Below are 576,716 nucleotides of genomic sequence, written 5' to 3' on the forward strand. Positions count from 1 at the left end.
TCGGCGGCTCCCGCGCCTGCCGTGTGCCGGGGCGGCGGCGGCGGCGCAGGCGAGGGGCGTGGCGCCCACTGACCTGCGGCCGGCAGGCTGCAGCGAGCGCCGCGGACCGGCTGGAGCCGGGCTGAGCCGCCGCGCCGGCCTCCCGCCGCACACCGCGGGGGCGCTCGGGGACCGCCGCGCGGGCGCGCACGGGCGGCGCGGGGACCCTCGCCCGGCCTCGCGCCCACCTTCCTAGGGGCCGCGGCCGCGGGCAGCTAAGGCCCGCAGCCCCTCCGCCTCCAGTCTGGGAGCTCCCGGTCCCACTCTGCCATTGCCTATGGGGATCCGAGAGTTTCCCGGCGGCGCACCCGGGGGCAAAAGCATCGCCATGTGAGTAGCGCCCCGCGTGCGGGTGCGCGAGCGGGCGGCCGGGGGCTCTCGGCAGCCGGGACGCCGGGCGGTCTGGGGCTCGGGAGGGGGCGGCGCGCGCGGTGGAGCTGCTCGGGAAGTTTAGGGCATCCTCTCCCTTTCCACTCGTCCCAACCTGCTCTGCCCCGAAGCTCCCGGCGCCGGGCTCCGGAGACGGGACCCGACGCCCAGGGTGCGGAGGGAGCTGGGGTGCGGTGGGAACGGGGAAGCGCCGGCCCTGCGGCCGCACCTGACCCTGACGGGACCAGGCTGCGCCCCTGCTCGCCCTCCGACCTCACTGTCCTTCTCTCCCTCCCCGCCCACCTGCCCGCGGCCTCAGTGGTATGAGGAGGTCACCGGACGTCAGCCCCAGGAGACTGTCCGACATCAGCCCCCAGCTCCGGCAGCTCAAGTATTTGGTGGTGGACGAGGCGATTAAGGAGGATCTGAAATGGTCGCGCTCGGTGGAGGACCTCACCAGCGGGCCCGTGGGGCTCACGTCCATCGAGGAGCGGATCCTGCGCATCACCGGCTACTACGGCTACCAGCCCTGGGCGGCGAGCTACAAAAGTAAGATCCCCTCGCCTCATTTCCCCGGTCCGCCGGCGCATCTCCCCCTGCGGCTGGCACGGCGGCCTCGGGGAGCGCGCGCAGCCCCGCGACCAGCCGCCCCGCTCCCACCCGCTGCCCTGACCGCAGACACCGACCCGGGCTTGCACGTTTTAGGAATAGGCCCGGAGACGGTTCTCCGGGACCTTTGGGAATATCTGATCCATTTTCTTAAATCCCCTCTCCTTCCCACAGACACCTCTCTGTCTTTATCCCCTTGCGCTTGAGATGTCACAATAAGGAGACAGATTGGGAACTCAGTGTATCCTGCACTGTGTGACTTCTCTGTGGATACGAACGTGTCAGTCGCCCCGGGTCGGGGCTCAGCTGGCTTGGTTAGAGACGACAGACTTAGCACGCCTGGATTTTAACTCTTCCCTGGGTCCCCTAGGCCCCGATGATGGAGGACGATTCTCGGGGCCTTCATTTTAGATGTCATTCACTCCCTTTGCCCCAGGTCTTTAGCTGTCCTCACTGTGGAGGTTCTATATGGATCATTCTAGCTATTGGCATTTGGTCCCTGAGAGATAAACGGTCGGTGCCAGGTGGAACAGCTGAGACTTTTCTTTGCCAGTGGGCCCCAGCGGATGGCTCTGGCAATGCTGTGATCAGTTATACAGATATTACCTGTGTGACCAGGACTAATGTGGTGGACATTTCTTTCTCTCATTTTGGAAGGGAGAAGTTGACTATAACAAATTCCAGAACCTATAACTGTAAGCCACAATTCGGTGGCCTCACCACTGTCGTTTGACAAGCAGAAAGAGAGCCGTTTATCACCTCAGTCAGTCAAAGAATTGAGTATTGCTTCGTTCCATATGTAATCAAGACTAACAGCTTAATGATTTTGAGATATGGTTTCACCCTTCATGGCTTGAAATTGGAGCATATTTTATTGGTCCTTAGGAACAAAAAATCAGGCTTTTGTAAATTAGTCATATTGAGTTCTAAAAATACGTCTCCCTTTAGTTTTTTTATAAAACCCTGGATTCCAAGCCGAAGGTCAGTGGTATGCTAGCAGTTAGCTGGTTACTTTTATTTGCAGGAAGAAACATTAGATTTTAGTGTTTTGTTTCATGCCTTTACTTGTTTTTAAAGGACGGTGGTGATTGCCTTTAACTCTGTATCAGCCTTTAAAAGGTTATCTGCCTTTCCTCTAATCTGCTTCTGCTGCTAAAATTGTAGCTGATAAATTGGCGTTGGATCCCGGAAGGGAGACAAGGGACCGTGTTTTCTTTTCAGCTGAGAAACGTCAGGTATAGGATAAAAGAATGAAAACCCATTGGAAACCATTTCTCTTATAGATAGGGATAGGACACTCAGTTTCTATTTACACTTTCTAAATTTCGTTTAGAAATGGTCTGTTTCTTATTTCTCTTCTTAGCTTTCTTAGTAAGAAATTAGAATTGTCTAAAGACAGTTGTACAAATTACAGCCTTCATAGAGTCGTCTGTTTAGCCCCTGGAATCATAAGGTTTATCATTGTATAATTCTGAATATTTGCAACTGGCCCCATGAGCTTTATAGAAATTTTCACCAAGGCTTGTGACTCTGCAGGGTTGGCGGGGAGCTTTCAGCAGTGATTCACTGTGTTTGGTACAAACACACTTTATAATTAAGGCAGGGGGAAGGCCTGGAAAATGAGTCCCTTGTACCACCAGTGGTATTCTTAAATACCCTCTCTCTGAGGCTTCATTGAAGGAATAAAGAGCAGTAGACAAGGGTACAGTGGTCATTGTAATCAGAAGAAAATCATCTCACTCCCCCCTCTATTCCTGTGAAGATTCTTCTTTATTCCAAGAGATTTCCTTTTTACTAAGATGCTTTAGGTGACACCTGACGTTTTGATGAATGAATTGGACTTTAAATTTAGAGAAGCTTATGTTTTATTAATGTAGCCAAAGATGTTTTAAGGTAGTACTTTGGCTGTTTGCTATTTCTACCCAAGTAGAAAAAAATAATAAAGAGGCTTATCTATCTGTTGGTATCAGTGAGTTATTTTGTTTGTCGGTTAATAATCACACTCAGCTAACTGGGAGAGATGATGATTATGAAATAAATATTCTTCTCAGGGTCTCCAGAGTAAGTTATGGGATGTTCCAAGCTTCATCCTTGACATCGTTGTGTCACCTTTGAGTCATCTTTCAAAGTGGCTTCTCTGTGTCCCCACTGAGGGAGTTGACAGTGAGAGTGTCTGGATTAGTTGAGAGTGTAAGTTAGCTGCCTTTGTAGCAGCAGAAATTATTTGAATGACCAAATACTCACTGTTATCCTCGTAAGTTTTAGACTTTGTTTGGGGTGGTGAAGATAAATGAGGTAATTGCAAACAGTGCAGAAATGATCTTTGTTTGGGATTCTCAGCCCAGTCAGTGAGTTGAACAGATTTTACTCTCGACAAGTGACTTCTTGTGAGGAATTGTTTTAAAAAATCCTAAAGACCCCTGGGTCTGAGAGGGTCGGTTTGTATGTAACGTTCAACTGAGAATTAAGCTGTTGGTACAAACAAGCAGGTGGGAGGGTTGAATTCCTCTTCTCAGTAGCCACAGTCCTCCGATTCCACATTGCCTGTTTTTGAACCAAACCCCTGGGCAGTTTTCCTGCAGATTCCTTGGCTTCCCAGCTGCGAGTGTACCCAGAGCCCAGGAGGCACATGGTCCACAGTAGTTGCTCAGTTAATATTGGGTTTTTTAAAAAATAGATTAAAATTTTTTTTTATTGTGGTAAAAATCCCATAACATAAAACATATTACTTTAACCATATTTAACTGTACGGTTCAGTGGCACTAAGTACATTCACATTGTTGTGCAACTCTCACCATCATTCATCTCCCAAATTTTTCACCTTCCTGAACTGAAACTCTGTTCCCATTAAACACTAACTCCCTATTTCCCCTCCCCACCTCCACCCCCGGCCCCTGGCATCTACCAGTGTACCTTCCGAGTCTATGAATTTGACCGTTCTAGGTATCTCGTATAAGTGGAATCAAACAGTATTTGTCTGCACCTAATGTATATTGGACTTAATTTTTAAAGTTAACTCTAATAAATGTCCTGCAAACAGATTGTCCCTTCTTTTTTTCCCCCCCGCTGTGCTATAAGTTGGCCCTCATCAGCCACCTACTTGTACATAGTAGTGTACATACGTCAATCCATCCTACCTGCCCCTACCCCCTTGGTGTCCATATGTTTCTTTCCTACGTCTGTGTCTCTATTTCTGCTTTGCAACTAGGTTCATCTGTACCATTTTTCTAAATTCCACATATATGCATTAATATATGATATTTGTTTTTCTCTTTCTGACTTACTGCACTCTGTATGAGAGTCTCTAGGTCTATCCACGTCTCTGCAAATAGCGAAGTTTTGTTCCTTTTTATGGCCGAGTGATATTCCATTGTAAATATATATGCCACATATTCTTTATCCGTTCCTCTGTTGATGGACATTTAGGTTGCTTCCATGTCCTGGCTAGTTGCTCAGTTAATATTTGTTGAATGAGTGAGTGGATGCGGCCTGAAACATCAACCTCTGGAAGAGAGAACCTTTGAAGGTACCTTCATAGGGATCTGTATTATTTAATTCTCTTTTTTGGCCGCTCTGCACGGCTTGCAGGGTATTAGTTTCCCGACCAGGGATTGAACCCTGGCCCTCGGCAGTGAAAGCATGGAGTCCTAACCACAGGACCACCAGGGAATTCCCTATTACTTAATTCTTTATGCAGACTTATGTTAGGTTGGAATTGCTTTGCCCTTTCCTTATTCTTCCATGGTAAGTGTCATCCTTGGCTTTCTGAACCATAGACTACACCAGAATCCTTTTTTTTTTTTGGAATTGTCTAGTTTATTTAAATATAATGAATTACGTTGACTGATTTTCTAATATTAAATAATCTGGTGTGCCTACAGCAAACCCTTATGATGTTTTTGTGTGTGTTTTTTTTAAATTGAAGTATAGTTGATTTACAATGTTGTGTTAGTTTCTGGTGTATAGTAAAGTGATTCAGTTATACATATATCCTTTTTCATACTCTTTTCCATTATGGTTTATTACAGGATATTGAATAGAGTTCCCTGTGCTATACAGTAGGACCTTGTTGTTTATCCATCTTATGTATAATAGTTTGCATCTGCTAATCCCAAACTCCCACTCCAGTCCAACCCTCCCCCCCGTCCCCTTCCTCCTTGGCAACCACAATAGGCCAGAATTCTCCATGGCAAGCTTTGAGTTAGCCCAGGGTTTCTCCCTTCAGCGTTACTGACACTTTTTTTTTTTTAACATCTTTATTGGAGTATAATTGCTTTACAATGGTGTGTTAGTTTCTGCTTTATAACAAAGTGAATCAGCTATACATATACATATGTTCCCATATCTCTTCCCTCTTACGTCTCCCTCCCTCCCACCCTCCCTATCCCACCCCTCCAGGAGGTCACAAAGCACCGAGCTGATCTCCCTGTGCTATGCGGCTGCTTCCCGTTTGGTAGTGTATATATGTCCATGCCTCTCTCTCACTTTGTCACAGCTTACCCTTCCCCCTCCCCATGTCCTCAAGTCCATTCTCTAGTAGGTCTGGGTCTTTATTCCTGTCTTACCCCTAGGTTCTTCATGAAATTTTCTTTTCTTAAATTCCATGTATATGTGTTAGCATACGGTATCCGCCTTTCTCTTCCTGCCTTAAATCCTTTATTATGGGGAGAGGGGATCCTGAACGTGGGAGGGTGTTTAGCAGCATCCCTGGCCTCTAGCTCACCCCCCCCAAATTGTGACAACCAAAAGTGTTTCCAGACAATGCCAGATGTCCTGTAGGAGTGATGAGAAGCCTTCATTTAGCCTCACCCCAAATTTCTGTTGCAAATGAACTGTCTTCCGTGGAGCAGTAGTGCTAACTGAGCAGGCCTGCCTTGGAATTCTGGGCCTTCTCTTCTCTTCCTTCTTCCTGAACCACTGATTGGGTTTCCAGGAGGGGCCAGGCTAGAATAAACAGCTTTCTGAAAGAGCCCGGTTGCTTGTGCAGCGAACATGATTCCACACCCACTCACTGTAAATTGATAGAAGGTGCTTCAGAACTCAGAAGAGTTTGGAAAGCTTTTCTAGTGATTTCCTTTCCCCTCCCACCTGTGCCACAGCAGAAGCGAAATGACTGGCTGGAATCTCTTCTGCCTCCCCCTTCCTTTCTTATTCCTCTGGGATAGATCGCAGTTGGGGAGGAGATGGCTGTGGAGAGGAAGGGATGCTTGAAGTAGTGGGTCTTGGAGATCCCAGCCACAGGTTCTTATGCAGGATGAAAGGACATCTATATATGCTCCTTTATTTTCATTTATTCATTTAGCAAAGTTTTTGAGAACATTTATGATGCCCATGGCTGAGGTGTGCCCTTGTCGAGAAACAGAAATCCACAGACACATTGTTCACAGTTAGCAGGGATGCGTTACTTAGCAAAAGGTTTCCCTAAAGGACGTTTTCAAACAGTGAGCTCACAAACTTCTCTAGTAAAGAAACTTCCTAGGAATAGCTTTTGGAGCTATACACTTGACTCCTGAGTGGGCTTATTAGTACTTCATGGTGCTGGTATGTGCAAATACAAATGATTTTTTTTTTTTTTAAATGCTGATGGGTTTAGTTTGTAAGTCACTTTTAGAGTAGACGGTAGGCTAATCCCACCGGGCCTGCCATTGGCGACTTGAATCAAGGTTAAGAGCCTGAGGATTACTGAGCAAAACCCAGTTTATTTCGGGGGAGGTTTCATAGCTCAAGCGGAGAAAACGGGAGGGCATTGAATAGCTCACCTAGTGACAAGGAAATCGCATGTTTCAGGATCCTCCAGGTTTCCAGTGTTAGGAAGGGTTTGTGAGGTGAGGGGGGGAGGTTTATGGAGAAGGACAATCTTTCTACTTCTGTGTGCCCTTTCAGACCAGACCATGAGTAGATGTTGCTTATGTGGTTTCCAGTGATAACTGGAACAGTGGCTCGTAGTATAATTGAATTCATGGTGAGCAACTTCTGTTTGATCCTCCCAAGGTAGTAAAGGTCAGGTCAGCAATTCAAAAATGACCCACTTGGAAGAGCTGTATAATTTGGTTGTAAAAGTTTATTCTAGAATGGAATTCTTTTTCATAATCTTTTGCATTATGGTTTATTACAGGATATTGAATATAGTTCCCTGATATTGAATATAGTTTATTATAGGATATTGAATATAGTTTCTGTTACGGTTTATTATAGGATATTGAATATAGTAAGACCTTGTTGTTTATCCATCCTATATATAATAGTTTGCATCTTCTAATCCCAAACTCCCAATCCATCCCTCTTCCACCCCCTCTCCTCCTTGGCAACCACAAGTCTGTTCTCTATGTCTGTGAATCTGTTTCTGTTTCATAGATAAGTTCATTTGTGTCATATTTTAGGTTCCACATGTAAGTGATATCATATGATATTTGTCCCTTTCTGTCTGACTTACTCCACTTAGTATGATAATCTCTAGGTCCATCCATGTTGCTGCAAATGGCATTATAGATTGAAAAGATTTTAAAAGGAAAAAAGTTGGAGGGGGCGGGGGTAGGGTGGGGAGGGCATAGAGCATAACATTTTCTGATGTCTCAGAGCATCAGTTTTACTCATGAATATGAATCCGTGCTAACAATTTAGTAAATAGCTTTCTGAGATTTGAGAAGATTACAATGCAGAACTCTTCTTTTTGAAGGGAGCACATTTCTCCCCAGTACACTCAGATCATTGACCGGGAGTTATAAGCCCTTTGCAAATGGTCCAGATTCTCACCTCCAGGAAAAGCCTAGTCTTCCTGGCTTTGGAAGAGGCTTGGGCAAAGAGATGTCTCACTGTTCTTCACAAGTCTATCCTGAGTGTCTACAAAGTGCCTAGTCTGAAATAAAACACTCCAGTGTTGAGTGTTTCTCCTTTTCTTAAGCAGCTGGAAAAAATCAGGTGAGTTGCATTAAAACAATGAATCCACATGTGTATGAGCCATTGAACTCTGTTAAGTGTTTCACTGAGCATTGATAAGGATGCTGACTGAATCATAGCCTCTCATGAAGGAGGGGACCACTGCAGTTTTTTCTGTGTTGTCGGGAGAAGCAGAGGGAATAGAATCCACACGGGGAGCTCTCTTCACATCCCAGCAATGTCTCTGCTGGCAAGTTACTCACCTCTGTGAGCCTCTGTTTTCTCGTCTACAAAATGGGGGCGAATATAACTGCTTTTCAGGATGGTCATGAGGATGAAATGAAATAATGAATATCTAGCATCTAGCCCTTTGCCTGGCATCCATAAATGCCATCATTTATTCACTTCGCAAACTTTCTGAGCATGTACCAGGTGCCAGAATATACAGATAAGTGATGGGAGACAAGACTTCTTTTTTTTTCTTTATTAAGTAGGAAATGTGGAGTAATCTGTTATTCATAAATTTCAGTATTTATAAGACATTCTAAAAAAGAAAAGCAAGAATAGAAAGACAAGAAGATTCTTAAAAATTTCTTAGCCTACTTTTTAATAGGATTGAATCTTCTGAATCTGCAGGAAAACACAGAAGAAATTAATAATAAACTTCAGTCTGACATATTTTCTAATTCTATGCAAAAATGAGAAAAGTCTAAAATACCATTTGATACTGTGCATGAATTACTACAAGACAGTGTACAAATTATTTGTATTGGGAAACGGGTTCTTGCCTTCAAATCTTACAGACTGGAGGGAGAGGAAAGTGAAATAATAGGGCTCTGGAGTGGTGAGTTTCAGGTCAGAAGCTGGAGGAGTAATAAACCACAGGAAGTGGGTGGAGGGGAGGTTTGCGTTTCAGGCAAAGGCACAGTATAAGCACAGCAATGTACACGAGCTGTTACTGGAAGGTCATCCAGCTTGACTGGAACATAGTGTAACAGAAATGTACAAGATGAAGTTGGACTGTGAATGGAAACTGACATTATGCTCTGGTCATTTGACATGTGTCATCAGGAGGGCCATTAAGGCAGAAATGCCACCTTACTCATCCAAGGCCCAGTCTGAGCGTCACTTCTCCCAGGGGGCCTCCCTGACCGCGTTGGATCCGGTGAGGTGTCCTTGCTGGGGCTCCCATGGTGCTGTCACTTCCCATACATATTGTCATGGCTAGTTTAATCGTGTGGCTGAAACCTACAGGTGGAAAGCTCTGCGAGGGCAGGGCTCTTTCCCATGTCGCCAGCCCCTCAGTGTGGTTCTTGGAACGTAGAACTGTGATGATTCTATCCCCAGATCACAGAGTGTCCCTGGCACCTAAATCGATAAACATTTGTTAAATGTACTAACGGAAGGCCATTTACAAGCACACAGAAACAGTTCCTAAGCATCTCCATTTCTGTGGGGGTCTTCCAGAATTATCCTGCATAGAACACTTCTGATTGCCTTTCTCAGTCAAGAAGTGGGACGCCCACTGCTTGGTCACCTAAAAACACTGACAAGCAATCTCACTGCTAGAGCTTAATTAGTCAGTCTCACGTCAGAGTGTTTTGCCTCATTCTGATAACCTCACTTTAAAAGCAGTTTGGGGGCTTCCCTGGTGGTGCAGTGGTTGAGAGTCCGCCTGCCGATGTAGGGGACACGGGTTCGTGCCCTGGTCCGGGAAGATCCCACATGCCGCGGAGCGGCTGGGCCCGTGCGCCATGGCCGCTGAGCCTGCACATCCGGAGCCTGTGCTCGCAACGGGAGAGGCCACAGCAGTGAGAGGCCCGCGTACCGCAAAAAAAAAAAAAAAAAAAAAAGCAATTTGGAAGAAATGAACAGGGAAGAAGAGAAAATGGATCAGTGGGATTTAAAAACGTGTTCTGTGGGCAAGGTTTAAATATTGGGGGAGAGAGAGGTGAATCAGGCAAACAGCATGCATGTCTTTATGAGAACAATTGGAGTGGACGCCTTCCCAGCTCACTGTAACCCCCTTAACTGCCCTGCACCGTGTCTTCAGGGTGTGCCCTTAGCATCACCTTCCTCTTGGGCACCATAGATTAGATTGGGGTGGACCCTTGACCCACAGTCACTTGATCAATATCTCCCTCCTGGAATTTGAGATTAAAACCAGGAGATTGTGGTCTAGTTGGTGTGGTCTTTTAAGTGGAGGAGAAGCTATGAGGGAGCTAGCCTGGCTTTCGTGTGGAGGGAGAGGCAGAGAAAGCTGGTCCACGTAGAGGGAAGAATAGAGCACTTGTGTAAGCAACCCAGAGAGGGCCTTGACGTTTTCCTGCACTCCACGCTGGGTACCGTTTCCCTCCAACGTCAAGATCTTGCTGTAGTGCCTCCTCCGAGCTCCAGGAGACACCACTGTTGCAAGGGAACAGTCCCTTCCTGTGAAGTGAGCGGAAGCTAAGTTTTGTCCCGTGCAACTGCAGACTCCTAGCTGAGGAAGATTTCTGAGCCACTTCTGCTCAGGCCCACGTAGGACAGAACAAGGATATACATAAACAAAGAATTTTTCATTGGAAATGAGAAATCCCTTCCTGACTGCTGAGATAAAGAAGGTCCTGGAGCCTGCGTCACTGGAGAGCTGCAAAAAGAGGTGGACACCCAGCACCCCAGGTGCATTGAGTATTTCCTTATCCTGTGTCAGGGAATTGAAGTCGATTTTTTTTAATACATGATGTCTTTTGGTTCAATTCTTCGGTGAATGTGCATTGATCAGTAGAGTAATAGACCAGTTTTGTTTTCTTATCTTATTGCAAAGCCTAGAAAGGGACTGGGGCAATTGGGAATCTGGTCAGTTCTTTTGGTTAATGATGGTGACAAGCCCTTGAACAATTGCCTGGGACGTGGGCACATTTTTCTCTTATGCAGCTGGAGGTAGCCTTAATTTATGACAGCCTTCGAGATGGTAGGAAATAAATTTCTTCTCTCAGGTGATTTGCAGCCCCGAAGGCTCAAGGCTGTTACGGAGCCCTGCGACAGAGAGATGTTCAGTGTAACCTCTCAGAACCGTTTTCCAGTTGTGATACGTGTTTTCTGTGACGTTCACGTTTGCTGCTTGTCAGTCTGCTGCACATCACCCATAGTACTTGACTAGATAAGAATTTCTTAGGAGAGTTATTTTTATCCTTTTTCATCATCGAGTTTGTACCATGTAGTGTTGTAAAAGCTTGCATATATCCTCAGACTTTTATTCAGAAGGGCCAGAAGAAAGGTGCTACTTAATGAATACCATCTTTCCTTCCTTCATTTTCTTTTTAGAAATTGTTTGCTCATTTTCAGTGAATGTATATGAAGATGTCCTGTCCTTAAAGAAAATATATAATTACGATCGTAGGTATGAAACAGTTCGGTTTTGTTTGTGCAGTGTTCGTCTCACGCCGTGCACGTGTGAGAGTTTAAGAAACACTCTTTATCGACAAGTGCGTTATGCCGGCATTCGATACCGAGGAAGGACTTGAACTTCCCAATTCTATACCATTTTTTTAAGAGAAAGAATGAAATCGTTTGAAGACCATTTAAATGCCATAACCCAGAGCAGCAGATTTCAAGGGTTTATCCAGACTCTTTCCTTTGAAGTCAGCATTTGGTTTTATTAAATCTTTAACGTGGACATTTTTGGTAGGTGTATCTGATTTTATGCTGTCGGTGTGTTTTCAGTTCCATGTAAGTGAAATTTATGTAATTCGAATTTATTCTAAAAACACTAGGAAAACTAGTAGTGGTGCATGTGTCATTGTGTTTGTTCTGTCTGTAACCTGCATGTGTCTTGTGTTTCTCTCAGAATACATGGAAGAGTTTCAGTGTGGTGGCTGGAAGGTGGAGAGAGGAACACCTTCAGACCAGACCCCACTGCCACAATTCTCCCTCTTGAGGAGCCTGTAGGCCAGGCAGGGGCTTCAGAAAACACTGTATGAAGTTTCAAACACTACTCATGGAAGGGTTCATTGGCCAGTGGTTTGGAAACAGATCAAACAATGGAACCTGCTGTGAGTGCGTATTCGTAGATCCATTCATCCACCCATCCATCCCTCCAATCACTGACTCGCTCACTCATTCATTCAGACATCAAATAGTTCACTGCTTCTAATAGGCAGTAAATATTTTCACTGCTAAGATAAACATACACTCCATATATGGCGTATTTCCTAGGAAATTACAGAGCAGGGAGACAAGACAGACATCTCCTCCTCCATGAAGTCCCATACTTTCCTTGTTTTGGGGCCATCTCACAGGTGGATTACATGTTTCTTTTTGGTGCTTCCCCAACTATACATCTTGGGGTATTTTGGGTGCACATTGACCAGCCTTACACTAAACTCTATTATATACATATTATTGCGTAATATTTTATGACGGGCACATGAACAGCTAGTTCGCGTCAGGATAGGGTCTGAGCCTCAGGGAAGTTGTTTTTCTCTCCCTTTGGAAACTTGAGTTCTGCTGTTGTAGTGAGAGTTCTAATTTGTTCTTTTGTTTTAGCCCAGGCATGAAACATTTTTTCTTTTTCTTGTAATCATGCAACAACAAAGATTTTTGACTGAGTTGATGAGATTAAGCTACTAAGCCCACACGTTGTTTTTTCCCTAATGTTTTCTGCTGCAGGCATTCCGTTTCTTTCCAGCTCTGAACAAAGCTAGCCTGAGACCTGAGACGTTTTTCTTCCTCTCACTAGGGTCCTAACAGAAATAGCAGTAGACTGGATTTCAAGGGAGTGGGGATTTGCTTCCAGCTCTGCGTGTTCTATCCCGTGTTGCTGCCTGTTCTGCTTATATGCTGTTGCTCCAGTTCCTTTAAGAGAAGATCCCCGTGTCCGTAGAAATACTCCTTTAAAGCTGTTCTCTTGGTTGTTCAGCTTAAGAGTCATAACACTGTCCAGTTCTTCTAGATGTGAAGGGAGTGATATTTCTAAGAGGCATCTCTACTTTTCTCTGTTAATAAAAATCGAAACGGGGCTTCCCTGGTGGCGCAGTGGTTGGGAGTCTGCCTGCCGATGCAGGGGACGCGGGTTCGTGCCCCGGTCCGGGAAGATCCCACATGCTGCGGAGCGGCTGGGCCCGTGGGCCATGGCCGCTGAGCCTGTGCGTCTGGAGCCTGTGCTCCGCAACAGGAGAGGCCACAGCAGTGAGAGGCCCGTGTACAGCAAAAAAAAAAAAAAAAAAATCAAAACGTCCTGATTTACGTGCCTGTTACTTTGAATATACATATATGTATATATGTATTTTATTGAAATATAGTTGATTTACAATGTTGTGATAGTTTCAGGTGTCCAGCAAAGTGATTCAATCATATATATTATATATATATATTTTTTTGTTTTGTTTTGTTTTGTTTTCAGATTCTTTTCCCTTATAGGCTATTACAAAACATTGAGTATAGTTCTATGTGCTATACAGTAGGTCCTTGTCGGCTATCTGTTTTATACATAGTAGTGTGTTTATGTCAATTCCAAATTCCTAATCTGTCCCCTGATCCAATCGTAAGTTTGTCCTCTATGTCTGTGGGTCTGTCTCTATTCTGTATACAAGTTCATCTGCATCATTTTTTTTTTTAGATTCCACATATAAGTGACATCATACGATATTTGTCTTTCTCTATCTGGCTTACTTCACTCAGTATGATAATCTCTAGGTCCATCCACTCTGCTGCAAATGGCATTATTTCATTCCTTTTTATGGCTGAGTAGTATTCCGTTGTATAAATATACCACATCTTCTTTATCCATTCATCTGTCAATGAACTAAATTTAGGTTGCTTCCATGTCCTGGCTATTGTGAATGGTCTGCAGCGAATGTTGGGGTGCATGTATCTTTTCGAATTATGGCTTTCTCCAGATATATGCCCAGGAGTGGGATTGCTGGATCATATGGTAGCTCTGTTTTCAGTTTCTTAAGGAATCTCCATGCTGTTCTCCATAGCTGCTACACCAACTTACATTCCCACCAACGGTGTATGAGGGTTCCTTTTTCTCCACACCCTCTCCAGCACTCATTATCTGTAGACTTTTTGATGATGGCCATTCTGGCTGGTGCTAGGTGATCCTGGAACCACTTCCCCATGTGTGGATGAGTCTAAGACTCAGGGATGAGTTTGCGCTAAAATATAGGATGAGGTTGAGTTGTTGGAGGACAGTGTCTAGCTCCCTCCTCCTTTCCTGTCTTGCTCGCCTCCTTCCTAGGCCCCCACCTTCTCTTTGAACTGCACACATGGAAGTCTGAGCGTGGACAGGAGGCTGTGCGTCTTTGGAACTGATGCTTCCTAATGGTCAGCAGGTGACCAAAAGTCCCTCGAATCAGTGCCTGGGGACCTGGATTTCTCTACTGTTTTCTGTTGCTGTGGCTTCTGTAGGGGAGGGAGGTGGCTTAGTCAGCCGGGGTCCCTTGGCCACCTTGTCCTTGATGAAAGGCCAGGAGGTGACAAGATAATAGTTATCTTCTAGTGGCTTCCATCTCTGGTCCCAAGGCCTCAGCAGCATACTGAGACTGCCTCATTTTCTGTGTAGAGGTGTCTGTGTTGCTTTGGGGGAAACAGAATAAAGAGAAAACACACTGTTGTTTTCCTTTACAGTTTACTCTCTGAATAGTACCTCACTTCTGACATTTCTGGTCACCAAATGTGTGGTAGTTTTTCCCATACCAGACAATTCTGTGACACCAGCTGGGTGTGCTACAATTTAACTCATTTCTGACACTGTCTATCTGGAGATGGCATCAGATCCCACAGGCTAAGGGCTCTGTCCCACAAGACTGCCCCTCACTTCAGATGCCAATCACTAGTAGAGATTCCTACAGTCCCCTCCTTGGGTTCATTTAAGTTGCTAAAGTGGCTCACAGAACTCAGGAAAACAATTTACTTACTAGATCATCTGTTTATCATGAAAGGATATAACTTAAGAACAGCCCAGAGGAAAGATGCGTAGAGCAAGGGATGTGGGAAGGGGCACAGAGCTTCCATGCCCGCTCTGGGTGCACCACCCTCCCAGCATCTCCACATGCTATGTCCGTCAGTCTGGAACTTTCCAAACTCCCTCCTCTCGGGTTATTTTGGAAGCCCATTACCTAGGTGTGACTGATTAAATCATTGGCCAGTGGTGGTTGATTCACCCTCCAGTCCCTCTCCTCTCCTGGAGATGGGGGTAGGTGGGACAGAAAGTAAGAACCCTCTAATGAATTGGTTCCCCTGGCAACCAGCCCCCATCCTTAGGGGCTTTCCAAAAGTCACTTCATTAACATAAACTCAGGTGTGGTTGAAAGAGGCTTGCTGTGAATAACAAAAACATGTTTCCTGTTTTTATCACTTAGGAAATTCCAAGGGGTTTAGGAGCTCAGTGCCAGAAATGGGGATGAAAACCAAATACATATTTTTTACTATAAATCACAATATCACCCATAGGTATGAAAGACATTTTGGAGGCAATTGGAGGAAATTTGAATGCCTACAGTTTATTAAATTATTTTATGGAATATTGTTATTTTTCTTGGGCTTAATAATATTAGCGTGGTCACATAGGAGGATGTCCTTATTCCTAAGAGATACTGAAGTATTTAGGGATAGAGTGTTGTTATGTTTGTCATGTACTTTAAGTAGTTCAACAAAATCAATTATAGATCAATAGTTAGGTTGAATGACAGATGAACAGAATGTGGCGAAATTGTAATTTTTGGTGAATCTGAATAATAGATATATGTGTGGTCATTGGACTGTTTTCTCAGCCTTTCGGTAAATGTGAACATTTTTGAAATAAAAATGTCGTTGTTTCAGCCAATGGCATAGCATAGCCCAGGCCTTAAAGGGTTAGAGTTATTGTAACCGAGACCCTACCTTAAGGGGCCTCCCCAGGACAGACCCTTCCCCCATATCCTCTGCTGTAGCTCCTCTCTGAAGCACCCAAATAATACTACCTCATGCATATTTCCTGAGTAGTTCTACAGATGCTAAAACCACCACCAAATGGAAGAAATTCACTACTCAATGATCAGGAGCCCCCAGACCTACTGGCACCTAAAGACCCCTGTGACACCGCCCTGTTACCTCACCATCAGCCAATCAGAGAATTGTGCACAAGCTCATCACATACCCTGCAACCCCCCATTCCTTCACCTGGCCTTTAAAAATGCTTTGCTGAAACCCTTTGGGGAGTTTGGGGCTTTTGGGGCATGAGCCGTCCGTTCTCCTTGCTCGGCCCTGCTACAGACCTTTCTCTGCTCCAAACTCTGACGTTTCGGTTTTTTTAGCCTTGCTGTGCATTGGGCACAGGGACTTGTAACATTATTATATCAGAATTTATCCAAAAAGCAGGGAGGATTGTGTGCACTCTGACATGTTGTCTCAGGGAAGGTGGAGGTTCTACACTTCCCAGGCAGTGCTGTCACTGGTTCCCTCCAGCATTTCAGTGCTTGTGCGGTCTTCAGGCAGGACTGAACCCAAGTGTTATGGTCTGAGTGTTTTTGTCCCCGGAAAATGTGCATGTTGAAGTCCTAACCCCCAGTGTGATGGAATAAGGAGGTGGGCCTTTGGGAGGTGATTAGGTCATGAGGTGGTGCCTTCATGAATAGGGTTAGTGCCCTTCTAAGAAGAGTGCAGAGAGCTAGGTCACTCTCTTTCTACCATGTGAGGACACAATGAGAAGATGGCCATCTACAGCCCGGAAGAGGGCTTTCACCAGAACCCAACTGTGCTGGCATCCTCATGTCAGACTTCCAGCCTCCAGAACTGTGGGAAATGAATTTCTGCCGCTCAGTCTGTGGCACCTGTGATAGCAGCCCAAACCGACCAAGACCCTCAGGGGCATCTGCCTTGGTCCCCATCCCCCACCTCTGGCCACATCACTGTCCCCCAAACATGCTCTTCAGCGGGATGTGTTTGTGGCATAGATCGTTTTCATCAATGTATACCTGTCCCCAAACTCATCCATTTGTATACGTGAAATATGTATGGCTTTTTGTATGTTAATCATACCTCAATATAAAGTGTGTTTTTTTTAACCTTTAATTTAATTTTTAAATTTTTTTGGCTGCACTGGGTCTTCATGCTGTGTGCAGGCTTTCTCTAGTTGTGGTGAGTGGGGGCTACTCTTCGTTGAGGTGCTCGGGCTTCTCCTTGGGGTGGCTTATCTTGTTGCAGAGCACGGGCTCTAGGCACGCAGGCTCAGTAGTTGTGGTGCACGGGCTTAGTTGCTTTGCGGCATGTGGGATCTTCCCGGACCAGGGATTGAACCCATGTCCCCTGCATTGGCAGGTGGATTCTTAATCACTGCACCACCAGAGAAGTCCTGCGCTCTTGTTTCTTGACTCTTCCGCCCTTGTCTCTGCATCCCCTCTCTTCCCTGATTAGCAACTGTTTGAACCTGCTCCTTGGAACTCAGAGAAGGTCCTAGAGGGGGAATGAAGCCTATTTCCTGTAATCAAGAAATGGGGGACACAGAAAGGCTTTTGTGCCCAGGAGCCCCCCAGGGTTCTGTTAGGTTTCAACCACTCAGGGATCATATTACTTCTGCCTCAAGGTGAATGCATGAGAATTAAAGGCATTATTATAAGTTATGGGGGGGTTCCCTTGTTAAAAAAGGGAAGATCTTCTTAAGAATAAGAAAAAGGGAGACTCTTTTGGAATCCTCAATGGAACAGAGAAAGCAGAAATGCTAAAGTGTATTAAGGCCAAGGCTCCTTGAGCTGGGGGTGGGAGAGATTGGTTTCAGAATCAAGTCTGCTTGCGAGGTTGCAGGAAGAGTATTGAGCGGGAGGCAAGAGTGGGGTTTGAATTTCAAACAGTTTTTATGAGAAGAAGCCTGTGTGAAGGTGCTAAGCTGAGGGAGGAGAGGTGACAGGTACCTTATAGAGCTGCTGTGGACATCTTTGTAGTTGTGTTAGAAGAGTATTGGCACCCATTTCTTTTGGATATATATCCAGGAGGGGAGTCCCAGGGTTGTAGTGTCATGGCAGACAAACTTGAAGGTGTTCCGCATTGATGCCCGCTTCTGATGTTCAACCCTTGAGTAATTCCCTCCTTCTGAGTGTGGGTGGGACCTGTGACTTGGTTCTAACCAATAGAATATGACAGGTGATGGGATATCCCTTCTGTGATTGTGTTGTGTTACGTGAGATTCCATTTTGCCAGCAAACTTGCTTTAGATCTTCTCTCTCCAGCCTTGATGAAAGGATTGGCCATATTGGGAGGCCTGTGTGACAAAGAACTGCAGGTGACCTTTAATACCTGAGGATGGCCTCTGGCTGGCAAAACGGAAGCTCTCAGCCTTACAGCCACAAGGAGCTGAAGGCTGCCCTGCAGCCATACGAGTGGAAAAGCAAATCCTTCCCTAGCTGAGCCTTGAGGTGAGAACCAGTCCTGGACCAAATCTTTGATTAATTATGTTGAACACTCAACCATGGTAGATTCAGCGTTTGCATTTCAAAGCTTGGCAGATAAGAGAAAATGCAGTTCCAGTTTCTAACGCAGCTCTTAAAGAAAATGAGGATTTCCTTTTGGGCCACAGGAGTACCCAGTCCTGGGGTCACACTTCTTAGGGAGCAGAATAGGTGACCAGGAGACTTAACGTGGCTTTCACTGCATCGTTTCTGTAAGACAGTTTTTAGGGCTTTGAATAAATTCCTTGCAGCCTTTGTGACGAGCAGCTCTGCAGAGATGGTGCCGACAGATTAAATCTGGTGGGGAGCTCTTCTTGGGGGCGAGAGGAAATAGAAGTGGAGAAAATTTGAGAGGTTGTTGAGAGGACCAGCTCTGGGGAGTCGCCCCTTTAAGAGCAATTGATAAGGGAAGCTCCTGCACCCCAGACAGAAAGTGCTTTATTCTACCACTGCCAGTTTCTCCTGTACACAGTCGTCCCTGGGAGCAGCTGATCAGGTGTCAGAGGGGGAAGGACCCAGCTGTCCTTGGTCTCCATCCCCCTCTGCCAGGGCAGCAAGAGTTTCCTTTGATTTCTGGCGGGAAAGTGAGGTATGATTGGCTTTTTGATTTTTTTTTTTCTCTTCTCGCTGCAAAGAGGTGTTATAATTTCCCACCTGGCCAGCTGTGGAAGCCAGAAGTCTGGGACAAGGACCGTTGAACAACCCACTCATAGAACCCTCGTACTTTTATGTGGTTCTCTGAGTACCTTTGAAGTTGGTAAGCTTTGCAACAGAGGATTATCCCAACACGTACCGTATGATTCCATCTATATAAAGTTCAAAAGCTGGCACAGCTACTCTGTGGCGATGAAGTTTGGAAGAGTGGTTACACTTAGGGTTTATGGGCTGGGAAGGGGCGTTAGGGAGCCTTCTTTCTGGTGTGGTGCAAATACTCCAAGTGGGAATCTGGGTGGCAGGGTATATGTGTGTAAAAGGGTCTATGGGTGTAAAAGTGTATCACGTGCTTTGCTGTTTGTGTTATAACACCGTAAACGTCTCTTTTAAAAAGGTGGTCACTGGGGGGAGGGGACTAGTCTCTATGGAGACGTTGGTGCCTGGATGGGTCAGGTTGTTTATGGAGGATGGTGACTGTTGAGGACCTCTGGAAATCAGAACTGGAAATTACAGCTCTGGCTCTGCTGTTGTCATTGTCATGGTTCCACTGAAATCCTGAATAGCAGGGTCGCTCTAAAACATAGTCCCACCTGTCTTGGACATCTAGATGTTTGTAAGTAGAAGCAGATCTCATTTTCCCCTTCTTAAAGGAAGGCCACTTTTCTTCTCTTTTTTGCAAAGTCAGCTCACAGATTTAGATACTGCTTTAGTGCGGTGAAAGTTCTGAAGACGTGTGTGCCTAAGGAAAACCATAGGTTTTGGCTCTTTTTTTTTTTTGCGGTACGCAGGCCTCTCACTGCTGTGGCCTCTCCCGTTGCGGAGCACAGGCTCCGGACGCGCAGGCTCAGCGGCCATGGCTCACGGGCCCAGCCGCTCCGCGGCATGTGGGATCTTCCCAGACCGGGGCACGAACCCGTGTCCCCTGCATCGGCAGGCGGACTCTCAGCCACTGCGCCACCAGGGAAGCCCTGGCTCTTTAAGTAATGGCGAGGCCATAGTAAAAATAATTGGGACTTTGGATATGACCCTTTGTGAGGTACCTCACATCATTTTACTACTTACTAGTTTTCCCCGAGGAGATGACAGAGGTTGGTGAAGCACAAATTGCTTCACTTAAGAGTTTTATCCATGTTAATTGCAAATTGTTTATAGAAGAAGCAGCTAAAGCTAAGGGTTGAGGGCTTTTCTTTGTTTAAATTTCTGTGCTTCAATTAACTCCAGCCAACTTATTGTTGGCTATAATTTTGGATACCATTTTCTCTGTGAATTCTGGTCTTCAGAAAATTGCACACGCAAAGCGGAAGTTTGCAAAATGTAGTCTAAACGCCTGTTACCGAAAGAATCAGGTCCTGTTGCTCACCGCTTACAAAATTAATACGCACAGAAAGGAAAAGTGCCTTTAATCGGAATGTCGGCAATCTGGGGAGGTGGTGGACTCGGTGTCCCCCCAAAGCTACCTCCCAAGATTCTGCTCGGCCATGAAAGCTTTTAAAGGGAAACAGGGAGGTCATCTCAGTGGATCATTGAGAATAGGGGGTCAGAGTCGTCGCCATACCCCACTGCGTGCAGGCGTGTGTGCAGGCTTGTTGACGTCTTGTGATTTTCCCTAGATGTTATCTCGTTCACACAGTTTGGCGACACAGTTTGTTCGCAACATTACTGAAGGGGAAGCTAGGGAAGAGATCCGGCCATCTGTTCATTACTTATTCTTCATTTCCACTTTGACCTGCAGAAAGAACCGACAAGTTAGGCAAAGTAACGTGTGATTTAAAGATTTGAAAGCTGTGCTTGGGCAGGAGATGAGTAGAGCATGGGGGTGCCGTGTTTAAAAGTTAGTTACCATATAGCTTTGCTAAAGTGACAAGAAAAGGGGCTTCCTGCTGAGGGTGGTTTCCTGCAAAGAGCTGCTAACAAGCCTGTGATTTTTTAAAAAATTGCAAAATATACTCAATATACTTAGAGCCATACTTTTAATACTATTCTTTACATGTTAAGAAGGATGATAGAGGATATCAATTATTCATCTAAGGAGTTGAAGTATGTCCTCAGGTTCAGATGTGCCCAGGCTATAGAATGGATACATATTTTATCCTGTGAATCACAAGTGGCCTCTATCCATGGGAGCTTCCCTGAGTAAAGTTTTTTTGCGGTACGCGGGCCTCTCACTGTTGTGGTCTCTCCCGTTGCGGAGCACAGGCTTCGGCCGCGCAGGCTCAGCGGCCATGGGTCACGGGCCCAGCCGCTCCGCGGCATGTGGGATCTTCCCGGACTGGGGCACGAACCCCTGTCCCCTGCATCGGCAGGCGGACTCTCAACCACTGCGCCTCCAGGGAAGCTCCCCAAGACATTTTTGCTGCTTGTGTTTCCATTACGTTTGCTACTAGATCTTTTCTATGCACTTGACTTCCTTATTCTTTTATTTATTTATTTATTTATTTATTTATTTATTTGTGGTACGCGGGCCTCACACAGTTGTGGCCTCTCCCGTTGCGGAGCACAGGCTCCGGACGCGCAGGCTCAGCGGCCATGGCTCACAGGCCCAGCCGCTCCGCGGCATGTGGGATCTTCCCGGACTGGGGCACGAACACGTGTCCCCTGCATCGGCAGGCAGATTCTCAACCACTGCGCCACCAGGGAAGCCCGACTTCCTTATTCTTAAAAGAAGTCTTTATAAAGCCACTTATGTCATCCAGATAATTTCCCTGATACTAACTAGTCAGCTAGATGGGTTACACTATTGAGTTACACAGCCCATATGTATTTAAGTTGCTTTTAAAAAAACTACCATCAGGCAAGATAAAAATTAAAATTTTACCAGGAATATTTTAATGAGCTGTTTAAAAAAGTTTTTAAAATTTTTTATCTTATATTGGAGTCTAGTTGATTTACAGTGTTGTGTTAGTTTCAGGTGTACAGCAGAGTGATTCAGTTATACATATACATGTATCTGTTCTTTTTCAGATTCTTTTCCCATATAGATGATTACAGAACATTGAGTAGAGTCCCCTGTGCTCTACTGAAAATGAGCTATTTTAAAAAGACATTCTCTGGAATTCCCTGGTGGTCCAGTGGTTAGGACTCCACGTTTTCACTGCCTAGGGCCCGGGTTCGATCTCTCTTCTGGGAGCTAAGATGTCACAAGCCGCGCAGTCAAAAAAAAAAAAAAAAAGGCATTCTCATTGAAGTAAAATATCCATAATGAAATGAGTGTAAGTTTTAAGTGTATAGCTCGATGGATGAATTTTTACCAAACGAATATACTCGTGGTTTCCGTATCCGGATCAAGACACAGAATGTTATAGGCACGTAGACTGTTTATTTTTGTGACACCTGCATGGGTGCTCTCCTCAATTTTAAAGTGATCAAAAAAGCCACAAGCTTTCATTCTGTTGCGAAGGTGGCTTCCTGCAGACGTGAAAGATGTTTTGATGAAAATCTGGCTGTATCCTGTCCTTTATAAGGAAGCCTTTTGTCTAGCACTGATATTTGCTGCAATGATCAAGGAAGGCATCTTTCATACATTGTAATATGAGCATCATATGAAAAATGGGATCCCATCACGCTCCTTGGAAGCTCTAGGTTTACTTTGTAATGTTAATGCCCCTTTGGAAGCGCTGTCTTCCACGCACATCTCTCTGCTGAAATTCCTATCTGTTCATGCATGTTTGTCCACCTGTTCCATTAGATGCCTTGACATTTTAATCATAGTTATTAAAACAAAGTTCCTCTCTGACAGAACCAGTGTCTGGTAGTCTTTGTATCTGGTTCTATTGATTGCTTTATTTCTTGATAGCGGGTTGTTTTTCCCTTGCTTTTTTGTGTATCTGGTAATAGCTGATTGAATACTAAATACTGTGTGGATGAGGACAAAAGAGACGGGGTTATAGATGATTAATGCCCAGAAACGTGCACACATTTTCTTGTGTCAGGCCATGAGTATGGGGAGTTGAGCCAATCTGGCTGGGAACTGATCTGGGTTTGGGTTTTTTTGGGGGGGCGGGGGTTCCATTTTAACCCTCTCTCTCCCCCTGTGGCAGTGGCAGTGGATCTTTGCTTGTGTCCTGGGGTCCAGAGGATTTCCTACTTCACCCCCAGAGTGAGCTGGCTTTGTTCCTCCTTCTGCCCTAGAAGCAAGAGATTGTTTTTCTTGGCGCTGGCATAAGAGAGTTTGCTGCCCAGTGGCTTAAGACTTTTTCTTTGTATGAGAGGAGGGATGGGGAAGTGGACAGGGGGCTTCGTGCCTGTCTCCCGGTAGCCCCTGGTCGCCTCCTAGGAGCCATTGCTGCCCTGAAAGGCTCTCTCTGTCTCCTGCCTGCCCCTAATGCTTCTAGAGAGCTACTTGGTAGAGGCTCAGGGAACAAACTCCCCTTGTGTCTGAGACTCCCAGCTCTTCCAAATTGATATACCAGTCTGTATTTTTCCTTTAAGAATTCATTAAACATTGAGGTGATTTCTTCTTACCCACTGGTATGGAAGCCTCCTCTTCTTCCATGCTGTGCAAAAGGTGAAACAGGTGGTGTTTTCATGTCAGCTTTGAGGCACTTGTCCCCCTTCGGAAATCAGTTTACCTGCTTCCTACCTCTGCTGTCTGCTGGGCTCAATAAATATTATAATTTGTATATTATCCAACTCTTTGTTGTTGTTTGGTTAGAATAACGTTCTCTTGAGTCTTTCTAAATTTTGAGGAGAAGTAAAACTTGGTTCTAAGTTTTAAATGAATATTAATTATGTATTTGCCGTCTTTTAAAGATTTTTTTTGGATGTGGACCACTTTTAAAGTCTATTGAATTTGTTACAGTATTGCTTCTGTTTTATGTTTTTTGTGTTTTTGGCCACGAGGCCTGTGGGATCTTAGCTCTCCGACCAGGGATCGAACCTGCACCCCCTGCATTGGAAGGTGAAGTTTTAACCACTGGACTGCTGGGGAAGTCCCTATATAGTTTGTGTTTGGTCTTGGTGAATATCACCAGCTTACCGAGAGGTAACGGATGATGAGTATTACTACACATCCTTCCTTCTAGGTTGCTGTGACCTCTCTGCAGTCCCTAGTGTTAGCCTAGTGAAGACAGAGATACATCTTAGGAAACGTTATTGACCTTTTGATAATTGTTTGTAAAAGGGGAGCAGACAAAGTGACATCTTCAGCTCGGGTCAAAGGAGTAAGCTTTTCCTGGTTTGGTAAATTTTTATAGGTTACTTACTGTCTGGTCTGTATCCTGTCTTCGCTACGTGCCTTGTAGTCCATGCCTGTCATTATCAAAACTTACGTCTCAGACCAAGACAGGAAGGGCTGGGGGGGCATTTGGTGCTTTCTTTCCTGATTCCCATCCAGAGCCTTGTTGTAGAGTTTTGTGATAGCAAGACCTGCCGCTTAGCACTGAATGATCCCTCTCTCTCCTCCCATCTACCCCCATGAAGCCAGCAGTTCACAACGTTTGGCACCAAATGCTTCCGCCACATCAAAATGAGACACTCCCAGAAGTTTCATAGAAAGGGAAAAAGATAAAGAACACCACCTTCACGCAGTAGGAGGCAAGGAAAAGCCTTTCGGTGAATTAGAAGGCCCTGTATGGGAGGACGTAGCCTTAGAAAAGGAGATGAAGGGCATTTTAGAAAGTGATTATCTTTGATAAAGGCTTTAGCCAGGATACAAAATGATCTGAACGTAAACTGAGTGGGTAAAGAGGGTTTAAACATTCAAGATGGGATATACCTTTTTGATTTAAAAAAAAAAGAAAGAGTAAGGAGAAAAATTGTCCAGGGCTGTCTGTCTGTAGATCTCTGCCCTAGTAAAGATAATCCCAGCCCGTCGGATTAGCTGTCTGTTTATGCTTGCCCATTATTTTGAAAATTAAGACTTTTCCTATGAATTTGAAGATATCAGTTATTTTGTATTAACACTAAAGTGCCCTGTTGGAATCATCTAACGTTTGGAAAAACCGGTTTGAGGTCCTCTGATGTCGGCAAAGAAGAGCCTTTGAAGTGTTTGGAAAAGGGAAGTGATAGGATCCTACGTGCGTTTAAGAAAGTCCACTTAACCAGCATGGAGACTGGGCTGAAAGCATTGCCCGGTTAGGAAGCTTAAAATGCTGTAATTTAGGCAGAAGAAAATAAACATCACAACTAAGGCCAGGTCACTAGGGATGAGGAGAGGCTGACGTTCAAATTTCTGACTGGGGTGACCGGGTGATCTTCAGGTAATGAACAGCCATAATTAGTTGGAGGTAGTTTGCAGAATTCAGAAGAGAGGTTTGGGTCGACTCTTGTTACCAAACTACAGGTGACTAGAGATAAATGAAGTGTATCAGTGCCATTGCTCTTATGGATTAGTTGGTGTTCTTGGTCACAAGCAACAGCTATCCAATCTGTCAATCATATGCAAAGAGGTACTTTCTGGAAGAGCACTGAAGACTCATATAAACCAAAGGTGATCAAATGGCCAAGCCTGAAAAACGGAAGTGATGCTGGGTCTCCAGATACTAGGAAGCAGAGACCACAGCAAAGTCCATACCTAAGAAGAAGGCCTGCAACTGATGAATCTGATCTCCAGTTGGTCCCTCTGTCTTTGCTTCACTTGCGCAAGATTTACAGACATCTGATTGGCTGAATCTGGGTCAGGGCATCTTCCTCTGGCTGTACCAGGAGGTAAGACGTTGAAGAATCTTGGGGCCCTAGCTTAGGTGGTTGGAAGATGCATTGAGAGTCACGCTCAGGATATTGCCTTCTGTCAAGATGATAGGCACTGAGAATTCCCCCCAAATGGATTTTGGGATACTAATAGAGGGAATGGCTTTCAGAAAACAACAAAAGGGCCATTATAACTAAGGAAGGTACGGCCAAAGAGGAAAGAAAAGCTAAAACCAGGGTGGATGGATGGATGGATGGATGGGTGGCTGGATGGGTGGCTGGACCGATGGATGGATGTATAGACATACCGAGGTAAAGGAACTCATGTAGGCAAATGGAGTCGGAAAGACTGAAGGAGAACAAATAAAAGAATATAGGCTCATGGAAGCCAGGAAAGGAAAAGGTGATAAGGAAGCAGGACTGGTTAATAACATTAAATGCAATGTGGCATTTAAGGACGATGAGGGCTAAAAAGCATCCGCTTGGTTTATTAGTAGATTATTGAACCTCAGAGCACGCACTCGCCATTGTCGACTGTAGAATTTGGAATGGCAAGCCTATCTCTTCTTCCCAGTCTTTCTTAGGATGCTTCAGTTTCTTTCAAGTTACCAGGATCTCAGAAGTGGTAGCTAGTGCTTGGAACACTGAGCTAAGTGCATAAATCCTACTTCACATCTAATTGGCTTGGATAATAGTACAAGTTAAGTATTGTTGGGAACTTTGGGAATCTCTATTTGCAAAGACGAGGTGACGTCTCAGGTTGTGTTGGAAATGTCTTTATAACATCGAATAGTAATGAGATGCGTGTGTCACAGAGAGTTGAAGAGCATCATTGCCACAGCTGGGAGGTGTCAGAGTGCCTGAATCACAGTCATGGCTCAGTCCTGCTCTGACACTTACGGCTTCACTTGTGGGAGAACCACTTACAGAAATCAGCGTGAATCCCATTTAGAAGAATGGTTCTTCACTTAGACTCTCTTGGGACTGAACATTTTTTGAAGCAAGGCCGAGCATGACATTCAGGGAGGAAGAAGCTGAGGAGCTCTAGAAACCACCAAAAACTCAGAGGTCAAAGGCCACAGTAGCCTGTTTCCATATTTTAAAAATATTTTAGGGCTTCCCTGGTGGCGCAGTGGTTGAAAGTCCGCCTGCCGATGCAGGGCACACGGGTTCGTGCCCCGGTCCGGGAAGATCCCACGTGCCGTGGAGCGGCTGGGCCCGTGAGCCATGGCCGCTGAGCCTGCGTGTCCAGAGCCTGTGCTCCGCAACGGGAGAGGCCACAACGGCGAGAGGCCCGCGTACCGAAAAAAAAAAAAAAATTTTAAAGACCATCAAAGCATTCTATTAAATTTAAGCAGTGCACACAAGGAATAACATAACATAAGTACCCTGCCCAATTTTCTGAAACTGCTCCCAAGAGGTGACCACTGTTTATATATTGATGTGAGCCTAACTCATTTATCATAGGCGTTTACACTCATATGCATGTATTCACACCTGTATTTTTTTAGAACGGGATCATAATTGGCACATTGTTGTGCTTTTTGTTCACCTAATAATACACACACACACACACACACACACACACACACACACGATAATGCTAGTACCTATCAACCATACGGTGAAAGAGCATCCTATGCATACTGAACTTATTTCCATTTAATTGTTTGGGCTTGACAGAAGGAGACCCAGAAAAAGACAAAGAGGTGCTGAGATGCCTGCACGGAGATCAGGAATGAAACACGATTTAAGTGGTTGGGCTGATGCTTCCCCGCTGCTCTATCCGCTCTCCACTCTGCCCGCCCCCCCACCCCTACCCGCCATCCCCACCAGGGCTCAGGCCCCGCATCCTTGCTGCGGGCGCTCGGCCACACTGAGCCTGAGTCTCCCTTCCTGAGGATCCCTAAGCAGGCTTCCTAAGCACAAACCAACTCCTGCCTTTCCTACTCACCCGAGGAAACAGCCATCAGAGATCATTTTGACTAAGTCAAACCTCACTCCTATGGAAGGTGTATTGCCTCGGTCCCCCTGTTGTCAGGGGACTGTCGTTGATTTAAGCCTGTCCCTGGTGAGGGACAGTAAGGTCGTTTCCAGTTGTTGTTTTTTTGTTAACTATTATTAAAATTTCTGCAGTCACCATCCTTGCACGTTTATCTTGTGGATTTGTCTTTGGTGTTTGCATGAGACAGATACGTAGAAACGCAATTACTGGGTTGAAGGGAATGCATGTTAATATTTACCAATAAGATGCTATCACTGCGGAATGCCTTCCAGAAAGCGTGTCCAGATTTACAATGCTTGCACTAAGTGTCCGTGAGGATGCCCAGTTCCTTGGGTACTGGATAGGCCATAGCTTCTTTTTCTTTCTTTTTCCTCCATAAGAATTCTTGCCACCATAACAATCACTCGACTGGCTGCCGCACGGTGCCTGCATTTAGTGTAGGTGGCTGGAGCAGTTAAGGGAATGAGCTGTTCTCTTTCCACGCACCTTGTATGGATGTAGCTAAGGTGCCGAGTCCCAGGAAGCACGCCTTTCTCTCATTTTTGTAACTATGGTATTTCTGTCCCTCCGTGATTCTACTGATGTTTTCATTATTCTTCACAGCACATCAGGGCCTTTTTCTGGAAAACTATTTAATTGGAGCTGTTGTGATCTTAACCTCATAACTCTGTTACTGGAATAAGTACAAGCTTTAAAATCTCATAACAGTTTGCTGGGAAGAGGGAAGAGGTGTGTCTTTAAAGCTACTATAGAAAAACTGCTGCTGAATGACTGTTTATTTGATGTGAATCTCTCCCAGTAGACCAGCCCCATTTGAGGACCCTCCGGAAAGGCAGGGATCACCTTCCTGTGCATTTTTGTACCCCGGCAGCTAGAACAGTGCTTGACAGATGGTCTGTGCTCACAGCATCTTGGTGGAATAAATTAATCAAATCAATTAAAGCGTTGTGGGTTTTGAAAAACCAATTATTCTACAAATTGGACACCCAGATGACTATCACAGCTACATGGTGGTCAAGTTGAGATCCACCCCTAATTATATCTGTGCTGCCAGTACTCAGACTATTTTTAGAACCCTTTGAAGGGAATTTCCTTGATAAATTGCATCACAGGAATACTTTTCTTTTGATTATCCTCGGGATGGCAAATCATTAACCTTTGAGGGTAGATTTTTTTTGACAGCTTTACTGAGGTATAGTTGATATTCAAAAAATTGCACACATCTAGTGTGTACGATTTGTTGGGTTTGGATATATGCATATAGCTATGAAACCATCCCCTTATCAAGGTACTGGACATAATCCATCACCCCCAAAAACTTCCTTGTGCCTCTTTGTTTTGTTTTGTGATTAGAACCCTTAATATGAAATCTACTCTCTTAAATTTTTTTAAAAAATTTATTTATTTATTGCTGTGCTGGGTCTTCGTTTCTGTGCGAGGGCTTTCTCTAGTTGTGGCAAGCGGGGGCCACTCTTCATCGCGGTGCGCGGGCCTCTCACTATCGCGGCCTCTCTTGTTGCGGAGCACAGGCTCCAGACGCGCAGGCTCAGTAGTTGTGGCTCATGGGCCTAGTTGCTCCGCGGCATGTGGGATCTTCCCGGACCAGGGCTCGAACCGTGTCCCCTGCATCGGCAGGCGGACTCTCAACCACAGCGCCACCAGGGAAGCCCCTCTCTTAAAATTTTAAGTGCACCATACAGTATTGTTAACCGTAGATATACTGTGTTATACAGCAGACCTCTAGATCTTACTAATCTTGTATAACTGAGACTTGAACAGCCTCTAATTTCTTTCCCCTGCCAGCTCCGGGCAACCACCATTCTATTCTCTGCTTCTATAAGTACTATTTCAGGTACTTCATATAAGTGGAATCCTATAGTATTTGCCCTTCTGTGTCTGGCTTATTTCTCTTAGCATAATGTCCTCCAAGTTCATCCATGTAGTTACAATTGGCAGGATTTCCTGTTATTCACAGAAGCCATCATATGGAAACAACCCAAATGTCCATTGACAGGAGAATGGAGGCTAAATTTGGTTTTAGAAAATAGCCAAACATTGTTCTGAGGTAATGCATGTGATGAAAATGGGAGACCATAGTGGATAAGGCTCTTTGACATTTGAAACAAACCTTGCTTACAAAGCAAGAAGACTATTGATCTCATTTGGAGTCTGTAGATCTCTATCAATCATCAGTAGTCCAAGGGGAATTTGGTAGTTATCTGTGTGAAAAATGGTGAAATAATCTTTTTCACAGATATTTTCCCAATTTGAAGAGTAAAATTGCACATGATTTTTCCATGGTCTCATTAAATGATTAATTATTTTGTTTTTTAAAGCTTGGTTAGCTGATAACACAAATCATGTTTAGTTAACAGAATGAAAGTAGATTTGGCTAGTATGTTTATGTGTCATTTTCCTGTTACTATTTCTACTAAGTTTGCATTTTTCATTGTTTCAGTTGTATCCCTGATACTAAAAAATGGATAAGTGATGCAACTCTGGTTCATCGAAGTGTAAAAGCATGGATAAAGGAATAACATAAATACTATGGTTTTAGGATAATCTGTTGAATTTAAAGAATGCAGAAGACCCCAGTGCAAATGTAGAACAAATTTATATGGGCTGGGCCATGTATATCTGTTAAGGTGATAACTTTACATAAGCAAATGAAAGGAAAAGTGTAAAAAGATGAACCTTGATGAATAGCTAAAAATTGAAATTTGTTGGATAACCAATCCTTTGCCTCTAGGCTGAAGTGTGTCATGATAAAACTTTACAAATATTGGGATACATACATTTTTTAAAAATTCAGCATCAATTTTAATTGCTTCCTTAATTTGGGGGAGGTTCCTGCCATAGTTGTTTTATAGTTGTTTTTTGTTTTTGTTTCAGCTTCCTGGGTTGAACACTTGCTTCATCTATTTCTAAAAGTGATTCTGTTTAAAAATATGTATCTAAGGCGCTAAGTACCAATCTAATTACATTCTGTGTTTTGCTCTATGATGCTTATGTGGGCATTCAGTTGTAAATATTAGCCAATTACCTAATTTCTGTTGTGATTTCCAGTTTTCACTTTAGTTTCTGGGTCAGGGCTTCCACATTGAGTAGGAAGCGTGACACCTTGAACCTCACGTATGGGAAAGAGCAGGTTCCAGTCCTTGGGGTTGACTTTGGTGACACCCAGGGTCTGGGACAGGCATCTAGAGTCTGTTGTTGGTCAGTTTCAAGCAAAGTCCATTGACCTGCTGTAAATCAGTCCTTTCCAGAGAAGCACAGAGTATGTTTTTTCCACCGCGAGAGGGTTGAATTTTGTTGCTAATGGCAGAGAGCTAAGGAAGGAAGCATCCATCGTTAGTGGCCTCCTCATGGCAGAAACACATACAAGTCGTCCCACTGCCGAGGAGCTTGTAAAACCAGCTACAAAGCTAGTGATAAATTATGTTTTTATGACTGTGGCGAGAATAGAAGGAACTATGCCAGAACTCCTTAGTTAAAGGACACCGTTGGAACTTGGATGATATGCACCACATCTAATTGGAAGAACAGTTGCTATTGGTTGTGTATCCTTGGAGGTATTTTGCTTTCACTGGGATGAAACCACCTATATGCAGAGTATGAATTAATATACTTGCACACGTATAGGAGGGGCAAAGGCTTGGTGGGATTTGGTTGTTCTGTTCAAAATTGAAAATCTATACAAGTAGAAGAGGTTTGGGGGGTATAAATTAGGAGTCTGGGATTAACATATGTATAAAACAGATAAGCAACAAGGACCTACTGTATAGCCCAGGGAACTGTACTCCATATCTTGTAATAACCTATAACGGAAAAGAATCTGAAAAAGAATCTATGTATGTATAACTGAATCACTTTGCTGTGCAGTAGAAATTAACACAACATTGTAAATCAACTATATTTCAATACAAATTTTAGAAAAAGAAGAGGAGGTTTCCATTTGGTTCATGATTACGTTGCGAACTCTGATGTAGACCTGAGAAGGCGGTTCAAGGTCAGTACTGACATAGCGCCGCTGAAATGCGCAAGCTGCAAGGGCACTGCTGTAAAAGCCGGTTACCCGCCCGTTCCCCCTCCCTGTCCCGCCCCCGGCAGCCAGGCTTCACGCAGCCTTATTCATAAGAGCACAGACTGTGGTCCACAGAAGGCCTCTGGAATGTGATTCAGCAAGAAGGAAAGAGGGAAAATGACCAGTTCAGTTACCTCAGGAGCAGTAAGTGTACTGCTTTTCTGAGGACGTGTAGGAAGAAATAGGAGGCAGGTAGAAAACTGTTCTTCCATGGTGAGGGCTGGCTGTCCTTCCAGTACACAGGCGAGATGGGTGGTATTGAGACTCTCGGGACTGTCCATGGCATTGTGAGTAAAAACCCTTCAACTTTAATATTTGCAACTAATGAAGGCTTTTAAAAAATACTATAAAAAACTTAGCCGAAAAGAACACTTCCGTGAGCTGGATGCTTCTGGAGATCTGCCAACTTCTGTTTTTTGGTAAGTAATTTAACGTCTGTTCCAACACAAATAAATATTTAATCTATGAACATTGAGCTTCTTAGTCAACTAGGCCTCACGTGACCTGAATTTTAACGTGTCCCATGGGGTGTGTGTCCACACTCCTTTGAGCAGTAAAAAAAAAACCAAAAAAAAAACTAAGAGAATATGAAGATCTGCCACTTGATTCTTCCAGCTCCATTTTTCTTTCTCGGGATTCCTTTGGTTATTCGGGGTCTTTTGTGTTTCCATACAAAGTAAAAAATTTTTTGTTCTAGTTCTGTGGAAAATGCCAGTGGTGATTTGATAGGGCTTGCATTGAATCTGTAGATTGCTTTGGGTAGTAGTCATTTTGACAAGATTGATTCTTCCAATCCAAGAACGTGGTGTATCTTTCCGTCAGTTTGTGTCATTTTCGATTTCTCTCATCAACGTCCTATACTTTTTGGAGTGCAGGTCTTTTGCCTCCTTAGGTAGGTTTATTCCTAGGTATTTTATTCTTTTTGATGCGATGGTAAATGGGAGTGTTTCCTTAATTTCTCTTTCTGATTTTCGTTGTCAGTGTGTGGAAATGCAGCAGATTTCTGTGTATTAATTTTGTATCCTCAAGATTCTGTAATAACCTATATGGCAAGAGAATCTGAAAAGATCTGTCGCTTGAAAACAAGTATAAACAAGTAGCAAGATGACATATTCTCAGGGCGAAGAGCCAAACAAAGAGAAATCTTAGTGCATCACTCTCTGAATGTGTTCTTCCTCCAGTGCCATCTTAGGTTCTCTTTGCCCCCCCACCCCCTGAGGAAGGGGCCATTTCCGTGTTAACCTCTGTGGTTTGCAGTCGAGGTCAGTGTCTTGGGAAGTCAACAGCTCAGATGGGCATCACAGTAGTTAAAATGTAAAGGAAGAAACTTTAGAGGAACGATTGCAGCCTAGGCTAGGAAGAGGCAGAAATTTAGTTAAGGCGCTTCCCAGTTAGTCTTGCCTGAATACAAATACAGCCCCAGCTTAGATGCTTTCTCAGATGGGAGGAGCTGGCTGAGGACACCCAGCTCGTGGTGGAACCAGCCCTAGAGCCTTCAACCCACCCCCCCCCGCGGCTCCAGGACCCCTTCCATTGGCGTTAATGTGACCCTCATCCAGAAATTCTGCCCTTTACCCCACTCTGCCCTGTAGACCCGCTGATGGCTGGCTTGTTTTCTCATAATCTGAGTTTCAGACTAAACTTAACGAGAACCAAGAAGGTCCAACATCAGGGAACCTAAGCTGCTGCTCGTGGTGAGGCAGCCCCCAACCAGATGTTGCCAAGGAAGCACTGTAAGACCCAAAGGGCACACAGCAGTCCCCAGGCAGAGGTGCAGACAGCAAGGCTGTTCTTCAGAAGCAGAGGCGGTCTCTAGTCAGACCTGGTTGGAAACAGTCTGTTAGTCCCAAGTTGGTTTTCTCAGACACCTCTGCACACGAGGTACGAAAGCCTGTGAACATCAGACAGCCAGCCGTCTGTTTCCATTGTATTGATCAGTTCTCAGAGGGAACACTCCACGGAGGGAAAGGAGAAAATAAGCTAGAAAACGGACATCAGTCAAGAAATGTTTCCTTCCGTCCCTCCCTCCTTGTGTTAAAGGGCACCTCAAACCAAAAACTGCACAGAAAACAGGTTTTTCTAGGAAAAAAAAAAGTCTAAAAGAGCATCCCCTATTATGCTCTATCCCTTTACCTCGCCTTATTTTTTCCTCATTGGACTTTGCCCTTGATGTTATATATTTTTAGTTGTTTATCTGTCGTCTACCTTACCTCCCTAGAATGGTAACTTTTGTTTGTTCTCTGCAGTATCTAGAATAGTGTCTGATTTTAAGGACACTCTGGACAAACCTAGCTTTTAGAGTAGTAAGCTCTAACGATAGTAACCCCAAATGAGGAAATAGGAAAGATTTCTTTTTAAAAAATTTTTATTGAAATATAGTTGATTTACCATATCGTGTGAATTTCTGCTGTGCAGCAGAGTGATTCAGGTGTACACATACAAACACACACACATATTCTTGTCCATTATGGTTTATCACAGGATACTGAATATAGTTCCCTGTGCGCCACAGTAGGACCTTGCTGTTTATCCATTTTCTGTACAATAGTTTGCATCTGCTAATCCCAAAGTCCCAATCCTTCCCTCCCCGCAACTCCCACCCCCCTGGCAACCACAAGTCAGTTCTCTATGTCTGTGAGTCTGTTTCTGTTTCATAGATGAGTTCACTTGTGTTATATTTTAGGTTCCACATATCACTGATATCATATGGCATTTGTCTTTCTCTTTCTGAGTTACTTCACTTAGTATGATCATCTCTAGGTCCATCCCTGTTGCTGCAGATGGCATTATTTCGTTCTTTTTATGGCTGGGTAATAGTCCATTGTATATATGTACCGCATCTTCTTTATCCATTCATCTGTCGATGGACATCCAGGTTGCTTCCATGTCTTGGCTATTGTGAATAGTGCTGCTGTGAACATAGGGGTCCATGTAGCTTTTTGAATTATAGTTTTGTCTGGATATATGCCCAGGAGTTGGATTGCTCGATCATATGGTAGCTCTATTTTTAGTTCTTTTGAGGAACCTCCATACTGTCTTCCATAGTGGCTGCACCAGTTTATATTCCCACCAACAGTATAGGAGGGTTCCCTTTTAGAAAAGATTTCTAATAGACACATTTCTCCCTGGACAGTTTGAGGTGGGAGGAAGAAGGGAGAGTTGAGGCAGAGAAATGCTTTTCTTTTCTTTTTTTTTTTTTTTTTTTTTGCGGTACGCGGGCCTCTCACTGTTGTGGCCTCTCCCGTTGCGGAGCACAGGCTCCGGACGCACAGGCTCAGCGGCCATGGCTCACGGGCCCAGCAGCTCCACGGCATGTGGGATCTTCCCAGACCGGGGCACGAACCCGCGTCCCCTGCATCGGCAGGCGGACTCTCAACCACTGCGCCACCGGGGAAGCCCGAGAAATGCTTTTCATGTACAGTGTACATCCTTGTTCTTGGCAATATGTGATGCCATGTCTCTTAGAGCAGGTGTGTCTAGCTGTGGTAGCTGAGGGCTTTGAAGGAATATAGTTCTGAAAGACAAGGCATCCATTAGCGTAAGCACGAGGTATAAGGTGTTTCATGCTGCAGCATGCCCTGGGTATCTGAGCAGGGACTTTTGTGGCGCTACTTCTAAAATGCCCCATTGTGAATGGCTGGGATCCCCTGTTCCATAAAAACAGTGAACTCTCAAAGTATAGGAAGACATGGGCTGTTAAGGTCATCGTTTCCAAGAGGGGGGTAATCAAGAGGGGCAGCTCCATCACACAGGACAAGTTGGCCTTGCTTCCATCTTCTCCAAATCCTAGGAGAAGGATGGGCTCTAGGATTACACAATGCACGAGTCTGAGGGGTTGAGACAGAGTCACGAAAAACCTTGGACTGCGTGTCAGGAGACCTGGGTTCTGATTCTGTCTGTGCTCATTCAGGGTCTGACCTGGAGCAGGTCACCTGGCTTCACTATCTCTGTTACCTTGACTGTCCTGTACCTGTCCCTCTGTGGTACCACAGTTTAGCGCTAGGTGTGTTCGTTTCCTGTGGCTGCCATAACAGGTGACCACAAACCTGGTGGCATAAAACAACAGAAATGGATTCTCTCGCAGTTCCGGAGGCCAGAAGATCAACATGCGTTTCACTGGGCTGGAATCAAGGTGTTGGCACAGCTGTGCTCCGTCTGTGCTCAAGGGGAAAGTCTGTTCCTTCCTTCTTCCAGCCTCTGGTGGCTGCTGGCAGTCCTTGGCTTGTTGCACTACTCCAGTGTCTGCCTCTGTGGTCACATTGTCTTGTCTTGTGTGTGGTATCTCATCTCCTTCCACGTCTCTTATAAGGACACACAGGGCTCACCCAGATCATTTAGCATAACTTCTTCATCTTAGAATTCTTAATTTAATCACATGTGCAGAATCTTTACTATAAAAGGGAACATTCAGAGGTTCCAGGACTTTGGGAGCTATTATCGGCCCCGCCCACCAGGATCATCTCAGTCTCAAACTAGGAAACATTTTTGATGTTCTGCTCCATGCAAGGTACTGTGCTGGGTTTAATGGAGAAACAAAGGTATATGAATACAGTCCCACCCTCAAGAGGATACAGTGCGGTTGGGGAACAAAGACATGTATAAACGACTAAGAAGAAGGAGAGAATGAAAAAATGATTGTAAGTGCTAAGGGTGAATCAGAACAGACAGTAGAGCTTCAGGAGTTTATAAAGGAGGGAGCTCTGGGGCTGAGGTGGTCAATGAAAGCTTCAGGGATCATTGAGATGAATCTGGGAGGCTGGGTACCTTCACATAGACAAAGGAGAGGAAATCACAGCTTAGAGAAAGATACCCAGAAGCTTGGAAGCCAGATTCTAGGTAAGTTAAGAGGGCAGTAATTAGAGCATCCTGGTGCAAGCCAGTGTACCATAAAGCAGGGTGGAGAGAAGTAATTCTAGGCAGGAAACCTGTAGCCAGAGTGGAGATGGCTTTCCATTTCAGAGTGAGCACTTGAAAAAATGAGTTATTAATTGAATACGTAATACATTCATGTAGCTCAAAAATTTTTTTTTGTTTAAATTTATATATTTTTTTATTGAAGTATAGTTGAGTTACAGTGTTATGTTAGTTTCTGGTGTATAACAAAGTGATTCATATATATATATATTCTTTTTCATATTCTTTTCCATTATGGTTTATTACAGGATATTGAATATAGTTCCCTGTGCTATACAGTAAGACCTTGTTGTTTGTCTATTTTATATATGGTAGTTTGTATCTCACATAGCTCAAAATTTTAAACGAACAAGAGAGCGTACAGTACTGTTAATGTTACCTGGTTTTTATTTAGCCTACCAAAGAAATGGGTTGTGTTTATACCTCTCTCTCTCTCTCTCTCTCACACACACACACACACACGCACACACACACACACACACACACAGTGGTACATGCATCTGTACGTAATTAATCTCCCCATTCGTTTTTATCGCCGGATCATATTTGCTGTATGGCAGAACCATAATCTGTTTAACCAGCCCGTACTGAAGAACAGTTGGACCATTTACAATCTTTCGTTAACGCAAACGAGGCTGTAAAGAATAGCCAGTACACACCCTGTTCCCCTGTTTCTATCTGTTAAGATGTATTCCTAGAAGTGAGATAGCTGGTCAAAGAGTATGCATTGGTGGTGGCGATAGGTACTGCCAGATTGTTCTCAATAAAGATTATATCAGTTGGCACTTCTACTAGAAGTGTATGAGAGTGCCTTTCCCCCATACCACTGTCAAAGTAATGATATCTAACTATTTTTTTTCTTTTTCTTTCTTTCTTTATTTTTTATTAATTTATTTATTTTTGCTGTGTTGGGTCTTCGTTTCTGTGCGAGGGCTTTCTCTAGTAGGAGCGAGATTTAAGAGAGAGGCGACAACGGCACAAATACAGGTGATGAGGAATCCATGAAGTTTCACAGGCTAGGATGAGAGAGAAAATCAGCGACTAAAGATAGCTCTTTTTGGAGCAATGATATTTGCAGAATGGCAGGAGGAAGAGGACCTGGATCAGAGCCAAGTCAGAGAGGCAGGAACAGTATTAGAAAGGTGCAACATCAAAAAGAAAAAGAAGTGCAAACCACGTGAGCCAGTTGGAAGATGCATCTTGCTGAGAAAGCTAAGGCAGGGCCAGGCTGCATCACTGAAGGTGGCATTTCCAGGCAATCATGATAGATAATAAACCCATTGTATTTCTTCAGTGCTAGGCTGCATCTGAACATAGCTCCAAAACTTAGAACCTCGTTTAAAGAAAGACACTGAAATTCTGACCACATAGGGTGTGCCAGAAAGGGGTAGGAGCAGGGACCAGACGGTGAGCCCTGCCCTGTGCAGAAGTTAGGTCAGGAGAAGAGAGTATCAGGGAAGAGGTGCTAGAAGGAGTCTCAGAAAACTGAAGGGCCTTTCTGGCTGACCTGTCTCTTTTCCATACTGGCAAGCAACTCAATCTCTAAGCATCCTTTGTAGCTCAGGGTGGCTGCCGTAGTTTTGGGCAGTGAAATATCCATGGGAATGCCTGGGAGAGGAGTCCCTTACCAGATAAAAAGAAGCCTTTCTAAGAGAAAATGCTGTGTCCTTTGCCCTCCCACCTCCATCCACCCTGCTGAGATTTGGACACAGTGCAGTAGCCCTCTTGCAACCACGAGGATGAAAGCTCCCTGAGGATGATGCATACTGGGAAGGTGGAAGCAGTCTGGGTCTTTGCTGACATCCATAAACAGCCACACCAGCCTGGGGCTGTGCATCTCCAGTCCTGTTTCTACCTGAGAAAAATCGACCATATCTGTTTCAGCCAATGTTGGCTGGCTTTCTGTTATTTGCGACTGAATTCATTTTTAACTGAGACAGGTATCCTATTCTGAATTGCAGGAAGAAAGATTTAAGTTCAATCAAGAAGGCCTTTCTATTGATTGGGGTAGTTCAGCGATCGAATGGACTTCCTTTATCTTTTTCTCTGAAACAGCTCTTCCCCCCCCCCTGTAACTCCCACCTTGTATCCCCACTTGATGAATGTCCCCACCAGCTATCTGGTCGACCAGGCCAGAAACTAAGAGTCAACCATCGCTCCCTCTCCTACAACCTGCAAATCTAATTGTGGACTTAGGTTGAACTTATCTCTGTAATGTTTGCGAGGGTGTGATGGAAAGTATACACATGATGATGACATGTATGAAGTGCATGACATTATTTTCAGGTCACCCCGTAGTCCCTCTTCTCTCTGCCTTGGTCCAGGCTCTTACCATCTCTTATGTGTGTGACTAAAGGACATTCCTAACCGTCTCCCAGCCTCTAATCCTTCACATTAATGTTAAGAAACTTCCACATCTGTTTCTGTTACATCTCTGCTTAAAAATCCTACAGAGTACATCTCCCCCACCCAAACTATTAAGTTTGTTTAAAAGTCAAAAGTTGAGTATAACTTTTTGTGTTTCCCTGGAACTGGCAGCAGAGTCTGTACTTTAAACAAAGTCAGCAAACATTGGAGCCAGAGCACCCCGCTTGCCCACACGCAGCCAACCAGGTGTCACTAAGGAAGCAACAGAAGTGGCCCTGCTACCATCACGTCCCCCCAGCCCACAGCAGTTATAGAGGAAGAGGAGAAGGCTGTGCCTTGTAGATGTAGCTGTTATTGGGCCCGGGGGAAGGGCGGTGTTTGTATTGAGACTTCCCTTCCCTCCTTCGGGTTCTTCCTCTCTCCGGAGGCCACAGGAGGGGAGACAAGTGCCAGTAGAAGAGGAGAGTGGACATCTACTCATGCACTGGGCCCATCTGAGCAGGAAGATGAATCGAAAGGAAGTGGCAGGGCAGAGAGAGAGGGCAGCAGGGAACAGCCCTCATGCACCATACACAGAGTTGATGATGTGTGAGTTTTCCACGGAAGGTAACTAGATTGGAGACCTCTTACCAGTACCCCACCAAGGAGGCTGACCACCAGGGAGGGCACTCCAGCAGCAAGCTGTGGATGAAATGCCTGGGGGATGGAGTGTGGAAGCGATGGAGAGAAGCCTAAACTTCCCCATCAGGGGTTTTTGCAGTGGGGAGGCTTCCAGGGCCCCCAGGGATCCTCGTGTACGGAGGGCATCACCCACCTCTGTCAACTGTGGTGACTAACCAGGAATGGATGACAACTGCCCCCAGTTAAATGAAGGGGCCTTTGCCTGTTCTGCTGTCCTGTTGTTACCCTGAAGAACCAAGAAGCTCAGAGCGTCAGGTGGGAGGGGCATAAAAGAGCCCCCATGCCTGCTCCAAGACTTCCTGTCCACAGTCTGGCCTCCTGAGCAGGTAGAGATGGTGTTGTATCAGATATGAAATTGGAGTTTTAAGCCGGACTAGTTCACTAATGAAAGGAGGCTGAAGGGTAAAGGAAGATTAAGCACACACAGCTAGGAGTGACAGGCGGAAGTGAGACCACTGTGTCTTCATTCCACTAACTGGTGTTCTCGGTCCTGCTAGATCTGGGCTTGTCCCCCCTCTAGCCTCCATACTTCCTTTCTTTCAGGATACTCCATATTCTAGCCTTACTATATAGTGTGAAATTTTCTGAACATTTCAGTTATCTATTGCTGCATGACCGGCCTGGCCACATCTAAACCGCGTGGCATGAAAGCAGCCACCGTTTGATTGTTGTTTGTGGCTTATGGGTTGACTGGGCTCTGCTGGGTGGTTCTTCTGGTGGTAGTTCTCGAGTCTCTTGCGGTTGTGGTCAGGTGGAGGCTGGGACTAAACACATCTGGAAGCTCAGCTAGGATGCTGGGGAGACCGGATCTCTTCCAATTTGAGGACCTCTCACTCCACGTGGCCTCTTCATGGAGCATCTCCACATGGCTCTTCCAGTATCCCAAAGGGAGGAAATAGAAACTGCCGCTTAGAGGCTAGTTCACGATGGGCACAGTATCCCTACTGCTGAATTCCTCCTGCTGAGGACCCTCCTCTATTTTAGGTTTCTGAGTTTTGGCTTGTAATAATCCTTCTGGCTGACACATCCTACCTGGTCCCTAAGTCTTCTCTGAATAACACTTATCAACTCAACTCAGGTCTGGTAACCTTTTTTTTTTTTTTTTAAATTTTTTTTTTTTTACATCTTTATTGGAGTATAATTGCTTTACAATGGTGTGTTAGTTTCTGCTTTATAACAAAGTGAATCAGTTATGCATATACATATGTTCCCATATCTCTTCCCTCTTGTGTCTTCCTCCCTCCCACCTCCCTATCCCACCCCTCCAGGCGGTCACAAAGCACCGAGCTGATCTCCCTGTGCTATGCGGCTGCTTCCCACTGGCTATCTGCCTTACGTTTGGTAGTGTATATATGTCCATGCCTCTCTCTCGCTTTGTCACAGCTTACCCTTCCCCCTCCCCATAACCTTTTGTGCCCTGAACATAGATTTTGGTTTCATTGCCACTTTCTCCCTGGTTAGACTATAATCTCCCGAATGGTCCTGACTTTCTCACTCTGGACACACTGTAGGCATGTATTAAGTGTTGAATGAATGCGTGAATGAGCCCATTCATACCTGTGAGGCCTGTTCCAGTAGGGGAGATAGGACCATCACGAGGGTTTTTTGTAGGATGTACCCCTGCATGTTTGACCAAGTGACGTTTGAGGTCCTTTCCAACTTAAAGATTTCATGAATCTTGGTCAAGAGAGAGTTTCAAGACAAGAATGAGGCAATACATTACATGTAATAATACAGGAGGAAATACTTTTAAAATTACAAAATATAAAAGCAAAATGCTCTGTGATTGTGAATTTCAGTATACCCATTGATAGCTATACTCCAGGGCATAAATCCAAAGTTACCCCAGAATTTTTGGAGGGGGAGAGAGTTAAAGATTTGTTCCAAGTTACAACATATAAAATAAGAAAATACAAGCAGGTTCTTTCAAACTGACTCACGTTTTACTTGACCTTTGAAGACTCAAGAAACACATGAGCTCTTGCCCCAGCCTTTACCCTTTTTTCCATGGTAGAAAGTAGAAAAACATCTCAAACAACTGTTTATATTGTTTTTTTATTTTTGAACTATGGATATGATCAGGTACCTCCAAAATGAACAAAAATAATGAGAAAAAAAAAAAGCAACCTTGCTTCCCAAGGGAGCACGGTTTACTTTCCATTTGCCAGACATCTCTAGAGGCTATTATAAAATTATAATACACATTTGAACAGCCAGTTAAATGGTTTTTAATGGCATTTGCATGTACGGCTAACGCTAACGGTTATTCTTATTTTCTAATGACCTAATTTATTCCCCAATACAGTAGTTATGCATCAGTTACTTATCACTTATTTAGGTTTTTTTTTTTTTTTTTTTTTTTTTTAAGAAGGCAGCTTAGTCTTATCTGCAGTTCCAGCATTGAATATTTTGACAGCCAGATATTTCAAAATACTTAAGGACTTTTTGCTTGCAGCTGTTGCGGAGAAGAAAAACATGCAGTAAGTACACATAATGGAAATCTCTCCCCAGTGGCCTTTCCATTTCCTCTCTGCCCAGGAGGGAGGTCATTGGGGAGCAGAAATAGGGAGGGTTTGCAGCCAGCAGTATTAAAGGGTGAAAAAAGATACAATTTTTTTCAGTAAAGGGTCACCCTGGGAAACTAATGGAATTCTGTGGTTTGATCCCTGTAAGTACTATGGGTGTCAGTCAAATTTTAAGACTAAATGAGTAGAAATAACTGCAAGCTTTAAAAGTTTCGTGGAACAATGGAATGTTTATTGCTGAAGGAGACCCTACAGATGGATCTTTCTTGGGTCCAGCGACTTGACCTGGGTTGTTTAGTTGGTAGCGGGGCTGGATCCACACGTCCCACCTCTGCCTGCACCTTGCAGTCAAGTGGGAGTTTCAGCAGTCCTGATGCCTGGGTCCACCCCAGACATTCTTAGTTAGTTGGTCGGGGGTGACCTGCACATTGGGGGACCTGCATCACCAGCCTTCCTTTGCAGTTTGTTTTCCTGGCATCGTCTGTTCTGTGCAGGATTTTGTGGTTGGCAGGACGTATATTTCTTCCCTTCATACAGACACATGTCTGCTCCCATATCCCGTTTTCATATCCCTACAGACTCGTCTCTGGGTCTCAGGCCTGAACAAGATCATTAAAATTGGGATCACAGCTGGTCTTTCTGGGGGTGGGTCCCCCTATTTATTTATTTTTTAGCTGTACGTGGGCCTCTCACTGTTGTGGCCTCTCCCGTGGCGGAGCACAGGCTCCGGACGCGCAGGCTCAGCGGCCATGGCTCACGGGCCCAGCCGCTCCACAGCATGTGGGATCTTCCCGGACCGGGGCACGAACCCGCGTCCCCTGCATCGGCAGGCGGACTCTCAACCACTGCGCCACCAGGGAAGCCCCCAAACTGTGTATTTTGTGTGCTGATTGGTACCTGCAGCTTCACTCTTGCTCTCCTTCCCTCACCTATGTGAACAGCCGTACCTTCTTACTACTTCCCCCTCACCCGTGACCTTGCCAGGAGATGATAGAGTACGGAAGTGCCTCTGCGACCTTCAGGTGAGGCAGTTAAACGCCTGTCTTTTTTTTTTTTTATGTTCCAGTACAGAGGACCATTTTTCTCCCCAGGCAGGTAACCCCGTGTCCCTTTGAAACCCAGAATTTAGAGTTGGAAAGGGCTTTGAAGATCATTGATGTCTTGCTGGGCAGAAGTTCTCTCTCTGCACGCCTGGCGGATAGCTCTCCGGCTCAGGCTTGGATGCCCGCAGAGAAAGGAGTCGTTTCTCCCAGCGCAGCCTAGTCAGCTGTTGGATGACGCTAGTTATCAGTGGTCCTTCTTAGGTTAGATCATTTCTCACGTTGCCCCAGCAGACTCCCCTCGTTATAAATTCCACATTAGGTCCTAGTTCACTCTGTGTTTCCTGAGGGAAGGCATGTTTGGAAAAGCGGCCAGAACAGAGACCCACTGCTGGCATCCCCTTAAGGCACAGGTACAGTGGGCTGCTTGATAAGATGTAAGTTCCTTCGACCTTGACCTCGGGTAAAACTCACTTTCTCCATCCGCCTGGCCTGGGAGCAACAGCTGCTTCCTGTCCCAGGGCCAGCTTGCTAGAAGGCTGAAGGGAGCTCTGTGCCCCCCGGGTCTTCCATGCCACCTCGTCGCTATCTTAGCCTGGACCAGAGTGAGATTTTAAATGGTTGTGTTACTGCTCATCCATGTCGTCGTTGCTGGAAATTCAGTGTTTTTTCTTTCCAGCCCTCTTCCTGTATAAGTAACACTGTGTTCATCATTCATGTCCGTGAATCTCTGGGAACACGGCACGTGGATCGAGTTCCTACTGAACCTGAAGCTGCTAATTACTTATTGGCAGAGAGTTCGTAGTAAAATGGATTGAGTGCTTTGGTAGTTTCCACAGAGGGTCAGAGCCGGTCTGCTAGTATTCTACCCTGTGTGTTTGTGTGTGTTTTTCTTCCTTGAGAAGCTGCTTCTTCTGACGTTTCACAGGTGACACAGCCCTTCATTGCTAAAGTAGACAACATTGATAACAATTTATCCTTGAGCATCCAATGGTTAATGACTCAGACAGAACCTAAACATCACGTTTTCAGGATGTTCTCAGACCTCTCCAGCGCATCCCTTTTCATAGTTGAGCCTAGTGACTTAGAAGGCCCTGGAAGAGGAATATGGCATCTGGGGGCCTGGCAGTGAAGAATTCATTGACACTGCTCTCACAGGACTCATAACAAAGAAAGCTGTTACTTGCATAGTAAAATAGCTTAGCATTTTGGAAGAGTGAATTTTGTGCGTAACTGCAAGGTGTTTCAACAGCGATGAGGATGTTGTCCGAATTCCTCAACTGTGAGCCCTCCTGGGGCACAGAGGCAGACATCAGGCAGATGGCTCTTGGGAGCTCTCTGTGGCCGTCTCCACTTTTGCTCTTGCAAACTTGCATTGGTATCACTGGGACTTCTCTCTCCACGAATCTTAAGTGATGGACAGCTCAGCTCATAACGGTGTCTTTCACGTACCCGACTCGCTTTGCCCACTCTGTCTGTCCCCAGTGTGGAGAGCCTTTTGGGATGGTGAGGGCTCCTGCCAGCTGCTTGGGCACCCTTTAATCCATGTCAGCTCCTATCAGAGAAAGTGCAGAGAAAGTGCAGAGTTTCACAGGCTAACAGAGGCACCTTGAAAGCTGTCTGACCTTGTAGATTCAGGAGGTGAAGGTCTTACTCTGCCACTTGCCGGTGACAAATCTAGAACCGTGTTGGAGTATCTTACTGCAAAGCTGTATTCGGTCATTTACTGTAACCCAGTTACTACCCCAGCTTTGCGCTTAAGGTTTGCTCTCCAGGTCAGCTGGAGATGCTCCGGGTTTGAACCTCATTTCCTCCCGGAATCAGGTTGGCTGATACCCATGTGGACCCGTACCCCAGATCTGGGCTTCCCTACCCTGAGGAGGGCTTTACTCACTCAGAGCAGGTTGGAAGAGTTGTCATCATTTCTAAAGAGTTCAACACAAACCAAGGCCACTTTCAATATAAATATGGCAGTTAAAACTTATCAAACTGCTCCTGGATACATCTGTGTCACCAAAACTTTCTAACGTTCTGAGTTATTGCCCCCGACTTTCACATCTAGTAAAGCTGGGCTCCAGCCCCGTGAGCTAAGAAGAGATTTGCCTTGGACCGCACTTGGGCCACTTTGCACTGTTTCACGTTTTGTTAAAGGGCGAAAATCATGTTTCTCATCTCCCAGAGGAGAAAACCACGTCAGAAGACAGATGTGAAATGTGACTTGAAACAGGTGCATCGACCCTTAGAAGCTGCTGTCAGCCCTTCTTTCTGAAGTGGCCAGGAGTGGAACGAAGGCTCTGGTCCACTTGTTCATTCATCCAGAAATACTCACCGGAGCCTCCTAAGTGCCAGGCGCGTCGTCAGCATCAAGGACCCGATCGTGCATGAGGCAATGTGGAGTGAGTCCAATGACGTATGACAGCGTAAATGAGGGAGGAGATTGCTTCCAGGACCAAGGTCAGTGCTGTGAAGGAAGCGAACCAGGGGGATGAGACTGACCAGAGGGCTGCTTTGGCGCATGTGTTCAGGGAAACCTCTCCAAGGAGCTGAATTCAAGTCAAGACCTGGACAACAAGAGAAGCCAGCCAGTTGTACCCAGGGTCAGAGGACATGTTCCAGACAGAGGGGCCAACAAGTGAAACAGCTGTGCAGGAGGCAGCAGCATGATGTGGTCCTGATGGTGCGCCCTGTGTCGTGCTCACGAGCTCCTCCCAGCCTGGCTGCCACCATTGCTTGTCCTGCCGTTGCCCCGACCATGATGTTTCCCCACTGAGGACATGGTACCCACCACTGCCGTGGAGAATTAGGAAGACCACACCATCGTTAGAGGAGCTCAGGGTACACCACCCTCTTGTGGAAGTGGAAGGAAATTGATCTGGACCAAGATTTTTATCAGTAAAATTGTCCCCAGCCCTCTGCCTTCCTGATGTCACCAAGTTGATATTACTGTTAGACTCTGAACACTGGGGTCTAAAGAAAAGTAATTCCAGTAATTGTTTTTGATAAAACCTTTACCTATAGCCTGGTTCCTTTTAAACCAATTTAGGCTTTGGGTCTGTGGTCCTTCTGAAAATGTGCAACTAAAGAAGTTCTCTAAGAGTTGGTACTTTTAGAGGGACAGTACATGGTGGTTGTTCAGATATGGGACTCAGAGAAGCAAGACTTGTAAGTAATTACTTGTGCTTGGGATCCACAGTGAGATGTCTCAGCAGCTCCCCAGGCTCACAGCTTGAGGGCTGAGCACCTTCTTCTTCCTGCTTCTCATCCCTTCGTCTGGTCCCCTCCCCTGAGTCTGGGTGAGAGCTGTGCCTTGCTTCTAACCAGTACAGTATGGCAGACGTGATGGGCTCTCACTCCTGCGGTCACGTTACATTATATGAAACTCTGTTTTGCTTGCAGACGCTAGAGAGGCTGTCCTTGTTGATGTGATGAAGCAAGTGACCATGTTGAGAAGCCCACATGACAAGGAACTAAAGGTGGCCTCTAGGAGCTGAGGACAGCCTCCAGCTAGAGCCAGCCAGAAGCCAGGGCCCTCATTCTTACAACCCCAGGGAAATACAGTCTACCAATAACCTGAGTGAGCTTGGGAGTGGATTCTAACCCAGTCGAGTCTCCAGATGAGCACATAGCCCTGGACCCCAGCTGGGTTGCAATAGAAGATCCCGTTAAGCTGTGCCCAGATTCCTGACCCATAGAACTGTGCTAATAAATGTACAAACCTTTAAATACGTAGTAGTTTGTTATGCAGTAGCAGGAAGAGTTGGGGAAGTTTTCAGTAAACAGAAATGGATCTGGACTCCGTCAGACCTAATCTGGATGGGGGTGCTCACTTAGTACCACTGTTTGACCAGCAAAATAGCCTCAAGACTGCCCACATCAAGAATCTCTAAGGATTCTTTGAAAAAAATAACAAAAGTAGAGAAACAGTCTCTGGTACTCTTAGAAGAGAACCAGAAGTCATCCATTTAAAGAATGACTTTAGTATTTCCTAAGTCATAGAAAGCCTTCCTCCTCTCACATGCTAATTTTGCTGAGGGTCAAATACAGATTTACGGGGGTGGTTCTAGGAATTTGATAGAAAAGCAAAGGAAACTCTTGATTATATTTTAGTTCCTTTGTTTTCTTTGGAGAGAAATCATCAGTGCCGGCCTTGAATGAACAAGGATCAACAGACCTCCAGCTCTGTATGACGTGGTACTGAGATTGGCTTTTCCTGGATTAAAAGCTCCTTTCCATCAGTGGAATTTGCCTATGGCAGTGACTCAGCTTTCCATCTATACTTTCAAAGTAGGGTTGCTAGATTTAGCATATAAAAATATAAGACACCTAGGTGTATTTGAATTTCAGATCAACAACAAATCATGTCTTTGTATAATGGTGTCAGATATTACGTGGGACATCCTTATTCTGAAAAAAATTCACTGTCGATCTGAAATTCAAATTTCATTGAGCATCCTGTATTTGATCTGGCAATCCTATTGTAGAGTCATTTCATCTGAAAATTGGAGCCCTGCCTCAGACATATATTTTAAGCAATCTTTTAGAAATACCATTCCACTTTAAAGGCTGTAAAAAGGGAAGCAGGATCATTGGTAAGGAATTCTGTGTATCCATATGTAGTTTTAATTTTATTTTATTAGGTAAGAATGATTTTAAAAAAATTTATTTATATTTATTTTTGGCTGTGTTGGGTCTTCGTTGCAGCGCACAGGCTTTCTCTAGTTGCGGCGAGCAGGGGCTACTCTTCGTTGTGGTGCGCGGGCTTCTCGTTGCGGTGGCTTCTCTTGTTGCCGAGGCTTCTCTTGTTGCGGAGCACGGGCTCTAGGTGCACGGGCTTCAGTAGTTGTGGCGCCCGGGCTTAGTTGCTCTGCTGCATGTGGGATCTTCTGGGACCAGGGCCTGAACCCGTATCCCCTGCATTGTCAGGCGGATTCTTAACCTCTGCGCCACCAGGGAAGCCCAAGAATGATTCATAATATCTTTTCCTCAATCTTTGTTTACATAAGAAGGAAATGTAAAATTTGACGTTGAACTTCAGTATTACTGCATTCTGTACAATATGGGAACCTTGTTTTAATGATCATGTTTATGCTAATTAGTTAATGTGATAGCATCTTATGAGGAGACCAATATGGAACCGAATCAGAAGAAATTTTATACTAGAAACTACATGCAGGTGACTTTTCATTAAAAGAATCGTTTTAAAGCAGATTTAAGTGAGTCTGAAAAACTCCAGCCCATGCCTCCATCAGTTTTTCTGCTCTGGAGTATTGAAAGGCATTTATTTATTCTGAAGCCTAAGATAGATTTAATTACCATCGGGAAAAAACTAAGTTCTTTGATGTTTTAATGTTAAATTAGGTCTTTTGATTTAAAAAGGGGGAAAAAAAAGAGAAAACCTTGCCTCCAAACTGAAGCTACAATTTCTCCACTGAATGGAAAGTTTTAGGAATATAGGGTGAATTTTTTCCCCTAGGGCTGCTGCAACAAAGTACAGTAAACAAGGTGGCTTAAAATAGCACAAATTTATTGTCTCATTCATCTGGTGGTTAGACGACTCAAATCAAGGTGTCGGCAGGGTGGGTTCCTTCTTGAGGCTCTGAGAAGAATCTGTGCCAGACCTCCCTTGTAGACTCTGCAGGGGTTGCCAGCAATCCTTGGTGGTCTCGGCTTCTAGACGCATCACTCCAGCCCTGCCCCCATCTTCCCATGGCGTCCTCCCTGTGTTGCTGTGTCTTCACATGGCTGTCTTCTCATAAGGACACCAGGCATGTTGGATTAGGGGCCCACCCTACTCCAGTATGACCTTACCTTCAATAATTCATCTGCACAATGACCCTACCTCCAAATAAGGTCATATTCTGAGGTCCTGGGGGTTAGGACCTCAATGTGTCTTTTGTGTGTGTGTGTGTGTATATATATATACACATATACATATATATGTGTATATATATTATTTATTTATTTGTTTATTTATTTATTTATGGCTGCGTTGGGTCCTCGTTGCTGCGTGCGGGCTTTTTCTAGTTGTAGCGAGCGGGAGTTACTCTTCGTTGCAGTGCGCGGGCTTCTCATTGCGGTGGCTTCTCTTGTTGCATAGCACAGGCTCTAGGCATGTGGGCTTCAGTAGTTATGGCTCGCGGGCTCAGTAGTTGCAGCTTGCAGGCTCTAGAGCGCAGGCTCAGTAGTTATGGCGCATGGGCTTAGTTGCTCCGTGACGTGTGGGATCTTCCTGGACTGTTGCTTGAACCCGTATGCCCTGTGTTGGCAGGCGGATTCTCAGTCACCGCACCACCAGGGAGGTCCTGACGTATCTTTCTTGGGGACACATTTCAACCCATCACATAGAGTATGCATGTTGCAATCAGAGAAAACTTAGGCAATGTTATTACATTTTCCCTTCTTTCTGCAATTCTCAGGTTTTCAGATGGCTGTGTATGTGGCTCTCCTGTGCTCTCCTGGAATGTTTACCCTTCCGTGAGCGTTGTCAATTCAGAGGGGCTGTAGGGAGGGCTGGTTTTCAGTGGCCCACTCTCTCCTGCACTAGGACAGAGTTCCTTGTGGCAGCCATGAGTGTGGTCATCAGTGGCGCTGCCCACAGAGAGGTGATCTGGTTTCCATCAGGAGGCCTGACTCGAAGGCTGGCCTGGACGCCGGTGTGGTCAGGCCCCCCAGCATGGCTGTTCTCTTGCTCTCTGTACAACCCCTGCTTGGACAGTCCGTGCCTCACCCACACCCCACTCCCATGACTGACCTTCTTAATCAGTAAATGCGTCCAGCCCCTCCAGTTATTGTTCTGACCTCTAGATCGGAATGGCTCCACCATCAGAGGGGTGGTGTGAGGGGCATGCTCCTCTGCTGGTCTCCCTGGTAACTGATGAGCCAACCTGACATCAGTTCCCCTATAACTGGTAACCTCCCTCTCCCCCTGGTAGCAAAGACTGCCACACCCTGCCCGCCGTCTGCTGTACATGGTGGCACGGCGTGTTCCCCCAGGGCCTTGCTTCAGACCTGTAAGCTCCCCCATCCTTTAAGGCAGTGATGTCTCTTGCTGACTCGAGCGCTTCCTTTGGTCTCAAGGCTGGGCAGGTATAGGGCTCGAAGGCCTGTGGGTGCTGCCCAACAACGCTGCCTCTTTCATGTAGCGTTGCTCTCTGGTTGCCCTTCCTCCTTCCTTTCTCCTCCCCTGTGCCCTTCCTGCCGGTCTGCTCTCCTGGTGTCCCTGCACTCCACGTTCGACAGTGAGAGGCAGATTAACTGGGTGAGGCTTCTCTGCAGCATCCCTGATTCTTCAAAGACAAACTGTCACATGAAAGCCACGACTAATTAAGTCCTGAGTGTGGACTGTGGCGCATGCCTAGTGTCAGAAGGCAAGTTCTCTTTAACGGCTTTGTTAAGAGACCAGAAATAGTCCCTAAAAAAAAAAAAAAAAAAGATAGGTATCTGTCTTCTGTTACTTAACGTGAGTTCCAGAAATACACAGAGCTAGTGAGATGGTGCACAAACGGAGCAGGACCCTGTGGGGCTCCTGGGCACAGAAGCCTTTCCGTGTCGCCTGTTTCTTGTTTGTAGGGAACAGACTCCAGCCTCCATGACCTTCCCTGAGTCCCAAGGGCAGATTCAAACAGTTGCTAATCAGGGAAGGGAGGGGTTGCAGAGACAAGGGAGAAGCGTCCAGAAACAATAGTGCAGCCTTGGGGCAGGGTCCTGGTTCCCCCTCAAGGCGACACACATAACAATATCTTTGAGCTCTTTATAGAACTAAAACTCCCAACAAAAGGAAGATGTCAGCATTCTTCATTCCAGAGAAGCCACCTGAGGCCAGATTAAAGGAACCAGAGGAGCTCATCAAGAGATTACCTGAGACCAGATTAAAGGAGTGCAGGCCTTGCACACACCTTAATCTTAGCAGCAGCCCTACCCTTGAACCATTGCTATAAAACTCACCAAATCCTCCTGGGTTGGGACACACAGTTTTGAGGGGCAGGATCCCACTGTGTCCCCCTTTGCCCAGCAAAACAATAAAGCTTTTCTCTTCTACTTCACCCAAAACTCTTGTCTCTGAGATTTGATTTGGCACTGGTGCACAGAGGCCAAGTTTTTGGCATCAGTGCCATGAGACCATGAGAGACTTGGGTCCTCTTGCTTTTCTGCTCCACCTTCATTGAGGCTGGCTTCTGTTGTCAAGTCATGGGATCTTTGCTCGAAGCAGGAGCAATGAAGGAGGTGGAGGGGAAGGGGACTCTCTCCTCCCCGAGGTTGACCCCCTTACAGAGCTCTCCTGGGCTTCCAATCTCATTGAACACCCCCCCTCCCCTTACAGGAAGCTTGGAAATATATTTCTTGTGGAGCAGGTTACTACCTTTCACCAACACAGGGGTCCTGTTAGTGAGAAGAGGGGAGAGGAGGTGATGGGTAGATGCTGGTGGCCTCTGCCACAGCGAGCATGGCCCAGGCTTGCAGTGACCCTGGGGACCAGCTGCACCACAGAGCCTCTTCCTTCTCCTGTCTGCTGAGTGTACATCATAGTTAGAACCCAGCCACCCTCTAGGGGTGTTGGAAAGGGGCTAGTGGCGAACAATCAGTAAGAGCTTTCTAAGAAGCTACACGCTTCCAGGGTCTATGACGCAAAGAAAGATAAGACCTGTGGCCTTAGGATGAACCATACCGCAAGTCTCCCCCAGATCTGATTTAGATGAGATTTAGATGCGATTTAGTTGATGCTGCAATGGATGAAGACTTTGGGGCTTTGGGGATGGGACTGAAAGCTTTTTGCATGTGAGAAGGACATGAATTTTGCGGGCACAATGGGCAGTGTTTTGGGCTAAATTGTGGCCTCCCGCAAATTGATACGTTGAAGTCCTAACCCCCAGTACCTCGGACTGTGATGGTATTTGGAGATGAGGTCTTTAAAGAGTAAGTTCAAATGAGGTTAGTAGGGTGGGCCCTAACCCAATCTAGCCCAAGAAGAGGGGTTTGTACTATATTCAGTTCCTAAACTTGCCTGATAATCTTCAGCTGGGCTTGTTCAATGGCACATGAACAGCAAGAATGGTTTTGCTATCCTTTTTATGCCTGTGGCTATTCTCCTCACTCATATCTAGACCCTGGTTCAGAGGCAGCATGTCTAAATCCAGGGCACTTCCTGGGCACAGGGCACTCGAAGCTGACGTGCAGAATTTGACTGCTGAGCACGTTTGAATAACACTGGTGTCCATGGCACCTTCTCCAGTCACAGACTTGTTAGCTGTATGGAGGAAGGATTGGATGCCCCGAGAGAAGAGATGCCCCTTTCCCATACCCACCTCGTCAGAGTTCTCTCTGACCAAAACTCAACATCGTTACAAAGAGGAAAGACCATTTCCAAGAGACATTGGCAAACAAAAGTTTAATGTATCATCTGGTGACAGCAATAAAAGAATGGAGAAAAAAATCATCATTCAGGTCAAATCCTACGATAACGAGTAGGGTTATCAGAAGATGTCCAGGTCTCTTCTGCTGGCTCGCTTGTTGTAAGCAAGGAGGCCACAGTTAGTCTTGGACCAGGCCTCGTTGGTGTGGGTACTGGCTGGATGAGAAGAGACACAGAGCCATCCTGGAAAGGACCAAACATCCACATAAGCCCTGGGTGTCCCAGGTCTGTCACCTGGTGGGAATGGATATCTCCCGCGGCCCCAAGGGCTTGGCCGGGGCCCCTTGGCCACGCAAGCCTCACCCTGAGTCAGTGGCCTTCAGGGAGTAGTGACCGTAAATACAAGATGCTCCCGACATCCATCACTCTCCTCCCAGCCGTGCCTCCAGACGTGTTGGGGAGGTATTTGAAGCATTGCGTTAAGGCAGTTTGGCCGTTAATTGCCAACATTGCTGGCTCCAAATGTGTGACTGAGCATTTGCTGTGGAGGCAGTGTGGTGGGTGGTAAAGCCCAGGAGCTTTGGCCCTTGACTGCTAGGCTTCACATACTGCCTCGGCTTCCCCAGGATCATACTGGTAAATTTAAAGGACTTGTCTGAGTCTTAAACAGCATAACATTTCTAAAAGCATTTTACACAATGTCTGACACATTATAAACAGTCATTGTGAGCTCTTTGTTATGATTTTACTTCCCCCTTTTTCCAAGGAGGGGGTAAAAATGAAGGTAGTGATTAAGGGCACAGTCAGGTTTGAATTCCGGCTCCCCCACCTGTAGCTGTGCGACCTTCTCTACACCTCAGCTTCCTCGTCTTGAAAACGTGGGTGATGCTCATAACTATCTCATGGCTGTTTAGAGGAGTAAACGGGCCAAACATGCAGAGCTTGGTGAGCTCAAGACATCATGCTTGTCACCATCATTGTCATCATCACCATCACCATTACCGTCATCATCATCATCATCATCATCACTATCATCACCATCACCATCATTATCATCACCATCATCACTATCATCATGACCATCATCATCATCATCATGACTGTCACCATCATCATCATCACTGTCATCACCATCATCACCATCATTATCACCATTACCATCATCATCATCACTATCATCATGACCATCATCATGACCATCATCATCATCATCACTGTCACCATCACCATCATTATCATCATCATCATCTTCATCATCACTATCATCACCATTACCATCATCATCATGACCATCTCTATCATCACCATCATCTTCATCATCACTATCATCACCATTACCATCATCATCATGACCATCTCTATCATCACCATCACCATTACCGTCATCACCACCATCATCATGACCATCATCATCATCATCACTATCATCATCACCATCATTATCATCATCATCATCATCATCACTGTCATCACTACCATCATCATCATCACTATCATCATGACCATCATCATGACCATCGTCATCATCACCATCACTGTCATCACCACCACCATCATCATCATCACCATCATTGTTGTCACAGCAGAGTAACAGGAGAGGTCAAGATGTACAGCGACCATTTTTTTCTTGTTTCTACGTTCAAACGCATTACTGGGGTTATTGAACAAGGCATCCTGGTGACTTACACAGCTGGTATGATTGCATCGTTGCTAAATGGTTAGCTGTTGGCTACCTTATTTTAGAGAAGAGAGAAGTAAGATTCAGGTGTGTCACAAATTGACAGAGCACCCTGCCCCACTGCCCCGTGAGCTGCCCTGACACCTTGGTCTCCACTGTGACTGCAAGACAGATCTTGGACTCATCATGTCTCCGTGTCCAGACCTCACCATTCTTGTCCCTGGCAATGAATGGATGTCCATTAGGGCCTAAAGACATTGTCACCATGGGTAACAATAGAGCTGTGTGGCTCGGGGCCACATCTGCAGTCCCCTCTGTCATTGGAGACGTGACTCCAATGTCTCCTGTGAAGCCTAGAGTAATATCTTCTCTTGGTGCTGAAACTGACCATCCTGATAGTGCCAGGTTGAGAAGCAGAGCCGTAGGACTTGAGGTCACAGTTGGGGCACCTCCAGCTGAGGGGAGGTGCCGTGGAGAAGTGAGCAGTTACCAGGAGAAGTTACAGATGCTCTGTATCCCCTGAGCATGGTCCTGGGGGACCACGTCGGTGCAGGTGAGGTGGACCACCAACCCCTCCAACTTGCACATCACGGGGTCGACCCTGATTATAAACTGACCTTCAGAAGTGCTCAGACATTTATAGATCTTCTCTTACATCCCAGGGTCTTGGGAGGAGTTGAGGATTCAAATTCCTGTTTGGAATGTGTGTTTCCTGTTGTTGAGAAGCTTGTGGTATAGAAGGGAGACTGAGGACAAAGGACATGGTTGTGATGCAGACAGGGAAGCCCAGAAGGATGGAGCGCAGGCTGCCGTAGCCACGTGGATGGGGAAGCAGGGTGGAGGCCCTCCTCCCCTGGATGCGGAAAGAGGGTGCGTTCAAATGCACGTAGGCAAACTGGCTTCATGGAAGAGCTAAGGCAGTTTTTGCTTTGGCTCTTTTTTTTTCTTTTTTTTTAAACCAGTGCAGACTGTCCTTTTAGTACAAGGCTGATGGCTGGTACAACATTTTTCAGAAGTCTGAACAGACCTGGCTAGACAGTCGACTCTGAAGAAACCTTTTAATCCCTCTAACACCTTCATACTGATTTTTAATTTTTTTCCAGGCCTCTGGCTAAACTGAAATCCTTGCTGATGACTTGGTGTGTTTGCTCATTATAGAGACCCTCTCTGACAGCAGTTTTCTCTTAGAAAGCTAGTTTTTCAGGAAAAAGCTAAATGCATTCCAGAGGCAGGTGATTATAACTTTGCAGAATCTATTTCCATTTGGTTTCGAATAAAGCTAATTCGATTGGTGACCCTATAACCATGTTGGGTTTTTCCTCTTTACACAAAATCAGGGTGCCTCAGAGGGGTTCAGTCCTTTTATTTGATCTACCATCTCCCTTTACTCAGTGTTCAGTTCTAATAAAAAGTATGCATGCATTTGCTGTTTTGTATTGCTTTGCTCTCCTTGATTTCTGGAATTACTTTCTGTATTTTTTGAGCACTGACTTTGTTTTCTAGCAACAGAGCAGTGACAGTAACAGATTGAACATCCAGCAAAGGCCCCTGAGTTTCCTCAGAAGCCACAGTTTAGTTCATTCTGTGTCTCAGATAAATGTGATGACACAGATAAGGGTTTGTACTACACACAAGAGATGTAGAGCTTAATTATTTTGAGACTGTAATACTTGAGGAGACATAACTACATAAAATAGCTAGTGTTAGAGACATCCGTGTCATCAGATCCTAATCTGTGCATTACAGATGCAAATGCCAGAAAGTTCAGAGAGGAGGACAGACGCCAGGAGGGGCTGCGGAAGCTGTGGACAGAGCCCAGAGGCGTGGAAGGCGAGCCAGGCTGCAGGGCAGAGGCTTTGAACATGTGAAGCACATCATTTATAGAAAAGCTGAAATGAAGATTTCCAGGCCCCATTCCCAGAGATTGGGAGTCAGGAAGTCAGGGCTGGGACCTAAGAATCTGCATTGTAATGCCTGCCCCCTGTCCTTCTGCTATAGGTGGTCCATAAACCGTAGTTTGAGAAATAATGCTTTAAAAAACAGTGAGAGAGTCTCTGTAAATGAAGAAGGTAGAGGAAGGCACTTCGATGTTAAAAGCAAAGCACTCTGCTGGGAAATCGTAGCTACCTGGCAGTTGTGCCGGCCTGTGTCTGCGTCATTGGGGATGTCACCTGCTGATGGGACCCTCTGGGTTGTGAGTTGGGATCTTGTAAAAATGATCTTACCATGTAATATCTGTGCCGTGCACCGCCTCTAAGAAGCTAGAACAACCTTTGCAGGTCACAGTCCCGTGCGTTTGGAGGATTGCTGGCAGAGAATGAAGGTAGAAGTTTCTCTCTCTCCCATTTGACAAACGAGGAAATCACCGTGCCAGAAGGGGCCACCATTACTGTCCATTAGTGATGGACTCGGTGTCAGTAATGGGACCCAGAAAGAGCCCGGCCATGGAAGGGCCCCAGGCTCTTCCTCTTGAGCCACCGTGGGCAGGGTGATGGTTGGAAGGTGAACCAGAAGCCATCCGTCGAGGATGTAGTCAGCCAGAAACTCGAGCAGACGCATGAAGGATTGGCGGTTCTCCCTGGCCAAGCTCACATGTTCATTTGGGGGTACACGTTGCTGGCATGGAGGAGGGCTGTGGCATCTTTTATCCCTGGGTATCCCGGCTTCTGCCTTGTGTATGGTAGTCCTGTCTCTTTCCAAAAAGGCTTTGGGGTGTGCGTGGATAAATGACATGGATGTGTCGTGTTCATGGTGAGTGTTTCCAACGTGTGTGGTATAGAGATAGACTGTCAGAGTCATGGGAAAGGGAAGAAAATCAGGTAACTGTGAGAGCTCAGGCCTTTACCGTAAAGGAGCCAGGGGCAAAGAAGAAAATATCTTGGTTGTGTAATTTTTCTTATCTTAAAACAAAATGAGAGAAGGAGAAGGGGAGAGGGGAAGGGAGAAGAAGAAAAAAATGTATAACAATACTTCAAAATCTGTTTGTGGCTCACATTTTGAAAGTAGCCTGGTTTCTTCTTATGGAACATAATAGTCTTGTAGAAAACTTTGAGACTGCACATAAACAAGAAAAAATAGAAATCATCGCTAATCCTACTACCCAATATTTTTATGATTTTTTTTTTTTTTTTTTTTTTTTTTTGCGGTATGTGGGCCTCTCACTGTTGTGGCCTCTCCCGTTGCGGAGCACAGGCTCCGGACGCGCAGGCTCAGCGGCCATGGCTCACAGGCCCAGCCGCCCCGCGGCATGTGGGATCTTCCCGGACCGGGGCACGAACCCGTGTCCCCTGCATCAGCAGGCGGACTCTCAACCACTGCGCCACCAGGGAAGCCCCCCTACTACCCAATATTAAACACAGTTGGCATTTCATTGCATGGCAGATTACTTTGTTCTTTTTAACTTTTTATTCTGGAAAATTTCAGACGTAAGGCAGAAATAGAGAGCAGAGTAGTGATTTCTCACGTATCAGACGTGAAGCAATTACCGGTGTTCTGCTGCGCTCTGACAGCTTTTTAAGCTCCAGACTATATATCAAGATGCACCTCTTGTTTCCTCAATTAATTTCCGATTGTGAGTTTATTTTTACTGCCATGTCATTGAAAAATTTTTTTAAAACATAATGTGTAATGTTGTGCCTTATGTCATGGTATGGTTGGCATTAAATTTTAAAAACAAGGTATCACCCAGAGGTGATCCTGGTAACGTTTTGACAGTTGATCTGACAGTGGGTTTACAGCAAATGCAGGAGCCACCTCCCTGAGTCCTTTCCCAAAGCATCCTCGTTAAAGGCAAAGGCGGTAACATTCAAATATCGCTTGGCGGACGGGATCCTGTGCCCGCCCCGTGGTTAGCCCGGCTGTGTCTCGTCCACCTCCTCCCTGCCGGTCTGAGAGCTGGGCTTCTACTTGGCATCCTGGAGCCAGGCATCCCTCTGGGCTTGTGTTTCGCAGCCTTACGTAGTTGCAAGGATTCTTTTCTCTTCCCACAATAGCTGTTCCTTGCAAGTAACTTCATTGGAGGTTTGAGCAAATCATCTACCTCCACGTGCCTATGGAATTACAGAGTTGCGGCTTTGGCTTTAGAGGAGAAAATTCGCAGTGAAGATAGACCTTCCTAGGAAAGTACGCTACACGGTAGGGCCACTGCTGGTGGATTTCTTTTTCTGCTGCAATAATGACCTGCCTGCATTCATAATACTTACTGAGGGCTGCTCCCTGTCGTATATGTCAGGCACTGTTGCTCTGTGCTGATAATCACATGAATAGCATCATCAGTCGTGAAGCCTTTTGGGCCAGTTGCCTGCGTAAGTCATGGCACCAAGCCTGTCCTTGCTTTACACTCACTATAGCAGTTTGGTTCCTCCGTCACTGAGTGCCCACCGTTTTGCGGGCACTGGATGCAGGTACAAGGTCTTACGACATTAGGCAAGATCTGCGATGGTCAAGCCAGGATGCTTAGGCTGGGTCAGTGAATGCTGTCCATTTCACAGTGAAAACGAGAAGGGACTCTGATGACCTCAGTTGGCAGGAAGGGGCTGCACGTGTGCGTTCTGCAGGTTCAGAGACGAGAAATGATAGTGACCCTTAGGTCCCCTTCTCAGCTGTAAGTCAGGGGTCCCACAGGATGTGTACACGTCTAGTCACTGTTTCTGCAGGTGGCTGAGATGTCGCAGGTGCTAGGTTCCAGGGAGGCTGATCACAGTGACTAGGGCCTAGGAGGTGTCTGCCAACCAACAAGATAAACCTCTGAAGAAGGAGAGAGGTGGGGAAGGAAGGGGGCCGGGACAAAGCAGAGGAGCTGGGTGCACGGTGGTTGGTTGGACCAAGCACACCTCACTCCTTCTTGGCCACTGTCAATCTGCGTGCCCCCTCCCATAGAGATTGGAGGTGGCTTGTGTATTTGGAAGCACGGCTTCCTTCATCGATGCAGAGATGGCAGCCTTCTTATTTTGAAAAGAAGCCTTCCTAAAAAAAATATGTAAGGGGCTGAGGGGGTGAGTGTCGTCTTCTGCATAGATTGTGGCTAGAATAGATTCGTCTTCCAAAGAACCTGGTTATTACCTAAAGCCATTCCTTACTGCAAGACAGTGAGACACAGAATGACTCTGTAAATAGCTAGGCTTCCTGGACAAAACCTCGGTGATGCAGGGACTGCAGCTGCACAGAGATCAGGGGCCCTGTGGAGGGAGCATCTAGGGCTCCTGAGCGTGGGTGTGTGAGTTACTTTACGTCACTGCTCAGCGCCCGGGGTCTCACCTCGTCGTTCTGTCCGTGACGGAGTGTGGTATCCGTGATGTTTATGGAACATCGCCTCTGTTGACTTCATGCAGGAGGTAGAGGGAAGAGGGCCGATCTGTGTGGTGTGGTTAGTAAGAAATAAATGAAGTGGATGGTGTGATTCAGGGCAGAGATCACAGGGCGCAGTTTCGGAGGACTTGGGTTTGAATCCTGACTCACCTGTTCCACCCTGAGTGCCAGAAGATCTGACCTTCCAGCCTCAGTGTTCTCATCTGTAAAGTGGAGGAAGTGATTCCACATGGACTTCAAGTCTCCCTGCCCAGTAGGAGGTTTTTAACTCCCCCAAATGATTAGAAAAGCAACTTGAGTCAGAAAGCCCACGGGAATAATAACAACAAACATATGGTGAATTATTCAGGCCACACAGGACCCAAGCCTGTCAGGCAGCGTGACTGGAAGAAGGTTGTTGTGTCCTGATGTCTGGCAGCCTGTCTTTGCTCCCTGACTTCGACAAATGACCGCAGAGGCTCATTCATCTTGCGGAGGCCTGACCAAGATGGCCCGATGTTAAATAGCGCGTGCTCTGTGCCCAGATGCGCTGTCTTGTCGTCGGTGAGCTGGCCGGGGTACCAGAGCAGAAAGGAGCAGCCTGGCTCGATGCACTGAGATGCCGACTGTCATGCTTTGCTTGTGGGGGTGATACATCTGGACCACCTGCTCCTGTGGGTGGGTCGTCGTGGGTTCTGCACGGGCCGCGCCATCTAAAATGGAAGGATAATGTGAAGATTGAGGGAATCTCATTGACAGGGTCTTGTTCTGTAGTTTGACAGGTGAGGAATCTAGTGGCAGCAGGGGCTGTCTTGTCACCATCAACTTCTGCTGACCCAGCGAGGCTTAGGTGGGCTCACAGAGCAAGCAAAAGTGTCACCTGCACACCCGGTCCGCACCAGCTGTGCCTTCTACCATGTAGCTCAGCTTCCTGGCAGGGACAGGGAGGGCTCTTGTGTGTGTGTGTGTGTGTGTGAGAGAGAGAGAGAGAGAGAGAGAGAGTTCCAGCTCCTTGCCAGCTTTGCCTTCACATATATTTCATTTAATCCTCACAGCAGCCTCATAGGAACATATGATTTACCTTTAAGGATGGGTAGGACTTCGCCAGTTGGAAGCAACATGGGCGGCATTACCCAGCCTCGATTCAGCCAGTGTTTACTTTGTACTCACTACATGCCAGACCCTCTGTTGGGTTCTAGGGATTCAAGAGTGGCCAGCCTAGCCCACAGGACGGCAGCGGGGGGGACGGGGGGGGCGCTTAGAAGTAGGATAGATCAGTGGCCAGCTGGGACTTGGCCTTGGTCTCTTTCCACCACATCATGCTACCCGCTGAGGGCCTGTGGCTCCCAAGCCTGCATTCCCTGAAGATTCTTTCTGACCTTCCTGAGGGGAGGAAAGGGACAAGACCAAAGACTGAGGGCGGGCGGTGGATTCCCAGCCTATTTCAGCCCAGAATTTCCAAATGGAATGAAATGGTATTTTCATCATCGTACTTTTGTGAAACCACATTTTTTCGTAATGACTGTGATTTGGGGTAATATACTGAAATAAGGTGGAAATTTGAGCTCCCTTCACGTTGTACCATCAACTGTAATAATGATAATTCTGATTATTATCATCAGATGATAGCAGCTGGCATTTGCTGGCACTTAGTTTGTGCCAAGCATTGTCTTAGCATCTTCTTACGCATTAGCCAGTAGGTCATATTATTTCCCCCATTTCAAAAGTGAAGAAAGGATTGCATAGATCAGTCATTTTTTCCCCTTCTCCTAAACTCACATAGCTGGAAGGGGGCAGAGATAGGATTTGAACCCAGGCAGTCTGGGGAATCCTGTCTTGTCTTCTTTTAGGTCTGGCCGGAGATAAATTTAAGAACAGAGAAACACTTTATGCTATCGCTTATATGTGGAATCTAAAAAATATAGAAAACTAATGAATATAATGAAACAGCAACAGACTCACAGATACAAACTAGTGCTTACCAGTGGGGAGAGGGAAGGAGGGAGGGACGAGATAAGGGGTATGGGAGTGAGAGGTGTACATACTGCTATATATAAAATAAATAAGCTACAAGGATATATTGTACAGCACAGGGAATATAACCAATGTTTTATAGTAACTATGAATGGAATATAACCTTTAAAAATTGTGAATCACTATGTTGTACCCCTGAAACTTGTATAATATTGTCCATCAACTATACCTCAATTTAAAAAAAAGATGACCTCACTCTAAATATTGAAACTGACAGAAGTCAAGAAAAAATGTAACATGGAAAGTAATATTCTGAAATAAAATTTTATTTTGCCTGCATTTTAAAATCATATCCTTTAAAACAATGTAAAATTGCTAACTGTCTTTTTTGGAGAAGGGCTATCCTTTCTTCTGAGATCTTGTCCTTCCCACATTTTTTATGTTAATTTTTTTTCTTTTGTTAATGTATAGTCATTGTAGATGGTCCTGGGTATTTCAGATATCTTACTTGGCCTAATGAAATGACGGAGAACATAGTTTTTAAAAAATTTTATTGAAGTGTAGTTGATTTACAATGTTGTTAATTTCTGCTGTACAGCAAAGTGACTCAGTTATACACGTATATATATTCTTTCCCATTATGGTTTATCACAGGATATTGAATATAGTCCCCTGTGTTATACAGTAGGACCTTGTTTATCCATCCTATAGATAATAGTTTGCATCTGCTAACCCCAAACTCCCAATCCATCCCTCCCTCCGCCCCCGCCTTGGCATCCACAAATCTGTTCTCTATATTTGTGAGTCTGTTTTTTTTTCGTAGGTATGTTCATTTCTGTCGTATTTTAGATTCTACATATAAGTGATATCACATGATATTTGTCTTTCTGTTTCGAACTTACTTCACTTAGTATGATAATCTCTAGGTCCATCCATGTTGCTGCGAATAGCATTATTTCATTCTTTTTTTAGAATGAGTAATATTCCATTGTGTATATGTACCACATCTTCTTTATCCATTCATCTGTCAATGGACATTTAGACTGTTTCCATGTCTTGGCTATTGTGAATAGTGCTGCTATGAACATAGGGGTGCATGTATCTTTTTGAATTGTAGCGTTGTTTGGATATATGCCCAGGAGTGGGATTATAGGATCATTTGGTAGCTCTGTTTTTAGTTTTCTGAGGAACCTCCATACTGTTCTCCATAGTGGCTGCACCAATTTACATTCCCACCAACAGTGTAAGAGGGTCCCTTTTCATTGAGAGCATATGTTGATACCCAACATTTTGGGAGAAATTTGGTCTGGGAACCCTAAGCCATGGGTCTCCATCATGGGGGCTAAGGTTGGTGTACCAGTAATCAAGATCAATAATACAGTCAATTCTTGTTACTCACAGTAATTATGTTCTATAAAGTTGCTGCGAACACTGAGTCTGTGAATAGTGAACCATGTTCCCAGGGGAAGTGTAGGGTTAGGCCCCTGAGAGCCTCTGGTCACAGTACATTTATCCATCAATACCTAATCCCGTTCTGTGTGTGTTTCTCTTTAATGACACCTTATTTAATGTATTACGTTTATTCATTAACACTGAACTCACAGCCAACAGCTCTGGAACTCATGCCTGAGTAAAGCTTATCTAACATGTATTTTTTCCATAAGGCACATCGCAGCCTTTTGCACTTAGGAACACCAGACAGCACTTTAAGATCATGCTGGGGACTATTTTGAACAGCAAAATCACCGTTACAGAACACAAAAATGTGAAAAACGTGGCACTGAGTAGATCACAAAGAGGACACCTGAGAACCAAAGTTTCATCCCCAGCTGGGAACCTGAGCCTTTGGGGCTTTCAATCTGTCGCCCCCTGCACGTGCCCACAAATGACCCTGAAACTTGCAGGTTTTGATTTTGAGGTTTCACATACATTTAGTAAGTAGGCAAACTCACAAATGTGTAATCTGCAAATAATGAGGATGGACTGTATTTTGATGCAATATTTTAAAGAATCAGAGTTAATACCAAAAAATCCAGGATGAATAAAATAGAAAATTTTCAGTCAAGAGAGGATTAGAGTGACTGAGTTCTCCTCTTGCCCTAGACTCCCATGTGGCTCATATGGCCCCTGCTTATTGACTCTGCCCCCAGCCATCTCCTGAGTCCCTGCCAGGCCCTCTTTTCTAGGGCCTGGCATGTCCTCACCCTCATCCTGCTTTAAAGTTTTTTATCCTCATAAAACCATGATGGGGTCACCTCTAAGGGTGTCCAAATAATTTGCCACGCCCCCGGACCCTCCTAAATGTGAAAGATGTTGCTAAACATCGTTACAGGTGTTAATTGACGTTCCCTTGAAGTACGCTGAGGTGCGCTGAGGTGCACTGAGGTATGGGGCCACCTTACTTAGCCTGAGCCCTTGGGCTTTGACTGCCTCTACCCAGAGGTACTGGTGCCCGTGCCGGTTGAGCCCAAGCTCAGCACATCCTTGGGAGCACGTTTAATCTCACGGTAAAGCCTGTGTCCTCATCTGCATTCATGCTCCCACCAGCTTCCTGCTTCACCCAGGAAACCCTGTTTTGTGTACCCTCGCATACAAGCCCCCGTGGCTCACCAGGGATACTGCTTTCCCTCTGAGCCTGCGGTTTCCCTCTCTACGTTCACTGTGCTCAGCTCTTTTTATCTTTTTATTTTGAAATAGTTAAACATGGACAGGAAGGTGCAGAAGGAGAACAGAGAGATCCTGTACAACCTTTGCCCAGTTTCCCATGCTGGTAACATCATGCATAACTATAGTACTGTATCATAACCAGGAAATGGACATTGATACCATCCCCAGACCTTAATCAGATCCCACCAGTTTTGTGTGTGTGTGTGTGTGTGTAGATCTGTGTAATCACCACCACACTTAAGATACAGAACAAGTCCCTCACCACAAAGGTCTCCCTCATGCTACCACTTCATAATCATATTCAGTCATCTCCACCTGCTGCCATCCCTAACCCCTGACCATCACTGACCTCTGCCGCATCTCTGTAATTCTGTCATTTCGGGAATGCTGTACAAATGGCCTTCATAACCTTTTGAGATCAGCTTCTTTCACTCACCAGAATGCGCTGGAGATGCATCCAGGTGGCTGTGTGTTGCATGTTCGTTCCTTTTTCTCGCTGAGTAAGACTCCATGGCATGGCTGTGTCACGGTCATCTGACCTTTCACCTACTTGAGAACGTTTGGGTCATTGTCCGTTTGGGGCTGTTATGAATAAAGCCGCTGTGAATGTTAATGTTCAGGGTTTTATGTGGACAGATTTTTTTCTTTTCAGAAAAATGCAGAAATGCAAATGTTGGGTTATATGGCAAATACATATTTAGTTGTTGAAGAAACTACCAAACCATCTTCCAGAGTGGCAGTATCATTTTATATTCTCAGCAGCAATGTGTGAGCCCAGCCGCTCCGTGGCATGTGGGATCTTCCCGGACTGGGGCACGAACCCGTGTCCCCTGCATCAGCAGGCGGACTCTCAACCACTGCACCACAAGGGGAGCCCGAGTGATCGATTTCTTTGCATCTTCATCAGCATTCGATGTAAAGTCACCTTTTTAAACAGTTGTTCTGATAGGTACATAGTAATACTCATCATGGTTTTACTTTGCATTTTCCTAATGACAATGAACATCTTCCCATGTGCTTAGTTGGATTCAGATATCCTCTTTGATGAAGTATGTGTTCATCTCTTTTGTCCATCTTCTAATTGGATTGTTTTCTTTCTTTCTTGTTGTTAGTGTTCAGTTTGAGAGCTCTTTATATGGTCTAGATATGAGTCCTTTGTCAGGTACCCACATTCATTTTTATTGAGAGCTGACTACATGCAAGGACCTGGGGATTCAGCAATGAACAGATGGTCTTTCTCTCTGCCCACGGAGAGCTTCTACTCTAGTGGGGAGGGAGACATTAACAACTGCTTATTACACTGTTAGAGATTTTTAGCTGTGGTCATGAAGGGTCACGAAGGAGAACCGTGGTACCTGAGAACGGGCAGTGGCTAGAGGGACGTCACCTGACCTGGGGGCTGGGGAGTCCAGGAACTGAACCAAGAACTGAAGGAGGAGGTGGTGACCTGGAACAGGTGTGAGTGGGGTAGGTAGGGGTGGGGTTCCTCCAGGTGACCTTGCATCTTCCCCTGCTCTTGCCTGGAACTGATTTTTAGTCCCCAATGAAGAAATGCATACACAGCAGTAAAGAAACCCCAGAACTATGTCTTCCTTCACCTCTGAGATCAGATCGCCCTTCCCCCTCTCTGTCTGTAACTGCTCAGCCATCAGAAAGTACACTTCACATGTTTTGCCATCGTGAAACTTGTGATACTAAGATAAAAAATGTGACAACAGGCTGACCAAGCCAAAAGAACTACTGTTTTGTTCTTTTTACGACCCGATCCTTAGTTGAATTTGGGAGCAAGTGCCCTAGTACAGGGGAAAGGTGATCATTTCCTGTAGAACAGAACTGGATTCATAAATAATATACCTCGTGCAACTTTAGTGTTTGAAAATTGAGTGATTTCACCAAACATCTAGAGTCTACTTCTGCTCAGTACCTCCATAGAAGCTTAGCGAGCTTCAGGAGTATAAAATTTGAAGAACTTTGACCTCGATGCACACTATTTCTTAACTTATCTCTTTGTTTACAGGTAGAATTGCTCACAGCGTGTTCTCTCTTGTCTCCAGGGTTGCTGACTTCATACTCCCCTTGCTAGCAATCCTCACCAACTGACTCCTTTAGAAACCACTTCAACAGCATTTAAGGGAGTCTGGATCCAATATGCGTAGTTTCAAATTAAAGTGAAAACCCCCCACTGGTTCCCTCACAGTCATAAGCGATACACAGGGCCCATTTCTCGCAATTGGAATTTTAGAAGCAAGAAGAATCCCAGAGGTGGAATGTCTAAGCATGTGTGGGTTTCCTTTAGATTTGGAGACAGCGCTTCCTGAGCTGAGATCAGACCGCGTGGCCTGACGCCAAGACACAGTACAGGCAGACCTTGGAGGTATTGTGCGTTGGGTCGCAGACCATCGCAGTAAAATGAATATTGCAATCCAGGGAGTCACACGAAATTTTGGTTTCCCAGTGCATAAAGAAGTTAGGTTTACTGTAGTCTATTAAGTGTGCAATAGCATTCTGTTTCAACAATGTACACACTTTAATTAAAAATACTTTACTGCTAAAAAATGCTGTCATCTGACAACGCAGGGTTGCCACAAACCTTCAATTTGTATCAAACACAGTATCTGTGAAATGCAGTCAGTCAGAGTGCAGTAGAAGGAGGTTTGTCTGTGACAGTTCAGGAAACGGGGTGCCCGTACTCAAGGCCTTTGACGTGCTCTTCTCTGTTACTCTGATGCACCCTGCATTGTCCCCCCCTTGCCTCCGCTCGGGCCCTTGCCCTTCCATGTCCCCAAGAGAAGTTAGATCGAGAGCTGGTCCCCGGACGCGTGGTGGCTGAGCCGTGGTGCTCTCTTTCCTGAGGTCAGGGGTTCAAAAGCCCTGTGACTCTCCCTCCTGGGCTGCTGAGCAGACTCACGGTGGGCATTTCTCTGTGTCCCTGCCACCGCTCTGTAGCATTGCGCAAAAACCCAAGAAGAGCAACACATATTTTGAAAAGTGTACAGTGGGGTGTGAAAGCCTGTTAATGATGACGGCTCTCCTGGTATGAGGCCCACTCAGAGGCGCTTGAAGGATAGGAAGAATTCCCGTGAATTCATCCAGCTCCCTCTCCTAGCAAATCAATAAGACCCCGCAATGACATATGACATCATGATTCCAGAGGAGCCTCTGCCTCTCCGAAATAACAACATTTACCAAACAGCGCTCAGGATGGTTTACAGAGAAAAATCGACCCAGTGAGGCTTTTCATGCCATTTCTCTTTGTGCTCCGTGAGGATTCTTTGAGTCATGTCAGTTAAATATTATATTAATCATGCAGTCATGTTTGCTTTTCTCTGGTCGTCCCACCATGATTGAATCTGTATTGGAAGAATCTATCAGCTGCTTCCAAACCTAGACATATGGAAGACTGATTTGTCTGTATTTTCTTAATATTTCGTGTGGGTGTGCAGTGCTTTTGAGACCACACAGTTTTTCTTCCCCTTCGTTCTCTTTACAATTACTGGTACGTCGTGTAAGTTAATGAGGGTGTGTGTTGAGCACAGCCCTTAGCAGTCTGCCTTTCTGTAGATATTCTAGGGGTGCTTTATTAGGTCTTTTTATTTATTTATTTTTATATAGTTTTTATTTTTTGGCTGTGTTGGGTCTTCGTTTCTGCGCGAGGGCTTTCTCTAGTTGTGGCAAGCGGGGGCCACTCTTCATCGCGGTGTGTGGGCCTCTCACTATCGCGGCCTCTCTTGTTGCGGAGCACAGGCTCCAGACACGCAGGCTCAGTAGTTGTGGCTCACGGGCCTAGTTGTTCCGCGGCACGTGGGATCTTCCCGGACCAGGGCTCGAACCCGTGTCTCCTGCATCGGCAGGCGGATTCTCAGCCACTGCGCCACCAGGGAAGCCCCTGTTAGGCCTTTTACATGGCTGTGTTGGATAATTCACTAAGCTAAAATCATGCATAAAAGTATAAGGCAGAGAATATTGGAACCACAGCTGCTCACCCATCTCTGTGTGGGCACAGACCCAGAACCATTCTCGGAGAAAACTCCGGCTTGCAGGAACCCCTTGCAGAGGTGGATGGACTTGTAATCAGACAAACGTTCACAGTCTGCCTTTTAAATATCTTGCACTTCAGTATAGCAGAGTGGTTACCAGTGCAGGCACTGGAGCCATGCTGTGTGGGTTAAAGTTCTGCTTTTACTGCTTCCTAACTGGGCAACCTTGGGCAAGTCACTTAGGATCTGTAAGCCTTAGTGTCCTGGTCTGAAAATGGGTCTTATGATAATAAGGCTTTCCTCATTGGGTGGTGGGGCTTAGAAAATACGTAAATATCTGAAAAGTGCTTCAAAGATGTGTGCAGTATATGTTAGCTATTATCCTTTCATATAGCCCTTAATATTCTTTTTGCTTTTCTTTTGATTTAATTTTTATTATCAAAATAATACGAGTACCTTAAATCCGTGGAAGTTTTTGAGGCTTATGTTTCACCCACCTTCTCTCCACCCCAAGTTTCCCACTTATGAGAGGCGGCCGCCTTCAACTCTTGTCTTTTTGTCTTGTTAATTACTTCTATTCTGAACATTTTCCCAGTTTTTAAAATGACTGTTTGATTTCCAAATATAAAAAATAAGGAGTTGGCTTCATAGTCCTTGCATCCCTTAGATATTAAATCAGTATTTAGAGTAGCTTTTGTGTTGGTTGGCTATCATATACATATGTCCGAGTCATCTTTTTTTTTTTAAAGATTTAATTTTATTTTAATGTTTTTGGCTGCGTTGGGTCTTCGTCGCTGCCTGCGGGCTTCAGTAGTTGGGACGCACAGGCTTACTTGCTCTGTGGCATGTGGGATCTTCCCCGACCGGGGACTGGACCCATGTCCCCTGCATTGGCAGGCAGATTCTTATCCACTGCACCACCCGGGAAGTCCCCGAGTCATCTTGTGTAATATGGGTATATTTTCTTTTTCCCTTGAGGTTTATAATTGAATAATTTTAATGGTTACTTATTTTTTGTTTACATATTACTAACTGAGCCCACACTCTCCAACAGACATGAAAATCTCCCCTTGATGGGTTCAAACGTCTAGAATTATCTCTTGGTTTTACCTTTTTTCTTGCAGACTTCCCTTCCAGAGCCCTTGTTTTGCTCCAGCCTGGGCCGATTACTCTCCAGGCCTCCTGGAATTCTCCATCATCATCCTCCTCCTGGGAATTCCCTATATCTCCCTTGTTCTTCTTTTTTTTTTAAAAAAATAAGTTTATTTATTTATTTGTTTTTATTTTTGGCTGTGTTGGGTCTTCGTTGCTACACATGGGCTTTCTCTAGTTGCAGTGAGCGGGGGCTACTCTTCGTTGCAGTGTGCGGGCTTCTCATTGTCGTGGCTTCTCTTGTTGCGGAGCACGGGCTCTAGGCGTGCGGGCCTCAGTAGTTGTGGCACACGGCCTCAGTAGTTGTGGCTCGCGGGTTCTAGAGTGCAGGCTCAGTAGCTGTGGCGCATGGGCTTAGTTGCTCCGCGGCATGTGGGATCTTCCCGGACCAGGGCTCGAACCCGTGTCCCCTGCATTGGCAGGCAGATTCTTAACCACTGCGCCACTAGGGAAGCCCTGTACCTCCCTTCTGTATTGGATCCCCTGTTTCCTGGGCTCATTTTTCCCTTTCTCTTTTCTTCCTTATTTTGTTGAACCATGTCCTTTAGTAGCTTCTTGAGAAATCATGTGAGATTGGTACAATTTTTGTGAACTTGGGTATATGAAAATGCCTTTCTGTGAACCTCTTCTTTTTTTTTTTTTTTTTAAACATCTTTATTGGAGCATAATTGCTTTACAATGGTATGTTAGTTTCAGCTTCACAACAAAATGAATCAGTTATATATATACATATGTTCCCATATCTCTTCCCGCTTGCGTCACCCTCCCTCCCACCCTCCCTATCCCACCCCTCCAGGCGGTCACACAGCACCGAGCTGATCGAACCTCTTCTTGACTGAAAGATTCGCTAAGGATGGGATTCTAGGTAGCATACCATTTTCTGCCTGAATTTTGAAGGCATTGTCCATTGTGTTTTAGTTGGATTTCACTGTTGCTAATGGGATGTCTGAAACTATTCTGACACCCCCATCTTTTGATTTTTTAAAAATTGAAGTGTAGTTGATTTACAATGTTGTGTTGGTTTCAGGTGTACAGCAGAGTGATTCAGTTATACACACACACACACACACATATACACTCCATACTTTGATTTACATTTTCTCTCTGGCAGCTTTTAGGATATTACTTTTATCTCTGATACTTTGACACCTTTCAATAATATGTCTTGGTTGTAAGGTTTTTAAAAATTTATTTCAGATTTGGGGAATAATCTTAGTAGTATTTTTGATAATTTCTCCCCCTGTAATTTTCTCTCTTTTCTTCTTTTGGGTCACCTGTTACTCAGATGTTAGACCTCCTGGGTTAATCTTATAATCTAATCTTTTTACATTTTATCTCATTTTCCAAATATCTATCTTTTATGAAGGTTTCTGCAAATTTATCTTTTAACTCTCCTATTAATTTCTTTCCTCCTGAGATCATATTTTAATTTTAAAGAGCTCTTTTATATTGTTGCTTCAGTTTCTTCCCGTCTCTCAAGTGTTGAAGGTTTCTAGTTATAGAAATAGCTTTTAAGCTTTCTTCTGCTCCTCCATTGATTCTGTTTCTTCCAAATTCTTTGTTGGTTTGATCTGATCTCTGTCTTTTAGGTCAGAATATGTCCTCTCATGTTTGATGACTTGCTGGTCATTCAGATTAAAGCAGAAGCACACAAAGTCTGTGTACAAGGAGCTCCAAGTGCAAGGGTCGTCTTTTAGCAAGCGGTGAGCTTCATTTTAGGGTTAGTAGCTAAGGATCAAGCGGTGTCGTTGGAGGACTCCCAAGTTGTCAGTAGCTGGGAATTTCATCTCTTGATTGTATCAGTTTCTCCAGAGAGCAGTCATTCAGTTCTTTGCCTGAAAAATACGGATCCGGCTGCTGTTTTTTTAAGGAAATGAGCGGGGAGGGAGGCCGAGCAGCGTCTTACCGTCGGATATGTAAACTTGAACTTAATTGCATACTTCCAGTTGAGCAGGCTGAACTTGGCATCCAGAGGTCTTGCCTAGCTGCACGATGATCTAGGGTCTGACTGCTTCTTATACAGAGTTTCTACCAGTTCCCCTGTTTTCTTTGCCATCTGTATGTACCCTTGCCTTCAGAAGTACTGGGTGCTGATAAAGATGGAGCTCTTCAGAGGTCCTGTCACTCAAACATACTTGCTTCCTGGTTTACTTCCCTCCCTACACACACTTCGTTGGGTCTGCTAAGTCAATTACCATTTATCCATCTGCTTTTCTGCTTCTAAAATTATATGGCCGTCTCTTGACCGTTACGGGTTTCTCTCCTATTCTCTCTGTCCTTGTGGAGTTCTGCCCTTGTTATCCTGTTACTATCATTTAAGTGTGATTCCAGAGAAATTGAGGTTGAACAGGGATTTACTCTGCCAGTGCTTATCAGAAGTCTCCCTTTAATTTTCACAGGAGAATTTCAGCTCTGCCCTTTGCCTGGTTGATGGTCAAAGTAGGCTGTAGTGGTACTTGGGGGGCTGTAAGACATCATGGTCTAGAGCAGTGGTCTCCAATCGTATCATTGGCATTAGGGAAGATATTAGAATTTCCATTTATATTTTAAATCGAAAAATGAAAAGAGTTTAAGCTTTGCTAATACTGTTAATATTATAAACTTTTTCTGATTTGATGTATTTGTCAAGATGGTCATGAATTACCTGTGGTGCACAGGACTTCCTGATAACAAAGGAGTCTAGGCAAAGTGGGCAGTGGGCCCCTTTCATTCTCATTTGGAATATCGAAATATATTGCCCTTATAGTGCTACAGGTTTTCTGGATCTGGTTAATTTTATAAAAACAGGATTGGCATAGTATATTTACACTGCACTTTATAATGAGGTTGAGAATCACTATGGAAATCTTTTGTTCCATACTAAGAGTCTTTGGTCATAACAAAGTACTTAAAAATATTACTGAACTTAAGGATGTTGTACATTTTTTTGTTTTACAAGAAGGCAAAAAATATAAACGGTGGCCTTCTCTGTTACAAGAGGCGCTGTGGGAATACAATGCTAAGCAAATATTGCAAACAAACAAACACAGGCATCTGTCTCTAAGGCAGAGGTGATGTTTTAACACTGAGTGAGAAAATAATATAATTTTAAAAGGAACTGGTGGTCTTTAGTGAGCATTTTGAAACTCAGTGTTTTATTTATTTTTGGATTCTTTTCTTATTTTATTTTTAATTGAAGTATAGTTGATTTACGATGTCGCATTAGTTTCAGGTGTACAGTGCAGTGATTCAGAGAAATATATATATATATATATTCTTTTGCAGATTCTTTTCCCTTATAGGTTGTTACAAAATATATATATATATTTTCTTGGTACGCGGGCCTCTCACTGTTGTGGCCTCTCCCGTTGGGGAGTACAGGCTCCGGACGCGCAGGCTCAGTGGCCATGGCTCACGGGCCGAGCCACTCTGCGGCATGTGGGATCTTCCCGGACCGGGGCACGAACCCGTGTCCCCAGCATCGGCAGGCGGACTCTCAACCACTGCGCCACCAGGGAAGCCCTGTTACAAAATATTTAGTTTAGTTCCTTGTGCTATACAGTAGGTCCTTGTTGGTTATGAAACTCAATGTTTTAAATGTGTCTGGAATTATGTAAATGTTTTTGTTGAAAACAATATTTCACACGTTAAACTCATGCCTACATACTTTAAAAAAAAAAACTTCGTAACAGATTTTCTAACCAGTTTAAGGATATTCCAAATGAAGAGTGTCAGTAGCTTTTGAAACTATGAAAAATACAAAAACATCTTTCCTTGTGATTAGTTCACAGCTGAGTTCAAGAAAAAATGGAAATTTTCTAGTTGAGTTATGGCAAAAATCTTTCCCTAGTTGGTGGCAAAGATTGAAAAATGAATGTCATTTAATAAGAACAAAGACGTACTGCATTTTTATCACCATATTTTAGTGGTGAGTATCTGTCAAAGTAAACTCATAATCAGATCTTGGATTATGGCATCATAAAGTAGTAAACCAACACTTAAAAAAAATGATATATTGTTCACAATGTTAGTGACAGCGAAATATTGTACTGGTAATAAATTTTTGAAAACTTAAATGTTTATTTCATCTTTAGCCTTAAAATATATGTTTTAGCAGTTTTACAATGGACATAATTACTCATTTATTAACATACAAATTTGTAAGTGATATGCATATCATGGGAGGGCATGCTCAAATTGCATTTTTAGTGTTCGGGGTATCTGAACTGAATTAAAAAATGAAGACTGAGTTTAAAGCCAAGGGTTGGGAGGAGACTGACCTAGATTCAGATCTCAGCTCTGTTACTTACTAGCAATGTGAAGGTGGGAAAATTAGCATGCAGTTTTCTGTTTCCTCAACCCAAATAATATATACACAGTATATTAAAGTATTTAATTAAATGCCTAGAAAAGTGCTCAGTAACTGACATCTATTAATAATTATGAAATGTTGATGGTGATAATGGTGACATGGCATGTGGACCCGGTTACATGTGGTAAAACTGGACACCTCGTATCTTGAACTCTCGGATGCCCTACTTTTTCAAAAGCTGAGTTGTGTTAAATAATGTGGCTCTCCCAAAGAGAGAAGACAAATGTCCCACCTCTTACCCTAAACTCATGTTGGAGAGCTGTGCCCTTCTTTCTTGGGAACAGAGCCCTATCATGGCCTTGGAATCCTCTGGGAACCACTAGAGTGAGCTGAAGAGGTAGAATTTTGTTGCCAACTTTGACCCAAAGAGTATTCAGTTGCTCTTTCATCCCTGGGTTGTGCTCTCCCGTCGGAAAGCTATGGACTTTGCCACACCATTCAGCTTCCTTATAAATAGATTATCTTTAAGGAAACGTTGGGCTGACTTGTTTTTTACTTTTAGACTCTATGAATCTTTTAACTAATTATACTTTCTCCTTTTGCTCTGGCCACCAGGAAGCTCAGCAACTAACGTCATCCATATTTTATAACCCTCTGGGAACCTTCTTTCAGCATGCATTTGGAGGGATAAACCTTGCCTGTAGCTACTTAAAAAATATATTATTACTATTTTCTCATCGCTTTAATCACCATATCTATCTAATATTATACTACTGCATTATATATTTTAATGAAATACTTCAAATTCTTTTTTTGGAGAACCAGATTGAAGAAAATAAAGTCTATCTGTTCATTCTCCCGATAGGAAGAAAAACAACAGCTCTTCCCTTTAAATGTTTAATGGCTAATTGCTAAAGCTTTCATTGTACTGATAAGAGCTGGGACTACTGAGGAGAGAGTAAAGGAAGGAATTGGTAAAGTCTATGGAAGACCAGAAGTGGACATTTCACTCACAGGAAGGTGAGGGACCTTCCTGACACAGGAGGCCAGGGTGCTTTTTGGACAAAAATGTGAAAGGACTGGTCTGTGGACAAAAGGCAGAGGGCAGGAGGAGGGTCCCCTCTTCCACTCACTTCCCTCGAGAATTGTTTACTGCATCACTTTGTAAAAACAATAAGTAAATACTGTTTTATTTGGTATAGGAGCCCATCTTGGACAATCCAGTCATGCAGCTATTCTTACAAGAGTCTGGATAGGTGGACAGCATAGCAAGGGGATTGCAAGAGCTTCTTAGAAAACAGGGCATGTGGGGTGGGGCTGGGGCAACGGAGAGAAGAGAAGGAAGGAAGGAAGGTGAGAGGGAGGCTTGTCTGGGCTCCTGTGGAAGCGCCGAGAATATTTCCCACAGCTTCGCTCCCCGTGCAGTAGAGGTGTTCACTAATACACTTCGACATTCGAACACGTTTGACATGCCCGTGCCTTGTCTGCTGCACCCTTTGCTATTCACCCGGGGAGTTGTTAGCTCGTCAAAGCCTGCCACTAACTTCAAAGGAAAGAAAAAGAAAGTCCAAAGGATACAATTGATCCTGTCACCCAACTCGAGTGAGCGCAGCTTGATCTGTCTTTCTGGACTGGTGGTAGATGTCAGAGTCTGCCCTGGAAGAGGACGAAATGTGGTGGATTTGAAGATCTCCCATCTTCAACCTTGTGGGGAACCTGCTTTGAAGCCCCAACCCACTAGCTAAAAGTCATGGGTTTGTTTATAATAGGTTGATCAAAAATCTCTTTTAAATCTGAAGGGCATCCTCTGTAAGGGAATGGGTTTTTCCCATGCAAATAGCCGTTGTTATTTAATCACAGAGATCGAGGGCTAAGAGGCTCTTTGAGAGGTTCTCTACCTTTTTTGGTAGCTTACTTTACTTTTATTTTTTTATGGTTTTTTTTTTTTTGCCGCACCATGTGGCATGTGGGATCTTAGTTCCCTGAGCAGGGATCGAACCTGGGCCCCCTGCACTGGGAGCACGAGGTCTTAACCACTGGACTGCCAGGGAAGTCCCAAGAGGTTCTCTACTTTAACACCCTTGTTTCACAGGTAAGGAAACGGAGACCGAGGCCATTAAATGACTTGTCTAGGATCATATGTCTCGGTGTGGGGCAGAGCCAGTCTTTTGAAGTTTGGTCCAGCGTTCATTCTCAAAAACACACCACCTCCTGAAAAGCTCTACTCCTAGGCCCCGGGACCGCGTGGAGTTCATGTGCACTGGGCATTCTGCCTCTGTTCTCAGCTTAGCCTAATACCTGGGGAATGATGAGTGGTTCTGCTAAAAACCATGGTCCCTAATTGTACCTCTGAGGAAGTACAGATGACTCAGCTGCCCAACTGGCTGCCTGCTAAAATGAATCAGAGTGAAGCATTTGCAACATGTTTATTGTGTAAAAAGACTGTCAGTTGCCTGGTTACCAGAGTGACAAACACAAAGTAATTGTGCTTCTCTGTGGCCATGGGGGCGCAGGGTATTTAATTGTCACCATGAATTTGGGGAAGTGGAGTCAGAGGCCACATCCCTGACAGATGGGAAACACTTGCTGCTTCCGGTGGGTTTATCTTGCCGCGGTATCAGCACCTATTCCCAGTGCCATTGCAGAGACAGGCCACCGAGACAGGACTAAGTGAGAGACAGGCCAGTGGAGAAGTTAGTAGTAATGCTATTCATAGTAATGATGGATAAACTTTGATGGGCCCTCACTGTGGACCAGGCCTGATCTTTGAAACTTTATAAGAGCGTTTTGTGGCATGTACTCTTATATCCCCATTTTACAGACGAGAAAACTGAGGACGAGGAAGGTTATCCAAGATGGCAGATGTCATAAGAGGTAGGGTAAGAATTTACACTCAGGTTGATGTAACTCTGGCGTGCAAACCCTTAACCACAATACTCGTCAGCCTCTCTATAAATATAGCAGAATGTGGTGTGGACTAGTTAACCCTCATGGGCACACGGCCCATTTTCTGAGGCCACTAGACACTGGTTAAGTTGTGATCCAGAAAAGAAACAATCTGCCTTACTCCTTTCTTGGCTTTCGTTTGAAGAGACTGCTCAGCCCCAAGGGAATTCATCAGACCTCTTTAACTTTCTTTCTCTTCTTCCCACGATGCAGTCAAATATTGTGGCTGGAGAGTCTTCCTGGTATAAAGTAAAACGTACCTCGTGGGAACCAAGTGACTGGGTTGTAGCCCAGGCTCGACCACTGCCTCCCTTGTGACTTTGGAAAAGACAGTTCCCTGGGCCTCAATTTCCTTATCTCTGAAATGGAAGATTTTCAAAGAGGTGATTTCTAAGGTCCTTCAAGCTCTTACAAAAACCCTCCAATTATAAAAGTACTTCAAAGCTGACGGGAAGAAAGCCAGCTCTGGAGACGGCTCCCCTTGGTTTGGGTCCCTGTGCTTTCACTTTCTAATGTGTGCTCTTGTGCAGATTCCTTCGTCTCTACAGACCTCACATGTGTAAGAATAGAGGGGTCTACCTCACAGAGTCCTTGGGGGGATTAAACAAGCTAATACGCACAGCACAGTACCAGCCACTCAATAAACGCCCAACAAATATTACCCATTGTCGCTATCATCATCATCGTTATCATCACCATCACCATCATCACCACTGTCATCACCACGACTAATGGACAATGTGAGATAAAAAAATAGTGTAGCGCTCAATACTACAAATATATCTAAAACTTTCCCATGTACACATTTTTTTCTACAGGACAGAGCCAGATACACAGGTTAGTGTAGTAAGGATTTGCAACTAGCATTTCTGACAACAGAGGATGGTTTGGTGAGAAGGAGACGGAGGGAGAATCAGGCAGTGGGTCACAGCGTGATTGAAAACTGTGGGCATAGGAGCGGGGAGCCCCTGATGAGAAGGGTGAAGCTGTGCCTGGCTGGAGCGGCAGCCTGCATATACATGAACGCTGTTTATTTGAGATGAGCTGTTGGCAGAGCCCGGACCCTCCACTTGTGTGAAGACTGATCACCGATCTTTAATGGGAAAGCTGCTTTGGTCTCTGATAAAGCCGGCCAGGCAGTCATCACCTGAGTTGCTTTTAAATACTTTGTGATGCCCTGAGAATGGAGGCTTTGCTTAGACAAGTCTCGGGGTACCAACAGCAGAAGAGAAGGGAACGTGAAGCCTCCCTGCTCATCCCTGGTGAGTAGCACACGTGTAACGGCAAGCAGCCGGGCACGCCGTTGCTCACATGCTCACCAGCCTCACAGAGTCTAGAAGTCACGGGAGGGGCCTTGTGTGTGACCGGCATCCCCCCGCCCCCAGCAAGGAGGCAGGGCTGGGATTCAGGAGGCAGATGGGACCCCTGCCTCTGCTGACATCCAACATCTGCAGCCTCTTGGTAAAAGCCCATTGTAGTACATTTTTCTAGTACGTCTTTCTGGGTACTTTAGGAAGAGCATAGCCTGAGAGACGAGGTAGGTGAACGAAGTTTTTCTTATCTGGACTCTACTGTGGATGCCTGCACAGAGTTTCAGCGAACTAAATTGAATTGTCTTCACCTGTGGGCATTTTACTGTCATCTTTGAGCACATGGAACATTTTATCAGTGATACACACACACACATACACACACACACACACACACACACACACACACTTTTCTGTTCTAATGCTGAACTCATCAAGGGTGAATTTGGAAGGATAGTTCAGCTGACAAACAGTGAGCTAGGAGAGGTCCTCTGGGAGGACGAGGACTTGGTGGACTCCCCGGAGCCCTCACACTGGTTATCAAAACGTTCCCTTTCTGGGGCTTCCCTGGTGGCACAGTGGTTGGGAGTCCGCCTGCCGATGCAGGGGACGCGGGTTCGTGCCCGGTCTGGGAAGATCCCACGTGCCGCGGAGCGGCTGGGCCCGTGAGCCATGGCCGCTGAGCCTGCGCGTCCGGAGCCTGTGCTCCGCAACGGGAGAGGCCACAGCAGTGAGAGGCCCGTGTACCGCAAAAAAAACCAAAACAATAAAAGAGAAATTCCCTTTCTGGCAAGTGCCGCTGAAGGCATTTATCGGCTCCTGTGATGAGCATCTCAGTGCCCTGCATTGTGTTCATCCACATGTGGAGTGTGTCTGAGGACACCCCATGCTACAGTGAGTAATACGGATTCACCATCACTAGGGGCTGGTGGGGGTCCATGCCCTGTGCTGAGTGGTACTTCTTTGCATCCTCTCATTTGATACTGACAGCAAGCAGGTAATCTCATCCCCTTTTCATAAGGTGAAGAAACTGAAGCTTGACTTCGTTAAGACACTTGTCAAAACTTGGTAACCGGTGGAATGAGCTGTGACCCTCTGTGGGGTAACCCTGCAATCCAGGGTCGTATGTCTAAGTCCTCCTGCTTTTATGCGTTGTGGCTCTGCTTCTCCTGGCCATGATTATTCCCTAATCTTTGGGGGCTTCAGGGTTTTTTTTCCCCAGTGAAATACAAAGGCTGTGTGTTTTTAACATGTAAACTCACAGGACACCATGTAAATGCTAAGCTTCCGGAGAGCAAGGCCCACACTTCCGTTCAGTTACTTAGCTTCTCAGGGATGTCTGTTCCTAGGGAAGCCCTGGGACTTCATATAAAGACCCAGGGCATGTTTTTCATAATTCCTCTATTTTAACTACTTGGGAAGGACATGATTCCATCCCATATAAAGCACTCTGTTTGCCACAAAGCTCTATTAAACATTTGCTATGAACGAGGTGCTGAATGAGACTCACTGCATCCGAAGATGAATAAGAAAACAGCAGAGGAGGATAAATTGCTCCCTGGGTAAATGAGTGCGTTGGTACCCTCTCTCCTGACTGCTGCACAGGGATGCATTTTGCCAAAACTCGTGTCCTTATGGTGCCTCTTTTGACACCTGGGACCCCCCTTCCCCCTTTCCTTTGTTGTGTTCCTGGAGTAAAAGATGGTCCTTGCCCCCAGGGAGCTCACCGCCTAGTAGATAGACAGATGGCATCAGAATAGCAAATGTGATATAAGTACAGTTTTAAAGACACCGTTATCAGTCTGGTGCAGTCAGGAGATGGAAACCACACAGTGATTTCAACAGAGAAGTTTAATGTAAGCATTTATTAAGCTGTGATGAAAGAGTAAGTATAAGGTGTAAGAGAGCTCTACAGGGTACCTTGGGGCTGAGAGAGACTACCCAGGGAAGGACAAACTTGGATGGAGGCCCCCTCTCCAAGGCTGGAAGGCTCACCCTACTGGAAAAGGTTTGGTAGCCTCCCCCCAGGCAGCAGAGAAGTTTCCTGGTTTGCTAGGGCTAGAGGTGGTCTGCAAGGCTCAGGTGAATGGAGCTTGCGTGGTGTGCAGAGGTTGTGAGGGCACCAGGGTGGGCGGGAGGCCTGGGGCACCCAGTGTCTGTGCAGGTAGGGCCATGGGAGACCGACTTCCTGGATGGGGGCAGGTGGACACAGGGAGTCAGGGCGCTGGTCCAGGTGGGTCTGCACTGAGCGGTCTGCGGGAAAGGTCCCCAGGCTGGGCCAGTGCCGTGAGGTTTCAGGGGGACCTTGAGTTCTGGGGTACGCCTGGGACAGAGCACCTCGACCCTCCGTGTCCTCATGGCCACATCGCTGGCTGCTGGCACAGCCCTGGAATCAGGCAGAGAAGTCCCTGCTTCCTGCAGGCTCCCTTAGCATCCTCCACTGGGAAACTGTAACCTTGTGCTCATGGCAACAGACAGATACCTAAATGAATCCGTTCCGCTCACTGCCACGGAGCAGAGGAAGGGGGCAATTGGAGCTGAGAGGTCATACCTGGCCTAACCATCTGGAGGTGCATTCAGGAACAGCTTGGCAGTAACATTTGAGAGGAGCCTTGAAGAACTCTCTGAGCACATCCTCCAGCTCCTCGCAGCTTTGCTTTCCTTGCCGGTCGGCTCTGGCCTTTCTGACTCTCTTTCTGACTCTCCAGTTGGCTAGACTGTCCTGTGACTGGTCACAAGAGCAGAGAGGGACTCTCTCAACAGTCTTTCTAGAAAGACCCTGCAGCAGATGGTCTTCAGTGTAACGGTCCTGCCATCCTACAGCCCCAAATGCCTCAGTGGCTCCCCACTGCCCGCAGGGGAAGGGACTGGATGGTTAGTGGTGTGTTTAAGCTCTCCAGTGACCCAGCTGCTACGTGCCTCTGCAGTGCCTGTCTCCACCGCCCAGCTCTCTGCTTTGCTTCCATCCAGACCAAACTGCTTTGGGGTTTCCCGAAACACCATTGCCTCTTCCTACGCCTCATTTTTGTCCTGGTGTTTGTTCCCACGTGACTTATCTTCAGTGATTCATCCCTCGTGTCACCTCCCCTTCAAGCCTCTCTGGATGCCCCTGCTCTCCCCTCCTGTTCTGCACGTGCTCCCTCCTTCATTCACCGGAACACTGATGCTTTTCTTTTCTCTTTTTTCTGTGCTCCTTCGCTTCCTTCTTTGATTTTGTGTAATGTAATAAGTAGTCTCGGTTGGGATGCACAACTGCTCACATGTTCATATTTGCTTCAGGGCTATCTTTAATGAAACACAAAAACATTCTGGGTAGATAAGTATGTCTACAAACATCATATGCTATTGCTCTGTGTCTTTAAATTTTATTAATTTATTAATTATTAATATTATATTTATTTTATTAAAATTTAATTTAAAATTTTATAGATTCTATTATTAATTTTATTTAAAATGGATTCATGTCTCCACCACAGCAGAAATATTGTTCCGTGATTTAATTATTCCCCTCCATGTTTTGATTGTATGACCTACCCACGTTGACGTGTGTCATTCTGGTTCAGTCATGTACACTGCTCCTGTGGTATTCTGTGCTATGAATATGCCACGATTCAGTCATTCTCCGACGGAGGTGGTTTCCATATTTCAGATATCAGTCGTTTGTCATGTATGTTGGAACTATGACAACATCTAATTATATTTCGTCAAGCTCTTCTTCCTCTTTTAGGCTGTAACTCCTTCAGGGCAGAAATCATGTTGGACTTTGGTTTGTGTCCCCCGCACTTAATGAGTATTATACCTGATGGAGAAGAGATGCAGAACAATTGCTTGTTGAAATTCTACAGTGTCACTGGGGTGTAGAATGTGGAGGGCTCTTCAGAGGAGGTGGTCTGCCTGACTAGGGCAATGACTTTCTACCTGGGAAAGTTTTTCTCCTAGGAAATCGTCTGAGGTTATAGAGCAGTGCTGTCTAAAAGAACTTTCTGCAGTAATGAAAGTGTTCCCTATCTGCACTGCCCAGCTCGGCAGTCACTGGTTGTATGTGACTACCGAACACTTAAATGTGGCTGGTTTTATTGAGAAACTGAGTTTTAAATTTCATTTCATCTTAATGACTTTCAATAGCCACATACGGCTAGCGGCTATTGTATTGGACAGTTTTAGCAGCAGGACTTAAAGGAACATCTGATCATAGGAAGACGAATACTGAGTGGTATCGCTTATACGTAGAATCTAAGAGAGCTGAACTTGGAAAAGCAGAGAGTAGAATGGTTCTTGTAGGGGGGCTGGGTGGTGTGGGAAATGGGGGGACGTCGGCCAGAGGGGATGAAGTTTTCGTTCTGCAGGCTAAGTTCTGCAGATCTGATCTACAGCGTGGTGACTATAGTTAATAATACTGTATCATATACTTGAAATTTGCTAGGAGAGTAGTTCTTAAGTGTTCTCCACACACACACACAAAGGTAACTATGTGAGGTGATCAAAATGTTAATTAACTTGGTTGTGGTAATCATTTCACAATGTACACATATGACATCTTCAATATATACAGTTTTTGTCAGTGATATATCTCAGTAGAGCTGGAAAAAATAAATAAAAATGTTAACTCAATATCTGCTGATAGTGGAAAAGACTGTTTTTGTTGATGTGTCCCTAAATGACCAGTTTTGCTGAGTGCTGAATGCTGAGTAATTTGACAGATATTTAGCAAGTGTCAGCCTACTGGATGCCAGGTAGATTTTTTGTCTGTAGAATAGGGCCTGTGATGCCTGCTTTCTAGGACTGTGATAGAGGCAAAGCCTTTCAGCCTGGTGTCCATGAAAGATGCAGCTCTTCGTCTTCTTGTCATTCCATTATTACCTTACAGTGGGCACTAGAGATTCGGATGTGACTTATAGTTCCTGGCCTCAGGTCTGGGAGGGAAGACAGATGGGGTAGACACGAGCCATGGTTCCCCCTTGATCTGTGTTCCTGCACAAGTTGGGGTGATCTCACTTTTTCCATTCTGCGTCCTGTGTACCCACTGGCTTAGAGTGTGGACCCCAGGGTACTTTAACACCAATTCCTATTTATTTATTTTGAAGTACAGTTGATTTACAGTGTTGTGTTATAGCTATACAGCAGTGATTCAGATACACACACACACACACACACACACACACACACACACACATTTTTTCTTTACATGCTTTTCCATTACGTTTTATCACAGGATAGTGAATATAGTTCTCTGTGCTGTACAGTAGGACCTTGTTGTTTATCCATCCTATGTATAATAGTTTGCATCTGCTAATCCCAAACTCCCAATCCTTCCCTCCCCCAGGCCCCTCCCACTTGGCAAGCACAAGTCTGTTCTCTATGTCTGTGAGTCTGTTTCTGTTTCATAGATAAGGTTCGTGTGTGTCCTATTTTAGATTCCATATATAAGTGATATCATATGGTATTTGTCTTTCTCTGTCTGACTGAGCTCACTTAGTCTGATAATCTCTAGGTGCGTCCTTGTTGCTGCAGATGGCATTATTTCATTCTCTTTTTATGGCTGAGTAGTATGCCATTGTATATATATATACCACATCTTCTTTATCCGTTCATCTGTCCATAGACCCTTAGGTTGCTTCCATGTCTTGGCTCTTGTAAACAGTGCTGCAGCGAACATAGGGGTTTAGCACCAATTCTGGATGCCCATTCATAGCAGAGATTCGGGACAGTCTTCCTCTTCTCTGCCTTCTTTTTCATGCGTTTTGGGACTTGTTGCCCTGTGTGCCTCTCTCACCTGCCCCCACCCATCCTTTAGACATTTTGCAAGAACAGCAGCTGTGACCATGTTCCTTCATGCTCCTCTCCCCCCTTTGCTTACTCTGCTTCTTGTCTGCAGCGCCTGTTCTGTTCTGGCTGCCACAGTGCCCGTCTCTCTCCTGCCTACTGAGACTCTGTGCCCCTGTGCCCAGCTCGGAGGCTGCCCCGACAGGCAGGTGCTGGGACCTCACGTGCCCCCCTCCCACGCGCCTTCATACCTCCGTGTGTGCCTGTACTGCCTCACAGCATTTGTATTTGCATACATTTCCTTTCTAGACTTTAAAATCCACAAAGACAGGGCTGGTGTCTTTATCTCTCTGTGTTCCTCACAGTATCACCATACCAAACCCAAAAGATGTTAAAGATTAATGAAAATGAATGAATAAATGAATGAGAATAGTTCAACATTTACGATATGATATGATTCCTCTTCTAAAGCAGTCCTTTTATAGTGAGAATTACCCCAGGCACTCACTCACAGTGGGACCCTCTTCCTAGGAAAGCCCTTTGTTTATAAAATCACAAAGTACATCCTCTTCATCACAGGAAGTCTGATCTCTATGTAGTTAGGATATTTGAAGATTCTTAAAAGGAATATGAACACTGCCGGTGAATGACAAAGGGTCTAACTCAGGGAGGAATTCATGTATGCATTTAGTAGAAAACATGGACTGCTTTCATTTCTTTGGTGAATAAACAGCTTCCTATTCCTGGTGTAATAAGCATATATGTAGTTAATTAGGAGTGCATGCAGTTAGAAAAACCATTTCTAACTCAGAAGCTAGAGATGGATTCAAAGTCTTTGCCTTTCACTTTGATTTAGATTTAGGTTTGGTGTTGTCATTAATGTGAAAATAGCCTACTTTTGTTCCCAATTTTAGGCATGGCAGGGGGACATATTGCTGGTTAGCAAGCCTATCTGAAATTGACAGTGTATTCATGACATCCTGGTGGGTGTGACCTGGTACTAGGGGCCATAAAGAATCGTTAAGAAAGACCCAGGAGCACCCATCATGTCAGACAGGAGATGGTTTTATAAGCCATTGTTACGTCTGAGGGTGCTGTTGATTGCTGGATTAGAGTCCAGAAGCAACTGTGGAGTGCCCCTCTGTGACCAAAACCAGTAATGGAACAGAAGCCAAGAAAGATCTGAATTCACTGCAAATGGAAATTTAAAAATCCAGCTGTTTCTGATTTTTAGAGTGGAAAGGGAATTAGCACATGATCGAGCTTAGAAATGAAGCTTCTCAGTTAGACCTTTGCCAGAGCCTGGAGGGGGGGCCAGGCCAGAATGGATGAGTTGTCGTGGAAGCTAATTTCTTTATTCAGGGTGAGCTCTGCTTCCTCGGGCGATTTTTGCTGTAAGTGGCATCTAGAGAGGGTGGCTGCTACTGCTTAACGGTGACAGGGACATTCCTCTTGAGGGGCTAATACTTGAATTTAGGGAGAGACAAAAGGAGCAAGTCTTAAGCCTGGAGGCAGGAGTTCAGAGAATTTGATCCTTGCAGAGGCTGGCTTCTTGAAAATCAAACCCAGATTGGGGAGTTGGACCCTAAAACGTGTGGCCACGTGACAAAGCCCTGGATAAAACCATTTTCTTTGGGGTGATGCCTGCGGTTGGCCTGTTCGATCAAGATGGGCAGCAAGGAAGAAATCTGCCAACCTCAAAGGGTTTTGCACTCTCAGAGGTGGGCTCCTGCTTGGTGACATAGCAGGATCTTAAATTCATGATCATTTTCTTAATGAAACGGGGAAGCCAGTAATGCATGTGGTATCCCCTCCTCAGACACCACTTGCTAAACAAGCAACACTTTCTGGATAAGCTCCAGAAAATATAGATAAGGCAGGACTACATGGTGTTCCTCTGTCAAGCCACAGGTATTGGAAATTGGATTTCCAGTATTGAATGGCTCTTGGCATCATTTTTGCCAGTCATGCCATTGAAAGTTTTCATTTTTTTTGTGCTTTATCAGACTCCCGGTGTCTTTACCTCAATAGTCCCTCTTTTCTCACAATCACCGTGGCAGATAAACGAGATGGGTACCATCCCCATTTTACGCTCAAGAGAATTGAGCCTTACAGAGGTTTTCACGAGTATGACTGATGCAATAAAGATATTATTACTTCTGGTAGTCAGTTCTCTCTAGGTCCTACAGTTTAAGAAATCTTTCTTCCATTCAGTGGAAAAGAAAAGAGTTTAGCAAGGAAGATGGCAGAACCATAGCTTGGTTACATTCTGCGTGCGGCTGTATATATTGAAATGTCCCGAATCAATCCCCTGATCCCCCATCTTGGGGGAGATAATCCCTGCCTGATTGTCCGTTTTGGTGTGTCCATCATCTGCCCTGCTGGCTGTCATCAGTCATCAAGCTGTCCTAAATTTCTAAAGGCTTGGTAAGAGCAGTGGGAGGGTGGCAAACCACTTTAAATGAGTTTGCTCCAAGTGCAGAGAAGCAGGCATTGTCTCTTTCTGTAGGAGGACCAGCCTCTGCCTGGGGACCAGTTGGGCTCCTGGCTGTAGGGTTTTCAGACCTGTCTGTCAGTGACGTCTGCATGAAAAGATAGTCTCGTATTTCTCCATCTTACTTACACAAGCATTTTATTTTGGAAGAGTTTGAGATTTACAGAAAAATTGTGCAGTATACAGAGTTCTAATAGCCCCAGTTTCTCCTATGAGTAACACCGTACATTAGTGTGTTACGTTAGTCACAATGATGAACCAGTACAGACACTTTATTATTAAGTCCATACTTTATTCATGTTTCCTTAGTTCTACTCAAATGTCCTTTTTCTGTCCCGGGATCCCATCCAAGACACCACGTTACCTTTAGTTGTCACGTCTCCTTAAGACTCTTCTTGGCTGTGACAGTTTCTTGGACCTTCCTTGTTTTTGGTGACCTGCACAGTTTTGAGGACGACCAGGCAGGTATTTTGTAGACTGCCCCTCAGTGGGGATCTCTCTAATGCTTTTCTCATGATTAGACTGGGGCTGTGGGTTTGGAGAAGACCATACATGCCATTTCCATCACATCGCGTCAAGAGGGCATGCCACCAACGTAACGTTGCCCTGTATATATTGGCCTTGGTTACCTGGCCGAGGTAGTGTTGATCACATTTCCCCTGTGCAGAGTTGCCCCTCACCCCATCTCCGTACCAGCCTCTTTGGAAAGACATCACCATGCTTAGCCCTCACATATGTAGTGGAGAGTTGTGTTCCATCTCCTTGAAGGCTGAGTGTCTGCATAAATCATTTGGGTTTCTTCTTCAAGGCAGAATGGTCTCTCGTCCCCTGTTTATTTATTTATTCAGTCAGTTATGAATGGACTCGGATATTTATTTTATCCTTTGGGTTACAATCCAGCACTCTATACGCTTGCCCAAATTGTTGCACTTGGTCCATCAGGAGTTCCTTCAGGTAGTCTCTGTGTCACTTTGACTCACCTCCGTCTTGTGGGTGGGATTTTTGTTATTGTTTTGTTTTGACTGTTTCCTTCCTTCCTGATACTACAAGACACCCCAGGGCACATTTCATATGTTTCCTGCCCTAGTCCTAGAATTAGCCATTTCCTCAGACAGGTGCTGAGGAAGTTTCCAGCCTATCTTGGAGGAGTGGCTGGCAGTGCCACCTTTGCCCACTCCTGTGAGTTCCCGAGGATGGCCCTGGCTTCTGCAACCACTGCTGGCTGTCACCCAGCACCTGTAGGAGTCCTTCTGTCAGATCTGCTCCCAGCCATCTCCCAACTCTGACTCCAGACTCCTGAAATCTGCCTGGTAAATTTCTCTTCCCAGTGTCTGATGACAAGATGGGGAGGGGATAGGAAGAAAACCTTCATTTAGTTCTTAATGGAGGTAAAAGGGTAAAAGTTTATTTTTGAATATCATATCACTTGCCTATACTGTTTACCTAAGGTAAATATTCTAAACAGTATTTGTCTGTTTTAACATAACCGTTGTCTATGTGCTACTGAAATTCACTGAAACATGGGTCTCTTTCTGTAGGGGTCCCCACATTCCTGTCTGTTGAACAAAAGCACCCCAGAACCATTCCATTTAATTTTTGAAGGAAGGGGAGGCATTTGAATAGGAAATGACACAGGTTTCCTCTCTTTTATTTTTTTAGATGTGTTTTGCAAAACACTCCAGCCTTCCAAGCTAGATGCCACTGGCGACTCTGTGTTTGCAGATGCTTGTGGAATTTAATTTTCTTAGATACTTGTTATCAATTTAGTTCACCTTCAAGTTGATTCAAGCGCCGCACTCATAATTCCATTCAGTTGGTGACTGTTCCCACACCGGCTAAGAGCGGAGCATGCCATCATCCTGGGCTCCTCTAAACCAGAATTTTCTTTGAATTTGCTTATCCCAATCTAAAATTGCTTTCTGCCCTGTTCATCAGGGCAAAGAAATTAACACTCACTCCCTGGTCTGCCTCGGGGGGGGGGGGGGGGGGTGTAACGTCCTTCCCAGCTGCCTTCTCCAGCTTTGCTGAATAATTATACACATGAGCACCAGAATTGTGCAATTTACTGACCAGCCCTCCCTTTTAGGGGTTCAGCTACATGAGGAATTCCTGGTACTCTGTGAGATTTCTGTTAATTTCATATGCGAGGCAGTTCACAGAAACTGCTGCCCTTCACAAATCAGTCTTCATTGTGAGAAATTGATAAGAAATTGGAGTTACCATAGTGAGCTGAGATCATCGGCACAAATGTTTGAGTTTGCGTACAGATCCGGTCAACCCTCTGAACTGTGTGTGTATAGTCTGAGGTGCTTTTCTTCCCTTACATCCAGAAAGAAGGATGTAGTGACTTTTGGCTTCCTTCCTGCTGCATACTTGCTGCTATTCCAGAAATACTTCTCAGATCCTACAAGTCAAACATCTATGAAATCCCACCAAGCCCACTCGCTCAATCCATTTTATTCTTTCACACCTTGTGCTGTAAATGAAGGGGCGGAGGATTGAGAGGGCGCTAGACAGAAACTATTCTATTACCTGACGGACTAGTAAAGATAGAAGAAATGATTTCTAAGCCAAAAAACCTTCCATACACTGCCGGCTGTTAGCCATCTTCCTCAATCAGATCTGACTTTGGCTGGTGCAGGGAACCTCAACCGAGGCATCCGTGGAAAGAATTCATGGGAAGAGGGAACCTGCATTGGGCGGGAGATGGAAGACAGGATCTATTTTGCCAAATTCAGACTAAAATTTAGTATTTCCTTCATTTTGGTTGTTTGCAGACACTACATTGGAATGCACAGCGGCCATGGCTTTGTTACCAACAGAAATAACGTTTTCATATCACATTATATTAGTTGAAGGTATTTTTTATATTAATCAATACTCCAAAATTGGAGTCCTTATGGGGGCCTCTGCAAGACCTTATTGTTGAATGCATTCATAAATAAGTACATATATGATTGTGCTCTAGAACTTTTTAGTAATTTGATCAGTGAATTTCAATAAAATGGATTTCTTTTGTAATCCTATGTGCTTTCTTTCAAGAGGTTAAGAACTTTATTCCGGAAAGGAGTCCATAGGCTTTCTCAGTCTGCCAAAGGAGTCTGTGGCACAGGAGTTAAGAAGCCCCAGCCTGGTGTCTCTGAAGCCACAACTACTCCACCTCGTCCGTTCCGCTGGCTCTCGGGGGGGTGTGGCCAGAAACACAGGAAACAGTAGTGGAAGAGATCCTCCTGATTTCTCTTTGCTGGCTGTCTCCCGTCTCTCCTACCCGTGTATTCTCGCTCTTCTCCTTCTTCTTTCTTTCCTTGCCTCCACACTTCTTACCATGTGCAAGGGTCAGCTTAGTGTGATAGTGGATGCAAAGACCCCACGACATTGCCCCTTCCGTCCAGGCATTACTGTACCAGGTACTGGGAAGGTAGAGAAATACCAGCAGCCATGGGACTGGTGCAAACACACCACTGAATCTGGTCAGAGATCTCTAGATCCATCCTCGCGACCTCGCCTTTCCGTGTCTGTTCATAAGGTCAGTCATAAGAAGCAGTGATACAGCATCTCTGCCCAAAATTCATTTTAGTTCACCTTCCCTTGACACAGAACTTACGTTGGCAGTACGGTCCAGGGTGTCATTTGGGAAATTAGAAATTTTTTTCTGTCGATTTATTTAAGGTTCTATTGTTTTCTCTTTCTAATATAATTTCCTCATTGGCCTACAGTGATTACATGCTGTCTTTCTGGAGAGGGGTCAGTTGCATGCATCAGTTCCATTGGTCATTCAAGGAATAGCAGCTAGATCTTTGAAGATGAAAGAAGATCAGAATCGGCTTCCATCGGGTTCACGTTCCAACCTGACCAGGTGGGAGCAGGCTTCCACTTGGCCCAGAGGAACTGCCCGGCACGCGTCTGCCAGAATCGAGACCAAATAACGGGGAGGCACTTCACCGAGTCTAAGAGGAAACCTTCTTGACGGCTCCTCCAGAATTCATGGGGTGGTGACTCCTCTGTTACCAGGGTTTTCAGGCAGAGGTCAAGACGGTCAGGAAAGATGTAGTTTCCTAAACTGTTTAGTTACAAGATTGAGGGGGTGAGGTGTGGTTATTCCCTGTATTAGTCAAGGTTCTCTAGAGAAACAGAACCAATAGGATATGCATATGTAAGGATGTGTGTGTATCTGTGTGTGTGTGTGTGTGTGTGTGTGTGTGTGTGTAGAGAGAGAGAGAGAGAGACAGAGACTGACAGAGAGACAGAGACAGAAAGATTTAATTTAAGGAGCTGGCTCCTGAGATTATGGAAGCTGACAAGTCCCAAATCTCCAGGACAGACGGGCAGGCTGGAGGCCCAGGGAAGAGTGGTAGTTCAAGTCCAAAGGCCATCTGCTGGCAGAATTCCTGCTTGCTCAGGGGAGCTCAGTCTTTTTTCTACTAAAGCTTTCAGCTGATTGGATGAGACCCACCCATGTTGTGGAGGGCAATCTACTTGACTCACAGTCTACAGATAAAAGTTAATCACATCTGAAAAATACTTCACAGCAACATCTAGACTGGTGTTTGACTGAACAACTGGGTACCATAGCCTAGTCAAGTGGGCACTTAACCATCATATTTCCTCCCTCACTAGATGTCTTCAGTCCCATCTGTAGCTCAGCAAATGTGATGAAAATTCAAGCCTCAGGGGAAAAAAAGCCATACATTTCCACCGTCTTAAGCATTTAGGAACTCCTGCTGGATTGGGTGGCTAAAATGACAACTGTGAAATCCGTAAATGCCCAGAGCCAGGGGTTAATCAGTTGACACATCCTGATGGTCCATTCAAGGGCAGTCTGAGATGCAGCGTGGCCTCGTAACTATTGCTCCAAGAAGCTCAGGAGCGAGAAGATGTATGTTTAGGTTGGTGATAGCAAGTTAGACAACAGGGTTGAAAATGAGACTCTGGATCGTTGCAGGGATTCCTGAGGCCACGTGGGTAAGCTCTTGCATACCATTCTGTCTCCCGCAGAAGTTTGGAAAACCAGTTTTGCAGAAGTAGTTACTCTATTGTTATCTTAGGGGATTGCATCCTGTTGTAGCGTTAACCATTCTGACCAATTTTTTAAATGTTTTTGGTTCCTATTCGTTATTTATTGGCTTTAAAAGATTTCGCCTTCCTCTGTAGTTATTTATTTACCCTTGGGTGGATTCTCTAGTATGATACATTTCCATTCTCATTGTAACAAAGTGCTCTCTTTGTCCTTAGAAATCTAGCTAAATCCATGGGCAGAAGCAGGCTGTTCCTATAACCTTGTTCTTCCTGAGGTTAGCAGTCAGATATTCTGGCCGTAGGATACCGCTCCCTTTCTTTCTTCCCCTCCCTTCCTTCCTTTTCTCTTTTAGATTGTGCGTTATCTGTATTCTAAACGGGCAGTAGGAGGACTAGCTTGCTAGAAGTCGGCTTGAATCCAGACTGCTCTTTCGAAGTTCATTCTTTCTCTTTTAGTAATGCCCAGGAACATTAGCTTGTAGAAGATTGTCATTAGCAGAGGAATTCATTTGGTGCTACATAATTTTTTCTATTGTGAGTTATTTTCTTTCTTCTGAAGAAAGAAAGAGCCCAACATGGTAGGCTGGGAAATGACTTCGGAAGTTGAGCACAGGTCTCCGACCCTCCCTGAACCCTGCAAATTCACCACACTGTTCTAGGTTTGTCGGGCTCCTTTCAGAGTTCGCCCCTCAGAGGTCCCATTGAGCACATGGCCCCAGGTATTCAGCTGCTCCTTCAGGATCCTAGGAATGCAAGCTGGATGCAGTACATGAGCACCTCGTTCTCAGAAAGCCTCATAAAGGCATAGCTATGGGGAATTTAGATTTGGGAAAGACCCCCTATCCATGCTTTCCTTTTGTAGCGAGGAAGTTGAGGTTGCCCGTGGGACACATCAGGCCACCTGGCCTGCAAGGCAGAATGGGTCTTGTACACAGGTCTTCTGATGCCAAGACAGAGCTTGTGACCCTACAAGATACTGCCCCGTCCACAGTATCCCCAGGACTTTGAACACGAAGATCACCTCCGGGGCCAGCAAATCACCCTAAGTTGGTGCTCTGATAAGATGTGTTCTGGTACTGGGCAGTAATGTAAGGAAGCAGACAGCAAGGGTGAAGGAAGGGATTCTGCTGTTGGATTCTAGAATAGGCTTCTTGTCGTCTAGATGGGCGTACCCACCATCACTCATGCAAAATCTTTAATCCCACATATTATCATTTCTTTGAAATGAAAAAGTAGAAGAGCTTCGCAAGGACTCTCTACATTTTGAAATAGTTTTATCTACCCACTGGATTTATTGAGTGACTAGTTATTGCCTCATTGTTCATCCGTCAAAGCCATACGTAACTGTGTTTAACAACTGTTGACCAGTGTGATACCCAGGCCTGCCACCCAGAGTGTTATAACCTGGCCAGATGCAGACACTTAATGATGTAATGAGGCTATGCTGTCTGCCAGGTTGTTGAAACTACGGGCAAGAGCTTGAGGGCTGTCATGCTGCCTTTGGGAATCTTGTCAGGTCTGGATCTGTTGGTCACCACTGGCCTTGCTCTTTCATACACCATTCAGACTTTTATTCTTGGTTAAGTGTCATTTTCTCAAACGTTTATCTACCAGAAAAATTAAAAAAGAAAGATGTTGCTGGTGACACGTAGTGGGATTAGCCTCAGATTTATACCGTCTGAAGAGGATGTTTTATGCCCAGCTTTCCTCCCATCATACAGCACCCTGGCTTGATTCTTAGTTTAAGCAAACTCATTAGTTCGTAGCTCAGGCATTTCTGGGAAGTGCTTCTAGGGATGACGTTGTTCACTAGTCTCAACAAGGTCCATGAAGAGCATCAAAGTATTTAGTTAGGCATTTATGAATGCATTTGCCAGAAGAAATATCTAGTGGTAGGGCCTTTCTGAGTCGGACTCTTTCTTAGAAGCTGAAAACAGAGTCTGTGCCCAAAGGCAGCTCAGCCAGTGGAAGAGTCAAACAAATGGACTTCAGTACAATGCAGTGCAAAAGGGGCTCGTGTGACAGCAGAGCAGGACCCAACCCTCCACCTTGGAGGGAAGGCAGAGAGGTTTCCCTGTTAAAAGAGGTACCTGCACTGAGCCTTGAAGATAATGAAGACTTATTTCGCAGGGAAGAGGGACGGAGGGGGGAGTAGGGGTTCCGAGAGAGGCGGCCCGCGAAGGAAGCACGGAGGAAGAAGACCACTGGGTGGGCGCAGTGCACGCGTCTTCATTTCCAGTACCCTTCTCCAGTAAGAGGAACCAAGACTCCCTGGAGACATGCTGGGTTTAGGGCTGGGGCAGCAATATGCAGCTGAGCCTGGAATGTCTTGTCACGCCAAGAACATGAACTAAGGATGTGCTTAACAAAATGATGGGGGTATGGCTTAGGGGCAGAGGAACCCATGGAAAGAGCTTCCAGTGGACAAAGTTGCAGCAGGTGAACAACGGAATAAACAAAGCAGTATTTGATCATAACACAAAGTATAAAATAAATCTGCACGAATTCCTACTGATACAGATAAACAGTTGAATAAATTAATAAATGAGGGAGAAGGCAAATCTCCCTTGGAGGAAAATTCCAGATAATTTTTGTAGACACTCTGCCTTAAGGAGGTGTCTTAGTGATGTCCACAGTGATGTCCTTCTAAAGAGGTGAGTTGAGGAGAGGAGAGTGGAGTGGTGACTTTACAGTAGAGAAACCACACAAACACGACCTTAGCCAAGTGATCAGGGTCATCATCACAGTAAGTCATGTTGGTAGCATGTACCCTTGATAAGATGTGATGAGAAGGGCACTTTATCTCTGTGGTCTTCCTTCCCCAAACCCATAACCCCAGTCTAATCATGAGAAAAACATCAGACAGGTCCCAGCTGAGAGACACTTCAACACCTGGCCAGTACATCTTAAGATCATCAAAACCTAGGAAAGCCTGAGAAACTATTACAGCCAAGAGTTGTCTAAGGAGACGTGAAAAGTAATTGTACTCTGGGATCTGGATGGGATCCTGAAGCAGAAAAAGGACGTTAGGTAAAACGAAGGAAACCTGAATGATGTATGGATGTTAGTTAGTAATATATCAGTATGGATTCATTAACTGTGATAAATGTATCCAAGTAATGTAAGATGTTAATAGTTAGAGAAACTATGTGAAGCCTGTGTGCAGATATACAGATATATCTGTACTATCTTTTCAACTTTTCTGTAAATTGAAACTATTCTCAAGTAAAAAGTTAATTTTTTTAAAAAAGAAGCATGGAATATTTGAGTAATGCAGATCGTTCGATTTAACTGGAGCAGAGAGAGGGTGAGATAGAAAGTGGTGCAGGAGGGTGCCGGGAAAAAGAACCGGCCCAGGTCACAGAGGACCTTTCTCTTTTTTTTACATCTTTATTGGAGTATAATTGCTACAGTGTTATGTTAGTTTCTGCTGTATAACAAAGTGAATCAGCTATACGTATACATATATCCCCATATCCCCTCCCTCTTGCGTCTCCCTCCCACCCTCCCTATCCCACCCCTCTAGGTGGTCACAAAGCACTGAGCTGATCTCCCTGTGCTATGCGGCTGCTTCCCACTAGCTATCTCTTTTACGTTTGGTAGTGTATATATGTCAGTGCTACTGTCTCACTTCATCCCAGCTTCCCCGCCCCCCCCCCCCGCCCGTGTCCTCAAGTCCTCTCTCTACGTCTGCATCTTTATTCCTGTCCTGCCCCTAGGTTCATTAGAACCATTTTTCAAAGGGCCTTTTATACCACGTTCAGGGCATCAGATCTTGCCTAGTATAGACCATGGGGAGTCCTGGGAAAGCTCTAAGCAGAGCAGTGACATGATTAGTTTTGTGTTTCAGTCCATCTGGTGGTGATGTAGAGAAGGGAGGATAGAGTGTTAGGGCAGCCATAGGTAGACCAGAAGGCTGTTTTCTCACCTAAGCAAGAAAAAGTGAGGGCTGGAACTAATGTGGTCACAGATGATGGAGAGGAAGGAACACGTGGGAGAGATATTTAAGAAATACAGTTGGTACAACTTGCTGACCAGTTCTTTGGATGAAGAGAAGGACATTTTGTTTGTTTGTTCATTTATTCACTCATTTAACAAAATTTTATTGGGAACCTACCATGTTTTAGCACTAGGTATTTAGCAGGAGAGAAAAAAGCTAGTATTCCCACACTCAGAGCTTGCATTCTAAGGAGAAGAGACAGATAATAAAAGAATAAGCTAATATAAAAGCAAGGTAATTTCGGATGGTGAAAGCAAGCGGCTTGATTAGCAAAGCATCACCAGGTAGCAGGTGGGAAGGAGAAAGTGCCTGCAGGTACCCACGGGAAAGTACCACAACTTCTGTCATAATAACCCCCAATCCTCAATGGCTTCCTACATTAAAGGCTGGTTTCTTACTCTTATCACTGTCTGATGTGAATCCAGTGGGTCTACTTGGTCTTTCTCCTCCATGTTCTTTGGGGATCCATGCTTCTTCCATCTTGAACTGAAGACCTTTGGCACATGGTCTACACGGAAGGGAAAGAAGAATGTTTTTCCAGACCTTGAAATGGCATACATCCCTGTCACCTAATTTCACTGGCCAGAATCCAGTAACATGCTCCCAGCTTAACTGCAAAGGAGACTGAAGGTGCAATGTAATCTTGCTTGTCCAGGAAGAGAAAATGAGATTTGAAAGCATATATTGAGCTATCCATCCAGTCTGTCTATCTGCCTATCTATCTATCTGTCTGTCTATCTATCTATCTATCTGTCTATCTCTCTATCTATCTATCATCTGTCTACACACACACACACACACGCACACACACAGCAGATTAAACGGTAGCGTGTTTTACAGTTATTCTTGTAAATGCTCTTCTAGTCCTGTGCCCATTTTATAGCAGAAGTTTTGTTTGCAAACCAAAGCACCATTACAGCTTACCTGAAGGTGAATGAGGTTACATTCTGTTACAACTAAATGATTCCTGTGAAGCCTTGGTTTCCAGTATAAGTACATCGTACCCAGCACAGTGCAAAAGCATACAGGTGTTCAGTAATCATATTGATGAGTAGATCCTTGGATGGGATGATGAGTAGACTGAACAAAGCAGAAATTTTTTTTTAAATTTTTATTTTTTTGCTTTGGAGGAGTTAAAGGACTTTCCCTGCGGTGAGTGTTGTTAATAGAGTTCTCTCAAATGGCCTGTCTTTAATCAGTTTCCCTTCACTGGCGACAAGAATTGGATTCAGTGCGCATGTGCCTTTAACACTTTTATTTTGCCTGGCTCCTTCGAGTAGATTGAGTACTATACCCCCGAACTCATGTCTACTTGGAATCTCAGAATGTGATCTGATTTGGAAATACCTTCTCTGCAGATACAGTTAATTAAGGATCTTGAGATGAAATCATCCTGGATTTAGTGTGGACCGTATGTCCAATGACTACTAGTGTCCTTATAGGAAAAGAGGACACAGAGAAAAAGGTCAGGGGACAAAGGAGGCAGAGATTGAAGTGACGCAGCTATAAGCCAAGGAATGCTGGCAGCAATAGAAGCCAGGAGAGGGTGGAACGGATTCTCCCTCGGAACCTTCAGAAGGAGCCAACCTTGCTGACACCTGGATTTTGGACTTTTCACTTCTGGAACTTAAGAGAATAATTTCTGTTATTTTAAGCTACCTAATTAGTGGTAATTTGTCTTGACAGTCCTAGGAAACTGATACACCCCTGGATCACCCACTGAATGTTCCTTTTTCCTCAAAAAGTATTTACTTATGATTCCATATGTAGAAATCCTTTTCTTCATTTTTTCATCTAACCTGGCCCCAGCATAGGCATGGTCCTTTCAACTTTGCCCAAATGGAGCCTTTGTCTCCACCTTTTGGGAGACTTCCGTGAAACTGCCTTCCCTTAGTTTATCTCCTACCCTGGAAGTTGTTCTTTAGATGCTCCATACTAAAGACAAAGCAAAACCTCCTAGACCCTTCCTTGGTCACTGCTTCTCATGATGCACGGGAAGGCGTGCTGGTCAGTGCGCTCTGAGCTCAAGCCATCATCTTTACGGACATGCGTGTCCACCTTGACTGCTTCGGTCCAGCCCGTGAATATAGAGCCAGGCCAGCTGCCTGGTAAATTCCTCTCTCTCACTGCCAGACGCCAGGGATTTTGCTTTTATCCAGCAAACAACTGTTAGACTGACAGAGTCAGAGGAAATGGTACGCAATAAAAAGCACAGTAGGGCTTCCCTGGTGGCGCAGTTGTTGAGAGTCCACCTGCCGATGCAGGGGACGCGGGTTCGTGCCCCGGTCCGGGAAGATCCCACATGCCGCAGAGCGGCTGGGCCCGTGAGCCATGGCCGCTGAGCCTGTGCGTCCAGAGCCTGTGCTCCGCAACGGGAGAGGCCACAATGGTGAGAGGCCCGCGTACCGAAAAAAAAGAAAAAAAAAAAAAAGTATTCCCAATGACCAATATCTTACTATCTAATTATCAAGCTAGATACATCTAACAATTAATATCTCCAAAGTGTTTATACCTATCTGAGTTTACACTGGAAATATGTAAAAGGAGTATAAGGGTGAATATAGAGGATTATTCTATATCCTTACTAATATTTGGTATTGAAGACTGGATATTTTGCCAATCTGATGCTTATGAAATAGATGGTATTTTATAGATTTAATTAGCAGTTTCTTCCTTACTAGTGAGGGTGACCGTATTTCATATGCTTATTGGCCATTTGGATGTCCTCTTTGGCAAATTGCTATGTTTACTTTTCAATTAAGTTGTCTTTTCTGTATTGATTTGTAATTCTTTATATAGTCTGGGTAAGTCCTTTGTCAATTATCTGCATTGCAAAATAATTTTTTGTATTGTGAGGTTTTGTGGGTTTTATTTGTACTTCGTTTATACGGTCTTTTTTTTTTTTTTTTTTTTTTTTTTTTGCGGTATGTGAGACTCTCACTGCTGTGGCCTCTCCTGTTGCGGAGCGCAGGCTCAGCGGCCATGGCTCACGGGCCCAGCCGCTCCGCGGCATGTGGAATCCTCCCAGACCAGGGCACGAACCCGCGTCCCCTGCGTCAGCAGGCGGGCTCTCAACCACTGCGCCACCAGGGAAGCCCTATAGGGTCTTTTTTATTTGTATACGTTCACATTTATGAATACTTTCATTTGTGGTTTATCAATACATGTTTCTTGTCTAAGAAATAATTCAGTCCCCTGAGATTATAAAAATATGCTTCTACATATTTTGAAAATGTTAAGCACTTCTTTGGCCATGAACCTGAATCATAACGTTCTTATTGCTGCAATAGATTTTTCTCTTTTTTTATTCTCAGCTTTTAGCATCAGTGTGTACAAAGAGCTAGAAAGGCATGGCTGTACTTGCAGGTCAGAATGTAAATGTCACTAGACTTGACATGTTAATAGTACAAGTGTGGTCTGACAGAGGGGGGTGGGAAAGAGGGAGCAAAAGATGGGGGCTTGAATGTCCTCATCCTACATGGTAGGAATCAGGAAATCAGACGTACTGAAAACTGATGGGATCAAATGTAAGTGTGGGTATATTATTTAAAATTAATAAAGAAATCATTATTTATATATATGTATAAATAATTTATGTACATATATATATACACACACACATATATACATTGAAAGAAGAAAGGGGAAGTATAAATGAATTGGACGCCCATCTTTCAAATTGAAGGAACAATAGATAATCTAAGGCTGATTATTCTAGAAACAGAATTTTGGCCAGGACAAATCTGAGTTCATGCTTTGAAACACTTCCTATATTAATCATGTTTCTGTTTTCTTTATGATGTTTTGACATCTTACAAAACCTTTCTGGGGGCTTCCGTGGTGGCGCAGTGGTTAAGAATCTGCCTGCCAATTCAGGGACACGGGTTCGAGCCCTGGCTCGGGAAGATCCCACATGCCGCGGAGCAACTAAGCCCGTGTGCCACAACTACTGAGCCTGTGCTCTAGAGCCCACGAGCCTCAACTACTGAGCCCACGTGCCACAACTACTGAAGCCTGCGCACCTAGAGCCTGTGCTCCGCAACAAGAGAAGCCACCACAATGGGAAGCCCACGCACCGCAACGAAGACCCAACACAGACAAAAAAATAAAAATAAACCTTTCTGGCTGGGCAGAGACTGGCCAGCCAGTCTTCAGAGATTGCGGAGGGCTCAGCCCCAGCGGGTCCTTGGTCTGCAGACTCACCAATCCAGAGTCACACCTCCTCTACCTGGTGCCAACAGCAGAAGAGGCACTGTTCTTTTATTTATTTGTTTTTAATGTATTTTATAGCAGTACAGTTGAGTTACAAGGTTGTGTTAGTTTCTGCTGTACAGCAGTGTGATTCCGTTATACATATATATGCATTCTTTTTCATACTCTTTTCCATTATGGTTTATCACAGGATATTGAATCTAGTTCCCTGTGTTATCCAGTAAGACCTTGTTGTTTATCCATCCTATATACAGTAGTTTGCACCTGCTGACCCCAAACTCCCAATCCATCCCTTCCCCACAGCCCTCCCCCCTAGCAACCACAAGTCTGTTCTCTGTCTCTGTGAGTCTGTTTCTGTTTTGTAGATGAGTTCATTTGTGTCCTATTTTAGATTCCACATAGAAGTGATCTCATATGGTATTTGTCTTTGACTGACTGACTGACTTCACTTAGTATGATCATCTCTAGGTCCATCCCTGTTGCTGCAGATGGCATTATTTCGTTCTTTTTGATGGCTGAGTAGTACTCCATTGTGTATATGTACCACACCTTCTTTGTCCATTCCTCTGCGGATGGACACCTAAGTTGTCACTACTGTGAATAGAGCAGTCAGCTGTTCTTAATCATCCCTGGACCAGGGACCAGGCAACTGAGGACACCCCCCAGAGCTTAGAGCCTTCAAAATTGTTCAAACGAGCCAGTCCTAAACCATTTACTCTGCCCTGCCCTGCCTTTCCCACAGAGACCCCAGTAAAGGCTCTGCCTAAACCAGTCACTCACTCCTGCTTCTGCTTCCTGACCAAAACCTGGTGCCCCTCCCATGGCCCTGCCTGGTGACCTGTTCCTCCCGTGCCAAGGGGACTGTGAGTGATGTAAACTTTCCTTTCGATGCCATTGACCTCACTGTTCTCCTTCGGTGACCTTCATAAATGAAGACCCAGCTACAGAACATTCCTTTGCTCCAAAGTCATGCCAGCAACAGCTGAAATTGGAAAGACCTGGCTGAAATAGGAAGATTGCGCTCAGAATGTGCTAAACAGCTCTGTGGTCCAGAAATGGAATGGAAACTCAAGGTGATGGGTGGAACTGATGCCACAGGTACGCGGTGCACAGAGCCCAGTGCAGGACCCAGTGAGAGAGGGATCTTGGCTTTTGCGGGGTGAGGAAGAAGAAACTGTTTTGCTCAATAAGGAAGAAAAGAGTATGGCTTACAGCTTAAAGCCAGATCCTGGGTAAAGAAGATATTTTATATATATATATATATATATGTATGTATGTATGTATATGGTGATGTAGTGTATGTGTGTATATATGTGTGTGTGTGTATAGTGAACTCATAGAAACAGAATGGTAGGTACCAGAGGTTGGGGGTGAGGAAAGTGGGGAGATGTTGATCAGTGAGTACAGACTTCCAGCTGTGAGATAAATAAGTTCTGGGGATCTAACACACAGCATTGTGATTGTAGTTAACAATGTTGTATTAAATACTTGAAAGGTGCTAGGAGAGTAGAGCTTAAATCTCACTATGGAAAAGAAATGGTAATTACGTAAAGTGTTGAAGGTGTTAGCTAACACGATGCTGGTAATCATATTGTAGTACATCAGTGTATCAGATCACCACATTGTACACCTTAAACTCACACAATATTGTATGTCAATTATATCTCAGTAAATCTGGAAAAAGAAAAGCAAGATAGTGGGGTGGGGAGGTTCAACCCCTTGCCCATGAAAGGAAAAACAAGGTAGTAAACTTATTGCCAAGAGCTGTGTCAGAAAATGTGTGGGCCAGCGGCTGGGAGGGGTGGTGGTCAGATACTTAACCTCCTGACAAGGAGCTGCATCAGGCCACGTGTTGGCTGGTAATACACTGGAGCAGAAAACTCTGAAAAGTCATTATAAGATCTGATTATGGATTAAATGCCAAAGGGCCACACAGAACATCTCACTAAAATACTGGAAAGAAGAAAGTGAAAATAGTGCAAAAACTAAACAAACAAACAAGGAAAAACCCCTCCCTTTCTAAGTTGGCATGCCAATCGAAAGAGCAAAATACATGGGCAAATCTAATGGTACAATAGCAAAGACAGCGATAAGAATATGAATTCACTCCAAATGGAATTAATTTTCTAGAGTAGAAAAACAAAGACTTTAAAATAAATTTAAAGTTGCTAAAGATAAAGACAGAAGCTCCATCTAAAAAGCATAAGCGGGCTTCCTTGGTGGCACAGTGGTTAAGAATCTGCCTGCCAATCCAGGGGACAGGGGACACTGGTTTGTGCCCTGGTCCAGGAAGATCCCACGTGCCACAGAGCAACTAAGCCCGTGTGCCACAACTACTGAAGGCCGTGTGCCACAACTACTGAAGCCCATGTGCCACAGCTACTGAAGCCCGCATGCCACAACTACTGAAACCCATGCACCTAGAGCCTGTGCTCAAGAGAAGCCACCGCAATGAGAAGCCCTCTCGCTGCAACTAGAGAAAGCCCGCGCTCAGCAAGAAGACCTAACGCAGCCAAAAATAAATAAAATAAATTTATTTAAAAAAATAAATAAAAAGCCCAAGAAATTATAGGGAAAATAGGAAGAGAGAAAATAAGAACGGGTAGATATCTAATTATAAATTTTAGAAAAGAAAAATTCTGTCATTGCAATAGGTAAATGCTATAGATGAGAAGTTCTCTCGACTAGATACAACTGAAGATGATTAGTAATATGAAGGTAGTACTGAGGAATTCACCTGAAAAGCAACAAAAAGAGAGAAAACAATTTTTTAAAAACTAGAAATAGTAGTTAAAAGACAAGGAGAACAGATCAAGGAGAAAATTCACCATTCAATTATAACAGAAGTTCCAGAAGAATAGAATAAAGGGAATAACAGAGGAACAATATTTAAAGAGAAAATAGCTGAGAGTTGTTCAGAGTTGAAGACAGAGGAGTTCTCAGATTGGAAGTGCACCCAAAGTAGTGAACAGACCCACATGGAGATGGATCAAAGCAAAGCTGCAGAGGATCATGTCTCAGATGCCAGAAAGAAAACACAGATTTTTCTTGTCTAAAAATATATATATTTTTATTTTACATTAACAGATATTTGGATATAGAATTTAGGCTAGAAAATTATTTTTCTTCAGACTTTGAAGGAAGTTGTCCATTTTTCATCTGTCATTCAGTTCTGTAGATTCCAGGATGATATGTCTCCTTCTGAAGTGACTTTTTTTTAAATCTCTGTGGCAGCTTTTTAGGATCTTTCTCCTGACATAAGATTACATAGACTTACAGGTTTTGTCTTTTGAGTTTTGTTTTGTTTATTTCTTTGAATTCTTTGTGCTAGGAATTCGGTGAGCCTGTTACTCTGAAAGGCTGTGTACTTTAGCTCTGGGGAAAATGTTCTTCTTTCTTTCTTTCTCCCCCTATTTCCTCTGTTCTTTCACTCTCTGACCCCTATTAGTTCAAAATTGGGTCTCCTGAATTGATTCACGTATCTCTTTTATTATTTTTTTAAATGTTTTCTTTCCCTTGTGTTTTGCCCAAGACTCTGAGTATTAATTTATTCTCCACTTCATTGATTCATTTTATTTTAAAAAACTTTTTCATTCATTCTTTTATTACACTGTATTCTTATTTAACAGATATATAATATTTATGAATCCCCAGAGTTTATTAAATCTCTTTGAGCACATTGATCACAATTAATTTTTAAAATTTTCTGTTTCTTGAAACATCTGGGTTTTCTTTTAATAGGTTTTTGAGATATAATTCACATATACAATTTGCCAAAGTGTATAATGCAGTAGTTTTTAGTACATTCACAGATATATGCAACCATCCCTACAGTCCATTTTAGAACATTTTCATGACCTCAGAAAGAACACTTTACCCTTTAGCCTTACCCTCTTCCCCACTCTATCTACCAGCACTAAGCAACCACTCTTTTCTGTCTCTATAGATTTGAGTGTTGTGGAAGTTTCATTTAAATGGAATCAAGTAATAAGTGATGTTTTATGAGTGACTTCTTTCACTTAGCATAACGTTTTAAAGTTTCATCCAATGTATGTTTTTTCTTTTGCTGCTCATGCTTTTGGTGTCAAATCTAAGAATGCTTTGCCAAATTCAGAGTCATGAAGATTTACTCCTATGTTTTCTTCTAAAAGTTTTATAGTTTTAGCTCTTATATTTTGGTCTTTGATCCATTTTGATTTAATGTCATATATGGTGTGAGGTAAGGGTCCAGCGTCATCCTTTTTCATGTGGCTATCCAGTTATCCTGGTACCTTTTGTTGGAAAGGTACCTGGTACCTTTCTCTGTTGGATGGTTTCGCACGCCTGTTGAAAAGCAGTCAATCGTAGACGTATGGGTTTATGTCTGGACTCCCAATTCTATTCCTTTTTTTTGGCCACCCTGCGCAGCATGTGGGATCTTAGTTCCCCGACCAGGGGTCGAACCAGTGCCCCCTGCATTGGAAGCGCAGAGTCTTAACCACTGGACCACCAGGGAAGTCCCATTGATTCTATTCCCTTGATTGATATGTTTATTGTAATGCCATTACCATGATGTCTTGGTGGTAGTTTCTTCGTAGTAACCTCTGACATCAGGAAGTCTGACTTTTAAAATTTTGTTCTTCTTTTTGAAGATTATTTTGAGCATTTGGGTTCCTGCTATTCAATCTGAATTTTATAATCAGTTTGTCAGTATCTGTAAAGAGGTCAGCAGGGATTACTATAGGAATTACATTGAATACGTGGATCCATTTAGGGAATGTTGCCGTTTAACGATATTAAGATTTCTGATCCAGGAACATGGGATGTCTTTCTATTTAGGTGTTCTTGAATTTCTTTCAACAGTGTTTTGTAGTTTTCAGAGTATAACTTTTGGATGTATTTTGTTAAATTTATTACTGAGTATTTTTTGTGCTACTGCAAAAGGATGTGTTTTCTTTTTTTTTGCGGTACGCAGGCCTCTCACTGTTGTGGCCTCTCCCGTTGCGGAGCACAGGCTCCGGACACGCATGCTCAGCGGCCATGGCTCACGGGCCCAGCCGCTGTGCAGCATGTGGGATCTTCCCAGACCGGGGCACGAACCCGTGTCCCCTGCATCGGCAGGTGGACTCTCAACCACTGTGCCACCAGGGAAGCCCCAAGGATGTGTTTTCTTAATTTCATTTTCTGATTATTGTTTACAAGTGCAAAAAAAGATTTTTATGTATAGGGCTTATATCCTGCAAAACTGCTGAACTCATTTATTAGATCTAATAGTTTATTTTTAAGGACTTAATTTTTTTAGAGCGGTTTTAGGTTCCCAACAAAAGTGAGAGTTAGGTTCAGGGATTTCCCATATAACCCCTGCCGCACTGCCACACGCACAGTCTCTCCCATTATTAACATCCCTCACCAGAATGGTGCCTTTGTTACAATTGATGAACCTATATTGGCAGATCATATCACCCAAAGTCCATAGTTTATTATATTAGGGTTCACGCTTGGTGTTGTATGTTCTATGGGTTTGGACAAATGTATAAAGACATATATCCATCAATTATAATATTACGTGGAATATTCTCACTGCCCTTAAAAAAAAAGTGGCTGTACTATTTTGTACTCCTACCAGCAGTTACTGAGAGCCCCTGTTGTTCCGCACGCTCTCCACCCCTTGGTTTTGTCAGTGCTCCAGATTTTGGCAGTTCCAATAGGTGTGCAGTGGCATCTCATTGTGGTTTTAGTTTGCATTTCCCTGATGACATATGATGTGGAGCATCTTTTCATATGTTTCTTTGCCATCTGTGTATCTTCATCGGTGAGATGTCTGTTAAAGTCTTTGACCCATTTTTTAATCATTTTTGCTTGTTTTCTTAGTGTGGAGTTTTAAGAGGTTTTTGTATATTTTGGATAACAGTCCTTTATCAGATATGTCGTTTGCAAATATTTTTTCTCAGTCCTTGGATTGTCTTCTAATTCTCTTGACATTGTCTCTGACAGAGAAATTTTAAATTTTAATGAAGTCCAGCTTATTGACTATATTTTTCATGGATTGTGCCTTCGGTGTTGTAACTAAAAAGTCATTGCTATAATCAAGTCATGTAAGTTTTCTAGTGTATTACCTTCTAGGAGTGTTATAGTTTTGCATTTTACACTTAGGTGTACGATTCACTTTGAGTTTATTTTTGGGAAGGATGCAGGGTCTATGTCTAGATTCATTTTCTTGCATGCGGATGTCCAGTTGTTCCAGCACCGTTTGTTGAAAAACCTATCTTTGCTCTATTGTATTGCCTTTGCTCCTTTATAAAAAATTAGTGACAATATTTATGGGTCTGTTTCTGGGCTCTCTATTCAGTTCCATTTATCCATTCTTCTGTCAGTACCGTACTACCTTGATTACCGTAGCTTTATAGTACGTCTTGAAGTCAATTAGTGTCAGACCTCCAACTTTGTTATTTTCCTTCAGTATTGTGTTGGCTATACTGCCTCTTTATAAAAACTTTAGAATCAGTTTGTCCATATCTACAAAACAGTTTTGCTGTGATTTTGATTTGGATTGCATGAAAGCTATAGATACTGTTGGGAAGAATGACATGTTGACAATATTGAGTCTTCTTAACCACAATCATGGAGTATCTCTCAATTTATTTATCTAAATTATCCATATTTTTTGGTGGATTTCTCAGGATTTTCGGTAGACAAGCTCAAATCATCTGTGGATAGAGATAGTTTTACCTCTTCCTTCCCCCGTATGGTGCCTTTTGTTTCTTTTTCTTACCTAATTGCCTTGGCTAAAACCTCCAGTGTGATGTTAACTAGAAGTGGTGAGAGTGATCTGGATCTGTGTCCTGTGTCTGATCATAGCAAGAAAGCATCCATTTTTTTCACCATTAAATATGACGTTAGCTATGGAATTTCATGGGTGCCTTTATGAGGATGAGGAAGTTCCCTTGTATTTCTAGTTTACTGAGTGCTTTTATCATGAAAGAGTATTAGATTTTGTGAATTTTTTTTCACCTATTGAGATGATCATGTGGTTTTTGTTTTTTTATTCCATCGATATGGTGTATTATAGTAATTACTTTTGATATTAAACTAACCTTGCATTCCCAGACTAAATCCCACTTAGCAATGGTATATAATGCTTTTTGTATCTACTGCTGAATTTCATTTCCTAGTGTTTTGTTGACTCTTTTGCCCTCATTTTCACTAGAAGTATTCGTCTGTAGTTGTCTTGTGATGTATTTGTCCTGTTCTAGTATGAGGGGGTAATGCTGGCCTCATGGAATGAGTTGGGAAGTGTTCCTCCCCTTCTGTTTTTGGAAGAATTTGTGAATAATTGTATTTAGTAGAATTCAGCAGTTAAGCTACTTGGTCCTGAGCTTTTCTTTGTGGATAGTTTTTAGGGTTTTTTGTTTCTTTTTACTTATTCAGTCTCTTTATTCATTATAGTTCTATTCAGATCGTCTATTTCTTCTTAAGTCAGTTTCAGTAGTTTTTGTCTTTCTAGGAATTTTTCCATTTCATCTAAGTTACCTAATTTATTGATATACAACTGTTCATAGTATATTTTATGATTTTTTTTCCTGTAAGTTTATTTGTAATGTGACTTCTTTCATTTCTAATTCTAATTGAGTTTTCTCTCCTTTTCTTCTTGGACAATCTAGCTAAATGTTTGTCAGTTTTGTTGGCCTCTTCAAAGAAATAGCTTTTGGTTTCATTGATTTTTTTCTCTATCTTTTTTTTGTTCTGTATATCATTAAATTTCACTCTCATCTTTTTTATTCCCTTCCTTCTGCTTGTTTTAGGTTTAGTTTGTTCAGCTCTTCCCACTGTCTCATGGTGGAAGGTTAGGTTACTGATTTGATATCTGTCTTCTTCCTTAACAAAGGCATTTACAACTATAAACTTCCTTCTAGACACTGCTTTACCTGTGTCCTATACAGTTCTGTAAGTTGCGTCTTACAAAATTGTCATTCATCTCAAAGTATTTTCTAATTTCCCTTTTGATTGCTTCTTTGACTATGGTTATATAGAAGTGTTTTAACTTCCATTTATTTGTGAGTTTCCCCAGTTCATTTTTTGTTATTGATTTCTGGTTTATAATCTCATTCCACTGTGTTTAGAGAATATACTTTGTATTATTTCAATACTTTAAACTTTGTTAAGATTTATTTTACAGCCTAGCATGTGGTCTGTCCTGGAAATGTTCCATGTGTACTTGAGAAGAATGTGTATTGTGTTACTGTTGGACATCCTATAGATATCTTAGGTGTAGCTGGTTTTCAGAGTTCATTTCTTCTGCTTCCTTGTTTTCGTTTGCCTAGTTTTTGTATCTATTATTAAAAGTGGAGTATTGAGGTCTCCACCTATTATTGTTGAATTGTCTGTTTCTCCCTCCATTTCTTTCAGTGTCTCCATCATGTATTAATATTCTGGTGCTCCGTGGTTGGGTGGGACTTTTTACTGGGAAATTGTTGGGGTTTGGAGCTCCAAGTGTTCGACTGAGAAGGGCTTTATTCAGAGGTTAGTTTAACATTCAACAGATCAAAAAAAAGTATCTTGTTCTAATTTACATTTATTTATCGGGGTTTTAGAAAGTTCTTCTGAGATCTTTTACAGCTATTATATTCCACGATTCAGTAAAGTCGTCACGATTCTGCTCCAAGATTATAAGTAAGTCCTACATGTTTTCTCCCAGCAGGTTGTGTCACATAACAAAACTGCAGATACTCCCCCAGGGACCCAAGGCTCACCGTGACACACTTAGTCACGTGTGATATCTGTCTGTGTAATTGTGCTGCTGTGGCTAATTCTATTCATTTTACAGAATTAATTCCATAGGATTTTCACGTGTGCGCTTAAATCAAGTTAAAACATGAAAATTGTTTGACTCAACTGTCTTAAAATACCGTGTCCAAACCAATCCCAGGGTGAGTCATGTATAGTCTAGGCACTGTAGTATCTGGGGACATGGATTCTTTATTACCAAAGTTTCTTCTTCTCTTAGGGGATCCTGGTGCCTTTATCCCTGACAGTTTGGGAAGCAGACACTCAAAGCCAGAGTAGGATATTAGAAGATTCAGCATCAAAACACTGAAGCCTTTATTTTTGTAAAATTTTACTTTATTTTATTTTAGAATAACTTAAAAAGAAGACAAGGAAAAAGAATGCCAGTTGCCTCAAGTAACCTGAAAACAACAAAAAACATGGAGCGTTTCTATGATGAGAGAAAGAATAGTAGCGCACTTGGTGTGTGTCTTTGAAAGGGTTGATTGTATGATCCAAGTGCTTGCAGTCTTGGGTGTGGGAAGGGAGAATGTGAAAGGGATATGAGATCTGCTGATAAAATGTGCTTCTTTTTAAAAGAAATAGGCTTCTGGTTTGACATTTACATTTTCAGGTCTCGGAAGATTCAGGACTTGAGGATGGAAAATTGGCTTTTATAGACATCTCCTTTCATTGTTGTTTTAGAATAAGGTTTACATATCGTAATATGTAAGTCTACTGTGAGTGCTGTGAAGAAAATAGACCATGTCCTCCTTTGGTGGGTGTGTACATTTAACATAAACGTTTAAGAACTCTAGGTATAACCTTCTGGGTGTTTTGGCTTGACCACACCTGCATGATAGTCCGTTTCCTGCGGCTCTCCACGAACATAACTTTTTACTTCCAAAACTGACCGTTCCTCTTGATGAATGAGAGTTTAGCTAAGTGCGCTCCTGTTTCAGGAAATCCAGTGAATGAAAAATTAAAATGAAAACAGATTAATACAGTCAAGATTCACCATCTGTGGGGTCCAGGAATTTCAGTGGCGTAAGACGTGGGCTTGCATTATTATGAGGTCAATGAAACCACCTAGCGAGCCCAGCTCCTGCAGCAAAGCCGTGATGGGCGGTCCCGGGTCCTCTGAGGCCAGAGCTAGATCCATCCCGACCTGGTGGCAATCTCCTGCTTTGCTTAAATATCAGCGGGAATGATTTGGGGGGGTTCCTGTATCGGGCTGCTTAAGGACTTAGAAAGAGAAACATTGTGAGTTGCCGGGACCATGGTTTTACCTCCAGCTACCAGTTCCCCAGGCCTTTCCTCATCACTGCGGCTGTCAGGTAAGGTCCATCCTCTACTGTGGCTCCCATCTCACTGCCGCGGAGTCTCCAAGGCTTTCAGATCCGCCTCCCCGACTCCTGGGACAAGGGTGGGAAGTCTGCCCTCCCATCTCCAGCCCTGGGCCTCACCAGCACACCTTCCACCCGGCTCAAGAGGGAGAACCCATCCAGCTGAGGAAGAAGGACATGCCGGCCTCTTCAGAGTGCTCTGAGCAGGTGTAAAGACTCATCCCTCTGGACTGGCCAGTTCCCCTGTGCCTGTGGTACCAAGATGATCGAAACAGGCTGAGGAGGGCCAGAAAAACTGGAACGCTGCCGGAGGAGGTATCTGCAGCTGAGGGATGTTTTTGCCAGATGCAAACATGTTAGCTAAGGCCGATGCTCGCTCCACCAGCTCTGTGCAAGCGGTGGACCACCCAGGCAACAGGCGGGCGGGGCAGCAGAGTTTCCTGTGCACAGACCTGCGGTCATGTGCGTTCAGCTGTCAGGTCAGACTCCCAGGAGGGCCGGTCAAGCTGGGATCTCCTCTGTCTCATTTCCTGCAGTGCGAACTTGCGTTTGCCTCTCGGAGCTGAGTCTTTGCCCAGAATTTGGTTCTCTCTGTTAATAGCAGCAACTTCCACTTCAGAGAACTTATTAGAAGCCTATTATTTTTTAAAATTAATTAATTAATTAATTTATTTTTGGCTGCGTTGGGTCTTTGTGGCTGCGCGCGGGCTCTCTCTAGTGGCGGCCAGCAGGGGCTACGCTTCGTTGCGGTGCGCAGGCTTCTCACCGCAGTGGCTTCTCTTGTTGCGGAGCATGGGCTCTAGGCCCGTGGGCTCAGTAGTTGTGGCTTGCAGGCTTCAGTAGTTGTGGTGCGTGGGCTTCAGTAGTTGTGGCACGCGGGCTCAGTAGTTGTGGCACACGGGCCTCAGTAGTTCTGGCTTGTGGGCTCAGTAGTTGTGGCTTGCAGGCTCTAGAGCACAGGCTCAGTAGTTGTGGTGCATGGGCTTAGTTGCTCTGCGGCATGTGGGATCTTCCCAGACCAGGGCTCGAACCCGTGTCCCCTGCATTGGCAGATGGATTCTTAACCACTGCCCCACCAGGGAAGCCCCCTAGAAGCCTGTTATTTTTAAGACAAGTGAAGGAGTCTATGCTCATCCCTCCTCTGCCTCCATTTTTAGAGGGAGGCCAGCTAAATGATACTCAGCTTCAGAATCCAACTGGAACTGGTAGGAAATCGATTTGCCTTTTAAATCCTCTGAGTCCATGCTTCGTGCAGTGATTAGAAGCTGGGCCTCAGATGGTAGAAGCACCAATGCTCATGGCTGAGTTTCTTAAGCCTGCTCTGCACCAGAGGGAAGATGCCCTGCTATCAGAGAGGCTGTTTGGGTGCTACAGGCAATTCTCAGTTGATACCTGATTGTGTTAGTAGTTTCCATAGAAACAGCATGTAACTGATGGTCGTTTATGGGGACAGCACTACCTAACCCTTAAAGGAACTGTGCACTGATCCAGAGCCCCAGGGTTTGAGGGCCACTAATTTCCAAATGCCTCTCTATTTCATCCGTTTCTGAATCTCATGGCAGCATGGGAGTTGGGGGTGATGGAACATCAGGGAGGCTTGGTGGTGAAACCGAGTGGGACCCCGTGGGGCTCCTGGGCACAGATGCCTTTTCCGTGTCCCCTGTTTCTTGTTTGTAGGGAACAGACTCCAGCCTCCATGAACTTCCCAGAGTTCCAAAGGGCAGGTTTGAACAATTGCTAATCAGGGAAGGGAGGGGATGCAGAGACAAGGGAGAAACAGCCAAGAAACAATAGCGCAGCCTTGGGGCAGGTCCTGGTTCCGCCTCAAGGGACACACAGAACAATATCTTTGAACTCTTTATAGAACTAAAACCCTCAACAAATTGAAGATGTCAGCATTCTTCATTCCAGAGAAGCCGCCTGAGGCCAGCTTAAAGGAACCAGAGAAGCTCATCAAGAGATTACCTGAGACCAGATTAAAGGAGTGAAGGCTCTGCACATGCCCTGATCTTAACAGCAAGCCCACTGTTGCTATAAAAACTCCTCACCAAATCCCCCCAGGTTGGGACACACAGTTTTGAGGGCCCGAGCTCCCTGTGTCCCCCTTTGCCTGGCAAAGCAATAAAGCGATTCTTTTCTACTTCACCCAGAACTCTGTCTCTGAGATTTGATCTGACACAGGTGCACGGAGGCCGCGTTTTCGACAACATCAGGGACTCTGGTGGCTCCAGTGGCAATTGTGGAAGTAGATTTTTATCTAAAGGGGCAGGTATGGCAAATGATGGCTTAAAATGGCAGGAGGGTGAACAGCTCTTTCACTCTATCTATCTACATGGATATACACACCTGTACATTTATGTAACCATATCTATCTCCATACATACATGAAAGAGACAGGGAAGAAGCATGCCTGCTTACCTGCTACACTAACTGGTCAGAAGGCCATTGTTGGTGTTACAACTTCCTTCTTACACTGTACGTCATGACCTTTACCCTCAGCCAGGTACTTGGCTGGTTGGGGTGTTTTATCTGATGGCGTATCTTAAACCTTCATTCCTGAAAGGCTGCATTGTCAGTGGTGCCGCCTTTTTCAGGTTGCTATCATTTTCCATGAATTTTACTATTGGACCTGAAATTACCCCCAGAGAAGGGAGCAAACCATCTAAGCTTAGCAAACTATAGCAAGATTGCAGGAAAGCACCAAGGGCCCACATGAAGTTGATGGTCATTCGCTTCAAGCAGGCCAGCCAGTATGGCCGTGTGCTGTGTGATTAGCCAGATTGGGGCTTTTCCTTGGTGAGTGTGAAGGTGGGACTGTATCTAAGAACACGTGCATATGATGACGAGCCGTGTGGTCCAAGCTGGATGAGGGGAGGGCAGGCGTGAAAAGGGAACAGAGTGTGAATTAGTTAAGACTGATGGACTCAAAGCCAAGAGAAGCGATGTGACTTGACGTGTGTTATTCTGCAGGTGGCTTGCACTCCTTATAAGTCAGTACTAGTGATTTGGAGACCATATGAATTTCTTAGGCACACTTTATTTAAATGAGAGAGGATTTGATGTGTCAGAACGTGGGAATCGGTATTCTGAAGGGAAGCAAGTTGTCATAAGTTGATAAGGGCTTTCCCTGGAGCCCAGCTGCCTGGAGGCCAGTGATGGATCTGCCACTTACCCACTGGAGGAATTTGGCAGGTTGTTCAACTTCTCTGCGCGTCAGTCTTCTTATCTGTGAAATGGGAATAGTAACAGTAACTCTCATAGGGAGGTGGTGAGGACGAAGGAGTTCATGGGTGTAAAGCACTTAGAAACGTGCTTGGTACATCATGAATACTCAGGAAGTATTAGCTATCACTCTTGTAATCAGAGGATACTTTTTTTTTTTTTTTTTTTTTTTTGTGGTACGCGGGCCTCTAACTGTTGTGGCCTCTCCCGTTGCGGAGCACAGGCTCTGGACGTGCAGGCTCAGCGGCCATAGCTCACGGGCCCAGCCTCTCCGCGGCATGTGGGATCTTCCCGGACCGGGGCACGAACCCGTGTCCCCTGCATCGGCAGGCGGACTCTCAACCACTGCGCCACCAGGGAAGCCCCAGAGGATACTTTGATACCATGTAATTAGGGAGTAGATTTAATCCTAGTGTGTGGAACAAAGCTGATGTCCAGTAACTGTTGGATGACCAAAGGAACAAATAGGGAAACATCCGAGCGGAATGTAAAATGGAAACGTTTTGCACCTTTGAGTTGATGTGAGTTTGTTATCACAAACCTGATTTAGAAATAGCCACTGAGTTCACAGCCCAGAGCATCCTACAACTCTATTAACAGAGTTAATACAAAGAAAGTTCTTAGAGTGTCAGTGTGCTTTGAATGACAGTTGCTTTCTGTAATACACAGCAGTCGTAGGACATGAAGACCCAGTGTATTCTAAATGATTAGGTGTGTGGATCTTACTTCTTAATGAAGTAAATATAAACTAGGTTTTGTGGTGTTCATGAAACATGGCAGCTAAATAACACTCAAAAGAAGAGAAAGAAACAAAATGAGAACAAGGGAACGGCGTTATCACCACCATCGCACGCTAGCTTTCCCTAAACAACGGTTACCTTTGGGTCACAGTTCCGAATAAAACCTTCCTGGAAAGAACCAGACCTTCTCAGATACTTCTTCCTGCAGCACCCCTCAAAGGAAGCAGCCCCTCCGCCTCTGCTGCAGCATCTCCAATAACAGTTACAATGGATAGCATTATGTATATGCACCCACAGTACCCTCTCGTTTTCTCTATGTTGTTCCTCAAGGGGTATTTTTGTGTGAAACCCACTCTGAAAAGTAAAAGGGCTCCCAGGAAGCTGGTGTCGCCTAATAGATAATTAAAGAGGATTGGTGAGTCGTCCCCTTTGGAATCCCTGGGAGATTTTGGTCAGTCCCTCTATATATTTCTCAAAGAAATGTTCAGAATCTTCCCTAAATCTGTTGTCGTTATAATGAATCCAAACAGTCCTGGAGCAACTTGGTGCTCTAACTTGGAAATAAATAGAGTGAAAGTGTGGACACACGTGCACATTCCTACTCTGTGGGAGGGAGACAAGAAGTGGGGGGAAGGGGGGGTCCTTTCATCTCTGCCTGACACGATGAACTCTAAGTCAAGTGCAGTCTTCCCAGGGAGCCCAAAATTGGTGCCTTGGATTATGGATATGTTTCTTCCTCCAGAACATGTAACTTCTGCCAGAAAGGGCACTGCCAGGATGGGGCAGGGACCTGAGCTAAGCCACTCTGTTGTTCATGCCCTTTGTTACATATCCTCGGAGTTTTCTAGAGCTCTTCTTTGGTGGTGACCAGTCTCGTGAGCCTCCCTTCTTATCCCTCTTCATTTCACCAACTCTACTTCAACCTCTTGGGTCTTCTTTTAGTCCCCAGAGCATGAGCAACTTCCCATCAGAAGGTCTCCACCCATGCCTTGCCCTCTGCTGGGAATGCTTTTTAGTCTAACCTTTCCATCGCAGATGAGCTAAACTCCTCCTGCCCTGGAAGGGCTCAGAGAAGACATCCATCCCTGAGCCACCAAGGCAGCCAGGTACCCTTGGGACAGCCTCAGCCTCGGAACTTCCCAGCAGCTCCCTGCAGTGGTCATTCATTCAGCGGTTGGGTGTGCCTTCCTTTGCACACTCTGAGCTCCACGTGGGCAGACAGCCTCCCTTTCTCACTCAGTAAATACTCTTATTCAATGAATACTTCCTGTTGATTGCCTGTGTACAAGAAACGTGCCGTCATGGTTTGGCCTCAGTGCATCTGAGAGCTGGATGGCACAGACATTACAATAGACCCTCACCTGGCTGATGTCCCGGTCATGCCACTTGCTCACCTGCTACGTCTGTTGTTAGTCTCTACAAATTATAGTTAATTTGGGAAGTTAGCACACATGTTCTGTTCTTAGCAGAATTACTCTGAGTTTATCTGGGTTGTTGTAAGGATTAAGTACGACTATAAGCTTCGGATGGTTCCCGGCACACGGTAAGTACTCAATAAGTGTTGGTTATTTTCCCGAGCCCAGGAAGATGCTTATAGCCATCCTCCAGATCAAGAATTCTCAGGCGCAGTGGTTGGAGGCGGAAGCACTGTGATAAAATTTATCAAACAAGTCAGGGCCCGTTGTCTTTCCACATCCTTCCAGAAATGTATTGGAAGGCCCGTCGGTCAAGCCATGGCAGACGTTCTTCATCCTTCAGAGTCGATTAACTCCGGGCAAAGCATTTGATTTTTGTTGTGGCAACACCTAGATAAGCTTACAATTGGCCACATGCATTTTCTGCCTCGGATTCAAGAAGCCTAAAACAGGGCTTCCCTGGTGGCGCAGTGGTTGAGAGTCCGCCTGCCGATGCAGGGGACACGGGTTCACTCCCCGGTCCGGGGGGATCCCACATGCCGCAGAGCGGCTAGGCCCGTGAGCCATGGCCGCTGAGCCTGCGCATCTGGAGCCTGTGCTCCGCAACGGGAGAGGCCACGACAGTGAGAGGCCTGCGTACCGCAAAAAAAAAAAAAAAAGCCTAAAACATAGGTTGGAGGAGGCCCCTTCTGCTCACCAGAGAGGAGAATGCCTTAACCCCACATGGCTTTTCACCGGAGGAGTGCGGGACTGCCATGCCACACGTAACTGCTGTGGAAGTTTCTGGGTCCAGCTTCCAGCCCTTCAGAAAGCATCAGTACCGAATCTGAAAAAGCACGGATACGTGTACACGTATAATTGAATCACTTTGCTGTACACCTGAAACTAACACAATATTGTACATCAACTATACTCCGATATAAAAGAAAAAGAAAAAAAAAGAGAAAGTATCAGTACCAATAGTTATGTAAAATGAATTTATGACTCTTCCCTTCTTCATGTGGGAGGAAAAGAGGAACCTCATAGCTTCTGTTTCCTGGAAGCGCTTCAGAAAAGAGATGCCCTGTCTGTCGAATAAAAGCTTGAGGTTTTTTTTTTAAATTTTTATTTAAAAAAAATTTTTATTGGAATACAGTTGATTTACAATGTTGTGTTAATATGATGTTTATAATGTTGTATTAATATATATTCTTTTATTACATTCTCTTTCATTATAGGTTATTACAAGATTTTGAGTAGAGTTCCCTGTGCTGTACAGTAGGTCCCTGTTGGTTATTTATTTTATATAGAATAGTGTGTATATAGAAGCTTGTGTTTTGAGGCCAGATCTGCCCTTGCGTTCTTGGAAGCTTGAGAACAGGATCTCAGCCCAGATTCTTATCTGGCTCAGTTTTGTTTGGGAAGATTTGTCGCTATTGTTGCTGTTGTTTGTTTCTTATCTTGATTCCTTGTTTGGGAGAAGACAGAAAAGCAACGTTAGGGATGTGTCTTGGATTGTCTGAGCAGGGAAGGGGATGGAAGACCTTTTCTAGAAGAATCCAGCCTTATGCAAGATCCAGCCTTTCAGCACATGTGCTAATTTCCTAGTCTGTAAACTGTGAACGTTACATCCTCCCCAGGGTGGATAAAAGATGAGTGAGTGAGTGAGGGCCTGGGCTCCGACATGTTTCGTTGCCTGGGAGGTGAGAATCAAACTGGGGTGAAAAACACAGAAACCCAAGATGTCGGCCCAGCTGTGACTGCTGCCTGTGACATAACATCTTCAGGTCCCTCCATGTCCCCTCTTATTCCGTCTGCAATTAGACACCCCAGTAAACACGCCCAAGAGTTAGGCTGCTCGAGCAGCTGTCGGCTTTCCACGCGAAGGTTCCAAACCACAGCAGCTGAAGTCTGAACTTCTGAAAAAGTGTTTGGCAGGAAACACCCACAGATGGCTCAACAAGCCCATTTATTTGCTTGTAACTGAAACAGAAGCCAGACACATGGGAGAGAAGGAAGAGTGGACGGGGCAGAGCCTGGGAAACTCACCGATGGCAGTGTTATCTGCCTAAATCCACATCGTGCAAAGTGACATGTCACTCTCTACACGCATTCAAGTGCTTTGGGAAAATAAAAACAAACAAAATATACATGTAAGATTAGACGCACCATAAAATACATGGAAGTTGGAGGAGAAGGCACAAAAGATGAATGTAGCTTTCTGGGCAACATTTGTAACCCAGCCTTCTGGTTAATATGTGAGAGAGACAGCAGTGCATTATTTCAGCCTGCCTGTCCATGTGTCTGTGGAAAGGTGACGCAGGAAAGGATGTGCATTCATCTGCCTTGGTAACTTCTCACCCCCACCCCTTCTCAACGCTTCCCCGATGTTGCCTTGGCAATTCCATTTCATTATTATTCATGAGAGAAATGCACTGCATCTGAGAGCATCTGCCTCTGATCACAGCTACATCTGGCCCTCAAGGCCACCCTCGGAGGCCGAGGATCGTAGAGCTTGTGGGTAGGGGGAGAGGGGGCCCGATCTTCAGGGCTGTACTTAAGCAAAAGTTATCAAGGACCGTGTCTTCCGAGTGATGGGCTCTGGAACGGTTACTCACACGCATCAGCAGGCTGGGTCATGGCCACAGGTGTGTAGGTACAACATAGGATGTCCGACACCATAGCAGCAGACTTTCCACTTGGGGAAGTTTTAGTAATAGCTCTTAGAATGATTCAAATCCAAGCTGAAATACTGAGTCCAGTGTCTCTGTCTAGGCAGGACCCTCCGATCTGGGGCAGATTCCACTTGCCCAACAGCTGTTCCCTCTTTGTTAACAGAAACATCCTGCTAGGCTGCATGATTGTTTCCAGATATGCACTGTCCTTCCTTTGGGAGAGGACTCTACTTCCCCGCTCATTGACGGCAGCTTGGCCGTGGACCTGCTCTAGCCAGTGAAGTGTGAGCAGAAGTGATGGGTGTCACTTCTGAACAGAAGCGAGGAAAGCACACGTGTGGGCCACCATGTCACTTTCCCTCAGCCATGAGATCGGCAACATTTCAGAGAGAGAAGTTCCATCAGCCGAGGTTACAGAATGAAGTCAACACGGAGCCCAGTCACAGCTGACCCACCAGAAACATGTAACTTGGTTTTTTTTTAGCCACTGACATTTGGCTGTAACCTTGCCTACCCCCATAACTGGCCCCGGACATGGACAGCGTTGGCTTTGGTTCTGGGAAGTGGGTACAGAGGGAACTAACTGTAAGAAGGTGGAAGGATGACAACCTGTGTTGTGCAGTGGGGAAAAATTAGGTCAAGTTCTCACCTGAAATACCTTGGAAGGCAGATAATGTCCTTAATGTGTCTGTGGCTTTAGGCGAAAAGGTGGGAAAACAACGTTAATAGCAAATTTTCACGGCTCTTGGGTGTAGTTAGCAAAGTACAAGAAAGAAACGATCAGAAAAGGACGAACTGCTGTGTCTGCAAACGGGATTGAAAGGGAATAGAGTGCCCAGAAGTTCAGGGACGTGTACCATGAAATGATGCAAATGATAAATGGTCAGACTGGGTAGGCTTTCAAATGACAATGGCCAGTTAAAAGTCAGCCTTGAGCTGAGGCCCACATCAGTGAGTAGCCATGGTGCCCTTGGGTAAAACACCTGAATTAATCGAGATGACCTCTAGTAAATATATTCCTTTGAGCAAAATGGTTCAAGTGAAAGGGACTAAGGGCACGGCTGTGCCAGTCTCAGGGCACGATCCGTTACGTCTAGGGAGACCGCACATCTCAAAAAAACAAAATGTAGGCATGGTGACCAGCGTGTGGCGTTGACTAAGACTCAGCTTGGTATAATGCAGACACTGGAATACTGCTCAGCCATAAAAGAAGAGTGAAATGATGCCATTTGCAGCAACATGGTTGGACCTAGAGGTGATCATACTACGTGAAGTGAGTCAGACAAATATCCTATGATATCACTTCTATGTGGAATCTAAAAAAGGATACAAATGAACTTACTTACAAACCAGAAAGAGAGTCACAGATGTAGAAAGCAAACTTACGGTTACCAAGGGGGAAAGCAGGGGAGGGATAAATTGGGAAATTTGGACTGACATATACACACTACTATATATAAAATAGATAACTAATAAGGACCTACTGTGTAGCACAGGGAACTCTACTCAATACTCTGTAATGGCCTATATGGGAAAAGAATCTAAAAAAGAGCGGATGTATGTATATGTACAACTGATTCACTTTGCTGTGCAGCAGAAACTAACACGACATTGTAAATCAACTGTACTCCAATAAAAAACTTTTTAAAAGAATCAAATTGGTACAAATATGACTAAGTGCTGAGAAAGTGACACTGACCAATGAACCACCAGCCTGGACTGTGGAGTTCGTGTCATTCCAAATTTAAAACAACCCTTGGGCAGGGCGTGATATAAGCATGACGGTGGCATAGGACACCCCAAATTTTCCCCCCTTCGACAGCAAAAATTTGGCATCCATCCACAAACAGAAATGTTTGAGAGTCGTGGGACCCAGCAACATGTGCCAAGGGGCCCAGGACGAATCTCGCCCACCAGTGCACTGGGTGATGGGCAGATGGATTTTGTTATGGGCTGTGGTCCCTGCAGGAGACTGTGAACCAGCTCCGGCCCCTCTGGGCTGTGGTCCAGGAGTGCCTGCAGAGCACTGAGTTGGGCGGTCACCTGTGGACGAGTGAGCCTTTGTGGAAGCCCAGGTTTCCAGAGGAGAAGTCCCAGCATCTCACTGGAGGAAAAAAAAGAAGAGTTTGGACACAGCGTGAATGTGCCAGCATCACCTCCCTCCCAAGACAGCACACTTAGGGCTAATAAACGAGACAGCCTGTGACTCTCCTGCGGGAGGAAGGGAGGGCCAGTGAGAAAGCCCCGCTCCTCCAGTTTGGCAGGATGCTGCCAGAGGGACTCATTTCTATCTCTCACAGCGTCACTATTGAATTAGGAGCTCTGTGGCTGCCGGAGAGGGAGGACATTGGGAGAGCAGCATTTAAGATTCCTGGAGGGCAATAAAGGAAATGGTTCCTGCTGACAGCCTTCTGGGTACCATCAGGAAGCCAGCTCATGAGCTGTGGGGAAAATCTCACCCACAGATCTCCCCAGCTGGCCTTGCGCACCCCCAGCACACCATGTGCCAAGCCCACAGCCCCCCACTTTGCAGCCCGGCTCCCTGTGTGAGGGCCCCAGGGCAGCGGCAAGAATGAGTCCTGGTGGACCTGGAACACAGGCAGAAAGCTGGCGGAGTCCTCCGGCAAGGGAGAAGCCACAAACTTGAGTCGCAGCGCCACCTTCAGGAAGACAAAGGAAAGGCGGTCAGCAGCCCACCTCGTGCATTGTAGGAGGGAGAGAAGGCCCTCAAGTTTACGAATTCTACCAGAGAGGGAGCCGGAAGCTTGGAGCAGGTGTATGCATACGCGGTCTGAGAAAGCCTCAGCATCTGGAGCAGGGCTGACAAAAGGTATTTTACCCCGAAGGCACTTAGTACAAATTAGACGACGTGACTGCTACCCCAAATATGAAAACAAGGGGACTTCCCTGGCGGGCCAGTGGCTAGGACTCGGGGCTCTCACTGCCCAGGGCCTGGGTTCAGGCCCTGGTGGGGGAGCTAAGATCCCACAAGCCAAGTGGCGCAGACAACAAAAACAGCAACAAAATGAAAACAACAACGCAAAACTCCAAGGACCGTGAAAAACCAAGGAAACGTGACATCACCAAAAGATCACAGTAATCTTCCAGTCATCGAACCCAAAGACATGCAGGTCTGCAGTTTACCCAATAAAGAATTTGAAACAGCTCTTTTCAGGAAACTCGGTGAGCTACAAGAAAACACAGAAAGACAGGTCAATGAGATCAGGAAAACAATACACAATCAAAATGAGAAATTTAACAAAGAAACAGTAATCAGGATAAAGAACCAAACAGATTCCAGAGCTGAAGAATTCAGTGAATGAAGTGAAAAATGCGATAGAAAGAATCAACATTACGTAGATTAAATAGAAGAAAACAGGCAATGAGGTAGAGAATGGGGGCTTTGAAATACCCCTGTTTGAGGAGAAAGAAGGATGAAGAGCAGGGAAGAAAGCCTACGTGATCTACGAGACAATATTAAGAAAACCAATAACTAAATCATTGGAATTCCAGAAGAGATGGAGAAGGGGATAGGGCACTAATTCAAAGAAATAATGGCCGGGTGCTTCCCAAACCCAGGAACAGGTTTGTATTCCAAGTTCATGAAGCTAATAGATCATCCTATTATTTCAAACCAAAACAATCTTTTCTAAGACACATTATAATAAAACTGTCAAAAATCAAAAACGAAGAGAGAACCCTAAAGGCGGTAATAGAAAAGATTATAATGTACAAAGAAACCCCTACTAGGCTATCAGCAGATTTCTCAGCAGAAACCTGAGAAGATGATATTTTCAAAGGGCTGAAAGAAAAAAATGGCAAGCAAGAATACTCTATTCAGCAAAGTTATCTTTCAGAAATAAAGGATAAAGACTTTTCAAACAAAAGCTGAAGGAATCAATCACCACTAGACCTGCCTTAAGAGAAATGCTAATTCAAAAAGACACATGCACCCCTATGTTCATAGCAGCACTATTTACAATAGCCAAGACCTGGAAACAACCTAAATGTCCATCAACAGAGGAATGGCTAAAGAAGATGTGGTACAAATATACAATGGAATATTACTCAGCTGTAAAAAAGAATGAAATAATGCCAATTGCAGTAACCTGGATGGACCTAGAGATGATTGTACTAAGTGAAGTAACTCAGAAAGAGAAAGACAAATATCATATGATATCACTTATATGTGGAATCTAAAATAGGACACAAATGAACTGATCTACAAAACAGAAACAGACTCACAGACATAAAAAAGAAACTTATGGTTACCAAAGGGGAGAAGCAGGGGGAAGGATAAATAAGCAATTTGTGATTAAAAAATACACACTACTATATTTAAAATATATAAACAATAAGGACCTCCTGTATAGCACAAGGAACTATATTCAATATCTTGTAATGAACTGTAATATAAAAGAATCTGAAAAAGAATATATGTATAACTGAATTACTTCACTGTACAGCAGAAATTAACACAACATTGTAAATCAACTATACTTCAATAAAATACATTTGAAAAAGAAAAGGGAAAAAAGACTCTTTTTTAAAAATAGAGGAGACAATAAAATGGGGCTTCCAAGACATAGTGAGACATTTAGGGGGAGGCTGACCTTGTCTCTCTGTGTCCTATGGAACCCCTGTCAGGATTCTGGGGGAGTCGGCAGTCACTCACCCTTGCAGTGGAGCGGGGAGAGCTTTCTGCAGCACCTCGGGTCTGCTCCCATCCTTGCCATGGCTGCCTGGTTTAATCTGTGCTGAGACACACAGAAATGTATTCTTAACATTAAAGCAATGCTCAGGGCTTCCCTGGTGGCGCAGTGGTTGAGAGTCCGCCTGCCGATGCAGGGGACGCGGGTTCGTGCCCCGGTCCGGGAAGATCCCACATGCTGCGGAGCGGCTAGGCCCGTGAGCCATGGCCGCTGAGCCTGCGCGTCCGGAGCCTGTGCTCTGCAACGGGAGAGGCCACAGCAGTGAGAGGCCCGTGTACTGCAAAAAAAAAAAAAAAAAAAAAAAAAGCAATGCTCAGAACACCCTGCTCCCCCTCTTCTCTCAGAAAAGTCATATATCAGAATTCATCTTCTACCCCCTATTTCCAAAAGAAATCTCAAACAACCACTCTTTTTTAAAAAAATTTATTTTATTGTAGCATAGTTGATTGACAACGCTGCATTAATTTCTTCTGTACAGCAAAGTGATTCATCTATATATCTCTATATATCTCTATATCTATATACTTTCTTTTTTTATATTCTTTTCCATTGTGGTTTATCATAGGATATTGAATATAGTTCCCCGTGCTCTACAGTAGGACCTTGTTGTTTATCCATCCTATATGTAATAGTTTGCATCTGCTAACCCCAAACTCCTAATCCATCCCTCCCCCACCCCCTCTCCCCCTTGGCAACCACAAGTCTGTTTTCTATGTCAGCGAGTCTGTTTCTGTTTTGTAGATAAGTTCATTTGTGTCCTATTTTAGATTCCACATATAAGTGATCTCATATGGTACCTGTCGTTCTCTTTCTGACTTATTTCACTTAGTATGATAATTTCTAGGTCCATCCATCTTTCTGCAAATGGCATTATTTTTAGTTCTTTTTTATGGCTGAGTAGTATTCCATTGTATTTATGTACCACATCTTCATTCATTCATCTGTTGATGGAAATTTAGGTTGTTTCCATGTTTTGGCTATTGTGAATAGTGCTGCTATGAACACTGGAGTGCATGCATCTGTTTGAATTATAGTTTTGTCCAGATATATGCCCAGGAGTGGGATTGCTGGGTCACATGGTAATTCTGTTTTTAGCTTTTTTGAGGAACCTCCATGCTGTTCTCCACAGTGGCCTCACCAATTTACATTCCCACCAACAGTGCAGGAGGGCTCCCCTTTCTCCACACCCCCTCCAGCATTAAACAGCAACTCCTTGGCACTGTACTACTTGGGAATTCTACCCAGTCTTAGGGAGAAGTTTATAACTTGCCTTCTTAATGGCCGGTTCCAGGAATAATGATATCAAAATAAAGTTTCTCAGGGAAGCAAAGACGTCTTGTAAGCCTCTGCTGGTTCCCACATGTATCCTCTGTGTCCAGCTACAGGTATAATTGCCATGGTCATGAAAACAAGCTCTGGGACTGAGGCCCAGGACACAAAAGAAGTAGGATGGGAGCAGTGAAAACCTCGGAGCCCTTCAGGAGATCCCTTAAACATTTGCTTTTTGCTTGCCTTTCCAGGAAATTTGATTTTGGGGGGGAAGCTCTGAATATACTTGCTACAGGTTGACACTTACGGTCTTTTATGATTCATGTGGAGAAAAGATGATAGAGGAGGAGGGAGCTGATACATGTAGATACAGTGCTGGAGGGTATCATTGGGATTAAAGATATTTAACTGTTTGATTATAATATACCCTGGCATGAAGTCTTTCTCTTTTCCTTGGCTTTATTAATTCGTGGCACATGGTGACATGTAAGATGACTTCTCGCCAGAGCACGCAGGCTGGTGCGGGTGTTCTGTTGCCCGCCTGGTGCAGTGACGCATTGGTAAATGTTTCACAGCCAGATCTCCCCGAGTGGAGGGGGAGCTCTGCTTCGTAGCATTCGTCAGTTTCCGTAGCGGCAATGCTGCCACCATAGATGATTTCAAACGTCCAGTGTGACGTCGCCAAACGTGTGTTTGGGAAAAGCTGTACACAGTGGTCTCACGAACCAGCAGGAATTAGCTTGAACACATCACTGCAAACCATTAATAGATTTCTACTGTTATGTGGAAGGTTATAGGATGTGTCTTCATTGCTGACAGAAATATACTGAGTTTTTGCTTAAGTATGGAAGAAAACAAATTTGAAAATGTGCACTTGAATCACTTGAATTTCTGTGAAAGGCTTATAATTCTTTTTTTTTAAGATTACTTATTTGCTCCTTTAGATGTGAGAAAAGGAAAGTGAATAAAACTACATATTTAATGTGGCTGATTTATCTCTAATTATAAACTGACATATTTAGGAGAGGTTCCGTTTTAATGGAGGACTCTTAGTTTAAGGGGAGAATTGCAAAATACAGTATGGTAGTTACAATATTTGTGAGGCAATGATTTGGTTTTGTTATCTTGCTTTGTACAGAACCATCAATCTCTCCTTGGGTTCATGTACACTTGACATTGAAAATGATGTCCTTGTTTATTGAGAATATAGATCTGATTGTTTTTAATCTGTTTTTTTTTTTTTTTTTTTTTTCCTAATTCAGCCTCAGAACAAGGGATTTAAACACCTAGCAGAATTTTAGGTTGGCCTGAGAAGGAATGTCCTTTCTTGGACCTTTCGGGGGAGAATTGGGAAGAGAAATTTTTCGTCACGTAAATGCAGACACAAGATGGTGCTAAAGGAGTGTCTTTAAGCATGGTTCTCTTGTTTTAAAAGAGTATTTAGAAATGAGTAGTTTTAAGATGTGATCTGCGTGTCACTGTGTGTGTGTGTTTTTTAAGGATCTTTAAAGAGGAGATTGGTACTGGGTCAATATAAAAATTGCTGGAAAAGAATTCATAAAGTCTGTGAAATGAGCAGGTGAATGTGAGGAGGGCTAAAGGCTCTGCTTCTGTCCCCCGACTTCCCTTCCCTGCAGAGAAGCACATTCATCTTTCCTGCTATTGCTTGCAGTTGACTAAGAGCTCAGGTTGGTTTCTGCTCCAGGAAGGAAGCGTGTCAGAATCTCCTGGAAGGACCTTGGTGTGCAAGGTTTCTCTCTGCCTTGGGGAGGACTTCTTAGTCTGACCACCCATCCCGTCTTTACTTGTTCATATCTCTGCCCCTTTTGCCCACTGCTGCCCATATGTCTGTTTATGTAGATGCCTGCACTTGAGGTGCTTTGGGAATCTGTGGTTTTCATTTCTGTCTCTCTTTGTCATCTGGTCCCTGTATGCACTTACATATGCGCTGCTCAGAGGACCAAACGTCCTGGCTGCTTTCTGATTGCCAAGCCAAAGCCTTTCCCTGGGACTGTTCTACTCCCGTGCTTACCCTGTGCTTCGCTTTCAGTTTTGTCTCAGGGCTTAGGACCCCAATTTGTTGCCCTAAATTACAACCCATTTCTGAAGTCCAAATGATGGAGAATAAGGTAAAGCCAAGATCTAGTTACTAACACCACTTTACATGTCAAATTATTTTGAGATAATTTGAGACTTAGAAAAGAAGTTGCAGGGCTTCCCTGGTGGCGCAGTGGTTGAGAGTCCGCCTGCCGATGCAGGGGACGTGGGTTCGTGCCCCGGTCCAGGAAGATCCCACGTGCTGCAGAGCGGCTGGGCCCGTGAGCCATGGCCGCTGAGCCTGCGCGTCCGGATCCTGTTCTCCGCAACGGGAGAGACCACAGCAGTGAGAGGTCCATGTACCGCAAAAAAAAAAAAAAAAAAAACGCTGCATAGAGGGAACCATACAAGATACAACCGTCTGGGATTGGCTTTTTTCTCTCAGCATAATTCCCGGGAGACTCGTCCAAGTTGTTGTGGGTATTCATACTTTGTTCCTTTTTATTGCTGCCTACTCATCGTTGAAGGCTTCATGACCCCATCTCAGGGCCCCCGATTGGAATTAATCACTTGTTCTGTGCTCGCTTCCCAACCTTGAATACTTCTCTGTGATTCAAAGCTATATAATAGCCAGGTTTTATATTTGCATAACTCTTCAGGGTTTTAAAGGTATTTCTGCATTTCACGTCATTTCCTATAAAAGCCTCTCTCGTGCCATTGTGCGCGTCTTGATACAGAAGAGCTGTGCCCTCTCCTGGCTTTGTGAATGTCAAGGGCAGCACCTCTCCTGGTAGGCCCCCAGTAACCGCTAATGGTGAGACTCTTTGAGACGTATTTTGTATATGAAGCCGTCTCCTGGTATGATTCAAGAAGACTGAATAATCCTGTCGTTTGGGTACAGCTGAAGGAGCAGATGTTCCTGGCTCTGTGTAGAAGAAAAATTGTAGAACAAGGAGATTTTTTTAAAAAAAGGAAGCTGATATCATAAATAAACTGATTTAAAAGCCCCCTTTGGGGGATGATAGCTTAGGTGTTGTGATGTACAAGCATTACCATAGTGAAAGCAGAGTATTAAAAATACGATGCCCCAGGTTGTCTTTGAAGGGAATCAATTGAACACCGGTTTAGAGCAGAAGAGATTAGTAAGCGTGGCCGTGTTCCTTTTTAGCATACGTCTGGAAAGATTCTATGTTGCCTACGAATGCACTGGAAGTGTCAACATAAAAATATACTTAAACATCATGTATGCATACATAACCCCCACACACATACATTTAGGGCTGAGGTCCTCACAGGGCATGAGTCAGCTATGCCTGGGGATTTACCACATGCATTCGAGAACCATCTGTCCATTGCTCCATCCAGAGGACCAGGGCACACTGTGCAGGCCGGACATCAGGTTGGGGTCCCGGGAGGGCTCAGAGAGGCAAGATGGTTAACAGAAGTCAGCAGAGCCAAAGGGCAAGTGCTAGCCAGCTGTTTCCTCAAAGTGGCGAGAGCAAAACTGGAGAAAATGAATTGGCATCATGATCATAAAGAAGAGTCAAGTCTAGAGAGGTCAGGAAGGAAGTGTGTTCAGAAACACAGTAGGAGTCAGGAAGAAAGCGAGAAGATTCAAGGAACTGACTCTTCAGGGAGCCGTTGTGTCTGGGGTGCGTCGTGACTTCATTTCCAACTGTTGGATGCAAACGCACAGCAGGACCATGTTCTACCCTTCACTCTCTCTCTTCACCTGGCTAAGGAGATCGGAAAGGCCAGCCCTGAAAGCCACCGTCATTGTGGATTGAGTTCTCCAGGAGGAGGCTAGTCAGGGGAGAGGCACATCCTCGGGGTCTCTGGGGTGGAAGGTGCTGACTCCGAAAGTCAGGACCTTGGATGGTGGGATGAGGGATGAGAATCAGGGTAGACTTAACAGAGAGCTGGAGAAAAACTGTAAATGGACAAGAGATACAGCTGAGAACCTACTTCAGTGGGGAAATATACAAAGAAGAGGGGATATTTGAGCTTAATTTTGAAAGATAAGTAGAGATCAAGTGGAAAAGGCATTCTAGATGAAGAAGGAACTTCCGAAAAGACGGTATGGAAAAGGCAGGTTATGTTCAGGGAATTATAATAGTTCCTTGGTGCTGTAATGTAGAATCTGTTTCCTTACCTAAATTTTGAGAGTCTGGAGATCAAGGATTGCACCTCCACCGTTTTTACTTTATCATAAAATCTGGGACATCTCAGTAGACTCATAATGTAGGGGACGGGCTCCAAAGGCAGTGTGCAAGGGAAAAATTAGAGGTTAAAGTTGCTCTTGAAAAACTCTCTGAAGATGTCCATAAAATGCTGTGAATTCAGCACAAACATGTTTTCCTCCAGCCTTGGAAGACGTCAGTATTTCTGCAGCTGAACACAGAGTGAAGTGGTGGGTTTGAACTGTTGCTCGTCAGGAGAGTAAAGAGGTAAGCAACAGAGCAGAAGAAGATATTTGTAACATGTATACCCTAAAAATGGCCTGTGTTCAGAATATATAAAGAATCCCTGCAAATAAAGAAGAAAAACGCAGACCGTTTTTGTTGACGTGACCTAAAAACATCAACAAGCACTTTGCAAGAGGAGCTCCATTGGTTAATACACATGAAAAGGTGCCCAACCTCAATTGGTCATCAGGGGAATACAAGTCAAAACCAAAATGATATACCAGTACCTCCATCCAGTGGTCATAGTTTAAAAGAAAGTAATAATACAACAGACCCCCAAACCACCAAATACGTAGGCATAAATACAGCAAATAAAAGATGTACAAGACTTTCTGATGAAAACCATAAGACATTGCTGAGAAGTACCTAAATAAATGGAAAGATCACATCATGTTTCTGTTATGACATCAAAATTAAGATGTCGGTTCCCCAAAATTGCTTCATAGAGTCGGTGAAATCTCAATCAAAGTCCTTGAGAACTTTTTAGAAATTGACAGACATTATAAAATTTATAGCAGAAAATCTAGACCAGCAAAGAACAACTTTAGAAAACTAGACCACCAGATTCTAAAAATTATGATGCTACACTGATTAAGAGTATAGAATTGGTATTAGGATAAACAAATAGATAACAGAAAAGAATACAGAGGTCATAAATACAGCCAACCCCCAAAGCTGCTTGATTTTTCATGAAGACGCCAATGGCACAATAATATGAAAAAGAGGGTCTTCTCAATAAATGATGCTGAAACAACTGAATACCCATGAGGGGGGAAAAATAAACTTTGACCTGTACCTCTCACCATAAATAAAAATTCCTTCTAGATGAATCCTAGGCTTAAACGAAAAAGCTAAAACTATAAAACTTCTAGAAGAAAGGATAGAAAAATATCTTTATTACCTTGAGGTAATGTTTCTTAGAAAGGGCACAAAAAGTACTAACATGGAAGAAAAAAGTGATAAATTCATGCCACCAAATATAAAAACTTGACGACCATTAAGCAAAACCAACCACAAACTGCAAAATATATTTACAGTGTGTCCATCTGAACAAGAAATTCCCCGGTATATAAATAATGCTTTAAATTAATGATAAGAATTCAAACAACCTGGTTTTTTTAAATGGGCAAGAGACTTGAATAGGCATTTTACAAAATTACCTAAATGGACAGTAAACGTATGAAAAGTTGTTCGGCGTCATTGCTCTCAGATAACAGTGCATTAAAGTCACAGTTTATAAGAAAAAGACTCACAGACGTAGAAAACAAACTAGGGTTACCAGAGAGGATAGCGGGAGGGGCGGGGGAGATAAATTAGGAGCTGGGGTTTATCATGTACACACTGCTATATATAAAATAGGTGAACAACAGGGACCTACTGTACAGCACAGGGAACTATACTGAATGTCTTGTAATAATCTATAATGGAAAAGAATCTGAAAAAGAATATATATGTATATAAAACTATATATAACTGAATCACTGTGTTGTACACCTGCAACTAACACGACATTGTAACCTATACCTCAATAATAATAAAACACAGCTTATGCCACCTAGTGATTCTGCACCTAAATCCAGTGTGGTTTTTTTTTTTTTTTTTTTTGCGGTACGCGGGCCTCTCCCGTTGGGGAGCACAGGCTCCAGATGCGCAGGCTCAGCGGCCATGGCTCACGGGCCCAGCCGCTCCGCGGCATGTGGGATCTTCCCGGACCGGGGTACGAACCCGTGTCCCCTGCCTCGGCAAGCGGACTCTCAACCACTGTGCCACCAGGGAAGCCCCAGTGTGTTTTTTTTTTACACACCACCAAGCAGTGAACTCAATTCTGACACTTTCTACCTGGAGAAAGCATCATACCCAACAGGTTAAGGGCTCAGTCCTACCAAACTGTCCCCCAACCCCCCTACTTGAAGACACCAATCACAAGTCCAGGTTGTCACCCATGCTTCTGACTGACTGGCTATAGATTGGAAGTTTCAGTGACCCCCCTCTTAGGTTTAATTTGCTAGAGTGGTTCACAGAACCCGGAAAAATATGAGTATTTTGCCAACTAGATCACCAGTTCACATCCACACACACCCACTCAATAATTTAAATTATTAAAATTTAATTTAATTTTTATTTTATATTGGAGTATAATCCATTTACAGTGTGGTGTTTCAGGTGTACAGCAAAGTGATGCGGTTATACATACATATATATTTTTCAGATTCTTTTCCCTTATAGGTTATTACAGAATATTGAGTATAGGTCCCTGTGCTCTACAGTAGGTCCTCGTTGGTTATCTGTTTTACATATAGTAGTGCGTATGTGTTAATCCCAACCTTCTAATTTACCTCTCCCCCCACCTTTCCCTTTTGATAACAATAAGTTTGTTTTCAAAGTCTGTGAGTCTGTTTTATAAATAAGTTCATTAGTATCATTTCTTTTTGGATTCCACATGTAAGTGATATCATATGATATTTGTCTTTCTCTGTCTGACTGACTTCACATAGTATGATCATCTGTAGGTCTACCCATCTTGCTGCAAATGGCATTATTTCCTTCTTTTTATGGCTGAGTAATATTCCATTGTATATTACCTACCGCGTCTTCTTTATCCATTCGTCTGTCGATGGACATTTAGTTTGCTTCCGTGTCTTGGCTATTGTGTTAAAGGACACATTTAAACTGTCTTTTTCTAAGTATCTTACCATGTATTTAAAATTTAATTCAAATTTTAAAAGATTCTCAATACCAAGTGTTGGCAAGCCTGTGGAGCAAGTGAAACTCACATACTGCTGGTGGGAGTGTCAGTTGATAACAGTCACTTTGTAAAAAATGTGGGACAGTATCACAAACGTTGAAGATGCCAAATGACCCAGCACTTCCATTCTGAAGCTTAATCCACTAGAGATGCAGGCGCAAGTGGACCAAAAAACCTATGTAAAAGGCAGTACTCATGACAGCTGAAACATGGAAGCCACCCAAATGTTTAGCAACAATCTAATGGGTAAATAAATTGTGGTCTATTCATACACTGGAATACCACACATGAAAATGAAGAAACATGGTTAAATGAAACATGAAAAAAAAAATCTCACGGACAAAAGCGTGCTGTACCATTTTATGTTTATATAGTTCAAAATGAGGCAAAACGAATCTCTAGGCTTAGAAACTGTGGGAAATAGTTAACTGAATATTTTCATGTCCTTTTTTTTTCACAGCTTCGCTCTTGTTTAATTTTATTTATTTTTCTATACAGCAGGTTCTTATTAGTTATCCATTTTATACATATTAGTGTAGACATGTCAATCCCAATCTCCCAATTCATCCCACCACCACCACCGCCATCCCCGCCGCTTTCCCCCCTTGGTGTCCATACGTCTGTTCTCTACTTCTGTGTCTCTGTTTCTGCCCTGCAAACCGGTTCATGCATGTCTTATTTGCACATTTATCTTTCTGGTTTTCCACTGTGGGAGGAGAGTCAGAAAGGCTGTTTGCTGCTCCCACCACCTATCTGGCTTCAAGCACGTGAACCATCCTCCCCCGCCCTGTCTCAGCAGCAGCTATTCCCTTGCTTGACATCCTCGTGGAGTATTTATGGACACCGTGTGAATGCATAAATTAAGCCAAGGTCAAAAGCAAACCAGATCTGGAACTAGGGTTGAAGACTATCAGCGTCATACATCCCATCAGTCTAAGCTCATGGTTGTGGAGAGAAGGGATCCAGCCCGACATCCATCAGCGTCCGTGTTGGCGGGCACATCATTTCCCAACTGGAATCTGTAACAGATTCAACCATGCCGTCTTCCCTCTGATTGGAGAGAGGAGTCTGGAGGGGAAGAGCTTTTAATAGACCCCAGACTAGAAAGCATTTGGCAGGTGGCCGTGTTGCCAAGAGCCAGGCACTTATTAGTCAGCCTAATTTAGAACAGATCGCTCGTCTCTTTTTATAAAGAACTGTTTTTTGGGTTTTTCGTTTTTTGTTTTTTTTTACATCTTTATTGGAGTATAATTGCTTTATAATGGTGTGTTAGTTTCTGCTTTATAACAAAGTGAATCAGTTATACATATACATATGTTCCCATATCTCTTCCCTCTTGCGTCTCCCTCCCTCCCACCCTCCCTATCCCACCCCTCCAGGCGGTCGCAAAGCACTGAGCTGATCTCCCTGTGCTGTGCGGCTGCTTCCCCCTAGCTATCTACCTTACGTTTGGTAGTGTATATATGTCCATGCCTCTCTCTCGCTTTGTCACAGCTTACCCTTACCCCTCCCCGTATCCTCAAGTCCATTCTCTAGTAGGTCTGTCTTTAGTCCTGTCTTACCCCTAGGTTCTTCATGACATTTTTTTTCTTAAATTCCATATATATGTGTTAGCATACGGTATCTGTCTTTCTCTTTCTGACTTACTTCACTCTGTATGACAGACTCTAGGTCTATCCACCTCATTACAAACAGCTCAATTTCGTTTCTTTTTATGGCTGAGTAATATTCCATTGTATATATGTGCCACATCTTCTTTATCCATTCATCCGATGATGGACACTTAGGTTGTTTCCATCTCCGGGCTATTGTAAATAGAGCTGCAATGTTGATGTTTAGCAAATACTAAGTAATAATAATAAGGCTGTCTTGTGCAAACAACTTTTTTGTTTATTCTAGACTATGGATCAGCTGGGGGGAGTGGGGCGGAGGAGAGGCTGCCCCCCTAGTTCTTTTTCCCTAGAAGCAGCTGAGATTGGGAACATCACAAACATTGCCAGGACACAGAGGTCCGAAGGAAAATAGTAGGAAGGGGTTTTGGAGCACGTGGAGCATGAACTTACTTCATCTAACAAGGTGGGGGTCAGAGAGGACTGCTGTCCTGCTGTCTTCCTGTCTCTGTCTGTCTGTCTCTCTTTCCCTCTCTCTCTGGGGGTGTGCATCTTGTTACTTTTTGCCTATCACAAAATTAATTCATGCCCACTAGAGAACATTTAAGACAAACAAAAAGAAAAAAGGCACCTACCATGTCATTGCTCAGAGAGCGCCACTGTTTGTTTTTCCAGTATTTCTTTCTGTTTGCATATGCCTTTTAAGAAAAATTTGCTGTTGTGCAATCCTGTCTTTTAATTGCGTTCATTACTGAAAAATATGTTTTGAACATCTCACGTTGTAGCATAACCCACTTCAACACCATTTGTAATTGCTGTCTAATAAATGCTAATTTAAACAATCTCCTTTTGTCATATATTTAGGTTATTTAAACCGTTTCATTGCACTTAGCAGTGCTGTGATGAGTATACATTGGTATACGTCCATAGTTATTTTCCTAAGACACTTTCTGGAAGTGGATTTGTTGACTCTAAGAATATGCAGATTTAAAAAATTTTTGGCCTTATGGCCAAGTTGGCATCTGAGGTTGTAATTCCTAACAGCAGTGTGTGAGCACGCCAGTTTCCTTGCCCTCTTGACAACATTGTAAATTAACGTTTCATCTGATCTTTGCAATTTGATTTGATAGAGGAAATATTGTATGTTGTGATGTAAATATTTATCTTTTTATGACACTTTTTCACATTTTGACCACAGTTTTCCTTTAAGAATTAAGTTTCTCAATCTTTTGCCCATTTTATCATGGTGTTAATTTTTTTATTATTATTGATAGGTTGGAGCTTTTTACATATTAAGAATCTCATCCTATGCTACAAATTTTTTTCTTTACTTTGCATTTGTCTTTGAATTTTATTCATGGTGGTTCATGATTTCAATCTGTTTTGTCATACTTAGAAACGGTAATCCCATTCTAATATTATATGACTATTCACACATTTTTCTTTTAGAACTTTTATGTTTTAATTTTCACACTAAATTTCTAGTGATAGCCAACAGCTATTAAGTGCTAACTTTGTGCTGGGCACTGTTGGGAGTGCTTTACATGTATGTAATCATTTAACCCTCCTTACTATCTATGAGGTAGTCTATTATTATTGTGCCCATTTTATAGATGAGTAAATTGCGGCAGAGAATGGTTAAGTAACTTGTCTAGGGTCCAAAGCTAGTAAGTAACGAAGCTGGAATTTTAATGTAGTAAGTCTGCGCATGATATTCTCTCTTTCAGTTTTTTCCTGGGAGTGCCTTTTCAAAGAATTATAGCAACTTCCTTTTGTATTTACTGAAAACTCACCCCAAAATAGCTGGAATAATTTGGAATAAGGACATATTTTTTTGAAAGCATAAAAATCTCCAAATCCACTCTACAACAAGAAAAACAATGTAAATTTTTGAGACCCAGAGAAGTGAAATGTCACTTGGATTCCTGAGGCAGCTTTCCTTTGACTCGTCTGAAGAGGCATCCGGAGACCTAAGGGAAGATCTTCCACGCTCTGGAGGACCAGCTGTACTGAGGAAACATCCTCCACCAAAGGGTCCCCAGCTCTTCAGAATTCAGATTCCCTGTTGCACGTGAAACACGGAGAAATTTGACACGGGATTAGTGTTGGAACTACCACTAAGACCTCTTGGAAGACTCATAATTTTCCATTTTCTACACCAGGGTCTCAAACCTGGCCCAGCTGATCAAGAGTTGAACGTAGGAGGGCTTCCCTGGTGGCGCAGTGGTTGAGAGTCCGCCTGCCGATGCAGGGGACGCAGGTTCGTGCCCCGGTCCGGGAAGATCCCACGTGCCGCGGAGCGGCTGGGCCCGTGAGCCATGGCCGCTGAGCCTGCGCGTCCGGAGCCTGTGCTTCGCAACGGGAGAGGCCACAACAGTGAGAGGCCCGCGTACCGCAAAGAGTTGAATGTAGGAGAAAAGAAAGCAGGCATTGGACAGGGATGTCAGGCATGTAGCAATCGATCGGGGTTCCAAGTTAGGAATAAGATAGAGGCTGTGACCTTCTCTTCTGGTAAGCTGTTCCTTCAGCGGCTTAATCCAGTGGCTGAATTATCCTTTCTCTGAAATGTCATTGACTTTCTGGATCCAGAACACATTCAGTGCAATCCACAGGCGGGACCCCTGCTTTGAACAAGGCAGCATCCTCAGTGAGCCGTGGGAGACGGATCTCCTGTCTCGTGGAGGAGGTGGATGGGTATGTGCCCAGGTGGGTCCAGTGTGGAGAGACCGGGATGAATATGAAAAATGAGGGGAGCCAGTATAGCCCATGATACATGGAGTATATTTGAGAGAAGAGAATGAGAAAGGCGGGATAAGCTGGCTTTTTCAGATCACAGAGAGCTCTGAATGCCACACCAGAGGATAATTTATTCTTTAAGGTATTTATTGTTCTTAATAAATTAAGATATTTATTCTTTCATTTGAAAACTATTTACTGAGCATCTACTGGATGACAGATACCATTCTAGGCACCAAGGAAATAGCAGTGAAAAAAAAAAAACAGACCAAATTTCTGCTCTTACAAAAAGTATTTTCTAGTGGGGAAGACAGGCAAAATTTTTTAAAATTATAACTTATCAGGTAACACTAAGTACGATGAAGGAAAATAAAATAGGATGAAGAGAGAGAGCCACATGTGGTCCTCAGCCTCAACCCTGCCTGCACACTGGAATCTTCCAGAGAGGTTTGGAAAACAGCGATGCCCAGATCCCTGCCTGAGGACAAGGGGATTAAAACCTCCGGGGTGGACCCTGGAGGTGACATTTTCTAATGTGCAGCCGGGGTGAGAAGCACCAAGTCAGAGAATGAGGACAGTGCCCTTTAGAAGGGCTGGTCAGAGAGGGCCTCTCTGTTTGAGCAGAGACTAGGGTGGAGGAACAGGCCACGCGGATATCCAGGAAAGCTGTGTTGCCAGCATCCGGCCCGACATCCGGCACTTAGGAGTCATGGAAGAGTGAATGAACGAATGGACAGACTGCATCAGTATATGGGATGGTGTCAGCGAAGCTTGTTTGGAGAGGATTAAATTAACTGGGCACCTTAGGTTGGGGGTTGCCAAGCCCACCCCAAGATTCCATGATTTCCTAGGAGGACTCACCGTATGGTCGTACGCAGGACTGAGGTTTCTTACAGCAAAAGGATACAAAGCAAAATCAGCAAAGGGGAAAAACACATGGTGTGAGATCTAGGGGAACTGGCTGCAAGTTTCTGAGAGACTTCCCTCCGTGGAGTCACACACGACACGCATAAGACCTGGAGGGACAAGTCGTGACAACACGTGTGAAATGCCATCCACCAGGGAATCTCGTGCGACACAGTGCCCGGGGTCTTTCTTGGGGGCTGGTCCTGTAGGCGCCCTCGTCTGACACCTACCAAGATTCCAGACTCCCAGAAGGAAAGCAGGTGTTCAGTAGAAACCACTTGTTTGTGATCTCTCTGAAACCTGAGTCCCCAGACGCCGGCCTTTCTTAGGAGAGCAGTCTCAGGCCTGCTGTGTTAACCCTTTTTCTGCACGGTGCCATGTACCAAGGGTCAGATGGGTTCTCTGTGTCTTATAACAACCCTATGTAATTCCCAGAGGGACCATTTTTCAAAGTTTCACAAGACTAAAATCCGTTACCGCATGGCTACGTACAGTTCCAAATTTTTCCCTCCTTGAGATATTAGGACAGTTTTAGAGAAATGTGATATGTCACCTCTGATATCTCTTCCAGTTCAGGGTCTAATTCAGGTTCTTGTGTAAGACGTAGGAGCCTCAAATGGACAGCGAACCATAGTTCTTCTTGCGGAAACAGTGCTGTATGGTCCCCAAAGATAGGTACGTTACCCTTGAAAAAAACCAGCCCTCCAGGTAAAGGCACTCTGTAATATTCTATAGAAATATCATATAGGACATGTGAGTATAGGACATCCAGCTTTTATATCGCCCTTTTATATTCATTCATCCTTTTTTCAATGAATAAAAGGATAAATGAATAAAAAGATAAATAGATAAATAAATAAAAATTTTAAAAAAAGAAAAATGAGATACTGCCCTCAGAAATACTTGTAAGAGAACGAAATGAGTCCACTCCACTGAACTGCTTTCCCATCCTTTCTAGAATGTAGGCTTTAGTAAATCATACAGAAGTTCAGAAACGACAGGTGAGCCCTCGGTAAGATGTTCATAGTAGAAATTCAGCCGTGGAAACAATCTGATGTGCTGGCATACTCGTTCCTCCTTTATCTCTGCTTTGGGTTCAGGGAGCATTACTGAGCCATCTTGCTTTATCTAAAAAATAAGATTAATAAGATTGAGCTGGTCTGTCTCACATCCTTTTCCCCGTCGGTTTTGCCCAAAGGCAATTTGATTTACGCCTGGAGTTGTTGCCCAGGGATCGCTGTTCTCCTGGGTGGACAGAACGTTTCACTGCAGGGTAATAAGCTCCTTAGAATCCTTGACGGGTGGGCCTGAAACTTCAAAGAGGGAAGGATGACAAGGGATGCGGCAGCTCTTAATGGGACTAGATGGAATTTATCACGGGGCATTTTGCACAGGGTGGCAGTTCAATTATGGAGCGGCCGTGCGGTTCACAGAAGCCATTTTTCAGGGCAGTCACTGAGGCTGGGCCTGGCAGAAGGGCAGCCAGCATCCTCTTGTTTGATATGCTGGTGGTGTCACTTCCCTGGCTTCTTCCTGGATAATGTACTGCCAAAAGAAGGCCTCTAATAAATGAAGAAGTAAAACTCGAGATAATAACAGAGCATTATAAGCTGTTGAGCGACGTCCTTTCTAAAGCCTTTCGAGTGTTCAGTGCGTCTCCTGCTGCATCTGGTGTAGGTGGAAACCCAGGTCCTGGGCCCGGCACTGCCCCTTTGCTGGTCCCACGTGATGAGCAGCTCACCTCACCTCTGTTTGTCCTTCGGTGGCCCCACGATGCCTTTCAGATCAATTCCAAACCAGTCCACGAGGGTCTTTACACCCGCCAGCTCTTCTTTGAAGAAACCCCTCTTTGTATCCAAGTTCCACGCAGTGAACCACTTGCTAAATCCTCTGGAATTCCCAGACCGTCGGCCATGGTGAGCCCTTGCCTGAAACACTGCTCTCTAGCTCCCCCCTCCATCCTGTCAGCCCCAGGATAACACCTACTCATCCTTCAGACGTGTGCCGGGTACCATTTCCTCCCATCCCCATCCTCCTGGGAGCCCCCGCGGCGGCCTCAGCCCCTTTCTATCCTAGCATTTGCTTCACTGTATCGTGGTGATCTTTGCCCCCATCAGACGTAAGCCAAGTCACTTCAAAGACCACATCTGGGGCTTCCCTGGTGGCGCAGTGGTTGAGAGTCCGCCTGCCGATGCAGGGGATGCGGGTTCGTGCCCCGGTCCGGGAAGATCCCACGTGCCGCGGAGCGGCTGGGCCCGTGAGCCATGGCCGCTGAGCCTGCGCGTCCAGAGCCTGTGCTCCGCAACGGGAGAGGCTACAACAGTGAGAGGCCCGCGTACCACACACACACACACAAAAGACCACATCTGCCTTACTCACCACTCTGTCCCTCACAGCCTTCCACAGAGCCTGGTCACGGTCACCCCTCAGCAAATATGTAGTGAATAAAGGTAGCTGATCATAAGAATAAGCTCACGCTACTAGAAGGCAGCCTTAAGAAATGCTTGCACCTGTGACTGTGTTTCTGTTTTGTAGATAAGTTCATTTGTACCCTTTTTTTAGATTGCATATGTAAGCGATAGCGTATGATATTTGTCTTTCTCTCTCTGACTTACAGATGTAAAAAACGAACTTATGGTTACCAGTGGGTGGCAGGGAGGGATACACTGGGAGACTGGGATTGACATATACACACTACTATATATAAAGTAGATAAATAATAAGGACCTACTGTATAGCACAGGGAACTCTGCTCAATATTATGTAATAACCTATATGGGAAAAGAATCTGAAAAAGAATGGATATACATATATATGTATAACTGATTCACTTTGCTGTACACCTGAAACGGACACAACCTTGTAAGTCAACCACCCTCCAGTAAAAATTGAAAAGAAAAAAAAAAGTTGGACAAAGTGACTTTCAAGTCCTAAGCTTCTGTGAGCCTTTTTTTTTTCTTAAAGTCCAATCGGAACGCTCAATCTTTCTTTACAGCGTTGACGTTTTTAGTCGTTATGCATCGTTAAAGACTTAGTGATGGTTTTCGAGCACGGTAATGTGCCTACCGATTGTTAGGAGATATTCCAAAAGCGGCCGTGATCCTGTGAATTCCAGGACATCCGTTTCATATGCTCTTTTCTTCCTCCCCTTGAGGAACACCCTGAGAGAGCTACGTTCTCATGATGGATATTTCAGAGGGAATGTGAGCTGCCTTGTGTCCCTGGCCAAAATCAGTGGAATCAGGAGCAGCCTTTTTGGGTGACTATACGTGGTTTTGAATTTTCCTATAAGAAGTCATTGCATTGTTCCTATAAGAAGCATTTACAGTGTAAATGAGTTAATACTCTGTATTTTGGTCATGCACAATTGATTATAACTGCCCAGAACAGTCCGATCTCCAGCAGACCAGATGGTACCTGGAAATCACATCCTTTCAGCAGGGTTAATGGTGAGCACGTGGTGTGGGCGGCATGTTATGCCTTTCTCCAGAGAGATGCCTAGTGCTGATTCTCTGCCATGGAAGGGCTCCAGGGCCTCCAGCTTTCCCCACACATCCTGACCCCGTGGGCTTTGGCCCTCCTGTGGCCTATGGAACTGGAAGTGAATCCACCCTCTGATACTATTGGGTTTTGGCCAAGAAGTTCATTCAGGTTTTCTCTGGGACAGCTTGCTCACCCAAACCCAATACTCAAAACCACAAAGTCTAGGGAACGAGATTTATTCTTTCAAGTTTCAGCTAATTGTCGGCATTTAAATTTCGCTCAAACCTAAGGGGTAATTATCTGTACTTCCTGAGGCAGAATATGTGTGAATGGAAACTCACTATAAATAAAGCAACCAATTTTCTTTGAGTTTCTTAAGGGCTAGCCTTATCTGATGACCCAGCTGGAGGGAAAGATGCTATTGGTCTTCAGACTGTGGGGTAGGAAGGACTGGTGACCGTGGCTTTCTCTGGGCTTCTCTTTATCTCCCGACAGTGCTGTACCACCATCTCATACATTTTTGTCAGGTCCATGAGTCGATACTTTGTCTACTCCTGTGCTGTCTAAGCATACTTAAAGACCTCTATGCGATCCCAAGATTATTTTTCTAGATGCGTGTTCACCTTCTTTTTCATCCTTCTCCCCTCCCATATCTACCTTGTTGGATAATCTTATCAGAATATATCCCATTGAAATCTGCCAGTGATTATCTAAAGGTTGGCCAGGTGTGGAGAAGATTCCAGGAAGATGGTAGCAGTGACAGTGTAGTTTTTCTATCTGTCTGTATCCCTGACGCAGGAATGGATAAAGAAGATGTGGTACATATATACAATGGAATACTACTCAGCCATAAAAAAGAACGCCATGCCATTTGCAGCAACATGGATGGACCTAGAGATGATCATACTAAGTGAAGTAAGTCAGGAAGAGAAAGACAAATACCACAGGATATCACTTACATGTGGAATCTAAAAAAATGGTACAAATGGACTTATCTACAAAACAGAAACAGACTCACAGACTTTGAAAACAGACTTATGGCTACCAGAGGGGAAAGGTGGTAGGGAGGGATAAGCTAGGAGTTTGGGATTAACACATACACACAACTATATATGAAATAGATAACCAACAGGGACCTACTGTAGAGAACAGGAAATTCTGCTCAATATTCTGTGATAACCTCTATGGGAAAAGAATCTGAAAAAGAATGGGTATATGTATATGTATAACTGAACCACTTTGCTGTACACCTGAAGCTAATACAACACTGTAAATCAACTATACTCCAATATAAAATAAAAATTAAACTTTTAAAATAAAATAAAATAACTAGATAGCAAAGACAAAAGCCCATGGGAATTTGTAACAAAACGAAATGAAAAGATATCCCAGGTCCCCAGAATACAGGTGGGTAGAGACCGACGCTCAACAAGCCACGGGTCCTGCCTGGTCCTGGCACCTGTGAGGGGAAGAAAGAAGCGATGGGCAGCTGCTGATGAATGCGAGAACAAGGGGACTGCAAATAGCCAACAGGCATTCTCTGGAAGGAGCAGGCCATTTTAAGAACCTCCCTAACACTGAATGGGGCTTTGCCTTTTCTGATACCAAGTCAGTGTAGGGGGCCCAGGGCCAGGAAGACTGAAGGGGCTGGAGCCAGAGCCCCTGTGGATACTGTAGACGACCCCCCTCAGCTCCCTCCTAAGACGAAACTCACAAGGAGGGGCTTCTGGGAGGGGTCAAGATTGAACACGATGGGGACAAACAGGAAGGAAGAAAAGAGAAATTCCAGAGCACAGCCGGGGAGGGGGACAGAGCCAGGACAACCCAGAGACGAGTTGCCATATATATGAACTACACACAAAAACGAAGCCCTGTAGAGCTAGAGAAGCTTTTCCAAATCCCATCTCATTCTAAAAGTTCAGGGAACAGGGCTTCCCTGGTGGCGCACTGGTTAAAGAATCTGCCTGTCAGTGCAGGGGACATGGGTTGGAGCCCTGGCCCGGGAAGATCCCACATGCTGTGGAGCAGCTAAGCCCGTGCGCCACAACTACTGAGCCTGCGCTCTAGAGTCTGCGAGCCACAACTACTGAAGCCCGCGAGCCACAACTACTGAAGCCCGTGCACCTAGAGCCCGTGCTCCACAACAAGAGAAGCCACCACAATGAGAAGCCTGCTCACCTCAACTAGAGAAAACCCATGCAGCAACGAAGACCCAACGCAGCCAAAAATAAAATAAATAAAAGTAAATAAATTTATTTTAAAAATAGTTCAGGGAACAAAAAACAATTTCACATCAAAATGAAAAACAGAAAAATAATCAAATCCCATACAGAGTTATTATAAGAAAAAAGAGACTAAGGAGCAGAATAAAAACCCTACACAATAAAAGCATGATGGAAAGACATGCTCACAAACAGAATAACAGTGTCACCTAGAATTTCAAAATAGTGGGAAATTCTATAAGATATGAAAGAAATAACATAAGTCAGAATTAGCCAAACTCAGAAAGGAGGTGACACACAACTCAGGAAAGAATTAGAAATAAAAGGAAAAGTCATTTCAGAGATTACCATCAATCTAGAAGGAACACAGGAACAAACAAACCTAACATGATGCCTTAAAAGACATAGAAGGTTAAAAAGGGAAAAATGTTACAATCAAAAAGAAATGAAGAGACGAAAAGAATTTGAAAATTGCAGATATGGAAGATGGACAAAAAAAGATCAAACTTATGGCTAACAGGAGTTCCTTAAGAGAAAAACCAAAGCGATGGAACAAAGTATTTCAGAACAAATACTGAAGATTATAATTGAAGAAAACTTTCCCAAAATAAAGAAAAATTGAAACTACATGTGAAAAAAGCATGATGTGTGTCTAAGAAGAATGATCCCAGAATGGCCAACACCAAGACTTTGTCTTGTATCAATAAAACAGCTGGATTTTAGACACAAAGAAAATAAATCCCTTGGCACTTAGGAGAAAAAGAATACATAATGTAAGAGGGAAAGAAAAATTGCTTATCATCCGTTTTTCAACAGAAATCCCAGAAAAAAAATGGAATAACGTATTTATCTACTCAAGTGAAAAAAAAGTGTGACCCAAGGGTTTTATATCACGTATAAAGGACAAAAACTCTTATCAGCATGAGAGAACTCAGGGCACATTGTTTCCATGAACACTTCTGTGGAATCTTCTAGAACACTGGCTTCAGACAACCAAATGACGAGCAAGACGTTGATGTAAGGACTGGTGTGGAGCGTTAATCTAAGTTGAGGTGAGCTCAGAGTGTTGGGGTGATGCTCTGACAGTGCAGGTAGAACCCAACTAAGAAAAGGGGGAAGGCTGGGAAGAACACATTCAAAACCTGAGTATTTTCAGCAATCACGTGGGAGGTCGTATCAGACCGTTATTCAGAGACTGTTGTGTGTGTACTATTAGATGAAGCAAGTGAGTGATTATGATAGGCTGTATTTTAATTCTGTCATCCCCTGTAGTCTTGGAAAGCCCACCTTCTATGTGTGCAAGAAAGGACATCAGGTACAGCAGGGGATGGAAAGTAAGAGCCCCGAATCTTGCACTTGACTTGCAAGTCTCAGTAAGAACTCATGAGGTATTTCACAGATGTGTTGTCCAATATGTCTCCGTATGGATACTTACCAGTTCACTGGCCAACCCACGAGCAGTGAGCATCTCTCACTCATTAATAGAAACCAGGGATTCTTGCAGGAATAGCTGATTCCAGGTCTGGGCAGGAAAGGTACAGAATGAACCTGGATTCTCTTGGAATATCGGATAGTGAGGAAGCCGTCAGAAATCACAGTCATACTCTGCTGTCACTAAAAGCATAAAAACCATCAATGAGAATGAATATGGGTGGCAGTAAATGGACTTTATTTCATTTTCTGGACAATCAAGGTTTCACTGAGAAAGCATAAAACAAAGCATGGTCATGCAGGGGCACCAAAAGCAAATTCAAGGAGAACAAATCAGATGTTTGACATTGTTCCCCCCGCTGCCCCCAAATCAAAGTAGCATCAAAACTAAAATTTTAAAAATCAGATCTTTGTCAGATTTCCTTACACTTCCTTTCATGTCAGCAAAATTTATTTAATACATGGGCACAGAATGCCCTCATAAGCATTTTTAGTGCTTGGTATTCTAAAGGTTTTAATCCAGCCTCCTTCAGCCTGTCCCAGAGCCCTGATCCACCGCTTAGAGGGGCCCCTGCCTGCTGTAATGACAAAAAAAATCCAGCAGGGGGCAATATAAGCAAGTACAGGCAGAATTCGTTTCCTTGTTTTTGTTTCTTTGTTTGGTTTTGCTTTAAGGCAACTTTACTTCAGGGAGAAATATTACTTGGGGACAGATTGTCTCCTGAAGGTTTCTGTCATGACTAGTTCCTTGTCCCCTTCTTTTAAAGGGTCTTGATAAATGTCCCTGTCTTTCTAAGTGAAAACTGCTGTTCGCTTGATTATCACCTTACATGTTGAATCAGATAGCTGGCTGACCCCTAGGCTTTATCAATTACGAACACAAACACTCTCAAAACATCCAAGGCAACTGATCGGAATTTAAATTGGAGTCATTTCATTGGAAGCACGTTCCATCACCGATATTAACAGATTTTGAAAATTGTTAGTTTCTCATTCTTATGCCGAGTCAGTTCTTCATTGTAAGGTTTAGAAGGATTTCCTTTCTTTTTATTAGCAGTCCCCCCAAACCTCGTTCATGTCCTTCTGTCTACTTTAAGAGGTCAGGTCTTCATATCCACATAGTTGATTGACCTTGGGCCTGCGCGCCGTTCTGCAGCCTGCTTTGTCCTGAGTACCAGGGGGTCAAGAGCACATCTTCCCACCATGTGAGGTTGTCATCCATCTCTTTAGAAGTAAGGCCTAAAATTATGTGTTTTCAGAAGTTCTCCAGGCAGTGAACCCGAGGCACAGCCAGATTTAGAGACCCCTGACCAGGTTCCATGTCTGGGCTGGAGGATGCCATGAACGTCTTAGTCGGCTGTTGACGTGTGTGTATGCGCATGTGCACAGCTTTTCAGGCAGCAGGAGCCGTGGTTTGCAACACATGCTCAAGAGAGCCTGCAGCCCACAAAGGGGCACCAGCCACTGCTGTAGCAGGAGTGCCTCGATCGTGGAGTCCCCGCGCCTGCAGCAGAGGATCAGTCACCATGGCGATGACAAAGTGCTTCCCTCTTCAATTGAATTCTACCAATTAAAGTTTCAGTGCCTCATGCAGGACCCTTGAGTGGACACAGGCTTCCGGTTAATAAAGGCTGCAGCCAAACAGGCACTCTTGATGGCAGAAAACCAGGAGGCGTGAAGAGGTTTGCCAGCCTCTGGCCTGGGGCATGCTCTCTGGGGGGCTTACCTGGTTCCAGAAGATGTTCCAAGAAAACATCAAACGTTCGCATGTCTGCATTTCATACTCATTCAGCTGAGCAGCTCGTGTACTCTGAGGAGTCGACAGATTCTTGATTGTAATTAATCCGTGAATATCAATGAGGTGCCTAGCTTGGACAGGGTTTGGTAATGATTTTGACTGTGTTAATAACTGTCAGAAAGATGATGGTAATGAATAGGAGTCCAGTTTCTGAGTGGCTAAGGTGGTCTAGAATCCCAGCTTCATCCAAATTACTTTTCCTGGGCACACGGGATCTGTAAGTCTCGGTTCTAAATTGCAGCAAATGCTGCTGGACGGCGCTGGCTTGCAGTGAATGTCACTTCTCTTCTCCTCCAGACAGCTGAGCTGTAGACCAAGGCCTCTTCTCATGGGGCAGGAAATGCCAGGGTTAGAATGGACTGGGACAGTGGAAAGGGCACAACTACCTAAGCCACCACCCATCCTGATGAGCCTAGCCTGAGAGAGAAAACATAAAACAAACCTGTTAGAAAGATAGATGTAAACAGCAAGAGGTACCACCTCATGCCATTCATGGAAGGCAGCTGTGCTCACCACTGTACCACCAATGCCGATTCACACCAGTCAGAATGGCCGTTATTAAAAAGTCTACAATAATAAGTGCTGGAGACGGTGTGGAGAAAAGGGAACCCTGCTACACTGTTGGTGGGAATGTAAATTGATACAGCCACTATGGAGAACAGTATGGAGATTCCTCAAAAAACTAAAAATAGAGCTACCATATGATCCAGCAATCCCACTCCTGGGCATATACCCAGAAAAAACCTGTAATTCGAAAAGATACAGGCGCCCCTGTGTTCATAGCAGCACTATTTATAATAGCCAAGACGTGGAAACAACCTAAATGTGTATTGATAGCTGAATGGGTAAAGAAGATATGGTATATATACAATGGAATATTACTCAGCCATAAAAAGGAATGACGTGGGACGTCCCTGGTGGCGCAGTGGTTAATAATCCGCCTGCCAATGCAGGAGACACAGGTTTGATCCCACATGCCACAGAGCAGCTAAGCCCATGCGCCACGACTACTGAGCCTGTGCTCTAGAGCCCGCGAGCCACAACTACTGAGCCTACGTGACACAGCTACTGAAGCCTGCGCACCTAGAGCCCGTGCTCCACAATAAGGGAAACCGCTGCAATGAGAAGCCTGTGCACCTCAACGAAGAGTAGCCCCCACTGATCGAAACTAGAGAAAGCCCGCGCGCAGCAACAAGGACTCAACGCAGCCAAAAATAAATAAATTTATTTAAAAAAAAGAAAAAGAATGACATAATGCCATTTGCAGCTACATGGATAAACCTAGAGATATCGTACTAAGTGAAGTAAGTCAGAAAGAGAAAGACAAATACCATATGATATCACTTACGTGTGGAATCTAAAGTAGGACCCAAATGAACTTATCTATGAAACAGAAACAGATTCACAGACATAGAGAACAGACTTGTGGTTGCCAAGGGGGAGGGGGATGGGGGAGGGAAAGATTGGGAATTTGGGATTAGCAGATGCAAACTATTGGGTCGGCCAAAAGCTTCGTTCACGTTTTTCCATACCATCTTACGAAAAACCTGAACGAATTTTTTGGCCAGCCCAATATTTATATATAGGATGGATAAACAAGGACTTACTGTGAAGCACAGGGAACTATACTCAGTACTCTGTGATAAACCATAATGGAAAAGAATATGAAAACGAATATATATGTGTATAACTGAATCACTTTGCTGTACAGCAGAAATTAACACAACATTGTAAATCAACTGTACTTCAAAAAAATTTAAAGGAAAAGGTAGATGTAGAAATTCTAAACAAAAGACTGGCAAATCCAACCCAGCAGTCTAATAAAAAGGGTAATGTAGCGTGAACGAGTAGGGCTGATCCAAAAATGCAGGAATCATTTGATAATTAGGAAAGCTGTTCATGATGGTTATATTAATGTGTCAACAGTGACGATCCGTAGGGTTCTCTTGTTAGATGCTTAAAATGCTTTCACTATAAGAGCTGATTCCCAATTTTAACTAAAACAGTTCTCGTTAAACTAGGAATTAACAGATACTTCTTCCATCCAATGAAAATGTGTGTGTCTCAGACCCAAGGCCCACACTGGGACCTTATGGGGAACGGTAGAGGAATTCCTGCTCCTACTGAAGAAAAAGCAGCCAAGCACGCCCACTAGGATCGTCCTTATTTACTGTTGTCCTGAAACCTGTGGCCAGTACAGAAATAAGAGCTGTGTGTTGGAGAGGAAGCTGAAGGACTACCATTTGTGGGTGTTAAGGACTCTCTACCTGGAACCCAAGGGAATCAACTAAAATTTATTAGCATAATAGGTAGTGTAGTAATATAGCTGATGACATAAGAAATTTGAAAAAAAAATCAATGTTTTCCTACCTACTAAAAATAACCAGTACGAAATACATTAATTTTAAATCCTGTTCAAAGTAGACACAAATGTAAAGGTTTAAACTTAGCAAGAGGAGTGTAAGATCTATGGCGATAAAAGAACAAGACATCTAAGGACCATAAAAGAAAACATGAGTGAATAGAGTTCTCTCATCCTTGCACTGGCAAATTCCATGTTATAAAGATGGCTGTGCTTCCCTAAGTTAGTCTGATTTAAGTAGTGTTTAATTTATAGATTATGACTGGATTTTTTAGGTAGGAGCCTGAAAAATATCAAAATTCACTTGATAACAAAAACAAGACAATCAGGAAACTCTGGAGAGGGGAAAATACTAAGGGGATATTTGCCTTAACAGATGTTAAAATATCCTTTATAAAATACAGTAATTAAAATACTGTGGAACTGTCTGAACATATATATTTTAATAGAAAAGAATAGAAAGTAAAGGGTTTCATGAACATGTAAGAATTAAGTAAATGCTAACAATTACTGAAAAAAAATGGTGAGAAAAGGATGGATTATTCAGAGATGAACGAGAGCTCTATTTCATACCATATCCAAAAAAAAAAAAAATAAAAGAATGAGGGTAGAATAATTTTTAAATGTGAAAATGAGAACTTAAAATTACTATAAGAAAATAGTTTTGTATTTGTGTATTGTTGCGGGAAGACTTTTCTAAGCGTGATATCAAATGTAGAAACAATAAAAATGATTTTGGGGCTTCCCTGGTGGCGCAGTGGTTGAGAGTCCGCCTGCCGATGCAGGGGACGCGGGTTCGTGCCTCGGTCCGGGAGGATCCCGCATGCCGCGGAGCAGCTGGGCCCGTGAGCCATGGCTGCAGAGCCTGCGCATCTGGAGCCTGTGCTCCGCAATGGGAGAGGCCACAACAGTGAGAGGCCCGCATACCAAAAAAAAAAAAAAAAAAAAATGATATTGATAAATATATCTACCTAAAAGTTTAAACTTCTGTTTGGTGAAGAATACCATGGGGAAAATTAAACAACAAATTGGAAAAATGACTTCTAACTTATACAATAAAAAGTTTCTGTCCTTAATATATGGAAAATATTATTTAAAATAAGGTAAAGAGCAACCCAAACGAACACATTAAAATATATTTTAAATTAACAATAAGTCAAAGAAATATAACAGAAACAGAGATTGCATGTTTTCATACTGGATTCGAAAAGATTAAAAAGAATAGTATTGTTCATTGTTGTTGAGAATGTGTGAAATTGTCAATTACATACCGTCTGTGCCATTACAGATTGGTACAACATCTCTGAAAGATAATTTTGCAATATATATCTGATGCCTTTGAAAAGTGCACACTCCCTAACCCAGCAGTGCTACTGAGACTTGAACCCGGTTCCCGCATGTCTCAGTGTCTCTGAAAAACCTTCTTCCCTGCCAAGGAAAACAACCAATAAAAAGAACTGCTGGTACTTCCAGTACTGAAGAACCATCAGATCTACAGAGAGAAGAAAGTTTTAGAAATAAATAAAGCATTAAGATGACATTACCTTAGGAATTGTCCGATATGCTTTACAAACTAGGACCATCATTTCTCCCTATGCGTCATCTCACCCCTTTGATGACCTGCTTTTCCATCTAAGCAGCTTTTGGTCCAGTTCTAGAATTTTCCTTCTAGAATTGACTTTGTAGACCTCTGATTCATTCCTTCCTTCGTTCCTTTAGTCAGTCACATATCTGCCCTCACAGTCTGGTTGGTAAGGTTAACGGTAATCACCATACAGGGTCATGGCCAGAAATGGGCATGAGGGTGACAAGGGCGTACGCTGTTGTCTGGACTGATTTCTCTTAAAGTTCTAGACCAGGATGGGTCTCAGGAATTCCAAGATCCCTATTATCAACCAGGAGTTAGATTCAAGGATAAAGCCTTCTATTTCTGTATCAAGGGCCCAGCCTCATGCCATATGGGCTAAGGAGAATTGCCATGGAAACTCAGGAGCCTCATTAAGCAAACATGATTATCTTTTAGAGTTGAAATATATAGCACGCCCATACATAACAACTTTGAAAATATGACCCCTGCCCCTCTGCCCGCTGCCTACGGTCCTGGAGTAGACAGACCAACACAAATACAGAAACCACGAAGGACCCAGGCCCGTACTTTGAAGGGAAGTCGGAGAGACCTGACAGCAGTCACTGATGATGGGAATTGCTGGGCACAAGACTGTTGCCAGCTCTGGCAGTCGGAGGGACGGCAGCTTTGAAGGCTGGTACCCCAACTCCAGAGGTGAAGCTCACAGCTCCATCCTGCCCAGAGCGAGCATGGGGGCTTCACGTGTAGTCTTTCCCTTTAGAGTTAGATTAAACGTGGGTCATCCAAACCGGGATGCAGGAGAGAGCAAAGGAGACACCATCAGTATTCACCAGGGCAATTGGGAAAAGAATAGATACGTGTATATGCGTAACTGAATTACTTTGCTGAACACCTGAAATCAACACAACATTGTAAATCAACTGTACTCCAATATAAAATAAAAAAAAATATTCACCAGGACAATAGCATAGACCAGGACTGTCCCAGGAGGACCAGGGCATATGGTCATCTTATAATAATTCCCAAATCTTCTCCCTCGTCCCAGCCAACCAAGAACGTCAAGATGCTCTTAGCTCCTTGTTAACAAGAATTTCTCACCAGGTTTCTCTGCAGCTGTTCCCTGCTCAGTGATAAAACTTTAACCCAAGTTTATGTGGTAATACATTGAAGCTGAAATACATCTGTGACATATACAAACGGGCATTCTTTCTCTGTGTGTGGATGAGCATTTATCTCTGTCAAACTCCAGGTTATTCGTCCATCTCTCGTGGCTTCCGTCTTCCTTGCTTCTCTCCATTTCTGTAGCCCCAGTGGTCCAGGCCCCAGACCTTGCGCTTGACATTCACCTCCCACGTCTACCATCTAGTCTACGATCGGCAAGAAGAATCACCAGCTTCTGTTCAATTATTTTTTTAATTTTTTTTGCGGTACGCGGGCCTCTCACTGCTGTGGCCTCTCCCGTTGCGGAGCACAGGCTCCGGACGCGCAGGCTCAGCGGCCAGGGCTCACGGGCCCAGCCGCTCCGCGGCGTGTGGGATCTTCCCGGACCGGGGCACGAACTCGCATCCCCTGCATCGGCAGGCGGACTCCCAACCACTGCGCCACCAGGGAAGCCCGACAGGTAGCATTTTTATCGCGATTTTACAAATGGAGAAACAGGGATAGAGGTGTTAAGTAACTTGTCCAAGATCAAACTGATAGTAAATTGAGAGGCTGTCTTTCTCCAGAGGTGGAGCTCTTTGTGCTACGCTACCCTGTTTCCCATCATCTGGCAAATTCTGCCTCTTTCTGGGAACTTAGAGTGACTCTCACTGGCTCTCCCGTCAAACCCAGACACGTTGGTTTGTACATAAACTCCTGGTCTGTGACCCCTGTGTATCCTTTCTGGACCTGCTGGGGTTTTTTTTTGGCCACACCCCGCAGCATGCGGGAATCTTAGTTCCCTGACCAGGGATGGAACCTGCACCCCCTGCAGTGGAAGCGTGGAGTCTTAAGCACGGGACCGCCAGGAAAGTGCCTGGACCTGCCTTTGAGCCGAGGCTTTGATGTGCGCCCTCCTCTGTCCGCACCCACTTACTGCCTCCGAGTAATCGCAGGCTAACACCTCCGCTCTGATCGGTACCTGCGCCCAGCATCCCCCCAGCCCCTGCCGCCCTGGACTTGTGTGCGCAGTGCCTGTGCTCTGTCTGTCCCGGTGCCGTCCTTGTCTAATTGTCCCTGCTGTCTGGGGCTCCCACCTGCCTCTTTACTTTATTTTCCCTGGGGGCAGGGTTTGTCATTCCTGGAAGGCAAGCTTTGAAACCCTCCTCAGTGGCAACCCAGGAGCCCTCAGAGCTCCTGGGGGCCAGCCTGGCCCGAGGTGTAGACTCAGTGAAATGCCAGCTGCCAGAGTGAGAGGAACTTGGGAGCGCTGGTACCTGCCCTCCCTCCCGTGAGTGCTCAAGGTGTTTTCTCCTACCCACCGCCTCTCACCCCTGCTGCCAGCTCACCGCACCCCCAAGAGGGGAGGGGTACCCAGGGATTTCAGGAATCCACGCCAGGAGGAGAAGAGCGTCAGAAGGGGAACCTGGGCGACACCCTCTTGAGTCTTGTCCTTTTTGGTGGAAGGCTGTCTATCCTGTGGGACAGGGCCACCACCTCCTTGCGCCCCTTGCCTGGCACTCCTCTGCTCTCCCCCCTCAACCCCTTCCCCCAACTTCCGCCAAAGGCCAGCAAAGCTGAGATGGAGCCAGGAAAAGGATGCTCGGAGTAAGCGGCTGAGGCCACCTCTGCCTGCCCTGGACCATCTCACGTGGGGTTCCTCTTCACTTGCCCTTTCCAGCTACTGAAGCCTTCATACCTCAAGGCCTTAGAAAAAGGGACCAGGGACGTGAGAGCAGGAAAGTCACAGGAATCATGACGGCTCTGTGCGGCTTGCTGGGAGGATAGCAGGAGATAAGGAGCCACAGCCCTACGTAACAAGCCAGGTCTGCTGGCCTGAGGTTCCCGTGGCATAATTCTCTTGGGAACCCGACGTGCGAAGGTGGCTTCCGCTGGCCGTGTTTCTCCTAATTAAGAGTGAGGTGTCCCGTGTGCTACTTCTCTTGGATTTCCATACAGTGCTGAGTGTGCTAACACTGGAAAGGTAGGAGGTAATCAGAACAGTGACCTAGGTTTCATGCTGTACGTCTGTAAACTTCGGGTCCCCATCACAGCTGCTGTAGCTGTTTGCAGACAGCTTTGCCCCTTGGGGAATATCTCTCTGCCTTGCAGTTTGCTTTTGATGCCTTTGCCCCAAAAGACTGTCTTATTTCTAAGGCCTCACGACATTTTGAACTTAAATCATTTTTTTTTCTGGCAGTATTCGATATTTCTACCACAGATATATTCCTTCTCGCCTACACACCAGCGGGTGTTGGGAACGCAGCACACCTCTTATCTGCTGATGTTCGGGGGAAAGTGGAGAAGAACAGTGTGGTGGGTGGCACAGGAGTGATGGCAGGCAGGATGGAAAGTAGGACCAGGCAAGACAGGAGGAGGTGTCCTGCAGGACAGGGTCTGCTCTGCTGAGGCAGAGGGGGTGAGCGGGAGAGTGTTCGGGGCGGGGCAACAGGACGCTGACTGTGCTGGTGATGGAGGGACGGGCAAGGAAAGCAAATGGGCCGGTGAAAGGGATGCACTTGCCAAGAGGAAGGGCGGCCTGGAGCCTCTGTCCATCCTTAGGAAACTCTCTCATCTTGACAGGTTTCCCATAGGAGATTCTTTCTAGAGGGGAGGAGACCACGAACCAAACAGATTTGTCTGCGCTCCATCCAAGAGCTGGCCATGCTTTTAAGTGCATTGACCAGACTGGGCAAGGCCCTTTCTCTCCCGAGCCACCTCTGAACTGAACTTTGATTGTCCTCCAGCTCTGCCAGGCCTTCCTCCTCAGAGGGTTCTCTTTTGCCCTCCAGTGTCCTCAGAATCATTTATCTTCTTCCCTTTGCTCAGTTCCCCGGGGGAAAGAGCTTATTCAGAGACTGTCAGCTTTCTTCTCTCTGTTTCAAAAGTCAAACTAATATTCCTCCTCAAAAAGAAAGGGGGGGGGGAAATCTCTCCTTAATAATACCAAAAAAGGGCTTCCCTGGTGGCGCAGTGGTTAAGAATCCGCCTGCCAGTGCAGGGGACACGGGTTCGAGCCCTTGTTCGGGAAGATCCCACGTGCCGTGGAGCAACTAAGCCCGTGCGTCACAGGCACTACTGAGCCTGTGCTCTAGAGCCCGTGAGCCACAACTACTGAGCCTGCGGGCTGCAGCTACTGAGCCCGCAAACCACAGCTACTGAGCCCGCAAGCTGCAACTACTGAGCCCACGAGCCACAACTACTGAGCCCGCGAGCCGCAACTACTGAGCCCGCGAGCTGCAACTACTGAAGGCCACACACCTCAACAAAGAGTAACCCCCCGCTCCCTGCAACTAGAGAAAGCCTGCACGCAACAATGAAGACCCAACGCAGCCAAAAGAAAAAAAAACGCCACACACAAAAAAAAGTCTGATTAAAATGCAGGAGAAACGGTAGAGAAGGGATCTCACTTGTAGAAATTTTCCTCTCTCTTCCCCCTCCTCTGTTTCTCTTTACCGGTCCGTCCTCCCATCTTTCTCCCCCTCCCCTCCCCTCCTCCTGTCCCCCTCCCCCAGGCTGTGAGTGACAGCTGAGCCTCTCACTACCTCTGTCACCCCAGGCACAGTGATTAGAACCCTGGTTCATGCGGTTTACGCAGTCAGGCTTTAAATACAGATGCCCAGGCTTTTCCAGTTGTCGTTTTGCCTTCTCGTTCAGCAAAGTGCAGGGTTGCCTCACTCCTGCTGGCCCATCCCGGGCAGCAGAGATGAAGAAAGAATCCTCCCTTCGGAATGGAACATCTGGTGGGGCAGTTCACCTTTGCCCTCTGTAGGAACATCGCAAGGTTATCGCTGGCGCTTTTCTCAAGCGCAGTTGTACTCAGCACGCCTGAGACACTGAGAAAGATATTTTGTTGACCTTTCTCAAGAAGATGCTGTGATATGTTGAGGCCATCTTTATTTTATGAAAACAATGTCAGAAAAAGTGGCGATGTCTTTCTGAAAAAGGCTCCTAATTAAAAAAACAAAAACAACCACAATCCCATCGTATTATCTGTAAAGAGATGAGCATCTGAGCTGTTGACTGAACTCCACTGAGAGGAGGAGGTCCCCAAATACTGCGACTAGGACGGCCTCCTGGTGGGGGGTTGCTGGTTTCATTTTGTGGTCAGCTTGTCTCTAGCTTCGATTTTTTTTTAAAAAACAAGAGGCTTTATTTTTTGGAGCAGTTTTAGGCTCACAGCAAAATTAAGAAGAAGTTACAGAAAGTTCCTAGACACCCCCTGCCCCCCATCATCCCTCAAAAAACCATCGTAGCCCAAAGCCATGGCTTACCTTAGGCTCACTCTTGGCGTTGTACATTCCATGGGTTTTGACAAATGTGAAATGACGTGTGTCCATCACGATCGTGCCATGAGGAAGCCTCAGTTTTTTGTTTTTTTGTTAAAATTTATTTATTTATTTAATTTTGGCTGAGTTGAGTCTTTTGTTGCTGCGCGCTGGCTTTCTCTAGTTGCGGCGAGTGGGGGCCACTCTCCGTTGCGGTGCGCGGGCTTCTCATTGCGGTGGCTTCTCTTGTTGCAGAGCACGGGCTCTAGGCGCGTGGGCTTCAGTAGTTGTGGCTCGTGGGCACAGCAGTTGTGGCTCACGGGCTCTACAGTGCAGGCTCAGTCGTTGTGGCGCACGGGCTCAGCCGCTCCGCGGCATGTGGGATCCCCCCAGAGCAGGGCTCGAACCCGTGTCCCCTGCATTGGCAGGCGGACTCCCAACCACTGCACCACCAGGGAAGCCCCGAAGCCTGTTTTAATAAAAGAAGAAATAGGAAAGTCCATTTCCATGCCCACGTCTTGTCCTGGCAGGGAGAGCAGCCCTGTCCTGAGTGGGGATGTGTGACTGACTGCCTGTCCCTTGCGGGTGGGGACTTCTCTCCAGGGATGAGTCAGGCAGGAGAGGCTGGGGGAGCCCTGGGAATCTGAAGGGGGGATTGGGTGGCCTTGGGGCCGCAGCTCCTGGGTTTCTGTATCCCTCCAAGACAGGAGGGGGCAGGGGAAGCCCCTCTGACCTTGATCAGACAGAGCATCATGTCAGTGGCACTCAGATCAGGGACCCTTGAACAATTCTGGATGAGGGAAGGCCTCCTGGCTCACGCTGAGGCATTTTATGGTCTTTTTATGAGGCTGAAAAGTCCTCCTTGAGGCTCCCGTCTGAATTTGCGGTTCTTCAGTGTTGGTCTCAGGGGATTAAGAAATATCCTCGACGACCAGCAAAGACTTAAAACCTGCCTGGCTCCCCACTCCAATTCCATGGGGGCAGGATTGTAAAGGCTTTTTCACCTCCTCTTACTGGTGTTGGCCGTCCCTAGTGTGTGGGAGGATCACTTAGGGTCCCCGGTCGCTCAGGGGTCCACCCAGAGATGGAGAGATGGCGCCTGTCCCTCGGGGTCGAACCCACTGCAAGGGCCGCATCAGGACCATGTACCTTTGTGGGTGGAGGATCCTTCATCATTCTCTCCCTCCATCTCAGGCCCCGTGCAGATCACTCCCACTCTGCCAGCTGTTCGCTGCCACTGTGGCTAGAATGACAATGAAAATAATAACTAACATTTTACAACTTCCTGTCTGGAGTTCTTTGTGTGTCATTACATCTTACTATGTCCTTACTGCACTTCTCTGAGAAAAGTGTGATGAACATCACTGTTTTTCAAGTGAGAAACTGAGGTTCGGAGAGGCAAAGGAAATGCCCATGGCCTCGCAGCTCACAAGGGCTGGAGCCCTGGTGGGAAGGCAGGCCGCCTCCAGGAAGCCCCGTGAGGATGCAAGTGAACAAGTAATACAAAGGGGCTTCGAGTCCACGTCCACGGCTGGCCAGGTTTCTCACTGACATGTTAATCGACACAGAACTATTTAGATCCACCTTGGTGTGCAGCTCCAGACTTCTCATCTTAGGAATAATACTCGTAATGGGGTCTTACAAATACAGAACACTTTTAACTTTTCAGAGTGCTTTCACATCCATGATAAACTAATAACCACTTTTGAAGCGGATCGGGCCGCCATCAGCAGCCCCGTTTCGTAGCAAGCAGAGGGAAAGATGACTGTTGAGAACGTCCCTTGTGCCAGCAAATCACAGCATCTAATCCCCCCATGTATGACTTGGTGAAGTGGATATCATGATCCCATTATACAGATGAGAAAGCTGGGGCCGTGGTGAGGCTAATTTGGCTAAGGTTCCCTGAAGGAGCTGACCTGCTGCCCAGCCCATGTTCTGTCCCCCAGTCCAGAGGACAGCAAACTTTTTCTGGAAAGCGTCAGATAGTCAATATATTAGGCTTTGTGGGCCGCGTGGTCCCCAGTGACAGCGACTCAGCTCTGCACTTGCAGCCCAGAGAAGCCATTGACAATACTTAAGCAAGAAGGTATGGCTGTGTCTGAAGAAACGGCACCGACCAAACAAACGGCGAGCCAGACCCTGGTCCGCATAGCTGTTTGGAGTCCAGAACCTCTGATGTAGCTGAGCTGCCCTCAGGCTGTCCTGAAGCCACGACACCAGAACCCTGCACCTTAGGGCCAGAATATGACTTTCAGATGATCTGAAGATTTGCTGCGGCTTCATGTCATCGAGCCTCTCAGAGAACCGATGGTGGCCAACATGCTCCCTCAGGGGTCCCTCTAGGTCACCCCACACAGCCCAGCCAGGCTGCAGTCACCTCTCCAGGGACATCCAGAGACCTGCATCCTCACTTCCCGTGATGAATGAGGCAGAGGTGCCGGGCTGTGGCTCAGCCCATCCTGGAAGTGTTCGTGCCGTTCCGGTCACAGGCATTCTAAGTGGACAGGACAGGACAGCTGGCCGCAGTGGCTGTTAATGGCTCTTGGCCTGTGGAGCACAGCATCTGTGATTCTGCTGCTGACTGCCTAACAGGAAATGCAGGGGGCGGGTTCAGGGCTGCGATTTACCATTCCCGGTGCGGTGCGTGGTAAGGGTGGGACGGCTGCAGGGGGAGCCTCTGGGGTATCAGGAGCTTGACCCGCCCCCTAGGGACGCCCTCCAACCAGATGACTCGGGGCTGGAGCAGACACCCTGCCAAAGGCCCTACCCCTGCCTCTGAGGGACTCAGGGTTCGTCCACACAGAGGAGGCACACGTCTGCCCACCTGCCTCCAGTGGCTCAGGGGCCAGGGCTGTGGGTACCGCACCTGCACACGCAGCATCGGGACGTGGGCTGGGCTTCCAGCTGCCCTAAGCACAAAGGAAATTCTGGAAGAGGACCTGAGGTGTTTCCCCGGAGTCCACAGAATTAGGGGACAGACAGGCCAGGGAGCAGAGGACAGGACCGCTGTGATGCGTGACCCGCAGCGTGATGGCATCGCACGGCCGCCTTCAGGAACCCGGCCCCAAGACTCCCAGTCTGTGTGTCTCGGCCCATGTTCTAGTCCCGCCGAGAGGGAATTTGATTGGCCTGGCTTTGGTCAGGTATCTCTCCTGGACCACCAGCTAGAGCTGGTACGGATGCCCATGTAGACAGGCCCCAGGGGAGGCCCTCCCCCAGGAGGTGTGGCTGCCTCTGGGGGGCTCCCCACCTGTGGCTGCAGCCGGTATAGGAGCTGTAGTCACGGGGCCTGGGCTCACACCAGCTTTGTAACCAGTTAGTGACATCACCTTGGAAAAGCTGTTCCCTGATCCCCACTGGGCCTCAGTTTTCCCATCAGGGCCTCTGGGCGCTGACATTCTGTAGTTCTATAGCATTGGGCCGCCAGAGGGCTGCTGGCCTCTGCCTGGAAGCTCTGTTGGGTTCGCAGGTGGTCCTGGCTGTGACTGTCTGAGAATAATGCCCTGAACAGGGGCATCCTTCCTGCTCCCAGATGCCTTGTTAACTACGGGACTGACAGTCCCACCGTGGGAGGCAGCCACCCACCTGCCCCACAGGGAGTCCGTGCTCAGAGGCTGCCAGTCTCTGGTCCAGAGGATGGGTGCAGAGCCCCCAGGTGCCCAGCAATAAAGGAGAAGCACATTATCCCTGAGTGAGCATCACTTTATGTCGTCAGCCTTTTGTGTCTTCTCCAGCCCTGCCCTCAATCTCTATGATGGTTAATTTATGTGTCCACTTGCCTAGTCACAGTACCCAGCTGTTTGGTCAAACACCAGTGTATATGTTGCTGTGAAGGTACTTTTGAAAAAAAAATTTATTGAAATATAATTTATTTACAATGTTGTGTTAGTTTCAGGTGTACAGCAAAATGATTCAGTTATACATGTTATATATATACACATATATATTCTTTTTCAGATTATTTTCCATTATAGGTTATTACAAGACATTGAATATAGTTCCCTGTGCTATACAATAGGTCCTTACTGTTTACTTATTTTATATATAGTAGCGTGCATATTTTCATCCCAAACTCCTAATTTATCCCTCCCCCTGCTTTCCCCTTTAGTAACCATAAGTTTGTTTTCTATGTCTGTGAGTCTATTTCTGTTTTGTAAATAAGTTCATTTGTATCCTTTTTTTAGATTCCACATATAAGGGTTAACGTATGGTATTTGTGTTTCTCTGTCTGACTTAATTCACTAAATATGCTAGGCCCATCCAAGTTGCTGTAAATGACATTACTTCATTCTTTTTTATGGCTGAGTAGTATTCCATTGTGTATATGTACCACATCTTCTTTATCCATTCCTCTGTCGATGGGCATTTAGGTTGCTTCCATGTCTTGGCTATTGTGAATAGTGCTGCTGTGAACACTGAGGTGCATGGATCTTTTCGAATTAGAGTTTTCTCCAGGTACATGCCCAAGAGTGGGACGGCTGGATCATATGGTAACTCTGTTTTTAGTTTTTTTAAGGAATCTCCATAGAGTGAAAGCTTTTTTTTAAGGTGAGCTTAATATTTAAATCAGTAGACTGCGGAAAAAGCAGATTTCCCTCCATAATGTGTGTGGACACCATCAAATCAGCTGAAGGTCTTAAGAGAAAAAAATTGACCTCCCGCAAGAAAGTGGGCATTCTGCCTCCAAGCTGCCTTTAGATTCAAACTGTAGCGTCAGCTCTCCCCTGGGTCTCCGTCTGTTGGCCTGGCCTGGCAGATTTTGGACGGGCCAGGCTTCACAATCACGTGAACCAGTGCTTTAAAATAGCCCTAGGCAGACATGAGGCCCCTGTGTGTCGGGCCCTGTGCTGGGGACGTCACCTGCATCCCCATCTCATTTCATCCTCAGCAGACCTTGAGAGGCAGGTAGCCTGCTCCCATCACAGAGGAGGACACTGTGGATCCCGGAGGATGGATCACGTGCTGGGAAGGGAAGGTGCTTGGGCTCAGGCTTAATCTAACTGATGCCCAGAACAAAGCTGTTTCTCCCTCACCATGCCGCCTCCCGAGTAGGGGCTGAAGCCCAGGGACCGGCACAAAGGTGACACTTCAGGCACTGCAGCTGGTGGTCCTTAGGGGGCTCCGTGGTGGTTAGGCCACCCACTGGCAGGCAGACCCCAGGGTAGGGAGCGCCCATTCCAACCCGAGTCCAGCCCCAAGTAGACAGCGGACCCTGCCCAGGTGCCCACCCCTTCCTGGGCGTAGGGGCGAAAGCTCCGGCTCCCGTGGCGTCCTCCACCCTCTCGCTGCAGCCCTGTGTGTGTCCTGGCTCCTAGGAGCCCCAGCTTTATAGGGGCAGGATCCACGGCATGTACAGAGGCGTCCAGGGAGTGTTCCAGGAAGTGCATTTACAGCAAGTACTTACATTGCAATAAAGCAGCAGTTCCTTTCCTCCCAAGTCACTCTGACGTGGCCCTGCCGTGGGGACAGTCACCCTCTCAGGATCTTGGCAAGCCAAACTGGTCCTTGTTGGGTGACACCAAGAGTATAATTAAGGAATTTAATTTGCACATTCATGCTTAGCTCACTTCAGAGTCGTTTCCGTACATCCTGTGATGATGTAAGTCGGTTAAGTATCTCAGGCGCGAGACTACTCTTTCTGCGCAGTGGTTCTCAAAGGGTGGTCCTCGAACCGGCAGCCTCAGGATGTCCTGGGAGCTTGGTAGAAACACCCATTGCCAGGCCTCCCTCCAGACATCCTGAGTCAGAAACCCCAGGGCTGGGGCCCAGGAATCTGGATTGCAGCGAGCCTTCCAGGGGACTCTGATGCACGCCGCCCAAACGTGGCTGCGCGTGGGATCACCAAGTGACCTCTGAAGAGTATCTAACGCCCCAGCCCCGGTCTCAGAGGTCCTGTTTACTTGGTCTTGGGGGCACCTGGACACAGCAAGGGATTCTCAGACTACGATGTATGTATGTAAAAATCACCTGGAAGGCCTATAATGCATGTCTATTCCAGGGCTGGACCCTCGGGGATTCTGATTCTCGGCAGCAGGGATGGTCCCAGGAATCCGTATTCAGAATACACTCTGTAGAATGATTTTGACGTTGATGGTCTGCCAGCCTTAATCTGAGAAACACAGGCTCAGAACACCCAGCTGTGCTTATGCCCACTTTGATTTACAGACTACGGAACACGAATGTATTCATTTCCTAGGGCTGCTGTAAAAAATAGCACAAACCTGGTGGCTTAAAACAAGAGAAATTTTTTCCTCTCACAATTTTGGAGGCCAGAAGTTAGAAATCAAGGTGTTCTCAGGGCCACGCTCTCTTCATAGTCTCTAGGGGAGGATCCTTTCTTGCGTCTTCCAGCTTCCGGCGGCTCCAGGTATTTCTTGACTTGCGGCCGTGAAACTCTAGTCTCTGCCTCAGTTGAATCACCTGGCTGTCTCCCTCCTGTGTGTGTCTCTCCTCCTCATTTTATGAAGATGCCAGGATTATTGAATTAGGGGCTTCTGACTCCGGTATGACTGCATCTTAACTAATTGTACCTGCAAGGACCCCGTTTCTAAATCAAGTCACGTTTCTTTTTTGTTTTTAATTTAATTTTTATTTCATGTTGGACTACAGTTGATTTACAATGTTGCATTAATTTCAGGTATACTGTAAAGTGATTCAGTTATACATATACATATATCCATTCTTTTTCAGATTCTTTTCCCATGTAGGTTATAACAGAATCTTGAGTAGAGTTCCCTGTGCTGTACAGTAGGTCCTTGCTGATTATCTATTTTATATATAATGGTGTGTATCTGTTAACCCCAAACTCCTAATTTATCCCTCCCCCGACACCTTTCCCCTTTGGTAACCAGAAGTTTGTTTTTGAAGTCTGTGAGTCTGTTTCTGTTCTGTAAGTAAACTCATTTGTATTATCTTTCTAGATTCCACAGATAAGTGATATCATATGATATTTGTCTTTCTCTCTCTGACTTACTTCACTTAGTATGATAATCTTTAGGTCCATCCATGTTGCTGCAAATGGCATTATTTCATTCTTTTTGATAGCTGAGTCATATTCCATTGTATATATGTACCACATCTTCTTTATCCATTCCTCTGTTGATGGACACTTAGGTTGCTTCCATGTCTTAACTATTGTAAATAGTGCTGCTGTGAACACTGGGGTGCATGTGTCTTTTCGAATTAGAGTTTTCTCCAGATACATACCCAGTAGTGGGATTGCTGGATCATAGGGTAGTTCTATTTTTAGTTTTTTAAGGAACCTCCATACTGTTCTCCATAGTGGTTGTACCATAAATCAAGTCACGTGTTGAGGTGCTGAGGGATAGGATTTCAACATGTCTTTTGGGGGGACACAATTCAACCCCAGCCGTGGGCCAGGTTTGAGTGAATTCCAAATGTTTAGATGGCGGAGGGCATGGGAGAGGCGGGGTGGGAGGTGTGGGGAGTATGAAGGCCCCAGAGTAAGAGTGCGTCACTCCTGCCTTGTGTAAGCACTGGCCTGGTGAGTGCCGGGCCCTCCCTACCCACACTCCTCTGCGTTCTCTCCAGCCCTGTTTGCTCCTGTGAAATCTCCTGGCACTTACGTCCTATCTGCAGAGCAGACAGTCCTGCCAAGCAAGAGAACAGAATGACACAGCGCTCTTGTCTGGTCTGGTTCTTCTCAAACAAACCCAGGCCACTCGTGTTCCTCACGTCATTACATTTGGATGAGAGGACACTGAAAGCCATTCCTTACAGAGCTGGGGCAGAGATGGAACCTCTGGCGCCAGCTCTGGCCCATGAGGAAGGCCTCAGCACCCCCTGACTGATGCCCATCTCTCCCCAGTGCAGAGCAATCAGGAGTGTCTGGGTCATCTCTGCGTGAGCACAGGTTTGCACCTGACGGTGGCCTGCGTGGATTTCTGTGTCCTGACCTTTTCCTGACCTCCAGCCTTGAGCCATACTGCTTCCTAGGTTTCAAGCGGCCACCTGCCCTTCTAACTAGTTCCTGACCTGAAATCTCAGGATGCCTTGCAATGCGGTCAGTGTCGCAGCCCCAAGAACCTACCTATCATTTTGGTAACGATCACTTTTGAAATCACTTAGCCTCACAGGATGTCGTGAAAATGGGATGAAGAGGTACCGAGTGGCCTCCATCCAGCTGCCCCAGTGGTCGCATCTTACCTGCCTGTAGCTGAGTCATATAGGTACAAGAGTGTTAACTAGATTCGAGACCTTATTCCCATTTCCCCAAACAGTCATTTTTTGTGTGTGCTTTCGTAGTGCCTGTGTCCCATTTCCTAAGGGTTCTGATAGCTAGCTTACCGAGGAGTGGATTTCCCAGTCCAGCCTTACATCGAGAGCTAGTGGAGGGGCTGAAATAGAAACTATGATCTTCTGCTTCCCGCTTAAAAGCTCGTGAACGAGAATCATGAAAATATCAAACACTTTCATGATATCATTACTTGCCAGGCATGGTTCTCAGTACTTCATGTATATTGATTCGTTAGTCCTTACAGAAGTCCTGTAAGGTAGATACTCTTGCTGTCATCCCAGGATCACAGATGAGGAACGAGAGGCACAGAAATGTTAAGTGATGGACCCCGAGTCACAGAGCAGTAAGGAGCGGGGAGCCTGATCTCAGCCGGGCAGCCTGGCTGCGGGGTCTTTGCCCTTCAACCCTTTGCCCTTCTCCTTCTCACACTGTTAAATCCACATTTCCCAACCTGGGGGACACACAACCCCTGGGGTCACAGAGTGGAAAGCCACGGGTGGGGAAACAAAAGCACTGTTTACCGCAGGGCCAGATTTGGGGAGGGTGGAATATTGGATATTACTCCAAAAGTAGTCGTCCTGAGGAGGAGAATGCAAAGTCCTTGGGAACTTTGAGGATAGGGTGTGGGATTTTTAAATACATTTTGCCTTGACCGAGGGTCATTCTGAGCACAGCGTCTGCCTTTAGGGGCCGTACAGCCACCCGCTAGGCCATTGGGACTTTCCTCGTGGGAAGCAAGGGCTTCCTCTTCGCCCTGACAGATGCATCAGACGTAAGAGTGAGAAGATGGGCTTGTGAGTGTTTTTTTTTTGCCCTGGACACTGGGCAAGGTGCCCGTGGGCGCTGAAGAAGGGGAGGCTTCCCTCCTGTTCTCACAGCTGCTGCAGGCATCTGGATCCTTCCTGCCAAGTAGCAGAGGGCTCCCTGGGTAATTAGACCGAGACCTGGGCTGGGGTTGTAGGGGTGGCTTGGCCAGCAGAGCCTGGGCAGGCGCAGCCCCCATGCATCCTCGCCTGGTGCAGGTCCAACCTGGGCAACCACGTGGAACTCCTGTGCTGCCGTTGCCATGGTGCCACGGATGCCTTGTCCCTGTGCGGGCGGCCTCCATGTGGCCACCTGCTCTGCTACTTCACTGCACATCTGTGACAAGAATATAGGACCAATCAAGGGAGGTTCCTGGGGCCCCTGCTCGCCCTGTGCTCACGCCAAGGGCAAGCAGACAAGACCTCTAACAAGACCCAGTGGAGATGGAGTCCCTAGCACTTCCAGTACCCGCCATCCCGCCTCCTCCTGTTAGCTTATGACAACCTGACCTTGCATCAGTGGATTAAGAAAACGGTAGTTTTAGCCATTTTGGATGCATAATGATTATAATAGCTGCTGTTTATTGAGCACCTACTATGTGCCAGACATTGTGTGGATGTGTTACAGACACCATTTTTAAACATTTATTTTATTGAAGTATGGTTGACCTACAGTGTTGTGTTAATTTCTGCTGTACAGCAAAGTGATTCATTTATACACAGATATACATTCTTTTTCATATTCTTTTCCATTATGGTTTATCCCAGGTTACTGGATATAGTTCCTTGTGCTATACGGTAGGACCTTGTTGTTTATCCATTCTCTATATAATAACTTGTTTGCATCTGCTAATCCCAAGCTCCCAATCTAGCCCCCCACTCCGCCCACCTTGGCAACCGCAAGTCTGTTCTCTATGTACAGACATCATCTTATTTAACCGCCCAGTGTCTCTAGGAGAGAGGTGATTATGGTCCCCATTTTGCACACGAGGAACCTGAGATTCAGAGCATCAGCGACCTGCCTGAGGCCAGGTACCAGGTGCTGAAATAGATTCCACTCCACCGTGTGCATGTACATGAGCGTCTGTGCGGATGCAAAAACTCATACCTCCCAGCCAGAGGCCCCAGGGAAACCCCATCACCGAAGAAAACCCAAAAGGTCCACAACAGGAGGGTATAAGTTCCCCTTTTTGAACAGGCAGTCTTGGAAAACGTTTGTAGGAAATGTCATCCTTGATAACCTGTCAACCTGACACAGGGAACAGCCCCGATGCCTGCCCACCAAGAGCAATGTTCTCACCTTAGCCGCAGGGGAAAAGCTTTTGCTGTCAGGGAATGTCAGGCAGGGAATGAGGGAGAGAAGGCTGAGGTCCTTTTCCAACAAAGATTTCAGTCCCAGTGGGGACTGAAAGATCCTATTATCTTATATGCTGGTGGACCAGCAGATTTTTTATTAACCTCTTTATTGGAGTATAATTGCTTTACAATGGTGTGTTAGTTTCTGCTTCATAACAAAGTGAATCAGTTATACATATGTTCCCATATCTCTTCCCTCTTGCGTCTCCCTCCCTCCCACCCTCCCTATCCCACCCCTCTAGGTGGTCACAAAGCACTGAGCTGATCTCCCTGTGCCATGTGGCTGCTTCCCACTAGCTATCTACCTTACGTTTGGTAGTGTATATATGTCCATGCCTCTCTCTCGCTTGGACCAGCAGATTTGAAGGTGGGTTTTGCTACCGCTCGCCATCCTCTATTTTTTGTTTTTAGATCTCTTGTGAATTTCAGAATTTTCTTGGGCTCAGAAACAAGCCTACAGGTTCTGTATCTCAAGTGGAGATGTCACCATCGTTAACCTGTCCAGTAAACTTTTTCATTCTATGCCTCTCAACTTCCATGTATTATTTTATTCAAATCTCTAATCAAGAAGCTCCGGTAGTATCTACCCTGGGAAAATCCTCTTCATATGGATCAAAAAGAACAATATTAGCTAATTTTTTCCCCTCACCTTGTTTAGAAGGAGGACAATTAATTATTTTTCATTCTTAAAAACCATCTTGGGGGCTTCCCTGGTGGCGCAGTGGTTGAGAGTCCGCCTGCCGATGCAGGGGACACGGGTTCGTGCCCCGGTCCGGGAAGATCCCACATGCAGTGGAGCGGCTGGGCCCGTGAGCCATGGCCGCTGAGCCTGCGCGTCCGGAGCCTGTGCTCCGCAACGGGAGAGGCCACAACAGTGAGAGGCCCGCGTACCAAAAAACAAAACAAAACAGAACAAAAGTAACCAAGACTTTTTTCCCAAGTATTTTTATAAACTCATGGTTTCAAACGCATTTGGTGTGTTTGAATCCATTATAGTTATTACCCTTATTGATATTCCAGTTGTATTCACAGACCCCAGTCACCGCGCTGGGAGTGCTTGTTGCTTTCTTTAGCTGCTTCAGACTCTGTCATGTGATCATGCCCTGGTTTACTCTCCATCCCCTCTTGGTGAACATGTGTGTTCTTTCCAGTCCTTTGCTGTTAAAAATAGCGCCGCAACAAATACCCTGTACAGATGTCTTTAGGTACCTCTCTTGAGATCGATTGCTAGAAGAGGGATTATTGGAGCACAAGGTGAATTGCATAATTCTTCCGCATCCGCCTGATCTCGAATATTCTGTTGACACAACTCGCATCCAATGAATCTGCCGTTTCAGCAATTATTTTCAATAACCGTGGAAATAGTGACTCACTGTGTGCAAAGTGCTGGGCTAGGCGCTTCGTGAACACGCCTCACCTAATCCTCACGGCATCCTTTTGCAAGGTCATAATCTCTGTTATTATCAGGATGATGATGGGACACCATGGCAGGAGGCCAGTCGTGAGCCTGGCTCTTGAAAAACGCTCGGGGCTGTGGAGCCTCTTCCCTTTCCCTTGGTCTCTGGCCTGGCTCTGAACCCTCCTTCCTCATCTTAGCTACCCCAGCTTTCCTACCCTCCCCTGTATGCCCAGCCAGGGAAATTGGTCTGATACACATGGCAACTTTTCTATCGGGAGGGGAAAATTGACGGTAGTTCCCTAGGTTCTTAACTCTGGGGCTCTTGTCACTTTCCATCAGCACCTCTGCAGGGGCCCCAGTTATTACCCGCTGATCCCACCTTGTGTGAAAGATTTTTAAATCAGATGCTCTACGTAAAGCTTCCTACCTCCTAGATAAAAGGAGAACCAGCCAGGCTTGCCCATACAAACACAGGGCTGTCAGGAAGTGGCTCAGGTGGGGAGGAGAGAGGATCCCAGACACAGGAAGTGAGGATAAGCGGCTCCTGGATACACAGAGGGTCAGCAGGACCCCTTAAGGGCTAAGGAACAGACGTGAGCACTTACATAAGAGACCCTGGGCATCTCCAGACTGTCTCTGTGATAGGAGGTGACTTGTCTATGTGCATCCTGGGTCCCAGAATGTTCCGATTCTGGTGATTTTCAACCCATTTCCCTGTTTCCTACCATGCCCAGTTCTGCAGAAGAGCAGTTAGAAAGACAGACAAGAGGGTCTTCTCTGGCGGTCCAGTGGTTACGACTCCGTGCTTTCAATGCAGAGGGGGGCAGGTTCGATCCCTGGTCGGGGAACTAAGAGCCCACGTGCCTCATGTCGCAGCCAAAAAAAAAACCAGGTGTCTGCATGTTTGGAAAGAGCACATATGCCTGGAACCTTGTGAGCATCCTTCCTGCCAGCCTTTCCGTGAGCTTGGAGACACTCCTCTCTAAGCAGGGGATAAAACAACAGCTCAGCATTCCTGCCTCTTAAAACTGCATGCGGCTCTGAGAAGGGCAAGGAAGACCAACCACAAGCAAGTGGACCAGTGGAAAGGGAAGGAGCAACCAGAGGGCACGTGCGGTCAACGCCCCTCTGCTCTCTGCTGCTTTCTCTGCCCCGCGGCTGTCCCGGCCAGGCCTTCCAGGGAGCAGTTGCTAAGATGGTCTTTGTCAAAGAACTCACGTACCATCCCAGCACCCCCTTCACTCCAGCCTCCCCCAGGCATGCGATGATCCTATTGCACTGCAGATTTACCTCTTGCCTTATTTCCATCCCGTTCCCACGGTACAACGTCTTGATTCAAATTTGACTTTATTCCACCTGGTTTCCCACACTTTTGGCTTCCCACCGTGACCCTGGCCGGGGGCAGAAGGAGATAAAGGAACATTTTAATAGTCCGGAGGTATCGAGGCCTCAAGACCAGGTGGGTTGGGTCCCTACCTGCTTTTTCAGCCTCACCCCTTGACGCATGTCCTGCTCGCTCTGTTCTTGGGACGTGCACCTCCTTTCCTCGTGTCTCCTTTGGCTGGAATGTTCTCCTCCCAGCTCTTAGCTTATTCTTCCTCCAGGTTTCAGCTAAGTTTTCACATTCTCAAAGGGAGCCTCCCTGACCCCCACAGACCTAGCACATCACCCCGCTTCCTGCTCTACTTCTTCACTGTCTCCCGCTGAAATGTAAGCCCCACGAGGGCAGATGCTTGATCTTGTCCAACACGAACACAGCTGCATGTCAGTAAAAGCAGGAAAACGGGTTTGATTCAGTGACCGCTGATGGTAGGGGAAAGCACTGAGCTCCACTCGGATGGTACAGATGTCGACTGAAAAAAAAAAAAACACAGCCTAAAAGTTGAGAGTTATGTTCTATTCGGCAGACATTCTGAGGACTTTAAGCCCGGACACAGCATCTCAGATAATGCTGAGAAACTCTTCCGAAGAGGCAAGTGGGGGAGCCAGGATATATAGGAATTTTTGCAACAAAAGACCAGGCAGTCGGAACATCAAAAGATGACTGTTAATAAAAGAAAACCACAAATCTCAAGTTGTGGAATTTAGCTCTTTCCTATGTATGGGAAGGTGCAAAGTCTGGGCTCACTGAAATCATCCCTTTGACATGCACCTCGGCTACCTGGGGCCCGTATCCTGTGCTTTCCCATCCTGAGCTTCCGCAGAGTGCACTGTTCGGGGTGGCTGTAGTATCTGATGGTTTTATGGGGGAGCATCCTGTTTCCATGCTGGGTTCCCTCAGGGCTCACGGTCAGGGCGGCTGTAATGTGACGGCTTGGTGGCTGCAACATCCTTTCTTTTACTGATATGGCACGTGGCATTCTTAGTTCACACCGAGGTGACTGGAAAGGGGTGGGTGTGGGACTCAGCAGCGTCAAGCACGGTAGACAGCAGAGGCAGGGGAGTGAAGAATTAGAAAATGCAGGACGGGGGTGGTTCCTAAGAAACCCGTCTGGGTGTGTTACCTGGCACTTATTGAAATCTGACTCCTACCCTCCCACAGAGACCAGGAGACGCGGTATCATCAGGGGTTGGCTGGAGCAAACAGTAAATTCTTTGGGCAGCCTTCAGTTTTTGAAGACAGGCTCTTTAAGGGAAGGGGCGTCATCCCAGGGATGTGCCTTGGAGCTGTTAGAAAGTATACATAGGGAACAATACTCAATATCCTGTGATAAACCTCAGTGGAAAAGAATATGAAGAAGAGGGGACTTCCCTGGCGGTCCAGTGGTTAAGACTTCGCCTCCTAATGCAGGGGGTGTGGATTCAATCCCTGGTCAGGGAGCTAAGATCCCACATGCCTCGCGGCCAAAAAACCAAAATGTAAAACAGAAGCAGTATTGTAAGAAATTCAATAAAGACTTTAAAAATGGTCCACATTAAAAAAAATCTTTTAAAGAATATGAAAAATAATATATATATGTATGACTGAGTCACTTTACTGTACAGCAGAAATTAACACAACATTGTATATCAACTACTTCAATAAATTTTTTTTTTTTAAGTATGTTAGTGTTTGTTCTAGTGTTTTTTCTTTTTTCGGCCTCTCCCGCTGCGGAGCACAGGCTCCGGACGCGCAGGCTCAGCGGCCGTGGCTCACGGGCCCAGCTGCTCCGCGGCATGTGGGATCCTCCTGGACCGGGGCACGAACCCGTGTCCCCTGCATCGGCAGGCGGACTCTCAACCACTGCGCCACCAGGGAAGCCCTGTTCTAGTCTTTATGGGCCCAATTGAGAAGTGGGCTCAGAGGAGCTGGGCTGGGCTTCGGTCAGGGACAGTCTTTGTCTAGCTCCAGCCATCAGCACAGTGCCTGATGTGTGAGCTAAAATCCTGCCTGCCGTATCAGTAAACAAGGATATTGCAGCCATCGAGCCATCACATCACAGCCGCCCCGACCGTGAGCCCTGGGGGAACCCAGGATGGAAACAGGATGCTCCCCCATCTAGCAGGCAGCTGCTGCAGTCACCCCAACGGTGCACCCTTTGGAGACTCAGAATGAGAAGCATCGGATGCTGGCCCCAGGTAGCTGAGGTGCCTATCAAAGGGGTGATTTCAGTGAACCCAGACTCTTGTATCTGCCCATACAGAGAAAAGCACTAAAAGCACTAAATTCTTTACCTTAAGCTATCTGGTTTTCTTTTATTAACAGTAATCTTTTGAGGTTCCGACTACCTGGTCTTTGTTGCAAAAACTCCTCTATATCCTGGCTTCTCCCTGCCCCCACACCCTGCACCCTTTGCCTCTTCCGAACAGTTTCCCAGAGTTCTCTGAGATGCCGTGTCCTGGGCTTAAGTCCTCAGAACGTTCACTGAATAAGACATAGCTCTCAACTTTCAGGTTGTACATATTTCTTTTCAGTCGACAAGTAAGTGCTCAGTAAACATTCATTGAATCAAGGAACAAAGGAATGAACGAGTAACAGCCTGGTGTAGGTTGGCAGGTGGGTGCAGAGAGAAATGTAGGGCATTCTCTTACCCATGAAGAACCCCAGGGAGGAGGGTGACATCTCTGCAGACTCCAAGCTGTGAAATCAGGCCACGTGCCTCCTGTTGCTCCCCCAGAGAGCACTGCAGTCCTTGTTCAAGAGCATCTGCAGAGATGCTTCCAAATCTTCATTGACCTTGACTCAATATCACTGATTCCAGAGAACAGAAGTTTTAAAAGAACCAACGTCAGGTTGTAATGGGAGCGTATTTGCAGTAATAACACATCTGTTGTGATGAAAGACCAACCAGAAAAACGCAGGCAGTTGAACGACACCCACATTTTTTATTCTTAACAAGATTAAATAGATTTACTTCTCTGATATCCTGTACACACCATGATCATCATTAACAATGAGCTGTTAGAAATGCCCTTCAGGTTTTCCCCTCAGCTGTATCACACTGTAAATATAAACATAGGAAGATGTATTGACACATGGATACCAACGCACACCCCAGAGGCACTGGAGAGATTTTTAGTAGACGGTTAACTCTCTTGAGTATCAACTCTGGCAGCTGAGCAATTTCAGAGGAAAAAGAAAGTAAATATCTTTTCCTTTTAAAGGAAAAAGAGAGGAAATAGAAGAGCCCTCAATCGGTGTTCTAATGTATTGAGTAACACCTTTTGCTGAAGTAAGAAATGAGTTCCTGTGAAGGTGTTTTGCTCATTTTCCTGTTGATAACCAGGATTATGTATTTCTTTTAAAAGATGAAACTGTTCCCAGGAAACTGTGATGGATAAGAGAATAAAACATTCATGACAGTTGGATGGAGGAGGCAAGAATTACACTCCAGTTTCTAAATTGCCGTGGAGTTGGTCTTTGTAGGAACGGAGCAGAAACTCAGCATCCCCGTTCTGAGCAAATATTTGGAAAAAGCAAATGCCGGAAATCCTGAGAGTTGAGATTTTCAGAGAAAAGTCACGAGAGGTAACAAGGTATTCAACAGTTTGTTCAAGAAACGCATGCTGATGCTCAAAGTTTGCCAAGTAGCAAAGATGGAAAGCTAAATAGACATGACCCCTGTCCTCCAGGAGCTCGGAGACCAGTCCAGAAGAGAACTGTGTTTAAACAAATAGTTACAGTAACTCCTGAGGAATTTTCCTAAGTGTTGGGCTGAGGAAAAAGGGCCCATGATCAAATAAGTGTAAGAGACAACGGGTTAAATCAATTTCAGCGGGTTTTTGTTTTGTGTTCATTGTTTTTATTGCAGATCTTCTCCGAGCCTTTAATAAGCTAATGTACACTGTGGATCTTCTGGGGGGTGGTGGGTATGTGTTGTGCAGCCCTTCCCATCTCCCATAGTCCCCACCCCTAGAAGCTAGAGTTCCAAGGAACACACTTTGGGAACTGCACATGCAACACAGTGTTGCTGGAAGCATGCAAGAGAGCGGCTCTACCTGGAAGCATCAGGAAGGGCTTCTCAGAGAAGAGAGCATCTGATCTGGGTCTTCAAAAGTGCGGAGGAGGAATTTTCCATCCAGAGGATGGTGGAGGTGGAAGAAAGGCATCTCCAAGGTCATACAGCTGGTTCTAGCAGTCAGGGATGTGAGAGGTGGGTGTGGAGTCTGAGGAAGGCTGAGGTGTAGGGGTTTATCTGCTAGGTGCGTGGTCCTGTGTCCTCATTCTGCAGCAGGGTCACCTGGGATGCTCTTTAGGGGTGCAGATGCCTAGGCATGCCTTATCCCTCCCTCCCTGAGATTATTTGGTTGGTCCGAGATAGGAGTCTGAGTACCTGTATTTTCACGTGATCCAGTGAGCAAACAGAGTTGCAAACTCCTGCTGCAGATGATGGAGAGCCATCAGGGGGGTTAAGTGGACAAGTTCAGAGTCCTTTCTCAGTGCCTCGCACCTGTCCTCATGCCAGTGACTGAGCAGCTCCCCCTGTGCCCTGCATCATCGAAGCCCTAGAGATGAGGCTGGACAGACTCCTGCCCTCCTGGAGCTCACTCAAATCAGGAAGAACCGAGGCTCGAAGAATCCGTGCATGGCGGCCTATTTGGGGAAAGGGTGACGGATGCTGCAGAAGGCGGCCGACCACCACGAGTGTGTGTGTGAGACATGGCCCAGAGGGCCGAGGGCCAGCGGAGGCATCCCGGTAGAAGTGACACTGAAGCTGAGCTCAGAGGAGTAGAAAGCAACAGACAGGAAGGAAAGGTGCGCAGGGAAGGTGAGCATGTCTGCAGGGAGAAGGCAGGTGGATGATGGTTGGCATGGATCGTCTGAGCCTGGAGTGCTTCCGTTTCCGAAAGACCCCTCTGGTGACAGCGAGCGGCCATGAGAGGCTAGGACTCAACGCCAGGGGACCAGTTAAGAAACCAGCAACCGTGCCGGCCAGGGCGCTTTGGAAAATGAATGAGAGTGGAGACAGAGGAGGGACAAGACAGTTTAAAATATATCCGTGAGAATCAGCAGAATTTAATGAAAAGCTACATCAGAAAGGAAGAACGTTGAAGCTACGATAGATTGGGTTTCGATATAGCTGTCAAAGGACTGGGCTTCCCCAGTCCTCGCCGTTGCAGCCAGCCAGCCCAGGGCGGGTTAAAATGTGATGGCTAACTGGGGTCATGAGAGCATCAGAGTCCATAACGGGCAGTTAAGATTGAAGACGTATATGCTTTAGTTGATTCGCTCACCCCCCTTACTGACAGGTGCTCAGACTGTGGTGCTGTAATCACTGAACTGGGTGGCCTAAAATTTTATTATCGTTCACGTGCTCTTAAATAACACCTAGTGGTATGCCGAAGCGGGCTCGTGCCAGTTCACAAGAGGCAGTTGTACACATCTCCCAATTTCAAGTCCAGTGACATCATATTGGTAGCCTGAAATGGACCGTACCGTCCGTGCTTACATCAGGGCAGTTGGAAAATGCTGCACATCGGGGCTTTTATTTTTGGAGAGCTGGTTTAGCACTTCCCAGGATATAGAGTAAATCGTCCGGATTGGACTGTGTGTGGCCTTCAAGGATTTTGAAAAAGGGAAACATACAAGACTCACTGTAAGGTGTTTTCTCTGTGCTTGGTCAGTATAACCTTGTCCTGAGCGGCTTTGATAAACCAGTTCCCTTGGGAAGCCTCCTGCTTGGTTGGTAGAAGGCATGCGTCCAGCCTAGTTTGATCGCCTTTGTGAAGGGGGTAGATGTTCTGATTTCCTGGAAAGAAAAAGAAGTAATTATACTGTCGAAAATCATGCACTGTAGAAAAAAGGGAAGAATGGGTCCCTATTTTTTGGCATTATTTTCCCTATATTGGCCTTCAGGGAAAACATACATAGAAAAGGGGGAAAATAGAGTCTGGGATAAGCACTGATGAGAGAACTTTTGTTGGAAGTCTACAGCAGCCCTTGGCATTCCTAGACTTAACTCTTGCATTGGGGCCATTTGTAAGCACCCTTGACACCTATGATGTGGGCGGCTTGTACTTTGCTGAGGGACAGAGCTGAAACAGTCACATGGGGAACCAGGCCAGCACCTGGCGACCTTGCCCAGCCCATGAGTGGACGAAGTAGTTGGCTCCAGGCCACATCGCTGCACTGCTGGGCAGTTTTGATTGATGCAGGGTCCCACTCAGTCCCCACCACCACCGTGCCAGGAAGATAGGGACAGGCCCGCTTCACAGAGGCAGGAGCTGAAATATTTAGGTACGGATTATAATCATCTCTAGTGACTTAATGGGCTCTGAGGACAAACGCTTAAGGATGTCAAAGGCCTGGGACTTCCCTGGTGGTCCAGCGGGTAGGACTCCGCGCTCCCAATGCAGGGGACCCAGGTTCAATCCCTGGTTGGGGAACTAGATCCCGCACGCATGACGCAACGAAGAGTTCACATGCCGCAACTGAAAAAAGATCCTGCAGCCGAAATGAAGATCCTGTGTGCCGCAGCTAAGCCACAGTGCAGCCAAAATAATTAATTAACTGAACTAAAAAAATATTAAAAAACAAAAATGTCAAAGGCCTAAGGAGTATACGGGTAGTGAGTAGATGTATTGAACATTTGGTGTGAAGGCTGTAGGTAGTCAGTTTTAAAACCTGACCAGGGCTTCCCTGGTGGTGCTGTGGTTGAGAGTCCGCCTGCCGATGCAGGGGACGTGGGTTCGTGCCCCTGTCTGGGAAGATCCCACATGCCGCGGAGCGGCTGAGCCCGTGGGCCATGGCCGCTGGGCCTGCGCATCCGGAGCCTGTGCTCTGCAACGGGAGAGGCCGCAACGGTGAGAGGCCCGCGTAACGCAAAAAAAAAAAAAAAAAAAAAAAAAACCTGACCAATCTTTTGTTTGTTTTCATGACAACATTTTTAGCAAATATTTGCTTAAGAAAAATCAGTCCCAAAAAATGGAACAAGAGAAATGATCTTCAGAGTCACCTCGCAATGCCACCGAACACAGTAAACTACGATTGATATTTTTGTGAAAAAACCTTACTATTTAATAATAGATACCACTAGATATGTGTGACCGTAGTTCAGAATAAATTTTTATATTAGATTTTAAGAAGCATTTTTAAAGATTTTAAGTTTTTTCAATAAGTTTTATTGAGATGTAACTCGCAAACCACACAATTCACCTGAAGTGTGCGATTCAGTGACTTTTAGTGTATTCACAGAATTATGTAACCGTCACCACCTTTAATGTTAGTACATTTTTATCACCCCCCAAAGAAACTTCTTACCCATGAGCAGTCCCCCTGGTTGTCCCCCCCCACCCCAGCCCCCTAGGAACCACTAGTCCACTCTCTGTCTCTATAAATTTGCTTGTTCTGGACGTTTCATATAAATGGGGTCATACACGATGTAGTCTTTTACTTAGCGTGTTGTTTTCAGGCTCATCGATGTTGTAGAATGTATCAGCACGTCATTCCTTTTTACGGTTGAATGCTGCTCCTTTCTGTGGATACACCCAAGTTTTCGGTATTCATTCATCAGTTGGTGGCCATTTGGGATGTTTCCATGTGGGGCTATTATGAACAATGTCGCTATGAACATGCATGTACACGTCATTGTATGGACACGTGTTTTCATTCTCTTGGGTACATACCTAGAGGTGGGACTTCTGGGTAATAATAATAACTCTATGTTGAACCTTTTGAGGAGCCGACAGGTTGTTTTCTGAAAGTGTCTGCACATTTTACAATCCTACCAGCGTGTATGAGGTTTTCCTCTCAATTCCTCTACCTCCTCTCCAACCCTTGTTGTCGTCTGACTTTTTGGTTCTAGCCATCCGAATGGGTGTGAAGTCGTATCTCCTTGTGGTTTTGATTTGCATTTCCCTGAGGTCTGTTGATGTTGTGCATCTTTTCATGTGCGTCCGTTGGCCATTTGTATATCTTTTTCAGAGAAATGGATGTTCAGATCTTCTGCCCTTTTTTATTTTTCAATTTTTAAAGATTGAATTGTTTTGGAGCAGTTTCAGGTTTATAACAGAATTGAGAGAAAGGTACACAGATTTCTCACACACCCCCGACCCTGACACATAAATAGCCTCCATTATCAACATCACTTACCAAAGTGGTACATGTTTTACCAAGAATGAACCTACACTGACACATCATAATCACTCACCGTCCATAGTTTACCTTAGGGTTCACTCTTGGTGCTGGACAGATGGGTAACGACATCTCTCCATCATTATAACGTCATACAGGGTATTTTCACTGCCCTAAAATTCCTCTGTACTCTGCATATTCATTTTTCCCCCCTTCTACCACACCCCCTCTCTGGCAACCACTGATCTTTTTACTGTCTCCATAGTTTTGCCTTTTCCATAATATCATATGGTTGGAATCCTATCATATATAGCCTTTTCACATCAGATTCTTTCACTTAGTCATATTCCATTGTCTGGATAGACCAGTTTATTTACCCATTCACCTACTGAAGGACATCTTGGTTGGTTCCAGGTTTTGGCAGTTATCAACGTAGCTGCTGTCAACATCCGTGTGCAGGCTTTTGTGTGGGCATAAGTTTTCAGCTTCTTTCAGTAAATACCAAGGAGCACGATGGCCAGATCATATGGTAAGAGTAGGTTCCGTTTTGAAAGACACTGCCAAACTGTCTCCCAGAGTGGTTGCACCATTTTGCATTTCCACCAAGAATATGGCAGAGTCTCTGTTGCTACACATCCTCGCCAGTATTTGGTGTTGTCAGTGTTTCAGATTTTGGCCCTTCTAATGGATGTGTGAGGGTATTTCATCGTTGTCTTAATTTGCATTTCCCTGATGACATATGATGTGGAGCATCTCTTCACCTGCTTATTTGCCATCTGTACATCTTCTTTGGTGAGGCATCTGTTTGGTGAGGTATTCTTTGGCCCATTTTCAGCTTTTTTTTTTTTTGCAGTACGCGGGCCTCTCACGGCTGTGGCCTCTCCCGTTGCGGAGCACAGGCTCCAGACGCGCAGGCTCAGCGGCCATGGCCCACGGGCCCAGCCGCTCCGCGGCATGTGGGATCTTCCCGGACCGGGGCACGAACCCGCGTCCCCTGCATCGGCAGGCGGACTCTCAACCACTGTGCCACCAGGGAAGCCCTCACCTTTACCTATTTTTAAATTGAATTGCCTTTTTATTATTGAGTCATCAGAGTTCTTACATATTTTGGATAAAAATCCCTAGTCAGATATGTGGTCTGGGAATATTTTCTCCCATTCTAGTTGTTATCTTTTCACTTTCTTGCTGGTGAGAAGCATATGAGTTTGCTATTTTTCCTATGTCTTCCTTTCTGACAAAACGCCTTACCAGATGCTCTAATTCACCTAACTTCACCTTGTGAAACCCCCATCTCCCAGAAAACTTCCATATGGAGCTAGGAAGCACTCATATTGTCTTTTCTTTCTTCAGATTGAATTTTTTTTTTCCTAGAGGCACAACTTCCTTTCCTAAAAACGAGTCATTTTAAAGGCATTAGAATTTTCCTGAATCTCGTCCAAAGTTTAAAATTGAAGTCCAAGAAAGAATAGCCTCTTTATTTTACCTGCAGAAGAGTCTCTGAAATGCAGGTGGGTCCCATCGATCTACAATACTCTCAGCTTCCTAGCAGCAGCAGCTGCAAGACAGACCTCCTCATTTTGGCCGTTGTGCACTTCTGGAGGTATATTTAGGTTGCCTCTGTTTAGTGTTCCCAGAATAGCCATAGTCTTTTGTTTCTCTGCATTCCTTTTAGTTTTATTCCTTCCTGGCCCAAATTAAGAGTGATGCACTAGACGATTTCCAAAACCCTTTCTACCTCAGAAGGTCCGTGCTCTTAACCACTTGGACTGGCCACAGGGTATCATCTGTAAGCCATACCCAAAGCCCAGGCAGGACTGAACTTTTGCCAAAGTCCAAGCGAGGCCCCAGCTGTGGATCGGATTAGGTACATGCTTTCCACATCCCAGCTTGATACTGTCACGACCATTCAGATTCATAGAGAGGTTTCCTACAAATATGTATCTGAGTGGAGACAAATTATGTTTACCTATATCATTTCTGGACAGGGTTGTCGATGCATATTTTGCAATGAAAGTGACTTTTTTTTAATTCCATTTTAGGCTAACACCTTAAATTATCTTTTTGGTTTTGTTTTTGGTTTTTTGTTTGTTTGTTATCTTCAATGAGCTCCAAGGATAGTTGAATGGAAGCCTCTGTGGTTTATTTTTCCCATCTCATGAATGAACCAAATAATGCTTCCAGGGCCACGGGTGAAGTGTGCCTTAAACTCTGAGAATGCCACTGCCGGGGACAGATTTTCAAGCACAGTCATCATGTCTTAGATGTTTTAGGCTGCTTCTCATCCCAAATTAGAATACCGCTGTCAATAGAGCATTTGATGCCAGCCCGCTTTAAATAAGCAGTCAAGGTGAAAACAAAAATCGATGAGCAGCTCTCATGTTTCCCATAAGCTGGGCCCCTCACAGAGCTGTACCAGGCTTGGTTCTCACCGCCAAAAGCAGGGAATTCAAGACTTGAATGCAAGTGTCCATGACAGTTTCCTTTTTTAATTATTTTATTTATTTATTTTAATTAAAAAACAGTTTTTTTATTGAAGTATAGTTGATTTACAATGTTGTGTTAGTGTCAGGTATCCAGCAAAGTGATTCATATATATATATATATATATATATATATATATATTCTTTTTCATATTCTTTTCCATTATGGTTTATCACAGGATATTGAGTACAGTTCCCTGTGCTATACAGTAGGACCTTGTTGTTTATCCATTCTATAGAGAATAATAGCTTGCATCTGCTAATCCAAAACTCCCACTCCATCCCTCCCCTGTCCCCCCTCCCCCTTGGCAACCACAGGTCTGTTCTCTATGTCTGTGGGTCTGTTTTGTAGATGAGTTCATTTGTGTCCTATTTTAGATCCCACATATAAATGATATCGTATGGCATTTGACTTTCTCTTTCTGACTTGCTTCACTTAGTGTGATAATTTCTAGGCCCGTCCATGTTGCTGTAAATGGCGTTATTTCATTCTTTTTTATGGCTGAGTAGTATTCCATTGTGTATATGTACCATATCTTCTTTATCCATTCATCTGTTGATGGACATTTAGGTTGCTTCCATGTCTTGGCTATTGTGAATAGTGCTGCTATGAATATTGGGGTGCATGTATCTTTTTGGATTATAGTTTTGCATGATGGTTTCCTTTTGATGGTCTGGTTTTTTGTTTCCATTTTTATAGTTTTCCAAGAAGAATGGGCTTAAAGGAGGGGTAAGGTGGAGATGGAAAGGGGACATGTTTTAGACAGCATCAAGGAAAGAAATCAAGCTTGAGAGAAAGAGGGGATCGTGAATTGTGTCACACTTTGTACATTTGAACTTTCAGGAAGTAGAGAGAATGGATCAGACCAAATAAATCCAAGCTGAGAAGTATTTGTATTAATAAACAATATGTAATGGGTATACACAAATCCGTTAATAAAATAATGTCTAATAATAATTTCTACCCCAGGCCCTGAAACTGAGGTGGCGGGGCAGCAAGGAGCCCAGCCAGGACGCAAGGCGATGGCCATCCTCCCGTCTAAGACAGATGCTGACCCATTAGCCTTTTCACTCATGTGCACTCAAGGGCAAAATCTAAAGCTACATTGAAGCGGGAATGAAAAGGTGAAGGAGAGAGAGGACAGGGAAAGATTTCACTGAGATTGGAGCAAAGGCAGAAGCAGTCAGGTCAAGCCAACTGGTCATTGCTGAGCCCAGGAGATCCCCACCCAGGTAGGAGGGCGACCAATGCCTCTCACCAACTCAAGAGCTTTCAAGGTCTGCACTCCTTCCCTCCTGCATGAAGAAGTCAATGCTCTTATTAAAGCACCTTTCTCACTCCTACCTTCTCTTTGCTCATTACTAGCATGTTCTGAAAATTTATACAGCAAGGATATAAAAAGGATGTGAGAAAGCAAAATATTTAAAATACAGAGAACAGAACTGTATATTTATTTTTGATATTATAATAGACACTTCTGCAAAGACAGAGGAACAATGGCTCTAAAAGCACGGATGTAAAAAGATTTTCTATAAAAAAGAAGAGAAATTGTCTAAATATTTTAGAAGAAAAACCAACCACACCATTATTTTATGCACTCCTGTACATGAAGACTTTTCCTGTTATTATTAGCATTTGTGTGTTTACAAGAGACATATTTTTAGACCCTTTAAGCTATTCTTAAGCATCAAGATTGGTCTCAGGCCCCTCCTCTACTGAACAACCTTCTCCTTTAGAGAAGTGTCGCGGAGAAAGTGAGTGATCACTGTTTTTATTTGTGGTGGTTAGAAAAAAATGGGGAAAAAGTGGTAGCCTATTTAGTTTTTTTCTGAATATATATAACATATATATTATATGTATAACGTATATGTTATATATATAACATATATATTATTATATACATATATATATATATGAAATGGTCTACAGATGAAGGAACTATGTGAAGATCATATTGGATAAAATGTATAGTTTGTTTTTTCTCTAGAACTTTCCCTGTGTTATGTTATTGAACTTGTTTTATCAGCTGTGTTAAACGTAAACTCTTTTGTGTAAGTACACCATACGTTATTTCTCATTTCCCTGTGGTTGAACATTTAGGTTGTTTCCAACTTTTTACTTATTAAGACGAAAACTTGGATGAACATCTTTGTAATATATCTCTATTCACATCAGGTGATTTCTTGGGAGAAATTCCTAAAAATGGAAATAGTGGGTAATAAGCCGTAAAAGCTTTTATTTTGTAGGAATTTCAATAGATTCTGCCAACTTTCAGAAAGGGTATATTTTTGCTCCCATCAGTAGTACACGAAACTTCCAAAGACAATCATCTTAAAGGCAAAATGGGGACTGACAAAAATCCAAGAACAAATTTTGGGTAGATAATTTCAAAACGTTCCCATTGGCTAGAAAATCATACTTGTGTTGACGTGCTCCAGCAAACGTAAACCAAGCCTAGTGGTCTCACCAACGAGTGCTCTGGGCTGGTCCCTGATCCACTGCCTCAGATGTGCCCTTGAAGCACTGAGAAGCTCACCTTTGTCAAAGTGACAAGGAGTTATTCATTGGAACATATTTCTGGAATCCACAAGACAGAAATACTCTAATACCAGCAAGATAATTTTAGGAACAGCCGTGCATGCCTTTAACCCTCCAAACCCCACCGGAGCTTTAGGGAAACCTTGAGGCTTGTCCCCTTGTCCTACATTAGCCACTCATTTGGGCGGGAAGGCGTAACCAACTGCCTCAGTCAGGAGGAGGAGGTAACCTCCAGACCTCTGGCCTCTTCTTGCTTTTGTCCAGAATTGGTGGGACCTTCTCTTTCAGCCCCCAAGCAAAGAACAGACTTGGCCTTAAGCAGGATTTTGGTTTGTTTGCTTTTGCCAAAAAAAAAAGAGGTGTGTTCCTTGTATCTGATTAAATCGTGAACATCTTTCTTCCTTTGTCCTGCACCTGCTTGTCTGGTGACTGCTGCAACCAGTCCCCCATATGCCCAGTACAGGTCAATAGATACCTTATGCAAAACAAGGGAGAAAAGGACCATTCTCAGTGCTTTGGGGGAAGACACAGTTGTTTCTTTGGAGCACTTTATACTTTTGGGCCAGTGGATCATCTGGTAATCATCTCTGACAGGCACAGTTGTCACTCTCACGCAGGGAGTTCACAGACTTCCACTGGGCTCGGTCAGCTGTGCTCTGAGGTGTGGCCTCAGCATGTCATGCGTGGGGTGTCACTGGTCAGAACTCACCTTCACTGTCACCGAGCAGGGAGCACACCCCCAGGAACAGAATATGCGCTTCATTGAAGCCTTTCAACGAAGTGATTGGTAAGCGTGAGTTCCAGAGAGCAGGAATGCTAGAGCCACACTCGGGTCCCTCCCCCACCAAGAACCTGGCTTTCCTGGCCTCCACCAGGGCCCCCCTTTCTCTGAAACCAGAGACTGAGGTGGCAGAAAACAGCCAGAGGCCAGGGCAGGGCCTGAGGGCTTCTGAAGGCAGCAGCTTGGCCAAGAGTGAAACCTTCTGCTGGGAGCAAAGTGCTTTGTTCTTTGGGTGGAAGCAGGGGGCACCAGTAGCTAGAGGAAAGTTTGTCCTCAGGGAAAAAAAGAGCCAGACCAAGACCTCAGGGAAAGCAGTCTAGCAAGGAGGAGGGTTTTAGGCACAGGAATTCCAGGGTCAGGTCAACAGAAGACACTTCCCAGGATGTTTCGCTTGGCAAGGAGGATGGTGGGCCTGGAACCGGGATGGGGCGGGGGGGTAGAGGAAGGGGCAGGTGAGGGGCGTGTAGCAGCTGCTGGCACTGGGAAAACACGGGGCGGGGGCTGAGCTCTTTCCTGGATCCACCAGCCTAAACGAGGAACCGAGGAGGAGAGCCAGGTCCTCAGGAGAGGAAAGAAGCCAGCGGGGGTCAGGGATGGCGTGAAGAGCACACAGGAAGTTGTGCTGCCTGGAGGTCCTTGGACGAAGGGGCAGGACTTCCCTGATTCCTGCAGGGGCTGCTTCAGGACACGCATCCTGACAGAACCCGCCTCTTGCAATCTGCTGCTCTGGACTCAGCTTCTTGTCCCTCTCCACCACTGGCAGGTTCCAGCTCTTTCTGCCCTGGTGATTTTTCATTCCTTCCCTCAATGAGGCTTACATAGGCCCTGTTCGTGGGCAAGGTCCCTGCCTCCCAGGGTTTACAGCCCAGCAGGAAGCTGAAGAGTATACAGCTAACTGCAGGGCGGGGCAGAGGTGATCACCGCCTCGGACAAATGCAAAGGGCGTTCTGAGTCAGAGCAGGCCCCGAGCTCAGAAATCAGAACTTCCGAACTTCTGTCCGCCCAACTTGAATGGTCCTCAGGGAACGGCACCCTTGCCTGTGGGCGCTGCCCTGTCCTGCGCTTAGTAACTCGTGAGTGGAGTGGCTCCTTCCCAAACCCACACATCTTTCCTCTTTTCAAGCCGAGTCTGAAGGCCAGTCGCTTTGTTTCACCCTTGGAAACAAACCCCAGCCAAGGGAGTCTGCCCCGGGTGTTGACAGGGATGTGAGGTAGGTCAGCATCCTAGCTCCCACCCCGCAGAGGAGGAAGAGCAGGGGGATCGGACGGGAGGCCAGCTGGGGTCGATGAATCATCCGGAAAACGGCAGGCAGCTGTTTCTGAGCTAAATGCCATCTGATCGGGCTCCGCACCTTGAGTCCACTGTCCTGGTCTCTAAAGCACTTCCTCTGAGATGAAGCCAGCGAGGGCCAGAGAGCCCTGGGCACGGGGGAATCAGCCAGCGCGGTTAGTCACCCCTGGTACCACGCGGGCGGAAGGCACAGTCCTGGAGGAGGGTGAAGCCGACAATTCTAGAAGAACTCTGGGTCCTGTGAATTTCCCCCCCTCCCTCCTCCATCCTCCCTCCTCCTTCCCTCCCTCTCTCCCTTGTTTCCTTCCTGCCTTCCTTCCTGCTTTGAGCACCTGCTACATACGCCATACACTGTGTTCGGCCCTGGAGATAACAACAAGACAGAGATGGCCCCTCCCCATTAAAGAACCTAGTGGGAGAGACTGAAAATAGCGCCTGATGTGTTCTGAGTGCCTGCCATCTGCCATATGCTATTGTAATCACTTACCATAGTGTCAGTTCCTTTACTCTTCACAACAACACCATAAGGTATCTACCAGTACTATCTCCATTTTAAGGATGAAATGGCTGAGCCTGGAGAGATTGAACAACTTGCCCTAATGAAAACATTTATAAGCAGTGCCCCTTTCTATACTGACTCAGGGTGTTGGAAGGAATTCGTGGCAGCTGGCATGTCCATTTCCCAAGGTGGAAGAGAACAGTCATTTCTTGAGTACCTACTGGGGACCAGACACTGTGTGGTCCCTCTACACCCCTCAACTGTGTTGGCACCTGGCTAGGTCTCCGAAGTCCCAGGAGAGGGAACCTCAGGCTAATCCAGGCGTCCACCTAGGAGCGCCTCCAGCTGTGCTGCTCTCCCTGAGCACAGGACAGCCTAGGATCCACAAAGGAAACTACCGGACATCCTGTTCCCACCTCTGTGCCTCCCCCATCATTCATCATGATCCCAGCTCTGGGCCCGGCATGACCACAGGGCCAGCTGTTGTCTAGTCACCATGGAGAAGGCTTGGAGGTGCCCGGACAGGATGTGTCTGGAAGCCCACTGGTGACATCCAGTGATCTGGCCTCTTGATGTCCTGCCTGGAGTTATCCAACCTTGACATTTCTCCTTAGAGAAAGAGGAGAAATCCTATGGAACCGCAGTGAGTCTGAGTTCATCCTGGTCATACACATTGCTGAAGAAGAGAAGGGAGATGTGAAGATGGGGAAGGCCACCATCTTGTTTCCTGCACTTGCACTTGAAGTTATTGAAAAAGGTTATCAATTATTCCTGCCGGATCAGGGCAATGAGCTGCCCAGTGCATGAGAGTTAATTTCTTTTAATCATGAGACTTTCTCTCCTGTTGGAAATACCAATGTTTGCTCCACTCTGATTGCTGCAGACCGACTTATTTGGGTAAAAGTCCATTTCTGGTTCCTGGAACGACTTTAAGTGATTATTTTTAAATGCTGGTAACCACAAAAATAATTTATTACTCTTCTACTTAATACTGTAGGAGGACGATGAAACAGTGTTAATAGTTCAGAGTGAATTAATTGAAGTGGTCTGCTTTCTGGCTATTGAAAATCTTAGCTGGATTTTACATTTTTATTATTTATTTTGAACCGATTAAGTAAAGACCTTCACATACAAAGAATATTATTGTTAACAATATTTTTCAAATCACGTGGATTATGACCCATGAGGAAGGTATAAAACCAACTAAGGTGATCACAGTCGGCATTTTTTTGCAATGAAAGAACACAAAAGAATAGAACAAGATGAATAGAAAAAATAGAATAGAATAGAACAGCCAAAACATGGTAAAAGGTATATTTTATTAAATATTAAAGTCAGTTATATATATGTTTGTATATGTAAAACATATTTTCCCAATTTTAAAAATGATATGTAATTTACAAACAGTAACATTCATCCTTTTTACTGTACAACTTTATGAATTTTGACAAATGTAAATGTGTTTCTAACTTTGTCCAAAAAGTGAGAAAACCACTTAAAGCAAGAGTCTACTTAACTAAGTGGAGATATTCACAAAGAATAAGATCCTTTTAAGGCCTTTGGAGGCAGTGACCATTGTCTTATCTAAGAAGATAATTTCACACACCCCAAATTTTAAAGCCAAACAGGATGTTGGAAGCTATAGAGTCAGTGGTTTTCAGAACTTTCTTTTTACAGTGACAACATTTTTATAAACCAAGTCTAACATGGAACCCCGACAGGTCAAAGTAGAGTTGCTTTGCATAGAGACCAGGAAACACAGTTCGAAAACCCTCTCAGGCCCCAATTTGGAAACCGAGGCCGAGATAGGCTGAGTGACCACTCAAGGTTGGCCCCTCCGATTGGCAAGGCTGGAGTTCAAACTCCAGCTCCTGGCTGTTGGTCAAGACATTTTCCATGCTGTCTTGGCCTCAAGAGAATCATAAGTACCACTTAACCCCACCAAAGAGATTGGATGCCTTCTTGGAATAGTACAGTTGGACTGTAGGTATTCATATACCAGCACAGAGGAAAGAACAGGCCAGTGACCCCCATGGATGTCAGAAGTACGAGTCTGCTCAGGAAGGCAGGACAGGGTATTTGGGCAACGCGAGTTGTTTCGGGAGGCTGGAGCCTGAGTGTAAGCCCAGAGCTGGGAGCCCAGTGCCAGGAGGAAGCATGGTGAGCCTCCAGAGTTTGAGGAATCAGCCAGGCCCTGCATAGCAGCCCCTTCCTGGTGATTCACCCCTCAAGGGTCATGGGTGGATCCCCACCGCTGGGTTGCAATTGAAATAGAGCCACTTGGTGGTAGGAAAACCTGGCTGTTTCACCTCCTTTCTTCTCTGAGACCCCTCTTTTTACTTCTTCCTCTCTGGTTTGCAAGTGGGAAGTGGGGAGACGGTAGAGACGCTGTTGGGGGCAGGCCAGGGAGTGTCACAGTCAGGCTTGTGGTGTTTAAGTTCTGCGTCAAAGCCTTGTTACCCTCGTATCTATTCAGTGAACTTAACTTCAGTGATCGGGCTATAATACTAAGGACACAAAGACCATGTCGTCTTTATGAGCACACCGTACCAGGCAGCCACAAACTTCCATTAAATATCCCCCCTCCTCAACTGCACTGATGAAAAGAGAAAAACAAACGAGGGAGTGGGGTTAGTGACAAAGAACAGGCTTCTGTCCGAACAGCTGCCATCTTATGTAGAGCTAAGGGAAGGCTTGGCTTTGCTGGGCGAACCACCATACCATACGTTTTCAGAAGATGACAGGGAAGATCTGGTAATGAATATGACCCGAAAAGTCACCCCAGATCTCCTTTCAGATAAATCCCTGTAATACTAAATTTAAGACAGGTGGATGCCCAATGATATCCTTCAGTTATTAGCTCACACTCCTACCCTCCAAAGAGAAATGGAGGTAAGAGGTCAAATGCTCCATCCTCTGGCCTGGATATTACTTATACAAAGTTGTTTCCATTGATATTTCAGGGATCATGTCTCTCTCTTTGTTGAAAGAATTATTAGCACCTTTTTTTGGTAATTTGAGATTTAGGTGTTAAGTGGGGAACTTGGTGATTTTCTAGATATCCCTGAGTTAGATCATCATAGCCTAACTCCAGCATAGAGTTTTAACTTGTTGGAATTCTCAAAATACTAGTGTGTACTCATACACCAGTACACAGTTAACTTTCTAGAATAATTTTATGTATGTAAGTTTTTAAATTGCATCCGCATCACACCTACTCCCAAAAAAGATGTATGCTGAGGGGTGGCAGTACTCATATGGAAATCAGCAGGGACTCCTGATTTAAAGTGGAGTGCAGGAAGTTTGTTTTTTATTTCAGGAGGGAGAGTAAGTTTTTTTTGTTTGTTTGTTTGGAACACAAGGTGAGGGAGTACCCAAGGCTGATCGAGTTGAATATAGAAAAAAAAGAACAGCACTGAGTACTTAAAATTAAGGGGAGGAAATTGAGAATTGGTACCGCCTCTTTGGTAAGCAGAAATTGACAGCCATGAAGAGGTGATGATCTCTCAGGTATCATAAGGTCCTGGGGTATCCTGCAGGGGGAAAAGAAGTTTAGGTAACAGTTAGTTAATGAGTGAAATTAATGACAGGGGTATTTAATATTGATAACATTTAATTACCTATTTGGCTTGTACATAACATTGCGATAAATAGAAAGTAGATAACCTAAAAAACAATCAGACAGATATTTATTGGACAGTTTGGCTGTGACCTGTGCAGTAGAATGAGTGTGGAGAGTTCAGACAAGCGTGAGCATGATGAGCTTTTCCAAAACCACATTCAAATGAAAGGAAATGGATTATGGATGACTTGTGTCTCCCACCTCAGCTGGCATAGTTACGTGGAATTTTTGCATTTTACATTTATAATGTAAGAGAATAGCAGAGCAGTGGTAAGTGTAGGCTTTTGATTCGTTCAGACTTGGATTGAAATCCCTGCTCAGCCTGTTTGACCTGGGACATTTTAGTTAACCTCTCCTCACCTCAGTTTCCCCATCTGTAAAACAAGGTAACAGTGATTTTTACAGAGCTTTTGTGAGTAGAAGATGAAATGCTTTATGTAAAACACTTAGCACAGTACTTGAAACATAGTGCTCAAAAAATGGGTGCTGTTATGATGTAATATTTATTTTAGTTACTGGGTATATAGTAAATGTTGATTGATGAACTTGATGAAATAACACATAAGAATATTATAGAAGAGGTTTGTTTTTTTGTTTGTTTTTTGGTTTGTTTTTGTTTTTTGCTTTAAGCTTATTTGTGCTTAATATTTACGAGGAAAGGAATGGCTTAGTGACTTACTGTAATGTCATCTCGGGATCTGGGGACAAGCTCCCTGTGAGAGGCGCACAGCGTGGAGGCTACCACTAGAGGGCTCTGAGGAGACCCTAAAAACCTTTCCTTGGCTATAATGATGAGGCAGCAACCCTGGGAAGCCCTGGCTTTTTGGAGACCCAGGAGCCATTCTATTCATCACGGCTGTTCAAGAGGGCAAGTAATAACAAGAAGCCTACAAGAGCAGCTTGTAGCAACCACTTTTACCAGAGACCTGGGAGCATGCAGGTGGATGTCACCAGAGACAGCTGGTAGGTGCCAGGCTAGGGAAACCCTGTAGCTCTGAGGTCACTCTCCGCCTCTGCCATGCCACTGAGTTACCCTGATGGGTGCTGAGAATGCCGTCACAGAGTAGAACATCAACTTTGAGACAGGAAACCAGGTAGAGTGGGGGGGGGTGTCCGAAAGTCTGGGTAAGGACTTAACAATAACAACGAAACCCACCTTGAGTCACTACGGAGCCTTCAGATTCCCAGTGGAGACTGAGACCAAAGCGGATCACTGATGGCTGCGCGTGCGTGAATGAGATGCCCATAAAACTCTTGGAGTTTGGGGGCCACACAAGTCCTGTGCATCCTACCTGCAGAGATGATGGCAGGGTGTTTTTGATGGTGCATTGTCATGGGATAAACGTCCTGGGTACCAGGGAGTCACTCAGGGATCGCCCAGCTAGTGATGATGCAAGAGGTATGTCATTGCTCTTTATCAAGCATCATTGGTCAGTGGCTTACAGGTGGGTCTGAGTGGGAGCAGTGAGACCAGTGCCTGCAGAGGCAAAAGCTGCAGCGAAAACCTGGGATCTGGGCGGAAATGAAGCTTTCCCCGCTTCCCGGGGAGTTTGGCCTCTCCGGACTGGGGCAGGGGCAGAACTCTCAAGCCTTGGTTTTCTTGTGGCTGCCCTGCTTCTCTGGACTTGGCATCGTCTCCAAAAGAAAAAAGAGCTGGCCGCCGGGGTCAGGCAGAAAATGTGCCCTAGACTCATTCAAAGACGTTAATGCCAGCCGCGGGAAGCTTCGCTCCGTAAACCAATAGTTCAGGAATTTGCGCAGGGAGGAGGCAGCTCTCCGTCCGAAGTCGAACAACTCCCCGTTTAAACTTGTGAAGCGCTGAGGCTAAGTTTGCAGGGCCTCCCTCCCCTGCGCTGGTCACAGGAAAGGGCAGGGGCTGCCGGGGAGCTGCGGGCCGGCCCGCTGCCCGGAGGCTGCACCCGGCGCCGGGCTCCGAGGGAGGAAGCCGGGCTGCGGGGCTGGGCGGCCCGGGGCGGGGGGCGGAGCAGGTGAGCCCGCGGGGTGGGAGCGGGGAGCGCACTTGTACGTGACGTTGGAGTTTGCGGCAACCTCGGAGCGGGAGGCTGTGCGCGCGGTGCGGAGTGGCTGCGCGGCCGGAGGCGATGCGCTCCGCGGGGCGGCCGCCGCAGTGAGCCCCGCGCGGACACGGCAGCCCGGGAAGGCAGGGCCGGGGCGGCCAGCCGCTCGCGCTCCTCCCCGGAGGAGGCCCCCGGGCCCGCGAGGCGCTCTCCAGCCGGCCCCAGCATGTAGGCGATCGGCGGCGGCGCTCCTGCAGGCGGACGGCTCATCATGAAGAAGCACTCGGCCCGGGTGGCCCCGCTCAGCGCCTGCAACAGTCCGGTCCTGACCCTCACCAAAGTGGAAGGTAACGGCCCGGGGCGGCGGGGCCTGGAACGGGAGCCCGGCACCCTGTTACCTGTGGCCCCCGGGCAGCGCCGCGCGCCTGCGGGGCTGGCGACTCGGCCGCCCGGCTGCCCCGAGATGCCGCGGGCTGCCCACCCGGCTGCCTCATTCCCGGGCTCCTCGGCTCCTTCCAGGCCTGTCCTGAGCCCACTGGGTCTGGAGCATCCCACCGCCGCCCCCCATGCCCCCAGGCTGACCAGAGGCGTTGCTCAGCTGCCGGAGGCGAGGCGGGAGAGGGTTGGCTGCCGCAGGCTGAGACATCCCCCCCCCCCCACGCCCCGCCTCGCCTCGGCTCGCTCTGAGCCTTCCCCAGCCCACCAGCCCAGCGATGCCCCGCTCCGTGGCAGGGCCAGCAGGTGAGCGCAAAGCCAGCAGCAGCCTGGAAACGCCTTCTTTCCCCCCAGTCCGGGGACTTGAGGCAGAACCCAGGGGAAGGAAGAGACCCCCGGCCCCGGCGGCCCCGGAGAGCTGTGCCTTACTCAGACCCAGCGGGCATCCCGCCGGAGCACAGAAGACCTTGCTTTCCCATGGCAAGCATGGGACGGGCAGCAGAGAGAGCCAGCCTCAGCCCCGGACTCTTCCTCCCAGGAAGCAGAGGCGAAGTGGCCGAGTCTCCCTAGAGCTGGCCAGGTTGGCCAGGTGGGGGGCTGGGAAGGGACCGGCAGCAGGGAGAGGAAAGCAGACCCCTCAGTTCCAGGCCCTCACTTTTCCTGAACTAAGGAGCCCAGTCAAACAGGAGCCCGTGGGCTCTGAGAGTGAGCCCGGCTTCTGCTATGTCCCTGGGACGGCATCCTGGAGCTGGGACCTCTGTGTGATGGTCTCCGAGGACCCTGTATTCCCTCGCGAGTTCATGTCTGTTACAGTGAGACTGAGAACCAGTGAGAGGAAGACGGAAGCTAGCAGGGCAGTTGTGTGCTCCGCACTCGGCGGGTCCACAGAAGTCCGCCAGTAGCGGGCCTGGTACCATTACCCCCCATCCTAGAGATGAGGACTCTAAGGCCCAGAAAGGTGGATGGACTTGTGCAAGACCTACAGCTAGTAGGTGGGGAAGCAGGAATGGAATCCCGGGCTGTTGGATACATGCTTTTCAGAACATCACTTTGCACTAACCTGCAACGACTTACCTGTTTCTCATTTCCTACCTTTAGGAGGTTGATTTTTTTTTTTTTCCTTCGAGTGGCTGTCTCCTCCCTTCCCCCATATCCCAGTCTTAGGAAAGACGTGGTATCAGTGAGCTACACCTGGATTCAGTGCATGTGCTACCTCTGGGGTCGGGGTGAGGCACTGCATTTTGAAGCCTTCCCAGGGACCTTGCCTAGATATATGCGCAGGTTGGGAAGGGGAAGGGTTGGATATTCGCTTCCCTTGGGGAAACTGGAAATGTCTGCTCGTTCATGCGGTCTTCATAGGAAGTTGCTCTGCCCGCACTGTTTAAGTCAGCCAGGTCAGCTCTGCTCTTCAGCAGCGGGTACCTTCCCCGGGCAGCCCCTGGCCCACCTCGGGCAGGACCGGTCCCAGGAGCCCTCGGAATCAGGCTGGGCATGTATGGCGGGCCTCCGAGGCTGGGCACTGTGACCTCATGTGCTGCAGGGGTCGGGGGGGGGTGACATGCCAAGCACAGGTGCTTCCCTCTAACCAGGCCTGGGGTTTGCCATCAGGGGGTGAAAATGGGGATACCCTTCCCCAAGTCTCTCAGGGCTACTGCCGGGTGAGCTTTGAGCCTCCTGTTCGCAGGGACAATCATGGCAAACCACGAGCTTGGTTTTGTTTTTTTTTTAATAAATTTATTTATTTAGTTTTGGCTGCATTGGGTCTTCGTTTCTGTGCGCGGGCTTTCTCTAGTTGCGGCAAGTGGGGGCTACTCTTCGTTGCGGTGCGCGGGCTTCTCATTGCGGTGGCTTCTCTTGTTGCGGAGCATGGGCTCTAGGCGCATGGGCTTCCGTAGTTGTGGCACGTGGGCTCAGTAGTTGTGGCGCACGGGCTCTAGAGCACAGGCTCAGTAGTAGTGGTGCACGGGCTTAGTTGCTCTGTGGCATGTGGGATCTTCCCAGACCAGGGATTGAACCTGTGTCCCCTGCATTGGCAGGCGGATTCTTAACCACTGTGCCAGCGGGGAAGTCCACGAGCTTGGTTTTTAAAGCAACATTTGCATGTAAATGTCTGTGGATAGTGGAAAGTGTATTAAACTAAGAATCGGACAGATCTGGGGATGAAGACTCCCCTTCTGCAGTGTGATGTGTATAAATCATAAACACTGAGCCTCGGTTTCCTCAGCTGTAGAAGAGAACTAACAATCTGCCTCAGCAGAATTTGGGGAATGAATGCAGTGAGGAAGGTAGGTAGGTGACAATACCTGGCACATGGCCTGGCACACAGTAGGTGCTTAATAAATATCTGGCAATCCTCCAGTCACAGACTGTCTCGCACCTTCAGCAGACCTTCTTGCTGTTCTCAAAGAGTGCGCGTGTGGGGTATCTAGAAGTATCTACAAGCGTCTAGAAGTATCTAGAAGCAGCGTTCCGGTGATACTAGAAAGTCTCCAATGGCCTTTTTGTATAGGATCCCTGTGTGTGTCAGCAAGAGTCTGCAGGGCAAGGCTGATTAAACCTGCCCTGGGTATGCCTAGACTTTCCTATAGCTCTTTCTCTCTGCCTGCATTTTTTCCCTTGGTATTTGTGTTCAATTTGGCTTTGGGTCTATTTTTTGAAACCATTTGCATCTTGCATGCTTGTTTTGGAAGTGTTGAATCATTTTGTTTTGCCTTGGATGTGCAGGATAAGGTGGTCCCCATACTGTGGCTGTTTCTGTGTGGATGGCAGGCAGGCTTCAGGAACGGAACACAGCCAGCAAGGAATATTTATTAGCTTGTGTGGTGTGTCTTCTAAGGGGAGGCAAGAAGGCACCAGCATGTGGTACATATAAAACCAAAATAGAAAATACAGCGCTTAGTGGAACTCAAACACAGGAAGATGGACAAGATGACTTCATTTACCCAACAAATACCTCCTCCGACCCTGCTCTGTGTCCTTTGTCTACTTAGCTAAGCCCTGGAAATGCAAAGAGGAGCAACGCTAGCTTCATTCTCTTAAGGGAGTTTCAGTCTAGTGGGAAAGAGACATACAGATAAATAAATTATCCGGCACAAGGTAGTAAGTTGTGCTTCAGAGCTGGGGACAGAGGATTACGGGGAGACTGATAACTGGGTAATCTGAGGTAGAGGCATTGCAATGGGAGTGAGAAAACTTGTCAGGCAAGGAGGGGAGAGGACGCTTTTTCGGGCGGAGGGACTGGCGTGTGCACAGGTCTGGCCAGAAAGCACGAGGAGTCTGCAGCTGGGCCTCAGGTAGGAGTCGAGGCTTGAAAAGGGACTTCCGGCCAGGGTGATGGCGTCTGTCCTGTCGGACAGCACATCTTGTTTTCATATTCCTTTCCTGGCATTCCCACTGGACTGAGACCCTGAATATTGATCAGTAACACATCTTTAGTAGAGTATTTACTCGCATCATCTATATTCACAACCAGCTAATTCATGTTCAGTAAAATTACGTGCACTGGAATTAACGGTTGAGAACAAGACAGTAAATTCCCCCAAGAGGCCGGCCACATGTAGAATTGCGGAAAGAATGAGGGCTTTGGAGTTAGATGGACTAGGTTTGGGGCCCGCCACTCCTGCTGAAGCAGGTAACTTTGGTTTAATGATTAGAGCTCTCTGGGAATCCATTTTTTGGTATGGAAATGACAGTTACAATATATCCCTCTTGATAATGAGAGTAGGGAATTCCCTGGCTGTCTGGTGGTTAGAACTCTGCGGCTCCACTGCAGGGGGCGCGGGTTCGATCCCTGGTCGGGGAACTCGGATCCCACAAGCTGCACGGCGCGGCCAAAAAAAATAAAATTAAAAAAAAATGATAAAGATTAGGATGCCATTGGCAGTCACAGCAAGGGAGACAGGGGACGTCCAATTGAGACAAGTTGAAGGGGAGGCTTTGGCGGTTCCTTCAAGGGCAGGTGTGGCGTGTAGGAGACAAGGACCCGGGAGGAAGAGGCGGTGGCGGCCGAGTGACAGCTCAGGTGGGAGGTGGCCCCGTGGAGGTGAACAGGCTGGCCCAGAAGCCTGCTGGCCACAGACGCCAGGGAGATAGGAGGCAGAACCCAGATCCTAGGGCATCGTGGAGACCCCAGGAAGAAAGCCAAGAAAGAGGAAGCGTGGTGGAGCATCAGGTACGGCCAAAGGATGTGGTTGTGTAGAAACAGTTTTAAGTGGGTGCTGGTCCCCCAGCCAGATGGCAAGGGGTGAGTGTTTGGGGAAGGAGAAGAAAAGCAGGTAAAGGTGTCCAGCAGGGAGAGAGGTGGGGGGAGTTATGCTCTCTTTAGGGGGCAGGGGAGGGACTTGGGGAGAGCAGGCGGTTCTGGAAACCAGAGGAAGGAGGCTGGTCCTGGGACAGGTCTGTGGTGGCCCCAGGAGAATGTGATTGACGCAGCCAGAGGCGGGGGAGGGGGAGGGGGAGGGGAGGGGGGCCCTGGGAAAGCAGAACGGACCAGAGAAGGGGTGGTTAGCCCAGCAAAGGAGAAGGGAAGAGATGAGGGCAAAGACACAGAGAAATGTGGGCTGCGGGGGAGGGAAGCCGAGGACCTGCGCTGCTGACTTGGATCTTCTTTGTCATGTATGAAGTGGCACTGTCTCCCAGAAGTGATGGATGGAAGGCTCGCAGAGGTGGGACAGTGTTCGCAGGAGCTGTATGGGAGAGGCAAGAAGAGATGTAGTTCTTAAAAGCCTTTTAGGCGAGTGACCCGTTCTCACTGGTGAAGACACCATGTCACTTGGGGGGAGCGTGCAGGGGAAGAGCCCCGCCTGGGGGCAGGACACTTTTTGTGTCCTGCTCCGCCACTAGCTGATTCATGTATGGGACGTGTCTCCTCACCTCCTGGAGCCCAGGCTTCTCTTTTCTGAAAAGAAAGGGGATTAGAGTAGATCGTCCATTGGCTCTTTCAGCAGGAACAGTCTATGAGTCTAGTAAGTAGCTTACTCATTACCAGAGCTTGGTTTATTTGATTAAACCCTTTACTAGCTCTAACCAGAGAAGCAGAGTTCTGAGGGAATTAGACCCAGGACAAGTCAGAAATTTGGCGTGTGTGTGCACACATGTATGTGCATGTGTGTGCTTGTGCATGTGAGTAGGTGTGTGTATGTGCTTATGTATGTGCATGTGTCTATGTGTGAGCATGTGTGTATATATGTGCCTGTGTGCTTGTGTGTGTGCATATGCTTATGTGTGTGCTTGTGCGTGTGTGTATGTGCACGTGTGTGCATGTGTGTATATATGTGCCTATGTGCTGTGTGTATGTGTGCTTGTGTGTGTGCATATGCGTGTGCATGTGTGTGCTTGTGCGTGTGTGTATGTGCACGTGTGTGCATGTGTGTGTATATGTGCCTATGTGCTTGTGTGTGCGTGTGCATGTGTGCATATGCGTGTGCATGTGTATGCTTGTGCGTGTATGTGCACATGTGTGCATGTGTGTATATATGTGCCCGTGTGCTTGTGTGTGTGCATGTGTGCATATGCGTGTGCGTGTGTAGGTGTGTATGTGCATGTGTGTGTGCATGTGTGTATATATGTGCCTATGTGCTTGTGTGTGTGTGTATGTGTGCTTGTGTGTGTGCGTGTGTCTATGTGTGTGCATGTGTGTTTATATGTGCCTGTGTGTGCATGTGTGTATGTGCGTGTGCATATGCATGTGTGTATGTGCACATGTGTGTATATATGTGCCTGTGTGCTTGTGTGTGTGTATATGTGTGCTTGTGTGCTTGTGTGTGCGTGTGCGTGTGCACGTGTGCATATGCGCGTGCATGTGTGTGTGTGTTTCAGGGGTGGGATTTGGCATTGCAGCAGGAAGAGGAAAGCCCAGCTAGGTGAGCACTTAGATTCTGTGGCTCTTCAGCAGCAGGAAAGCACGGGACTCCAGACAGCGGCCCCCCAATGACGGGGGTACAAAAAGCCGTCTAGAAAGACCCCAAAGAGGAGCGTGCCACTGCTCAGCTTTGCCTGGGGCTGGCCCAGGCGTTTCCACAGCAAAGCCCCTCTGCCCGGGATGAGCTCAGCCCATCACCTTCAGCCCACGCAGAGGGCCTGCCCTCGGGGAGGAGTGAAGCTGAGGATGACACCTGTCATACCTCACGCAAGCTCAGTCTTGCCTTACAGATGTACGTTACACGACTCCACTGAGAACAGGATGTATTAGAAGACAATGCTTCGTGCATCAAGATGAGTTGTGTAACCCCCCAGGCCGCCAGTTAAAATATCACCCTTGTTCCCCTGCTCCCCTCCAGGGGGGAAGGCTCCACGCACCCCTTGCTTCCTGGGGGGCCGTGCTGCACGAAGTCTGCCCTCCTGAGCCCCGCTCTCCCCGTGAGACGTGGCAGCCAGATTCCCACCACATGGATGTGAGGGCGTATCCTCTGATAAATAGAAATGGCAGAGAAGAGGGGTGTGTGCTTGTGTCGGTGTTTGTGTGCGGGTCACCGGCAGCGCTGGAATATCTCCTGATCGGTCCCTGGTGAGCGTCTGCTGTGTACAGAGGTGTCATGTGCCCGGGCGGGCGGTGGAAACGGTGAGACTTCGGGAGGCTGAACAGGCCACGACTGGCAGGCACGGGGATTAAAACTGATCCCCTCCAGCCTAGGTGTCTTCAGACCACGGGTCCAAACAGGCCCTTGCTTCCCTCCCAAGTGGCCTCTTCCCTCCCTCAAGGCGCAAAGGGCATTATTTCAAGCTTACCCGTATCCAGTCACGTTCTCACGTGCGCCTTGGGCTGTGAACATTCCAGAATTGTCTTAAATCCACTGCAAGAGGCACTGTGATTTGGACATTGGGAGTTATTCGGGGACCTCTAAGGATGTGAGGAGTGGGGCAGAAAGGCCGGTACAAGTGTCTGTTCACTAGAGTGGTGGTGATGGCAGGAGAGTGGACCAGATCTAGGCCTGATTCAGACTAGCTCTGCAGCCGGGTGGAACTTCCGGGGAATCTCGGACAAACCTCCCATCATCCCACTCCACCCCGCAAAAAGCAGCCTTCATTCACCTCCCAATTCTGTATCCATACCAGGGAAAGAATTTGGGTTTTTAAAAACAACTTTGCAGCTGCCAGGTTTTCTTCTGTCTCTACGCACTGATCTCCAGGAATGACAACAAAGACTTAAGCAATTCAGAGAAGGCAGACAAATAAAAGGTAGTACCTGATATTTCTAATCTAGTCATCTGCGGCAGGTCTTTCTTTCTTTTTTTTAATATATCTTTTATTTTAGAATAGTTTAGACTTACAGAAAAGTTGCAGAGACACTGCAAAGAGTTGTTAACTACTCCACACCCAGTTTCCTCTATTATTAACATCTTCTCTCAGTATGGTACATTTGTCACAATTAATGAACCAATATTGGCGCATTCTTATTAACTGAAGTTCATACTTTATTTGGGTTTCTTTGGTTTTTAACCATATGTCCTTTTTCTGTTCTAGGATCCGATCTAGGATCGCACATTGCATGTCATTCTAGTCTTCTCTTGGCTATGATATGGTAATTATTTCTTCTCCTAAGAGGTTGTCACAGTAAATAGTCATCCACAGCTCGTCACCTCACCCTGTCCAGCACAGTGACAGCTCTCGGTCTGTGCCTCACACCTTCACAAACACAGCACAGTCCCTTCTGTAATACCCTCAGGTCAGTCTGCTCAGGTTGCCATGACAAAGTACCGCAGCTTGGATGACTTAACAGACATTTATTTTCTCACAGTTCTGCAGGCTGGAAGTCCAAGATCAAGGTGTGGGCAAATTTGGTTTCTGGTGGGGACTCTCTTCCTGGTTTGCAGATGGCCACCTCCTTGCTGTGCCCTCACGTGCTTCCCCTCTATGTGCACAAAGAGAAGAGAGGAGAATATAAGTCCACCAACCCTATCAGATCAGGGCCCCACCCTTATGACCTCATTTAACCTTCATTATATCCTTAGAGGCTCCATCTGCAAATACAGCCATACCGGAGGTTATAGTCTTAGCATATAAACTGAGGGAGGACACAGACACTCATCTCATAACAGCCCTCATTCCGTGCTGGTGAGTCCCAGCCCAGAGTTCCATACATTCTCAGGATGTTCCAAATTTAAAAACAGAGTCTGTCCTCTTGGAATCTTGAAGTCCCTCTTTAGTGATCGGCAGTTCTGACTGGGGTGTTCAGCACCATGGCCTGGATCAACTTCCAAAGGGAAGACTAAGGATGCTCTGCATTCCTCTGGTTGCTTTGGAGTCAGACAGATGCTTGGAACTGCATTCAGCCCCTCACTAGTCTGTGACCTTGGGAGAGTAACTGTCAGACCCTCAGCTGTCCCATCCGCAAAGCAAGGATAGTCACACTCCAACATTAAGACAGGTTTTTTAAAAAAGGTATATCATCTCCTGGCACTTGGGGGATTCCCTGGCCATCCAGTGGTTAGTACTTGGCGCTTTCACTGCTGTGGGCCCAGGTTCAGTTCCCTGGTTGGGGAACTAATATCCTGCAAGCCACACGGCACGGCCTAAAAAAATTTAAAAATAACTGTCACTTGTCTTTTACTTCCCTGTGCCCTCCTTCTTCTCCCTTACTCAGAGTCAAGTTTAATTATCTGTGGATTCTGTCTTTTCCCAGGGACAAGTGCCAGTTAGGAGCACGGCTGAGGTCTCAGCATGTATGAATAGTGGGAACATTTTCTGACCCAAAGTCCAAGAATCCAAACAGATGGTCTGGCAACTGCAGGTGGACATCATTGGTCGGGATATGTAAAATCAGGATTGCTTTGGGGACACCCAGGGCCCATGGTGGCCTGATACACGAGAGAGCCTTTTCTTCCCTTTCCTCCAAACCACTGCCTGAGAAAAAACAATCACCCATAAATTCACTGAGCAAGTATTTAATGAGTAGATGAGACAAACAGAACCCGAACTGCATTTTTGGGAGATGAATTACACTTGCAAATGGCCATAAACAAAAGCTTTCTTCCAAGCTCCTGATTTTATAAAAGCTATTTAGTTGGGTGGCTGGGCCCTGAACGGGGTATATGCATCAGTGATCAACAAATGGGAAAATTGTTCATCAAGCCCTCTTCCCCTGGGCAATCCAGAAAAATAAAAGGGTGGTGGCTGTATTCCCAGAGCAGCCGTCAACTGTGTTTGTTTGGGTTGGATTTGGAGACACAGAACCATCTATGACGTGGACATTGTAAGCCCCTCCACTCAGGCTGAGCAGGCTCTCCTAGGGAAGGGGGTGTCTGCCTTATGCCCCACAGTAGGTGTCAATAAATGTTTGTGGGCTGAGTGGCCTAAAAATTTAACTAGTCCACCCAAGAGAAACGAAAACATATCCACACAAATACTTATATATGAGTGTTCATAGCAGCCTTATTCACAGTAGCCAAAAAAACTGGAAACTATACCCCTGTCCATCAACTGATGACTGGATAAACAAAATATGGGACTTCCCTGGTGGCGCAGTGGTTAAGAATCCGCCTGCCAATGCAGGGGACACAGGTTCGAGCCCTGGTCAGGGAAGATCCCACATGCCGCGGAGCAACTAAGCCCGTGCGCCACAACTATGGAGCCTGCGCTCTAGAGCCCACGAGCCACAACTGCTGAGCCCTCGTGCCACAACTACTGAAGCCCGCACCCCTAGAGCCCGTGCTCTGCCCACTGTGATGAGAACCCCTCGCACCGCAACGAAGAGTAGCCCCCACTCGCCGCAACTAGAGAAAGCCCGTGTGCAGCAATGAAGACCCAATGCAGCCAAAAATAAATAAGTTAAAAACAAAAACAAAATATGGAATATCCTTATAGACTACTACCCAGACGTAGAAAGAATGAACTCCTGACGCATGCTGTGTATGCCGTGGAGGAACCCCAAATACATTATGCTGAGTGAAAGAAGTCAGATGTGAAAGTTTACAAAGTCATGTGAAATATACAAAGGAGGGAAATCTGTACACATGGAAAGATTTGTGGTTGGCTGGGGCTGAGGCGGGGGGAATGGGGAGCAACTACAGATGTGCGTGAGGACCCATTTTGTGGTGATGGAAATGTTCTAAGACTGGATGGCGGTGATATAGCTTCACGATTCTGTAGATTTACTGAGGGTCATGAATTGCAATCCTGAAACAAGTGAATTTTATGGTTATGAAAATTAAGCCTCAAAAAAGCTTTGAGGGGCTTCCCTGGTTGCGCAGTGGCTGAGAGTCCGCCTGCCGATGCAGGGGACATGGGTTTGTGCCCCGGTCTGGGAGGATCCCACATGCCGCAGAGCGGCTGGGCCCGTGAGCCATGGCCGCTGGGCCTGCGCGTCCGGAGCCTGTGCTCCGCAGCGGGAGAGGCCACAACAGTGAGAGGCCCGCGTACCACAAAAAAAAAAAAAAAAAAGCTGTGAAAAATTAACTGTGTAGATCTTACTGATGGAGGTGTCATTGGGAGGTGTCTTCTCCTGGTCTCTACACAATGCTATCTCTCTGCTTTCAGGAGGCTGGGACCAGGCCAGCCAGTGGGTGGTCTTTGAGCCCAGCACTGGGTCCCTCATCCCTAAGACATGACTCTTGCACTTTCTAAGTGCAAAACTTCCTGGACACTTCTTCAGAGAGCGTCACCAAGGGTCTCCCTATTCTCAGGGGACCTCGAAAAAGAAACATTTGTGTTCTCTTGGAGGTTTGCAAGAGCCATTTTATGGGAACTCGAAGTTGAGAGTGATTGATTTTTCCAATTGTTCTAGCTTTCTCATTGGAGAAATGGCTTTCACTAAATAAACTTAAAAAGCCCCCAGGTCATCATTTGCTCAGCAGAAAGCAATGGACAGCTCGTGAGAGAGACAGAGGGCTTGCCTGGGTCCCAGAATGAGTGAGCGGCTAAACCAGACCTCCAGCTCACCCATTAGGACCTAGAGTTTCCTTCCGCTGAGCAGACATTGCCTCTAGGTACTGCTTGACCGAAGAGTGCATGTGTTTTATAGATTCCTGGTAGGAGAGAAGTATCAGGTGTGATTCTGCAGGTAGGACTAATACATGGTTTCAGTAAATTGCCTGACTCAGAGCAGAGCTCAGGATGGAAGTTCACGCACAGGTACGGTTATATCTTGGCACGCTGTGGAGTATACATTGTATACTGGAGAACACTCCCCTTACACACACACACACACACACACACACACACACACACCCCTTTCTCCAAAATGCTCAGTGGAGGCAGCTCTGGCAATAGAACTGGGGGGAGCCCGCCTGTCCCCCAGCGCTTCCGAGTGATTTAAGTGGCGTAAACTAAGCCTTTAGAGGCAGCAGTGACCGCATCTGTCAGCACAACCATTGGGCCAGAGAACATAATCTACTTTGCGCTGAGCCCAGAACTCTTGGCTCAAGTGCAAGGTTAAGATGGAAAGTTCAAGATCATAAATAGAGGGGTTGTTAGTGGGGAGGGGATGTTAGTGAGTGAGGGTGACATAAACAGTATTTCCGGTTGTGTGATAAGAGTCAGAGGAGCTGGGACAGGACACAGCGTGAGGCTCACTCAGTACTGAATTCTTCGAGGCACTCTGTACTGCCTCTTTCAGGGGTGATACAAGAGAGATACCAGGCACAGAGGAATCCCTCGACTTGTTAATTTAGGAGGGGAGAGAAAGTAAACCAAAGTTTCTTGCATGGGAAGATATGCGAGGCTTTTGAGAGTGGATATTCCGCCCCCCCCCCCCGGGGTAATTCCTTCTCTCTGAAATCTGAGCATCAGTTGGACAGCTTGTTGAAAATGACCTTGAGAATGGTAGGGTGGGATGCATTTGTTGCGTTTCAAATCGCGGAGAATAAACGCGTCTGCTAACCAAATTCATTATGTCATTCTATACCTATGCTTCAACTAATTTTATCTGTTTGTTATGGACACTGGGACATGTACAATGTATATTTACTTCCTAGAGAATGTAAATTCCAAAATCTGAACTTGCTGAAGTCCCTTCCACCAGCCTGGCAACTTCTCCTACTGCGTGTCTGACCAAAGCAAGATTGAGCATCACAGTGGGCCAAGGAAACGGTGGATTTCAGATCTCACCACCTTCCTCACCGCTCCTGGGGCAGACCAGGCGTGTTCCTGACCCTGAACTTTGCTTCTCTTGTTCCTCAGCCTTTCTATACTGCAAGGCCCAGGCCAAGCTTCCGCTTTCTCCGGCCCTTCTTGCTGTGATCACAGCCCACACTGGTTGCGCTGTCTTCAGAATTTGTGTTACAGTCAGATCACTCCATTTGTAGTTGTTCTGTAATTCTTTCATAGATCCATTTTGTCACTCCCAGATAGACTGTAAGTTCCTGAAGAGCGGGACGTAATCGTGTTTTATATTTATTTATTGACCGCCCAGAGTTCTTGGCACACGGCAGATGGAGACTTCATGGCAACTTCCTAGCGGATTGAAACGCTCCTAGGATGCGTCGTACTGTACAGAGCCCTGTGAGATTTATAAAGTCCATGCTCTTACGCATCAGGGTGAATGACTGCTGGCCGAAAATACAGCATGCTCCCAGTTTTGCTGTGTGTGTGCGTGTGCGTGTGTGTGTTTCGTGCAAAGATACAAAAAAACTGGGAAAAGTGCAGCAAAATGTCCAGCGATATCTCTGGGTACTAAGATTAGTATACAGTGCATTGCTTTTTATTTATTCCATGCAGTACTTTTCTAAAGATTCTGTAAAGAATATTTTTAGTTTACATGAAGTAGGTCTAGTTTAAAAGAATTATTAGGAATGAGCGGGTATTGAGATTGATAAGTGATTATTACTATAAGAGACTCGGTGTGGGGAAACGGAAAGTTTGCAGTGAATTAAGTTTGGATACCTCTGATTCTTTATGGGTCTAGTCCAGTGTTTCCCAAAGTGTGTTCCAAGGGACCCCAGTCCTATCACAGGTGTTACATTTAGATAATATGGGAAGCACACATTCTCTAGCTGCCTTTTGGAAATCCACCACATCCATTAGCCCTGAATACTCCTACAGCAAAGGAACCTGTCTGACTTACCTGGTGTTTCCCAAGCTTTTCTGATTGTGGGATCCTTTTTTTCTTATAATACCTGTTAACTGCGTTACACTTTGGGAAACATCGTTCTATCTTATTTTTAAATAATAGAGCGCAACATGTCTTTATTTTGTTTGTGTATTATCAGTATTCCCCTGGTCAAATAAGCCAGAGAGCTTACAAAGTTAGAGAATAACTTCTTTTATCCAAATCTGTAAAAGCATTTGAACAGTACAATCTTACATGATTTGGTGATTTTCCTCTTTCATTGTAACAGCAACATAGCATCAGTCTCCGCTTCATCCTTTAAGTTTTAAAACTTAAAACTTAATCTGCCATAATGCAAAACGAGATGAAAAAGCACGCTGTGAGCCTGAATTGTTTTCAACCTCCTCCAGACTCCCTTCTTAAATGGCCAGTTAGTACCGTGAAACTGCATTGCCTTTCTAGGTGGACTTTTTTTTTCATCTCCGTAATTATCTTTTCAGTAGGACTTTCTGATAGTTGATGCTGGCAGTCGAGGAATCTGCCAGCCCACAACACTGCTTGAAAATTATCCCAGTAGTGAAGGGTTGCAGAGACTCACCCCAAATGTCAGAGAACCAGTGTATAAATTGAAACGTGCATGCTTTTGTCTGAAAATGAATTTGCCATAAGTTGTAGGGATTCCTTGTGAACAAAATCAAGACGTCCTGGTGGGAGGGCATCAAACAAAAGGGGAGGAATCTGCCTTGCGTTTGCCCCCTCTGCTTCTCCCTGCCCTGCAGCCCATGCCAGAAACAGACCACTTGTTGGAAGTTCAGAGGTGGTCAGCCACTTGGTTTTCCAAGGGCTTTCTGACTCAGGTATATGCACACATGGAAAGAAAGAGGAAGAGGGAGATTAAATATTAATAAAGCAGGTCAAGAAGCACAGTACAGATGGGGTCAAGGATTTTGGGTCAGTAAAGACATTATCTCTCCTTGGGCAGCCACGAAGGCTTAGGACTACCTTTGGCTAAAAGAGATACAACCAGGGAATTCCCTGGTGGTCTAGTGGTTGGGACTCAGCGCTTTCACTGCCAAAGGCCGGGTTCGATCCCTGGTCGGGGAACTAAGATCCCACAAGCCACGAGGTGAGGCCAAAAAAAAAAAAGAAAAGAGATAAAACCAGACCTGTCAATTCATGATAAGATTAGCTAATCCCTATATAATAGGCTACCTTGAATCAGGATTTTTCCTCGTAGGATTATTATATTTCAGACAGTATGACGTACAAAACTTGGTTTCATGGCATTAGAGCTGTTTAAGTTACTGCTAAGTTTAAACAAAGTCCATAGAGTACATTTGGCGCCATTATGTTTTGTACCCCTATACTGTACCCCTATACTGTACCCCTATACTGTGTGCCCTCATTCAGCTAAGTGCCTGGCTGAACGTATAAAAGGCAAGTAGGCTGTCGCCTGGAAATTCACATCCATCCACCGTCACATCTGATACAAGTTACAGCTCTGTTTAAATTTCCAGAGGACTGACCTGCACACAATCATGAATGAAAACCAAACAGTGGAAAAGAACGCCTTTTCCACCCTTCTCATGGTCTGTGGGAACAGTGCTGCTGCACAGCCGTGCTCTGGCCTGTAGCCTGGTTTCCAGGAGTCACACAATTCTCAAATGCAGCGTCTGAGGCCTCGCACAGCACCAGCTACCAGAGGCTGTGGTTTTTAAGTAACACTTCAAAGTGGGACTGACGGCCATCAGCTGGAAGTCAGTAAGAGCAAATAGAGAAATAAGAGAGACAGATCTTTTTTGGCTCTCCGTGCAAAAGAAGATGAGACTCTTGGCATCCCTGCCCTTAAGTAACAGGCAGGGAGGAGCTTCTCTCAATGTCCTGGGAGCTTTTAGAGGTCAAGACCTATGACCTCCTCAGGGGGGGAATCCGCAGCCCCTAGCACTGCCCAGGCCGGGTAGCACATCACTCCGTGTGAGCTGACACTTGGTGAACTATTTGAGCCACTCCGTGGGTTCTGGAGAAGTGCTTCCACTTCTCCAGATGGGCCCAGAGAGCACCTCTCGAAGTAAAGATTCTGACGCCAGGGTTCCTGAGATTCTCCATTGCCAACAGGCTGGGGATGGTCCTGATGCTGCCAGCCCATGCACCATCTTTTGAGGGTCAAGATTCTAGAGGAGAAGGAAACCACTGAAAATGTCTTTAAGTTTTGTTTCAGGAAGCTGCGTCCACGCCCCTATCCCCATCTCCACTTCCCTCCCCCGGGTGGCTGGCCATGACAATGACAGTTGGTTGCTCTCTTGCTCCTGGCCACGGTGGACGTGTGGAGGCCCCGGTTAACCGTGCCCCTCTCTTCCCCCAGGGGAGGAGCGCCCCCGGGACCCCCCGGGCCCGGCAGAGGCCCAGGCGCCGGTGGGGACCGACACGGGCGGGAGACCGAGCCCTCGCTGCTGGAGATGTTCCCAGGCGCAGCTCAAGAAGATCTTCTGGGGCGTGGCAGTGGTGCTGTGCGTGTGTTCCTCCTGGGCCGGTGCCACCCAGCTCGCCAAGCTGACCTTCAGGAAGTTCGATGCTCCCTTCACCCTGACGTGGTTTGCCACCAACTGGAACTTTTTATTCTTCCCGTTGTACTACGCGGGCCACGTCTGCAAGTCGGCAGAGAAACAGTCGGTGAAGCAGAGATACAGGTAGGTGGCTCCGGGATGCCAGGATGCCGGCCCGGCGCTGGGCTGCTCTCCCGATCGCTGATGCTACCGGGCTGCCCTAGTGGCGGTCACTGGGAGGGGCCAGTGGGCACCGTGGTGAGAAGTCACCGTGTCACCTGCTGTCTTAGTGAGGTTGCAGGCTCGGCATCCTCTCCCCTCAGAGTGGTAACACCTTTCCTCTGCCTCGAGCCCCTCAACGCTAGGAACTGCTTTGTATTAGACAGGAGAAGGCAACATCTTCCAGAGGTGTGCTGTGGTAGGTGCCCAGAAAGGGTAGAAATGGGAAAACCCTGTAGCTCTTTTATCCCTCCTCAGACTGGGCTGGGGACAGGTCCATGGAGCCAGGGGACCCGGCTGCTTCCTGTAACTTACCTTCCCACGTGGCGATGTTCGTGGTGAAGATTTCTCCTCTCCTCTCCAACCCAAGCCTTTTCCTCCTTTGGTTATGTGGTTGCATGGGTCTGAACGTCTGGCAGACCCATGGGGTCGTCAAAGTCAAGGTACTCTTTGAGCTCTGTTGACTGTATTTTCTCGTTGATATGCGATGTTCGTGGTGAAGATTTCTCCTCTCCTCTCCAACCCAAGCCTTTTCCTCCTTTGGTTATGTGGTTGCATGGGTCTGAACATCTGGCAGACCCATGGGGTCGTCAAAGTCAAGGTACTCTTTGAGCTCTGTTGACTGTATTTTCTCGTTGATATGATCTCACGGTATTTCCTCATTGATATGACCTCCCTTTAAAAGAGGACAGAAACCCTGACACCAGCCCTCTGCCACAACGTACCGCAGGGCTCCCCCAGCCTCCTTGGGGGTCGGATGGTCCGTGTTGGCCTCGGGGTCCCATCTGTGCCAGTCCCTGGATCTCATGGTCACCCAAAGCTGAGGTCTTCTGTGGCTACGTCAAGGACCCACTGTTGGCCCAAATCAGATCTACTCAGAAAAAAAAACCCCAGGGAAAGCATGCTGGCCAAGGTAACCAGATAGGCCCTGGGAATGTATCTTTCGTCAGCCCCAGAGGTGGGAAAAAATTTGAAAGCTGAGGGCTGTATTACTCTTTCAGTACCGCCTTCTTCCCCACTTTACCGCCACGCCACCAAGCACCCCCCGCATACAATCACCACGTCCCATTTACCGTCTGCTTCAGACTTCAGCCGCATCCTGAAAAGTTACCCTTAGAAGCTGCAAGCTAGCTAAAAACGTCATTGGGTCCAAGGAGCAAGGAGGTTTGGGAATGGAGGTTACACTCCGATCAGAATTTTTTTCTGAGATTCTCCCGTTTTGTCACTGTAAAGTTAGACTTGGAGTTTAGTGTTCAGAGGGAATTTGGACCGGCTCCTTTAAAAGTTGTAAGTCAGAGCGCTCATGCTAGAAGAAGAGGCACTGCTGGAGCTCAGATTGAGTCACAAGACCGGCGTCACAGGTCCCCGTGCTGGAAGGGACTCAGAGGGGATTCTCAAAGCAAAGCACGTGGCAGCCTGGAGCCTGGAACCGTTGCCCAGGCCTGGGGCATTGCCAGCGTTGACTTAAACCAGTGGCTTCATGGACCAGCCAGAAATTGCTCAAGAGACACTTGCTGTACCTCTTCTGAGCAGCAGCGGAAAGCAGGCTGAAACAAATCGGTTTAGGAACGTCGACAGGGCCCCAGATTGTCCCAAAGGCAAGGGAGAAATAACGGCCTGCTTTTAGTCCCAGAGAAAAGCAAGTATTCAGTAAATGATGTATCTAACAGTAAATGAGCCCTGAGTGTATTCAGTTTGTAATTAGGAGTCTGCCTTTCTTGAAACGGAGTAGAATATTTTGCTGCTGCCTCTCATAAAGTGAGCTCATGTGCCCTTTCTTGATGGAGAATTACTGGAGGGAAGATGAAACGGTCTTTCGCTGCTCCCTTCAAACATGGCAGCTCAAAGAGGGCCTCCCCTGAGGAGCAGGACCCTCTACTCCCCTAAAGATGTATCCTCAACGGGACACCTTGGGACCAGACTAGCATTGCTGGCCACTTAGGGCAGGCCTGGCACCATTAACCAATTGTGCTGAAGACAACGCGGAAGGAAGGAAGCTCTTTTAGCAACGAAGTTGGGTAGAAGGTCAAGGGAGGAAAAAATGAAAGGTCATTGAAGCAGATTAAACATAGAAAGACATCACACCTTGACTGCCTTGATTTCCTTGATAAGGAAGCTTATTGTCTTCCTGTAAAAAGTATCTGGGAAGAATCATGAGAGGAGGATGGTGACTGGTGTGTCAACTGGAGAACAGTGGGGGGCAGGGGGCAAAACCATCACTTGATTAGAGAAGCCAGTTCAAACCTTGCCCAATTTCTGTAATAAAGCTTAGCTCACCACTTAAAAAAATCTTTGATTGTAAACTGTGTTCTCCCTGTGGCTAAACAGAGCTGCTAATTTAGCAACCAATTTTTGGGTATGTCGGTTAAGCCATGCACACCACTGGAGGAGTGAAGGGGCATTCTTTCTCAAAAAAAGGAGAGAAAAATGTGTCACTGTGTCACAGCTCAAACTGGGAGTTCTTTTTTTTGGGGGCTGGGGTTTTTTTTTAAATTGAAGTATAGTCGATGTACAGTATTATGTAAGTTGCAGGTGTGCAATATAGTGATCCACCACTTTTAAAGGTTATGCTCCATTTATAGTTATTGTAAAATATTGGCTGTATTCCCTGTATCGTACCATATATCCTTGTAGCTTGTTTTATACCTAGTAGTGAAGCCGAATCAGGCGTCTGTACCCCAACACCGAACTGAATCTCAGAGACAGAATTTTGGGTGAAGTAGAAAAGAAGAGCTTTATTGCTTTGCCAGGCAAAGGGGGACACAGCGGGCTAATGCCCTCAATACTGTGTGTCCCGACCTGGAGGGAGTAGTGAGGAGTTTTATAGCAGTGGTTCAAAGAGGGTGTGATCAGCTCGTGGACCTTCTTCTGATTGGTTGGTGGCGAGGTAAGCGGGAGTCTGCATCATCAACCTTCTGGTTCCAACCAGTCTGGGGTCTAGTGCTTGTGGGCAGCAAACAGTTAGCTTCTTCCACCTGGTGAGGGTTTCAGTGTCTGCAAAACAGCTCAAAGATACTGTTCTGTGTATCCCTTGAGGGGGAACCCGGACCCTGCCCCAAGGCGGCGCTATTGTTTCTTGACTGTTCCTCTCTTGTCTCTGCATCCCCTCCCTTCCCTAATTTGCAACGGTCTGAACCTGCCCCTTGGAACTCAGGGAAGGTCTTGGAGGCTGAATGAAGCCTATTTCCTGTAATCAACAAATGGGGGACACAGAAAGGCTTTTGTGCCCAGGAGCCCCACAGGGTCCTGCTTGGTATCAGTAATTTGTACCTTTTCATCCCCTACCGAATTGGGAGTTCTTTAAACAGACTTTAGGAATCCCAGAAGTCAAGGCAAACTGAAATCACATCTTCCATGTTTGTGCTTGTATCAAAGTGAATGGAGAAGATGGAGAGTCAACTGAGGAGATGTGTCTTTGGGTGAAAGTGTTGCAGCAGGGAGCTGGGGAGAAAAGGGAAAAGGTAGAGACCGTTTTCAGAGAGGGAAGCTGGCCCAATAAGCCAGCTTTTCTTGTGGTTTTCAAGAAGCAATCAGGTAGAAGTTTTTCTCTGAGCCCTCCCCGCCGAGGCTACTTCCCCAACGTGAAGCTAGAAGAGTCACCCAAAGCACAGGGAGGAAAGCAGGTGGTGCCTCACACAGGGCTCCTCAAACCCTAGGCGTCTCCGAGATCTTGTTGAAGAGCCGACGATGATTCCGTAGGTCTGTGTGGACCCGAGGCTCTGCTTTCCTAAGGAGATTCCAGGAGATGCTAATGCGGCTGACCCACGGGCTGGGCTTGGACTGTAAAGGCCCTGGAGTTGTTGAGTCTCTGCTGCACGGTGTTTAAAAGGTTGCTGATCTGCCCAAGCAAGTAGGAAGCAGGACTCACCGTACCACGAGTGACTGGCTTCAGGCCCCAGGGCTGTTTTGAGTCCTACTCCGCTGCCACTTGCAAGGGAGGGGAGGCTCCATGGGCAAGTCTTTTAAGCTCCGGGAGCCTCAGATGCTCATTTGTAAACGGAGGGTGATGACACACGCACTGCCCAGCACAAAAGGTTGTTGTGTGATCATATGAGACCCCGTACGTGCACTGTGAAATGCCATAAAAATGCCAGAAACCCTATTGTGATATTCTCCACGGGGTGCGAGGCAGCCGCTGGTCAGTTCATCGGCCGCCTCGTGGTGGCCTGTTTACACTGCAGGGGTGGGTCTTACAGGGAGTGGCCAACCCCTGCAGGGTCATGCAGGTGTTACACCTTGCAGAAATCAGCTTGCAGGTCTGTTGGCTGCACAGGGCATTCTGGAATGATCGGGGGTGATGGTGGGGCACTATTGTCAGGAATGAGAGAGTGCATGTGAAAACCTCTCAAGCCCAGCTGTCCTGGGTTTTCAGCCTCAAGCCTGTGGTCTCCCCAGTGACACCACCCCAGACCTCAGGGAGTAAAGTGAGCTCTTCTCTTTCCTCAGACCATCAACACCCTTCCCTCACCTTCCCTGTTTCTCACTGACAGCCAGTCTCAGGGATGCCCTGAGGAAGCAGTAGTGTCCAGGACCCAAGGAGGGCTCTGGCCACAGAGATGCGTGTGGGCGCTGCAGAAACTGTAGGCGTGACTTGAGAGGGGGTTCAGCTCCCAGGAGTCTGTGCAAAGCCAGGCGCCAGAGGGAGGCACACGGGGGAGGCCGTGTCAGGTTCATGGCCCTGGGGAGACTGTCAAGGGCAGGTGTGATGACACACAGCCTCCCAGCCCCTCTGACCCTGGGACAGGAGGACAGCGTCTCGGATCCCAGGGCTGCCACGGCCAGCAGGAATCAGCCAGAGCAGATGTGGAGCACTTGCCGGCTCCTCAGAAGGCCTTCCAGGAACTTCTCCCAGTACTGACCTCTTTTCATGAGCAAACACTAGAAGCTTCTGCTCTCCTGCGGCTGCCAGAGAAGTGAATGAATGATACAGTGGTGACAGATGTTTCCCTCGGTCTTTTGTAGTTCCAGGCTTCTGGAAGCTAGCCAGTTGATTCCGTTTCAGAAACGCCCGCAGACGTTCTGAGCCAAGAAGGGGCAGTTTTGATGCCACTCGTTTGTCTTCAATCCCCCGAGGGCCGGCTGTGCGTTCGTAGCGGCACAGACTTACGCGGGCTCCATGAGGGGTCTCTCCGCTGAAACTTCCAGAGTCTCAGGAGCAGAGCAGAGCGGTCACCATCTGGAGCTCACTCCTTCTGGAAGTGGTTTTCGCACCTCTTCTCAGGGACAGAAGCATAGCTGGTCCTTGTCTTCAAGGAGCCCGCAGCCCGGTAAGGGAGTCAGATAGCCAGGCAAGGTGAGGGTGTGTGCAGGGGGCCCAAGGGAGGGGCCCAGGTGCGTGGCTCCTGGGACAGACGGAAAGCGTTCTTAGAGGAAATGACCGAGGAGCAGTCTCTTGGAAGACAAGCAGATGGTCCTGTAGGCGCTGAGTCCCAGGCAGGCAGAGTAGCGTGGGAATGGCACAGAGGCTGAGAGAGCACGGCCCATGGGAAGCTCTGATGGGGGGTGGAAAGCGGGTGGAGAGCCGCAGAGGAGTGGAAGGGCAGGTGGCAGCAGACCCCCTGACTCCTACACGCATATGCAGAGAAGGTTGGCTTCTGGTGCGAATGTGGGCGGGCGGTGGGAGTGGGGGGCAGAGAAGCCATCAGACTGGACCTTCAGCAGTGCCACCATCCCTCTGTTAAGGACGGAACGGAGGGCACGCGGAGGCCGGGCCCGTAGAACAGGCGTGGGCTTGATGTCTGTGTGTCGGGGTGTCGACTGAAAAAAATGGACAACCTAAAAGTTGAGAGTTATGTTTTATTCAGTGGACGTTCTGAGGGCTTAAGCCCGGGACACAGCCTCCCAGATCGCTCTGAGGGACTGTTCCGAAGAGGTAAGGGGGGAGCCAGGATATACAGGAGTTTTTGCAACAAAGACCAGGTTGTCGGAACATCAGAAGATTACTGTTCATTAAAGAAAACCAGATATCTCAAAGTTAAGGAATTCAGCGCTTCTCTATGCATGGGAAGATGCAAGAGTCTGCGCTCACAGAAATCATCCCTTCGATATGCACCTCAGCTATCTGGGGCCAGCGTCCTGTGCTTCCCCATCCTGAGTCCTCTCAGGGCATAGGGTTGGGGGTGGCTGCAGCGGCTGAGGGCTTGGTGGTGGGCGTCCTGCTTCCATCCTGAGTTCCCTCCGGGCGCGCCGTCGGGGCGGCTGTGATGTGATGGCTCGGTGGCTGCCACATCCTTTGTCTACTGGTATGGCAGGTGGCACTTTTCATCCGCGGGGGCATGTGGGCACGTGTGAGTGACACAGATGTTGTTCCCGACCTTAGGAGCTCACATCCAAGTGGGAGAGAGACCCGTATGAAAAACAGAATGGGGTGTAATGGCAGGCAACAGTGGGGCAGACTGGCTGGGCTGCAGCTTGGATTCGAGGACAGGGCCAAGTGGAGTGCGGGACTAAACAGTCAGAGGCCGGGGTGGGGGGCCCTGTGGGTGCTGGCTTAAGGGGCTGGGGCTTATTCCCCAGGCAGTGGGAGCCTCTGAAAGTTGTTGAATCCAGGACTGATATAATCAGAGCTGCTTTCAAAAGCAGGAGAGTGCTAATCACATAACTGGTTACAGAACATGTGCCCGTTTCACGTCAGAGGTAGAATGACTCAGTATTTTGGGTTTTTGTTTGTTTCTTTGTTTTGGGTGTAGACCTTGAAGTATTACGAGGCCAGGTCTCTTGCTCTGAATTGTCAGCTACTTCTTCAGTTGAAAGCAAACTCCTGTGTTGGTGAAAAGCATTTCAGTGGTTATTTTCTCACTCAACTCAAGCATTCTGGAAATTGGCGAGGGAAACCTCCTTTCTGGGAAACACCAGTACATGTTTTTCAGGCCCGATGTGAGTATGAACGCACGGCCGAGGCCGCCGTAAATAGCGATGCCCCAGCACTCCCTGCCCTCCTGGCACTGCCGGGCCTCCTAGCTGATGCGCGCTGATGGGACCTCTTGCTTGCTTTTTCTTCCCTGAGCCCTGGACGTGCTCTGGCCCGTTGCTGCCATCAACAGTTGTTCTGCAGAGGGTGAGGGCGCTCTGTAAACAAGTCCACAGGGACCCTGCATTCTAAGAAGACAGAGATAGCCCTTCACTCCTTCCACAGAATCTGCCAGGGGTTTTCTGTATGTCAGGCATTCTTTTATTTTTTGATTATTTTTTAAATAAATAAATTTATTTATTTATGGCTGTGTTGGGTCTTCGCTGCTGCACGTGGGCTTTCTGTAGTCGCGGCGAACGGGGGCTACTCTTCGTTGTGGTGCGCAGGCTTCTCATTGCAGTGGCTTCTCTTGTTGCGGAGCACGGGCTCTAGGCACGTGGGCTTCAGTAGTTGTGGCGCAGGGGCTTAGTTGCTCTGCAGCATGTGACCAAGGCTCGAACCCGTGTCCCCTGCATTGGCAGGTGGATTCTTAACCACTGTGCCACCAGGGAAGTCCCTCAGGCACTGTTGTAGGTGCTAGGGAAACAGCAGTGACCCAAGCAAATGAAAATTCCCGCCTTCATGGAGCTTACCTTTTAGTGGGGAGGCAAACAGCAAACAACTAGAATACAGTAGGTCAGAGGGTGCCGAGTGCTGTGAAGAAAGATGGGGCAGGGCTGGAGTGGAGGTGCTGGGCAGAGAAACATTGATGTCAGGCTGGGGACCTGTCTGTCTGTCCTTCTGAAGGCGCTTGTGGTTATACTAGCATCTCCTCACCCCGTCCACACCCAAAAGCCTGGGTTAGCCCCCGTTACTCACTCATTCATTCATTCTTTATTCATTGCTACAGTAATGTACACTCATGACTGTCAACTCTGAACATGTGCTGCAGGACCCTGCCCTTGAGATGTCCAGAGCCCAAGGGTTAAGCCCCACTTAGAGCACAGGATACAGGAGTCCAGTGGCAAGGAGGTCTCACCAGCATGGCCTCCATGGGGTCCAAGAGCCCTGTGTGGCCACCAGCTTCAGGCCCAGGGACAGAGGCATTTCCCGGGCTCAGCCATCTCTTTGCCTTTTCCCTTCCTCCTACCTCGTAGCCTTCTTGTTTCCTGTCTTATTTCCAAGAATCAGCCCCCCGAGGAGCACAGGCTGCATCCGGAGCCCTTGCAGTTGATGTTGGTGTTTGTTTTTGTAACTGGTTTAAAAGAAATGGGCAAAATATCGGGGAACTGCAGCTGTTCACTGGGCCCGTGTTTTCTGTTTGCTGGTAAATAATGGTAATTATGCATAAACATCTTCAACGGGAACGGGGAGAAAGGGATAAATTAGGAGGTTGGAATTAACAGATACAAACTACTGTATAAAAAATAGGTAACTAACAAGGACCTACTGTATAGCACAGGGAACTATACTCAATATTTTAAAATAACCTATAAGGGAAAAGAATCTGAAAGAGAAAATACGTGTGTGTGTGTGTGTGTGTGTGTGTGTGTGTGTGTGTGTGTGTGTAACTGAATCACTGTGCTGTATACCTGAAACTAACACGGCATTATAAATCAACTATACTTCATATAAAATAAAACATTTTAAAAAATATCTTCATACCAGGAGATTTTGGTCAGATTTGCTATTGAGGCAAAGCACCTTCCCCCTAAACACAGACACATACATACACATGCACACACACAAACACACGTACACATAGCCATCTGTGCATCAGAACCTGTGGTACAGCCACAGGACGGCCCATAGTCAGTGCTCTGAATCTAAGTAGGATGTCATAAGACATCATGATGGGTCCCAGCGTCAGCCAAAGCAGAAATGAGATGAGGGTGGCTGACAAAGGCTTAGCTAGTCTCTGCCTGTCTTAAGACAGCATTTGAAATATTCAAGGATGCGTCAGTGGAGACGCGAAACACAGAGCATCAATCCTGTGCCCTATGTGGTGACGCCGACCTCGCCCATTTACGCCAGGTCCCCGCTGCTCTGTCCTGTCATCACGGTACTTGTAGTTTCCCCGTGGATGTCACCCCCGTCCCACCTCCACATCTCAGTTCAACAGCTGCTGGCCTCATCCCAGGGAAGTTCAGTGACAGCCAGACACCCACAAGGATGAGTCCAGAACATTCTACGAGTAACTCTTCAGCTTTCACTCAGGCAAATCGGAGGTGTCATATTAACTCCCAGTCTCCTCTGTCCTCAGGTGCTTCAGCCCTCATTCAGCCCCCAGTTACCTGAGCTCTCTGTCCATCCTTGAACAGATATCAAGGATGGGTCTTTGCAGTGCAGCACTTTAAGGGTTATGCTAATGCACCCTTGTAATGCACCTGATAGAGCAGGTCTAATTCAGCTGCAGCCATGTGGTTTCCCCACGCAGTTTCATTGAAATTTTGCCAAAGGTCGGTTCCAATGATCTGTTTGTGGGCTTGAAGAATGCCAGCCACTGAGATAATTGCCATATCAGGGTGATTATGGCTCTTTGAGGGTCAAGTTACCCTAGGCTTCGCTTATTAACAAGAGATGTAGTAACAGTTTTAGCACAAATCACCATGGTCCCTGTGAACCTTTGCAAGATCGGTGTTGCAGTGGCGTAAGAGGTGGAGAGCAGGGGATCCCCAGATCCCAGAGGGGGATCCTTCAGCCAGCGGGTCCTGAGGGGCAGTTAACATTGCACAGGTCAGGCGATGGAAAAGGGCTCCTGTGTGTGGCGTGCGGGAAGGTGCAGAGGGGCATGTGCAGATGCGTATGGGCTACAGGAAGAGGGGATGCCACTGATGTGACTAGGAGGCACAGACCCCGCCCATCCCACCAGCTCACGCTGAGCCATTTTTTACTTTCCCTGTGCTTCCTAATCAGAGAATCAAGACTAGCAAGTCAGCTCATAGGTGCATTGGAATTTTAAAATCTCACTACATTTGGGAAGAAGATATCTGCATATAGAGATCCCAAAGATGAAAAAGGGACTTTGACAGCTCTCTAATCCAAACCGTCCATGCTGATCTGATCCATACTAAAGAGGCCACAGATGCTCAGAGAAAGGGCGTGAGACCTGTGTTCGCTCCAACCCCAGACCTCTCCAGAAATGCTAGCAGGGAAGAAATGGTCAAAACTCTTCCTCATGGGAAGGAACGTGGAGGTGGTGCCTGGGCAGGATAGACGACGGGGGCGGGGGTGGTGGTGCGGGGGAGGAGAATGCTGCTAGCCCTTGCTTGGGGCACTGTGATCAGATGATAAGAAGGCAGACTTGCCATCAGCTCACGTTTGAAACCCAGCTTTGCCTTCATTTGGCTATATTGCTGTAGCTTAGTCATTAAAAGCTCTAAGCCTCACTCCTTATCCATAAAGTGGAGACCCTAATACCTACATCTGAGTGTTGCAATTGGCATTTCCCTCCTTCCAGGCTTTCCCAGTTTCTGCAGAGATCTTGTGTTTGAACTGAACAGAATTAAATATGATAGTGCCTATAAAGCCCCAAACCTTGCTTGGTCCAGAGGTTGGCTACCCATCTTTGGTTGACTCCAAATGTGAATCCCCAGACTCACACAAACACTGGCTCCTGCTCTTTGCAGATCATAAGATGATGGTGATGGTGATGGTGATGGTGATGAATCTGAGGATGGTGATGATGGTGATGGTGATGATGATGGTGATGGTGATGATGGTGATGGTGGTCATGGTGATGTTGGTAATGGTGACGATGATGGTGTTGGTGATGAATCTGATGATGGTGATGGTGGTCATGGTGATGATGATGGCGTTGATGGTGATGATGAAGGTGATGATGGTGTTGGTGACAGTAATGACGATGGTGATGACGATGGTGATGGTGATGATGATGGTGATGATAATGATGGTGAGGAAGAACATTCCAACCACGCATGACTGAGTCTTTCTCCTCATGAGAAAGTCATGTAACTGGTGTGGAGCCCACAGTAGAGAGGGCAGCTTCTTGCCTTGTCATTCTTTTGGGCTGTTGGGAAGGGGGCATTTCTTGGCAGAAGTGAGCTTTGAGACAAGTTTGCCAGGAAAAGGGCAGAGAACTCATGTGGTACATGCCATGTGTCATTCTAGAATGAGCTGAAAGCAAGCCAGAAATGCGAGGGGATTCATATGTCTAGAAAACAATGTCCTGTCAAGCTCTTGATGTTCTTTTTGGTTTTTTGAAAGCTAAAAAAGAAAGAGGGAGCGGAAATGCTGGGACAGTGCAGAACGTTAAAGCAGACACGCCTTATCGTGTCATTTTTCTTCCACGGCCACCACTCACTCAGAGCTAAATTGGAGTGGTCACCCCTGACGTGGGAACAGCCATTATCATGGCTTCCACAGCCTTCACCCCGCGTCCCGCCCCATACAGCATTTGCACACCTACTAGTGTGACGCTCGCACCAGACCCCAAGGATGCAGAGAAGAACGAGGCCACGTGGCGGGGGAAGGGACCCCAGGCACTGGAGTCCAGCTGATTCAGGTTCCCACATCTACTGCTTACAGATCTGCACAGCTCCAAAGTTTCCTTCACCTCAGCGATCTGACATTTAACAGTGGGCCAGCACTGCCTATGTCCACAGGCTGGCTGCAAGATTCGGGGTACTTGTCTGAACTTGGCTCTTGGTTGGTACTGAGTTAATAGTGGTCACGGCGCCTCCCACTGCTGAAACAGTGACCCCTGTGGTGGTGATTGTTAATTTGCATACTCTGCCTTGACAGCCTTACTGCGCACACATATTTCTCTGAGCAATTTCATTTCTAACTGAGCCACAGAGCAAAGGGACTTTTTGGTACGTGCATTCTCTCCTACGTTGTTTCATTATATTACATTCCACATAGGCCTTCCTCAGCTAAGGAACTGGGAGCCTGCGGGGAGAGCAGTCACAAGAAATTGTTATGCCTGATTTTTTTGTTTTCTTTGGTTCTACATTTTTTTTACATTTTTAAAAAATATTCTTTTCCATTATGGTTTATCATAGGATATTGAATACAGGTCTCTGTGCTATACACTAGGACCTTGTTGTTTATCCATCCTATATATAAAAGCTTACATCTGCTAACCCCAAACTCCCACTCCATCCTTCCCCCACCCCCTCCCCCATGTGTTATGCCTTATTTATTTATTTATTTTTTTGCGGTACGCGGGCCTCTCACGGCTGTGGCCTCTCCCGCTGCGGAGCACAGGCTCCGGACGCGCAGGCTCAGCGGCCATGGCTCACGGGCTCAGCCGCTCCGCGGCATGTGGGATCTTCCCGGACCGGGGCACGACCCGTGTCCTCTGCATCGGCAGGCGGACTCTCAACCACTGTGCCACCAGGGAAGCCCTCTGATTTTTAAAGCAAAATCCAATCACATTCCCTTATATAGCCAGTGTCCATGCCAAGTGCTTCAGAGAGTCAGTCCTCCTTTCACCAAATTACATTTTCTTTTTTTTTTTTTTGGCCTTGCCACACCTTACAGGATCTTAGTTCCCTGACCGGGGATTGAACCTGGGCCCTCGGCGGTGAAAGCGCAGAATCCTAACCACTGGATCACCAGTGAACTCCCAAAACATGTGTTATCCACTTCAAGCGTGAGCCAGAGCAGACCAGCCTCCCTCAGGCCAATCTTCCCCTCCACCCATCACCCAGGTCTGGACCTGAAAGCTTGGCGAGGGGCAGGGGGCGGGTCTCCAGCTGAGGGTCCCTGAGACCCTTCAGCTGCATTTCCCAGCCTGGGCCGTCATGTTCTAAGAGAGACCCCAGCTGTTGGTGGGTCTCCTGGGCCTCAGAGCCCGTGAACCTGGCCCTGGCAAGCTCTCTGTCATGGAAACTGCATATTGGTTTGATGGCCACACCCCATACCATCTAGTTGAGTTTGTCACAAAAGATGACAAATCTGATTGCCTTTTCGATGTTTATGCAAATTCTATTCTCGTGCTTCCTGGATATTTTAAAATAGAATCATAGTCATTACATTTACCTCCTCAGCTGTTTTCTACTTCAAGTAGAGAGGAAACAGAATGATTTATGTGCTTAGATCCTTTCTCGCTTTTCTTATCTAAGTGCCTGACTCTGTGACACTTAACGTTTACTGACTTACTCTCTACCATACATACATTATTAATTTATAACATAAACGAAATTAAAAGCACTGGAAACTAAAGCTCCCTCATTGCAGGAACATGTTAGAACCCTTATGTGGAATATTTTGCTGTGTGTTTCTCTGCAGGGGGGTGGGAAATGGAAGTGAATTTTTTCAGTGACGGGCTTTAGATGCTCCACCTGCAGGATGGAGACCGGCTTGTTAATATTTTATTATGGATTAAAGTTGGGGGGATTGGGTCTTTTCAATGCTTTATCGGTTATTTTTCAAGTGTTTGGTTTTATGAAAGTTAGATCACAGTTGATATGTTTAAGTCCAGCTCAGAGAGAGCCCTTGTTTCTTGGTGAAGATGTTTTCTCCCATGGAGGGAGCAGGGGGAACTGACAAGGTACACTGAGAGGCATGTGTACACATGCATTTTACAGAATCCTTTTGCGGGGCTTGTGAGGCTTCGTAGATCTCCCCTGGAGAGGAGGGACAGAGCTGGGCAAGCTTCCTGGGCAAGCCCCCAGCTCTCGGGGGCAGCCAAGCCCCTGGCATTCCGTAGTGCGCTGGCACCATGGAGAACTTTGCAGTCATCCTGCAGCAGAGATGGGGAAATCCATGACGAGATCCCTACTCTTCCTACCACATTGTGGGGTTATTGCCAAGAGGGGGTGTCCAGCCAGACACTATATCTCCCAGCCTCCCTTGGCTTCTGTGTTGGGCCGAGTGACTTCCTCCCAGAGACCACTTGGGGGTGTCAAGCAAGACAGATTAGGGCCAGGCAGGCATCGCCCACCCTCCTCTTCTCTGCTCCACTGGCCGCACACACGGGATTCCCAGGTTCCCAAAGATGGCAGAGCCTCTGGTTCCCGAATGTGGTGAGATTTTAAGTGACTGAGGTTAAAGCAGAGCAAAAGACTCCTCAACAGAGCTGTCTCTACTTGCTGTCTCCGTTTTTTCTTCCTGGGTTCTTTTCTTGAACACACTACTTTTCATCCCCACCGCTCGGTGGAAATGGATCATGGCAAAACCACCGGTGATCTCCACGTCGCCGGTGTCAGTGACCAAAATCAGCCTTCACCTTCTGCAACCTGGATGGAGTGGGACCCGCATCCTGTGGTCTGTTTTTGAAATGCCAAGGGTAGAAACAGCATGATGTGCGCACACTTTCGGCGAAGCACATAGGAGAAGCGCCAAGTGGTAAAATACCGCCTGTCTTCCAATACCGTGACTCAGAACTGAACTTCTGTTGTGCTCAGCCTCCAGATTAGCGGGGTAGACACAGCAGCCAATATGCTAATTAGCACAGTCCCCGTCCTTCTACCCCAACCCGCAGAGTTGCGGTCCCTCTGAAAACCTACTTCCTCCACAACGTGCACGTGGGCATCCTCCCTACCCAGGAGCTTCCATGGGGTTTTACTTTTATTCTCAATGTAATAAACATTGTAAAAGTGTACCTGGACAGAAAATGGCAGCGTCTGAACACAAGGAGAGGGTCTCCCCTGTGTGTCTCTAGCACCTAGCTCAGGGCCTGGCACAGAGCAGACACAGAACGGATGCTGGTAGGAGGGAGGGCAGGAGGGGGAGGAAGAAATAATCACGTGGGCAGTGTCAGTATCATCATCCTCATATTCACTGGCAGAGCAGATGCTGAGACCAGCTCTCGCAAGGCGCTTTGCTAGGCGGCAGCTCTGGGAGACACCCTCTATCCTTACAGCAAGCCGTTCCCTTCCCAGCCAGAATGATAACCTGACCCCATTCTGAAAGAGCTCTTTAATGATGAAACAATTTTAGATAAAGAAGTGTTTGATTATTGGCCACTTTTTGGAAATTAGGTCTGAAATTAGGACACTCCAGTTCAGCGGGTGCCCCTTTAACTGTCTGATTAAAGCCAGAGTAAACACCCATCCTCATGTAAGTTCAATGTGGTCTTTTTACTGGCTAGAATTTCACATTCTTTTAAAACTACACGCTCATTGCATCCCAGAACAGAGGAATTTAGAGGATTTGTGTATTCAGGGTCTTAAACGTCTTGCAGACATTTTAACCAGCTGTGAGATTTGAGATTTGACATCTGTTCCAGTTACTGTTGCAGTTTAACAAGGTACCCCCAAACTTCATGGCACCAGCACCTCTTTCATTATGGTCTTGGGTGAGGAATTCTGACAGGGCACGAGGGATGGGCTTTCCCTGCTCCGTGATGTCAGAAGCCTCCACTGGGAAGATTTGCTGGGTGGGTAACTCGGTAGCTGGGGCCATAATCCTCTGGGCGTCTCCCCTCCAGGTCTGGTGGTTGATGCTGGCTGTCACCTGCTACCTCTGCTGGGGCTGTCAACCTACACCTGGCCTCTTCGGGTGACCTGGGCTTCCCCACGACATGGTAGCCCAGGAGAGTCAGACTGTGTTCATGATGACTCAGAGCCCCGACAGTGAGTGTCCCAGGGAAAAGGGATCTCATTCCTTTTAGGACTTAGCCCCGGAAGCCACAGTGACCTTTCCACTGTACTTTCTCTGTCACAAGCCCGCCCAGTTTCAAAGGGAACATAGACCCCACCCCTCAGCTGGAGGACGGTGAGATCCCCGGAGGAAGAGTGCATGGAATGGAAGCTTTGTCGCCACCACCTTTGGAGAATACACAACATCTAAAGCTGGTGTGGGGCATGGGGGAGGGTGGTGGCCTCCCACTGTCAGAAAAAGGTGTGTCTGGGCTACAAAACGCAGGCCGGAGGCTTGGGGAGGGGCAGCAAAGGACGTGACTCTGGAGGAGGATTCTATCAGGGAGGCAGCAGGGCCTCAAGGCACCTCTGTCCCCTGACCTGGGGGGGAGACGTCAGAGCCCTGCTATCCTCCTGAAGCCGGTGAGCGTGGCCAGACCACCTCCCAGCCCATCTGGGCACCTGGGGCATCTCCAGGTCAGATTCTGCTCCAGCTTCACCCCAGATTTCCACCGCCGCCTTCTGTCTTTGAGAATTAGCACCTTTATCAGTAAAGCAGAAAATAATATCACCCCGGGTAGAGAAGGCTAATAAAAGTGATAATAACTGATTCACAGAAGGTAAAGCTACTCTGGAACTGCTGAATTACAAGAACAGACACATGATGTGTTCACCGTCCAGGTATCTCCTTGCTACCTTTTTCTGTACTGATTCTTCCCCTGCTAAAGATGTGGTTTGTTTTTATGCAAATAATGTAAGGACTGCAGTGTTACAGGCCCTTGCCAACACAGGAATTTATAACTCAAGTCACGTCCTCTTATGCACTGAGCTGCCAGAAAAACTCTCATTAACTAAAGCCACACGTAAGACAAAAACAGCCGTGTGATGGGTTAAAGCGTGCCTAGGAATTTGCCCCCAGAAGCGGCCAGGACGGCGGAGCAGAGTGTCCTTGTGGCTCTGTGGACCGAAAGCTCTGAGAGCTGGGAGCCTTTGTTGGCTGCCACGTGTGCTCAGGTCAGATGGTGCAGATGAGTGATAAGGCCAGACCGTGCGCTGTCCCAGGAGTCTGGGGGGCCACCAGAAAGGCGACAGACATGGCAGGATATGGTGGTCTCGAAGAAGGGAAAACCACAGCCGAGTCCAAGACCTGGCAGAGTTCATGGGGCAGCAGACTAAGGTGTGGAACCACCGTAGTGGGTGGGCTGGAGCGCAGGTTCTAAGCAGTTCCAGGCTAAGGGCACGAGCATACTGGGCGCTGCTCGCTGCAAAGAGAGGAGGACGGGGGTGGAGGAAGGGGGAGACAGAATAATGGCTTTTTTTTTAAATAGTAATCTTTATTTCCATTTAAGCTTTGGCAAATCTCCCTCCCTCTCTCTCTCTCTCTCTCTCTCTCTCTCTCTCTCTCTCTCTGTCTCTCTCGGATTCTTGGTTCCCCGATCAGGGATCCAGCCTGAGGCCCCCGCAGTAAAAGTGCGGAGGGCTAATCACTGGACCGCCAGGGAAGTCCCATAACAATGGTTTTAAACTTTGTTGTTTGATAGGTTGGTTAGTTGGTTGGTTGGTTGATTGGTTTGGTTGATTGGTTGGCTAGTTAGTTTTTGGTTTGTGGGTGTTTAGCAGAGAAATACTTTCTTCTGGTTCAAAGAAAATCACACAGGGAGATGCTATATAGAAAACAAGATTCAAGAATCGCTGCTCCTCTAACCGGGTTACAGTTCGTAAGTGACCTTGACACTTTAGCCCAGGTAGATAATTGCTGTCACACGTGTGCCCAGGAGAGGGACTCAGGAAGACCTGGGTGCTTCTTCTCTTGAGGCTGCATCCCCCAAAATGTGTTCCCCGAATGTGAGGAGTGCAGGGTGTTAATTAAGCTTCCGTGGGCAAATCCATTTGCGAAATGCATAGTGTTTACTCCAGAAATTCTCGGTCCTTAAAGTGTTAACATGCACTGGGACCTTACACGTGACATACAACACGGGCTGTCTCCCAACACAGCGAATTATGAAGCCCTTTCTCTACTGAATGTAACGCATGTACTAGCATTCTAAGAAGCATGTTTTTGAAGATAATTTTTGAAATAATTATTCCAAATAGAAAAAGAAGAAATGGATGGAACTCTTAATTAAAAAGAGATGTAATATGTGGCAGTTGGTAGAGAGAGCGTTTGGTTGAGACAGAAGCAGAGGCAGAGAGAAGAGTAGCTGGGACATGGTCCCCAGCAGAGGGAGGCCAGAGATGAATCCTGCTTTGTAGAGATGACAATGCCAGCAAATTCCAACCGGAACATGCAAGAGGAATGGGTTATTCTTGACCACTGCTGGATGCCTCGTTGAGCTAAACTCTGGTCCTCTCATAAACCTTTGACCTTCTTTAGAGTAATTTCATTGCTCAAGAGGTAAAGGAAATAACGAGGAATGGTGTTATTTGACCAATAAGGAAAAACAACTTAGCGAGTGAAGATTACAGGGACACAAGAGAAAGTGACCATGGCATCCTAAAGTTTATGAAAGGGAAGCACATATTTGTGGGCATGGAGAGATCTTAAAATAAGAGATCATTTGAGTTTGACCCTTTGGCCCTATAGGCTGATCATGGGAATAACCACCAGATGGAAACTATATGGAAGAAAGCAACCCATTTACAAGTTCAGCCAAAACAATTTGAAATCCCTGGTAATAAACATAACACAATTTTATAGGACCTCTATGAAGAAGGCTTCAAAATGCTGGAGACTCAACAACATAAAAATGTCAGTCCTCCCTCCATTCATTTCTGAGTGTAATGGTATCCCAATTAAAATACCAAAAGGTTTGTCTTAGGAAATGGACAAGAAAGCCCTGAGAAAGAAAAGCGGTAAGGGGGAACTCGCTGTTCTCGAGGTTAAAACATGGTAGGAGGCCATGTTTTGGAGGAATTAAAGCAGTGTGACGCTGGTACACGATTAAACAGAGGACTGATCAAATGTAACAGAACATCCACAAGTAGATCTAAATACATAAAGAAGAACTTCAGTATATGTTGTGTGCTGTCTCATGTAAGCAGAGGAAAGATGAACTACTTAGTGAGTGATGTTGGGACAACTGGAAAGACATCTAGGAAAAAATTAATTTGACTGCTCAAAGCCTAGAGAAATTCCAAATGGAATTTAATTGTAAAACCTAAAATTTTATGAGTGCTAGATAAAACATAGATAAAACATGAGGTAATCCTGTTACTACTTTTCTTTTATTACCTTTCTCACTGTGATTCAAAGCCTAGAAATCATCAAAAGAAGATTAATAAATTATAAATTAAACTACATTTTGAAAAATGTTTAAAGACTACTGCTTGGCAAAAAAATAATAATCACCATAAGCAAGGTGAGAAAAACAAACTGATAAACTGGGGAAAATGTTTGCAATTCATATAACAAACAAAGGGTTAAGCTGTCTAATAAATAAAGAGTTCTTACAAATCAATATAAAAATGACCAACTCAATAGAAAAACATGCAAAAGTTGTGACAAGTAGTTCTTAGGAAAGGAAATGAAAACATCTTATACATGTATGAAAAAATGCTTAATCTTACTCATGAGAGAAATGTAAATTAAAACTGGTAATTTTTTTTACCTGTGTTACTACAAAACAAAAACAAAAAGGTTTGATAATATGCTGTGTTGGCAAAATTGTGAGAAACAAGTACTTTAGTACATTGCTGATGGGGTGCAAATTAGTAAACCTTACATAGGGCAGTTTGTATAGTAGTACCTATCAAAATCACAAATATATCCACTTTGACTAGGACTTACCTTCTAGGAATTTACATTACAAGATGTACAAGAAAGCCTGGATCATGAAGTATAAACAAAGTAGCCCTGCAGCATTGTTTGTAATTGGCTAAATATTTCTCCCCAAATATTCATCAGTGGGAGACTGGCTAAAGAGATTATGGTCCAGGCTTATAGTGGATGCTATTCAGCTGTAAACAAAGAGAGGATGCTTTCGGTCAGTGTCAGCTAAAACCACTTGCCACCCCATTTTGACCCATCTACCACCTTTCTGACCTCAGTTCCCATCCTCAACTCTTACACGTTCCATAAAATACCATCACGAATGCTGTATGAACATGACACTTATTTTTAAAGTTTTCACAGATTTAGCCCTACTTCTGTCTGCCGACATGGTGAGAACCGCTGTGACCCTTATACTGCAAAGATCAAGCAGTTTAATGATACCCAGTGTAAGTGAAGGCAAGCAGAATTTGGCCTTCTCACATCCTGCGTAGGGAGGATAAATTGGTACAATGGTTTTGGAGGTCAGTGTGACAATGTCTATTAAAGTTTTAAATGCCCATTAACCCACTGATTCCACTTTGAGAAATTTATCGTATTGACACCTGCATATATAAGGATGCTCACTGTATGTTTTACAGTTTGGCTCCAGGTTTTTGGGTCAATGTTGAATGGTGGTCAGAAAACACTAATGCCTACTAGTGTCAGGGTCTCATCTTCCTACCTTCTATGCAGGTTAGTCTGTGTAGCTATTATTGCCACCACATGACTGATTTTACAGCAATAAGGAAAATGTCAACTACTGGTCAGTCAGGAAAAAAGAAGGACCCTATAGGTAGAAACCAAAGCCTGTTACCTCAGATGCAATCATGTCTCCTGTCTTTCAGGCCATAGTCTAGAACATTAGTTTCCCAGTGATGATAATTGGATGCCCAGAATATTAAACTCATCTCATGACTATAGCCAAGAGATTAGTCATGGGTATATTCTGTGTAACCTAAATAACCAAAGAAATGTACTCAAGAAAAACTAACTGAAAAAAAATTAGTTTTTTGCTTTAAAAAAACGAAGGTAAAAAGTAAAAGGCTACTACAGACAAGGAAGCATGGAGTGCATGGTTGTTTCAGAATATACCCCCAAATTCTTTGATGTTCCTCCCTTCAAGTGGTGGAGGTTAATTTTCCTCCCCTTAAGTATGTGCTGGATGTAATGAGTCTTCTAATGAACGAACTATGGTGGATGTGATGGTGGGTGACAAGGTCATCAGAGACATCGTGGCCTCTTCCTTGCTTTCTCTTGAATTGTTTGCTCTGGGGGAGGCCTGCTGTCCTGCTGTGAGAACACTCAGGTAGCCTGTAGCGAAGACCCCTTAGTGAGGGATTGAGGCCTGCTGCCAGCCCCTGCTGACACCTTGACAGCCACTACATGCGACACCTGCTAAACCACTCACAAATTCCTGTCTCTCCGAAATTGTAAAATGATAAATGCATTTTCCTTTAAGCTGTTAAATTTGGGGAAAATTTGTTACGCAGCAAAAGCTAGCCAATACAAAGAGGGAAAAGCAGTCTGTGGTTAATAAAGATGAACGTTCCCCGAAATTGTGCCCTTTGCAGAGATGTAGCTAGACCCAGAGACTGTCAAACAGAGTGAAGTAAGTCAGAAAGAGAAAAACAAATACCGTAAAATATCACTTATATGTGGAATCTAGAAAAATGATACAGATGAACTTATTTGCAAAGCAGAAATAGAGACACAGACGTAGAGAACAAACATATAGATACCAAGGTGGGGGGTGGTGGGATGAATTGGGAGATTGGGATTGACACATATACACACTACTATATATAAAATAGATGACTAACACATATACACTACTATGTATAAAATAGATGACTAATGAGAACCTACTGTATAGCACAGGGAACTCTCCTCAGTGCTCTGTGGTGACCTAAATGGGAAGGAAATCCAAAAAAGAGGGGATATAGGTATGCCTATAGCTGATTCACCTTGCTGTACAGCAGAAACCAACACAACATTGTAAAGCAACTATATTCCAATAAAAATTAATTTAAAAAAATAAATAAAACAAATTACCACCAGCATCTTCCGGGAAAAAAAAAAAAAAAGATAGACGGTTCCACTATGTCAGGCTCAGGGTATGACTTTATTAAGCCCCATTATCCAAGACTCCATGTCATACAGGATCCATTGTACCAAGAAATACCATTACTATGGCTGATTGGATATTAGCTTATGGTATATCATTGTTTGAATAATCGGAAGAAATTTAAGTTATAAGAATCTTTTGATGCTTTTTGAATTTGATTACCCTATGTTTTACCTCAAATTTTCATCTCTTATATTTTCATCACCCAAGACATGTGCTTTTGACACGTTGTATACAATTCCTAGTGAAAACTTGTCAATGTAAATAAAAATCTCAGAGCTTTAGCAAATGAATAAGTAAATAGCAGTTGCATATGCAGTGATAAGGAAAGCTCTCCAAGAAGTATTGTTCAGTGAAAAAGAAGAGTATACCAGTACTTGTATTTTTTTAATAGAAAGAAGGAAAAAAGAATAGTTATTGGTATTGGTTTTGAATATGCATTAAAGGAAGGATAAGCAATAAATTAAAAACTGTGGCCACCTATTAGTGGGATTGGAACAGAGAAAATAGTTTACTGCATTATGTAGTCAAAGAGGAATATGTAATTTTTTTAAATTCAACAAATTTTAAAAGTGAGGGGCACCAAGAACATTAGTATGGACCATCCAGGTTGCTCTCTGATGAGTTCAGAGTTTTTTAAAAGTATCGATATGTACAGAAAATAGGAGAGGCACATACCCAGGGCTGAATGGCAAGTAAGGGCAAGAATAACCCCCAGGATGAGCTAAGCCTCATGAAACATGCCAGGAACAAGGGGCATTTTTGGATATTTGCAGCAAAAACAGAACACGAAAGGCTAACACAGCCACTGCCAGGGGAAGATGGCAGGGTGCTCCTTGGCAGCACACAGAAAGTAGAATTGCTCTCCTGTTTGACCCTATTGCTTCTTACGTGTGGAACCTTTAAGCCCTGCTTGTACAGGTGGTTCGCTCCCGTGTAGCTATCTGGGTCATTGACTCATGCCAAGATTGGCCTTGGTTGTTTGGGGGTTGTCTTGGGGTGTTTTGTTTTGTGTTGGTGTTTTGCTCACTGACCTGGGAGCACAGTGCTTGGCTCGACCTTGTTCTCATGGGATGATTATCCCCTTTACGGTCTTGTCTCCTTCAGAGCCAACATGGGCACTCACGTTTTGTATCCTTGAGTAGTGTTCACACTCTCCTCTGTTCTCAAAACTCATTCTGGAATTCACTTCAGCCTCCAGACAGCTGCTAACTCAGCCAAGAATGCTTCCACCAGGCCGTGGCCTCTTTGTCCCAGAGGCCGCTAGCGGTGCAGATGTGGGCTTCACTCTTTGGGTACCAAGCCATTGGAGAGAAGCGCTGCCATCTTCTCTAATCCAAGAAGGATAACCTTCAAATGGAGGAAGGAAAATGAAGCACAGCCTTTACTAAGAAGGAGTTAAAATCTACAAAAGGAGGCGAGATGGAAGAAGCACACTTAGCCACTCTAACTATCTTCAAGTCTTCAGGCCCAAGTTAATACTATCCCAGGATAATGAGAAAGCGTTCAGACAAGACTGGGAAAGGTATTATAAGAAAAGGAAGGATATTGGATGATCACTTCTCAGTTTTCCAAATGGTGGGAAAAAATACCCTTCACCAAATAACGTGGATTCATAGTAAGACTCATGAATGAATCATTAAGCAGTTCGTGAGCACGGAGTGAAGAAATGCAGAAGGCAGGATGGTTCGTTTATTAAAAAATTATGCCAAATTAGCTGTGAAATCTTTGTCAGCTTCTTTTGATTATTGTCAAGCTGGAGGGAGGTATCCAATGTTTAACATCTTTGAACTGTCCTATTCGATACTTTTGTCAGGAACTAAGATGCGCATATGTAGTAGAGGGCTTTGTTTTCCAGTGATAACGCTGTTTTACATAATGTATTTTAAAATTTCATAACTAATTAAACTTGGACTTTGTGAAAGATACTGTTAAGGGAATGAAAAGGCAAGCCACAGGCTGGAAGAAAATATTTGCAAAACATCTTTAAAACTTAATGATACGGGGCTTCCCTGGTGGCGCAGTGGTTGAGAGTCCGCCTGCCAATGCAGGGGACACGGGTTCGTGCCCCGGTCCGGGAGGATCCCACATGCCGCGGAGTGGCTGTGCCCGTGAGCCATGGCCGCTGAGCCTGTGCGTCCGGAGCCTCTGCTCCGCAATGGGAGAGGCCACAACAGTGAGAGGCCCGCGTACTGCAAAAAAAATAAATAAATAAAAATAAAAAATAATAAAATTACTGTATCATCCATCAATTCTGAGTATATACACCAAAATCGAATTGAAAGTAGGATCTGAAAGAGACATGAGCACCTATTTTCACAGCAGTATTATTCACAATAGCCAAGAGGTGGAAGCAATCCAGGTGTCTCTTGATGAATGAATGGATAGGCAAAATGTGGTTTATACATACAATGGAATATTTTTCAGCCTTAGAAGGAAAGAAATTCTGACATATTTTACAACATGGATGAACCTTGAGGACATTATTCTAAGTGAAATAAGCCAATCACAAAAGACAAATACAGTATGATTCCACTTATATTAGGTACTTAGTGTAGTCAGAATCATAGAGACAGAAGGTAAAATGTTGGTTACCAGAGTCTAGGAAAGGGGGAAATGGGAAGTTATTATTTAATGGGCACAGAGTTTTAGTTTTACAAGATGAAAGAACTATAGAGATGGATGACTGAACTGTATACTTAAAAATGGTTAAATGGCAAATTTTATGCCACGGATATTTTATTACCACAATAAAAAATAAATTGAAAAAGAAGGAAAAAAATAATAGGAAAATACAATTTAAAAGTGGGCAAAATACATGAACAGACACCTCACTAAAGAAGATATACAGATGGCAAATAAGTGTATGAAAAGCTGCCCAACGTCGTATCATCGTGGAATTGCAGATCAAAACAACAATAAGATACCACTCTACACCTATTAGAATGGCTAAAATTCAAAACACTGACAACACCAAATGCTGATGAGGATACTGAGGTACAGGAACTCTCATTCATTGCTGGTGAAAATGCAAAATAGGACAGCCCCTTTGGAAGGCAGGTTGGTGGTTTCTTAAAAAACCAAACATACTCTCACCGTATGAGCTGGCAGCTGCGCTCTTTGGTATTTACCCATAAGATGAAAACTTATGTCCACACAAGAGCCTTCACAGTGATGTTTGTAACAGCTTTATTCATAATTGCCGAAATATGGAAGCAACCAAGATGTCCTTGAAGGAACCTTAAATGCATACTGCTAAGTGAAAGAAACCAACCTAAAAAGGCTGTATCCCATGATTCCAACTATATGACATCTGGGAAAGGCAAAAACCATACACAGGGTGAAAAACAGGTCAGTGATGGAGAGGGGAAGGGAAGAGACAGACAGATGACGCACAGGGGAATTTTAGAGCAGTGAAACTATTTTGTATGGTACTGTAATGGTGGATGCATGACATTATGCATCTGTCAAAACCAAAACCAAAAACGAAAAACTGTACAACACAAAGCGTGAACCCTAATTTAAAGGATAGACTTTAGTTAATGATAATGGATCAATATTGGTTCATCAATTGTGACAAACGTACCTCCAATGCAAGATAATTAGTAATGAGGGGGTAGAGTATATAGGCACTCCCTGGACCTTCTGCTCAGTTTTTCTGTAAACCTAAAACTGCTCTAAAAAAAAGAGCAGTCTATCTATTTTTTAAGTGTGAAAATTAAAAGTAGAAAAAAATACTCGGTTGGGAACTTTTCTTAAAATGAAACTAAAAATTAAGAAATAAACCTTTTAAAAATTTAGTTTATAGGGCTTCCCTGGTGGCGCAGTGGTTGAGAGTCCACCTGCCGATGCAGGGGACGCGGGTTCGTGCCCCGGTCCGGGAAGATCCCACATGCCGCGGAGCGGCTGGGCCCGTGAGCCATGGCCGCTGAGCCTGCGCTCCGCAACGGGAGAGGCCACAACAGTGAGAGGCCCGTGTACCGCAAAAAAAAAAAAAAAAAAAAAAAAAAATTAGTTTATAAATGCAACAGTGAATTCTTAGAATGAATAAAAAGTGAGTCAAGTAACTTTTAGGGGTGATTGAAACGTTCTACCTTAACAGTAGTAATAGTGTCATGATTGTATAAATGTATCAAAACTCATGGATTTTTACACGTTAAAATAATTCCTTGTGTTGTATGTAACTTATACCTTACTGAAGAATTTTTTTTAATGAGGTGAGTGAGTTGGGGCTATAATTTTTATGCCAAAATTGTATGAAAGCACAAAATACCATCCTTCACTGTGTGGCTTTTACTGCATGATTCTAAAGAGAATTATTTTTACAAGGGCTTTATCTGTTTTTTTCCAAGTCTCCTTTAAATACTTTCATATTTAGACCATTCTCTTTTAAACCTCCTTTGAAGTCATCATCCTTGTTAAATGCCTCTTCTTTAGTTGGTAACTCTTCTAAATCCCCTGACCTCCATTGGTCAGTGGTTTTATATATGACTTGATCTGTTCTCCAATATCAGTGCCATGGATTACTGGTTTGGTTTGGGTTTTTTTTTTTTTTTTTTGGGGGGGGCAAGATTTGCCATATACTTCGCAACGAATTGCCCTGTATTTGCACTCAGCAAAAGAAGATGGACAAGGATGTAGAAACAAAGGATGAGCATAGACGCTAGTGTTGAATGGGGAAAGAGAATTTGAGTAGGAAATACTTTTACACTGCAGTAGAGTTGGTTCACTAGAGAATAATTTCGTGTTAGGATGATTTTTGCTTTCCTATGCAGTTTTGTAACTACAGAGACCACGATCATAGAGGTGTGAGAATGCCTTGGAGAAACAGGATGCATTTTTAAAATCACATAATGTAGATGAAACCAAACTGAACTAATGGGGTAAAGAGTGGATGGTCCTACCAGGATTCAAAAAGATGTTGACAAGATGGAAATGATCAGCCTAAACCAGCAAGGGGAGATTTAACACACATGACCTTTAATACATCATCTATTTGAGTTTAAGAGACTAATTTCATTTTTTTTAACTTCCTTTATTAAAATATTTATTTATTTGGTTGCACTGGGTCTTAGTTGCGGCAGGTGGGCTCCTTAGTTGCGTCTCATGGGCTCCTTTGTTGTGGCATGCGAACTCTTAGTTACAGCACGCATGTGGGATCTGGTTCCCTGACCAGGGATCGAACCCAGGCCCTCTGCATTGGGGGCGTGGAGTCTTATCCACTGCACCACCTGGGAAGTCCCAGGAGGCTAATTCCAGATGTTCAGTGTAGATTGCCCCTGTGGCTTGTTGCACCTTTGCTTACAAGTCATGGTTTTAGTTCATGTCCAGATGAAGGCAAGCCAACAGCCTCAGACAGCTGCTTAAGAAGCTAATGTCATTCTTGTCTGGGTTAATTAAACGACACCATCCTGACTGGAGATGAGTCACCCTGCATTCTGCACTGATGGGACCATGTGGGGTAATGTGTCCTATTCTGAGCTCCACACTCTTAGAAGGGTTTTGATAAATCGTGTTCAGAGGAAGGTTTATGGGATAATTTAGGAGTGGGAGTGGGGAGACTAAAAGCCATTTCATATAAAGAATGATTGAGAGGGCTTTCCTGGTGGCGCAGTGGTTGAGAGTCCGCCTGCCGATGCAGGGGACGCGGGTTCGTGCCCCGGTCCGAGAAGATCCCACATGCCACGGAGCGGCTGGGCCCGTGAGCCATGGCCGCTGAGCCTGCGCGTCCGGAGCCTGTGCTCCGCAACGGGAGAGGCCACAACAGTGAGAGGCCCATGTACCGCAAAAAAAAAAAAAAAAAAAAGACAAATACCATATGATATCACTTATATGTGAAATCTAAAATATGACACAGATGAACCTATGAAACAGAAACAGACTCGTAGACATAGAGAACAGACTTGTGGTTGCCAAGGGGGAGGGGGTTGAGGGAGGGATGGAGTGGGAGGCTGGGTTAGCAGATGTAAACTATTACATATAGAATGGATAAACAAGGAACGAAATTGGGTCATTTGTAGAGAGGTGGATGGACCTAGAGACTGTCATACAGAATGACGTAAGTCAGAAAGAGAAAAACAAATATCCTATATTAATGCATATATGTGGAATCTAGAAAAATGGTACAGATGAACCGGTTTGCAAGGCAGAAACAGAGACACAGATGTAGAGAACGAACATATGGACAGCAAGGGGGGAATGGGGGGTGGGATGAATTGGGAGATTGGGATTGACATATATACACTAATATGTATAAAATAGATAACTAATGAGAACCTGCTGTATAGCACAGGGAATTCCACTTTGTGGTACAGTAGAAATTAACACAACATTGTAAAATAACTATACCCCAATTAAAAAAAGAAATAAAGATGGATAAACAACAAGGTCCTACTGTATAGCACAGGGAACTGTATTCGGTATCCTGTGATAAACCATAATGGAAAAGAATCTGAAAAAAAGAATGTATATATGTGTATAACTGAGTCACTTTGCTGTACAGCAGAACTGAACACAACACTGTAAATCAACTATACTGCAACAAAAATTAATTGACATCTCAATAGTAAGACTAATATGAGGATTAGATGCAATGAGCCATTTCACAGGTGAGCACGTGGCTCATGGGAGAAGCCAGCAAACCTTAGTCCCTCCTTTCTCCCTCACTTCCTGTCCACCGGGGTCATTAATTATCCAGGAGCAGCAGGAAGGAGATGCTTGACTGGACTTCTCTGTGCTCGCCTCCCTCAGTTGTAGCCCCAAGTATACACAGCACAGTGCCCATTAGAGGGAGGAAGTTAAAAATCAATACTTCAATATGGACAACTTTTTTTTTTTTTTTTACATAAAGCCAAATGAAGAAAAGCAGAAAGTTTATGGACTGAAATTCTTTTTCTCTTAAAGATGAAAATAATTTGATCAAGTCCAGTTTTGGCTAACACAGTGCCAACCAGGGTTTGCTGCAGCGACACCATCCAGCTTGTCTCCCTCACTCACCCTCTTCTGGGCAGGACAAGGGGGTGTGGCAGGCCTGGAATCCTCCTGATGGTCCTGCTGGTAGGACATTGTTTGGGGACACTCTTGCACCTTCCCTGAAGGAGATCCATGGATAAGGAAACTGAGAAAAACTAAAAGACTTCATTAGTGTACTGTCATCAGCAGGTTGGAGACTCATATCTGGGTTGGTAGGCAAGAAATCTTATGCCCTTATATCCTCATGAGATTGACATCTCTCCACCCTCTAAGTCACCCCCAGGACTATTACCTGGCAAGGTACAGAGAAGGCTCTTGGTGGTCAACAGATAATTAATTAATATTCACTGTGTGCCAAGCTCTGTGTTGAGTGCTGGATGGAGGGCAAAATGATGACTAAGACGTAACCTCAGCTCTCAAGGCACCCCATAATGGGCTAGGACAGGCACAGACCTGCTGTGGCACTGACTCTGTGTGTATCCGGGTAAGGTATTTATTCTTCTGAGCCTTAGTTTTCTCACCTGTATGATGGGGCTGATAAGACTGACCTTACCGTGTTGTTTGCAATGACTGTACGAAATAATTTGAGAATAAACGCGTTAATAAAGAGTGCATGTACTGTAGTTATATAAGATGTTAACATTTGGGAAAGCCTGGTAAGGCATATAAGGAAACTCTTTGTACTATTTTTGCAACTTTTCTCTAAGTCTAAAATTAGTTCAAACTGAAATGTTAAAAAAAAAAAAAAGAGTGCATGTAAAAGTCTTAGCACAGTGCCTGGCACAGGGTTGGCACTCGAGAAGTGGTGGTGATGGCTGTGGTGGCAGCTTTCGTGTCTGGCTCTTCTTACAGGAGAAGGAAACGGCTCCACTTCCTTCCAGGAGAGCTTTCCTCATTTTTCCCCTTCCTGGTCCTCGAGAGGTCCTCTGGCATCTGATTTCAGCAGAATCAGGACCCGAGTGTACCAAGTGAAGCCTCTCTCCCGCCTATCCGATCGGCGTGTTTCCTGTGGGTAAACCGTGACCTGCAGCAGCTTCAGGGTGACATGTCGCTGGTTCCAGAATGAGGTTCTGGTTGTAGCCTCAGGGCAGGTACCAGGGGTCTGGTCCCCTCCTTCTCACTTCTCCCTAACCAGCCCCCAGCTGGGGGTTCCTGGAACACCGTCTGCTTTAGGGAAACTGGACTGTTTGTGTTCTAACATTGTTAGCCAGACAGAGCTGAGTTTTTATTAGGCAAACAGCTATTTGACTAATGGGTTTGGCCCTGGAACGAGAGCAGGCTGCTTACGTGTCCAGGTTGTTGCCATTCTGGGTTACGGTTCATATTCGGAGCAGGTGTGCCCGTTGTCATGGGGCTCTGCGTTTGGTTACCTTGCTAATGGGATCAAACACGCACACACAAGACGGCTGATGAAAGAAAAGAGTTGCTATGTACAGTAACTCAAATGTTTGACCCTGGTAACACGGCTCACTGCGCCGGCTGCTGTGAAGACCAGAGATGCCCTGTCTGAGACAGGGAGAGATGTGCAGAGGTACAGAGGGAAAATCTGGGGGCTAGGGATAGACTCCGTGCTGATGAGAGTAAGAAGTAGGCATGCTTAAAGAAACATTTTTAAAGAAGAATATCTAAGAGAGCTGGAAGAATTTTAAAGGAAAACAGACATTTCTAATGAGAATTTTAATTCTTATAAAGAATAGTGTTTCACATGCAAAATAAATCCTCTCTTCCACCTCCCATGTGAAATCTTAAGTAAAATTTATCCCGCTTACTTCTCTGTTCCGGGCTCTGTCACTGGGCAGGGGTGCGGGGGGAGCTCTGGGTGAGCCTTGCACCCAGCCTTCACCTTGGGGACACGTGCCCCACCCTGAGATTGGGAGCTTCCATCCTGACAGCCCTGGGGGGCTCAGGGGCTCGGTGATGAAGTGAAGAGTGGTCAGGTCGACCACATGAAAATTAAGAATACCTTTCAGAAAAAAGGCACCTTACATTGAGAGAAGACATTAGCAACACAGATTACTGACAAAGGATTAATATCCTGAGTACCGTCTGCCACGCTCCTCTCTGAGAGCCACTTTGTCTCCAGAGGGACAACACTCCAGCAGCAGCCCTCGCTCTCTCCTGCTCACCAGCGTTCACCTCTTGGTGTATCATTCCCATCAGCTAACTGTAACAGCATAGCTCCAAGAATTTACCAAGTACCTTTGCCCCAGGGCCACCTTGTTCATCTCTCTGAATACAGACAGCGAAACTCACCAGCAGAGTAGGTTTTCCTCTTTGGCTCCTTTTTCCCTCTTAAACCCTCACTACCACCAAGAAGCCCTTATCAGAGTCATAGGTGCCAAGTCCAGGGTCATTCTCAGTTCCGGTCTTACTTAACCTCTCACGTGGTCACGCCTCCCTTCTGGAAACACTTTCTTGGCCTGGCTCCTGGGACACCTCATTCTCTGTGCTGGCCCTTGCCACCCTGGCTCCTCCTTCCCACCTGCTTTACCGGGTCCTGCCTCTTCCCTGACCTCCAAACAGTCCAGGGCATCCAAGCCCTGCCCTTCGTTTCCCTTCTTTCTAGAAGTCTCTCCCCCTGTATCTGCAGAGCTCAGTCAGGTCTCAAATGCTGCTTCCCCCGCTTCAGTGAAGCTTTTCCTGACACCACAGTTCAGCGTGCCCTCTCTCTCTTTCTCTCTCACCCACCCTGCTCTCTTTTTCTCGACAGTACTTAGGGGCATCTGGGCCACTCTTTATTTACACGTGTGTTTGCCTGTGTCCTCTCTCTTCTAGGATGTATGTTTGCTTTGTTCACTGCCATATCCCAGAACCTAGAATACTGCCTGGCAGAGAATAAGCATTTGATTTTTTTTTTCTTTTTTAGAAAATGTTTTTATTTAGCCTTTAAATTTGAAAGATATTTCTACTGGATATTGAATTTTATCCTGACGGTTATTTTTTTCTTTCAGTATCTGAAAGGTGTCTCTCCATTATTTTCTGGCTTGCATAGTTTCTGACAAGAAGTCTAATGTAATTCCTTTGTATGTTACGTTTATTTTTATTTATATTGGCGTATAGTCGATTTACAATGCTGTGTTGACTTTTTTAATTGTAGTAAAATACACGTGACATCAGGTTTACCGTCTTAACCGGTCTTAGTTGTACAATTCAATGGCATTAAGTGCTTGACACTGTTGTACCACCATCACCTCCATCTGGCTCCAGAACTTTTTCCTCTTCCCAAACGGAAACTCTGTCCCCATGAAGCAACAGCATCCCATTTCCCCTCTTCCCCAAGCCCCTGGGAACCACCATTCTACTCTCTGTTTCTATGTATCTGATTATTCTAGAGACCTTGTACAGTATTTGTCTTTTTGTGACTGACATTTCACTTATTATGTCACTTATTATGCCTCTTAGCACTATGCTTAATTAACGTTATGTCCTCCAGATTCATCACGTTGTATCCTCTGTCAGAATCGCCTTCCTTTTTTGAGGTTGAATAATATTCCTTTTTGTGTTGATGCCACATTTTGTTTATCTATTCATCCATTAATGTACGCTTGGATCGCTTCCATGTCTTGGCTATTGTGAATAATGCTGCTATGAACATGGGTGTACAAATACTTCTTTGAGACGGTGTTTCAGTTCTTTCGCATATATACTCAGAAGTGGGTTTGCTGAATCATCCGATGATTCTACTTTTAATTTTTTGAGGAACCATCCTACTGTTTTGCATCATGGTGGCCACACCATTTTCCATTCCACCAAAAGTACACAAGGATTCTAATTTCTTCACATCCTCATCAACACTTGTTATTTTCTGCTTTTTTTTTTATGTTAGCCATTGTAATGGATGTAAGGTGATATCTCACTATGGTTTTGGTTTGCATTTCCCTAATGATTAGTGATTTTGAACATCTTTTCATATGCTTGTTGGCCATCTTTTTAAAAAACGTATTTATTTATTTATTTGGCCGCACCAGGTCTTAGTGGCGGCACATGGGATCTTCATTGCTGCATGCGGGATCTAGTTCCCTGACCAGGGATGGGACCTGGGCCCCCTGCATTGGGAGCGTGAAGTCTTAACCATTGGACCACCAGGGAAGTCCCGCTTGTTGGCCATCTTATGTCATCTTTGGAGAAACATCTCTTCAAGTCCTTTGCCCATTTGTTCATCAGGTTATTTGGTCTTTTTGTTGCTGTAGGAGTTTTGTTAATATATCCTGGATATTAACCCACGATCAGATAAATGATCTACAAATATTTTTTCCCATTGCATAGGTTGTCTTTTCACTCTGTTGATTGTGTTTTTTTGTTGCATGAAGTTTTAAACTTTGATGTAATCCAGTTTTATCTACGTTTGCGTTTGTTGCCTGTGCTTCTGGTGTCGCGTCCAAGGAATCGTTGTCAAATCCAGCGTCATGAGGCTTTTCCTCTGTGTTTCCTTCTATGAGTTGTATAGTTTTAGGTCTTATGTTTAGATCTTTGATCCTTTTTGAGTTAAGTCTTGTATACAATGTAAGGTAAGGCTACAAATTCATTCTTTGGCATGTTGTTTCCCACCACTGCTTGTCGAAGAGACTCTCATTTCCCCCATTGAACGGTCTTGGCACCCTTGTCGGAAATCACGTGACTATATATTCCTATTGGAATAAACTCTGTATACTTGCCAGAGGATGGTCAGCAGGATGATACAAGAGCAGTGGATCGCTATCAATGAAACTTTTACAGGAAGATGGGAAATAGGACATAAGGGCTTTTAGAAGCAGAACAACTCACATCAGCTGTAGACTGCAGGATCAGAAAAGTTAAGAAGTAGCACGTCAAGGGAATCTTCAGCACTACCTTTGCGAATGTAGTTGTTGGAGCACTGTTCTCCCTGTGACCTCCTTATTTGTGGTCCTGCCCTGCACGTGAAGCTGTCCTGAGACAGAGTGGGCTGGAGGGTAGGCAGAGGGTGGGGTGCGAGCATTGGCCAATCCAACCATCATCAGATTGGCTGTGAAGGAAGTCAGGAGATGGATGTGAGCTTGGCCTCGGTGCTCTTAAGATCTCTTCCACCCCTGAGAGTCTGGTCTTACGACTTAATCAGAGCTTTATTGCTCTTTCTAAAGATGTGTGAAAGGCATATCAAATCTTTCTTAAATCCTACATGTTTTCCCATCCTTCTCCCCTGTTATAATGGTGACCGTTGCTTCAGCACAGTACCAGAAGTATTAGATGGACTTTGAAGTCCTCACAGGATGGCCGCAGCCCTGGGATGTATTAACAAGAAGGGGCTGAGTCTAGACCGCACGGCTTGAAGTGACTCTGTGCTCTTCCCTTAGCCTCTTCCCTCCATTATTTAATCGTGTGACCATTATGTTATCATTGGACACCTCCTGTGTTCCAGAGATCTACCAGTATTGACTCACTCTAGCTGTCCTGTTTTTCTGTAGGTGAAACTCCCTCCTTCAATGCACTGATTTTTTTAGATCGAAGTATAGTTAATCTACAAGGTTTCAGGTGTACAGCAAAGTGATTCGGGTTCATACACACACACACACACACACACACACACACACACACACACACACACAGTATGCTTTCCATTATGGGTTATTACAGGATATTGAGTATAGTTCCCTGTGCTATGCAGTAGGTCCTTGTTGTTTATGTGCTTTATATATAGTGGTATGTATCTGTTATTCCCAAATTCCTAATCTATACCCCCCCACTCTCTCCCCTTTGGTGAACTGCAAGTTTGTTTTACACATCTGTGAGTCTATTTCATAGACTATTTTATAAATAAGTTCATTTGTAGCATTTTTTTAGATTCCACATATAAGTGATATCATATATTTGTCTTTCTCCGACTTATTTCACTAAGCATAATATTCTCTAGGTCCATCCATGTTGCTGCAAATGGCAGTGTTTCATCCTTTTTATGGCTGACTAGTATTCCATTATATATATGTACCGCATCTTCTTTATCCATTCATCTGTTGGTGGACATTTAGGTTTTCAAGTCTTGGCTATTGTAAATAGTGCTGCTACGTACATTGGGGTGTGTGTATCTTTTTGAAGTAGAGTTTTCATCTTTCCCAGATATATGCCCAGGAGCAGGATCAATGCATTGATTTTTATTTGACTCATTTCCAAAGCCAGACATCGGACTTCTGCTGTGCCTTTACTTATTTTTTCTACCCGTTACGTAGGCTGTTGCCTGTGAGACTTCAGAGTGTCAGCGATGGATTCCCTTAGACCCATCCTTTATCAATGATGCCCAGAAGGGCCAACACAGGTGTAAAGGAATCATCAATTATGTGATACAGATCGTAAATGATACAGGATTTCGGGACAGGTCATGGGAAGGCTTGGAGTGGCTAGGAAGACTTTCAGAAGGGTCACTGCAGTAATCCACGCATAAAGTGTGAGCGTCTGGAATCAGGGAGGAACGGGTCTGGGGGATACTTGAAGGAACACACGGAAACTTGGTGAAGGATGGCAAACTCGTGAAATGACATCTAGAGCAGTTGGAGGTATGAGGGAAGTAGAGAGCAGTCTGGGAAGTCCCTGAGCCCAGGGGTGTCAGGAAACAGCGCCTGGAGGCATCCAAGTCTAGGAAAAGTTAAGACTGACCAATCAGAGGGATTTTGAACCTCTCTTTCTTATCACATACTGTTTAGTAACATTTGTGTATAGAATAGGTCGTACTCTAGGACATAGCATTTTGGTTAAAAATTTATTCATGGGGCTTCCCTGGTGGCGCAGTGGTTGAGAGTCCGCCTACCGGTGCAGGGGACGCGGGTTCGTGCCCCGGTCCGGGAAGATCCCACATGCCGCGGAGCAGCTGGGCCCGTGAGCCATGGCCGCTGAGCCTGCGCATCCGGAGCCTGTGCTCCGCAACGGGAGAGGCCACAACAGTGAGAGGCCCGCGTACCGCAAAAAAAAAAAAAATTTATTTATGTACATTGAAGTCCACTTAAAAGAGAGATGAAATAAGTAACTTATGATACAGCTCAACTCCTAGGCTTGTTGGCAGTAAAATTTTGATAGCTCTCAGGGGACTACTGTTTCTAATTAAAGGTATCTTGTTGGAGTTTCTGGGCACTCAAAAGAGGCAAAAGTCTTAATAAAGGCTTAGTATGTGCTATGACACATAGAGGCGTGGGTGGAGGCATCAGGGAAATGGGAATAGATACGAAAAAGACATGGTCTGGTGCTCCCAGGGAAATTATAATCTATTCAGGAAAACAAGTACACATAACATGTTAAAAAGAAACCCAGGAAGCTTCACAAGAGACAGCACAAAGTCAAATGCCAAGTGAGATAACTAGGCAGTCATTTCGGGAGAGGGGACAAGCGTAGGAACAAGCCCAGGTGGAGCCCTGGGCGAGAGACCCAGGTGCTTCCTGCTGGCCGTCGGTGATGCCCTGCTCTGCACATCTCCACACCAACGGGGAAGAGCCGTCCGAGCCAGGGAAGGTGTAGTGGTACAGATGACATTCATGCAGGGGGAACTCCCTGACGGGTGGCTTTGCTTCCAGTTGGCGTCTGTCTTGTCCTCACAGACGTTACTCTTCAATGCTGCAGACTGAGAATTCCACATTACATCTCGTTAGTTCAGTAAGATTCCAATTGCGTTTCCCTACATTTCTCATTTTACATCATTCCTAGTTAAGGGGACACAGATGCTCTTTTCAATGTTGCAGAGACAGAGGGATGTTTAAAACTCCTATGTAAGCTAAATAAATGTATACATATGTACACACGCACATAGGTACCTAGATACAGAAATACATAGATAGACGTAGGTGGTAGGTAGGCAGATGAAAGGATGGATGGATGGATAGATGGACAGACCAATGGACAGTTAGATGGATGGATATATACAGTACTCAAACATATATGAGTGTGTGTGTGTAAGTATACTTACACACATGCATACATGGGTGCACCACACACAAACACAGAGGTTACTCGTGTCTTAATCTCAGTCAGTTTGGCTAGGGTATGTTCTCTGATCAAGTTAACTCAACTCTGATGGCTGAAACATCATTGACGCACACTGCAACACTAGATATAGATATATACACACAAAAGATAATAATGACAACTAACACTTCTGTAGCATTCGTTATGTGCTAGGTACTCTTCTAAGGACTGTGCCTCTACTAAATAATGTAAACCTACCAAGAGCCCCGCGGAATCAGTGCCTTGATTGTTTTCATTTTCCACGTAACGCTGAGGCACCGGCAGCTCTCACCACTCACCTGCCCGAGACACATGTCTGTAAGATGAAGAGTGGGGAGCTGAGCTTGGTGGTCTCAGCCCAGAGCCCACGCTTACTCGTCCCCGAGGCAACGCTGGGGCAGCTGGCTCCTGGGAGACCTGGTCGTGGTCATTGATCTGACATTTTCTTATTCCTCTTCATGGCCGATGAAGTGGGATATTTTTTGACAGCAGAAAGCAGCAACAGTCCTCACACAGGCAGTCCAAGTCTCTTCTACTTCAGAATCACTGAAACACAGCATATGTTCCAGGTTCTCAGGCACAACGTGGCCTTGGACTTGAGCTCAGCCCTCCAGGCCTGACTTTTCTCGTCCACCATGAGACATGCCAGCAGAGTCTGCAAGTGCTCAAGAGCAGAGCCTTGGGGTGGGAGGGACAGTGGACGACGGGGCCCTGGAGGGCGGTGCCAACAGCCTCCGGCATCTGTGTGGGTCTGTCTCCACTCTGCCTGAAGCATGATACACATAGAATGTGACACCACAGCTTATGGTACGTGCTTCCTAACCAACTGAGTGGACACCTCCGTGAAGGCAGGACCCATGTCCATTGATCTAAATACATCATTAGGGCCTAGCCCAGTGCCTGAGATGGGAGAACCCTAACCTTACCCCAAACCCTAACCTGAGATGGGAGATCGTTAAAAACACAGTGGGAGTGCACGGAGGGCCGGGTGGAATGAGCCCCAGGCCACATCGTGACAGCTTTCCTTCTGGCAGATTCTTTCTCGAGATGGGTCACTTTCTGTGCCTCTGTTTCTGTTTTATAATGGCCTGCAGACCTGGAGGAAACCAAAAAGGAAAAGTATCATGCAGAATAATAGGTAGGAATTATAGTTGAATTAAATGAAAAATGAGGACAAATCTTGCCTTGGATGTTAGTGGACTCCAGTGAGGGCCTTGTTATAAATAACACTTGGTGCCCACAAAGGCCGACAGCTGGCCGCTCGCCACCAGCATCTATGGTGAAGGCAGATGGGAAGCACAGAGGGGCCCACTCGAAACTGTCGGGGCAGCTTCGGGGTGTCTCTCCTGCGTGCTGGGCTCTGAACACCGGGGACTTAAAATAGCAATTTCTCAGTTGCTTAAGAGGAAAAGGAGAAAGACCAGAGCCATTCTAACAGGGAGGATGCTGCCTTCTCTGACATCATCGGGGAGGAGGGAGGGACGTCTTTACAAAATCCATCATCATACACTGTGCAACAGGAGGTGACGAAATCCGGCCTCCAGGACGCCATGGCTGGGAGGGTCCATGTGAGCGGGTGTAACTGGGGCACATGTGGATGTTGGGGACCCCATCAGTATCAGCTCAGGGAAGAAGAGGTAACTGAGCATGAACTTGAAAGTGATCCTTTTTAATAAAATGCCCCATTCAGCGCAGTACCGTATCCCCCATAGTGGGCCTTATACCACCCCTAGATCCAGAGCTTGGTCCAAGCGCCTCCCTACCATGGCTGGAGAAGAAGGAAGAGACAGAGGAGCCTGGGCTGGGGCTTCCCTTTCCCCGATCATTGCTGGCTTTTCTGTATCTTCAGCAAATCACTTAGTCCTTCTCTTAGCGGCAGCCTCACCTGCAAAATGGGAGGAGATTCCTAACACCCGCCTTGTTTCTTTTCTGCTTTATTTTGTAGTCACTGATTTATTCAACTACTTACTTGTTCTTTTTTGCCCCCCAGTTTTATTGAGTTTTCATTGACACCTAACTTATTTGTTTTTTCAACAAACATTGATTATTTAAGATGTACGAAGCCCTGTCCTAGTCGCTGCTGATAGCACAGCCATCAAGACCCAGTGTCTGTCCTCGTGGGGCGTGTGTTCTTGGGAAGGTGGCAGACAGTAAACACACGTGCACACACATGCATATACACGCACGAGCATACACACGCACACACATGCATAAAAACACACGAGCATACACATGCACGCACGTGCATACACACACGCACACACGAGCATACACATGCACGCACGTGCACATACACGCACACACACGAGCATACACATGCACGCACGTGCATATACACGCGCACACGAGCATACACATGCACGCACGTGCACATACACGCGCACACACATGCACGCACATGCATGTACACATGTGCATGTGTACACGCACATGAGTGCACACATACACCACACCCAAACACACATGCACACATTTATGTGCTGGCACATGTACACATGCTTCTATACACAATGTACATAAAGATATGTACAGGCATATAGAGTACATACATTCATGCAGGTTCACGTGATGCGGGTCCTCTGGAGAAAATTATTTTTGTCCAGACTCTGGGCTGATGAGAAGTGTGAAAGTGAGAAGGACCAAAGCAGTGCCGTGTGATGGGGAGCGTGGAGCCGGGGTGAGTGAGATGTGTGGCCTTGACACCTGTGGGAAGGAGCTCAGGTTTTATTCAAGCTTTGATGGGAGGCTGTAGGCAGAGGAGGGCTCGCAGAGCTCTCTGTGACCTTGTCAGCCTTTCCTAGCATGTTACGTTAGAGACTGTGTATCTAGTGCCATTCCCAGTTTTAATGATGGGGAAGTGAAATCCAAGTCAGTTCAGCGACCACCTGAGCCACACAGCCAGAACTGGGACCCAGCCTGCACACTCCCCACGGGAGTTCTTTCACTGCAGATTCCTCTGCTCCTGTGGGAACGGCTGGTTCTTTTCCCCGCCCACCCCAAGCTCCCCAAGCCACCAGCCAGTCTGCTCTCCCTGGCTGGGCTCCCTCCACCCCTAGGGCCACCAGCTTCCCCAGCTCTAGGAAGAGCTGCGGCTCTTGGAAAGGGGGCAGACAGTAAAGGCTGTGGCTGCCCAGAGGTGTTCCGCCAATGTGGACCCAGCCCATCTTCCGCTGGGGTAAACTGAGTCATCGCAGCCCAGCTGCGCTCCCCAGCCAAGCGTCAAGTGGCGGATAGCTCTCTGGCATTGCCCTTCCCTGCTGCAGCTTCCCCCTCCCCAAATAGAATCTGGAGGTGCTGACGAAGTCACTAGGCTCCAAGGGTGACCCAGGCAAAAAGAGGGTCATTGCTGGGCTTCCCTGGTAGCGCAGTGGTTGAGAGTCCACCTGCCGATGCAGGGTACGCGAGTTCGTGCCCCGGTCCGGGAAGATCCCACATGCTGCGGAGCGGCTGGGCCCGTGAGCCATGGCCGCTGAGCTTGTGCTCCGCAACGGGAGAGGCCACAACAGTGAGAGGCCCGCGTACCGCAAAACAAAACAAAACAAAAGAAAAAAAGGGTCGTTTCTCATTAGTGAGAAAGTGATGACAGTCCTGCTTTCATTTGCCAGAGAAAGGCCCCTTCAGGCACAGCCGTTTCTGGAAAGTCCATAGCAGCCTCTGCTATTTGGGGGATCTTGTTGTTCAAGAAAATGGGAGGTTCTCAAAACATGATGCGTGGTCCCCCTACGGCAAATCACTTGGGAACTTGTTAACATGCAGAGTCCTAGGTCCCCCTGACACTTGCTAAACCAGATTTTCTGGGGTCCCTCGCTTTGCAGGTGGTCTCTGGCCAACCCGTTCCCAGCTTAGGCTCCTTGCCTTCAGCCGTTGAACGTTCCAATCTGACTGAGTCGCCATAATTAACCCAACTAAATATATTAGAAGTGTGTACCCCAAAAGTGCTGGAGTGTGAGAATGCGGATGAGATTTAGGGTGCCAGCGAGGCCCTGATGGCTGCAGACGGGCATCTTTGGCAGAAGTAAAACCTCAGTTCTTGTAAAGATAGACGCTGTCTGCCCCCCACTTGCCCCCCGTCCTAGGGGATTCGTCTCATGACGCAGCCAAAGCTCTTGGACCTCAGGCAGGGCTGGCAGACTTTCTGAAAAGGACCAGGTAGTGACCAGGGTGTTAACCCTGGCACTAGGTTCCATCTTTACATCCAAACTAGGATTCCAACAGAAGCCCCAGATCTCAAAGTGTGTGCTGATTCTGCTCGGCATGGCCCTGCGTGGCCTAGGCTGTGAATACGGGGAGTGGGTCATAGCACGTGTGTAGCAGATGCTAACGTGTCCAGGACAAGAGCGCTGGGAATTCTGCACTAGAGGGACAGGATCTCTGTGTGGGCCAGGGGTCCGTCACCGCCGCTCGAAGTTCTGTACCGAGGAGGATGCTCAGGACGGTGACGCATCTGGAGTATGGACCTTGGAGGTCCCTGAGCACCACCGTGAGGACTCCCTGCTACAGACGAGATGCTCATCCGGCAAGGCTCCGACTCAGCGCCCGTGGCTACCGCGTGCTTGAAATATGGCTAACCCGACCGAGAAATTGAGTGTGTAGTTTTCTTTCATTTTCGTTCGTTTGTATTTAAAAAGCCGTATGTGGCTCGGCCACCGTACTGTACAGTCTAGCTTTAGGAGGAATTCTAAATGCTTAACTTGAAAAGTCTGGGAGAAGGGTCTCCAGTGTTTTCAAATATGTTGAGGCACTGTCATGCACCCAGGTGGTCAGAATTTCACTGTTTTTTAAATTGCTTTGGAGGGCAGAATTAGGTTTCCAAGAAGACTGGAGATTGCTTGTGATGGTTATGAATATAATGGAGCCTAGTTTCTTTTCTTTCTTTCTTTCTTTTAAAAAAATTTTTATTGAGGGCTTCCCTGGTGGCGCAGTGGTTGGGAGTCTGCCCGCCGATGCAGGGGACGCGGGTTCGTGCCCCGGTCCGGGAAGATCCCACATGCCGCGGAGCGGCTGGGCCCGTGAGCCATGGCCGCTGAGCCTGGGCGTCCGGAGCCTGTGCTCCGCAGTGGGAGAGGCCACAGCAGTGAGGGGCCCGTGTACCTCAAAAAAAAAAAAATTTATTGAAATAAAGTTGATTTACAATGTTGTGTTAGTTTCAGGTGTATGGTAAAGTGATTCAGGTTATATGTATATATGAATACATATATTTTTTTACATTCTCTTCCGTTGTAGGTTATTATAAGATATTGAGTAGAGTTCCTTGTACTATACAGTAGGTCCTTGTTGGTTATTTATTTTATATACAGTAGTGTGTATATTTTAATCCCAAATGCCAGATTTATCCCTCTGCCCCCCTCCCCTTTGGTAACCATACGTTTGTGTTTTATGTCTGTGAGTCTGTTTCTGTTTTGTAAATAAGTTCATTTGTATCATTTTTTAGATTCCACATATAAGTGATATCATATGATATCTGTCTTTCTCTGTCTGGCTTACTTCACTTAGTATGATAATCTCTGGTTCCATCCATGTTGCTGCAAATGGCGTTATTTCATTCTTGTTTATGGCTGAGTAATATTCCATTGTCTATATGTAGCACATCTTCTTTATCCATTCCTCTGTTGATGGACACTTAGGTTGGTTCCATGTCTTAACTATTGTAAATAGTACTGCATTGAACATTGGGGTGCATGTATCTTTTCGAATTATGGTTTTCTCTGGATATCTGCCCAAGACTGGGATTGCTGTACCATATGGTAGCTCTATTTTTAGTTTTTTAAGAACTCCATATTGTTCTCCAAAGTGGCCACACCAATTTACATTCCCACCAACAGTGTAGGAGGTTCTTTTTATATTTTTTCAATTTTTTTATTGACGTATAGATGATTTACAATGTTGTGTTAGTTTCTGGTGTACAGCAAAGTGATCTGTCTATCTATAAATATATACACATATATTCAGATTCTTTTCCATTATGGTTTATCACAGGGCACTGAGCAAAAAAGTTCCTTGTGCTGCACGGTAGGACCTTGTTGTTTATCTACTTTATATACAGTGGTGCGTATCTGCTAAGCCTGCGTATTAGTGTATCTGCTAATTTCTTGAGTTCAAATCCTGTTCCACCACTTCATAGGTTGTGGCTCCCATGTCCGTCAGCTGTGATCGTTAACACTGCATTGTTGCTACACAGACACTCAATAAAGAAAGAATGTCTCAGCCTTGGAGCTGTGCAATAGTGGATTGGCCTTCCCCTCAGTTCCTGGAGGGGTCTCTGAGCTTCTGGAGCTCCAGACTGGGGCTGCTGGAGGTGAAAGAGGGTGGGACGAGAGGCAGGTCAGCCCAGATGGCCTCTAAGAGCAGTGATACTTAAGGCTAAAAGGGTCTGAGAGCAGAGAGGAGCGGAGGTGGGAGCCTTCCCAGATGGAATTCTCTGAGGTGGGTGTGGGTGCCAGCGGAGAAGAGTCTGGGAGGAGATGAACAGGGACAGAGGAGCGACTCCGATTGCTGGCAAGGACGTTGGGGCCTCCAGCAGAAGAGCTTCTGGGACCTTGTTGGCAGATCCGCAGACAGTACTAAGCCCAGGCCACAGAGCTACAGGAATAAACAGCACGGTGCTCTGTAGGGCACAGGGAGCTATACTCAATATCCTGGGATAACCATAATGGAAAAGAATGTGTGTGTGTGTGTATATATATATATATATATATATATATATATACACACATATGTATATACATATATATACATATATATATATGTATATGTATAATTGAATCACTTCTCTGTACAGCAGAAATTAACACAATGGTGTAAACTAACACGACATTGTAAATCAACTATACTGCAGTAAAATTAAAAAAAAAAGAAAAGAAAAAGAAAGCTATGGGAGAGTAATTTGGACCCTCACTCCCAGGACTGAGGACCCAAAGAGAAAGCTGCCTGCTTTCTTGACAATTGAGGGATTAAAAAGGATGCCTCTTATACCCGGAGAAAACCATAATTCAAAAAGAGTCATGTACCACAATGTTCATTGCAGCACTATTTACAATAGCTAGGACATGAAATCAACCTAAGTGTCCATCGACAGATGAATGAATAAAGAAGATGTGGCACGTATATACAATGGAATATTACTCAGCCATAAAAAGAAACGAAATTGAGTTATTTGTAGTGAGGTGGATGGACCTAGAGTCTGTCATAGAAAGTGAAGTAAGTCAGAAAGAGAAAAACAGATACCGTATGTTAACACATACATATGGAATCTAAAAAAAAAAAAGGTCCTGATGAACCTAGGGGCAGGACAGGAATAAAGATGGAGACGTAGAGAATGGACTTGAGGACGCGGGGAGGGGGAAGGGTAAGCTGGGACGAAGTAAGAGAGTGGAATGGACAGGTATACACCACCAAATGTAAGATAGATAGATAGCGGGAAGCAGCCGCATAGCACAGGGAGATCAGCTCGGTGCTTTGTGACCGCCTAGAGGGGTGGGTTAGGGAGGGTGGGAAGGAGACGCAAGAGGGAGAGGATATGGGGATATACATATGCATACAGCTGATTCACTTTGTTATACAGCAACAACTAACACAACACTGTGAAGCAATTATATTCCATTAAAGACGTTTAAAAAAATTAAAATAAAATAAAATAATTTCTAAAATGCATGCATGCAAAACAACAATACATATTTTGTAAGAACCTATTCAAATAAAAAGAAACCCATTCGAAGAAAAAAAAGAAAAAAGAATGCCTCTTATGTGGTGTGGAGGAGATGGTGGCAAAGATGAACCAGCAGGGGGAATAGACCCTCCATATGATCTGGTCAAAGGAGGAGCTTGGATATAAAACTAGGGATGCTTGGAAGAGATTTTCAGCCAAGTTAAGTTGACCTGCGTTGCCTGACATGTGCCATGGAACCCAAACCTATCTGTTTGGTAGATAGCTCGTGCCCTCAAAGACACAGGGATTCAGTGCCATTGTAACACCACCCATGGGTTTCTGTACTGCAGGCAGGGCTGGGGGGTGTAGTGTAGCAGAAAACAGAAGAAGAAGGACCCTGTGTCCCAGGGGCTTGACCTCCGGAGGAGGAACGTCCTGTCCCTGTGGATGAAGGTCATGCACAGGGGCCAGTGGGCAGCAGAGGCAGCAAAGCGGAGACAGGACTCCTTCCCATATGGTTTGGAGGCTGCTTGAAGCACATTTGTCAGATGTTATTTTCTGATTAGGGAGCTTTAGAGCGAAGGCAGCTCACCCAACAGCCATGTTTTGTCTTGCTGTGATTTTGTAAGAAGAGAAGGTTGGGTGAGACATTGAACGTGGAGGCAAGCACTTCGTGCTCTAACCAAAATATCTAGGAATAGGGCGGGTCCCTTATACCCAGACACACAGGACCTCTCAGCCGGATTTACATCAGTGCTGTGTAGGTGGGAAAAGGGTATCTACAATTAGGGCCCTTTGATACTCTTCTAAACTACCAGCTTTGGAATGGGTTTGTGTTCTAGCCTGAAGTCTCATTAAATGCTGATCTCACTTTTCTAAAGAAGAAACAATGAAGGGGGCTCCCTCTCGCCCCCCCGTAGCTCCTTCACTGTGGATTTCTCTTGTTCTTTTCATCATCATCAAGTGACCGTGGCCTTCTGCAAAAGGCAGTGGTAGACTCTGGCTAGGAATTAGAACGAACAAGAATTATGGTTTTAAATTGGTTTTCTGGGAGGCAAAAGACACTGCAGGATGAGAGCGGGAAAGGCTGAGAAAGGAGTTACTAACTCTAGAAGGAGGGCACTGCAGCATTTGGGAGAGAGGGGACCAAAGCTGGAATGTTGTCGTTCGGGTGTCTTTCTCCTAAGATGACTTTACGCAAGGCTTGCTCGGACTCCTGTGGTTTTTATTGGGGTTTTTTTGTTTTTTTTTTTGCGGTACGCGGGCCTCTCACTTTTGGTGGCCTCTCCCGTCGCGGAGCACAGGCTCCAGACATGCAGGCTCAGAGGCCGTGGCTCACGGGCACAGCCGCTCCGCCGCATGTGGGATCTTCCCAGACCGGGGCATGAACCCGTGTCCCCTGCATCAGCAGGCGGACTCTCAACCACTGCGCCACCAGGGAAGCCCTCCTGTGGTTTTTAAAAACAGAGGTGGGAAGGCAGAGATGAGAGGAGCAGGGACCTTCCAACTTTCAAGCCCCTCCCTAGACTGGGGGCCTGAGAGTCAGGCGGGCAGGCAGGGCCAGCAGGTCCCAGCAGAGTGGTCGTGGGGTGCCCAGAGACCGCAGACAGAGCAGGGTGGGGAACAGAGCCCTGGGAAAGCGAACGCTGGGAGCCCAGCATGGAAGTGCAAGCGGGCAGGACGTTGCGGAAATGGCCAGGCTACTCGAGCAGTGGGTCTGGGGGGTCGGCTTCCCTTACACAAAAAAGACCAAAAATGCTAACCTGGGAATTGGTCCCATTTACAGCTGTGTTATCAGAGGTTGGCTTTGCTCCATTATGTAAATGGAGGAGGTAATACTTACCTCCTAGGAGGTTAAGTATTACTACCATTTCCCCTTTAAAGATGGAGAGGCTCAGAGCGGTTGAGTAGCTTGTCAGGTGTCACAGGCAGGGTTTGAGCCCAACAGCGCGTCCAGATGCTGCCTTGCTGACGGCATCCTCATCGTGTCTGCGACGGCTGGGTCGCTTGGGACGCCAAGATGAAGTGCGTGCAGATTCTGCATAGCAGCTGCGGTCAGGGCCGGATGTCCTCCTGAAGGCAACGGTCAGCAGGGCCACAGTGGGGCTGGCACAGCACCTTCCCAGCCTGCTGGGTCCTTACCTGAGTTCTGTGGGCTCAGTTGTATACCCCTAAAATACATATGCTGAAACCCTAACCTCCAGTACCTCAGAATGTGACTTTTTTTTTTTTTGGAGACATGGCCTTTAAAGGTGTGATTAAATCAAAATGAGGTCATTGGGGGAGTGGGCGGGGAGGTCCAAGAGGGAGGGGATACAGGTGTACATGTAGCTGATTCACTTCGTTGTACAGCAGAAACTAACACAACACTGTAAAGCAATTATACTCCAATCAATCACTAAATAAAATGAGGTCATTAGGATGAGCCCTAATGACTGGTGTCCCTGTAAGAAGAGGAGATTAGGACACAGACACACACAGAGGGAGACCATGTGAAGGCAGGAGGAGAAGACGGCCGTCTGCCAGCCAAGGAGAGAGGCCTCAGAAGGAACCAGCCCTTCTCATACCTTGATCTCAGACTTCTAGCCTCCAGAACTGTGAGGACATAAATGTCTGTTGTCTCAGCCACCCAGCCTATGGTACTTCGTTACGGCAGCCCTTGCAGAAAAATACACGTGGTCTGAGGCTTCTGTTTCCTGTTTGTCCACAGTTGGCAGAGAAGAGAACGGACATAAAGTCAATCGACATCAATCTCTGGAGAAACAGAGATTTAATGAGGTGTTAAAACAGGCTTTTTTGAAGCCTCAGAACAACAACCCAAAAGATAGCTGGTGGTTTAAAATACGATCTGCAGACACACATCATAGAACAAGTATATGTAAACAGAGTAGGCAGCTCAGGTCTTCTCTTGAACCGGAAACGGGTCCAAGATCAGAGGTAAAATAACGCCCGCCTCCAAGGTGACCTTCCAAATGGGTCGGCCTTTCACTTGGAAAGAGACGACCTGTGTTGTCAGCCCCTGGGAATCAATCGTATCCAGCTTGTGTGAAGGCTTCTGTGTACTTTGTCTCAGGATTACAGCGCATCGTGAAGCCCCCAACCAGCCACTTGCTCATCTATTATGCATCATGTCAGATTACTGTCAGAGCTGCAGCCCTGCCCGGGAAGCAAGGAGTGAGCTGGGACCGCTGACTGCAGCTGAGCTAAGCGATCTGTCCTCTTCCAGAGCGTCCGTTTCCCCTGGTGCAGGGCGGAGAGGGGGATCCCGGCCTCACAGCCCTGTGCGGTGAGCGGCCAGGCAGAACGAAGGCGCCTCCCAACACCTGTGGACGTGGTTGTGTCTGGATGCACACAGGCACTCTCTACAGGAGAGAAACAATCCTAAATTCTTCACCAGGCAGTTTCCGCTGTGCTCGGGTCTGGAGGAAAAAAATGTTCAGCGGACCCGCCACACTGACGCACAGTGCCTGATGTTAACCAGGGCTGCAGCCTCAGATGCTTGTCTGGTCCACGAGCCTGACAATACGCTGCGGGCCCCTGCTGGGCCTTTAATTCATGATCCAGGTGGGTGAAGCTGCTGGTTTCTCCCACTCCTGCCCTTGACCTGGGTCTGACCCAGAGGAGAACCCCTTTCCGCGGTTTAGAACAGAGCCTTCCCAGGGGCCTCCTGTTGGAGGACTGACTCCACGGCCCTCTCCCATCAGGCTGGCCCACACCCAAGTGCACGTGACCATAAGGCAAGGCTTCATTTGGCAGGAACTGTTCTGAGCAGACGGTCTCACTTCCTTATGCACTATCCAGCAAATATACTTCAAACGCAAAGGACGGTATTTTCTACTAATTACTGTCATTTTCTCACAAATCACAAACAATGAACAATTGTGCAATTCATGGCGAGTTAGTAGCCAGGAGTTTAGGTCTACTTGAAGCTTCATTGAAAGCACTGGCAAATACGAAATAGCACCGCTGGCCAGAAGGAAATTGGATTGGACCAGTTGTCCCTAAGATAGACCCTAATAATGTTGAGAGTAAAAGGATTCCGTAATGTGAGGCACCACTGAAACACAGGCAAATTCTGGACTGCTGGAAAGGGCAGAAATCTTTGAAGGCAGACGAATCCAGCCTCCCAGGGAATATGGACCTGGAGGGTCGAGCCTCACGACTCTACCGGCGTCGATGTGCAGACACTGCAGTAGAAGTGTTGACGGGTGGTAAAAAAAAGTGTGGTGCCCGGGCATTACAGCAAGAGAATGGTCACCTTCAGAGCCTGGAATTTTTAAGAACACACTCATTATTAGGAGGATGATGGTGATTGAAATCAAGAACAGATTTCAGTACAGATACCACTTTTGGAGCATTTACTGCAAGTCAGGAAGCTTTAGATGCAATATCTAATGAAATATTGATCATAACTCTTTTGATAGGTATTATTATCCCCATTTGATAGAGGACAGATATGAGGCTCAGAGAGTGAAATTAACTTTCCCAAGATCACACAGCTAGGAGGTGACAAGAATTCGTATCTTGGTGTGTCTGACTTTTACGTTTGTGCACAAAACAGCTGTTTGCTGTAGGGCACATGTCCGCTCCTCCCTTTGCTCCTGTTCATGTTCCACATAAATGTTTACCTTGAACTCTTCATCACCGCCCCTCTCCCCCGTGAGTTGTTACTGGAACCGTTGGTTCACTTTCAGATAGAATTCATACACCTAACAAATGTTCGTTGAGCTGCTTCTACGTTCCTGGTTCTGTTCTAGTGGCTTGGGGAGTGTGGGAAAATGTAAAAGAGAAGGCAGAAAGCCTTTCACTGGAACTCAGTCTCCTGTGTTAAAGAATTCAAAAGAATAGGAGGAAAAATTAGAGGCCACCAAAGGCCCAGAAAGAGGAGGAGGGGGTGAGAGTGCGCCTGGCTTCTCTAAATGCAGGGGTCCAGGTCACTTGATCCAGATGGTGGCATTCCAAGGTGTCAAAGGAACTAGCAAGTGAGAAGACTGACTCACAGCTCCTGGTCTTTGAGGAGAAAGGAGAGCAGAAGAATAGAGATGGGCAAGGGAAGAAGAAAGGCTCCACAAATTCCAGCTTGCATGCAAGGTTTGATCCCAGGCCAAGTGCTAGGCTGGATTACTTACAGGATGTTTTGTGAGCCCTTAAGTTAACACAAGTGGTGTTCATTGCAGCACTATTAACAACTGCCAAGGTATGGAAGCAACTAAGTGTCCATCGACAGATGAATGGATAAAGAAGATGTGGTACAGATATACAGTGGAATACTACTCAGCCATAAAAAAGACTGAAATAATGCCATTTGCAGCAACATGGATCGACTTGGAGGGCATTATGCTAAGTGAAATAAGTCAGACAGAGAAGGACAAATACTGTATGTCCACTTATATGTGGAATCTAAAAACTACCACAAACTAGTGAATAAAACAAAAAAGAAGCAGACTCACAGATGTAGAGAACAAACTAGTGGTTACCTGTGGGGAGAGGGAAGGGTTATTATGAGACTCTATGAAATCATAGGTGTGAAATTTTTGAAAATTACAAAGCACTATAGAATTTAAAGAATCTTTAACTCAATTAAAAGAAAACAACTAAAAAAATTAACGTAAGTGATGATCACTAGGGGGACAGCTGACGTTCTCCAAGGATATGTCATGTTAGTTGAGCACTGTTTCCTTTCATGGTGAGAACTCCTTAGTGGTAGCTCAAGGGTATATGGTAGACCCTATATAGACGAACTTCAGCAAAGCGTCCAACCTCATCTCATAAGAAGCTTGAGTGGAGAAACAAGGGTTGAAAGCGAGGCATGTAGGTGCTAGAGTAACTGCCCCCAAAGATGTCTGTCAAATATCAATGTCAACCCCAAGGGAAATTTCTCAGGACCTCTAACTGGGCTTAGTCTGGTAGGTATTTTTAGCAATGACTTTGGTAAAATCATGAAAGTTACATTTGTCAAAATTGTAAGTGGCCCAAATTGTAGGAGGGATAACGCTGTCGCATGTTAAAACCAGGATCCAAAAAGATCTGGCTGGCCAGAAAGCAGGGCCAGATACAATAAGAAATGTAATAGGAATAAGTGTAAAGTGTCCACATGGATCCACAAACTACAGGACCAGGCTGGATGGCGGGGAGGGACAACCTGACGGCCGCACCTGTGAAAAGGACGTCAGTGGATTATAACTGTAACATGAGTCATTTGCGTGATGGAGCCATCAAAAACTTCTAATTTAATCTGGGTTACGTGATAAACTACAGTCATTTGAATGTAGGAACTGACAGTTTTGTCCTTTTCTGCAGTGACCAGCTTATACCCGTAATGTTGTATGGGACCACATTTTAAGAGAGACAGGGGTGAGTGGCAATGAGGGTGGCAAGAAGACCCCAAATCAAGTCCCACGAGACGTGATAGAAAATCGGGGATAAATAGTCTGGAGAAAAGGAACTTCCAAATATTTGATTGTCCATATAAATAGGAAAGGTATGAAATTGTTTTTAAGAGGTAGAATTCGGACCACTGTGTAGTAGTTTTATGAAGCTAGATCATACATCAGGATAAAAAGAGAGCATTCACTCAGAGCTCTCCAAAGAGCTGTGGACTTCAGCAAAAGTAGTGAGTTTTGCATTAGTAGAAAAAGTAACTAATATTCGTGAAGCACCAGCCAGACACTGCACTTTTTCACATACTCTCTTATTTTACCTGCACAATAATTCTGAAAATTCTGCCTTCCGCCCATATTGGATGTAAGGAAACAGATTCACAGAGGTTAAATAACTTACACAAAGCACGTAGCTAATAATAGAAGAATGAAGTTTTGGTTCCAGGTCTGCCCAACACCCAAATCCATGCTCTACTGGGATATGTTGCCTGGTGAGCCTTCTTAAGGAGGGATTCACGTACCTAAAATCACTCATGATAATAATAAAAATAATAGTAAGAAGAGCTAATGTTCATTGAATGCTTCCTTTATACAGGCACTATCTAGGCAGCTTCTACAAAGCAATTCATTTAACAGCTGTGTGAAGTGGATATTATTATTATCCGCATTTTACAGATGATGAAACTGAAGCACAGAGAGCCTGTGGAACTGGCCCAGGGAACTATCCTACCCAGTATTTGGACTCCGGCAGTCTGGCTCCAGAGCCTGTGCCTTTAAACACATTTTCTGTTGCCTGTCTGCGTTCTCAGCATCAATGAAGGGCCGCCGCAGTGTAGTAAAAACTTTTGCCCAAGGACGTGAGACTTCAGTATCTGAATGGGATCATTTACTTTGGCTCTAAGCTTAAATTCCCTTTGCTTCATTTGCATTGACTTTGGGTTGAAAGACGGTTGTCTCCGTGTTGAGGTTGGTATAGGGCAAGCCTTTGTGTTACCCAGATGATCAAGGGCAGGGTCTGTACCACATTGTAGACTGCCCGTCCCCCAAGCCAGAGCACTGCACCTGTGAAAAACAAGAACGGCAGTAAAACCCACAGCCTTAGGAAGCTGAGATGGTTGAAAACCATCTAGAATTTGGTAGAACTTTAATTAAATGGTCAAAATATAAATCATTATACATTTAGTACTTTTCAAAAAAAAAACCCTCGGGTTTCCCTGGTGGTGCAGTGGTTAAGAATCTGCCTGCCAATGCAGGGGACACGGGTTCAAGCCCTGGTCCGGGAAGATCCCATGTGCCGCGGAGCAACTAAGCCCGTGCGCCACAACTACTGAGCCCGCGCTCTAGAGACTGCGCTCCACAACTACTGAAGCCCGCACGCCTAGGGCCTGTGCTCTGCAACAAGAGAAGCCACCACAGTGAGAAGTCTGCTCTCTGCAACTAGAGAAAGCCCACTTGCAGCAAACAAGACACAACACAGCCAAAAATAAAATAAATACATTTATTTTTTTAAAAAAACCCTCATTACTCTTGCAGTGTAGCAACTATTAATAAAAGTTTCAGAAATGCAGTCAGACTAATCCCTGTGTCTACTGTGATTTGGTACAAAATGCTAAGGACATTTTTAGTCTGTTCTGTTGGCACCATGAAAGATTAGACTCAAACCTCCAAGTATTTTCCTTAAATTGAAGTCTGTCCTTTTAAAACGAAGGAATGGGAACGGTGGTGAGGATAATATATAAGGTGTTTCTACAATGGCAGCCACGTCGGTGATTGCTAAACTCATTTTATCTCATTTAACCTTGGTCCTCCAAGGCTGCTATTAAAATGCCCATTTTCCTGATGAAGAAATTAAGGATCCCAGAGATTCCACAAGTTGTTTACAACCCCACCACTTCAAGTAGTGAAGCAATGTTTAATCTTTGTCTCTCAGGCTTCAGAAGTTATTGTCTTATACACTGACCCATGCTGCCCCCTGGTCGAGGCAGTAGGAACCAAAGGCTAAAAGGATGACCGTAACTGTGGTGCTACTCGTTTCAAATGCGATTGTTCCCTACGGAGGTCATCAGAAGCCTCTGGCTGCCCCAGTTGTTTCACCGGAGAATTATAAGCATCACAGTGGGAGAACTCAGAGGGAGAATGGAGAAAGAGAAAGCATATGTATGATGAGCACAATTCTTTAAGTGAGACATGGAGCCTAGGACCTTGAAAGGCTAATTAACAGGTACCCAGTGATGATGTATTAAGCTTGCGTGGGAGAGGACCACCCTTCCTGGGATTCTGGGGGGCCTTTGTCACCAGAACTTCCAGTCAATACGCAGACCGAGTTGATGGGAGAAACATCACGATATGGTCTTCAACTTCAGATGTTACACTTAGGAAGAATAGACCCTTCTCCACCAGGGGTTTGAAAAAGCCAAGGGCTGATTGCTGTAGCTGTTGTGGGTGACGGCCCGGAGCCCAGCTTGGGTCACTTGCCCGATCCTGTCCACCACACACACACACACTAATCACTGTGGCCAGAGGGCCCTAGGCAGCACCTGCCGTTCAATCCCGATGGCTGGCGGAGCGCCTCTCAAATGCTCGTGTGCGCACAGATCGCCCGGAGAGCTTGTTCAAATGCAGATTCTGACGCCGAGAAGAAGGTCTGGGGTGAAGTCGGAGAGTTTGCGTTCCTGACAAGCTCCCAGGCAGTGCTGACGGGGCTGGTCCCTGGACCACACCATGAGGACCTTGGCTGGAGCTGGCGGGGAGTCGGGGTGTGCCAGGAGGAGTTGCGATTTCCCCAAAAAAACGAGTTAGCGCAGAGCTGGCCACTTAGAGGGATTTTTGCGATTAGAGAAACCACCACAATCTGTGTCCATCACAGTCAGGGTGTTCTTGCGTTCGGAAAGCAAAAACAACTATAGTTGGACCTGGTACTTTCCAAATACATGTAAAGGCAAAAGGCAAAAATCATCCACGAGCTGGTGGAGGTCCTTGATGCGTGGAGGACAGAAAAAGAGCCCTGGGCTCTGAGATGGGATGAGAGTGACAGGGGAACGTGAGGTGGAGAGTGGCAGCGGGTGGCGCCCAGCTGTCCTGGCTTCAGGGAAACCGTAGCTCACCAATCTTGAGTTGTCTCGGGATGAAGTGGGCAGAGATTTGTGAGAGCTTGATGTATCCATCCCTGTAAGTGTTGCTCTGATGCCTGTCTACTGCCTTTTGTGCTGAGTTTTGACCACTTGGAACATTTAGAACCATGACAGGCAGAGCAATGGTTGAGGCAGTTGATCCCTTCCAGGTCTACTGAGGACAGCCGGGAAGCCATGTGGCTTCTGAGCTGTGGCCCTCTGCAGGCCAGCGGGGTCTCCATTCAGGGCTTTCCTAGAGAACATGCTCAGGGAAGATTCTGACTCCCTAAATCATCTCCTTTCTGAAATGTTACCAAGAAATGATGAAAACAATTGTGACGCTTGGTGGAGCCTTCTGGGAGGCTAGACTTAGAACCCTGACACTCCCAAATGCCCTGCCTTAGATGGGAAAGGGCCCTGCAAGTTTGCAGTGTGGGACTCAGGCCCCACTGGGCTGGTGTTTTTTGTTTCTTTTTTAATTGAAGTCTAGTTGATTTACAATGTTGTGTTCATTTGTGCTGTACAGTAAAGTGATTCAGTTATACATATATAACTGGGCCGGGCCTCTGCTCCAGGGTATTACTTCGAATTTTAAACTACTAGAATATGAATCACGTATTCATAGGTTATTGACTATAAATGGATCTCGAACGGGTCCTGCATTTCACAGATGAAAAAACGGAGGCCTGGGGACATACAGCTAGTTGATTTTTAGATTTAAGACGCCTACAGCTCATTTTCAGATTCCCAGAAAGGGCGCTCGGGCAACGTCTTGCCTCCAGACACTTCTACTGCCCCCAGGCAGATGGGGGTCACTTTACTTTGGAAACCTCCACTTTCCTAGAAAACACAGACAGCCTCTCTCACCACCAGAGCTGGCTGTACTAGGTGTTTGTAGATGCTGAGCAAACAGAAGGGAACCATAAATGGGAATTGTGGTGAGATGGGAAATAGGAAGGCCTATCAGGGGCCTCAGGGAGTAAACAGGACCCTGAGAACGCGACAGCTCCTGGGGTGCAGGCCAGAGTCTAGGATGGGAGGAAGCGACAGCAGGAACTCAGGTGTGCCCTGCAGTTTTCTCTGAGCTAGGGAACACCCCAAAGCAAGGGCAGCTCTCTCTCTCAGCCATTTTTTAGTCCTTGAATCTCGGGAAATCACCAGAATCTTTTTCAAGGGTGTACAATGTTGTCTGCAGTCAGTAGTCAGGGCCAAGCAGTCTGTATCTAGACAGTTCCTAGGGTCCAATCTAATTTATTTTTAAAAGGAGCCGTTGGTACGTGCCATGGAGTCCATGCAGCTCTGAAGAACTCACTGCTGGTAGTTCAGATTAAGGCGGTCCTGGTTGTGTGTGAAGGACACACAGGGAAACTGCCTTCAGACATCAGCGGGCAGGGCTTCCCTGGGGGCGCTGGGGTTGGGAACCCGCCTGCCAGTGCAGGGGACACGGGTTTGAGCCCTGGTCCGGGAAGATCCCACATGCCGCGGAGCAACTAATCCCGTGCGCCACAACTACTGAGCCTGCGTGCCACAACTACTGAGCCCGTGTGCCACAACTACTGAAGCCCACGCGCCTAGAGCCCATGATCTGCAACAAGAGAAGCCACCGCAGTGAGAAGCCTGCGCACCGCAATGAAGAGGAGCCCCTGCTCTCTGCAACTAGAGAAAAGCCCACACCTAGCAACAAAGACCCAACACAGCCAAAAATAAATAAATAAAAACAAATAAATTTATAAAAAAAAATCAGCTGACACATAGCCACACACCAGTCTCCAGCCTTGAAAAGCTTTACAGCTGATATAAATCAGTTCCAAAATGGCACGTTATGGAATTGGCCTTGTCCATAAACACTTCTGTCCTTAAAATACAACAAAATTTCATTTTAACTTTTGTAAAATTGTTCTCCTGAGTTAACAACCCTGATTTTTTATCCCCTGTTGAGTTTGTGGCATCTTTGTTTTACTCCAGGTTCAAGGTCAGGAGAACACAGACTGTTCATCTGACACTGAGTTACACAAATCTTTACATCTCTTCAGTTTGAAGGAAGCTGTTTTTTAAAAGCAAAAATCCATTGATAAGCCAGAGGTAGAGCCTTTAGGATAACTTCCTTGAACTTTTCTTTCTGAAGACAAATAGCAAAGAGCATTGCCCACACATCTGTATAATTAGTTGCAGGGAATATACCCTAAATCCACATGACCGTTTCTGCAAAATCCAGGGAAGCAGATTCTTCACGGTCAGCACTCCACACAGGCCCTTTGCACAATCACTGAGCATGAAGTGACAAGGGAACCATTGCAACAAGCTGTGCTTGGTTTCCTCATTCTGTCCCGGCCGGTCAAGTGGGAGAGCACCTACTCTCTCCGTGATAAAGATATTCCACTTTACCTGGCACATCAGACACCAGTAAGGTTTCACCAAAATAAATCCAGACAGTGGAGAAGTGAATTGGGAGCCCCTAGTTCTACACTCAGCCCTGCCACTAACTAGCTCTGCAACCCGGGACAGAGCTCTTCACCTCTGTGCCTGGGCTTCCCTATGTGCAAACAAGGAAGTCGGGTCTCCCACATCCCTGCCAGCATGGGTAGTCCGGTTTTACGATATCCACTTGCTAAACTTTCTACAGTATAAAGATGCTGATGCGGCCAAATGTGCCTAGATATCAGAGCCGAGTGGTGGTCAGTTATTCACCGAGGACAGTCAGGTGCTCTCCCAGGTCCTGGCAGGTACAAAGGTGACTAAGACCCCTTCATCCAGGAAGAGACCAGTAGTCAACTGGAAGAGACACGGATGCAAACAGTAATTATGAAACTCTGGGGAGGTGTGAGGGAGCTGACACAGAATATTGCAGGGGCAGATTTGCAGGGTGCTGGGAGGAGAAGGGAGGTCGAAGAGGAAGCCCTGGTGGAGGAGATGCCCGGGAGCTCTGTGCAGGGGATAGCAGTGCAGGGGTGTCTTCAAAGTTCTGAAGCCCATGAGAAAGAACCAAGTTCAGCCCAGTACAGAGAACTGCCCTGATCCCTAACGAGGCAGGACCCCACCTCCGTGCTCTGCAGTCCTGGCTGGCTCTTGTGACAGCGGCTCTGATAGCCTGTGGGCAGCTTTAGACGACAGGCCATCAGGACAAGTATTGTTCATTCTCCTCTGAGAAAGGCCCAGGACAGCAGAAGATACAACATGAGTGACAAAGGGACTATAAAGTCAAGCTAAAAGTCTTTTGGAATCCGCACAGCAGAATTTAACTATCCCATTATACCATTGTTGCCTGTCTGTGGGTGGATCTATGAAACAGCTGTATGAAATAGCTCACTGTACATTGCATTACTCCCTTCAGAGCTTGGGCTTTGGAGATGCCTTTCTGGCCACTGACCAAATGCCACTGCCTTTCATTGTGACAGAAGCAGAGAGCATCCCGGTCATTGGTCCAGGCCTCAGTCTCAAGCCTTGGACTTTGCATTGCAAAAATGGGAGACGGGCTGGGACAGAGAGGGAGGGCTGTTTACCCAAGGTCTTCAGGAAATTCGACCAGAGTTTTGGAATTTCTGCTGGTCATCTTGCTGCATGGATAGAATCCCAGGTCCCTGAAAGGTGGTGTGGGAGGACGAAAGTGAGTGCACAGGCTCGGTGGTTGAACGAGGCTCTTCTCTTGTTGAACAATTATTAGAAAGTTCTTCCTCGCAGTGAGCTAAATAGGCCCCTTTCTCCCACTCCAAAGCCCCAAACAAATAACCACCCACTGGAGAAAGGCAGTCCAGCCAGCAGGTGAATACAGGCACGTGCTGTAGCTGTGGGTTCCAGTTCCAGGACTCTGGTGGGCACCGTCAGATCCCATATCACCCTATCCTTACGAAGTCTGAGCTCTAGCTTTCTTTAGATGGCCAAGGAAAGGTCCACAGATCAGACATGACTTTTCCACTGTGATAAAAATGCTGTTGGGTCCTGTGTTGTAAAAATGTATTCCTGGTTCAAATCTTGACAGCTTAGTGAAACTCAAAACGAGTCCTTGCTGAAAGGCAGCAAAGTCGATGCAACAGCTCAGCAGCTGTAATTTTCTGGGACCCACGGATCCAGCGCCGGGTGCTCTGTCCCTCTGCTCTGTAGCGGAATGTGCTTCCTTAACGCAGTAGACGGACTCTTCCTGAAGCACCAGTCCCATCTCAGGCCTAACAGCTCTCATTAGAGCCCATCTGCAGCTTGTCTCCTACCTGCACAGGAGAGGAATCCCATCTTGCAGCAGATGGTCCTGTGATGTCTTCTGCTACAGGAAACCTCGTGTCCAATCTCATTGGGTTGAGCGGACCACAAGCCAGGGTTCCCAGAGCAGCTTTATTCTGAGCGGCAGATATTTGAAGGAACTCCCTAGAACAGGAAGAATGGTTTCTGATATCAAGCGGCTGTTTCAGATTGGGAGGAATGCACAGCAGTTCTGGGGACCCCCCTTCTTACGTGGCCAGAGGACTTCAGCTGGCGCTTGAGCCTCCACATATACATGGAAGCTGTCGGTCTTCCCTGTCTGCTGCTTCGATCTTCACCTTTGGATGGAGCACAGAAGTACTTACAGTGACCGGCAGGTTAGCCAGCAGCCCTATGGACAGGACAGTGCTCAGGGAGCAGGCGCTCTCTCTGCACTTTTCAGACATTTCTGCTGTTTGATTACGCGTGCAAAACCAGCTGAGCCCCAAAGAGCAAACAGATTCCTGTGGAGCAGGCTGTGAAATTCCCAGTTAGGGGGACACGTATGCAATCTGTGCTTCTCTGAGACACGGTTAAGGCTCGACCATTCCTGGGGGAACATCTCAGGGAACAGAATTCTTTGTACGCTATGCATGCCCTTCACTTCTCTCAGATCCCTTTCCAAAAAGGTCATCACCACTAACATCATGGAAGACCTATCTTTTTCTGCCTTTAAATGTCTCAGGTATCTGTTTTAGGAACAGACCAATAACAAGATAGATGGTGGATAGATAGATAGAGATGCATGCAGTTTCAGACAGACACAATTTTTGGACTCACAGCTAACAGAGCACTGCTAGTTGCTCAGAAAACCTACAGTGTAGGAAACCAAGCTAATAAAATGATTCAGTATTTTTGCTGTGCTGTAAAACTTAATCTTTTAGATTGTTTAAGCAAGTCTTTACAACTTGATTTTAAGATACAAGGATACTTGGCTAAGCCTGGGTCTGCTGGGGGGAGGGAAGATGTGTAACATTGTAACATATTCATGGGGGCTTCCCTGGTGGCGCAGTGGTTGAGAGTCCGCCTGCCGATGCAGGGGACGCGGGTTTGTGCCCTGGTCCGGGAGGATCCCACATGCCGCGGAGCGGCTGGGCCCGTGAGCCATGGCCGCTGAGCCTGCGCGTCCGGAGCCTGTGCTCCGCAACGGGAGAGGCCACAGCAGGGAGAGGCCCGCGTACCGCAAAAAAAAAAAAAAAAAACCAACATATTCATGGGAAATACAAACACATTTTCACCTCCTTATGACAAGAGTGGCTTACTTGGGAAAACCCATTTTACTTAAAACTCCCCCAGCAATGTCCTAAAATGTTCAAAATAAACTAAAACCTGATTCATAACTTTGGTTAACTGCTCTCTGCTGCTTCTGTCAGCCTAAAGCTCTAAATTAATGCAAGCGCCAAAAGGGGGGCGATATAAACATTTACCCCAGTGTAACTGGATGCCACTCTGACTTTCGCCCTTTAAAAAGGTTTTATTTTCTAATCGCAGAATCTCAAAGATGAAAAGCATTCAGGACGATGGAGTCCAACCCCCTGCAATGCTGGAGTGATATCTGTTACAACCGCCTTACAGCCTGCTCATTGGTACTCTGAATGAAGATGCCAAGTGGCACAGGGCTGTATAAATACGCTGTGCTTCTAGGCCATTCCGCCATCTGCCTTCCAATAAAGTCCTTCAGTGTGTGCTGAAGTCTAAAGAACTACCCCTTGGATGCTAAACGAGCATCCAAATACACCCCCCAGGGGCTGGAAGCTAGTTCTCTCCAAGACACCTGTTTTCTTTATAACACAGTTAGGTATCAGATATGCCCTAATGGGAGTCGGTAGTGAATTTTAAAGTAACGCTTGGGTCATCATTAACCCCCCTAATATTCTATTATGAATGCAGTTATTCCTCAGGAAAATTTCCTAAAATGTACAGAAAACTATAAGAATGAAGATATTTGTCACCTTTTCATTATCATAGGAAAAAATGGGTGTAATATAGTGTCCAGTAATAGGGGAATAGCTGAGACTCTCATAGTGTAATTCACCAGCCCCAGTTCTGTGCAGACTATCACAGAATGTCCATGCAGGTATCCACGTGGCATCTCACTGCCCCAGAGCTACACAGATGAAACAAAAAATAATCCAGTAAGTAGAAAGCCGTGTAACATCAAGGGAACATTCTTAGGAGATGTCATCAGTTAAAAAGCACGATCTGGGCTAACGTGACACAGTGATCACACCTGTGTATACACATCTCTGGGGGAAAGACGGGAAGCATCATCTCCGTCTGTTACCGAGCAATACTTTGGGAATTTATCGTGTACCTCTGTGCCTCTGCCTTTCCCCAAACCCCCAATTACTGCCCTGTTGATTTACTATTTTGCTTTTTCAGAAACTATTTTCATTTCTTCCATTACATTCTTTTACTTCTCCCATTTTCTTATTCCTTTTAACGTCTTCTGAGCCAGAACCCACACATTTAACTTCCTTTTGCGTATCCAAATGTACTTAAATGACATTTCATGTTTTTTCTGTTTTTTCTCTTTGGCCGGGCGGCTTGCAGGATCTTAGTTCCCTGACCGGGATCGAACCTGCCCCCACTACAGTGGAAGCGCGGAGTCTTAACCACTGGACTGCCAGGGAAGTCCCATTAAATGACATTTTGTCTTAACTGACTGTAGGCCTTAAGACCTATGAAAGGAAGGAGATCAAAGGGTATCACTGTGATTACGGTTCTAATTTTTGCAATGCTAATATTTCCAGTCATGATTTTTATTTTCAATAAGTACAGTTTGTATTTGCAGCCAAAGGGAAGCCCAAATTAGTCATTCAGTAATTCATAATTCATTTAATTCTATTTTTTATTTCATATATTATTCAGTCTCTCTTTTTCAGTCTATCTACCTAAATCTATGTAGTTTTGATCTTCGACTCTGTGTGTGTGTGTGTCCCTGAAATAGGATAACATATTCTGTCACCATCAATACATACTAACATTATTGCAAGCTTATTTCAGTACAAGCTGTGGACAGGGTTGGTGGGGGTCCAAAACACTGGCTGATTGAATTATTCCAATGACCCTGAGTCATTGAGTAAAAGAAACCAGACACAAAAGAGTACGTGATGTACAGTTCCATCTTTATAAAGGAAAAAATAAACCATGGAGACAGAGCTCTCCATACTGATTATATTTAAGGGGATAAATAATGACTAGGAGACGGCACAGAGGAAGCTTCTGGAGTGTTGGTATATATTCTGTATCTTGGTAGAGATGGTGTTACATGTATGATTTTACTTTACAGAAATTAAACTGTACATTTTAATCTTTGTGCACATAAAGACATACGTGTTATACTCCGATTTTTAAAAAAGTAAAATAATTCCATTTACAATATGATCAAAAAGAATCAAATACTTAGGAGTAAACTTAACTAAGGAGGTGAAAGACTTGTATATGGAAAACTACAAAACATTCCTGAAAGAAATTACAGACGCAGACAAATAGAAAGACATCCAGTGTTCGTGGAGGGGAAGACTTAATGTTGATAAGATAGCAATAATACCCAAAGCTATCTACAAATTTAATGCAATCCCTATCAAAATCCCAACAGCATTTTTTTTCAGAAATAGGAAATTCCATCCTAAAATTCATATAGAATCTCAAGGGATATCAAATAGCCAAAATGATCTTGAACAAAAGAGAACAAAATTAGAGGTCTCACACTTCCTGATTACAAAACTTATTATAAAGTTACAGTAATGAAAACTGGCGTGAAGGGTGAAACTGGCATGAAGACATATAGACCAATGGAACAGAATCGAGAACCCAGAAATAAACCCTCACATATGTGGTCAAATGATGTTGACAAGGGTGCCAAGACCATTCAGTGGGGGAAGGGACAGCCTTTCTACAAATAGCGCTAGGAAAACTGGATATCCACATGCAAAAGAAGGAAGTTGGACCCTAACTTTACAACATACACAAAAATTAACTCAAGATGAATCAAATATCTAAATGTAAGAGATAACACTATAAAACTCTTAGGAGAAAGCATAGGGGCTTTATGGCATCGTATTTGGAAATGATCTCTTGGATAAGACACCAAAAACACAGGCAACAAAAGTAAAAATAGATAAATTGGATTACATCAAAATGTAAAACTCTTGTGCATCAAAGGACACAATCAACAGAGTGAAAAGGCAACCTATGGAATGGGAAAAATATTTGCAAATCATATATCTGATAAGAGGTTAATATCCAGAATATATGAAGAACTCCTATAACTCAACAACAGCAATAAAAAGAAACACTGGAAAAATAAGTAAAGGACTCGAATATACATTCATCAAAGATGATATATAAATGTCCAACAAGCTCATGAAAAGATGCTCAACATCACTAATCACGACAGAAATGCAAATCAAAACCACAATGAGATATCACCTCACATCCATTACGATGGCTAAAATTTAAATTTAAATTAAAAAAACCCAGAAAATAATAAGTGTTGATGAGGATGTAAAAAAATGGGAACCCTTGTGCACTTTTGGTGGAATGTAAAATGGTACGACCACTATGCAAAACAGTGTGATGATTCCTTAAAAAATTAAGCATAGAATTATCATATGATCCTGTAATTCCACTTCTGGGTATATGTACAAAAGAATTGAAATCAGGGTCTCAGAGAGGTATTTGTATATCCATGTCCATAGCAGCATTATTCACAATAGCCAAGGGGTAGAAGCAACCCACATGTCCATCAGTGGATGAGTGGGTACACAAAATGTGATATGTACAACGGGATATTATTCAGCCTTAAATGGAAGGAAATTCTGACACATGACACAATATGGATGAACCTTGAGGGCATTATGCTTAGTGACGTAAGCTAGTCACAAAGGGACAAATACTGTATGATCCCCCTTATATGAGGTGCCTGCAGTAGACAGATTCATAGAGACAAAGTAGAGTGGCAGTTGCGAGCAGCTGTAGGGAGGGAAGAGTGGGGAATTGTTTAATTTAGAGTAAGTACTAAGTTTCAGTTTTGCAAGATGAAAAGAATTCTAGAGATTGGTTACACAGCATTGCGAATGTTTTTAACACCACTGAACTGTATACTTAAAAATGGTTAAGATGGTAACTTTTATGTTATGTGGATTTTACTATGACATTTTAAATTTTTTTAAAGAAATAAAGCAAACAGAGAGAGAGAGAGACAGCGTGAACTTTTGGATCCAAACTTAGCTGCACTTGAGAATCATTTGGAAATTCTTTAAAAATACAGTGCGGTCGCATTTTAATGCAAATTTGCAGTCACAAAATACAGGTATGACTAATGTTTCATTTATGCATAAAATTTCAAATAATGTGACTCCCTCGAGATTTTAAAAGTTAAACAAGAATCACAGTGTCAACTCGGAGAGGCCAAGGGAACCAGAAATGCTAGGTGGCAGTGTTCACATGAGCTGGCAAATAGAAACGTGGTGCTACTGTGGGAAAACAAGTCAAGATGTGTAACTGTTGAATTATGGAATGCTGTCAGGAACGTCACCCTCATACAAACTGCACCATTCTCTACAGAATCCTAGGCCCCTCACAGGAAAGTATGACTGAATATGTCTAGAGCTGAATCGAAGCAATTCGTAGTTTTAAAAGTTCCCTGAGATTTCTAAGGCTGATGGTCTGTGCATCACTGTTTGAAAACCAGTGGTCCCCCGTAAAGCAATTAGCACATTCATTCTGTAAAAATAAATTATTTATTAACACACATCACGAGCCAAGCTCGGGGGATATAAGATGAAGCAGAAATATACTGACCACCCAGAGCTTACGTTCTAGTGAAGTCAGATGATTAAATTAGCAGTTACAATAAAGGGTCCTATACGTATGATGGGGCGTCCAGGGCATTTGGGGAGCACATATCAGGGCACTTCACTGAAGGGAGTATATGAGCTGATACCCAACGGATGGAAAGAAATCAACTAAAGAAGGAGGAAGAGTGTTTCAGGGGAATAGAGGATCCGATGAGAACCAGAGCGGAGAAAGAAGGAACACTGAATCCGAGTGACTGAAATGAGTTCAAGGTGGCTTAACTTCAGAGTAGGGGTGGAGAAGTGATGGATAAAGGCTACAGGATGGGCAGAGGCCAGGTCGGAAAGGACCTGGTGAGTCTGTGGGGAGCTTGACCCTCATCCTAAGGGAAAGTGAGGGAAGAGAAGGATCTCTCTGAGTGCAGCATGGAGTATGCAATGGATTGAATTGGAGGAGAGGCAACCGTGGAGAGAAGCTCAGATTCCAGTGACCGTAGTCCAAGTGAGAGGAGACAGAGGCATGGGCCAGGTGGTGGTCATGGCAATGAGATACTTAGGAGAAGTAACCTGTAAGCCTTGTTGATGAATGAGATGTGAAGAGGAAAAAGGAGACGTTAAGAATGATTCCAGAGTATCTAGCCAGTAGAAGAAATATGAATCGTGGTACCTTACGGTGATTGAGGATTGAGGGGAATTTGGGGAGTTCATTTGGGGAGGCTGAATTTTTGGTGTCTGGGAATGTCCAGGATGCAGATGGTACCAGATAGGAGAAGCATCCTGACTACAGAGTCACTGGCTGGGCTTTGAAACTCTGACAGTAGATTAGACTGCTCAGTGACTGTTTGTAGAGTCAAAAGAGGGGGACCTAGAAGAGAACCCTAGGAAAATACCAAGGAAGTCTTGGGAGGGTGTGGACAGGTAGGAGGAAACCCAGGGGAGTGTGCTGAGTTGTAAGCCAAGAAGGTTGGTTAAAGGACCAACAGTCAACAATGTCAAAGGCTCCCAAAAGTAAGACCGGGAAGCACCCATGGGATTCAGCAACTGGGAGGTCATTGGTAATCAGTCTAGGAGTTTGGGTGAGTGGTGGGGACAGACACTGGATCAGAGAGAGCTGAAGAGTGAGAGAGGTGGTCACGGGGACATGAATGCAGCTGACGGTTCTAAAATCTTGCCTCTGAAAGAGGGGAAGAGAGAGGAAAAGGGGCTGAAGGTGCTTGCTCTTGCTTTGGGGGCGTCTTTTAAGGTTGGCGAGGCTTAGACATGTTGAAATGGTGATGGAAAGGATCCAGAAGAGAGAGAAAGATGTTGCTAACACCACTGATGTCATAGCAAAAAAAAAAAAAAGAAGAAGAAAAAGAAAATTACACGGCAAACAGAAATATCAACACGTCAGTTAGATGAAAGTTCCATTCATAGACAACCAAAAGGGAATCAATTCAGTTGAATTGGTTTCATGGTAAATTTAGTGATTTGAATGTTTTATATTTACCTGCTGCTGGTTTAGAAGCAACGTAAGACTCTGGGTTCAGCAAGGATCCATTGGGAGTGTTCACTGAGGAGTGAGCACAGGCTGCAGGTCTGGCTCCGCCACTGTCTGATTGAACTTGAACATGAGCGCGTCATTTAATCTGTCTGAGCTACAGCATCCTTATCTGTAACTAGTAGGGTTTCTCTATATCTATGGCTTTCAAACTGCACCCCTCAAAGCTATCTCAGGGTACTCACTTTGCAGCTTCAGTCACAGCAACTTGACCTCTCGTGTTTTTAAATAATTTTTATTTTTAGCATTTTAATACTTGCACATACGTTGGAAAAGCAAATGAATAATAAAAGAATTATCATTAAAAAATGGTAACTCCTGTTCCACACCCACTCACTCTCAGTCACTCCCAATTCTCCCAATTTTGTTTTATTTCTCTTGGGAGCCTTAAGTCTTATCTTTATCCCTTTTTGCTACAAGTATATGTCTTGTCGTGGCTCTCCATTTTGCTTGGTACTTGGTGAGTCCTTTCATTATGAAGACCCATGTCCTATAGTTCTAAAAAACTTTCTTGAATTATTTATTTTGTAATTTCCTCCATTTCATTTTTTCATTTTCTCTTTCTGGTGTTTCTTTTTAAGTTCATTATTGGACCTTCTGGCTTGACCTTCTCATATTAGCTTTTCTTTCTATCTGTCTCGCTCTCACTTTCACTCTCTCCCCCTCCTCAAGTTTATCTTGACTGTATATTCTAACTCTTCTATTAATTTTTAAAATTTGCCTATTCTGTATTTAATTTGCAAGATTATTTCCATTTTTATAGCCATTTGTTCTTGTGTCATGCGTGCAATTTCTTCTCTCTCTAAGGATATTATATCTTCCCCAACCCCGACTGTATAAATCCTAGCTATCCTTAAAGGTTTAACTCAAAATCTTATCTTTTATGAGACCTTTTCCAATCAGTCCAACTCTCTCCACTTGATGGGAATTCTATAGCATTATTATATTCCACACCACCTAATAGGTGATTTTATTTAAACTTGCATTACTTCCTATTGAGGAATCAGTCTTATCTTCCCAATTTTACCATAATTTTTTCGAGAGGAGGGACTATTTACTTGTTTTGTATCAGCTACAGTGTCTGGAATTGTGACTATAACAAGTGATAAACAGGTGCTTGTTGATTTGAATTAAATGGCAAGCCATCCTAATCCCATCAAGCCAGCCTGTCCCAGTCAGAGTTCTTTAAAGAGCACCGAGAACATAGGTTTTTGTTAAATAATATGAGTGAGATTTTTATGGTTTTCCCTATCTTTCACATTGTTTCATTCACACAATTCGGTAGCAATATTTTAGCGACTTGCTTTTTAAGTCTTCCTTGAAGCTCTCAATTTAGATTTCATAGGAAAAGCACAACTTTCTTTTCTCAGTCATACTTCATTGGTTTAGGAAATATTTAATTGAATTACACGCTTGAAACAACCAAGAACGGTTGACACAAGCAGGACTGGAAACAAAGACATTGAAATCTCGGCCAACACATGATTCAGTCAGTAGGAACCGCAGGGCTTGGGCATGCTGGGCAGTAACCTGCCAGCCTCAGGCCTTTATTGTGCCAGGAATGAAGGGCATTAGACTGTCGCGTCAGCCAAGTGGAAATCAGGCAAGAGAGTATCTATTGTCCTCTATTCTTGATACACTTGGGTCCCCTTGCCATCAAGGGTATATGTGGGCCATATACCCAAGCCAGCTGACATGGATTAGTGCACAGTGTTTGGTCTTAAAACAGCACTAGGCTCACTGGCTCAGGGATCAATCATCTTGGTCTCATTAGAACCAAAATCTGCCCACCTGGCCTGTAATCCCCTGACCGTGAGTCCTCAAAGGGCCAACAGAGTTCTGCGGGGCCCAGAAATCTTGCCTTTTCCATCTCCAGGATGGGTCCCCACTCTCCTCCCCACTTCTGGTCAACAGCTTGGGCCATTCACTACCCAGCCATGTCTGTACCCCACCCATCACTTCTACAACCATCACACGTTGGATGAATCAAACGTAGATTCTCAGAGAGGACGTAAGGTGTCCCAGTTGACTTTGTATGGCCCCTGCAACAACATGAATCATTTTTTATCATAGTCAGGAGAAACTTGGAAATCCTCCTTGTGTTATGTTCCCTTAAGTAGGGTAACAACCTCTAAGTTTGGTTAAAATAGGTTGACATTAATGACAAGAAAGAATACTTGGATTTCCTGTTGATCATTCTCATCACTTTATAGCCTCCATAATCACAAACATGAAGGAAGCTGCCCCTGGTCACTGTCCCTGGGGGCAAGAAGACTGCCCTGTAAATAGGGGCTGCAGAAAGACCCATGGAAAATGCAGCTGAACTATTGTATGAAAATTACACGGCAGGGCTTCCCTGGTGGCGCAGTGGTTGAGAGTCCGCCTGCCGATGCAGGGGGCGCGGGTTCGTGCCCCGGTCCGGGAAGATCCCACATGCCACGGAGCGGCTGGGCCTGTGAGCCATGGCCGCTGAGCCTGCGCGTCCGGAGCCTGTGCTCAGCAACGGGAGAGGCCACAACAGTGAGAGGCCCGCGTACCGCAAAAAAAAAAAAAAAATAAGAAAGAAAAAGAAAATTACACGGCAAACAGAAATATCAACACGTCAGTTAGATGAAAGTTCCATTCATAGAGAGCCAAAAGGGAATCAATTCAGCTGAATTGGTTTCATGGTAAATTTAGTGATTTGAATGTTTTATATTTACCTGCTGCTGGTTTAGAAGCAACGTAAGACTCTGGGTTCAGCAGACGGTGATGAGTTTTCTGTTTCTTCTATGGATATCCCATAGTGGAGCAATGAACAAAGGCAGATTGCATCTGAGATTGATGAAAAGAACAAACAAGATTAAATTTAAAATCACATCACATCCCCTTTGACTCTTGTTTTCCGTTTTCCTCCGTGACTGCTGCATTTTCATGCCGAGTGGCATGGGCTGCAGCTCTTCCCCACCTTAGCGCATATGGCTCATTCTTGTTCCATCTTTTCTCTCCCTGACTGCTCACTCGCTGGTACGTGGGCCACCCTGGGCCCTGTCGTGAGCCTGGACAGTGATGGCTGTGGGGCAGCATGTCCTCACTCGTCCCTATCCTTGGCCGGGCTCGTGGGGCCCGGCAGAAGATGCTCTCCACTCCCACCCAGGGCAGCGGACAGCTGTCTATAGAGCCAGCCCCCTCAGCCCTCTCTCCACACCCTCTGCCCACAGCCTCCTCTTCCCATCTTCTTCTGCCTGGGCAAGGTTGGCTTTCTTTTTTTTTCGTTTTTAAATTTATTTATATTACCTTATTTTATTTTTGGCTGCATTGGGTCTTCGTTGCTGCGCGCGGGCTTTCTCTAGTTGCGGCGAGCGGGAGCTACTCTTCGTTGCGGTGCGTGGGTTTCTCACTGTGGTGGCTTCTCTTGTTGCGGAGCACAGGCTCTAGGCGTGCAGGCTTCAGTAGTTGTGGCATGCGGGCTCAGTAGTGGTGGCTCATGGGCTCTAGAGCGTGGGCTCAGTAGTTGTGGCGCACAGGCTTAGTTGCTCCGCAGCATGTGGTATCTTCCCGGACCAGGGCTCGAACCTGTGTCCCCTGCATCGGCAGGCGGATTCTTAACCGCTGCACCACCAGGGAAGCCCGGCTTTCTTTTTCTTAAGCAGCTTTTCAGCTATCAGTGACCCTTCCCCTAGGATCTGGAATGATGGCATTGGAAAACTTTCTTCTACAGGCATTTCCTCACCTCTTCCTCTCTTAAGATGCTGAGCTGTTGGACCTGCTCATTCCTCCTGTGCTCACCTCTCAGATGGCGCGGGGACAGGCCCTCGCACTCGGTGAAATGACAAACTCTAGAAAGGGCCTCGTGGAGAAAATGTATAGACAGTTAACACCATTGATATCATAGCCAAAATATATTAGATGTGCCCAGGGAATGACTGCCACTGCCTGATCACCATTTCACTTGGGGGCAAATGTGTTAAAAATATGTTTCAGTGAATTCTCTTCACTATCCAGCCCCCTGAGAAGAAAAGGTCTAGAGACGTCCTTCTCTCACTAACCAAGTGGCAGAATCCCTTAGGCAGTCACCGTGGAATTGGGGCTTCTTCAGATCAGATGGTCCCAACATTACCTTCTGCCAGCACCATCCGTTCCAAACCCAACGTGGACAGAAGGAATAATCCATGACAGCAGATCCTTGTGCGACGCTTTCTTCAATGGACTAAAGCATAGATTGAAGGGCTTTGATAGAAAGATGTTGCTAAAACATAATAATAAACCAAAGGACCCCACCTCGTCCTGCATCTGCTAAAAATAAATAAATAAACAAACTGGGTAGAGGGGGAAAAAAATGGTCTGTCTCAACCCAAGAATATAATAACACTGACTCTCTTTCCTTGTTTTAGGGAATGCTGTCGATTTTTTGGAGACAATGGCTTGACTTTGAAGGTGTTTGTTACCAAGGCAGCACCCTTTGGTGTTCTTTGGACACTCACAAACTACCTGTACTTACATGCAATAAAGAAAATAAACACTACGGACGTGTCCGTATTGTTCTGCTGCAACAAAGCCTTTGTGTTTTTGCTCTCGTGGATCGTTCTCAGGGACAGGTTCATGGGAGTGAGGGTAAGTTCCTTATTCTCTGTCTTCCTCCCTCACTCAGTCATGCCAGCCAAAACCTGCCCATCGGCTTGCTTAGCCCCCTGTGCTGGGCCGTTAAGCATAAGCTGCTGTAACCACTTTCCTTCTCATTTGCAGCGGAAAAGGAGCCCGGCTCTCGGGGGGCCTTGCCAACCGTCTTGCTTGCGAACCATTCCAGACAAGCGTTCATTAAAGCACGTTTCATTTCAAGCATTTCAACGAGCATTCCCTAAAGTGTGTGCTGCTCGGGGACCCCCCCCCCGGGAGGAGTGATGTGCTCACCCCGCCTCTCAGGGGTCCTGCGGCCTGGAGCCCTCTGCTAACACTGCCACTGCCTGCTTAGGAGGTATCTGAAAGCCAGAGGGCCTTCTGCATCCACACGGACGTGCAGTCTTGGCGGCCCTTTGTCTGGACCGTGGGTTCAGTGCCCAAGTGGGCCGGACATGCTTATGCTAAGTCCAGACTTTGGAGGGACAGTTTCACTCCCTTCAACCCCAGAGCAAGGGAGAATGGAATGATACCCCCGAATCACCTCTGGTTGTGACATCTGAGACGGCGTACATTCCCTTAAAATCAAGTCAGATCTAGCTAGTCACATTCCAGAACAGTTGTGTGAAATATGACAAGTGCGCTATCAAACAGGAGCCGAAATATAGATAAAAGGAACAGGTGACATTTAGCCTTGACAGAATCCTGCCGGCTTCTGCTTGTCTCCCTCTGCTGGCCAGGACCTGCCACTGCACCACCATCACCTTGTCACAAACGAGGACAAAAAGGATTCGACCGGGCAGCTGGTAGTCCTGTAGTCAGAGCGCCTCGCTTACTCCTTCCTGCACCCTCAGGCCGTGTAGGAAGCCCACGAAGCTCAGAGTCCTTTTGAAGGGCAGTCCCGTTAGAGCAGCGGTCCCCAACCTTTTGGGCACCGGGGTCGGGTTTCGTGGAAGACAGTTTTTCCAGGGACGGGGGGTGGGGAGGTGGACGGTGGGAATGGTCAGACGGTAATGGGAGCGATGGGAGCGGCTGTAAACACAGATGAAGCTTCGCTCGCTCGCCCGTCCGCCACTCACCTCCTGCTCTGTGGCCCAGTTACTAATGGGCCGCGGACCGGTACCGGTCCACGGCCCAGGGGCTGGGGACCTCTGCTTTAGAGTGAACCCTGCTGGGAAACCAGCAAGGGGCAGACTCCAGGCGCTTGTGTCCTTCGCTAATTGTCCTGGGGACAGGGGCATCACCTTCATGGTGGATTCACGCCCACCTAGTTTCTCAAACAGCAGAGGGGACGCGAGTCAACTGCTGAGTTGGATTTTTGGCTTGCAGTAGGGGGAAAATTTGTTTTGAGGCTTCGTGTTAATTTTGGAATAAGAACTCAGCTCGCTGTGCTACCACCCCGAAAAGCTTTGAGCCAATAGACCATCGAGTACACCTCCACTAGAAACGAGGTACGGCCAGAGGCAATCGGTCCAATCGCCTGAACGCTAAAGATTCGGATGTCCTAGGACCCACTGCGGCTTTATTTTGAGGTCAAAAGCCAGGGGGATGCATGGAGCATTTGGAGGCGTGACTCTGATGTCCAAAACAAATTCCGGATGAGATTGTTACTGTGAAGAGAGGCTTCGAGGTTCATTCTGCATCTAAGCAGAAGCAAACAGAAAGTTTTTGAGGTTAAAAGAAGGAGGTGTGAAAACACTGAAACCCACTTGGACTCACAGAGAACAGAGTAGCACACCCAGATCTTCTCTTCGTTGCTATTCATGGGTAAAGAGGGTTTCCGCTAACATCCCTGAGCTGTGATTCAGTCCTGCCATCCTGGCCGCTTGCTCAGCTTGGGCTGTGCCGACCCCTGTAGACTGAACAGATTGTCGTGTTGAAGCCTTTGGCACGAGGCCAGCACTGAAATGAAGATCCAGGAGCCGGTGTCGGTGATGGAACCTGTAAAGCACCACGCAGTTGTGAGTCTCTCCAATAATCATCACCCCTCTTCGAAGTACGTGACCTGTCCTCTAAGGTCGTCCCACTCTGAGATTTTACTAGAGAGCTAGATGTCGGCAGCTGGCCGGTGTGACTGAAAGGCCCCCCTTGAGAAACAGATGGAGATTTGAGCCCAAGATGAGACCTAACCAGTACACAGGTTCTCTGAGACTTTCCTCGGAATGCTGGGTTAGCTGGCATCTTCTCCTGGGTCATTGCCAGAGATTGAAGGCAACTGACACTCTTTTCCATCCTGGAGGGCTGAGCAGACTGGCCTGAGAGTCACATAGATGTAGAGGACAGATGTTTGTGGAACAGGTGACGTAGAGGGCCTGAGTTATTAAGGCAGGGACTCAAATCACAAGGGCTGTGGTTCCTAGAAAACATCAACAGGGCCGAGTCATGCAGACAGACCAGAGAGAAGAAAATGTTTATCTTCGAATGCTGGGGCGATCGTAGCCACATGTGGCATCAGAGGCGAGTGTATGAGAGGAGCCCACGTTGGCCCCCATATCACCCCTTGACTGTGTACTTAGATGTGCGTTTCACGTGTCTTCCAGGCTTGGGGTCATGATGGATCCTCTAACCTAGAGTCGAGCGATGAGGGTTTGGGTCCACTCTCATGAGCTGTTGGACCTTGAGCTAGTTACTTAACATCTCTGAGCCTTAATTACCCGACGTTAAAATAGAATGTTAGTACTCAGAGAACAGTTGTAAGAATACAATAAGGTATGCGTGCCCGACACGTGAAACCCAATAAATGTCATCTTTTCTCAGTGTTGTTATTCTTCTTATTCCTTCTCAATAAGAGGCGTTCGACGGACCTGCCCAGTCTTTGGCTGACAGTGTCAGAGGCTGGCAACTGTTTAGGGAGGCGGTTTGGTGTAGCAGAAGCAGCAGGAGAATGATAGCGAGTAGAATTCTGGGGGCAGGAGGTACGGCCCCTCCCAGGCCAAAGCCCGCCCGGCTGTGGCCCGCAGCTGGATGAAGGAGGGGTTGACCAGCTGCACTGCCCGCAGCCCGCATCTCAGAGGAGGTGGCAGATGGGACCCTCCGCTCTTCACAATCACCCACTGCAGCTAGAGCGTTCACACCAGGAGGACTGCAGGAAGAGCAAGGAGACAAGCTGAGGGATCATCTGGGCGGCATCCAACCACCGCAGCTCGGTCCTGGGGAGCCTGGACTTCTTCCAAGAGCAGTTCCCATCTCAGTAAGATCCCAGCTGATGTCTTCCATAGTGACACGCTGGCGGCCTCTCCCACGGGGCCATCCCTGAACGGTAACCCCAGCTGCTGATCCCGGCTCCGACTTCTGTTTGGGCGGCTGTCCCTTGCCACCTGAGCACGGCGTGGGGGAGGGCACAGGGCACACAGAGCCTAGGGGAACCCGGGGCGGGGGGTTCACGGCTCAGACCCCTTCCCAGCCTCCGACACGAGAGGGGTGAACTAGAGCATCTGGAAATTCCTCCGGACTCTCTTGGAGTCAATGAGGGCAGCACAGCGGTCGGGAGGGGAAATGTTGAGGGGAGGTATATTTAAAAATTAGCCTGTCCCTCTCCCTTTTTTAAACTGCCCCAGACTGTGCAGATCTGAAATGCATCGCAGACGGCGCTCTGTCTGGCAGAGAACGTGCAGCCCGTCACATCTTTAGCAGGAGTGAGAAGTGGCGCTGGTCTGAGAGGCGGGCAGACTCCACTGAGGGCCACACCTTCCCTCTCGGCCTGACATCTGATGGGGAACAGTGCGCCATGGGGGGGCCGGGGGCCCCACATCGGTGGGTTGCTGGGGCCCTGAATCCAGAGCCCTGGGGGCCGGGCAGGTTATAACCACACGGGCAAGGCCCCCATTAAGAGGTTAAACGGCAGCGTGCTGGCCTCAGCGTCCCCCTTGCCCATGTTTCTTCCTCTTCCCCAGGAAGATTTTCCCCAGCCGAAGTGGAGATGGTGGCTGTCACCCCTGTTGGTCTCAGGCCACTGTCACCCATCTGTGTGGATCCCCAAGTTCTTGTTCAGTGGGATACATTGGGGTTGGGGGCAACAGGAAAGTGTGAGAAAGGAGGGGTGGGGGGAAGGAGGGAAATTCACTTGATTCCATCCTGAGACTCGCCGTTCTCCCCCAGGGAGGCCCGGATCTAGAAGGTGAGGACACGTGAAACCACAGGACACGCAGGACTGGCCTTCCCGGAGAGTTCATCTGAGTGCAGGAAACAGGCAGGGAACATTTCCAAATGTAAACCAAGAAACCAGACATGTTAGGGTGAAAATGGAAACTCTGCACTTATTTTTTCAAGAGATCTGATATCTATCTTCAAGGGAATGGCAGGTTTGGGGGAAGGACGCTCAGGCTCTGCCCCCCAGACCCGCAGGGTATGTTTCAACTCTGCTCTGCTATTAGGGGTGTTGGACGCGAGGTGAGCGCCAGCTTCCCCTCCAGCACGGCGGTCAGGGCCTCAGGCTCCGGGTCGGGGGTTCCAGGGGAACTCTTGATGCCCAGAGAGTGAGCCCTGTAATCGGGTGGGTCAAGCCTGTGCCGTGTGGCGGGGACCCCCAAGAGGGGAAGCCCTGGAGGCGTGAACGGGGAGATCACTGTCCCCGGTGCCACCTGTCGGAATGAACCCACCGGCCTGGACTTGGCAAATGTTGGCCAGGAAGCCCGTGGCCACCCACACTCTCTATTTCTTGCCTCTTCCCTCAGCTCTTCCGCACAGCACAGCTCAGGCGGAAGCTTTTAGCTGTTTGTGATTTAATCAATAGAGAAAAGAGAGTAAGGAGATCCAAAATCTTCCTTGTAAATCTTCAGGGAAAAATAACCCTTGTTCTCCTTCATCCCCTCAAACTTCATCTCTATGTTTGGAAAGACTCAAGTACCTCTGGAGATGCGCCGCATCATCTGAAATGTAGCGGTATTCTTCCCTCTCTCTCTCTCCTTCCCTTCTTTTTCTAATTAGTTCCCTCTCTCTGTTTACCTGGCTGCCTAGCCCGGTCCAGCTGCTGGGGGCAGCATCTTTGCACCGTGCGTGTCCTCTGGAGCAGAACCCACACCCCTTGCCCTGCCTGCTTTTTCATTAGCCCCTTGTTCTCCTGGAGGGAAAAAAGGTCACTTATTGTCTTGTGCCTCTGTTTCTTTCTCTGAATGAAGAGTCGTACACAGTACGTGTAGCGTTTGAATATAAAATATGGGCGTGATGTGATCATGAGAGATAAAGGTGAATCACTAAACCAGAAAGAGCAAGTAGACAGAGCAGGGATGGTACTTCTCTCGGAAATGATGGTCTCCTGCTCTCTCAAGGGCCTCTGTGTGCGGGTGTATGTGTCTCTATATGAAAATACTGCGTGAGGAACGCACAACTCAAGCTGCTGAGACCCAAGCACGTCACCTCTCACTGACCTGAGCATGGCGTGCTTCAACCTGCAGGAAACCTCACTTTAGATCTCAGAGTAGAATTGACAGTGGCTTATTATGTGAATCCTACTTTCTGTGTTTATATATATAAAACACTGACTTTGCAATGAGACCTGAAGTGTGTGTCCCTGCTCTGCCACACAGCAGCTCTGTGACTTTGGGCAAGTTGCTGAACCTCTCTGAGCCTAAGTGTCCATGCCTATAAAATGAAATGAATGATAATGTCTACCTAGTTTGAGGATTAAATGAGAAGATACACAGAAAACATGTATCCCGTGACCACTCAGTAAATGTCAGCTACTCGATGTTGCTACAGAGAGCGGAGGGAATTTTGAGCAAATCCGTAAGAGAGAGAAACTCCCAGTAGATCCAGTGGTCAGAACTTGTGCTGCGCTCGTTTGTCCTGCCCTCCCCGGGGTCTGCCTACAGCGGCCCCTTAGCACTTGCCACCCAGCAACGTCTCTGCAGCTCCACGATCACCTCTGACTAGAACTTACACGTATTCTGGGTGCTAATGCATTTCTCCTTTGCGAAGTGTTATCCCAAGTCAGTGGATCTCCTGTGCACTCTGACAGTTTGACTTTGCACAGCAGGAACGTGTATGTGTCCCTGGAGTGTCCACTCCACCTGAGTAGAACAGGATTGGAGGGGGTGGGCCGTGGAGGTCAGGCCCTGCAGCAGCCAGGGAAAGGAACTGCAGTGCCAGGGTTAGGACACTGTTTGTAGCCCTGATGGGCCCATGACACACGCTCCCTCAGAAGGTCCTACTGCTGGCGTGTAGAATGGGGCCAAGGCCTGTGGTCGTCACTCTGCCTTCTCTGTTGAGACATGAGATACATAAAAACGGGACCCTATGAGGTGCTTACAGAGGGGTGCGAGGGAACTAAGAGGCGGTCATCACCAGGCCTTGTCACGACCCAATAGCCTGTCGTTGGGATTATGACCGCCTCCCCTCGGGTGCCCGGGAATCACGTGGCTGCCCCCCTCCCACGTGATGCCAAGCCACGGTGCCACTCCTTGCTGCCAACCTGTTTCCAGTTCCTGGGTCATGCTGGGCTTTGCCGAGTGCCCCCTTGCAAGCAGGGGCAAATATTTAGACAGGAAAGCAGCCTCTGCTTGGTCCCCAAAGAAGGACTCAAAAGGAGCCTCCCCGCCATCGCACCCCCATGAACACGCCTACCCCTTGGCCCTTAGGGGCCCCTCCGATTCCCCACCGCTGCCCTAACCACCGTGTCTTCCTTCCACGCAGATTGTGGCCGCCATCCTCGCCATCGCTGGGATCGTGATGATGACCTACGCGGATGGCTTCCACAGCCACTCTGTCATCGGCATAGCCCTGGTGGTGGGCTCGGCCTCTGTGTCCGCACTCTACAAGGTAGACGCGGGGAGCAGGCTCTCTGGGCCCTCCTGGGAGGGAAGGGCAGCCTCGGCGTGGCCGGCCCGTTGCTTTTGGGGAGGCTGTGGTTTTCCAGGGGCACCGGGCACACGAAGCCTCGTGGTGATGAGACACACGGCAGCTCTTAGCCCTGCTTTCTAGACCTTTCCACCAGTGGCTGCACATTTGCAGCATTTGGGATAAAACGGGTGGAACCGTGGACTGGCTGAGTCCGATTGGTGACTTCCTTGTTTGGATCCAGGGCCCTAACCGGCTGGCTCAGTGTCTGGTCAGGTGCTTTCCTACCAGACTGGACATGAAAATTTGAATACCTGCTACAGCTTCGAAATCTTTTATCCCATGGTTTTTGAGGCCACTAGTATTCAATATGAATCCGTGTGCATTTCACGCGTTGCCTGTAGACTGAATGAATAAAAGCACAGCTACTATCATGTGGGGAATTATAAAATATTTTTGACAAAATGTTGGGAACTGTTGGGAGGTGTGGCCAACTGCAAGTCTCGAGAGAACAACTATTATCCCCACACTCGCCCCTCACTCTCTCCCCTGCTCCATTATGCCTCTCAGCCACTCTCTCCCCTCACTTGCCCTTCTCTTTGGATCCAAAGTCAAGAATGCAAATATTTTGTGGTCTCCAGGGTTGGGGAAACTGAACTGGAGGATTCAGTGAGAAATGAGATTTTAGCTTTGAGACTTATTGGCCCTTTGTGGATCCAGACGGTTGGACACAGAACATAAAGGATTGTAGAAAGTTCTAAGAAAAGGAACTTTTTTCCAGCACTGGGAGGAAGACACTTTTGGAAAGTGAAACATCTGTACCATCTTACCTTTCATCAGCTCCCTGGCCTCACTGCCCCACCATACACGGGCCATCTGCCCCCTGTGGGGCACATCTCACTCAGAGGATGTGATAGTCTAGCCCCATTCTGGGACTCCAGAACCATGGTCCAAATGCAGAAAATAATGAGAGGCCACACTCCGCTCTCTTCAATGAGCTGCTTGCTAACGGGAAGCCGAGGGCGGATAGAAACGCGATCCACGATGAACACAGATATTCTGATTTCGACTTACATTTCCATCTCCTACACTGCCTGATCTTTACCCAGAGAGGCCGGTAGGTGGAAGGGTGAAAGCAATTGACTGTATTTCCCTTTCTGTGCTTCCTGCCCAGAAATGCCCAGAGATACCTGAGAGAGATGTGAAATGGCTGGAAGAGGAAGAAGGAGGAAAGTAGGAAGGACAGCAAGGCAGAGACTGAAATTGGACCATCAGGTCCGTAACTGTGGACGGTTCAGTAAACATGCGGGCTGGACGGTGGCCTCTGGGAGCTCAGCTTCCCGGCCTCTCCAGTCACCTTTGTCCCTCTCCTGGCTTTTCATGCATCTCAGATATGTACAAACAGGAACAGGTGCACGAAACCAAAGTCAGGTGTGTTCCGCTAAAACCCATGCCATGTCGGCAACAGGGGTGGTGAGCTGGAGCAGAGAGCTGTGAGTGTTATAATCCCTCTCCCTTTGATTTATAGGAAATGTCTTTGCAGCCAAAGCCCTTTTGTTTGGGGGCACTGGTTTTCAAACCGTGTTGTTCAAGGTCGGAGATTAATGTTAGGGTCCCCGAGAGGAATGTGTAATCACGGCAGATGCTTCTAATTTAAGTGGCTTCCTCGTCTTCAGTGCTCTGACGCGGGGATGTGGTGTCGCGAATACAGCACAGAGGAATCAAGCCTAGTGTGACAACCTATGGTTTCTGAAGTTGCTCTCTGCGTACCTGGAGAGTAACTCTCCATCGTGTTGCTACTAGGCATAGGTAAAGCCCACCACCCTTCACTGAAGGCCATGTGAGGTAGGATTTACCTGTCACATGGCTGTCGGTCCCGTGGTCCAGCCCCAGCTTGCCAAGTGCACTCGCTTCCCCGTGGCAAGTTGGAGTCTTAGGTGAGCCATCACCCCTCCTCCTCTGCTCTCTCCGTCAGGTCCTGTTCAAGCTCCTCCTGGGCAGTGCTAAGTTTGGAGAAGCCGCCTTATTTCTGTCCATTCTGGGTGTGTTTAACATCCTCTTCATCACCTGTATTCCTGTCATCCTCTACTTTACCAAAGTGGAACACTGGAGCTCTTTCGATGACATTCCATGGGGAAACCTTTGTGGATTTTCCGTCCTCTTATTGAGTAAGTGGCGATCACGCTGTCAGAATCACCAGAAAGCAGGGACTCACAGAGTGGCATCCGGGCAGCTCAAGGGGAGTCTTTGGAAACCCGTGTCCTGAAGGAGAAAAACGAGTCTGTTATTATCCTTAAGTTCCTCGTGCTTTTCTAGGTCATTGTGTCGCGAAAAGGAAAGCCTTTGAAATGGTGACACTGGATTCTAATTCCAGGACTACGGTCGCTGCAGTAGTGGCCATGGTCATTTGGCGCTCTGAATAGTGAACTAGTAGCCCGGTATGCTGCGTGTTATCTACTAATAATAGTACATTCCTTACATAGGGCTGGTAAGAAGTTAGTAAATTAGTGCATGCAGAGAGCTCTTAGAACACTGCCTGATAATGTTCAGTAAATACTACCGACTGTCATTAACATTAGTGTCATCATCACCATTAGTTGATATAAGGCTGGTCCTAAGCAGGAAAGTAACCAAGGAGGTGCCTCATCCCTTTTCCATCAAAAACTGTACATACCACTTAAAAACGATTAGGATAATAAAATTTATGCTATATGTATTTTACCACAATTAAAAAAATTCAAAAAGAAAAAAACTACATTAAAATAAATTTAAAAATAAAAACGTACATTCCAAAGCTCCTATTCATAGTCATTCCAGAATCATTGCCAGCAACAGAGAAAAGCAAAGTTAGTAGGATGCATAGGGGGCCCCAATCCTCTTTTCTAGTGCCTGCTCGCTGGTTACCTTTTCCAGATTTCTTTTCCCTTCTTCAAAGCTCAGGAAAGAGAGGAGAGCTGAGTCAGCAGGATGTTTGGCCCTGATCCCCCAGTTCTGGAGCCCTTGCAGGAACCCGGAATTCACTGAGTCAGAGTAAAGGGCAAAACACCTGCGACTCCAGCCTCATCAGAGAAGCTGGGGTCCGACGGACCAGGGGAAAGTCCAGGGCCAGTCGTGAATAACACCTGTTTTTTTTAATTCTGTATTTCAGCATTCAATATTGTATTAAATTTTGGAATTGCTGTTACATATCCCACTCTGATGTCTCTTGGAATCGTCCTCAGTGTACCTGTGAATGCAGGTAAACCTATATGGCTTTCTGTATCTGCTTGTAAACACACACACACGCAAACACACACAAACACGCATGTGCGCACACACACGTGTATTCTGGCTGTGTCTGGCGTAGCAGGCATGTTTAACCTTCTCTGTAGAAAGAAAGCGCTTCGGTAAAACGTTGACGTTTGTGACCCATGCAATATTTTCTCCAGGGCGGCTTGATTTTCGCATACCACACCAAGATACAGAAAGTCTAAAGCCATCTCCCTTCAGACTGGCGTGGGGGGATCAGATGTATATCATGAATACTATTGCTAAGTATAGACAAATATGTAGCAGAGGAAATTTTTACTTTTTGTTAAGTGGCTTTCCAGAAGAGTCCGCTAGCTCCGGTTATGGAAGGCCTGAGGTAGAGGCATGTCTGCAAACTGCAGAAGCGTAAACACTGTTCCCCGAGTCCCAGGAGACAGCCCTTCCCCCAGCTGCTCAGGACCTGCTCTTTCTTTCACTGGGGACTCGCCGACACGCTCAGCCGGCAGCTCTTCCAAAGCCTGCCATCACCTGCCCCTCACCTCCTTCCTTTTCCTGGCTTCTTCTGCGATGAATTTCAGATTTTCCTCCCGGAACGCCCCCGCCTCACACCTGCCCTCCCTGTAGAACCTGTTTGTGAATCACTTCTCCCCAGAGCATTCACCCCCTTGGGCTTCGCACAGCTCCCGCCAAAGCCATCTCCCGACCCTCCCGCTTCTGGGCCGTTAGAGGATTAGGCCCCCAGGGGATGGCAACCCCTTATCCCGTTCAGTCTGGCGTTAGTAAGCCTGGAAGCACAGGCAAAGCCGCGATCAGCTTCCTAAACCTCTTCCTGCTGTCCCATTCCACACGTTCTGTATATGCCTCACCCTGGCCCCCAGACTCCTTGGGCCCGGCACCATCCCTGCCCAGAGGGAGGATGGCGGTCCCCACGCATCACCTCTCTGGGCCTTTGCTTGTCCCCTAAAAGTGAAGGTCGTCCCCACGTCATCACCTTGGTTGATACGAGAACCACATGAGATGACCTATGAGGCAGAACTTCCAAAGGCAGGAAAGCCCCTGAGCTCCTGGAAAACTGGTAAAAAAGTGGTCCAGCTTGTCAGTTTCCATACACTACAGGCTTCTGAAAAATAACGCATCAACTTACCCCCGCTGCATCTTGGTGTGTCTTTATAGCCCACAGTGTTCTTATTTCAAGGAGGCATATTCCAGGCGGCCCTGGTATAGAAGCTACTTTGACCGTATCATACAGCCGGGTGTGTGAGAGGTTAATCAGAATTCTCTTACTACTTACCTGCAACGTAAGAGGGTCCGTAACGTGTCAGGGGAAGGAATTACCTTCAGTTCTCCAGGGGAGGAGAGAAGCCGAGGAGTCGGCTGTTGCCCGACTGTCAGAGCAGAGCCCTTGCTGGGCTTTCTGACTTTCCCTGACGCCCTCTCTAGTGCAGCTTGTATGGCTTGCTAATTGACTCTCCCCATCTGTGAATTAACAGGCCATGCTACCAATATTAAAAATCAAACTGCTTCTGAGATAGAGTGAGATAAAAGCGGCACTTTAATTCCACAAAAGGGCTACTAATAAAGTGCCTTTTTTTGTGTGTGTGTTTTTTGCGGTACGCGGGCCTCTCTCTGTTGTGGCCTCTCCCGTTGCGGAGCACAGGCTGCGGACGCGCAGGCTCAGCGGCCATGGCTCACGGGCCCAGCCGCTCCGCGGCACGTGGGATCTTCCCGGACCGGGGCACGAACCCGTGTCCCCTGCATCGGCAGGCAGACTCTCAACCACTGCGCCACCAGGGAAGCCCACAAAGTCCTTTTTTCAGGTTTAACTTTTACCTCTCTACCCACCCTCCAGACAGAGGTGAGAGTCAGGCGCAAGGGTAGGGGGCGGGGCAGGAGGATGTGGCGGGACATGGCGGAGATGACAGAGCAGCCCCCTTATGCGGCGGGCGAGCTGCGGGGGGACAGCGGTCCAGCACGTCAGGCTTCAGAAGCGGCACATGCAAGTCAGAAAACCCTCTTTCACAAAATGCGTTCAAAAAAAGCAATCTAGGGCTTCCCTGGTGGCGCAGTGGCTGAGAGTCCGCCTGCCGATGCAGGGGACACGGGTTCGTGTCCCGGTCCGGGAAGATCCCAGATGCCACGGAGCAGCTGGGCCCGTGAGCCATGGCCGCTGAGCCTGCGCGTCCGGAGCCTGTGCTCCACAACGGGAGAGGCCACAACAGTGAGAGGCCCGCGTACCGCAAAAAAAAAAAAAAAAAAAAAGCAATCTAATTCTCCCTTGTGGAGAGGCAGGCCCCAAATTTTCTTTGTTTGATTTAGTTAGGAAAAGAGAACAAGAAAGCAAAAAAAGAAAAAAGAAAACCAACATTTGAAACGCTTTTGATCTTTAGTTATGAAGAGAATGATGATCTAGATTTGTACGAACCGACGTGAATCCTGTTTTCATTTTGTTCCCTCACCTGATGTGGGTCAGGAATGAGCTTCTTGGGCCTTTAATAAACTTTCATAATCGGTGGTGACACAGGTGGCATTAGAGCCTCACACTAATAATATCCTGGGGTGGAACAAAAGTTTGTATTTATTATCTTCAAAGAACCAGGTCAAGTTTGGTCTTCAGAACGTATATTATATATATCATGCTCTTAAATTATAAAAATAAAGTATGTCACTGTAGAAAATGTGAAAAGTGCCAAGAATATAAAGAAAGCAGTAACGTTTGAATTATCCTGCCAACCCGGAGGTGGCCACGATTAACTTCGGTGGATGTATATATTAATACACACGCACATCTCCAACCGCCCCTGGTGTTTCGTTTTGTCTCTCGCACAGATCAATGTGGGAACTAAGGTACCAGGTCAATTGGGGAAAGTGAAACACAGCGCAAGGCCTCGCAGCAAACAGGGTTTGTAAAGTTAACGGGGGATTTCTGGGAGGCAGCCCCTGCCCGCCTGGTCAAGGGAGAACAGCTCCGGCCCCGCGGAAGGGGGCGCCCCAGGCCCTGGCCTGGCCGGGGCCCCGCCCTCCTGATGGCCTGGCACGATCGCCCCCGCGGTAACCCACGCTCTCCATCCCCTACAGTTGTTGATCGCTACACCAGTAAGATCGTCTTCAACGGGGTCCGGGTCATCGCCATGGTCATCATCGGCCTGGGCTTCCTCCTCCTGCTTCTGCCCGAGGAGTGGGACGTCTGGTTGATGAAGCTGCTCACCAGCCTGAAAGTGAGGAAAAAGGAGGAGGCGGCGGAGGGCGGCGCGGACCTGGGCTCGGGACCTCAGAACAAGGGCGGAAGGGCCCGGCCCTCCTTCGCCCGCTGACGGTCTGCCCGAGAACTCTGTGTGACGCTCGCGTGGGTGATTTGGAATCTCTTCCCCGCAGGGGGAACCTCGGTTTGGTGAGGTGTACATACCTGTACAGTTTTGGTAATCTGCGGTAAGTTATATGGTATTTATTGGCATGTCCAATTTGCTTGCACTTTTTTTCACATCAGACCTTTCACTTAAGGGTACCAGTTAAATACGGGAGAGAAGAGACCCTCTCCGCTCTTTTTAAATGAATGTAAAGCAGCATAGAGTGTTGCTTGCCTAGATTGTTTGGGATGACAGACGTTCTTGACAAGGCAGGGCAGATGTTTTGACTCTTCCCAACTGAAAATTACATTGCACACTGTGATTACTTTTCAGCTATGGTAGGTCATACCTTGTTTTATACCAGAGCTGTACTCTTAATTTTAAGGGATTTCAATGAACCAAAAGATCACTCTGAGTTAATCTGGATAAACGGATTGTTGGATGGATGGGTTGATGTGATGTGAAAAGCTGGAGCAGAAAAGGATAATGGACATGGAAAACCATTGACTGTGGCTAACTGGGGGTGGCGATCGGAGGAGGACAGGCCCGAGCCGGGTAACAGAAAGGGAAGGTTAAGTCCCAGCCCCAGCTGGCTCGCTCTCACGTGTCTATGTAAGATCATGGAAGAGAAATTACAGTGCCTTCTACAGAATTTTTGTCTTTACCTATGTGAAGCGAGGTGACATTATAGGTCACTGGTGCCGTCTTATCATTTAGATGTAGAAATCTTTAGAAACGAAAGACTATACATTGTGTGTGTGTGTGTGTGTGTGTGTGTACAAAAGTGGCAAAGCTGATGACCGGTGTAGTAGAACACGGGTCACGGTGTGCATATAAGGTAGACTCCGCAGAAGATGAATCGCTGGTTGCTTTTACTTCCCGACCAAGACCGCAAGATTTACTGAATCTGCAAACCTTTTTATGAAACTTTTAAGCACCACGGTGTTTACTTCCACAGTTTAGGTCTGCCAGAAAATTCTATCTGTGATAGATCTGTAAAGAGGGACAAGGGGGTTAGAGTTTCCTATTTTTGAAGTTTACATTGTTACATAACGAATTGGAAACCTTATTTTGAAACGGTGTCATAACCCAGTGGTGTGCTCTGTAACCATGGAGTCTTTCGTTTCCTAGGGGAAAGGGCATTCGTGACCTGAACTTTTTAAGCAAATTATTATTCTCAGTTTCCATTCCCTGTTTAACCAAACAGATTAATAAACGATTTAAGAAAGAAGCATTCGGTGCCGTCTTGGTGGCCACTCTGTTCTTTCCCACTAGGCTAGATCTGACTTTCCAGCTTCCTCACCTCATACTTTTCTCCCAGCGAGCCCCACTCTCCTGCACCTTCAAGGCACAGGAAGCCGTTCAGCCGTCTCAAGGGAAGAAAGTTCTTATTGCAGACAGAGTTGACATTCACAAAAGAGAAATGCAGGACACAGAGGCGGCCTCGAAGGAAAGGTCTCCGGGCAGTGTTCCCCTCCCGTCCTCCTGCCCCGTCCTGTCTCCTCTCCTCGGATGCCGCCCGCTGTGCAGCTCTGGGGTTGCAGCCCTTTCCTGTGCAGCCCGGTTCCCTGGCTCCCTTACACTCGGGCCTCAGAGTGGCAGCCTCAGTCCCTAAACTGACCTGGTCTTCCTGCTCAGCTCCCACACCTGACTTCTGCCTTGGGTGCCCTGACCTGTTCTGGCTCTAGAGGGAATTTGATGTAACGTGTATGTCACTGTTGCAGGCAGCTGTGGCCAGGCGCTCTGAGGTCCAATGTCTCTCATCCCCTGGCCACAAAGGGCTGGGTTCTCTAAGAGGGCGTGGGAATGGAGAGGAGATGACAGCCTCTTTAGGACACTTCGCCCCGCCACCCATCCCTAGAGCATCTGTACACCATGCACCACTTGCTACGTGAGGTTGTAACCTGGGGAGTGTAGTCGTCCAGATCAAAGGACTCCCCTGCGCATGTCTCCTGTGTACGCCGGGAGCCCTACAGTGGAGCCCGAGCCCGTCACCTCCATGACTGTCTGGGCTTCCAACCTCTCGAGTTACCCCAAGGTGCCAAACAGATATTTCCTTTGTAAGCCATAACCTGAAAAATTGGGAAACCCTACACGAGAGCAGATTTACCTTCTTCTCCCATGGGCATAAAAGACTATGAAGACCCAAAAGAATTAAGAGTAGGAACTCAGAGAGATATTTATACGCCTATAATCGGAGCAGCATTAATTACAGTACCCAAGGGGTGGAAGCCACCCAGGTGTCCATGGATGGATGAATGGACACACAACACGTGGTAAACACGTACAATGGAATAGTATTCAACCTTAGAAAGGAATGCAATTCTGACCCAGGCTACAACACGGAGGAACCTTGAAGACACTATACTAAGTGAAATAAGCCACTCACAGAGGACAAATATTAGCTGATTTCACTAATATGAGGTACCTGGAGTAGTGGAACTCACAGAGACAGGAAGTAGGATGCTGGTTACTGGGGGCTGGGAATGAGGAGTTATTGTTCAATGGGTGCAGAGTTTCAGTTTTATAAGATAAAAAACGTTCTGGAGGTCAGTGGTGGTGACGGTTGCACAATAGTGTGAATGTACTTCCTGCCTCTGAGCTATGCGCTTAGAAAGGGTCCAAATGGTAACTTTTTATGTTATGTATGTTTTACTCCAATTACAAAAAAGACTATGAAGGGTAAGTTATGTGAAATAGAAAGGTTAGGTATGTGAAATAGAAAGGTTAAAACTTGCAGGAGAGGTTAATGCCCCTTTCAGGACATTATAAACCTGAGTTGGGGTGAGGGTTGGAGATGTAAGAGATTTCTTTCCAAGAATACAAACCACAACTCCTCTGACCCCCTCTATCCCTACCATGTAGATTTTGAGAATTGGGAGGAGCTATGGCAAACCAGGAAGGACCCATGAACAGAAAATCTCAGGAAGGGGTTCCTTCTGATGGAATCTTGGGGGTGGCTTTGGGAAACAGGCTCCATTTTTGCTCCCCCTGGGGGATTGTCTGCCCCCTAGAGGCCAGTCTGGAAAACAGTTGAAGGATTTCTCTATTTTTGCTCCTTTAAGGAATAAAAGTAAAATGAAGATGGAAGGTACAAAGAGGCTATGGGGTCTCTGCTGCTCCAGCCCGCCCCTCTCAGAATGTGGACGTTTGGGGCCAGAGGATACAAAGTGATCAGCCAGCGCCCCCCTGCCACACTGAGTCAGCGCTGTCTCTAGGAACCCACCCACTGTGCAGACCCTGAGCTCCTCCTTACTTGGGCTGACAAGGGTAAAGAGACTCCAGAGGCAGGAAGCTGTGGTCAGAGACCTACCTCCTTACAGAACAGAGGTGTTTCCGAATGTAGGCAACGATGTGTCACATGGAGTTCTTTATCTTCAATTTTGAATATAAATGATTTGTTCTAAAATTAGAATATAGTGGTAGTTGCACAGTCCTATAAATATGCTAACACTTTTTTAAATTGTACACTTCACGTGGGTGAATTTTATGGTCCGTGGATTATTGATCTATCTCAGTCAAGCGGTTTAATGAATAAATAGTTGCCTCACAAAATGATTGAAAATTCTTTTGCCCAAATCTCACCAGTAGGAAGGACGTCTGTGGGATTGTTGGCTTGTTTTTGGCTGCCCAGCATCTGATCTCTGTTGGAAAGACTATCTTGCTGTTGTTGCAGAAGCTGAAGGGAATGGAGTCTCCATTTCAGACCCCAGCGTCCGGGGGAGAAGGGGAGGGTGTGAAATGGACTTGGCCAGTGGGCCAGTCTCCCAGGACTTAACCAGACCCCACGGAACACCCCAGGAAGACCATGCTGACCGGCCAGTCCTCCAGGGTCCTGCTGTGGCTCCGGCCTCCTCCCACCATGGAGGTTCGCATTCCTCCCTTTTCCAAACAGATCCTTCAGACACATACAGTCCCTAAGAGGCTTCCAAAAAATGTTCTTCTGTTTAAGACATAAGAAGCCACTGCTATTGCTTGAATCCAAGAACTCTGAATAATATGTGGGAGAAAACTGGAATGTTCAAAGAAAAAAGTTGGACTCTTTTTTGGGGGTTGGTTTGTTTTTACTTTCTGGTACTCACACTTCTTGAATCTGGGCTCCTTATGGCCTAGCAGGACTCCTTGGTCAAACTGCTTTAAAGAATGGAGGAGACTGATTCATAAGAAATACACCCATGATATATAAATAGAGAGGGTTTAAAACTTTTTCACAGTGCTTAAAATACATTTAAAAATTTTTTAAAGAATAATATTTTCCCTTACATAATTTTTCATGTATTCAGCATTGTCCAAATCTTGAGAAAGTCATTTTCTTGAGTTAAAATGGTAAGCTTCAGCTAAGGGAAATCTGTAAGTTATCCAAAAATGTGGAGTTACTAGAATCGTAACAGATGAGATTTTTATGTAATGTAATGTATTATGTATTGTAAATTTTAACTCAAAACATTGTGAATTTGTTTCTCTTATTGAAAAAAGAATAGGTTTCCTGTAAAAAAATGGGAAATACCCATCAAGCCACAAGCCAGCAAGAAGTGCGTTTGTACCCAGAGCAGCAGTAGCAGTAATAGCAGTGGCCTCTGACACCGGAGAGGGAGCCCAGAATCTCACCAAGAATATCTGGAGGGAGCCCCCAGGCTCTTCCTCTCTGAGGGTGACAGAAGAGGCTCTCTGCCATAAGGAAAAAATTAGAGGGACTTAAAAACCTCCAGATGGAAATTTCAGGAGTCCCCAGTGTTTAATCCCCATTGGAAACAAGACCTGCTGGCCCCCTAAAGCATTCAGTTTGTTAGGAATCTATGCTATGCTAACGACGTGGGGAATCTCAGAGGCTAGGAAGAGACAAGGGTTAAAGGGCCCTGCTTATGCCCACATACAGCAGTACCTGTGAAGGGGAAATTTGGGTATAAATAAAGAAAAGCAGTTAGCATATCACTATGGTGTTCTTTTTCAACATACACCTATGTATCGGGGACTAGAGTTTGATGTTTTTTATGCCCCTGGCCACCCTCTTGTGACACCTCCATTTATGGGAACTGTAAATTCAGTTACACCGAGTAGATGTACTTATTCAGCCAGTGTTCCCTCACTCTCCCTGTTACCCGATTTTATCCCCATAGTGAGAAAACTGCATTTATGACGTACTTTCCTTTATAATCTGGAGGGTGCAGAGCAGGCAGCCTTGTGGGGATGCTGGTAGCCTAGCGCTTTTCAAGGATTTTGCAAATGTCTATACTTTGTAGATAGCCCTGCTGAATGGTACCGCACCAGATGTTGGATTTCCTCAAGGACCTCATGTGTGAGTGTGTGTGCATGCGTTTGCCACATGTACTGTGGGCATATAATTAGCACATCTTTCCAATCAATTAGGCTATTTCTACTTTTTTAAAATTTTGTTTAAGTAAATCATTCATGCAAACCAATCACTACATAATAATCACTAATTTTTTTAATGATACCATTTAGAGTTAGACGTATACTTATCCAGCTACAACCTAGTGACTGTCTTTAACCCCTTATCCCATGCAATCATCATTTAGGGACCTGGTGTTTTTCTCCAAAGCTTAACTTTTAAAACCAAGTCTTACCATTAGCACCAATTTAAAGTCCAAAGTACATTTGGACATTTAGCTGCCCCCCAGATCTGGCTTTCCTGAGAGCGTTATTGCATCAAAAGTTTAACATGTTACTTTTGTCTAGATTTTCTTATATTTTCTGATAGCATTTAATTTCCTTTCTTTAAGCAGAGAGAAGGTGCTGAGTTACTGTTTAGCAGTCTCAACTACTTTTCTGAATTCTCTGTCAGATCCTTTGCTCTCTCTTACCAATGACCATTTAGTAAGATGAAATTCTAGTGAATTCTAGGTTTTACCTGTTGCAGAGCATTTTTGCTTGGTGTTTCTCAGAAATTAAGAGAATAAGCCATGTTCTGCTATCTTTTCCCATACAGGACAAATGCTGTTAGAACTTTAGATGCCAAGAGATCACTTAAAAAACATTTGTCCAGGACTTCTGAGTATAAGAGGAATGAAAAGATTTTGAGGCCAGGGACAATAGAGGGCCACCTGCTTCTTAAATGTCAACTGCTAAAATCAATCATAATACATAAAATGCAATGAAACCTGGTCCCCAGAGTTGTCAAGGATATGTTTGTGAAAGTAACTTACAATCTGCAGAATGTTCTATGGCTCTGTTAAGTAATTATCAAGGGACTTGCACAAGGCCATATGGCTGGGAGAGGCCAAACAGATTGCCCCGTCCCCCAGGCCCTGTTTGTGGGGAGACTGCACAAAGGGAAAAGGTCTTAGGACAAGCTTCCCTGCTGAGTGATCTTGTCTAGGGCCCTTCTGAAAGAAAAGTCTCCTGGGACATTGAAAGATTTCAATTATCATGAAATCTCTGTAAGCTGGAAGTTTTCTACAAATACCATTATGCCCATAAGTTCCCCTCTGTTATTTCTTTCTAACTAAAGTCAGTGGTAGGTTTTTTGTCCTATCTCCAGATACAGTCACTCCACCTAACAATAGCAGAATATATGTTCTTCTCCAATGTACATGGTCCATTCTCCAAGATAGACCACATGTTGGCCACACAACAAGTCTCCATAAATTTAAAAGATTGAAATCATACAAACTATCCTTTCCAATCACAATGGAATGAAACTAGAAATCAATAACAGAAGGAAACTGGAAAACTCGCGAATTTGTGGAAATTAAACAACATATTCCCAATCAACCAACAGATTGAAGGAGAAATCATAAAGAAAACTACCAAATACTGAGAGAAAAATTAAAACAAAACATACCATACCAAAACATATGGGATGCAGCAAAGGTAGTATGCAGAGGAAAATTAATAGCTGCACATGCATACATTTAAAAAAGAAAAAAGATCTCAAATCTCAAAATCTAACTTTACACCTTGGGGAACAATAAAAAGAAGAGCAAACTAAACCCAAAGCTAATAGAAGGAAGGAATAATTAAGATTAGAGTGGAAATAAATAAAGTAGAGATAGTTTATTAGCTATTCATTAGCTAATAAACTAATTCAACAAAGTTGCAGGGGACAAGATCAATGCACAAAAATCAGTTGTGTTCTGTATATATGCAATAAACAATCCAAGAGAGAAATTTAGAAAGAAAAAATCTTCTACTTACAATAGCACCGAAAAGAATAAAATGCCTAGGAATAACTTTAACCAAGGAGGTGAAAGATTTGTACACTGAAAACTACAAACATTGCCAAAAAAAAAAAAAAAAAATTAAAGAGCCCTAAATAAATGGAAAGATATCCTATGTTCATGAATTGGAAGACTTAGCATTGTTTAAGATATCAGTACTATCCAAAGTGATATACGGATTCAAACCAATCCCTATCAAAATTCCAACAGCCATTTTTGCAGAATTGGAAAAACTGATCTTCAAATTCTTACGGAATTTCGAGAGACTCAAATAGCGAAAACAATCTTGAAAAAGAAGAACAAAATCAGAGGACTCACACCTCCTGATTTCAAAACTTACTTCAAAGCTATGGTAATTAAAATGGTGTGGTACTGGCATGAGGATTAACAGACCAATGGAATAAAAATGAGATTCAGAAATAAACCCATATATCTATGGTCAATTGATTTTCTACAAGGATGCCAAGTACACTCAATGAGGAAAGATCAATCTCTTTAACAAATAGTGCTGGGACAACTGGATCTCCACGTGCAAAAGAATGAAGTTCAAACCCTACCTTATGCCACATACAAAAATTAACTCAGAATGGATCAGAGACCTAAATAAAAGAGCAAAAAACTCTTAAAACTCTTAGAAGACAAGATAGGAGTAAATCTTCATGACTTGACTTTGGCAATGATACCAGAAGCATGAGAAACAAAAGAAAATATAGTAAGTTGAGCGTCATCAAAATTAAAAATTTTGTGCATCAAAGTACATTATCGAGAAAGTAAAAAATACAATCTACAGAATGGGAGAAAATATTTGAAAATCATATATCTGATAAGGGTTGAATAATCAGATATATAAAAACTTCTAATGCTCAACAATAAAAAGACAAACAACCCATTAAAAATAAGCAAAGAACTTGAATAAACATTTCTCTAATGAAGATATGCAAACGGCCAATAAGCACAGAAGAAGATGCTCAACATCACTAATCATTGGGGAAAAGCAAGTCAAAACCACAGCAAGATACCACTTCATACCTACTAGGATGGCAATGTTTATATATATATATATTTTTTTTTTTTTAATTAAAATTTTGGTTTGCCCCAATGCCTCTCTGTTGAATAAATGAGTGGGTGAAGTGAGTATCTAATTTCGCTTTATACTCTTAGTTTCTAGGACATGCCTGCTACATGGTGGGTGCTCAATAAATATTGAATTATTTATGACTTTTTACTTGGATATTAACTTACAACTGCAACTGAAATGTCAAATCCCAACCTTTGCCTGAATTTGGGAACAGTCAAGTTTTGATCTGAAAAACCTAAAGAGCTGCCTCACTTCCCATTTTTGATTGGTTGGTGGGGCCCTGTAATATATATATATATATATAGTATTTTTAAACAGAAAACAAAAAGTGTTTGTGAGGATGTGGGAAAACTGGAACTCATACATTGCTGGTGGGAATGTAAAATGGTACAACTACTGTGGAAAAGTTTCCCATTTCCCCAAAAAGCTAAACATAGAATTACCATATGACCCAGCAGTTCCACTCCTAGGTATAGACCCCAAAGAATCAAAAACAGGAATGTGAACAGATATTTGCACACAGATATTTGAACATTTGTACAATGTTCACTCCAACATTATTCACAACAGCCAAAAGGTAGAAACAACCCAAATGTCCATCAAAAGATGAATGGATAAACAACATAAAATATAGACATACACTGGAATACTATTCAGCCATAAAACGGATGAAGTTCTGATGCACGCTACAACATGGATAAATTTGGGAAATATTAAGCTAAGTGAAATAAGCTGGTCACTAAAGGACAAATACTGTATGATTCCACTTTTACGACGTACCTAGAATATTAGGTACTCCACAAACTTACTGTCATAGGCTTAGGAGGTGGATTAGAGGTTACCAGGGCCCAGGAGGGAGAGAAGGAAATGGGGGGTTATTGCTTAATGGGTACAGAGTTTCTGTATGCAGTGAAAAGTTTTGGAAATACATAGTGACAATGGTTACATAGCAGTTTGAATGTTAATTAATGACACTGATTTATATGGTTAAAGTTGCAAATTTTATGTTACCTTTATTTTACTACAATTTTTTTTTTAAAGCATGGGCTATGGATGGAGACAGAAAATAGAATGTGGTAAGTACTATGATGGTCATATATCCAAGGACAGATGGGGTGGGACTGGAACTGACTAATGGCCTAGGAAAGGAAGAGCCCAGGAAGACTTTATACATGACGTACCACTTAAGTGAGCATTTTCAAGGTAAATAAAGTGGGAGAGGAGTACTAAAAACAGGGGGAAGAGCAATATTTATGGCAGAAGATGATGCTAGAGAGACACGTAGGGTGCAATCATGAGTATCAATCCTTTCAAATACCTGCCTTTTCCTGACTGATGCATAAACTGTGACTAAAAAGAGCTTAGGCCAAAAGGACCATTGGGGAGGTGTCCTGTCCTCACAAAGCACCATGATGGAACTCCAGCAGGGAGCAGGGAGCAGGCATCTGTCTAAAAATTTACAAAGAGCAGAGCCAGGGGCGATCACACGCTGTCAGAGCAGGTGGAGGCAGGCTGGTCCTAGAATCCCATCTGGGACTGTACATGGGTGCCATGCTGATAAGATCAGCTAATGGAATCAAGAGTGGCTGCTTTCAACAGAGATGTGACCAGATCAGTCAAGCAAGCAAAGAATCAATAAGGAGGGCACTTTAGTTCCCCAGCCAAGGTCTGGCAGAGAGAGTTCTGCGTGGATTTCTGATGAAGAGTCAGCAAGCGGAAAAGTCAACTAAAAATAGAAACTCTTTTAACTTTTATGGGAACTCATAAGTGTATACTACACGATTTTATTAACATTAGAATTAATAATAGATGTTTGCAGGAAACACTACATGTTTCCAAACAACTCAACCATAGGGAATCCTAAGACTCTTTTAGGCTGTTGCCAGGTTATTTTATACGTCACTTATGATGAAGAAATCGATACTAAAAATTCTGTGTATACTAAAGAACATATTTACTCTTTCATCTGTAGTAATCTGTCACTCTCGTGTATGAATCTGGGAATTGTTCTAAACAATTCATACTAACAACTAGAAACTAAAGTGATTTCTTCAGCATCTGTGATGTTTTGCTTTAGTGCATTACTTTTGAGGTTCTATTAATTAAATTCAATATTTGATACAGTTCCAGCTGTACAGCAACAGCGAGAAAAAGCAGCAGTCATTATATTCAGTGGCTTGCAGTTTCTGTCCAGTCTACACCAGGCCCCTGAGCACCCCCCGGGAGTGGGGAAGCAGAAAAGAGTCCTTAGATCTGCTCTGGCTACGTGTCTGCAGCTATTAACTCACTACCTCGGTCACTGGAAAATAACTATGGAGCCACTTTTTTGAGGCAAAGCACACCATTTCCAGAAAGGCCTTTTTGAAATTCAGAGTCAGAATCTGGAAAGAGCCATCCGCCATCCACTGAGCTCATGGAGCCTGTTACTTAGAATTCGCTTCAGTGACCGGCCAAGTCACCCCTTACACCCCTGAGAGAATGTGACACAGGGCAGCTAGGCTCTTTTTCTTACTCAGATAGTGCCACAATGATGCCGCATTAAAAGTCCACCTGGAACTCAGTGGCTTAAACATGCATGTGTGTGCCTAGGTTCACGGGTCTGCAAGGGATTGCGCTGTGGCTGCCAGGCCTGGCTCAGCTGAGCGGCCCGGCTGCAGGTGAGGGTCTGCCTGGGCCGGCTGCCAGGCTGGTGCAGGGCTCAGCTGAAGGGGATGCACACGTCTCTTCTACTAAGCAGCTGCCCTTGTTCTTTGTTCTTATTTTTGTCTTTCACTCTTTTTCTGCCTTTTGTGGTTTTAATATTGAGCACTTTATATGATTCTATTTTCTCTCCTTTCTTAGAATATAAATTATACTTATTTTTTTTAACTGTTGTTAGTGGTTGCCCTAGAGTTTGCAATATACATTTACAACTAATCCAAATAACACTATACCACGTCATGTGTAGTGTGAGTACCTTATAATAACAAAATAATCCTAATTTCCCTCATGCCTTGTTATCATTGCTGTCATTCATTTTATTTATATATAAGTGTACATATTACACACATATGAAAAAGATGCAGAAGCATACATAATCGCATACATTGTTGCTATTGTCATTCTTAATAAACTGTTATCCACTAAGTCAGTTAGAAATAAGAAAAATAAAAATTTTAATTTTACCTTTACTTACTCCTTTTTCAAAGCTCTTCCTTTCTTTATGTAGACCCAAGTTTCTGACCTATTTTTTATTCTCTCTAAAGAATTTGTTTAAACATTGCTTGCAAGGCAGGTCTACTGGCAACAAATTTCCTTGATTTTTGTTTGTTTATTTCTCCATTTTTGAAGGATAATTTTGTGGGATAAGGAATTCTAGATTGGTGGGGGTTTTCTCTCAACACTTTGTTTCACTCCTTTATTTTGAATTTATTTATTTATTTTTATTTTATGGTTGCATTGTGTATTTGTTGCTGCGCGTGAGCTTTCTTTAGTTGCGGCGAGCGGGGGCTACTCTTCATTGTGGTTCATGGGCTTCTTATTGCGGTGGCTTCTCTTGTTGCAGAGCACAGGCTCTATGTGCGTGGGCTTCAGTAGTTGTGGCACACGGGCTCAGTAGTTGTGTCTCACAGGCTCTAGAGCACAGGCTCAGTAGTTGTGGTGCACGGGCTTAGTTGCTCCACGGCATGTGGGATCTTCCCGGACCAGGGCTCGAACGCATGTTCCCTGCATTGACAGGTAGATTCCTAACCACTGTGTCACCAGGGAAGTCATTTTCACTCCTTCTATTGCCTGCCTGGTTTCTGAGCAGAAGCCACCTTTAATTCTTATCTTTGTTTCTCTGTAGATATAGGATTTTTTCCCTATCTTTGATTTTCTATAGTTTGAAAACAATATGCCTGAGTTATTTTGTTTTTGCATTCATTTATATTATCGTGTTCTCTGAGCTTCCTGGAGTTGTGTTTTGGTGTCTGACATTAATTTGGTAGAAATTATCAGCCATTATTGTTTCAAATATTTCTTCTGTTTCTTTCTCCCTTTCTTCTCCTTCTGGGTATTCCCATTTTTGGTGTGTTACCTGTAAGTGTTGTCTCACTGTCCTTGCGTATTCTGTTCTGTTTTTCCAGTCTTTGTTTCTTTGCTTTTCAGTTAGGGAGGTTTCTATTGATACGTCCTCCAGCTCAGAGATTCTCTCCTCAACTGTATCTAGTCTACTAAGAAGCCCATCAAAGGCATTCTTCATTTCTATGACAGTGTTTTTTATCTCTAGCATTTCTTTTTGGTTCTTTCTTAGGATTTCCATCTCTCCCCACTTACATTGCCCATCTGCTCTTGCCTGCTGTCTCTTTTACCCCTTAACACATGAATTATAGTTGCAATAAATTCCCAATCTGAAGATTCCAACATCCCTGTCATGCCTGCTTCTGATGCTTGCTCTGTCTCTTCAAGTTACGGGTTTTTTTGCCTTTTGGTATGCCTTGTAAATTTTTTCTTGATAACCGGACATGCTGTACCAGCTAAAAGGAACTGCTGTAAATAGGTCTTTAGTAACGTGGTAAGGTATAAGGGGAGGGGAACCATTCTATAGTCCTATGATTAGGTCTCTTTCAGTGAGCCTGTGCTCTGGACTGTAGACTTCTCAAATGAGTCTTATTTTTTTCCTCCTCTCTTAGGTGGGAGAGGATGGCTAGAGTGGGCTAGAGTTGGGTATTTCCCTTTTCCCACGTGGAAGGCTGTTGCTGTCTGGAGTTGGGTATTTCCCTTGCCCAGGTCTCTTGGGGTCTGATAATACCCCCAGCAGGTTCGGCTCTGGTTAACTAGTTTCTTCTGATGGAAGGCTTTGTTAAGAAGAACAGAGTGCACCAGCATATTTCAGAATGGCTCCTTTTCCCCTCCCCCTGCTAGAAGCATGAGGGAATTTTTCTCTGATATTTACTGTGGGAACCTGGTTGAGCTCCTGGAGGTAAGTTTCACAGTCGTGGAGGCCCCCTATGACCGGGTCCCCCTGGAGTTTTTAACTCTCAGAGTCGTCCACACTGAGCCTCCGGCATTTGTCAATTACAGTTCTGACTTTCCTACCTTGGCACTCGTTCCCACGTAGTTTCTGTTTGTTTGTCTCTGCTCTGCTAAGTTTTCTCTGTGTTCATCTGTCTGTCTCTCCAGTCTTGGGGGCAGTGGTTTGCCTTCTGTCCTAGAAGAGTTGATTTTCTAGTCTGTTCAGCTTTTTACTTGTTAGGATGGAGTGGCAAATTCTAAGCTCCCTGCACGCAGAGCTGGAAACCAGAAGGGCTTTCCTTACTCTTTCAACATACTCTAAGAAGTAATGAGGTGGACCAAAGCAGAAATGATTACAGAAGCACAGACTGCCCAGACATAGATGCCGCTCCCATCCGACCCTCTGATCCTTCAGCGAAAGGGCTGCTCTACTCTGCAGGCTGCCGGCTGCCCCTCCCCTTTCTCCAGTGGTCACTTCCCTCAGGGCTCTTGGCTTGACACGCACGTTTTCAGCCTAACTCCTGCAGCGGTCATCCTTCTTGGGCTCCCATGCTGATTCATGATTCTCAGCCTGTCCCTTATTGCCCACCATAAGATAAACCCATTCCTTTTTGGCCAGTGTGTCCCCATTCCAGCCATGGCCAGAGACATAGGATTCAAGCTTCTTCGTCTCCGTAGGACTGAGAATGTGGAGAGATTTACTCCGGTCCCAGGGTGAGGAATATGCTGTTATTGGCAAGGTAAACGATAATTCACCACCCTGCAGGTGACGCCCTTCCCACCATAAGCACACCGTCTAGCAGTTCTCTAAGCATTCGACAATCAGAGGCCCTATAGAATGATAATTGCCTCACATCTCGTAACACGACAGTTGTTCACTCACCTGGAGCGTGTAGCCTGTGTTTACATTAGCTTTTAGTGCGCACAGTAACTGTACTTATTTTACTTACAGTCAACTAGACCCCTAAGATTTAGTTAGATGTTCATTCCGTCCTGTTCCCCTGAAATTGTTTTGTTTTGGACACAAACGGGATTTCACACTTACCATTTATTTGTTTGTCCCATAAATACTGTAAAAATGGAATCTGCGTAACTGAACCAGCTCCTGTCTTTAAGAAACTTTGAAATTAATAAGAGGACTGACCAAGGTCACCAGGACCTCTGATATAAGGCAGCGTGAGACGATTGACTGTCAGGGGCAGACTTTGTGCTGTTTGGATCGGGAGGGATTGCGAACTACTTCATGAAGGAAATAACTTTTTGAGTTGGGCCTAATAGGATGAATAGGGTTTTCAGAAACAGGTGGGTGGCTGGGCAGTTCAGATGACTGGAAGAGCAGGAAGAGAGGCAGAATGTTAGAGGCAAGATCTGGGAACAGCAAATAGCTAAGATAAAGAGATGGGCATCTGTAGGGAGTGGTAGGAGATAAAGTCAGAAGACAGGCTAAGTCCTAATGTGAGGGTCTTCAGTGCCATGCTGGGATATCAGGGCATTTGTTGGTCAGCAATAGAAAGCCACTAGAACTAAGTAAGCCACTAGAACTAATTAACTAATTAAGTAGCATGATTAAATCTTCTTTATGCCAGCCCATCATCCTAACCTGTTGAGATCCTTGAGTCTTTCATTAAAACGATGAGCTATCTCCTCCATCCCCAGACCCTATGCAGGTTTGATAAGTATCCTTGATTATGCTTCTCTAATTCAGCTACAAAATATATAAAAGTTATAACCCTAGTCACAACTCTAAAAGTGACCTTCCTTCAGGGTGATTACTCAGATTCTCTGGGCTATGCTTATCCAACCATGTATCGCTCACGTATAGCAGCATCTAGTCCGCAGATGCTATACTCACGTATAGCAGCATCTAGTCCACAGTCCTCAAGAGCAGATATTATTGATTGCTTATTTCAGTACACAGGATTTACACTCATTATCTTTTTTAAACCTTTCACCAGCCCTCTGAGATGAAGCTATTCAAGTTTACTGTGCATTCTTTTAAACTGCAAAATCTTTCCCATCCCAGACGCTTGAATCTCAACCTTGAATGGATTGGTCTTCAATCAATCTTCTAAGAAAGTATGGATTTTATCAAATAGATCCTTCATAAAACCTTTGGGGAACTGTAACTCCTTTAATATCTACCTGGTTAATATAAAGAATTGTAGAATTCACAAGATCAGTTAGAAACTTCATTATTGTTTCTAATTAATCATTATTGTTTCTAATTGATCATTATTGTTTCTAATTGATCATTATTGTTTCTAAACTTCATTATTGTTTGTGTTATTGAGGCTAACTAGAAAGTTTCAAGTCTGGCACAGGGGAATAATGAAATAGAGTTTCAACCTAGCCAAGAAGCTAAGTAGACCTGAATTTCCTGACAATTTTTAAATAATCTAACAGTACCAGCATGAGCCCTTAGTTGCCTAGGTAATAAAGCAGGTTTCCATGGAAACCCATTGGTCTGTATCAAAGAAACGCTTTGAATTTTAATGGGGTGAAAGAGCATCATCTAAGAAAGACCAAATAGTTATTGCTAACTTAACTGTTCTTGGTGGTGACGGCCTTTTATGTTCATATTTGTTAATAGCGGTGGTTGTTTTTGCCAGAAAAACAAGCTTTAGATATGCAAATAATCGTAATAGCTAATACTGTCTTCTCTCCTCTACACACCACAAGAGAGTTTCTTTTTTTTTAAAGAAATATTTATTTATTTATTTATTTTTGGCTGCACTGGGTCTCCGTTGCTGCGCGCGGGCTTTCTCTAGTTGAGGTGAGCAGGGGCTACTCTTCGTTGCGGTGCGCAGGCTTCTCATTGCGGTGGCTTCTCTTGTTGCAGAGCACGGGCTCTAGGTGTGTGGGCTTCAGTAGATGTGGTACGTGGGCTCAGTAGTTGTGGCTCGCGGGCTCTAGAGCGCAGGCTCAGTAGTTGTGGCGCACGGGCTCAGTTGCTCCACGGCATGTGGGATCTTCCCGAACCAGGGCTCGAACCCATGTCCCCTGCATTGGCAGGCAGATTCTTAACCACTGCACCACCAGGGAAGCCCTACCAGTATACTTTATATACTTAAACTATATACATACACACAAACACACACTCATTTTATCCTTACAGTAACTGAGGTTGAATTCCCTGGAGATCCAGTGGTTAGGACTCCGTGCTTTCACTGCTGAGGGCCCGGGTTCAATCCCTGGTCGGGGAACTAAGATCTCGGAAGCTGAGTGGTGTAGCCAAAAAACAAAACAAAACAAAAAACAACAACTGAGGTAAGTGGTATTATTATCCTCATTTTACAGATGAGGAAACTCAGAGATAAGAAATTGAATAACTTACCTAACATCATACAACCAGTAAGAAGACAGCTGTGATGTGAAGTAAGGCAATCTGGCTACTCCACGCTAAGCCTTTATTCTGTTAGCTCTCTATACCCCCCTTGCCATCCCAGCTTGTATTCCCTCCATCCCCCTAACTTAATTTTATCATGATTTTTTTGTTTTAAGATTTTTTGATGTGGACCATTTTTAAAGCCTTTATTGAATTTGTTACAATATTGCTTCTGTTTTTGGTTTTGGTTTTTTGGCCCCGAGGCATGTGGGATCTTAGTTCCCCGGCCAGGGATTGAACCCATGCCCCCAGCAGTGGAAGGTGAAGTCTCAACCACTGGACCACCAGGGAAGTCCCGATTATGATTTTTAAATGAATAGTTAGTATTTACATTATTGTGGCTATGCCAACTTTGCTAATTGCTGAGCCAAGTAATATACTATTTACATATTTCTTTTCTTTTTTCTCCTTCCTTTTTACTGAGGCTTGATACTAGCCCTTTTGGGGAGTCTGAAATTCTACCTACCTATTGTTAATGTTTTTCTCAAATGTGCCAGTGTTTCTGCCATATGCACATTAACAGTTTGTGTGTTTATTTCCTGAGAACACTTTCCTTCCTTCCTTCTGCTACGATACCTATTGGTTGCTCTCTGCAAAGATTTCATTGTGAGATTTCCCTTTGTGCCACAGATCCTCTTTCCTGGATCCTGTGCCATGTCTTTCTTTTGATTTCTTGTTTTTGGTGGAAGGTATTCTCCATAGCCCGTTACAGGAAAGTGTATGAGAGGTTTTCGAAAATCTGAAAATGTCTCTATCCTGCCCTCACATTTGATTGATAGTTTAGCTGGCTCTCGAATTCTAAGCTGCAAATAATTCTCCCTCAGAATCTTGAAGGTATTTGATTTGCTGTCATTTGGCTTCTGATGCCACTTGAGAAAGACAAGGCCATTCTGATTGCTAGTAATTTGTAAGTAGTCTTTATTTAGCTTAATAGAAGTTTCCAGGGGCATCTCTGGTGTTTTGAACTTTCACAACATGACTCGACTTGGGTCTCTTCCACACCTTTTGCTAGGCACACGGTGAGCCTTTTCCATCTAGAGTCTTGTGTCCTTTGGTTCTGGGAAATTTCCTCCCCTCTCTTTTCTCTCTTCCCTGAACTATTAGTAGGATGTTGGATTTAAAGGACTGATTGCCTCATTTTCTTTCTTTCTCTTATATTCCATCTTACTCTTATTTTGTTTGTCTTTCAGGAAGATTGTATCAAGTTCTTTTTATTTCTGCACCTCAAGTAACAAAGACTTAAAGTCATGCCTTCAGCAAGATAGGAGTTTAAGTATCTCTCATGCGAAAGTCCAGAGGTAGGCTGCCCGTGTTGGCATGACAGCTCTGCTCTATGAAGAGGTCCCATCGGGCTCCTTCTATGCCCACATTTGCATCACGGATCACACCAGTTATCTTTTTAGGGAAGTTTCCTTAGTTGCAAGAAAATACTTTTACTCTCATGTCAAGAATTAGTCACATAGCTATATCTACATCTCGGTTGGAGAATCCACCCGGCCACATATTTTATGCGTGTCTTGGACAACTGGAATCCTCTTGTCATCTATAAGTACATTGTCTAATCTGGCAGCTGCTACCTACATGTGGCCGCTGAGGACTTGAAATGTGATTAGTCCAGATTAACATGTGTTTTAAGTTAAAATACACACTGGATTTAGAATAGTATGAAAAAAGGAAAATCAAATATTTTAGGTTGATTATAGGATAAAATGATATTTTTAATATATTGGGTTAAAAGAAATATATTATTATAATTCATCCCGCCTGCTTCTGTTTTCTGTTTTACTTTTTTTAATGTGGCTACTAGAAAATTTTAAACTACATATGTGGCTTGCCTTATATTTCTATTGGATAACGCAGCTGTATAAAATGGGAATAATAGAGTGCCTACCTCAGTGGCGCTCTATTATTAAATGAGAAAGATTAAATGAGATCCTAAGTGTAAAATGTTTAGCCCAGTGCCTGACAAAGAGTAAATACTCAGAAAAAGGAAAATAGACTAGTTAATAACGTAGTGTTTCATTGACTCTAACACGTCCATTCTTGTTCCTGCATTTTCACACCTCGGACTCATCGTACCGGGGATGACACCCAACTGTCGCCAGACCCCAGTCATAACATAGTTGTCACTGCCTGTGTGTGCATACATATCGAAAGCACTAGCATTCCGTACTTGCAGAGTGAGTGTCTGTGGCCTAGAAGACAATCTAGGAGATCAAGAAGGGGGCACTCTTAACCTCTAAGAATCAAAATGTTAAGGAGACAGGTGGAGGGTCATTCTGATGTGTTTAAGCAACATTTCCCAAATAGGAGTGAAGAGTAAGCTCCCTGTACCTAATTACAAAGTTGGCTGAATTGTTCAGCACCAATGGCTTTTAGCTCTTCAGTGGATCTGGAAAGACAAGAGGAGGGGAGGGGAGAAGATACGGTAAGAGGACTTGCTCAAAGTGCCTAATGCCATTGATGATAAGATTGGTGGAAAAACACAGACATTGGTGACCGAATCAAAAAGTGGTTCTGATGACTGGAACTCGAAATGTAATGAAGTTTCATGAATACCTTAATCAATTTCTGCTCTTATTTTCCTTCTTCTGTATGTATTACTGTGATATGATTTTTTTTAATTCATGCCTAAATATGTCTAAGTTTAAGATAAGAATCTTAGGTAATGAAAAAGCATTGTGTTATAGTTTAATTGGCAGCGCTTTTTCCTTTCTTAGGGGTACGTAAAACAATGGGGCAAATTCTAATTAATGCATTTTAGATTGATGAAACATAGTATTATTCCCTTTAAAGGACTTCTAAGTCCAAGATCAAGTGACCTGTAAAATATAGAATACTAATAACTAACACTTATGTTCTTTTTCCTATGACACTTTTCTAACATACTAATATAGAATTTATTGTTTATGGTTATTGCTTATTGTCTCCCTGCTAGGTAGAGCAGCAGTTTTCATCTATATTGTTCTCTGATGTCTCCCAAGCCCCTAAAACAGTGCCTGGCACAGAGTAAGTTCTCAATAAATATTTGTTGAGTGAATGAATGAAATCTTTGTAAGTGCTGTTCTAAGTGCTCTGCTTGGATTATTCCATTTAACTTTCACAAGAAACCTAAGTAGATATTACAATCATCAACATTTTCAGTTAAGGAAACCCATGTATGTAAAAGTTCAGGAACCTGTCCAAGGTCACACAGCTTGACATCACTGGCGGGGGAGGGGGGCAGGATTCAAGCCCAGTCTGGTTCTGAACCTACACTCTTATCCACTGAACTTTGCTGCCTCTAATACTGCCTGTGTTTCCCTTCTTGATTTAACTCCTGCTGAGCTCCCGCTGCATTTGGTGCGTGCCTCTCTCATAGGTCTTATTACTCTTTATTAGAGGAGAGTATGGCCTGTGTCCTCCATAAGACTGAGCTTCTCAAGGACCGAGATCTATCCTTATTCATCTTTATTTCCCCAAGGCTGACCACAGTGCCTGGCACTGTGCAAGCTATGTAAATACAGAGCAAGAAGCATGAAAGAAGGATCAACGGTTCCCAACTGGCAGCTGAAGCATTAGTAGATCCGATGAAAAGGAAAAGCTTAGAAAGAGAAGCTTTCCTGGAGAAAGAATACTACGAGTTCCAGTTTTGAACTTATTGCAGTGATGGAAGGACAAACAAATGGAGATAGCCGTCAAGGGACTTGGAAAGAGAAAATGGGCACAAAGGTTCCATTAGGACTAAAACATAGACTTCCAAGTCTTTTTGAAAGAAGTGCTAACTGAAGCTCCGGGGGTGAATCAGCTCACCATGGAAAACAGAATGCAAAGAAAAGAAAAAGAGAGAAAAAAAGGCAGCATCTTGGAGCGTACCTATAGTTAATAGGAGGAAAAAGGGCAAGGAGTCAGCATAGAGATCTAAAAGAAATTCAGAAGGATCTCTGCAGCAACACTGAAGTCAAAGGAATCTTTCTTGTTTGTGTCCCTGAGTAGGTGTCTGTGATGACTGCTTTGTAAAACAGTACAGATTATAAATAAAAAAGTCCGTGGGCAGCAACAGAAAAACAACACATACGTTTTCAGTGCTTCTGGGTCTGTCTGGCCCTGCCCACCATTGGTTTGGGGAGCAACTTAGTTCAGACCGGAGAATACCCACATGAAACTCCTCTCGATGGTAACACGACATGTCTTCCACCTCTTCACGCTGACTTCTCTTCGCCTCCTCTCTCCTCCAAACATAGGCTGGAGATTACACCCTCTCTGTATCAAAACAGCACATCTGAAATCATCTCATGGCACCCACGTTCTTTTACTTGCCCATAGTCTCCCAAATTTTGTAAGGTGAATGTGGCCTCTCCAACTCTTATCCTGCATTATTGCTGTTGTTATTAACATGTATATATATACATATATATATATATATATTTTTTTTTTACCATATCTACACCTCAAAATTTCTCTCTTCTAGTTGTTTTTGCTCTGTTGGCTAGACCACAGAGCTCCTTGAGAGTAAGCGGGTGGGGGAAGGGGCATTATTGCAATTCATTGAATCTCTTTGGTAATACTTTCCTTATCTCTGCCCTAGGCCTACTACTGACCAGTAGGAATTGCTTAGCTGCCCAAGTGACAGTTAGCACTAGAGACTACTGACTTTTGACCTTGAAGGCCACAGAAGATGGTAAATCCATTAAAAACTTAGTCATCACACTATAAATATTCTGAATGACCATTATTTTTACCTTTCTGTGAATCAAATGTACTAAAGATGACCTTTCTCAGGCCAACTACTCTACTTTACTCAAAAATTATGACACGTATCATGCATATATGTGACATATATTCATTCTCATTCACAGAAGAGTGTATAAGATGTACTTGTACAGTTTATTTAAAGAATAATTATAAAACAAATACCCAGTTTCAGAAACAGAACATTGTCAGCCCCTCAGAAGCCCTCCCTGGTCATATCCCATTTCTCTTTTCTTAATAGTTTTGCTATTTAATGTATGTATCCTTAACAGGAGAGTTGAGTTTTGCATTTCTGAACCTTATGTAAGTGGAAACACATAGTATCTATTCTTTGATTGACTTGCTTCTTTCACTCAATACTGAGACTCATCATATTATTATAAATGGTTATAGTTTATATAGTTTATATAGTTTATATAGTTTATATGGTTATAGTTGTTCATTTTCATTGGTGCATTATACTTCACCTTATGACATCATAATTTATCCATTCTATTGTTGATATAAGTTTGGACTGTATGTTGTTTTTAGCTGTTACAAACTTGCACATATACAAGAGATTCTGAATAGAATTGCTGAGCGACAGCAAATGTGTATCTTCAACTTTACTAAAGTCACAGTTTTCCAAAGTGACTGTGTCAATTTATACTACCATTAGAGTACCTCTTGTTGCGGAGCATGGACTCTGGGTGCGTGGGCTTCAGTAGTTGTAGTTGTGGCTCACGGGCTCTGGCGCACAGGCTTAGTTGTTCGGTGGCATGTGGGATCTTTCTGGACCGGGGATCAAACCCATGTCCTCTAGATTGGCAGGTGGATTCTTAACCACTGCGCCACCAGGGAAGCCTGATGTAGGTGTTTTTTATATATTCTGGGTACTAATTCCTCGTTATATGCTTTGCAAACTTCTTCTCCCATATTGTGACTCTTCCACTCACTTTATGGTGTTATTTGGTAAACAAAAGTCCTTAATTTTAATGTAGTTGAATTTATTGATCTTTTCCTTTATGGCTAAAAAAAAAATTATTCTCAATCCTAAAGTCATAAAATCATTCTTCCATACAGGTCCACAAAATTTATCTGAAATACTTGGAGACAGATGTGTTCTGGAATACAGACTTTTTTGGATATTGGAAAGGTACCATGGAACGTACAATGTATACTGTGTAGCAAGAACTGGGACAGTACTATAATCAAAAATATCAGTATTTCTACAGCAAAACATATAGTCAACTAAGTGATATATAAATAATGACTATCGTGACACTAAGTTACATTTTTCAACAAATGAGTTCCAAAGAGTTTGATGTTTCAAGGTTTGGGGATTTTGTAATTAGTACAAAAGTTATGGTAGCCTCATACAATAAAAATGGAATTATTTCAAAGTTTGAAGGAACTTACCAGTGGAACCATTGACCTGGAATTTATGTGTGAACCTTCATTACTACTGATTCAAATTTTTAATGGTTTGGGACTATTCATATTTTCTTCTCTTTAGTCAGCTAGTTGTATTTCTTGAGATTTGTATAATCATCTACATTTCATTTGCATCAAATTGTTTACAAGATGTTGTGTTTTGATTTCTAAAGTATAGTTTTTGTTATTGACATAGGTTGTTAACATCTCTCTTTTTATTGCTCAATACTGTTAAATATTTGTCAATTTTTTTAGTCTTTTCCAAAAAAAAAAAATCAACTTCTGGATTTTTACAATCTACTCTATGCAGTGGTGTGCTAGTTAATTAGCTCTGAACATAACGAAACAAAACACGACCAGAAGAGGTGTGCACAGTTGGCTCTCCTGAGCCAGTACAAGGCAGTGTCTGGCACACCCCTACTTTCATTTCCCATTTCATTCATTTCTGCTTTCAGCATTATGTCCCTCCTTCCACTTTCCTTAATTTTGCTCTCCTTTTTCTAACTTCTTGAAAGGGAATGTTTAGCTAAAGACCTTTCAGCCTCTTTTCTAATGTACTTACTTAAGGCTATAAACTTCCCTCTATGTATTATACGTTAACTTTATTCCACAGGTGTTGCTATTGTATTTTATTATTCAGCTCAACAAATTTTCTCGTTACCATTATGACTCTTTGGCTGTGGGTTACATGGACTTGTTTTTATAGTTCTTTATTGATTTCTAGCTTAACAGCACTGTGCTCAAAAAACACGTGCCGAATGATTTCAATCTTTAAAATTCGTTGAGAGTTGCTTTACAGCTAAGTATGCAGTTGATTTTGGTAATATGTCATGTTTGCGTTCCAAAAAACATGTTCTGATTTTGGTTGTGTTTTTCTGTGTATATTCATTAGGTCAAGTTTGTACATCATGTTATTCAAATTTTCTATACCCTTACTGATTTTCCTTTTGTTTGTCTTAACAATGACTGGGAAAGACCTGTTAAAATCACCCACTATGGCCATATATTTTTTTCTTTATAATTTCATCGATTCCCTTTATATATTATATATATATATATTTATTATTAAGTGCATAAAAATTTTTAACTTTAAATATATTTTTTTCAACTCATAAGTCATTCAAGACTCCTTCCACCCTTTCTGTATCTCATTAGTCATACTTAAAAGATACTATCTTTATATAAACTGCCCTTGATAGACACAGTATAAAATAATTGGTGGCCCTGGTAAAGCCAAAGCAATCCACTTATTAGACTCCATTAACCATTACAGAAATCCTTCCCATATTGTAGAACATATGTTTGGTGGTACTTAGGCTTCACACAGCCAACCTGAAAATCTGCGTATGTTTATTTGTAAAGGATTAAATACCAGCACTGAGTGCAGAGCTGTAAACTGCTTGCGAGTTTTATAAGCACTTAGAATTCAACAGGACTAGATGATGGCGCAGATGGGATCTTTAAGAGACCTGGACGACTGACCTGTATCTACAAACGTGCTTTCAAATAAAGATTCTGCTGACATATTCACTAAAATATTAAAAAGAGCATCTTTCAAAATATCTGGAGCAGCGCTTTTCATTCCTTTTGAAAAACACCTCGGCGTTTAGGGAGTAAAAAAAGCCACAAGTAAGATTAAAACAATAATACAGGTATTAACTTTACCCACTCTCCTGACCAATTTGTATTACCTCCGGCAACTTTCAGATCCAAGCCCAAAGATCTTAGCTGTAAACTCTAATCAGGCTCACATTTTAATCCCACGAACTATCAGATCTCAGCCGACTGGAACGTGGCTTTCATATTCTTTCACTAGATGTCTCCCCATACCAACTAAAAGGATCTTTTCCATCTACAGAGGAAAGCCGCAAGGGTTCAAGCAAGGGAAAGGTGATAATGTTGGTAAATGTAACAGGATCAAATGTGAATCAGGAAACTGGGAGCTTGGTGCCCTGGGTTCTCAGCTCAGTCACTTATTTGCCATGTGTCCTGGGGTGTCACCCGCCTCTTTCTGGGATCGCTTCTTTCTTTTTTTCCCTTTAATTTAAAAAGCGAGGAGTTAAGCCTTCACGGCCCTTTAACGCCTCGTCCCGCTCTCATCTCAGGTGCCAACTTCCACACAAAGCCGCCGTTTCCGGCAGGGCTCGCACGTTAAGCTTTCCGAACGGCGCTTGGCGAGATATATGCAGAAATTTAGATTCATGAAAGAAGCACAGTTCGTTAAAATCACGAAAAACTGCAGGGAGAGAGGCACCAAGACGTTAACAAAGCCAAGACCGCTCTGAGGAGTGCCCGGATCCCACCCACTTCCCACCCCCACAGCCCCAGGACCCGCCTCCCTCGCACGAGCAGGCCCGGAAGTCACTGCGACAGTTAAGAGAGCGGAACAGGAAGTCCCGCCCTCCTGGAACAGCGAACGGTAGCCCGTAAGGTTCATTCCAAGGCCAGCGCGTTCGCCGCGTGAATTGTTTCCTTGAGGGGGCGAGGTTCTACGACGCTTGAGCTCCAGCGGGCGAGGCGGCAGTGCGCCGCCAGTCTTCGGCATCGCGTCCTTCTTTCTCGGTTGTTGGGCTGCGTGCCTCTCCTCCAGTCGGCGCCGAAGGGAGCCTGGTTCTGGGCGGCCGGAGAGGTGGGCTTGCTGGCGGGGCTGGCGGGGCTGGCGGGGCTGGCGGGGCTGGCGGGGCGGGCCGGGGAGGGTATGGACCCCGGAGGTCGCTGACTTTCTGCGAGCCTCGGGCTCCTCTTCTGCAAGACGCAGCAGCACTCCGTGTCCTGCCTGGTGATTTTGCCCTCGTGCATTTATTTGTATAGCACTTTGGTTCGAACAGCAACCTCGTAAAATGGGCACCGCTCCCCTGTTTTACCGAAGGGGAAACAGGCTCGAGAGAATAAGTGAAGTGTCTTAAGTGGCAGACCGTGTGAGAGCCGTAATTCTAACTCCGGCTTTCTTTTTTTTTTTTGCGGTACGCGGGCCTCTCACAGCTGTGGCTTCTCGGGCCTCTCACAGCTGTGGCCTCTCCCGTTGCGGAGCGCAGGCTCCGGACGCGCAGGCTCAGCGGCCATGGCTCACGGGCCCAGCCGCTCCGCGGCAAGTGGGATCTTCCCGGACCGGGGAACGAACCTGCGTCCCCTGGATCGGCAGGCGGACTCTCAACCACTGCGCCCCCAGGGAAGCCCCTAACTCCGGCTTTCTGAGACCAAGCTGCCACTCCAGCAATGGAGCAAATTACCTGGTGTAAGGGATAAGCGTCAAAAGCGAGTGCTCTTACGATACCGTTAATATAATAGAACTGATTGGTTTCAGTCACATCATTAAAAAGCGGAGGCATAACTTTAAAAAAAGAGGGGTTTGGAGGGAACAACAGTATTTTTTCTTTGGCTTACCTAATTGCAAGTTCCTTGCTAATATCACGTGTTTTGGTTGGCAGCTTGAGCCCACTAGGAATGGCAGCCCCATCTATGAAAGAAAGGCAGGCTTGCTGGGGAGCCCGGGATGAGTACTGGAAGTGTTTAGATGAGAACACAGAGGACGCTTCTCGGTGCAAGAAGTTAAGAAGCTCATTTGAATCAAGCTGTCCCCAACAGTGGGTAAGTCACACTGGGACGTGTTTCTGTTTGCTGTCAAAATACATAGAGCTTACGATGAGTGGTGGGCTATGAAATGAGGCACCGTTTGAGGCATGTCAAATGAGCGGTTTCCGTGAGCAGCAGAGAAAACCTTGTCTCGTAATCCAGGCTTGTTTTATGTACATAGCAGGCACACCTTTGGAAAATGTCACCTGACACTTTAAAGATGATTGAAAAGCAAAACATACGCACACTAACCAAAAAATTCCAGCCTTCTAAATTGGTAGATTTCTCCTGGATCTTCTGAGGGGATAGTATTTACTCTTGGGCAAGAGTTGGCAAATTCATTGGCCTAGAGCTGCTATCAGGAATAAAGCATTCCCAGTTGCCCGCCCCAAATCATATGGTCATATACCCAAAATGCAAATACAAAGGAGTTTAGAAAGTGGAAGAAACTAAATGATCATATGGTGGATTCTGCCACCAGCTGCTCCAAGTGCCTCGCCGACATGGGCTCTTGCTCTGTATTGCCAGTCCTTAGAATGGGAGGGGTTGGAAAAGGGAACTAACATCACTGAGCTCAGTAAGTGCCCCGGTGTGAGTGCCTGATGCTCCTTCATCAGTACCCTTTGAGATGGGTGGTGTTGCCGTCAATTTCCAGAGGAGGCGACTGAAGCCCAGAGCATTGAAATAACTTGCTTTTTCACTATTGGGGCTGGAGAATGGGATGCTCGGAATTGAGATTACGGCAGGGCTGTGTTTGTTGGTAAGGACGAGGCCTAGGCTTTCATCCTGGCAGTAAGGTAGGTTGGAGGACAAGATCATTGAAGAAAGAGGCCAAGGACCTGAGAGGCCAGGGTCTGGCAGGATCAACCACTTGGATACTGAACCACCCAAGAGTTATGACATGAACATTGTTAGAGAAACTGACAGTAACCTACAAAGTTATAGATTACGCCAACAAAGAAGGGAGCAGTAGAGCAAAGCAATCAGAATAACTGCTGCCGCATCTGACAGTGACAGCTGTGCTCCCAGGGAAAACCGTTTTCATCTGCAGACTATTCTTAGTCTGTAACTGAGCTCCCTTTCCCAGCCTGCGCCCTCAGCCCTTTGCTCCCTTTTCACCCGTGCTCTCTACTCAGGAGTCGTACCCAGTGGCCATAGAATAAAAGCAAACGATATTTACAGAGATTTGTGTGAGAAGGTGGGGAAGGAGACAGGGAGAAGTGATGGGAGTGTTCTCTGAGTGCATTCTGTGTGAGAAATTGTGTTTTCATTAGCTTTAATTTTCATTCAGTTTTGTGAGGTACTATTGTATCTCTTTTATGTAATAGAAACTAAGGCTCAGAAAGGTGAAATGATTTGTTCAAGATCGGCTAACCAGCAAAGTAGTAGAGAGGGGATTTGAAAGTATGTCTCTCTGATTGCACAGTTTGGATTCTTTTACTTAGCTGAAGCCACAGCCAGAGAATAAAGGTAAAAATAAAACCACGAAATAGAGATTCACAATGAATACTTCTATGATAAAACACTAAAAATAAAAATTTCTTACATAATAAATATTCCATAAAACTGTGCTGTCACAAAACCAAATTACTCTTCTCTGCCCCTTTGCTTATCCCTTTTATAGCGCTCATCAGTCGGCCTTGCATAATGGCCCGATTTAAAGCCTCCTATTGGTTCGTAGCTTAGGAAGAAGCAGGGATCATATCTGTCATTGTAACATCATCCAACGCAGTCTTCCACAAATAGAGCAACCGGACAGCCAAGATGCTTGATCCTAACATCAATTTCAGATACTGTCTTTTCCCTGTGAACCTTTGAAATGTCTCAGAAATTCCAGTATTTTGGCATTCATGCTCCTATCCTGCATCTCATCTAATGGCTTAGAGGACACTAGCATTATACATACACAGTGCTTCTCAAGAATTGCTTGTTGGTTTATTAGCCTTTTGGACATCAGCCTCTTCGAGGTGCCACATGTCGAGGGTCCTCAGCTGTTAACTGAATGGAAAAGACTATGGAGCAGAGCTTTTCAAGCAGAGAGTACGGTGTATGCAAAGGCATGGAAGCAAGATGCATGAGAAATCAGCACATTCAGGAAATGGGGTATCTCTGGACGGGCAGCATTTCAGGGACTGGTGGTAAACCCAGAAGATAGACAGGTGGACAGAGATTAAGCCATGAATGACCTGATTTGTCTTACTGAGGAGTTTGGATGTTGACCTTGAAGGCAATAGGGATACCTTGAAAGACCTTTAAACAAGCAGTGCCGTGATCAAATTGGAATTTCAAAAAGATTATTCTGGGCAGTGGTGTGATGGATGGATGAAGGAGGGTAGAGAAACCAGTTAAAGAGCTATTAAAACAATCCAAGTAAGGAATGATGTGGGCCTGTACTGTCGCGATCAAGAGGGGGAAAGAGATCGGAGCATTTGGGTGGACGGTGACGCGGTCACTGAAATAGGTGACAGGGGGAGAAACATGTCTGGAGAGGAGCTGAGTTCTGGACAAGTTGGGACTGAAGTATAAGTAGGACCACTAAATGGCATTGTCATTTAGGCAGTTGGAGATGTGACAAGAGATGCAAAGATCTATTGATTTGCCACAAAAATGTTAAGAGCATTCTCCACTTCTTCATCTGGTGCCCTTTACATATAACACCCGTCCCAGCTCAGTCAGCCTAAGGACACCAGGGGTGTGGAGTCTGACAGTGAGATTTATTAACGTGCTCTAACCAGGGAGCCCCACGCACTGGAGCTGCTGTGGGCGTTTCACCAGCCAAGGGAAAGGAGCTATCAGAGGGTTTGGGGAAGGGTGGAGCTTAGGTGAAACTGAAATGAAGTGATGCTCTGATGGGCTCAGAGCAAAGCAGGGCTGTGTATAAGCAGGTCGTCAACTCTGGACTGAGAAGTGGACCCAGGGTCTTATTTTCCACAAAGAAAAATGCTTCCATGTCGTCAGGCTCAGAAATCCTTATGTGAAGTCCTGCACCTGAGTTGGAAATCAAGACTGCTTCTTTTCATCAAAGTGCCTATCAGATCCCCCCCAGGCAAAAGTGGGGTGTTTCATTCTTACCGAAAAAACTTCAAAGAGCAAATTTCTGATAGTTTGATTTTAGAGAACAGAGTTTCTTGGTGAATAAGAAAGCAGTAGGGACTTCCCTGGTGGCGCAGTGGTTAAGAATCCACCTGCCAATGCAGGGGACACAGGTTCCAGCCCTGGTCCGGGAAGATCCCACATGCCGCGGACCAACTAAGCCCGTGTGCCACAACTACTGAGCCTGCGCTCTAGAGTCCACAAGCCACAACTACTGAGCCTGTGTGCCGCAGCTCCTAAAGCCCGCACGCCTAGAGCCTGTGCTCCACAACAAGAGAAGTCACCGCAATGAGAAGCCCGTGCACCGCAACGAAGAGTAGCCCCTGCTCGCTGCAGCTAGAGAAAGCCCGCGCGCAGCAACGAAGACCCAACACAGCCCCCCCCCCCAAAAAAAGCATTACTCACTCAAAGGGGTCTCTTAGGACAGTGGCTGTGGTGTGTCCTACAGAGGAATGTTAACTTTGTAGCTGGCTTTATCTGAGTCTCTTATCCCAGCTTGAGACAGGGCAGGCACAGTTTTACATTCTTAACTCAGGCTCTACTGAAATATTTAAGAATTAAATCCTAAGAAAAGCTTTTCTGTTCTGACAGTGAAAACGTGTGTGGTATCATGCCTTTGTCTTGTCTGCAAAGCAGCTCAGGTGCAGATGCTGTGGGGATTTGGTGGTTGGCCTTGATTTTCTACTTCTGTGATTTTACTGTTTCAGGATATAGGGCCTTAAGATACTCCAAATTCCCTATGGCAAGAGGAGGATGTAAATAGAAATAATAAAATGAAATATTTAGTGTATTAAAGTTTTACAATCAGTTTACTTATTCACAGTTCATGAATATAATTTTTAACTATGTGTCTATCTCCTTAAATGTATGTTCCAGATAAGATAAACTTAATACAAATATGATTGCTGGTGAATTGAAAAACTTGTTGAACTTACAGTGGACAGGAAAAACTTGTACAATGTCTTTAAATCATGAAGTCTTTTTTTTTTCTTAACATCTTTATTGGAGTATAATTGCTTTACAACGGTGTGTTAGTTTCTGCTTTACAGCAAAATGAATCAGTTATATATATACATATGTTTCCATATCTCTTCCCACTTGCGTCTCCCTCCCTCCCACCCTCCCTATCCCACCCCTCCAAGAGATCACAAAGCACCGAGCTTATCTCCCTGTGCTATGCCACTGCTTCCCACTAGCGCTCTGCCTTACCTTTGGTAGCACATATATGTCCATGCCTCTCTCTCGCTTTGTCACAGCTTACCCTTCCCCCTCCCCATATCCTCAAGTCCATTCTCTAGTAGGTCTGTGTCTTTATTCCTGTCTTACCCCTAGGTTCTTCATGACATTTTTTTCCTTAAATTCCATATATATGTGTTAGCGTACGGTATTTGTCTCTCTCTTTCTGACTTACTTCACTCTGTATGACAGACTCTAGGTCTATCCACCTCATGACAAATAGCTCAATTTCATTACTATTTATGGCTGAGTAATATTCCATTGTATATATGTGCCACATCTTCTTTATCCATTCATCCGATGATGGACACTTAGGTTGTTTCCATCTCCGGGCTGTTGTAAATAGAGCTGCAATAAACATTTTGGTACACGACTCTTTTTGAATTTTGGTTTTCTCAGGGTATATGCCCAGTAGTGGGATTGCTGGGTCATATGGTAGTTCTATTTGTAGTTTTTTAAGGAACCTCATACTGTTCTCCATAGTGGCTGTATCAATTTACATTCCCACCAACAGTGCAAGAGGGTTCCCTTTTCTCCACACCCTCTCCAGCATTTATTGTTTCTAGATTTTTTGACGACGGCCATTCTGATTCGTGTGAGATAATATCTCATTGTAGTTTTGATTTGCATTTCTCTAATGATTAGTGATGTTGAGCATTCTTTCATGTGTTTGTTGGCAGTCTGTATATCTTCTTTGGAGAAATGTCTATTTAGGTCTTCTGCCCATTTTTGGATTGGGTTGTTTGTTTTTTTGTTATTGAGCTGCATGAGCTGCTTGTAAATTTTGGAGATTAATCCTTTGTCAGTTGTTTCCTTTGCAAATATTTTCTCCCATTCTGAGGGTTGTCTTTTGGTCTTGTTTATGGTTTCCTTTGCTGTGCAAAAGCTTTGAAGTTTCGTTAGGTCCCATTTGTTTATTTTTGTTTTTATTTCCATTACTCTCGGAGGTGGGTCAGAAAGGATCTTGCTGTGATTTATGTCATAGAGTGTTCTGCCTATGTCTTCCTGTAAGAGTTTGATAGTTTCTGGCCTTACATTTAGGCCTTTAATCCATTTTGAGCTTATTTTTGTGTATGGTGTTAGGGAGTGACCTAATCTCATACTTTCACATGTATCTGTCCGGTTTTCCCAGCACCACTTATTGAAGAGGCTGTCCTTTCTCCAGTGTACATTCCTGCCACCTTTATCAAAGATAAGGTGTCCATATGTGCGTGGGTTTATCTCTGGGCTTTCTATCCTGTTCCATTGATCTATCTTTCTGTTTTTGTGCCACTACCATACTGTCTTGATTACTGTAGCTTTGTAGTATAGTCTGAAGTCAGGGAGCCTGATTCCTCCAGCTCCTTTTTTCGTTCTCAAGGTTGCTTTGGCTATTCGGGGTCTTTTGTGATTCCATACAAATTGCGAAATTTTTTGTTCTAGTTCTGTGAAAAATGCCAGTGGTAGTTTGATAGGGATTGCATTGAATCTATAGATTGTTTTGGGTAGTAGAGTCATTTGCACAATGTTGATTCTTCCAATCCAAGAACATGGTATATCTCTCCATCTATTTGTATCATCTTTAATTTCTTTCTTCAGTGTCTTATAATTTCCTGCATACAGGTCTTTTGTCTCCTTAGGTAGGTTTATTCCTAGATATTTTATTCTTTTTGTTGCAGTGGTAAATGGGAGTGTTTTCTTGAGTTCACTTTGAGATTTTTCATCATTAGTATATAGGAATGCCAGAGATTTCTGTGCATTAATTTTGTACCCTGGTACGTTACCAAATTCATTGCTTAGCTCTAGTAGTTTTCTGGTAGCATCTTTAGGATTCTCTATGTATAGTATCGTGTCATCTGCAAACAGTGACAGCTTTACTTCTTCTCTTCCGATTTGGATTCCTTTTATTTCCTTTTCTTCTCTGATTGATGTGGCTAAAACTTCCAAAACTATGTTGAATAAGAGTGGTGAGAGTGGGCAACCTTGTCTTGTTCGTGATCTTAGTGGAAATGCTTTCAGTTTTTCACCGTTGAGGATGATGTTGGCTGTGGGCTTGTCATATATGGCCTTTATTATGTTGAGGAAAGTTCCCTCTGTGCCTACTTTCTGCAGGGTTTTTATCATAAATGGGTGTTGAATTTTGTCAAAAGCTTTCTCTGCATCTATTGAGATGATCATATGGTTTTTCTCCTTCAATTTGTTAATATGGTTTATCACATTGATAGATTTGCGTATATTGAAGAATCCTTGCATTCCTGGAATAAACCCCACTTGATCATGGTGTATGATCCTTTTAATGTGCTGTTAGATTCTGTTTGCTAGTATTTTGTTGACGATTTTTGCGTCTATGTTCATCAGTGTTACTGGCCTGTAGTTTTCTTTCTTTGTGACATCCTTGTCTGGTTTTGGTATCAAGGTGCACGGTGGCCTCGCAGAAGGAATTTGGGAGTGTTCCTCCCTCTGCTATATTTTGGAAGAGTTTGAGAAGGACAGGTGTTAGCTCTTCTCTAAATGTTTGATAGAATTCGCCTGTGAAGCCACCTGGTCCTGGGCTTTTGTTTGTTGGAAGATTTGTAATCACAGTTTCAATTTCAGTGCTTGTGATTGGTCTGTTCATATTTTCTGTTTCTTCCTGATTCAGTCTTGGCAGGTTGTGCATTTCTAAGAATTTGTCCATTTCTTCCAGATTGTCCATTTTATTGGCATAGAGTTGCTTGTAGTAATCTGTCATGATCTTTTGTATTTCTGCAGTGTCAGTTGTTACTTCTCCTTTTTCATTTCTAATTCTATTGATTTGAGTCTTCTCGCTTTTTTTCTTGATGAGTCTGGCTAGTGGGTTATCTATTTTGTTTATCTTCTCAAAGAACCAGCTTTTAGTTTTATTGATCTTTGCTATTGTTTCCTTCATTTCTTTTTCATTTATTTCTGATCTGATTTTTATGATTTCTTTCCTTCTGCTAAATTTGGTTTTTTTTTTTGTTCTTTCTCTAATTGCTCGAGGTGCAAGGTTAGGTTGTTTATTCGAGATGCTTCCTGTTTCTTAAGGTAGGATTGTATTGCTACAAACTTCCCTCTTAGAACTGCTTTTGCTGCATCCCATAGATTTTGGGTCGTCGTGTCTCCATTGTCATTTGTTTGTAGGTATTTTTTAATTTCCTCTTTGATTTCTTCCGTGATCACTTGGTTATTAATAAGTAGTGTACTGTTTAGCCTCCATGTGTTTGTATTTTTTACAGATCTTTTCCTGTAATTGATATCTAGTCTCATAGCGTTGCGATCGGAAAAGATACTTGATATAATTTCGATTTTCTTAAATTTACCAAGACTTGATTTGTGACCCAAGATATGATCTATCCTGGAGAATGTTCCATGAGCACTATAGAAAAATGTGTATTCTGTTGTTTTTGGATGTAATGTCCTATAAATATCAATTAAGTCCATCTTGTTTAATGTATCATTTAAAGCTTGTGTTTCCTTATTTATTTTCATTTTGGATGATCTGTCCATTGGTGAAAGTGGGGTGTTAAAGTCCCCTACTATGAATGTGTTACTGTCGATTTCCCCTTTTATGGCTGTTAGTATTTGCCTTATGTATTGAGGTGCTCCTACGTTGGGTGCATAAATACTTACAATTGTTATATCTTCTTCTTGGATCGATCCCTTGATCATTATGTAGTGTCCTTCTTTGTCTCTTCTAATAGTCTTTATTTTAAAGTCCATTTTGTCTGTTATGAGAATTGCTACTCCAGCTTTCTTTTGGTTTCCATTTGCATGAAATATCTTTTTCCATCCCCTTACTTTCAGTCTGTATGTGTCTCTAGGTCTGAAGTGGGTCTCTTGTAGACAGCAAATATATGGGTCTTGTTTTTGTATCCATTCAGCCAATCTGTGTCTTTTGGTGGGAGCGTTTAGTCCATTTACATTTAAGGTAATTATCGATATGTATGTTCCTGTTCCCATTTTCTTAACTGTTTTGGGTTCGTTATTGTAGGTCTTTTCCTTCTCTTGTGTTTCTTGCCTAGAGAGGTTCCTTTAGCAGTTGTTACAGAGCTGGTTTGGTAGTGCTGAACTCTCAGCTTTTGCTCGTCTGTAAAGGTTTTAATTTCTCCATCAAATCTGAATGAGATCCTTGCTGGGTAGAGTAATCTTGGTTGCAGGTTTTCCTCCTTCATCACTTTAAATATGTCCTGCCAGTCCCTTCTGGCTTGCAGAGTCTCTGCCGAAAGATCAGCTGTTAACCTTATGGGGATTCCCTGGTGTGTTATTTGTTGTTTTTCCCTTGCTGCTTTTAATATGTTTTCTTTGTATTTAATTTTTTTTAACATCTTTATTGGGGTATAATTGCTTTACAATGGTGTGTTAGTTTCTGCTTTATACCAAAGTGAATCAGTTATACATACGCATATGTTCTCATATCTCTTCCCTCTTGCGTCTCCCTCCCTCCCACCCTCCCTATCCCACCCCTCCAGGCGGTCACAAAGCACCGAGCCGATATCCCTGTGCCATGCGGCTGCTTCCCACTAGCTATCTACCTTACGTTTGTTAGTGTATATATGTCCATGCCTCTCTCTCGCCCTGTCACAGCTCACCCTTCCCCCTCCCCATATCCTCAAGTCCGTTCTCCAGTATGTCTGTGTCTTTATTCCTGTCTTACCCCTAGGTTCTTCATGACATTTTTTTTTAATTCCATATATATGTGTTAGCATACGGTATTTGTCTTTTTCTTTCTGACTTACTTCACTCTGTATGACAGACTCTAGGTCTATCCACCTCATGACAAATAGCTCAATTTCGTTTCTTTTTATGGCTGAGTAATATTCCGTTGTATATATGTGCCACATCTTCTTTATCCATTCATCCGATGATGGGCACTTAGGTTGTTTCCATCTCCGGGCTATTGTCAATAGAGCTGCAGTGAACATTTTGGTACATGACTCTTTTTGAATTTTGGTTTTCTCAGGGTATATGCCCAGTAGTGGGATTGCTGGGTCATATGGTAGTTCTATTTGTAGTTTTTTAAGGAACCTCCATACTGTTCTCCATAGTGGCTGAACCAATTCACATTCCCACCAGCAGTGCAAGAGTGTTCCCTTTTCTCCACACCCTCTCCAGCAAGTATTGTTTCTAGATTTTTTGATGATGGCCATTCTGACTGGTGTGAGATGATATCTCATTGTAGTTTTGATTTGCATTTCTCTAATGATTAATGATGTTGAGCATTGTTTCATGTGTTTGTTGGCAGTCTGTATATCTTCTTTGGAGAAATGTCTATTTAGGTCTTCTGCCCATTTTTGGATTGGGTTGTTTGTTTTTTTGTTATTGAGCTGCATGAGCTGCTTGTAAATTTTGGAGATTAATCCTTTGTCAGTTGTTTCCTTTGCAAATATTTTCTCCCATTCTGAGGGTTGTCTTTTGGTCTTGTTTATGGTTTCCTTTGCTGTGCAAAAGCTTTGAAGTTTCGTTAGGTCCCATTTGTTTATTTTTGTTTTTATTTCCATTACTCTCGGAGGTGGGTCAGAAAGGATCTTGCTGTGATTTATGTCATAGAGTGTTCTGCCTATGTCTTCCTGTAAGAGTTTGATAGTTTCTGGCCTTACATTTAGGCCTTTAATCCATTTTGAGCTTATTTTTGTGTATGGTGTTAGGGAGTGACCTAATCTCATACTTTCACATGTATCTGTCCGGTTTTCCCAGCACCACTTATTGAAGAGGCTGTCCTTTCTCCAGTGTACATTCCTGCCACCTTTATCAAAGATAAGGTGTCCATATGTGCGTGGGTTTATCTCTGGGCTTTCTATCCTGTTCCATTGATCTATCTTTCTGTTTTTGTGCCACTACCATACTGTCTTGATTACTGTAGCTTTGTAGTATAGTCTGAAGTCAGGGAGCCTGATTCCTCCAGCTCCTTTTTTCGTTCTCAAGGTTGCTTTGGCTATTCGGGGTCTTTTGTGATTCCATACAAATTGCGAAATTTTTTGTTCTAGTTCTGTGAAAAATGCCAGTGGTAGTTTGATAGGGATTGCATTGAATCTATAGATTGTTTTGGGTAGTAGAGTCATTTGCACAATGTTGATTCTTCCAATCCAAGAACATGGTATATCTCTCCATCTATTTGTATCATCTTTAATTTCTTTCTTCAGTGTCTTATAATTTCCTGCATACAGGTCTTTTGTCTCCTTAGGTAGGTTTATTCCTAGATATTTTATTCTTTTTGTTGCAGTGGTAAATGGGAGTGTTTTCTTGAGTTCACTTTGAGATTTTTCATCATTAGTATATAGGAATGCCAGAGATTTCTGTGCATTAATTTTGTACCCTGGTACGTTACCAAATTCATTGCTTAGCTCTAGTAGTTTTCTGGTAGCATCTTTAGGATTCTCTATGTATAGTATCGTGTCATCTGCAAACAGTGACAGCTTTACTTCTTCTCTTCCGATTTGGATTCCTTTTATTTCCTTTTCTTCTCTGATTGATGTGGCTAAAACTTCCAAAACTATGTTGAATAAGAGTGGTGAGAGTGGGCAACCTTGTCTTGTTCGTGATCTTAGTGGAAATGCTTTCAGTTTTTCACCGTTGAGGATGATGTTGGCTGTGGGCTTGTCATATATGGCCTTTATTATGTTGAGGAAAGTTCCCTCTGTGCCTACTTTCTGCAGGGTTTTTATCATAAATGGGTGTTGAATTTTGTCAAAAGCTTTCTCTGCATCTATTGAGATGATCATATGGTTTTTCTCCTTCAATTTGTTAATATGGTTTATCACATTGATAGATTTGCGTATATTGAAGAATCCTTGCATTCCTGGAATAAACCCCACTTGATCATGGTGTATGATCCTTTTAATGTGCTGTTAGATTCTGTTTGCTAGTATTTTGTTGACGATTTTTGCGTCTATGTTCATCAGTGTTACTGGCCTGTAGTTTTCTTTCTTTGTGACATCCTTGTCTGGTTTTGGTATCAAGGTGCACGGTGGCCTCGCAGAAGGAATTTGGGAGTGTTCCTCCCTCTGCTATATTTTGGAAGAGTTTGAGAAGGACAGGTGTTAGCTCTTCTCTAAATGTTTGATAGAATTCGCCTGTGAAGCCACCTGGTCCTGGGCTTTTGTTTGTTGGAAGATTTGTAATCACAGTTTCAATTTCAGTGCTTGTGATTGGTCTGTTCATATTTTCTGTTTCTTCCTGATTCAGTCTTGGCAGGTTGTGCATTTCTAAGAATTTGTCCATTTCTTCCAGATTGTCCATTTTATTGGCATAGAGTTGCTTGTAGTAATCTGTCATGATCTTTTGTATTTCTGCAGTGTCAGTTGTTACTTCTCCTTTTTCATTTCTAATTCTATTGATTTGAGTCTTCTCGCTTTTTTTCTTGATGAGTCTGGCTAGTGGGTTATCTATTTTGTTTATCTTCTCAAAGAACCAGCTTTTAGTTTTATTGATCTTTGCTATTGTTTCCTTCATTTCTTTTTCATTTATTTCTGATCTGATTTTTATGATTTCTTTCCTTCTGCTAAATTTGGTTTTTTTTTTTGTTCTTTCTCTAATTGCTCGAGGTGCAAGGTTAGGTTGTTTATTCGAGATGCTTCCTGTTTCTTAAGGTAGGATTGTATTGCTACAAACTTCCCTCTTAGAACTGCTTTTGCTGCATCCCATAGATTTTGGGTCGTCGTGTCTCCATTGTCATTTGTTTGTAGGTATTTTTTAATTTCCTCTTTGATTTCTTCCGTGATCACTTGGTTATTAATAAGTAGTGTACTGTTTAGCCTCCATGTGTTTGTATTTTTTACAGATCTTTTCCTGTAATTGATATCTAGTCTCATAGCGTTGCGATCGGAAAAGATACTTGATATAATTTCGATTTTCTTAAATTTACCAAGACTTGATTTGTGACCCAAGATATGATCTATCCTGGAGAATGTTCCATGAGCACTATAGAAAAATGTGTATTCTGTTGTTTTTGGATGTAATGTCCTATAAATATCAATTAAGTCCATCTTGTTTAATGTATCATTTAAAGCTTGTGTTTCCTTATTTATTTTCATTTTGGATGATCTGTCCATTGGTGAAAGTGGGGTGTTAAAGTCCCCTACTATGAATGTGTTACTGTCGATTTCCCCTTTTATGGCTGTTAGTATTTGCCTTATGTATTGAGGTGCTCCTACGTTGGGTGCATAAATACTTACAATTGTTATATCTTCTTCTTGGATCGATCCCTTGATCATTATGTAGTGTCCTTCTTTGTCTCTTCTAATAGTCTTTATTTTAAAGTCCATTTTGTCTGTTATGAGAATTGCTACTCCAGCTTTCTTTTGGTTTCCATTTGCATGAAATATCTTTTTCCATCCCCTTACTTTCAGTCTGTATGTGTCTCTAGGTCTGAAGTGGGTCTCTTGTAGACAGCAAATATATGGGTCTTGTTTTTGTATCCATTCAGCCAATCTGTGTCTTTTGGTGGGAGCGTTTAGTCCATTTACATTTAAGGTAATTATCGATATGTATGTTCCTGTTCCCATTTTCTTAACTGTTTTGGGTTCGTTATTGTAGGTCTTTTCCTTCTCTTGTGTTTCTTGCCTAGAGAGGTTCCTTTAGCAGTTGTTACAGAGCTGGTTTGGTAGTGCTGAACTCTCAGCTTTTGCTCGTCTGTAAAGGTTTTAATTTCTCCATCAAATCTGAATGAGATCCTTGCTGGGTAGAGTAATCTTGGTTGCAGGTTTTCCTCCTTCATCACTTTAAATATGTCCTGCCAGTCCCTTCTGGCTTGCAGAGTCTCTGCCGAAAGATCAGCTGTTAACCTTATGGGGATTCCCTGGTGTGTTATTTGTTGTTTTTCCCTTGCTGCTTTTAATATGTTTTCTTTGTATTTAATTTTTGACAGTTTCATTAATATGTGTCTTGGCGTATATCTCCTTTGATTTATCCTGTATGGGACTCTCTGTGCTTCCTGGACCTGATTAACTATTTCCTTTCCCATATTAGGGAAGTTTTCAACTATAATCTCTTCAAATATTTTCTCAGTCCCTTTCTTTTCTCTTCTTCTTCTGAAACCCGTATAATTCGAAGTGTTGGTGCGTTTACTGTTGTCCCAGAGGTCTCTGAGACTGTCCTCAGTTCTTTTCATTCTTTTTTGTTTATTCTGCTCTGCAGTAGTTATTTCCACTATTTTATCTTCCAGGTCACTTATCCGTTCTTTTGCCTCCATTATTCTGCTATTGATCCCGTCCAGAGTATTTTTCATTTATTTATTGTGTTCATCATTGTTTCTTTCATCTTTAGTTCTTCTAGGTCCTTGTTAAATGTTTCTTGCATTTTGTCTCTTCTATTTCCAAGAATTTGGATCATCTTTACTATCATTATTCTTATTTCTTTTTCAGGTAAACTGCCTATTTTCTCTTCATTTGTTAGGTCTGTTGGGTTTTTATCTTGCTCCTTCATCTGCTGTGTGTTTTTCTGTCTTCTCATTTTGCTTAACTTACTGTGTTTGGGGTCTTCTTTTTGCAGGCTGCAGGTTCGTAGTTTCCGTTGTTTTTGGTGTCTGTCCCCAGTGGCTAAGGTTGGTTCAGTGGGTTGTGTAGGCTTCTTGGTGGAGGGGACTAGTGCCTGTGTTCTGGTGAATGAGGCTGGATCTTGTCTTTCTGGTGGGCAGGTCCACGTCTGGCAGTGTGTTTTGGAGTGTCTGTGGACTTACGATTTTAGGCAGCCTCTCTGCTAATGGGTGGGGTTGTGTTCCTGTCTTGCTAGTTTGGCATAGCGTGTCCAGCACTGTAGCTTGCTTGTTGTTGGGTGAATCTGGGTCCTGGTGTTGAGATGGAGATCTCTGGGAGATTTTCGCCGTTTGATATTATGTGGAGCTGGGAGGTCCCTTGTGGACCAGTGTCCTGAAGTTGGCTCTCCCACCTCAGAGGCACAGCACTGACTCGTGGCTGTAGCACCAAGAGCCTTTCATCCACACGGCTCAGAATAAAAGGGAGAAAAAGTAGAAAGAAAAAATTGGTAGAAGTAGAAAGAGAGAGAGAGAGAAAGACAGAAAGAAAGAAAGAAAGGAGGGAGGGAGGGAGGAAGGAAGGAGGGAAGGAAGGAAAAGAAGAAAGAATGAAGATAAAGTAAAATAAAATAAAGTAAGATAAAATATAATAAAGTTATTAAAGTAAAAAAATAATTAAGAGAAAAAAAATTTAAAAAAAAGGATGTATAGATCCCTAGGAGAAATGGTGGAAGCAAAGCTATACAGACAAACTCTCACACAGAAGCATACACATACACACTCACAAAAAGAGGAAAAGGGGAAAATATCATAAATCTTGCTCTCAAAGTCCACCTCCTCAATTTGTGATGATTTGTTGTCTTTTGGGAGGTCTGAGGTCTTCTGCCAGCGTTCAGTAGGTGTTCTGTAGGAGTTGTTCCACGTGTAGATGCATTTCTGGTGTATTACTTGTGGAAAAACTGCATTCCATGCTGGGCCTGGAAGTTCCAAAGCTCAGTTCTGTGAGTAAATTGCAACCAAGATTTATCAACTGCAAAAAAGGTAGTGGTTCACATGTACATCTTTCGATAGACGGTATTTTATTACAGGATAAATCTCCGGCCCGCCGTCCACACGAGTGTCGCGGCTTTGGCCGCCGGGGCCCCTCCAGAACCGGCAGCCTCAGTGAGGCCGCCCTCCCCTTGGCCTCCGGGGAGTTCCGTGACGGCGGAGCGAAGAGACCCCGAGCTGCGGGAGTTCTAAATCATGAAGTCTTATGACCTGAGAGTCCTATGGACTGTGCACTTGCATAGTACATTTCACATGTGTAAGCACATATACTTCTTGAGAAGGTGCACGGGGCACTCAGATTCTTAACAGGGTCAGTAACCCAAAAAGGGTTAGGACTCACCGGTCTATAGTCTCTTTAGAGACTCTTATACATAAGATGCACTGATTCAAAATGGTTCTAAAATATAAATTACTTAGGCCACTTACATGATTTATATTGAATAATTAGTTACGTTTAAGTCTGTGCTTTTGTTTAAGCTGCATAGCTTGCCCTTATCTCAGACCCTTTTTTCTCAACAGATAAAATATTTTGATAAAAGAAGAGACTACTTAAAATTCAAAGAAAAATTTGAAGCAGGAGAGTTCCAGCCTCCGAAAACAGCCGCAAAGTCCTAGGCTGTTCCTGAACATTTCAGAAAGGTTGAAATAATTTTTTCTGGACATTCAAAAATGCTCTATGTGACAACAGTAGTTTGAATGATGGCAAACACCAATGCTTGTTCCATATATACAACTCTTAATTTAAATGGTCAAGTAACAAGATTCCATTTTTCAAAAGACAGACTTGAAATAAAATGGTATGAAATATGCTTAATTGAGTAAAAAACACATATTTTAAGAAAAAAACAAAATTAAAGCTTATGAAAACATGTACCTTTTTTGTTGTTGGAGGATGGGTAGTAGGCAAATACTATTATTGATAGAGATATGGATAAACACTGAAAAAAATAAGATTTGCCATTGTCCTGGGAGTTAGCATTTTAATACAGACAGAAAAAACTGAGGAATGGAAGAAGGTTCAACTTAAAATATACGGGTAAAATAATAAAAGCTATCTACAAAAAACCCTACAGCTAATATAGTTAATGATAAGACAATGAATGCTTTTTCCCTCAAATCAGTAACAAGGGAAGGATATCCTCACTTCTCCTATTCAACATGGTACTGGATTCCTAGCTACCTCAAAAGAAATAAAGCACACAAATGGGAAGGAACAAATAAAACTGGCTCTATTCATGGACAATATGATTATCTCTGTAGAAAATCCCAAAGAATCGACAAAAAGAGCACCTAGAATTAATAAGTGAATCTTAGAAAGGTGGCAGGAAACAAGGTCAATATACAAAAGAAAATCATATTTGTGTATACCAGCAATGAACAGCTGGAATCTAAAATAAAATTTAAAATGTGCCATTTACAATAGGATTAAAAAAACTAAAAATAAAAGGAATACTTAGATATAAATCTAACAGTATGTGCAGGACCTATATCCTGAGAACTACAAAACACTTGAAATCAGAGATCAACTTAATTGGGGAGAGGTACAGTGTTCATGGATTAGAAGACTCAGTGTTGTTAATTTACTGTTAAGTTCTCCCCAGTTTGTTCTATGGGTTCAAAACAACCCCAATCAAAATCTCAAGATTTTTGGTAGATTCTACCAAGCTGATTCTAAAATTTGTATGGAAAGTCAAAGGACCTAAGATAGCCAATTCTGAAAAGAAAGTTCAGAAAACAATTCTGAAAAGAACAAAATTGGAAGATTCATATTATATGATTTTAACGCTTATTGTAAAGCTACAGTGATTAAGATAGTATGGTATTGGCAGAAGGATAGACACATAGTTCAGTAGAACAGATCAGAGCCCAGAAATATACCCACACAGTTAGAGTCAACTGAGTTTGGACAAGGTGAAAAGGCGATTCCGTAAAGGATAATCTTTTCAGCAAATGGTGCTGGAAAAATTGGATGTCCATGCACAACAAAAAGAGCCTTGACATAAAACTGCACCTTGTTAAAAAAAAAAAAAACAAAAAAAAAACCTCGAAATGGATCATAGACTTAAATGTAAAATATAAAACTATATAACTTCCAGAAGAAAATATGGAGAAATTCTGCATGATTTGGGGTTTGGAAGTGAATTTTTATAACGTCTTAACTTTTAAAAAAATTTGTTTTATTTATTTTATTTTTGGCTGCATTGGATCTCCTTTGTGGTGCGTGGGCTTTTCATTGCAGTGGCTTCTCTTGTTGCAGAGCACGGGCTGTAGGCACACAGACTTCAGCAGTTGTGGCTCGCGGGCTCTAGAGCACAGGCTCAGTAGTTGTGGCGCATGGGCTTAGTTGCCCCGCGGCATCTGTGATCTTCCTGGACTAGGGATCGAACCCGTGTCCCCTGCATTGGCAGGTGGATTCTTAACCACTGTGCCACCAGAGAAGCCCTGGAAGTGAATTTTTAGATGATGACCTCAAAAGCACAATCCATAAGAGGAAAAAAAAAAGCTAAGTTGGACTTCATCAGTATTAAAAATTTCTGCTCTGTGAAAGATACAATTAAGAGAATGAAAAGATAAAACTGGGAGAAAATATTGCAAATCACATATCTCATTAAAGAACTTGTATCCAGAATAACAAACCCTTATTTTAAAAATAGCCCAAGTTAAAAAAATAGGCAAATTACGTGAATATTTTCACAACTCTATTCATAGTGTTAGAAATAATATTATATTATGAAAAGATGCTCCATATTATTTGTAGAGTAAATTAAAACCGTGATGACCTATCACTACACACCTGTTAGAGTGCCTTACATTAAAGAAAGTTGATCGTACCAAGTACTGATGAAGAGGCACAGCAACAGAAACCTGGCATTCACTGCTGGTGGGGAAAGGCGTTGACTCTGAAAGAGTTACACAAAGGGATTTTTAGCTGGAAGCTGTTTTCTATGGCACTGTGGTGGTGCATCCGTGTATGCACTTGTGAAAACCCACAGGACTGTACACGGTAGAGAGTGACCTTGTGTGCACATTAAAACCAAATCAACCAGGGGGACTTCCCTGGTGGTCCAGTGGTTAAGACTGCACTCCCAATGCAGGGGGCCCGGGTTCGATCCCTGGTCGGGGAACTAAGATCCCACGTACTGCAGCAAAGCCCGCATGCCACAACTACTGAGCCCACGCGCTCTAGAGCCTTTGGGCCGCAACTAGAGAAGCCCGTGCGTCTGCAGGAACGAAGAGCCCACACAGCCTAAAGAAAAAAAGAAAATATTAGTCCCATCCATCTCAAAATAAGTAAATAAAAATGAAATCAACCAGGATTTTGGAGGAATTCTAGTTTGGAACGAAGAATGATAAATGAATCTAAGTATTATAAATATATGACAAATTTACTGAAAGGGATGGATAAGAAAGGGGCTGACCCACAATAACTTTGAAAAATGGGAGTTCTGACTGGATTCTGTAAGACTGAAGACAAAAAGAACTACGCACATCGCTAAATTTCACAGGGATGTGGTGCAGCAATTCTGAAACTACAGTCATGAGAACCAGGTTTGTGTTAGAAAAAGCAGTTAAAAATAAGAGGTGCATGTTAGAATGAACCCTGTGGTGTTGGATTGGTGTCAGAGACAGCGGGAAGAATTCCTGTTTATGTGAACATATCTGGACGTAGTACTTGTACACACATGGGCTGGTGGACACCCAGGTCCCCTAGCTCTGTCCACTGAGAGGGCCTGCAGTGACAAGTCCGGGAGCAACGAGCACACCCAGCACCCAGATCTCAATTTCTAATAGTATTCACCAGTAAATGGAACCAATGATCCTTGGTGAAATGTCTGACTCTAGAACTGGTATAGAGAGAGTAAAGATGAGCCTGGAGCATTGTGTATATAAGAATGTAAGAAAGTACTTAAAAAAAAAAAAAAAAAGGGCATGCCAAAGGACACAAGAGCCAACCATCCGCCCTGCCATAAACAGATGACTGACGAAAGGACAAGACTTCCTTACAGAGGAATTCCAAGTAATAAAGGAGCAGCATCCTGGATGCCAAAGTCAGTGCTCCTGGAACAGAAAAAGTGTTATTAGTGGGAGATGGGAAATCTGGATATAGATCAGGATTGTAGTCTGCTTAGTGAACAGCACCATTATCAACGGTAACCTCTTAGTTTTGATAAATGTCCATGGTTATGTAGGATCCTATTAGAGGCATCTGGGTGAAGGGCATATGGAAACGGTGCACTATCTTTGCAGCTCTCCTGCAAAACAAAAATTATTTTAATAAAGCTACAGACACGCCTCCCGGGAGGAGGCACCGCCCCGCCGCGCGGAATTCTCCGTCTGGGTCTTGCTGGAGCTTGGTGGCCGCTCTGTCACTAGTCTGAGTCGGGAGTGCCTGTATGGAACCCCAGAAATACGACTCAACAGTATGATTCAAAGCAGCGGAGCGAGCAAGACCACGTCTGCGCGTCTTCACTGCAGCATCGTTTTCACTGGAAAAGTGGAAACAATCCAGAATGTTCCGCGGCAAGCCCCCAAATGGTAATCTTACAACTTGAGAACTCTCCCTGGAAAAGTAAGAGCCCAGAAACTGCTGAGCCTCCCAGTCTGAATTTCCTTTCCCAGATTCATCGAGTAGGTCCTTGGGGATTACATGAGAAAATGCACGTAAAGTGCTTAGCAGAGTGCCTGGAATGCAGAAACAATGAACGACAGTGAACTTGGCATCCGCGTTGACTAGCTTGGCCCTTGCTGCAACCTGCATTCTCACTGACAAATTCCAGCAGGTTATGTCTGGAATTTGTGATGAGTGACTTCAGGAGGGCCAAGGCTTTCGGTGCCGAACCGAGGATGTTCACATCCTTTTGTCTGGAAATCAGACAAATTATTACAAATCAGACAAATTATTACAAATTTGTCTGATTTTATTACAATAAATAATAAATATTTTTATTTATAATATATAATAATATATATTATTATATATATATTTTATATATAATATTATATATATTATATATATATTTTATATATAAAAATAAATATAAAAAATATATAAAAAACAAAAATATATATAAAAAATAAATATAAAAAATATTTATTACAATAATATTTTTATTTATAATATATAATAATAAAAAATAATAAAATAAATAAATAAAATTAAATAAATAAAAAATATAAAATAATAAAATAAATAAAATAATAAAAAATATATATTTATTACAATAAATAATAAATATTTTTATTTATAATAATATATAATATATATTATTATATTTTTATATATATAAAATATATATTATATATGTATTATATATTATATATTATATATGTATTATATATAATATATATAATATATATTATATATTATATATATTATATATAATATAATATATATAAATATATAATAATAAATTATTATTACAAATCAGACAAATTATTACACTGGTCTGATTTTTGAAGCCAACTGATGTGTGAGACTGTGAGAAAGTCACCTTATCACTTTGTTCCTATTTCCGTCTCTGTCCCAGGTGATGGGGGTGGATTACTGTACCTGAAGTATAGAGAAGTAGGAGGAGAAATGTTGTTCTGGGGCTTCCAAATGATATAATTCTATTCAATCCCACCACTGAATATTCTACCCTGGATTTATGTGGCATCCACTTTTACTGTCCCCTCTCCATCCTTCACCAGACTTTTAATTTTTTCCTCATGAGAATGTATTATTCTTACAGTAACAACAAAGAGCTAATGTAAAATGACCAGCAACAAATTGACTCTATTTTAATTCTGACTTGAGCCTCCAAAGTGGAATGAAGAATGTGAGTGCAAAATTTGCTTTATGATATAATGGGTGGAAAACCCCACCTAATTCTAATTATTCTCTACATTTCTTCCTCTACATGTTTGTATAGTCTTGGCTATTTTATTTAAATGCAAGTTCTTTGTATTCATTTTCTCTTTTTTTTTAAATTGAAGTATAGTTCATTTACAATATTGTTAGTTGCAGGTGTACAGCATAGTGATTCAGTGTTTTTACAGATTATATTCCATTATAGGTTATTTCAAGATACTGGGTATAGTTCACTGTGCTATACAGTATATCCTTGTTGCTTATCTATTTTATATATAGTAGCTTGTATCTGTTCATCTCATACCCCTAACTTTGCCCTCCTCCCTTCCTTCTCCCCTTTGGTAACCACTAGGTTTTTTTTTTTTTTTTTTTCCCGGTACGCGGGCCTCTCACTGTTGTGGCCTCTCCTGTTGCGGAGCACAGGCTCCAGACGCGCAGGCTCAGCAGCCATGGCCCACAGGTCCAGCCGCTCCGCGGCACGTGGGATCCCCCTAGACCGGGGCATGAACCCGCGTCCCCCGCACCGGCAGGCGGAGTCTCAACCACTGCGCCACCAGGGAAGCCCTCTGTATCTGTGAGTCTGTTTCGGTTTTGCATATAGATCCATTTGTATTATTTTTTAGATTCTACATATAAGTGATATTGTAGAGTAAAAATATAAATTAAAAAATAAAGCTACAGAAGAAAAAAGTACGTAACAGGTAACGAACTCTGAAACTTAATTATTATTAAAAAAGGACCCAGACATGATTGAAGTGCATTGCTGGATGGTGACAGTTACCATTAAATAATAAAGTAATCCTAATATCAAACAAAAAACCCTCAGAAGAAGAGAAACAGCACATCAACCCTCGTGGGTTCCATTCTCACTACTGGTAACGATGTGCAAGGGTGTCACCTCCTTTGGGTCCACGTTGACAACCGTCAGAAGGTAGACTATTTCTAATCAATCGCTATTTGAACCCTGAGCGAAGATGCATATGAAAATTTCCTAAAAACTTCATATGAACGATTATGGCCTAGTTTATGGCTTTAAAAATGTTACGAACTTCACAGGGAAGCTAGTTTGGCACCTTGCCAAGCATGTTTCCTCCCTGCGCAGAAGTAGCTACAAATCAGCAGAAAGAGGCTAATGGCTCCTCCTCATGCTGAAGCTTTGCTCCCCCCCCCCCCCCCCCCGCGCTCGCTCTTGACAGGGGTGTGGTATTCACAAATAATCAGAGCTGCCCTAATTCTGCCTTCCTCCTACCATGATCCACATTTCTGACAATGCTAGTTTCTAGGAAAGAAATGATCTTTTTAAAATACGTTTTATTTTCACAATTGCTTAAAATATTTTATTAAAGAAGCAATACAACTTATCTTTAAAAAAGGTTTATTAAAGGGGACAACATACAGCAATATAGTTAAGGCACATGACAAAGTTTTGGCATTAAACTGCAAATAAAGAAATGCAAATTATCCCAACAGATTTCAGAATCTATCTCATCAGTCCAAATAGTTCTAAAACAATGTTTCAACAGCACTGATAGATAACTTGATAACTCGTCTCAGACAAGGCACAAGCTTCAGGACCCGGGGTCCCCCTGCTTCATCAGCTGCTGCCTGGTGTATTCCCAGATGAGCAGCGCTCCACTCACGTGGACGTTGAGGGAGCGGATGATGCCCTGTTGAGGAATTTCCACACACACGTCCAGTTGCTGGATCAGATTTGCTGGAATTCCTTCCCGTTCATTTCTGATTCAGAAAAATGGGAGAAGAAGAAAGGTTAGTTTTCTTATAATAAACAATTTTTTTCTCAGATATCCTGGATGTTACTGGAAGAGACAGGTTAACACAATGACACAAGTCTATGGTACCAGGAAAATAAAGAAGAGTGTAACAAGAAGGTTTATGGGTCAATTCTGTGTTCACCTGACCATCCCAAACGGGTGAAATAAAACGAGAACTTAGGGGGGCTTTCCATAAACCTTGCAAGTCAAAAGCCAGATACAGATGTATGATCAAGAGTCCAGGTAAAACTGTAAACCTTCTGAAACGTTTTCTAGACAGACTCTCAAGACAGTGTTCTTACCCCAACAAGAGTAGAGACTTCTCAGGGAAGCAGTACTGGGTTAGGTCTAAACTTTTCACAGTCTGTTCCACACCCACGATGGTGTAACCTTCTGCTTTTTTCTGTTGCAGATAATCGATCAGCTGAGGTGGTTTTACCTTAATATTTGTTTACAAAGAGCAGAATATTAAATCATTCACTTACAGCCCTCCTGGGGGTAAAATCAGTTAAAGAAAAAAACACTTTCATGAAACTGAAATTTCTTAAAAGGAAAAGGACAGAATTATACACTATAAAAAAGAACGCTCCCAACATCTCATAAATTTATCAAACGAGAGTGACTTGTAACAGGACACATTTTACTGAAAAGAATTCTACATTATTGATTTCTAAAAATACAACAGTGTGAAAGATAATAAAAACAGGAGAACAGAGTGGGCTGTAGTTTACTTTTCAGTATTATTTTTAAGCTGTCAAAGGCTGGACTACTGCAAAAGGGCTGATAACGTGAAGACAGAGTACTACAAAAGAGTCTAGCAAATGAAAATTTTAATAATACATCGCTTTGCGCCCACCTCCACTAAAGGAAGCCACTGTTCCGCTGAAACGCTGAGGTGCTGAAACTGCTTGTCTCTGATGCACTGAAGGCTGCCAACCACGAGCGCCGAGGCCCCGAACACCTCACAGGTCCGGCACAGCCCTGCACAGGACAAGCCGGGGTTACTGCCGCCAGTCTAAGGCCAAGTTCACTAGGTCCCAGGCATTCCTCTGAAGCTCCCGGAGAGGGGGAAATGTGGAAGAGAGGCCACAAATGGCACTGGGTCAATTACAAATTTTCGGGATCAGAAGATGTTAAGCAAGCCCACTGGAAACTCTAACTTTACCTCCTAAATTGGTTGGTTTGTCAACGAGTGAGGCCACTACAATCAGTCTGCTGAGTGACTTCCCAAGTTTGGCCGCACGATCCTGAAATACCAGCTCCAGGTCTAAGTCGGGAACATTGTTTCTCCATGGGATAATCTTCTTCTGAACATCACTCCACTCTGACTCGTTATCTGCTTCGCCTGAGTTAGAACCTGGGAAAGAAAAAGAAAATATAAATCTCCCTCTCTATTGATTTACATGCATATATACTTTTTTAAGAGCTTAAAATGATAGTTTAGAATGAGATTCATTGACTAAAGAACTTTACTTGGATTCAGATACAACTGTCATTTTCGGTAACAGTTTAAAATGTTCAAATTCTACCCTGCTAACCAAAATACGACAATATTTCATGAAAATCAAAGCTGCACATCTCTTCCATTTTGGCATACCCCAAATTGGGAAGCATCTTAGAATCCATAAGGGTACCATGGGTTTGGCAGCATTTTTTCCTTAGAGTTACATAAAGTAATGGCGTATCTTACAAACAATGGTGTTATTAGATTGGAATTTTCTGTAGAAATATTGTATGCCGGAAAACAACAAACAGGCTTTATCTTAAATTATCTTCCCAGTACTTGGGGGACCTTTTCTAAAAACGAGGACTGTTCTTTGGAGCAGTTATCTCTTGGCTACCGCGATGAGTACACGGAGTACACGGATGTTACTGAGCTGTCTAATGTGCGTTGTGATCTCTAGTTCAGGACTGAGACTCTCCTTCCAGGCTCTCCTTCCCACTCCAGACCTGACTGAGCAAACGGGGGCACTTAGGTTACTGGGGAGGGAAGAGACACGCATGGAACCACGACCGACGCGGTACTATACTGAGGGTGTGCCCACACAGACAGGAGTTGCTAATGTCTGGGGGAGGGAGGGGCAAAAAAAGCAAGATGCAGGAGGGCTCAGGGAAGGGAGTGTAAAAGTCTGCAACGGAGAGCGCGTGGGAAGGGCGGGGCAGACTGTGGACACGTTGCGCACGAGCAGACGCGGAAGGACACGGACTCAGGCATCGCTCACAGCCTGCAGTGGAGGGAGGGACGTGACTCAGACCAGGCCGTTAGGGCTTTGTGTAGAAAATGATAAAGAATTTCTTCTACAGACAGGAGGCAGTACAGGGTTTTAAGAAAGGGGGTAACAGTACTGGTTTTGTGTTGCAGAAAAAACCCCTCTTAAAAACGAATGTGGAGGATAAGTGGGGAGGGAAAACCACCGAGAGGCTTTCACACTAGCCCAAAAAAGACAAAAACAGTCTCTGCAAGAGGGGCTGAAGAGGAAGGGCAGAATCGCCAAGATCTGATAACGGACGGATGTGGCTAGAGGGACCGCAGAAGAATGACTCCTGTGAGACCACTAACAGGAAGGGGATTAGAAGAGGCGCGCGTCTGGGCAGAAAGGTAACGTGGATTTGGATACTGAGTTTAAAGAGCTTATAGATGAGCTAGTGAAAGCGTCTAGAAGGCTCAGGAAGGAGGCTGGCCAGAGATAAGGATCTGAAAGTTGCAGTTACATAGGTGGTGGTTTCCAGTTGTGGAAATTAATAAAAACGTGCAGGGAGAGCAAACAGAATGAGAAGAAAACCAGGCCAATGAAAGCATTTAGCATTCACGTCTCAGCAGAGAAACCCTGTTGCAATATCCCCCTCTTTACCAAAAACAAACAAAACAAACAAAGACCTCTGTAGCCTTCTCCCCATCCAGTAACTCCCCACTTCTCTGCCCCACTCACGCCATGGCAGAAGTCAGACAAGATGTGCAGATGTGCGGCTCCCCTCTCCTCCCCTCCCGGTCAGGCGGGCCCCTCCGCCCTGAGAAGGCTCCCGTCACTGTCTTTTGCCCCCAAATCCACATTTGCTCTTCCCCAGGCTTTGCCTGACTTGCTGTCCTCTGCTCGATGTCAACTCCTTAAAAAGGTCTTTTTAATCCTCCCTCACACTCCTTACTCTGCTTTCTTTTCTCCATACCACCTGACATCTTATCTGTATGTTTAGCGTTGTCCCCCTGGAGGAATGTAAGCGCCCTGAGGGCAGGGCCTTTGTCTTTTGTTCGGCACAGAGGGGGCAATAAGTAAATCTTTGTTGACCGAGTAAATAAATTTAAGGTGATAAGTCTTAAAATGAACCACCTAGAGTATTTGATTTAAAAAATGCACTTTCCTAGAACTCTCCTCCAGGCAAAAATCTAAGGGTGGGACCCAAGAATCTGCACTTTCAACATGATGTCCAAGGGATTCCTGAAAACACTGAAATTTGAGAGAACTATAAATATAAGGGATGAGGGAGGGGAACTCAAAGGAGAGAGAGAAAAGTCAGACTGAGGAGAAAAATCAGGAGAGCAAGAAATGAGCAAATAAATGCTACATAGGGTCAGGTATGGTAAGAAAAGAGCATCTGTTTAGATTTTGTAAAGAAGTAGACAAAGACAATTTCTGCTTTTCTGAAAGAAGTTTCCATGATGCTTATGGGCTGGGGAAGCCAGAAGGACAAAATGTGAGTGACAGAAAAGCTGAGAATGCAGATCGCTACTACACAGCTCTTAAGGTTAGTTGTGATTTTAAAAATGGGCGGGAGACTTGGTCCCCGGTTTTTTGGGGCAGCTGGACTGTGAAGGGAAGGAGGAGGACGGGAAGTAACAGAGGGAAAAGGGGGGGTCCTTGAGAAAGCTGCAGGGAAGGATGGGGGCGGGGGCACGTGAAAGGAGGGCTGGAGCCATAGGGAAAAGAGGGGTAAGAGATGAGTGACGTTCGGCCAGACCGAGCAGGGAATGCAGAGCTCTGCTCCACTCCCAAATAGGACAAGAAAAGAGATTTCTTAATTTGGCCCTTTTTTATATCTATATTTTTTCAGAAATATATAGTAGAAGAGCAATGAATATTAATTATCAATACTTCAAAGAAGACAGAAGCCTTTAGCTTTATATAGTAAAGCAGATTAAGCTCTCTTTGGCTATTAAGAGCAAAGCCAACGTCAACTGAAAGTACTAGTCAGAGTGACACCACGCCTTCTGTCTTTTCTCTAAGTGGAGCAGAGTTCACCACATCAATGAAAAATGGTACTATCAAGCACCTATTCTAAGTAACGTGAATCAATGAGCCTGACCGAGGCAACAGGCAGAACAAGTAAAACAGAAGTTTTTCTTACCTATGTCCTGCTGGGACCAGTCACCTGGTTTTAGTTCACAAAGTTGAGCTGGAGAAAGGTACCACTGAAATCTTGCATCTAAAGGAATGTCAGTGAACCTGGTGAATTTACCAATGGCAATCCATTCGTCCTCAACAAGGCCAGAAAGGCGTGGAAGGATATAAAATATGGTCTGAAAGGAGAATTGTAAACATCTAAATTTTCTTCCCTTAAAAATAACAAAGAAATACATGATAACATGTTTAAAGTACAACTTAATTATTATTACTGATGTGTTCTCCCAAACTATCACATCTGATCAAATGACATACTTTCATTTATATCTTGTAGCAACTGTCTAGCTATACTTCTTATCTTCTCTAACAAATCAAGGGATTAATTTAGGAAATCCTTGAGAGCGGGCAGATCTTCCACTCCAGTATTTCTAACTGTATGTAACATAGTATACACCATGCTCTTAATACAAGCAAGAAGTGTTTTGGAATTAATCAGCATTAATGTTGGACAACATTTGGACAAATGCTATTTATTGACAACCAGACACCTCCATAAGCGATCAGATTCAAGCTCCTGTGATGCCCGATCTTCACTCTCGCTGCCAGTATACAAATTTAGAGTCTAGATTTTGCCTCGACTGTACCTTAGCTGTGTGACGTTGGACAAGCCATTAGCCTCTCTCAGCTTCAACTTCCTCACTGGTAAAATGAGGGTAAAATCAGGTAAAAAGAGCACATGAAAGTGATTTGTAAACTGCACAGGGTGACACCACTGTGAACAGCAGTTATTCAGTCACTACATGACAATCCTCCCCTTTTCTTACCTATGACAAGAAAACTGAGATCCAGATAACCCTCAAATGTGAAAAGGCACAGGAGTCAGAAGCACAGCAGGCAATTTAAAAATAAAGTAATAAACTTATAACAGTGTCCAAGTCTTCATAAAAGCTTTTAGAATGAATATGGTTTTCTCTTTATTAGCAATGTTTGTGCAAATGGAAACTGGCATGATGAATGCAACTGTTTATTAAGTACGTGCCAAGTATAGCTCCAAATGTACGGAGAAACAGAGTTCTTGTGTGCCATTACTTTGATATGTACAGTTATGGTTCGTATAATTAATAGAGAATAAAATATATAAAACATATGAGGGTGAGGCAGTCAAAGTCAGGATGAAGGAAAAGTGGAAGCAAGGGACTTACTCCTGCTGGAGAACTGAATAGAAAAGGCTGACTTAGCACTAGAGAGTTATTAAGAGTCCTTCAGAAAGATGTCAAACAAAGCATTCTGGGCGCTAAAGGACACAGAACAGAGCACGTTAAAATATTTGAAAAATCCTAAATAATTTTTGCAATGAAGCAACAAAGTACACAATAATGTTTTATGATGACTATCTCACAACATATAGATCTGTATTTTTTTTTAAAGGCCAGCTTATTAGTAATCCACACACACACACACACAACCCAACAACAACAAAAAACTGCTTATGCATGGTAGCTGAAGTTTCTGATACTTCCAGATTCCTAGATCACGTTTTAAATTCCAAGGCTGTAACTGTAGTCGAAAAAGGGAGAAAGTAATATATGTACCAATTTTAATAATCTGTATATTAATTCACATGCTAACTGTAATAAGTTTAAAGGAATTATATAAGCACATTCTGTTAGGATCACTGAGATGGTGGGTCATCTGCTATACAATTCCAGCCATCCAGAACCTAAAACAGGCACTTAACAAAAGAGTAGATCCTCTCGCTCTTTCATAACAGTGGGCTTCGTTCGTTACAACAGATCTCACCTGCACAAATGTTCTCACTCATTTCCTTTTAATGTCAGAACAGATTTCTGTTCAGAGTTAAATATTCCCCCTTCCAGTGTTTACAAGCCAGACACTGCCTGAGAAACAGAAAGTGAAAATGACTAGCCAGTTTTCACTGCTGAAGAGTGAAGTGCAAGCAGCCGTGACAAAATTACACGGAGCACTTTACGACCATGAAGGCGGTGCTGTAAGGACAGTTAACCTCAGTACACCTTCCACAACCGCGGCAGAAAGGAAGCACGGGGACTAAAGATACGGAAGAGAGTCGTTCGCAAATGAGACCCTCTGCTCACCTCCAGACAGTAGTCCTTAAGTGGGTGGAACGCTGCAAAAAAGAAATGCTCCTGGATCCGTTGCCAATTCTTCTTCGCGTTCCTAAGTGTTAAAGATACATGTGAGGTACAGACTAGTGAACCCACTCCGGTAAGGGGGCAAGCCAAGTAGCTCTCTTAAAGAGGCACTGCAGAATTTAGAATGCATGGAAAATCTTGTGAATTTTATCCCAAGATTAATAACCCCTATCTCCAAGATCAGCGTCCTTAAAAGCTGACCCTAAATCTGACGTTTTGAAGTGAAACTCAAAGACAGACAAAGAAATTAAATAACTCCCACAGTCCTGCGTCAAACAATGACTCAACAAGAATGAAACTCAGGTCTCCACTCCATCGAGGAGACAGTCGTCAGTCAACAGACCACTATGGGAAAATCTCACAGGAACAGCTGCCGCAGGTACAACTCCCTTGCTTGGGCAAAAAGAATTCTAAAAGGGAACCATGTAAGAAATCTAGGCTGGGATCCTTATGTCTCTCTCTGGCCATAAATGCTTTTTTTTTTTTTTTCAGGAGGGAAAATCGTTACATAAGTTCCTTTTTTGTTTCTGGCTGTGCCGCGCAGCATGTGGGATCTCAGTTCCCCGACCAGGGATTGCCCACTGCAGTGGAAGCGCGGAGTCTTAACCTCGGGGCTGCCAGGGAAGTCCACGTGAGTCACGTTTTCTACCCTGAAGATCCACGACACGCAGCCAAACTGTACCAACTTTGTTAAGCCAGGTGAAAGTAAGAGGTTTTAAATACTTAGGTACATGCTCACAACAACAAAACCCAAAAATGTGTCAAGTTTTAGAAGGCAAAAGAGGGAGGAATAAAAGTGACAAAACATGGCCACCGGCAGGTTTCAGTTTAAATTCATGACCGACAACCCAAAAGCTGAGCAGCAATTTCAAGATGCCCTCCCGGTGAGATCATTCTCCTGCTCTGGCCAACGTACCTCCGTCACCCCTGAGTTCCCAGCCCCTCCTGTCACTGCCGGCTGGGCCTCAACATCAGCGGGGTGAGGAGAGGAGACCTGAGATGAGAGACTGGCCCCTCCTTATGCACCTGTCTTCTCTGCCCCTTGGCTTTCCAGGGTCTCTTCAAAGGACAGCACCCCAGTGTGTGTCCGAGCTCCCATCCCCCTGGGTTTTGCTATTGAGTCGTGCACCCCGACCTACTCCATCACAGCAGCAGTGCTGTATCTGTTTGATACTGAGCATCTGACTAGGATTTTGTTTGGGGGATAGAGAAATTCTCTTAGAAAAGAAAAAGGCAAGAGCTTCCAGCTTTAACCCGGACATCTGAGGGGTTATGAGCATGGCTTTAGAGTCCGGTCATGCTACTTCTCAGCAGTTCTTTGACAACAGAGGATGAAAACATTTGGCTACGCTGAAGAGAAACGTCTAGAGGTCCCTAAATTAAAGATCAAGGATTAAAGAGCAAAAAAGAGAAAAAGAAAAGAGGTCAATGGACAGCACTTAGAACTGTAATTAAACTGCACATCAAATAGTGAGCTGCTTAAATGCTGCCTAATCCGAGCTCTGTGCACTGCAGCGTGATGGGTAAACAGGAGCTGCTGAAAGCTGGGCACCCTCTCTGCCCTCTCTGCACACAGTGCTGGACCGAGGGGAAGGGGACAAGGCCTGCTTACCCTGCTCCATGCATGTTTTCCACTTGATTCAGACTGGATTCAATAACGGAAGTCAAAGCATCAAGTTCTTCAACGTGCAACGTCTTACACATGCTCCAGATTTTCTTAAGAGCAACTAAGGCATACAGTCGAATGCTAAAATTGTGATTAAAACACCAGTGCAGTACGACAATAAGGGCTTGCTTCAGAATGAGTTTCTGAAAAGGAGAAACATTCTTCAGATGTAAACATGGACCATTTTACCCTTGACTGTATGACCAAGAACAAGGAGTACAGGTGACAAAAATGCTACAAAGTAAAATCTTATTTCGCTGTTTTTGCATCGTCATTCTCAGACAGATACACTGGCAGGAGCGATTTCCTCAAGAAGGAGAAGTATCTTCCCAGCTCTTTAGTTTTTATTTACCATGCTGCCACACATGTTCTCCCCCATACTCCAGTACCTAGGTTAATCTGAATGATGTACTTTCATGCTAACCACTGTATGACCAGTGTTTTAAAGAAGTCTCCATCACTTATTACCTTACCATGGGCTGAAAAAGTTAGAAATATTAAGTGAACTTGAGCAAGGTACCTCATAAAATGCTGTTTTCCCCTGGTCTGAACTACTCTGTTTTCCCTAATAGTGACCTTGGACCCACACAGCACTGAGTGGCGGCAGGAAAATTAAGAAGTGGGGAGAAAAATAATAAGAGTTTAAACTTCCCTGTAGTCTTTTCCTGGGAATTCACAGTTTTTCACCTTCACGGCCAGGAGATTTTATGCAATGATAATCCTTGATTTCTAAAACCACACAGTTCAACAGATATTGAAAGGCAAAGGAAGTGACATGTATTAATGTGGAAACCAGATGGACTCAAACTTTTAATACAGTTATCAGGAGCTACCTTAATGCTCCTACAAACGGCTCATCTGTAAATGTTACTGGGCTGCACCAAGCTAAGAGCCCTGCAATAGTACAGTTTCCTGTCTATCTTACTTCTCTCAACAGATTGTAAGCAAATCTCTTCCCTGCACATATTTAAAACAGAAAGATAACAACTGCTATTACCTGATGCTAGAGCTTTCGTAACTCTTACCAGAAGGTGTTAACACAAGTTTTCACATAACTATAACTAACACACTGCCATCTGGCTGACAGACACTGTAACACACCATCAATTTTAAGATATTATCATGGTTTTTGAGGTTAAAATGTGGTGGGAAGAAAGACCTGTTCTTAGGATTGATGAAATAGGTTAACAACGAAATCTGATTGTTACTGTGCTTAAAGACAACACTTTGAAAAGTTCTAGGAAACCTATCCCCCCAATATTTTTACCTCACTTTCAACACTAAACAACATTTCTTTCAGACAGCTGACCATTGAACAACAGGGGTTTGAACTGTGCAGGTCCACTTATACGTGGATTTTTTTTCACTAAAGACGTACTACAGTGCTACATGATCCTCGGGTGGTTGAATCCACAGATACAGATGAGGAACCTTGAATTACGGTGACTGTAAAGTTACATGTGGATTTCCCACTGCGCAGAGGGTCGGTACTCCCAACTCCTGTGTTGACCGAGGGTCGACTGTGTTAAGTTTCTCCCAGAATTTACAACATATAAGTACACTCTATATAGATTCAATAATATAGAATCTTGCTCTAAATCTTTACTGGCAGGTTTTCCTGAATTCTCCACAGTTGCCATAGTGATTAACCAGAATTAGCTAAGATCTCTACTTATCTAGGGAAGATGCTTTAAACCTGAGAAAGATGAAGAACTGCCTTTCACACTCTGAATAATGACAGTCATTTTATACAAACCTTCAATAACACAATGGCTTTTAATACTCTGACCATGAGTTTCTTTGTACAAGCATTTGTTAAATAACTCTGCCAGCCAAGGAACAGTTAAATGCAATAAGGGAAGTCTTATTTAAATAATCTTACGTAAATACTTGCATAAAGTTAAGCATCCTATCATTAAAAGTTGCCCATTAATTTGTCTAGAGATTTAACATGGGCTCAGGCATTACCTCAGTGTGTGTGTGCCCGTGGGTAATATCTTATTGTGCATTTGTGTCTAAGTGCGTATGCTATTAGGAGGGGAGTGGAAGGGAAGGGGAGAAACTGCAAAACACACAAGGACTACTCTAAATGAGAACAGTTAGCACAAATGTATAAGTTCTATTTTGATAGTCAAGTCTGAACTCTTCTCATAAACAATATAAACCTACCTTCTCTGGAATATTTTCAGTAATGATGTCCAAATGCGACAAAACTGATAAAAACGTACAAATGCTTGTTTTGAGGTTTTCTTCGGCCTGAAAATAAATCAGATACACGAAACAGTCACTCAAGGCTGCCGCGAGCCCGTGCACATCAAGGCGCCGGGCTGCATGCTTGGGGCCCGGGCCATGAGGCCGGCTCTTCCCCGACGCAACCACGGCCTGGGTGGGAGGAGAGGAGGAAAAAGCGAGAAAGCACAGGAACGTCCCAGAGTCAAATGCCCGCACGCACAACACTCATCCGACACACGGCCGCTAACCACTCAGGCGAGGAGTACCTGGGGGAGACCAGGGTGAGCTCACTGCAGGGAGAGAAGGGCTGGCTGGAGAAAGCGGGGGTGGGCGGGGGAACAGCTGAAGATGACCAAGACAGGCAAGCGGGAGGCAAAGGCCCCCGTGCGGAGGGGGGGAGAAGCAGAGGTTAAATGGGGCCCTGCAGCTGCTTAAAAAGAGCCTCAAGAGGGCTGCCCTGGTGGCGCAGTGGTTGAGAGTCCGCCTGCCGATGCGGGGGACACCGGTTCGTGCCCCGGTCCGGGAAGATCCCACATGCCGCGGAGCGGCTGGGCCCGTGAGCCATGGCCGCTGAGCCTGCGCTCCGCAATGGGAGAGGCCACAACAGTGAGAGGCCCGCGTACCGCAAAAAAAAAAAAAAAAAAAATGACACAAACGACACATGAACTGCGATCTGAAGGAAGAGCAGCAGTTATGCAGGCAGAAAGGAAAAAGAACAGAAAAGGTCAGGGCTGTACTCGGCCACATGGGGGCCCCGATGAAGCAAGCTGTCCAGTAATCAGGCCCTAAGGCGGGCCCCGCCCCCTGGGGGGCTTGGTCACACCATCTGCCCTGGCCAATAAGCAGCACGCGATCAGAGGCTGGGAACGTGCGGGTTCACCAGGGCGCGTCCTCCTGGAACGCTCGTCCTCGGCACCCTGAGCGACCACACACACAGCTGCAGAACCAGTGGTGCTCCGCACCACGGCTGTCCCCACTACTGCAGCCAAGGTGATAAGCACGTGGCCGAAGAAGTCGTTTGCAGGTCCCAGCCCAGTGGACACCACATGCACAACAGCCCAGCCTGGTCCTGTCAATCCAGAAGCAGGAAAAATAGCAGAGTGTTGTTCACACCCCTGGCCTTTGGAATGTTCCAGCAACAGAAAACTGAGCCCATGCATGCATCCATGACTCGACTGCAGAGGTGGGAACGTGGGGCCTTACTCCTTAACAACAGAAACCTTTTCCATCTTTGTTTTGTTGGAACAGAAGAACTCTCAAATAAAAATTATGCTATACTCAAGATAAACGCCAGGGCTTTCTGTCTCTGTCTAAATTAATTCAAATCCTGCAAAACACAATTTAGGGTGTCGGTACATCAGGGGCAGGGCAACTGACAGCCAGAAAACTATTAAAGTGAAACAATCTCCAGCATAGCTAAGATCTTTTCTTCATTAAAAAAAATTATGAAAAATCTCCTTTACTTACGTAAGAAAAACAGTCCCAGAACTTTGGAAGAAATTGAGGGAATTTATGAAGAATCAGTATAATAATCCATTCTATAAAATATTTTATGGATGCTTGATTATTGATGAAACCAGCCTGGAAAATCTTGTCAGTAATTCTATTCAAGAAATTCTGAGAAAAATAAAGCACACAAATTAAACTGTTATGGTTATTAATTTTAAAAAATGTATTTTTATTGAGATAGCACTGACATATAATGTGTAAGTTTAGGTGTACAACATGATGTGATGATAATTTATTTATTTTTTAAACATCTTTATTGGAGTATAATTGCTTTACATTGGTGTGTTAGTTTCTGCTTTATAACAAAGTGAATCAGCTATACATATACCTATGTCCCCATATCTCTTCCCTCTTGCCTCTCCCTCCCTCCCACCCTCCCTATCCTACCCCTCTAGGTGGTCACAAAGCACCGAGCTGATCTCCCTGTGCTATGCAGCTGCTTCCCACCAGCTATCTATTTTACGTTTGATAGTGTATATATGTCAGTGCCACTCTCTCACTTTGTGATGATACATTTATATGTCGCATTATGACTACCACCTTAGCAGCACTAGTCTCTATCATGTCCCATAGTGATTTCTCTTCTGTGGTGGGAAAAATTAAAATCTACTCCTTATCAACTTTGAAAATGGTTACTAATTTTAATTAAGAAATAGTCACTATTAAAAAAACAGCTTAAAGTTTTATCGTGGCATATGAGTCTTTAAACAGTTAAAATATTACAAAAAAATACTGAGGGGAAAAATATATTAAATGGGGCCATGTAAATCAGTTTCCAATTTATTTCTACAACACCTAATTGCCTTAGTATTCTATTAAAAGAACTTCTGAATAAACTTCAATTTTAAGAACTAAAGTATAAATTTTAAGCAGACGACCTTCTCAATTTTAAAGTAGCACATGACAGTTTCTACTACATAGTTTATTCATATGAAAACATTATGCTTAAAGGTACGAATGGAATAAATGTCATACCTGATCGAATCTGGGGAAAAGTACAAGCAGAGTCTGCCATATTCGGTTTTTCACTCTATGTTGTTGAGAATTCACATAGTATCGAGTTCTTGACTTGGACACCAATTCATCCTTGGGGGGGAGAGGGTGGGACCAATATTAAATTACCTACTGAATTCATGATTAATGAAAATAAAATCAGTGACAACTTCAAGTTTAAAAAGTATAAACTGGGCATAGGAGCCTGTTATACTCCGAAAGGCAGAAGGATAAGAAAGACACTTTCTTATGATACTTTTCCCAAGTTTCCTTTCAAAACACGAATTTCGTTCTTTTGTTTAACTTATCTTTTTTTTTAAAAAAAAGTTTTATTATTCTTACTTAATTAATTTATTTTTATTTCTGGGCCACGCCGTGTAGCATGTGGGATCTTAGTTCCCTGACCAGGGATCGAACCCATGCCCCCTGCATTGGAAGCGTGGAGTCTTAACCACTGGACCACCAGGAAGTCTAAACTTATCTGCTTTTAAAATTAGAAAAGGAACCATACAAATTTACGTAGTAAAAAAAGTACCTGAAAATATACTTCTCCTTCCTTGTGCCCAGTTAAGGGGGAGACATGGGGTCACAGGGGTGGACTTTGCACTAAAAATGTTTTTAAGTTTATCGTATTTTAGTAAATAGTGACAGATCTGAAGAATACATATTAGCAAAGGAATACAATGCCCCTTGATGGCGTAAGTTTGGAATAATGGAATCTGCTATTTGATATAAACACCACTAAGACAGGGGCACCTCAGTGAACGGACACCTGCCATCACCAGACACAAGGCAACGGCAGCAGAGTCCTCCTACGTTAGCAGCGCTCTCCCCGGCTTTCACGGCCTGTGCTGTCTAAGTTCAGCCAACTGGCGGGTTTACTTCTGGTACGTCACTGCGAGTGCTGGAACTGCTAAGTTAAGATACTTTAAGGTAAAATAAAGCATATTTACTTTTTCTAATAGCTTGATTGCAAGATCTTCCATAAACAACTTATGAGACATATTTGAGTCATCTAATAAACACAGGAATTTGACAGCACAAATTCTCACGTAATGGTCCTCTCTTTTAGTACTAAAAAATATAAAATGATAGGTTATGTTAATACATTTCCAAAATTAAAAAATACATTAGATATTAATTTCAAAATATCAAAACCTTCCAAAGTTTTCTAAAATTAAGTAGCTTCATATTTAATGACAATGCATTTTATTATTATTTTTTACATCTTTATTGGAGTATAATTGCTTTACAATGGTGTGTTAGTTTCTGCTTTATAACAAAGTGAATCAGTTATACATATACATATGTTCCCATATCTCTTCCCTCTTGCGTCTCCCTCCCTATCCCACCCCTCTAGGTGGTCACAACGCACCGAGCTGATCTCCCTGTGCTATGCGGCTGCTTCCCACTAGCTAGCTATTTTACGTTTGGTAGTGTATATGTGTCTATGCCACTCTCTCGCTTTGTCACAGCTCATCCTTCCCCCTCCCCTGACAATGCATTTTAAATCAGGATAGACAGTGGACGGTAATGAATACATCAACAGGAGATCCTGTACACAAAGTCTGAATGAGCACAAATTCACCCAGACTTCTGGAAAAACAAGGCACACGCTACTGATACTGGGTCAATAATACCTTATCTGTGGACAAAACAGATCACAGCTCATGACACTGTTCCTGGAAGAGGACCACAGACACCTCCTGCTCAGGGGCAAGAACACACACCAACACCTCGATGCTGTCGTCACCGTGCACTCTAAGTGCCCGTCTCTAAGTGAAGGGCAAACTCAGAGAGCACTCACCATGTGTGCTGAGCGTCCCGGCATTTTCAGTATCCAAATGGGGAAAAATAAATTCACTGAAATTGTTAATTATTTCCAGGTTCATTAAAATGACTATAATGTGAATGAATGTCATTTTAATCTAACAATATCTGTCTAGTAGAAATCAAAATATTCTGGAAACGTCAACTAAATAAATGTCACTTATTGTTATACTATAACCAGCCAAGAAAACAAAAAATTAATTAAAATAATTAACAAGGAAAAATGTATATATTTAATGACGAGTGGCAGATTTAAAACATAGCTATGACTCTTCGAATAATAAACTTTGTGGTAACTGTACACAACTGTCATTTGTTGTCCTAAACTCTAAAATCAAAATCAAACTATGTGCACTGATGATCACCCCTCCACCCAAATAAAGAAGAGGGATAGGGATAGGGATTGCATATTCCCCACAGTTATTTCCTTATTTATGCTGGACTTGGCACTAAATTTTTTTTTTTTTTGTGGTACGCGGGCCTCTCACTGCTGTGGCCTCTCCCGTTGCGGAGCACAGGCTCCGGACGCGCAGGCTCAGTGGCCATGGCTCACGGGCCCAGCCGCTCCGCGGCATGTGGGATCCTCCCGGACCGGGGCACGAACCCGTGTGCCCTGCATCGGCAGGCGGACTCTCAACCACTGCGCCACCAGGGAAGCCCCACACTAAATTTTTTTAAAGTTTATCATATTTCAGTAAATAGTGACAGATCTGAAGAAAATATATTAGCAAGGCAATATAATTTCTAACACAATTTGGAAGGCTCATGCAATATCTTATACAGAATGTTTCTCATATGATGTTATGTTTTGAATGCCGCATTTATATCAAGATATGGAGGACCCACCATACTTACTTTTCAATAACTGTGTTCGCTGCACACTCATGCCCAAGATTTTCTATGAAGGTCTGTACATCCTGAATAAGTCTTTCCATAAAACACATGTGACAAAGAACAACAAGTTTTAGAAGAAAAAAATTAAAGTCCCAAATTAAAAATTAATCAATATTCTTCTAACTGAAAGCCTTAAAATAAAGACACAATTCTACCCAGACAGACACTTCATATAAGTTACGTGAGGCTGAAATAATGGCATCTTTTACCTTTGATCACGCCGAAACACCGTTCCAAATATACACGCCTCAAGGACAAGTTCGCTGTAATTTTTAGCAGTAGATAAAGACACATTTGAAGCAGAAACGATCCAAGATTTGCAGCAATAACTTATCAATATATTGAAGACTCCAGTTTTTATAGCAGACATTTCAATTATCCTGTACATAATCTGGAATGAAATACAATAGTTACTTTATCCTTTGACCAATTAAGTTTTTTCAAAAAAGAGAAAAAAAAATTCATGTTGCTAAAAACTGTTACTTGAATGCCTGCAAATGACAGTTTCAACATAACCATAAATAGAGTCTAAAAAATTAAAAACTCTTCCCTGTTTGCACGATGCAAACCAATCACAGAATGCTAAGTTTTCATTTCTTAATACTAAAAATAAATAAAATTTTACTGATACTGATATTCACCCAGAACTATCCCAGAGGAACAACTGCCCACAGTTATAGGGAATGAAAGGGAGAAAAAACGCCTCACCCTTGACATTTTCAGTTTTCTTTGCACTTGCCAGGGGCCTCCCTTTCCTCAAAACAAAAGAGGCCCCCCTCTCTAAGTGTGTACCGTGGGTCAGGAAAGGATGCAGAGACAGCAGGGTAATAAATGGATGTATTTTCCGTCTTTTCCTTTGGATAAGGAGCGTATGTGACTCTGAGGCATGATGTAATTCCATCACCTTATGTTCCCCACTACGTATCCGTGACTGTAAACACAAATGCCTCCAGAAACCAGAAAGACCTTTGGAGAGGTTATATCCAGAGAAATATTTCCTTGAACAAGAAAAGCAACCGCACAGATGCACTGACAAATGGCACGTGACGTTTGCCCTCAGGGTCCAGGAGAAATCAAGCCACGGTCTGGAGTGGAGCAACAGAAAGGGTGTGCCCCACCTGGATGGGCCAGGGACCAGTGACCGCCGGGACACTGCTGTCACGCAGGAATGACCAGCGTTACCAGATCACACAATTTTCCAAGAGAAGAGGAAATACAGATTTTCATGCAAAGTTCCCAATCCTTAAAAGCTGGCAACTAATTCAAAGGATTTTAATTTGATTATATGAACCAAATATGTTTGTAAGGCAGCTGTGGTTCATGGGCTACCGCTGTGCACCTGCTTCTTTACATCTAGCAGATTTTGTTCTTACTCATGACACTGAAGAAGGTTCAAAATATTGACTGACTGAATAAATAAATAACAACAAATCTCATATGTAATTACAAATATAACTCTCTTCTTCTTCATGTGCTACAGGTCACACAAATTAAAATGAAAACAAAAAGTTCCCTCTTTTTTCTAAAATCATCAGATTCACAGACATAAAGTAGAACGGTGCTTGCCAGGGGCTGGAAGGCGGGGTGGGGGAAGGGGAGATGCTTAATGGGGGCAGAGCTTCAGTTCCACGAGATGAAAAAGTTCTGGGGGTCTTTCACGATTATGTAAATATAGTTAACACTACTGAACAGTACACTTAAAAATGGTTAAGATGCCACATCTTATGTTTGATGTTTTTTAATCCCAATTTTAAAAAAAGTTACCTCTTTGATTTTGAAATAGGCCTGGCCCTTGATTTTTGCAGCAATGGTAAGAACTTTGGGATCAAAAACAAACTGAACAAAAGCTTTTAAGTTAGACCAGAATATCAGCTGAGTGTTGCTTAAAGAAGCTATGATTTTCCAAGCCATGTCAAAAGACACTATGCAGAGAGATTCAGAGGAGGTCAGAAGCTGGTAGGGAAAAAAAAAAAAAGAAATACATAATTATCACAATTTCAGAAACTGATGGTCTGTTCTTATGGTTATTCTTTAATTCCGGTCTCACTGTATCTTACCTTGGGAACCAAAATTTTCATGCAGTGGAACACAGGTAAAACTTGATCAGAAGGAAGAATTGTGAGGGCTTCTAGTGCCGACTGCAAAGTCCTCATTGGCATTTGAACAGCAGGTAGAATGGGTTCCAGAATTTCGTCCTCTGAGGCTGGTATAAGGGTGTGATATTTTTTCAACAAGAAAGAGAGGCAGACCCACTGATCGTGAATATATTGTGCAACTATCTTCCCCCATCCTTGGGAAGATGACGACTCTTCAAAAAACCTGAGACAAAAAATAAAGTCACTACCCCATCCTTCTTGGAGTCTGTCTCAATTTCTTTTGCGTGTGGTAGTACACTACCCTTACAAGGGGAGAAATTAAACAGTCATTATTAACTATCCTGTCTACCAATAAACGAGGAAACAACACAGACCTCAATTTCCTAACTACATTGAAAGTAGGTACTTGCACTCACTTTAAATGATTCACTGAAAACTAAATGCAGAAAAGTTAATGGGTTTCCAGTAACAGGGATGAATAATTTGATGATATGTTATCCTGAATGAAGCCTCATCTCGAAGCTTCCATGACCCTCTACGTAAGGTTGAGCAGTCACTAATTATCTCAATGACTCAAACAAAAATGGATTTTTAAACACGAGCAAAAAAGATGCCTTTCACGTATATGCTTCTCTCCAAGGGGTGAACACACCTGCTGTCCTCCTCTGCGTGGGGCTTCTGCAGCGTCTGATTGAGCTGGAGAGAGGAGAGGAACCTTTCCGTGGCTCCCGCATCCCGAGAGTCCAGCTGTAGCTCTGGCTTCTGGTCAATGGCCTCACACACCATGGCCAAGGCAGCCATACTAACGACTCTCTGAATCTGTCTACCCAGTGTCGGTTCCTGGGGAGCAAATGGGACAACCTTTTATTGAACGTAAGCAAATCCTAACCAGTAAGGACCTGAGCTCCCAGTCTATGGGAATCTCACGCCCTCCTTCCCCTCTTTGTGCCTGCTACTGAGTATCAGAGGAAATAAAAGGAAATCCAATGCACGTCACTCCTTACCATTTCTGTACAGACTGGTGGCAAACAAAGTGGCAATAAAAATTCGGCAATTCAGACTACGAGACAACTTGGATACAAAGTTCCTATGGGTGAGTCTTATTTCAACTGTTTGGCTAAAGTAGACTTAAAAAAAAAAAAAAGACTCCTGGCATATATAGAAACACCTCCTTCAGTCGGCTGCACGCTGCTTCTGGTGACACAGCACAGCAGTTAAGGGCTGGACTCGAACCACATGGCCTGGGTCTGGACCCTGGCTCTGCACTTACCACCAGCTGACTGTGGACACACTACACCTTGGTTTACTTGTCTGTAAGATGGGGACAGTAACAGAATCTACTTCACAGGATTATTGTGAAGATTAAATAAATCGGTTATTTCACGTAAAGCACTTGGAACTCTACAGGGAGCAGCAGAAAGGAGGAAACCAAGACAGCCTGGCTTTGTTCTTACAGAGAGAAAGTCAATAATCTCAACCAAGGAGCCAGGGGTGCAGGTAAGAACCTAGATAGGGAAAATACTTCCCTGAGAGACCAAAGCAGTTCTCCCAAATACCGCCCACCAGTAACATCTCTCCAGAAAGGAACCTTCTACGACTGCTTTCATGCCTTCCCTCACCACCACCACAGAAAATCAAGTATCCCTACAGATGAATTTTACTTAGCAACACTGCCAATACGGGAGATAAAATTCAGGGCTACGTTTGAGCCAACACGCTCCCTATTAACCTTAAAGGAATTCAGTGAATTAGTAAAGAGAGTAAGCCAGTCTTTAAAAATCACTGTGGTATGGTTCACAATTCTGGTCTACATTCAAAACTCACCATGTCTTTCTGTAACGCTAATACGCTAATATGCAGTAGACAGGATGCTGAAATATTCATCAGTTCTCCTTATAATTTTCTTTTAATACGGTTCTCGAAAACTACTTTAAAAATCAGATTATTAAAGCAATCAAGTAGCTATTTTAATTAGCAGCCCAGACTAGACTAGGATTCAGCTCAAATTTTTAAAACCCTTACCGTGTGTGTTAAGGGAAAACAGCGAACATTTACTGAGGACTCTCTGTGTGCCAGCTGCTGTTCTAAAGGTTCACCATGCATGAGCTTGCTTTAATTCTCACATCAACCTTATAACCCTTATTTCGCAGGTGCAGTAAATGAAGCACAGAGAGGTTAAGTAAGTTCCCCAAGGTCACACAGCCAGTAAAGATAAAGCCAGGATTCAGAACCAGGAAGTCTAACTCCAAAGCCTGTGCTCATAACCACTATGCCTTATTATAGCATGTTTCAGAAATGCCTCTAGGTACTGAAATCTCGTGGAGAAGACATATATACATAAATTATTCCAAAAACAAGTAAGATGGAAAAAAACACAAAAATGGAGGCATAAAGAGCAACAGGTAAATGAAGAAAAGAATGAGACACTGATCAAGTTTCATTTAAGAGAAAATGTAACTTGAGCTGGGACGAAAAGGATGCACCAGATACTGACAAGTGTGTGTTGAGGGGAGGGCGTTCTCAGTGGAAGGACGAGACACGATGAAAGCCCAGATGAGGCAGGATATGGCATGTGCTGTGATCTGTGAAGCTCCCTATGGTGGCCTAGCGTGACTGCAGCATAGGGGGCTCTGTGGAAAGGAAGGGGAGATGCTGTGAACTGGGCTAGAAAATGAGGTAGAAATCCAAGCATGGAGGCTCTGGACACTGGACTGGTGAATTTGGACACATCAAAATGTCCCTTACTGGTACCCAGGCAAAAGACCCAGTGAAAATCCACTATCTGTATCTAAACGATTTTACGATTGCAGTCACCACACCTTTATTAAGTACCTAATATTACGACAGGAGTCCCAGTCTTCATCAGATGTGATGAACAAGGGATACTGTTTTCAAAATTAAATTTCAGCAGATGCTTTTTATGTATCAAAATACTGTCCAACAGTCAAATATGTATTCTGTGTATGCCTTACTCAACATAATTACAAGCCTTGAAGCAAAGAGGATTACCTGTCCACGGTCCATCTCTTGAAGATGCCGAATGGATGCGTTCTTCAAAGGAGAAATAACTCTCCAAATAGGGTTGCCTCTTTTCCATCCAACCTTCAAGTGGAGATTTATAAGTTCAGTTAATACCATCAGGTACAAATGGCAACGTTCCAGATCTGAAACCTAAGAGAAACAATAAAACACTTAACAAGCAAGGTTCATGATTTTCACAAAGCTATGAGAGTTTAGGCAGGAAGTAAATTAGTTTATCTAAAAGTACTGAAAGACGACATTGATGAGAGGAGAAGTCATCTCTTCCAGGAAGCCTTCCATCAACTCCCCAGGCAGAGCTAAGCACGTCCTCCTCTGTGCTTAGACGGTGACTCTGCAATCAGCGCGACTTACTCGGCTGGCTCCCCACCTTGATTATGAGACCCTGGAAGGCAGAAACTGTGTTGTACCAATTCTTGCATCCCAGGCTAACACATCATAAATAATCACAGTAACAAGTATAGCAACTGCCACTGCCACTTCCTTTGCTTCAGGCAGTTGTGATACTCCATTCTCACAAGGAATGGTCACTGTCCCACTTTCCGAAGTTCAGAGAGGTTAAACAACTTACCCGGCATATCAGAGCTAGTAAGCTGGATGGGGGGCAGGGAAGGGGACAGAATTAAAGGCAGGGCTTCTCGACTCACAGACACAGGCAGACTGGGTTCGGTCCAGCTCTGTCATCACCAGCTGTGACCTACGCAAGAGACCTAACCTCTTTGGGCCTCAGATTCCTTACCCGTAAAATGGGGAGGGTAGTATCTCTCCGTCACAGGGTTTTTGTTGAAAGAATTAAGAGAGAAAGCATTCTGAAGGAACTGGCCCTGAGTGGTAGCCTTGCTTATTATCGCTGTGCCAATCCCTCTATCCTCAGGCTTCCGTGGCACACAGGAAGCACAGAATTCATTCAGTGTAGCAGTTTTTACCGAGCAACGCTTAGATGCCAGGCGCTTTGCCGAGCTCTAGAATACAACGCAGAGAGAAGGAAACAACGCCAGGGCTTGGTGCCGAGACTGAACACAGTGGGTGAGAGTGAGGGATAAAGCTGCCAGGATTCCCAAGTTTTAGGCTTGAAGAAACCGGCTGGATCATGTACATCCACCGAGAAGGGAACCTGGGGCGGGGGAAGGCGGATAACCTCCTGCAGGAACGATAAGGAGTTCAGTTTTAAACAGCGTATATGGGGGAAATTCAACCTGAGTTGTCAAACAGCAACTCGCTGAATGGGCGTTCACCTCAGAAGGTCAGTCTGAGGTAGAAAGCAATGTGACGGGCCCTGGCATAACTAAAGCTGGGGATGCCGGTGAGGTCACCTGGACGGGAGAGAATGAGAAAAGGAGGGGCCCGGGCCAACCTGAGAAACTCTGACTTCCAAGGCTACGCCGCAGAGAATGGACATTCGTGGGAGTAACGGCCAGAGGGAGGGGAAACAGCAGGAGGATGATGTCATAAACGCCAGCGTCTCAAGGCGGAGGCGTCAACAGTGTCCACTGGGGCTGAGGGGGTCAAGAGAAACGTGGTCTGAAAAGCATCGCCAGGTGCAGGACAAAGGAGCCACTTCTACTCACAGGAGCTGAGGGGTCTGTTTACAGACCAGCTCACAAAGGGAAGGAAACAGGGCACCAGAAGGAACGCGGAACTGAGCGGGTCCTTGTTAGATGAGGGACCCTTACTCCTTACTTTACCCTGTTGATCTGCCTCTCTCCTTCCTCACGGAAAGAATCCAGGAGGAAAGGAGAGGTGAGAAATACAAGAAAGAGAGAGGCTGACCAACAGGGTAAAGTCGCTGAGCAAATGGGAGGGGATGAGGTCCAGACCACCTTCCTCTCCTGTCAGGGAGGGAAGGCAGGGAGGATGGATTCAGGGGTGGGTGAGGCAGACACCGGGCAGTCTGAAGCGGGGGCGATGCCGGCCGAGGCTGCTGTTTCCTCTGTGAAGTGAGGGGGACGGTTCATCTCTCCCTGATTCATGGCCCCGTGCGGGTAGCTTGAAATCAACCACAGGAACTAATAAACACTACAAATCAGGGCTTTTCCCCCAAGAGCCAGTTGTTAGATACTGACCATCACGCTGCTGAGGGGAAGGAAAATGGGGGAAGAGATTTTTATTAAACTCTAATAAGCTACCAAACAAATGTGCTTAATTGGGAATTCTAATACCTAATGTATTAAAGAGTGGATTTTTCAAAATAATTTTAAACTATTATATAATGAGTTTACTTTAAAAAATCTTTCCATCTGAAGGATAAAATCACATTAACCTTTCCCTTTTTTTTTTTTTTTTTTGCGGTACGCGGGCCTCTCACCGCCCAGCCTCTCCCGTTGCGGAGCACAGGCTCCGGACGCGCAGGGCCCAGCCGCTCCGCGGCATGTGGGATCTTCCCGGACCAGGGCACGAGCCTGCGTCCCCTGCATCGGCAGGCTGACTCTCAACCACTGCGCCACCAGGGAAGCCCTAAAGCTTATATCTTTTTCTGCTCCCAAAGGCCGCTTTTTGAGAAACTATCACGTTAATTTTCAACTTAATACAGTGCCTGCCAGTCAGTAATCACTCAAAATATTGATGAAAAGACTGAAAAGTTACTCCCATACATACATACCCTACTTAGTTCCTTCATAGTAAGTCTTCTGAGAATAAATTCCGAAACACTCTCTGTGGTAGACATGACAAAGTTCTGAAGGAGAGTAAACACCTCGTCCGTATGCGCAACTAAAAGGAGAGAAATAAGTTTATTTGGTACAAAGTACACCCGGCGGTCTAGTAAAAGCTCACCTATGTTAAGCATATACATGAATCACTTACCAAAAATGAATTCTAACGATAGAATAGTCATTGATACCATGGGGACCTCTACAATTAATCTTAAAAATCGTTTAGGCGTTTTAGTTCTGGATAAGATGCAACAAAGACACACTGTCCTCTCTCACTGAATTCAGCTACAAAACCTGGACGGAATATTCAAAACAGCTATTTGAAGACTCTGAAAGGCACAAAGCAGCAGATGGATTCAGAAAGCAGTAACCCTGAACAGCGGTGAGTTTGCGCCTGTCGTCCTCCTACAGACTGGACCCAGGTGGCGGAGCAGTCAAGAAAGTGGGCAGCAGACTGGGCGCCCACCTTCTGGTCAGGGAATGAAAAAGGAGAATCTCAGAGAACTGGACGGTGAGCACTTAGGAGAGTCCAGAGAGGGAGGTGCTCAGGAAAATGGCCCCAGCAAGTGGCTTATGAAGTGCTGGGCTCACCCCTGAACTGCTAGGCCTGGATGTGATACTATTCAGCACGTCAAAGACTTTCAGAATGGAGCTAACAGACAACTGGACAGGTCCCAGCCTGACCATCAGATGGAACACATGGGGCACAGGTCAAGATAGCATTGCAAAGGACATGAAAACAAAACTGTGGAACCAGCACCCACAAAAGCCGGAACATCAGGAACTGAGGCCTAAACCAAGCCAGGCTGACTGTCTGCTACACAAAAATATCAACACTGTCTCAGGATCTGACCAAGATCCAGGGTCTCACAACACAATATTCAAAATATCTAGGATACAATCGAAAATAACTGGGTATATGAAGCGTGAGCTATTCCCTATCTCACATGGGAAAAGAATCTACGAATGAAAACACCAAGATGATGGTGATTTAAGAATAACCTGACCAAGACTTTAAAGCAGCTATTAAAAAATGCTTCAACAGTCAATCAACACACACTCTTGAAACAAATGGAAAACCAGAAAGTCTCAAGAAAGCAAGAGAAGATATACACAAAAACCAAACAGAGATTTTTATCACTGAACGTACGATAACTGAAAATTTAAAAACTCAACTGGATGGGTTTAATAGAAAGGAGAGGCAAGAGAAAAGAATCAGTGGGCTTGAAAACAAATCAATAAAATATGCAATCAGACACGGTATAGCCAAACTGCTGACAACCGAAAATGAAGAAATAATCTTGAAAGCACAGAGAAACAACTTATTACCTGGGGGGAAAAACAATGTGAAGGACTACAGAGTTCTACTGAGAAACCATGGAGGCCAGAAGCAAATGGAACACTTTTAAATTGCTGAAAGAAAAGACCCATCAGACCAGAATTTTATACCCAACAAAAATATTACTCAGAAGGCAAAATCAAGACATTCTCAGAGGAAGGGAAACCATGAGAATTCTTTGCCAAGAAACTTGCTACAAAAGCAATATTAAAAGACATTTTTCGAACAAACGGTATACAGTGCCACAGGAAAACATGGAACGGCAGGGATGAAAGAGCAAAAGAAACTGTGAATATCTTAGTAAATACAACAGACTCTTCTCTTGAGTCTTTAAAATGTGTTTGATGGTTGACAGCAAAAAACACAACATTGTCCAGTAGGATTTTCAACAAGAGTAAATGTAAGATATCTGTAATAAATGGGGGGGAGGAGGTTAAGGGACCCATAAGGTAGTAACATTTCTATGTTAATTTTAAGTGGCAAAATATTAATTCTAAGCTGACTGTAAAAAGTATGTACATTATAATCCCTAGAGTAAGAGATAAGTCCATAATTATAGTGGGGTTCAACAATCCTAAAATCAGCAAGAATACAAAACTGAAAAACACCATGAAGCTCTTGAAGACAACTGACATTTATAGAACACTCCCCCCAACAACAGCAGAACACATACTCTTTTCAAGTGTACGTGGAATAGTCACCAAAATAAACCATACCTAGATCATTAAATAAACCTTAACAATTTTTTAAAAGTTGAGATTGTACAAAGTATGCTCTTTTGACTAGAACAGAATTAAATTAAAAAGCAGTAACAGAGGGCTTCCCTGGTGGCGCAGTGGTTGAGAGTCCACCTGCCGATGCAGGGGACGCGGGTTCGTGCCCCGGTCTGGGAAGATCCCACATGCTGTGGAGCGGCTGGGCCCGTGAGCCATGGTCGCTGAGCCTGCGCTCCGCAACGGGAGAGGCCACAACAGTGAAAGGCCCGCGTACCGCCAAAAAAAAAAGAAAAAGCAATAACAGAAAGACAACAGAAAAATCTCTAAATACATTTGCAAATAATTCACGGGTAAAAGAGAAAAGTCTCCAAAAAAATATATTCTTAACTGAAAATACAATATACCAAAATTTGTGGGATGCAGTTACAACAAAACTTAAGAAAATCTAAATGTCATTTTAAAAAAGAAGACGGATCTAAAATCAATGATCTAAGCTTCCACCTAAATGTCAATAAAAAGGCAAAATAAACCAAAAGTAAGCACAAAGACGTAAACATAAAAACCCAGAAATCAATGAAATTGAAAAGAGAAAAATCAACAGAGAAAATTCAATGAAACCAAAAGTTCGTTCCTTGAAAAGGTCGATAAAATTGATAAACCACTAGCCAGTCTTAGAGAGACAGAGAGAGAGCACTGCCACTATCAGGGGTTAGAAAGGAATTATATCAGACCCCAGATCCTGCAGGCATTTAAAGCATAAGGGAGCACTACACACAACTCTACAAATACAACTGGCCTCATTCACAAATGACACCACTGTCTACCAAAAAATCCCAAGGACCTGTTAAAAAAACTGCTACAACTAATAAGTGCTTCAGCAAGGTTACAGGATACAAGGTCAACACACAAAAATCAATCACATTTCTGTATACTAGCAATGCACAATTGAAAACCAAAACATTTTAAAATATATCATTTACAATAATCTTCCTCCAAAAGATATAAATCTAACAAAACCTGCACAGGATCTATATGCTGAAAGCTAAAAAACTCTGATGAAAGAAATAAAAGACAGCCTAAATAAATCAAGAGACGTACCATATTCATGAATTAAAAGCCTCAATATAATAAAGAAAGCAATCCTAAAAAAACTGATCTGCAGATTTAATGCAATTCCAACCAATTCCAGCAGGATTTTTTTTTTGGTAAATGCAAACAAGCTGATTATAAAGTTTATATTGAAAGGCAAAGGAGCTAGAATAGCTAGAAATATTTTTGACAAAGAAGAATAAATTTGAAAGAATCACAATACCTATTTAGAGACTTACTGTAAATCTACAGTAACCAAAACAGTACAGTATTGGCAAAGGGCTAAAAATACAGATCAAAAGAATCCAGAAACAGATCCACATAAATACGGTCAATAAATTATGGAGCTATAAACCACATATCTTACAATTCACCCATTAAAAGTGTATAATTTAGTCGTGTCTAGTACAGACACTCCCATTTACCACTGCAACAAAAAGAAAATACCTAGGAATAAACCTTTCTAAGGAGACAAAAGTTCTGTATGCAGAAAACTATAAGACACTGATGAAAAAAATTAAAGATGACACAAACAGATGGAGAGATATACCATGTTCTTGGATTGGAAGAATCAACATAGTGAAAATGACTATACCATCCAAAGCAATCTACAGATTCAACGCAATCCCTATCAAAACACCAATGGAATTTTTCACAGAACTCGAACAAAAAAACTGCACAATTTGTATGGAAATACAAAAGACCCCGAATAGCCAAAGCAATCTTGAGAAAGAAAAACGGAGCTGGAGGAATCAGGATCCCAGACTTCAGACTATACTACAAAGCTACAGTAATCAAGACAGTATGGTACTGGCACAAAAATCAGAAATATAGATCAATGGAACAGAATAGAAAGCCCAGAGATACACCCATGCACATATGGTCACCTTATCTTTGATAAAGGAGGCAAGAGTATACAATGGAGAAAAGACAGCCTCTTCCAGCTGGGAAAACTGGACAGCTACATGTAAAAGAATGAAATTAGAACACTTCCTAACACCATACACAAAAATAAACTCAAAATGGATTAAAGACCTAAATGTAAGGCCAGACACTATAAAACTCTTAGAGGAAAACATAGGCAGAACATAATCACAGCAAGACCCTTTTTGACCCACTCCTACAGAAATGGAAATAAAAACAAAAATAAACAAATGGGACCTAAGGAAACTTCAAAGCTTTTGCACAGCAAAGGAAACCATAAACAAGATGAAAAGACAACACTCAGAATGGAAGAAAATATTTTCAAATGAAGCAACTGACAAAGGATTAATCTCCAAAATATACAAGCAACTCATGCAGTTCAATATCAAAAAAACAACAACCTAATCCAAAAATGAGCAGAAGAACTAAACAGACATTTCTCCAAAGAAGATATACAGATTGCCAACAAACACATGAAAAGATGCTCAACATCACTAATCATTAGAGAAATGCAAATCAAAACTACAATGAGGTATCACCTCACACCGGTCAGAATGGCCATCATCAAAAAATCTACAAACAATAAATGCTGGAGAGGGTATGGAGAAAAGGGAACCCTCTGCACTGTCGGTGGGAATGTAAATTGATACAGCCACGATGGAGAACAGTATGCAGGTTCCTTAAAAATTAAAAATAGAACTACCATATGACCCAGCAATCCCACTACTGGGCATATATCCTGAGAAAACCATAATTCAAAAAGAGTCATGTACTACAATGTTCACTGCAGCACTATTTACAATAGCCAGGACATGGAAGTGTCCATTGACAGATGAATGGCTAAAGAAGATGTAGCCCATATATACGATGGAATATTACTCAGCCATGAAAAGAAATGAAATTGAGTTATTTGTAGTGAGGTGGATGGACCTAGAGTCTGTCATAGAGAGTGAAGTAAGTCAGAAAGAGAAAACCAAATACTGTATGCTAACACATATAGATGGAATCTAAAAGAAAAAAAGGTCCTGATGAACCTAGGGGCAGGACAGGAATAAAGATGGAGACGTAGAGAATGGACTTGAGGACACGGGGAGGGGGAAGGGTAAGCCGGGACAAAGTGAGAGAGTAACATTGACATATATACACTACCAAATGTAAAACAGATAGCTAGTGGGAAGCAGCTGCATAGCACAGGGAGATCTGCTCACTGCTTTGCTACCACCTAGGGGGTGGGATAAGGAGGGTCAGAGGAAGAAGCAAGAGGGAGGGAATATGGGGATATACATACAGCTGATTCACTCTTATACAGCAGAAACTAACACAACACCGTAAAGCAATTATAGTCCAGTAAAGATGTTAAAGAAAAAAAATGGTTAAAGTGTAAGTTTTGTTATGTATATTTTACCACAATTTTTAAAAAATAAAAGCTACCTCGGGAAGAAAAGTTCAAAGAGACACAAAACATCAAGGCCAGAAAACAAAAGCAACTCAGGAAAAAAGTGACAGCAACAAGGATTACAAGTGGATATTGTATGTGGATATATCCACACATATTGGGTTGGCCAAAAGTTCATTTGGGTTTTTCCATAAGATGGTATGGCAAAAACGGAACGAAATTTTTGGCCAACCCAATACATTATATGTAGATATTGGGACACATTCAGCAAGTAGTTAGGACAGAAGAAGTGTGATTAGGCCAGTTACTTTCACCCATATAATCCAAGGCAACAAAGGGAGAGTTATAGCGTAACTGTAAGTACGTTTCCTCAAATATTAAAATAAACACTGTACAGTTATTCTGAATTTAAAAAAAATAACCACTGGAACATCATTTATTTAGAGCTTTAGGCTGACAGAAGCAGCAGAGACCATTTAACCAAAGTTATGAATTAGGCTTTACTTTATTTTGAACATTTTAGGACATCTTTGGGGGAGTTTTAAGTAAAATGGGTTTTCCCACATAAGCCATTATTGCTCATAAGTAGGTGAAAATGTATTTGCATTTCCCAGGAGTATGTTTTAATTTTACACATCTTCCCTTCTGTAGCAGACCCAGGCTTAGCCAAGTACCCTTGTATATACTATATAAACAGCTGTAAATACAGTGTAAATAGTTGCTGGAGCACAGCAAATTCAAGTTTTGCTTTTTGGAACTTTCTGGAATCTTTCCCCTGAATATTTTCAGCCCATGGTTGGTTGAATTCATAAATACAGACGGCTGACTGTACCTAGTTATTTCTGACTTTACCATTATGTGTTCATTGACCCTTGTACTAGTAGTTAATCCTAGATTATTTACTCATTTATAAAATGGAAAAACTCTTTTCCTCTTCCCCCATCAAAGAAATCCCTTCAGGATTTAGATCTATTTAAAGTTAGTTAAATAGATCTAAATTAGCAGATGTAAGCTATTATATATAGAATGGATAAACAACAAGGTCCTACTGTATAGCACAGAGAACTATATTCAATATCCTATGATAAACCATAATGGAAAAGAATATTAACAACAGGTAAATAAATATATGTATAACTGAATCACTTTACTGTACAGCAGAAATTAACACAACAGTGTGAACAGCTATACTTCAATTAAAAAAACATTAAGTTAATTAAGCTTATTATGGTTTACCAATTATCTGGAAGTCAATTACTATCAAAATTACACACTGATTTCTTTGGCTCTTACTTGTAGTATAATGAGAGATGCAGGAGCATCAATGGGAACTTACATTCTGCAGATGAGAACATAAAACGTGTACACAACTGCTTGGAAAAACAATTTTCCATTATCTTAAAAGCTGAATATGTACATACTCTAAGAACCGGTCACTTTAGCCCCAGGGGCACGCATGTGCCCTGGAGAGACACAGGCCTAGAAGAGACACGTAGACAAGTGTTCAAGGCAGCACTGTACACGATAGTAGCAGACGAAATGCAATCCAGTGTCCAGCAATAGAAGAACGCATAACTGTGGTGTCATCACACAACAGAAGGTAACACAACGGGGAAAATGCGGAAGTGTGAGAAAGGACATGCATGCACGGATGACTCTTAGAAACCCGCTAAGTGAGGAAGTTACAGAAGGCTTCTCACAGTAAAGTAACATTTTTATAAAGCTCAAAAGCAGGAAAATGAGACAATACATTGCTGAGGAGCATCGATGTATGTGGTAAAACCATTTTTTAAGTGCATGGAAGTGATACAGATAAAAGTCAAAATAAGGAGGCAAAAGGCAAGGACTGAGGAGTCACAGGTAAACTCCTTCTTAGCAACAAATGCCGTGGTGGTGCGTTCGTGGGTGTTTATTCAATTATCTTGCATCATAATTACATATAACCATCACACGTTCTTGTGTGTATCAAATATCACAGTTTTCCAAAAGGTACCCGTAACCCAGTCCTGCACTTGAAGGCACTGAGTCTAGTGCTTTCAACAGTCAAGACATGTCAAATGAACCCAAATTTATGCCCTTAAAGGAGTTAAAAGTCTTATAAAAAGTTACTGTTACGTGTACAGCATTCGGTTCTGCTACCATTACCAAAAATACCAGAACTTGGAAACAAGCTTTAATATTTCACAAGCCTATACTAAAACCTAAACTTTCATATTATCCTCAGGTTTAACCTAATACCAATGCTTCTCTAGAATACTCTTTTCTAAATAGAAAATTTCTAAAGTTCCAAATGAAACTGGTCAGAAAGATTGGGAATCAAGGCTTACCCATCGATATTCTCATATCTGATGTCCATGGGTTTTCAACTACTGTTTTATATAAATCTTAGTTTAAGGAACGAAGAAAGTGCTCAATGCTTCCATCTACCACCACTGTACTTCCTGGATGAAGTATTTTCTACTTAGAGGTGCTGAGGGATGAACATATTTAAAAACAAATCATTATAAAATTATTGCTATTCTCATGCTTTACTTTCTGCAACATCCAGCAGCACAGTGGCAATTAGAAATGGATCCTGGCTTAAAACGTATGAACTACGTTTTAAGTAGTTAAGGGATCATTTTCAGTAGTCTGGAAATCAATGAGAGCCCATTGGAGAAAAAAAAAAAAGCAAAAGCAAATGAAATCACATTCTAAAATCAACAGCGAGCAACAAATGTAAACATGAAAATGTCAGCTCGGTGAGGGCAGTCTGCTACTTTCCTCTGCATCCCCAGCACTAGCAGGAGATACTCAAGTAAATATCTGGTGAATGCACGAAGTTAAAAGGTCAGGAATTTCCTCTCATTCTGAGTACCAACGATATATCCAGCAAAACACCAACAGAAACCAATGATCCTCACCATCTTGGGTACCGGAACCTTTCAACAAGCAAGTGTGCAGTAACTTCAACAGCAACTGCAGGCATCTGTCAGTTTTCAGCAAGGGCATGTAGGCATTTGTACCAAACTTCACAAGGGCATCCAGGAGAGGATCTAAGAATATCCTTAATACATTCTGTGTCCTCCGCTTTTCACTAGACATTAAAAGACACGCCCAAATCAAGCATTTCAAAAGCATAAAGAAACTGTTTTCCATCTACAGTCGTGGAACTGGTTAGCTAATGCTTCCATTGGACAGAATTACTATTAGGGATGATCCAAACACCTAGAACCTATTAGGATGGACCTTTCTGTTTGTGCTTTTTCAGTGAGTTCAGCGAGTCACTGGAGAAGAAAGCACAGGGAGCAACACAACTCTGTGCTCAACTCGGGGCACAGTATGAATGAAATCCTATATCCAATTTACTGGCAAATTAAAATGCTGAGACCTCGCTTCCATATTTCAAAAAAACCAAAAAACAAAACAAATCCATGCCAGCCAAGGAAATGAGACATGTTAACGAAAATATATATAAAGCACTAAAGATTCGTGAAAAACTGTTATCACTAACTTTAGTACTAAAACTTTGTCTAGAAAACAGATTTGACGTTAATCAATAATCAAATTAATTGTATTATCATGCAAATACGTACACTACCTAATGAAGCTGCTTACTGCAACAATTATAATCTGGTGACACGTTTCTCACGTTTCTCAAAATACAAATGAGATTGTTTTATCTTTATTACCTTTTAAAAAAATAACACATTTTACAAAAGGGTAAAATCCAGTAAATGTCTTTACCTAATCTTATGCTAGGACCTTACAACCCATTCTTCTAATATTCTCATACAAGACCTGTGATTTGTGTATACAGTTTTTTTTTTTTTGACCTTCTCTAGTTTAAACCTCTAATCCTATGACCTTATTGTTAATTTTAAACATTTTTAAAGTATACTGCCAATGTTCTAGTTCCTTCCTTGAATACACTGTGATCAATTCCATACCCATCATTGAAAAGTCTGAATATGTACCATAAATCTGATTAGCCTTTTTTAAAGAAAGTTTTCTTTTCAAGTTTAGAAACACTTACCTATACTGACTCTTCATTCCTTCCACATCTATGGCCAGCAAGACCATCACAGCAACAAGCTTGGCTTCAAGCCAATCAGGCATACAGCAGTCTTCTCCTCCTTAAATAACAATAGTTAAGGTTTGCAAAGCATTATCAAAATCCTTCCAGGATGATGTTTCAAAAATAACACAGCTAAATGATTATGTTTTATCCATATTAGAGAAACACAGCTGAGAAGAAATATAGCAGAACACCCCACAGCATGGCTCATTGTTACATACTTAACTGTGAACACAAAATCATCTCTGCATGCCGACTACATGCCATGCACTGGCCTCAGTGCTGCAGACACAATGGTTCCTGTCCTCACGATACTTACAGTGCAGGAGAAAAGAGCATTCATCAAAGAATATGCAGAGAAATGTAAAATGACAACTGTAGTGAGTGCTCTAAATGGTGCAGTGTATACTGGGAAGTAGGACAAAGTCACTCTGAAGCGATGACAGTTGAGCTGGGTATAAAAAGCTGGGAAAGAATGAGGTAGGTGAAGGGAGACATGACCTTTCCAGGCAGAAGGAAGTACATGTCAAGGGCCTCCAGCAGGGGAGAGCACACCATATTCCAGGAAAGGGCTGAGGTAAACCATAGGAGGGAGCACCAAAGATGAGGTTACAGGACCAGGCGGGAGAGACCAGGGACTTCGTAGGCATGTAACGGGTTTCTGTCTTCATCCCAAAGGCAAGAGGAAGACACTAAAGGTCAAAGCGAATGTGTATAAAGAAGTGGAGGAGACATTTGTTAGATCAAAGTTTGTATTTTAAAAAGATTTCTCTAGGTACAATGTGGAAAAGAGATTTTAGAGGAAGCAAGAGTAGGTGCAAGGTGACCGGTTAAGAGGCAATTCTGGCATCTCAGTTGAGAGGTGAGAGTTCCCTGAAATGGAACCAGAAAGGGGATGGACTGGATACAGACACAAAGGCTTTGCTTCTTAGAACTGTGTTCAAACCCCAGTCCTACTGTTTGTTAGCTGTGAGAGTCTGGGACAGACGAATGTTCTCTCCGAAAGCTTAGGTCATCTTCTATGAAATCAAACTAAATAAACCTATGACTTTCCTTGGGTTTATTATAAAAATTAAATAATATATGCAGAGTTCCTAGAACAACTTTTGGAAGACAGAACTTGGTTAAGTGATAAAATTATTTTCCTATCACTGAAAGCCAGTTAAAGTAAAATAAATCATAGATAGAACATTTCATTTTCATTCTATTGTAAGATAATACTCTTCATCTCAACTCCCAAGAAAAATTAGTTAAGGGATCTAGTTTTCCAGCCCAGCGGTTCAGATACTTAAAACATATTTTTAAATATTCTAATAAATTTGGGGAGTAATTTAATATATTTTGATACAAATTAGAATAGTACAGAAGACAGACAATACTAAAAACATACTTGTATGGAGGGCAACTTAGTTTAAAAATGCAACAAAAGGATAAACTTTATTCTTTAAAATGTTATAAATATCATTTAGTTATCAGTAAGAAATCTGTATTTTTTAGAAACTCTAAAAGTTGGTGCTCTCCAAAATAGGTTAAGTTTATAGGCGTTTATAAAAGTGAATTATTGAAACTTGTTCTCTGAAACATTTTTACTCACATTAGCTTCATATCCCACATTTACATATAAAAACTCATTAATGAAGACTAAAATGAAATCAAATACCAATTCAGTATTCAGTTGCCTATAATTTCTAGCAATCACATAATCAGATACTTTTTGACCTTGTAGGAGGCAGGGCTCAGGTAGGGGTGCTATTTGAGAATGAAATGTTTCCAATCACAATGCCACTTTTTGAAGTCCTAAACAATTTTTCACTTTGGATACTGAAAGGGAAGGTTATAAATCAGAAGTTTAGTGGATTTTTAATGATTTCTGATTTCAAGGAGAGCCACAGGACCAGGCTGGTAACATTAGAGTGCCTGACCCAGTGGAGGACACTCCTGCAGCGATTTCTGCCAAGTCCTCTACCACCACACTAGGGAAATCCAGGCTACAGAACAGTGGGTCGCAAACCTCAGCATGTATTAGAGGTCCCCCAGAGGGCTTGTTAAAACCCAGAGGGTGAGCCCTACACTCAGAGTTTCTGATTCAGCAGGTGTGGGATAGAGTTTGAGAATTCACATTTCTAAAATGTTTCCAGGTGATGCTGCCTGTCTGGAAATCCTTCTCGGAGAACGACTGGCAGAGAATCCTTTATACACTCTCCCCCCTTTATCTCTCTGAGGCTAGAAAAGTGAAAGTAAGCAACAATGGTCTTAAAGAAACAAAAGGTCACTGGCTATCTTCAATCACCTTAATTTACCCCTAAATTATCACTCAAATCTTGCTACCACGAATTCTAAAAACTGAGTGTTAATTCTAGAAAATGCAAAGTGATCTATAGTGTCAGAAAGCATACCAGGGTTGGTCTGGGGATGGAGAGGGACAGGTAGAAGTGGGAGACAGGGATTATAATACAAAGAGGTGTGAAAACACTTCGGGGGGTGATGGATGTGTTCATTATCTTGTTATCCTGATGGTTTCGTGAGCATACACAGAGGTCAAACCCATTACACTGCATAGTTTAAATATGTGCGATTTAATGTATGCCAATCATACCTCAATAAAGCTGTTTCTAAAATTTGTTACACAGCTGCAGTATACTACTCTGGGATTATTACATATCTTCAGCTTGGTTACATTTTAAGTAGGCACATCACTTAACTACAGAATCTTTACTCAAAATATCCTTTCTGATGGACTCTCTAAGTATAAATTTCTTCAAATATATTTCACTTTGTGGTTGATCTTAACATTTCCAAGTTTTGACAAGCTTTTACTGCTGCTTCCAAACTATATCTCACTTTCGCTATTTCAGAAAGCCTTCTCTGAAAGCTCGCCAACATTTCTGCTTGTTGATGATGCTGGTTTTGTGTGGTTTTAGTTGTTGTTGCTTTGTTTTGCTATATATCACATATATGGTATGGTACATATATATCTACCTAACATATATCCATCCTTATATCTTAACCATTCCTACCTGGGGTCCATGCTATAGACAGACAGAAACAGATGGATGCCTACCTACTTTCAGTTCCCTAGATGCAAGTTCATCCAAGCCTTGCATGATACGACTTCTCCCTTTCCACCTTAATTTCTATTCACTCGTTAGCTGTCACCTCATCTGGTGACCTCTCCTGACCCCCACAGGTCTACCTGTTCTGGATCAGTATTGCTCACCCGGGTTCCCCATCCCAGTGCTTATGGCTTTCAGGGCATTGCGCTAAGGTTATCTGCTTACTTATCAACTCCCTTGCTAGACCATGCTCTCTCTGAGGGTGGGGGACATACCTTTTATCTCTGTAACTCCAGTGTCTGGCACTTAGAACTAACATTTGATATATGGTTGCTGAATAATTAGTGTAAAATCTATCTGTACTGACCATGTCAAACCCAAAGAAAAAAGCTACTTCAGGTGTAGGATCTGATTAAAAACATTTGAGCGGATGAGTCTTTATATAAAACCAAATTTGAATGTTATATGTATTTTATGCTCAAAAATTCATTAAATAATGTTTGCTTTGGAATTTATTACCTTGTTCTGAAAACTGGCCAGTAATTGATAACTAAACTAAAATTTTATAAAGGCACTTAGCCAAGGGCATTAAGAGTCAAAAATATCACACACACACACACACACACACACACACAAACCTCCTTTGCACTTGAGATCAATTTTTTAAAAACTTAAAATAGCATATTATATAAACAGTATATTTTAAGTTCTAGAAATGTTAAGGAAGAAACTCTAAAAATCTTATTTTATCCAATTTTGAATTATTTAATCAGACTTTATGCTGTTATGCACTGAATTATAAGACAAGTTCTACAGATACTTCAGGGAGTTGAATCTACGTTTACTCTAGTAGGGACTAAAATTTATTTACTTTTTTAGGCCTTAGAAAAGGATCTCGCAAGTAACAGTACAGAAAATTTACTAGACAACAGAGAGATAAAACATAAAAGAGAAATGTTCTAAGAAGAACAAACAGATAAACTCATGTATTTTGGAAGGATAATTATCTAATCATTTAAGACCTATTCCATGATCAGATTAGAGAAATCGGGAGATGAAAATGACTTGGTCTGAGACAAAGCTAGGAAATTTAAGACCCGTTAAATTCAAAGGTGCAATTTACCCCAATTATCACTAATGACTTTAATGATGAGGAAGCGTTAGAAAGCAGTCTTAACACATTTCCCTAAAGAGGAAGCAAAATTGATCTTTGCTAAGTATCTGGTAAAAAGAAGAAACTAACAAACATAATTTTTCTCTAAAATTACTTTTCATAATCAGTTCACACTAAATGTAATGCTTTGAAAACAAACAAAAGATGAACAGATTTATCTACAAATATTTCCACTACCGAGGCTCCAAAAACACATCTGCAGATCGAGCCAACAAAGATTCAGTACTTGTAGAATAAATTAATAAATGTATTTGTGTCCGAGTCCTACCCAGGCAACTTCTTAAAACATTTAAAATGTTTAAAATCTCAAGTTCTAGAACAAATAAAGTACAAGTTACGAAACAGTATTTGTACATTCTGTTTATTCACATTATTTGGCTGAAATACAAGTCTGACATCCATAAATTGGCATATATTTGGTTAAGCCTGAATCTCGATCTGAAAAACTACTAAAAAGCTCTTTGAAAATGTTTTGGATATATCAGTCCATAAAAATGATTTCAGACTTACCTTCCCAGGCAGGTGACTTAATATACTCTTGGACTAGGTTCTTTACATAAGCATTTAAAGAGGATGTCTCGTGAAGGCCAATGGAGCTACAAGTTAAGGGTCGCCTAAAACAGCTTTCATTAACACGCAGCCAATCACAGAGCTAGAAAAGAAAAGTGATTACTTATTTTAAAAGCTTAACTGAACAAAGGGTTTCTAACTTCCCTAAGCCAATTTTCTTTCCTCCACAATAAACTGAATTTAAATGACTGAACACAACAAAGTAACAGAACATTTATTGTCATGATTGAGTTCCGCAGATAGCTCAGACAGAAAAGTGTTCGTATGTATGTGTGTATATACACATACGTGTGTGTGTGTGTGTGTGTGTGTGTGTGTTTTCTAACCTCTTCAAAGAACTTATAAACTTCATTAACAGGCAAGAATTTTTAAAGCAACTAATATAAAATGCACATTTTGATAAGGTGTTCTAACGAACATCTCTACGAAAAATAACTCATTATGCAAAACAAATTACAGTCTTAAATTAAAATTTATTCCAGCTTCATATACTAAAACAAGGATTTATTTATGAGAGAACACAGAATTTGAGATGTAAGTTATAATGAAAGTTCCTACCCTTCTTGCAAGTTTATTTTCTATGATATGTGCATTTTAAAATACAGTTGATGCAAATGTAAGGCCAGGACCTTCCCTGGTGGTGCAGGGGTTAAGAATCCACCTGCCAATGTAGGGGACACGGGTTCAATCCCTGGTCTGGGAAGATCCCACATGCTGCAGAGCAACTAAGCCTGTGTGCCACAACTACTGATCCTACACTCTGCAGCCTGCAAGCCACAACCAGTGAAGCCCGGGCACCTAGAGCCCGTGATCTGCAACAAGAGAAGCCACCGCAATGAGAAGCCCACGCACCACAACAAAGAGTAGCTCCCTCTTGACGCAACTAGAGAAAGCCCACAAGCAGCAACAAAGATCCAACACAACCAAAAACAAACAAACAAAAAGTTAGGTTAAAAAAACCCCCCCCCCACACAAATGTAAGGCCAGGCACTTTAAAACTCTTAGAGGAAAACATAGGCAGAACACTCTATGACATACATCGGAGCAAGATCCTTTCTGACCCACCTCCTACAGAAATGGAAATAAAAACAAAAATAAACAAATGGGACCAAATGAAACTTAAAAGCTTTTGCACAGCAAAGGAAACCATAAACAAGATGAAAAGACAACTCAGAATAGAAAATATTTGCAAACAAATCAACAGATAAAGGATTAATCTCCAAATTATACAAGCAGCTCATGCAGTTCAATATCAGAAAAACAAACAACCCAATCCAAAAATGGGCAGAAGACCTAAACAGACATTTCTCCAAAGAAGATATACAGACTGCCAACAAACACATGAAAGGATGCTCAACATCACTAACATCACTAATCATTAGAGAAATGCAAATCAAAACTACAATGAGGTATCACCTCACACCCGTGAGAATGGCCATCATCAAAAAATCTACAAACAATAAATGCTGGAGAGCGTGTGGAGAAAAGGGAACACTCTTGCACTGCTGGTGGGAATGTAAATTGATACAGCCACGATGGAGAACAGTGTGCAGCTTCCTTAAAAATAGAACTACCATATGACCCAGCAATCCCACTACTGGGCATATACCCTGAGAAAACCATAATTCAAAGAGTCATGTACCACCATGTTCATTGCAGCACTATATACAATAGCCAGGACATGGAAGCAACCTAAGTGTCCATCGAGAGATGAATGGATAAAGAAGATGTGGCACATATATACAATGGAATATTACTCAGCCATAAAAAGAAACGAAATTGAGTTATTTGTAGTGAGGTGGATGGACCCAGGGTCCGTCACAGAGAGTGAAGGAAGTCAGAAAGAGAAAAACAAATACCGTATGCTAACACATATATATGGAATCTAAAAAAAATGGTTCTGATGAACCTAGGGGCAGGACAGGAATAAAGATGCAGATGTAGAGAATGGACTCGAGGACACGGGGAGGGGGAAGGGTAAGCTGGGACGAAGTGAGAGAGTAGCATTGACATATATACACCACCAAATGTAAAATAGATAGCTAGTGGGAAGCAGCCGCATAGCACAGGGAGATCTGCTCAGTGCCTTGTGACCACCTAGAGGGGTGGGATAGGGAGGGTGGGAAGGAGATGCAAGAAGGAGGGTATATACGTATGCATACAGCTGATTCACTTTGTTATACAGCAGAAACTAACACAACATTGTAATGCAATTATACTCCGATAAAGATGTTAAAAAAAAAATACAGTTGATCCTTAACGACACGGGTTTACACTGTGCAGGTCCACTTACATGTGGATTTTTTCAGTAGTAAATACTATGATACTTCATGATCCATGGTTGTACACGTCCTCAGACGAAGGGCAGTTTCTTAAGAAACCAAACATACTCTTGCCATAAAATCCAGCAACTGTGTTCCTCGGTATTTACTCTAATCAGCTGAAAAGTTATGTCCACACACAAACCTGTGATGTAAATGTTTATACCAACTTTACTCATAACTGCCAGGACTGAAAAGCAAACAAGATGTCCTTCAGTTGGTGAATGGATAAACAACGGCGCACCCAGACAAAGGAATATTATTCAGTGCTAAAAAGAAACGTGCTACCAAGCCATGAAAAGACATGGAGGAACCTCAAAGGCATATTATAGCTTATTGAAAGAAGCCAATCTGAAAAGGCTTCGCAACGTATGATTCCAACTGCAGGACGTTCTGGAAACTATGAAGGCAGTGAAATACCTGGGGCTGCCAGGGGTTTGGGGGAGGAAGAGAAGACAGGAATTACTGGGTGAATTGGGGATTTTTCCAGCCTGGAAACTATTCTGTGTGATACTGCAATGGTGGATACATGCCAAAGCCCACAGAATGTACGGCACAAAGAGTGAACCCTAATGTAAATTATGAACAGTAGTTAATAATAATGTATCAGTATTGGCTCATCAATTGCAACAATGTACCATGTTTAATGCAAGGTGCTAATAATAACAGCCACAGGTGTTGGATGCAGAGGGTACCCAGCGGGTATATGGGAACTCTCTGTACTTTCTGTTCATTTTTTTTCTGTAAACTTAAACCAAGCAGCTATCTGATCAAACCAAGGGGAAAAGACAATAGTAGCCGTAGATATTTACACTTAGCATGGGCCAAGCACAGTCTGAAACATGTTTACATGCATTTTTTCATTTAAACCTCACAGCTCACACCAGATATCAAAATAAGTTCCAGGTGGATTAACCACCATTTACAAACTATACATATCGATCCAATGAATAGACCTAATTTGGATACTTGAATAAAACTGACTATTTGAACAAACAAAATGCAAAAAACAAACAGAAAAACACATTTATTGAACATCTGGATAAATTAAACACCGAATATTTGAATCAAGAAATTAATAACATTTTTAAGTGTGAAAAGGGCATATTTCTTAGCAGTATCTTCATCTTTTAGTAGTACATATTTCTAGATGAAATAAGATCTGAAGCAAAAGTCCAACAAAAGGAACTGATTAAATAAATTCTAAAACATTTAATCAACCGAATTTTTAAATATCCCATATTGGGGAACTATTTAGCCAACATGGTATATAATATTCAAATGTAGGTAAAGATGAAAAATAAAATTCAAAACAGTATAATCTTAATTTGTTTAGAAATATCATATGTATTAATATATCATTTAAAATATACATATACACATATATATATATATATATAGTGAGAAAGCAAGAGTGAGAATAAATATATCTGAAAAATTAAGAGTTAAACCAAAAAATATGGATTTGATGGTTGGCATTACAGGTGATTTTTACTTGCTTTCCATGGTTCTGTATTTTTCAGATTCCACATAATTAGATGTATTCCACATAAACAGATGTATTAGGCCAAGAAAATAAAACAAAACTCGAATTTTCAAAGGCTCGAATTAGCCCCTTCCTCATTCCCTCTGCCATTACCTTACTCTATGCCCTCATTATTTTAACATAATCCAAGCTGATTTCTCTTGTTTCTCTCCAGGCGTACCTAGCTGGAATTTCTTTCTAAAGGAAATAATCACATCTCTAGCCTCAGTGATCTCTTAGGCACTGGAGAAATACAAAATTTAAAACAAAAAAAGGTTCCTGTCCTCAAAAAATATATAACCTACGGGCTTCCCTGGTGGCGCAGTGGTTGAGAGTCCGCCTGCCGATGCAGGGGACGCGGGTTCGTGCCCCGGTCCGGGAAGATCCCACATGCCGCGGAGCGGCTGGGCCCGTGAGCCATGGCCGCTGAGCCTGCGCGTCCGGAGCCTGTGCTCCGCAACGGGAGAGGCCACAACAGTGAGAGGTCCGCGTACCGCAAAAAAAAAAAAAAAAAAAAATATATATATATATATAAAAACTAGAGAGGACACAGATTAGGATTCTGGGTAAGAGCTAACAGCAGTATGGATTGAGTCCCATAGTTTAAAATAAAAAGGAGGAGGACACGGACGACTGAAGAACCCGCAGAGAAGGGCAGCCCATGAGACCACAGCAGGACCTCAGGGCGCTGCACACGGGGTGAGCAGAGAGTGCTCAGTGAGAAAGCAGTCATCGCAGGGGAAGGTCTCCACGAGCAGCGGCTGAAGAAGAAGGCAAGACACTTATGGTTTCATGGTGAATGAGATGCAAAAAGTCAGGAAGAATTATGGATTACCTACACGCCAGGCTGGGGAGCCTGAGTAGATGAAAGTGACAAGAACCGACAGAAGACGACAAAGAGGAGGTTTGTGTTACTGGCTTTGAGTCTAACGTCATCATCACTCCCAGGACCATCTCATCCAGAATCGGGATCTGCCCACTAACACTGCCCCCCCAAACTGGTCCTTCTCTATTCCAGATACTTCCTGCCCCCGTTTCTCCACAGGAACCTCAGCAGCGTTACTCGTTACATCCACTCAAAGCAAATAAACAAGTTTTAAAAACCCCTGGTGACAGATAGCAAAGCAATTATATTTTACATAAAAGGCTAGTAACGAATTCAATTAGATAACAATTTTTCACAAAGTTTTCAAAGACCTTATCGTTAAATTATTTTCAGGCTCACCTCTGTCCACAATGAAGTTCCTCGTCCGAAGGACTCCTCTTGTCTCAGTGACATGACAAGAGATGAGACATCAGAGAGGGACACTTTCTCCTGGGGGGGGGGGCAGGGCAGTTTTAAAAAATTACTCATTTAAAAATGTTTGAATCAAACATCACTGAATCAAAATCACTGCAAAAGCAGTCTAGCAGACCACTTACGGTAGAATACTATTAGGTAAATCGAAAGCTACTTTTTAAAAAGAAAACATTATTCAACTTTTAACAGGAAGACATTGACTACAAACATGCAATTATATGCAATTATCTACGACCATTATAGAAAATGAAAGATCACTTCATAAATCTAGTTTCCTTAAAATTGAGGTTGCTATCTTAGAGGTAACACAGTCACAGAGCTAAAAGCAAAAACAGAAACAGCCTATAAGAAATTACTTATTACTTAAAAGTGAATCTGACTTTTCAACGCTGCAAAAATGACCCCGCCTTAAGAAAACCACCCGCGTCTTTTCATTCCCTGAAGGTTGCGCATCTTCAATTAAGATAGCTTGCTCTAAGCCGGGGGTCGGCAAAGCCACTCACTGCCTGTTTTGTAATTAAAGTTTTACTGGAACACAGCCACGCCCATTTATTTATAAACGGTCTATGGCTGCTCTTGAGTAGTTGTGACAGAGACCGTATGACTCAAAAAGCCTAAAATGTATACTAACCCAGCCCTTCACAAAAATGTTTGCTGACCCCTGTTCTCAGCAGTAGTGTTACTGGAGCTCTGTGAAAAACAGAGAATAAAGGTTTTCCTTGAATGTCAATTTCCTGGAAGACGTGCACAAAAAATACAGAGGAAACCAGGTGAAAGCTTCCAAGAGTCCTCTCCCGGTACGGTCACCCAGCTACCCCACCGACGTGTAAAATGCCTACCAGGGGAGCTCCTTAGAGACCCAGCACCCAGGGTTTTTACTGGAAGCTGGTCACACAGACACCCCCTGCATCGCACCTACAATTCCAGAACCCGGGAAGGAAAGCAGGTGTTCAGTAGAGACCACACTGTTTGTATGAGTACTGCAGGCACAGTAGGTAGGATGGTGGGAACCCTCCTGAAATCCAAGTTCCCAGATGCCAGCCAAGGGCCAACCTTATAAGCAGGGCTTTCTAACGACAGCATCACAGGCCTGCTGTGTTAACTCTTTTATGAACACCCGCTCACTAAGAAAGACTAGGAAACCGGAGTTAACATTAGGAAGAAAGATAAACTCACCACGTCTACCAGATTCATGGCCGTCTGAAGGAGATAGCACTGCGCTGCCCCTCGCAGCAGGATCTGATGTGTGATCATGGTGCACTGAAGAACGTCCCTGACATCGGAGAAAACACATGCACTTCCATTGTCTCAGGACAATTCTGATAGTTTGTAGTAACTGACAACTTGATTTAATATATCTACACTTTCTAACGCAGACAGTCACTGCCAGGAGAATTTCAAAGCTATTAAATAATTAAGGCCTCTAGTGGAGCTCAATTTTAATATGAAACAGATCTCCTTTTAAAAACAACAAGATAAGGACTTCCCTGGTGGCGCAGGGGTTAAAAATCCGCCTGCCAATGCAGGGGACATGGGTTCAATCCCTGGTCCGGCAAGATCCCACATGCCGTGGAGCAACTAAGACCATGTGCCACAACTACTGAGCCTGCGTGCCACAACTACTGAAGCTCGCGCGCCTAGAGTCCACGCGCCACAGCAAGAGAAGCCACCGCAATGAGAAGCCCACGCACCGCAAAAAAGAGTAGCCTCTGCTCGCCGCAACTAGAGAAAGCCCGCGCACAGCAATGAAGACCTAACGCAGCCAAAAATAAATAAATTTATTTAAAAAAAAAGACAATTTCAAAGTAAGAATTTTACACTTTTTTGAAATACTTTGTAATCAATATTAATATTTGTTATTTTATCTCTAGTTTCCTACATATCAATGTAATAAAAACAACTTACTGGCCTTATTTTTAAAGTGACCATAATCCAATAGTATGTATTATGGCATATATTTAAATTAGTAATTCATAAAACAAAGTAAGTTCAACTATATGAATAGATTTTTTTAATTTACTTTTTTATTATATAAAATTAAGAGCGAAAAATCCTGATGCCAATATTAACTAAAACCACTCACTAGGGATTAAAGCAGAAGGAAAAACAAAATTTACTAACGGAAAGGTTCGACAAATAACCGTATGTGAACATACTCAGAGTACATTACCTCAGGGCAAGAAGCCCTTCTATACCCAGGGCTTTACATCTTGGGATATTTGCCAAAGCCTTAGATAGAAACAAAATGGGAATAGCACACCAATGTCGGCTCGTCATCTTCTGAATAAACTTTAACAGGAAACTACCTGAAAGAAAAAGTTTTAAGACGTCATTGTTGCCAACAAGCACATGAAAAGATGCTCAACATCATCAGACTTTAGGTAGGGAAATGCAAATCGAAAACCATAATGAGATACAACTTCACACCCATTAGGATGGCTACCGTCAAAAGGACAGACAAAAACAACTGTTAACCAGGATGTGGAGACATGAACGCTCAGACATTCTTGGTGGAAATGTAAAATGGTACAGCCAGTGTGGAAAAGAGTTTGGTGGCTCCATTAAAAGTTAAACACAGGGCTTCCCTGGTGGCGCAGTGGTTGAGAGTCCGCCTGCCTATGCAGGGGACACGGGTTCGAGCCCCGGTCCGGGAGGATCCCACATGCCGCAGAGCGGCTGGGCCCGCGAGCCATGGCCGCTAAACCTGCGCGTCCGGAGCCTGTGCTCCACAACGGGAGAGGCCACAACAGTGAAAGGCCCGCGTACCGAAAAAAAAAAAAAAAAAAGTTAAACACAGAGTTACTATTTGACCTAATAATTCTACTCCTAGGTATATAATTAAGAGAAGTGAAAGATTACATTCATATAAAAACCTGTATGTGAATATTCATAGGAGTTATTCATAATAGTTAAAAGTGGAAACAATCTAAACATCTACTGATGAATGGATAAACAGAATGTGAAGTATCAACACAGTGGAATATTATTCAGCTACAGAAAGGAATGGAATATTGATAAATGTTACAACATAGGTGAATCTTAAAAACATTATGCTAAGCAAAAGAAGCCAGACATAAAATAAAAGGCCACGTATTATATGATTCCATTTATATGAAATGTTTAGAATAGGCAAATCTAGAGAGACAGAAAGTAAATTAGTGGCTGACAGGAGCCAGGGGAAAGGAAAATGAGACTTGATTACTTATGGGCAAGGAGTTTCTTTTGGGGATGATGAAAATATTCTGGAATTAGTGGTGATAGTTGTATAACTTTGTGACTATAGTGAAAACCACTGAACTGAACAATTTAAAAGGGTGAATTTTATGGTGTGTGAATTATATCTCAATAAAGCTGTTGGGAACAAAAAAAAAAATCAATGTCATTTCAATTTCATTCCTTTTTAGTAAGGTAAGTATTCTAGTACATTGTAGAATTTCTGAAAACCATGTAGCTATATATTTAATAGTTAAGGTAAAAGATAAATTTTCTACTGTTGGAAACCATTCATCTGTTGGAGATATTAAAGAAACACAGGATAAGAAGTACCAATGGTAACTGGCCTCTGATATCTGCAAACAGTGATATTAGATCTTACTCACAGGTTATTTTGTACCTACCCTGGATCTAATCACTGTAATTAATTTAAGTATTTTGATATACAAAGGATGGTGCTCTATCCTGCTTTCTCTGCTAATATGTGACATCTTAAGGATCTTCAAGTCACAGTAGTTAATAAAAATGTCTGTTTCCGGAGATCATCACTTACAATGACTTTTGAGAAATCCCTGGACGCTCCTGAAAGGGTATTGCCTGTATTTTATATCTCCCAAAGTGCCTAGCTCAGAACTAGATACGCTTAGGATATTGTTGACAGAAAAAACTACAAAGTAAAAACTGTAAATAAACATTCTACCTGCCCTCCCTCCTGTTGGACTAATTAAGTTCCCATCTTCTGCCTCATAGCTCTCTCATGACACAAGGACGACGGCAACAGCCAAGCCTCTATTGCTTATTCACTCACTACACTGACAGGGTCACACGGCCACAAACTCTAGGCGCTCAAACTCTAGGGGGCACTGATCACCGTCATGTCACTCACACCGTGCTGTGGACGTGAGATGTGCCAACGTGGTCGGCAAATGAATCCCCAGACTGTAAGCTTCCAAATTCTAGCAAACTAAAGAACGGCTCTGACAGTTATCTTCTCCAGTTTAACTTTTTAAAAAAGTAATCAAAACAATCCGTTTTCTGTAAATCTAAAGTTGTGATACACAGGTGACCATCTTTTCTCTTTTTTCCCTGACTTTTGAATACATAGCACCACTGGTCATTGTTCACCCTATTTGCAGATTAAATACAAAAGAAAAAGTATATCTATATATTTCATAGCCAGGGTCACTTTCTAAGTCACAAAGCCCAGAACGAAAAAAAAGATTCGGAAAGAAGAGTGGGCCCTGCTGCTCAGCAAGGAAAATAACACTGGCTTTGTGCTTTGCTTACCAACATAGCCCATCAGGAAGAAAAGTACATCTCCAACCTGAAGAAGTGGGATATTTCTAGGATACAAGGTCTTACGAAAAGCAAGTATTTTTTCCTTTCTTATCTTTCTGAGTCAATATCTATAAAGGGACAACTTTGCCACAACAGATACTCTGTTTATAACTTTTTCCTAAGCCCAGGTTCTTTCTTTCTTCGACCTATTTTGCTCATTTTTGAAACTGAATAGAGACAAGTGGAAAGAACGGCAAACTGCAGCACACATTGCAAAACTGCTTCCATGCTACGGATACCAATACTGGTATCACGTTATATACAAAAGTAAAATTGTGTACTCAGTTTCAATGGACATGTGTATAATTCTGACAAAATTTGCATATTCCGGAAAAAGGAACTATTTTGATAATACTGATTATAATAGTCATAGGTTGGTGCTTATAACCAACATACTAAAAATTTAAGCTAATAAGTTAAAAAGAAACTCTTTACTGACACATACTCTTTATTTCTTCTGGAAGAAGAGAAATGTAAGTGACTAAGAACTTCTGTAATTTCAATCCCAGTGGAGAACCACTTCCTATCAGCTGGCCTGGGGACCTACAGACAAAGGGGAAAAAAAACAAGTATTTTAAATCTATTTACAAATAAGTAGACTGAAACTAAATGGAATATGGCCCAAATGTCTTTCAACAATAAAACAATAAAACCATCTTCTTCTTCTAAACCTGCATTCTATTTTTCAGTAAAATCTTCTCTGATGAGAAGATCTCATCAGAGATCTTCTAGGAAAACAGACGTGAGTTAGCAATGTGCGACACTAAGCAGGCATGGATTTCTTCTTTAATGACACTTTCTCTGACACACATATATGAATCTTGCCAAATAGTATCGTTTAAAAAAAAGTCTAAAAATGAAACTTTAAAATTATATTTTATTGTTCCCAACACCTAATCCAATGATTTTAAATCTTTAAGTATTAAATAAAAGAAATAACATTCACAGAAAGACATATGTTAGTAATAAGTAACTTTTGCAAGAGCATTTAATTATTAACATCTACAAAAGTCACACTGTTTTTTTTTTTTTTTTTGCTGTATGCTTCGGCCAGGGACATTATCTGTTAATTGAACACATTAGGGTGCTAGGGAACTGAAGGCATTTCGTAATAAATGTGTTTGTCAACTCTCAGAAAGCACCACGTTGGTTTTACTGCTTTCCAGCGGTCTAATTGCTTCAGAGAACTATTCAACAGTAATGATTACTTGAAAATCAAAAATAATTGGCAAATCTAGCGTTGCTCTGCTCTTTCGATATTAAATAGGACTAAATATTAATATAACTTAGCAGAGACTAACTTAAAAATTTTAAAGAAGTTGGTGGTGAGTTTTTTTCTATTAGAGGTATACCAAACAAAAGACTTGCAAGTATAAAAAAACTTAGTTTTCAAAATTAGACAACATAATTTCAAAAGCAAGGGAAATTTTTGAAGATATCATTCAAGAGTACAGGTAATGCTCAAAAGATGAGGATAGGGCACAATACTGACAAACTCTTCCCAGTATCAACCTTGACAAAGGGTGATGGTGTCAAATAAGCAATATGTCATGCAGAATGGCCTCCACCGTCAGATAGGGAAAGGGGGAAGTTAGAATGAACCCTGTGGTAGTGGACTAGAAATGGATGTGCTGGTGTGAACTGATGGTTTTTAATATGGATGGATGGATGGATGGACAGACAGACACTGAAATATAGATGGTAAGTCTGCTCAGCAGATAGAGCTAAGAAACAGAGGTATACACACACACACACACACACACACACACACACACACACACACACAATCGTCATGAGAGAGACGATGATTAAGCAAATATGGTTAAACAGTATCATTTAGGGAATGTGGATAAAAGATAAATGAGAATTCTTTGTATTATTCTCACAACTTTTCTATAAGTCAAGATCAAAAGTTAAAAGAAAAAGGAAAAAAAAAGTCTCAAGTGTTGGTTAGCCAAAGCCACTACAATTTCCAAGAGGGCAGAAATCAGGAGTAAGGGAAAAGAAGTAGCTATGTAAGATATCCTTCCCAAAAGGCCAAGAATGGATGGGTTCAAAGTAGGAAAGAAAAGAAAAAGAGAAACACCTGACACAACTACTGGAAGAAAGGCAAGAAGAATAACAAACACAGAAGGGATGACATGGTTAGAAAAAGGTGAATATCTACAAGGCAACATATATTTATGTAACAAATTCATTAAACAATCTGGTCACATTTCATAATCACATTAAATTTATATACCCAATACATATGACTGCATTGCTGCTAAATAACGATGTTTGTTTACCTGCTGTATAGAGAGCTCTGTGAAAGTGCATCCATTAATGCCCCAATAATAAACTAAAAAAAAAAGGAAAAAAGTTTTTGATGTTAAGTTGTAACTGTAATTTTGAACGGTCAGCTTGCTGTAACTGCACATCCTACACAGGGCTACAGAAGAGCTGTTACAAGCAAAGCTGATCTCTCATGCTGTAGGTTGGTCTATGATAGTCTTGGAGGATACCTTAATTCCACCAGAACGACAAAACAAATACCGAATTTTCCCACCTGATAAAAACATACGGAATACTGAGAGGAGAGTACATGCTGTGCTAAGAAGGAAGAAGAGAGTCCAAAGAAGGGACACATGGTGGAAAATAAAGGTAGTAACAAAGGAAAAACAAAAAGATACTCAAGAGAAAATTCAAGCCCCTATGCCTGGAAGATAAAGGGGGAAAAGTATATCTTCAAAAATATTACTAGACAAAAAGCAAGCTTCCAGGAAGCGCAAGAAGGCTAGGAGAATGTAGAAAAATGATGCATATTAAAACACTATACATGTAGTTGGACAATTAGGAAAGTTTACTTCAGTTACCTCTAAATGAGAGGTACATTACCATACCAAAGTCAGTGATCACCTGACTCATGTGGCACCATAATATAAAACTTTAAGTCACAGCTGTAGCTCTCACCATCTCTTTGCTTTCTGTGATTTCTGATAAATGGAAGCATAGATGCTAATAATATAGCTCTAAAGGCAACCTTCGCTCAGTACAGTCGATAGTAATTCATCGACTCAGAACTGGGGGACTAGCGTGACTAAACAAAGAGCGGTAATTCAGTGACTCAGACTGTGGAAACAATATCACTAACACGCTTCTATACCAGTTTTCATGCTGTTGACTTTTGTTCAGAATACTGATACCAAAGAACTACTGGTAATGATGCAGGCAGCCTATCGACAAACTACATTACAGAAAGCGTTCTCCCAGTACGATAGCTAAGTTTAGAGAAATAGGATTTGTTGTATGCAAACCTCTAAAATGTTACTTGCGATTTTCAGGCCCTAGTGTATATTTTTTGAAGATCACATAGGATAAAACAAATACCTTCACCCCTCATCTTTTAACAAAGGGAAAAAGGAAAGGGAAAGGCTGTCATTACCTCAGAAAATTCTGCTGAAAACGGAAGAACCCTTGTTTCATAGAGCTCCAAAAAATGGGTAACGCCTTCTTTGGTCAGGATTTTATTTTCACTTTCAAACATTCTTTTATAAATACACAGATGCCAGGATGGGTGAAAGAGCCAACATCCTGTGGAAATAAACACCGAATGTTGACTTAAGATTTTCACATTATGTCGCCCCACGTAGACTACATATTCAAAACTAAACACAAACACATTAACTTCATTCCAACACCGCAAAAGTCAGTCTCTTTTTAATCGCATCTGAGGGTGTTTAATTACTGAATAACCAAAGTAACTTCAGTATTTGGTATTCCATTTTCAGAGAGATTCATTTAGAAAGGCTGCAAGCGAGTGTCATAGTGGCTACAGCATACAGAAATTAAATATGACCCCACGCAGGTTGAAACTCTAGGTTTGGGGTGATTTCAACCAATTCTTCTCTCACCTTACTTCAATCCATTTTTCATATAGAAACCTGAAACTGTCCCTGCTCTATTTAAAACCCTTGCGTGGCTTCTCAAAACTCAGACTAAAAAACAAGCGAGGCGTGAACTGCTTCTGACAACTACTCCGACCTTAACCCGCCTTCTCACACCACTGTGCTGTGGCTTACTGGTCGGGTCCTCTACCCCACTGAGCTGTTCCCATCTCAGGGCTTCTGCACCCAGAGCTGTCTCCTCAACTTCTGTGTCACTCTTCAGGCAGTCTTTCCTAGCTGCCCTCTCCAAGGTATGGCCTCACTCACTAGATAACTCCATTTCTGCCTCTTGTTTGTTGCCTGTCTAGAACTTATCATCAAAGCTATTTTTTCCCGGAAAACAGACAAAAATCAAGTGAAAAAGAGTACATCTGTCTCACCACTTTATCCCAGCGCTTAGCGTGTATTGGACACTAGGTAAACATCTATTAAGAAAATATACAAATGAGAAACAAAAAATGGAGTATGTACCTTGGACATACTTTAACTTTTTTTGAAATATCTTTTAACACTATTAGAAAAAAAACTCAGCATTTTTAACTCATGGCATTCTATAAATAAATCAGTCTTTTTTTTTTTTTTGTAATTTACACCAAGATGCTTGTTCAATCCTTTGGCAGTGATTTCTCAAAATCTGTCACTGCCATTTGATTTGGTTTGCCAAGAGCTGGGGGCAAAACGTGGTAATAAGAGAATCATTTTAATAGTAAATGCATAAGTGAAGTCACAACAGGATTCAATTAAATTCTAGCCCCAGTGGGACGACAGATTCCTATGGTCTGTGAAAAATCCCAGTGTATCAGAAAACAACCATAGCAATCGGCTGAATAAAGCTCAATTCCTAAGGGGTCAAACTACTAAAGTTGTAATTATCTAAAGCAGGCACTAAAACCCATTTACCTAGGTTATTTCTCATGTGTAAACATGATAGTGTAGCATTTGATCGTTCACATGAACACAAAACACCATTAGCTTGCATTAGCTGTCTCGTTGATCTAACCTTAATTTCATAAAATAATTTTAAGAAGCTCCAGCTTCATTTTATTTCTCCTAAGAAGCCCTCATAATATAGAACTGATACAGGACTTAAAAACCATATTTAAAATAGCATCTTGGAATTTTCTCTTCCTAAGAAGTCCAACCTACAGAATAGCTGAAACCCGAAGAAAATAACTCTAACAAGGAAACAGATACATTAAGAGAATAAGGATGGAAAGCACTTAAAATATGTAATACCAAAGAGCTCTTATTAAAAATGAATAATACACCACGATTAAAACATTACCAAAGAGCCCTTATCTTTCAAGGATATATACTGAAAAAAATTACAGATGAAATGATATGCTGTCTAGGAATGGGCTTCAAAATCATTTGATGGGGAGGGAGCAGGAAAGGCCACGTATGATGTGAGACAGAGACTGGCACAAGTTGATCACTGCTAAAGCCGGGTGGTGGGGTTCATCATACAAACTCTTCTCCTTCCGTGAATGTCTGAAATTTTCTATAATGAGAAGTTTATAAATTACCAGACCTCTAAATTATAGAAAACTCTGCAGCCATTTAAAATTAAATTCTCAAAGACTATTTAAGGACATAGGTAAATGCATTTGGTTATACTGCTGAGTGAGAAAAAAACATTATGAACAATCAATCCACAAGGTATGTCTCTGGAATGTTAGCAGCGGTCTCTTGGTAGCAGTAAATTCATATATTCCTATAACATGCTCTATAATGAATAAAAGTTACTTATAAAATTAAGGGGAAAAACTGTAAGTGTTATAAAAAAGCAAAATAAAAGTAACTGTTACCATTTTCCTCTGACACTGCATATTCAAACAGATTGTTCAGCTTTGGTAAAACTGGCTTTATAACATGTATCTGAAAAAACAAGAGCAAAAAGCCACAGGAAATGAAAATTCACCGTTCAAAACTCAAAGGACTTTTCGTCTATTTATACAACAGTCACTCTGTTCCTCCTTGCCACCCTGGAGAAGAGGCAGGGCCTGTATGCCACTATGTTACAAAGAGGAAAAACTACTGCGATGCTTCATCTAGTTACTCACGTTGCTCAAGGCCACTCATTCAGAAGCAGAGTCAGTTCAGAGTTCAAGGCTCTTCATTCTTAGACTCTGCTACAGATATCAGCGTCTAATTTACATACCCTACAAACTAAAGGTAAGTCACAGTTTCTAAATAGTGAGGGTCTTGAGGATATACTGATTCAGGAAAACCGTAAGTTTAGAAATGCTTTTCCTTTATTGCTCATCCTTGTATCTACATATATTTAGTACATATGAGTAACTCTTTATTTTAGTCCACAAACAATGCATCTGGACTGACACCTCCCAGTGGCTCCACGATGGCAGGCCCCGCACCTTATGGACTGAGAACCCCTACAACAGGGGTTCTCCAAGCGTGGTGCCCAGAATGGCAGCTTACGGATCTCCTAGGACCATGTAAAATACCTGAGTTCTCAGGCCCCACTGCAGACCTACTGAATCAGAAACTTTGCAGGCCAGACACTTTCATAAGCCATCTGGGTGATCCTAATGAATGTTAAAGTTGGAGAACACTGCACTAGAGTAGGTAATCTTAAGAGATTCTTCTCAACTTAAAAACTCTAAGAGTCTACAAAAATGAACTCAAAGTCGACTGCAAATGATTTTTCAAGTTTCCATTCTCAGGACCAAGAATGCAAAGATGTAAGAGAGAGAGGAAGGGAGGAAGAGAGAGAGAGAGAGAGAGAGAGAGAGAGAGAGAGAGAGAGAGAGAGAGAGAGAGGGAGGGAGGGAGGGAGGGAGGGAGGGAGGGAGGGAGGGAGGGAGGGAGGGAGGGAGGGACAGAGGGGGAGGGAGGGGGAGGGAGGGAGGAGGGAGGGAGGAGGGAAAGAAGGAAGGAAGGAGGGAAAGAAGGAAGGAAGGAGGGAAGGAAGGAAGGTAATCTACAAAATCGAAGGCCCATTACAGCATCATTATTTACTTAATAACAATTTACCTCAGACTTTAAGTAACATTTCCCTTAGTGTGCATTTCTTAGGAGATTATTCATAACATCAAGAAACTAAAAACTCGTAAACATTTTAGAAGTAAATGTCAAGGGAAGATCAAATAAGACTGAATTCTTTGAATGATAACTTAAGTCAACTGAAAGTATTCTTTAATTTCCTGAGTTTATATTCAATCTTAAATTGCACCTATGCCAGAAAACGAAGTGCGCTTGGACTCCATTATGCTATATCCAAGTTGGCCTTTTTGTATTGCTTTTACAGAATGTTTGGGGAAAAAACCCCAAGAACTGCATCTACATAGGATTTGTTAAAATACGAAAACACTTACCTGATTTCCTTCAAGAGTTTCCATAATTAATATATAGTTTTCCCAAAACTTTAGAAGCTCATCTTTTTTCTTCTCAGACCACCAAAACAGACTTGGGCCTGATATGGTTTAAAAAAGAAAATTAGTTCCTAGATTTAGTTCCTAAATCAGAAACTTCCATAAGCTTCCAAATGATAACAGTTCTTAAAATTATGCTACTATTACCAAATGTTGTTTTCTCTAACAATGGAGAGTGCCCCTGTATTAGAGCCTAGGTAGCAGGCTTGGGCAAACAAGAATCTCAAAAGGAGGTTTTTTCAAAAAAAATTAAGGTTACTACCTTGGAACTCTGGGTAAGGATGACAGATTTGAACACATGTACTCTACTTTCTCTCCCTAAGAATCTCACTTTTTTTTGGGGGGGGGGTAGGTCCATCAGAGAGCTGAGGTCGCATTGCTCTCTGAATTCCAAAGGGCAAAGAACCTCTCCAAGAATAAGACAGGACACACGAACTGCAGTTAAAAAATAAAATAAAAATTGGACAAGTTTTTAAAGGCCAAGTGTGGACAACTTAGAAACTCTGGGAACCCCAAGGGAGTCTACACCCACTCACCAGCTCTTTTCCTCAAGGCCTCCCTGATGTGTTCAAGAAAGACTGTGGGCAGGGCAAGGGACCCTGGAGGCATGGGCATGCAGGGCCCACCGAGGTTTGAAAGGGCAGCCCATCCATGCCCTGCAGGAGTACAAGGTGGTGGTCAACTGAAGACGCCTGCCTGCACCCTGGACCCTTCCCTGACAGGAGGCCAAAGCTGTCGGCCACCGGAGGAAACCCTCCCACAATCCCACCCTTGTCCCTGCTCTCACACCAGGCAAAGTTGGCTGCCCCTGGGGATGGCTAAACACTTGCTCTCCCCTGGACCCTGCACTGACACGAGGAAAGCCTCTTATGTGTCCGGCACTCATATGAAGCAGGTCTGCTGCTGTGGAGGGGGGCAGAGTATCAGCCCTCGAGACCCACCACAGATGCAAGCAGAATGCAGCCGCCACAGGATAAGTTAAGGAAACTCTTAACCCTTCATTAAGTAGGAGGCAGAGGTTATGTGCCACTGGAGAGGGAGCAGAGATGGCTAAAAAGTTTGAACCCTGCGCTTCCCTGGTGGCGCAGTGGTTGAGAGTCCGCCTGCCTATGCAGGCGACACGGGTTCGTGCCCCGGTCCAGGAAGATCCCACATGCCGCGGAGCGGCTGGGCCCGTGAGCCATGGCCGCTGAGCCTGCGCATCCGGAGCCTGTGCTCCGCAACGGGAGAGGCCACAGCAGTGAGAGGCCCGCGTACCAAAAAAAAAAAATAAAGTTTGAACCCTAAGGATCGGGCACATGGGGCCTAAGAAGAGGCTGTTGTAGGAGAAATGAAAAGTTCCCTCCTTCCCCATCTCAAGCTTTGCACCAGGTAACCAACACCAGCAGTCTACCCTCGAGGGAAGGACAAAGGCATGGAGGAAGCTCTCCAACCGTGGTGTCGGCATCGAGGGCTTGAGAAAAAAACTGAGAAAAACCTTATAGGCTTCACACTAAACAATCCACCACCAACAAAATCCAAAGCCAGCTCACCAGAGTGACTCAACCCAAATAGTCTAACAGAGAGGAGTGCCTATCATTGAAGGCATAAATATTTCAGTCTCTGCTGAAAAAAGTGATCCCATTGCCAAGAGATAAAAGAGAAAACAAAACCAAACTCAGATATGGTCCAAGTACAGAACTTGTACATAACTATGATGAGTATGTTAAAGGCTCTAATGGAAAAGGTAGACAACATGCATGAACAGTTGGGGATTTTCAGGAGATGGAAACTATAAAAAAGTGACAGATAGAAATGATAGAAGTGAAAACATATCAGACATAAAGGATCCTCTGATTAAGTTATCAGATATGCAAGGTCTTAAAAAGTTTTATCTCAGGGAACTATTAGAAAATACATTACAACAAATGAGTAAACCAAAAAAGAGGACGAACTCCAGGAAACAAGAGCTCCAACACAGAATCAGGTGAAGGGAATCCCCCAGATGATAGTGAAGGCAGATCTAAGAATGTCAGCTGTGCACCAGACTGAGCTTGTAAGAGGACTCTAGGAGACACTTCTTCAGGAAAATTGATAATGCCTGATGATCTGACTTTGTACAGGAAAGATTTAGACAATTAACTAAGAATCTGGGGTTGAATTAGTGATAAGAGTGGAGACAACGAAACATAAATGACATTAGTCTAGCAAAAACCTGCAGGAAGAAAAAAAACCCATCATATATACACAGATCACCTGTGAACAGTATTTTCAGAGTCATAATTTTGTTGAACTCACATTTAACCAAAATTACAAGAATGACATTGGACTTCATGACATTACTAGATCATTTCAAGATACGGGGGTAAATACCAAAATAATCAGCTAAAAGAGGTAAAAGTGGCTGCCCTCTGAAATGAAGGAAATGGGCAGGGGCACAAGCATGAGACCACTGCTTATCTTTAAAACTGCAGAATGACTGACTCTTTAAAATAAATGAGTGTTTAACTTTAGTAATTTAAAAAATGTTTTCCAGTGACAACTCTCATTGGATGATCACCAACTTTTGGGCTGTTAAAATATTTACTACCTGATGTTTTAAGCTTATATAAAAATCTAATCTACTCACAACTTCAACCAAACAAAAATCGTTTACCAGTATAAATAAGTAGGCAGCTCCAGTTGAAACAGTAGACATTTTCTATCTATTGAGGCAGTTTTGAATCAGTCAATCCATTTTTGACTTTGATAGCTCAAAATTAATTTAAGACGAGAATTGTGCTTTCACGTAATTTCAGTGAGCAAATCAATCAATAGGAACATACCAAACTGAGGGGAGGCCTTGCTATTTCATCTACTCTTGTTCTGTAATAAAGTGGTAGGAAGCACAGGCTCAAAATGTAAAAAAATTGAAACCTCACTCAATTAAATCAATTTCAAAAATACTCTCCAAAGGTCGACTTAAGGCCCATATGCTTAACAAATATTTAAAAATCCTGCTAAGAGACCTACCAAGGGAAATTTCAAAAGGATGTGCTAGTTTCCATTACAAAATTCTAACACTCGAGACTCAATTCATCGCTCAGTACATATAAATAATTTTCTTTTCAATTTGATGGGCGCTAACTCTTCTTTCCTGTTAGAACGGACCTACCACGATATAGTGCAAATTTGGTCTGTAAAATCCTGCCTGGGCTCGTTCCTAAATTATTCCCACGGATGCAGTATTCCACCTGCTCTGGGTCAGAAAGTTTAGGAGATGCAGACTCCTCTCGGCTGCAGTGATCTGTGTCAGTTCAGAAAACACCCTCGACATGAGGTTCCCAAGGTTTTTCAGGCTTTATGGGGACCAGGAGAATAACCCAATTCAGTACGGATCTCGGAGACTACCCCAGGAGCTGACTGCCGGAAGCAGGGAGCCTCCCTCCCAGAAAGCCAAGTAAGGATGGGCCCGGGGGCAAAGAAGCAAGTACCGGTTCCTTCCTGGGGGGCGCACGCGCAGTCGGTCCCCAGCTCCGCCGACACCTCCACCGCCCGCTGCAGCAGGTAGCGCGCCCGCTTGCGCGTCAGGGCGTCCTCGGCCCGGGTCAGCCCCGCCTGCACCGTCCTCCAGAAGCGCCAGCAGCGCCGGGCGTCCGGGTCCGCCTCGCGCGCCGCGGTGGCGCGCTCCGCGCCAGGCTCGGGCAGCAGCTTCTCCGCCAGGGCGCTCAGCACCAGCAGCTTCGGCCCGACTCGGCCCGGGCCCTCGGGAGCCCCGGGGGCGACCAGCCCGCCCCACAAGGCCCGCAGCGCCGCCCCGCCGCACCGGCCCAACGCCGGCAGCAGCCGGCCGGCCACCAGCGCCGCCGCGCCCTCGGCGGGCCCCGCCTCGTCCCCGCCTAGCGCCAGGGCGAGGGCGGCCCGCGCCACCGCCTCCAGCAGCGGCGCGTCCTCGCGGGGCCGCAGGCAGGGCCCCACGGCCGCCAACACCTCCACGGCCGCCTCGGCGGCCCCGTCGAGGCCGGGCGCGGGGCCCGCGGCGAGCAGGTCGCGCAGCGCCTCCTCGGCCAGCGCGGCCGCCAGCTGCGGGCCCCCGGCAAGGCGGGCGCACGAGCGCAGGGCCGCGCCCGCCGCTCTCAGCACGCGCCGGCGCTGGCGGGCCGCTGGGCCGGTGTCCGCGCCGACCGCGGGGCGCCCGCGCAGGCCCCGCAGCAGCGGCACCAGGTACCCGGCGGCGACCTCGCGCGCCGCCTCCGGGAGCGCGCCCGCGCCGCCGCCGCGCGCCTCCTCGTCCTCCAGTCGCTGCAGAAGAAAGCGCAGCGTCTCCACGCGCTCCGCGGACGCCTCCTCGCAGCACAGCGCCCCAAGCAGGACCCGAGGGTCCCGGCTCTGCGAGAGCAGCGTATCCGCCAGCACCCACTCCATTTGACCCGAGCGCCCGCAGGAAGGCGCCGGCGTGCGCTAGTGCGTGCGCGTGCGCGGTGGGCCCGGGCGCGCACCCGCAGGTAGGGGGCTTGCAGCCCGGCCCTAGTCCTGCTAGGCGCGCTTTGGGCAGGTCTCACCAGAACTGCCTTGGATCTGATCCTCTCGCTTCTGCCCCTTACTTTTTTAAGAGGAAAAGAGGCCCTCGTTAAACGTTAATGTCGTATCTATACCAACTCCATCGATTCCTAATTGGAGATTGGCCTGCCCGAGGGCTTTAAATCATTCAGGCGCTGTGAGGATGGGCCAGAGGTACACCAGGAAGGTGTACTCACGATCACCTAGAAGCTCTTTTTTCAAAACGGTGCAGCCTGGCACCACCCACACAGAGACTGACACAGTGGGTCCGAAATGGGTTCCCGATATCTGCATAAAAAATAAATAACGAAAACCCAAGAATGAGGTAGAGGCCCTGAAAAGTACTCTAGCTATGAGCCAGGGATAGGGCTGAAAACGAGATACCCACCACGACGCTGGCAGTCAAATGCCCAAGCGGACTCTTGGATGCAGCCCTTCACACACAATGCTTATGCTCCCACATGTAGAGTCCCCCAAATAGTCCACGTGTCTGTATGTTCTGTATATCTGACAGCATCTACTGCTAAGTACAGAAACAGAAACCTCACCTTAGCATGCACGGTACTGGTTTGGTTTCTAGCTCAATCCTAGGCGAACTGAATCAATGACTTGGGTTTTCACTTTGCCTTCAACCATGGAGAAGTCCATGGAGAAGTCACAATCTCACCTTCAAAGAGCTTGCTGTGTAATAAACATAATGGATAAAGTGTAATTTAAAGTTATTTAAGTTTATTTTATGTAATTTAAAATTATTTAATTTTTAGATTTTTGGTTTTATATAATTTAAAGTTATTTACAGTTATCTGACATCATATATGCAAGATTTTATTTCCGTATTTCAGGGTCATTCAGTTTTCCATTGACAGATGCGTAAAGGGTTCAGTTGTAAACCTACTTAGAATGTGTCAGTAAATATCCATTGCCTTCAACATTTAATGTGCCAATAAACATCAGTTTCCTTCAACATATATTCTTCATATATCTATCAAACAAAAATATGCAAATGTCTTGAGCAGACACTTAACAAATGAAGATGTGCAAATGTAAGCATCTGAAAAGGTGTGAGTATCATTATTCCTTAGAGAAATGCAAATTAAACCCTCAAAGAAATACCACTTCACACCCATCAGAATGGCCTAAATTTCAAAGATTGAAAACACCAAACGGCTGTTGAGGATTTCCTTTTCTTGAAACTCTGTCTTCCTCTAGTTTTCATCATATAGCTAATTCCCGTTTTTTTCTTTGTCCTGTTTCCCCAGCTGTTTCTTCTCCATCTCTTTGGGGGAAGAATCCTCTTTCTCTTCCTGACCTGACCTGTTCATATGGATGTTTCCAGAATTACAGCTTCAGATCCCTGCCTGTTCTTCTCACTCTAAATTTTCCCTGAATAACTTCATTAAAACTATAGATTCAATTATGATTTACACGCTAATGATGAAAAAAATCTAGATCTCCTGCACAGATCTCTCTCCCAAACTGCAAACTTATCTACCTACTGCCTACCAGATGTCTCCATTGAATATCACTCAGGGCATCATTCTCAATCTCTACTTTTATGAAGGTCACCTCACTATCTTCATTCCCCCATCATCATTACTGCACCCCCCCCACCACCAATATACTTCTTCCCAGGTATTTCCTATTTAGGGGAATGGCTGTCACTCACTGAGTTGCCCAAGTCAAAAAACCTGGGAGCCAATATGTTACCAAACCAACCTTGGGTCCCCTTGCCTGTGTGCAGCAAAGTCAATCTACTGACACGGGGTCGTGGCGAAGGAAAGTGCAGCATTTACTGCAGGGCGTCAAGTAAGGAGTCCAGGTAGCTAGTGCTGAAAAGGTCCAAACTCTCTAAAGGCTTTCAGGGAAAAGTTTTTAAAGACAAAGTGAGGGAGAAGCCTTGTGGGTGTGTGATCAGCTTGTGGACACTCTTCTGATTGGTAATTGGGAGTCAGCTGGTCTGGGGTTTACGTGCTTGTGGGCAGCCTTCAGTTAACTTCTCCCACCTGATGGGGGTTTCAGTAGCTGCAAAACAGCTCAAAGACTATGGCTCAGAATATCATCCAAAGCCCTTGAGGAGGAACTAAAGGTCCTTGACTTTGTTTAATGGCTAAACTATTATTATTTTGTCTTGCGTGACTGGTTTTCTTTCTTTCTGCATTTTCTCACTTCTCTAATTAAATTTACTCTTTGTAACTCGGGGAAGGCCTAGGAGGCTAAAGGTTTTTTTACAGACAAGAGGCAGGCAGAGGACACTGGGGTAGGTGTGGTTTGTTCTAGGAAGGCCCCATAGGGTCTTGCTCAGTTACAAATAGACTTCGCACTCTCTTCTTTGATTCCTCAAATCTATCCATGAAACTTCCTAAATGTTTTGGTGTCCCCACCTCTCTGTCCCCCACGAACACCTTAGTTTTAGACTCTCCTCATTTCTTACTAAGATAACAGCAATAACTTCCTGCCTGATTTGCTCCCCACCCCAATACACATGCCTTATTACTACCAGGATGAGCTTCCTGAAATTAAACCACGACTATACATAGCCCCCAGAATGATGGCTGAATTTCTTAGCATGACATCCCAGATGCCCCTTGAGGTGGTCCTGCCTACTTCTCCAGCCCCATCGTCCTCATGCCCCATATACACCTGGATTTTGAAGTCCCTAAAACATGCCATGTGCTCTCCCTTTGTCTTTTCAAAAACCCTTTCATCTTCTGGAAAGCCCTTACCTCTACTCCACTTGTTCAAGACACATGGTCCAATGTCATCTCTCCAGAAAGTCATTTCTTACTACCTCGCTCCCACCACCAACACCCACCCCACCTAAGTGAGGTCACCCTCTTCCAAATTCCCCAAACATCCTAGAATATCCCTAATGCAGCATTTGTCATGCTGTTATAACTGCAGGTTTACTTCTCTGCCCCCTCCCCTCCCAAGAGCAATTTGAGGGCTAGGCAGGAGTTACGGAGTTATATCTTTTATCCCATGAATCCCAGTACCTGCACCTCTCGTTATAGCATGCTCAAGAAATGCTGATCTTCTACTCCTCAATGAAGACCCAAGCTACAAGGCATCTCTGAGAAGCCCCTCACCATGCACCCAATCATACTTCTTCTGTCTTCCCCAAACTTTCAGTTGTGGTAATAATAATGGCTAACAGTTACTTATCATACTTATGAAGAAGACATGGTAATATCTTTATACTACTGCACTGAATCCTCAAAACAACTCATAAATGAAGTGCTATTATTTTTCTCATTTTACGGATGAGGACACTGAGAATAGGGGAGGATAAGTAACTTGCCTCGGTGTCACACGACAAAAAAGCAGCAGAGCTGTCTGACTCAAAGCTGTGCACTCTGCTACGTTACCTCCAAACCGTCAAGAAAGAGACGCCTACAGTGACTAACAGGTTTACCGCCTACATAATCTGCACTCCCAGGGTCTAGCAGACAGTAGGCACTCAGTAAATGATTGTTGTAGGAAGAAATGAATGAATATATGTGTTTCCGCCACAGTTTATGAACTCCTTGCAAATTAGGATTTTGTTTTTAATTCATTTTGTAGCATACATGCCAAACATAGTACCAGAAGCATGGTAGCTACTCAAAAAGTGCTTGAAACTGGGTGAACAAGAATGCAGTATTTTATAGTGAGAGTGTTATAAGTTCATCAGTCAGAAAATTTCCAGGGACATAAGGACTCTTGAAACATGAGCATTTGAAAGCTGAAGTCCTTGTCGCCTGGTTCAACATGCAACAATACACTGCTTTGAGACACAGAGGAGACCCCGTGTGAGACCCCTCATGAAGATGAGGGGTTGCTTTGGAAGTGATATGTGAGTAGGGTTTACAAGGGTTTGCTTCCCTGCCCCTTGCAAGTTTCCTGTTTTATCCGTAAATGAATTAGGGTTTATGACAATTTTTTTAACATATAGTTGATTTACAATGTTGTGTTAGTTTCATGTGTACAGCAAAGTGGTTCATTTATACGTATACATATATATACATTCTTTTTCAGATTTTTTTCCCTTATAGGTTATCACAAAATATTAAGTATAGTTCCCTGTGCTATACAGTAGGTCCTTGTTGGTTATCTATGTTACATATAGTAGTGTGTATCTGTTTATCCCAAACTCCTAATTTATCCCTCTCCCCCCTTTCCCCTTTGGTAACCATAAGTTTGTTTTCTATATCTGTGAGTCTATTTCTGTTTTGTTTATAAGTTCATTTGTATCATTTTTTTTAGATTCCACATATAAGTGATATCATAAGATATTTGTCTTTGGCTTACTTCACTTAGTATGATCATCTCTAGGTCCATCCATCTTGCTGCAAATGGCATTATTTCATTCTTTTTCGTGGCTGAGTAATATTCCATTGTATATCTCTACCTCATCTTCTTTATCCATTCATCTGTCAATGGACATTTAGGTTGCTTCCATGTCCTGGCTACTGTGAACAGTGCCGCAGCGAACACTGGGGTGCATGTATCTTTTCGAATGATGGTTTTCTCCAGATATATGCCCAGGAGTGGGACTGCAGGATCATACGGTAGCTCTGTTTTTAGTTTTTTAAGGAACCTCCATACTGTTCTCCCTAGTAGCTGTACCAGACTAGCCGTTATTTTAACCTCAAAAACAGGTGCCAGTATGGGCAGTTGTTAGAGTTGCCCTATCTTCTGTTCAGCAACTACACCCTAGCCCATACATTCATGTATTCATTCAACACTCTCTGGCATCACTTAGACCCCAAGCCTGCCCCGTGCTGTTTCCTCAGGCAGCACATGTGTGCGGTTCTGAGGAAGAAACTCTGCCTGTGCTTTGCGTTGTGGATGTGAGTGTCCGGCAGTGGCCTCTGAGGATCCATTTCAGGGGATGCGCTCCATCCTCCGCCTCTGGCTCTCACAGCTGACCTACTGTCTATCCGCTTAGGTGCTCACAACACTGGTTCCAACCTATGAATAACTCACATGTATGGGCGTTGGTTGTCTACACCATATATTTTACACCTTTCCAAGAGATCTCGGAAGATGGATATCCTTGATTCCCTTCCCATCTGAAATAGAGCACCCATAAATGTGATTGCTGGGAAGCACCTCTGAATTTTAATCCCTTCTCACCTTCCCAACTTAAAATGGATACTGCTTCCCTCGCAGTAAAGGTAATGGAGAGAAGAGCAAGAGAGACTGGGGAAAAGGATGTGGAAGTGAGGGAAAAGGATCCAGATGAATGTTCGCTCACATGTCTCCTCCCTCTAGGAGTGTTTGCACGAGCTCACTGTTTGCTGCTGTTGAGAGCCCTGCAGATACTTAATCTGGTTTTTCATGATGCTGCCAGGGAAGCAGTGGGCAGGAACGCCACGACAGGACGAATAGATATCCCCAGAAAATAAGAAATGATGAACATGCTGACTTCAGATCGGTACACAGGGTGCAGCCACCACGGAAAACGTTGTGGAGGCTCCTCAAAAAACTAAAAATAGAGCTGCCATATGACCCAGCAATCCCACTCCTGGCCATGTATCTGGAGAAAACCATCATTCGAAAATATACATGCACCCCAGTGTTCACTGCAGCACTATTTACAGCAGCCAAGACATGGAAGCAACCAAATGTCCATCGACAGATGGATGGCTAAAGAAGATGTGGTACATATATACAATGGAATATTACTCAGCCATAAAAAGAATGACATAATGCCATTTGCATTATGCAACATGGATGGACCTAGAGATTATCATACTAAGTGAAGTGAGTCAGACAGAGAAAGACAAATATTATATGATATCACTTATATGTGGAACCTAAAATATGAACCAAATGAACCTATCTATGAAACAGAAACAGAATCACGGACATAGAGAACAGACTTGTATTTGTCAAGGGGGAGGGGGGTGTAGGCATGGATTGGGAGTTTGGGGTTAGCAGATGAAAACTAGTATATATAGGATGGATAAACAACAAGGTCCTACTGTATAGCACAGGGAACTATACTCAATATCCTGTGATAAACCATAATGGAAAAGAATATGAAAAGGAACGTATATATGTATAACTGAATCACCGTGCTGTACAGCAGAAATTAACACAACATTGTAAACCACCTATTCCTCAATAAAATAAATTTTACAAAAATATAGGTACCCAGGGCTCAAAACCCACTGAAAGAGTTCTTCTTAAGTGTATGCATCTTACATGACTATATGCTCTGGAATGAATGGGCTGTGGCATAACCCAAAACGCCGATCTGTTGAGAAGCTGACATTTCTTTGGACAGAAGATGGTGCTATTGTCAATGCAGTGTGCTTTTTCCATCCTTTCAACTTAGTGCAAAGTGGAAGTCAGCTATAGAAAGAAAATAGCAATTGCAGAGCAAGATTTCAGCTGGAGCCTTCAGTGAGCCTCTGAGGGTCTAAGAACGGACTTGACGACATGGAGGGTGGGGAAGGATAAGCTGGGACGAAGTGAGACAGTAGCACTGACATATATACACTACCGAATGTAAAATAGATAGCTAGTGGGAAGCAGCCGCATAGCACAGGGAGATCAGCTCGGTGCTTTGTGACCACCTAGAGGGGTGGGATAGGGAGGGTGGGAGGGAGACACAAGAGGGAAGAGATATGGGGATATATGTATACATATAGCTGATTCACTTTGTTGTACAGCAGAAACTAACATTGTAAAGCAATTATACTCCAAAAAAGATGTGGAAAAAGTAAGTTTCTGCCACTAATGTTCCATAGAGCATCAAAAAAAAAAAAAAAAAAATGGCAGGGAGCTGCCTGATAAGCTGCTGAGATTCTTGCCTTGTGATGTCTCCCCTGAAAGCCCTTCAGAGAATCTCCACAGACAGAATTGCCATCGCAGTATGGGTAATACGTTTATGTGAAGGGCAACATCTAGAAAACTCGAATTCCCTGTGGGGAGTCAGTGTCAGCCACCATCATTTATTTATTTATTATTTATTTTTTATTTATTTTTTTGCGGTACGCGGGCCTCTCACTGCTGTGGCCTCTCCCGTTGCGGAGCACAGGCTCCGGACGCACAGGCTCAGCGGCCATGGCTCACGGGCCCAGCCGCTCCACGGCATGTGGGATCTTCCCGGACCGGGGCACGAACCCGCGTCCCCTGCAAAGGCAGGCGGACTCTCAACCACTGCGCCACCAGGGAAGCCCTTCTGTTAATGTTTACATCACTGGTCTCAACCTCTGTTTGGTTAAAGGCATTTGTAATTTGAAAAAGCTACCTTAACCAAAATTCTCACGCATTGTTTTCATCCGTTCTCCCTCCTCGAGGATTGGTTCATACTGTGCATTCTTTTTTTTTTTTTTCGGTACGCGGGCCTCTCGCTGTTGTGGCCTCTCCCGTTGCGGAGCACAGGCTCCGGACGCGCAGGCTCAGTGGCCATGGCTCACGGGCCCAGCCGCTCCGCGGCATGTGGGATCTTCCCAGACCGGGGCACGAACCCGCGTCCCCTGCATCGGCAGGCGGACTCTCAACCACTGCGCCACCAGGGAAGCCCCACCATTAGTTATTAACCCGGTATCCATCCTCCCTTCTCCTTTGCCCACAAAACTCTGGTTTCCTTCAGGATGTCGGTATGTTAACCCTTGAGGCAATGTCTCATGCTCACAGCACCCAACCTTCCTTACAGTTTGGGGATGGGGGCTGGCCCTGTGTCCCAGTCCTGGGCAATGAGACTTAAGCGGATGTCGGTTAGGGTATGTCTGGGAAAGCCCTTGCTTTGTGATGAAAGGAGAGAGACCATCACTGCCTCAGCCTTCTTCTACCCCTTCCTGCCTGAACACAGTGTGTCCTCTGGACCTCCAGCAGCTATCTCCAACCCACGAGACAAAGGACCAGAGGACAAACTCCGCATTAAAGGTAGCAGGGAAGGAGACTGAGAAGAAGCCTGGGCTCCTGGGAGCTGCTCAACCGACAAAAGTATCCATTTCTGGACTTACTATTCTAGGAGAAAAATTGGCCCCTATTTGCTTAAGCTTCTTTTGTTGGATTTTTTGTACTTGCAGCCAAGTATTCCTCCCTGATAAGAACTCCTACCAGTCGTATTTTAGTGTTATTAGCTCAGTTCGTTTTGAGCATCTTACTCTTTCCAAGCTGAGGAGGCTTTCTGACCAATCGCTGCCATCATTCCTGCCTTGAAACTCGCGTTCCGTGGGCCAAGCCCCGCTAGTCCTGGCTGGCCCAACACAAAAGGAGAAGGCTGCGCAATTGGTTCTAGACATCCACTGCCCCTTTCCCTTTTCCTCAACTCAAAGGCAAGTGACTGATCAACGTGAAGTTTGTTGGGACTGTCACTACCATCTGATGAATACGTGCATGTTAGCTCTGCCTTTCTAGGAAAAAAGATCTGTACTTGTGTCGGCCTAACCCAGTGGTTCTCATCTTGGTACCCAGTAGAATCACCGGGAATCTTTAATTCCTGGGAGCAGCGCGTTTACACAGAATGTCTGGGCCTCACCCCAGACCAGTGAAACCAGAAACCCCGAGTGCAGGGCACAAGCATCTGAATTTTTTAAAAAGCTTCACAAGACGGTTGAGAAGTGCTGCCTTTGCTCCTGCCTCCCCACTCTCATTATAGATGTTCACGGGAATTAAGGGAGGATGGGGAAAAAATATTTGGGGAGTAGCCATCCTTTCAACCCTCAGCAAATTACCCTATTATGAATAGATACTGTCTCATTTCCACTCGAGATGGCCTCGCTCATTTTGCAGATGCACAGAAAGAGAGGTATGGGGTGCTGAGCGATTCACTGGCCTAAGTACGAAGAGCAAAGGAGCGTGACTGCGGTCCCCAGGAGGGACATGCCTATTCTGGGCGAACCGGGTCCGTGTCTCGCCTGAGATCCCAAGGAAACTGCCGTGAAAGCAACCAAATCTTCCACCAGTATATCTTTAAAAACAATCTAAGAGCTTTTAAAAAGAAAAAAAAATCACTCTTACTCCCATCTTTCCTTTCCTTGTTGAATTTTCTGCAAACAAAAGGGGTCCCGCGTGAGTGTGCTTCTCTGATGCAGTGGTTGTTGAATGACCCACAAGATGCTTCAATCCATGGGCCTCAGTTGAATCAGATCTGCAAGACTTGGGCAGGTAGGGAGTGCAGGACAAAGCCTGCTCATCCGGTCTGTTTCTGAGGCAAAATCAGAATTCTCAGGCCTTCTGTCACTGTCAGAATCTCACTCTGCTGCTTCCGGCCCAGGGAAGCAATGGCAATATATTCAGTCACACCAGGATTCCTGTTAAATGATGGATTGCGATTCCATAGCGAGCAGCCCATCCCTGCAGGAGAGGTTGAAGCCCAGGGAGCTGTCGCCAGTGTAATAAGAGCACTGGAGGGGCCTTGCACGGCTGCAACTGCAGTAAAGAAGGAGGTGAAATCCATTAGCAGCTGTCTTTATTTTGCTAGCCCACTGATGAGCGAACTCTACAGAAAGCTCTTTCCAACGTATTTTACCTGCTTCTTTTAGCCAGACTTGGACCTATCAGGCCAATCAAGTTCTCACCAGTAATAGCAGCTACTCAAGGAGCTTTTCCCGGAATACTGGGAATGTCCTTTCCCTGCAGGATAAGTAGAAGTCCTTAAGGGAGGTTTGGCACATGGATTTAAATGTTTGTACCTGGGTTTAGAGCCAGAGAGCAGTAAGTAGATATTGCTGATTCCTCATTTAGGAGTGTGACAAGGCTCTGACGGTGAGCTCTTGAGACAGTTTCCAAGGTTTTGTGCGGGATATTGTGTGGTTGACAGTTTTCCTGCTTAGCTAAGGTAGGGGTGGTTTATGCCCCACAGAGCAGATGCCATTGGTGTCACTCACCTCTGCAGTGCAGTTGTCAGGCTTCGTTCTAGTGCTTGCGCAGGCTGGTACCTACTTTTTTCCCTCACTTGTGTGTGTTCTCACCTGGGTTCTTCTCTCTCTTTGTAAATGTGTGCATACAGGAGACGATTCATTTTATGGGTCAACTTAGAGCGTGTTTGGGGTTGAGATTAAGAGTATATTGGTGGGCTTCCCTGGTGGCGCAGTGGTTGAGAGTCCGCCTCCTGATGCAGGGGACGCGGGTTCGTGCCCCGGTCTGGGAAGATCCCACGTGCCGCGGAGCCATGGCCGCTGAGCCTGCGCGTCCGGAGCCTGTGCTCCGCAACAGGAGAGGCCACAGCAGTGAGAGGCCCGCGTACCGCAAAAAAAAAAAAAAAAAAAAAAAAAAAAAAGAGTATATTGGTGAACCTTGAGCAAAGCAGATTGCCCTCTCTAATGTGGGTGGACCACAGTTGATGGCTGAATAGAACAACAACCAAAAAGCCCAGTCTCCCTAAGCAAGAGCAAACACTGCAACAGATGGCCTTCAGACTTCATTTACACCGTTGGCTCTCTGGGGTCTCCAGCCTGCCAGCCCACCCTGCAGACTTGAACTTGTTAGCCTCCCTAATTGCGTGAGCCAATTCCTTAAAATAAATCTCTTTCTTTCTATATCTATACACATAACCTATTGGTTCTGTTTCTCTGGAGAATCCTGACTAATACACACGAGTTCCCAAACATGTAAGTATGTCTGAAAACATTGTTTATTAAACGCAATGTTAAAGTAAAAAAGAACGTATTTGCTGAGTGTTTCAAGTTCATTTTAAAGACTGTTGTATTTTTATGTTGGAGATCTCATATCTTTCTAATGATGGGCAGTTTTAGTTAAGTTCAGTGCTGTTCTCATTGGCTAATAAAGATTTCAATGTTTCTGAGTCTATAAGAGGTAGGTACTCTTTAACTATTTCATTTTTTGCAATCAAGTAGTCAGTCAATCAAGAGGTATTTATAGGGGCTTCCCTGGTGGCGCGGTGGTTAAGAATCCGCCTGCCAATTCAGGGGACACGGGTTTGAGCCCTGGTCTGGGTAGATCCCACATTTCACGGAGCAACTAAGCCCCTGCGCCACAACTACTGAGCCTGCGCTCTAGAGCCCGCGAGCCACAACTACTGAAGCCCGTGCGCCTAGAGCCCGTGCTCCGCAACAAGAGAAGCCACCGCAATGAGAAGCCTGCGCACCGCAACGAAGAGTAGCCCCCGCTCGCTGCAACTAGAGAAAGCCCACATGCAGCAACGAAGACTCAACCCCACCAAAAATAAAATTAAAATAAATAAATTTTTAAAAAATTGTGAGTTTGAGTCAAAAGTGATTTTTTTTTAAAAAAAAGATGGATTTATAAACTGTATAGTTTATAAAAATCAGCATAACAAGGCAGGTGAATCTCCCTCCCACTTTCCCTGTTCCAGCACCTCCCCAGGCTAAGGTAAAAGCAGGGGCTAGAAGGAAGCAGACAGCCACTCAGCCTAAGAACATACAGGAGATGTGCTAGGAGGAGGCTGATCTTTTCACCGTAAAAGGTTGAATTGTTTTTTAAGGTCCTCCACCAAGAGAACAGATGAACAGACTTTAGAAAACACCTCTTCTTGCTCTGTCCTATACACACACACACACACACACACACACACACACACACACACACACCCAGAGCATTCCACCCCTTGTCCAGCAGCAGATGGTGAGAACTGAAAAAGTGTGAGCATTCTAACTTCAGGAGACCAGATCTAAGAGGTAGAAGACTTTGGGGGCAGGTGGAGTTGGGGGGTGGGGAAAGGAGAGTTATAAGCCGAAGTGTTAAAAAAGGACAAAGTACAGAGGAGATGGAGAAATAATCCTTTATCCATTCATCTCTCGATGGACACTTAGGTTGCTTCCATGTCCTGGCTACTGTAAATAGAGCTGCAGTGAACATTGTGGTACATGACTCTTTTTGAATTATGGTCTTCTCAGGATAAAACAGAAACTAACACACCATTGTAAAGCAATTATACTCCAACAAAGATGTTAAAAAAAAGAAAATCCTTGATCTTGTTTGCTTGCAACTTGAAAATCTAGGTATCGGCAAACTACCATTAAATCTAGTATTTGGGCAACTTCTTTTTGTATCTAGAGCTGACATGATGGAAACTTAATGTCCCTGTGAGTGGGCGGGATCATGAGTTTAGCTCGTGACCACAGTTCTCTGTGAATACGGGTTCCCATTGGTTATGGACTACGGTGGAGCTTGGTCTTGCTTACCTTAGGAAACACAGATGGCTGTACGCAAATGAATTTACATTGCCTGAGGTCTTTTGTCACACCCCTGCAGATGGGACTGGCAGAAGGAGTCCACGTCAGTAAGGACATGAAATCGGTCTTGTTCATCCAGCTTGTTCATAATGCCTGCTATGTGCTGGGCACGGTGCGGAGGGCAGTGAGTAGCCCTGTCCTCAGGGAGCTTATGATCCAAAAATCTTTATACATAATTAATAACTGTTATCATAAGTACTATGCAAGAGAAGCAAGAGCGTGCTGACAGCCTGCAACCAGAGGCCCCAATCTGATCTGGGCTAGGACTGACTTCCTTATTAAAAAATATGTCAGCTGATACCTAAAGAATGAGGGGAATTAACCAGTTCCCCAGGGGAAACCCTGAGAGAGGAGGGAGCCCAAGGGTGTGAAGGGTAAAAGAATGGGGGGTGGTGGGGAGAGATGAAGCCAGCCAGGTGGGCCAATAGACAAGGTTAAGAATCTCAGACTTGATTCTTGGTGGGAAACCACTGTAGGTCTTTTTGAGGGGAGAAGGGGATGTTGAAGGATGTGATTTGCATGTTTTAAAAGTCTAACCATTCTGTTGAAAGAGGGGGACTGCAAAGGTACAGTGGAAATCATCCACAAACTCCTTAATTCAACATTCCAGGCCTATTTCTTTCTTTTTTAAAATTGGTGTAAAATACACATAACATAAAACCTACCATCTTCACTATTTTTAAGTGTTCAGTTCAGTGGCATTAAGTACATTCACACTGTTTTGCAACCATCTTGCAAAACTGAAACTCTGTCCCTGTTAAACAGTAACTCCCCATTCCCCTCCTCCAGCCCCTGGTAACCAGCATTCTACGTGTGTCTCTATGAATGTGACCTTTCTAAGTATCCCGTATAAGTGGAATCATACAGTGTTTGTCCTTTTCTGATTGGATTATTTCACTTTGCACAGTGTCCTCCAGCTTCATCCATACTGTAACATGTGTCAGAATTTCCTTCCTTCTTAAGCCTGAATGATATTCCTCTGTATGGACATAACACACTTTGTGTATCCATTCATCCATTGATGGACACTTGGGTTTCTTCCACCCCTTGGCTATTGTGAATAATGCTGCTATGAACACGGGTGTACAAATGTCTCTTTGAGTCCCTGCTTTCTTTTTTTTTAAATTAATTTTTACTGGCGTATAGCTGATTTACAATGTTGTGTTAGTTTCAGGTGTACACCAAAGTGAATCAGTTATACATATACATAAACCCACTCTTTTTTAGATTCTTTTCCCATATAAGTCATTATAGAGTATTGAATAGAGTTTCCTGTGCTATACAGTAGGTCCTTATTAGTTATCTATTTTATATATAGTATCAATAGTGTGTATAGGTCAATCCCAATCTCCTAATTTATCTCTCCCCCCCGCCCCTTTCCCCCTTGGTAACCCTAAGTTTATTCTCTACATCTGTGACTTTATCTCTGTTTTGTAAATAGGTTCATTTGTACCATTTTTTTGAGTCCCTGCTTTCAGTTCTTTTGAGCATATACCCCAAAGGCTATTTCTTGAACTCCCTTTTCAGGAATGACACTACACTAAACACTATAGGGGTTTAGAAAAATGAAGATGACACAGTCCCTGCCATCCCAATGTAGATGGGACAATACCTCCTCTCTCTCTGAAGATTTTGGTGGAGTAGACAAAGAGATGGCTGATACAGTTAGAAAGACAGGGCTGGTTAAGGGTATTAGGTTAATTCAGTAAAAGATAGTGAACCACTGAAGGATTTGGTTTCTCTTGTTGTTGTTTTTTGTTTTTGCCTGCTTGGTTAATTGGCTGTTTGATTTGTTAAAAGCCAAACGACATTAAAAATAGAACAAGCTCAACTGAATTGGGCTACAGAAAAATGGTCTTGTAGTCCATAAGTAGAATGCTTTGGGGTGGGCAAAACTGGAGACAGAGGGCTCAGATCAGAGGCTATGGCACTAGCCCAGGTAAGAAAAAAATCAAGGTCTTAATGAGTGTGATACCAGTGGGGGATGGAAAAAAGGCATTTTCCTTTAGAGTTTGTGTTAGCCATGGCCGAAGCCCATGTGCTCTTGGTGGATTTCAGAATGGCCTGGTCTCCACCCACATGGCAGTCTCCTCTCTCAGGGGCCATCAGCCTCTGTCAGAGGGAGAAAGTCTCTTCCTCCAGGGTTTCCTTCCATTAAGGAGCATCTCGGTCCGCTCCAGCTCCTGCTTCCTTGTGGCCGGATGAGAGGCAGCCCAGGAGAGCGCCCAGCGCACACCAGCTCTGGGGGCTATTTGGAGCAACACCTTTGAAGGACAGATTCTTGAAGCAGGAACTCCCACCGGGCAACTCAAGAAGGCTCTGGGCAGCTCAGTCCCTTTAGCTATTTTTAGTGTGCCTTTTAGATTCAGAAACAGCAGCATTCTGTAAAAACTCATTTTTTCTGCCTCCCCCAGGCAGAAAATTTCAATCCCAAACCTTCACACTAAATAGCACAGCATCTGAGCACTCAGGTTGCTTTCTTCCCTCTGTGTTACCTTTCCATCAGACCTTGAAGGATGCTAAAAGCTTGAAATCTTACAGTCCCAACTCAAGCAGCAGACAATTGCAATTCATGGGGTCCCTAACCATATTAAGACCATGATGTCAAACTGTGGGGAGAGGATGCAGTAACTGTACAGTAGTTGAGAGATACGAACCTCAATGCCCACCCCCCCCAAAGTAGTACCCCAAGTCTGAACATGAACGTACTCTAAGTGGTCCTCAGATCCTGGGTTCATCTTAAAAGATTCATTCCTTTTAAAAGGACTCTTTAGGAGTATGAGAAATCTAGTTTAAAAACATTCTACCTTATCCTCTTCACATGGTATCATTAAGAACTCTTAAAAATAATGGAGCCATATGACAAGAGAAACATCAATGTTCCATTTACTTATTCTTGTCTGTGGGACCCACTGCTAAGAGTTGGATGGCTAACAAGTGTCTGTAATTGGCCACTCTCAGAAGTGCTGAGAAACATCCAGACGTATAGGACATGGGCCAGCTACACGCTTAGCTGGGAATATGATATAAATTTATCCTTTGAATTTCTTTTTTTCATTTTGAAAATTGTCAAAAGTACAGAAAAGTTGAATGAGTGATACACCATTCAAGGACATCATATGCCTTTCACCTAGATTCACTGGTCATTTATATTTTACTCTACATGCTTTCTCTTTCTTTTTCTCTTCATACATATGTATATATACAGATGGATAATATGTGTGAGAATGTACACACACACACACGTCAAACCATTTGAAAGTAAACTGTAGGCATGATACTCCACCCTAAATGCTTCAGTGTGTATCTTTTGAGAACAAAAACATTGTCCTTTATAATCCCAATGCTATGCTCACACCCAAGAATAATAACATTGATATGTTAAAGGAAAATGTTCGAAAAGGGAAAATTACGATTCTTATCCAAATATAGAATGAACATGTGTTAAAGATTTTAAGTCACGATCAGTGAGGGAACTGTTAAGACGTCACAACCAGTTCAAAAGAGAATCCAAAGAACAGGAACATTTGTCGAAGAGGGAGTTTGAAAAGAATGAGCAAATGGAGGAAAAGCTGGCTTCCTTGTGTCGAAGGGCAAGGATTATTTTGCATTTCTCTCCATTATCTACAACCTAATAAGCTGTAGAATAGCTCAACGGTAACAAAAGGTGCAGAGCCCCCGAAGAGTCAGATAACCCTGAGGGGTGTGCTCAAATAGTTGGCAAACTTTTTCTATAAAGTGCTAGATAGTAAATATTTCAGGTTTTGCAAGCCATGTGGTCTTTGTTACGACTATTCAACTCTATTGTTAAACGAGAAAGTAACCACAGATAATCCATCAAGGAGTGAGTGTAGCTTTGTGCCAATAAAACTTTATTTATAAACCCAGGTGACAGGCCATATCCGGCCCACTGGCTGTAGTTCGCTGACCCTGCTCTAAAGAATGCAGTTTCCCGATGAAGCACAAATTTTCTCTAACAGATACAGAAACAAGATGGTCTTACAAGTTGAACTGTGTCCTCCTCAAAATTCGTATGTTGAAGTCCTAACCACCCCCCTGCCCCAGTACCTCAGAATAGGACTGTATTTGGAGATAGAGTCTTTAAAGAGGTAATTGAAATGAGGTCATTAGGGCGGGCCCTAGTCCAATATGGCTGGTGTCCCTATAAGAAAAGGAGATTAGGACGCAGACACATACAGAGGGAACACCATGTGAACATACAGGGAGAAGACAGCCTTCTACAAACCGAGGAGAGAAGCCTTAGAAGAAATTGCAAGAAAATAAATTTCTGCTGTTTGAGCCACCCAGTGTGTGGTGCTTTGTTATGGCAGCTGAAACAGACTACCACAGACGTCTTTCACTTTTAAGATATGACTATCTAATCATGGGTCAAAGGAGTAGGATAGACTAATTTCTCACTAAAGTTGTTTTATCAAATGCATTATCTTCAAGACACACTTGAAGGTGGAGATGGGGGGAAAATTTCAATGTCAAGTTTAGAAACTATAACAAACCATAGTTCCTTCTTAAATACCCCCTACAGTGTCAGTACGTCAAAGCTCTTGAGATGTCCTACGGTAATACCTGCTTTAATTTTGTGTCACCCAGAGTTTCTCAGACTCAGAGTGCCATTTTTAAAGATACAGTTCTTTTGTTTTGTTTTGTTTTGTAAATAAGTTCATTTGTATCATTTTTTATTAGATTCCACATATAAGTGATATCATGATATTTGTCTCTTTCTGTCTGACTTACTTCACTTAGCATGATAATCTCTAGGTCCATCCCTGTTGCTGCAAATGGCATTATTTCATTCTTTTTTATGGCTGAGTAGTATTCCATTGTATATATGTACCACATCTTCTTTATCCATTCCTCTGTCAATGGACATTTAGGTTGTTTCCATGTCTTGACTATTGTAAATAGTGCTGAAATGAACACTGGGGTGCATGGATCTTTTCGAATTATGGTTTTTCTCCAGATATATGCCCAGGAGTGGGATTGATGGATCATATGGTAGTTCTGTATTTAGTTTTTTAAGGATCTAAATAGACATTTTCCCAAAGAAGACATACAGATGGCCAAAAAGCACATGAAAAGATCCTCAACATCACTAATTATTAGAGAAATGCAAATCAAAACTATCGATACAATGAAGTATCCCCTCATACCGGTCAGAACGGCTATCATCAAAAAGTCTACAAACAGTAAATGCTAGAGAGGGTGGGCAAAAAAGGGAACCCTCCTACACTGTTGCTGAAAAGATACGGTTCTAAATAATAAAACCAGTATTCTTGGAACACGCTTCGGAAACGCTAGTGTGAGCGAAAAATGAAGCAGATATTCTGAGAATGTAGAGGTGTTATGAAGCGAGACTTGGGAAGTGTAGGATTCTGAAACCTGGAGAAGAGAACCTCAGTGTGTTCCAGGCAGGGGCAAGAGGGAGACTCTTGTGCCCAAGTCTGTGTGATCACGACATGGAAAGGAGAACAAGAAAGGCTGGATGGCCCAGAGCTGAGTTCTTCTGGTGTTGTCCTAAAGGAAGGATCAGTTATCTCTGTTTCGAGGAGATCCTGAGACCTCGAGCATCCCGCTGTAGACTAAGGAAAGGAATTTAGAACAGCTGGCTCTTAGTGTCTTCCTCCGGGACCCCCGATGATCACCTCCCAACAGAACTTAAAAGCCCACCGTACGCTCCTTCTGTGAAATTACTGCAGATCAATGGGGTAAAAGCCCGGGTGGCGCCCTCGATGTCAGCCTCTGGCCACCAGATGGCGCGCGGCATCCACAGTGCACGTGCGCCCGCCTCGGTCCGCCCAAGGGCTGGCCCGGGGCCCAGAGGAAATGCGTTTCCGTGTCTCCTCTTACAGAGTGCCCTGCAACGTTTTTACACTTTAGAAAGCTCATCCATAGAGAAGCATGTGAAACAGCACACTGCACAGCTGTGCTCTTCCTGTCCTGTCCCTCCCGGGGACACGTCAGCTGCGTTTCCCCTCGTCTGTAGAGTTTCAGAGCCTTCTTGCACATTTGTTCTCGCTGGAACTAGATGTAGGGAGTGTTTTGCTTCCATTTTGAAACCCGCAATCCTGCTGAAATAGAATCTTTTGAAAAAAATATCCCAAGGATTATTTATTAGGGCAGGCAACCACATTGCTGGCGTGAAAACAAACTCTGCCAACGCTTTGTTACCCTGGTGTTCTGACAGCTGACACAGAGGGTGGAAGGTTTTGACGTCATCCCAAACCTCAGCCCCAAGAGTTAATGATGTTACTCATGCCACTGGGGCATGGAAGAAAGACTCGCATTTTTGGGTGGTTATTGCTTGCCCAGAGCGGTGGAATGAGCCACAGGGCTGAAGGCCAACGGACTCGGGCCACCCATGCAGTGAAATAATCCCCCAGAAATGCACTGCCTGGAGTGGAAATGAAAGTCAAGTGAACGGTCATTCCAGGGCATTTCCTAAATATTATGAACAGTCATTCAGTCTAAAGTTTGTTTGACTCTCAACGCTGCAAATCTCACATTTGGGATACATTACGTAGATACCAAGAAATGATGGGAATCAAACAATGGTCAAGTTCTGGGTCATAAGCAGTGAGGCCTGTTCTTATTTTCTGTTCCAATGGCAATGAATAATTAATAACCTAGTTTTTGAATGGAAAGAACATTTCAATAGATGGGTGATGCTTTCAGAAGGGCCTCTGCGAGTCACTGTTTATTTCCTTCTTTCTTTCTCTTTCTGAAGTAGGGCCCTGGAAGGGAAGACAAAAGCAATATTCAAATATGACCTACATTTTTGACCCAATCAGAGACTTGTATGAATAAAGAAAAGCAAACCTTGGCACCTGCATTTTGCCAGGCACTCTGTTCCATGTCTTAAAAGTACTTCGGTATTTAATCTTCCTGACAATCTTCCTGGCTTTGGCCCAGGTTTTCAGATGAGAAACCTAGGTTCAGAGAGGTTATGTAGCTTGCCAGAGGTCACACAGCCAGTAAATGTGAGAGCTAGGGGATGGGCCCAGATCTCTCTGACTTCAAAGCCTGGGTTTGTTCTTCACCAAGGCATTTCATAGACTCACAGAACCTCCGAGTTGGGAGGGATCTGGGAGGTCATTTAGATAAACCCTCTAAATAATGCAGGAATCCCTTTTCCAGTATTCTCCATAAGTGGTAAGGATAAATGTGCCTGAAATCAAAAGCCGAAGCCTAGAAAGAAATAAGAGCAAGACTTCAGAATGCAGACAGGGAGCCTAAATAAATGTAACAGATTTTGTTTCAATTTTATTTAAAAATTTAAAACATATATATATATATATATTTACAAAATTAAATACACACATACAGGGTGGGATGGCTATCATATTTTCAAGTGTGTGTGCTTTAATTAAAAATGATTCAGAGGAATACTACTATCTCAAAACACCTTCCCATACCAGAAAGATGGTTCTGGTAAAAAGCCCCCTTTCAATACTGGAGACAGTTAACTACATGGAATGAGGGTAGGTGACTGGCCTCAGGCCACACAGCAGGTCGTGGCTGAGCTAGAAATAAAACTGAATGCTGTGTGTCCTAGCTGTGCCTCAGCGCTGCTTGTCCTTGCCACCTCACACTTAGTCCCTTGTCATGACTAGCTCTGTGTGAATTTGGTAAGGAAACCCAAAACCGGGTTTCAGTTTTCATTACATACCGGAAACTTGGCCTGAGATCACTAAAAAGTTCACTATGGTTTGTGAACCTTTCAAGCAGATGGAGCCAGGTTTCTGCCACGTGCCTGCCCCCACGATGCCAGGAGGGATGCTGAATGGGAACCAGGTACAATTCCATAGCCTCTGCAGTGCCATGTCCCAGGTACAGGCCAGCCTGGGGTGACACCGGGAGACCAGAAACCTCTGCAAATCACAGCTGCTGTGGCGTTTCTTTCCACTCCAGCCAGGGACAGAGAGAAAAGGAGGGAATGATTTAGGAGGTGTGCATTTTCATTTGCAAAGAAAGTTACGGAAGTTACTAGTGAGATTTAGATTGGTAATTAAGTGATAACGGCTGTGTAAAACTGCTTGAGTTGGAATTCCTGGAAAATACAGGAGGGACTGAGGCCCTTTTGAGAAACATCTTATTGTTAACATTTTCAGAAACAATTTGGGTTTCTATAGTCCTTTGTATCCGCTAAGAGTAACTCCTCAAAACACCCTCCTGCGGCAGGCCCCTGGGCCAGCCCATCTGTGCAGACCCCAAATACACATCATCTCTTGCGGGGCTTGTATTAGGCTCACCTGACTCCTGCCCCAGGCCAGCGAAGGAAGGTCAAGTAGATGTCCTTCAAATGGCATAGCCAAGCAGGGAATGTCTTGTTTTGTTTTAAATCATTAAGACCCTCTGTACAACCAGCTTGAAATGATCCAGTTTAATTGAGGGACTTAGGGGAATTCTGAAGAAACCAGGTTCAAAGATCTTGCAAGAATTTAAGTTCAAGCTACCATGGAAAACAGAAATGGCTCTCTTCCCTCGCTGGCTGGCAGTGGTGGGCCAAACGTCCATGAGGCTGAGGAAAAGGAATAAAGGAGAAAAATATTCTCTAAATATTAACTATATCATAATATATATAAATATATGGTATATACTTTTATGTATTCTAATTATATTTTAATTATATATTATAAGATATATAAATAAATAAGATATATATTAAATATATATTATAGATTTGTGTATATAATTTATAATAATATACATTATCTTATAGTTAGAGAGAGACTCACTTATGTGAGCATGACGTGTGCAGTGTAATGAGGTACATCTCTTAAAAAATTGGTCTGTGGTGTTCTTAGTTTTCTCCTTTGCCTTAATCGTGGAAATCTAAATAAATATTGTCTTAGGACCAAGAGTGGAGGAAATAGTTCCCTACTTATGATGGTTCGACGGAACGATTTTTCGACTTCATGATGGTTCAAAAGCGATATGCAGGACTTACCTGGTGGTCCAGTGGTTAAGACTCTACGATTCCACTGCAGGGGGCATGGCTCCCATCCCTGGTCGAGCAACTAAGGTCCTGCAAGCTGTGCAGTGCATCCAACGAAAGAAAAAAAAAAAAAAGCGATATGCATTCACTAGGAACCGTACTTCAATTTTGAATCGCGATCTCTCCCCGGGCTAGCGATTTGTGCCACGATTCTCCATCCTCTCTGGTGATGCCCGGCAGCGAGCCACAGCTCCCGGTCAGCCCCGCCATCACGCGGGTTCACACCTGATACACTTAAAACCATTCTGTCCCCAGACAGCCACTGTGTTTTTCACTCTCAGTACACTATTCAATAAATTGCATGAGCTATTCAACACTTTATTACGAAACAGGCTTTGTGTTTGACGATTTTGCAGGCTAATGTAAGTGTTCCGAGCACGTTTAAGGTGAGCTGGGCTATTCCATGATGTTTGGTGGGTTAGGTGTGTAAATACATTTTCTACTAACAGTATTTTCAATTTCCGGTGGGTTTATAGGGACGTGACCCCATCGTAAGTCAAGAAAGATCTGCATTTTGAATGTTCAACGTGCAGCTCGCTTATGGGAAGTAATGAAAAGCTTAGTTTCTTTTCACGTTTGTCCCCTTTCAGGGTTTTAAAATGCTCTTTCAATTCTTGCGGTCATGTGAGCAGGCTTGGGGATGGGTATGTCTGTAAGCTGAGGACACAGGGACTACCGAGGACCGGCTTTAAGATGATGGTGCCCCTTGATTCAGGGGAGGAGGGTAAGGGCCGACTCTTCCTGTCGCATCTTTGGGGTTGGTATCTGTTGCCAGCATCTCTGAACGAACCTGGTAGTGCAGGGGACCCAGTGAGGCACCCAGGCTCAGTGGGGACCCCTGGCAAGCACTCCCTGTCTGTGTGGTTTTGAGAGGAAAGAGAGGGCCGAACAGGAGGCCCATCAGGACTTCTGGGGCCTATCTGAGGCTGTGACAATTTGGGGAACGTCCAGAGGGAAGGGGCGGTGGTCTTGCTGGGCCCTGAGGCGCACCTAGGACTAAGGTCGTGGGAGGGAGGAAGGGGATCCAGGAATCAGAGCTCAGATGGACAGGCTGACGCCCTGTCAGCACGCCCACTCAGCACGTGGTGAATACCAAACGTGCTCATTGACTCAAGACGGTACTAACTGTCCTCAAAATACGAAGAGAAAATAATTTACAGTAATAACTATCTCATCACACGTCTGAAAGTGTAGCACGCGAACGTACCAACCACGACTGAGCTCAGCTCTTATCCGTCAGGGTGGATGGTGGGAGCTTTGAACATGATTGGTGTAGCGGGGCAGGGGGTCTGGGGTCCGTGAGGGTGCAATGAAGCCCTGGGCTATGAGGGAGGATGAAAGGAGGATGACCTTCATTCTCTGGAGGGCATCAGTGTCAGAGATGTAAGGACAGAGAAAATTGGACAACTGGGAAGGTATTTTGTTCTGAGTGACTGCTGAAGATTCATGCTCAAGCCAGAATGTTACAGCAAAGCACACCTTCTCTTTCTGGGGGTTTCTAGATTATAGGCACTACAAATATAGGTCTCCTACACCTGGCTGATTAACAGTCCATGTTCCCATCTTCCTTCCTCTGCCATTCCTGGTTGTCCTATTTTTTCCTTAAGACTAAAGGGATATTGGAGAACCTGAAGGTGATGTATGTGTATATATATGTATTTATGTGTATATATGTGTGTATATATTTATGTGTATATATAGATATGTGTATATATACGCATGTATGTGTATACATGTATGTATGTGTATACGTGTATGTATGTATATATATGTAAGTATGTGTATATATGTATGTGTATATATGCAAGTATGTGTATACACGTATGTGTGTGTATATATGTGTATATAAGTATACATGTGTGTGTGTACCTGTATGTATGTGCATGTGTGTATGTATGTGTGTATGTGTATATATGTATGCATGTGTGTATATATTATGTGTATATACATGTATGCGTGTATAGTGTGTATATGTATATGTGTGACTATGTGACTATGTGTATATATGTATGTATATAAGTATGTATGTATACATATGTATGTGTGTGTATATATATGTATGTATGTGTGTGTGTGTGTATGTATATATATATTTTTCGGCCACACAGGGCAGCATGTGGGATCCTAGTTCCCCGACCAGGAATCAAACCCGCACCCCCTGCACTGGGAGCCTGGAGTCTTAACCACTGGACCACCAGGGAAGTCCCTATGAAGTATATTTTGAAGACAATTGCTTGTTGGGAATTTCCAGAGGTGACCTGAATTATCACATTATGTTTTGTATAATGAGTAACCTTTTTCCTATACCTTTTTCCTTCCCTTGCTTAGCTAATTCTGGTTCTTCCCAAAGGATATTCGTCTGAAAATTGACAACTGATGTTCAAAAGAAACAGGCCAAAATCTTGGTTCTTGAAAGACTGTAAAGCAAAATTATCTTTCAGGATTATCCAAAGACATACAACAGAAGACAGGATTAAAAAAATGTCAACCGGGCATCTGACCATACAAACACACACTTACAACGGTGAGCACTCATTGGAAGCTTATCAGGTGACTGACCCTTCATTGTGCAGATTGCACACGCGAACGTGTTTAACAATGGAATAAAATGGACCACCACCCAGATGGGCGGCAGTGATTTGATCGCTGGCTCCACTTTCTCCCTCACCCCTGTCCCCACTGACCTTTTCACTGCTTCATGCTCCATTTTAGCAAACACGTCAAAGACTTAAATATCAGGTTTTCACCAGCCCCTCCCAAATTACGTTGTTATCTGTGAGCTTTCTCCTATGCCTACAAGTTAGCTTTACTCAATCCGGTCATAACGTGAAAAAGAGAGAGGGCTCTCTCCCCGCCAGAGGGCTGCTCGGCCTGGGTACCTCACCACATCTTCTACCTTCGGTTCCTGCATCAATTAGATTTCATACTCTGGAGGAGTGCACGGGTTAAACTATAACCCCCCAGAAAAAGATATGTCGTGGTCCTGACCCCCAATACCTGCAAATGTGATCTTCTTTGGAAATAGGGTCTGTGCAGATGTCATCAAGGTAAGATGAGGTCACGATATTGTAGGTGTGCCCTTGATCGGTGTGACTGGCGTCCTTGTAAGGGGAGGAGAAACACCCACCAAGACAGACACAGTGGGCCAAAGCCCGCATGATGACAGAGAGAGAGAGAGATAGAGAGAGAGAGAGAGAGAGATGAAATGCCACAGCTACAAGGTGAGAATTCCTCGACTCACCAGAAGCTAGACGAGGCAGGAAGAATTCTCTTTAGGCCCTGCCTGACCTTGATCTCAGACTTCAAGTCTCCACAGCCATGAGACAATCCGTTCCTGTAGTGTGAGCCACCCAGGGTGAGGTACTTTGTTACATCAGCCCCAGCAAATTAATATGGGCGTGCTGGGGGGGCAGCTGAAGGTACTGCAGTTTGAAATCAGATCTGAACTTGAGTCAAGTTTCAGTGACTTACTAGCTGATGATTTGGGGCAGATTCCTCGCTGGGCCTCCATGTTTCCTGAGACCTAAGCGGCCCAAGAAAGGGGAATAATAAGACTAACCTTGCAGGACTGTTGTGATAATTAAATGGGATACATATGCATATCAGTCGGGAAGGTTGTTTTAAAATTTATTTTATTGAAGTAGAGTTGATTTACGATGCGTTAGTTTCTGCTGTACAGCAAAGTGATTCAGTTTTACATATATATATTCTTTTTCATATTCTTTTCCATTATGGTTTATTACAAGATATTGAAGGTAGGTCCCTGTGCTCTACAGTAGGACCTTGTTGTTTATCCATCCTATATATAGAACAGTTTGCATCTGCTAATCCCAAATTCCCAATCCATCCCTCTCCGTCTCCCCCTCCCTCTTGACAACCACAAGTCTGTTCTCTATGTCCTTGAGTCTGTTTCTTTTCGTAGATAAGTTCATTTGTGTCGTATTTTAGATTCCTCATATAAGTGATATTGTATTTGTCTTTCTCTGACTTAACTTCACTGAGTATGATAATCTCTAGGTCCATCCCTGTTGCTGCAAATGGCATTATTTTGTTCTTTTTGCTGGCTGAGTAATATCCCATTGTATATATGTACCACATCTTTATCCATTCCTCTGTTGATGGACATTTAGGTTGCTTCCATGTCTTGGCTATTGTGAATAGTGCTGTTATGAACATTGGGGTGCACGTATCTTTTTTTTTTAAATGAATTTATTTATTTTATTTATTTATTTTTGGCTGCATTGGGTCTTCATTGCTGTACATGGGCTTTCTCTAGTTGTGGCGAGTGAGGCCTACTCTTCGTTGCCGTGCGCAGGCTTCTCATTCCATTGGCTTCTCTTGTTGCAGAGCACAGGCTCTAGGCATGCGGGCTTCAGTAGTTGTGGCACGTGGGTTTCAGTAGTTGTGGCTCGCGGGCTCTAGAGCACAGGCTCAGTAGTTTTGGCGCACAGGCTTAGTTGCTCCGCGGCATGTGGCATCTTCCTGGACTAGGGCTTGAAGCTGTGTCCCCTGAATTGGCAGGCGGATTCTTAACCACTGCGCCACCAGGGAAGCCCCACATGTATCTTTTCAAATGATGGTTTTCTCTGGATACATGCCCAGGAGTGGGATTGCTGGATCATATAGTAGCTCTATTTTTAGTTTCTTAAGGAACCTCCATACTGTTTTCCATAGTGGCTGCACCAATTTACATTCCCACCAACAGTGTCGGAAGGTTCAGTTAGGCAAGTTTTAATTGAAAGGAACGAAACTCTACAGGACTAAGTAAAAATGGGACTTCGGTCTAAGAATTATGGGATGTCTTGCAGATCCCAAGTGTGGGAAGGTAGCTTGGTCTCAGGTGTGAACATTGACCAACTCTTCTCCATCTATCATCCCTGCCCCCTCCCCCCATCCGTGCACACCTGCTTCTTCCTCACTCTCTCTCTCTCCCTCCCTTCAGACCAGCAGCCTCCACTCTTCCAGTCTTTCAAACTGGAGCTCTTACAGCTTCAGCCGCCAGAAAGAAACTCATGTGAACCACTCTTGGTTTCCAAACCCAGAGTCCAATGGAAGGGACTTAATGGCCCACGTGGGGTGAGATGCCCCCTACCCTCACTCCAACCAGCTGTGCCCCAGGAACTTGTCTTCCTAAACATGTCAGTTAGGGACGAGTTGGGGTGAAAATCACAGGAGACAACATACAAAATTGCTTTGGGAGCCGGGGCAAAGGTAAAAAGCATCCTTTTGCATCTTTCTGCCTCTCACTCCCTCATCTTTTCCCCAGCCCTCTCCAGTGTCCTTCTCACCTTCCCGCTCTCCACCCAAATCCATTCCAGGTTCAAGTCTTAATGCACATCTCCCCTCCCAGAAGCTCCCTCCAACTACCTGTATCCACTCAATTTTCTTCCTTTTTAAATCCCTGTTACCCTTACACTTATTTTCATATACCTTAGCCCAAAACCTCTTCTGATCGGACCCAAGTCTAGATTCAACCTGAGGTCAGGAGGACTGCCTTATTGGGCTCTTAGATTCCCTCCACTCTTTAGGACCCCTCCAGGCATTAGGAGCTGCTGGGCAGTAGCTCTGCACCTGTCACAGCCTTGTCAGCTCTTTGGGAGACAGCGGTGCTGTCTGTAGGCTGCACAACCACGCTTCACCCCCCCGGGACTCCAGAGAGGCTCACGGTGAACAGGACAAAAGCTCTTATTTCTAGAAACCAGAAGATTTAGACAGAGTTGCTACTCTTCTAGGTCTGAGAGCTATCTCACCCCAAATAACCTCAGGACGTAACCAAGTCAAGTATCTGGGTCCCATTTCAACTCTAGCCCTCGGGAGTTTCTCGCTTCCCGAGGTCCTGGATCAACTAGCCCTTTCCTAAGCCGGTTGCGGGTGCCTGCAGCCTGTTTTCTAACTTCTCCCTGGTTTAGTTTCACTCAGGAAGCCTGGGCTGGCCAGGTGGGTGCCCCCCGGGCTGACACTGATGTTGGGTCAAATGGGGGAGGTGGTGGAGAAGCTTCATTACGAGGACAGCAAATTAGGACCTTTAACAAGGGGAGGCAAAGTCTTGCCTGGGAAGAAAAGAGCACATCTTAGAGGGAAGAGGGCTTCGGAGATTTTCAACCTGAGAAGACAATGGGGCCCATCTCCACGTGTAACTCCATATATGAACAACACTACACATGAAAAGATGCTCCTTATCATGAATTACTGGAGAAATTCAAATCAAAACTACAGTGAAGTACCCCCTCACAGCAGTCAGAATGGCCATTGTTAAAAAGTCTACAGATGACAAATGCTGGAGAGGGTGTGGAGAAAAGGGAACCCTCCTACACTGCTGGTGGGAAGGTAAACTGGTAGAGCCACTATGGAGAACAGTATGGAGGTTCCTTAAAAAACTAAAAATAGAGCTACCTATATGGAATCTAAAAAAACAGTACTAGTGGCAGGGCAGGAATAAAGACACAGATGTAGAGAATGGACTTGAGGACACAGGGGGGAGGGGGAAGCTGGGACAAAGTGAGAGAGTAGTATTGACATATATGCACCACCAAATGTAAAATAGATAGCTAGTGGGAAGCAGCTGCATAGCACAGGGAGATCAGTTCGGTGCTTTGTGACCACCTAGAGGGGTGGGATAGGGAGGGTGGGAGGGAGGGAGATGCAAGAGGGAAGAGATATGGGGATATATGTATACGTATAGTTGATTCACTTTGTTGGACAGCAGCAACTAACACAACATTGTAAAGCAATTATACTCCAATAAAGATATAAAAACAATAAATAAAAAAATAAAAATAGAGTTACCATATCATCCAGCAATCCCACTCCTGGGCATATACACAGACAAAACTATAATTCAGAAAGGTACATGCACCCAAGCGTTCATAGCGGCATTATTTACAATAGCCAAGACATGGAAGCAACCTAAATGTCCATCAACAGAGGAATGGATAAAGATGTGGTACATATATACAATGGAATATTACTCAGCCATAAAAAAGAATGAAATAATGCCATCTGCAGCAACAGGGATGGACCTAGAGATGATCATACTAAGTGAAGTGAGTCAGAGCCATATGATATCTCTTATATGCGGAATCTAAAATATGACACAAATGAACTTACATATGAAACAAAAACAGACTCACAGACGTAGAGAGGAGACCTGTGGTTGTCAAAGGGGAAGGAGAGTTGGGGGATAAATTAAGAGTTTGGAATGAACAGATACACACTACTATATATAAAATAGGTAAACAACAAGGACCTACTGTATAGCACAGGGAACCGTATTCAGTATCCTGTAATAAACCAGAATGAAAAAGAATATATGTATGTGTAACTGAATCTCTTTGCTGCACGCCAGAAACTAACACAACATTGTAAATCAACTATACTACAATTAAAAAAAAAAAGAACAACACTAAACCTAAAATACAAGATGTTCAGGTATGCTGAAATTAAAATAGCTTCTTGCTATAGACAGGTTTTCCTGTCTATAAAATTCTAAATATGTTCATTGAAGCTGAACTTTTGTTTTCTCTCTCCCTCTCTCTCTTTTTCTATTTCTCCCTTCTTCCCTCCTTCCCATCTTCTTTCTTTTTGAATTTGTTTGCAATTTCCCATAAGCAACTTACAGAGAATGCTGGAAAAGGATTCCTGCATTATTCAGAGTATTCATCTATGTGACCTCCCAGATCCCTCCCAACTGGAAGATTCTATGAGTCTGTGAAATGCCTTGATGAGGAAAACAAATCCAGGCTTTGAAGTCAGGTAGACCTGGATCCATCTCCTAGCTCTCACCTTTGCTGGCTGTGTGACTTCAGGCAAGCTACTTAACCTCTCTGAGCCTAGGTTCCTCATCTGAAAACCTGGGCCAATGCCAACCACCAAATCATGGATCAAAGGATTAAATGAAAAATTATTTATAAAACATACAGCAAGGATAGAGATGGAAGCATGAGTCAGAAAATCTGCTGCTGGGGAAGCTGGGAGGCACCTGCCTAAGGAGAGAAGCCGGGGTCTACAGGGTGTGGCATGTGTGTGGACCGAGAGAGAGAACAAGTTCCCTTGGCCGGTGCCCAGAGGGGTCAGCACTGCTGCTCGGAGGAGCTCCTTGGGTCCGTTCATTTCCCAGGGCCCTGCCCTGCTTCTGTCTCCCTGTCCTTCTGTCCCCTAGATTCTCGTGAACAAGCCAGATCTGTACCTGGGACTTTTGCCACCACCGTGCTGTCCGTCTGAGGCCGCACACCCTGGCACACGGTGATTTCTCCTGGGCTTTGCAACCTCTAACTTGACTAGATTTATCTCCCCACCTCCATGTGGACTTTCTGACCGTTTTATTCACTTATCCACTTATCCCACAAACATCTTGTGGGATCTATAGGGAGCCAGGCCCTGTGCCATGGCTCTGAGAATCCCCAGCACTTGTGCCCATCTATGTGCCCCAGGATCCTGCTGCCTCCTGTCGGCTCGGGTATAACCCGCACCGTTGGAATTGTCCCTCCTTTCCCGGAGGCTGCCTGCTGTGTGGCAGGGGGCCCGACCCCCTGTCAGGAGCAAATCCTGACACTCAGATATTTGTTGATTAAATAAACACATAGAAAAGGACTTTTTTTTTTTTTTAAATTACCGCTCCTTCCAGATCTCCAGCCCCTTCCAGAACTGATGTCACCCAGATGACTCTGCACAGTGATGAGTTAAACGCTGGCGGCTTGGGGATGGCGCAGAAGCAAGCTTCCCGCTCTCAGGCAGCCATTACCAGCACCTCTAGAGTCTCTGATTTTCAAGTATCCCTAGGGCTTAAAAACGCTAATGCTAGCTCTCTTCCTATTACTATAATAATACTTGGCAGACAATGTGTCCTGCTGCAGACAATCAGTTCAAGGGTGCCCACTCCCCCTGGAGAGGTGGGTCCCCTATTAGCACCGTGTTATAAAGGAGCAGCCATGGGGGGACGGGGCGTGACTAAGTCACCTGGACTTTCATCGGAAATAGTCATCTCGACTCCTGCTTGGGAGGTATATGCTGTCCCCTCAGAGGGCAAACAGGCAGCATTTCCCCAGGAACCCAGCCCCCAGAGGCCTTGCAGGGGGCAGCTGGGCCCCTTACTTCCCAGAGGCAAAACGAAAATCCCGACAGAGATGAGCTAGAACAATCCACTGTACATGAAATTAACCATGGAAACGGTGTAACCCTCAGCTACAGTTCCATAGACTCAAAATAGCGACTTTTCCAACAACGGTGAGAAAAGTTGATGAACGCTGCAAGGTTGGGGGCAGTGCGGTCGGTCCCAGGTTAGGAGAAGGAACCTGCCCCAGGCAGGGATGGATCCAGATCACCTGGGGTGGTCCAGGGCACCTGAAAAGCCCACATCTCTCACCTGGAGGCCCGGGAGAAACGAGACACTCCATGTGCCCAGAGCATCCCCCGTACTCTTCCCCTCCCTACACGTAGACTGCAAGGCAGATTATTTCTAGGGAGAGAGCAGAGGAAGCAGGCATGGAATGGGAGAGGCAGAGTCTCTGGAGTGATATCCAGGGATCCCTTGGTTATCTCCTCATCAAACTGTGAACAGTCCTTCCCCAAGCCCACCTGGGCCCTTCAGAACCACGGTGTGTAGACACTGGAAGGACCAGAAATAGCCTAACCCAATGCCTTCCTTTTCCAGTTGGCGAAACTGAGTTCAAAGCATTTAAATGACAGGAGGCAGCCCACCTAATCGGTGCCTGAGTTATGTTTTTCATATTAATAATATTGTCAAGATTATTAATAAAGTTGCAACGGATATCAGCATGCCTAATAAAAATCAGCACGTGTTCTTCGGCTAAAGTAAAACAGATATGGAAGTATCATGGCAAGAAGGAGTAAAATTAGCGGAAAAGCAAAAAATATGAAAACCACAGTGACGAGACACAGGGGCTGCCGTCAGGGCAGCATTTTGACCCAGAAAGCACATGTGTTTCTCGTCCCTACGTGTGTTTGCAGGGCTCTGGGCAATTCAATGTAGTGTGAGCTCTGAGTGTTTTTTGACCAAACAGGTCTTAAGATTCCTGGCATAGCCCCTGGAAACTTTTTGCACCATCTTATGTAAAAACAGCAGAATATCCTTATGCCACCTGAATTTGCACTGCCTGACTTATTTGCCTAGAAACTGGAATCTTTATCTCGTTATGAAGATGCGAGTCAGAGACACAAAATGCCAAAACCAGTGTGTGGAACAGGAGATTCTGGAGAGGCTCTTTGAGCGTCGGGCAAGGCTCTTTCCCAAGGCCATGGTCGATTTCCAGGGGTCTTTATGGTAAGAGGATGGGGTGCTGCTCCGGGAATCCACATGCCCAGTTCTAACTCAGAGCAGCTCTGCAGATGCTCTAAGGCTGCCTCCGTCTCTGTCAAAAATCCTCAAATGGCAAAACCTAGGTGCTCAGTTTGACTGAGCAAAATAAAATTCCCCTTCTGAAACTGCCTGCTAGTTATTCCAGGAACCTTCTTCCTGTCAATCTTTTATTAATTATTCAGGGGAAGTGATTCTGTAAAGCAACACACAGGGAAATGATTCATCTGACATAACTTCCTCCGTTTTCCATCCAGCTGAAACAATGCCAAAAGCCTCAGCTAGCCATCAAGTTGGGAGAAAACTAAACTGAATGTCCTCCAAACACACTGTCACATCCCAAGTTGAGTTCTCCAGCAGAAACACTGGCCTGAACACAGGTCCTGGTACATTCTATGTCCTTTCCCCTCCCCAGGTGTTTATAATGAAGCATGGATTCTGTGAATACATTCTAATACACAACTGAATACATTTTAATAACCAGCAACTAAAATTATGAATAAGAACACCCCAGAGTTTTAAATATATATTTAAAAGATTTAAAATGCTATAAGTTATAGATGTTTAAGTTATAAACCACTATTACATAAGAAACTTACAATATTAACAAAAATTGGCTATCAAGTTATTACACAATTACACAAATATTATCAGTTCGTGTCATCTTGCTATAATCGATGCCTACTACAATAATACATGTTAATTAGATATAGGTTATCTTACCATTTTTGTTCTGTTCTTTTTTCTTTTTGACCATTCTGCGTGGCATGTAGGATCTTAATTCCCCGACCAGGGATCGAACCTGTACCCTCTGCATTGGAAGTGAGGACTCTTAACCACTGGACCGCCAAGGAAGTCCCTATCTTACTATTTCGAATACTTCAGTGTTTTTTTTCCCTCTGCCTCACTATTTTTCTTTCCTGAAAGATACATATACGTACCCCACCCATACATAACTTTTTAAAATTTAATTCAATCAGATAAATGTCTGGGAGGCAGAGGTAGAAGGTAACAAAAGTGATAGAAGGTTTGTTTAGCTTTATTGAGGTCTACTGATAAATAAAATGGTCATGTATTTAAAGTGTACCCCACATGATGATTCGATATACTTTGTGAAAGGATTCCACAAGGATTCCACAATTGAATTAACACACGCATCACCTCACATATTTACTTTTTTCTTTTTTTAGTGAGAACACTTAAATTGTACTTTCTTAGCAAATTTCTATTATACAATACAGGATTATCAACTATAGTCACCATACTATACAGTAGATCCTCAAATCTTTATTCATCTTACAACTGAAAGATTGCCTTTTTATCATCCTCTCCCCCTTTCCCTTGCCCACAGTCCTGGCAACCACCATTCTACTCTTATTTCTATGCAATCAGTGCTTTTTTCTTCTTCTTCTTTAGATTCCACGTATAAGTGATCTTATGCAGTATTTATCTCTCTCTATCTGGCTTATCTCACTTAGCATCATGCCCTCAAGGTCCATCCATGTTGTTGCAAACGGCAGGATTTTCTTCCTTTCTGAGGCTGAATGATATTCCATGGTGTGTGTATGTATACCACATTTTCTTTATCCATTCATCCATTGAAGGACAAGTAGGTTGTTTATATACCTTGGCTATTGTGACTAATGTTGCAATGAAAACGGGTGTCGTACAGATATCTCTTTGAAATAATGATTCTGTTTCCTTTGGATATATATCCAGAAGTGGGATTGCTGGATCAGATGGTAGTTCTCTTTTTAATTTCTTGAGAAATCTCCGTACTGTTTTTGATAGCAGATGTACCAGTTTACACCAGCAGTGCATGAGGGTTCCCTTTACTCCACATTCTCACCAGCATTTGCTATCGCTTTTCTTTTCGATAATAGATATCTTAACAAGTGTGAAGTGATATCTCATTGTGGTTTTGATTTGCATTTCCCTGATGATTAGTGATTTGAGCATTTTTTCATGTACATTTTGGCCATGTGAATATCTTCTCTGGAAAAATGTCTGATTGGGTACTTTTCCCATTTTAAAAATTGGGTTATTTGTTTTTTTGCTATTGAATTGTCTGACTTCCTTGTATATTTTGAATATTAACTCCTTATTGGATATATGGTTTGCAAATATTTTCTTCCATCCCATAGGTGCCTTTTCATTTTGTTGATGAAAAAGCTGTGCAGAAGTTTTTTAGTTTGATATAGTCCCACTTGTTTATTTTGCTTTTGTTGCCTTTGCTTTTGGTGTCAAATCAAAAAACTCATACCCAAGACTGATGTTAACCAGATTTTTCTCTATATTTTATTCTAGAAGCTTTATGGTTTGGGGTCTTATATTTAAGTCTTTAATCCATTTTGAGTTGATTTCTGTGTATGGTGAAAATAGGAGTCCAGTGTCATTCTTTTGCATGAGAATATCCAGTTTTTACAGCACCATGTATTGAAGAGGCTGTCTTTTCCCCATTGTATATTCTTGGTTTTTTTCTCAAAAATTAATTGACCATATATGCCTGGGTTTATTTCTGAGCTATCTATTCTATTCCATTGATCTATGTGTCTGTTTTTAATGCCAGTACAATACTGTTTTGATTACTATAGCTTTGTAATATACTGGTGACCTTTGCACAACACAGTTCTGAATTGCACGAGTCCACTTATATACAGATTTTAAAGATAGATGTGTATCGCAGTACTATACAATCTGATCCCCGGTTGGTAGAATCCGAGGTTGCTGAACTGTGGATGTAGAGGAGGGCCAACTGTAAAGTTATGTGCCGATTTGTGACTGCGTAAGGGGTCGGCACCCCTAACCCTTGTGTGTTGTTCAAGGGTCAACTGTAGTTTGAAGTCAGGAAGTGGGGTGCCTTCAACTCTGTTCTTTTTCTCAAGATTGCTTTGACTCTTCAGGGTCTTTCGTAGTTCCGTACAAATTTTAGGATTGTTTGTTCTATTTCTGTGAAAAACACCGTTGCAATTTTGATAGGGATTGCACGGAATCTGTAGATTGCTTGGGTAGTATGAACACTGAAACAATATGAATTCTTCCAATCCATTTATTTGTTTCTTCCTCAATTTCTTTCATCAATGTTTTATAGTTTTCAGTCTATAGATCTTTCACTTCCTTGGTGAAATTCATTCATAGGTATCATATCCTTTTTGATGTTATTGTCAGTGGGATTGTCTTTTAATTTCTCTTTCTGAGAGCTTGTTGTATATTGATTTTGTATCCTGCAACTTTACTGAATTTGTTTATTATAGTTCTAACAATTTTTGGCAGAGGCTTTAGGGTTTTCTATATATAATATCATGTCATCTGCAAACAGACAATTTTACTTCTTCCTCTTGGACGAAAGCATTCGTTTAAAGGCACAGGCTGAAGTTAGGGAAAGCACATGTGTGAAAGAGCATGACGCCATGCCCATGCTACAAGGCTAAAAACTTACTTCTTCTCCACAGTTGGCTGCTGGGCACACTGCATTTCAGGAGCATTTAAAAGAGAAGATTTCATCAGTCATTCGGAGGCATGGATTTTAAATGCAATTACTGTATTTAATTAGCTGTTTCATCTTCGGTGCCAATGAATTTGGAATTTAATCTCTGATCGCATGAAATAGAATACTAAGCAGCTTACTCCATCGAAGAGCTGATGGAGTCGTTTATTGGTTGGTGGAGAACGTGGCCAAATTCCTTACAGCCACCATAGATAAATGTCAGAGAGAAAAGGATGGCGAAAAGGCACTGGCTCTTACGAAATACTTAGATATCTTTTAACCCGTATGGAAGACACAGTTCAGGTGTCCTCTTTTGGAGCCCCTCCCTCTGCCGTGCTCTTGCTGGGTGGACCGCATCACCGCCCTCTCCTCAAATACAGCACCTACTCCAGCTACTTGATTGTCTCCACGTCTGCTTTTCTTACAGGCTTATGAGCTCCAGGAGGCAGGGGCCATGTCTTATTAAACGTTGTGTTTGTATCACCGAGCACAGGGACTGCCATTCAATAAATGAAGAAGTGGACGAGCTGCCAATTAACATCAGCAAAGGGCAAGTGTACAAACTCAGCAGTTGATTTAAATAGGTCTTTTCTACATCTCTAAAGAAAAATGAACCGTTTAAATGATATCTACTTATCAGTCCCTTTCCAAGATAAGCCTTCAGCAAAACCCAATTTTTTTTTTCTTTTTTTTTTTTGAGGTACGCGGGCCTCTCACTGTCGTGGCCCCTCCCATTGCGGAGCATAGGCTCCGGACGCGCAGGCTCAGCGGCCATGGCTCACGGGCCCAGCCGCTCCGCGGCATGTGGGATTCTCCCGGACCAGGGCACGAACCCGTGTCCCCTGCATCGGCAGGCGGACTCTCAACCACTGCGCCACCAGGGAAGCCCAACCTAATTTTTTTCATAGGTTGGAAGGTTCCTTTCCAGCCCTATAGCCAGACCCTTGCTACCACCAGAGGAGAATTCACAGAGTCCTAGATTTGCTGTGACACTGCCCCTGTTTGCAGGCTGCCTGGTGGATATCTGTATAGAGCAACAATCAGTAAAATCAGGAGATGAGTTTGAGGTTTCTGAAAAGAAATGCAGCCTCAATCCTCAAATTCAGATCACCAAATAAATGACTTGATAACAATATTTGAAAATATATGAATAAAGGTCGGCCATCAAGTTCAAGTGTGGCTTCATGTATAGGCCTGAATTCTACTTTTGGTTTATAGCATATCTATGAAGTTTCTTTTAGTCATTACTGGGATGTAAGCTTCCTGAAGAGAAGAAAGTTATCTGTGTGGTTCAAAGCTGTATCCTCAGTAAACTCAACAGTGCCTGGATCATGGAAGATGCTCAAAACTACTTCCTGAGGGACTGAATCTGTTCGTGTGGTGGACACTGGGATAGAAGCCGGCTATTAAAAGGCGTGAGCTGGGACTTCCCTGGTGGCACAGTGGTTAAGAATCTGCCTGCAAATGCAGGGGACATGGGTTCCATCCCTGGCCTGGGAAGATCCCACATGCCACAGAGTAACTAAGTCCGTGCGCCACAACTACTGAGCCCGTACATCCTAGACCCCGTGCGCCACAACTACTGGAGCCTGTGCGCCACAACTTCTGAAGCCCGTGCGCCTAGAGCCCGTGCTCCGCAACAATAAAAGCCACCGCAGTGAGAAGCCCGTGCACAGTAACGAAGAGTAGCCCCCGCTCACCGCACCTAGAGAAAGCCCGCGCGCACCAACAAAGGCCCAACGCAGCCAAAAAAATTTTTAAAAATCGTTAGATACTTTCTTGTTTCCAAAAAAAAATTTCAGTGGACCAACCACGAAAAGAGCATAGATGCCATAGGCGTGAAAAGTTTTTCTTGTCATGATTTTTATTCCCCAAAGGAGTAAAAGAAACCCCTAAAATCTGTAGGGAACATGAAGCAAGAAAACCTCCCCCGTAGAAACATGTCCCAAGTAAAGGCTTTCCCTTGGTGTCACAGGGAATGCAGGGGTGCACCTCAGAGGACTGTGGCAGCCCAGCTCACCCTGGGAGTGGCCTAGCCAAGTTAGTACAACAGAGACCCAAGTGGTAATGCCAGAGAGAAACCATAATGGCAAACGGAAAAAAGGACATCCAGGGCCCCCAGGCTGAATGAAGCGTGTCCGTCTGCAGGTGGAATGAATGTGTGTAGCCAGTGTGTGGTTTGTGATTCCCCCATATCCCTCCTGCTGCAGAAGTGAGGAGAACAGCAAAAACCAAACAAAAACAAACAGAAACCTCGCTGTGGTTTCTGAAGACCAGGGTTTCCATAGGTGACCTGAGAGGTTTGTAATTTCCGCATGAAGCTATTTGCCAAGTGACTCATTCCAAAGCTGGAGGGAGAAAGATTGATTTTCCGTTGTCATGGTGGCTAGAGAGACACTGGGGAACAAAAAAGGGGACATTCCAGTTTTTCCTGTGCCCCGTCTCTCAGCCCCAGTCCATTTGGGGGAAAAAATAGCTCTGGATGTGGGGTCCAGAGGTTTAGAGGATCCTTGGTGCAGTGGGTTCAGACCTCACCTCTGCAGACACTAATGACCCCCCGGGAGCTGCAGCCAGCAGAGCACAGACCTGGCACAGTCAGGGCAAAAACTGGGTCCCCCTGGCCTATATCCTGCCTGTTGGTCACTCACCCTGTGTGCACATATGTGTGTCTGTGAGTGTGTGTGCACACACGTGAGTGTGTTAGCAGGAGGAATGTTCAAGGAAAGAGAGGCAGGTCCAGGCCTAACTCTCAACAGTTACTCACTCTTCAATCTGAGACAAGTCCTTTAGTCCTAAGAATGCGTTTTCGTCTCGAATAAGGTGATAGTGAAGAACACGAGGTCCTCCACTCCTCAGAGGCCAGTCAAAGCCCTCTCTGCACTGCAGTGAGCCATGAGAACGCTCACCCTTCTGACTTCGGGGCTTCTTTTCTCTCTTTTCCCTGCAGCCGTGTCCCCAGTTGGACTGCCTGGTGGGGCCGGTTGCCCCCAGCTAGGGCTGTAGGCCACTGAAAGCGGAATTTAGGGCTTGCCAGAGAGGACAGGCTGGCTCCGCCCTCTATACGGGATCTATGTTGATATGCAGCCCCATCGAGGTGTAGATCACCTGTGTGGTTTCCACCAGCCCGTCTCCTTGTCTGCAGCTGCCCTTTATCCACCAAGCCCAGACATTGATGACTGATGCTTTCCCACCTGATAACTGAAAAGGCTTGTGCTTACACAAGTTCTCTAAGTGATGATGACAGTAGCCACTGAGGTGTACCCATCACTTTTGTGCTGGGCACTTGGCCAAACCCACTGCAGACTTCCTCTTATTTAATCCTTACGATAGTCCTTGAACTAACTGGTATTATGTCCATTTTCCAGAGGTGGAAACTGAGGCTTAGAGAGGATAGAATCCTGCCCAAGATCACATGCTCTCAAGTGGCAGAGCCTGGATTGAAACTCGGGAGGTGGGACCCCAAAATCCTTGCTCTGAATCGTAGTCACCAAGCTCAGTCAGCTGCACACTATCTCAGCCCACGGGGGACGCGTGGAGTTTTGGGAAAGGGAAGAAGTGAAGGATGAGAAAAACTGATTCTGGATGTACAGGCCCTGGGTGAGGGTTAACACACCCCTTTCCACTGCCTTGTATGTGTCTATGTTATTTTCCTCCTGGGCTCCCAAGGGAAAGGGAGTGAGAGTCTAGTTCAAGGCTGTCCCAGCACCACCCAGGTTCTCTGCCTCTGGCCCCGCGGTGACCGCTGGGCTTCTCTTGCTGCCTCTCCAGTCCTGCCAGGGGACAAGTACAGACTGGAGACGGTGGGCCCCGTCTGGTCCCAGTGGAGCACAAGCAGGAAAGCTCTCCTGTGGGCACCCAGTGAAGTGAGGAGAAGAGACGTGGGTCCGGGTGGCCCCCTGGAGCTGAACTCCATCCTTCCTGCTCATGTCCACGCTGCCCATAGCCTCAATGGCCCTCAAGCTTCACACTCCACTGGACAGGGCACCGAACACGGCAAAGAGGACCAGGGTCTGCCTCCACCCCACGCCACCCCGGGCCCTGCCCCTGGAGATCCGCAGGCAGCTATACTGAGAAGGGCACAGGCCAGGGCAGAGAGACCGGCTCTCCTCCCAGGCCCAGCACCACCTTGGCCACACCAGCAAACACATTCGACTTCTCTGGATTTCGGATTTCTCATTCTTAAAATGAATGAGGAGCTTGGGTTTCACTAAGTCTCTACAAATTCCTTTCAGCGCTAAGACCCAGTGACTCTAAATCTCTCCCCTTCTGGGCAACCCCAGTTCCATTCTCCTCCGGTGAACCAGCGGGGACCTTCTTCAGTGGGGGTGATGGCAGAGCTCCCAGGAGGCCGGGGACTGAGGGCACGGGAATTACAGAATAGAAGGGGGATTATTTCATCATCTGGCCGAGGAGGAAGTGGTGCTCTCCACGGCCCCATCCCAGAGGCAGATTCCGGGGCCACAAAACTCTCAGGGGGGCTTCCCTGGTGGCGCAGTGGTTGAGAGTCCGCCTGCCGATGCAGGGGACACGGGTTCGTGCCCTGGTCCGGGAAGATCCCGCATGCCGCGGAGCGGCTGGGCCCGTGAGCCATGGCCGCTGAGCCTGCGCATCCGGATCCTGGGCTCCGCAACGGGAGAGGCCACAACAGTGAGAGGCCCGCGTACCGCAAAAACAAAACAAAACAAAACAAAAAACTCTCAGGGCTCTTAGTGCGTTTCCAAAGGACAAGACTTGTGACCTCCACCCCCCCAGAAGCTGGTGCCCGTCCACAGTGGAGGGTGATGCTCACACAGGCGGAAGTGGCTTTTCCCCCCAATACTCCCTCATTGTCACTCACGATTAAGTGAATTTAATAACACCCTCCCCCTGCACCAACCAAATGACTTCTCTCCAAATTTACGATGTTCCAACTGTTGACTTTGTCTGATGAACTGCTACAGCCACTGCCTAACAGTCCGGAGGGCTATTGTGCAGCGGGAAATAACTGAACTTCAAGGAGCTCTGTTTACGTCCGGTGAGAGAGAAGGAAGGGATATTAGCTTGAGGCTCCCTTAACCCACTTGGCTATGGTACTCTTCAAAGTAAAATATTCCAAGATGAAAGTGGCGATCAAGTTACCAGCAAATAAAGACGTGGGGAAAATGAGGAAAGAGATATCACGTGGGCAACGGTTGACAAATCTTTCTTATCCACGGCTCTCGGTATGCAGGGGATGCTCAAGGTGACTGTCCACGTGTTCTTCTGTCTCGCAGACTTTCTTAAAGCAAGATCAGAGAGCAAATCATAAATGGGGGCAAATTCCAGCCGGGTCTTTCAACCAGCCATTTTGCTCTATGAAGTGTCACAAGGTTACAGGATAATAGGAGGGTTTGGATAAGCTGGTGAGGGAATAAGGGCTTTTCCCAAGGATGAGAAAAGCAGAGGAGCAGCTCTCTGCACTAAACTGGCTGCCCTGTTTCTTCAAAAATAGGTCCTCTAACGTGCAGAAGCAGAAATTGAAACCTTCTTAAATCCCCTCGAATGTTTGGAACGGAACAAAACACCTATTTCATGAAAGAAATTACATTTTGGAAGATGCCAGCAATGGGAGGCACCAGCTGCTTGGTCACCTAAGTGTTTTTGGAAAAGGAAAAGAGCTATTCAGCATGAAAGATTCAGGAATGTCTGTTGACATATTAAGGAAACAACCTCAGGGGACGACAGCTGACAAAGCTCCAAGAAGCATTACCAAGGGAACAGTGACGCAAACGCGTTCCGTTTTCACAGGCTGGCCCGCTGCCAGGCTCCCTCGCCTGACGGCTGATGTAATGCTAATCCCTATCTGGGTTAGCGTTGCTTGGATATCAACTCAAGCGGCTCAGTCAGCGGCAATCAATAGCAAGCGACTTTTATAGAAGATAGTAAAGGAAAAAATATGTATACACAGCGAGAGAGAGAGCTTCAGATTCTGGTGTGCTCAAAACCTGTACATTGTGCCAAAAATGGGGAAGGAAAAGGAAGGAAGGTCCAATACAAGTCTAAGGAGCATCTAAACACACTCAGGTGTCTTTGTGTGGAATAAGGCCAGTTGTCGACAAAAGATGCTACTATTTCATAATACTAATTTCTTTTAAAGTATAACTAAGGAATATGCCTAATTCCCAGCTGAGCCACATGAGGATGGGAGAAAACAGAAGACATTAGGTGGGAAAGTGAAAATAATGATTTTTTTCATTATTGAATAAATGGGCTGATTCCTTTTAAACCTCTGTGTAAAATATTGCTTTTGAAAAACTTCTGTCTTCAAGACCACTGCTTTCCAATTATTTTAGAATCAATAATAAGAAGAAGAATTATGCAAACTTAAATCAGTCTTGGATTGAGTGCTTACGTCAAGTGTCCTCTATAATGTGCTGAGGGAGCACTTTGCATTTTCTCTCTCTCAGGGATGGTAATTTTAACTGTCCAGGAGTGATGAAGAACCCATTTTAAAAACTCACTTCAATTATGCATGTTCTTCTTTCTTTTCTAGGTTATACTTAGATGGAGGGAACCAATGTGGTCTTACAGAGAACACCAACAGCGAAAACATCCTTGGTTCCAAGACTTTCAGAGTGTAAATGATAATAAAAAATCGGGGTGCGGGTGAGAGGGAAGGATGAACGCCAATGGAGATAGAGCTGTTTTTAATAATAATGAGATGAAAATAATGATGATGACACAGCACATTAGATGCATGAATTAAGTCCACTAGGATGGCAGTGACATGATAAAAATGACATATTGTTCATCTTTTACACGTTTACAACACTTTCCTTCTAAGGTAGGGGAGTTTTTTTCCAACCTAAATGAAGTTTAAGCTTCAGGGAGTCTATAAACCACATGAATGTATATGAAAAGTTGATGGATATACACATATTTTTGTGGGAGGAGGGCTCTCGCCTTTCATTAGCTTCTCAAAAGGGTCCAGCAGCTCCTCCAAGGTTAAAACTGATGAATTCTAAGGAGTTAAAAATCCTTCAGGAATTTGATCTCAATTATCCTTCACTTCCCAGTGAGATCATTTATTTACAATTAGAGAAAGTGGGCTATTGAGAGGCTAAGTTGCTTGCCCAAGGTCAATGAAGGGGTCCGGCCTATTATTATCTGTGACCCTAGATCAGATGGTCCCCTTGCATGAGTTTCTGTGGCATGTCCATTAGTCAGGAATGTCCCTTTAGAGCACTGCTGACAAGGGAAGGACCAGAGGAAGCTCGGATGCCTGCTGATGAGGTCAATTTCAACTCAACTGATCCGCCCCATTCTCCGTGTTTTCCCATGCTCGCCCACTCTGCCCTCTCCACCCTCCCACTACCCGAAGTCTCCTTTCAGTGAGGCCAAGGCTAAGGAGAAGACTCAACTGCAGTATTTCAACATTTTAACAGTCTCCCATGAGAATGTAATTTTAGTACCACCTTTCTTTGATAAGGCAATGTTTGCTTCAGAATCTTGAAACCCTTCCTATCTGGCAGAAAGGATACAGAACAGGAAACTAGGGCACACAGATAGGAGGGAACTTCCCAGCATTGTAGAAAATAGGATGCAAATTTAGTTCTCCAGACTCACAGCCTGGTCTGTTCTACATTGACTTAGAGCAGCTCAGCCTAGGAATCGAGCAGTGTGTTCTCCAATTCTTCCTGCCTGAGAAGAGGAGTCAGATAGCACAGGAAAGTCCTCAAGTAGGGAGCTGAGAGAAGACAGTGGACTGGGGGCTTCCCTGGTGGCGCAGTGGTTGAGAGTCCGCCTGCCGATGCAGGGGACGCGGGTTCGTGCCCCGGTCCGGGAAGATCCCACATGCCGCGGAGCGGCTGGGCCCGTGAGCCATGGCCGCTGAGCCTGCGCGTCCGGAGCCTGTGCTCTGCAATGGGAGAGGCCACAACAGTGAGACGCCCGCGTATCGCAAAAAAAAAAAAAAAAAAAAAAAGAAAGAAAGAAAAAGAAGAAAGTGGACTGGAAGACATGAGAGTGGGGATTTTCAATATTAAGAATTGTAACATTTGATGCTATTTTACCATTATAAAATAATATTTGTTCATTGTAGAAACTCTGGAAAAAAGCAAAAGTGAAAAGAAGAGGAAGGAAAAAAATTATCTGTAAGCCCATTTCTCCCAGATATGATCCTAAATGAACAAATTTCCTCGTTGTTAGGACCACTTCCTCCTCTTCCTAACCGTGACCCTGAAGGCACAGACTCTTGGTTTCTTTGGGAGGAAGATGCTGATGATAAAACCTTTTTTGCATGTCTCCCAGGGTTGCTACACAGCTCAGATAAGATTATGGATTCGAAAGTGAGAAAACTTATTTGTAAATCACAGATATCTGTGTTATCAATATAAGGACTTCATACTATTAACCTTAGAGGTTGCGTCGTCACCACTGTACTCACAGCTGCTAAAACTATCCCCTTAAAAACACTGCTTCTCATGTTCATTCCCTGCTTCAGAACTTACCGTGGATGCCTTTGGCCCCTTATTCAAATCCTAGTGTCCCTGGTCAGACTTTTCTCAGTCCAGAACCCAATCTCGTCTTTGGTACCACAAACTATGATCATTGACACCATTGACACCAATTCTACTCCATCCAAGTAAATCTTAACAACACTGGCCCACAAATCGTTTTATATTTTGAAAATACGCTTTCCCTCATATATGACATTTTAGCCCACCTTAAAATGCAGATCACTTTTAATGTTTCATTTCATGTCATTTCCATCAAAAGATGGCATGCTGAGGAAAATGGGTAACCTACTCGGAGCTAGTTTTATACATGATCATTACATGACATGTCACTTAAATTCACATCCATCTTGTGATTTTTCTCTTGCAAACTTTTGTTTTCATTCCCTACATCCTTTTCTAAAATACTTAAAAAATAGATTTTTACAAAACATGGGATATGAATGTCATTTGTTGTGTATGAATTTGCTAAGAAATCGGGTGTACCACAGCTGTTATTTTTTTCCACATATCCTACTCAATCTGTCATGCATTTACTATGTTTTATAAATATGTGACATATTTGGAAATATATTGTTCACATATCTTTCATGTTTTCCATTCAAGGCATGCTAAAAATATAGTATCAGTTTGTCAACATCTTGCAAAGAAGACAAGATCTCCTCATTTGAAAATTCTAAGAGAGTCCAGAGTCCAGACCAGGCAGTTATTCCAAGAGATTTCGCTTCCTGTTTCTCACTTTGCCGTGTTTGGCGATGGCCCTGTGTCAGGTACAAGTTGTGCTTTAAGCATCTCGGGTACAAAAATGTCTGAAGTGTGTGACTCAAAAGCAAGGTGGTTTACTCAGACTGCTTCACGTCCTAGAATGCGTGTGCAACTGGACATAGGAACACCGGCAAAGTAACGGTCTCGGTTCTCTCAGGTTCTTTCTGCTGATTCAGCAACGTCTCACGGAAATAGTGCTGTTGGGACGTTTCCATTAACTAAAACTCTCTGAGGTGTGCAAATCATAAAATGAGCTGGCTTCCAGATCATTAAAGATGCTTGTTTGCTTTTCCGTGTATATGACCGCAGCCCTGGATGGAGGTTAAGTCATGTAGTTCCCCGGAGAGTTTAGAATCCATGCATGGTCTTGTGTGTCTGTAACGCTTGACTTGGGGAAACTCAGGAGGGGATGGGAGACATGGAGGGTAGAATCTAAATACCAGTTCTTTAAAAAAAACAAAAACAAACATACTTGTTCTTTCTTGGTCAAAAGAATAAAGCAGTGGTTAAACCAGGAAAATGAGTAGGAGTTCTTCAACTCTTTTAAAATTATCTTCAATTTTATAAAGTACATCTGTCAGTTTCTTTTAAATAAGGGCAAGATGAGCCTAAGAAACCCATCCTCTAGATCTCATATTTTCAACAGATAGAACCATTGCAATGACAACCATGATCATTACACTGTTATTATTTATTACATGTTTATTTCCTACATTCATCGGATCTTAAAACATTAGCAGTCAACTCTTTCCTTGCAGGAGGGAAGCCTGCTCAGCGGGCCCTCGCTCTGCAAAGCTGTCTCCCCAGCCTGGACCGTATCAGCATTTGTTCTGCGCAGCTGCACGGCTCAGGCTGGTCCCAGACTCCCCACTACCTATCTCTCTCCCTTCCTTAGTGTGCCCGGTACAGACACACAGGGGACCAGCGGATAATGGAAGTTGTCTGTGGTTGCTGCAGAAGAGATTGTTTTAAATTTAATTTTTATTTTATATTGGAGGATAGCTGATTTACAATGATGTTAGTTTCAGGTGTCCAGCAAAGTGATTCAGTTATATATATATATATATATATATATCCTTTCTTTTTCAGATTCCTTTTCCCATATAGGTTATTACAGAATATTGAGTATAGTTCCCTGTGCTCTACAGTAGGTCCTTGTTGGTTACCTATTTTACATATAGTAGTGTGTATATGTTAATCCCAACCTCCTAATTTATCCCTCCCCCCACCCACCTTTCCCCTTTGGTAACCATAAGTTTGTTTTCAAAATCTCTGAGTCTGTTTCTGTTTTGTAGATGAGTTCATTTGTATCCTTTTTTTAAGATTCCACATATAAGTGATATCATAGGGTATTTGTCTTTCTCTGTCCGACTTACTTCACTTAGTGTGATCATCTCTAGGTCCATCCATGCAGAAGAGGTTATTGATCTAGAGCTCAACTTCGGGGTAAAACTTTGAAGGAAGTTCAGAACGGGTTCTTTCTAACGTGTGCCCAGAAAGGGCATCATCCCCGAGTTTATGGGAGACGCTTGGGCTGTCTCTTGAGTGCCTCCCTGCTTATCACTGAAAAAAAAAACACCCTGCTGGTTATGTGATCACACGTCCACCTTCTGAGATAGCAGTATATTATTAATCACCAGCTCCTTAGCAATCTGCAGCAGGACAATAAAACCTTTGTACCCACGGTTTGTTCTTTCAAAGCCTTTTCGGCCCATCGTCATTTTGCCTGTCAGCAACCCCACAAGGAAAGGCGGGTACTATCTCCCTCACTTTCCAGGTGGGGAAAGCTCACACGGCTTTTAGGGGAGGAGCTGGAATGGAACCTAGCTTTCCCAGCTCGTTTTTCTTTCCTTTCAGCCACAGACTCTTTGGATTGTGACCTATCCGCACTTCCTTCCACCTCAACCCATGAAGACCTATGGAGGACAAAAAACAGAACACCTTTTTTTCAGAGTGTGCTCTGGAAGAAACTCTGTGTCTTAAAAATATTAATTTATTGTCAATCACTAAATTCTCAGTGTCCATGAATTATTTTTCTATTGTTTGCCTAATGCTCTGCTAAGCGTAATGACAGATCAAAATATGTAAGACAACCTCCCTATTCTGAAGTAGCTTATCGTCGAAGACAGATTGTAAGATGACCTCCAAGGTCCCTTGTTCTTGTGTAATCTCCTCCTCTTGAGGGTGAGCAAGGCCTTAATTTGCTTCTAGCCAATAGGATCCAGCAAAGATCATAGGATATTATTCCTGTGATTTCATTATGTTATGTGGCAAAGGTGAAGGGATTTTGCAGATGTAATTAAGATCTCTAATCAGTTGCTGTAAGTTAATCGAAAGAGAGATTATCGTGGGTGGGTCTGACCTAATCAGATGAGCCCTTTAAAAGAAGGTCTAGAGGTCAGAGACTCAAAGCGGCATGTTCTCTCTCTCCCTTGCTGGCCTTGAAGAAAAACTGCCAGGAGACCTACACCTTCACGGAAATGAATTCTGCCCTGTGAACTTGGCCAAAGATGCTGAGCCTGGCTGGGACCCCAGCTCCGGGTGACAGGCTGATGGCAGGCTCCTGAGACCCTGGGCAGAGGACACAGCTAACCTGTGGTGGCTGTGAGCTCATAAATGCATGTGGCTTTAAGCTGCTAAATTTGTGGTAATTTGTTCCACAGCAATAAAAAATGAACGCACTTATGATCTAGGAAGGGGTTACTACTCAAGAGAACTTAGTTAAGTATCTGTAAAACCTAAGATTTGTAAAAAAAAAAAAAAAAAAAGAGTTTTTTTTTTAACTTCTTGGAGCATTCCACAAATAAGATGTAGAGGTGATATGTAACGCTAATAATTATACCATGGTAATAAAAGCAGTCTTGTCACTTAGAAACAAGAGTGACAGCTGTATCTTCTCTCCCTGTCTGTCCTTGTCTCATACACAGAGTATATAATCAACCAACTGCTTATATGAAGATCCTTTTAGTACCATTAGCAATCACATTCAGAAACACCAGATAACTATTCCAAGAAGGCATTTTTTTCATCTTTATTGGAGTATAATTGCTTTACAATGTTGTGTTAGTTGCTGCTGTATAATGAAGTGAATCAGCTATACGTATACATACATCCCCATATCTTCTCCCTCTTGCGTCTCCCTCCCACCCTCCCTATCCCACCCCTCTAGGTGGTCACAAAGCACGGAGCTGATCTCCCTGTGCTATGCGGCTGCTTCCCACTAGCTATCTATTTCACATTTGGTAGTGTATACATGTCCATGCCACTCTCTTGCTTTGTCCCAGCTTCTCCTTCCCCTTCCCCTTCCAAAGCATTTTAAATTTCTCTCACGGCCTGAGCTGTCACCTTGGAGAGGAAGAGTTGTGTTCCGTGCCAAATCACAGGAAAAGATTTCTCTGGAACGCCAGGATTTCCACAGGTGCCCATTCGCCCCTTAAGCATGTAGACACTTTGAGGCAGTGCCTGGATTAAAAGGAACCCAGTAGGCACATAGTAGGTACTCAGCAAGTAACAAATATACAAAAGTGGCATCTGCTCTGGAAAATAATCTTCACTTTAAAACTGTCAGATGGGGGGGTGCTTCCCTGGCGGCAAAGTGGTTAAGAATCCGCCTGCCAGGGCAGGGGACACGGGTGTCACGACTACTGAGCCTGCACTCTAGAGCCCGCGAGGCACAACTACTGAGTCCATGTGCCACAACTACTGAAGCCCACGCACCTAGAGCCCAAGCTCCGCAACAAGGGAAGCCACTGCGAGGAGAAGCCCGCGCACCGCAACAAAGAGTAGCCCCCGCTCGCTGCAACTAGAGAGAGCCTACACGTAACAACGAAGACCCACTGCAGCCATAAATACATAAAATAAATAAATAAATAAAAATGTCAGATGGCATAGAGAACAGACTTGTGGTTGCCAAAGGGAGGGGGTTGTGGGAGGGGTGCATTGGGAGTTTGGGGTTAGCAGATGCAAACTATTACATATAGAATTAGGATAAGCAACAAGGTCCTACTTATAGCACAGGGAACTATATTCAATATCCTGTGATAAACCATAATTTGGAAAAGAACATGAAAACAAATGTATATATGTGTATAACTGAGTCACTTTACTGCACAGCAGAGATGAACACAACACGGTAAGTCAATTATACTTCAACAAAAAAATAAATTAAAAAAAAGTCAGATGGACTAGTTTGTCCATTCAACACTTATCCATGGATTTGACCTGAAAGGTTACATTTTACTGAACCTTTCTAATATTAACTTTGTTAGTGTGGACTTTTCTTGCAGTGGTGATGACGCCTAGTGAGTGGAATGAGGTAAAGGAGTGAGAGGAAGCCTGGCCAGGTGGAGGGCATCCCAGACCTGCTCTGAGGACTCACCATACACCTGGGGGGACATAGCACAGCACACAGCTGAGCTCACAGGTACGAGGAACTGAGAATATTCGTTTCTGTGTGTAATCCTGTATGGAGCCCTTTTTTTTTTTCTGTGGTGCGCGGGCCTCTCACTGTTGTGGCCTCTCCCGTTGCGGAGCACAGGCTCCGGATGCGCAGGCTTAGCGGCCATGGCTCACGGGCCCAGCCGCTCCGCGGCATGTGGGATCTTCCGGGACCGGGGCGCGAACCCATGTCCCCTGCATCGACAGGCGTGCTCTCAACCACTGCGCCACCAGGGAAGCCCATGGAGCCCATTTTGACAACCAATGCAAAAATAATATTAACGAAACAGGATGGGGTGAGAAGTGAACGGTTCAAAGCCCCAGGCAGTGATCACGTGGTGACTTTACAGGATGCCCCAAATAGCACCCCCTGAGTTACTACAGTTTGCGAGCTTGGCCAGGCCACTTTGCCCACCCAAGCGTTCATCCCCTCAGTTGAAAATTAGGGATAATTATGTTGCCTACCTCACAGCAAAACGGTGATAGGGCTCCCAGGAGAATGAAGATAGTTCACATTGACATGCCGAGAAAGGAAGGATGCTGCATGAATATTCATGATTACGATTCACAGAGGTGAACCTAAAAGGTAAAGACAGGGGTGACTGGCTGGGTGTTACAATGTCAGGGGAATGCTTCACAGTCTGATTCTGATTCCAGAAAATTCCATGGGCATCCTAGTGACCTCACTAACTTTGGTGCCTGCTGGCTTGGACAAGTAGACAGTACCTGGCCTCTGGGGCGCTGGACAGGCAAAGCCGCCCTTGTGCTGTGAGTGAGCTGTGCGCCTGCCTGGTGGCCCTGTCTTTGCTCGGCGTGGCAGTGGCTGGCGTGACAGTGGCTGGCGTGGCAGTGGCCTCCCTCCCCTCCCCCAGCCCCAGCCTCCATGCTCTCCCTCTGCAGCGGCCGATCAGTGGCCTTCTGGGCTCCTTTCTGTCCACGCTTCCACTGTGGCTGGACTCACTCTGATTCACAAGCTCTGGATCTTTCCTGGGCAGCCCCAGAGCACAGGGACCAGGTGGGGCCCGGCTTCCCGGGGAGCGGGGAGGGGGACTGTCTTCAAACTGAGAAAGGAAAAAACCCTCGAACTAATCAGGCTTTAAAATCCCCCAGTGATGGCCATCACGAAGAAAACAACGACCGTCACGGGGGAGAGGAGGCGGGAGGCCGTGGGAAGGCAGGCGCCGCGCACACGTGGTGTCCGAGGTGGAGTCCCAGACCTTCCCGGGAAGGGAGAGATCCTTTCTGGCTGACTCCCCTGACTCTGTGTTTCCTACAATTCTACAACAAAGATCCAGGAACATGAGAAAAGGAAACTGAGAAAAATGTGTCCTGTAATCCAAATTCAAGAAAGAACAGGACAGACGATGTGAGCCAGATAGAAATGAGGCCAAGAGTGCTTTCTTGGGGCCCCAGCACTTTTTTTTTCTTTTTTTTTTGTGAAAAGCCCAAACCTGTTTAACTGCTTCGTGTGAACGACGGTTCTGGGATGCAGTTCACAATGGGAAAGGAAATCTGATTAGCACTGGCAACCTCACCTTCAATCTTAGGTCAATCTAGTCCAACGGCACATTAAGAGTGATTGCTACCCATTGATTCCTAAAAGAAAGAAAAGTGAGAGGACGGGAGGGAGAGAGAGGGAGAGGAAGCAGAAGCGGAAGCAGGGGACACAGTTTAATGAAGGGTTATACTGAGAAAGGTCATCCTATATCAGCTGCAGAAAGCGAGCATCCCTTCTCATTGCCGACCTCGATAAATCCCCAGGTTCCACTGCGCATGCGTGGGCACTGCTAGGACCCATCCCTCCGCTCTCTATATCGCGTTCCTGGTAACTTCAGTGATCAAATTTCTACAATTAGGACTGGAAATGTACTATTAACAACCCACATTTGTATCTTGCTCTACAGTTTGTGAAGCAGTTGTGTAATTGTTATCACGTTTGGTCCTTCACCACCGAGCTCGGGGCGAGATGGTACCGGTCCCATTTTACAAGTGAGGATGCTGTGCCGAGACTCAGGAGAATTGCCGCTCGAAGAAGGTCACGGGGTGACAGGAATCCAAGGCAGAGACCGATTCCAAATCTCACAACCTTTCCCCTGTCCTGGGAGAATGGCCACAGCGGGCACAAAGAGGGAAACTGAGGCACAGACTAGCCTAGTGATGTAGTTACTCATTCACTGTGTAAATGACATGGTGGAGACCATCAGCTCTTAGTTAGAACACCTTAGAGTTTCGACCTATTAAAATCGATGCCGTTATCTAAGGCAAAAAAGACCTCCAGCAACCTTACAGTTCTCATGAAAAGGGCTGTGTATTAAGAAAGCATTGGACCCAGTGGGAATCAGAAGGATTTAGCTGTACTTCCTGTGTCCTTATGTGCTAATATGATTATCTCATAGTAGCTATTATCTGTGTCCTATGAATAATGTCGTCCCAGCGATTCTGGAGAAGAAGAGTGGAGTTCCAGGCCCTTAAAAACAATCGTGGGCAGCGTCTGAGTAATCTAGTACCTTGAATCACAAGCAGGAGGCGAGTCTCAGTTTGGAATCAGAAAAGAAGTGATGCAAACCTTTTTAAGCTTTGGAAGGGAGGGAAGCCCGGGCAGACCCAGGATGTGACTTGAAAGGTTGGCTGCTTCTCTCTTGCTTGCTCTCCCCCTGGCCCGCTGTGGCCTGCCCTCTTGGGCCCACCCTCCGCTTCAAATCCTGCCAGACGACTGACAGGCCTGCAGGACCTCGAGGCTGACCCAGACACCTCCAGGCAGGGCTGCAACCTCCACACAGAAGAAGCACATTCTGCGCACAGGTTTGCTTCGCAGACTGATTCAAATCCCACTTCAGGCCCAAATCCCAATTACTGGACATGCCGAATGTAAGGTGTATATGTTTTTCCCCTTCCAAGTTCTTTTGTTGCGTTGCTTTTCCTATGGAGATATGAGGCTGTTTCCATGATGCGAGACATCCTTCCTTTCTAGAATTTCCAGGAAGCGCCGTTGTTGCCTCCCACGTGTTAGATTTAATGTAATTCAAACCGAAGTTTGAGGCTATTTCTCCTAATTCAGGAAAAGTTGTGAGCTTGGCAGCTCTGATGGAAAGAATTCTTTTCTTTAATGGTAGTGGATTTGGGGGGGGGTGTTTTTCTCGTTTTGGTTGTGTGTATATGTTTCATAAGTGCATAGGAGAATTAAGCTCAGAAAGCAACTGCTTGGAGAGATAGAAGCTCTTGTAATTCGTGTTGTGCATAATGGATTTGGCAGGGCCCAAGCACAGAAATTTCCAGAAGTGTTTGCGTGGCAGCAGTTCTGAGCCAATTCACATTTTTTAGCTGTCCTGGCCAGCTGCCCAGCCTACAAAAAAAGTCTTGTATCTCCACAAGTTTGGCTGGCCTTTCTGATGAGTTTCCAAACTGCATGGCAACATTGGATGAGCTTATTTTCAAGTGCCAAAAAAACTCCTGCTACTTATATTGTTACTAAATACCAGATGTGCTTAATACAGAGTGGGCAGAACCAAACCTAGGGTAATCACATAACCTATCATTAACATTTTCTAAAAACAAAAAATGCAATTGGAACCCCAGATTACTGTTTTTCTTTGTTTGCTTTACGCCCTATTACTGGAACCCCTAGGGTGATGGGAACAGGACTCGGGGTGGAAAGGCAGGCTCTGGCAGCGACAAGGACGCTGTTTACCATCACACCCCTGCACATCTGAAACATGTGTGAGAAAGCCTCAGCCCCAGCAGATTTCCTCCAGCCTCACCCCTTCGCCACCCGCCCCGCCGGGACTCAGCAGGCCGAGGCTCTCACCGCACGGGAGAGCCCCGAAAAGCTGAGGTGCACTGGGACTTGACCTTGAAGGAGAGAAATGTACAGGGAGATGGGCGGGTGGGGTTGCGAGCTGGCAGATGAGAGGCTGGGCCAGAGCTGGCAGCTGCTGCTGGAAAAATGCAGAGAAATTCTGAAAGGCTTGAGGAGACAGCAGGATGCTGTGTGGCTTTGTCAGAGGCGCTGCCTGGGCTTCAATGGGTTGAACTGGAAGGATTTCTCGACGCAAAAATCTCCAGTTCTATCCCCCAGCCCCCCACCCATCGCTATAATTTCTCTTCTTTTCCTGCTTCCTTCCTTCCTTCCTTCTTTCTTTCTTTCTTTCTTTCTTTTTCTTTCTTTTTCTTTCTTTCTTTTTCTTTCTTTCTTCTTTCTTTCTTTCTCTTGCTTTCTTCTTTCTTTCTTTCTCTTTCTTTCCTTCTTTCTTTCCCTCTCTCTCTCCTTCGTTCCTTCCTTCTTTCTTTCTTTCTCTCCCTCCTTCTTCCTTCCTTCCTTCTTTCCTTCCTTCCTTCCTTCCTTCCTTCCCCCCCTCTCTCCCTCCTCTCCTTTCTTTCCTTTCTTTCTCTCTGGTAGTTTTCTGGGAATCCAGTGGGGAGGGATGTGTGCCTGGATCTTCGTACTCTATTCCAGGCCATTCCTGCCATCAGGCTCCCTCTTCCCTACCTCCACGCCCTGAGCACTTGGTTCTCCAAACCTCTATGCTTTTGGTCCTGCCTCCAAAACTCACAGTTATGGAAAGGGCATCCTTCTCACCCCAAGGTTGGGGACCCTGATAGACAGACGGCAAGCACACGTGTCAGGCTGATTAGAGAGAAAGACGGACTATGGCAAAATGAAATTTTATAGATGGAGGTGGGATCACACCATAAGAAATTTGAGAGTTAATAACTATTCTGAAAATATTGGTTATCTGCATTAGGACAACTGTATAAATAATCAGTGACTCAACCCTTAGAGAGTTGTCTTAGGAAACCTGTTACTAAAAATATATGGTAATCCAACTGTGCCTTGCATGCCATTTTGCCAAGCCAAACTCAGCGAGAAGACTGCAGGCTTTCTCCACCGCGTGGCATCATCAGAGGGATAAACCATGAGCCTGGTCTAATGAGCAATGAAACACTTTGTAAATATTTGATTCAAGGGGACGCGAATAGTAAAATAACGTGGAGCCGATGTCTGCAATGACTTTTGAACTTTCCTCCTAACTACAGGCACATGTGTTTTACACATCAGCTGTGTTCCTGAAAAGTCGGGTTTCAATCCATATGCTAAGTGGAATTATGTTTCAGATGTTCTAGGGATACTCCTGACTTGGGGAAACCAGGAATCAGTGAAGAGGCTACGGACAAAGCCTCACCCACGACCGCTTCGTCTCTGCTCAGTTTGGACGGCCCCCTCTGCCCCCGGCGGAGGCCGAGCCTTTGAGGACGCAGAGTCAGCACCGGCAGCGGTTCATTTCATCGCTGGGTCTGCGGAGGAAAGAGCTGGTCCTAGGGAAGGGTCAAGGGCAGGCTGTTTTGTTTTCTAGCAGCAAAACAGAGAAGGCTGGAGGAAACCACCCAAGCGCCAAGCTCTGCAGAGGGCAAGTGAAGTCGGAGTTTAAAAACAAAAGCGGAGGAGCCCATCTCCTTGAAGCTGTTTATATTACATAACTCAAATAAACACAGCAGCGCAGGCATGGTTCCCTCGGTGAGGGCCAGGACCACAGAGCCCAGAGGCGGACAAAGGGCACCTCCTCCAGCCTCTGGCTAGAAATGGCTCCTTTAAAACAACAACAGCAGCATTAATAATATTCGGGGACACACCAGGACAATTCAGGAGGACAGCCTGAATAAACTGAGGAGAGGACTCATGCTAATTAGGACTTGTAAGGTGACTTTCTTTTCTCTTGCTAAGGAAAGAAATCCTCATCAGAGCAATGGGGAGAAGCAAAGTTGACCCAAAATGGCTATTTGCATTTTGCAAAGGGGGGACGAGAGGCGCTCGATCCTGCCGTGAAATCCTGCAGGAGCACGGAGGCCACTTTCTCAGGCACCTGCGGGGGCAGCTGGCTTTCTGACTTCAGCCCCTCCTCAGCCCGGGGTGATGGGAAGCATCGGGCAGTTTTACGGAATCTGCCTGAAGAATAAAGAACATGAAAGAAAAGTTAGCCACTCAGTAAATGGACACAGACCTACAGGCCCGGCGTCTGAACGAAATCAGAGAGTCTTGAAATTGAGAGCAGGCAAGAACCGACTGCAACCTTTTTCGTCAGTCGCCTGCAGTGTCCCAGGACAGCAACCCTATCGTATGCCAGGGGACAAGAATAGAAAGAAAAATTGAGAACACAGCCCTGAGCACGGGCTGGCGGTATCGGTTGCCAGCAGTTGCCCCATTAGTAGGCTATGGGGACATGCGAGGGAATTTTTCTGTACGAGGCTTGTGTTTAAAAATATATCTTGCTTCAACGCTGGTGCAGGAGTGGCTGGGGAATGAGAGCCTGCTTTCTCCGCGCAGAGCAATTTTCTCATCCTTCTGTGATTTACTGCACGGCACTCACCTCTCTGAGGCCGCCCCTCATATACCACATGACAGTGACCAAGACCTCAGCCTGGCTCTTAGAAAGCTACCACGTAGGACGATTCCTGGACGGAAGCCACGCTCCAGAAACATCCTCCCCAGTGGCTTGCTGGAAGCACACGGGGCCGGGGACGGAGGCTGAGAGGAACGCTTCCCCACCAAGGCCTCTCTGACCCTTCTCACTCCATGGATGTGTCCCCGGGGATGCTTCCCTCCCCATGTCCTTATTCTCAAAAGGAGGACACCAGTTCCTACCTACCTCTTAAGGGCGTTCAGGTGTAATAGCTGATGGAAATGACTTAAAAGCCCTTGGCAAATACAAAGTTCGAGATCGAGTGCTGAATGGCGGCCTCCCTCACCTACCCTACCTAAGGCGTTACTTATGTGCCCCCACCTTTAAACCCTTTGCTGAAAGACTGCTCCGTGGGGTGTGAAGCTGGTCTGTGCCGAAGAAATCTCAGGTTCCTCCAGAGAAGTTTGCCTTTGCAGGAACTGCTGAAATCCTTACACGTCCAAACGCATATTCTGGGTAGGAAACAACAGGTGATGAGCTGCAAGGCTGAGAGGCTGCCAGGATCCACCCATGGGCACCCAGGGTTTGGCACCCGTTTCCCAGGGAGAGATGAAAGGGAACAAATCAACACGGCAGGGTCAAGTTCAAGTCTGCCTCAATGAAACTCTGGAGACCTCCTTCTTGAAAAACAACTGGGACAGTGTGACAGCTGTTTAAGGATGCCAAAGAAAAGTGTCCCCGGGGAAAGCTCCCCAGGGAATGCTCTGTTTGCAAGAGGCAGTTGTGAGTGACACACAAGACAGACAGCCAGGAGCGGGGACAGCCCGGCCCCTGTGAACACTCCAACGTCCCTGGGATCGGGACCACCCACCAGATGTGAAGTCTTGTATTTCGTGCCGAGGATGATGGCAGTGATAGCCGTGCTGATGGCTGCTGTTCTTCGGTGCCTGTCAGAAACTGTATTGCTCTGAAGCCATGGCTCCTGGAGGGCTCCTTCCTGGGAAACATTTACCACTTTGGACGCCTCACAGCTCCTGTGGTTGTTTCCTCTGAGGGTCTTTATCAACCAGACCCAAATCAGGTTTTATGGTTGCCCGTTATTTGCGGCTACTTCACTTTTGTAATTCTTAATTTTTGGCCACGAGGCTTGTGGGATCTTAGTTCCCCGACCAAGGATCGAACCCACACCCGCTGCAGTGGAAGTGCTGAGTCCTAACTACTGGACCACCAGGGAACTCCCTGCGGCTACTTTATAATCTGGCCAGTGCTTCCCCGTGGCAAATGGGTGATGGGACATCAAGACAAGAGGATGGGGACAACGTGTCCATCCAGAGATGCTACACCCTGGAGGTGAAGGCGGACCACACGACGGTCCCCGTTTGTGTGGGAGCTGCCACCTCTGAAGCAGGCTGGGTGGATGTGTCTCATGGAAAGCACTGGACTTGGGTCCCAAAGACTTGGATCTGACTCCTGGACCAACCACGTATGGAGTGGGGCACATTAGTGAATCTTTCTGAGTCTCAGGGGTCTTACCTGTAAACTGGAGCTGAGACCTACCTGTCAGGGCAGTTAGGGAGTTCCAAGGAAGCACCTCACTCCCAGAGACACAATAAACATTAGCTGAAACAGCAAAATCTGATTCGGTATATGGGCGTGACCTCACCTCCAAGGGCGTTAAACTCAGTCACCTAGCAGGTAGGGTGTCCTCCTGTCTCACCCCCAAGAGCAGGGGCACAGAGCCCGGAAGTCAGCCTGCCACCTCCCCACCAAGAGCTGGTGACGGAGCCCAGGCCGAGCCGGAGCTGCGCGTCCCCGGTGATCCAGAGCGCCCGCCACCACGCGGTTGTGAGCTTTTCCAGAGCACGCGGCTTGGACCATTTGCCCGAGCTCCATCGCTCCCGGCTACTCAGGGGGCATCTCTTTCCTCCAGGCCCCTAGGGCACCACTCTGGGAACTGAAGCCCCAGAAAAAGTGCAAAGAGAAGGAAGCTCAGCGTTATATTCTTTCTAGATGAATCTCCAGGATGCGGCCGCCCCAGGAGAGTCCCCGACCGGCAGCAAACCTGTCTGTGTGAGTCTGCCTCAACACGCTATTTGGAAAGTCAAGATTTTCAATGTAAACTTTGTTCTCCCTTCCCATTCTTTGGGGATTCACAGTTGGAGCTCTTTGCAGCCCTTCCTCTCCACGTCTCCTTGGTGCTGAAATGGGAGGTCACGCGACATCCCTGTAAGAACAAGTCCCGGGTGCCGGCGTCCTATCAGAGGGCAGAGCTGCGGCGGCGCTGGCTCCTGGGTTTGCCTGGGTGCTGGTTTCTCAGCGGCACTATCTTTGGCAGATTTTTTTATCCTTGTTCTTTATCTCAAGCCCGTCGGGCAAATGACAGCGGAATCGCAAGCTTGAATGGGCTTGTCTGACAGGCCAGCTTTTCTCCTGGGCTCAGCTGCCTGACTTTTAAAAAGGCACCCCAAGCAGAGGATAGTCATTTCACACCGATTCCTTGCTGTAATTTGCTTTTGGGTTTAAAATGTCGCGTTTCCATCACCCTGGCTGTGCGGCGTGAGGGAGAAGATGGGCCATGCGTGTGGTTAATGTCTCTGTAATAGAGACACGCAAAGGCACTGCTATGCTCTGAAGCAACAGCCCTGGGAACACTGAGCTGCAGACCAAGGAACTCTCTACCAGCCACAGACAAGTGCATTCAAAGGGCTCCGTAACAGATGACTGGCTCCCGCAGAAATAGGGCCACTTGTAACAGAAGCCTCACGTGGAAATCTCCACTAGGCAAGCGTGTATTAGAATATTTTTATGCTCCAGGCTGTGTGAAGTTGGGGTGATCTTAGGAAACCCTGCAAAGTGAGAGGATCTGAAACCCAGATCTAAACACAGTGAGGCTCAGTTGAAGTCCAGCTGGGGATGCAAAATCCCACTCGGATAAGGGGAAGCTGGAAGATACAGGCCAAAAGGGAAAGAAGTCCCCACGCTGATGAGCACGGATAAGGCTGTGCTTGGAGAATCCTCTAAGCAAAAGGACAGAGGCTCCCGGAAAGGTCAAGGGACAGGGTTGTACCCAGTTTGGCAGCGGGAAGCAATGGCTTTTCCTGATTTATAATCTGCCCGTGGAAGCATCTCTCCCGTTTCTTCACCACCTCTCACCATACTCGTGATGGAGGCCGTACTGCCTGACGCTTAATTAGTCCTTCTGCCCAGAGCCTGTAATGTTTCACGTTTCTTACTCCTCGCCTGGCCTGTGTGTGCCTTGAGGTCAGGAACCAGCATGCAGCCCTCTTTGCGCGCCCTGAGGCCCCTTCCCAGGGCTTAATAACTACCCAGAGCATATCAGAGCCCTTCGCACACGGCTCGCAAAGCTTCAGGAGTACTAGCGGGATTGGGTAAGGCTCAGGCAGGCTGCTTCGAGGGGAACAAATCCCAGCTCGTTCTCGGTGGGATACCAGGCTGCTGATGGTCTCTCCCACCCGCCTTCTGTGCCTTCCTGGCCGTGACACCGTATGTTATATAAGCCAGCTGAGCAGAACCGAATGCTCTCGGGCCTCTGGGTCTTTGCACACACGCTTCTCTCCACCTGGTTGCCCTTCCCTCATTCATCCATCTGTGGACTTGTCCGCTCAGCTCCAGGTCAACCCTCCCCTCCAGACAAAGCTTCAGGCGTCCCGCGGGCAGAGCCGGTGACGCCCTGTGCTGTGGGCCCAGGGTACTTGGCCTGACGGGGCGACTGGGCCAGCTTCCCTGCCATCGGGTCGGTACTGCCTGTTGGCAGGTCTGCCTCTTCCGTCGGGCTGTGAGTGCCTTGAGGGCAGGACCCACGTTCCTCCTCGCCCCGCAGCTCTCGGTCCTCAGCACAGTGCCTGGCACCAGTACAAGTTTATTGAAGGAATATGTTTGCCCACATTGGGTAGATCGTGGGGAAGACGGGACCGGGGCCCAGTAAGTAATATGGGGACAGAGCAAAGGGGATCCTGCTGGGAGAGAAGCAAGCTGCAGAGAGAAGCAAGGCCCCGGGGCCCCTCTTGATGAGCTAGGGCACCCAGGACCGATCCTACACAGGATGCTTGTGATGTCATCCTTTGGATAGCTTGTCCCACTTTGGGGGTTTCTCTGTATTTCCTTCCAAGTCTTTAGGCAAACTTCTCTTACTGCTTTCAAGTACTCTGCCCACCAAGATCATTATTAATAGTTTCCAGGGATAGACTGGTGGCGGCGGGTAGCAGTGCATTGGCTGGGGGACCAGGAGGAGAGAGTAGCAGTAGCCCTGGATGGGGGCGGGGCGTGGAAGAGGATACGATTAGGATCGCGGACCCCAGCCTGGCTTCGGATCCCAGCCGAAAAGAAGCAGTGAGAGGGCCTCAGCCTCCCTGCCTGGGCCAAGAGTGATGGCTCTATCGCTGAGTTGCTCAGAACATTGAGCAAATTAGTGCATGGAAGCTTCCAGAATGGGGCCTGGCACATAGTAGTTGCTGCTGAAATCCAGGTCCTGTCATCTGGAACCAGAAGCTGGAGTCCAGCCTGGCTTTCTCCACCTGTGAGTTGTCTGACCCGGGTACGTCACGTCACCTCACCTCTCCACTCATGTTCTCTCGACTCTGATATGGAGACAGAAATGCTGACCTCGTGGGCCATTGTGAGAATCAAGGAGAGGATGGGAGTGAATGTGTTTTGTAAAAGCTATGAGGTGCTTTCCGGAGGTGCTTGTGAAGTTACCTGGGTGAAGGTTGGGAAGGTGAGGACACCTCAGATATCCTGCCTCTGTGGAGTCAATGATTGTGTATTAACTTTAAATAGGGCCTATTAGGTACCCCCAAGCAAACCGTGACTCTCATTGTGATGGCCGGTTCTGTGGGTCAAATTGGCTGGACCACAGTACCCAGATATTTAGTCAGACATTATTGTTTCTGTGAGGGTGTTTTTGGATGAGATTAACATTTAAATCATTGCACTTTGAGTAAAGCAGATTACCCTCCGTAACGTGGGTGGGCCTCATCCAATCAGTCAAAGGCCTGAATAGAACGAAAGACTGATGGCCCCCAAGGAAGAGGGAATTGTGCCAGCAGACAGCCCGTGGACTTGAACTGCAGCCCTGGCTCTGCTGCGGGTCTCCAGCCTGCTGGTCTACCCAAGTCCAGATTCTGGATTTGCCAAGCTCCAATGTTGCATGAACCAGTTCCTTAAAAATCAGTCTTTCTCTCTCTTCCTTTTTCTCCCTCTGTACACACGTGGGCACGTGCATGCACACTACTGGTTCTGTTTCTCTGGAGCACACTAACTAATACACCCAGAAACATTAGGAATCCTCAGATAGCTTTAAACTCTATCCTCTGACAGTCACAGTGAACATGATTCTCACAGGGTGCCGCTTTCAAACATAGCTGGTCCAATCTAAACTTGATTGCCCTCCCTCACCCATTCCTCACCATGGAAACCACATAAAGATTCTTGCCCACAGGTCCCCCCAGCTCCCTCTGCCTCTTGACTGACCTGGTGCTTCCCCATGTGGCCCTGCATGGTGTCTTATGTTCTCCCCAAGGAACCGTGAGTATAATCAAGTCTTTAAACTGTCTCAGTCTCTCTCTGTGTTGACTTGCATCTGGTCTTACTAATGCCCATCCAAGGTACTATGACAAAACAGACCGTGGCTTCAGCCCAGTGCTAGGAAAACCCTGGCCAGCGTCCAGAGATGGGCAAGTGGGTTACCGTCACTGTCGTGTGTCACTCTGTTAGAGGCCACGGTACTATTCTATGTGAGATCTGGGGCTGATAGAAACAGCAGTCAGCTTCTCAAGCAGCTCAGGCCAAAAGAACGACTCCTCGCATAAAACAGAAGCACCATCATCGTCATTATAAACATGACGTGGCCCTACACAGAGGCCAAGTGAGCAGTATTCTCAGTGGGACCAAACGTTCATCCCGAGTGAGGGTTTTTACTGGTTCCTTCAGGGCCCAGACGAGTGGTAGTCACCCCTGCAGGGAGTGTTCCAGAAGCATCTGTGTCTGAGACAGAACTCATTCACCTCACCTCGGGGGAGAGGAGGCCAGCTACCTCTCAGAAAAGAGTTCATTCACCCCAGGTGACTCATAACGTCACAGAATCACACAGTTACAGAACCTTAACATTTCAGAGTCTGGAAGGGAGCTGACAGGTATTCTGGGTCCCGCACCCCTCATTTTAAGAATTAAAAAATTATCCCAGTGAAAACAAAGACCTTCACTCACCTGCAGTTCTTATTATGGAGCCCCAGTGAATCCTAATTGAAGGACTGAATGGAAAACAGCTTCGAACGACAACCAGTGTTTATTTTGTGGTGGGTTTTCTTACTGATCGAGGAGTGGGTCCATCCGTTCACCTGCCCATTTGTTTATCTGTCTATTCATCCCTCCACCCACCGATTCTCCTGCCTAGTAAGATGTGAAGACAGAGACACAAAGAGCACGGATTTCACTTGCTCACACTTCCTCCTCTCCCCTTCTTGTTTCTCCCTCTCACCCAGGCTGAAGAGGAGTGTCGCATGCATGTGCGGGCGTGGGAGAAGGGCCAGTTGAAGGCACTGTTGCTGTGGGTTTTTTGAAACTCTCCAAGTCCCTCACACGCCCATGGTCGCTATCACCCAGGCAGGACTGCTTGACAGAGCACGTGATAGAGCGGAACTTAATGAAGGGATCCTAGATGCTAGAGGGCGGAAAACAAGCCCTTCTCTTGTCTTCACGATACCTTCCAGTGTCAGGACACGGGGTCACTGGATGGAGCTCAGGACAAAGAAATGGAAATAAACCACCGCTGGAGGTGCCGCTTCCCCGTTTCCGACGACCAGTCAGACTATCTGCCTGGCTTCGGCTGCGGGTCCTGAGTTAAACGTTACAGCTGATGGGCTGGGTGAATCCATGATCAATAGTGATGCTGGTTCTTACAGGAGCTAAGATAAGGGTAATTAAATCCTGTGCTTCGGGCCATATAAACTGATCTCTGCAGGAGGGCGAGAATTAATTTAATTTCACATGCACAGCCCTGTCCGGTGCCTCCACCAGCTTTGTATGATAGACCCAGCGCGTGGCAGAGACGGTAGAGGGAAGGCGGAAAGATTTGTTCCGAGCTCGAGGTGTTATTAACCACCACACAAATCAAGAGCCTGAACTTGATGGGGCCCAAGGCTGATCTAGGGCGGCAAATCCAGAGATTCTTACAGCTTCTCCCTCTATTGGGTTTATTACACACAATCTGTACCGGGACTGTTTTCACACTTAATGGCAATCCTGAATCACTATCTACTTCCCATTTTCGCCTGCAAAACAGCAACCCAGAGCTAGTGTTCCGCCATAAACACTCGGCCCCATAAAGCCACGGCTGTATAGACTTGCCTTTTTGTGCGTCTGGGTCTGATTCACTGGCGCTTTGGCAGCCTTCCAGGATCTAGGAGAGGAAAAAAACCATCCTGAGCATCCCAACAGCCTCATTTTGATCTGTGATACTGAGCAACTCATTTCCACTTCACAGGCTCTGCTGAGCTGTGCTACAGAAAGACAAATCCCAGCCGAAGAAAGGGCGGGCGGGAGGATGGTGGAGGAGACAGAGGGAGGGGAGGGGAGAGCAGAAAAAGGCCGCATCTATTAAGCTGTTTTTCTTTTGGTGAAAAGAAGCATTTATCAGTGATTTCATATATCATGTGAGAGGTGGCTTCCTGCCAATTTCCAAGAATCCAAACAGCCCACTGACATCAGATGCTAAATATAGCTCAGCCTTTGCTTTAGGTGAATAAATAATGCTGCTGGAAAGGAATAGGTTCTCTTCAGTTACATGTTTATTATGATCAGCCTGTCAGGCTTGTGTAATCAAAAGAATAATACCCAGTTCCAAGGAGGAATGGTGGGCAAAGAATCTTCAAACAGTTTCGGGAGGTCACTGATGGAGACCCGTTCCCCTTGCCTTCCCAGATGGCCAGCTGAGCCTGGCCCTGGGAGGGAGCTGGGTGATTCAGTTGTTGGGGGTCTTCAAAGCCCTGATAAGCACGTGTGTGTGTGTGTGTGTGTGTGTGTGTGTGTGTGTGTTGTATTTGCACGTCTGCCCTGTCCTCCAAACCAATAAGGAGCAGAGGCTGATCTCTCTGGGGGGATACACAGAATGAAGACATTCAAGTGCACAGGTACGGTCACGAGCTTGTCATGAGGCTGGGGTAGAGGTGAGTGGGGACTGGAGAGAGAGCTGGGTGGGGTTTGTAGTAAAGATGGCCAAGGAAGCCTCTGTGTATTCTGCCAGGCTTCAGGTAAGGACACTTGTCCAACGGCGATTGAAGAGCCTAACCCCACTGCTCTCAGGGCCTCAGCGCCTTTGATTCCACCCCCGAGAGCTTTTATGTTTAGCATGTTGAGTCGAAGCCACGTGAAGAATTAAGATTTATAATAAGACCTAGAGATTTCTGCCTTCTCTTCCAGCACCAGCCTTCTCCCCGCTTATCCTCAGGCTCCCATGGACCAGGGGGGCCATCCCCAAGGGCTTGTAGGTACTTGGAGGAAGGGGCAGCTGTCGGGAGAAGAAAGGCAAGAAAATGAGTGTGGGGAGAGGAGGAGACAGGGAGTCAAAGTAGCTCCTGGAAGGTGTTGGATCCCTACTGGCATCTGCAAGATTTCTCTTCGCAGACAGGGATGCAATAGAAGTGGTTGCTATGGAAACGGGTGTAAAAGCAACCCAGAGAAAGGAGAGGGCTGGATATAAAGAGGAGAGAGCAAAAGGCACACAGCACTTTTAAATCATCAAAGGGGAATACTCCAGCACTTTCCATCTCCGAGAGGAGAAAAAAAAGTCATTGAGCACAGAGGCTGTGGAATGCCACAAGCAGGGGAGGGGTCGGGGCTCTCAGACACTGTAATCCCTTTCCCCCCAAGCCCGGGTATTGAACCTGCTTTCCTGCGGTTAAAATCATCGACCAGAAAAGCATCTGCAGGCTGCCTAGGGTGGTATACGCCGAAGTAGACCGCATGCTCTGCTTGGCTTGGTCGTGACCTTCAGTAACGACCTTGGTGAGATCAGGCTATTTTTCTGGGTCACGGTTTCATCCCCTACCTTCCTCCCAGAGAGGAATGACGAAGCACTTTGCTCAGGGAAGAAACGCTAGTGCTGTTTAAGGCAAAGACGTTTCAGACTGCCAGGAGCTCTGGGTGCAGCTGGACAAGACGTGAGCTGCCCCAGCCAGTATCTTGTGCGCATCCCAGTGGGCCAGGGCGGCAGAGGCCCAGGCCGTGTTTATACACAACCAACTTCACTTTGTTTCAGCATGGGTATTAATAGGATGAAAGCGCTTTCTCCGGCTGAGGAGAGTTTTAACAAGTCATCCATCTTTTATCCCAGGACTTACAAACGCGGTGCTGCAGACACCGGCGCTCTCCAATAGAAATAAGATTCGAGCCACAAACGTAACTTAAAATTCTCCAGTAGCCCCGTGAACAAGGTAAAAAGAAACAGATAACACAAATTTTAATCTAATTTATTTAACCCCGATATATCCAAACTATTATCACTTCAATAAAATCAATTTGGAAATTATTAATGAGATCTCTCGTATTCCTTTTTTCATACTAAGTCTTTGAAATCTGGTGTGCATGTTACAGTTACATCTCAATGAGCCATGTCTCAAGGGCCCAGTAGCCACATGTGGCTGATGGCTATTGTATTAGACAGTGAGGCTCTAGAATTTTCCTTTATACATAGGAAGAAAACAAAGAAAGAACACAAAGAAGAATGGAAAATAGGTCTGTTTCGCTCAGGCACTGATCCTAACCACTGGCCGTGTCTCACCGTGGGAGCAATAATTACACACAACACACACACACACACACACACACACACACACACACACATTTTGAACAGATAGTCAACCTCAAATACTTTTCTCTGCCGTTGAACCGTGACCCTCCCGTGATTAAGATGAAGGAGAATTTCCATCTAACAATCGCAGTCTCTGGGCCAGTGAAATCGGACAAACGCAGCTCAAGGCGCATCTGTATCCCTTCCTGAGTGTTCTTTTCTGAGACAGTTTCTTAACCTTTCTGGGTTTGCCTCCATTGCGAAATGGGAATGCTATTAGTTAGGTCACACAATTGCTTTCAGGGTTAAATAAGGCAAAGCCCTGTGGCAGGTTTAGCACACAACAGATGTCCACGGGGGTAGCTCACTTCCTGTTCCTTGCCCAGCTCGGGTCTATCAGTCTGCCCGAGTATCTAATCTTCCTGAGGCCGGCCTCTGTGAATGAAGAAACTAGAATGGTACACTTCTTCACATGGTGGGAAACCACTAGAGTAGAAACAAGACTTTAAGGACAGGAATCGGCCTTCTTTCACTGATTCAGTTCAAGCTAATAGCTGGGTGTTTTCCTAGCACAGAATGATACTAAGGCTCAGTCAATCAGAAAGAGCCCTTCTTGAGAGAAGACTCTAGAAAAGAATGAACATATGTATATGTATAACTGAATCAATTTGCTGTACACCTGACACAAACACAACATTGTACATCAACTGTACTCCAATAAAATTAAAAGTAAAAAAAAGAAAAAAGAGCCCTTCTTTTTTTTTTTTTTTTTTTCCGGTACGCAGGCCTCTCACCGCTGTGGCCTCTCCCCTTGCGGAGCACAGGCTCCGGACGCGCAGGCTCAGCGGCCATGGCTCATGGGCCCAGCCGCTCCGCGGCATGTGGGATCTTCCCGGACCAGGGCACGAACGCGCGTCCCCTGCATCGGCAGGCGGACTCTCAACCACTGCGCCACCAGGGAAGCCCAGAGCCCTTCTTTTGATGGTCATGAACTACATGGTAAGATATTTAGAAAAGGACATTTAAATGTGTCCTTTATCACAGTAGCCAAGACATGGAAATAACCTAAATGTCCATCGACAGGTGAATGGATAAAGAAGATGTGATACACACACACACACACACACACACACACACAATGGAATACTATGCAGTCATGAAAAGAACGAAATAATACCATCTGCAGCAACATGGATGGGCCCAGAGCTTATCGTACTAAGTAAAGTCAGACAGAGAAAGACAAATATCATATATCACTTATATGTGAAATCTAAAATAGGGCACAAAAAACTTATCTACAAAACAGAAACAGACTCACAGAGACAGAGAACAGACTTGTGGTTGCCAAGGGCGGGGGTGGGAGGGGGTGGATCGGAAGTTTGGGGGTAGCCTGTGCCTGAGTGCCCCCTGTGTGGGCAGAGCCCCTCAGGAGTGAGGTGAGCACCTCAGCACCACCATTAAACCAGCACCCCTTGGGCCTCCTGACTCCCCAACTCCCTGCAGAGGTGGGAAAACCGGGAGATTATGGAGAATGGCTCCATTCTAGGGCGAGGGTAAGTGTGGGGAGGCAGGGAGAGTCGCCCCATCATTATTCTGGTCGTTGTTCCTTCCGTGAAAGTGACAATTTGAGCCTCTACTCCAACCTCTCATCTGAAAAGGGCCAGCGTGTCCCAGGGAAGGAATCACAGGCCAGGGTGGCCACGGGGGTCAGGATGGGCCTGTTTGTCTGGTGTCCACAGGCTGCCACACCACTCTGCTGCCCCCCGTACGGATGCGAGTCAGGCACTGTTAGCTGAGTAGGAAAGGAAAACGCAGAAAAGCGTGTGTCTGGCGACTGGGAAACACGGAGAGGCCTCACAGGTCTGGAATAGCGATGAGCCTGCACAGGCCTGGCAGTCAGGAGGAAAGAGGCAGGGCCTGCATTTCCACAGGCCTCTCCCAGGCTCAGGGGGCTCAGGCCACCCCAAAGCCCCGGAGGTTATGTAATTGAGTTCCTAAATGGATCAAAGACAGAACTCCAGACCCCTCATTTATGCCCAAGGACGGAAACACTGGATTTCTCCTGGGAACTTCTGGTTTCTTCTCTCTGTTCCTATTCTTTCCAGCTGCTGTCAGAGGAGGAAGAGGCCTTTCCAAACAGACATCTGTCTTCCAGTGGATCTGCCTCTCCCAGACCCCACCCAGGGCTGCTCTGAGCCTCACAGAGAATAATGCTAGGAGATGCCCCGAAGGGGATCCACCTCCCAGGGCTGCCCTGGACCATCCTGGGTTTTAGCTCTGAATGTCCTTCTATCCCGGGGAAAGCCCTCATCCTGGCCCAACTGGGACGGTTGGGCACTTGCCCCTGGTTCCAGCTTCCTTCTCAGCCCTAGAGCCCAGGTTGAGAGGCTCCTGGGCAGTGACTCCATCAGAAGATGTTTGTGAGAGGAGGGGCCTTCCTCTCCCCACAAAGAGCTCTTCATATTCTGACAGCAAAGGAAAAGCTGGGCGTGGGCCTTTCCCCCACTGCCTCAGCTGCCTGACCCGGAATAAGAGCTGGTCAGGAGATGCAGATGACAGGGGGAGAAAGCTTCACCTGCCCCACGGCACAGAGATGCTCGAAGCCCAGGTGGGCACTTGGTACCCTGGGCTGCTGGCAACCACAGAGCACCTCTACTCCTCCAGCTGGGCTTCGGGTCATCAAGACCCAGGTAGTGAAGGGGCAGGAGACGACGGTGGGAGAGAAGTGGGGTGTCATGTCCTGGTCCCTGTAGGTGTATGCGGTGGTGTGCTGGTGGGTGTGTAACAACGGGCTCTCTGGTGTGCAGCAGAGCCCCGATTTGTATCATTTGCCAGTGTCTTTGGTGTAGGTGCTTCATAGCTGGTTTCCAGCTGCCACTGTGATGTCGCTGAGTAGGGATGGGGGCGGATGCACGCCACTGGCTCTCATGAGCCATGGGAGCTGTGTCCTTGTGCTGTGTGTGCTTATTGGGCTGTGCCCACTGAGTGATCCAGCCAGGCCCTGCGTGGGGCGCTTGAGACAGATGAAGCTCTCACTGAGTGCTAAGGTGAGGCTGAGAGTTTTGTTTTTTCTTTTTTTATGCTTTTACTTATTTATTTTATTTTATTTTAATTTTTTAAAAAGTTTTATTGGAGTCTGGTTGATGGACAATGTTGTGTTAGTTTCAGGGGTACAGCAGAGTGAATCAGTTATACATGTACCTATACCCACTCTCTTGTAGATTCTTTTCCCATATAGGCCATGACAGAGTATTGAGTAGAGCTCCCTGTGCTGTACAGTAGGTCCTTATTAGTTATCTATTTTATATATAGTAGTGTGTATACGTCAGTCCCAATCTCCCAATTTATCCCTCCCCCGACCTTTTCCCCTGGTAACCATAAGTTTGTTCTCTACATCTGTGACTCTACTTCCGTTTCGTAAATAAGTTCATTTGTACATTTTTTTCTTTTAGAGTCCACATATAAACAATAACGTATGATATTTGGAGGCTGAGAGTTTTGAGTGCCGTTCACCAATACCAGGAAACTAACTTACTCGCTGTGACCTTAAACCTGTGAGATGAGATTTATCCAGAAGCAGGAGTTATAAGTGATGGGATCAACTCTCAGGAAATGAATGATCTAATTGTGAATGGTGTCAAAGGACCTATTCTATAAGCAAGCAAGGCAGACTCCGATCTATATTCTCCTACACAAACGGTAGGAAATGTGGGGCATTGTGTGATGCTCACCGAAAAAAAAATGTGAAAGGAAAGCAATGAATTTTCTTCGACATTAGAAAACAATATTTTTGTGGGTATAACCTAGAATCAATTATTAACCCCCTTTTGAATAAAGCATAACGTGTAGTAAACTGCAAGGAGCGTTGTTCATTTCATTTAATGATCAATAAAATGATGTTTGACCAATTTGATGAAGACAGTAAGTTAAACTTAAATGTTCCGACCTTTGATGTTGCCGTAACGACAAATCTTATTAAGAAGCTTTTGACATTTAAAATATGAAAAATGCAAACAAAATTGAGTAGTGAGAGTAAAATTAAATATTTAATGACATAATTAAGTCTATTAATGGTATGTTCTTTGTTTTGCAGATTAAGTATTCACAGCAATGATCATCTCCTTCATCTTTGTCACTTAAGCGATGTGTTTTTCATAATTATTTGTTAGGTGTTTTCATTAACATTTGATGAATATTAATAGTTAAAATAAAAAACAGTTTTTATTTCTGTTGTAATGACTTTACGGAGGTAACAGTATATAACTGTTTATAATGTGTTCTACTTGTTGATGTTTAGATCACCGATTTTGTTGCCATGGAGTGAAAACGTGGAACTTTATAGGTGATAAATGACAATTGTCACATTCTTCTATTATTCTTTCTTTCTTTATTTAATCTACTATTCTTAATGTAGCTCTGCTGTGGGAGAAATATGAATTGCAAACTCACAACTAAAACTAATAAGTCGTGTTTTAGGTTTAATCCTATTATTCTGTTAATAATGACTTGCCTATCTGTTTAGACGTCCTAATTCGTTTCCCATTTTTAGCTCATTTACCTCCCCGTTTTGGCCCATCAGAGCTCATACGGCTCTGGGACAGTACCTCTCCATGACATTTAAGGCTTGATATCTGATGGCCTCCCAGATATTTTTCTTCTGGGACGAAGGATCAGGGTTTTCCATCCTGGACAATATGAAGCAAATGCATGTGCATCTCCTAATTTTCCATTTTAGACGGTGATGGTGGAGAGCAAACAGGAATGGGTCCAATCAACATGAGGGCATGAAATGCATATGGTGGCCATGCCTTGGTTCACCAAGTGTGGTGGCCACGTTGCCATCAGCAGCACGGAAAGCTTGCCGCCTCCAGGACAGCCCAGGACCTGCGTCTTCTCCAGTCCCCACCTCTGGCTCCCACTCCTTGGGCTATTGACCACCCCTGCAGCTTCTTCTGAAACCTTAAGTGCATTTTCCCTGAGAATGACCGGCAGGAAGGTGACAGTAGAGGATCCCAGTCTCACGGTCAGGCGGGCCCGCAGTCGCGATTCCAAGCCGTTCCGATCCAGATCCCTGCTCAGCATTCTGTGACGGGCGAGAGCAGGCCTTAGAGTGCAGACGGAGACGTGCTAATCAGAACAGGATGTCCTCTGGCTTTCCTCGGAAAGCTTTTTCTCTTCTGCAGAAGGCATCTGCATTTTTAAAGCCACAGCTTGTTGGAAAGAGTTCTGAACCACAAAAATGTACAGGAGGAAGGAGAGTTTCTTCTAGCCATTAACGACCTATAGGTAATTTGTCATTTAAGTGTACAAGAACACATATGCGTTTCAGTAGCAACTACAATCACAATTTATTGAGAACTGACCTTCTGGAGGGCTGTTTCTGACTCATGCAAACCCTGCAAAGTGGGAGAGATCGCACTGTTTTACGGATAAATGGAAGCTTGGTGTGTAGATTGGACACTCAAAGGGTTCACAGGTGTGGATGGGCACAGCTGGGATGCAAAGGCAGGTCTTTCTGGCTCAAAATCCTGTGTTCTTCTCACCACAGCGTGGTCTTACCTCCTTCTTCAGCTATTCCTCTCTGTGGTCGTATAAGACACAAGCTCCAGGTACATCTCATAACTGTATTAAGAAAAGCCAAATATATGTATAACTGTACACCTGAAACTAACACAACATTGTAAATCAACTATACTCCAACATAAAATAAAAACGAAAAGAAAAGAAAAAAGGCCAAACATACACAGGCACAGGAAAAAGGACAAGGTCCCCCTTGTTTATGAAGCTGATTCAGGACACTGGTGTGCAGGAAGACACCGCCGGAGGTGGCCCTGGCCCCGCTGCCCTTACAGGTATGCCAACCCTTTGGCCCTGATGGGAAACACCATGCCCTGCTCTCAGATTTTTAGGTGGGGGCACTGGTCACCTGGGCCAGCCTTAGGTGTCTGTGGCTTCCCCAGACCTCTACAAACAGCTGTCCTGGAATATCTAAAACTCAAAATTCTATAACATGTGCTTAAACCATTCACAGTGAACACTTAACAGTTCTGGCTACAGTAAGTCCCCTACATACGAATGAGTTGCGTTCCGAGAATGCGTTCGTAAGTCCAATTTGTTCGTAAGTCCAACAAAGTTAGCCTAGGTACCCAACTAACACAATCAGCTAGATAGGACTGGACTATAATAGGTTTATAATACTTTTCAGACAGATCATACATAAAAAACAAACAAAAAATAAAGAGAACATTTTTAATCGTACAGTAGAGTACCCTGAGAAGTACAGTAGTACCAGCTACATCACCGCTGCTTTTACGCTTGCTTCCAGACATCCTGGGTTTGAAATAAAGATGCTGTACTACCGTACTCCATACAGTACCGTACAGCGACGTACACAAAAGCACAACCACTTGCAGAGGATGCACGCACGTGACAACGTACGCCAGACACGTGAACTAACTTACGCGACCGGACATGCGAACGTAGGTTCGAATCTTTGAACGTTCGCAACTTGAAGGTTCGTATGCAGGGGACTTACTGTATTTCCAGCAATGACATCTGCTCTCATGTCACTGAGAGCCTGGCTGCTGCTACCAAAAGCGAGCTGAGACTGCAAGACAGGGGCTCCATCCATACCAGGCCCTCGGAAAGTCTACTGGCCCAGGGGGCAGTGCCAAGAACCCATTTCAACATGTTCCGTGGTCTCAGTTTCCCCCTTCTCGCTTTGGGCACATCTGTCGAGAACAAAGCACGTGTGGGCTCAACAAGGACAAATATGGGGTTCCAGCACCCTGGGGTGAGCCAGCCTGCTCAGCCGGGACCGCACAAGGTGACGTCAGGCCTTCCCTTCGCTCTCCTGTCACGTCTCTCCTTGTCGAGCCAGCTATGTGACCACTGTTTATTACCTACTGAGCTCCGGCACCATATTTGGCGCTGCACACAAGATGGATAGATTCTTCCTGTCACCGGCCTCACTCGGGTGGCAGCTCTCCAGGTCTCCTCTCCACCCTCTCCCCCCCTCCCTTCACCTTCCAACAACCCCAGAGGCTCTGAACAGGCCTCCCCGCGGGGCGGCTGCAGACCCTTTTGAAGAAGCCGTTTCCGGGAGAGGAGGGAGACGATGACAGATGCCCAGTTGGCCTCCGTGATCAGGAATGAGCCGGGCCCCAGTGAATCATCTCTGCCGTGGAAGCTGCTGACAGCATGGAACCTTTCTGGAGTCATCTCCTTCCCGACCTGCCCTCAGCTCTCTCGTCTTCAGAGGAGAGAGGCTTTCAGACAGAGAAGCTTATGATTCGCAATATTCAGTGGGTGGGGAAAAGCTCAGATGCTAGGGTCAATTGTACTGCCGGAGGGAGAAAAGGCCAATTTGGAGAGTAGAATGGGCGTGACGCAGAGCTGGAAACCATTTTCATTGTGTCCTAAAGCTTCACGGTGACTCGATTTTGCATCGGTCCTATAGGATAGTTGCGGCATCGGATCAGGACTCTTTGGAAAGTTGAAAGACAGTGAGGCGGAGAGAGATGTTCCAGTTGCGAGACTGTGATGCCCAGTCCTTGCCCTGTCACCGAGTATCAATGTGACCTTAGGCATTGTGTCCTGAAACTTACTAACAGCCGCCATTTGAAGGCCAAGCTCACTGAAACGAACCCAGTGAATATCTGTTTCATTAACTAACCGAAGATAAAGAGAGGTTTCTGGAGCTAAACCTGGAGGTTGAGAGCCTATAGCTGCAGATTACGGGGTGGGACGTGGTGAGTACATGCAACGTGCCAGGCTCTGCGCTGTCCAGTCCCTCCGCAGACCTAGAGGTTCACGGGTGAGCAGGGTGGTGTGACGACGGTTTTTCCAACACCAGCCAACCAGTTCTTCAATCCTCCGACACCTACTGGGTGTCCTACAATTCAATCCAATGCTGACACTAACTGCCCGTAGTTAGTACAGACCCCCCCCCCGCCAGGTCAAGGGCTCAGTGCCCCTGAGTTGCTCCCATTTCAGACCCACCGCAAATGCGGTCCCCAGCTGACTACAAACCCAGTGCTTCCCATGACCCGCCTCCATGTTCAATAATATACTACAAGGACTCACGGAACTCAGGAAAGTGCTAGACTTCTGATTACCGTTTATTATAAAGGATAGAAATGAACAGCTAGTGAAGAGCTACACAGAACAAGAAACAGAAGGGTCCCCAGCACAGCAGCCTCTGTGTCCACTGAATTGGGGTGCACCACCCTCCTGGCACTTGAGTGTGGTCCCCAGCTCGGAAACTCCTCAACCCTGTAGTTCAGGGATGTTTACGGCAGTTTCATTAAGGAGGCATGATTGGGGATTGAACTCAAGCTCCAGCCCCTCTCCCCTCCCTGGAGTTGAAGGTGAGGCGGGGTGTGGCTGAAAGTCCCAACCCTCTAACCACGTGTTTGGTTCCTCTGGGAACCCCTGTGAGCCATCTGGTTAGTATGAACTCAGGTGTGGTCGAAGTGTTATGAATAACACTCTTATCACTCAGGAAATTCTAAAGGTTTTAAGAACTCTGCGCCATGAATCGGGGATAAAGACAAAAGTAGATCTGTTTTTTTTTTTTATTATAGCACAGGTAGCCAGAAATGTAAATGCCTGTGGTGATGGCTATGGAGGGCTAAAATACGGTGATACTGAGTATCCCCGCCTGCTGGCTGGGGAGGCCCTAAAAAAGGAAGTGATCCATGAGGCAACCGTGTGGGCAAAGGTTCACTGTGGCCACGGCGCAATGTGCCTTTGAATCCTACTATCTGGATGACATGGGACAGGTGGCCTGCACCTCCAGGCCTCCATCATCCCATCCATAAATGGGGCTAACAACTGCCTCACTTCAGGGCTGTGATGGGATATAATGAAACTCTTCAAGGACAACCTTCACACCATGCCTTGCGCGTATGAAGCCCTCGATAGATTGAAGCTGTTATGAATACTGGGTGATGATGATGATAATGATGAAGGAAAATGTCCCGGGAAGAGGGAGAAGTTGTATGTGGCTGAAGCACTTGGTACAGAAGTGGCCCCAATTACCTTGTGATCCATGAGACATCCGATTACTCAGGCAGCCACACGCAGACCACCGGACACCTGGCTCCCAGACGATTACGGCGTGGTCCATGGGGGGACCCCTCCTCTTCCTGCTGCGGGCACTGCAGGGCATCCCTCTCTGGAGCAGCTTCCTGGTGCCTCGAAATGTTGCCTAGTTTAGCGGGCATGGGATCCAAATTTGACTATGCCCCTAATTAGAAAGAGCTACTGTTTGAAACTGCCATAAAAGAAACCAAAAATATTTTTTTAAACAAAGCGAAAACACTCTGTATCTAATCAAAACAGGAGAGAGAGGGCCAAGTCTTTGTGAAGCGGTCTTCCTGCTCGGGGTAGATACGCCTGACATGGGGCCACGGGAGGCTAGGGCTCGGGGTGCCCCAGACGCTGTGAGGGAGGGTGATGGGGAGACCCCAGGACCGGAGGTGGCCTGCTGGCTGGGGGGCTCGTTGATCTAGGAGGGCCCCGGGCTGGTCTTGGGAGTGTGGCCAGCTGAGACCTCCGGGCTGAGCAGAGGACGCACAGGTGGCCCCTGAGCTGCACCAGCTGCTCCCTCCACCCCACAGGGAAGACGGGAGTGAGGGGTGGTGGAAGATTTCAGGCCGACTGCCCTTCCTTTGCCTACCCTCCCACCCCCAGGGGGTATCTTCCCCTCCCTGCAGAGAAATGCCCTGCTCTGGGCCTGAGGCTGGAGAGGGCCCAGCACCCGTATCTTTACAGCATCCTGGGCGTTGCTCTGTGAGCCCAGGGCTGGGGATGCTAGGTGGGAGCTGTCAGGCCTGGGGCACAGGTCCCTGGACGTCGGTGGTGGATATTCCCGACGCCGGCACCGGGACTGGGGTAAACTCAGCCACGGCCAAGTTCGCTGCTGCCTTTGGCTCTGGGCCTGAAGCAAGCCAGTGGCAAGGCCCTGGGGTTTAGCTCGTTTCTCGATGTCACCTCTCTGTGAGAGGACAAGGGGAACACCCGAAAGGAAATGCTAGCAGTTTGGGGCCTTGCAGTCTCCTTGGCCTGCCGCCAGCCTGGGACCCCCAGGAGGGATCCCAACCAGAGGAGATGAGACCCTCTCATTCACATCTGTGGAGCAAGCATCTCTCCCGCTTCTGGATCTCCTCCGGAGGCCAGGGCACACCCTGAGGTGCCAGGCGTTGTGTCAGATGTTCAGGAAACAGAGGAACTGAACACAGACCCTGGGGTCAGGGGTGTTCGTCCTCAAACCTCAGTATGGGGTGCACAGACCTACTTGAGAGCTTTGCAGATTCCCGGGCCCCTCCCCTGAGGTCAGATTCATTGTCAGAACCGCCCCAGGTGCTCATACAGTGAGTGATTAGGGCCCAGCTTCGGGGAACCACTGTCTGAAAGGAGCTCCAAGGAGAAAGACCCACCCCAGCTTGGGAGTCCAGCGTTGTACGAAGGGAAGTTTGGAGGGAGTTCTTGGCGCGGATACCCAAGCCACGTGAGTCTTAAAGAACAAGGAGGAAGGGGGGGATGATGGAAACAGAAAACAGGCAGGAAGTTCCAGGCCAAACGCCACAGGCGCGAGGAAACTGTGGGGCAAGCACCCCGAGGGGCAGAGCCGGCCTCACGGGCAGGTGACCTGAGTAGTCACACAGGCCCTGGGCTTGGAGTTTAAGGCCCTGCTGTCAACATTTTAAAATCCTTAATTTTATCTTTGAATTTGTGTTTGGAAGGCAAGACCCCTGCCCTGTGGAGGGTCAGGGAATGGCAGGAAGCTCAGGTTTGAGCTGGAGGGATAGAGGTGGCTAAAGAGATAAGGCCACCAAACGCCAGGTCAAGGAGCTCGGGTTTTGACCCAGAAGGAGGAGATTTTAAGAGGGAATGAAGTAGCTAGGTCTGCAGGCCATGAGGACCTCTCTGGGAGCTGGGCCCAGGTAAGTCTGCCCATGGGTCCAGGGGCCACTGGGAAGCCACCAGGACCAAGCCAGGACACCAGTGGCAGCTGGAGAAGGGGTGGTCAGGGGGAACGGGTGGTGAGGGTTTGGAACTGCAGGAGGAGGTGAAAGAGAGCAAGAAGGCAAGGATGACTCCCAGATTTCTGGCCTGAGCCACTGTGTTGCTTGGGGTGCCACTAACTGAAAGAAATGCATTGCCGTTTGTTTCATTGTTCATTTTCTCCTCTGCGATGGCATTTATGCTAAGAACACATCAGCATTGTTCACATTTGTCGATAAGAGCTGTTTCCAACAGACAAATACCTCTTACCCTTTAAGAGAAAAAAAGATGGGGAAAATGTAACCTGGTCCCAAAGTCATCTACTTGTAGGCATCCCTAAAATTATTTGCTGGACGGAGAGCTTCAAAACAGACCTACATCTTCGTTCGTTTTTTCCCTATTTTCTAGCTTGAATATCAATTATTTTTTTCTTTTGCTAGAAACCCAGCATTGACCTTGAAAATATCACTCATGTTGGTAAACACACTCTGGTTGTTTGACCAGACATGGAGATCTGTGCTTGAGATGCAACCTCAAGACACATCCTGCCTACGGGGCTCAGCCCAGATGGGCAAGCATCCAGTGGGTCTGAGGCTCAGGGAGCAGGAATCTAAAGTTAATGCATTTATCTGAGCCCCTTTGATCTGGAATCGGGCTGACAATCCTTCGAGGCCAGAATCGCCCAGAAGATTTTCAGACTTTCCTCCGATTCAGCTGGCTGTGCTGGAGAACCGTCTGCCCTCCGGCATCTTAGAACTTGAGCTTTGAATAACTTGATATCACAAATTAAAATCACCCCGAACTATGAATGAAAGGTTTTTAAAAGAAAAGAAATCAGATTTTGTTCAAATTAGACATCATGAAACTGAGAATCATGGGCTTCCTCTGAGCCAATTCATTTACCGCAAGGTAAACTAAATTCAACCAAGAGAAAAGCTCACATCAACCAGCTCTCACAGGAGGCAGTAAGAAAACATGACTTCTAATAAACAAGAAGTATTCAACAGATATTTTAAAAGCATTTTTCCTCTTTCTAAAAGTAATACATGCGGATTCTAGATATTTTGAGAATACAGAAAAGTGCAAGATGAAATATAGAATCACCCATCAACTGCCACAGAGAGATGATATTGTTCACTTTGCGATGTGCTTCCTCTCGACCTTCTTCCCGTGCACACGTTTATAAATTCTTTTCTAAGTCATTCTAAAGCATTTTAAAGGTAGAGATCATGGATGAAACGATCATGCTCATTTGAAAACCAGATTCATGTTGTAGCCATATTTTAAAACTCTTTTTTTCTAATTAAAGAAAGTATACTCAGAAAAGAAAACTTGTAAAACAGAGAACAGCACAAAGAAAGACAACAAAAGTCACTTGGATTCTAACCATAGAAAACTGTGATTAATTTTTTGCTTGGTACCTTCCAGTTTTTTTTTCCATGTGTATATGTGACTTTCTCATTTATTTCTTAATTAAAAAATATCAAACAGTGTACCCTGTTTTACTGTTCGCATAGTTCACTTCGTGATACAGAATGAATAGTTCCCATAAGAATAAATGTTCTTCTGCAACATGATTTTTAACGGCTGCCTAGATGGTAATCCTTTTTATAGATTTATAATAATTTACCTACCAAGTGTCCTGTTGTGGGATTGGTAGGTTGTTTGTGATTTTAATTTTTGATAGATAATGCTAAATTGCCTCCAGAAAAGTTGGACCAATTTATACTTTACTAGCTCAAGTTTTTGAAAACATGATTCTGTGGCAAATATAATAATCTCTGTTTTGTCATTTGGGACAATTAAGGCAGAAACCAGTAATGTGGTGAGGGTTACATAGAAAGTCCATGGGGAGAATTACCTTTGTCTAGATCAAGGCTATATTTTTACATGTGCCTTACACAGACTCTCATTTAATTCTCACAAAAACCCCAAAAGGAGTTATTTTTAATCCCCATTTCCAGATAAGGAAAACGGGGCTCAGAAATGTCAAATCCCTGCCTTTCCCGTTCATTATATCATGGTGTCTTCATGACCACAAACTTCCACATCTGCACAAGCAATCCAGCTGTGCTGTAGTCAGAGAATCCTAATGTGTAACCCAGTTCCACAAACACCAGACACATCAAACCTTGCAGAAACCAATATGCGATTCTAGATAAGTCAATGACGTAAGCATTCTCTTTTTTGATAAACGCAACATGAAAGATCCTGCCCGTGGATTTATTTTTCGGGTAAAAAGAGCTCCCAGGTTATGGCTTCTTTTCTTGGGGGTAAGAGGTGAAGGAAGGGAGGGAGCCTGAGGAAGAGAAAAACAACTTCCCTGGAGGTCTGAGCAAGGTGTAAGAGCCTGTCTCCTAGGTCTGGATTGGCAGACCTCCTGCTTTGACTCAGAAGGAGGGAATTTGCTTTTGTTTCCTGCCTCGGTTGTCTTGCTTACCAGCCACAGGGCACGAAACATGCCACAGCAATGAAATAAAGTTGACATGTCGTACTGGGGAAAAGGGAGTTATCCAACAGGCTGAGTCACTCACTCCTGGGCTGCAGGTATGGGTGAGACACCCTGCAGAGATTCAGAGCAGACTGTTGGACTGTGGGTGAGTAACAAAGAGAAAAAGGTCTGCGGATGACCTAACACTCCCTGAGTATTTTGAAATTCCTGGATTGCAAAAATGAGGATGAAAAAGTTTCGAGCATATGCACATTCACTCTTCCTTTGTAACAACTCCTGGGCACGTATCTGTCGACAGATGTGGAGAACAGACTTGTAGTGTCAAGGAGGGGCGGGGGGTGGGGGAGGGATGGAGTGGGAGTTTGGGATTGGTAGATGCGAATTATTGCACATAGGATGGATAAACAACAAGGTCCTACTGTACAGCACAGGGAACTGTATTCAATATCCTATAATAAATCATAATGGAAAAGAATATGAAAAATTATATATATAACTGTATATACAGTTTTATACATATAAAACTGAATCACTTTGCTGTACAGCAGAAATTAACACAACATTGTAAATCAACTATACTTCAATCAAATAAATTTTTAAAAAAACTTTTCTAACTGATATACATATGTATCCCATTTAATTATCACAACAGTCCTGCAAGATTAGTCTTATTATTCCCCTTTCTTGGGCCACTTAGTTCTCAGGAAACGTTGAGGCTCAGCGAGGAATCTGCCCCAAATCATAGACAAAAGGTACACACATGTGAAGTCAATTATCTATTAGTGAATAAAACAGTATTAAATGAGACAATACTTTGAAAAATCAAGTTAGTAGCAATCACATTAGAACCAGACCACACTTGAAAAAGCATTTAGTCCACATCCCTCATTTTACAGATGTGGAAAATGAGTTGCAAAGGGATAAAGTAACTTGCTTGATGTTAGGCAATCGGCTGGAAAGGAGCTTGAGAACTGGCTGAAGGCAGGAAGCCTCAAGCCTTCCCCGATACTCTTCCCATCACCCACTCTATCTACTGAGATTGGCCGGCAGATTAGCAGATGAACGCATACACAGACGAATGTATCGACAAAGGTAGATACGTGGACAGATAAACTGGTAGATGGAAGGATAGAGACTGACTGATAGATGGAAAGATAGAAAGAGATTTAGCAGAATTGTGTAATAAACTCCATTAGAAAATTGAGAGTAAGAGATGGCACAGTTGAAAAAACACCAGACTAAGAGAAAAATCTAGATTCTGCTTCTGGCCCTGTACTAACTAGATGTGTTTCCTTTGAGTCCCTGAGCCTCTGTGAATCTCAATTAAACGTATAAAAGGGGGTCATGAATGCTAGTGGGAAAGCATATACAGAGCACAGTTGGCCCTCCGTATCCGTGGATGTGGAATCTGTGGTTATTGTGGACCCACTAAGGGTCTTAAGCATCCTTGGATTTGGGTACCCGTGAGGGGTCCTGGAACCGATCTCTCACAGATACCGAGGGACGACTGTACTTTGTTAACTGTTAAGGTTTAATGAACGTAAGGTGTTCGCATCCATTTCTGAAACTACACTGAAGACTACACTGTGTTTTTATTCAGACAATGAGCTCCTTGAGGACGGAGATCGTCCTTATTCCGTTTTGTATATCAGTTCCAGATGCTCAATAGGTGTTTTTAAGGTAAGTGAACAAATTAATAGTATGGCTTTTATATAAGTGCTCTTCTTCACCACCATGACCCAAGCTAGCTCATGGACTCATCCAATCACTATAGATACTGAATTAAGCCCAAACTGACACATGCCAAAGGGACAGGGGAGCAGGGGAAACACCCATGGTTACCCCTTGGATTTAATAAATGTTGAGGACTAGGCTTTTCTTCTTAACCTCCTATAATCTCTGACCTAGTTCTGTTTGTTTGTTTTTTCCTTTTTCTGTTTTTTTTGCGGTATGCGGGCCTCTCACTGTTGTGGCCTCTCCCATTGCGGAGCACAGGCTCCGGACGTGCAGGCTGAGGGGCCATGGCTCATGGGCCCAGCCGCTCTGCGGCATGTGGGATCCTCCCGGACCGGGGCACGAACCCGTGTCCCCTGCATCGGCAAGCGGACTCTCAACCACTGCGTCACCAGGGAAGCCCCTCCTTTTTCTTAACATTCACATTTCCTATCATCTTGGAAACGTCCTCTACTTTAAAAAAATATATGCCTATGAAGAAAAAGGACATTAGATCTCTAAGTCACACAATACATAGAAATCAACTCTAGTTACATTTCAGATTTAAATGTCAAAAGAAAACCTTTTAAACTTTCTGACCATGGAGCAGGGAAAGATTTTTAAAAATTAGACCAGAAAACTTTAATTTGAAAAGATACATGCAGGGGCTTCCCTGGCCGTCCAGTGGTTAAGACCCCCCACTGCCATTGCAGGGGCACGGGTTCAATCCCTGGTCAGGGAACTAAGATCCCACATGCCACACAGTGTGGCCAAAAAAGAGAAAAGAAAAGAAAAGAAAAATACATGCACCCCAGTGTTCATAGCAGCACTATTCACAATGGCAACACATGGAAGCAACCTAAATGTCCATCCACAGAGGAAAGGATAAAGAAGATGGGGTACATATACACAATGGAATACTACTCAGCCATAAAAAAGAATGAAATAATGCCATTTACAGCAACATGGACCTAGAGATGATCATACTGAGTGAAGTGAGTCAGACAAAGACAAATATCATATGATATCAGTTATATGTGGAATCTTAATTATGGTACAAATGAACTTAGCTACAAAACAGGGATAAAATAGGAATTTGGGATTAGCAGATACACACTACTATATATAAAATAGATAAACAACAACACAGGGAACTGTATTCAATATCCTGTTATAAACCATAATGGAAAAGAATATGAAAAAGAATATATATATAAAATATATATATACATATATATATATAATATATATATAAAACTGAATCACTTTGCTGTATACCAGAAACTAACACAACATTGTAAATCAACTATACTTCAATAAAAAATTTTTTAAGAAAACAAAAAACTAGACCAAAATAATGATAGTAATAATAAAAGTATTACTCATAAAAGAAAGGTTGATAAATTAAAATTCATTAAACGTTCAAATTCCTGTTCATCAGAAGACCCCACTCCCCAACTCCCATTTAATTAAGACCTTAAACATGTGTTGGTGTGTGTCACATTTGGGTATCACCACCCCAGAAATGAGGTGTGTAGCCGCACGTTGCTGCCTCACCCAGCACGGCTATAATTCAGGATGACATACACCTGGCAGGATCCTCAGGTTCCCACGAGGGCTTTACCTAGGTGATTTAGGGACTGGAGGATGGAGTGTGGGAGAACGTGTGCAAATCCTTTGATACCAATTGAAAACGAACTTAACACACATGACCAAACAGATGTCATGGACACCTTGAAGGAATGCAGTATATCTTATATCTCCCTAGATCTGAAGGGCCCTGGACAGAGCCTGGGACACAAAAAAGACCCTTAATACGTGAAGGCACAGAAGACAGTATCATCTTCACTCAGATAGGAAAGCTATTACTTAGAATTACTTAGATCATTATTTTCAACAGGGATTTCTCACTCTTTCATGTTCATTAACCTGTGGCTGTCCTCTCCAGCCTCTATTGGCTATAACCATGATATCAAAAAAAAAAAAAAAAGCCGTCAGCAGAATAATAATCCCTGCAACAGTCCAGCTATATTGTGTTTTACAGTTTGCAAACTACATCCAAGTATAATATCTCATCTGGATCTCACAACAGCAAGTGAGATCGGGTATTATTCATCCTATTTCATAGATGAAGAAACTGAAGGTCAGAGAGGTTGTGTGACTTTTGCAAGGTCATACAGGCGAGAGGTGGCAAAGCCAGGATTTGGAATTCAAGGTAAAGGGAAGACAGTGGGAAGCATTAGTTTGCCATTAAATGTAAGTGAAGGAATAGGGTGAAATGAAGAAGATAGCAACTTTCTCCCCAGGAATGGGTTCTGTTTTACTCTTGGCTTTTGAATAGGGCTGGTTCTGCCGTCTAGCCTACAGTTGAGAACACATAAAAGTCAAGGGGCAATAGCCCCCTCTTGGGTATTTGTTGAGAATTCCCACCCTCCACAAACACACACCTCTTACTTCTGTGTTCGATCTGATTTCCCTAACTCTTAGATGGGGACTCTGGCTTCCAATATTTTCTCCGAGTTTGGTGAAATTGTTAACAACAATAATGACCCTGGCTGCCACCCTCTATAGAGCCCTACTTATTACGGGCCGGCACTGAGTGGTCTGCCCGCATTATCTCACTTAGCCTCACGACAACCCTATGAGGTAAGTACTATTTTGAACACTCTGAGGGGCAAAGAGATGAAGTAATGTGCCCAAGGTCACACTGCTGGCGAGCGGCAGACTGAAGACCAAGACGCCGGACTCCAGACCCCTCCCCCTTACCACTGCCCGCAACTACTTCTCAGTAGTCAGGCTGGACCCCTGTCCCCCTTGGATTCACTGGCCTTGTCATTCTTTGGCCCCTCAACTGCTGGACTTGCACCACGTCTCGGCCTTGAGGAGCTCGGAGCTCTAGGTGATAATCCCCTCAGCCAGCCTCCAAACAGACAAGGCAAATCCCTAGCAGTAGACCCCATGGCACACCATTCTCATTCCCCCAGCTGCCGGAAGGGTTGGCTGCGGAGGGCTCAGAGCTGAGACTCTCCAGGAACTGCCCCTGCCTGATGGGAGGCACCGGGCCACCCCCCGTTCCCTCCCACATCCAGTGATTGTACATGTGGGACACAAAGACCCAGCCTTCTGGCCTCGTTGGGGCCAAGTCCGAAGGGCGATGCCAGCTCCAGAGCTCCCATGAGGTTGTGTGATGCCTCTGTTGCACCTGCTACCCAGTTCAATTCCTCTTTCCCCAGTTCTGCTTCCTTTACTCCCCAACAGAAGGTGGTCCCAAGAGCACCCCCCAATAACTGTCCTGCACGCACACTGCAGCCTCAGACTAAGATGCCCAGAAAACACACAAATTCACCAAACATCTCCCACGTGGCAGAGCGAGGTCTCATGCAGTCCGGGCTCTCAAACCTGTCCCAGTATTTCTGTTGTCCTGTCAGCCAGTCTTTGGTACTGTCACGTACATACTGACTTTCCTTTGCTTATTCTTTAGTCCGCTGTAATTTTCTGGTGTTCGTTCCTGTGTTTATGAGAGTCACCTATGCCTTCAGCCAACATCAGAGCTGTGCTCTTCCTGCAATCTCTCTACGACCCCTGAGGGTGCCAAGTGTCCCAACCTGGGACCCAAGTCCTGCTGATTCTGTCCACACAGCCCATACCTTCGGGTGACAGACATGCTTGGAATTCATGTACATTGAACATAAACGTGTGGGCGGGGGTAGAAAGCTCATTGGGTCTTGAAGCCGGTGCAGATCCCTCCAAGTAGACCCAGGAGTCCTTGGCTGGTGTCCTATTTTCTCTCTTAGCTCACATCCTCACTGTCTCCAGGCCAAGATGCCACCGTAATTCTGACAGGGCTCCTTATCTCCTACCTTTTTGACTTTACAGTCTGCTGTACACTCTGCTGTCAGATTTATCTTCCTAAACGAAGCTCCCATCTGATCCCCTCCCTGCTTAAAAACCCTCACTCTCCCTGATGCCCATGTGTTTCACCCAAACCCCCCAACAAGGCTGAGATCAGAGTAGCCCATTCATCCTCTCTGGGGCAGCCAGCGTTCTCAGGCCCTGGTGAAGTTGATCGTTCTCTTGTCTTCAAACGCTTAGCAGGACGGTTTTCCTGATCCATATGAAGAGCCACGGACAGTCTACACTGTTGTTCTCTAATGACTTTGCCTTAGGCTCCCGTGATCTACACTCATTTGTATACTTGGTTCCTCTTCCCTCCTAGATTACGAGCAGCTCAGGAGAAGATGCGCTACCTATCTCAGCACCCGAACAGTATAGACACATGGTGGTCTCTCGGGGAGATTTGTTGAAGTGATTTGCCATCTCCCAGCGGGACCATAGATTTATTCTCTTACCCTTCTCCTTGCCCCCACCCCACCCCGCTCTGACCAATCTTTATGTTCCTGAAATAAATATAAATATAAACACTACCCTAAACATATCTTGGAGGAAGGATGATTTAAAACCTAAGGTAGAGGGCTTCCCTGGTGGCGCAGTGGTTAAGAATCCGCCTGCCAATGCAGGGGACACGGCTTCAAGCCCTGGTCCAGGAAGATCCCACATGCCGCGGAGCAACTAAGCCCGTGCGCCACAACGACTGAGCCCGCGAGCCACAACTACTGAAGCCCGCGCAACTAGAGCCCGTGCTCCCCAACAAGAGAAGTCACCACGATGAGAAGCCCGCGCACCGCAACAAAGAGTAGCCCCCGCCCATCACAACTAGAGAAGGCCCACACGCAGCAATGAAGACCCAACGCAGCCAAAGATAAATAAATAAAATTAAAATTAAAAAAACAAAAAACAAGACTAAGGTAGAGTGGAGGGAAAATGAGGTCATGGCTTTAACTGAACAAGGAAAAATATATAATTTTGAAATGACGATATTTAAATAGTGGACTAAACCCAGGGTAGAGACGGGCCCTATAAAAATATAGTGTAGGGTATTTAGAACTCAAAGATAAGCAGGTGCTAAGTGTATAAACAACTTCTAAAGAAAAAGGTGAATGTTTTACCGAACGATTTCAAAGCCTAGTGTGTTACCTTTTGCCTTTTCCTAGATAAGTGGACAGCTGGGCCCTCCTCCTGGCTTGTAGGGTTGGGCCTGGCGCTGTGGCTTCTGACCATCTCTGTCGGCCAGTTCAGGCTGCTGTCCTACCCTGCCCCAGGGCCCAGAGTCCCAGCTCTGCAGACAGTGATATCATTATATCACAACCCAGGCTGCAAAAATAACCACTTCACATTCAAACACACTTCCCCCTCATTTCCTTAGAGTCGTGTTCCCCTGACAAACGGCTGGAAGCTCCTGGTAGGAAGTAAAGCTCAACTGAGCTTCAGAGATAATGAAAAAAGGAGTGAGATTCAGAGTTTCTTAATGAACGCAGTGGTAGCTCTGAGTTGCATTTGGATCAGCTGACCTATCCCCCCTCCTCTGGGCCTTGGCCTCTCTGCTCTGTGTCCCAAGGCCTTCTTTCCAGATGGGCAGCTATATTTCAGGGCTGGCTGTCCAATTCTGGAACTGGCCCTGGTGGTAGGAAACGAGGGGCCTTCTCTCCTATACTTTCTCTAACAAATTGACACAGGTCCAATCTCTAAAAGTCAAGCCATCTAGGATGGGTAAGGCATTGACAAATGCTCTAGAATGGATTCAAAGTCAATGTGGGAAGAGATGTGGATAATGGTATTTGCAAGAAGGATTTGCACACTGCAGAAAATTCATCCCAATAAATGTGTGGCTATAACGTTGCTTGCTTCTTTATTGCTGACTTGCCTTTATAGATGGTCAAGAGAGGCTCTGGCCCAGGCCCCAGACTTTAAAGGGCCCCTCAGACACACACACACACACACACACACACACATTAAAATACACATGGTACCCCATCCCTTGAGGCCCAGTGCTCAGGGCAAGCACAGCAACCTGTAATCCTAAACATCCACTCTGGTGACCAACACTGCGCAGGCCACAGGAACACCTCTTTCACATCTCTTGTCCTTGAAACAAAAGGCCCTGCATCTGAGTACCCAGATGCCGTGTGCACCACGGCTGACTTCAGAAATGACCAGTACTTGGAGTGGAGAGAGTATTCGAGCGGCAGAAGTGTTGAGATAAAAGACAAAATCATTACCTTGTTAAGTTCTTCCTCTCATATAGCAAGGATGGAATGAATTCTTGCATAATGAAGAATTATTTGCCAATAGTGCCAAGAGTCCATTTTCTTGTTTCCCTTCTCATTCTAACTCAGGATTCCGGAAGGTACTAAAAAATTACCACACAGTATGTGCAACGGTCGTGCATCGATTTTGGCTAACGTTCTGCAATATTACATAACTCCTATTTCTCTTACTTTTGCATATAGATATAGTTCTAGATATAACATACGTGATATATAAAATAAAAATAGACTTTGCTACAGTGGCAAGTAGTTTTATTTTTATACAGAAATGCATAAGATGCAATTAAATCTTCAAAACAATTTCCAAACCTTCAGATCTATGTAAATAATTTTATTTAAAATTTTGATATTTACTAATTAACATGTATTTTTGCATTTTGGTTAAAATGGGTAATTTGGAATATTTTGCAAGAAAAATAACTTTTTTGAAAATGTCTAAAATAATTAAATTTCAGCTTCTTACTTTAACACTAATTTACATATTGATTGAACTATATTCAAATTTCATATATTTTAATATAATTACATTTATTTTTAATCTGTTCAGTTAATGCCATCAGTGGAACACAGATTATGTGAAAATCTTAATTATGAGAATCCAGTTAACGATTCTGCTGAAACGAAGGCGGGACAATGAATATTTTTTTTTAAATAAATGTATTTTTTATTTATTTACTTTTGGCTGTGTTGGGTCTTCATTGCTGAGTGCGGGCTTTCTCTAGTTGCAGTGAGCTGGGGCTACTCTTCTTTGCGGTGCATCAGCTTCTCATTGCGGTGGCTTCTCTTGTTGCGGAGCATGGGCTCTAGGCGCTTGGACTTCAGTAGTTGTGGCACGTGGGCTCAGTAGTTGTGGCGCACGGGCTTAGTTGCTCCGCGGCATGTGGGATCTTCCCGGACCAGGGCTCAAACCCGTGTCACCTGCATTGGCAGGAGGATTCTTAACCACTGCACCACCAGGGAAGTCCCAAGACAATGAATCTTATTAAATAAATATAGTCTGTGAATTTATATGCGTTTATTCTTACTATTCATCCAAACAACATCCCAGACAGGCTTACACATGATCAAATTCCCCTCTCTTTAATATTTTACTAGTTTTTAGTCATAGAAAAACCATAGCTTTACATGTATTTTTCTGTTTTTGTGTGAAGGTATATTAAGGTGAAAGGATAAAACTTTTTTTAAAAGTCTGTTAGCTTGATTCATAGCTTTAAATACTCAGACACATGGCATATGAGCCCCAGGCCTGGAAGATAGGAGTGGGCTGCTCCCCCAACCCTCTGATTGCTGACGCCACCACCACGGTGTTTTCTAAACTGTATCGCGTGCTCACACTTGGACAATCACCCTGCTAAGTGCTTTCGTGTATTTCACTCAGTCCTCACCACAATCCTCTGAGGCAGGCACCATTCCTGGATTTAGATGAGCAGGTGGGCATGCAAGGCACTTGCTGTGGTCATAGGACCACGACTAGGGGAACGGTCTCCTATCCTGGCCTCTGGGACTCCAACTCCCTCTGCAACCAGGCCCACTGCTTCCACATGGCAGAGGCTGACAGGCCGTGTCTGTTCCCTGCTTGTTTCCTAGAGACCCTTTGTTGGATGCATTTGTTGTGTCGCCCCCCCACCCCATTATACACCTTTTAAAAAATCCTGGATCGATACATCTGCTATGGATTTCAAGTTCATCAGATAATCTAAACACAATGTATGCCATCTGCCAATAGCCACTTGTTAAACTATATGTTTAGCTCAATTATATTTATAAAGCCTTCAAAACAACTTAAATGCCTAATACATTTCACTGCATTGGTAACTGACTATATTGTTGGTATAGCCATTCAAGGAAATATTATGCAGGAATGAAAATGGTAGTGGTGAAGTCTATAATAACATGGAAAATACTTATATACGGTGTTAAATGAAAAAAAGTCGCATATAAAATTACACATATCGCATGTCAGAATAATGTAAAAATTAGTATAGGTATGAAAACAGACACACTCACAGGAAGAAAAAGGACAGAAAATACAACTAAATGCTAATAGTAGTTGTGTTTAACATAGTGAATATTAATATATTAGCGTGATTTTTCCTTTTTACCTTTTCTATTTTTTGTTTGTTTTTCGTATGTCTTTTATATTTTAAATTTTTATTTTTGTATTGAAGTATAGTTGATTTACAATGTTGTGTTAATTTCTACTGTACAGCAAAGTGATTCGGTTATACATATATATACGTTCTCTTTTTCATATTCTTTTCTATTATGGTTTATCATAGGATATTGAATATAGTCCCCCATGCTATACAGTAGGACCTTGTTGTTTATCCAGTCTATATACAATAGCTTACATCTGCTAACCCCAGCTTCCCATCTATTTTTAAAATGTTTGGGGATTAGGTTAATTTCATATTTTAAAATATTGATTTAGAATGCATTTTGTCTAAAAATAATAATGATGAATTGGTGAACAGGCCCACAGCGTCATCATCGGCATGGTGTCCCCATCCCCCTGGCTCTGTACGCTGTTTAAGATGAAAGCTGGTGTGGCTGCAGAGGCTCTCTGTGGGTGGGCTTGCTGTTGGCAAGATGCATGTTAGAGATAAAGCACTTTAGACTTTGTCTTAGACATTAGGAGGAGCAAGAGATGAAATAAACCAACGGCTTTGAGGCTTTGATACAAACTCTGCAAACAAAAATTCTATCACTTTCCAAAGGAAACACTGTCCATCAAATGCTCCCTGGGACATGGAGCCACACCATTTGGTCCACGAGCTCAAGATAAAAGCAGCATATGGAAGAGGGTGTGGAGAGAAGGGAACCCTCTTGCACTGTTGGTGGGAATGTGAATTGGTACAGCCACTATGGAGAACAGTATGGAGGTTCCTTAAAAAACTAAAAATAGAACTACCATAGGATCCAGCAATCCCACTACTGGGCATATACCCTGAGAAAACCATAATTCAAAAAGAGTCATGTACCACAATGTTCATTGCAGCACTGTTTACAATAGCCGGGACACAGAAGCAACCTAAGTGTCCATTGAGAGATGAATGGATAAAGAAGATGTGGCACATATATACAATGGAATATTACTCAGCCATAAAAAGAAACGAAATTGAGTTATTTGTAGTGATGTGGATGGACCTAGAGTCTGTCATACAGAGTGAAGTAAGTCAGAAAGAGAAAAACAAATACCGTATGCTAACACATATATATGGAATCTAAGAAAAAGAAAAGAAAAATAGTTATGAAGAATGAATGGGCAGGACAGGAATGAAGATGCAGACGTAGAGAATGGACTTGAGGACACAGGGAGGGGGAAGGGTAAGCTGGGACAAAGTGAGAGAGTGGCATGGACATATATACACTACCAAATGTAAAATAGATAGCTAGTGGGAAGCAGCTGCATAGCACAGAGAGATCAGCTCGGTGCTTTGTGACCACCTAGAGGGGTGGGATAGGGAGGGTGGGAGGGAGACACAAGAGGGAGGAGATATGGGGATGTATGTATACGTATAGCTGATTCACTTTGTTGTACAGCAGAAACTAACACACCATTGTAAAGCAATTATACTCCAATAAAGATGTTAAAAAAAAAATAAAAGCAGCATATGATGAGAACCCTTCCTTTCTGCAGTAACTGTGCCTCATAACACAGTGAGTCCTAGCTCCCAAGCCTTTGAGAGGACTCTGACGTTCTCACAGGGATGTGTCAAACTGGAGGTAAGCCTTGAGGATCACGAGACCATCTGAGAATAGCTAGGAAGGAACCCTCAGGAGAGGCTGGGATGAGATCCTCTTTAAAAAGACTCATTAGCCTTTGTTCACATCTATGTCACCTGCGCCTGTCTTGGCGTTTAATATCAAGGACATGAAAGACTTACCCAAGCTTGTCAAGAACGGGAAAGACCTACCCAATGGACAGTTCCTAATCTCCTGTCTGTCTTCTCACCCCACTTCCTCCCTTCCAACTGAAAACCCACCGTGTGCCAGCTACCTGACTACACACCGAGGACACAAAGTCACATGAGACATGACACGGGCCCTCAAGGAGCTTGAGGGGTATCCTTTCCCACTGAAAGGGTGGTCCTCGGATTGCCTGGAAGCTTGTGTGGAATGCAGATTCTCAGGCCCCGGGAGTGACTACTACTGACTCAGAATGTGGATTCATGTTTGCAGCAACATGAATGGACCTAGAGATGACCATACTGAGTGAAGTAAGTCAGACAAAGACAAATATCATATGACATCACTTATATGTGGAATCTTAAAAAAAAGATACAAATGAACTTATTTACAAAACAGAAATAAACCCAAAGACAAACTTATGGTTACCAAACGGGAAAGGGGAGTCGGGGGAGGGATAAATTAGGAGGTTGGCATTAACAGATACACACTACTATATATAAAATAGATAACCAGCAAGGACCGACTACCTAGCACAGGGAAGTATACTCAATATTTTGTAATAACCTCTAAGGGGAAAGAATCTGAAAAAGAATATGTATATATTTGAATCACTGTGCTGTACACCTGAAACTAACAGACATTGTAAATAAACTATACTTTAATTAGAAAAAGATTAAGGGTTGGCGGTTGTCATTTAGCTTTCACAAACTATTTTAGCTTATTTTACCAGGATCACCCGGAAGGATGTGTGAGTGGCAGGAATCTCAGTCCCGAGACAGTGATGAGACAGCGATCGCCCATGGGAGTCTAAAGTCCTCTCTGGGAGGCTTCGTGGAGGGGACAGAAAGGGAAAGAGAGACGACAGAGGACCAAGTGGACGTGAGCTTCCACAGAGGAACGGTCAGGAGTTGAGGGGTGTGGGAACGTCTTGTAATAGTGGACATCCGGGGCTTAAGCAAACGAGTTTGGAAGGGCTGCCTTCCTGGTGGCGGCATCTGAATGGGATATACCCTGACCTCAGGCTCAGAAAACCAAACCTCCTCCTGTGCTTTGCCACCTGAATCTGTGGATGCCTCGCTCAACACTCAGCGTTCAAAGGCATGGGAACATGCCAGGGGCCAGAAATCCAGTGACCTTCACCACTGCCCTCCAAGGATGCTGAAAGGATTCTTGGGGATTGCAGGGAGGTGGGCTGTTGCTGATGTTTGAGAGGGGAGTTCGAATTTTACTCGGGTTGGCCTTCCCTCTACTGAAGTAAATTAAATTTGAGACAATACACATATTTCAGAAAGGATACTTCAGGAAGAAAAAGGATTTTGGAGTTTTGACCAAGGCTCTACGCTTCTTGGGTGTGGTTCCAGACCTTACTGGCATCAAGAAGTGGCAGGAGTGTCTAAATTGGGAGTTAGAGGCTGAGGCACATAGACTCACCTGAGTGTCCAGAATCCCCAGACACAGCTCTGAGCATAGCTCCTCGTCACACAGGTGTTACAGAGGGTACCTGTGATCTTTCCTTCCTTTGAACCGTCTGACTTTCTGTTGCATTGAGTAGAAACCAACCCTTGCATTAGATGTCATTGGGGGGAGGGGCTTGGATGAAGCTTTGTGTCTTCCCTCCGTAGGGAATTACACACACCGAAAGCATATTTTATAGGTCACAGCCATACCTCAGAATCCGCGGAAGATTGGTTCCAGGATCCGCGGCGGATTCCAAAGTCCGCGGATGTTCAAGTCCCACAGTCGGTCCTCCATATGCGAGGATTCAACCAGTTACGGTTCACGATCCGTGGTTGGTTGATCAGCGGACGAGGAACATGCGCACACAGAGGGCGGACCACCTAACATGCTTTATATTTTGGGGGCATGTGCAGAAAGGGTTCAACTACATTTATTCTAGACGGGGATAAAAACAGTGAGTTGGTTTTTTTTTTTCCTATAGTGTATGAAGAAACAATTTATAAGGTACCAATCTCTTATATCTAAGAGCTGTATTCTCCACACTATACGGAGACCACTAAGAATCAGTCAGAAGAACCAAGTCCAAAACAAAATTCCTAAGGAAACTGAATAACCTAGCACGGGAGAGAGATAAACTCTCCTGAAGATTGTGTTGACATATATTGATAATTGTGGTATACTTAGCACCACTATAAAGACAAACGGACATTGCTCCCTGGAGGAAAATGGCTATTAGTCAACCGACACTACACTCTGAACCCAAGTGATGGTAAGCCCAAGCCTAAGAAAACCCATACTTTGAGTTATGAAAGAAGAAAAGCATATTACTTGCTGAAAATTGTTGTGAATGAAATTCACATTGATTCGTCTTAAGCCCCATAACATTATTTCTAGGATGTATTGAAAATTGTTTGATCATTCTGCACCAGAGATCTGTAGATTCATGCCTCTACTGAAAGTTCTGGGAGGCTGGCAAAAAAAATTGCCCAATATATTAAAGAGAGATGAGAATGATCCTTTTCAGCAGAATGAGCAACACACAGGTCTTCAGGTTCATGTCTAACCATACTATGCCTGTTTTGATGAGGAATTAAGTTCTCAACAAGAAAATAGCTTTCATTTATATTAACACATTTTGGATGGCTTATGTATTGGTCTGCTCAGGCAGCTATAACAACATACCACATTTCTTATCATATGATCTAACAATCACACTCCTTGGTATTGTATTCATCAAAAGAGGCTGAAAAATGATTTCCACTCTAAAACCTGCACAAAGATGTTTATAGCGGCTTTATTCATAATTGCTGAAACTTGGAAGCATCCAAGGCATCTTTCAGTAAGTGAATGGATAAACAAACTGTGGTACATCCTGACAATGGAACAGTATTTTGGGCTAAAAAGAAATGAGCTATCAAGCAGTGAGAAGACATAGCCTAATTATGTGACATTCTCGAAAAGGCAAAACTATAGAGACAGTAAAAAGATCAGTACGGATTGTGAAAGGCTTTACTTAGGCTATTTGTGAACCTAATACATGTTAATTAATAAAACTGAATGGTTTTTAACACATTAAAAAAAAATACCACAGAGCAGAACAGACATTTCTTTCTCACAGTTCTGGAGGCTGGAAGGAAAAGATCTTGGTTCGGTTCCTCGTGAGGGCCCAATTCCTGGCTTGCAGATGCTGCCTTCTCACTGGGTCCTCACATGGCACAGAGAGAGAGAGAGAAAGAGAGAAGGAAGGAGCCAGGGAGGGAGGGGCACCTTTGGTCTCGCTTCCTCTGTCTTATGACACTAATCCTATCGTTGGGGTCTCACCCTCATGACCTCATCTAAACCTAATCTCCTACAAATTCCATCATATTGAGGGTTAGGGCTTCAACATATGAACTCCTTTTTTTTCCCCCCGGAGGGGGGACACAACATTCAGTCCACAACAACTTCCAGATGGAAAAATATAACACGTACTAACACTGTAGCAGGAGTTATCAACACCCTCCGCAACAGTTTTCTCATGATCAACATTAATCTACTCATTTACAAATACTCATGGGCCACAATGTCAGTTATATTACTTTGGACACAAGCAACCTAGACTCACCTTTCTACTTAAAATCACAACTTCCCGTTGTCTTCAAATTAAAGTCAAACCCCTCAGTTTGGCTTACAAGAACATGGGAAATGTTCTTTTCCAACCCATCTCTCACCACTTTCCCTTAATTTCTCCCACAGGATCTAATACTTTGTTTCCCTTTCTAGAATGTGCTGTATCTGTCTCATAGCAATTGTTCCCTCATCCCCACTCATCCATCAACCGTCTTGTAACCCGCTAACTGCTACCACCCATCCAGTCCCAGCTCAAGCATTGAACGGTCAGAGATGGGACAGCTCCCGTCTATACTGTGTGTAAAGAAATTGGTATTTGAGCTACATGAAGGCACAAGTAGAATTCCTACGGGATGGGCCGGTGGGTGCACAGAAGTGGTCTTCGAGGCATGAAAACCTGACCCTTATGCCCCAAATAGACAATCCTATCTTTTACAGGGTTCATAAGCAGTTAAACATTGATTTTCTTACAAGGAGGAGTCAAGTCTAAATATTTTAAAGACCTTTTCATGGAAGGTAACTCTGAGGGCACGTGAATAATGCAAGAATAGCGTTTAGGCTTCCTGCCTCTCGCTCCAGTGTAGGCTCAGGAAAGTTTATTTTGGTGTCTTTCTTAGCTGGTTTCACAGAGCAGTTATCACACACAGCTCCCTCACGCTCCCCCAGAAGAATTTTTGAATATGTACTAAACATCCATGACACAGCAGGTAACCAGCTGGCCCCTAAGCTGGGTATATGTGTGCTTGTGTATGTGCCTGTGCGTATGAGTGTGTGCTGGCGTGTGTGTGTGTGCTTGCACTCATGCATATGCGCCAGTGTGCGTGTGCACATGCGTGTATGTGCGGTTGCACGTGTGTGCGCGCATGCATGCGTGCGCACACGCGTGTGCGCACGCTTGCACGTGTGTGCATGTGTTTGTGTGCTGGCATGCGTGTGCGCGTGCGTGTGCTGGGACAGACTGGGTTGGAAGGGAGACCCGGCGGACAGGGCGAGTGAGCCATGTTCCCAAACACAGGCTGTGCCTCCGCTCTGACGTCGATCCAGCTCCGCGGGACTGGAGGGCATTGCTGGTGATATCTTACACCAGGATTCCCTTTCACCCACTGCAGACAGAGCATAAAAATATCTCCAGCGGGCATCTTTCCCCGAAGGGGGAGGCCGTTCGCTTTCACGGGAAATACTGCGTTTAAGGAAAAATAAATCCCCTGGAGGGGACCTCATCGCTGAGGTTCGTTTCCCAGGGTATTTGGGAGGAAGAGAGTGCCGAGCTGCCTTTGGGAAACGTGGACGGAATTGTGGACGTCGCGCCTCCCTCCGCTGGGCCCGTGAGGTCCTCTTCTGGCGCATTCCCACCCGCCCCGCTCCCACTTCCTGCGCAGCCACTGGGGCACCTTGTCCATTCCTCAAGCAGCCTGATTTTCCAGCCACCCAAAAATAACAACATTTGATACCAGGCCTCTGAAGGCTTTGGCTGGGGTCATGTTTCCAAATTCTTGACTCAAGTATTGTTAAATGAGACCTCCTTTTTTTTTTTTCCTCCAGTCAGGCTATTTTTTTCCCTCTTTTTTTTTTTTCTCTCAAGATATTGGGAGAACCCCAACCAAGGAACCAGTGCTTAATGGGTCACAGGGTATAAATAGTAGTGTTGAGATTGTAACACAAGGCTCTTTGTACTATCATGCAACTGAACCTAAAAAAAAAAAAAAAAAAAAAAAGCTTCCAAACAGACCAGTAGTTAACATACCAGCTCGGGGATGGGGGGTTGAAGGGCAGCATTGCTGAGCACAAGCTACATTCTATATTTGTCCACCCCTGCATTCCACTACTGACATCTATTTACAGCCTCACCATGTACTCAGGATCCCCTATTCATTAAACATGTACTCAAAAAAAAAAAAAAGATTCCGTATGTGTTTTTCTGCCGTTGATAGTTCACAGACATACATTAAGCAAATAAAGTCAATCTTTTTTTGTTTGTTTGTTTGTTTGTTTTGCGGTACGCGGGCCTCTCACTGCTGTGGCCTCTCCCGTTGCGGAGCACAGGCTCCGGACGCGCAGGCTCAGCGGCCATGGCTCACGGGCCCAGCCGCTCCGCGGCATGTGGGATCCTCCCGGACCGGGGCACGAACCCGCGTCCCCTGTATCGCCAGGCGGACTCTCAACCACTGCGCCACCAGGGAAACCCAAATAAAGTCAATCTTGAAGTGTGAATCCCGAGTCTGGGTTCACATCCCTAGCTCCTAACTCTGTAATGGTCATTTTACTTAACGTGCGGCAAGCTCTTCTCATCCATAAAATGGGGACAAACATACCTGTTCACTAAAGTTGGCTCTAAGTGACATGTAGTACTGCTTGGAAAATTAAGAGCTAAAATCTGTGGGCTTCTTGGCTTTGAGGCACTCTTTAAATATGAGACATTATCCTAATTGAACTAAATTTTCATGGTGGGGTCAGTTCTTTAATGAAGCTGAAGGGGATAATCCATTAATTTGCTATCAGCCATTGTATGTGGAGATCCTGAGGGAGCCTGAGAATTGATGGATTCTGACAGGCCTGACGGTATATTTTGGGGCGAGTATGGCAAAGCCTTGGGTGGTATTAAAAGAGATGCTAATTTTTATGTGACAGTGAAATTCATAGGCTCTAACAGAAGCACGATTAACACCAGTAGAAGGGACCAGGCTGAAGGGCATGTGACTTAGCAGCTGACAAGTGCAATAATTCTCAGAATTTTGTGGCTCAAAATGTGTGCCGGCTACTAAGAACCAGGATTTTGGAAATAGAAAGTTCAGGTTACAAGCCTACTGGGCAGAAGCTCGAACTCCTGGTGCTGGCAGCATGCCCCGGGCATTCACGGGGTAGGCCAAGGTGTTGGCCATTCAGTGTCCTATGTTTAAATTCTGAGCCTGTAAGCAAAAAAAAAAAAAAAAAAAAAAAAAAAAAAATTGTTGGAAGGGTTCCCTTACCTTTTGGAAACTGCAAACTAAAATCTCCTTTGGCAAAGAGCCTCTTTCTTTTGTGGGCTCTCCTACAGGGCTTCTTGGGCAGGATTTACCTCCGGGCTGCCATGACCCCAGCTCCCCAGCTGCCTGCATGTCCATCTTCCAGTGGGTGGGGTGGAGGCAGGTGACACTCTCGTTCCAGTTGTTGGATTCACCAGAAAATTAGCAGGAAAAGAAAACAGTAAGGGGCAAAGGGGGGTCCATGCTGCTCGGTGGAGGTATCTCAGGGATGAAGCTGCTTATTAATGAGGTGTAGTATTTCAGTAGCTGGTATTTGAGTTGGGTTGCTAGGAGATAAAAGCAAAGAAGGGTACAGGCAGCCCTGTTTATCCCTAGCGTTGGCCCGGAACACGGGTACAGGCACATTCTGATACCGAGGACCACACGCTGAGCACGTACCAGGTAGAGATACAGCACTAAGCATTTGAAATAGACCATTTCATTCAATATGCACAAACACCCTATGAGACCGATGCTATCCTTATGCCCAGGCTGCACAGGGCAACAGAGCCTTAGGAAATAACTTGTCCGAGATTCATAGCTAATTACATTGTGGAGGCTGAATTTGAACCCAGACTTCTGGATGTCCAAACCTAGGCGGTTACTGACTTTGCTAAACTTCCTTTTCTCATACCTCTCGCCCTAAGGCCTAGTACAGTGCATCTGGGACTCAGGGATCTCCCGGGGGGAGGGCGGGGACGGGGGTTAGTCAGACAGGCTCAGGGATGAAAAGTCACAGTGTGTACAGACCTAAGGACTGGCCCCAGAGGCGAGGGCTCCTGGCTCCCGACTCCTCTCCCTGCTTTGAGTGTCCGGCAACCCCGTTGGACCTACATCAGGAACATCTATCTGAATGGCGGATTCAAAGCCAAGTTTCCACCACAAGCTTGCCTCTCCTCCATGCAAGGGGCACAGAACGCTGCCTAGGCCCGGAGCTGTGACCTTGGAGGTGAGATTTGAGCTTACCCCTGTCTATGCCATACACTGATGAAAAGAAACCCCGAATTTCATGGCATTTGTACACACCCAGGAAATGGCATTTAGGAGCATCCTAATTGGTAGAGATAAAAACGAGCCCGTTTTCTTTGGCTTGATTTGGTCCTCCGATTTCAAAAGCATGTTCTCTGCACGTTAGCCTCCCAGGGGCTACACTGCTTACCTTCCCCGGGCCGCTGTGACCACAGCCCTCTCCTTTTATATGTTGAACTTCGAGACACAAACTTGTATCCCTGAGTCACGCTACCCTCTGCTCCTGCGGAGAATTCCTGACGTCTTCTAAGGAGCTCTGTAATGTTACCCTCTTTAATCCCAATTCAACACAGCATCTGTGAGTGAGTACCCTGTCTGGCTGTTTCGAATGCTTTTCTCAGATTTATTTCTCCGTTCTGTGTTTATCTATGCCTTCCCCGTAGACTGAGAGCTTCCCGAGGGCCTCGAGCTGGGCTTACCCCTTTCTGCTGTGGCACCCAGCACAGTGCCTGGTACACGTGAGTGTTTAAATAGCGCACGTTGAACGAGGAAGGAATGAACACGTGTTGCTCGTGCAGCACACATACAACCAGAGATTCTCAGGGAGAAGGACTGAGAACCTCTCCTGAGCTCCCAGAATGCCCTGGTCCAGCTCTGCTCCGCCCCATCTGGCACCTCGGCAGGCAGCCTGGCCCATCTCCTATCGCATGTGCTTTGCATCACCTATTACCATCCTTGCCTAACCCTGGGGGCCGGCGGGTAGGGAGGCGGCCTCCTTCTTTTTGCCCGGAGGCGCGCCCCACCTTGACATCAAGTCATTTTTATTTACTCATCTGGGCATTTATCGTCTTCTCCCAGGATGAGCCCTGCTCCCGTTCACGTAACTGGACCATATGTGCAGGCGTGGAGGTACCCTCTTCTCATCCATGCCCTGAATCAGACCAGTCTCTAAACCTGATGGACTCCTTCGTTGCAATGGCCTGCCGACTAGTTCCTCTGTGCTGCCGTCCTGGTCCGGTTCCTCAGACTCTGATGACCTGTCAGCAGCCTTCACTGCACGTGCCCCACCCGCAGTTCCATCCTTCACGAACACCTCTGCTTGGGCCGCTCCCCACGCGCTGCCGTCATCACGGACCACCCTGGGACCCCCGCGCCTCCCTGTGCATGAATTTCTGGGCCCCTGGAAATCCGTCCTGATGCTATTTAGTCAAACTTCATGTCCCATTACCCCCAGTAATTGTCCTTCAGTTACAGGAGCCACAGATTCTTCTTGGTCCCCAAATATGCGACCATCTGTTCAGTCTGATGTCTTGTCTCCGCCTCTGCTGGACCTCCTGGAGCCCATCCTTTTCCCTTCCACCCCGCTCGGCCCACTCCCTTCTTTGAACCATGCAGCCAAAGTGTGCATCAGGCCACCCTTGACCTGTTTGAACGCCGTCTTAGATCAGATCCATAATTTAATGTGCTTGAAATTTCCAAATAGATTCTAAGTTGTTTGAGAACAGGGTCTGACTCTTAATCCTGTTCCTCTCAGTACCTGCTAGAGGGCAGGACTTACAGAAATTGTGTAACATGCTTGTGCCTAGGACTGCCTGACTTTCCTAAGGAAAACTAGGAAAGCGTTAAGAAATGTTACACGTATCTTATCTGGGAAAAATCAGGGCTTGCAAGGGGTGGGGGGGGGGGTTGTTTGCATTGTCTGCTGTTGCTGCTTTCTTCCAGTTCTGCTTTTTCTTTTGCCTTCTCTTTCTCCTTTCGCTTCATGTTCATCAGATCTCTCTTGTGCTTCAGGTCCTTTTCCTGTAGGCTACAAGACAGCCAGATCTTAAAAACATAACAATCTACAATCCTCAATGCCTTAACATAGAGGATGCATACAATAAATGTTTGTCTAATGAATTAATTCATGAAACTTCTGGTCTCTAGAATCCATCAGATCCCATAGTATTGAAGCCAAATGCCTCCTTCTTTGTTCTGAAAGCCTAAACTCGGGCCTTTCAACGTTTCTGTCCCCTAAGCACTTCGTTCATTGCTCTGTTTTTCTCTGTTTTCTCCTCTTTCTTCCATCCCTATTCTGCCCTCTTCAATTTTCTAGTGTCCTCTTAAAAGTGATTATTTAGCTTTTAAAACATCTTCTTATGGGATAAAGTTCCATGATGATTAATTACAATTGTTGGACATTATCATATTTGCCGTAGCAAGAAGCAATCCACCGAGATTAATCAGTGTGAAATGTGCAATGTTTGAAAAGACCTCTGTATACCCTAAGGGGAAAAAATGTAACACATTCATAAGAGATGAGATTTTTGGTGCATTTGTTATTAGAACCTCCAAAGGTGATCGTGTATATTTCTAAAAATCATCTTGCGTTCTGTATTGGAGATGCAGAGTGAAGGTGCGCATGGCAGTGGTATTGCCCCTAAAGTGCTCTGTGTTGACTTTGAACCCCACTCTGCATCCACAACGGAGCTGTCAAAGGACTTTAAGTAATAATGACACCCGTCAGGACACCCCATTGTTGGAGCACACTGCTACATTCACAACAGGGCTAAGGAACCTCTAAGGATACCGCCTGAGAAAACCGAGACAGAAATCAGGAGGAGGAAATAAATATTCCATAGGAAACCTAGCTGCAGGCATAGATAGTCTGTATTTTAAAGCTAGTAATTTATGTTTTCTTTGTGAGAGCAATTCCATATTTTATTCAGCATAGCAATCACCGCGATTGATTCATAAAAGCAAAATTGCCTAATCAATGGACTAGAAATACAGTCACTGTGAATATAAATTCTTTCCTCTTCTAATGATCCCAGGCTAATCATTGCAGCTCTTCTGGCTCGTTTTCCTGATTAAACCAGGAGAATAAAGACAACAGGAACATGTGACTCTGTATTAGCCAGCTAAGCATGAAGCATGAGAATAAACCAGTGGGTAAATCGGGGTTGGGAGGACTTGTATAATCCATTCTCAGGCGCATCTTAACTAATATTCCCTATACTGATAGGGCCCCCCAAAGTGTTACTCTTAAATATTGAAAAAAAGTGGTGGGGATTTAGAGTTAGCAGAACTGGATTTAGGTAGAGGCTTCACTTAGTAACTAAATTACTTGAAGCAAGTCTCTTGACTTTTCTGCCTCAGTTTTCTGTTCAGTAGGAGGGTTTCTAAGGTTTTTGTTTTCTCACCTGTTATGAGGATTCAGTGATCTGAGAGAAGCAAAGGGCTTTGTCAATCATAAAGTATCATGTTAGGAGAATGATTTTTTTTTCCTGCACAACTTAGAACGATGCGCCTGTTTATGTGATAGCATCCTTGTTTAATTCCAATGGTGTTTTGCCCCAAACGCCTTTCTCCCTAGCCCAGAATTGTATTCAGGCAATGGAAAAACTCTGCTGATTTTCCTCCTGTAATTCCAGGTCCAGAATGCTGGTCTCTTCAGCGCAATGTTAACACGTGTCGGCTCAGACAGTGGAAGGCCCTTGCCGTCCGGCGGCTGGCGGGGAAGCTGAGGGTCCATGGCTGTGCTAGGCCGACCAGGGTGCACCCCTCCCCGCCGGGGGAAGACAACTCTGTGCACAAAGAACCATGTGCTTTTCAACAAGGTGCAGCGTCTCCACCCCAGCACCCTGGGTGACAAGCTGGTGTCACTAACTGCAGTGGCAGCGCAGACAGAGGGAGGGGTGGAAGAGGCGTTTACGCCTTGTTAAGATATAAGTCCTGACACTTCACGTTTTTTTTCTTTTTTTCGCCAATAGCAGAATCTTTATTATTTTTTCTTTCTTTCTTTTTTTGTCCAAAGCAGAATCTTACTTTATTATTCTTTCTTTCTCTTTCTTTTTTTTTTTTTTCTGCCTAAAGCAGAATCTTTTCTTAATTTTTACTGGAGTGTAGTGGACTTACAATGTCGTGTTAGTTTCAGGTACATAGCAACGTGAATCAGTTATGCATATATATATTCATTCTTGCCGAATCTATATTATTTTTTCTTTTCTTTTTTTTTTTAAATAATAAAAACAAATTCCAGATTGGAATCTCAGAGACAACCCCCGCACCGGGACTGCCCCAACACATCTTCCGGCCCCCTTCCTCCTGCATTCTTCGTCCCTGCCAAGCTACCCCAACAAGAGCAGCATGAACTACTCCCCTCAGTGGCATCACAGCTCTGCCCATGCGTTGACAGTTGTAAAGCAGGCTGCTAGGAGTTCAGTCCTGTGATCACTCCCTCAACGGCAGGGAGGCAAAGAGTTTAGGAACAAGGAAGTCTGAAGTGAGCGCATGTCTGCCAGCCGATTGGCCACCGCCCACCTCTCCACGCTGGACTAACTCTGCCCTGACATCCAAGGGGAGCACCCCTCCTTCCAGGCAGCTGTCCTCTCTTGGGACCAGGGGTGCTGCCTGTGACCCCACAGGCTGAGACCACTCAGTCCCAGTGGGCACCATTCCCATAGGCTGCAGCGCTGCATGTGCCCTGGATTTGGGCAGTGCAGCCGCCCTGCTTCGGAGGCTGATGCGGAGAACTAAGGTTATCGTCCAGCATCCAGACCCCCCCACGGCCACTGCACAGTGGCCACTTGTTTTGCTGGGATTGATCCTACTCCTGGCTCCAAGGAAGACCCCTAACTAGATGCCATTCAGGGCAATCCCATCCCCTTGCCCTGGGTTTGGTTAGGGTGTGAGTAGACCTAAGCCAATCAGAGCAGGCTATCCCCATGGCCACATGATGATGTCAGGACCTACCCAATCGGAGAGAAGCTTGGTGCTCTTTTCCCCCTGCTCTGGGAGGGATGTGAAGCTCTCTTTCCTCTTGGATGGGAGTAAGAAACAATCTTATAATCTTGAGAGGCCTGCCTGAATATAACATCAACACAGGGAAGGTGGGGCCAAGAGAACCAGGGAGAGATGAGGTACAAACCTGAAGTGAGTCAGACCTCGGGGTGGCCTGCCAGTGGATTTTTCAGTTCCAAGAGCCAAAAAGTTCCCTTTTTAGATTAAGCCTGTTTGAATAGATTTTTTTGTGACTTTGTATTTGAAAGCGTCATCACTGATAGAAGCATCACAGCCTGGGACAGCCAGAGGAGAAGGAAAAGAAAACTTAGGAAGTGACCGTGATGTGTCACTACGTGTCAGCTCGGCTAGGCCGTGGTACCCACTTGTTTGGTCACGTGGAAGGTAGGTCACCCACAGGTTCTCCCAGTCTAGATGTTGCTGTGAAGGTATGTTTTGGATATGATTAACATTTAAGTCAGTAGACTTTGAGTCAAGCAGATTGCTCTTCATACTGTGGGTGGGCCTCACCTAATCAGTTGAAGGCCTTAAGAGCAAAGACTGAGGTTTCCTGAAGGAGGAATTCTCAAGACAACAACAAAGAAACTCTGCCTGGGTTTCTGCCCGCAGATTTCAGACTCAAGACTGCAACATCAAGTCTTTCATGAAATTCCAGCCTGCTGGCCTGCTCTAAGATTTTGGACTTGCCAGTACCCATAACTGTGTGAGGCAATTTATTAAAATCTCTCTCTCTCTCTCTCTCTCTCTCTATCTATCATCTATCTCTCATCTACCATATATATCACAGAAGCAATAGGATATATATTCTGTTTCTCTGAAAAACCCTAACACAATGGCATAAGACTTTTCACTAGGGTGAAAAGTGCCTCACGGCACACCCAAACACAGCATTTCTGCAAGGCAGGGTGCACATGTGACCCAGTGACTTGTAACTGCGTCAAAGCTAGGAGAACTTGCTTCTAGAAAAGGCTGCCTCCTTAGGACAAGCTTGGGATTTGGGAGAACAGTCTTGGATAAACACTTTACAGATGGTCAGAGAAAAGTTAATCAGTGGAGCTGTCCGGAAACTGGTCTCAGTCTTGATATTTTTATAAATTATATGTAAGGGGAAGTAAGTCCCTGACTTCATGACTCAGGTAAAGCTTCTATGGGTAGGGAAATCCCAAGTTAAACAGTAAAAGTCGGCATTTTTATGTGACTTTAGAGCTTACAGCACATGTGCACGTGCACAGTTCTACACTGTAGGTATTAGGAATCCCTCCATACCGTGGTGTGGTGAGTGGTATACACATTTAGTTAATTTAGGGTAAAACTGGCCTTAGCCCTTGCTGCTAGAGAGAAACGTAACCAGAACCGAAGCATTCTCAGATGTCTCCAAGCCAATCTCTCTCTCTGGCCCCTAGAACATGGTGGCCTTCCTTTGCCCTCTCCCTCAGGGCCAAGGATCGATGGGGCTGGCAGAAGCTAGGCAGAGGGGAGCCCTGCAGAATTGCAATGGAAGCCTGAAGGGCAGAGTTTGCAGGCACGAGAAGGGACAACGGCTGGAAATCCATTCCCATCAGGGGTGATGGGGGAGGGTTCCATGGAGTGGGGGCTTGGATAGAGAACTCTGGAGTTTGGGGGGTGGTGTAAATAGGCATTTAAAGAAGGGCTCTCAGAGGGATTCCATCCATAGAGGACCCATGGGGAAGACCTAAGGGTGAGGTCTCAGGTGTTGGCTGAGGGATGAGCGGATAAGTTGATCACCCTACCCTCCCTCTGATGCTTCCTGTTTGGGGTAATTAGACTCTATTATGTGACCATCCCAAGGAGACTTTTTTTTAAACTGATTATTCTATTTATTTATTTATTTTTGGCTGCATTGGGTCTTCGCTCCTGCGCGCGGGGTTTTCTCTAGTTGCAGCAAGCAGGGGCTACTCTTCGTTGCGGTGCGCGGGCTTCTCATTGCGGTGGCTTCTCTTGTTGCAGAGCATAGGCTCTAGGCACGCGGGCTTCAGTAGTTGCGGCACACGGGCTCAGTAGTTGTGGCTTGCGGGCTCTAGAGTGCAGGCTCAGCAGTTGTGGTGCACGGGCTTAGTTGCTCCATGGCATGTGGGATCTTCCCGGACCAGGGCTCAAACCCATGTCCCCTCTGCTGGCAGGCGAATTCTTAACCACTGCACCACCAGGGAAGCCCCCATCATATTTATTGATTGATTATTTTAAAAGAACACAATAGGCTCCATCGTATCCTCACTCCCCCAGCCCTCCCCTCGCCCCCCAACCCCCAGGCCCACCACCCGCCCACCTGCCACCAGTCACACAAATACCGTTCTTGCTTTTAAAGCCATAAATGGACTGAGGTAAACCATTTCGGTGGTTTTCAGGTAGGTTGACCCTTCAGTAAATGAATCTGAGCATAGAACCCTTTAAGGAAGATATTCATTTCCTTTATGTGTGGTCTATAATTTTATTTCATTTTATTTTCAGTAGAATGATATATCCCCCAAGGTGATGATAACTTCACAAATCATCTGATACTAAGCTGATACACATCCAGTGGGTGTCCCAGGTACAGGACTCTGGCCTGGGAGACGATGTGTCTTCTATGATGACAGCAGGGGGAGCCCCTTCTCGCCGTCATTTCAATGCTGTTTGCCATGACCCCCTTTCATGTGATAACTGAGAGTCTATATTTTTAGTGGTACACATTCTCACTGCGCCAAGCACCTAATGCGTAACTCACACACCCAGTGCTTCCTCATGTCCGGCTGATAGATGAAGAACCAAAATGCTATCATAGAGATTGTCCAGTTTAATTCCTGAGCCCCTTCTGAGGTAAGTACATGGTAATGTTTTTTCTCAATAATTGCAAAATAGAAACACAACATTAATTGAATTACGTGAAATGATCACACAAAGCCCAAGGATATCTGGAGACTTCCTGACCTTTATTCCAGTGTTTTTGTGTATCTGGGAAAGAACTGGACAATTCTGAGGTGTGTTTTCATAAAAACTTGAATTTGCATCTCTCAGCAGAGTTCCCTCTCAGAGATCTTTGTGAAGGAGCAGAGCAGCGCTGACTACGGCGCGCTTGAATCAAGACAAACAGGCTTGAGCAGGAGGAACCTCTTAGGCATCGAATTTCAACCTGAAAAGGCTTCCAGGTTCCTCGATAAAATACATAAGGAGTGGACTGTTTTGTATGATTTCCATCTCAAGCTTCTAAAATGGTTTTTGTGCCTGTTATCTGGAAAGAAAAATATGTTGATGAAGAAAGTCTTTTAGTAGGGTTGCGTCTAGGTATTCTTAAGCCTGGAGCAAAGCTTTATTTTTTTTTTAGCTTCCTGTCCATGTACTGCAATCACTTTTTAAACAATGACTGAAACTGTTATACAACTCTTAGACCTCAGTGAAGTTCCTAGGCTTGTGCTCCGAGACTGGTAATAAACGTCATTTTGTTAAAAGGACAGGGGTCATGACTGTGATTGTTATTATTATTTTTGGAGCTATTACTGCAGAGTATTAAATTCAATAATTAACAAAAATTAGAAGTTAATTAATTGGGTGGCATTTCAAGGGCTCAAGGGTAAGTACTGGGATGAGAGAAAAACTTTTTTTTCTCTAACTGAAAAGTTTCTCTCTGAAAAGGCAACTGCCTTTCAGGCAGTCAGCTGTTACAGTACTTTATTTGACTTGGTAGTACCCATAGGGGCACGTCCTGAGGTTTGCTTAATAAATATTGGGCTTGGCCAAAAAGTTCGTTCGGGTTTTTCGACCCCTCTGCTGGAAAGCCCGAACGAACTTTTTGGCCACCCCCTACATTTTTATTAACATGCACGGTGTTATCAGAATGCTTCCTGCTAAGACAGATGCCCCTTAAGCATGACTGTTTACTCCACCAGCATGGAATATTTGCCTTATTATAGCCACAGTCTTTAAAAAAAAAAAAAAAAGCAGCATCATGATTTCCAAAAAGGGAGTGACATTTGGGGCAGCTATAGTCATGCGCCATCTCCAACTTAAGACAATCCACCTAGTACAGCCTGGCCCGCGCCTGGGACCCTTGCAGGCGGCAGGCACGGCTGTTGCTGACGCGCGTTTGATCTTTTCTGGGCAGCCGAAGGCTCGCCGCACCCCTGAGCTGGCTCCCGGGTCCTGCTGGCTCCTCGCCCGGCAGAAGCCAGGTCTTTTACTTTATTTGGTCCACCACGCGGTGACCGTCCCGGGAGCGCGGCGGCGGCGACGCACGGGGCACTCGCGCCCGCACATTCCTCCCGGGAACGCCAGCGGGGGGCGCGGGGGATCAGGCTCGGCCGGGCCCAGGTTCTCCTCTAATTATAGCCGCGGCAGCTGGCGTGCTGGCGGACCTGACCCTCGGGGCCAGGGTGGGCCGGGTCTCACCCAGCGGCTAGTCGGCCGAGTGGGCGCGGGTTGGGCGCGCCGCCGCCACTTCCGGGCCAGGCCCCGCCCCTCCCCGGCCCCGCCCCCGGCCCGGCCCGCCGCGGGGTCGCGCGGCTCCACGTGCGTAAATCGCGGCGCGGGGAGCTGGCGCAGCGCTGTCCAGTGCGGCCCGGGGAAAAGTTCTAGAATACGTAAATACGGCCGCGGCGTGAGTCACGGTTCCGCGCTGGAAACCACAGCAAGGTTTCCTCGTGGTCGAAGGCCTTTACGCAGGCGGCTGGAGAGTCAGGGAGCCTCCTCCCCTTTCCTTCCCCTCGAGTAAACAGGGATTGGCAGAGCTGGCGGCTGTTTTCTTCCTTTTAAAAAATGCCATGCTGAGCAACAATAAAAAGTAAAAAAAGAAAAAGCTACAATTTGACAGTGCTGACCCCAGGCCCCATGTTTTCAACCGGTCTGTTGATTGGTATGAAGATAATGGTGTCCCGCGGCCCCTTTTCGTGTGTGATGGTTTCATGCTGGGCGTAATGAAAGCGCTTTGACTGTAGGATTGTGTACCTGTATCAGAATCCTACCAAAGTTCTGGATGTAAGTTCTAGGAAGGGACTCAGTTCTCTATGTAAGAATTTAGCTCTGACTATACTTTCCAAACTCCTGGAAGGAAACCAACTCGTGGTTAACTCTTGTTAGTATCGTGCCCTTCGTCAAGCAAACACACTCCCTACCTGCGGCATTGACTCTAGGCTCCAAGGAAGCTGGGGGCTATGGCCTCTCAGCTGTTCAAAGCCTACAATGCTGTGCCTACTTAATAGGTGTTAAATAATAACAGCAACAGTCCATATGGTGCTTGTTAAGAGTATTCCAAAACTTCCCTAATGACTGTGACCCTCCTGTGAAATTCTGATTTCAGTTGTATATGGGGTACAATAAATCTTTATCTTTTATCACCAAAAAAAAAGGCTAATCGAATTGCTATTTGGAGGCCGGAATAACAACATGGGGTAGGAGGCCAGAGCCCGGGTTAAGGCGCGCAGCAGCCTTTTTCTGCTTTGCAGCTCTCTTAGGCTGCGGAGAACATGAAAGGCGCAAGGCCAAGGCTGTGTAAAGAAATGCTGATTTATTCAGTCCTAGACAATCCCTACTCCTACATTTCACTTCTCTGCACAACTCTTACTGGTATGGTTAATATTTTAAAATCCTACAATAAAAGAAAATAAAGCTCAGTAATTTTGAGCTTAAAAATAATGAGTTACAAAAAATCTTTACATACATTAAAATAAATCAGGCCTTTAGCTCCGGGGAAATGTTGTTTCAGGATTTTTGTTTTTCCTGGCGAGGTAGCCACATTTACAGTGTCAAATATTCTACTTGCACTGTCACAGGAAAGCTGTTTTCTAAATGGCAGAGAAATACACAGTGACCTAAATATTTATCTGCTAAAGTTGCTACCTGAGCACCTGCACAACAAAACATGACTCATTTGTTGCGCAAGATGCCCGTCCCCTCATGGGCGTCTTTATGTTACTGGCTGGTAATGATACAAAGAGTGAAATGGCAATTTTGCTAAGTAAAAGTGGTAAGTGATGAAATCTACAGATTATATAACGGTTCATTTTCCCCAAAATATAAACTATATTTAGAAATATTGAAATGTGACATATTACTCTATATAGGATGTCTTATCTGAGCATCAAGGGCTTCTGCTGAGTTGCTGGAAGAGGTTCTTTATAGATTATGCAATACAGCTTCTAAAGCTCATTCAAAGGATGAGATCAACCTGTGCACTGATGCTTGCAAGTGAAACTAGGAATCCCGTAGTCTAGTCTCCAGACTTTATCTGACCTAGGAGAAAATTCATCTCCTAGAAGATTTTCAAGGCTGACTTTTGTGATAAGTTTTACGTGCACAGAAGACTTGCTATACTATGATTTTTAGTTTTAAAGGGCTATTCTACATTTTTTTCAAAGCAATGTTTAAGATTGTATTATAGTAGAAACTGTTTATACCATTCTAATAAGATGGAGTTCTATTAAGGAAACTTTACCCCATCGTTTTTCAGATTAAAAGACCAGCTTTAAGACCCAATGTCTAAATGATTTGCCTATGGTATACTTTTTGCCCTAAAATACTTTTCCTGTGGCTTGCATGGATTGTTTTGTTTTGCTCAGCCCCTTATGTTGTGATAAAGACCAGTGGAGATGTAGAGTTCATATTCTATACTTAAAAAAAACAGTAAGTTACACCTCAAATTAACAAACGTATTTTAAAATCAAGCATTTTAAGTTGTATTGACATGGGGAAGGAGCAAGTTAACAACTGATGAGTTAAAACAAATTTCACTGTTAAACTGAGTATAAATGGTTCTGTTAATGGTAAATTAGGATAGTGTGGATATCCCTAATTATGGGTTTATCTGGGATTAATAGAGAAATCCACATATAATCCGTAAATCCAGTCATTTTCTATCTTCCAACCTTAAGTAATTTACAAATTGACTTTCTGTATATTTTTGTGCCTTTTAAATTACTGTGAGGGGTTCCTAACTTCTGAGGAAAATGCAGGCTGTCAACAGAAACAGCAACAAGGCATCTAGGTAGTTGACAACCTGGGAAGTCACACCCATAATTTTTATTTAGTTGTAATCAATTGTATTGTAATCAATACTATTGCTGTCAGAGGCCTAACCAGTGGCACTGAAAGAGTTAAACACACACGCGCGCGCGCGCGCACACACACACACTCCATTTCTAGAACCCCAGATGATGCAGCAGGTGAATCTGTATCCCATTCATTGGTGCCGCTGCCCTTGGTCTGTGACAGAGGAAAGGCGTGTCTTCTCACTGTTCCCTATGAAGAAAAGGCAAGCAAATGAGGGTGACTCAGTACTTCCAGTGGCCTACACACGACTGAACATTTTTCTGAATGATTCCACGTATACACTTTGGAATCAGGAAGAGAAACATTTTACTCTTCACTAACCAAATAAAACCATCTATAAATCAAATGCAAAACAACTTTGAGTAAAGAGGGACTTAAAAGTCTAGGAATTAAAAGGAGCTCCGTGTTTTCCCTTCAACTTTTTCCCAGCTTTGGGGAATAAACAAAGACATCTGCCACATCAAGGGTCTGGTTTGTTTGGTTTTTTTTAACTGAAAACTGAATGCAATCATTAAAGTTTACTTTGAAATTTTAAAAATGACTTCTGCAAGCTGCACTAGTTTAAATTTCACTAAAAATAAAACTTAGCATCTTTAAGACTAAGAGTTTAACATTTCTTTTAAGCTAATTATTGAATGAAACATCATGTGTATTATCATCTATAAATAACTTACTAAGGACACTGTTTCCTGAAAACTGCCTTAAACAGGCTAATTCAAAAATCATTAAACTATATACAGTGATGGGCTCCCCAAGTTACTGGGCCACCTCTAATGAAAATACATTCAACTACGCATAAACTCTTGCTGTTTAATTTAAAACACCTAGTAAGTCTATGTGTACCTTTATCTTAAAACTATAAGTTTCACAAGTTCCTTTCATAGAGAAGTCTGCCAAGCCACTGATCAACAAGAAGAGAAAGAGCTGCAAACAACCAGGAAATTTCTTCCTACGTGATAGCAGACAGGAGTTTGAAAAAGGACCTCAGTGCATTCCACCTTTTATCTGCGTTTATAAATTTAAGGTTTCAGGGCTTCAATGAAGCTCACACATGGCTTTGGCTCTGACTTTTATTCCAAAGCTTTCCAAAAGGTGGGCTTTTTTTTTTTTCTCTCTTTTGTCTTCAGTGCATTTCCTCTGGCCCAACATGGCTGTTTTATTCCACGGCTTTCCAAAGGGCAGCTCCGTGTCTTGACAGTCTTTTCAATGTCGTCACTATCTTCCCCTTCCAATCTACTATTGCAGAATGGCTGGCTGGACTGCAAGTTGAAAAGTAAACAAGTGCTTTCTGGCTGTACTTTGTTCAGCTCTTCTCGTTATCTGCTTCCCCTATCCAGTTGCCCTTTCCCCAGTCCCTAGCACTTTTTTTTCCCTTCCATCAGTTGCCTTTTTGTTCCATGTCTTTTTATCTCCTGCTATTCTCCTGCCGTTCCAGTCAAACCTCAACCCCAAACCCACACATCCTTTGGTCTCATTGCCACTAGTGATTAAAACAGCCACTCTAAGCTTACTTTCAACAATTAAAAAAGGCCTCAGAAAATGTTCAGTGCTCCCAATTTTATTTTTATTTAATGCTAAAAGTTAAAGGAAAAAAAAGGTACTGTAAATCTGACAAATGACAGAATGCAGGTGATATTTCCATAGCGTGATTTTAAAATAGAATAATGTTGATATCTGAGATTACACTCACTTCAGTTGACATGAGTTTCATCATATATAGAAAAAGTATCACCTTCAACTTAAAAAAAAAAAAGTAAAGGTTAAAAGGTGGCACACTTTTAAAATACTTGGTGGCCAAGGAAAGGTATCTAGTAAAAGTTGTAAACCATGTGTACGTTCTCATAACTTTTAATGTGAGGCCACGTGAAAGACAGTACATCTGTTAAATTCTATAAATTGTTAAAGCAAAAAAGTGAAAGCTTCAACACCCCATCCCCTAATATTCTGAGTATTAAAAGCACAGCTGAAATATTAGGATTTGAAATCTGATACTGCCCATGTACAGTAAGTAGCTTTCTGACATCTTATCCAGCTGTGGAGAATCTCTGCACTGTCATCAGGTACAACAAAGGATCAAACCCATGTCCCAGTGTTAACTTTTCAACTTAAGAGAATGCCAGAGATATAACCCATATCAACACTTCCCAGCTGCAAGCCTTCTAACGAAGGCCACCCAAGGGCCAGTCGGACTCTCATTTTTTAATAGGAGTAAACAACACACGGCCCTTTAACGCTGTTTAAATTTATCCCTTTTAAAACAGCAGCACAGAGATACCATAGGTTGTCCTTTCCACAGCTGGATAGACTTATTCAAAACAGCAGGATGGTTCTTTACTAACCTTTTTGGAAAGCTTATCTGTATTAAGAATGCAAAACATACAGATAGCTACCACAAATTAGGTCAAATGACTGATCAACTTGTAACATCTATGAGGTCAAATTCCAGTTTATAATAAAGTGCCTAGATACGCATTTATACAACAGACCATAATAAGCTGAATTCTTTACAAATGTCTTTATGGGCATGTAAGATTGCCTGTGTTTCTGCACGTGTGCGTTTACATAAGAGAACCCAGTCTGCTCTGAGTCACAGATACTCCAATTAAAAAAAAAAGTGTAACAACAAACTGGTTAATCATGCAAGTCTGTTTGCAATATAACAATGACGGGTAGCATGAATTTGCACAGCATTAATAGGTGCGCTCATTAAAAACACCATGAAAGAAATACTGTATTTGGTGCAGTATCTGATTTTCAAGTGTTAATAACTCGACCATTAAAAAATATTTGAGCAATTTAAAAATGAAACACAAAAACATAACTGAAGAAGGATCCAAAGTGGGTAACAATCTATATTTTCAAATTAAAATAAAAGCTCGCTTGGGAACGATACACAGAAGTTGTAGTAGACCTCGAAGCCAATGATTCAGCCTAATTAGAGGGCCAAGTTACAAACACCTGAGCATGAAAGGGTTTAGAGTAGTGTTCCTGTCAATGTTAAATCATGACAGCACAGAAGAAAAACCAGTATCACCGTGAGACAACTATTTCTAATAACTGATGGTTTATTGGTTTAAACAATCTCACTTTACTGATGCAAAACAGTAATCAAAAGAAATTAGTTTACAAAAGGTTTCTAAAAATAGTTTGAGAAGTGGGGCCTGTCTATTATGTAAAACCCTTTCTTTAATTTTCGCCAGTTTATCATTTTTGTCCAGAAGAACAGTATTATTCACTTGGTATTTCAAACACATGTAAGAAGGAAATTACAGGTTTCCTCCACCCCCATTTGGGCTGTCACTGATATGCCCACGGGCAGTCCTGGCAGCACCCTGCGCTGTTACTGTCATTGTACCATTCTGTATTTAGCACTCACTACAAACAGGGTGTAGGTGATCGTATCAACAGCAATGGGGCTACAGGTAAATGATAAAACAACAAAACACAAAACAGAAACGAAACCAATCCCACAATCTCCAAGTTCACCTGGACTGTAACGTCTCTTTCGACTCTCCAAAGGAAAACGACCACAGCCAACGACAGACAGGAGTGCTCCAGGGTGTTTCGAAAGATCAAGTGGCGCTGCAGAGCCAGGCTCCACGCAAAGATGGCAGTGCCACTTGTCCTCACCACCATCCGTTATCACTGCCTTGAGTCACTGGATTGTGTATTATGCAACCGACTAGCATGCAGCATTGTAATCTTACAACTGATCACATGGGCAGTGAACAGTGGTCAACTTTGCCTTAAAACAAACAAAAAAAATCCCCCCCACCCCCAGTCCTGAAAATCTCTCAGCAGCAACTCTCAGGCAGTCATCAACAGCCCAACAACTGAACTTTAAGAACAAAATCCAAACGCGAGAAAGATTCAAAATCGGTTTCCTGTTACTCTCAAAGGACAACGTTTGGGGGGAAACTTGGTGACATTTCCCTGTGGCATATGCCCACTTCACAACAGTGCCCCTTTCGCTCATTTCCGTTCCTTCTCCACCACTTGGCCTCCAGCCTGAGAAAGGGGCCAGCAATAAGGAATAACAGACAGTAAGGCAATCTTACGACGTCAGAAAATGTATTTGGCTTTTTTTTTTCTTTTTAAAATAAGTGCATACAAATACAGCTAGAAGCGTTTCTGATTTGCCAAGTGCTCTAAAAAAGCAGCGCAAGTCACAGCCTACATTGAACGGTAACTGTCACCAGGATAATAAAGCACAGATATATGCTAATAACGTTAACAAAAGAAAAAATGCTTTTATAAGTACATACCTTTTGTCGTCAAAAAAAAAAAATAGAAACACAATGTATTCAAAAAAATCAAAATTATACAGCCATGTTTATGAAGTCTACATTTCCCTTGTCTTGGATATATATATATGTGAAGATATATACACAATTCAAGCAGTTTTAGTTAAGGGTAATCATTGGGTTTTTCTGAAACCGGAAAGTCACGAGTCTCTCTCTTTTTTCACTTTCACATCTCCAGCAAGGATGGTTGCAATTTCCCCTTGCATGAAGGCCCAGGGGACATTGGAGCCCACAAGGGGGCATTTTTCCCCACTGGGACAATAGACCTCTCCACTGGCTCCCTGCTGTTTGATGCTTTGTCTGGAGCAAGGGAAGCAGAACTTGTGCGAAGGGACCGACGGGCACTGCACAAAGTGGGTGTCCTCCAGCCGCTCGTGGCAGAGGGTGCAGCACAGCGGGGCGCTGGCCGCCAGCGAGGAGTCCGGGAGGCTGGCGGGGTGCACTGGCTCCAGTCCTCCTGTGCTGCCTGCCCCCTGGCCCCCCACCTCTCGGGGGCCCAGCCTTCTCTGGTTCATAGAGGACGGAGAGGGTGGGCTGCAGCTGTTCCTCCTGGTGGTGGAGTGCACCTGGTTGGCATCTTTTGAGGCATGACTACCCCCCGCATTGTCTGCTACCAAGATTAGGGCTGCCATGGGGGACTGGCCGTTCTGGGCCGCTTCAGGCGGTGTGGTCCGGTTGGAATGAGGTGAGGCAGTGGGGGGAGGTGGAGACACAAAAGAGGATGTAGGAGTAATGGGGATCTTGAGCCCTTCTGTGGACGTGGACAGCCACGGCTGTGCCTCTCCATTGATCTTAGGGGGCCCGACTTCACCTTCTGGTTCTGGAGAAGGCTTCCTTTTCCTTGCTGTTCTTGCAACTGGAAGAACAAAGACATAAGAGGGAAAAAAACGGACGTAAATGGACGTACACTGAAAAGGATCTTTTTTTTCTAACACATAACAAAACTCCCCGAAGAATTTCTCTTCTCTAAAAGCTGGTACATAAAAACTCATAAGAGTTTCAAGAGCACGTGCAACTTAAACCACTTAGACTGACGGGGCTCTGAGGCAGCCTAGCAGTTTAAAAAAAAAAAAAAAAAGCCACAGAAAATGGCCCCGACAGCGCTGTTTTCCCACAGGCCTGCCTATCCCCAGACTGCACTGTGCACCTGACGGTTAACGTCCCCCCACCCCCGCGCCACGCACACACAGGTTAAAAGGTGACTGGTGCCCTCCTGCTCGCATCCAGGAATGTGCTAGGAAAGGAAAGCCCTGTGTCGCTGCCTATCAGCCCGTCTGACTCATCTCTTGTTATGCTGCTTCAGCACAGGAACACGTTGCCACTAAGCACTGGTTCCGCCTCGGGCAGATCAGGAAGTTGGGTGTTTGTTGTTTCTGGGCCGGGGGAGAACGGCGAATGGGAAGAGCACCCCTCCTCGGCTCTCCGTCCCCGGCTCGCCCCTAGACCCCCTCACTCCACAGCCGCCCCTACCTGCTTTAGACCCGTTGGCCCCGTTGGCCTCGAAACCCAACAACCTGCCTGCAGTCAGGGCCGGCTCCTTCTTAAACTTGCTCTCGAAGGGCCCCGAGTGGCCGTGCTGGTGCAGCGCCAGCAGCGTGTCTCGCACGGTCTTGGGCCGGTTGACCCAGTCCTGCTCGCCGGGCCCGCGGCCTTTGCCCGCGCCCTCGGTGCCCAGATCGGCCGCCCCGGCCCCCGAGGACAGGCTGTCGGCCGGGCCGCGGTGCGAGCCAGCCGGCGGCTGCTTCTCCTTAGCCGCCGCCTCGCGCTGCTCGTGCTCCGCGGCCGCGCCGCTCGACACGGACGCCGGCCGCTTGTGGGCGCCTAGTTCGGCGGGCTGCGCCGAGCCCAGGCCGGTGGCCGCGGCCCCGGACACGGCGGCCAACGAGGCGGCGGCGCGGCCGCCCAGGCCGAGCGCAGCGGGCAGCGGCGTGGCCGAGCCGTTCATGAGCGGCACCAGGGTGGGCGGCACGGCGTGGCCGCGCCGCGGGTTCGGGCTCTGGCGGTTCAGCTCGGGCGGCTCCTCCAGCTTGGAGAAGCCGTTGGGCACCAGGATGCCGTTCACGGGCGGCGGCTGCGGCGTCGGCGGCTGGGCCAGGCTCGCGGCCGGGCGGCTGCCGCCAAAGTCGGAGCCCAGGCGCGGAGGCCGCTCGGCCGCGGCGGCCGCCAGGGGGTAGCGCTCCAGGGCCTGCGGGGCGCGCGGGGCGGCCTCGGGGCCGCCGTGGCCGAGCGGCGGCGGCTGTTGCTGCTGCAGGAGGAGGTCCTTGGCCGAGAGCGGCGGCGGCTTGGCGGCGGCCGGGGCCGCGGCGCCGGGCGGGGAGCGGCCCTCCGGGAAGCAGCCGTGCGCCCGCTTGAGCTGCCGCGCCGTCTCGATGACGAACTCGACGCGGTCGGCGCCCTCGTAGTTGACGCAGCCACGGCACACGGGCTCAGTGAAGTCCCAGATCATGGCCCAGGGCATGCGGGGCAGGTCACACAGGTAGCACGACTGCCGCCGGGACGCGGCCGCCACCGCCACCGCCGCGGCCATGTCCGAGGAGCCCGCGGCGCCGGAGGAGGAGGAGGCGGAGGAGGAGGAGGGGGGGGCGCCGCCGCTCCCCGCCGGCACCACGCGCGCCCTCCTCCCCCCCCAACCCCGCGTCTCTCCCACCAGCGGCGGCGGCGGCGGCCGCACAGGCGGCGGCGGCAAAGCCCGCAAAGGCTCGGCGCCCGCGCAGCGCCCCCGGTGCACGAGGGGCGGCGGGCGCTGGGCGAGGGGCTGCAGCCGCGGCAGCACGTCCCCCCGACCTGCGCGGGCGGACGGCGGGGCGGCGCGGCGCGGCGGGCGCTGCGGCTGCGGCTCAGCCGGGGCCGCGGCGGGCCTCCAGACCGGGGCGAACACGGGCCGCGCGGGCGCGGGGGAGCGCAGCAGGTCGCGGCGGCGGCCGGCTCGAAGTGCGGGGCGGGGGGCGGGGAGGCCGGGGGGGCGGGGGGCGGGGGGCGGCCGCCGGGGCAGGCTCAGCCCGAGCGGCGGGGCATGCCGCGCCGGGGCGGCGGCGGCGGCCGGGCGGCGCGGAGCTCGGGCGCGGCGCGGGCCACGGGTCGCTCCGCTGCTCTCTCACAGCTCCTGGCGTCGCCGCTCTCCAGCGCCCGCGTCAGCGCCCAACCCGCCTCAGCTCCGCCGCCGCCGTCGCTGCTGCTGCTGCCGCCGCGGCCGCTCCACTTCTACAGACTTGATTCTTCGACAGCCTCGCAAGGCGCCTGCGCGGGCCCCCTCCCCTCGCGCGCGCGCCCGCCCTCCCCCGCGCCCTCCCCCTCCCCCCGCCGGAGATCGAGCGCTGCCGGGAGAGCCGGCTCTGCGGCGCCCGCCTGCCCGCCAGGCAGCGCCGCGGCCCGTGTCCCCGACGTGAACGCGTGGCTGGCAGGGCTTGCCTTCCTCCACCCGCTCGGCTACCTCGACTCTTCGGGCCGAGTTCCCCCCCCTTCAGTTCCGTTTGGGACAAACCGTGCTAAAACTCATGTTTTGAAAAACAGGCCACTTTGTAACTTGGTTTTGTCTGTAATCTCTCGCGCATAGGGGCTTTTAAATCAAGCGTGGTTCACATTTTTTACGGAGCTTTATTTATTTGAACTCTTCGATAAGGGCTTTTACACTCGCATGTGTCTTGGGAAGGACACAGGCGCCGCCGGTTCCCTGAAGTTTTCCTAAGAGGAGGGTGTGTGCCCGCAAGCGTAGGACCGCGCCCGCCCGCCGTTTCCCGGAGCCTTTCCGGGAGGGAGCGGGAGCGGGAGCGGGAGCGCCGCGCGATTGGGCCCTCGCAAACACCGAGTCTTCCCCTCGGCCCTCGACCCGCCCTGCCGCGCGAGGGTCCCTGCTGCCCGGCTCAGGTCCGCGCGGCGGGCGCGTGACGTGGGCGCGGGGCCGCGGCCGCGTGCGCCGCCGTCTCCGAGTGCGCACGCTCCGCGCGGACGTGACTCGGCGCCGCTGGCACTGGCGGCCCCATTGAACGAATGCACATTCCAGGGATCCAGGGTCAGCGGCCCGCGCGGTCGCGTCACCGCGCAGGCTCCGCCCCCCTGCCCGCGACACTGGGGCTCCAGGCCCCGCCCCCGGGGCCAACCTCGGACTCGAGGCGGCGCTGGGCGCGGGCACGAGCCACTGTGCGGTCCGCGCCCACCGTGGGGCTGAGCCGCTGGCTGGCCGGCGGGGGGTGCGGGGCCCCGGCCGTTCGCGGGCTTCCTCGGCCTGGCGGTGGGGCAGGGGCGGCCTGGCGCCCACCGCGCAGCCCAGGCTAGGCTTGGGTGGGTGCAGAGCCGCCTGGCCCGAAGTCGAGGTATGGCCGCGGAGCCGGCCAGGCCTGCCGCGCTCTGCCACCGTTGGCAGCCGTACACTGTGCCCAAGTGAAGTGAGCACTTGAGTTTCACACTTTTATCGGGAGGAGGAGCTGGCGTGTGTTATGGTAAATCACTTTTGGCTGGTCGTTAGTCTTACTAATAGACGCGAGCTTAGTCACTCTCAGTTGGGACTTCTACACTTCAGCTCTGGAAGGGCGGCCTCCGGAGCTTCCTTTGTTGGAAAACAGGCCCACATCTCTCCCTGAGACTGGAAAGAGCTGGTTAAGTGTGGGAAGAACAGGGTACTAATTATATTATCTTTCCTACAACTGGATTGGTAGGTGGCGAGAGAGGAAAAAAATCCTGCTGACGTTTCTCTCTAGTCGCTGCTATTGAAAATGCCAGGGTGCTTCAAAGGATTAACCTCAAGGAAGAGGAAGAACAGCCCTAGAGAAACAGCGGAGCAGCTGCTTAAAGCACATGGAAAAACCTGTTCGAAAGTGGCACAGAAAACGTAATGCCACACCAAAATGTTTTTGCAGGCGAAGCCTGAATGACTTCTCATGGGGATTTCCAGAGAAGGTGCGCCTGCCCTAAAGGTCTCCCCATCTGTTCCCGGATATTGCCCTGCAATTACAATCCTGCCCCACCCTCTCCTAGCTGGGAGAATGGGACCCCGGTCCCCAGCAGCTGGTGCCAGTGGATTTGGTCACACCTGGTCCCTGCTGTTGCGCATCTCTCTCAGGACCTGTCACTCTCCTTGGAGGCCCTGAGCCGCTCATTCTAGCATGTGACTTCACCTACTAGGCCACTGCCTAAAGGGGATGAAGCCCAGTCTCTGTGCTGCATAGATGCGCCTTCTCAACACCCCCAAGAAATGGCCCCCCTAGGCAGGGGTGGAAATATTAAAAGAAAACAACTCGGGGTTAGAGCCACGGCCTAGTTTTACTCATCTGCCTGCGAGCAGGCACCATAATACCCTCGTGGGAAAGCCTATGGCTCCCTCCCAAATAGAAACACCGAGATCCAAATTCTGCCTCGAGAGGTACTAAGTAAGGATTTTTGTAGAACACAGCTTTTCTTCTCCAAGTGAAGAGCATTTCCTTTTTATTTTACACTACCAGTTCAATGTCGAAACTCAGTTGTTGTAACTTCCCTAACGAAATGCCCGCTAGAAAATGGAAAGGCTGTTTTAGTTCTGGTTTCTTTTGCCATAAAAGGATCCGGGGTCAAGGGGGTTAAGGCTGGCCCTGGATCCAGAGCAGCAATTCCTTATATTGTATCAGAAGTCTTTCATGCTGCCTGGCCTTTCATGTTGCTCTGAAGCAGCTTTATCGATGTATGCTAAGTAAACAGAGCTTTGTTTTCGTCTTCCACCCACTGCCCTCCCTCCCGGCACAGACTGGAGTTGGATCCCTTCCAAAGCGGCTGCTGCAGCAGTTAGAGCCGCCTGCTGCACACACAGGAGCAGGGTTTCTAGGGTGAGGCAATGCGTCTGCAATTCGCAGAGACAAGGCAGGAATTGTAATTGTAGTTCATCATGTGATGACTTATGAAAGAGGAAGTTGGTATGTTTTAGTCACGTAGACTCTGCCCTCTTGCTTAAAAGGCTCCGGGTCCTCTCAAAAGGGAATTATGATCCTCTTTGCCACTCCGAGTCAAGGTTACCGGCTTGGCTGCAGTGTGCTCCTACACGTTCACGCGTGGACAGGCAGGCAGATGCCCCGTGAAGTGTTGGTGGGGCAGTGGATTGAAGTTGGCTTTTAACCAGAACACTGCAGAAATGCAATTTGTCTTAAGAAATATTCTGTGGGGAACACTCCTGCTGAGACTGGAAGAAGCAACAGTCTTTTCCAGCTCGAATTTCTTAAGACTGAAAAAAAAAAAAAAAGAAAGAAAAGAGAAAATCTCAGTGAAGAAGCAAAAGGAAAGCCATTCAGTATGATATTCTCAAAAGCTGGCATAAGGGAAGCGATTGGAAGGTAAACCAAAGGGAACAGTTCTAAGCAGTAGCTCAGTGGGTGGAACAAATCTGACCCCCTCACTGAGGTTTACATGGGTTTCCCCTGTGTGAGCATTAAACATCTAAAATCTGAATCTGGTCCTCCGAGCTTACTCCAGTTGACATGCTCTTGTTAACACACCACAGCCCCGTACTGGCACTCGACAGGGCAGCGTAAAGAAATGGTTCTTGGGCTTCCCTGGTGGCGCAGTGGCTGAGAGTCCGCCTGCCGATGCAGGGGACACGGGTTCGTGCCCCGGTCCGGGAAGATCCCACATGCCGCGGAGCGGCTGGGCCCGTGAGCCATGGCCGCTGAGCCTGAGCGTCCGGAGCCTGTGCTCCGCAACAGGAGAGGCCACAGCAGTAAGAGGCCCGCGTACCGCAAAAAAAAAAAAAAAAAAGAAATGGTTTTAGCAGAGGACCTTGATGGAACTCTGCCCCTAGGACACGCAGCTCTGGGAGGGCTGCGACCCCGTGCCCCCAGCAGTGTGTGGATGCTATCCAGGACGCGGTATTTCTAGGGACTACTGAGTTCCTACGCGTCACCCTATATCCACATGCGGAATCACAGCCTTCATTCTTCAGAGTGCAGTTTCTATTAATAGCATGATGTTGCAAGCATACTAAAGCTTCTTAAACTCTGACCCTGGCATATTTGGAGGAGAAAAAAAATGCAGCCACATGTCATCCGAATTTCTGTGGCTACCATCCTAGGCTCCTTGTACTTGGCCAGAAGTAAGGCTTCTGGAAGAGTAAGTAAGTAAGACTGGAGGAGCATGTGTGATATTCAGGGCTTTCCACTTTGAAAAAGTTATAAATACATATTTGAACATATTTGTTTATATGAATACATCCACACATACTATGGAGAGTCGTGACATACAGGAACCTTCTGGAACAGATATGAGTGCCTTCCTTCTAAGCAATAGCATTTTACGAGACAATCCTACTGGTTTTCAAATTGCAAATATGCTATTTTAGAAATACTTTCCCTCTGTTTGACCTCTCCCTGTAGCCTACCCACCCTGTGTGCAGAAAGCATTCAGATATTAAAAAGGCTTTTGCATGTGGAGGAGATAAACTCTCTGTGGAGGGTATAAGAGTCAGGCCAAATAAAATCACAGGAGCTCTTAATCATCCACATATTATACACAGAAGCTGTTCGTCCCCAGCCTATGTGTGAACATAGGTACAGGTCCCCATTTAGAGTAAAACTTGGGGCCTTGAGGTAGCTTAGCTACTTACTGTGTCAGAATTTAAAGAGCTAAGTGAAAAATACAGACAAAGGAGAGATGGAGGTCACACACTCGCTCAGTCTGCAAGGAAATTTGGAGGAGAACTGGAAGGAATTCAACAGCCCTTCGATGCCAGAACCCTCCTATTGACTTTTTGGAAAGAGCATGATGAAATGCACTTTTCTGGAATAATATCTGGATGCAGGTTTAACTTATATTTAAGACACTCACTGAAATCCTTTAAACGTTATCAGTAGGAAGACCCTGACAAAATAACAAACTAACCTCTCGGATAATGTTTGAAAAAAATAAAATGGTAAATTTTCTCTCATTAGCTTGCTTACTTAAAAAGGTAACTTTCCTACTACACATTCAGTAGTAAGGGAACTGAAAAAAATAGATGTTACAGTTCTAAAAGGTCAAGCATGATGTGATAGCTTTGCGTTTATTATTGTTTTCGTATGGACATTCAGAAAAGTTGTTTCGAGCATAAATTTTGTTGTCATCCTTTTTCAGAAGCTAAAAACCTAAGACAGTGAAAGATTAAGTGATTTGCCTATTGTAACATGAAAGGTGAGTACCAGAACTGAAATCCAAGTATGAGTATTTTTTTCTAACAATATAGTCTCGAACATTCTGTTTACATTTTGCATTTTAAAAAGACATGTGATCACAGTTTAGAGGTCTAGAAGAAGCATGTTAACATTTGTGAGTGTTAACAAAAAGAGTGTTAAGATTTGCCTATCTATATCTGTATTTATAGGAAACAAGAACATTCTAGTATAGTTCATAGGACAGGTGATCCTAGAGTTGAGAGATGCCACCACGCCATGCCTCGTATGGGACTTCTTAAATGGCAAACCATTTTGTACTGGTGAAACTTAGAATTTATGAACCATAGATTAAAAATTGATCTTAGGTGTTTGGATAAAAAATTCAGTTCTGGGATTTAGTTGAGTGAGGAAATGGTTTGGTCACTCACCAAACTGGAATACTGTGCCTCCAATTCTTTATGCCCTATTTCCTTGCAAACAAAGAGAAAAGTCTCATGAAATCACTTAATTCCTACTGTAGGCCTCCAGTTCTGGCTACTTTGCACTCAGGCAGGTAAGTACACCGTGGCTACAAGGCGTTGAAAAGAAACAACCGTGGAGTCAGATGTTTTATAGAATTTCATCGCTGTGAAGGGGCTGTAGGAAGCACAATGATTATAATTTATTCACATAAGCTTTCACTGTTATTGTTTGTATTTCTTAGGAGATAGAAGTTAGCCAATATGAACTAGATTGACTTTCTCTTGACAAGATGCAAATATATTTTGGGAAAGAATGCCAATCAGCAGGAAAATGTGGCCTGTACCAATGGGGTTTCAATAATCTGTGCTGGTGACTGACTTGCTGTGGTCTAATGTGCTTTAGCAAACACACACAAAGTAATGTTATTTAAAATAGTTATGTGTATAGGTGATAGTCCAATGATATCTAAAGATCCAAACAGTAACAATAAACTTTTCTCCAAACTTTGTTTTTTGGTCAGTTTTATGTACAAAGGAGATACAGAGAACTCCCTGCAGGAGGAAAAAAGGAAGGAAAGTTTAAAAGACTAATTGTGGGCTGTAATTTATTAATTGGAGTGAATGTCTGTATGCATTGGCACTTCCGTTCCTGGGCCCACATGGTACTACCTCTTTGCCAAGGGGAGTGCAAAACCGTGGAGAGAATTAAGATTCACACTCAGAATTGAAGTTATACCGGGAAGAAGGAAACCAAATACATGGGAGCAGATAGCCTAGGTCTGAGCCCTAGAAAAAGACCACTGGTGGACAGAAATAGAAAAATAGATTTCCTAAAGTGACTGCCTAAATATAGCGTGTTTACTAAAAAGCTCGTCGCAGACAGCTAAAATGCAAATACGAATGAACTTCGATGGGCTTGCTAGCAAGCCTCCTCCGCTCTTCAAGCAAATTCCTGAGCGATAAAGTTGGTTCTGAAACATGCCTGGGAATTAACAAATGTGATCTTCCTAGGAGTTTTTATCTCTTAGCATTTAAGAAGTAGCTAGATTGTGAACATTTTTCAGACCGCTTTTATTCTTTCTATCTATCTTATCTACCTACCTATATTTGCATTAGCAGAGCAATTCATCTTTTTTTTTTTAAGATTTCCTTTTTTTTTTTTGATGTGGACCATTTTTAAAGTCTTTATTGAATCTGTTACAGTATTGCTTCTGTTTTGGGTTTTGGGTTTTGGGCCGCCAGGCATGTGGGATCTTAGGTCCCCGACCAGGGATTGAACCCACACCCCCCTGCATTGGAAGGCAAAGTCGTAACCACTGGACTGCCAGGGAAAGTCCCCCAATTCATCGTTCTTAACTATGACTAAGAAGACATCAGTGTCTGTTTACTTTATTCAATTGGTAAACTGAGGTACCAGCACAGTAAGGAACTTGCTTTGAGACAAAGAAACGTACAGTAGAACAACAGCTAGAATTCAGGTTTCCCAAACTGCAGTTCTTTCTTTAGCCCACTGGTGGGCTACCTCCTATTTCTATTTCCTTCACAGGTTCTGTTTTACATACATGTACATATCTGCACAGGAGATGGCTGTGGGACCATAGGTTCTCTTCAAGCAGCTGGCATGTGACCTGAGGCGGATCAGTGGGACCCTCTGGGCCCATGCTTTCTTGAGCAGAACTTGATGCCACTTCCGCTCTGACCCTTCATATGGCAGGCGGGGGGAATGGAAACAAGGAGAACATGGCAAACCCAAGCCCAGCATTCTTCTGACACATACGGGACCACAAAACAATGCAGAAAAACGACTGCAAGTGCCTGCCCATTATTTGGGGGCATTGTGCCGTCAAATAAAGTTGTGAGGTTAAATGGCTACCAGATCATCACATCATCTGAGAACATGATGGCTGCTTGGTTTGGGCTCAGATCCCAGGCTAGGAGTGTCTAAAGCACAGTCTATACTTAGTTTAAGTTCGCCAGGGCAAAAGCGTCTGTATCAGCATTAATATGCCCAACTAAAGTGTCTCAAGGCTTATGGAAAACATTTCTTTCCACAAGAGACTGCCTTATTTTATACACACACACACACGCGCACACACACACACACACACACACACACACACACACACACACACATACATATATATGATGGGCAAAGACTGAATATACTACCCACAGGCCTTTCAGATTACTCAAGAGGGCCACAGCTAAAGAAAAAAGAAGAAGAAGAAAAGAACAGTTCAAGACACTGACAGGCATTTGGCTGAATAGGTCAGCAGGATGTGGAAACTTGTTTTGAGGTTTTTTGTGTTCTCACCCAGGATTCCACTGATTAATAGCTGTGTGGCTTCTTTGCTGGCTCTATACTGAATTTATGAAGGATACCGTGAGAGTAAGTTCTAGGAATTCTGATGTTTTGAAATTTGTTGGGACTTTGCTAACTATAGTGAAATGTGACATTCGTGACTTTCTATATGACTTTCGTTTATTTGGGTATGATGATGAAAACTTAATGACGTTTCTTCAGTTCTATGTATTTCAAAAATGGGGGTGGTGGGAAGCGTGTATGGGTAGATGTTCTTTCATTTCAACTATTCTTCAAACACGAACAAAAACCAGGTTCTTTACTTTTCATGTAAAGATGACTCAATTTATTTTAAAATGAGTGTTCCAGAATCAGACTTCCAGATTCCATGAATTCAAAGTGTGGAAAAGAATAAGCAGCTCCTTTTAGCTGTAACAGGAGACATTCTTTTAAAAGCCTGGAATGCTGAAGCCCTCTTACACTGAAAACATGTCAGGACATGCCTTTTTGGGATACTGTCAAGTGGTCTAGGCTCAGAATTCTACATTCTGTACTTTTGAAGTTGTTTTCTGTTGGCAGATGACTTCTTGATTATTTTCACGTGGTGAGTGTTCAGGCCAACCTCTCCTCTTCCAAGTAATTAAAAAACAAAAACAAAAACCATACCCTGTGAAGTATCCGTACTTTAGCAAAAGTTGTGGGTTGTTGTGAGTTCTGGGCTTATAATGATCAGTCCTCTGAGCCTTGTCACAGTTCGTAACAAAAGTCAGTTCAAACATCAGACACACACTACCTAGAATGCTTTATTCTGCAAAGCTCACTCCTGATTCCTAAAAGTGTCGCCATGTTAAGGAATGAAAAATTACAGTGACTGTGAAGACGTTTTCACCTTTAAGGAGCTCTAATTTCCCTAGTAAAATTAAACAGTGATTTCCACCCCCCTCAGTTCCTTTTTGGACCAAGGCTGGGAATGGATTAAGGGGCAAATAAATAAATGAACCAAGTCAATGGGGGGGTTTCCTTCTCCTGCCTCAAAAAGGTGCGGCTTCCCCCCTCCGCAGGCAGGAGATACAAGTTAGATGCAAGCCAGTTCTCCCGTTCCCTAGAGCCTCTATTTTTAGGCAGTTCTGATTCATGGATTGGAGAATTGCACTAAATTAGATACTGTATAGCATGGGCCTGGGTAAATTAAACGCTCTGCCCCTCCCCACCCCCCTGACCACCAAGAGTTCATTTCTCAGGCGCTACTATGTATGAGTCCCAAACAAAGGGAGCCCACTGAAAACCCCGTCCATATTTGCCTTATCATAGACGGCATGGTAGTAGATGTTTTCCTATTTCTTGAACACCAGCAGGATTCTCAACATGCCCCAGAACAGAGAGGCATGATCTTGGGTGATGGTTAAAAAAAAAAAAAAAAAAAGGGACTTCCCTGGTGGCGCAGTGGTTAAGAATCTGCCTGCCAATGCAGGGGACACGGATTCAAGTCCTGGTCCGGGAAGATCCCACATGCCACGGAGCAACTAAGCCCGTGCGCCACAACGGAGAGTAACCCCCGCTCGCTGCAACTAGAGAAAGCCTGCGCGCAGCAACGAAGACCCAACACAGCCAAAAAAAAAGTTAAAAAAAAAAAAGTCATCTCATTCCACTTCGTGAGAATTCTTTTTTAATTGTGTGTTTTATTGGGACATTTCCCAGAGATATGCAGTGAGAAACTAGCCTGGAAAAAGACAAACAGGACAGGCATAACAGAGTCAGATTTCTTTTAAACTACTTCATTTTGCAGACCAAGAAAACAACCTGTAAATCTTTTTACGCTTTTATTATGGTATATAAATTATGACATTTTAGGTGAAGCCAATAGAGCTAGCATAGGCAAGAAAGTCAGTTTCTTTTTTTAAGCTTTCCTTGGGTAGTATGATTTAAATAATTCTGTGGTAGAACTTCAACACCTCCGATTGAGCACTTTTGTTTACGAAGTAAGAACAGTAATCCTCATGTTAAAAGGTAGTGTTGCTGCCCTAGACAGCAGATGGTGTTATTAAACACACAGGCAAAGCCTAAGGTCATCAGGAACTAACAATTAACCAGAAATACGATCTGTCACAGTCGTTTAATGGGTAACCTACCAGATATATGCCACCTCTATTATCGTGAGGGTTGGGAGGTATACTGTTAAGCTTCAGAGCAGTTACACAATCGGTTTAGAAATATTGTAATTATATTCTTGTTTAAGCATTTCGTGAAACCAACAAACCAGAAAGAAAGTGAAAATCAGTGTGATTTCCTCATAATATTGCTTTCTCTTGCCTGCTTTTGAAAAATACTGATTCAGATTGCACAGTTTCATAGCAATCCCTGAATATAATTGGTCTCCCCAGACTAATACTGTCAGGGTTTTGGATTTTCTGCTGCTGGGTTGTTCTAAGACCTCTCTGCGTTATCCAAGGCATCATGTTTGCCCCTGCAGATTTTGTAGTGTGAAAAGATTTCAAAGTACTCAAGTACCAACAGAGGGATGGCTGGAAAAAACGGTAGTGCGGAGAAGGGGGCAATGAGTTAGGGGTGAGGGGTAGTGGGAAGTGTAGTCGAAGACTTACTAGCAAGTAACGAGGACACTATTAAAATATGGAAGTGGGCTCAGTTTCTACTGTAAATCAAATATAAATATGTCAATCAAGTAAGAGCTTTGTACATACAGCCCAATTCCTCGTGAGGGTTTTCCAAGGAGAGTTTGCCACAGAGAATGTGTGACCGGTTTCCTTTCCAGTTAGGGCTTTTGAGGATGAGGAACTGAATTCTAAATTCACTGAAAGGAAAAATAACCAACAGTGCAGCAACCAAGTCTGAATTACAAAGAACAAACTACTTGGTTAGAATTAGGAAAAGTGAACCTTGGCCCATCGGCCAGAACTCCAAAGGGTATCAGAGAGTTGTAACTCCAATCATTGTGTCAACCGATCTGAGAAACAGCATCTGGAAAAGCGAAAACATCCCCAGTGCCCCAGGTGAATAGAAGATGAACAATGGAAAACAAGGTCCCGAGGTCACTGGCTAATCAGAGTAAATAAGGGGGTGGATTCTAGTCTTCCAGCAAAAACTGCTTTAATTTCCCTGCTGTTGGGTTTGGTGAGGAGCTCTGAATCACAGAAAGTGCATGCTAATAAGAATGTTTTTCTTATCCAGTTTCACATATTTAAATATGTTTATTTACATTTCTCCAAATTTAAACGGAGTAAGGGAAAGTGCAGCATCTGAGGACACAGACGCCCAATTTGAGACCTTCATCTGCAAGCTCAGGTAGCTTGATGTTTCCTTGTGGCCAGGACTCCTGCTGACACTTCCAGCTGTCCTCAGAAAAGCCACCGAGCTACCCTTGGGTTGCATGAATGAGAACTTTCTGGAGAGTGGAAGACTGGTAGAGAGGTCCAGCTGGAAAAACATATGGCAGTAGAGGCGGAAAGAGTGCTTCAGGACCGGGAGCTTTACAAAAAAAGTCTGGAGGCTCAAGGCAGCCATTACAACCCAAGATCTTACCAAGCATGAAGGATGTTCTTACTTCTAGGACTGTCTCCAATGTACCTGGACCGCTCCTTGGGATGGTGCATGCAGGATGGCATCATCTCCCAGCCCAACTCTGAGGCCAGGATTCCACGCCAGTTCCCGACCTTCCACCCGCCCCCCCCCCCCCACCCAGTGGAGCCCAGGAGATGTGCAGCTCATGGTGCCTTCCTGAAAGAAAACAAAGTTTGCAAATCACTGTAGACTGTTTTATAATAGGTAGGTCAGAAGGGAAAACGACTGTGGTAAATTCGCATCTTAACCACACATGAGCTCAGCGCATTTTTGAGCTGCAGTGACATAGAGTAACCTCAGGAGCAAACCCAGGCAGTCTGAGTTTCAGACCAGGACCCCATGAGGAGCTGAGGTAAAGGGCACAGGTAAAGGCACAGCCTTGACGTTTTACAGCAGTCCCTCCCTGCCCAATGTCATTTCCAAAACAATGGAAAGGAATACTTGATTTTCCATGTTAATTCTCCACAATAATCATCTCTTATTGCTAATAACCATTCATGTCTGTTACTGAGCTTTAAAAACATTCTATATGGAATGCTGTATCCCTTACAGAGATAAATTAAGAGGTGATCATTCAGAATTATTTAAAAAAGAAAAACACTTTATAAAGTCTGTAATTTACAGGATTGTAAAAAAAAAAAAATAGTAAGTTCCTCTAGAATACTTACATAGTATTAGGTCTTAAAAAACGTAACCGGGTTTTCCCTGGTGGCGCAGTGGTTGAGAGTCTGCCTGCCGATGCAGGGGACACGGGTTCGTGCCCCGGTCCGGGAAGATTCCACATACCGCGGAGCGGCTGGGCCCGTGAGCCATGGCCGCTGAGCCTGTGCGTCCGGAGCCTGTGCTCTGCGACGGGAGAGGCCACAACGGTGAGAGGCCCACGTATAGCAATAAATAAATAAATAAATAAAATAAAATGTAACCGACACATACTTTTTAAAGATGCCCACGGATGGTATTGGAAAGGTAGACATGTGTACCTCTTGTAATCCTCAACTCTGGCATCCATAACGTAGCCAAAGCTGACACCACGATTTTTCTTCGACAGATAATAAGTGTCTCCTTTCAAGTTCTCTGATGGATGTTTCACCACCATTTTCCTTATGCTGTGGCAATTGTAGAAGCAGCAATGACTGTAGTCACAAAAATCAGGGCCTAATTTTATTACCCAATCATTATGACAATTACCATTCCAGTTTCCTCTTTGTTCATGTACACACGTTTCCAAAGCACGTCGTTTCATTACCGGACACAGAAAGGCCAATAGGTCAGTTACACACACTCCAAGCTGATAAAGCGATGTCATTAACTTAGAATAAAAAAGAAGGAAATTACAGCCCTTTATGCTTAGGTTGTGTTTTTCCTCTTAGGAGCTCAAAGCAAAAACAAAGATGCCCAGTGTGTTTGTGTGTGTGTATATATATGTGTATATATATATATGTATAAAAATATATATGCATACATTATTAGTATATTACTATATTATTATATATTATTTGTATATATTATTGGTATATTATTAAAATATATACTTTAAAAATAATGTTAGGTAGTATGTTATTGGTTCAGAATGAGCTTTCCATTCATCTCGAAGAAGCGGGGGAGACTACCTGGGCCTAATGGGGAAAAGCTTTGAAACTCCAGCATTTTCTAAATATCCAGAGAGAGAAAACAAAGTCATTTCTTCTCAAGTCAAGCTTTCCTCTTCGCGGGGCATCGGGAATGCCGAGATAGGTATGCATTGGAGACTAGCTAAATGTTTGTTCTTTTTAACGGATGCAGAGTCCCAGCTTCCCCATGGCTGCCTGGCTCTGTTTCACACAGTGCTAAGATCTCCAAATCCCTGTCTCCAGCCACTCTGAGATTTAAGTCATGGGAGAATAACTCATGCTCCGCGGTGGGTGCCAGTTCTCTCTCTGCTGCCATATTACTACGTGAACACAGGCAAATTGCTTTTCTGTACTTCGCTTGCTTCCGTAAATTGATATAATGGCAACAGCAACAAAACCAAGTGACAAATGAATGTGAGATTTACTGATATGTCCAGAGACCACTCGGTATGGGTAAATATCACCCAGCGGTTAGGAGTGTGGGGCCTGGAGGCAGAGAGCCAGGGCTCTTATTCCGATTCTGCCACTTTTACCAGCTGTGTGATCCTAGGCAAGTTACTTAAACTCCCTGTGCCTCAGTTTCCTTGCCTGTGAAATGGGTATAAGAACAGTACTTTCTGCAGAGGTTGACAGGAGGGTTAAATGACATGAAAGTACCTTGAACAGTGTAAGGCACACAGCACAGCCCCATCAACACTGGCTTTTGTCATGCCACGTATTTCCAGACTAGGCTGAGGCAGGCGCCTGTTCTAAAACCAACCAGTTCTCTACCTCCTTCCTCCTCCTTCTACCTCCTGTGACTTCAGGATATTACTTGAGGAACAACGGCTGCTACTCAGCATCCCTCCACACCCACCACTCCAGGAAGCAGTTATCACCCAAGCTGCCAATGACCTCATTTTGACCATCTCTAAGAAACTCTTATCTCTAATCCGTTCTGAGTCATCTACCACTAACTCTCCTTGAATTTTTTTTCTCACTTTTGGCTCTTAAAGTCATATCCTGGACCTGCTGAACTTAAAGAAGTTAAGAACTTAAGAAGTCCCCATGCATGTGTGTTTTATCTGTTCTCTGCTCACTCCCCACCAACCACTTTCCTCCAGGCTGGAGGTTTCAGTACTCAGCACACAGTAGATGCTCAATAAACGTTGTAGCACTGCCTTGAACTGCCACATTCAAGGACTTCCTCATCTCTGTCCCTTCGTGTCGGAGCCCTTGCTGCTCTTCCTGGAACCTCTGCTACCGTGAAGTAAACCCTTTAAGATCGCCTGACTTGGTATCCATCCTTTTCTTCATCTGAGACTTGAAATTGTTCATAGTTAAACTGAACACTTTTCAAGTTCCCAATTTTTTTTTTTTTGATGGGGACATTTTTAAGGCCTAAATTTTACTTTATTCAGAAAACAGTCTTAAGAATTAAGCCCCCAAACATCAAAACCACACACAACTCTTCTGAAAACAACTGCTCTTGGGAGGTACAAGATGCCTTGGGATGTAAAAGGAAATCGTATTCTCTGAGAGGAAGAACCCCAGAATATGCATTTACAAAATAAAGTTTCTGTCTCAAACACGGTAAAGTATGATAACTATTGGTTCAACCTCACCCTGAATCCCTGCAGCCACAGTTCAGTGCAGGGTGATTTCAATGGAAAAAAGGCTATGTATCTATGAGAATCAAGGTTAATTGAAATAATAGCTTATAACTTAAAAAAACAAAAAGAGGCCAACCTCCCCTTAAAGCCACACACACATTTTCTGAAGTCAACTGTGCATTATTTTTTAAAAAATTGCCCATTATTTTGGATTATTCACATCGTTAGGCACAATAGGGTCCATGACACTTTTAGGGACCCACGAAAATATTTTAATCTTAATTTCTTTTTTTAATTTAATTTTTTATTTTATATTGGAGTCTAGTTGATTTACTATTTTTTTAAATTAATTTATTTATTTATTTTTGGCTGCGTTGGGTCTTCGTTGCTGCGCACGGGCTTTCTCAGTTGTGGTTAGCGGGGGCTACTCTTCATTGCGGTGCGCGGGCTTCTCACTGTGGTGGCTTCTCCTGGTGCCGAGCACGGGCTCTAGGTGCACGGTCTTCGGTGGTTGTGGCACACGGGCTCAGTACTTGTGGCTCTCCGGCTCTAGAGCGCAGGCTCAGTAGTTGTGGCGCACAGGCTTCGTTGCTCCGCGGCATGTGGGATCTTCCCGGACCAGGACTCGAACCCGCGTCCCCTGCATTGGCAGGCAGATTCTTAACCAGTGCGCCACCAGGGACGTCCTGGAGTCTAGTTGATTTACAATGTTCTGTTAGTTTCAGGTGTACAGCAAAGGGATTCAGTTATCCATATACATATATTCATTCTTTTTCAGATTCTTTACCCATATAGGTTATTATAGAATATTGGGTAGAGTTTCCTGTGCTATAATCTTAATTTCTTTTAAAATCAGAAGGGAGAAAATAATATAACAATAGTGGATGTAGAATAATTAATTCAGTCTAGATAATATTTATCTTTGTACCACTGCAGTTGTAGGATATAATTTTTTTATGGTTTTTTTTTTTTTTTTTGGTAATGGAGGAAGGGGCCCACAAAGGCAAAAATGCCCACAGCATTTCCAGGAACTACGAAAGTCATAATGCACCCCCTAGTAATGACAACTGATTTTGTTTAGGTTCATGAATTTATAATAGGTATTCCTGGAATATTTTCATGTATACATTGCCCAAGACTTTGTTTTTCTCAGTTTTTTCCTGTTTCTGCTGATCCCTCAGAGGCCTCATCCATTTCATTGCTTTTGTTCACCGTCTACATGTGACTTCAACCCGAACTGCTTCCCTAGGTTTTAAGGCCCCGCTCAGGTGGACTCCTCCATTCTGGCAACGATGCCCACCAAAGGCAACAGTGAAAGACTCTCTCCACCCTCCCACGAACCGCGTTTGCTGTCTTTGTCTTTTGTTCACACACTTCCATTCATTCCATAGTTCAGGGGAATACTGTGTCCCGGGCACAGTCACCTTAGATATCCCTTCACTACCTGTCCCAGCCAAATTCAGCTTTCAAAGCTCAGGCCACATCCCCATCCACGTAGCCCCAGGTCCATCCATGATCACTGGTCTCTTTCCTCTGCACCCCCAGGGAACTTGTAGACAGTGTCCTAGAATTTAGCTCTTAGTTATATATGTGGCAGGGGATTTCTTGACTATGTTGTGTGTGCTATTTGTCTGAGTTTTGTGAAAGCAATGATCTTCACAGATGACCTACCTTTTCAGTTACCCAGCTGCACCTAACATCAAGCACAGGCGGGGCTAGGGGTGCTGACCCACTGATGATTAATAATAACTGCTATATTTCAAGAGCTTTCCGTACTCTGACCCAGACACTGATTGCGCTAGGCACTTTGTACACACTTATCTCTATGAGATTGATATTATCATCCTTTTTTTATAGGTGGGGAAACTGAAACTCAGAGAGATTAAGAGACTTGGTGAAGTTTCTGTAGTTTTTAAGTAGCTAAACTTGAATTTAAGTCTAGGTGTGATGTAATCAAAAATGGTGGCCTCAGCCTCTCTGTTAAATTAATACTACTTTTGGTTGATTTGTAAATATTCAGATCTACTCATTCTCTTCCCAGTGTCAATTATGTTTGTTCTCTCTCTCCCTTCATTTTTTTTTTTTTTTTTTTGGCCACGCCATGTGGCATGTGGGATCTTAGTTCCCTGACCAGAGCTAGAACCTGCACCCCCTGCATTGGAAGTGTGGAGTCATAACCACTGGACCGCCAGGGAATTCCCTCTCTCTTCATATTTTTTGTTTGTTTGTTTTTTGTTTGTTTTTTGTTTTTTTTTTGCGGTGCGCGGGCCTCTCACTGCCGTGGCCTCTCCCATTGCAGAGCACAGGCTCCAGACGCGCAGGCTCAGCGGCCATGGCTCACGGGCCCAGCCGCTCCGCGGCATGTGGGATCTTCCCGGACCGGGGCACGAACCTGCGTCCCCTGCATCGGCAGGCGGACTCTCAACCACTGTGCCACCAGGGAAGCCCTCTCTTCATATTTTTTAATGGTCCTTTCAGGTCTCTGCATTTATATCAGAACAACTAAACCCTTCTAGAATCTTCCAGATGTTGGTTATTTGGTGATATATATCTCTCTCTATATTTATATGTATACATAATAGTTGTAAGCATTGAGCTCACATGTGTGCTCATCCACTTTTTCTCTCTTGCAAAGTAGTATATTCTATAAACTGAACAAAACTCAAGATTAAAAACAAAGAAATTAATAAACGTACAATGGAAACAGAAATTGGGAACACAAAAGTAGTATCTCAGAATGAACACATTATATGTTCACAACCAGGAATTCTTCAGTTGGGTTTGTGGTTAAGTCATTACTAATATGTTTCTCTGTTGTTTTCTATATACTCCAATCTGGTTGAGTTTCTGTAAAGCCTTAACATCAGATTATGGAGCACATCTAGACCATTAAAAAGCCTTCTATAACATTAAGAAGATAAAATAATAAATTAAAATTAAATTGCTTAATTGCAATATAGTAATTTAATTTTAAGAACATTTTTTGGGCTGAAAACTCCTTGAGATGTTTGTGGCGAGGCATCCCAAAGCAAGATCTGTGGTAGGACTATGTCAGCTTGGGGCTCTAGAGCTTGCCATCTCATTGCTAGAAGATGATCAGTATTTGCTACGAGCCCTTCAATGCAACCAGTCTCCTTGGTCCCTGCAATGACAGTTTCTGCAATGACAGAAACTGCTACCTGCCTCCCAATGTCCATCCTCTTTTCTTTCTTGGTAACAGAACCGTCATTTTTATCTGGGCTCATTGCCCTAGTCACTGGTCACCAACCCATGCCTTCTTGGGCACCACTTTCCAGCCTCCCTGGTAGTTATTTATACACAGCCATGTTGCTTGTATTGTTAGTGAGTGGAAGTGGTGCGTGTCACTTCCGCTTCTGGCCCTCAGAAATTTCCCTTGCCAGTTCTCCATGCTCTTTCCCCTTCTACAGCTTGATGCAGACAAGTAAGAAGATCTTGGCAGACAGGTGTTGAAAATGACAGCAGCACAAGACAGAAGAAACTTAGGTCCCTCAATCACTGCTTGGGGGAGAACCACCTGCCAATCGAGAACATCATTTTGGACTTTCTGTGAGTGAGAAATAAACTTATATCATGTTTGAGCCATTCATCATTTGGGGGTTCCAGTCATAAACTATAAGTACCTTACTGACACCGACATCAGAAGTAGAAGACCCTATTTCCTAGCTTCACTTGCTGAGTGTAGCCAAGTAACTTAAGTTCTGACCAATGAGATATAAGCAGAAGTGTTTTGTATGACTTTGCAGGAGGCTGCTTAAAGGAAGCTGATTTGAATGGGATGGGGAACATTTTGTCTTCTTTTGCTTTCCCTCTATTGCTGTCTAGAACTCAGACCTAATGGTGGGAATTCCATTGGCCATCTCTCCACCTTGCAGATGGAAATCATTTGCTAAGAGAACGGAGCAGAGAGACTAGGTTCCTGATGAAGATGGAGCTGTTGGACCAATCTTGGACCGCTAACCCGTCCACAACACTTCCATGTTAGAGAAATCTTTTCTGTTTATGCCACTCGTTTATTTGAGGCCCAACGTATTAAGTTTTCTTTTTATAGACCGTGCTTTTGGTATCAAATCTAAGAACGCTGCCTAGCCTTAGCCCTCAAAAGTATTTTTCTATGTTTTTTTTCTAGAAGCCTTAAAGATTTATGCTTTACATTTAAGTTCATGATCCATTTGGGGTCAATTTTTGCCTCAGGTGTGAGGTTAAGGTTGAGGATTTTTCTTGTTTGTTTGTTTAAATAAACAACAATAATTTATTTGTCACAATTCTGGAGGCTGGGAAGTTCAGGATCAAAGCACCTGAAGACTTGGTGTCTGGTAAGGGTTCACTTTGTCCTTACATGAAGGAAGGGGCAAGAGAACTCTCTGGGTTCACCTTCATGATATAATTATGTCCCTGAAGCCACACCTCCAAATACCATCATATCGGGGATTAGGCTTCAACATTTGCATTTTGGGGGAACACAAATGTCAGTATATAGTAGTCACTGATTGTCTTCAAGTAGATCAGAGGTATGATTGGATTTTTTAAAAAATTTTATTGGAGTCTAGTTGATTTACAGTGTTGTGTTAGTTTCAGGTGTACAGCAAAGGGATTCAGTTATACATATACATATATTCATTCTTTTTCAGATTCTTTACCCATATAAGTTATTACAGAGTATTGAGTAGAGTTCCCTGAGCTATACAGTGGGTCCTTGTTGTTTATCTATTTTATATACAGTAGTGGAGGTTCATTTTTTTGCCTATGGATATCCAGTTGCTCCAGGTGAAAAATCTATCATCCCTTTATTGAATTGCTTTTGCACCTTTGTTGAAAATCAGTTGGGCATGTTTGTGCCCTATTCTGTTTTATTGATGTATGTGTCCATCTGTCCACTAATAAATACCACACTGATATACAGTAGACATTAATATCAGGTAAAGTGATGCCTCACCATTTATTCTTCTTTTTCAAGATGATTGTTTAGCTATTCTAGGTCCTGTGCCTTTCCATATAAGTTTAAGAATAAGCTTGTCTGTGTCTACAAAGAACCTTACTGTGATTTTGATAGAAACTGCATTAACACTGTAGATCAGTTTATGGAGAATTCACATCGTTACTATGTTGAGTCTTCCAGTCCATGAGCACTGTTATGTCTATTAATTTATTTACGTCTTCTTTCATTTCTTCATCATCTCTTTGTAATCTTCAGCATACAGGTTCTGTACATATTTTGTTCAATTTATAGTTAAGTATTTCCTTTTCTTTAGAATGATTGTAAATGGTATTATATTTTAGTTTTGGTTTCAAATGTTTATTGTTAATATGTAGAAATGTGATGATTTTTGTACGTTGATTTTGTATCCTGCAAGTTTATGGAATTCACTTATTAGTTTTAGGAACTTTATTTGAATATTCCTTGGGATTTTCTACATAGACATTCATATCATCTCCACGGAGGAACAGTTTTATTTTTTCCTTTTCAGTCTGCTCTCTGCTCAAAAAATAACTCAGCCAGAATGGATTTTCCTGCTGAAACGATGATGTGAAAACAGAAAAATTTCACTATAACCTTTTCGTTTTATTTTGTTTATTTTTTTTATCTACATCTGATTGTCACCTTTATTCCTGAATGAAGGATTCAGAAATTACAGGAAATGTTACTGGACAACTTTGATTTACAAGAGAAACAAAGAATTTATTGCTGAGTTGGTTACTGGTGGCAAAGTAATCAGAAATTCTATGAAAGAAACTGCAAGTTGACCTCTTTTAAAGTTACTTTAAAAGCCAAGGTTGATTTTGTAGTTCTTGGTCAGAATTCCACAATGATTTACATTATTTTGATATAGTGTCATGGGCATCTGTTGCTTTTGCCTGCTTAACATCTGTTTCTTCCTGTGATACCAGAACCCGAGTTTTCTTTTTGGGAAACACTCGCCCTGACTCTCAGTCCCTGTCGTCCTGGTGGGGCTTACTCTCCCCTTGGACCCCAGATGGACGTGTGGTCCAAATCTGGCCAATGAGAATATTAATCACGCTCAGGAATGAGTGTATGTTATAAGCTGAGCCTATCAGAGCAAAGATTGTCAGCCCCAGGAGCTATGCTAGAAGGACTGGGAAAGAGAAACTCTCTTCTTGGGTAGTTAAATCAAGAGAAAGTTAGCCTAGAGCTTCTGGTGAATATCATGTCAGAAAATGGGAATGAGAATGAAATCAAGAGAGGGGAAGGCAAAGCTGAAGTCTCAAGACAAGCTCCTGAAGACCTTGTGTGAAAGTCTGGGACCAGTTATACCTGAAAGTCTACTCCTAAATTTTCCTGTGGACATAAAATTTGCCCTTTATTTGAGTTGTATTTTGGTCACTTGCAACTGAGAGTCTTGACCATACACTTAATTTCTTACCAGATTAATCAGGATAGAGAGTTTCATTTTGTTTTGTTGTTTTGTTTTTCGATTTTTTAATTTTTATTTTTGGCTGCCCCACGCAGCTTGTGGGATCTCAGTTCCCTGACCAGGGATTGAACCCAGGACACAGCAGTGAAAGTACTGAATCCTAACCGCTAGACCACCAGGGAACTCCCAGAATATAGAGATTTTTTAAAAATTCCTTCATGAAACTTTTTCTAATTGGAAGGAGGATGGCCATTCCTCCCCAAAGGATCTCTTATGACTTATATCCATTTCCTTTCACCTGTACACGATCTAAAGATTTTCAAATGTATTTCTCGAGTTGCCTGAATGTCCTTGCATGCTGTCTTGTCCTTGAAACTCATAATAGGTAGTTGGGACTGTGATGAACGTGTTTTTGTTAACACCCAACAAAGTGCCGCTTGCCGTAAGAAGCTTAGAAACGATTTCCAGTGGAAATAAAAGACATTCTTCCTAAAGTTTTGTGCAGAAACCTTCCTGTCCCTCCCCTGGGGGTAGCCAGCCACAGGAAAGCCTCTTCTGCAGAACCCTCCTTTTCCAGGAAGACTAACTCCTGTTGGGACCAACACCTTTTGCCTGGGGAAGGTAGTGCTTTTCTTCTCATATCCTCTCTGAAGGGGTTGGGTCCACCACAGTTTCCCATTTATGATGTTGGGTCCTGCAAAACATCACATAGCATCAGCAGAAAAGCCCCTGCGTGAAGAAAGAGCCTTGCTGGACTGAAGGAGGTCTTGCCTGCGCTCTTGCCTCTGTGGAAGGTCTGCAGCACAGGTGAGAGGCACAGAGGGCTGGCTCTTTGGGGCTCTGCCAGCTGGGATTATGATTTACCAAGCTTCCAACGGATGCCAGTGGGCACAGCGCTACAGGCCAAATTGGATTCTTTACGGTAACCGTGTATTCATTTGGGGAAAACACTTCCAATGCAAATGATTGAAATGGAACTTAGATGTGCACTCTGCTGCCTAAATAAAAGCTTTCACAGGTAGGCCATTCAGACTCAATTAAGGGAAGCAAAACAGGATCCATCAGGGCCGTGGTCACAACCCCCGTGGCTGAGAATGAACAGTGAGTGGTCCAAATGGATGGGGGGCGCTGAGTGGCACCTAATTTACAGCGGGAGCTCAGCCCTTTTACGCTCTTTGCCGCTTCGCTGGAACAAGGAGAAAAAGACATTAGTATGAAGGATAATGTGCTATGGACACATAAAGATTAAAGGAAGAGGGACGCATGAAATGTCATTTATTTGAAGGTCTGCTTTAGGCTCTTCTGTGCTCTTACCCCCGAAAACACATTTCACCATGTTTTAACCATCTGTGGCCCACCCTGGAGCCCAGGCACCCAGGCTTTTCCAGTTTCTTGTCAAGCCCAGACAGAGGAAACTGCAGCCTGCCATCTGAAGGGGGATAACTGGTGCACCTTACTGTCTCTGCTGAGAAAAGGGTATGGATGTTGCAGACCACTTTGTTGTGGGTAGAACTGTGTCCCTTTAAAAGACGTGTTGAAGTCCTAAACCTTGGGACCTGTGAATGTCACCTTATTTGGAAATAGAGTCCCTGTAGATGCAGCTGAGTGAAGGTGAGGTGATACAGAATTAGGATGGGCCTAATCCAGTGTGACTGGTGTCCGTATGAGAGGCGAAGAGACACAGGGAGGGCACCATGTGACATTGGAGACAGGGATTGGGGTGATGTGTCCACAAAGCCAAAACACCAAGGGTTGCCAGCAACACCAGAAGCTAAGAGAAAGGCATGGGGCAGGTTCTCCCCTAGAGCTTTCAGAGAGAGCACAGCCCGGCTGACATCTTGATTTAGGACTTCTAGAATCCAGAACCGTGAGAATAAATTTCTGTCGCTTTGAGCCACCCAGTGGCTCAAATTGCCAAATTTGGTAATTTGGTGTGGTTGTAATTTGGTAACGGCAGCCCTAGGAACCTAATACACTGGCTGAAGAGTAAGTGCATGGTGCTATAAAACCCACTCTATGCATGAAAAGGTCACTGTAGATCTGTCTCAAATAGTCATAACGAACAATGCCATCTTCCCCAAAGGAGGTGCAGCTCCCCAAGGATTTGAGAGGCTCTTCTAGATGTGGCTGCATGTATGTGCCCCCCTCCCCCAGACTGGGAGCGCTTGGAGGGCAGGAGCCATGTCTGTTCTCCTCTGCAACCCTCCTTCTGTGCCTGAACACCAGAAGAGTTCCATACATGTGGAAATATGAATGAATTAATGGAAGAATGTATATCAGATGAGCGATTAGCATTATTTTACGCTGTCACATAAGTAATTACCATCATCTTCCATTAATACGTACCTGGCAAAGAAAGCAGGTCCAGTGCCCTCATTGGAGGAATCCACTCTTAGACATTGAAAGACACGACCTTGGGTTTCTTTGAGATCTGATTTGGTCCCTGGAGCCCTTAGTGGCAGATGTGACCAGTAACACCCTTTTCTTCAATCTGAAAATCCTGCTTCTTAACTTTCAGGGCAAGGTGTGTTACCCTCCATTTAAAATCAGCCCACCCCAAATGATAACCTACTCTTTAGTGTATGAGTTCATCTTAAATGACTTCTGAGGCTCCAGGTGAAGGGTGCTATCACCAGCAACAATCACTAAATGAAATAACACCAGACGTAAAATCAACCACATGGGTCTCCTGGAGGGAAATAGAACATTCCCTCCAGGAGGGTTTCTAATGGGGGGATTCATTTGCTGAAACCCCGGAATTGAAGTACCTTTTAGTGTTGAATGTGAAAGTGTTTTATAAACTGTAAAGGGCTGTAAGGAAGTTAGTGATTATGTTTCTGATTTTTCCTATTCCATATCTTTGATTAAATGACAAACCCAAAGACTCAGTAACCAACCTTTTTACTTCTTTGGATGGTAATTTCCTTATCCAAATGAGGGACTTATGGTTAATAGCCCAAGGTCCCAGCTAAATCCATTATTTTTTCTTTGCTTTACAATTTATCAGCAGGGGTGTGTATATATCTAAGGTCCTGAAACCTGGGACTATATCTGGTGACTCTCTTGGTATATAACATTAAATTATTTTGCATAAGTTTTTCAGAATAGATTTTGTATAATATACAAGACAAAGCTTTTTTAAAAAGTAAAACGGGAGAAAGTAGGACATGAGAAAGTATAATAAGAAGCACTTTTGGAAAATATATCCATTATAATAATCAAAATTCCTCTTACCTAAAAAGGAAAGGAAGAGTACATTTATGATTAGCATGAGTATATTTCATGCTTGTTGCAAAGTACATTTTTAGAAAAAAGAGAAGCAAAAGCTTCCTTAAATGTAGTTAGAAGTCCTAGGTGCCTTTTATATGTAAACAGCAAACTTAATTTTTTAATGTGTAAAAAAAAAGTTGAAACAACCCTAACTTCAAGTTATAAGTGCATAAAGCAAACGCCGTATTCAGAAATGACCATTATTGTGTTTTTGGAATCAACAACTTTTTCTGTGACTAAAATGCCCCTTGATATTCCTGAAGCTTGCTGGAAAGCTGGGAAGAAAAGAACGGGGCAGAAATACAGTCAGGAAGTAATCTATGATTTTTGATTCAATGGAATCAACGTTTCTTGTATATTTTTATTTGCTTTTTTAAGACAATAGGCCTTTGATTTTAGTGTGTGTCTAGCTTTGAAATCAGCTTGGTTCTACGAACGGTCTATCAGAGTGCCCTTGAACCGCAGGTCACAGGCCCACAAATGTGGGCAAGGCAACACAGGCCCTAGACAATAGAGGAATCTCTCAGATGAGTGCGTCTGAGACAAGGGGGATAAGGAGGATGGATTCTAAACTCTAAAGATGACAAATACTTAGACTGGCGTGAGCTAAAGGGAATGAAGCAATAAGGCAAAAACAAACAAACTGAAAACCAAAACGCCGTCATTTTCTCCATAACTTCCTTTAGATATTAATCCTTTCGTGTTTTAAAAAGAATTTTTAAAAATATTTTAAGAAATATGTAACAAGAGCTGTAAAAGTACTTATGTCTCTTGCCCTAGTAATTCTACTTCTAGATATTTATCTTAAGAAAATAATCAGAAGTGATTGATGAATAAGCATGTTTACTGAAACATTGTTTATAATATAGGAAAAGTTGGAAACAAACTCAATGTACAAAAACAGGAAAATGGGGCTTCCCTGGTGGCGCAGTAGTTGAGAGTCCGCCTGCCGATGCAGGGGACACGGGTTCGTGCCCCGATCTGGGAAGATCCCACATGCCGCGGAGCGGCTGGGCCCGTGAGCCATGGCCGCTGAGCCTGCGCGTCTGGAGCCTGTGCTCCTCAACGGGAGAGGCCACAACAGTGAGAGGCCCGTGTACCGCAAAAAAAAAAAAAACAAAAAAAAAACAAAAAAAAAACAGGAAAATGGTTAACTAAGTCATAGTTCGTTCATATGATGGAATGCTGTATAGATGTTTAAAATTCATATTTTCAGAGATAGTTGTTGAGAAAGGAAAACGCCCAATCTATTGAGTGAAAAAGGCAGTTTCACAACCAAATATTCCACATAGTTATAATTTTAAATATGTACATATGTCTATGTATATATGCAGAACAGACATTGGAAAGAACTATACCAAAATGTTAACTCATTACCTCTAAGTGGCGGGATTATGAGATTACAGGTGATCCTTTCTGGTTATTTACGTTTTGCAGTATTTTAAGATTTTTCTACAATGAGCCTGTATTGCTTTTAATGTCAGAAATATTAATTTTAAGGTTCTGATATTTATGTACGTTCCCTTTTTTTTTTTTTTTTTTTTTTTTGGCTATGCTGCACGGCTTACGGGATCTTAGTTACCAGACCAGGGATTGAACTCGGGCCATGGCGGTGAAAGTGCTGAGTCCTAACCACTGGACCGCCAGGGAGTTCCCTGTACATTCCTTTAAAATGACAAAACGTTCCCCCCCCATCAGAAATGCGGACAACATGTCTTGGCTTTAATGTAGTGAAGTGGAGAATTATGATTAAATGCTATATATTCATGCTTTAATGCCTCAATCAATGAACAGATATTTACAGAGCATGTGTAATTCACTCAACTGATGCTTATTGAGCACTTGCTATGTGCCGGCCTGAATTCATGCCCATCGTGTGTGGACGACAAAAGCGAGAAGATTCTGTTCTGGGTACTTGGGAATGTCACGTATCGCTGAGGGTGAGACGTTCCTAAAGGCTGGGCGAATTTGCCCAGGCAAACTGCCAAGGAGTCTAAGACTTGCCCAGGCGTCTAAGACCCGGGCCAGCTTCTCAGTCAAGTCTCGCAAAGCGTGGAGGTAAAGCTTTCACAGGTTCCCGTCATGACCTCATGGGTGCTTCACCTTCTGTTGTTTTGTCTCTGAAGGAAGTTTTCTTAGTCCGGGAGGCTTGGTTATATAGTCGTACAGCTCAGGACTTTCTCAGCATTCTGTTTAAGCGCTGACAGCTTGATATTTTGATCAATGGTTGCTGGATTTCTCCATATGTTAGGTTGATAGGCTGATAATTTCCAAAGTCAATCCTCTCTCCTTTCCCTTTCTCTCTCGCCCCATCTCTCTCCCATTTACACATTTCCATTTTCCAGTTGCATTTCCTAAGTACCTCAAAACAGGGCAAAACAGGGGCTCTGGGATCCCTCGGCCCAATCCCTGCACAACTGGCCCCTCAAGACTTGCTCTGTCCTGACGTCATGGAGGACGGAGCCCGGGCAGGCTGCTGTGTGACACTGGTGGCCTGTGTTCAGGGCACATTGCCAAGGTCACATATAGTTTGTTTACAAGGTGCCCCCACTGGAAAGGATGGAAATGACTCTAAAGACGTTTGTTTTCTTTTTTTAATTTTTTGCCCGTGCCATGTGGGATCTTAGTTCCCCAACAAGGGATCGACCCCATGCCCCCTGCATTGGGAGCATGGAGTCTTAATCACTGGACCACCAGGGAAGTCCCCTGACTGTAAACATTTTGCCCATGCTGCAGAGAGCTCTCTGTGAACAGAGAAGCAACCAAGCAGGTGGTTTTCTTCTGTAGAAGCTGCCCAGGATGTGTCCTCTTCCCGCATCACACGACCTTTCCCAGGCCCTGACATGTGGGTTTCACCGAGTCACTCAGAGAGACCGGGTGACAGTTAGCAAACAGCACCAGTGTGCCCAGCGATTTCATTGCATATCCCAGGTCTTTCTATTCAAAGTGGCTATTTTTCTCATCCCTTCCCTGCCCCTTGGGAAGATGAGAGAGTCATTGATGGAGACAGACATATAAATGTCACTGGGAGATAGCGTGGCCCAGTGGTTAATGAGCAACCTCGGTTCAAATCCCATCTCTGTTGTTTGCGAGCTTCGTGTTTTTCAGGAAATTTACCTAAATTCCTCGAGCCTCAGTTTCCTCACAGGGGTGCGGATAAGTGATAGCTAAGTGTTGATAGGAAGCTCTCAGTAAAGGGCAGTTCTTACGGTTTTTATACATTCCCTACACGACAGTGCTCCTAACACAAGGTGTGTGCACGTGTACACGTGGCTGTATTGTGTGTGAGGAGAAAGGACGATGCAGCTGATAAGGCTTGCTTTCAGAGTGGCTGCAGATGAACTTTTTTTCCTTAGGAAAATACGAATGTGTCAGCATTTCTTATATATCATATGGGGAGGAGACTTAGATTTTTCTTTCAGTTTTTCATCAGTTGAAAGAAACAATTTCGTGGCAATGAGCAGTTTTGGAGGTCTGTCTGTGAACTGAGCTCAAAGCAAAAGATCAATGGGATAGTGAAATTTTGTTGGAGTGAAATTTTGTTTGTCCCTTAAGGAAACCCTCTTTTCTCCTCCCATTGCCCTGGCAACTGCACTCTAGAGCCTGCGAGTCACAACTACTGAGCCCACGTGCCACGACTACTGAAGCCTGCACGCCTGGAGCCTGTGCTCCACAACAAGAGAAGCCACCGCAATGAGAAGCCCGCGCACCGCAACGAAGACCCAACACAGCCAAAAATAAATAAATAAAATAAAATAAATTTATTTTAAAAAAAAGAAAGAAAGAAAAAAGGGAGGGAGGGAAGGAAGAAGGAAGGAAAGAAGGAAGGGAGGGAGGGAAGACATTTTGGGTAGAAAACTTTCTAAAATGTAATTCAACGTCTCCTGCTTTCTGCAAGAGTCTGGGAGACTTGATTTAACATCTTTTTTTCTTTTCTTGGTCTTGAAGTCATCATGAGGACCAATTCTAATGTTACTGTATAATAAAATTGTGTGCTTAGGCAATTGAGGTATATTCGCGGGCAGGCTACTTGGGCCTTTCAGAATTCTTCAGTCCGCTTTTCTATTTCCCCTCTTCTTTAGGGTGTCAGCAGATATGTCTCACTAGCATGTATGTTTATAGGAAGCCCTCCCTCTATTTCTAATTTTCTATTTCTAAAGCACTCTGGTCATAAAAGTGAGAAGATAACACTGAGTAGGGCTATGTGTACAAAAAACTTTACTTTTTGAGTCCAGGCCTAAAGGCTATTTCTCCTATGAGCAAAGTACATGTATAAGAAAAGTATTTTTCAAGTTTTGTTTTAATTTTTAAAAATCCCTTGTTTCTGAAGTATTTTCTGGATAAATGAGGTGATGCAATGACTCAGCTCTGTGTAAATAAAAAACATGGAAAGTATTATCGACCTACTCACCCTCACCCCTGTCTGTTGTATGAGGCTGGTTATCAGTTATTCAAATGCTTATATTCAGATAATATATTTCTTCAGTGCCCTCAAGTTGTGAAAATGTTACTAGCTCTGTGGATTGAACTGACAGGAGAGAAAAATATTTCAAGTCTCTTTCAGTGATTTTTATGCTCATAAAACTGTTCTCAATGTATCAAAGGCCGTGTTTGATCACAAAGAAGTAACATCCTTAGAAATCTGTCTCAGGTGCTCTCTCCCGATTGGAGACACTTTCTTCTTTTCCCAGTTGGTTTATAAGATGCGTTTCCATGACTCTTTCTCTTTCAGATTCTATTAGTCAAAAATGTAATCTAGACAATTGCCCGTCCTTCAGGATTTCCTGCAGAAACTGTAATGAGTATTAAAAGTCATTGGGTTGGGAGCAGTTTGTCACCAAACACCGTCACATTCAATGGTGCAGTGCTCCTGATTTACCACTTTGGCCTGTTTCCTCCAGTGCAATTTGGGACCCAGAGCACACTGTGGCTGGCTGCCTTCCAGAAAGATCCACACACTGGTCCCTGGACCCTGGGAGGCCTCCGTTACCCTGGCCGTTTATATTAGCTATCACGCCCAGAACAATCATGTGATACGTTTTGCAGTCAGTAAGTTTATCTTGAGTTAAAGGTTTACCAATAGAAATGAAGTAGTGTTTACTCCAGTTTTGCAGTAAGTCATGTGCAAATAGCACCTGTGAACCTTTTCAGCAGACATGTTGGACTCCCTGTTTCATAGTTCCCGTTGCAATGAGTGTTGGTGGCAAAGCCAGAAATTTTCAAATATTTAGCAAGTGTTAAAATACTCACCGGAAATGGTTCACAGTCACAGCTGTCAAGGTGCCTGGGACTTACCATTGTCATCTTCAGAGCATGTTCACTGATGGCAGACATTCCTCCTAACAGAAACCCAAACTCAACATCTAGCTGAAAACTTGGAATGCTGTTAACAGCTATTTCCTCTCTGTATCAAGAAGCCTCTATTGTTAGAAGTTTTTAAATGTGTTAGAGGGACTTCCCTGGTGGTCCAGCACTTAAGACTCTGCGCTTCCAATGCAGGGGATGCAGGTTGGATCTCTGGTCAGGGAACTAAGGTCCCACAGGCCACAGGGTGCTGCCGAAAATAAAACTGATAAATAATACAATAAAACAAACATTTTTTTAAAGGGGCTTTAAAAAATGTGTTAGAATTTTAAAGAATTTTATAAACTGGATTTCATCATACTTTCCAACCTCTTTATTTCATATTTGTTTATCAATCACAAAGTGTTAAGCGCTATTCTAAGTGCTTTAAAACACGAATTCATTTCATTCTCATAACAACTTTGTGAGATATATCCTATTACCCTAGTTTACATTTACGTAAACGGAGGCACAAAGAGATGAGGTCATTTGTCCAAGGCCACGTTGCTAGTAAGTGATGGAGCAAGTTGAACCCAGGCCCAGACCAGGCAAGTGTAGAAACGCCACACCGTGCCGCCTGCCCACGTGAATGTAAGTACTTATTGCTGACACTGTCGTTGTTTTTAGACAGACTGAACCAAAGTTGATTTAAAAAAATATCTACTGTATTAGCTGGTTAGGGCTCCTATAAAAAAGTACCACAGACTAAGCAGCTTAAACAGCAGAAATTTACTTACAATTCTAGAGACTAGAAGTTCAAGATCAAGGTGTCGGCAGGGTTGGTTCCTTCTGAAGCTTCTCTCCTTGGCTTGTAGACGGCCGTCTCCTCCCTGTGTCTTTACGTGGTCTTCCGTCTGTATGGGTCTGTGTCCTAATTTCCTCTTCTTATGAGGACACTAGTCATATTGGTTCAGGTTAAAATGAACTCATTTTAACTCACTTACCTCTTTGAAACTTCATCTTCAGATACAGTCATATTCTGAGGTACTGAGGGTTAAGACTTCGATGTATAGATGTGGTGGTGGGTGGTGTGCAGTTTAGCCTATAACATCTACTAAATGGCCATGGTATGCTAGCCACGATGCAAAATGTCATGAGCTCCACGTTCTTTAAAAAGAGACCATAGTCAAAATGGACTTTGTTTGAATGACGAAGTTGAGACAGCTCTTGTTTTTTTCTGGACGATTGGTTTGACAGTTCTCTCCAATTTGAAGTGGATACTAGGACAGTGAGACACGGTGATGAAACCACAATTTTACCCTGAGTTCTTCCCTTCCTCTTCCAAGTGTGAGAGGGTGAGGAAGTATTCATATATCATCTATCCATCTATCTGTCCATCTATTCACCTATTCATCCATCCATCCCTCCCTCCATCCATCATCTATTCAGCCATCCACCCATCATCCTTTCATCCATCCATCTGTCCATCTATCATCTCAGTGGACCACAGATTGAGGAGTGAAGTAGTCATCTTGTTAGTTAACTGCATCTTGGGCAGGTCTTTAGAAAGACTTAATAAAATGTGACTTTTAAGCCAATTGTAGAACATATGAAGTCATATAAAGGGAAAGAGCTTTGTGGCAAGAAATCTATAAAGTAAACCGTCTTTTATAACTAGAAGTAAATCCCTGGTTACAGTGAAAAATCAGAGATATGTGGAAATAATAGGAGGGTGTACATGTAAATGTGAGATATTAATCTTACAGTGTCTGGCATGTAGCAGGTGGTTAAAAATATTAAGAAAAGGAAGGGAGGGAGGGAGGGAGGGAGGGCTGGGGAAGGAAGGCATCAGGTTCCAGTTTTTCCTAGCAAATGGCATAAATGGATACTGGTAATGATATGAGTCTCTGCAATGATTAATCACATGGAACGCTATAATTTTACTCCTCCTCCAAGAGCAAATATTAGCTGGCCTCTCCTAATTCTACTTCTAATTCTCCAAGTAGCGCATGTCTGTCTTAGCTGTGTTCATCATTTCTGCAACTACTATTCATAGCAGCAGAAGTCCTTCTAAACAAAGTCTAAAGCACTACACAAGTACCAGCATCAGGGCTGGCCATGCCTTTCCCTTCTTTTGGTTTTGCATCCCAGAAAACTAAAAACTAACTGCTCACTAGTGTTCCATCATCTAGACTCAGAATCACATACTGTCACTTCTGCTGTACCCTGGTGGCCAAAACAATCGCAAAAGCCTGTCCTGTTTGAAGGGAACGAGGCATAGACCACACCTCCCAATGGAAGGAGGGTCAAAGAATTTGAAGATATATTTTTAAATTGCCACGTGATATACTCACTCCATTCTAAGTGCACACACCTAAGGGGGTCCCTGAAACAATTCAGGGTGGCAGAAAAAATGTTAGAGCTTATATTTCTTTGCTTATTTCACTCCTTTTATGCTATTTTTGTATCTGTTCATATACGTATAAATCAATCGACAAATATGTTGGACATCGTGTTCAAAAGTTTTAGCTAGTAAGGCACACAATTTAAAAACTTAGATATCCCTAAATACATTACCCAGAGCCTTGCCTTTTTTCCCTGCTTATTAAAAACTCAGAGGTCCTCTATATCAAGATCTACCAACCAACTTGGAACGTTTTAAAAAACTGCTTCTTAGAGTTCCGTTTTCTAGCCAGTCTCAACGACATTTAGGCAGATCCCAGCTTTTCTGCTCTTCCCAACAATGCTGTCACGGACGTCCTTGTCCTATACGTCAAGGCATAATTTTGCCAATGTAGTTGTAAGGCTAAATTCAGGCAGTGAAGTTCCTGGATCAAAGATTATGGACATTCAATATTATGACTGATATTGCTAAATTGCTCTTGGAAGAATCTTAATATTGGCAAAATGACCATCAGCTGACGGTTCTCACATCAGTATCTGCAAATGCCTGTTTGTCCACAGATCTTCCTCACAGGCACTAATTATTATAAAACGTCACAGTCTTTGACAGTTAGGTGGAAAATGGCCTCCTGTTATCCCTTGGAGCTGTGTCTTTCAGCTTCTGGTGAAAGTGCTTATCAGACGTTTGTATGACGTTTTCTGTAAACTGTCCATTCATATTCTTTGCCAATATTTTATTGCATTATTTTGCTTTTTCTTTATTTGTACTAGCTCTTTGTAATTTAAAGAAATTATGTTTCTCATATACTTTGCAAATATTTTCCCTGTTTTGTCATTTTTTTAAAGGTACCTTTGCCACGCAAAAGTATGTATTCTTTCATGGTATGAAATTTATGACTTTTCAATCTATGGCTTCCTCGCTAGAAAGGGCTTTCCCATACAGAGATGATCAATAAACACACCCATGATTTTTTAAATCTGTGGCTTCAAATTTTCTCTTTAAGGTTTTTATCCATAGGGAATTTCCTGGGAGTAAAGAGTAAGGTAAGAATCAGCTCCAGTTTAATTTATTTTTCCAAATGGCTAGCCAATGGTTCCAACGCCACTTGCTAAATAATTCCTGTTTTCACTTTCAAGCAATTCGTAAGCTGATCCACACTCACTGAGTGTCTAATGCTGGCCACTCTGACAGATGATGACCGCGACCGAGATTCAGGGTAGAAGCTACCGTTCAGCCTTGGGAAAGGAGAGACAGTTGAGAAGTCCCTTTATGCAACTTCTCGGTAGTAGCAGCTACGCGCCTCCCGACCACTGGTCCTCAACCCCGCGCCCTTGCCTCTCTGAGGACAGCTCTGGTCTGTCTGTTTGGCAGTTCTGACACACGTGATCCTTTCTCGGGACCAGTGCACTGGTCAGACACTCTGTAAGTCGCTTTTGCAGAGCCGCTTTTGGAGACTGTTCAGGAAAAGCTACCAATGAACAAAATGGAATTTGAAATAAACCATTTGTCTCTGCAAAGGTGAACAACTGGAGGACTTTATGTGGGCTTGGCGCCAGTCTTTAAGAAGCTGCGAGGCACGTTGCCCTATGTCACTGCTCTGTTTGGCTTGGTGGGGTGGGGTGGGAGGAGATCCTCCGGTGAGGTCGTCGTGTCTGCCCTCTACTGAGAAGACAGGAGCTAGGATTGAGCAGAAAGTGTCTTTAGCTCACAGTTTTTTTTCAATTGCCTCACCTAGGCTCCGTGGAAGAAGTTACACTTGTGCTGGGATACAACCCTCACCCAGCAGAGACTAGCGTCAGGAGCACGGACTGCCAAAGCCAGGATCCAAGCCTGGGCACCTCCTTCCCACGCTTGAAAGGTTCAAGCCCTGTAGGCAGCCCCTGACCCTTGTGTGAGACAGCGAAGCCCTCCCGCTGAGGATGGGAACTGTCCTCGCTCTGTGCAGCCAACAGCGGCGGGACCTGGGTTCTCGCCCACCCTATGGCAGCTCCCAAGTTCCAGAGTGGGCAGCAGGGACCCTCCCCCCCCCAGTCTCCCTGTCCCACACTCTGGACCCAGATTTCCACGGGAGGCTTCGATGCTCAGCCCCCTGCAGGGTCCTGGGAGAGAGGGGCCAGGGCAGAGCCCCAGATAAACTCTCACCCCTAGGACCTCTAGCTGCACAGATAAGACACAGAAGCCGGGCCACTTCAACTGAAAAATAATCCAAGATATCATGCTAGTTAAAGGGGTCTGCAGGAGAAAGACCTGACCAGATTTAGATCCAGTAGTTAACAAAAATCAGACGGTGGAGAGCAAGAATTTCACGTCCATAAGAATGTGAGCCCACAATGAGCAGCTGAGCTGCTGCCGTGAATTGTTTTCCAGGCTGCGGACTGTTTCCCACCATAGATGCATCGTTTCTGACAGACGAGCAGGTGGGTAGGGCTGCTGACTTCTTTTATTCACTTAAAAATCACTGCAGTTTGCTGAAGAAGGTTCAGTGACTCCCACCTTTTTGTTTAAAAAAAAGGGCAGCTTTGAAATGAATGGCTTCATTGAATCAAATCACTGAAGAGCTCATCCCAGGCCCCCAGCACCCACTTTTCCTCCTGACCCGTTTCGAAGGCAGAGTTTAGTCTTGTCCTTTGGGGATCCCTATGTTTCTTTCATGATGCTACAGCTCTGTCATCCCAGGGAGCTCACCTTGGAGGTCACGTAGCAGCCACCACCCCGGGGGCAGTCAATGCAGGGGGACCACACCGCTGTCACCGGCTCTTAGGAGGAGTCCGATCCCTGGGCAGGTCAGGGGCGAGGAGAAGGGCACCTGCTCCCCTGTGCCGCTGAGGCCGCAGAAGGTGCTACCCCCGAAGGAGGCAAGTGTCATTACAGGAGGCGACAGAGACTATTTTGCCACAAGAGAACCGTAACTGTTTAGACCTTGAAAAGTCTAAGTGTCCCCTCTCCTCCCCAGGCGGCCCAGAGAGTCTGAGGCCGGCGCCTGCCGGGAGGCTCAGGGCAGCCCCAGGTCCCCAAGGTACCATGTTGCACTTCTCAATCTAACTTTGTTTAGTTTGGGGAGAACATTTTTTTGATCCCGGAAAAAAAAAAATCACTGTGGTTTCTCTCCCACCCCCATCCTCTGTAACTGCCACTTGTAAGAAAGAGTTTCACCACGTTTCCCGTAAAACCGAAACAATGAGGATGCCGGGCAGACATCCTTTGTTTCTTTTTCTTCCGTGTCTGTCAGTCCTTCCCCCAACCCCAGCCCCTCTGCCCCAGGCGGGCTTACTGCCCTCACCCACCCCCTCATTCACGCTGGGCCCCAGCCAGCCTGTGTCCCGTCTTCCCCCTGGTCAGACTCTTCCAGAAGCCAGCTCAGCATCTCCTGGCTAAGTCACCCCGGGCTAGGGCTGGAGGTGGTCCGGGGCCTTCCGTGCGCACAGCGCCAGGAGGGCCCCGTGTCTCCCCAAGGCACCCGGATTCTCCTGCCGTCACTCCTTCCCCCTCCCGTCCTCCCCGTGGGCGCTCATACCCCATCATCACCATCCACTTGGGGTACCCAGCTCCACACGGGCCCGCCCCTTGGTAGGTCTCCTAAAGCCGCCTCACATGTGTGGGCATGAGGGCACTCTCCTCAACCAACATACTTTTAGGGATTCCTTGTGTCTTCCAGTTATTTTCTGTCACCAGTCTCCTTCCCACAGTTTATTCACATCTTGGCATCCCACCGAGTGCTGTGGACCGCCCAGCTCCTGTCCTTTCTCCTCCCGTCAGCAGGGCGGGGTCGGGGAGTGAGTAGCCAGTTAGTCAAAGCTCCTGGATCCTCTTAAGTCATCCTGCTACTGAGTCACTGAGGGAGCGCAGAAAGGCCACTTCCCTTCTTTATCCCCCCACATCTGCAGCCTCGCCAGGCTCTCTGCACATCCTGAGACGACCCGGCTGGAGGGAACCTCATGTCCTCTGTACCCAGGATGACCCACTGTCCCGCTGTCACTCATGAGAGCCAAAGGGGGTGCTACTGATTGTGCTGGGTTTGCCCCTGGCAGGTTCTAGAATCCCAGGTAAAAACTGGGACCGGCGCAGGACTTCCTTAGCTCACGCAGCTAGAATAACAGCGGATTGCTTTGGCCTCTGCTGTCAGCTTTCCCGAGAGAAGAGGGCAGGGGATTCAGACCGTCTTTCGTACATTTCTAACCCACGTGTCAAAGTCATCAGGCGCGACTCTCAGGGGGTGAGCTGAGAAATGGGGGGGGCGGGGTGCAGCTGAGCAAAGCTTTCAAGGCCCTTCTTGTCTGCTCACTAGAAGTCCCGGCCCCAAACCTTACCCCGTGCCCTGCCCGTCTGACACTTAGGCTACCCTGATGTCAAGCACTTGCTTCGTGGAGGTGTCTAAGCAACACCTGGCCAAGACAGCTAAGCTGGGCCCAGAGGAAAGGCTAACAGAGCTCCGGTTTGGCTCTGAAGGGCTTTAGTATCTTCTGAGGATGGGAGTGTTTGCTTGTGATACCTAATCTGGGCCAGCAGCTCTCAGGCCCCTTGACCAACATCCTTCTTCTGGAAAGGAATATCTAGGGAAGCCTAGAGCAGCGGTCCCCAACCTTTTCGGCACCAGGGACTGGTTTCGTGGAAGACAGTTTTTCCACGGGCGGGGCTGGGGGTGCAGGGGGTGCGGGGGACGGATCGGGCAGTAATGCACGCGACGGGGAGCGATGGGTGCGGCAGATGAAGCTTCGCTCACTCGCCCGTCGCTCCCCTCCTGCTGTGCGGCCCGGCTCCTAACAGGGCCGGTACTGGTCCACGGCCCAGGGGTTGGGGATGCCCTGGCCTAGAGAACCAGTAAGCAGCGTGCAATCATCACCAGGAATCAGCAGAAACAGAGCCGCCCATGCTTGGCTCAGAACCCAGATACCAGGCGCGGGACAGGAATTTGCCCTTAGAACGCTGTTGCTTAACCTTCTCGTTCCTCAGGCTCCCTGCCTCCTTGACAGAGGCCAAGTCCAACAGGGATGCTGGCTGAGGCTAGGCTGGTCAGCCAGTGCCAGCTCACTCAGGGTTAGACCAGGCTGGGAGGTGCCCAGGCCAACCTGTGGGATGCCAGGCACCGGGTAGGGTCCCAGGGGTAGGTAGGTCTCTGTAGCTCCCGTTTCCCAGTGGAAAAGGGCAGGTTTCCCCGAGGCTGTTGAGGGAAAGACTCAACTTGTCTTCAGCCTGGGTCGGATCGACCTAGAATGACCCAGGATCCAGGAGAAAGCCAGAAAGCCTTACGGGCCTTGCCTGGAAGCGAAGAGAGGTCTGGCTACAACGGGATCTCCAGTTGACACAGTTTCAAGGACGAGCCCAGCCCTGCGGTGTAGGCGTGGGGTCTGTGGCCTTTGTCCCCAAGCAGCCCTACCGACATCTTCAAGGGTTGGTTCCATTATCAAAGAGAGAGAAAGGAGGAGAAGAAGAACAGGAGACGGTTGTCTGGGAGTATTTATTTTCCTTTAAAATGTCAACTGAGCTGGAAATGTGCCCAGGGACACCTAAGGCGTTTTGACTGTCAGCCCACGGGGTGGGCAATACCTCCAGCCTCTCCGTCCTGCCCTGCGCCCTGTCGGCCCTTGACAAATGGGTGACAACACCTTCACGGTGGCCGCCCTCACAGGAGTATCCAGGTGGCACAGGACGGCTTCGTGGCATTCAGTGGGGCTTCCTTCCCATTCCAAGCGGACAGCTGCAGAATTCTGGAAGGGTACCAGGTAGATTAAGTTGCAAACATTTCTTCCTCCTCCAGGAGCCACGAAACAGATCTTGCGGGATATGGAGAAGAGAGTGGGCTGAGGGTCAGGGCACAGAGGGGTGGCCCCAGATTAGGTGTCTCTGATGAAAGAAATGCCAGCGACTGCAATTCCTCCCGCAGGGATTGTGCTCTTAGCAATTTTAATGGGAAAATAACTGAGTATGCGTGTCCCATTCACATACACACAGAGATTCCATGTCTCTGCTCAGGGAAGTAAGATTAGGAATCCGGTCCTTTTCGTCCCTTTAATTTCCTGCCACTCAGCCCCCAGTCCAGAAGCTCGGTGGACAAGGTGCTCTCGGGGGGTGACAAACGGCTTGGACACATCAGGAAGATACAAGTTGCCTGTTGGGGGTGAGAGAGGCCAGTGGGAGCGGGGGGAAAGAGGCAGTCCTGAAGAGGTTCATGCTCACCGCCATCCAGTTTTAAAATCTCAGGTTTGCTCTCTTAGGTCCCTTGGCTTTGAGCCTGTCCCGATAGACACAGGGAAGGCTCAGCTCCTGGGAGACAGGTGGTCTGGGCCCGAGCAGAAGAGCTGCAGCTTCTCAGATGAATTAGAATGAGTCACAGCCCAGGCCTCCCTCTAGTTAAGCAGAGGGCATGCCCCCGTTTTTAACACGCGAAGGTGGAGGAGCTGGCCCTGATCTGCGTGCAATGGGGACGACTGCAGGCCCAGCTTCTAGAAGGGAGAACCCACTGCCTTCCAAACAGCTCAGAGGCCCTGGGGCGCTCACTCCGTACGCCCACCCTGCTTCCTGCTCCTCTGAGCCGTGCAAGCCCAGCTTCCCTCAATTCCCTCCCAAAAGCCCCATTTGCCTGTCCTCGGCCAACTCTCCTCCACGTGGCAAGTTCTGTCTTCCAGGCCGGGAAGGGCCACTGTTGACATCACCTCCGCGGGGGGAGGAGAGACACCGAGGAGCGGTGAGTCAGTGATGTGCTTTTGAGGCCGGAGAAGGTTTGTTCTCTTGCCAGGGGCTCTGCATTCTTTGGTGCTGGCTCAAGCCACGGCCCCTGGGACGCCAACCCTCCTGTCCAAACAGGATGGGGTAAAGTCACTCTTGGATGCCCACGACCTCACTGATTAGTCAATCCAAAACACACATAAGATGAAACGTACAGCCTTCTCAAGTGGGTGAATCTATTCATGCATTTAGCGAGGGATTTTCCACTGCTTTCTACATGAGCGGAAGGTACAGGCTGGCTTTGGATGGTATCTGATTAATGAGAGGCAGATTTGGATAAAAGCATTGTAAGGTCTAGAATGTCTTAGACGGTACTCACGGTGGAGTCACTGGAAGTTTATAATTAAAAGGAAAACAAACCCGATCTTTCTGTTCCTAATGCTTTCTGGTGGACGTTAACAGTTGGCCTACAGATTCAGCAGACGCTGGAGTTTCCCGAGGCTGTGGTGAGTGGTTCTGAGGACCGGAAGGTTGGCTGAAGCGCGTGGGGTCCTTTGTTTACCACGGCCTGTCCTTGTCCTTCTTCGAGGTGTGGCAGGGCCTCTGGTCATCCCCCCATCTGTGTCCTGTAGCAGGAAATAAGGACGCAGGGGCAGGGCAGCCGGGAAAGGGCTGAGGGGACCTAACCTCTCCCTTTTAGGTTCAGGGGCCTCCCTCAAAGCAGCCTGTGTGAGAAATGGACCTGTTTCTCAGTACCGCGAACGGGGACACCCAGCACAGTTCCCTCATCCCAGCCAGCATTCCTCCATCAGTGGCTCTCACTGTGAGGGTCTATGTACAAGACACTGGTGGGTGGGTGTAGCAGGTGGTCTCAGGGCCTGAGAACCACGGCTTGGGGCTGTTTTTAAGTTGAATTAGGGAAGTAAGACACGTGCACAGAAGTTCCAGAAACATCGGAGTGTGGCCCTCGCTGAGTAGGGTGGTGGGCAGGCTTCAAGGGCAGCTGGGGTGGGAGCTGGTACTTGCAGGAGAAACAGGATTAAATTAGAACACCAGAAGATGGGAGGGTGCTTTGGGCATGGCCAGAAAAGGAGGGACGCTTGGGGGCGGGGTGTTCTCAGCACAGCAGCCCTGGGGCCGGGCGGGGGGCAAGGGGAGATAACGCGGCCAAGGCACGTTCCAACCAGCCTTTGGGTGTCCTGGAGAGTCAGGATAGGGGGCTGGACTAGATTCAGAGGGGAACCACGAGAAGGTTTCGTAAGGAGGGTCAGCTTCAAACAGGCAGTATTGATGGACAACTTACCCTGTTCCAGGGACTATGTTAGGTCCTGGGGGTTCAACCATGAATAAGACATGGTGTTTGCTCTTAGAGACTTTCTAGTTTGGGGGACGTGAGAGATAAGAAACATACTTTCGGTAAGTGATCAGTGCAGGGGTAGAAATATAACCAGGTGGAAGGCAATCAATACAGCCAGTTTATCTCTGAAATTTATCTAGTCATTCTTTGTGTTATATAAAAAGAAGAATGAAATTCCCCCCAACCTCCCAAAGACCACCGTTGCTGACACTTTGGAAATATTTCTGTCAAGTCATTTTTTTCCTGCCTCGGTTTTTATTTGGTTTTAACATTGTGGTAATCATACCAGGTTTACAACGTGCTGTCCTGCTGCATGGAACATTCTAGTTGTCTCTTTTTCTGCATATTCAATTTATCCTGGTTCTTGTGAATGTTCGTATTTTTTTTAATACAGCAGGTTCTTATTAGTCATCAACTTTATACACGTCAGTGTGTACACGTCAATCCCAATGGCCCAATTCAGCGCACCACCACGTATTTTTACATCTATTTCATGAAAAGGCTCACTTCCCTGCTTTTTTTCTTCTTCTTCCTTAGCAACAAACTTTGAAAATGTAGCTTCTCTTCTTTTCTTCCTCTCTCTGTTTTTCCCTCCCGTCCTCCTTTCCTTCCTTCTTTTCTCTTCCTTATACTTTCTAGCTCCCTCCTTCCTGCCTACCTCCATTTCAAGCCTCCCTTTCCCGAGTCAGGAAGGGACATCTCTTTCAGATCTGCAAGTATCTTTGTAAGACACACACCAGAGGACTTCTCGAAGGCCCAAACTCCAAGGAGTTTTGAGGCCCCTGCTGGGCAGAGGAAAGATTTCTGCTGATGGCAGCGCTGACTCAGAAGAGCTGGGGCTGGTGGCTGATTACTCAAAGCCAGGGACAGTTGTCAGGATGGAGAAAAGAGGAAGGTGAGACCAGGCATGGCCTGAAAAGGTGTTTCCTGGATTTTTCAAGACCGTAGAGTCTCAGAGAGAGGGAAGTAGAACATATTCTATTTCGAGAGGAAAACAACGTGTTGTCTGTCAACTATGTCATGGGCCCACACTTGGAAAGAGATGTTTAATATCACATAGTGTTTACAGCAATATTTCTTTTTTGTTGTTGTTGGGGGTAGGAGTTTATTAATTAATTAATTTATTTTTGCTGTGTTGGGTCTTGGTTTCTGTGCGAGGGCTTTCTCTAGTTGTGGCAAGCGGGGGCCAGTCTTCATCGCGGTGCGCGGGCCTCTCACTATTGTGGCCTCTCTTGCTGCGGAGCACAGGCTCCAGACGTGCAGGCTCAGTAGTTGTGGCTCACGGGCTCTAGAGCACAGGCTCTGTAGTTGTGGCACATGGGCCCAGTTGCTCCGCGGTATGTGGGATCTTCCCAGACCAGGGCTGGAACCCGTGTCCCCTGCACTGGCAGGTGGATTCTCAACCACTGCGCCACCAGGGAAGCCCTACAGCAATGTTTCTTGAGAACCGGTTTGCCTGTCCCTCGCTTGGTACCATTCCTACGTAGGTGTACACAGCCTCTCTCTCTCTCCTTCTCTCCTCCCACGCCCTCTCCCCTAACCCAGTGAGATTTCCAAAAGAACCTTTGTTCAGTCACTGCGATCACAAGCTCTCTTTGTCCCACGTGCCTGTCACTGTTCCAGGACCTTGTGTGTGTTTCTCACGACATCACCAGGAGGTAGCTGCTTTCATCAATCACAGACAGGTTCCTTCACTCGTCCAAGGTCACAGGTGTGTGTCAGAGCCTGGATTTACACCCAGGTCGGGTGACGCAAACCCATCCTCTCGGGCACGGCACGATTCTACGCTTTCTCTGTTACGCATTTTTCATGTCACTGTCTTTCAAATAGAGGATAGGATTCCAGTGGGGTACACGTGATGCTCAAAGCTCTTTCAACTGGAACGTAGATTAGAGACCAAGACTCTAAAGTCTTTGTGGTTCAGGCTGTGGAGGACTCTGCTTTTTCAGGCCAGGTATGGAGCAACTCGGGAAAGCTCCTTGCCTTTTCCTGGACCATCTGGAGAACCGCTTGGAGCTTTGCCTGAGCAGGACAGCCTGTCCTCAGAGACGTCAAGGCCTTGGGTCCCTCTGACATCACGACCCAGGGCCCCAGAGCAAGGACAGTGCGCTTTGCTCCACCCAGAAGGCTGCCGCAGCCACTGGTGTCTGTCCCCATGGAGTCCACTCCCCACGCCCCGAGCCTCTGTTCCTGCCCCTTTATCAACTAGCAGAGGAGGGTGTTTATGGAGGAGAGAACTGTGTCGGGAAGAGGAAGTCACCACGGTCGGTTTCTGAAGATCCCTCCCGTGTGCCTCCCTCCTGGGCCACCCTGAGGGACTTTCGCTCGGTGTTGCAGCCCCGCCTGGAGTGTACCCACTCTCACCTGCCACGTGCTTCCTGCCCCAAATGTCAAGGTTTTCATTTGACCAGGATGTCATGAGCTGAATAAAATTAAAAACAGCCAAATACCATCTTGTTTACAGTCATTTGCTATTTTCTGAAGTCATCACGAAAACCTCTCCCTCACGACGCCAACCTCCAGATCATACCAATCGCCGAGGAGAAGCTCCGTCACTGCAGGAACCAACCACAATGTAAATCAGCTCGCAGGCCGAGAGAGCTCGCTCACCCTCATGCTGTCCGCAGCCCAGGTGGGTTTTTCCATCACACGCTTTTTTGGCAACAGGGAGCTGGGGCAGAGGGAATACTCAATTCCCTTTCCCAAAATACGTCCAAGGAAGCCACCAGCGTTCAGAGGAAGGCTTATTTACACTTGCAGGAGCCGGGCGCTGGGCTTCTGGCTCCTGAGTGCCCTTGACCCTGACCTTGGGCTGTGGGCAAGGCTCAGCGTGTACATATCATTAACAGATCCTTCCTGCTCCCTTGCTGTATGTCCAGCTGGGTGGACAACCGTGCTGCAGCCGTTGTCCTAACCCCCAGAACCTCAGAATGTGACTGTGTGTGGAGATGGGGCCTTTCAGGAGATGATTCATGTTAAATAACATCATACGGGTGGGGCCCTAATCCGATAGGCTTGTCCTTAAAAGAAGAGGGACAGAGAGAGACCAGAGATGCCCATGCCCTGGAAGATAGGCCACGTGAGGATACAGTGAGAAGGCGGCCATCTGCAAGCCAAGGGGAGAGGCCCTCGGAGAAATTGAACCTGCTGACACCTCGATCTTGGACTTCCAGACTGTATTTTGAAAACACAATTCATTTCATAATTGGGGTATTTACTGGATTTTGTTTCTTCTCAAATCACATAATCCCATACCTCAGTAGATCATGGGTATCAAACTTCAGTATGATTTCTTGACGTTTAAGTCTGTTATTTTTTTCCTTCTAAATTACCTATCCCTACGGTTATTCTTTTATACTTGTTGAGTATAGAGTTAATTATTGTCATATGCAGCGAGTCTCTGCTTTTTATCAAGTTTTATTCCTGGAAAGTTTATGACAAAGTGAATTGCCTTAAAGTAGATTCTATTCTATCATAGGAGCAATGATATAATTGAAAGTTTTATTCTTGATTTAACATCAGATGACTTTTAGATATGACCATAATACGTCACAAAAGCAAAAACACAGCTGTTTGAAACCTCTGTCATCGATTGCAAGAAGCAAATGAATGCCCAAGCTATTTAGAAGGGGATTAAGTAGATTATATATATTTTGTAATAAAAAGGGCTGTGTGTGTACATAAAATAGGAAAATTCCTTGTTTTTGTTTCTTTTTTGTGGTACGCAGGCCTCTCACTGCCGTGGCCTCTCCCGTTGCGGAGCACAGGCTCCGGACGCAAAGGCTCAGCGGCCATGGCTCACGGGCCCAGCCGCTCCGCGGCACGTGGCGTCTTCCCGGACCGGGGCACGAACCCGTGTCCCCTGCATCGGCAGGTGGCCTCTCAGCCACTGTGCCACCAGGGAAGCCCTACAAATTACTTGTTTTTCTCACCTTTTCCCTGACAGTGCATTCTACACACTGGCACCGGATTAATTGTTATAGATGACTCCAAGTTGACAGACTTTTAGCAGTTCCCCTTCTCTTGTTGGATTGAGTTGGAATCCTCGAGCGTGGAAGATGCCCACACGGGAGCCTCCGCCACCCCTCCTCCCCAGCCTTAGCTCACTCTTCAGCCACCTGGTTAGCAGCTCCGTGTCCTTCACACACATCCGCCGTCTTCCTGCCTCGGTGTTTTTGTTCTCTGCCTGCTCAACCCTCTCGCATCTCTCCACCCACGCAAATCCCTTTCCTCCTTGGAGGCTCTGCTGCAGTCCCTGTACCTCCCACACCTACACAGCTCCCCACCCCCCAAGCCTGGGGACTCATGCCGCACCCTGGTCCCTGGTCGGTGGGCCATCTTGCATCTCCCTGGGGCATCGCTCTGTGCTGTTTCTGCTGTGTTGCACCATCCAGGCTGGACATCCAGCTCCATCCACCAGTGTGTGCATCAGCAAAGGGAAGGGAGAGACACCAACCTTTGCTGAGCACCTACTGTGTGCCAGGCACCATGTCTGGCATTTTTATACACGCTCTCATTGAATCCTACAACCATCTTAGGCGGTCGGGATTAGTATTTCCAGTCACAGCTGACGATACGGAGGCTAAATAACTTCTTCAACTAACTCGGCTAAGAAGTGATGCAGCCATAATTTAAACCCAGAAAGTACACAGGGAGGATCTAAAGCTAGAAATCCGGAGCTCTCCAGTTCAATTAACCTCTCGGAATCTCATTTTTGCCCATGAATGAAAACGGCTAACACCCACCTCTTGGAAATGTGTGAATTAACGGAAGACATACTTCTGAAAGGCTTTATCAGCTGTCGTGATACCATTGCTCCTGACGCCTGGCACTCCGGTGCTCAGTACATGTGTGTTGCTACGTGGTTTCTATTTCTTCCCGTAAGAGTTGCCGTACCTGTCTCGCCTGCGGTGCCCGCTGTCTCCCTGCTCTGAGCTGGTAACAGTAATATTCGTGTTTTCAACTTTGAAAAAGAATTCATGCCACGCTCTGCTAAGGAGCATTGCCCGGTCCAGCGTGATCAGATAGGCAACACTTAGCTGCACACATCTGCAAGCATTAATCAATGTCCTCGAGAGAATTCCTCCCAGCATTTTGTCATCTGTGTTGGAGAGTGCTAGCGAACGCTAATGCTTAACGTCAGTTTGCTTCTCCTTGAAAGATAACAATGGTCAATAATCATGGCTGTGTCTCCTACTTGTTGGGCTCACTTAAATGGGCTGAAAACCCTTGAGATGGGGGTGATTACCAGCCTTTGCTCTGCAGAACAAGCTACCTGAGAAAAGGAGTATTAGTCCCATGCGAAGTCATTTATTTATTTATTTATTTAATTCATTTATTGAAGTATAGTTGATTGACAATGTTGTGTTAATTCCTGCCGTACAGCAAAGTGATTCAGAGACAGATATATCTATATATCTATATATAGATATATATACTTTCTTTTTTTATATTCATTTCCATTATGGTGTATCACAGGATATTGAATATAGTTCCCTGGGCTCTACAGTAGGACCTTGTTGTTTATCCATCCTATAGATAATCCTTTGCATCTGCTAATCCCAAACTCCCAATCCATCCCTCCCCATCCCCCCACCCTCCCCGCTCGGCAACCACAGGTCTGTCCTCTATGTCTGTGAGTCTGTTTCTTCAAAGTCGTTTATTTTTGCTAAGCATTCTCTTGTTCCTTTGCACGATAATGGTAATTGAGTTTTGGCTTCTGACTTATCATTCCACGCCTTCTGAGTGCCTTGGGTACTGCGTTCAGCATCTTTTAAGGGCTGAGTTTCTGTTGTTTACTTGGGTCTTCAGGTTTTCTTCTTTGTCCTTGTCTTTTCTTTCATGATTCCCCAGCTTAGTTTTTTGCAAACCCATTTTCTCTATTTATTCTTCTCACAGTATGATTTTGACCCTCAGCTTTCCTACTTAACCTTCCAGAAATTTCCCAAAGCAGACACTTCTTGCCCTGCTGTCATTAGAGTTCCTGTCTCAGAACTTGCCCCATCTGTAATTCCTCTCCTGCTTGCAAATTTCCTTTCATTGAAAGGAGTAAAATCAGTAACTCTTGCCAGGTCTTAATTGTAGTTTTAATAACTTGGATTTTTTGGTAGGAAACCTGCTTACCCTTCGGAGTTCCTTTTCTACCACAACTGTCTGCACAAAATCAAACTTATTTTTAAGATGGAACGGTCCGCAAAAATAGGCACCAACAACACTCCCGTGCGGAAAGTTGACAACTTCTAGATACAGATGTGATTTCTCTATCCCACGTTCCTGTTCTATAAGATTGCCCAGTGGTCAGAACAGAAACTTTATTCAAACACGTCTATTCTATAGCATCTGTAGTATGCAAGCTTTCCCCTCCTTGTCCAATATAAAAGCCTTTTCCCCTCTGCCTAGTTCAACTGTTCATAAATATTAATCGGTCCCACGGATTCAGCTTTCCATTTTCAATCCATTAATAGACACCTCTCTGGATGGACATCAGATAGTTAATCCACTTTACCAGTGCCGTCAATTCTCTTTTCTGGAGAACGCTTGCTTTAGAGAACTCAAAGGAAACACATTTCTCTTTCTGCTTTCTTTGGTAGGTCTCCCAGGGAAGACATGAAGGTGAGAGGAGGTCCAACGCCCCGGCCTTTCCCGTCATCCCTACTGTCCTTGGCCCCAGAGTACTCCCTCCTGTCTGCCCATGGGGCTCATCCCCACACCACCTGTCACCGCCGTCCACACCACCCAGCTGCCATTACAATGGTCCACGCTTCCAGGGGGCCTGGGTGGCTGCGTCTCTTGGTGTGTGTGTCCTGCCAAGAGCCCTGCTAAGCGGACATGCGATGGGACCAGCATCACTGGCGCGGTTGCTCATGGATTGCTGATGGACTGGGTGGGCGGGAGGTCAGTCTGACCCACCCTTGCTGTGGGTCGTAGCTCGTCTTTCTTGGTCAAGCAGACCCAGCTCTCCTCACGTGGGGACATTCTGCCCAGGTGGCCGGGTGTCAGCAACATGAAAGTTCACGCGCCCCCTTCCTTTGCTGACTCTGATAGACAGGTCTCTTGTGTAGAGGGGTCCTCTCCTTCTGTGGGACCACCTGAGACAGAGAAACTGTTTCTGAGCTGCTTGAGGAGAATCTCTTTGGGAAAAGCTTTGCTTAGTGGCTGGCAGAGGTGAGCCTTGTGTGACCTGAGAGCTAATTAGGTTACAGGTGTCCAGCAGACCCGCTTGTGCCTGCTGTTCTAGAATGAAAAGCAGACGGGTAAATAGAAGAGAGAGGTGTGTACAAGGTTACAGAACAGAGGTCGGTGGTGAAGGTGAGAGCTGAACTTCCGATTTCACACAATTAGGGTTCCCCCCTCTCCCCCAGCCAGGGGAATAATGAATACTAGATAGCAATAATAATAATAAACCCATGGACACTGTTTTATGTGTTAGGCATTGTTCTCATGGTTTAAATATACTCACTCATTTAATTATCATATCAACTGCAACAGTCCCCATTTAACAGGTGAGGAAAAGGGACATTCAGAAGTTAGGTAAAGTGACCAAGGTCATGAGAGAGAGAGTGTGTGGGACCAGGACACAAACCCTGGCAGTCTGGGTCTAGAGTGCACGGTCTTACCCAAATGTGCGTGTCTGTGTTCGTGCATGCATGCACACGTGTGTGCGTACATACGTACGCGCAAGAAAGAGGGAGAAAGTCTTCTTTCAAAGACAGACGTGGAGATGGTGGTAAGCATATGGCTCCTATAGTTCCTCTCCAAAAAATATTCCCAGACCAAATAATGGCTCCAAGAGCTACCATTATGGAGTGCCTATTCAATCTTCTTCCATGTTTTGCAATAATCCTTCAAGTTTTTTCAGTTTATAGATGAGAAAATGGAAACCCAGGGGGGTGAGGTGAATTGCTCGAGGCCACTCAGAAGGGAAGGGAAGTACCAGGGTAAGAGTCCAGAGGCCACTCTCTTTCCAGGTAACCCAGGGACTTGTCTGGAGTCTGGAGAGGGTCCCCTTCCCTTGCCAAGTTCATGGACCAGTCATAGCTTGCAAAACTCTTTCATATTTTTTTTAGAATTTTCATGCCGCATATTATCCAAGACCCTTTATCTCTATCACCTGGCTGATAAATTTAAGGAGATCTGACCTGACTCTATAGATCGTTAGAAGAACAGAATGGACCCCTCTTTGCTGATCATTTTTACACGGAATATCAATCCAATATTGTGGATTCATTGACATGCACATGTTTCCAGAACTAAAGAGATAACCTGATGATAGTCCCTGGATTCTTGTCCCTGAAGGAGCTGCCCCAAAATGCAAGGAAAGAAGAGGCACCAGAGGAGTATTTGTCCTCCTCCGCGTAATTTAGGGTCTGCTTGTTTTGGTCCTACCCCCCGAGGAGTACTCGGACTACCTGGGTCCTATCTGGACACGATGAGCTAGGATGCCCTCTTGACCGGTGAACTCACGCGTGGCTTCATGCAGTCTCATTCTGCATGGGGTTTTGTCCGAAGGAGGATGAAAGCACAGGTAGCCAGGCGAGAAGCTGACCTGAGGCCGCGGTGGTATCTGTCTCCGAAATGTTCTCCAGCCTAGCTTTGTAAATTTGTGTTCAGTTTCAGGCCAGAAGGTCTGCAGGCCGAGCTGTAGGAGTTGATTCGGGCTTGGGGGGGGGATGCTCGTTGAGAAGGGGACAGGAACACTCTGCTTTGGGGGAGAGACAGAGTCACCCAGGATGGAGCAGAGGGCTGTTACCTCCATTCTGTGGGTGTCTGGGCGCTTGGGGAGGACCCGGGTGTTCTCTGTTTGGGGTGCAGACCGTGGCCATCAGTGGAGTTGGGCGGGGGGGAGCCAGCGGAACAAGGGCAGGGCTGTTGGCACCTGTGAGACACAGATTCTTGGAGAGTGGGGCAGGGGACTGAGATCCTGGGCTCGCTGTGTTGGGGGAGCCATCAGAACCTGTGAAATCCGGGCCGTTACTGTTAAGGGGACTCCCAGTACCCACAGACTGTTGGAGCCTGGGCTTTATAAGAACGATACCCACACAAGTGGGGTGGTCTGTGAATACAGGTGCGGTGGGCACTCCACCCCCAGGCAGCCTTCAGAAAGGAGATGGGTTCACATTCGTGCTTGGGGATATAAGCACACGCTATAAGAAGATAGAAATATAGATACGTGTGTCTCTTTCAAAAGATATCTTAGCGCCGTTAGTTCTAGAATCACAGATATCATCCAGGTTACAGGAGCGCTGAGGTTGGAAACCTGTACCCAGCGGATTCAGAGAAGTAACAGTGCACAGAGTGAGTCCTGGCAAAGCCGACCCACCTGGAGGCTGACAACAGGTGGGCTGAGGAAGCGGCACGTCCATCTTGGCAGGTGCAATGCATCGTTGACCCCGGGAAGCTCCCCGGTGTTGCTTGGGCATCCAGGGTAGTTTCACAGGCACCCAAATACAGGCACATGTCAAGGGCATGGAGTTCAGTCCCCAGGAGCTCAGCCTGGAGCTCCCACCCAGGCTTTCCAGCTCACCTGACACCATCCCGCAAGTTCCCAAGCAGATGTAGAGCCAGACCCCCGTGCGAGCTGGGGCCCGACCCTCCCGTGCCTTCACTAGTTCTAGGCCGACCACCAGCGGCGTGCAGCACGGACACACGGCTGCTGAGTCTTTAATTAAAGGATCCAGAAGGCCGATTCCTAAAGGAGGCTTGTATTGAGCCAGGCCCTTAGGTAACACACCTACTTGCCGTAAACAAGAGAACCAGAGAAAGATCTTCTACTGGATTGAAATTGCTCCTCCCTTGGACAGCAGCCTTGAAATAGTCGTCTGGAAGGATGACACCATCCCGTGTTACTTATTGTGCTTACAGGCTCTCTCCCTTTCTGTTCTCCCCCTTCTTCCTCCACCTGGAACTCCTCGTCTGGGAAGCGAGTAGAGGTTTTCCCTTGGCATAATCCTCCTTAGCAGAGGGCTGAGTTCTCCCAGGAGTGGCAGCCTTGGCCACTGCTGAAGCTTTTGGGAACCCGGGAAGGAGCCTTGACGGCAGCAAGGGAGAAGGGCCTTGACAACCTTTCTGGCCCGTCTACTGCTCTTCCCAAGCCCTGATTAGCTTTGCCGGAGGGGACGTTATCTTGCAGGTTTCAGCCGCCTTCTTCATCTCGTGTCGGGAAATTAGGAGGGATTTCCATTAAAAATGAGATAGAATTGATTTAAAAAGGAGAAGCGCCTACCCTCCCTCATTTCCTGACACTGAGTCAAGTGGCTTCCAGAAAAGGTAGGACGATGGTTGACTTTGTCTCCTTCTGGTTCAGTCACCCCCAAACTGCACCAGTCGGGTAAAGGGGTCTCTGGCCCCCTTTGAGCGGGCTTTCTTCTTTGAGGAAGCCTGCAAACTACCCTTCCAACTCTATCTTCCTAGCTCTCTCCCCATAACATTGAGAGATTTTTGTTTCCAGAGAAACAGCTGGAAATTGCTTAGGGAAGAGGGGAGACTGATGGTGATGAAGGACTCTGGATGGGGACAAGAAGGAAGCCACCTGATAGCAGTGCTGCGGATGAAGTTCTCACGTACGCCATGGGGCCAACAAGTTAGGGAAGCAGGCAAAGGAGCCCAGGTTGGTAGATGTGAGCTGTGTTAGGTGAATGCTCGCTGGATCCTTGGGAGAGAGAACAGGAGACAGGACAGCTCAGCCAATCTATTCTTCACCTGAAGACATGAGAAAAGTATTCAACCTCCTTATCCCATTTATGTTTTGCCACTTAATCTGTTAAGAGATGAGTTAGATGTCTTAAGGTTTCCTATCACTTTTTTCTGTCAATTAATCCTTATACCTTGAACGAGTTTTGTTTTATATAAGTCATGGCTATGTTACTTAGGACTTAAAAGGTATGTCTGTTTCCCATTTCATTCCGGAAGATAATGATCTTCATCAACAGAATATTATGCTCTGTGGCCCATGAATTCTTCCAGCCTTGAATTTTAATTCGATTGGTATTAATTTGGGGATATATATTTTCTTTTTACTTTGTGTTGATCTGCTGAATTGGGCCAGTCTTCTAATTGTTATGTTCGTACGCCTCTTGTTGAGGCAGCATGTAGTTGAATTTTCCCGCAAAACATAAATTAAATTAATAAAACGTGCCCCAATGAATCAAGAGCAATAGAAGATATTAAACAAGTTGTTGAAGAGCTACATTCAAGAAAGTCAGAAGGCTCAAATGGGTGTATAGTTTATGGGTAACTTTTTTCAAACTTACAAAATAATTAATTCTCATACTAAATAAAATCATTGCAGAACACAACAAAATATATAAAGCTTTCCAAATCAATTTATAACTTTGTGTAATCTTGTTACCAAACCTCGGGAACCCAGAACAGAAAAGGCAGCTACACACCAATCTCATTGATACATACAGATCAAAAACCTTAAATTGTTTTAGCAAATCAAATCCAGCAATGTATTAGAAGAATAATATATCATACCAAGGAGATTTTATTCCAGGAATGCAGGGATGGTTCAATATGAAGAAACTAATAATACAATCTACCACACAAAACGGTTTGAGAAGAAAAATAATCTCAACAGATACTAAAAAGGCATTCGGTAAAATTCAACATTCATTCCCAGCAAAAGCAAATAATAAACATATACCTAACATCATAGTTAAGAATAAAATAATAAAGATGATACTGTTAAAAAAAACAATAAGAATGTTTATTACTATCCTTACTATAAAACATTTTTCTAGAATTTTCCATTATAAGGCATACAGAGAAAATAATAAATAAGTAAAAATATCGAAAAAGGAAAAAGGATTGAAAATTATGTGATTGTCTAGAGTGACTTGAGTATAAACTACAAAAGAAATTATCTATCAAATATATATTTGAGAAGCAGTAAAGCTTGATAATCAAGGGCATAGGCTCAGGATTGCCATCTGAAGTCTGACTCTGCCACTTGCCACCTATGTGACCATGGACAAAGAAATGAAGTCTATTAATTAATTAAGTCTATTAAAGAAATCAACCAACTTTGGCTTTTACTCTGAATGAAAATTCATTTGAGGGTTTTGAGCAGAGGTGAGACACCTTAAAATTAATAAACTTTTTTTTTTGGTATCATAGAATATAAGTGGTTTCTTTATATTTTTTGTACTTTCTATTTTTGGACAATAGCCTATATTTTACTTGCTAATGATAAAAGTAAAGACTTTTTGAAGTATTAGATGAGAATTATTCAAATAAATGTGCTATTAGATTATGTGGCAAATAAAAAAATTATACTTGATGGTTCTACTATATCAGGACTGAACTGGAATTTAAATCAGAGAGTCTAAAAGCCAAAGAATAACAGTGGTGAACTACAAGAAAAATATCTCGAATTATTTGCAAGTCAGAGGTCAGTGTTCCCTTCTGCCTCCGCTTTGGGAAGAGTGCCCAAAGTCTTTAGGGAGACAGCATTTCATGCCCTGTCCTCCTTGCATTCCCACCCTGAATAGCTTTTTTCCCAAAAAAAGAATAAAGAATACTCAATGAAAACTATTAAAATGCTTGGCAATACTACACAGACACACACAGAGGTCAATTAAGTATAAATAGTTCATAGCAAAACTGTCTTTTTGACCCAGCCACTAATATCTACCCGGCTCCAGATTTAACTGTTTGGTTGAAAATGACAGTGCAGGAACGGGACAGCCAGCCAGCCAGCCACAGAGGAGCTCCCATTCGGGGTGTTCATGTTTGTCTGAAGAATATGTGTGCGGTATGTTTTCCTAAGAGCACAGGAGGAGATGCAGATACAGACCACCTCCCTAAACCTGGAGAAGGTGATTTTTTTTCTTTCATATTTAATCTTTCCACCACCAACTACCACTTTTTTTTTGGTCTAAAACAGAGTGACCACTCCCTTCTTTGGATTTTTGAAGCTATTGATACCTTCTTTTTTTCTTTTAAGGCTCAGCTGCTTTACGCCTGGGAAATGAATACACTAATAACCATTATGAGAAGACAGCCTCGCCTTTTGGAGGACAAATGCTATGGGGTGGTGTAACCGCAGAGGCTCAAACCCTGGCCCTGGCATTTAGTGTGTAAGGCTTGCTACGTTCCTTCACCTTCCTGGGCATCATCCTCTCCATCTGTGAATGCAGGATGGCAGTACCAGATGCCATGTTGTTTGGTTGTTGTGAGAGTTAAATGAGATAATGCATTGTAACCTCTTGGACTCCATATACTTTAAGATGCTATTGTCCTCTTGACTTAGCTAAGTGCTGTACACTTACTGCTCTTGAGGTAAAATTGGAGCAAAATATTTTGTAATGCCAAAAAAAAAAAAAAACCCACTCTGTTAGCCTCTTTATACAAAGATTATTAAAGTAGGAAACATACGTTGAATTATTTTTTGTTCTTAGAGGGAGGAGTTATTGTTATTCACTTATACTATTTGGGCACCCATAACATGTATCTGTAAGCTAATATTTGATAAGGAGATAGTCACTTTATAGACTGCCTTCCTGTATATTAAAAATCAATTAAAACTATGTCAAAAGCACAGCCGAAAACCTCCATTTCCAAAAACAGGGCTGGGCATTGAACTATCTGAAATCTCTCCTACTACAAAGTACCTAGAAATGCTGAAAACCTATAATATCCTTTTAAATTCATCATTTGAATTCCAAGAAAGTAAGAGAAATCCCTGGGGTAAAAAAAATGAAGACGAGGGATTTCCTTGGCGGTCCAGTGGTTAAGACTCCACACTTCCACTGCAGGGGGTGTGGGTTCAACTCCCTGGTAGGGGAACTAAGATCCCGCATGCTGCGTGGTGTGGCGAAATAAATAAATAAAATAAAGATTCAGTGTTAAGAAATACACCAACTAGGGGCTTCCCTGGTGGCGCAGTGGTTGAGAGTCCGCCTGCCGATGGAGGGGACATGGGTTCGTGCCCCGGTCCGGGAAGATCCCACATGCCACGGAGTGGCTGGGCCCATGAGCCATGGCCGCTGAGCCTGCACATCTGGAGCCTGTGCTCCGCAACGGGAGAGGCCACGGCAGTGAGAGGCCCGCGTACCGCAAAAAAAAAAAAAAAAAAAAAAAAAGAAATACACCAACTAATGAAGGGTTAAAAAATGTTTAAAAAATGAAGATGAATGTGAATAGCAAAATGGTAAGCACAGCTACTGCTGACAACTGCCTGGATAAAGAAAGGAGTCGGAGGATGGGAAGGTGTCAATCTTATTTGGCAAGAGGACTTCTCTCTCTCTCTCACTCTCTCTCAAAATTTCACACAGTCTTGTGGAATACTGAGTCCCCCCTATACCTATCGCCCAAATTCACCAGATTCAATCAAGATTTTGCAACATTACATTTATCTTTCCTTTTTTAAAAAAAACTCGAAGGAAGATTTTGATATTATTTTATTATTTAGGAGATTCAGAGAAGAAAGCAGGGGACTTTATTTTGGGGATGGGCAGAGGCCTTTGTCTTTAAACACTTCTTTCAGAAACAACAAAGAGTTAGCTTTTCCCATGAAAAGATTTGGCCATCTTTATTTTCAATAAAATGTGTGTGATGCTCCTTTCCATAAATACATATACTTCATAACCTAAAGAAATGAAACTCTGTGGGATTTTAATGTTAGTTTCCCAAACTTGATCTCTCATAAAGTACTGCAGATTGTGGGGTTTTTTGGATACTAATTTACATCTTCATCTGTGATAAAAATAATAATCCGACAGGAAAACTTTTCAACAAGGAGAGAACATTTATAATACTGAAAGACTGAGTTCTCTATTTCTGGCTGCCACAAGTAATTAGTCTTAATAGCTATAGTTGATTCTAAGTAATAATTCACTGAAAATTACACACTCTTTGTGGAAGAAATAAACAGTACATTCAATTAGACCTATTTCCTTTGGTACAAGCATTCCAGAAGTGAAATATATTTATCTTTCTGATGTTAGAATTTCAATGGTTAAACAATGATTAAAAATTAAAAATAATTTTTAAACACTTTATTGAAGTATAGTTGATTTACAACGTTGTGTTAATTTCTGCTCTACAGCAGTGATTCAGTTATACATAGATATACATTCATTTTCATATTCTTTTCCATTATGGTTTATCACAGGATATTGAATATAGCTCCCTGTGCTGTATGGTAGGACCCTGTTGTTTATCCTTGGAGCTCCGTCTTTATTCTGCATGTTGATTAATTGGACTCAGCATAATCAATTGCAAAGGACGTCAAAGTTTCTGCAGTTAAGTGCTTCAGGGAGACAGGGATTCTCAGTGCTGAATGGAGACACTGGACTCTGCTTAGCACCACGTGGAATGAGCTGGACCTGGTTCGTTTTAGCACGAGACTGGTTAAAATCCACATAGCGCTGAGATAATAGGAATTACCTTAAATTGTATTTATTTGCTTAAGGGTGTATGTCTTGGTTTCCCAGATAGACTGCAAGCTGCCTGAGGGGATAAACCGTAGACTATACCTCTTTGTTTCTAGCGGACAGCTATGCTTACAATTAAGCACTCAGTAATTATTTGTTACATATACTAATGAGTGAGCTCAGGATGAGTAATCAAAGCTGGGTATTCAATCTCCTTGCCTAAGCTCTTTGGAACAGGCACCTGGCTTACCAGGCATACTGATCTAGTTTTGGGGGGATTGTTGACTCAGTGGGGAACAATATAAGTTTGTAGAAATGCAGAGAAAGGCACTGTGGACGGAGGAAGAAGAAAGGAGTTAAAACTATAAAAGTATAAGGGGGCTTCCCTGGTGGCGCAGTGGTTGAGAGTCCGCCTGCCGATGCAGGAGACATGGGTTCGTGCCCCCCGGCCACAACAGTGGCCCGCGTACCGCAAAAAAAAAAAAGAAAGAAATTTCTTAATTCATATATCAGCTCTACAGCTTTCCTTACAAGTCATCATCCCATCACTTCTTAAACATGACAGGGCAGTCTATTTCTAGATAACTCTATTGGAAAGAATGCTGACCTTAATTTAAACCAAAGTCTACCTCTTTTTAGTTTTTCCCCATTGGTACGTGTTCTGAACCTCTGCAGACATATGCAAACATAGAATCCCTTAAAGAATGAAGCCAGCCCTTCAAATATTTGGAAAAAAGAATGACATCTTCTTTAAGTCTCTTTCTCCAGGTTAAATATGCCAAGTCCTCCGATTGTGTCTTCTGTAACGTAATTTGGAATCTCTTCACCATCAATGTCACTTTTGTGTGGCTGTGCTCTAAATTGTCTCTGGATTATTCTTAAGATGTGTCAGCCATGCACCTTTGGATGGTACCTGAGCAGGGGAGAATAGAGCAGGGCTAGCACCTCCTTTCTTGCTTATGATTGCCTCCACCTTCAGTGCACTGCCACCTTCACCTACAGTTGTGTTTGAGTCCACCCAACCCTCCCAGTCATCGACGGAATGCCGGCCCAGAGTCAGCTAGCTAGGCTCTGACCTGTGTGTTCCATCCTGGGGGCACTACAGTGGCTAGTTTGCCCTCCCAACCTTACCCTCTTCTTAGGGGATCAGCCTCTGCCAGCTCCACAAGGGATAGCCCCACCCTCTACCCCGGGACCTAGGAGACCCCGCCCAGGTCAGTTAGCCGTGAGGAGCCTTTGGAAGGTTGTGGAGACATGGAAGTGGCTCTGCCTTTTGGGATGGCTATGGGCAAGAAGGGAAACCAGGCTGCAGAGGGCATGAAGGAGGCTTCCAGAAGCAGGGAGGAGTCCATAAGGGCCCCATGGAAACAGAGTCCGAGAAATTAACCAATAATTGTCCACAAGTTTCCACTGAACCTCTTCCAACTAGTTTGTATGAGGTTTCTCTGTTTGTAAGGTTAAGTTCATTTGCATTCAAGATTCTTCGAATGGATTTTGGTTCTGAACAAACACTCTTTGCCAAGACTTTAAGCAAGCCTTGGAATCTCACTGGGCTTAATTTTCCTTATGGATAAATTGCATGGTTGTCCCATAGTCTGCTTTCACTCTGTGCCTCTACATGTTATTATTCCCATTCTATAATTCTGTACTCGGGAGGGTTTTCATTTTTTAAAAATAAAAACTGAGGTGTATAACTTTATATATAATCCCTGGTAAATTTCACCTTGGTTCCGGTTAATCTTCCAAAACATCTCACATATTAGAATTCACTGGGGTCTTTGATGATCAGATAGTAGCAAACAGAAGAAAACTTGAGAGTAATAAGATCATACTTCTTCACAGAAGTCTGTGTAATAGTTGTCTCTCACATTGGATGAACTGTCCAGAAATGTCATTTCCATGGCTTAGAAATTCATTCATTCATTAATCTGTTTATCCATTCAGTAATTTCACTAGTTCGTTGTTGATTGAGGGTATGTTTTCCAACATCAGCAGAAACATATGAGAGCAGTAGGTGCAAAGCTTTGATTTACTGTGATCTGTTAGGATGGCCACCCCAAGCACAAAATGTCCACATCTTGAAGGACCTGACAAGTGGTGCATTGGACCGACTGGAACGCCCAGTCACCACCAATTATGCAAGGTCAGAGAGGCTGCATAAAGAACTAGTCAAACTCAGACTAGTCAATTTGCTATTTGCTGGCAACCTGGGCATAAAGACTTGGTGGGAAAGGATGCAGGAATTTTGGCTAAAATGAGCTATGGGCTTATCTTCAGATTCCAATTATGCAAGGCTGTCCCCATCCCTCGTTACCTCAGATAAATTCAACAGCAGCTTAGAGTTCAACTTGGGAGCTGGGAGCCAACAAAGAGTAAATCTTTGAGGCAAAATGTGGGCTGTGTCTATTTGTGGTTCATAGATGCTTCAAAAAGACAGGGAGGCAGAAAGCAAGACTGACTCCCAAACACCGTGGGTTGGGAACACACACACCTCTGAATATGTGAGGAGAAGAGGAAGAGCAGGAAAGAAGAGGCAGACACCTGCCTCACTGTCGCCTTGGCCACCATCCCCAGAGGGCTTTTTGCAGCTGGTTCTTCCCGAGTAACCATCGCGCTCCTGTGAAGGAACCATTGAACCCTCAGTCCTTGTGCCTGGTCTTGGGATCTGGAACAACCACAACTGTTCCAGACCCCAAGTCTGAACTTTCGACCTTCCTCAGCCCCTCAAATGCCTGCCCCACCCCATTCTATTAGCTCCCCTCTGATCTCAGTTTTTTCCCTCCCCCACCACTCCCTCCTTCTGCTTCAGCTGCTCAGTGAGCCCCCATCCCTGGTAGAATCCCTCAGTTGGGCTCAGTTTCTTTTCTTTTTTTTTTTTTTAATTTTTTTTAATTGAAGCATAGTTGACGTACAATGTTGTGTTAAGTTCTGCTGTACAGCAAAGTGACTCAGTCATACACATATATACGTTCTTCTTTTAATATTCCTTTCCATTATGGTTTATCACCGGATAGTGAATATAGTTCCCTGTGCTGTACAGCAGGACCTTGTTGTTTATCCATTCTAAATAGTTTGCATCTACTAACCTCAAACTCCCAGTCTATCCCTCTCCTTCCCCCCCTCCCCCTTGGCAACAACAAGTCTGTTCTCTGTGTCTGTGAGTCTGTTTCTGTTTTGTAGATAGGTTCATTTGTGCCATATTTTAGATTCCACATGGAAGTGATATCATATGGTATCTGTCTTTCTCCTTCTAACTTACTTCACTTAGTATGATAATCTGTAGCTGCACCCATGTTGCTGCAAATGGCATGATCTCATTCTTTTCTATGGCTGAGTAGTATTCCATTGTATATATATGTACCGCATCTTTATCCATTCCTCTGTCGATGGACATTTAGGTTGTTTCCATGTCTTGGCTATTGTGAATAGTGCTGCTATGAATATAGGGGTGCATGTATCTTTTTGAATTATAGTTTTGTCCGGGTATATGGCCAGGAGTGGGATTGCTGGATCGTACGGTAATTCTATTTTTAGTTTTCTGAGGAAGCTCCATCCTGTTTTCCATAGTGGCTGGACCAACGGTTGGGCTCAGTTTCTTCATCTGGAGAATGGGCATAATTACCCCTACCTCATGAGGCTGGAAACACGCTATGTGTGTTCAGTGTGAGGGGCAGGCCTGCTCATGGCACCCACCCAGTGAAGGGTGGCCCGTTCTCTACTGTGTCTTCCCCTCTCCTCACAAATATGCTTTTCCCTTCACTTTGGAAAAGACCTCTGGCCTTGCCAGCCTCTCCCTCCTTCTCCTTATTCTCAGACCTCAGGAAGGGCTCCTCTGCCCCCTGCCTCCTCGCCACCAGCACCACACTGCCAAGGACGTTATAGCCTCGCTCCGACCCCATCATCCCCCATTCTGTCCTCATCCTGCCTCCGCTCTTGGATCCAGCCTCTCGAGTTCAAAACCTCAGTGTGAGTCTCAATGCTTCCCTCATTTTCTCTCTCTCTACTCAGCAGATGACTAGATTTGGTTGATTCTGTCCCAGAAATGTCCCCTTCTTACCCATGGCCCCAAAGCCAGCCTCCCCACTGTCTCTGACCAGGACCATCATGGCTTGTCTCCCTGCCCCAGGCTTGGACTCTTCACTCCACACTTCTGGCCCAGCTCTGCTTAAACACCTTCAGTGACTCTGTCATCTCCAGGACAACGTCTGACTTCCTTCACAAGCACATGGGGACCTACCGGTGGCCTCAGACGTCCTCACCGCAGGCCAGGCCTGTCATACACGAGCTGGACACAGGGACCTCCACGCCACACCCTGCCCACGCCAGAGACCCCGGGCCCCCCTCGGGAGCTCCTGCACTTCCTTCTGGCTGGACCGTTGCTGCCCCCTCAGTGTTAAACTCCTCGTGCTGCTTTAAAACCCACAACAAACGTCTCCCAGCCTCCTCCGCAGGGACCCCCAGCACTTTGTCCACAGCCCACGGCTTCCTATCAGGTACGCAGGCCCCCAGGACCGGTGAGCTTAACCACGGTGGGAGCGTCGGCACCCGGCCCGGGTCAGGCTCACGCTAAGTGACCAAACACTGGCTGATGCACCCTTAATAAAATGAGATGAGAAGTGCTTTGGGGACCCCTGAACCCAGAGGCTGAGGAACCATGTGAGAAGCGAGTGGTGTTCCAGAAGGGCAGAGGGAGCCCCTGCCCCACTTACGCTTCAGGATAGACTTGAGATCTCGATCAGGTCCAGAAGCTGCATAATGAATTTACACTCTGGCACGGAGTGGTGGTTCGGACCAGAGACTGCAAACGAGGTCTAAGTTGGCTTGGCCGGTGCTGAGCTCACTAAGATGACAGCCCTCACGGAGAGGAAGACTTTGCCACCGTTTATAGGCGAGTTGCTGGTGTGCATTAATCACCCTGACTGTTCAGGGCAAGGCCATAGTGATAGGAGAATGTCACAATAAGCCCTGAGAGTTGAGCTCAGCAAGAACAAGGGCAGGTTGCGAAGAGAGGCCCATTCAGCTCTGCAGACACTCCTTGGGAAGGCTGAGCCCTGGGGCCCTGGCGGGTGGAGGTTTCCCAAAACAAACCCGACCCAGAGACTTTAGAAATCAGAGCCCTGATTTCTGACCCACAGGCAAGCTTGCAAAGCGGCACGTCGCCAAACAGCCAACTTCGTGGTTTGCAGCAAAGACCAGAGGGAAGCATAGGATTTGGAAACCCTCGAGGCCACGGTCACGAGAAGAAGGTCAGCTCGGCTCCGAGCACTTCTGAGAGAGACAGAGCCGGCCACGCGGAACAGGACAGATGGGCTGTCAGGGAGGGACGCCCATCAGCGCTGCTGTGCGGGAGGGAATGTGGGAAAGCTGTGCGGCCCCGTCAGGGATTCTACGTGACACTATGAACATGTAAGAGCCGACATGGAGGCGGCATCGGCAGAGGTTAATGGAGGCCTCAGAGGGCTTATTTATTATTGTTATTTTTGCCTCCCTCACGTGGTTTGTAGAAAGTGCTTTGTCAAGATGGGCAGGCCCAGTCATGTAAAATGACCTAAGGCTGATTCTCAGGGGAACCCCTCTCTGACGCAGCTAGAAGGCAGCATGGAAGCATGAGGGAGTGAAGGGTGGGCTGAGCAGCACAGACTCAGAAGGAAGAATGATCCTCTGGCCCCCTCCAGACTAGGCAGCAGCTCAAAGCCCGGGGCCTGGAGAGGATGGGGCCTATGGCCCGACTGCAGAAAAGGAACAAGCATTCTTCAAGGTGAACCAGCCTGGATTGGTTTAAAAAGTATATCAGATGGGAATTCCCTGGCCGTCCAGTGGTTAGGACTCCACACTTCTGCTGCTGGGGACCCAGGTTCCATCCCTGGTCGGGGAACTAAGATCCCGCAAGCTGCGTGGTGTGGCCAAAAAAAAAAAAAAAAAGGCTCAGCAAGCCCAGTGCTACATTAATTACATTATACCTGGAAACATTTGCCAGGGGATTGATGTATCCCATGATTGACACAAGGTGATGATATCCACAGAGATGGTACAAATTCCAGGCCTTTGTCTAGTGAGCTCTATGTGTGTGGAAAAGCTAGGCTCTTCTCCATAGGATGATGAGCCACTCTAAAGAGAATGATACTGGACATTGTTTTCCTTGGATCTCTCTCTCCATCCATCATCTATCTGTGTCTGGAGACAAGGCTGGATCAGGCAAGAAGAGAAGGCATTTACATGGATGTGCATCAAGAGATACACAGAAGCTTTCGAGAACCTCAGGATGTTTTCTTGTATTTATGTATTTGTTCCATGGTTCTCTTTCTTTCTGTTTGAAGGGTCTTCTTTTAGGTTTGGAAACCAACCTATTACGACTTGGATTTTGGGTTCTGAACAAGTGTATTCATACGCTACGAAATGACCAAATTACTTTTTCACAGAGTTCACCCAGGCTTTCCAGGAACCCAGGAAACCAAAAGAGGGGTTTTGCGATGACTTACACGCGGACCACGAATAAGACCACTGAGCGGCAAGCTTAAGAAGTCAGTGAAATCCGGGGGACACACGTGTCTTCGAAGGGACAAACCCATGCAGAAGAGGGTCAGGGGTCAAGACTTGCTTGCCCTCGGGCACCATTTTGTAAGCCTGCTCATGGTGTGGTTGGCCAACATCTAGCAGCTCCTCTGGAACATCTGGGGCCTTCAGCAGCTGGGAGAGCAGTGAGGCAAGAGTGAGTGGCCAAAAGGTAGAAGGGACCAGAGAGGGGGGAATAAGAAGGGCCTGGCCGCCAAAACTCAACTGGGAAGATGGCGTGATCCAACTCCTTCTTATGGACTGGTGTTCCCTTCCGTATTAGCCAGATCTAAACAGTCCCCTTCACAGAACAGCTGTGATGAACAGCTTAGAGGAGCATCTTAGGAAAAACCACAGTCCAGGCTGATGCGGCCGTGCAGTCCAGGGATCTCTCAGCCAAGGGGGTTGGCTACAGGTGAGGCCAGGAGGCCAGGAAGGAGAACTTGAGCTCATGGTACCAAAGGGACACAGCCTTAAGGACAGCAGTATTCCAATCACATGATAGTTTGACAGGAAACAATAAATGGAGAAACCAATGAGAAGGCCCAGGATACTTCTTTGGAAAATCCTAAGGCCTTGAGCGTTAGCCAGGGTTATACAAGGGCTGTTCACATTTGGCTGGAGAGTTGGCTCTAGGGAGAACTCATGATCAAACACTCCCTGGATGTGTCTTCGTAGGAATGATGAACGCTGCTGATTCCGGAGCTACTCTAGGGCCAAGAGAAGCTCCAAGGTCCCTCTGGTCCAAGTAAACAGAGAAGAGGGCCTCCCAAACTCCTGGCCCTAACACAGCAGGGAGGCTCTTGGCCAATGGCTTCTTGTTGGCTGGACCATGCCTCTCATGACCTCCTGGGCAGCTCTTCTTGGTGTTACAGGCAGTAGTCATCCCAGCTGGGTTAAGAAAAGGTAACAGAGTAAGCGGAGAATTCAGGGCACTAGTTGGAGTTAAAAGATAGACTTCATCAGAGTAACCAGCACTTTCCTGTTTTTAGGGCATATAATTACAATGTTTGTATTCAGCTTGGAATCCAGCTTCCTGTACTGACTCAGTCCACAGCAGCCCCTCCCTCTCTCTGTATTTCTACAGGACATGTATTGCCTTGAATCATTCTTAAATGTTTCCTGTATACACCACACTCTTTCCATTTTAATAATCCTATACTGTGCCTGTAACGAAATTCAAAGGCAAGTGAATAATAGCCAGTTCTTGTCCTCAAGGAACTTCAAGTCCAGTGAAAGGAACAGGCACATAAAGAATAACATTACTTGGAAGCACAGAGGTAGGAGCCTTGAGGTTGGCTTGACCAGTGGGGCTCAAAGGAGGAAGAATGGACCAGGATGTTTCTCCGAGAGACAAAGGGTGTGATTTTTATCCCTGAAACCAGAAGTGGAAGCCAGGTGGAGAACCACTGTGGAAAATCCCATGGAAATCTAAAACCAGTGAAGCCAGAGTGGCCACAGACGTGGAAAATCAAGTCTGGGGGCACAAAGCAGAAATCGGGAAGCAGAGAGTAGAGAACAATAAGGACAGCTATGGGGTTCTTGACTAAAATAGTTATTGTTCACAGCTTTTGGGGGCTGCCGGGACAAAGTATGTGGTTGGGTCTGTTGGACTGAAAGGACCAGGGGTAAAATGACAAGAAGAACAGATTTAAGAGATGATTAGGAAGCAGTTGAATGTGAGACATGAAGGAGAAGGCGGCATCTAATATAATCCTGAGGTTCTAGCTTGTAGTCTGCCTGGTAGATGCCTAGATGCCTGGTGATTTCATAAACTATCATTCAGATTAGGGGAGGGGAAGGCTGAGAGGAGGAAGGGGATGAGTCCATTTGGGGCATGTTGAGTTTCAGGGTTTTCATGGGATGGCAAGGGAGACTGGCTGCTTAGCGGGTCACTGGAAATATGGTCTCTGTATCACAGGATGTGTGTCAGGACCAGAAACCACATCTGGGAATCATCAGCCAGGGAGTAGAAAGAATCGCCCGCAGAAAGGGAATAGCAAGTCCCAAGACCAAAACTTGGGGATCACCTACATCCCAAGAGCAGCCATGAGTATGAGAGAGCCATTCAGTAGGGTGGTCATGGCAGAAG

At 45.0% G+C, this 576,716-nt stretch overlaps 4 protein-coding genes across 6 annotated transcripts; 2 read left to right on the forward strand and 2 right to left on the reverse strand.

Moving 5' to 3' along the window:
- Positions 1–316: 316 nt before the first annotated feature.
- On the forward strand, positions 317–287,843 carry SLC35F3 (solute carrier family 35 member F3; the record flags this gene model as incomplete). 2 transcript variants are annotated; one of them, XM_082674281.1, is made up of 8 exons in its annotated part: positions 317–369; positions 728–957; positions 204,521–204,845; positions 274,287–274,506; positions 281,140–281,265; positions 283,259–283,451; positions 284,432–284,521; positions 287,608–287,843. In XM_082674281.1, the coding sequence occupies 8 exons, from the start codon at positions 317–319 to the stop codon at positions 287,841–287,843; spliced, it is 1,473 nt and encodes a 490-aa protein (XP_082530407.1). The 2 variants fall into 2 exon arrangements, with proteins under 2 accessions (XP_082530407.1, XP_082530408.1); XM_082674282.1 differs by lacking the exons at positions 317–369; positions 728–957 and adding an exon at positions 189,013–189,088.
- A 25,238-nt stretch (positions 287,844–313,081) lies between these two features.
- COA6 (cytochrome c oxidase assembly factor 6) lies at positions 313,082–329,891 on the forward strand. The gene is made up of 3 exons (XM_082672999.1): positions 313,082–313,264; positions 314,064–314,223; positions 329,555–329,891. Exons 2-3 carry the CDS (start codon positions 314,080–314,082, stop codon positions 329,648–329,650), a joined length of 240 nt encoding a protein of 79 aa, XP_082529125.1. The 5' UTR covers positions 313,082–313,264; positions 314,064–314,079; the 3' UTR covers positions 329,651–329,891.
- Positions 329,892–336,244: 6,353 nt separating this feature from the next.
- Positions 336,245–395,792, reverse strand: TARBP1 (tRNA guanosine 2 -O-methyltransferase TARBP1; the record flags this gene model as incomplete). The annotated part of the gene is made up of 30 exons (XM_082673843.1): positions 336,245–336,623; positions 336,961–337,097; positions 337,515–337,639; positions 337,824–338,015; positions 341,000–341,171; positions 343,110–343,191; positions 344,779–344,975; positions 347,002–347,088; positions 348,532–348,681; positions 349,549–349,659; positions 350,520–350,640; positions 352,252–352,323; positions 352,500–352,681; positions 354,055–354,243; positions 354,348–354,609; positions 355,039–355,226; positions 357,396–357,557; positions 360,025–360,134; positions 368,444–368,616; positions 369,556–369,655; positions 374,335–374,476; positions 379,466–379,555; positions 380,717–380,813; positions 381,711–381,846; positions 384,537–384,634; positions 386,380–386,432; positions 387,516–387,664; positions 389,826–389,895; positions 391,353–391,450; positions 394,862–395,792. The coding sequence occupies 30 exons, from the start codon at positions 395,790–395,792 to the stop codon at positions 336,455–336,457; spliced, it is 4,845 nt and encodes a 1,614-aa protein (XP_082529969.1). The 3' UTR covers positions 336,245–336,454.
- A 113,641-nt stretch (positions 395,793–509,433) lies between these two features.
- IRF2BP2 (interferon regulatory factor 2 binding protein 2) lies at positions 509,434–512,512 on the reverse strand. 2 transcript variants are annotated; one of them, XM_082673786.1, is made up of 2 exons: positions 511,202–512,512; positions 509,434–510,539 (listed from the first exon to the last, which is right to left on the reverse strand). In XM_082673786.1, exons 1-2 carry the CDS (start codon positions 512,208–512,210, stop codon positions 509,824–509,826), a joined length of 1,725 nt encoding a protein of 574 aa, XP_082529912.1. In that variant the 5' UTR covers positions 512,211–512,512; the 3' UTR covers positions 509,434–509,823. The 2 variants fall into 2 exon arrangements, with proteins under 2 accessions (XP_082529912.1, XP_082529911.1); XM_082673785.1 differs by having other exon boundaries at positions 511,154–512,512.
- Positions 512,513–576,716: the final 64,204 nt, after the last annotated feature.

Source organism: Grampus griseus, assembly GCF_964374135.1.
Source record: "Grampus griseus genome assembly, chromosome: 16".
In the NCBI taxonomy this organism is placed as follows: domain Eukaryota; kingdom Metazoa; phylum Chordata; class Mammalia; order Artiodactyla; family Delphinidae; genus Grampus; species Grampus griseus.

What these genes read in the sequence shown, in the direction of transcription:
- COA6 (XM_082672999.1), top strand. Translation starts at nt 314,080, where the DNA reads ATGGCAGCCCCATCTATGAAAGAAAGGCAGGCTTGCTGGGGAGCCCGG. An exon ending in CAAGCTGTCCCCAACAGTGG is followed by an intron (nt 314,224 to 329,554) that starts GTAAGTCACACT and finishes TTTTCTCAACAG; the next exon opens with ATAAAATATTTTGATAAAAG.
- IRF2BP2 (XM_082673785.1), bottom strand. Translation starts at nt 512,210, where the DNA reads ATGGCCGCGGCGGTGGCGGTGGCGGCCGCGTCCCGGCGGCAGTCGTGC. An exon ending in GGCCAACGGGTCTAAAGCAG is followed by an intron (nt 510,540 to 511,153) that starts GTAGGGGCGGCT and finishes TTGTTCTTCCAG; the next exon opens with TTGCAAGAACAGCAAGGAAA.